Raw genomic sequence first — 576716 nt, 5'->3', positions numbered from 1 at the left:
TGAGGAGGAGTCAATGTGTACAGACTGGATTCCTGCAATCCTTGGAGTTGGCAGAACACGTACAGTGCCACTCTCAAGATCTGTACCCGGCTCCACAACATTTACCCAATGGGCAGTGAGGGAAAGGTATCGTCCCTGTCCATGCTTACTGGTCCACGCATCGGTGGTCAGGTGGACCTTGCTACTGACGGCGTTTTGTAGCGCATGTTTAATTTTTCCCTCCACATGCTGTTGCAGGGCAGGGATGGCTTGCCTGCTGAAATAAAAGCGGCTGGGCACGTTGTATTGTGGGACTGCCAATGCCATAAAGTTACGGAAGGTGTCAGTCTCCACCAGCCTGAATGATAGTGACGCGCCCCCTGGGCCAGTGTTGTTAGGGATACCCGGAGCCGGATCAGATGGGGGTTGTAGTCTCCGAGTGGCTGTGACCCGGTCCGTGCCCAGGGTGTCAAACTCAGTGTGTGGCAGTCCTTATGATGTTACTAGATGTTCTTTTATGTCGACTACGCCACCCGTTGATTTGCGGTCAATACGGCCGCCGCTGCAGCAGAGTCCACTGAGGCTGGTGATGTGTGTGCAGCTTAGGTAGTATAACCCCCAACGGGAGGGGTATAGCCTCAGGGGGTCAGCCGTGGAGGATGGTGGTTGTGAAGGTGCAGCAAGGAGACTCAGAGACATAAAATGCAGTTCCAGGGTTTTACTTACTGGTGTTGCTCGGGTCACTGTGTACAGCAGTGACCACCCAAGCCGTGCTGCGTCCACCAGGTCCTGGACTCGGTCAACTCCCAGGCAACTCCGGAGTGTGGTCCTGAGCTCCTTTCTGTCTCTCCCTTCTTCTGGCCGTTCCCACCAGGGATCCACCTAAGTCCGGCTCCCTCGGGCCTCTTGTTGGTCAAGCCTCCTCTGGGCTCCCTGACCCTATTCTTGGTCTGCCTTCCGGGTGGATTTAGTGGGTGATCGTGGCAGATCCTGCCCACGACCTCCGGTTCCTGGCTAAGGTGTGCTGTAGCCTCTGCCAGCTTGGGATCCGGTACCCTGTTGCCGACCCTTCACCCTATTAGCTCTCTTATGGGCTCTTGGGGTCCCCTCTGCGCCTCTGGGTCTCTCTCTCTTCTCCTCTGCTCTGCTTCTCAGGTTCTCAGACAGACTGTCTGACTGGCTCACAGGCTCTGACTGACTGACTGACGTCTCACAGACTGACCCTGATCTAAGATGGTTCCCACCTTATATACTCCCTCTATGTGTGAGCTCAGGTGACCAGCACCCAATGAGCTCTTAGCTTTACCCAGGCTGCTCCCCCTATCTGCCCCTACACTACTGGGATGTTCCACCCCCCTCCCACTCCAGCCAGGAACAGACTCTGTCGTACCTGCACATTTCTCTAGTGGGAGTACCATCGGTCTGTTCCCCGGAAATGGGATGTGTGTAGTGCATGCAGCCTACTAGCTCAGTTCCACACTCCATCCTTACCCGGGAGTGGAATATCACACCTCTGGGTTGAGGTGCAATACCCCTGTAGCAGCCGAATCCTCAGGGTGCTACAATAGCATTTCAAGGGCCAGTAGTTTAGCAATGCCAGCATTCAGAGCCTGTGCTCGGGGGTGGTTTGCCGAGTATGGGCGCCTTTTCTCCCATGCCTGTGCTAACAATGGCTGTAGACTGGCCTGGGAGTGTGAGGATGACAGGGAAAGTGGTGCTGTGCGTGGAATTACACTGTGTCTCTGTACAACAGTGCCAGAGATTCTTCCATGGTGATCCTGTGAGGAAGCCGAACCAGCTGTGTGTGAGCTGCAGGAAGAGGCTACAACACGAGCTGAAGAGGTGGTAGGTGGCGCTGTAGGTTGGCCTAGATCTTCAGTGTGTTTTTGTAACTCCACCACGTGCTTGGTCCGCACATGTTTCCACATATTTGTGGTATTGAGGTTGCTGACACTTTTCCCTCTTTTCACCTTTTGATTACACAGCTTGCATTTGACAAAGCAAATGTCATCTGCAACTGTGTCAAAAAAGGACCAGGCACTGCAAGTCTTTGGAGCGCCCGCTTTGGATTTTGGAAGAGCCATGCTCCTAATGGGTGCCGAAGTGGAGACTACAGGCAACCAAGTCTGCTCCCTCCCTCTCCCTCCTTTTTGGGCCATTCGGGGAATCTCTTCCTCAGAGCTGCTCTCACCACCTTCCTGTCCCTCACGCCATGATGGGTCAAGGACCTCATCATCTACACCACCCTCTTCAAACAACTGCTTCTCCTGGGTAGTCTCGACAGCACAGTAAGCACCAGAAAGTGGCACCTGAGTCTCATCATCAGATGCGTACTGAGGTGTGCTGCTGACCATAGGCACTGGCCCACCCGCCTCTTCAGATTCAGAGAGGCAAAACGGTTGCGCATCACTGCATACTACCTCTTCTTCAAATTCTCGAATTCTGCTTGGCTGGCCCCCTCTTTCCAAGCCAAGAGATTCAGAGAACAGAAGTAGAGATGGCTCCTGTCCAGGGCTCTCTGACTGCCTGGGCAATTAGGCAGGTGGTGAAGAGACAGATGGGTGCTCTTCAGTGCTCAGGACCTGAGAGGATCTGGAACTAATTGAAGTCGATGCGCTAGCTGCCATCCATCCAACAACGGCTTCAATTTGGTCCTCCCGCAGCAGTGGGGTACGGCTTGCTCCTACAAAGCTGTGCATAAAGGACTGTTCCCTGGTAAAACTGGGGGATGCTGAGTCACTGGTGCCCGCAGCAGGCACAGAATCCCCACGTCCTCTCCCTGCAGGCACAGAATCCTCACGTCCTCTCCCTGCAGAAACTCCACGCCCACGACCACATGCCTTACTCCCTGCCTTCTTCATCTTGGTAGACTGATAAAGATAGGCAGAAAAGTACTAAGGGCTTAGTGTGCTTATTCCTGAACAGCTGCTAACAGGTATAAGAAACACTAATTTTATAAAGTGTGGACTAGACTTTAATATGAGCTAATGTGGCCTACACAACTGTAAAGTGGAGTGTTTGGTGAACTTTATTTAGGTTTTTTTTGTCACAAAAAGACACTGGATGTGCCCAAAGATGTAATACCGATAGTATCACAAACTTTTTGTAGCTATTACAATGTAGGAAGGTAATAAAAAACACTTGGGCCAACATATCAAAGAGCTCACGAGTCAGTGGTGACAACACGAGCCAGTTCACCACTCATAGTCGTGAATAAAGCATTGCCTACTCAGAAAATGGAATGAAAAACCACGAAATTGAGTATAAATGGCATAAAAACGTTGAAGTTTATTAGTCGATTAGAAAAGTACACAAATAATAATACACAATATGTAAACAAATGTAGCTATACAGACAATAGGTGAGTATTGGATCACAAAAGGAAATGAAAAAGTAACCCCTGTGACATCTTCAGAGTCTCCCATAGAAATGTATTACAAATTGCATTAGTGCAAATAAGATCCACACAAGGAGGAGTCAAGCGGGAGAGAAGGGACCAGGGGAAAGGATAAAGAAAGAAAACATAAGGACGGTGGAATCACAAAGAGCGCATACAGTCACAATCAAGTATCAGGGATAAGATACCCCTTACATAAAGTTCCGAAATGTCGGAATACAAAATAAGTCGGGGCACTCACCGAACTGATTAGTACTTTGTAAATGTTTTTTCCCAGCAATATGCGCTCCTGAAGGATGATGATGGAACTTGATATTCGGATTCAAAGAATTTTTATTTCAAACTAAAATACATGCATGATGTTATACCTGAGGAAGACTCAAAGAAGTCGAAACCGGTTGTATTTTAGTCTGCACTCACACACACAGACTTTGCAGACAGCGGTGAACAGCACAGAGAACTGTGCACTAGCGCTGCAAGGCACAGCGATTTATAAAGTAGCTTGGGTAAAGCAGAATAGACCAAATAGGTAGCTAAAACTGTCCCTCAGAACAACAGCGTCCTATCCCTAACTGAATTCACAGCAGAGTGAGCTGAAAATGGCGGCGGTGGCTTTTATAGTGCATCATGACATCATTTCAGCAGCCAATCACAGCCATGCCATTAGTTAAGATGCCTACATGCCTAACAGGATGTGCCCACACTTCTTAGGATCCTCATTGGCTGAATAAAATGAAACTGGCTCATTGCATTATGGGAACTTCCGATTCCGGTATACGATATTGCAAAAGTATCGGAATTAAGTATCGGAATTCCGATACCGTGAATATCGGCCGATACCCGATATTTCAGTATCGGAATGCTCAACACTAGTTGTTACCAATATTGGGTGAGAATTACATGTAAATAGCACCTTTAGAAAGATATTTACTTAGAAAATGTTTGCATTCTTCTTTTCATTATATTTTACACAGCGTTACAACTTTTGGGGGTAAAGTAAATTTGAAGTAGCAATAGCTCATTTTAATTGACAACCATAAATATGGACAAACATGCAGAGGAACTGAAATGAAGTATTTGGCAATGTTGTTATTGAACCATTTTACTTAATTATCCACATTATTATTTAAGCTAGTGTAAACCAGAAAACAAATGTTCTAGTGATTCTAAAAGTGGATGATGATATAAACCATATGCAGAGAAGTGTGCTCCAAAGGAAGCACATGTTACAGATTAAAACTGATAAAAATCTATCAGCACTTTTACCTAATCTGGAGTTTTGTATCTGGGTGATCAGAAACATAATTATATAGTTTGGGCTTCTGTGCATTAACTTTATCTTAATATTAAATGGACACTTTAGATAATGTAATTATAAGCTTGTTTTAAAGTCTTAAAAAAATATAAAGCTTGTAAAAATATATATATTCAGCATTCAAGTACAGGACAGACATACCGTATTTTTCGGACCATAAGACGCACTTTTTTCCTCCAAAATTTTGGAGGAAAATGGGGGGTGCGTCTTATAGTCCGAATGTTGGGGGGGGTATATTTATGTGGGGTATGGGGGGAGCGGTAGCAGTGGAGGAGCGGGGAACAGGAGGCAGCAGCCGCCCGCTGAAGCCCACACTGTCCCCGCTGCTAAAGAAAATGAATATTCACTGCTCCCCACGCCCATGAGGCATGGGGAGCACTGAATATTCATGCTCCTTAATAGCGGTATACAGTGTAGCCGCGCTGTGGCTGCTGCTGCTGCCGGCTATCTCCTGTGCCCGCTGTTAAAGGACATGAATATTCAACCTCTCTCCACGCCCATGGGCGTGGGGAGGGGGTGAATATTCATGCCCTTTAATGAGCGGGCACAGGAGATAGCCGGCAGCAGCAGCAGCCACAGCGCGGCTCCGCTGTGTGCCGGCTATTAAGCAGCATGAAGTCACTGCTCCCCGCGCACACAGACCCGGTGTGGGGAGCAGTGACTTATGGCAGCTGATCTGTCATGCGCGGCTCACATGGAGAGATCAGTGCAGGCAGACCGGACGCAGCGCTGGAGGAGAGAGAAGAGAGGTGAGCAGGAGTGTTTATTTTTTTTATTGTGCAGCCTGATGGGGATTAGGGGGACCATGCATACTAGGACAGGGATTAGGGGTGCCATGCATACCAGGACAGGGATTAGGGGTGCCATGCATACCAGGACAGGGATGAGGGGTGCCATGCATACCAGGACAGGGATGAGGGGTGCCATGCATACCAGGACAGGGGTTAGGGGTGCCATGCATACCAGGACAGGGATGAGGGGTGCCATGCGTACCAGGACAGGGATTAGGGGTGCCATGCGTACCAGGACTGGGGTTAGGGGTGCCATGCATACCAGGACAGGGATAAGGGGTGCCAAGCATACTAGGACAGGGATGAGGGGTGCCATGCATACCAGGACAGGGATGAGGGGTGCCATGCATACCAGGACAGGGATGAGGGGTGCCATGCATGCCAGGACAGGGATGAGGGGTGCCATGCATACCAGGACAGGGATGAGGGGTGCCATGCATACCAGGACAGGGATGAGGGGTGCCATGCATACCAGGACAGGGATGATGCCATGCATACCAGGACAGGGATGAGGGGTGCCATGCATACCAGGACAGGGATGAGGGGTGCCATACATACCAGGACAGGGATGAGGGGTGCCATGCATAGCAGGACAGGGATGAGGGGTGCCATGCATACCAGGACAGGGATGAGGGGTGCCATGCATAGCAGGACAGGGATGAGGGGTGCCATGCATGCCAGGACAGGGATGAGGGGTGCCATGCATACCAGGACAGGAATGAGGGGTGCCATGCATACCAGGACAGGAATGAGGGGTGCCATGCATACCAGGACAGGAATGAGGGGTGCCATGCATACCAGGACTGGGGTTAGGGGTGCCATGCATACCAGGACTGGGGTTAGGGGTGCCATGCATACCAGGACAGGGATGAGGGGTGCCATGCGTACCAGGACAGGGATGAGGGGTGCCATGCGTACCAGGATAGGGATTAGGGGTGCCATGCATACCAGGACAGGGATGAGGGGTGCCATGCATACCAGGACAGGGATGAGGGGTGCCATGCATACCAGGACAGGGATGAGAGGTGCCATGCATACCAGGATTGGGGATGAGGCGTGCCATGCATACCAGGACAGGGATGATGGGTGCCATGCATACCAGGATAAGGATGAGGGAGCCATACATATCGGGATAAGGATGAGGGGTGCCATGCATACCAGGATGGAGGGATGCCGGGCATACCAGGATGGGGATGAGGACCACATATAAAAGGAAGGGGGGCGACATATATACCAGGATGGGGGATATTGTCAGAATTTTTGCTTAAATTTTTCTTTTTTTATTTTCCTCCTCTAAAACCTAGGTGCGTCTTATGGTCCGGTGCGTCTTATACTTCATGGATAAGCATAATAGTGCAATACACTATGATTTTTTTTAACAGGCAATTAGAAAACGCATGAATGAAAATACTACAGTCACTAGTAGAAATGACCAGTAAGCTAACAATGTGTGTATGATCAGCATGCTCCAACTCACTGTTACCTGTCCCAGCAACCGAACTGGCACCTGCTCCCTTCTGATGTGGCCACCTCCCTTTGCTGTAGTCTACACAGGGTTTTTCGAGTAACCCAGCAAACTCTATGACATCATCTCCCAAGGCCTTTTCAGACCGAATCAGACAGTTGTGTGCTGCCTGAATATTCAATAATCTTTGTGTTTAGTTACCACGTGTACTTTAGGACTTTTGATTCACCATTTCTCTCAGCTGGCTTATCAGTTTTTCTTCTGAGAACTCCTGCTTTTTATCATCTATCTGCATTCACCCCCTGGCCTAGACCTGCATTAACTAGTTATCTGCCAGTCCTTGCTTAAAACATATTGTTCACCTATGCACCCCACCCTATTATTCACCCTTCCCCCCACACACACACACACACCTGTATTGGTTAAACGCGGCCTTGAATATGAAGTTGAAAAAATCCTCGATTCCCAGCTATTAAGTGGTTACTTGCAATACCTTGTTCTTTGAAAGGCTTTGGACAAGAAGAAAGATTGTGGGTGTTGGCTACTAACAACAATGCTGAAAATCTTAACAGAAAGTTTCATCTAACGTTCCCTGGTAAGCCTGGTCCCAAGAGTCTGTAGGCCTCTTGTAAGGCGGGGGGGTAAAATAACATTCAAGTCAGTATCTCCTATCACTTCTGTTTCCACTTCAGTCGCTGGGGGCGCCACACCTTTGCTACAACGTGGGACAGCAACGCTGCAGTCCTATTTAATTCCTGGTACTTTTGGTGCTGTTTAGTCAAGAAGTTAAGGGGTTATTTTTTGGCTCCTTTCTGTAAGCCCTTGGTAGTTCTGTTTTCTATTTAACCTCTGACTCTCACTGCCAGTTAAAAGCTTATCTTCTCTGGTTCAGTCTCATGCTTAGCTTGTTTGAAATCTTGTTGTCTGTGGTTAGTTTTCTTACCATTCTTTTGTCTTCTGATATTGTGCCTTGACAAACCTCCAGGTTCAGAAACATCTGAACCAGCTGCCTTGACTTCTCATGGTTCTGGTTCACTCCTCCGGCCAACAGCCCTTCTGTGGAAGCAATCCTGTGGACTCTGTTGTGAGACCAGATCCCTAGCAGTTAAATGGTGAAGGCTGAGATTCCTCTGGATTCTGCCAAATGGAGTGGCTAGCGCCAAGTCTGTCCAATGTAGCCTCTTTTGAGACTACAGCCACTGACAGACAGGTATTTCCCCTTGATAAAGCTACTATATCCAACGCGAAACACGCGTCGGGGCTTATTGGGGACCTATTCCTCCCCTCTATACCTTCTCACCCCCTGCATTACTCTGGTAAGATATGGACTGAAATGCCTGTTTTCTATTTTTACCTTAAGTCATTAGACTATATATACTTATATGCACATAGTAGTGAATAACATGTTTCCGCTCTGTTCCCCTTGCCATTATCTATATATAAATGCTGATGTGTTTGGTCTTTGTGTTTGCAAAGCAGTCATCAAAGCAAAAGGTGGCTACTTTGAAGAACCTAGAATATAAGACATATTTTCAGTTGTTTCACACTTTTTTGTTAAGTATATAATTCCACATGTGTTAATTCATAGTTTTGATGCCTTCAGTGTGAATGTACAATTTTCATAGTCATGAAAATACAGAAAAATATTTAAATGAGAAGGTGTGTCCAAACTTTTGGTCTGTACTGTATATATACAATACATGCAGGAGGGTTGTGTTGTGTATCCTCTGCTATTGTGTCCTGTTTTTATAGATGTTTTCTATTTTTCAACTCTAAATAAAATTATTACTTTTTTTCAAATATCATAGACTCCAGTTTCTCCGTTTTCTATTTATTGTTTTGGAGTGATTTATAATGAACCCGAGTGCCTGACCGTGGCGCTACGGGTTCATTCTTTGCTTTATTCCATGGGACTTTTTGTTTTCATTATAGACTCAATCCCATCAACAACAAAGGGTTAAGCAACTGAAGCTTGATCAATATAGCTACTGTGTGGAATTTGGTCATCAGATGCATGTCTGCCCAAGACAACCACAGAGAAATGTAATAGTCTGGGTGAATCCAGGGATACCCACCAAGGCACACATCTATTTCCTTATGATTCTACAAAAGTAATTGCTTCCTGTTTGCTTATCCTACCTACAAAAATCTGTATCACTTAATGCCTATATTGATTGGGGTTCCACAGATAATTTTATTGATTAAAAAGTGGCTGAAGAGCTTTGTTGGCACTTCCTAAACTTATGCTTTCCTATGAAGGTCACGGCTATTGAATACACCTCCCACCCAGGGTGTGGTAAAATATATATCTAAGGAGGTGTCTCTGCTTAATGGTTCCCTATATTTTGATTCTATTTAGTTTTTTGCTCTTAAAAATCTGTCTGCAGTTGTGCTTTTTTGCATGCCTTGGTTACGTAGACATAACCTTATTACCAACTGGCACCAAGAGGATATTGAATACTGGAACCCTAAATGTCAAAATAAATATATGCCTTTATCTGTGAAATTGACCAAAGTCTTACACCTTGTTTTACTTATAATATTTAGACATTTTACTGATGTATTTTCTATGTCTGAATCTGAAAAATTACCCGTACACAGAAATTATAATTGCCCTATTTATCTGATACCAACTCCGGCTTCCCAAGGGGTGAAATATATACCGTATTTTTCGGACCATAAGACGCGCTTTTTTTCTCCAATATTTGGGAGGAAAATGTGGGGTGCGTCTTATGGTCTGAATGTTACCTGCGGTGGTGGTGAAGTGGGATTGCAGGGCCCTCCAGGATCGCGGCAGTGGTAGTGGCAGCGGCCTCAGCCAGGCACAGGCCCCGGCACAGGCTCCACAAAATCTGACCTCTTCTGCTGTAGCCGCCGACTTCCTGAGGGACCCTGCCTCCTGTAACCCTCGCTCCAATGCCCACCAGGTAAGATTCCGTACCTATTCAGACTATAAGATGGACCCCCATCTTATAAAAAATATTTTTTTCTATTTTCCACCCCAAAATATGGGGTGCGTCTTATGGTCCGGTGCGTCTTATAGTCCGAAAAATACGGTACTCTTTTGTGTCTGGAACATCATGTAATTAAAGGTTAAATAGAAGATAGTTTGCAAAAAGGATTCATCAGACCTTCCACGTCATCAGTAGAGATGAGCGTTGTTCTACTCGAACTGTTCGCCAATCTCAAATTCGAGCTGTTTTGGGCGGTGTTCGAGCCGTTCGGCGAACACGAACAATTTGAGAAAAATTCGGCTGTTCGAGGTTATGTTCGATAACTGTTCGTGCACCAAAATCATAACTGGATTTTTTCTCAGTAATGATGAAAATTAATGTTAATACGCAGTTTGAGTGTACAGCGGGGTGGGGGGAGGGGCAGGGGATGGATCTCTGCAGGAACAATGAAGATCTCCATTTTTTTTTCTCTTTCCCGCATTTACAGTGGGGAGGTGCAATCTGTCAGCCTATCAGCAGCGCACACACGGAGCGAAGTGCTTTTTTTTCACACAAGCAAGGGCATGTGTCATTGGCAGTGTATGTCACATGTCCTTGCCCTATAAGACCAAGCCATTTTCCCCGTCGCCACCATTTTCTCACTGCTGCAGCTGCGTGTTAGACGGCACCGCTGTTGCTGTGTGCGCTATACCTTGTTAATTTCAAGCCAATTTTCGCACAAATATACAGATAGCTTGGGAGTAGGGAATAGTTGTGATTGCAGTCCTTTTAAGGACTAGGTTACAGCATTTCCTACGACTTTTATCAGGCAGGTCTGTGCTCTTAAATAGATAGGTTGTGGGAGTAAAGACTAATTGTAATTGGAGTCCTTTTCAGGACTAGGTTACATCAGTTCCTATCAGTTTTTGCCAGGCAGGTCTGTGCCAGTGCTGTGCAAGTTTTTTTCACAGCATTTGGCTGAATCTAGCAAAGCTAATCCTTTTTGGCCTATTGCAGAGTGTGTTAGTCAGTGGAGTAGCCTATCTGTGTTGCAAGATATACCACCTGTGTATAGAATACCAATTTTTTTACTGCACCTAGTGAAGTAAAATCTTTTGGGCATAGCATCATTCTATTAGTCCATCTATACTGACCTCCATCAGGTTGCAAACTGAATCTAATTTTTTTCTGCATCTAGCTCTGAAAAAATATTGGGCTTCTAGCTGTGTGTGGGTCTTGTTCTATTAATCCATCTATACTGACCTCCATCAGGTTGCAAACTGAATATAATTTTTTTCTGCATCTAGCTCTGAAAAAATATTGGGCTTCTAGCTGTGTGTGGGTCTTGTTCTATTAATCCATCTATACTGACCTCCATCAGGTTGCAAACTGAATATAATTTTTTTCTGCATCTAGCTCTGAAAAAATATTGGGCTTCTAGCTGTGTGTGGGTCTTGTTCTATTAATCCATCTATACTGACCTCCATCAGGTTGCAAACTGAATATAATTTTTTTCTGCATCTAGCTCTGAAAAAATATTGGGCTTCTAGCTGTGTGTGGGTCTTGTTCTATTAATCCATCTATACTGACCTCCATCAGGTTGCAAACTGAATATAATTTTTTTCTGCATCTAGCTCTGAAAAAATATTTGGCCTTCTAGCAGTGTGTGGGACTTGTTCTATTAGTCCACCTATACTGACCTCCATCAGGTTGCAAACTGAATATATTTTTTTCTGCATCTACCTCTGAAAAAATATTGGGCTTCTAGCTGTGTGTGGGACTTGTTGTATTAGTCCATCTATACTGACCTCCATCAGGTTGCAAACTGAATATATTTTTTTCTGCATCTACCTCTGAAAAAATATTGGGCTTCTAGCTGTGTGTGGGACTTGTTGTATTAGTCCATCTATACTGACCTCCATCAGGTTGCAAATTGAATATAATTTTTTTCTGCATCTAACCCAGCCAATAGTTTTGGCCTAATACCACAGTTTGGCCACTCAGCTCTGCTCGGTTACCATCCATTGTTTTTTTGTGCAAACAACTCCAGAGTTGTGAATTAGTTAACCACCAAAATGAGTGGAAAAAGGCCTGCTGCTGGTGTAAAGGGGAATAGGCGTGTTGGGAAGGGGAAAAAAGGTTGTGTCCGTGGGGTAGGTGTTAAAGCAACAGTAACATCTGCAGAAGAAAGACCATCTTCCAGCCAAACTAAAATGTCTACTTCTTTTAGCGGACAATGTGATAAGATCCCTTTCTTACGGCCACGCCAATCGCTACAAATTCCAGATGAGGCACAAAAACAGCAGGTGCTTCAGCGGATATCAAGTGCTCCTTTAAGTGGGCTCTCCTCCACATCAACTTCAACATCACAAATACTCCAGTCCTCAAAGGTGTCACCCAAATCGCACTTGCTTCCTCACAGCTCCCAAATCTCCAGCTGCCCGTCTGAGTATGAGGTAGAACAGATGGTTGAGTCTGCAGAGCTGTTTACTCATACTATAGCCTGGGAATCAGAGGTCGACTCCAGCGCTTCTGTGAATCCAGACGAGGAAATGATCTGCACTGATGCCCAGAATCTTTATGAGTCGGATCTGTAGCACCCTGAGGATTCGGCTGCTACAGGAGTATTGCACCTCAACCCAGAGGTGTGATATTCCACTCCCGGGTAAGGAAGGAGTGTGGAACTGAGCTCAGATAGACTGCATGCACTACATACATCCCATTCCAGAGGAGCAGGCCGACGGCACTCCCACTTAGAAATGTGCAGGTGCGACCGAGCCTGTTCCTGGCTGGAGTGGGAGGGGGGAGGAACATCCCATGTAGTGTAGGGGCAGATAGGGGGAGCAGTCTGGGTAGTGGTAGGAGCTCATTGGGTGCTGGTCACCTGAGCTCACACATAGAGGGATATATAAGGAGGGCACCAACTAGGATCAGGGTCAGACGCAGAGAGTAAGTCAGATGCAGAGGACAAGCCTGCAGAAAGAAACAACAGCCCTGGAGAGAGAGTGGAGTAAAGAAGGAGACCCAGAGGGGGACAAAGAAGGGACCCAAGAACCCAAATAAGAACACCGGGTGAGGAGTCAGCAGAAGGGTACCGGAACCCAAGCTGGTGGGGGTAAAGACATTCCCCAGCCAGAGACCGGAGACCGTGGGCAGAGTCTGTCACGGTCACCCACTACATTCACCCTGAAGGCACACCACATGGAGGGTCAGGGAACCTGAGGCCAAAGGTTGCCCAACAGAAGGCCCGAGGGAGCTGGATTTGGGTGAATCCCTGGTGGGGACGGCTGAAGGAAGGACAGAGGGAGAGCTCAGGGCCACGCTCCGGACTTGTTTGGGGGTTGGCCGGATCCAGGACCTGGTGGACGCAGCACGGCTCGGGAGGTCACTTGGAGCTAGAGTGACCAGGAACATCTGCAGTAAGTAAAGACCCTTAACTGCACTACCCGAGTCTGTCATCATTACCGGCTGCACCGCACCACCACAACCCCCATCCTCTGCGCCTGTCCCCTCTGAGGCTATACCCCTCCCGTTGGGGGTTATCCCACCAAGCTGCGCATCCACCATCAGCCTCAGCGGACCCTGCTGCAGCGGCGGCCACAGTGACCGCATCACAACGGGTGGCGTAGTCGACACAACGAACTTTAATAACATCAGTAAAGACTGCCACATAACACTGAGCTTGACGCCCTGGGCACGGGACCGGGCCACAGCCGCTCGGAGACTACAACCCCCCATCTGATCCGGTGCCGGGTATTCCCCTCAAAAAGGAATATGTCCCAGGGGGCGCGTCAACTTTGGCGTAGTCGGCAGGATTACGTGCCCGCAACACCCGGGTACTGCGTGCCTGAAGAAAAGTGCAAGTTTACCTCAGAAAGAAGACTCCTGCCGGTTCCGGAGGGTCCACGCCATCGGACTCCATCACCAGTCGTTTCCCGCCGATTGTCCGCCATTTCCAGCTTGTTCCCGCCATCTGCAGAGTTTCCCGCCACTGGGCGACGCTTCCCGCCAAAACCGCAGATTTCCCGCCTTGGAAGAGCAGCGGACGCCATTATGGGCGTGCCAAAGGAGGGCAAGAGGCCACATCCCATCGTGGGCCGGGACAGAAAATGGCGCCAAAAGTGGAAACCGCCCCCACCAACAGAGACTGTGATGCTGGAGGTGTCAGTCAGCGTGAAAGAACTACCCCTGGAGCTGACAGTCACCGAGTTGCCCCGGGACCGCCCTCTAAGTGGGAGGAGACGAAAGGGAAGAGAAAAGATGGGTGTCGCTTGGAGCAGTCTAGAACGAGCGCACCCGGAGGCAAGGTGTCCAGAGCGAGAGCACCGGAGTCGAGAAGAGGAAAAGTAGACCCGGGAATGGAGCGGCAGCAGAGCAGCACCGGCCCGCTGGCCAGGAGCCTGCAAAAGGAAGAAGGAGGAGAGCAGAGCAGCACCGGCCCGCTGGCCAGGAGCCTGCCGGAAGCAGAGCAGAGCAGCACCGACCCGATGGTCAGGAGCCTGCTAGAGTCAACAACCCCGCTAGGCTTAGCGGAGATCCTGGCGCAGCTTCCCCGAGATCGGGAGTGCGCGCGGAGTGCCCTGGAGGGCCTCGCGGGAAGGATGGCCCGAGTGCAGAGGGAGATCCTGGCGGAGTGGGGCCGGGAGATGGCCCAGCAAGCTGGAATCCGTCCACGGAACCCGCTCCCTTGGAAGAAGAAGACACCGACTACCTCTGCGGATGACGCGGGAGGACCCAAGGCCGGAGACGGCGCAGAAGAGGGAGCGAGACGCATGGAGGCAGGTAAAGGGGACGCCTATACCCCAAGCCGTGACACCGCTTACCTGCCCCAGCTCCCCGTCGCAGAGCCCGAAAGTCCCCCTGCCGTACCCGAGACCGCCATGACACCGCCACCGACTAGGCCCCGACCGGAAGCCGCCGTCGCGACCCCAGTGACGTCACGCGTCGTGACCCGGAGCGTGGCGCAGGAAGAAGAGCCTCCGGCCTGGTCACAGGGCCTAGCGTTTCCGGGCGCCGCATCCAAAGCAGAGCCATCTACCTCCGCGGAGCCTCCGGCCTGGTCGCAAGGCCAGATAACCCAGGGCGCCGCCGTCCTTACGGTGCCCTTCACCTTCCAGGTGCCCCAGGCCTGGCCGCAAGGCCTGGGCAACCCGGGCGCCGTCACCACCGCGCCCGCGCCCGCAATACCAAGGGTGCCACACCTGGGGGAGGACCTCTTCGGCCAGCTCACATGGCCGGACGGGCGGCCCTTCATCTGGCCCGAAGGGTACCCTGAGCTAGAGCGGCAGCAAAGACTAGGGCCCTTGTGTGAGCCCCTGATCCCGGCTCCAAAGCCCGTGACTCGGGTCTCGCCTCCACTCGAGGAAGCCCAGTTCGTGTGGGACCCCACGGGAGAAGATTTGATGGGGTTCACCGGAGAGACTCGGGCAGCTGCAGCAGAGCGTACCGAGTGCTGCCGTCAACAGCTGGCAGAGTTCAAGAGAGAGAGGGAGGAGAGGCGGGCCAGAGAGCAATGGGCCCGGACCCGCAGCGCGGAGCAAAAGAGCCGGACCAGAAGGGACCCCCGTGCAGCAGATCGTCCCCGTACCATCGGGACGGTAATAAAGTTTAATGCGCAGCATGGGTGGGGCTTCATAAAGGACCAGAACACCATGGGTGACGTCTTCGTTACCCGACGGGATGTCGAGTCTCACCTGCCAGAGGGTCACAAAGGCCGTGACCTCTACGTCGGTGACGAGGTAACGTTCACCCGGCACAAGTGTGCCAAGGGACCTTACGCCCTCCACGTGCATCGCCTGACAGAGGAGGAGTTGCGGTGTAGGGAGGAAGAGCCAGAAGACCCGGACGGGTTCAAGGCTAGGAGGTACTACGATTAAGAACAGTAGTAAAGAAAAACTGTATATAGTTACCCGTCGGGGTACACAAGTAACCGTGGCTGCTTTGAAGTTTAGTCCCCGTTGGGACCAGTGAACAGTTTAACCCGTGTGTCCCTTACCCAAACCAGGCTGAGGACTGTGAGCAGCCATCCCTTTCCCTTACCTGGCCGGGGACTGAGAACGGCCAAACTCTCCTGTAAATAGTTGCGCTTCCTAAGGCGCCCCCTACTGGTTTTATAAGGAACTGCTTTTCAAAAGACTGTCGCACTGTACCTGGTCACGAGTTGCACGGTGACCAGAGGAGGAAGAAAGAAAGAGACGACGAGAATGTTATATGAAAAAGTTATATATATATAATATTTTATATGTTTTATATGTTTATAAAAATTTGTATGTTTGGTGTTTTTGTCTTTGCAGCCCGAGGACGTGCTGTGGTTTACCAGGGGGGAATGTAGCACCCTGAGGATTCGGCTGCTACAGGAGTATTGCACCTCAACCCAGAGGTGTGATATTCCACTCCCGGGTAAGGAAGGAGTGTGGAACTGAGCTCAGATAGACTGCATGCACTACATACATCCCATTCCAGAGGAGCAGGCCGACGGCACTCCCACTTAGAAATGTGCAGGTGCGACCGAGCCTGTTCCTGGCTGGAGTGGGAGGGGGGAGGAACATCCCATGTAGTGTAGGGGCAGATAGGGGGAGCAGTCTGGGTAGTGGTAGGAGCTCATTGGGTGCTGGTCACCTGAGCTCACACATAGAGGGATATATAAGGAGGGCACCAACTAGGATCAGGGTCAGACGCAGAGAGTAAGTCAGATGCAGAGGACAAGCCTGCAGAAAGAAACAACAGCCCTGGAGAGAGAGTGGAGTAAAGAAGGAGACCCAGAGGGGGACAAAGAAGGGACCCAAGAACCCAAATAAGAACACCGGGTGAGGAGTCAGCAGAAGGGTACCGGAACCCAAGCTGGTGGGGGTAAAGACATTCCCCAGCCAGAGACCGGAGACCGTGGGCAGAGTCTGTCACGGTCACCCACTACATTCACCCTGAAGGCACACCACATGGAGGGTCAGGGAACCTGAGGCCAAAGGTTGCCCAACAGAAGGCCCGAGGGAGCTGGATTTGGGTGAATCCCTGGTGGGGACGGCTGAAGGAAGGACAGAGGGAGAGCTCAGGGCCACGCTCCGGACTTGTTTGGGGGTTGGCCGGATCCAGGACCTGGTGGACGCAGCACGGCTCGGGAGGTCACTTGGAGCTAGAGTGACCAGGAACATCTGCAGTAAGTAAAGACCCTTAACTGCACTACCCGAGTCTGTCATCATTACCGGCTGCACCGCACCACCACAACCCCCATCCTCTGCGCCTGTCCCCTCTGAGGCTATACCCCTCCCGTTGGGGGTTATCCCACCAAGCTGCGCATCCACCATCAGCCTCAGCGGACCCTGCTGCAGCGGCGGCCACAGTGACCGCATCACAACGGGTGGCGTAGTCGACACAACGAACTTTAATAACATCAGTAAAGACTGCCACATAACACTGAGCTTGACGCCCTGGGCACGGGACCGGGCCACAGCCGCTCGGAGACTACAACCCCCCATCTGATCCGGTGCCGGGTATTCCCCTCAAAAAGGAATATGTCCCAGGGGGCGCGTCAGATCCAGGACCAGACGCAGAAGGTTCTGACCATAATGTAGACCCTCATTCCCAAACTGTAACTCCTGTTGGTGGAGACAATGAGGAAGACTCAAATACCTGATTGGAGCGACAACTTTAGTTTTTTGTCAGGGCAGGAACAGGTTGGCTCTGAGGACGACGGGTGTGATAACACACAGGGTGATGATGATGAGGTTGGAGATCCCACTTACTGTCAACCCACAGTCAGCCAAGAGATGAGGTCAGCAGAGGAGGTGGAGGAAGATGCTAGTGACGACGAGGTCAGGTTGCGCCTTCCTGGACAGAGACGTAGTACTGGAAGCACGTCAACAACTGCATCCTCAAACACAACTCTGCCTCTCACCACAAGTCGTGGTGGCTCTTCAGGTCGCATGGGTGCTAAGCCTTGCATAGCCTGGGCATTTTTTCAGATCGATAAAGATGACCCAACTCGTGTTATCTGTAACATTTGTCAGCAAAAGCTAAGTAGAGGCCAAAAAATACATAGTTTGAGTACTTCATGCATGAATCGGCACATGGACATGAAGCATAAGTTGCAGTGGGAAGCTCAGTGTGCTACAATGCGGCCTAGCCGGCCGGGCCAACCACCGTCTGCCATATCTTGTGCATCCGCGGCCTCTTCATCCTCTGTGACTGGGGGGACAGCAGTCACACCTGTTTTGGGGCGCAGACCTGCCACCTCTTTACCCGCAACAGCCAGCGTAATTGGCAGGTCATCATTTTCTTTGGAGGTGGGAACACCAGCTGGTGTTGAGCGCTGTCCGACATCGATAGCACCACCTTTGGATCAAGGCAACCTAACATGTCCGCCTGCATCTTCCTCACAGACTGGCAGTTTGCCGGGGACACCCTTATCAACCCCGTCTAAGCACAACAGCCAGCCCTCGGTCCCTCAGATGTGGATAAGTAAAAGACCATTTCCTCCTAGCCATGAGAAAGCTAAGAGGTTGAATTTCACCATCTGGAAGCTCTTGGCTACAGAAATGCTGCCTTTCCGCCTGGTGGACACAGAGGATTTTCGAGACCTTATGTCCGTCGCAGTGCCCCAGTACCAGATGCCCAGTCGGCACTACTTCTCAAAGAAAGGTGTGCCTGCGCTCCACCAGCATGTCGCACACAACATCACCGCTTCTTTGAGAAACTCTGTGTGACAGGGTGCATTTCACCACAGACACTTGGACGAGTAGGCATGGACAGGGGCGTTACATGTCGCTGACTGGGCACTGGGTAACTATGGTGACAGCAGGACAAGGGGCTGCTGTCCAAGTCTTGCCGTCCCCACGAGTTGTGCGTCAATCCTCTTTATGTCAAAGTTCCTCAACTGCTTCTGCCTCCTCAACCTCCTCTCGGTCTTCCACCTGCACCCAAAGCCTGTCTGGTCATGCCACAAGCTTTCTAACTGCGCAGAAGGGATCCTGCACACCTCCTTACTATGCTGGCAGTAGGGCTCAACGTCATCAGGCGGTTTTTACATTGAAATGTCTGGGAAATGTGAGTCACACAGCTGAGGAGTTGTGGTCAGCTCTGGAGAACCAATTTCATGAATGGTTGTCTCCACTGGACCTGAAACCAGGGAAGGCCGTGTGCGACAATGCTGCAAACCTGGGTGCGGCCCTTCGCCGGGGCAATGTCACACACGTGCCTTGTATGGCTCACGTGTTGAACCTGGTTGTCCAGCAATTTTTAGCCCACTATCCCAGACTAGATGGCCTTCTGCAGAGGGCACGGTCGCTGTGTGCTCACTTCCGCCGTTCGCATCCCGCAGCTCAGCGACTTACATCTCTACAGAAGTCGTTGGGCCTGCCACTTCACCGGCTAAAATGCGATGTGCCTACCCGGTGGAATTCAACTCTGCACATGTTGCAGTGACTGTGGCAGCACCGACAAGCCCTGGTGCAATACGTTCTGACGTATAGCCTGGGCCAACGAGATTCAGAGGTGGGGCAAATCACGCTGGAGGAGTGGTCTCAGATCAGGGACCTATGCACCCTTCTGCACAGTTTTGAAATGGCGACGAAGATGTTTAGTGCTGACGATGCCATTATCAGCATGACTATTCCGGTGATTTACATGCTGGAGCACATGTTAAACAGAATTCGGAGTCAGGTGGTGGCACAAGAGGAGGTGGAGGAAGTAGAGGAGGAGGAGTTGTATGCGGAAGGGCTAACATCTGCAAGGTCCAGACGGTCGGCAGCACCAAGGCGGCAGGCATGTGAGGGTGGGGGAGATGGTTTTACCAGGGCGCATGGTAGCAGCCAAACTAGTGAGGAAGGTGCAGGAGCCCAGGAAGAAGTGGAGGATGAACTGATGGAAGACTCATCAGATGAGGGAGACCTTGATCACATTTCTGTTGTGCGAGGTTGGGGGGAGAGGACAGAGGAAGGAAGCATGATTGTTACCTCGCCACCAACACAACAGGGACTTGGTGCTCCTGGATGCGCAACACACATGAGTGCCTTCTTGCTGCACTACCTGCAACATGACCCTCGAATTGTGAGAATTAGAAATAATCCTGACTACTGGGTTGCCACACTGTTAGATCCCCGGTACAAAAGTAAATTTGCAGAAATTATTCCTGCCATAGAAAGGGATGCACGCATGCAGGAGTATCAGCAGAGACTGTTGCAGAATCTTACATGTGCTTTTCCACAAAATACCAGTGGTGCACGTAGTGAATCTCACAGTTCCAACTTGCCAACCGTGGGACCGTCAAGTGTTCAGCACTCAAACCGTAACAGAACCACAGTATCTGCTGGTAACATCAATTTTGCGGAATCATTTCACCACTTTTTTAGTCCATCCTTTGCAAGGCCACAGGAGACAAGAAGTCTGACACATAGTCAACGCCTAGAGACGATGGTACAGGAGTATCTCCAAGTAAACATTGAAGCCACGACTGTGTCACTGGACCCTTGCTCTTTTTGGGCTTCCAATCTGGATAAATGGCCGGAGCTAGCCACTTACGCCTTGGAGATCTTGTCATGCCCCGCAGCCAGCGTTCTGTCTGAACGTGTGTTCAGCGCTGCTGGTGGTGTGCTGACAGATAAGCGCACGCGGCTCTCCACTGATAATGTAGACAGACTCACGTTCATAAAGATGAACAAATCATGGATCCGAAACGACTTTTCTACCCCTGTGTCATCCTGGGGAGAGTAAAAGCTTGATGATTGGTTAAAATCACCCTACCAACCGTTTTAAGCTTTCAAATTACTAATCATGTTTATCTGTATCTTGACTGGAAAATAATTTGGGCTTTGTAGCAGTGTGCAGCACTGATCCTATTAGGCCATCTATACTAAAGCTTCACCAGATTTAAAATTTAAAATAATTTTTAGCTGCATCTAGCCCGGAAAATAATTTTGGGGCTCCGAGATGCGCAAGACACATAAGTGCCTTCTTGCTGCACTACCTGCAGCATGACCCTCATATTGTCAGAATTCGAAGTAATCATGACTACTGGGTTGCCACACTCTTAGATCCCCCAAACTTTTCGATCAACCTTTTCATTTTAATAAAGACCAAAAAATGGTCATTTTTTAAATTATAAGCATTAGCAGGTTGTTAGAAACTGAAATCAAACAGTTTTCAACTCAAAACTTTATTCTAGGTGATGTTACATTTTCACATAGGACCCCTTGTTCGAAAGGAGCTTCTGAACTCTCTCGTCCATTGAATTTGTCAGGTTTTGGATGGTTTCTGCTTCAATTGTTTTGCATGAGGACAGAATACCCTCCCAGAGCTGTTGCTTAGATGTGAACTGCCTCCCGCCATCATAGACACTCCTTTTAATGATGCTCCAAAGGTTCTGAATGGGGTAGAGGTCAGGGGAGCATGGGGGTCACACCATAAGTTTGTCCCCTTTTATGCCCATATCAGCCAGAGATGCAGATGTTTTATGTGCAGCATGAGATGGTGCATTATCATGCAGAAAAATGATCTTGCTGTGAAATACACGGTTCTTCTTCTTGAACCATGGCAGGAAGTGCTGTTTGAGAAAATCCACATACATTATGGAGTTCATCTTTAGCGCCTTCAGGGATCCTAAAGGGGCCGACAATCTCTCTCCCCATGATTCCAGCCCAAAACATTACTCCACCTCCTCCTTGTTGGCGCTGTAGCCGTGTTTGCGTGGGGTGTCCATCAACCAGCCATCCTCCACTCCATCCATCTGGACCATCGAGCGCTGCACGGCACTCATCCGTGAACAAAACAGTTTTGAAATCAGTCTTCATGTAATGTTTGGCCCACTGGAGCCGTTTCTGCTTGTGTGAAGTGGATAGAGGAGGTCGACAGGATGGCGTATGCACAGCTGCAAACCTCTGAAGGACCCTGCATCTTGTTGTTCGGGGGACGTTGGAGGCACAAGCAGCTTCAAAAACTTGTCTGCTGCTATGACAAGGCTTTTTGGCCGCTGCTCTTTCAACCTGACGTAATTGCCTGTAGGAAAGAGTCCTCAATTTGCCCTTATCAGCACGCACACGTGTGTACTGTGAATCAGCTACATACTTCTTGATTGCCAAGACACTTCATCCTGATCATCGCACAATGTTGATTGTAGTCATGCCTTGACCTAAACACTCCACAATTTGTTGCTTCTCAGCAGCCGACACATCCTTTTTCTTTCCCATTTTGGCAGAAAATGTAGGCTGCTTAATAATGTGAGAGAGCCTTCTTAAGTAGTCTTGCCTTTCATTGGACACACCTGCCAAACTAATTAGCACAGGTGTCTGCAATTGCTTACAGTGATATAAAGAGCCCTGACACACATCACCATCAATGAGTTTAACTGACAAACAAACAAATTCTTCCCTTATCACTCCTAAACACTTTTTGTATAATAATTTGGAACGCAGTGTACATGTGCTTTTCCACAAAACACCAGCGGTTCACGTAGTGAATCTTACAGTTCTAACTTGCCAAACGTGGTCTGTATGGAGTTGTTCAATAAAGGGCCCAAAATTAAGATAACATAGATGGGAGAGGTCTCTATGAATAGGAATTCCTAAGTATTTGATACCCTGTGAGGGACAGGCAAAGGGAAAGTTGGACTGGATGGAATCCTATATGGATTTGGGGAGGGAGACATCGAGGGCCTCAGACTTCGCTGCATTGATTTTAAAATTTGACCATGTAACAAAGTGATCTATTTCAGCCATAACAGCAGGGATGGATATATGTGATTGAGTGATATATACTAGGACATCATCAGCAAATAGAGAGCACTTGTACTCGGTGCCTCCCACCTCAATCCACCTAATATTGGGGTTATGGCGAATTGATGAGAGCAGGTGCTCCGTCACTAGGATGTATAAGAGAGGGGACAGAGAACATCCCTGCCTTGTCCCATTGGTGATTGTGAAAGGTGATGAAAATGTTCTGACGCGCCCCCTGGGCCTTGGGACACCCGGAGCCGGACCCTTTTTGGTGGATGCTGGTGGTTGTAGTCTCCGTGGCGGCAACCCGGTTCCGTGGCTCAGGGCGGTCAAACCAGTGGCGGAACTATTTATGTGGTTTTGATGTTTAAATGTCCGACTACGCCACCCGTGGATTGCAGTCAGAGTGAACCGCCGCTCCAGGGCAGACCGCTGAGGCTGGTGTTGTGGGTGCAGCAGAGCATAGCATAACTCCCCACGGGAGGAGTATAGCCTCAGGGCAGTGTATGCGGAGGATGGGGGTGATGGTGCAGGCCAGCAGCAGTAACGACACGGAGTCAGTGATGCAGTCCAGGGCCTTTACTCACAGTTCTTATTATCCAGACCACGTCTGCAGGTAACGGCTGCCCACGTCGTACTGTGCTCACCAGGTGAGGGGCTCAGACAACTCCCAGATAACTTTGGAGCACTTCACAGGACCCCCTTTGTGTGTCCTTTGTCTGGCCTTTCTTACCAACACTTCTGTCCGGCTGCCTCGGGCCTCCTCTTGGTAAACTTGGCGCCAGTTTCCCTGACCCTATGTGGTGCCTTCCTAGCGGGTGTAGCGAGGGGCTGCGCCACATAAAATGTCAGAGCCTCCGGTTTCTAGCTGAGGGTCGTTTCCTGCCTCCACTAGTTCGGGGACCGGTCTCCCCCTTTGGCCTGACCCCTCCACGCAGGTGGATTCGGGCGTGCGGTGGCGACTCGCCCGTCCGCACCCCTGGGATCCCTTCATTCCTCGTTCCTGGAGCCTTCTCCGCTCCTCTTCCTTCCTTCTCCCTCTTCCAGGCCTGGGCCTCTGTTACTAGGCCCGCCTCCGGAGCAGAGCTCATGCAGAGCCCCTGCTCCCTGCCACTTCTGCTCAGACTTCTCTGCACTGAACTAAGATGGTGCCCACCTTTTATACTCCCTTCTCAATGCACCCAGGAACTGCTTCCTCCCTGCTCCTGCACTACAGGGTTCCCCTTCCTCAGTGTTCCCTCCCCCCACTCCAGCCAGGGACAGGGACTGTCGTGCCCATCTCAGGGGCATATTGGTCGCCCTGCCCCACGGCAATGTGGTGTAATGCATGCAGGTGTCGGGTCCTGATCCACACTCCATCCTTACCTGAGAGTGAGATATCACACCTCTGGGTGAGGTGCAATACGTCTGTAGCAACCGAGCCCTCAGGGTGCTACAGTTCCATTTATCTTCAGCCTAGGTGACGTATTGCGATACAGGGCCGTGATTTTGGCTATAAAAGGGTCCCCTAGACCCCTACCCCAAGCTTTTTAAGAGAATCATATATGGCGTGCCAGGAGACTCTATGGAATGCTTTCTCAGCATCCAACGAGAGTATCTAATTACAAATTTTTAACTGCATCTAGCCCAGGAAATACTTTGTGCCTAGTAGCAGTGTCTGCTAGTCAGCGGATTATCCCGGCTGTTAAGCAAGCTACACCACCTGTAGTTTAGACACTTAATTTTTTCAAAGGAAATGATTCGGGACCATGGGATACTTAGTGAAGAGCATCAGGAGGCACCCCAAGGCATAGGGGCTGGGACTGGCATTAGGATGCCTTGCGGTGGACAGCCGAGCTCGATCCTTATAAAAGCTTTTTAAATGCAGCAGCTTTAGTGGACGCTACTGGAGCTGGAATTACGCGGCTGCTGGCATGAGACTTGCCCTCCAATAGATCCTTGTAAATGGATTTAAAAGTGTATTCATTCAAATTAGAGAGACAATTTAAATTAAAAAGCTTAGAGCTGCCTCCACCACAGGGGGGCTCGCTCGACCCACCAGCGGACAGGCACCAGTATTGGGAGAGGGGGGCTGGCCGTCAGGGTTCACCGCGGCTCTGGCACAAACCCGGCGACACGGAGGTGGCACGGGCAGGAGCGGACTGGCCGTGTCGGCTTCTCACTTTTTGGATTTTGAAAGGGCATGACATGCCTATATCTGTGTCTCCCCCTCCTTTTACTCCTCCACCTCTTTTATTTTCGCATGACTATATGTACTTTTCACTTTTCCATGTGTTAGTTATGTCTTCTGAGCAGTTTGTCAGCTTTTGGACACCTTTGAAGGTGTTTTCTATGTGTTTCTATGTGTTTTTGTTTGCCTGCCATTGTTTTTAACGGTGTTCGAAGGTGTTCGACGAACAGTTCGGCGAACACACGGGTGTTCGACGAACCGAACCGAACTCGAACACTACGGGGGTGGCTCAACACTAGTCATCAGTAGATTCAGATTTATTTTTTGTTGTTAAAAAGATGGAGGTTCAAGACCATGTCTTGAATAACGTGAACGTAAAATCTTTGTTTAAAATCAATATCCACTGCCTCTTACCCCATCTTTACAACCAGCTGTTGGGTGCCCATTGATTCACCAAGTGGAAGTGTTAGGAGGGCGGTTGCAGACAACTTTATTATAATGGAACGCAACCGACCCCGGGGTCCGCGATGCAGCCTGGAGTTCTGCTGCCGAACACTTTCCGGGTGAAAAGGTACGCAACCAACTTAAATGCTAAACCCTTCCGTGTTACTGCACACAGGAACGGGTATAGCGGTTCGCTCTATCTCCGTTAGTTTTTCTCCGCCTATCTCTCGTGCTGCTATCTGTAGTCCTGTTACATCACAGGGACTACAGTGGCGGCGCTAGGATGCGTGTGTGACTATGCCGACGGGTACACGTGCCTACAGCTGGCGTGCTACCGGACTGAAGGGTACAACTCCACGTGGCTGACAGGCGATAGCCGTGGACAGGACGTCTGCAGGCTGCTCGGGGTGATAGGTGACCCCTTTGGCTGAGCCAGGCTGCAAGACGAAGCTACCTGCCTAAGCACATTTAAGCCTGCCTAAGTGACCTGTGCTAATCAGCCGAGCAAACTCTGGCATTGGCAGGTCACGGAATGAACAGCTAGGGAGCACGTGGAACACAGTTGTCCACACAACAGCATCGCTTGCTCAAATGATCAGAGCGCGCCGCCATGTTTGTGGGCGGGCCTTTTAAAGACGTGCCATTGGTGACGCCCCCCGTGGACCAATCAGGCGGTGTCAGGTCACCGGGTCAGGTGGGTGCCAAATCACCAATCACGATCCGCCAGGTCATGGACATGCTCAGTGCAGCGAATCCTGGACTTAGATTCCAAGCACCCTGTCTCCCTCTGCAACCTATGCTTAACATTACTAGGTACCAATACACAGGAGACAATCTGTACGTCTCGTGGACTAGCTAAGCGGGGCTGATGATGATGCTGAACAGCTATCAGCCCTGGCTGGATTGAAATGGGAGACCAGAGAAGGTCCTGGACCCATTTTGAATCCAGCCACGGAACGACGCCTAACAGGAAGAATGCATTTGATACTGCTGAAGGTCACTGATTATCTGGTGATGCCTTTTGCTCTAAGAAACACCCCAGGGGTTTTTCAAAATTTTGTTAATGAGTGACATAGAGTATTTGTAGATATCAGTGATAAATGTGGTATATCTATTTAGATGACATCTAGGGTTTATTCACCTGATGTATGCATAGGAAATGCAAATTTTGAAAGACAAACCCTTACTTGCTAAACTTTACAAATTTGTTTTCCTGGTTCAATAAGTTAACTTCCTGGGACATGTAATGTTCACTAAAGGTTTCCAAATGTAACCCCCTAATATACAGGCTATTAGAGATTTTGTAGAACCCAAATCCCTGATGGCTTTGTAGTGTTCTGTTGAGGTTTGCTCATTATTAACATACATTTATTAAAATATTTTTCAAGATTGCTAAACCGTTGACTGATTTAATTAAGAAAGGGGCAGATGTAACTAACTGGAAACCTAAGGCAGTCCATGCATTCACTAAGTTAAAAGAACATATCTTGTCTGACCCTGTATTGGTTCAGCCTGATCTAGAGCGTCCTTTTATAATGGAGGTATTTGCCTCTGAGGTTGGATTTGGAGGGGTGTTATCACAAAGTACTCCGTCTCTCGCTCAACCTGTATTCTTTTCACCAAAATTTTCATCTGCTGAAAGAAATTATGATATTGGTAATTTTGAATTGTTGGCAATCAAGTCGACCTTTCAGGAATCGCACTATTTCCCCATTGGTGTCAAACATAAAATCACTGTTATCACTGACCTCAAAAAATGTACTTATCTAAAAGTAAGTTACTCATTAAACACATTGTGCTTTTACATGAAATTCTGGAAAATATAGTTTCTGATAGGTGAGCTTAGTGTGTTTGCAAATACAGGAGGGCATTCTGTAATAAGATCAATATAGAATTGACCTTTTCATTTGCTTACTACCCAGAGATGAATGTTCAGACTGAACGTACCAGCCTGACACTCAAGCAATTTCTCCTGTGTTATGTCTCTGATTTGGTTAAATTCAGAGACATAACACTTGGTTAAATTCAGGTATCCGCCTCTAGTCAAATTCACCAAAATGAATCAGTATCAAGAATCCATTAAACCTCTCCATTCTTTTGTAATCTTGGGTACAACTCTCGCTTTGGTTCTTTTTTTGGCCTCCAAATTGGTTACTCCAGAGGCCGATAACCAGGTAGACAAATTAAAGCTTATTTGATCTGAGATCAGAGAAAACATACGAATGACACAAGGCAGACAGACCTCTTCTGCAAATAAAAGATGCATGGATGTGCCAAGTTTTGGGGTTGGGCAGAAGATGTAGTTATCTATTAAAATATTACACTTAAGATCCTGTCCATAGAGCTAGGACCCAAGTTCATTGGTCCATATGAAAATTAGAGATCATTAATCCAGTAGTCTTCCTTTTAAAACTGCTGTCTTCTTTCCAAATGCTCAAAGCATTTCACAAATTCCTACCCAAAACATACAGTTCACCTGCAAATTCAGTAAGTAATTCTTCTCCTTCTGTGCTACTTAGAGACAGTCTATAGTATGAGGTATAATATGATGCTTGATTCCCGGATGGTAAGGGGTCCTTGCAATATGTGGTACACTGAAAAAGCTTACAAACTTGAAGAAAGATCATGTGTGGAGGATAATAACATGAATGGTACAATTTTATCGGGAAATTCAATAGTTTTTCCTTGATAATGGCCTTATGGGTCTGAAGGCCTCTAGTAACAGCAGGTGTTAGGCTATGTGCCCACGATGCAGATTTGAAGCAGAAATTTTCTGAGCATTTCCACATCTCCTTGGCAGAAAAAACATATGCAGATTTTACATGCGTTTTTTCAGCGTTTTTCAAGCGTTTTTACATGCGTTTATGCGTGCATTTTTTTTTGAGCGGTTTTCCAAGCGATTTTGAGAATCACTTGGAAATGGGCTTGACAAGCTGGTCACACAATATAAATCCATGCAACTGACATGGATTTATATTGTGCGGCCAACTTATGAGGAGAGTTCTGCTTCAAATACTGCATCTAAAGTACAAAAAAAAGAATTAAAAAGTAAAAAGAAAAAAAAACTTATACTCACCTCTCAGGCGGCCCCCGGTCTCCTCCCGGTGGCGATCCTCTGTCCTCGGCGTCCTGGCAGGACCTGCACTGACGTCAGCGGTCAGGTGATGGTCGCGTGACCATCATCTGATTAAATGACGTTACCGCAGGTCCTGCCAGTACACCGCGGGACGCCGAGGAGAGAGGATCGCCGCCGGGAGGAGACCGGGGGCCACCAGAGAGGTGGGTATGATTAATTTTTTTTACTTTTTACTTTATAATTCTTTTTTAATGATGGTACCCGGGTCGGATGAGAGGAGTAGCAGTCTCCTCTTCTCCCGACCTGGGTACCATCCGCGCATTGAACCGCATAACCGGCATGTATACATGCCGATGTAGTGCGGTTCAATGCAAGTCAATGGGCGCAATTTCCCCACAAAATCGCTCCGAAATTGATTGATTGTGCTGCAGATTTTTCCGCAATGATAATAAGCAGCGGATATTTCCGCAGCATGTGCACAGCACATGCGGATTATCATTGGGAAACATGGCAGACCTCTTAGCAAGCGATTTTAATGCGTCTCCGCGGTGGAAATACTGCCGCGGAAATGCATTAAATCTGCATCGTGGGCACTCAGCCTTATTGTTACATTTGTGTTGGTACCTACCTACTCTGCGTCTGTCGTCTGGTAGTGCTGAGCATTCATTGCGAGCGACAACACAGTAATCCTGTGTAAATTTCTGAGACTTGTGTTGCTGTCCAGACTGGGAATCTTCATTCCAGATACACTAACAGCTCGGCGTTACATTGATTTGCTGATGGAATGAGTGGTACAGCCATTTGTCCAGAGAGTTCTAGGAGCCGTTTTTCAACAAAACAATGCCAGATATTGCTTGTGCTACTGTGAGCTAAACGTGGTAGCATGACTTAACCATGCTACCATGGTCTGCAGTATCTTTGGATTTGTCTCCAGGTGGATCTTGATGATTTCTGTGGCCAAGTGCATTCAGTGTTGCAGAACATTTCTCATATAACCATTAATAATCTCATTGATAGTATACCAAGGCATTTAAGCATGGGGATTTCTGCATGTGCTGCTCATATACAATACTGAATCAATTTAGATATTTTGAAAGAAAATGTTCATTTGTTCATCGTCTGCACATCATTATTAATCCTGTAATTTCCATAATTCCACAACTTTCTTTTCTTGGTGTTTGCAATTTCAATGTTGAAGCGTTTATATTAAAATGAAACAGTATATCAGTATATATTTTGGTTCTGAGCAAGAGTAACCTTAATATAACATAACACAAGTCTCTCAAACAATTGAGCAGAACAATATGGCAAAGAGTTTTAACCATAATTGGCAATCATTGGATGTGGGTACTCCCAATGCAAATAAAGTCTACAAAAGAACGGAGTAATATACCCTCAAAGAAGTCATAAGAGATGACAAATTGAATATGTCTAAAACATCAATTTTATTATACATACATGATAAAAGACAAAACAGGTTGTTAAAAATAGCAGGTCATTGGTGAGGAATACACAGAATCAGAGCAGTAACCCATTAGGTCCACATGGGGTTATATATGAAGATATTACATGATCCAAGAAATACAAATAACAGGCACATGTGCAAATAAATCTCAGTGGATCTCAATTGAAAGAGTGCTGTCCAAGTGGAGCACAATAGGAATGCCTATTATTAGGTGGTATATATAAATAACAAACTTGAAAAATGAATCTAATTAGGGTAAAGGGAGAGGGCAGTAGAAAGAAGTCAAATGACACTCCATCTGAACAAACTCCAAGACTTACTCATGTTAAAGGTAGGGATCCGGTACCGCATTGGAGCCCCGATGCGCGTTTTGCGTATGCTTCCTCGGGGGGCTGTGGTTGTGTGTGTAGAGGCTCTCCTTAAATATCCGCATCACCAGGTGTTATCGGGGCGCACACCGGTATCATGGCGCATGCGCGATGATGTCATCCACTTCCGCCTTGTCATTTCCGGCCAGTTCCTGACAAGAGTGTGGGTGGGAACAATTGTTCCAGTGACGTCAGTGACCCACACTCCCGCCATACGGAAGCCTTGAATGACGCAGCCGGACCAGAGGTACACCGCGCATGCGCAACTAGCGGCGGCTATTTGTAGTGAGGGATAAGTGAAGGGCAAAGCCCATCAGATGGTAAAAATCCATATCAAATGACAAAAAACAGATCAATAGTCAAACATTACCAGTAGTATAACCCACGGAACAGAGAGACAAAGGAAAACTGGGATGACAGCCAATGAGTCCCACACATTATTAATCAAATTATTAAGCAAATAATGGCAACTCACACCGTTTCAAATACACATTCATAATTAGAATGCATAACATGAATACTTCATGGACTACACTATTCCATGGTATTAATTAACTTGATCAGCAGAGTAACAGGATTACTTATTGACAAGAAGTTGTACAGTATGACGAATATTGTCAGATGTATGGAAAGAAGACTTGTCCCTTGATCGTCTAAGGGTCCTGGAGGTGGTCCAGATATATAGAATGGATGGCCCAGATGTATAACACTACTATAAAAAAATATGAAAATTAAAAACACACACAATTAAAAACACAAGGGAAAAAGAATGACCGTTACAAATTATAGGAACGGGGCAAAGCTGAGTTTTTCGTTCAGACCCCGAGGGGTCATTGTGTCCAAAGTGGTTATCCAACGGTACTCCAGCTGTGCCAGAAGGCGATTATAGTTTCCTCCCCTGGTACCGATCTGTACCTTATCGATACCTCTAAATTTAAAGCAAGTGGGGTCACAATTATGGCACTGCCTGAAATGTCGTGGGATGGTTTTTAGTGTTGTTACATCAACTACCTCTCGTGCTGCTATGATGTCCCTAATGTGCTCCCTTACCCGAACTCAAAATTCTCTAGATGTCAATCCTACTTAACTAAGGTTACAGGAGCACCTGGCCAGATAGATTACATATGTGGAGCTGCAAGAAATGTAGTGTGTAATTTCAAAATCCCTGGTCCCGTCTGCAGATGTAAAGGAGGTGGTCCGGACCATATTTCTGCAGGCCAGACAGGACCCGCAGGGATAGCATCCCCATCTCTGTTTTGCGGCACCGAATAAAGTGGGAGTAGGGGCGACATAGTGGCTTCTGACCAAGGAATCCCTCAAACTCCTACCTCTCCTTGCCGTCATCATGGGCCTATCTGGTAGAATTTTATTTAGTGTTGGCTCCGTTTTAAGGATTGGCCAATGCTTAGTTAGAATTTGTCGTATCTCAGACCAGCGGCTGTTGAAAGAAGAAATTAACCTAATAGGTGGATCTCTTTCAGGTTGCTTATGGGGATTGGTTAATAACAAATGCCGCAGAGTTCTCCTTGAGCACAAGTAACCCATTCTAATACTACGATTGTGGTAGCCACTCTCTCAGAATCTATGGCCCAGATCACGAGCCTGAGCATCAAAAATCTCATTGGTGGAACACAGTAATCCTGTATAAATTTCTGAGACTTGTGTTGCCGTCCATACTGGGAGTCTTCATTCCAGATACACTAACAGCTCGGCATTACATTGATTTGCTGATGGAATGAGTGGTACAGCCATTTGTCCAGAGTTTCTAGGAGCCGTTTTTCAACAACACAATGCCAGATATTGCTTGTGCTACTGTGAGCTAAACGTGGTAGCATGACTTAACCATGCTACCATGGTCTGCAGTATCTCTGGGTTTGTCTCCAGGTGGATCTTGATGATTTCTGTGCCAAAGTGCATTCAGTGTTGCAGAACATTTCTCAGATAACCATTAATAATCTCATTGATAGTATATAGTGCTGAGAGAGCACTAAAATGCTCGGGTACTCGTTGCTCGGGTCGAGCAAATTGGAATATTCGGGTGCTCGACCCGAGCAACGAGCCCAATGTAAGTCTATGGGAAACTCGAGCATTTTTCAGGCAGCTTCCCCCGGCAGTCTGCAGAGGGCCTAAAAATTGCCCAAATCGACGGGAACAGTGCTCAAATGACATGAGAACAGCATGGGGAAGACCCCTGGAAGCATTTCTGACTCCTAAGTCACTGCTGTCAACAACGTTGTCAGAGTATTATGCCACTTTTACGGACTCACAATAAAACATACAAACACAAAACCAAAATGGATTTTCCTGGGAAATATGTTAAGGAACATCCTTTTCAGGGTAATGACTTGTATACAAGGCAAAATAAATAACCAAAAACAAAAATACTCCTCCACATCTTGGGCTATGTTCACACGTAGCGTTTTTTATGCGTTTTTGTACTTTTGCATTGCTTTCAACCAAGACAAATGCATTCACTGGGAAATGTCATTTAAACATTTTACAACCTTATCTGGCCATGTGGTGTGTGACTCATCATCAGACACATGCATACAGTGCTGAAAAGACATGGGAACAGCATGGGGAAGACCTCTGGAAGCATCTCTGACTCCCAGGTCACTGCCTAAAAGTGTGCCCATCATAAGTGATCCTTGGCACATGCGAAGATGCCTCCCGCCATGCAACTGTCGTTGCAGACTTGCAACAATCACCGTCCACATCCTTGTCCCAGTGCAGCGTTCAGTTGTCCCTACCCCATTCCTTGGAATGCAAGCGCAAGTATGCAGCCAGCCACCCACCCACAGGCAGCAATACTATACTGCCAAATTTTTGACAGCTGCTTGCACTTGAAATGTGGCCTTTTAGGTTTGTGGAGGCGGAAGCTGTCCACAATCTTATGGTGGCGGCGACCGGGTATCCATACTCGGTCCCCAGCCGCCACTATTTGTCCCGGTGTCATCTCCGCCTTCCACAAGCACAGGTCCCACAACATTACCCATGCCCTCCCCTTTGCACTTACTGTGAAGGACCGCCTAACCACAAACACGTGGACAGGTGAATGTGGCCAGGGACGGTACGGAGCCAGTCCACAGCTTTTTTTGCTGAGTTGTATTTCACCACAGCCATATTCTTTAGCTTGGTGAAAGGACTTGGGAAACTATATCTACCCAGCTGTCATTTCTCCCAGGAAGTCCTCTAAAGCTGCTTTCACTTGAAATGTGGCCTTTTAGGCTTGTGGAGGCAGAAGCTTTCCATAACCTCATGCCGGCGGCGGCCGGGTGTCCATACTCACGTGGACAGGTGAATGTGGCCAGGGACAGTATGGAGCCAGTCCACAACTTTTTTTGCTGAGAATTGTATTTCACCACAGCCATATTCTTTAGCTCGGTGAAAAGACTGGCATAGAGGGAAACCGTAACTACTCTGGGTGTCAATTTTCCCAGGAAGTCCTCTAATGCAGCTTGTTGAAGAAGCAATGGCAACCCGTCCAACATCAACTCGCACTTGTGGGTGGTGCTTTGACACACAAACATCTTTCTTTGCGCATTTAATTTCATGACTACAAAGTTGGGCAATGGCCTGATCTGCAATGCGGTTTGAGAAATAACATGCATAAGTACGTCCGATCCACATTAAAAAAGCAGCCATAGAGTGTCCGGGAACCTTCCCCTACACTTTTCTTAGCCAGGGCTGCTTCTCGGCAGGGATGGACGGACCCACCAAAAAACCGGAGACTCCTCCGGTGGCCCCTGGCTTCTCCTTCAGGAGAGTTCATAGTGCCAAGGTGAGGCCATGATGATGATAGAGACCACCATCTGCTTACTTTTCTGTTACTTGGAATGCAAGCACAAGTATGCAGCCAGCCATACAGGCCACAATACTAAACTGCCAGATTTCTGGGCAGCTGCTTGCACTTGAAATGTGGCCTTTTAGACTAGTGGAGGAGGAAGTTTTTCACAACCTCATGCCTCATGCTTCGTGTCCATATTTGTTCCCCAGCCGTCACTATTTCTCCCGGTGTTGTCTCCGCCTTCTACAAGCGCGGGTCCCTGAACATTACTGCTGCTACTTTTCTGTGGGAATTTGCTTGCCTCCTACCAGCCTGGAATATTTCCAGTAAACAATGGTACAACGCCATGGTATTAGCACTGCCCCCAGTAACAGTAGCGAAGCCATCCCCAATTTCCTTCTCAGGAATTTTATTTGGTAGACTGAGTGGCTGCCCAAATACATTAGTTTCTCACAAAGGAGCTGAAGATAGAGTGGCAGTAGGTGCAAGTTTCTCCAGCCTGTTAGATATTAGGGGGTGAACGGGAGCACATTGGATCAGTGCCCTGCAGCGCTGAGATCCTGGGTTCAAATCCCAGCAAGGACAACATCTGCAAGGACTTTGTGTGTTCTCCCTGTGTTTACGTGTGTTTTCATCTCACTAAAAAAGCAGCCATAGAGTGTCCAGGAACCTTCCCACACACTTTCCTTAGCCAGGACTGCTTCTCGGCAGGGTTGGACGGTCCCACCAGAGAATCCTCTGGTGTGTCCTGGCTTCTACCTCAGGAGAGTTCATAACAGCGCTAACTTTGCAGCTGCTATGGGGATCTTGAGCGGGGGAGAAAGGTGAGCCCTCAGAATCAAACCCTCTGGTGGGCACAATGTTTTTGAATCTGAAACAGCTTCTCAGTGGGAGTTGACTTTCACCACAGACATATTCTTTAGCTCGGTGAAAGTACTGGCATAGAGGGAAACCGTATCTACTCCGGCTGTCATTTCTTCGTCACCAGGTTCCGCCCATTGTCACACACGACCATGCTTGGCTGTATGTTCAGCGGTGAGAGTCACAGATCAGGCTGCTGTGTTACAGCTTTCAACAACTCTGCAGCCCTGGGTGGTTTGTCACCTAAGCATTAAGCATGTTATCTTCAGCACAGCCTGTTGCCGCTTGGCCAAGGCAGTGCTGCAGTGCTGTCAGATTGTGACTGATGTGGTCATTTCGGAGATGGTGGAGGAGGTGCAGGAGCTAAACAATGTTATTACATTGAGGTTACATTGGCGGCTTTGTTTTTTATACTAAAGAAAGATCCTATTGCTTTGTTTTTTTACATTACTTTTTAAGACAAATGCATTCACCGGGAAATGTCATTTTAACATTTTACAACTTTATCTGGCAATGTGGTGTGTGACACATCATCAGACACATTGTGTTTCATTTATGATGGAGAGACTCTGAAAGTCACAAAGCCTATTTTTATAGGGCCATAAGGCGGCCCTTACTATTCTTAAAAGGCCAGCAGTCTACCCTCTCTATTGTTAGAGAGCTATCAGCCGGCTATGCTTTGTTGTTCCCATTATTAACAAGTGGGTCTCCTATACTGTTAATGCGTATGTAGTGACTGCAAGGACTGACAAAAATTCGGACGCCACCCAATACCCCTTTGAAGAGACATAGAGGAGGCTCTCAGTAAAAAAAATGTTCCCATTATAAAGGAGTGGGTCTCCTATAGTGGTAATGCCCATGCTGTGACTGCAAGGGCTGCCAAAATTTGGGAAAAACCTCACAAACAATTTAAAGACACATAGAGCAGGGCCACAGTAACGAGTAAGACATGTTCCTATTTGAAAGGAGAGGGTCTGCTATACAGTTATAGGGTATGCATGAGTCCAATGGCTGACCAATTTTAGGAAAAACCCCACTAAAAATGTAAAGACACATAGAGCAGGGCCACAGTAACAAGTACACCATGTTCCCATTAGAAAGGAGAGGGTCTGCTATACACTTATAGGGTATGCAGTGAGTCCAACGGCTGGCCAATTTTAGGAAAAAACCCCACTAAAAATGTAAAGACACATACAGCAGGGCCACAGTAATGACAAATTCCGATTAGAAAAGAGAGAGTCTCCCATAGTGTTGGCCTATGCAGGGAATGCTAGGGCTGCCAAAAATTGGGAGGCACTCCAGTGCCCCTTGGAAGAGACTAAGAGGGCCTCATAAAAAATGTTTCCATTAGAAAGGAGCGGGACTCCTATACTTGTAATATCCATGCACTAAGTGTATGGGCTGACAAACATTTACCCCTGTTGGGTATACATGAACAGACTGTATAAATTTTTTTTTTACGGGCATCATAAACACCCTTTAAAAAAATTATGTGGGTGTTGCATCACGGACCACGGTCACCCTGGTGATATGGTGGTGGAGGATGAGAAGAAGGAGGACAAAAGCAAATAGCCAAAATCGGGAAGCGTATACCCATGTGTGGGTGTGAAGAAGTGCATGGGAATACACCTCCCAAATAAAGACACTGGATTTGAGTGTATGTTACACTGCTATCATTCGGTGGTGTTGAAAAATCTAGCCCAATCTAGCCCTTGTTCATTTTTATAACAGTCAGCCTGTCAGCATTTTCAGTTGACAGGCGGATGCGCTTATCAGTTATAATTCCACCAGCAGCACTAAAAACCTGCTCTGATAAAACGCTAGCGGCAGGGCAGCCCAGGACCTCCAAGACGTAGTGAGCCAGTTCATTCCAAAAAAAATCCAGCTTGGTTATCCAATAATTATAAGGCACAGAGGAATCACGGAGGACATTGGTACGGTCGGCAAGGTACTCTCTCAGCTTCTTCCCAAACTTTGCACTCCTTGTGAGAGTACCCCGCACCTCAGGGCCCGTGCGATGGGAGGGTCTGAGAAAACTGTCCCAGAACTTTGACAGTGTTCCCCTGCCTCTGCTGGATTGCATTTGTGTCTCTCTCACCTGTACTCCTTGGTTGTCCAACGAACTGTGACCTCTGCCGCCAACGTTTTCAGATGGGAATTTTCTTAATAGTTCCACAACAAGGGCCTTCTGGTACTGCCCCATTTTTGTAGACCTGTCCGCCTCAGGAATAAGAGATATAAAGTTCTCCTTGAAGCGTAGGTCTACAAGTGTCACCAACCAGTAATGACTGTCACCCAAAATTTTGAGAACGCGAGAGTCATGGGAAAGGCAGCGTAACATAAACTCAGCCATGTGTGCCAGACTGCTAACAGGCAAGACTTACGTGTCCTCACCAAGAGGATGACTGACTATGCTCTCCTCCTCCTCCTCTCTGTCCTCTGGCCATCCACGCTAAACAGGCGGTATGACAGCTGTGCAGGTAGTACCGTCTATAGCGCATGAAACTAGCTCCTGTTCTTTCTCCTCCTCCTCTTCCTCATTGTCACCCAATCCACGTTGGTATGAGATGAGGCTGGGCTGTGTGTAATCACCCTGTACGGTTCCTTGCTCCATCTCATAGTGCTCTGCCTGCAATGCATCCTCTTTGATTGTGAGCAGAGAGCATTTCAGAAGACAGAGAAGCAGGATGGTGACGCTAATTATGGAGTCATCGCCGCTCACCATCTTGGTGCAATCCTCAAAGTTTTAGAGGATGGTACATATTTCTGACATCCATATCCAATGCTGAGGTCTTATGTGTGGAGTCTGAACTGAATACCGACGGCCTTGTTGATGCTGGTACTCAACAACTGCCCTCTTCTGCTCACAAACCCTTCCCAACATCTGCAGTGTAGAGTTCCAACGCATGGGGACATCACATACCAGTCTGTGAGCCGGAAGCTGTAGCTGACTTTCTAAAATGGGCACACAGGTGGCGTACTTTAACAAGCAGATCCGGCAGCTCCAGATAGGATTTGAGAAACCGATGAACCATGAGGTTAAGCACATGGGCCAGGCATCGTACGTGTGTGAGCTCGCCTCGCCTCAGAGCCGCCACCAGGTTCCGGCCATTGTCACACACGACCATGCCTGGCTGTAGGTTCAGCGGTGAGAGCCACAGATCTGCCTGCTCTTTCAGAGCTGTCCACAACTCTTCAGCATTGTGCGGTTTGTCACCTAAGCATATTAGCTTCAGCACACCTGTTGTCGCTTGGCCGATGCAGTGCTGCAGTGCTTCCAGCTTGTGACTGATGTGGTCATTTCGGAGATGGAGGCTGAAGAGGAGGAGGAGACAGAGGAGGATGAGGAACAGGAGCTGTAGACTGTGGGGGCAACCCTGATTGACCTAGGGCCCGCAATCCTTGGCGTCGGGAGGACGTGTTCCATCCCAAGGTCCGACTGGGTCCCGGCTTCCATTATGTTAACCCAGTGTGCCGTCAGTGAGATGTACTGTCCCTGCCCACAAGCACTTGTCCACGTGTCCGTGGTTAAGTGGACTTTCCCGGTAACTGCATTGTTGAGGGCACGGCTAATGTTTTGGGACACGTGCTTGTGTAATGTGGGGACGGCACACCGGGAGAAATATTGGCGGCTGGGGACCGAGTAACGAGGGACAGCCGCCACCATCAGGTTGCGGAATGCTTCCATATCTCTACGAGCCGAAAAGGCAACATTTCAAGCGCAAGCAGTTGTGAAATGTGGGAATTTAGTACTGTGGCCTGTGGGGCGTTGGCTGCGTATTTGCGCTTGCGTTCCAAGGACTGGGGTATGGACAACTGTACGCTGCGCTGGGACAAGGATGTGGACGTACTTCCTGATGCTGCTACTTGAGAGTGTGCAACGACAGGTGCAGAGCATGAGGCATCTTCGCATACACCATGGACAGGGGATTGGCTTACATGCACAACAGCGGAATAAGCAATGGTGCCATCTGCAGACATTGTTCCTGGACCCTGGGGTTCAGCCCACAAAGTCGGGTTCTTTGCTGTCATGTGCCTGATCATGCTGGTCGTTTTGCCACCCCTGCTGATGCTGGCCTGGCAGGTGGTGCAAATGGCCTTTTTGGGGTTATCGGCAGAGTCTTTAAAAAACAACCAGATTCGGGAAGACCTAACAGTTGTACTGGCAACTTTCTTCGTGTTGGTGTTATGGGGAACGGTTGCCTGCCTTCTTTCTGCAGCCACCACACTGCTTCTTCCTGCCTGTTGGGGTGCTCTTCCTCCCTCCCCCTGTGTGCTGCTGTCCTCGCTCTGCATGTCCACCTGCCAGGTTGGGTCAGTTACTATATCATCCACCACCTCGTCTTCCACTTCCGCACTCTGGTTCTCCTCCTGACTTTCTGGCAATTGTGTCTCATCATCGTCCACCTCTTGTGACACTTTCCCACCTTTGTGTGACCGTGCCTGCTCAAATATTTGGGCATTGCTACATGCGATCTCCTCTTGCCCCACTTCAAGTGGACCGGGCGAGAGGCCCAAATCTATAAATGGAAAAGTGAACAGCTCTTCGGAGTGTCCAAGTGTGTGATCAGTTGTCTCTGGGCACTCTGCATGGTGGGAGGAAGGAGGTTCAGGGTGAGGAATATGCGGTCCAGACTCACAGCTACTGAGACTTGACCGTGTGGAAGACAAGGTGGTGGTGGTGGCTAAGTGACTGGAAGCATTATCTGCTATCCATCTAATAACCTTTTCACATTGCTCTGTGTTCAATAGTGGTGTTCTGCGGTCCCCTATTAATTGGGACAGGAAGGTCGAGCGAGAAGATGTGGGTGTTTGTTCTGGCACAATTTCAGCTTGCCCACGGCCTCGGCCTCTGCATGCACCATCATCACCATCACGTCCAGTTCCCCGTCCCTTGCCACGTGCCTTGCCCATTTTAAATGGAGGACAATATCTTCCACGCTCACAACAAATGACTGAATTTGGAGCGAACTTATATGTGATCCGTGTGACTAACAAACCACAGTTTTAAATACCTGGCCTGTAGGTAACTATTTTGAACAGCAAACTGGTGTCAATTGCTTCACTGACACACTGAAACAAATTTTTAATGGAGGCCAGAAATGGCAGTATTTTCTGAAAACGTATGTGTGATCCGTGTGACGGTGAAGACACAGTTTTAACTACCTGGCCTGAAGGTAACTATTTTGAACAGCAAACCCGTGTCAAAAACTTTGCTGACACACTGAAAAAAAAATTAATGGAGGCCAGAAATGGCAGTATTTTCTGAAAACGTATATGTGATCTGTGTGACGGAGAAAACACAGTTTTAAATACCTGGCCTGTAGGTAACTATTTTGAACAGCAATCTGGTGTCAATTGCTTCTCTGACACACTGAAAAAAAAATTAATGGAGGCCAGAAATGGCAGTATTTTCTGAAAACGTATATGTGATCCGTGTGACAGAGAAAACAGAGTTTTAAATACCTGGCCTGTAGGTAACTATTTTAAACAGCAATCTGGTGTCAATTGCTTCACTGACACACTGAAGAAAAAATTAATGGAGGCCAGAAATGGTAGTGCTTTCTGAAAACGTATATGTGATCCGTGTGACGGAGAAAACACAGTTTTAAATACCTGGCCTGTAGGTAACTATTTTAAACAGCAAACTGGTGCCAATTGATTCACTGACACACTGAAACAAATTTTTAATGGAGGCTAGAAATGGCAGTATTTTCTGAAAACGTATATGTGATCCGTGTGACAGAGAAAACACAGTTTTAAATACCTGGCCTGTAGGTAACTATTTTAAACAGCAAACTGGTGCCAATGGCTTCACTGACACACTGAAACAAATTTTTAATGGAGACCAGAAATGGCAGTATTTTCAGCGCAATTATATGTGATCCGTGTGACGGACAAACCACAGTTTTAAATAGCTGGATTTTTAGCGCTGTAATATGGAAAGGACCTGGCTGTATTCTGCAGTGCCAACAAGCAAATGGCACAGAAAAACTGTGTTCTCTGGATTGTTTTTTAAGCAAATAATGAGGATTAAGATAAAAAAATATACATTCCTGGCCCCTGAGACCAGGGCCTATTTCTAGAAATATCTAACAGCAGCAGCAGACAGAACTGGAATGGAGCCTCTTGTCCTATGTGCACTGCAGTCTGCTATATACCCTGCCAGTCTATATACACTGCCTGCCTGATATCTCTACAGATGGATTAGTCCTCAGAAGAACTGTTTGTTGAGATGGATATGTGTCTCTAATATAGTTTGGTACACCTACATTAACTAGAAACAAGCAAATCTCTCCCTAGCTCAGCAGTACCTCTCCCTACATTGTCTGATTCTGGAGTGACTGTGACGAGCATGGCGGCGCCAGGTCTGATATAGACCCGAGGACACTGTGCGGCCAACCAATCACTGTAATGCCACAACCAACATGGCTACAGCATTACAGTGAGTGGCATGTTCATTGGCGCTCTAAAGAGCGCAAAACATGCAGGGAGGAGACCCGAGCTCCCGCCGAACAACCCCGGAAATACTCGGCGAATGCTGAGCATCTCGAGCAGTGAGATGCTCGGGCGAGCACCGAGGAGTAGCAAACATGCTCGCTCATCACTAATAGTATACCAAGGCATGTATACTCAAATACAATACTGAATAAATTTAGATATTTTGAAAAAAAATGTTAATTTGTTCATCATCTGCACATCATTATTGATCCTGTGATTACCATAATTCCACAACTTTCTTTTCTTTGTGTTGCAATTTCAATGTTGAAGCAATTATATTAAAATGAAACAGTATATCAGTATATTTTTTGTTTCTGAGCAAGAGTAACCTTAATATAACATAACACAAGTCACTGTCTATTAAACAGATATAAAAGAATCTCAGTGACAGCTGGCAAAATATGATTTAATGTTATTAAGCACTACACAGAAATCTGATTGCTTTAACATGACATATATTTTCTAAGCTTTAGCATAACTTTCTTTTCCTTCCCTTTTTTTACAATCATTGTAGCAAGTAAAGCCTCCAGTATATTAATTTACAATAAAATGATGACATGGCTACATCACTCAATAAAAAGTTCAGACCTTTAGTGTATTCCTAATCAATAATGACAATGAAAAGTTCTGAACAGCTTTACACCATTATTAACACATTAATTATATCCACCGCTGAATGTGAGAGATCCTTTATCACCATAACATTATTACTTTTTTGCTCATTTGAAAACTTTGAGCAGCTAGACGCCGCTGTGACTAGAGTGGACTTTTCTTTATCTGCTTTGTTGTTATATTGTTAGGACGCTGGAAAAAAGCAACTGGTGTCAAGTCCAAGTGCTGCAAAGAAATCAATACAACGAGATGGAAATATTAATGAATGTAGTTTCTGAGTAAGGGATTTACCTCCTGAGGTTCCTGTACAAAAGGAAATACAATGTCTTATAGTATACGGCCAACAGCAAAGTTAAAAATGGGCTCTTCTGAAATAATTAACTCCTGTTTGTGGACTGTGCTGTTTAAAGTCATTGTATCTTTTAAAGCTGTAGCCAGTATGTTAAAGTAAGAAAATAACTTCATTTCTATTTTCAATATAGCTAATCTTATATGTCTTGTTTTATTATTGCGCTTAAACATTGATGGATTTTAACAATTGCACAGGTTGGACAACCTCGTTATGAAGTTAGCATTGTTGGGTATAACAGTTATCTAAATCCCAGACTGTGATTGTTTAAAATCTACATGGGGTTGACCATGGGTCGTCAGCTTTCAGCTTGCAAAAAAATACAGTTTATATGTAATCCTATTTACCTGACAATCACCAAGCACCGTAAATTTGTTTTGTCAAACATGAGAAAAAAAATCTAACAAAAATATAGCAAATAAACCCTTCTAAAAATACATAAAAAAATACAATTGTTTCATATAAAATACTTTGTATTACACATTACAAAAACCCTCAAAACATTAACAAATGTAATAATATGAAGAATTAGCTCAACAGATTACAACCCCTGGCAAAAATTATGGAATCACCGGGCTCGGAGGATGTTCATTCAGTTGTTTAATGTTGTTGAAAAAAAGCAGATCACAGACATGGCACAAAACTAAAGTCATTTCAAATGGCAACTTTAGGGCTTTAAGAAACACTAAAAGAAATCAAGATTAAAAATGTGGTACTCAGTAAGGGTAATTTTTTTCAGACCAAGCAGAGGGAAAAAATTATGGAATCACTCAATTCTGAGGAAAAAATTATAGAATCATGAAAAACACACACAAAAGAACACTTCAATACATCACTAGTATTTTGTTGCACCACCTCTGGCTTTAATAACAGCTTGAAGTCTCTGAGGCATGGACTTAATGAGAGACAAACAGTACTCTTCATCAATCTGCTTCCAACTTTCTCTGATTGCTGTTGCCAGATCAGCTTTGCAGGTTGGAGCCTTGTCATGGACCATTTTCTTCTACTTCCAGCAAAGATTTTCAATTGGATTGAGATCCGGACTATTTACAGGCCATGATATTTACCTTATGTGTCTTTCAAGGAATGTTTTCACAGTTTTTTCTCTATGGCAGAATGCATTATCATCTTGAAAAATGACGTCATCATCCCCAAACATCCTTTCAATTGATGTGATAAGAAAACTGTCCAAAATATCTATGTAAACTTGGGCATTTATTGAAGATGTAATGACAGCTATCTCCACAGTGCCTTTACCTGACATGCAGCCCCATATTATCAATGACTGTGGAAATTTGCATGTTCTCTTCATGCAGTCATCTTTATAAATCTCATTGGAACGGCACCAAACAAAAGTTCCAGCGTCATCAGCTTGCCCAATGCAGACTCGCGATTCATCACTGAATATGACTTTCATCCAGTCATCCACAGTCCACGATTGCTTTTCCTTAGCCCATTGTAACCTTGTTTTTTTTCTGTTTAGGTGTTAAAGATGGCTTATGTTTAGCTTTTCTGTATGTAAATCCCATTTCCTTTAGGCGGTTTCTTACAGTTCGGTCACAGACATTGACTCCAGTTTCCTCCCATTCGGTCCTCATTTGTTTTGTTGTGCATTTCCTGTTTTGGAGACATATTGCTTTAAGTTTCCGGTCTTGACGCTTTGATGTCTTCCTTGGTCTACCAGTATGTTTGCCTTTAACAACCTTCCCATTTTGTTTGTATTTGGTCCAGATTTTAGACACAGCTGACTGTGAACAACCAACATCTTTTGCAATATTGTGTGATGATTTACCTTCTTTTAAGAGTTTGATAATCCTCTCCTTTGTTTCAATTGACATCTCTCGTGTTGGAGCCATGATTCATGTCAGTCCACTTGGTGCAGCAGCTCTCCAAGGTGTGATCACTCCTTTTTAAATGCAGACTAACGAGCAGATCTAATTTGATGCAGGTGTTAGTTTTGGAAATGAAAATGTACAGGGTGATTCCATAATTTTTTACTCAGAATTGAGTGATTCCATAATTTTTTCACTCTGCTTGGTCTAAAAAAAAATACCCTTACTGAGTACCACATTTTTAATCTTGATTTCTTTTAGTGTTTCTTAAAGCCCTAAAGTTGCCATTTGAAATGACTTTAGTTTTGTGCCATATCTGTGATCTGCTTTTTTTCAACAACAATAAACAACTGAATGAACATCCTCTGAGCCCGGTGATTCCATAATTTTTGCCAGGGGTTGTATTTAGTGTGAAACATGAACAGTAAAAATAGGAGTATTACGTGGTCTATAAATCTTATGCTGGCTTGGTTCACTCCAGGAGGAGACATTTTACCTCTTAAACCCATAGTCAGATGCCTAGCCAAATCAAATCTCCTACTTTGCTCTGATGAGGGGCAAACAACCAAAAACATGCATCAGCAAATGGAGTTTCTGGTTTAGCTTCCTATCCTAAGTCATGTGGAAAGTCCACTTAAAGGGTCCATATTGACTTTTAGGATGGCTACCTCCAATAGGCTGCATTAGAGTTCAAGACCTCTTTCTCTAATTAAATTCCCAGAGGAGCATTGCATGGCCTTTAAATCTCCTTACTCGGGCTTGGCGCTTTCCACAAGGAAAAATGTTCACCCTTAAGGCTCATTGAGAAGTCCGTGCAAATCGGTCCGAGATCAGACCACAATGCACGGAATGGCTGCAGGTCAGTGTGTGACAGCTTCATAGAAATATGTGAAGTGGTCACGCTCAGGTCAGGAGAGCCTCGGCCAGTCTGTGCATTAGCAGTCCGTGCTCGGACTGATTGTCATGATTGCATGAATGAGCCTTTATACTACCAGTCAGAGGCCTTTCACTTAGCCAAATAGGATTTCCTCATTGCACTGATGAAGAAAAAACACTCTGAAACATGTGCCTGCAAATAGAGTGTCTGATTTGGTTTAAAGAGTCAATATTGAGTTTTACAATTGCTACACCCAATAGGTGGCGCTAGAGTTCAAGTCCTTTTTCTCTGTGAAGAGGCTATTTGCATATAAAAATAGGCAAAGCAATATCAAAAGTGCTTTTTTTTCAATATTTCGATAGCAACAAATATAATTACATAGCAAAGTATATATCCCTATCAGAATAAAAAAATATAATACAATTTCTCATGCATGAAACAAGTTCTTATGCAGCCACAGAAGTGAAGAAAGATTTAGGCCCCGATTCATCAACACCTTTATTGTCCAGGCTAGTCTTAATGAGGTGGCGTGCTGGAGTTAGACGATCCTGATTCATTAAATAAGTTCTCTGGGAAAAGAAAAAAAAATTGAGAAAAAGGAATTTTCTAATTAAATTAATAATTTAAGAATTGATTTACAATGACTTTTTCCTTTAATTATTTTTTTTTCTACTCCAGAGAACCTCATGTGTGCCTCAACAAAAATCTTACTCCACATGGGGACTGGACTACGGTTTGTGGCATAAGGAACACGGCTATTCGTCGTGATTTGACGACTCCTCCAAACTATGCCCACTTTGAGCTGGGGAAAAATGGAGACTGCCAAAAGTCCAAAGACTCGTGTTGCGCTAAAATTTTGCAAAGTTTCAAAGCTTTTTGAGACAGAATTCTGGCGGAAAAGCATTGATTTATCAGGCCTTTAGACTTAAATTATATAGTTATTTAATATTTGAAATTTTTAACAGTAAATTACGTACTATTGATGTTTGAAAGGTGGAACCCAATGAGAATATGTAAAACTATATCATTTTAAGATTATTTGTATAAGTGCTTGTTGTACTTTAATTAAAAGGAGCAATCCTGTCTTAGACAATTGTGGTATGTCATGCCAACAAAGTCGAGAGAATAATTGATTTCATGCAGAAATTAACATATATATTAACACTTTCCAATGGCTTACATGCTTATACTTAAAGAAACCAATCAGACAACTTTGATATGAGCGACACACTAGTGACATGGTCTGACCCTATACACACAGGAGACAAGGCAAAATGGCAAAGACGCGAGGACATGTGATTGAGAGCTGCCCAGCATGATCAGTGTCCCAGTGACAGCACTGTGACAAGCTTTGGGCACACGGACATATTACTTAGCAATGGGCAAGCAATTGTTATGGTAGCAGTTTACAGAACATACTATAAGAGGGTGGAGAGAACATATAGGACATACACAAGCAAATGATGGGACAATTGTGGTACCAGAGATGGCAAAAGGAGGGCCACCATGACTGGTGAAACACAAATTTAAGGGATGACAGAACCATATACAATCATGGATGTAAACAGAACGAATATACAGGGCTGTACCTGAAAAACAACACACTTGGTAAAGTAAGCACATAGGTGAAATATATACATATATATATACACATGGCATTTATATATGTAGATTTAAAAGTGCACAAACACAGATAAACAATGTGGCAGTGACACAACTGAAAGGAGTGAACAAGTGAGCATGGAGACACAAATGAGCCCTGAAAAGAAAGGTAGGTGGGGGATGTAATTGAAAAAATGAATGTTCACCAATCTGGAAAGAAAAAAAAAATATCACCATACCATAATTTGAAATAGGCTCAGAATGCGCAAATAAACACAAATAATAAAGTGGAGTGATGATGTAAATATGATGATGAGTGCAGTAATTTGGTATAGTGAATGCAATCCAATGAATAAAAAGATGATGATGACATGTAACTGGTAATAGAGTGAGAGTTGGTTTAATGTGATAATGTGTATGGTGCTAGAAGTGTGAATGCATTGTAATGCAGCGGCTTGTTGCATTTGCTAAAATGTCCAGGGGGTGTGTTCTGGCTGACCACGTACCTCCCCTTCAGGTGACTGATCACATGACTGTGACTTCATCACAGGTTCTGTGCGCACAGAAGGATATATATCCGGGTGGTTTTGAAACACAGAGAGGCAAGAGGCCTGATCCCTGTGTCTGGGACACCAGTAGCCCTGGAAGGCACGTGGCCTGGAGACTACGTCTCGGGAGCCTTAAACCACAGCTGTGGCAGAACAGAGCTGATGGAAGCAGCTAGACCCGGCAAACGTAAAAACGGTGCTTGATATGGACATTGATGTTGTTACCTTGCTGAAGACTGTATCTGAAGCCAAGTGGGCATAGCTGCCACTGAAAAGGCTCTAGGATATTACATGTGTAACATTCCTGCGAGCCACTGAGATGGACTATGTTATAAGCAGTTTATTATGTGTAATAAACTGCTGGACTTCAGATTACCGGAAAACGTTGCATGTGTGCTTTAATTGACCCGGTGAAGTGAGTGCCCCTCAACATGATCATTAGCGCTACATCGCAATTGGTTAGAGAATGCGGGCAACTGCAGCCTGGTTGCAAGGGGTAACGACACAGGACGACGAACGTGGATGCAAGCATCTCGCTGTGGCTCGGCGGGGCCACGAAGATTAAAGCATCTGGCTGTAACTCGGCAGGGTTACAAAAATTGTCGTCGCACTCAAACCTGGTTTGCTGTGATTTGGTGGGGCCACGAAAATTTTTCCAGGGAGAGCGGTCTGAAGTGTCTGGTGTGAACAGCATACCGCGATGGCTATGAATGGAGCAGTATCCCCAGACGGAATGAAGAAAGGGTTAGATGACTGGCTGCAAACGCTCTTCAGCAAAATAGAGTGTCCTGAAGAAATGCAGGAGCTGATAAAGATGGCTGTGAAGGGAGCAGAAAATGAGACTGAAGCTATTGAGCGATTAAAGTGCCTGTCGAAGCAGCAGCAGGACATAGTACAGGAACGGCAGGGGCTGTTGGCACGTTACAGAATGGCGGCAGCGGACCATTCCTTGAGTTCTCCTGTAGCGCTGGCACTATCCCAGAGGGCCCAGGGAGGTAGTAAGATATGTTGTGAACTGGGTCCTAAGACTATCGCGTTTTGTTTTTTTTTAAATACCCCCTACAGGTGTGATTGTCCAAAAGGGGGCAGAGTCTCATTAAGGGGTGGAGCATACAAAACCAGAATTGGTTACTGGTCGTGTGTTGGTACCACCTAAAAATGACAATTCGACCGTTGATAACTGGGTAGCTCCAATAGAAGGGGTTGACATCAAAGTGGGAGGTGACTTGTTGGTCCACAACACCATGGGGAGTAACACAGACCCCACAGCTGACGGTGACACTACGAAAGTAGAAAGAGAGTTCAGTCAGGAGGAGTTAAACGAGGTGAGAAAGTCCCCCTCTCGTCGTCGAAGGCGCAAGGGCCACAAAAAAGTTGCTCCTGTAGCCTTTGTTGAAAGGGTAAATAAAGAAAATGCAATGCTGTGTTCCCTTATTCCGAGTGTGGATCCTCCTTTAGAAGCAGAGGAGATCAGGATGGAAGAGGAGGTGACGTTGCCAGTAGCAACCTCCGGTACAGTATCAGACAACAAAGAAGACCAGGAGGAATAGTTGGATGCAGTTCTGCAGATTTGGTACAAGGATCAGGAACTGACAGCCCTTAAGTGGGCGCTGAAAGAGGAGGTGGCCAATCATGATCAAGAGCTGGAGCCTGTCAGGCAGCAGTATCAGAGTGATGTGCAGCAACTAAGGAAAAACATGGAGAACGTGTCCCAGGACCAGCTGAGTCTGGAGTCTGAACGGCAGAAAATAAATCAGGTTGTGAAGAACTTGCAGCGAGAACTGGAGGAAAGCAGTGAGGAAATCAACCAATGGAAGGAAATGTTCCAGAAAAGTAAAGAGGACCTCCGCAAAACCAAGGAGGAGGCTTTGCAGTTGAAGCTTGAGAAAGAGAAGTCTGAAGATGAGCTGAATGAGATGAAAAATTGTTTCTCCCTGGTGCAGTCAGAGCTGAACCAAGTGAAGAAAGGCTCTGTGGATGCGGAGGAAGCAGAGGTCACAAGAAAGGAAGTGCAGCGATTTCAGGAGCAGGTGAAGCAGCTGAAGCAGGAGAAGCAAAGGCTGGACGAGGGTCTACACCAGCGGGATAGGGAGCTATCTGCCTTAAAAGGGGCGCTGAAGGACGTAGTTTCTGGATGCGATCAAGACCTAGAACAACTGTGCGAACAATTCAACTGGGAGCTGCGTGAATCCAAGAAGGAGTATGATGAATACAATAGGGACCTGCAACAAACCAAGAGGGACTATGAGAATCTCCTCAATGTTAAGAAAAAATTAGAGGATGATAAGGCGGATGCAGAGCACATGCGCCAAGTGATTGAGACCACTCTGCAGGACACCCGTGATGAGAATGATGATCTCCGCAGAAAGATCCTAGGACTGGAAGCTCAGGTGAAGGAGCTGAAGACGTTCTGTGATGATCTCCGGAGGGCAGAGACGTGCCTTAAGGATAGAATTGGCAGGATGGAAGCTGAGCAGAAAAAGATGGAGGAGTCTATCGGAGAAGCCACAGACCAGGGTCAGGAGTTTGCCAATGGAGAAGGGAGGTATGAAGCAAATACCTCCTCGAATAATGCGAGCTTGGAAGATTCAGTGGATGTAAGAGCCGAGATCAAGGAGACTCTACAAGCCCATTTGAAGCAAGAGTAGCTTGAGAGACTGGCTGTCGAGAGCTGAGTGGGTGCATTGGAGTCAGAGAGGCGAGTAGCTGAGCTAGAGGAAGAAGTTTTCGAGCTCAAAGGTCGCCTGGTAAAGTAACAATCGGTGAACGAGTTCGCCTTGGAGAAGGAAAAGGGCAAACAAGTTGCGCTTAATCCTCTATACCATGAGAAGGTGGACCTGAAGAGAGCTGAAGAAGTGTTAAAAGAAGATCAGTATGGGATGGAAAATGTCAAGAGGAGAATTCTTGAGTTCATAGCTGTGAGTCAGCTCAGGGGAAGCATACAGGGTGAAGAAGCTGAAAGTCAGTTGTCCCTGAAACCTGAGCCAGATGATCGTTTGGAGACCACTGGTGAGACAGAAACTTCTCGATACAAGTGTCTCCTAGATGTACCCGAAGATTTTAGAGAAGAATGCACCAGAGAGTCAGTGCATGAAGAGTTTAAGAAGGCCGTGGGAGACTGTAAGGTGTACTTGACCTCAAAAGCTAAACAGCTTGTGGTCCTGTTCACAACCGAAGTCACAGTGGAGAGGGTGGCTGTCCTAAGTGACATGCACTGGCGATGTGTTCGCACGAAGCGGATTGTCCGGTTGAAGACGGAACAAGCCATTAGACAACTGGAGCTTATGAGAAAAGCTCAAAGTCTGCGGGAAGAAGTCATCTGATTGCCTCATGCTCTTGTAAGAAAGCTCATTGGGAGAAATGGCCAAGCCATGCAAATGATGGTAAAGAAGACTGGTGTGATGAAAGTAAGCAGTCCACGTGATCATCAGGACTGAATACCTGATGAAGACGGCATGGTGTCATTCTCTGCTGTAGGAACGGAAGAAAATCTTGCATATATACGAATGCTGATGGAGTACCGAGTGACCTACCTGCGAGAGGTAGAACAGTTGATGGCAGCGGTCTATAAATTGTGAGACCCGAAGGGCCCTCCAAATAATAGAACGGCTACAGCAGAAGTTAGAGATTTTTCAAGGTGTCCTGAGGATAGTGGGCGTGGGTTTAGAGGTAGTGAGTCCTCCAGTAGCTCAGGTCTGAGAGGCCCATGCAAACGACCCAATAGAGTACGGGACAGTACGGAGTCAGACCTGACCTTAGATACAAGGGTAAGTGAGTCGCATTGCTGTATCGACCGCTGGGAGCGGGGGAGATCTGACAAGGTTACGACTCGGAAATATGACTTGACGAAGTTAGTGACAATGACAGATGGTAGGTCTCTAAGGAATGGGCTAATGTTGATGACTAATGTTCCAGGGGCTGAGCAGTGAAAACATCAAGTACATGGACTCTGTGTGAACCGTGGGTTATAATGTTATTGTGTATATCATGTGTTCAATACCATGGGCTTGAGCAAGAGGGGGAGGATATGAAATGCAGTGGCTTGCTGCATTTGCCAAAATGTCCGAGGGGGTGTGTTCTGGCTGACCACGTACCTCCCCTTCAGGTGACTGATCACATGACTGTGACATCATCACAGGTCCTGTGCGCACAGAGGGATATATATCCAGGTGGTTTTGAAACACAGAGAGGCAAGAGACCTGATCCCTGTGTCTAGGACACCATTAGCCATGGAGAGCACGAGGCCTGGAGGCCTCACCTGGTGAGCCTTAAACCACAGCTTTGGCAGAACAGAGCTGATGGAAGCAGCTAGACCCGGTAAACGTAAAAACGGTGCTTGATATGGACATTGATGTTGTTACCTTGCTGAAGACTGTATCTGAAGCCAAGCAGGCATAGCTGCCACTGAAAAGGCTCTAGGATATTACATGTGTAACATTCCTGCGAGCCACTGAGATGGACTATGCTATAAGCAGTTTATGATGTGTAATAAACTGTTGGACTTCAGATTACCGGAAAACGTTGCATGTGTGCTTTAATTGACTCGGTGAAGTGAATGCCCCTCAACATGATCAATAGCGCTACCTCACAGCATGTTTAGACAAAATGCAAGAAGCAACACTTTACCAAAATTTATAGGGAACCTGTCACCAGGTTTGACCCATATGAGATAAGGCCACCACCTTTCAGCCCTGACATATCGCATTCTAATATGCTGTATATATGCCCCCAATCCGGCATGCAAGACAAGACAAACACCTTTTATAATACACACCTACGGGTTGGGCGGTCCGATGGGCGTTGCTGTCTTAGACTCGTGCCTCCCTTCTTCTTGCGATGCCGTCCTCCTTCTTGCTTCATGTGGATGACGTGTCCCTCCATGATCCATACAGTGTCTCCAGCATTGAAGTCCTGCACAGGTATACTTTTCTGCCCTGTCGAGGGCAGAGCAAAGAACTGCAGTGTGCATGCGCCGGTAAAGGTCAAAGAGCCCCGGCACATGCGCACTGCAGTACTTTACTCTGCCCTGGTCAGGGCAGAAAAGTATGCCTGCACAGGAGCGTGATGCTTGGGGCACTGTATGGATGACGTAGGATGCAAGTGATAATGCTCCATATTTTCACGTGTACTTTGTAACACAATTATTAACTAAAATAGAAACAGCTGTGTAGAATGCTTAAAATTGGGTTAGGAAAAGCCAAAAGGTGAGGTTGTGGAAGACAATTTCATGTCACAAGTCACACACCATGACAAGACTGAGCACAGAAACAAGACACAAAGTAGTTATACTGCATCAGCAAGGTCTCTCCCAGGCAATGATTTCAACGGAGACTGAGGTTTCAAGGTGTGATGTTCAAGCTCTTTTGAAAAAGCACCAAGAAATGGGCAACATTGAGAACCGTAGACACAATGGTCAGCTAAGGAGACAGATGAAAACACATCATACTTACTTCCCTTTGAAATTGGAAGATGTCCAGCAGTGCCATCAAATCAAAACTGGTGGTATCCAGCTATACCCATCTACTGTTTGGAGAAGTCTAACCATAAGTGGTCTTTGTGGAAGAAATGCAGCCAGAAAACCAAATATTTGACATGGAATCAAGGCCAATTAATTCACTATGTACAAAAGCATTGGAACTGGGGTGCATAAAAACTTTAGCAGGTGCTCTGGACTAATGATACAAAACTGGAAATATTTGGTTGTAAGAGAAGTCAGTTTGTTTGCCGAAGGGTTGGAGAACGGTACAATGATTAGTGTCTGCAAGCAACAGTGAAGCATGGTGGAGGTTCTTTGCAAGATCGGGTCTGCATTTCAGCGATTGAATTTGGTTAAGACTAATGGTGTCCTCAGTGCTGAGAAATACAGGAAGATACATAACTGTAGGGCAGAACAGTGGCTCAGCACTATTTCTTTGCAGTGATGGGGTCCTGGGTTCAAATTCCAACAAGGGAAACATCTGTAAGGAGTTTTTATGTTCTTCCTGTGTTGGCGTTGGTTTCCTCCAGGTACTCCGGCTTCCTCCCACATTCCAAATACATACTGATAGGGAATTTAGATTGTGAGCTCCAATTGAGACAGCAATGAGAATATCTATAAAGCGCTATTGAATATGATGTTGCTATATAAGCAAGCATAATAAATAATATAAATACACAGCTCAAAAAAATAAAGGGAACACTCAAATAACACATCCTAGATCTGAATGAATGAAATATTCTCATTGAATATTTTGTTCTGTACAAAGTTTAATGTGCTGACAACAAAATCACACAAAAATCATCAATGGAAATCAAATTTATTAACCAATGGAGGCCTGCATTTGGAGTCACCCCCAAAATTAAAGTGGAAAAACACACTACAGGCTGACCCAACTTTGATGTAATGTCCTTAAAACAAGTCAAATGAGGCTCAGTATTGTGTGTGGCCTCCACGTGCCTGTATGACCTCCCTACAATGCCAGGACATGCTCCTGATGAGGTTGCGGATGGTCTCCTGTGGGATCTCCTCCCAGACCTGGATTAAAGCATCCGCCAACTCCTGGACAGTCTGTGGTGCAATGTGACGTTGGTTGATGGAGTGAGACATGATGTCCCAGATGCACTCAATCGGATTCAGTTCTGGGGAACGGGCGGGCCAGTCCATAGCTTCAATGCCTTCATCTTGCAGGAACTGCTGACACACTCCAGTCACATGAGGTCTGGCATTGTCCTGCATTAGGAGGAACCCAGGGCCAACCGCACTAGCATATGGTCTCACAAGGGGTCTGAGGATCTCATCTCAGTACCTAATGGCAGTCAGGCTACCTCTGGCGAGCACATGGAGGGCTGTGCAGCCCTCCAAAGATATGCCACCCCACACCATTACTGACCCACTGCCAAACTGGTCATGCTGAAGGATGTTGCAGGCAGCAGATCGCTCTCCACGGTGTCTCCAGACTCTGTCACGTCTGTCACATGTGTTCAGTGTGAACTGTGAACCAGCTTTCATCTGTGAAGAGCATAGGGAGCCAGTGGCGACTTTGCCAATCCTGGTGTTCTGTGGCATTTCTTTGGAGGGCCGCACAACCCTCCATGTGCTCGCCAGAGGTAGCCTGACTGCCATTAGGTACCGAGATGAGATCCTCAGACCCCTTGTGAGCCCATATGTTGGTGCGGTTGGCCCTGGGTTCCTCCTAATGCAGGACAATGCCAGACCTCATGTGGCTGGAGTGTGTCAGCAGTTCCTGCAAGATGAAGGCATTGAAGCTACGGACAGGCCCGCCCGTTCCCCAGACCTGAATCCGATTGAGCACACCTGGGACATCATGTCTCGCTCCATCCACCAACGTCACGTTGCACCACAGACTGTCCAGGAGTTGGCGGATGCTTTAATCCAGGTCTGGGAAGAGATCCCACAGGAGACCATTCGCAACCTCATCAGGAGCATGCCCAGGTGTTGTAGGGAGGTCATACAGGCATGTGGAGGCCACACAAAATACTGAGCCTCATTTTGACTTGTTTAAAGGACATTACATCAAAGTTGGATCAGCCTGTAGTGTGTTTTTCCACTTTAATTTTGGAGGTGACTCCAAATCCAGGCCTCCATTGGTTAATAAATTTGATTTCCATTGATGATTTTTGTGTGATTTTGTTGTCAGCACATTCAACTTTGTACAGAACAAAGTATTCAATGAGAATATTTCATTCATTCAGATCTAGGATGTGTTATTTGAGTGTTCCCTTTATTTTTTGAGCAGTGTAAATAACCATCATGCAGTAACATCAGGAAAGCGACTTATTTGCTCCAAATATATTCTGCAGCAGAACAATGACCCCAAACATTCAGCCAATGTCATGAAGAACTATCTTAAGTGTAAAGAAGAACAAGAAGTCATGGAAGTGATGATATGGTCCCCACAGAGCCGTGATCTGGGCATCATCCAGTCTGTCTTGGATTAAATGAAGAGACAGAAGGATTTGTATACCCCTACATCCATAGAAGATCTATGTTTAGTTCTCCAAGATGTTTGGAATAACGTGCCTGCCAAGTTCCATCAAAAACGATGTGCAAATATATCTGGAAATCATGCTGGGCAAAGGATGGTTATACCAAATATTGATTTAGAGTTCACTTTTGTTCATTCACTTGCATTTTGTTAATCGATAAAGATAAATTATTAACCCTTCTATTTTTTAAAGCTTTCTTTCTATGCAGCCTTTTTTTCCACACCTGCATAAAATGTTGCATAGTTCTGCATATCAATGATCGGTGCTAGTTATACCCATGTAAATTCTTTTTAAAGCGCTGTCTACATTGCACATTATTGAACACAAATCTTTTTTCAATACATGTAACAAAATATTTTTTTCTATTTCTTGTTTCATTTTTATATTCTGAAGTAATACGTTGCAATTACTTTATATAAAAGTAACTTCCGACTAAAAACAAGAACATAAAAAGTAAATCCAAGCAAGACAAGAGCAGAGAAAGACTGCATGTTTTAATCTGCCAATCTATTAATCCCTTACCAAGTGAGCTAAAGTCTAAATAGATTATTCTGGAAACAATTATTGCTTTTTTTAATTTTATTTTATTTTTTAGAATTTGTGCTACTGCAAGGAAATGAATTACTTTTAACGTTTCATTCTGGATTTTTTTTTTAACTCCCATAACAATTATTTCTTTCTTTAGATAGGGCTGTAATGGTTATTGTTCTGCCACACTTATAAACAGCATGTACTCTGTAATTCAGTTCCATTTTTATTGTGATTGTTCAATTTAAGGCAATCTTGATGAAATTCTGTAGACCTTGTCGGAGATGTCATTCTACATAATGATCAGTTGTTATAGAATGGTCACTGGTAAAGTCTTCAAGGGTTTGATATTATATAAAGCCTGCACATTATGTGATATTTAGTACTGGCTAAATGAGACATCTCTGTCAATGATGGTAAATGAATGACAATTACAATGTCTCAATTCTGGAAGCTTCAGACATTATTCTGTGGATGGTAGAAAATAAATGACAACACAATTATAACAATGTTGCACTTTAGGCAAAAATAAAAGGTCCCTGTACAGAATAGTCAATCCTAGTCGCACAACTTAAAATACCACCTCGGACTTGACTCCCTAAAAGGCTGTCAAGGGGTTTCTCGTGCCTCCTGAGGCCACAACTCACTGACAACAAAGGGAGAGGAAGGTGTGCAGGTGAACATGAATAGCCAGGGTGAGAAAATTAAAGCACGTTCATAAAAGGGAAGAGAGGGAATTGTAAGGAGAACCAAGACATAAATTAAACTAAAATAACCTCCCAGAAACATAACAGTAGTAAAAGTAAAAGGTAAAGGGAAGGTAGACAAACAGATACACAGCAAGAATATAAGCAGTATAGGTCTAGAAGGGAAAATCCCTTAGCTAAAGGGCTGGAACTCCTTAGCACAAATCTACCTTGATGTATAGCCAGCAAGGAAGTGCAGTGAAGGGAAAATATATAAAGCCCCCACCTAGAACCAGAACTTGGTAGGGCAAACCAAAATAGGAAAATGGAAAAATGTGGAAGGAGCAAACCAAGAAGGGAGCATAAAGACAACAGGAACTATCAGCATTTGAACAGGGAAGGAAAAGAGCAATAGCTCAACAAACATAAGAATCAACTATGAAGCAAAAGGTCACTGGACCGAATCCCCAAACCAAGCCACCCTTTAACATTTTTATTTAAAAAAAATTCTGCTTATAGTTTCAAATGAAATAACATGAAATATGCATTTTTAGATTTAAGACAATTTTATCAGGTAAGTACTGTATGTAATGTTATCTTAAAGTAGAATTTTTGTGCTTACCATCATGTATTGGGTATTTTGATTTATTACATGTCTATTTTAGGGTAATTTGATCAGGACTAGCATTAAAACAATTATTAACAAGCAGCTTAAACTCATACATTGGAGAAGTTCTTAAAGTACTAAATTGGCCATTAAATAGGCCAAAATATTTTTACAATATATACATATACAAATATACAAAATTAGGCCTCATTCAAGTATTTTGTTGAATATTTTGCACAATTTTTTTTATTTAGGAGGGAAACATAAACATAGAAAAAGTAGAATGGAAAGATTTGCACATCTTCTGTTTTCTGGACTAGTTCTTGGTTCTAACTTTCAAATACTGATACAAGAAACCTAACTTAAAAAGCATATACCTATGAGGCATTACTATTATTTGTTTATTTATTTATTTATTTTACTCACTTATATAGCACCATTAATTCCACAGTGCTTTACAGACATTATCATCACTATTGTGACTCACTAAATTTACTATCAGTATGTCTTTATAATGTATGCACACTATTAGTACAAAATCACAATATCATTTATGTCTTATAAGAGGCAAACACTAAGCTCCACATTGGGGAAAAAAATTCCTTCCCGACTCCATACGACAATCAGACTAGTTCCCTGGATCAACGCCCTATCAAGGAATCTAGTATATATAAACTGTAATATTATACTTTTCAAGAAAGGCATCCATGCCCTTCTTAAATTTTAGTAGTGAATCACTCATTACAACATCATACAGCAGAGAGTTCCATAGTCTCACTGCTCTTACAGTAAAGAATCCGCATCTGTGATTATGATTAAACCTTCGTTCCTCCAGACGTAGAAGATGCCCCCTTGTCCCCGTCTCAGGCCTCAGAGTAAAAAGATCAGTAGAAAGGTCTTTTTACTGTCCCCTCATATATTTGTACATAGTGATAAGATCACCCCTAAGCCTTCGTTTTTCCAAACTAAATAACCCCAATTGTAATAACCTGTCTTGGTATTACAGACCCCCCAGTCCTCTAATAACCTTGGTCGCTCTTCTCTGCACCCGCTCTAGTTCAGGTATGTCTTTCTTATACACCGGAGACCAGAATTGTACACAATATTCTAAGTGACAGTTTTGCCCAGTGTTTTACAATTAAGCATATAATTATACATTTTATTTCCTCTGCCCAAGTGCATTACCTTACATTTATCCCCATTAAAGCTCATTTGCCATTTATCAGCCCAAGCTTCTAGTTTACATAGATCCTCCTGTAATATCAAATTGTCCTCCTCTGTATTGATTACCCTGCAGAGTTTAGTGTCATCTGCAAATATTGAAATACTACTCTGCATGCCCCCTACAAGGTCATTAATAAATATGTTAAAAAGAAGCGGGCCCAATACTGACCCCTGTGGTACTCCACTGTAAACTGTGACCCAGTCTGAGTGTGTTCCATTAATAACCACCCTTTGTTTCCTATCGCTGAGCCAATTCTTAACCCACATACATATATTTTCCCCTATCCCCATTGTTCTCATTTTATGTATCAACCTTTTGTGTGGAACCATATCAAAAGCTTTTGAAAAGTCCATATACACAACATCCACTGCATTTCCTTGGTCCAGTCCGGAACTTACCTCCTCATAAAAACTGATCAGATTAGTCTGACAGGAACGGTCCCTCGTAAACCCATGTTGATATTGGGTCATGAGGTTTTTCTTCTTCAGATACTCTAGTATAGCATCTCTTAGAAAACCCTCCAGGATTTTACCCACAGTAGAGGTTAAGCTTACTGGCCTATAATTTCCAAGTTAGGTTTTTGTCCCCTTTTTGAATATTGGCACCACATTTGCTATACGCCAGTCCTGTGGTACAGACCCTATTATTATGGAATCTTTATAGATTAAAAATAATGGTCTATCTATGACGTTACTTAATTCCTGCAGTACTCGCGGGTGTATCCCATCCGGGCCCGGGGATTTGTCAAATTTAGTGATTTTTAGACGCCGCCGTACTTCCTGCTGGGTTAATCAAGTGACATTTAATGGAGAATTTTTGTTATCACTGATCATGTTTTCTGTCATGCAATTTTCTTGTGTAAATACTGTTGAAAAAATAATCATTTAGCATATTGGCTTTTTCCTCATCCTCATACACCATTTCACCGAGACTATTTTTAAGGGGGCCAACACTATCATTTTTTAGTTTTTTACTATTTATATAGTTAAAGAATATTTTGGGATTATTTTTACTTTCTCTGACAATGAGTCTCTCTGTCTCAATCTTTGCTGCCTTGATTTGGTTTTTACAGAATTTATTTAATTTTCTGTATTTATTTAATGCCTCATCACTACCTACTTGCTTTAGTTCTCTAAATGCTTTCGTTTTGTCACTTATTGCGCCCCTTACAGCTCTATTTAGCCATAGTGGTTTCCTCCTATTTCTAGCATGTTTATTCCCATAGGGTATATATTGTGCACAGGTCCTATTCAGGATGCTAATAAATGTCTCCCATTTGCTTTGTGTAGTTTTATGTCTCAGGATATCGTCCCAGTTTATTGCACTAAGATCATCTCTCAACTGTTGGAAATTTGCCTTCCTGAAGTTTAGTGTCCTTGTAACCCCTCTACTACACATCTTACTAAAGGATACATGAAAACTTATTATTTTGTGATCACTATTACCCAAGTGACCCCCAACTTGTATATTTGATATGCGGTCTGGCCTGTTGGTTAATATTAGGTCTAGCAGTGCCCCCCTTCTTGTTGGGTCCTGAACCAGTTGTGAAAGGTAATTGTTTCTCATAGTTATCAAAAATCTATTACCTTTGCTTGAGCTACAGGTTTCTGTTCCCCAAAGTATTTCAGGGTAGTTAAAGTCCCCCATAATAATGACTTCTCCTTGAGTCGCTGCTTCATCTCTTTGCTTTATGAGGATATTGTCCGCTGCTTCCATTATTTTTGGAGACTTATAACAAACCTCTATCAGTAATTTATTATTTTTTCCCCCTCCCCTGATCTCCTCCCACAGGGACTCTATATTTTCATTAGATTCACATATATTCTCACACAAGATGGGTTTTAAGGATGATTTTACATATAAACACACACCCCTCTTGCTTGTTTGTACGGTCATTTCTGAACATACTATAGCCCTGTAAATTAACTGCCCAGTCATGGCTCTCGTCCAGCCATGTCTCAGATATCCCCACCATGTCATAATTATTTTCCAGCAAAATTAATTCTAATTCCTCCATTTTGTTGGTGAGGCTTCTGGCATTAGTGTACATGCATTTTATGTATCTCTCTATACCTCTATTCCTTCTTACTATATTGACTATTTAACCCCACCCCTAATTTCTTTATTTGTGCTCAGATCACTATCTGCACTATCTTCCCCACCTATAAAATGAATACCCGCGCCCCCAATCCCTAGTTTAAACACTCCTCCAACCTTCTAGCCATTTTCTCCCCCAGCACAGCTGCACCCTCCCCATTGAGGTGCAGCCCATTCCTAGCGTAGAACCTGTAGCCAACTGAGAAGTCGGCCCAGTTCTCCAAAAACCCAAACCCCTCCTTCCTACACCAATTCCTGAGCCACTTATTTATCTCCCTAATCTCCCGTTGCCTCTCTGGAGTGGCACGTGGTACAGGCAGTATTTCAGAGAATGCCACCTTGGAGGTCCTTGCTTTAAGCTTGCAGCCTAATTCCCTGAAATCATCTTTAAGGACCTTCCACCTACCTCTATCTTTGTCATTTGTGCCAATGTGCACCATGACCGCTGGGTCCTCACCAGCCCCTCCCAGTAATCTGTCAACCTTATCAGCGATGTGCCGGACTCGAGCGCCAGGTAGGCAGCACACTGATCGATGATCCCTTTCTTTGTGACAGATTGCCCTATCTGTTCCCCTAATAATTGAGTCCCCCACTACCAGCATCTGCCTGGCCTGCCCTGCTCTCCTATTTCCCCCTTACTGGAGCTGACACTCCTCCGGCTTTCAGAGGACATTCCTTGCTGCAGCAGTGCTACCCCTGTACTGACACTGCCCTCATCTGCCAACTTTGCAAACTTATTGGGGTGTGCCAGATCAGGACTAGCCTCCCTGGCACTCTTCCCTCTATCCCCCCTTCTAACTGTCACCCAGCTAGCTGCCTCAATGTCCTGCAGCCCCCTACTACCACCCTCCCCCACATCTACCCCAGTGAGCAGCTGCTCAGTGAGCAGCAGACTCCTTTCCATATTGTCAATGGATATCAGTGTTGCGAGCTGCTCATTTAGATCCAGTACCTGGGCTTCCAAATGCACAACTTGCTCACATCTCACACAGCAGTATGCACCCACGACTGAATCCAAGTCACTGAAAAACAAGTCACACACTTATTTACGTTTGCACTTACGCTCCAGTCACACTCAGCTCGTTAACCCTCGCTAAGGAAGAGGATTTAAAGAGTTTTTGTTTTTGTTTTTTTCCCCCCTCAAGCAGCCATCCAACCTACAGCTCAATGCACTTCTAAAGGACTGGATGCCCGAACCAGCTGCCCCTTATAAACCCTTAATTATGACCCCTCACCCTTAATTAACCCCTTGCGAGTATAGCTACACCTCAGGATTTAAGTGCAATGTAGTTAACCCTTAAACACACAGGTAGTAAAATAAGAGACTGTAAAACTGTAGAGAGAAAATAGGTTTTAAAAAGCTCAATAAAACTAAACAGGTAGAAAAGCACTGAGCAGTTCACAATTCAGCAACTCACAGCAATTCACACAGGTATGTTCTGCAGGATTCCCAAGTACCTATTCATTGAAAAACAAGTCACACACTTACTTCCGTTTGCACTTACGCACCGGTCACACTCAGCTCGTTCACACTTGCTAAGGAAGAAGATTTAAAGAGTTTTTATTTTTTTCCCCTTCAGCAGCAATCCAACCTACAGCTCAATGCACTTCCAAAGGAAGACATATTCAAGTACGGATGGTGGTTCTTTTGACGTACTTATGTAGTGATGGTTGTTCTGGTGATGTTTTCATCACAGAACCATCATCAGTACATAAATACAAAGCCAAAATCATCATCAGTACATAAACAGAACACCAGAGCCATCAATAGTACATAAATACGGCACCAGAATCATCATCAGTAAATAAATAGGTCACTAAAACCACCATCAGCACATGAGTATGTATCAGTTGATAAATGCATCATCGGAACCACCATCAGTATATGCATACATCAACAGAACCACTATCAGTACATTCATGCGTCACCAGAACCATAATTAGTACATGAATACATCATGAGAACCACGGTCAGTAAATAAATACAACACCAGTACCATCATCAGTACATGTATATGTCACAAGCATCACCATCAGTACATGAATACATCACCAGAACCACCATAAGTACATGACTACATCACCAAGCTCAGCAATCAGCTGTAATGTCAATTCAGGCCTATATACATTTGTATCTCATGAACCTACAGTGGTGGCCAAAAGTATTGGCACCCCTGCAATTCTGTCAGATAATACTCAGTTTCTTCCTGAAAATGATTGCAATCACAAATTCTTTGGTATTATTATCTTCATTTAATTTGCTTGCAAGGAAAAAACACAAAAGAGAATGAAGCAAAAATCAAATAATTGATCATTTCACACAAAACTCCAAAAATGGGCCAGACAAAAGTATTGGCACCCTCAGCCTAATACTTGGTTGCACAACCTTTAGCCAAAATAACTGCGAACAACCGCTTCCGGTAACCATCAATGAGTTTCTTACAATGCTCTGCTGGAATTGTAGACCATTCTTCTTTGGCAAACTGTTCCAGGTCCCTGATATTTGAAGGGTGCCTTCTCCAAACTGCCATTTTGAGATCTCTCCACAGGTGTTCTATGGGATTCAGGTCTGGACTCATTGCTGGCCACCTTAGAAGTCTCCAGTGCTTTCTCTCAAACCATTTTATAGTGCTTTTGGAAGTGTGTTTTGGGTTATTGTCCTGCTAGAAGACCCATGACCTCTGAGGGAGACCCAGCTTTGTCACACTGGGCCCTACATTATGCTGCAAAATTTGTTGGTAGTCTTCAGACTTCATAATGCTATGCACACGGTCAAGCAGTCCAGTGCCAGAGGCAGCAAAGCAACCCCAAAACATCAGGGAACCTCCGCCATGTTTGACTGTAGGGACCGTGTTCTTTTCTTTGAATGCCTCTTTTTTCCCTGTACACTCTATGTTGATGCTTTTTCCCAAAAAGCTCTACTTTTGTCTCATCTGACCAGAGAACATTCTTCCAAAATGTTTTAGGCTTTCTCAGGTAAGTTTTGGCAAACTCCAGCCTGGCTTTTTTATGTCTCGGGGTAAGAAGTGGGGTCTTCCTGGGTATCCTACCATACAGTCCCTTTTCATTCAGACGCCGACGGATAGTACGGGTTGACACTGTTGTACCCTCGGACTGCAGGGCAGCTTGAACTTGTTTGGATGTTAGTCGAGGTTCTTTATCCACCATCCGCACAATCTTTCGTTGAAATCTCTCGTCAATTTTTCTTTTCCGTCCACATCTAGGGAGGTTAGCCACAGTGCCATGAGCTTTAAACTTTTTGATGACACTGCGCACGGAAGACACAGGAACATTCAGGTCTTTGGAGATGGACTTGTAGCCTTGAGATTGCTCATGCTTCCTCACAATTTGGTTTCTCAAGTCCTTAGACAGTTCTTTGGTCTTCTTTCTTTTCTCCATGCTCAATGTGGTACACACAAGGACACAGGACAGAGGTTGAGTCAACTTTAATCCATGTTAACTGGCTGCAAGTGTGATTTAGTTATTGTCAACACCTGTTAGGTGCCACAGGTAAGTTACAGGTGCTGTTAATTACACAAATTAGAGAAGCATCACATGATTTTTCAAACAGTGCCAATACTTTTGTCCACCCCCTTTTTTAGGTTTGGTGTGGAATTGTATCCAATTTGGCTTTAGGACAATTCTTTTTGTGTTTTTTCACTGAAGACAAATTAAATGAAGATAACAATACCAAAGAATTTGTGATTGCAATCATTTTCATGAAGAAACTGAGTATTATCTGACAGAATTGCAGGGGTGCCAATACTTTTGGCCACCACTGTATAACAAAGTATTGAGATGAACTTTTAGAATTGACCAAATACTTATTTTCCACAAAAATTTGAAAAAAAATTCTTTCCAAATCAGACAATGTGATTTTCAGGATTTGTTTTGTCATTTTGTCTCTCATAGTTGAGGTCTACCTATGATGTCAATTACAGGCCTCTCTCATCTTTTTAAGTGGGAGAACTTGCACAATTGGTGGCTGACTAAATACTTTTTTTCCCCACTGTATATCAAAAATTGTCCAAACTAATCTAGCATATAACACTTCAAAATAAACAATTAATTAACATAACTTACCAGGTACTGGGTAAGGCCTGCTAAGTAAGAGAAGTGACAAAAGAATAAATTAAAACATACATTTTATTAACAAATTATTAAAAAAGCACATAAAGCAAGAAAGGATACTAAAAAAAGCACTATGGCTCACCAATATATATACTAGCCATGATGGATAAATAGGGACAGGTATATTAATAATTTGCAACCTGGAAACAATCGTCAATTCCAATATTCCAATATACAATAGTGCATATATTTTACCAAATTACACTGAAATATGTTTGTACATTAACACTACAATCAAGTTATAATTAGTGATGAGCGAATGTGCTCGCCACAGCTCGGTACTAGCCCGAGCATCACGATGCTCGACAAGCTCGGTGCTTGGCGATTATTTCCGGGTTGCTCGGGAGTCCCCGCCCTGCATGTTTGGCGCTATTTAGAGAGCCAATGAACATGCATGGAATGCTTGCCACTCACTGTAATGCCATAGCCATGTTGGTTGTGGGCATTACAGTGATTGGCTGCCTCACACTGTCATCAGGTCTATATAATACCTGGCGCCGCTTTGCTCATCACAGTCTACCCCGGAAACAGGCAGAGTATGGAGAGCTGCTGCTGAGTCAGGGAGAGATTTGCTTGTTTATAGTTAGTATAGGTATTCCACAACATATACGGTACAGACCAAAAGTTTGGACACACCTTCTCATTTAAAGAGTTTTCTGTATTTTCATGACTATGAAAATTGTACATTCACACTGAAGGCATCAAAACTATGAATTAACACATGTGGAATTATATACTTAACAAAAAAGTGTGAAACAACTGAAAATATGTCTTATATTCTAGGTTCTTCAAAGTAGCCACCTTTTGCTTTGATGACTGCTTTGCACACTCTTGGCATTCTCTTGATGAGCTTCACCGGAAATGGTTTTCACTTCACAGGTGTGCCCTGTCAGGTTTAATAAGTGGGATTTCTTGCCTTATAAATGGGGTTGGGACCATCAGTTGTGTTGTGCAGAAGTCAGATGGATACACAGCTGATAGTCCTACTGAATAGACTGTTAGAATTTGTATTATGGCAAGAAAAAAGCAGCTAAGTAAAGAAAAACGAGTGGCCATCATTACTTTAAGAAATGAAGGTCAGTCAGTCCAAAAAATTGGGCAAACTTTGAAAGTGTCCCCAAGTGCAGTTGCAAAAACCATCAAGCGCCATAAAGAAACTGGCTCACATGAGGACCGCCCCAGGAAAGGAAGACCAAGAGGATAAGTTTATCCGAGTCACCAGCCTCAGAAATCGCAGGTTAACAGCAGCTCAGATTAGAGACCAGGTCAATGCCACACAGAGTTCTAGCAGCAGACACATCTCTACAACAACTGTTAAGAGGAGACTTTGTGCAGCAGGCCTTCATGGTAAAATAGCTGCTAGGAAACCACTGCTAAGGACAGGCAACAAGCAGAAGAGACTTGTTTGGGCTAAAGAACACAAGGAATGGACATTAGACCAGTGGAAATCTGTGCTTTGGTCTGATGAGTCCAAATTTGAGATCTTTGGTGCCAACCACCGTGTCTTTGTGCGACGCAGAAAAGGTGAACGGATGGACTCTACATGCCTGTTCCCACCGTGAAGCATGGAGGAGGAGGTGTGATGGTGTGGGGGTGCTTTGCTGGTGACACTGTTGGGGATTTATTCAAAATTGAAGGCATACTGAACCAGCATGGCTACCACAGCATCTTGCAGCGGCATGCTATTCCATCCGGTTTGCGTTTAGTTGGACCATCATTTATTTTTCAACAGGACAATGACCCCAAACACACCTCCAGGCTGTGTAAGGGCTATTTGACCAAGAAGGAGAGTGATGGGGTGCTACGCCAGATGACCTGGCCTCCACAGTCACCAGACCTGAACCCAATCGAGATGGTTTGGGGTGAGCTGGACCGCAGAGTGAAGGCAAAAGGGCCAACAAGTGCTAAGCATCTCTGGGAACTCCTTCAAGATTGTTGGAAGACCATTTCCGGTGACTACCTCTTGAAGCTCATCAAGAGAATGCCAAGAGTGTGCAAAGCAGTCATCAAAGCAAAAGGTGGCTACTTTGAAGAACCTCGAATATAAGACATATTTTCAGTTGCTTCACACTTTTTTGTTAAGTATATAATTCCACATGTGTTAATTCATAGTTTTGATGCTTTCAGTGTGAATGTACAATTTTCATAGTCATGAAAATACAGAAAAATCTTTAAATGAGAAGGTGTGTCCAAACTTTTGGTCTGTACTGTATATGTATCCATCTGAACTAACAGTCCTTCTGAGGACTAATCCAGCTGCATATATTCAATGGTGATAGCGGGAGTTAGACAGGCAGGCAGTGTATGTGGCAGACTGCAGTGCATGATACAGCACAAGAGGGTCCATTGAACGTCTTGTTAGTATAGGTATTCCACAACATATATATATCCATCTGAACTAACAGTCCTTCTGAGGACTAATCCAGCTGCATATATTCAATGGTGATAGCAGGAGTTAGGCAGGCAGGCATTGTATGTGGAAGACTGCAGTGCATGATACAGCACAAGAGGGTCTATTGAACGTTCTGTCTGCTGCTGCTGTTCTTACAGATATTTGTAGACATTGCCCCAGGTATCAGGGGCCAAGGCAATTTTTTTTTTATCTTAATCCTGGTTACTTGCTTAAAAAGCAATCCAGAGTACACCATTTTTCTGCTCCATTTGATTGTTAGCACTGCAGAATACAGCCAGATTTTTTCCATATTACAGCGATAAAAATCCAGAAATTTGAACTGAACGTGGAAAATATTGGTGTCCTTTTCCATTTTGTGGCAGTGTGTCGGTCAAGCTATTCACACTAGGTATCTGTGAAGAATAGTATTAGTGAACTACAGGTCTGCTATTTAAAACCGTGGTTCTCTGTCAGACGTATCACATATAACAGCGTTCCAAAATCAGCCATTTTTCGTGAACGTGGAAAATATTGTCCTCCATTTAAAATGGGCATAGTGCATGGCAAGGGACGTGGAAGTGGACGTGATGGTGATGGTGCATGCAGAGCCCAAGGCCGTGGGCAAGCTGAAATTGTACCACAACAAACACCCACATCTTGTCACTCGACCTTCCTGTCTCAATTACTAGGGGACCGCAGCACACCTCTATTGAACCCAGAGCAGTGTCAAAAGGTTGTTGGTTGGATAGCAGATAATGTTTCCAGTCACTTTGCCACCACCATCACCACCCTGTCTTCCATACGGTCAAGTCTCAGTAGCTGTGAGTCAGGACCGCATATTCCTCACCCTGATCCTCCTTCCTCCCTCCATGCTGAGTGCCCGGAGACAACTGATCCCACACTTGGACACTCAAAAGAGCTGTTCACTTCTTCATTTGTAGATTCGGGCCTCTCGCCCGGCCAGCTTCAAGCGAGTCAGGAGGAGGACACGTGTAGCGATGCCCAAATATTTGAGCAGCCACGGTCACATGAAGGCAATGGTGAGAAAGTGCAATTACTGTCGCAAGAGGTGGATGATGATGATGATGAGACACAATTACCAGAAATGCAGGAGGAGGACCAGGGTGCTTAAGTGGAAGACAAGGTGGTGGATGATATAGTAACTGACCCAACCTGGCAGGAGGACATGCAGAGCGAGGAGAGCAGCACACAGGGGGAGGGAAGAAGAGCACCCCAACAGGCAGGAAGAAGCAGTGTGGTGGCCGCAGAAAGAAGGCAGGCAACCATTCCCCGTAACACCAACACAAAGTAAGTTGCCAGTACAACTGTTAGGTCTTTGTTTTTTTAAGACTCAGCAGATAACCTCAAAAAGGCAATTTGCACCACCTGCCAGGCCAGCATCAGCATGGGTAGCAAAACACGCAGCCTGACCACCAACAGGATGATCAGGCACATAGTAGCAAAGCACCCGACTAAGTGGGCCAAACCCCAGGGTCCAGAAACAGTGTCTGCGGGTGGCACCACTGCATGTTCCGCTGTTGTGCGTGCATGCCAATCCCCTGTCCATGGCACATGCGAAGATGCCTCCCGCCCTACACGTGTCGTTGCACACTCTCAACTAGCACCATCAGCAAGCACGTCCACGTCCTTGTCCCAGCACAGCATTCAGTTGTCCCTACCCCAGTCCTTGGAACGCAAGCGCAAATACGCAGCCAACGCCCCACAAGCCACACTACTAAATTCACACATTTAGTGACTGCTTGCGCTCCAAATGTTGCCTTTTAGGCTCGTAGAGACGGAAGCTTTTCGCAACCTGATGGCGGCAGCTGTCCCTTGGTACTCGGTTCCCAGTCACCACTATTTCTCCTGGTGTGCCGTCCCCGCATTACACAAGCACGTGTCCCACAACATTAGCTGTGCCCTCAACAATGCAGTTATTGGGAAAGTCCACCTAACCACAGACACGTGGACAAGTGTTGTGGGCAGGGGTGGTACATCTCACTGACGGCACACTGGGTTAATATAGTGAAAGCCGGGACCCAGTCGGACCTTGGGACGGAAAATGTCCTCCCGACTCCGAGGATTGCGGGCCCTGGGTCAATCAGGGTTACCTCCATATTCTACAGCTCCTGCACCTCCTCCTCTTCAGCCTCCATCTCCGAAATGGCCACATCAGTCACAAGCTGGAAGCACTGCAGCACTGCCTCGGCCAAGCGGCAACAGGCTGTGCTGAAGCTAATATGCTTAGGTGACAAACCGCACAATGCTGAAGAGTTGTGGACAGCCCTGAAAGAGCAGGCAGATCTGTGGCTGACACCACTGACCCTACAGCCAGGCATAGTCATGTGTGACAATGGCCGGAACCTGGTGGCGGCTCTGAAGCGGGGTGAGCTCACACACGTACCATGCCTGGCTCATGTGCTTAACCTCGTTGTTCAACGGTTTCTCAAAACCTACCTGGATCTGCTGTATCTGCTTGTCAAAGAACGCTGTGAGTGTGCTCATTTTAGAAAGTCAGCTACAGCTTCCGCCGCCCTTGTCATGCTTCAGCAACGTTTCCATCTTCCAGCTCACCGACTGGTGTGCGATGTCCCCATGAGTTGGAACTCTACAGTGCAGATGTTGGGAAGGATTTGTGAGCAGAAGAGGGCAGTTGTTGACTACCAGCATCAACAAGGCCATCCGTATTCAGGTCAGACTCCACACATAAGACCTCAGGAGTGGACATGGATGTCAGACATCTGTACCATCCTCCAAAACTTTGAGGACTCCACCAAGATGGTGAGCGGCGATGACGCCATAATTATTGTCACCATCCCACTTCTCTGTCTTCTGAAATGCTCTCTGCTCACAATTAAAGAGAATGCATTGCAGGCGCAGCACGATGAGATGTAACAAGGAACCATAGAGGGTGATTCCACACAGCCCAGCCTCATCTCATAACAACGTGGATTGGGTGACAATGAGGAATAGGAGGAGGAGGAGGAAGAACAGGAGCTACTTTCCTGCGCTATACACGGTACTACCTGCACAACTGTCATACCGTCTGTTCAGCGTGGATGGCCTGAGGACAGGGAGGAGGAGGAGGATGAAGAGGAGAGCAAGGTCAGTTGTCCTCTTGGTGAGGACACAGAAATCTTGCCTGTTAGCAGTCTGGCACACATGGCTGAGTTTGTTACGCTGCCTTTCCCGTGACCCTCGCGTTGTCCAAATTTTGGATGATAGTCATTACTGGTCTGTGACACTTCTAGAGCTACGCTACAAGGAGAGCTTTCTGTTTCTTATTCCCATGCAGGACAAGCCTAATAAAATGGGGCAGTACGAGAAGGCCCCTGTTGGGGAATTATTTAAATAATTCCCATCTGAAAATGCAGAGGTCACAGTTCGTTGGACAACCAAGGCGTAGAAGCGAGAGAGACACAAATGCAATCCAGCAGAGGCAGGGGAACACTGTCAAAGTTCTGGGACAGTTTTCTCAGACCCTCCCATCGCACAGGACCTGAGGCGCGGGTACTCTCACAAGGAGGGAAAAGTTTCGGGAGATAGTGAGGGAGTACCTTGCCGACTGTACCAATGTCTTCTGTGATTCCTCTGGGCTTTAAAATTATTGGGTATCCAAGCTGGACACATGGCATGAACTGGCTCTCTACGCCTAGGAGGTCCTGGCCTGCCCTGCCGCTGGTGTTTTGTCAGAGCGGGCTTTTAGTGCCGCTGGTGGAATTATAAACGGTAGGCACATCTGCCTCTCAACTGAAAATGCTGACAGGCTGACTCTTACAAAAATTAACAAGGGCTGGATTGGGCCAGACTTCTCAACACCACCAAATGATAGCAGCGTAACATAAACTCAAATACAGTGTCTTATTTTTGGGAGGTCTAACTCTATTCCCATGCACTTCGGTCTTCACACCCAGACATGGGTATACACTTCCTGATTTTGTCTATTTGCTCTTGTCCTCCTCCTTTTCCTCATCCTCATCATCCAGCACCATATCACCACATATCTACCATATCACCATATCTATGTCTCTTGCAAGGGACATTGGAGTTCCTCCAAATTTTTGGCAGCCGTTGCATTCACTGCATAGGCAAACAGTATGGGAGACCCACTTCCTAATAATGGGAACATTGTTTTCAGGAGGCCCTCCAACCTCTACGTCTTTTGCAAGGGACATTGGAGTGCCTCCAAATTTTTGGCAGCCATTGCATTCACTGCATAGGCAAACAGTATGGGAGACCCACTTCCTATTAATGGGAACATCATTTTCAGGAGGCCCTCTGACCTCTACTTCACTTGCAAGGGAAACTGGAGTGACTCCAAAATTTTGGCAGCCATTGGACTCACTGCATACCTGTCACAGGTGTGTCAGAATTGACAGACATTCACCCTGCAGTTGGTTGCAGGAGATCTCTACGTTTATCATTACAGACATCTTCTTAGAGGCTGTCTCTAGGACCCAGCGGCTACCTCCCTCTGGCTAACTAACACCCTGACTGGGTGTATAAATACCTGCTGTGTTTCAGAGGGAGGTGCCGGCGATATTCATTACTATTTGTGAAGGCTTAGCAAGTACTTTGTCCTCTCTGGAGCTTGAGGATGTATGCGCATTTGTCTGGAGCCGTCTAAAGCTAAGTAATTTCCCCCTGTTTGTGTACCCTTGTTGTCTATAGTGTTTAGTGGAGATCGACTAGTGCTCATCTCCTCCCTTCCCTAGCCATATGCCAGGAAAAGACAGGGCGAGGCACGTGTGCGGCGATTGGTGAAAAGCCAATACAGGCACGTTAGGGGAGACAAGATGACCCTGGATCAACCTAGGAGGTCTCCATTTCCCGTCTTTCCCTCTTCCCTTTGTGCTGCACTATGTCTTTCCCACACCTTGCGTGACAATACCCTATAACTGTATAGCAGACCCTCTCCTGTCTAATGGGAACATGTCGTACTTGTTACTGTGGCCCAGCTCTATGTGTCTTTAAATTGTTAGTGGGGTTTTTTCTAAATTTTGTCAGTCGTTGGACTCACTGCATACCCTATCACTGGATAGAAGACCCTCTCCTTTCTAATGGGAAGATGTCGTTACTGTGGCCCAGCTCTATGCGTCTTTAAATTGTTAGTAGGGTTTTTCCTAAATTTTGGCAGCCGTTGGACTCACTGCATACCCTATAACTGTATAGCAGACCCTCTCCTTTCTAATGGGAACATGTCGTACTCGTTACTGTGGCCCAGCTCTAGGTGTCTTTAAATTGTTCGTGGGGTTTTTCCTAAATTTTGGCAGCCATTGGACTCACTGCATACCCTATAACTGGATAGCACAACCGCTCAGGAACATGTCGTTACTGAGGCCCAGCTCTATGTGTCTTTAAATTGTTAGTAGGGTTTTTCCTAAATTTTGGCAGCCGTTGGACTCACTGCATACCATATAACTGTATAGCAGACCCTATCCTTTCTAATGGGAACATGTAGTTACTGTGACCCAGCTCTATGTGTCTTTAAATTGTTATTGGGGGTTTCCCAAATATTTGCAGTCACTGCATGGACATTACCATTATAGGAGACCCACTCCATTATAATGGGAACTTTTTTTTTACTGAGACCCTCCTCTATGTCTCTTCAAAGGGGTATTGGGGTGCGTTAAAATTTTTGGCAGCCCTTGCAGTTACTGCATACACAGTAACAGTATAGGAGACCCACTCTTTAATAATGGGAACAAAAAAGCCTTTCCGACTGCTGGCCTGGTAAGAATAGTAAGGGCCTCCTGATGGCCCTATAAAAATACTGTTTGTGACTTTCAGAGTCCCTCCTTCATAAATGAAACAGGATGCGTCTGACCATGTCTCACACACCACATGGCCAGATAAGGTAGTAAAATGTTACAATGACATTTCCCGGTGAATGTATTTTTCACCGTTCAAACCAATGCAAAAGTACAAAAATGCATCAAAAACGCTACGTGTGAAGGTGTGGATGAGCATTTTTGTTTTTGGTTATTTATTTTCTCTTATATACAAGTCATTACCCTGGAAACTATGTTCCTTAACATTTTTCCCAGGAAAATCCATTTTGGTTTCGCTTTTGTATGATTTATTGTGAGTCGGTAAAAGTGGCGTAATACCTCTGACAACATTGTTGACAGCAGTGACCTGGGAGTCAGAGATGCTTCCAGGGGTCTTCCCCAAGCTGTTCACATGTCATTTGAGCACTGTTCCCACCGATTTGGGCAAATTTTAGGCCCTCTGCAGACCACCGGGTGGGGGCTGTGTGGCGCCCCTGAGGGTTCAGTCGCCACAGAGGTACTGCACCTCACCCAGAGGTGTGGTGTCTCCTTCTCTCAGGTAAGGAGGGAGTGCTGCCCGGAATCCCAACACTCACATTTAACACTACACTGCTCCAGGCCAGCTGGAAGGGCAAGATGCATGTGCACAGTGCTGAGCCCTGTCCCTGGCTGGAGTGGGGGGAACCCAAAGGTAGGGGGAACCAGTAGTGGGTGTGGGTGGAGGAAGCAGTTGAGGGGAGCACCATAGAGTGAGGTATAAAAAGGGAAGCCATCTTAGGGTGGCAGGTCAGAAGTTAGTTGTTGGAGAGCATGCTGGCGCTGAGACCAGTGAAGACGCAGCACGCTGGCTGCTGTGCTTAGGCGAGCCAAGGCCTACAGCACGTGCTGAGTTCTGAGGGCCCCGAGTGTGGCCGACGGCAAGAGGAGAAAGGAGAGAGGAGTTAAGGGGGCAGAGGAGCATCATAGGCTCAACCCGATATACAAACCAGACACCGGGTCCGCGCCTACAGGGTCCCTTTATACCCAGTAGGGATAACCGGCATCCCAGGAGAACTTCAAGTCCCTGGCAGACCTGAAGCTAGACCCACACAGGACCAGGAACCATGAAGGCCCCAGCGTTACCAGGGAGAGTGGTTACCAGCAGATGGTCCTACTACCGAGCGACAGGTGAAGGAACAGCACGACACATAAGCTAGGCCCAGTTGCAGGCTGGCTAGGAGCATACAGAGAGGCAGACACGGACCAGGAGGCCTTATACCCGCTCACTGGGAAGAAGTCCTGAAGTGCACCCATCCTACTGAATACCATGGACCGTACCTGACATCCGCACCAGTAAAGGTATTGAAGCGAATCCCCTGTCTCTGTCAGTTACTCCTGCTGCGCCATCCGCCTGTACTACAAGTCCCAGCATCACCACCATCAAACTCCACACTGCCCCGGGGGCCCGATCCACCTGTGGGGAGCAGAAACACCTCAGCTGCCATCCCATCACCCCCCGGAGGTCTGCAGCAGCGCTGGTAAACCTTACCAGGTACCACAGGTGGCGTCACAAACTATTTACTTTATTTTTATTTTTTATCCAAGTTACAATCCCCCTATTTGGTTGACCGCCCTGGGCCACGGGCCGGGCCAGCCACTGTGAGATACCCCCCCCCCCCAGCATCCATAGGCCTGGCTGCCGAGTACCCCACACAGCCCTGGGGGCGCGTCAGCTGCCAGAAAAATTCTTGAGTTTCCCGTAGACTTACATTGAGCTCGTTGCTCGGACCGAGAACTCGAGCATTTCAATTTGCTCGACCCGAGCAACGAGTACCCAAGCATTTTAGTGCTCGCTCATCAGTAGTTATGATATATGAATTTTAAAAAAAAGTCCGAAAGGATGTTCAAAAACATTTCCAATTGAGGAAGGAAATATTTTTAAATAAAGTGCTATAGTGTAAATTAGGATATCGACTAAGCCAAATGCTTCATATAAAAAAAATACCATCCATTAGTGCAATATAATTACCAAACATACAATTCCATTTGGAAATAAAAATTCTAAAGTGCTCAAATGCATAAGGGACAATTTTAGCACCATAGATTTGTAGTTAAGTTGCTAAACATGAGGTATTAATATGTGAATGTGGAGCTCCTCATGGAGTAACAGAGCTCAACTAGGTAACATTAACATGTATAAAACACGTATGCTAGCATACACTTAATCCATAACACATCCTTGGTATTGGAGCCTTTGTGCAGCAATATTGAAAACTGATATAGGCTGACTATAGCAGCAAGATGTAAGCCACAATCTAGGGTGCTATTTACCTGTAAAGTACTATGCTGTGTAGAGGTATGGTGACTCCACAGTGCAGCCCCTAGGGGGAGGTGAATTGTTCAGGAATAGTTTTTCTAAGACACTGGCAGTGCATTGAGTTTGTAGGACACTATTTACTTTTAGACTATGGTCTGCCATTGTGTTGCTCAGAGATTGTTTAATTTCACACCTTCATGGGCCACAGGCATTGTTCAATCTCACACCTAGCTCAGCCAATGTTTATACTATACACATAACTAATGTAATTAAACTGTTCTAATCCAAACTGCCATCTAAGGTGACCAAGACAAGATGGTAAAATCACAAAAATAAATGAGTTTCACATACTGCTGTACTTGCTTTTTTTCACTAAAAACGCAGCAAAATCTGATAGCTATGTTCACACTAGGCATTTTTTCAGCGTTTTTTCACAACCCATTACTTTTAATTGAACACAGAAAAAACGCAGAAAAAAAACGCTGAAAGAAGTGACATGCCCTATTGTGCAAAAAAACATGCAAAGCACAAAATACTGATGACACAAAAACCAATGCATGTGCGTGCATGAGATTTCTGAAATCTCATAGACTTTGCTGGTATTGTAAGACACAGCTGAAAATTTGCATAAAAAAAACGCTGAAAAAACACTTAGTGTGAACATAGCCTAAAAGTATGATGTGTGCCATGAATGAAGAATGTGTTAAACTGCCTAACAATGTTCCTGCCATTGGTGCTATATATGTTGCCAAATTGTAGCTGGGGAGACTGTGTGGTTTCTTTCACTGAGTCTCATTAGCTGTAAGACAGAATGGCAGCACTTCAGCTTACACATATGAAAGGAGTAAAGGGGAGTGGAAGCAACATTCTGCCCTCTAGCTGTTGGGAATGAGACAATGTGGAGGAGGTGTGTAAGTGCCACCTGATGTTTGAACCAGACTTAGTGCCCAGCCATCCAGTTGTTTCTAGCACCTGGCCTCGTGGTGGTGCAGGGGAACCACTGCCGCACAAAACACTGACCCAGTGAGCTGACAAAGACACATAGCAGTGATGGCGAACCTTTTAGCTCCTTCGCGACCTTGGGATTTTCCGTTTTAGCATTTTCGTTTTTTGCTCCCCTTGTTCCCAGAGCCATAGCGTTTTTATTTTTTGGGCAATATGGCCATGTTAGGGCTTATATTTTGCGGGACGAGTTGTACTTTTAAACGCCATTACTAGTTTTACCATATTGTACGCTGGAAAAAGGGAAAAAAAATCCAAGTGCGGTGAAATTGCAAAAAAAATGCAATTCCACAGTTGTTTTTTTTTTTTTTCCACGTTCACTGGATGCTAAAACTCACCTGCCATTATTGTTCTCCAGGTCATTACGAGTTCGTAGATACCAAACATGTACGCCAGGCTGACGTTTTTATTGATACCATTTTGGGGTAGATCTGATGTTTTGATCGCCTGTTATTGCATTTGATTGCAATGTTGCGGCGACCAAAAATACTTAATTCTGGCATTTGGAATTTTTTTCTCGTTACGCCGTTTACCGATCGGATTAATTATTTTTTTATATTGATAGATCGGGCGATTCTGAATGCGGCAGTACCAAATATGTGTATGTGTGTTTTTTTTATTATTATTTTATTTTGAATGGGGCAAAAGGGGGGTGATTTAAACTTTTATATTTTTTTAATTTTTTTAATATTTTTAAAAACTTTTTTTAGACTTTTTGCATGCTTCTATAGTCTTTATAGGAGACTAGAAGCAGCAACTGTCTGATCGCCTCTGCTGCATAGAGGCGTTGAGCAGATCACCTCTATGTAGCAGAAATACTCCTGTACTATGAGCGCCGACCACTAGGTGGCACTCATAGCGATCTTTACATGACAACCACTGGGGTATGCTGTAGACCCAGGGTTGTCATGTCCACCCATCGGTGACCCGCCATCACGTGACGGGGTCACCGATGGGCGGGGTAAGTGACGCGCTTCCGGCGCGGCGATTTTAAATGCCACTGTCAGAGATTGACAACGGCATTTAAGATGTTAACAGCCGCGGGTGGATTGCGATTCCACCGCGGCTGTTGCGGGCACATGTCAGCTGTACAGATCAGCTGACATGTGCTCGGTTTAGTGAGGGCTCAGCGCCGGAGCCCGCGCTGAACAGGGGGTGATGGCCTACGCCCTGGGCCATTAAGGGGTTAGAGACCGAGTGCCCAAACTGCAATCCAAAACCCACTTATTTATCGCCAAGTGCTAACACGGCAATTTAAGCTAAATATTGAGGTTTTAGTTTAGAAAAAACAACTGATACAAAGAGCAGGCAAGCGCAGTATAGAGCAGCCACAGAAAGGAGCAGGGGTATGAGACTGCCAAAATAAAGAATATGCTCACCCCCCATATTGGTATATGCCCCCATCCTTGTATATATGCCGGCCTCCCCCCATCTTTGTATATATGCTGCCCTCCCCCATCCTTGTATATATGCTGCCCTCCCCCATCCTTGTATATATGCTGCCCTCCCCCATCCTTGTATATATGCTGCCCTCCCCCATCCTTGTATATATGCTGCCCTCCCCCAACCTTGTATATATGCTGCCCTCCCCATCCTTGTATATATGCTGCCCTCCCCCATCCTTGTATATATGCTGCCCTCCCCCATCCTTGTATATATGCTGCCCTCCCCCATCCTTGTATATATGCTGCCCTCCCCCAACCTTGTATATATGCTGCCCTCCCCCATCCTTGTATATATGCTGCCCCCATCCTTGTATATATGCTGCCCTCCCCTCATCCTTGTATATATGCGGCCCTCCCCCATCCTTGTAGATATGCGGCCCCCCCATCCTTTTATATATGCTGCCCCCCCATCCTTTTATATATGCTGCCCCCCATCCTTGTATATATGCTGCCCCCATTCTTGTATATATGCTGCCCCCATCCTTGTATATATGCTGCCCTCCCCCAATCCATGTATATATTCTCCCTCCCCAAGTTCATGTATATATTCTCCTTCCCCCAGTCAATGTATATATGCTCCCCCAGTCCATGTATACATGCTCCCTCCCCCAGTCCATGTATATATTCTCCCTCCCCCAGTCCATGTATATATTCTCCCTTCCCCAGTCCATGTATATATTCTCCCTCCCCCAGTCCATGTATATATGCTCCCTCCCCCAGTCCATGTATATATTCTCCCTCCCCCAGTCCATGTATATATGCTCCCTCCCCTAGTCCATGTATATATGCTCCCTCCCCCAGTCCATGTATATATGCTCCCCCCCAGTCCATGTATATATGCCCCCCAGTTCATGTATATATGTTCCCTCCCCCCAGTCCATGTATATATGCTCCCCCACCCAGTCCATGCATATATGCTCCCACCAGCCTGCTAGCGCCGCTGTTCATTGCATATTAAAAAATATATTATATATATATATATATATATATATATATATATATATATATATACAGTGCCTACAAGTAGTATTCAACCCCCTGCAGATTTAGCTGGTTTGATAAGATGCAAATAAGTTAGAGCCTTCAAACTGCAAACGAGAGTAGGTTTTATGAACAGAAGCATAAATCTTACAAACCAAAAATTTATGTTGCTCAGTTGAATTTTATTAAATTTTAAACATAAAAGTGTGGGTCAATTATTATTCAACCCCTATGTTTAATATTTTGTGGAATAACCCTTGTTTGCAATTACAGCTAATAATCGTCTTTTATAAGACCTGATCAGGCCGGCACAGGTCTGTGGAGTTATCTTGGCCCACTCCTCCATGCAGATCTTCTCCAAGTTATCTAGGTTCTTTGGGTGTCTCATGTGGACTTTATTCTTGAGCTCCTTCCACAAGTTTTCAATTGGGTTAAGGTCAGGAGACTGACTAGGCCACTCCAACACCTTGACTTTTTCCCTATTGAACCAGGCCTTGGTTTTCTTGGCTGTGTGCTTTGGGTCGTTGTCTTGTTGGAAGATGAAATTACGACCCATCTTAAGATCCTTGATGGAGGAGCGGAGGTTCTTGGCCAAAATCTCCAGGTAGGCTGTGCTATCCATCTTCCCATGGATGCGGACCAGATGGCCAGGCCCCTTGGCAGAGAAACAGCCCCACAGCATGATGCTGCCACCACCATGCTTGACTGTAGGGATGGTATTCTTGGGGTCGTATGCAGTGCCATCCAGTCTCCAAACGTCACGTGTGTGGTTGGCACCAAAGATCTCGATCTTGGTCTCATCAGACCATAGAACCTTGAACCAGTCTGTCTCAGAGTCCTCCAAGTGATCATGAGCAAACTGTAGACGAGCCTTGACATGACGCTTTGAAAGTAAAGGTACCTTACGGGCTCGTCTGGAACGGAGACCATTGCGGTGGAGTACGTTACTTATGGTATTGACTGAAACCAATATCCCCACTGCCATGAGATCTTCCCGGAGCTCCTTCCTTGTTGTCCTTGGGTTAGCCTTGACTCTTCGGACAAGCCTGGCCTCGGCACGGGAGGACACTTTCAAAGGCTGTCCTGGCCGTGGAAGGCTAACAGTAGTTCCATAAGCCTTCCACTTATGGATGATGCTCCCAACAGTGGAGACAGGTAGGCCCAACTCCTTGTAAAGGGTTTTGTACCCCTTGCCAGCCTTGTGACCCTCCACGATCTGGTCTCTGATGGCCTTGGAATGCTCCTTCGTCTGTCCCATGTTGACCATGTCTGAGTGCTGTTCACAAGTTTGGGGAGGGTCTTAAATAGTCAGAAAAGGCTGGCAAAAGAGATCTTTAATCCACACATGTGAAGCTCATTATTCTTGGTGCCTGAACTACTTCTTAATGCTTTAGGGGGACCAAACAGAATTCTTGTGGTTTGAGGGGTTGAATAATAAATGACACTCTGAATTAACTTTTAACGTTTTAAAAACAAACAAACAAAAAAAGCACTGCAGCAAATTTTGTTTTTGTATTTCCCACTTCCAGGCTGATCTACAGTACAAATGTCACAATGCCAAGTTAATTCCACATGTGTCAACCAGCTAAATCTGCAGGGGGTTGAATACTACTTGTAGGCACTGTATAATAAACACTCCTACTCACCTTCCTTCTTCTCCCGTGCAGCGTCCTCTCCTGTAGCCGGCAGCTTACTCCAGCGTCCTAGCGACGGGGGCACATGACGTCACTGCCATGCGCCCAGTCACTTGTATGCTGACGTCAGCTGCTAGCTGCTGGCCTCTGATTTGCCAGCAGCGTGTATTGCGGCGCACGGGCCTGGCAAGTTCGTGCGCTGTAATACACTTCAGCTAGATGTGCATCTGAGAACGCACATCTAGCTGAAGTAGCGGGGCTGGCGTCGGCACTCGGCGGGCTCAGAGTACTCATCCGCCGGGCCCGATCCAGTAGCGCTAGTGCTGCGGCGATGGCGCGCGTGCCCACCAGGAGGGCTCTGCGTGCCATAGGTTCGCCAGCGCTGACCTATACTATCCCTAGTCTTAGTTGTTTTTCAATGTGTTGATAGTGGAGTGCATCTTGCTGCAAAACAACAAATCTGAGGAGTAGCCCATATTCTCTGCCATGTGAGAGTACAAGGCAGGATCAGTTTTCCTGGGAGAATAATGGTTGCTAGTAGTGATGAGCGAACACTACTACTCGGTACACGTCATCAGGTCTATATACAGTAAGACCTGGCGCCGCTATGCTCGTCAGAGTCTACCCCGGAAACAGGCAAAGTATGGAAAGCTGCTGCTGAGTCAGGGAGAGATTTGCTTGTTTATTGTTAGTAAAAGTATTCCACAGCATATCTATATGTCCATCTGAACTAACAGTCCTTCTGAGGACTAATCCAGCTGCATATATTCAGTGGTGATAGAGGAAGTTAGGCAGGGAGGAAGGGTATGTGGCGCTGTATACAGCACAAAAGGGTCCATTGCACGTTCTGTCTGCTGCTGCTGTGACAGATATTTGTAGACATAGCCCCAGATATCAGGGGCCAGGCCTAATTATTTTTTTTATCTTAATCTTGGTTATTTGCTTAAAAAGCAATCCAGAGTACACCATTTTTCTTCTCCATTGCTTGCTAGCACTGCAGAATACAGCCAGATCTTTTCCATATTACAGCAATAAAAATCCAGAAATTTGAACTGAACGTGGAAAATTTTGTTGCAGTGTGTCAGCGAAGTTATTCACACGAGTTCGCTGTGAAGAATAGTATTAGTAAACTACATGCCCGCTATTTAAAACCGTGGTTCTCCGTCAGACGTATTACATATAACTGCGTTCGAAATTCAGCCATTTGTAGTGAACGTGGAAAATATTGTCCTCCATGTGCAGTTTGTAGCAGTGTGTCAGTATACACCATTTTACAGCTCCATTTGCTTGTTCGCAGAATACAGCCAGATTTTTTTAGCTGTATTCACATTACTGTATTGTGGAAGTGTGGCACCCCAGGGGTCTGGTTTCCACAGTAACAGCAATGTTATGTCTGAGAGCAGGTGGGAGGTCTCTTGGTCAGGGATCCTATGCATGCCACACCTCCTGCCCAGTCCTGGGAGGGGAAGAACTTCCCCTATATAAACCTAGGGCTGAGGCAGGGTTAGTGAGTAGAGAAGAAGTAGAGACAGAGAAAAGAAGCAAATACAGGAACAGAACATCAGGAGCTCTGTGGGAGCAGTGTTACAAGGAGTCAGGGGCTGGCAGCTGCAGAGCTCGCCCTGACTGAGAAGATTTCTTACCGGACCCGGAGTCCGAGGCTGTGGGGACTAACTCCTACCCAGCAGCAGAATCCGTCAGGCAGGGGATTCCAGGTCCTCTGGCCAAGAAACCCGAAGGCACGGTCACACGCATGGGACCAGCACCGCCGTTGTGGAGCGGAAGCTACTAGAAGGCCCCGAGTCACCGGCCATACGGGTGAGCACCACACGGTACACTCAGGGACGTGGGCTACTTATACCCGCCTCTAGCAAGGTAGCCAGAAGAGTACAGTTAGTTTGGGAGGCCTACAACTCCGCCTGGCCAGGGGAGATCCCATCTGCTCAAGGACTGACCAGGCCCCAATCGCTAGCCAGTACTCTGGGAGGGTCTATCTTTGTCACCAGTAAAGACCCTGAACTACACCGTACCGTCTCCGAGTGGTTCCTGCTACCCCCATCATCCACGTCGGCTGCCCTGAGGCCATACCCCTCCCGTTGGGGGTTATACTATCACGCTGCACAATCCTACCACCGGCCTCAGCGGTCTGCCCTGCAGCAGCAGCTCCTTAGCTGTACTCAACGGGTGGCGTAGTCGTCCAACATCTACCGCTGATACATCGCCGCTAAGTTTGACTCCCTGGGCACGGACCGGGTCACCGCCACGAGACTACAACCCTCAACAGATCCGGCTCCGGGTAAGCTCCCGCGTGCGCAACGCAGCGCGACACAGGCCCAGGGGCGCGTCAGAAGCAGAGGAATTTTTTTCAATGATCAGACGCACATGATCTATATGACTGCCGTAACAATACCGAAATTTTGTGGAGCGTGCCAAATATTCTACTCCATTTAAAATCAGCCAGCTGTGTTTTGTTGAACCAATTGACACTTGGTTGCTGAAAAATACCATACTATTAGGCGACTGACTGAAACTGTGACCATCAGACGTTATCCCATTTGACTGCCCTAATAATCCAGCAATTTTTGTGAGCTTGTCAAATATTACACTCCATTTAAAGTATTGCAGCTGTGCGTTCAAACCTATTCACAGCTGACCGCTTACAAATAGCATATCTGTGAACAATGTTGTCAGAGTATTATGCCACTTTTACTGACTGACAAAAAAACCCATACAAAAAACAAGATAAAATGGAAAAAAAAGTTAAGAAACATTCTTTCCAGGGTGACTTGTAAATAAGGCACAAGGAATCTGTAGCTGGTGATGATACCACCTAGCAGCGCCAGTCCCTAGTGTAAATGCATCTAACAGCATTATCGATAGAGAATAGAATAGATTTTAATTTTTTTTGGGCAGCACCAGCACCACGCAGTATAAGGCAATAATACCTGGCTGGATCGGTGTAATACGCTATCCATACTGGGATACCTCACCCGTAAAAGAATTTCCGATAAGACAGTTAATATTCTAGAATATAGAATCTATTTAAATTGTCCTTCCCATTATTAAGGAGTGGGTTTCCTATACTGTTATGGCATATGCAGCAATTTCAAGGGCTGCCAAAATTTAGGACGACTCCAATACACATTTGAAGAGACGAAAAAAAAACAAAAAAACACAGTAGGATCTTTCTTTAGTATAAAAACCAGACTCGCCAATGTAACCTCAATGTAATCACATTGTTCAGCTCCTGGACCTGCTCCTCTTGTTCGGCCTCCATCTCCTAAATGACTACATCAGTCATAAGGTGGAAGCACTGCAGTACTGCCTTGGCCAAGCGGCAACAGGCTGTGCTGAAGATAATATGCTTAATGCTTAGGTGACAAACCGCCCACCGCTGCAGAGTTATTGAAAGCTGTAACACAGGAGCCTGATCTGTGGCTCTCACCGCTGAACATACAGCCAGGCATGGTCGTGTGTGACCATGGCCGGAATCTGGTGGCGGAGAAATGACAGCCGGAGTAGATACGGTTTCCCTCTATGCCAGTCCTTTCACCGAGCTAAAGAATATGGCTGTGGTAAAATACAACTCTCACCAAGAAGCAGTCAGACTGAAAAACATTGGGCCCACCAGAGGATTTCATTCTGAGGGCTCACCTTTCTCCCCTGCTCAAGAGCCCCATAGCAGCTGCAAAGTTTGCGCTATCATGAACTCTCCTCATGGAGAAGCAAGGGCCCACTGGAGGAGTCTCCGGTTCTCTAGTGGGCCTGTCCAACCCTGCCAAAAAGCAGCCCTGGCTAAAAAAAAGTCTGTGGGAAGGTTCCTGGACACTCTGGCTGCTTTTTAACTGTGGGCTAGCTACATCAATCTATAAGATTGTAATCTATAAGATCCCTTCACTGGCTCCCCATTGGCCAGAGACTTCAGTTCAAAACCGTAACCATGACATGAAAAGCCATCCACAACCTGTATCCTCCATATATCTGTGACCTAGTCTCCCAGTACATACTCCCATCTTCTCTCCTCTTCCCACTATCGCATACAAGATTTTTCTTATGCATTCCTTTTACTCTTGAACTCTGTACCCCAACATATCAGACTCTCGCCTTCTGTTGAAACCTTTAAATGGAAGCTGAAGATCCACCTCTTCCGACAAGCCTACAACCTGCAGTAACCCTCGCTCCACCATACCGCTGCACAACCAGCTCTACCCTCACTTACTGTATCCTCACCCATCCCTTATAAACTGTTTGTGCGCCCTCATGGGCAGGGTCCTGTCTGCTCTTGTACTAGTGAGTGACCTCTTTTCACATGTACTGTAAAGCGCAATGGAATAAATGGCGCTATATTAATAAATAATCTTGGTGGAGTCCTCAAAGTTTTGGAGGATGGCACAGATGTCAGACATCCATGCCCACTCATCAGCTCTTATGTGCTGATGCTGACCTGAATGCCGACGGACGTGTTGAAGCTGGTACTCAACAACTGCTCTCTGCTGCTCAAAATCATTCCAAACATCTGCTACGTTGATTTCCTATGCATATTCACATCGCACACCAGTCGGGGAGCTGAAAGCTGCAAACGCTGCTGAAACCCTTCCAGGGCGGCAGAAGCTGTAGCTGACTTTCTGAAATGGGCACACACGCAGCGTATTTTCACAAGCCACTCTGGCAGATTCGGGTAGATTTTGAGAAACCGCAGAACCACTAAGTTGAGCACATGGGTCAGGCATGCTACGTGTGCGAGCTTGCCTAGCTTCAGAGCCGCCACAAGGTTCTCTGATACAGCTTTCAACAACTCTGCAACAGTGTGCGGTTTGTCGCCTAAGCATATAGTCCTGCTTATTGTTATTGGCATACATGAAGTTTAAGTAAATAATCTGGTATATGTCCTGAAAAAATGAATCAAGTGATGGAGATGGAGGCAGAAGAGGAGGAGGTGGTGTAGGAGCTGTAGAATGTAGGGGCAACCCTGATTGACCCGGGCCCGCAATCCTCTGCGTCGGGAGGACATGTTCTGTCCCAGCTTCCACAATATTAACCCAGTAGAATGCGTTAGTGAGATGAACCGTCCCTGGCCACATTCACTTGTCCACGTGTTTGTGGTTAGGCGGTCCTTCCCACTTAAGTGCACTGGGGAGGGCATGGGTAATGTTCTGGGACCCATGCTTGTGGAAAGTGGAGATGATACTGGGAGAAATAGTGGCTGCTGGGGACCGAGTATGGACACCCTGCCGCCGCCATGAGGTTGTGGAAAGCTTACGCCTCCACGAGCCTGAAAGGCAACATTTCAAGTGCAAGCAAGCAGTTCAGAAATGTGGCAGTTTAGTATTGCGGTATGTAGGTCCGTGGCTGGCTGCATATTTGTGCTTGCATTGGACTGTGGTAGGGACAACTGAACGCTGCGAAGGGACAAGGGCTTGGACGGTGATGGTTGCAAGTCTGCAACGACATGTACAGGGCGATTGGCGAGCACGGGCAACAGCGGAAGAGGCAGTGGTGTCACCCGCAGACACTTTTTCAGGACCTTGGTGTTTGGCCCAGCTAGTCGGGTGCTTTGCTGTCATATGCCTGAGCATGCTGGTGGTGGTCAGGCTGGTAGTTTTGGTGCTCTTGCTGATGCTGGCCTGGCAGATGTTGCAAATGGCTTTTTTGGGATTATCTGAACAGTCTTTAAAAAAGAACCAGATTCGGGAAGACCTAACAGTTGTACTGGCTGTTTTGGGGAGCAATTGCCCGCCACAACACTGCTTGTTCATGCTTGTTGTGGTGCTATGCCTCCCTTCTCCTGTGCGCTGCTGTCCTCGCTCTGCATGCCCCCTTGCCAGGTTGGGTCAGTGACTTCATCGTCCACCGCTTCGATTTCCACTTCCGCACCCTGGTCCTCCTCCTGACTTTCTGTCCATTGTGTCTCATCATTATCCATCTCTTGCAACAGTAATTGCATTTTCCCACTGTCGTCTTCAGGTGACCATGGCTGCTCAAATCGCTTTGATTCTGCACTTAAAAATAGTAACTGTAGTTTTTTACATGTGTTTTTTTAGGCTTCATATAGAAGCCTATAGAGAAAAAAAAAGCACCAAAACCGCACAGTTCAGCAGTGTCTCTAGACGCACACAAGTTGGAGATTTCATGAAACCACATCCACTTTGCTTGAACAGTTAAGCAAAGCAAAGTTTCTGTACATAAAAAGCAGCAGAAAATAAGCCGCATTTACAGTACATGTGAACACGGCCTAAATGTCCAAGCAAAAAACGCAAGGGAAAAAAAAACCTGTTGCATTTTTAAGCACAGAATTAAAGCTTTTATGTACTTTTAAAAAAAGCATTAAAAACACGATTCACATCTGTGCCAAAAATGCATCAAATATGAGGAAAAACATATAAAATAAACGCAGCAAACACGCAATAATCAGAGAAGATTGTTACAGCATCGTGTGGTGCGGACACCTGCAGAAAACATGCAGAAAAAACACAGCATTTACACTACGTGAGAACATGGCCTCAGACTTATATTTTCAATACCTTTATGGATTTAATAGAGAAAACTATCAATGGCGCCATTTTTTTTACACCATTTACCGATCCCCGTAAAAAATCTGATCTTTGTGCTGTGTGGATCATTGCGATTAGGGACACAAAATATGCCAGTGTTATTTGCTGATTTGTGATGTTTATTTTAAAATAAAAAGTGATTCTTCTTCTTCTATGTCTTATGCTATATATGATGACAGCCATTTCAGGCGATTCGACCAAAATTAATCCTGATTTCTTCATATTTGCAAAGCATAAACATTCATACAAAATTGATTTGTGCAGAATCGATTCCCTGATCTCTACTGGAAACCCATTTATAAGGGGGGGGGCAGCCCCCCTATGCTGAAACCCTAGTTACAACATTGTATGCAGTACTTATCCAGAAAATCTCTGCAATAAGACCCTTTTTGGATATCATCTCATTGATACTTGGATATCAACTCTGTTGCAATAAACGAATCTATCGGGTAACTGACAATTTATTGAAGTGCGGTGGTTACTATAACATTTCTATATAAAACATGTCCCTAGGTAATTTCCTGTACTCCTACATCTAACATACTGTATGTAAACATTTTTCTGTCTTTCTAATTACTAAAATGAACATGGCTCCGCTTCTCTGCTGTACCAGTTATTTGCAATGGATATATGTGATGTCTCCATGTTTAGATATCAAAGCTGACAATATATGATATATTTTAATGACACAAGGACATGCATTTTATCTATTAGATTTACTGTAAATATAACATGTCATATTAAGAATCATATTACTAGTACTAAAAATAGGATTAATAATATTAACCTTTATTTAATTCCATCTTCTGCAGATGAAACCTACACAAGAAATGAATGCAAAGAAAAGTTCACTGCTGTTATTTTATTAAAGGGAACCTGTCAAGCTGCACAAACCATGTGCACAACTTTAGCCAGGTATAACTTTCTCTGAAACACCTCAGCACTTCAGAGAAAATAGTTTAAAGAGCCGGCCGAAGATAGGAAACTAGTACGAATCGAGTGACTTGTTTCCATTAAATATGTTCCCCATTAGGCTAGGGTCACATGGCTGTTTTTCTCTTGTCAGAGAAATCGGTCTGATTATGCTAATCACACTCTGAACAGACTTTGATCACAATTTGATCAGAGAGTGATCTGATTTTCTCGGAGGTGAAGAAGAAAAAAAAGTTTCTCCACCTCCTCTACATTGTCAGTTCGTGAAAATCGGACCACACTCGGATGTAATCCGAGTGCAGTCTGATTTTTTCCACGGATCCATAGAGTTGAATGGACGAATGTCATCCGGTTCTCGGACGCAAATCGTCCTTGCTGCAATTTTTCCTTCAGACTGACTCAGTCCAAAGAAAAAATTAGACATGTGCACAGCCCCCATAGAATAACATGGGGAAGAATGCTATCTGTCAAATCGACAGATAGCACTCGGCGGTTTAGGAGTCAGGTGGAAGTTGCAGGAAGTTTTGATGGACTAATCTGATCTAATAAAGTATGTACAGTCCTGCTCATCGTTATTGGCACCCATGAAGTTTAAGTACATAATGCGGAATATCTCCTGAAAAAAATTAATCAAGTGAAATAGTTTTTTTGTATAAAGCACTCGTGTTAAATGCAAAAGAGCAAATGATAAACAATAATTTAAAACAAAAAAGAATGGGAGGGAAAATAGAAAAACCTAAAGCTTCCTGTGACACTGGTATTGGCACTCCGAACATTAATTTGGGATTGAAACAAAATTTTGACTCGCCTGTGGTAAATCACAAAAGAGATTCACCTGTGATTAATTGTCGGTGCCCATGTGACATGAATTAGTCAACGAATGATGACTTCAGTGTTTTAAAAAGCCACATGGTAGGCCCTGTTCCTTTGTCAAAATGGTGAAGACAAAGGAGCTGTCTGAGAACATCAGAACTGCTATTATTAGCAAACACAAGACTTCCAAAGGGTATAAGGCCATCTCCAAAGACCCTGGTATCCAAGTTTCAACAGTGCGCAATGTTATTAAGAAGTTTGCCAAGCATGGAACCGTCAAGAACCTCCCTGAACGTGGGGGAAAGAGGAAAATTGACAAGTGATGTCTTCGAAGGTTGAAGCGAATGGTGGAAAAAACACCATGTCAAACCTCCAAAGACCTGAAAGCCAACCTGGAACAGTGTGGGTCATGGTTTCAACAAATACCATACACCACACACTAAACCGAGCAGAGCTTTATGGGTGAAGGCCAAGGAAGAAACCATTGCTGAAGAAAAGACATAAAAAGGAACGACTGATCTTTGCCAAAGAGTACCTTGACAAACCACAATCCTTTTTTGAAACAAAAATAGAGCCTTTTGGCAATGCAAAACAACAGTTTGTTTACAGATGGCGCAATGAAGCTTATAAGGAAAAGAACACCTTATCAACAGTTAAGCATGGTGGAGAATCCAAAATGCTGTGGGGTTGCTTTGCTGCGTCTGGTTCTGGAGGCCTTGACTGTATCACAGGAATCATGAATTCAGAGAATTATCAAGAGATTTTAGAGAAAAATGTCCTACCCAGTATAAGATAACTTGGTTTGAGTTGAAGATTATGTATCCTCCAGCAAGATAATGACCCAAAGCACACATCCAAAAGTACACATTAATGGTTGAAAAAGAAAAAATTGACTGTTTTAAAATGGCCAGCAATGAGTCCTGACCTCAATCACAGTGAAAATCTTTGGGGAGAGCTGAAATCGGCAATTGGGAAAAAGAACCCTGCAAACATTCAAGAGCTTGAACAAACTGCAAAGGAAGAGTGGGAGAAAAATCCAGCTGAGAAGTGCCAGAAGCTTATAGATGGCTACAAGAAATGTTTGGAGGCTGTCAGCAATGCCAAAGGGTGTGCAACCAAGTATTAATTAGGGGTGCCTTTATTGCTGCACATGCTGTTTATTCTGTTTCTTCTGTGAAATTGCAACATGGAAGTTGAAAAACAATGTTTTATTGTTGTATTACTTTGGAACACTAATTAAAAAATCCTGAGGATATAACTTTGGTACATTTCCATTTATTGTACCAAATATATTGTACAGTCTATGAAAAAAATGAAGGGGTGCCAATAATGGTGAGCAGCACTGTAAAATCTCATGGTGGTGAAAAGGCTCGGCTATGGGGGGCCAGCTTTAAGTATATGGTATGGTAAAGCTTTCGGCTATCTGGCCTGGTAAAGTAGGTCAGACAGCTGGGATATCACAGTATCCGGGAAATCCCAGTGACCGAGGACTCCACCTGACTCAACTATGGTTGCAAAATCCTGTGATTTAAATAAACATGTGGCCATTTTGACATCCAAACTCATGTGTTTTGTGTACTTATTAAGGTACTTGCCCACAACCAGGAATAGCAGCGTTTTGGATGCAGCTCACCTGCGCTGTGTTCAAACATTAGAAGCACAGTGGATGGGATTTATAGAAATCCCTGCCCACTGTGCTTCTAATTGACGCTGCGTAAACTCACCCGCAGTGCGGGTTTACGAGCCACAGCATGTTAATTTCTCTGGGTGAGGGGCAGACCCATAAGCGTGTCCAATTTTTACAGTCGTCTGCACGTACCCTTATAAAGACATTTGTAAGAATTAGAGTGCCTTCACATACATTATTTTTTCAGCTTTTTAAAATGAAAAAAATACAGTGATATTTTCAATGATGGAATTGGTGGCATTTTTTATTGAAAAAAAAAACAAAACTGACAGTTTAAAGCAGGGGTCTCAAACACGCGGCCCGCGGGCCGCATGCGGCCCCTGAGGCTGCTTTATGCGGCCCGCAGGCACAGACCCCTTGACGATCCCGACCTGGTCCAGGAGGAGCCGCCGCCAGCAGCGCTGAATTGCCGCACAGAGACTGTTTCCCAGCACTGCATTTCCAATGCCAGCCGCCGGCCAATCAGAGGCCAGCAGCTGATATCTGCGTGTCGGCGCAGCGAGTATGACGTCATTGCCATATGCAGATGTCAGCTGCTGGCCTCTGATTGGCCGGCGGCTGACATTGAAAATGCTGTGCTGGGAGACAGTCTCTGTGCGGCAATGCAGCGCTGCTGTCGGCGGCTCCTCCTTGACCAGGTCGGGATCGTCAAGGGGTCGGACTCTGTGGTGCCTGCGGGCCACATCTGCAGGAAGGCCGCCGAGGGAACGGAGGACAGGTGAGAATCATCTTTTTTTTTTTCTATTTTATGTGTGTGAAGAACAGCACAGGGGGCACATAGCCACAAGAGGGGACCTGGATGGGGCACAGAGCCACAAGAGGGGACCTGGATGGGGCACATAACCTCAAGATGGGGACCTGGATGGGGCACATAGCCACAAGAGGGGACCTGGATGGGGCACATAGCCTCAAGATGGGGACCTGGATGGGGCACATAGCCACAAGATGGGGACCTGGATGGGGAACATTGCCACAGGATGGGGACCTGGATGGGGCACATAGCCCCAAGATGGGGACCTGGATGGGGCACATTAGTACAAGATGGGCGCCAGGATGGGGCACGTTGCCACAGGATGGGGACCTGGATGGGGCACATAGCCACAAGATGGGGACCTGGATCGGGCACAGAGCCACAAGATGGGGACCTGGATGGGGCACATTAGTACAAGATGGGCGCCAGGATGGGGCACGTTGCCACAGGATGCGGACCTGGATGGGGCACATAGCCACAAGATGGGGACCTGGATGGGGCACAGAGCCACAAGATGGGGACCTGGATGGGGCACAGAGCCACAAGATGGGGACCTGGATGGGGCACAGAGCCACAAGATGGGGACCTGGATGGGGCACAGAGCCACAAGATGGGGACCTGGATGGGGCACAGAGCCACAAGATGGGGACCTGGATGGGGCACAGAGCCACAAGATGGGGACCTGGATGGGGCACAGAGCCACAAGATGGGGACCTGGATGGGGCACAGAGCCACAAGATGGGGACCTGGATGGGGCACAGAGCCACAAGATGGGGACCTGGATGGGGCACAGAGCCACAAGATGGGGACCTGGATGGGGCACAGAGCCACAAGATGGGGACCTGGATGGGGCACAGAGCCACAAGATGGGGACCTGGATGGGGCACAGAGCCACAAGATGGGGACCAGAGCCACAAGATGGGGACCTGGATGGGGAACATAGCCCCAGGATGGGGACCTGGATGGGGCACATAGCCCCAAGATGGGGACCTGAATGAGGCACATTAGTACAAGATGGGCGCCAGGATGGGGAACGTTGCCACGTTGCCACAGGATGGGGACCTGGATGGGGCACATAGCCACAGGATGGGGACCTGGATGGGGCACATTAGTACAAGATGGGGACTTGGATGGGGAACATTACTACAAGATGTTTTCCATTATTACTATATGATGCTAATTGTAAGACAATATTACTGTATGTGGCCAATTGGGGGAAATAAAATTGTAAAAAAAATAAAAAATAAAATAAAGCATGAAAAAATATTGGGCACTAAAAATGCTGTTTTATATGTAAACTAAAGTAAACACAAAAAAGTGCACGTTTATTATCACCACATCCATAACGACCCAAGCCATAAAAAAATAAACACGGCAAAAATGTTCAAAAGGTGTATACAAAAAAAATGGTATCACTAAAAATGTCACATTGAACAAAGAATGCGGCCCCCCAAATTCAAATTTTTTCCATGTGCGGCCCATATACCCAGCCGAGTTTGAGACCCCTGGTTTAAAGCCTTACCTAGAAGTCTAAGTGAAAAGTGCTAAAAAATCCTGCATGTTGAGAAAAAAAATTATACTTCTGCCAAAAATGCTACTGTAGAAAATCTGCAAGTTTGAAATACTCAGAAAAATGCCATGATATATGCCAAAAAATGCTGCATGTGATTTCAGCCTAACAATCATAATAAAGGTTCCACTGCTTTTATGGAAAATGTACGAAACAAAAACTGCATTACTTCAAGTCATCTTATATTGTTATCCTTGTAGTATTGAATAGTAATCGGAGTCACACTGGCACACTGATTATTGCCCCAGGGAAGTACTGTTACAGGAGCTATGAACACCCCTAATTTTGATAGGCAAAGCTCATCCATCATTGACAGCAGTAAATCAATACTAAGTCTCACAGACAACATTTCTTTAATTTATCAGTTTCCACAACCACAGTTCAGCCATTTCAATCTGAAATTCATTTGTCAGTCAGATTTCTAATAAACCATGAAACGTATTTGATCAACGGGTAATTTTTTTTTCATTTGTAATGTTGTTATATTTGTGCACAAACCATTAGTAATAGTAAACACATAAGTAGTTTTTGGCCACATTATGTTGGACAGAAGGTTTTTATGCTTTCTTCATAATTTAAAGAATCAAAAATGTCTTACACTACATAAAAAAACCTATTCCTGACATGGAATCAGGATTTTTTACGTATACTAGTTAATATGGCACATTTTTGCAACATTTTGTGAAACGTTCCTCAAGAAAAAAAAAGACAATTTTGAGCGTTGTGCAAAATTCATGAACGAATGCGCCATATTGATGATTTTGGAGCAAGAAATGTCAGCGAAAACCACAAGTCAAAAACGAAAAGTGACTTACAAAATTGCAAATGATGAACCCGGCCTTGAGTCTTTTTGTTGGGTTTCTGGATTGGAAACTGAGCAGAAACTCATTTTGAGAAGTTTTGCGTTTTTTAGGAAGGTTTAAAGTGTTTCCATACAGTTTCTGCTCCAAAAACTCAGCAAAAAGACTGTGTGCACTTACCTTTACAGTAGCAGGAGCGATCAGATATATTAACCTCTTTACGAACTTAGACGTATCCATACGTCCAGGTCGCCTGATACTTACCGACCTTGGACATATGGATACGTCATCGTGATTGCCCGCACACAGGAGCTGTGTACGCACGATGGCCGCCAGGTGTCAGCTGACACCCAGCACTCAGTGGCACTCAGCACTCAGTGCCAGGAGCGGTGCCGCACCGCTCCCGGCACTTTAACCCCTTAAATGCTGTGATCTAAATCAATGGCAGCATTTAGAGAGCAGGCAAATGGAGGAAGCTTCCTCTACCCTTGGATCGGCGTCCCCGCGACGTCATTGCAGGGGCCCGATCGTTGCTATGGTGACCCGATGTCGTCATGACAACATCCGGGTTACCAGAGCTAGAAAACCTGCTACACTATGCTCTGAACATGATGTAGCTTAACAAACTTGTCTGTCAATGCAGCGCTGACAGCTTGTAAAGCATAATAATGCTTTTGCATTCCTATGCAATACAAGCAATCAGCCTACAAAAAGGGAAGTCCCAGAGTAGGACAAAGTAAAAAAGTTAAAAAAAAAGTTTTAAAAAAATTATAAAAATATTTTAAAAAAATTATAATAATAAAAATAATAAAAAATTATTATACCCATAAATAAATATTTTTATGAAAATAAATCTAAACAAAAAAAAGTACACATATTGCCGTGTCCAGAACGACCCAATCTATAAAACTGTCCCACTAGGTAACCCCTTTAGTGAACATTGTAGAAAAAATAAATAAAAACAATGCAAAAAACGATGCTTTATCATCATACTGCCTAACAAAAAGTGGAATAAAACACAATCAAAAAGACGAATGTAAATAAAAATGATATAGCTGAAAACATCATCTTGTCTCTCCAAAAAACAAGCTGCCATACAGCTCCATCAGAGGAAAAATAAAAAATTTATAGCTCTCAGAATAAAGCGATGCAAAAATAATTATTTTTTCTATAAAAGTTTTGATTGTGTAAAAGCGCCAAAACATAAAAATACTTTATAAATGCGGTACCGCTGTAATCGTACTGACCCGAGGAACAACACGCAGAACATAAAAAAAAATCCTGAATTGCTGGCTTTTGTTCATTCTGCCTCCGAAAAATCGGAATAGAAAGCGATCAAAAAATGTCATGTGCACGAAAATGGTACCAATAAAAACGTCAACTTGTTCAGCAAAAAACAAGCCCCCATGTGACTCTGTTGGCCGAAATATGGAAAAATTATAGCTCTCAAAATATGATGATGGACAAACTAGCTTTTGCAAAAAAAAAGCGTCTTTTAGTGTGTGACAGCTGCCAAACATAAAAACCTGATTTAAATCTGGTATCGCTGTAATCACACTGACCCAAAGATAAAGTTGTATAATCACTTATACCACACATGGAACGGCGTAAAAAATAAATAAAACCAATTCTTCACCTGCTGTTGATTTGTTCATTCTGCCTCCCAAAGATCGCAGTAAGGCTCAACTCACATTTATCCTCTGCTCTGTACTGAGCGCTTACACTGGGGTTTCCGTATAAATCATTGAAATATGAGAATCAGATGGAACCCCCAGAAGAAGATTCCCTATAATGAGGCAGATTTAGACACTGTGGATGCCGTCTGACCTGTGATCTGGCAATGTCCGTCTTTTTAGGTGTGCATAAAAGCGCCATTGACCAAAGTTTTGTGCACCTCTGAAAAATAGGACAACGCTGAACAGAGGACAGACGGAGACCAGAGTAACTCTGCTGCCTCATTATAGTAAATTAATCCTTCCGGGGTTTCATCTGAATCACGTCCCTTGGGATTTAGCTGGAAACTCCGATATAAGTGCTCAGCGTAGAGCGCCGGATAAATGTGATCTCAAACATTATGTAAAATTTTCCTAACAAAAGCTTCAAATTAATCCACAAAAAAGCCCCCACTCAAGTTCGTCATCTGTTATCCGAAATTTAGGGGGCTTCCACGTTACTGATAGCACAAAGGCTCTGGAAAAGCTATATGGCTCCTCGCTCTCCAAAAGAAATTCAGCAAATTCTGTGCTCCCAAATCCAAATGCCCCCTCTCTTCTGAGCTCTACAGTGTGCCTAAACCGTAGTTAGAGTCCACATGATTGGCATTTCTGTTGCGATGAGAGCCTGCCTAATTTACGGGTGCATTTCTACAGAAACATGAGCTGGTCACTACAATGTACTGGTCACTACAACAGCAGTTTGCAATTTTCGCTCAGCAACATACGCTGCTGCTTATTTCTGGAAAACATCCATGGAGTCAAAATCATCACTACACCTGTAGATAATTTCCCAAAGGGGTACATTTTCCAAAATGGGGTCACTTGAGGGGGGATTCTGCTCTTCTAGCACTGTATATGGATTCTGCAAACTATTCTAGAAAAATCTGTGCTCCAGGAGGCAAGTAGCGCTCCGTCTCTCCTGAGTCTTGCCGTGTGGCTAAGCAGTCCAGTAGAGCCACATATGGGGTTTTCTACATTCAGAAGAATTATGGGACACATTTTGGTGCCATTTTTACCCATTTCCCAGTGTGAAAATGGAAAATCTGGGGCTAAAACAAAATTTTGTTGGTAAAAATTTAATTTTTTTTTCTTCACTGCCCAATATCATAAAACTCTGTGACCCACCTGTGGTGTCAATCTGATCACTGCACCCCTAGTTGAATTCATTGAGAGGTGTAGTTTGTAACATTGGGTCTCTTATGGGGGGTTCTGCTGTTCTGGCACCTAAGGGGGCTCTGCCAATGTGACATGGCACTCTCAAACCAGTCCAGCAAAATCTGAACTCCAATATGGCACTTCTTCCCTTTTGAGCTTTGCACTGTGCCTCAAAAGTAGTTTTTGACCACATATGGGGTATCTGCGTACTCAGGAGAAATTGCACAACAAATTTTGGGGTCCATTTTCTCCTGCTATCCTCATGAAAATGAATGAAAATAATGAATGAATGAAAAAAAATTGGGCTAAAACAACATTTTTGTGGGAAAAATATATTTTTTTTCATTTTCACAGATCAACGTTGTAAAATTCTGTGAAGCATCTGTGCGTTCAAGGTGCTCACTACATGTCTACATAAGTTCCTTGAGGGGTCTAGTTTTCAAAATGGGGTCACTTGTGGGGGGGTTTCCACTGATTAGGCACACCAGGGGCCCTCCAAACGCGACATGACACCGCAGGCCATTCCATCAAAGTCTGCATTCCAAAACGTCACTCCTTCCTATTTGAGCCCTGTCGTACACCCAAACAGTGGTGTGTACTCAGGAGAAATTTCACAACAAATTTTGGGGTCCATTTTCTCCTGTTACCCTTGTGAAAATAAAAAAATTGGTGCTAAAAGAACATTTTTGTAGGAAAAATGTGATTTTTTTTTTATTATCATGGCTCTACGTTATAAACTTCCGTGAAACACCTGGGAATTCAAGGTGCTCACCTCACATCTAGATAAGTTAAATGCTTCTTTTTTCCTTCTATATTCCATTAATTCCTGTGAAGAACCTGAAAGTTAATAAACTTCTTGAATGTGTTTTTGAACATCTTGAGAAGTGCAGTTTTTAGAATGGTGTCACTTTTGGATATTTTCTGTCATATAGGCCCATCAAAGTAACTTCAAATGTGATGTAGTCCCTAAAAAAAGGGTTTTGTTAATTTTGTTGGAAAAATTAGAAATCGCTGGTCAACTTTTAACCCTTATAAATTCCTAACAAAAAAAATATGTTTCCAAAATTGTACTGATGTAAAGTAGACATGTGGGAAATGTTATTTATGAACTAGCTTGCATGACAAAACTCTCTGATTTACTGCATAAAAATTAAAAGTTTGAAAATTGCAAAATTTTCAAAATTGTTGCCAAATTTCCATTTTTTTCATAAATAAACACAAGTCATATCAAAGACATTTTACCACTATCATGAAGTACAATATGTCACGAAAATACAATCACAGAATCAGAGCGATATGTTGAAACATTCCAGCGTAATTACCACATAAAGTGACAATGGTCAGAATTGTAAATTTTGGCCTGGTCATGAAGGTGAAAACAGGCTTGGTGGGTAAAGGGGTTAAGCATAGGTGTATGTATGCACATAAATGTCGCATTCATTGTATATGTAATGTAGAAAACATGTTTGTAAGAAGGTTGAAATAGAGTCCATCACTTTCTTAAAAGAAAATCTCTAACACTACAAGGACCCCACGCAGAGGTGTAACTAGAGTCTGATGGGCCCTGGTGAAAAATTAGTACCGGGGCCTCCAACTACAAGTTGGGCAGATGTATGGGCCCTTGTAGAGTTCGAGATTCTAAAGACAGGGCGTGTTTGCCCCTTGTTCTGGTTCTGTCCTGTAATAATGTTCTCCATCCTGGTCCCTTCCAGGAATAATATTCCCCACCATGGGCCCCTTTCAGCATTAATATCTCCATCCTGACCCCTTCCAGTAATAATGCCCCCCATCCTGGACCCTCCAGTAATAACACCCCCGATCCTGGGCCCCATGCTATAACAATGTCCTCCATCCTGGGCTCTTTCCTATAATAATCTCCTCTATCCTGGACAACTTCTAGTAATAATACCCCCCATCCTTAGTCCCATCATATAACATTGTCCCCCATCCTGGGCACCTGTCTTGTATAATGTTCCCCATCCTGCACCGCTTCATGGTAAAATGTCCCCCATCCTGGTACAATGCCCCCATCTTGGGCCCCTTCCCAGTATAATGCCCCCAATCCTGGGCCCTTCTCCTGGTATAATGCCACCCATCTTCTGCCTCTTTCTGATATAATGCACCCCCTGCATCCTGGGCCCCTTCATTTCTACTCCAGCACATTTTAAAAAGAAACAAACTATTATTCATACCTTCTGTAACGGGTCTGGGAGGTGGAACCTCTGAGCAACTATACAAGGGGGCAGTCCTTGTAAGGAAGCGGGTGGCTCCCAGGGAAGGCGGGCAGGTAGTCACGGCTAGTGACGGGGACAGTCTCAGGGTGGAAGGGCAGGAGGTCACGGCAGGTGATGGGGACTGTCTCTGGGTAGAAGGGAAGGAGGTCACGGCAAGTGACGGGGACAGTCTCTGGGTAGAAGGGCAGGAGGTCACGGCAAGTGACGGGGACAATCTCTTGACAGGCGGGTGGTCACGGCAAGTGACGGCAGAGCCTCCAGGTAGGCTAGCAGGCAGGTAGCAGGTGGACGCTCCCAGGTGAGCGGGCAAGAGTCTCTGGACAGGCCGGTGATCACAGCAAGTGACGGCGGAGCCTCCAGGTAGGCTAACAGGCAGGTAGCAGGTGAGCGCTCCCAGGTGAGCGGGCAAAAAGTCTCTGGACAGGCAGGTGGTCACGGCACGTGACGGCAGAGCCTCCAGGTAGGCTAGCAGGCAGGTAGCAGGTGAGCGCTCCCAGGTGAGCGGGCAAGAGACTCTGGACAGGCAGGTGGTCACAGCACGTGACGGCGGAGCCTCCAGGTAGGCTAGCAGACAGGTAGTAGGTGAGCGCTCCCAGGTGAGCGGGCAGACTGATCCATAGATAGACTGGCAGGGCTGATAGGCAGACTGTCGGACCGCAGATAGATAAGTATCAGGCAGGAATCTGGCAGGTGACTGGCAGGTAACTGGTAACGGGACCTGTGGGCTGAAGCAGAGTTGAAAGGCTTTCCAACAACATTGCTCGGGCACCTCCATTTTGGAGGAGGTGCCTTATATATGGGGAGGTCCTCTGGCCATTGGCCGGGGACTCCTTAGGACGGCGCGTGCGGCCCCTTTAAGAGAGGGGGAGCGCGCGCGCCCTAAGCACAGAGGCCAGGAAGCAGCGCGCGCTGCCAGCAGAGCGGGAGGAAGCCGCCGGGCACGGAGCGGAGAGGGGAACGGCGTCCCTGCCTAGCAGGGGGCAGGGACGCCGACGCTACACCTTCCCTTGCTCTCACGATGCGTGGCATCCTCTTCTATAGATGGCAGCTAACTTTGGTACACAGGCATGGGAAACGTATGGCATTACTGCCATGTGCCGCCAGTCAGGGGCAAGCTGACGTCTGTTGCTTGACTGCCAGCGTGCAGGGAGCCGGCAGGTCTCTGTGCCACAATACATTTCCTGAGACGCACATCCAGGTGAAATTGGCGTCAGCGGGCCCCACTCCTGCTCGCACCCTCTTCAACCACGATTGTTATGCCCCTGACACCACGATTATGTTCAGGACTGCTATATCCTTTTAGAGGTGTTATGGGTTACCGTTGATCATGCTGCGGGTGAAATACCTCTAGGTATCTAAGTTACTTTGTAGTCATGCAGGTGTCATCATAATGTTGTGAATATTATTCTAATGCTATGTCACATATTAATATACCATACTATATGTGTGGCACCCCAGGGGTCTGGTTTCCACAGTAATGTAATGTTATGTCTGAGAGCAGGTGGGAGGTCCTTTGGTCAGGGATCCTGTGCATGCCACACCTCCTGCCCAGTCTTGGGAGGGGAAGAACTTCCCCTATATAAACCCGGGGCTGAGGCAGGGTAAGGAGTCAAGGAGAGTAGAGACGAGAAACAGTCATAGGAAGAAACAGCAGAAGCTCAGTGGGAGCAATACTACTACGAGTCAGGGGCTGGCAGCTGCAGAGCTCGCCCTGACTGAGAAGCTTTCTTACCGGACCCGGCGTCCGAGGCTGTGGGGACTAACTCTTACCCAGCAGCAGAAGCCGACCGGCAGGGGATTTCAGGTCCTCAGGCCCAGAAACCCGAAGGCAAGGTCACACGCGTGGGACCAGCACCGCCATCGTGGAGCGGAAGCCATTAGAAGGCCCCGAGTCACCGGCCATACGGGTGAGCACCACACGGCACACTCAGGGACGTGGGCTACTTATATCCGCTTCTAGCAAGGTAGCCAGAAGAGTACAGTCAGTTTGGGAGGCCTACAACTCCGCCTGGCCAGGGGAGATCCCATCTGCTCAAGGACTGACCAGGCCCCGTTCGCTAGCAAGTACTCCGGGAGGGTCTATCGTTGTTACCAGTAAAGACCCTGAATTACACCGCACCGTCTCTGAGTGGTTCCTGCTACCCCCATCTTCCACGTCGGCTGCCCTGAGGCCATACCCCTCCCGTTGGGGGTTATACTATCACGCTGCACAATTCTACACCGGCCTCAGCGGTCTGCCCTGCAGCGGCAGCTCCATAGCTGCAAATCAACGGGTGGCGTAGTCGACACTCAAATAACACCTATCAAGACTGCCACACACTGAGTTTGACTCCCTGGGCACGGACCGGGTCCCCGCCACTCGGAGACTACAACCCTCATCTGATCCGGTTCCGGGTAAGCCCCCGTGCGCGAGACGCTGCGCGACACAGCAGGCCCAGGGGCGCGTCAACTTTGGCGTAGTCGGCAGGATTTCGTGCCCGCAACCACCGGGTACTGCGTGCCTGAAAAGCAAAGACTGTTCAAACTTACCAGTGGTGAGGTTTCCCGCCATCCGGCGCCATCTTCTGCCTTCTTCCCGCCATCCGCGAAGTTTTCCCGCCATCCGGTGCCATCTTCGGCCTTCTTCCCGCCATCCGTGGAGTTTTCCCGCCATTGGACGCCATCTTGAGGACGCCGCGCGGGAAGAAGAGGGGCGTGGACTCCGAAAGCGCGCGAGAACTGAAGCCCCGCCTCACGTCCGGACGTTGCGTAAGGTCCTGGAAGGAGCCCAGCAGACGCCGACGTCACCGGAGCGCGACGGAAGGTCCTCAACCCTGACGATCTACTGCGGAGCCGCGGCCTACGGAACAGGATCATCGCAAGGTAGGCCACGGTCCACTAGGGGGGAGGAAGATGTCGGATGCGGAGGAGAGCTTCACTGCCTCAACCCCCGCCAGCGCCACCGCTGCTGCAGTTATGCCCTTCACCATGCCCTATATCCCGGGAGCAGCTTGGCTACCCCAGTACTCAGGGGAGTCACATACCCTGCATGACTTTAGAGAAAAGCTGGATAGCCTCTTCCAGGTGTACCCCCTCACAGAAGAGCAAAAAGTGAGCATCCTGGTGGCCCAACTAACCGGGGCAGCCAAAAGGGAAGTAAAATCCTGGCCACCTGGGAGGAAGACTGTCGCAGGGATACTAACCCGGCTGAAGGATACCTTTGATACCCGCACCTCAGCCGAGATTAAGCTTAGATTCTACGGGTGCAAGCAGCGAGCGCATGAGAGTATAAGGGACTATGCACTAAACCTACAAGAGGCCCTGAGGGCCATTAAGCAGACCGACCCTGATGGAGTGGGAAACGAGGACAGGCTGTTGACCGAACAATTTATAGAGGGACTATATTGTAATGCCCACCGAACCCAGTTGCGGGCGATGGCCTTACAGGATCCCCATCTGGGCTTTGCACAGTTCAAGGACAGAGCCATCCGGGTGCTCCGAGAACCGGCACCGGGTGGCGTTGTGACCCACAGGCGCCCAGCTATCACTTACCACCAGGAGGCGGCGCCCTTGTCGGCAGGGCCTGTGGGAGCTGATGCGCAGGCTTTGGACAATGACCCGGCTCCAGACCTACACCATCAGGTCCAAGAGCTAGCTAAGAGCGTTGCTGCGCTAACCCGAACTGTGCAGTCTTTACAGGTTTCCACCCCAGGGAAGATCCAGCTGGCATCCGGACCGGAGGACATCCCGTGGCGTCGACCAAGGAGGACCCCACCGGCCAGAGGAAGACCCAGCGACCGATACAACGAGGACGGACAACCCATCTGCCGCCGCTGCAATCAACCCGGACATATGGCAAGGTACTGTTCTTTAAACGGGCACAACCTGGGGTAGAGGGCCAACCCCCAGGAAAAAGATCCCCAGGCCCATCGAACTGGCGCGACAGATATGTGGGAGGACGTCCAGTCTTGCCTGTGGTACTGGATGGCATTCCCATGAGTGCCCTACTGGACACCGGGTCACAGGTCACCACCATCACGTACGTGCTCTTTAAGCAGTACTGGAATGACTCGGATATTACCCGCTACCCTGACGACGACTTGAGTATCATCGCCAGCAATGGCCAGCCCGTGCCACAGATCGGATTTAAAGAGGTGACCATCAAAATCGGTAGAGTCGAACTGGCAGCACAGGGACTGATCATTGTAGATATTGACAAACATGAGAGTCACCCAAAAATAACTCTAGGAACTAATGTAATTGAAAATTGTCTTGCAGAGGTGATTTTCCTTTTACAGCAGGTTGCCAAGAACGCCAGCTCCGGCGAGCAGCGGGTGCTCCAGAAAGAGATCCGGGCACTGATGCGACGGCAACAGGTGGAACTCTCCGGCGGTGAGATTGGTAGCGTAAGAATGTGTGACCCTTTTCCTATTGCCATGCCCCCAAAAAGTGAAATGATGATTTGGTGCCGGGCAGCTATTGGTCTGAGAGGTAGGGATTACCAGGCAATGGTAGAACCAGTTTACTCGGACAGTAGGCCCACCATTTTGACAGCACGGGGGGTGGTTGATGTACGCCATGGGAGGGTGCCCGTTCGCATAATAAATATCGGGGAGAGGGAAGTGTACCTGCCCCGGTATGCCACGCTAGCCAAATTATATACCATTAACCAAAATTCTATACAATCTGTGGAACCCTTGCCTCCATCTCACCCGGAGGAAGGTAACGGCTCTAAGAAAAACATGGAGGACTGGTGTCAGCAACTACATCTGGGTACTGACTCCACTCCCGCACACCAGAAACAAGGAGTCTATCGGGTGGTTCAAGAGTACGAGAGAGTGTTCAGTAAACACCCGTTAGACTTCGGGCGAGTCAAGGGGGTAGAACACCACATCCCCACGGGAGACCATCCTCCTATAAAAGAGAGGTATCGACCCGTACCCCCTGCCCACTACCAACACGCCAAGGGGATGCTTAGAGACATGAAGGAGGCTGGGGTGATCAGGGATAGCTGTAGCCCCTGGGCAGCTCCACTAGTCTTAGTCAGAAAAAAAGACAACACCATGAGGATGTGTGTAGATTACCGGAAAATCAACCGTATCACACACAAGGATGCGTACCCCTTACCAAGGATAGAGGAGTCATTGGCTGCTTTAAGATCTGCTAACTTCTTCTCTACCTTGGATCTCACTAGCGGGTACTGGCAGGTTCCTGTAGCAGAGGCGGACCGGGAGAAGACCGCATTCACCACCCCGATGGGACTTAGCGAGTTCACCTGCATGCCGTTCGGACTCTGCAACGCACCAGGAACCTTCCAACGACTAATGGAGTGTTGTCTGGGCCACAGAAACTTCGAGACGGTCCTGTTGTACATGGACGATGTCATCGTATATTCCAAGACGTATGAGGACAACCTGAAACACCTGGCGGAAGTGTTCGAAGCTCTGGCGAGTTACGGCCTAAAGGTGAAACCCTCCAAGTGTCACCTCCTGAAACCAAAGGTGCAGTACCTGGGACACGTGGTGAGCGCTGACGGAGTGGCTCCCGACCCTGATAAGATCACCGCAATTAAGGAATGGCCAAGCCCCTCCAGCGTAAAAGAAGTGCGGCAGTTCCTCGGGTTGGTAGGCTACTACCGAAGGTTTATTCCCGGTTTCACCAAAAAGGCAGCACCTATGCAGGACCTCCTGATAGGCCAGTCCCGGAAGGCCAAGAACCAGAAGCCGCCCTTCAAATGGGAGGAGCTGGAAGAAGAGTCCTTCCGCCAGCTGAAGATGGCCCTTACGGGGGACGAAATCCTGGCGTACCCGGATTATAGCCAGCCCTTTATCCTCTACACCGACGCCAGTAACATCGGGCTAGGAGCCGTACTGTCCCAGATCCAGCAGGGGAAGGAACGAGTAATCGCCTACGCCAGACGAAAGCTGCGACCCACTGAAAGGAACCCTGAGAATTACAGCTCATTTAAGCTAGAGTTCCTGGCCGTAGTATGGGCAGTCACCGAGCGCTTTAAGCATTACCTCGCTTCTTCCCGGTTCACCGTGTACACGGATAACAACCCGTTGACACACCTGGACACGGCAAGACTCGGTGCCCTGGAACAGAGGTGGATGGCCCGTCTGTCCAACTACGAGTTCACAATCAAATACCGGGCCGGACGCTCCAATACCAACGCGGACGCCCTGTCCAGGATGCCCAACCTGCCGGACGAAGGAGAAGATCCGGAGGGACTGGAAGAAGTTGAACTCCCTGCGTTCCACCGTCATGGGACTATCCAGTATTCCCACCGGGTAAGGAGTAAGCAGGCTGCTACGTTGAACCCCTTACCTCACTACAACTGGGCGGAAACGCAAGACAGCGACCCTGCCGTCCGACTGGTGAAGGAGATGCTGACTCGCCCGGAGGCTTGCCTTGAACCAGACGCTCCGGAGGAAGCCAAACAACTATGGGCAGAGAGGAGTCGACTGTTCCTTTACAAGGGGAAGTTGTGCCGCAGAATGGTTAACTCCCGGACGCATGAACTACTCTGGCAAGTAGTGGTGCCACGAAGAGACGCAGCCATGGTGATGGAGGCATACCACGACGGAGCTGGACACTTCGGGTGGAAGAAGCTGGAGTTCCTGCTGCGCGAGCGATTCCACTGGGTAGGCATGAGGGGAACCATTGAGAAGTGGTGCAGAGACTGTGGCCCCTGCAACCTGAGAAGGAAGGACCGTGCCAGCCAGAAGACTCCCCTGCAGTCCATCGTCACCCGGCAACCGTTGGAACTGGTAGCCTTGGATCATGTAAAACTGACCCCAAGCAGAAGTGGCTACGTCTATGCGTTAACCATCGTGGATCATTACTCCCGGTTCTTGGTTGTCGTCCCCGTCAAGGACTTAACGGCTCAAACAGCAGCTAGAGCCTTCCAGCAGCACTTCTGCCGTCCACACGGGTACCCGGACCAAGTGCTGACGGACAAGGGACCTGCCTTTGAAGCGGAGGTCTTCCAGGAATTCTGCAATTTGTATGGCTGCCGGAAGATAAGGACGACACCCTACCATCCGCAAACTAATGGACTTTGTGAGAAAATGAACCAGGTGGTAATGGATCTTCTAAAAACGTTGCCCCTGGAAGAACGCAGTCTATGGCCTGAGAAGTTGCCCGATCTGGTGGACCTATACAACCACATCCCGGTAGGTTCCACCAACTGTACCCCGGCTTACCTAATGAGGGCAAGACCTGGTAAGTTACCTGTTGACCTGGAAATGGGAGTCCTGACACCCGAGGACACTTCACCAGAAGCAGACTGGGACACAGAGAGGCAGCAGCAGTACCGGAGAGTACAGGAGAGCGTGGAGCGAAGTCTCTGTCAGGCTAGGGAAAGACAAGAGAAAACTTACAACCAGTATGCTCCCGCTGTTCCCCTGGTACCCGGAGAGCAGGTCTTGAAGAGGAAGAGACGGCTCCACAAGTTGGACGACCAGTGGGAGAAGGACCCGTACACCGTACTGCCCTCAAGCCACGAGAACCCGAAGGTTTGAACCATCAGTAAAGACGGAGGGGAAACCACAGCCATTGTATCCCGGGACCACCTGAAGAAGTGTCCCGAACAACTGAGGAACCCTGAAGAGGAACAAGAAGACCATCGACCCGTAGAGGAAAGGGAAGATATGGTTAGTACTGTGCTCGGGGACTTCCCTCGGTCTTGGACTCAAGTCAATGGTGCAGTTGTGGTACCCGTACTCACCTTCCTCCAACCAGCATCCCGAGCACCTACGGAGCAACAGGTAGAGCTGGAAGAACAGCCGGTCCAGGAGGCAGAAGACCCCACACCCGCAGACCAGGAGGATCAACCCTCTGCTTGCAGTGAGCCTGCCATATCCCTAGTGAGCCAAAGAGCCGGTAGACAGCTGCCCAGTTTACCCTTGACAGCTCCTACACCCTGTAGTTCAGGGCTAGACAGTCAGCTCCGTAGGTCCACTAGGGCCACTAGAGGCCAGTTACCCGCACGTTGGAGGATTTGAAGTGTATAAATTGTTTTATTTATGTTTACCTGTGTATTGTTGCTTGTGTATAATTTTGTGTTTCTAGTTATTTGTAGGAGTCCTTGGTGGATTTACCGGGAATCCTTTGTACATAGTTGGAGCGTAACCCAGGACGGACTAAAGACTGTTAAGGACTCGGGGCAGGACAAACCCCTACCTGGTTACGTCTCCCTGTTTTGGTGAAATGGACACCTTGCTTTTCTTCAAAGACTGCACCCGGTTACGGACATGCCGTGACCACCTTTATGTGTTTCTTCTTATTGTACTATTATTGTTGTTATATCTTGTTATGTTTTTCTAAAATATGTTTAGTCCCGGAGTACTAAATTTCACTAGGGGGGAATGTGGCACCCCAGGGGTCTGGTTTCCACAGTAATGTAATGTTATGTCTGAGAGCAGGTGGGAGGTCCTTTGGTCAGGGATCCTGTGCATGCCACACCTCCTGCCCAGTCTTGGGAGGGGAAGAACTTCCCCTATATAAACCCGGGGCTGAGGCAGGGTAAGGAGTCAAGGAGAGTAGAGACGAGAAACAGTCATAGGAAGAAACAGCAGAAGCTCAGTGGGAGCAATACTACTACGAGTCAGGGGCTGGCAGCTGCAGAGCTCGCCCTGACTGAGAAGCTTTCTTACCGGACCCGGCGTCCGAGGCTGTGGGGACTAACTCTTACCCAGCAGCAGAAGCCGACCGGCAGGGGATTTCAGGTCCTCAGGCCCAGAAACCCGAAGGCAAGGTCACACGTGTGGGACCAGCACCGCCATCGTGGAGCGGAAGCCATTAGAAGGCCCCGAGTCACCGGCCATACGGGTGAGCACCACACGGCACACTCAGGGACGTGGGCTACTTATATCCGCTTCTAGCAAGGTAGCCAGAAGAGTACAGTCAGTTTGGGAGGCCTACAACTCCGCCTGGCCAGGGGAGATCCCATCTGCTCAAGGACTGACCAGGCCCCGTTCGCTAGCAAGTACTCCGGGAGGGTCTATCGTTGTTACCAGTAAAGACCCTGAATTACACCGCACCGTCTCTGAGTGGTTCCTGCTACCATCTTCCACGTCGGCTGCCCTGAGGCCATACCCCTCCCGTTGGGGGTTATACTATCACGCTGCACAATTCTACACCGGCCTCAGCGGTCTGCCCTGCAGCGGCAGCTCCATAGCTGCAAATCAACGGGTGGCGTAGTCGACACTCAAATAACACCTATCAAGACTGCCACACACTGAGTTTGACTCCCTGGGCACGGACCGGGTCCCCGCCACTCGGAGACTACAACCCTCATCTGATCCGGTTCCGGGTAAGCCCCCGTGCGCGAGACGCTGCGCGACACAGCAGGCCCAGGGGCGCGTGCACCCCCTGCATCCTGGGCCCCTTCATTTCTACTCCAGCACATTTTAAAAAGAAACAAACTATTATTCTTACCTTCTGTAACGGGTCTGGGAGGTGGAACCTCTGAGCAACTATACAAGGGGGCAGTCCTTGTAAGGAAGCGGGTGGCTCCCAGGGAAGGCGGGCAGGTAGTCACGGCTAGTGACGGGGACAGTCTCAGGGTGGAAGGGCAGGAGGTCACGGCAGGTGACGGGGACTGTCTCTGGGTAGAAGGGAAGGAGGTCACGGCAAGTGACGGGGACAGTCTCTGGGTAGAAGGGCAGGAGGTCACGGCAAGTGACGGGGACAATCTCTTGACAGGCGGGTGGTCACGGCAAGTGACGGCAGAGCCTCCAGGTAGGCTAGCAGGCAGGTAGCAGGTGAGCGCTCCCAGGTGAGCGGGCAAAAAGTCTCTGGACAGGCAGGTGGTCACGACAAGTGACGGCAGAGCCTCAAGGTAGGCTAGCAGGCAGGTAGCAGGTGAGCGCTCCCAGGTGAGCGGGCAAGAGACTCTGGACAGGCAGGTGGTCACAGCACGTGACGGCGGAGCCTCCAGGTAGGCTAGCAGACAGGTAGTAGGTGAGCGCTCCCAGGTGAGCGGGCTGACTGATCCATAGATAGACTGGCAGGGCTGATAGGCAGACTGTCGGACCGCAGATAGATAAGTATCAGGCAGGAATCTGGCAGGTGACTGGCAGGTAACTGGTAACGGGACCTGTGGGCTGAAGCAGAGTTGAAAGGCTTTCCAACAACATTGCTCGGGCACCTCCATTTTGGAGGAGGTGCCTTATATATGGGGAGGTCCTCTGGCCATTGGCCGGGGACTCCTTAGGACGGCGCGCGCGGCCCCTTTAAGAGAGGGGGAGCGCGCGCGCCCTAAGCACAGAGGCCAGGAAGCAGCGCGCGCTGCCAGCAGAGCGGGAGGAAGCCGCCGGGCACGGAGCGGAGAGGGGAACGGCGTCCCTGCCTAGCAGGGGGCAGGGACGCCGACGCTACACCTTCCCTTGCTCTCACGATGCGTGGCATCCTCTTCTATAGATGGCAGCTAACTTTGGTACACAGGCATGGGAAACGTATGGCATTACTGCCATGTGCCGCCAGTCAGGGGCAAGCTGACGTCTGTTGCTTGACTGCCAGCGTGCAGGGAGCCGGCAGGTCTCTGTGCCACAATACATTTCCTGAGACGCACATCCAGGTGAAATTGGCGTCAGCGGGCCCCCCTCCTGCTCGCACCCTCTTCAACCACGATTGTTATGCCCCTGACACCACGATTATGTTCAGGACTGCTATATCCTTTTAGAGGTGTTATGGGTTACCGTTGATCATGCTGCGGGTGAAATACCTCTAGGTATCTAAGTTACTTTGTAGTCATGCAGGTGTCATCATAATGTTGTGAATATTATTCTAATGCTATGTCACATATTAATATACCATACTATATGCACTGTTGGTAGGTAGTATAATTGCCTTATGGATAGATATTTTCTAATAATGAAAGTGGTTAATGCAACTTTATTTCAATCAATGTGATTTAAATGTGACGTTCATAAAAAATAAGCAACTGGTGTATGTTAAGCTGCATGAGAGAAGCGAGAGTGTGTTATAGCTAAAGATAGTATGGGAGAAAAACATCTAATGTAGGTTGTTGTCAGGTAGTGGATTGAATGTCTGAAATATCGCTAGTCAAGGGTTTTGCACAGTGTCCTTAAAGGGTAGAGGTTCGGTTTCCAGGAATCATTACCACTCATTCCCTGCCTTGCCAGTGTGAAAATAAGAAAATGAACTTTACTCACGCACCGCAAATTCAACATCATGACTGCAGGGCATGAGACCTCATAAACATTAGGCTTAAATAAACAAATCTATAATACAGAATTAATTTAAAATAATGGTAATTGTTGATTGCTAATCCTAAGGGCTCATTCACAAGTCAGTTTTCACATACAGGTGCTCTCTGTTTTTTTCATGGACATCACTCGTACCTATGACAGTCTATGGGGCTGTTCACAGGTCAGATTTTTTTCTCGGGCCGAGTGATCTGTGCAAGATCGCGGAGACATGCCCGATATTGATCCAAGTGTTGCATTAAAATCGGCAATGCAAGTCTATGGGCCAGTGAAAAATGCTGACAGCATTCGGATGCCATCCGTGTGCTGTCAGTTTTTCACTGATTGATAGGAGAAGGTGGAGAAACTTTTTTTTTCTCATCAATGAAAAAAAACTGTTGAAAACTCTGACCAAACTCTGATGAAAATGTGATGACATTCTAATTAAACTCGGTCATACATCAAAAAAACTGAAGTCAGAATGAGGCCTAAGGAGGACATTGCTTATATATTAACAACTGTGTGCAAACTGATGCTAGGTTCCTCATAACCATTCATTCAGACGTTGGTGAATCTTCTCAAGCCTAAAAATACGGACTGAGTTTCATCAGTGTTTTTGATCTAATTTTCATCAGTCTTTGGTCAGTGTGTCAGTTTTTAACATCAGGGATTTTCTGATATGAAAAAACAATTGCAATGTTAAAAATGGCAATGTGTGCCGTTACTGATTTTTTATGGACCCATAGACTTGTATAGGTCATTTTGGTCCAAGACTCCAATTAAAAATGGACGTCTCCATGATTTTTTGCACACACAGTACGCAAAAAAAAACACTGGCATGTGAACAACTCCATAGATAATGGGTACTTGTTCTATTCATGAAAAATACGGAAAGAATATAAATAATTCACAAATTTGTGAATGAGGCCTAAGGATAACTTTCAATACAGTCTAAGTTGCAAAATGCAATCACTTTTATTTCAGCCTTACTTACAAGTATATATAGAAATGTAACTGTTTAGAACAGCCCCATAAATATCTCGGTACCCAACGCTGGGCAAATGTGAAACATGTTTTGCAGCACCAAATATAGCATCACTGCTTTTATAATGAGTAAGGACTGACAGAAGACACAATATAAACTGTCAAGGGATTTCTTATCATTAGTTGTCATTTTCTGACCTAAGACATTAGTTTTACTGTATATGATTAGAATAAATTACAAGTAATTAGACATAACCTGTAATATACTAAATGCAAAAAGAACCATTTATTCTCGAGACCTTGAAAAAAAATTACATAGATACAACAATATGCATGTATGTTGCACAAAAAAACGAATAACAATACAATATCGCATGAAGATCGATCAGTATGTCCATAAAGCAATGTATATTGTAGAATCATGTTCTGCACAAGAAATTTCTCCCTTGTATTATCTGGCCCAGCATCTCTCAGAAATACAAAGAGACAGCAGAATTGCAATGCAAATGTGTTCAGCATTAATATTGTCTTTAAAATGGCAGTGAAATGCCAAAATTCAAGCAGATGAGATCCCAGGACTCTGGAGAGAAGCTAAACTCAAGGATCCTGCCATCTCCTTTTATTTCCCTGTTCTTAGAAGCAGCAGTATTTCTTCTAAATTATTTATCAGCCAGGCCAACACCTCCTCTCTGTATGCACCCTCCCCCACCATCCCACCCCACTACTATATCCAGCGGATCCACTCCCACCTAAAGCCATCAAGCATGATGATGGATGAAGCCCAAACACATAGAGAAGCTAGACAAGTGTAATCGATACACAGCAAGGTCGATTAAATCAGCTTTCAACCTCAACCCCTCTCTAGTTAAATCGAAACTGCTTGAAATTCTAGTGGCCAAGTCACAAGAGAAAAAAAAGAAAAATAGCAGTGTTTACCTGTATGTGATTTTATGTGTAATCTTCAGATCGGTTTTGATATAATTAAAAATGTAATAATAGTAATAATAATACTAGCAACTAATAATAATACTGTATATACTTTGTTAACAAACCCTCATTTCAGCAGTAAAGTTCTCTTAACACTGCGTTTGTAATGTACAACCCGTGACTTCATTGGGGAAGCCAACTTGACATATACAGTACAGACCAAAAGTTTGGACACACCTTCTCATTTAAAGATTACTCTGTATTTTCATGCCTACGAAAATTGTACATTCACACTGAAGGCATCAAAACTATGAATTAACACATGTGGAATTATATACTTAACAAAAAAGTGTGAAACAACTGAAAATATGTCTTATATTCTAGGTTCTTCAAAGTAGCCACCTTTTGCTTTGATGACTGCTTTGCACACTCTTGGCATTCTCTTGATGAGCTTCAAGAGGTAGTCACCGGAAATGGTATTCCAACAATCTTGAAGGAGTTCCCAGAGATGCTTAGCACTTGTTGGTCATTTAGCCTTCACTCTGCGGTCCAGCTCACCCCAAACCATCTCGATTGGGTTCAGGTCTGGTGACTGTGGAGGCCAGGTCATCTGGCGTAGCACCCCATCACTCTCCCTCTTGGTCAAATAGCACTTACACAGCCTGGAGGTGTGTTTGGGGTCATTGTCCTGTTGAAAAATAAATGATGGTCCAACTAAACGCAAACCAGATGAAATAGCATGCTGCTGCAAGATGCTGTGGTAGCCATGCTGGTTCAGTATGCCTTCAATTTGGAATAAATCCCCAACAGTGTCACCAGCAAAGCACCCCCACACCATCACACCTCCTCCTCCATGCTTCACGGTGGGAACCAGGCATGTAGAGTCCATCCGTTCACCTTTTCTGCGTCGCACAAAGCCACGGTGGTTGGAACCAAAGATCTCAAATTTGGACTCATCAGACCAAAGCACAGATTTCCACTGGTCTAATGTCCATTCCTTGTGTTCTTGAGCCCAAACAAGTCTCTTCTGCTTGTTGCCGACCTTAGCAGTGGTTTCCTAGCAGCTATTTTACCATGAAGGCCTGCTGCACAAAGTCTCATCTTAACAGTTGTTGTAGAGATGTGTCTGCTGCTAGAACTCTGTGTGGCATTGACCTGGTCTCTAATCTGAGCTGCTGTTAACCTGCGATTTCTGAGGCTGGTGACTCGGATAAACTTATCCTCAGAAGCAGAGGTGACTCTTGGTCTTCCTTTCCTGGGGCGGTCCTCATGTGAGCCAGTTTCTTTGTAGCGCTTGATGGTTTTTGGAACTGCACTTGGGGACACTTTCAAAGTTTTCCCAATTTTTCAGACTGACTGACCTTCATTTCTTAAAGTAATGACGGCCACTCGTTTTTCTTTACTTAGAATTTGTATTATGGCAAGAAAAAAGCAGCTAACAGTCTATTCAGTAGGACTATCAGCTGTGTATCCACCTGATTTCTGCACAACACAACTGATGGTCCCAACCCCATTTATAAGGCAAGAAATCCCACTTATTAAAGCTGACAGGGCACACCTGTGAAGTGAAAACTATTTCCGGTGACTACCTCTTGAAGCTCATCAAGAGAATGCCAAGAGTGTGCAAAGCAGTCATCAAAGCAAAAGGTGGCTACTTTGAAGAACCTAGAATATAAGACATATTTTCAGTTGTTTCACACTTTTTTGTTAAGTATATAATTCCACATGTGTTAATTCATAGTTTTGATGCCTTCAGTGTGAATGTACAATTTTCAAAGTCATGAAAATACAGAAAAATCTTTAAATGAGAAGGTGTGTCCAAACTTTTGGTCTGTACTGTATGTTGTGCACATAATCTAGATTTACGAAGCTATTTGCCATATACAGTTGAAACCAGAAGTTTACATACACTATACAAAAAGACACATATGCAAAATGTGAAAATTTTATTTTTACGGCTCAATGTTCTAAACTTCTGTGAAGCACCTGGGGGTTCAAGGTGCTCACCACACATCTAGGTAAGTTCCCTGAGGGGTCTAGTTTCCAAAATAGTGTCACTTGTGGGGGGTTTCCACTGTTTAGGCACATCAAGGGCTCTCCAAACACAACATGGTGTCCGCTAATTATTCAAGCAAATTTTACAATCAAAAAGTCAAATGGCGCTCCTTCCCTTCCGAACCCTGTCGTGCGCCCAAACAGTGGTTTTCCCTCACATATGGGGTATCTGCTTACTCAGGAGAAATTACACAACAAACTGCATGGTGCAATTTCTCCTGTTACCCTTATGAAAATGCAAAATTGGGGGCTGAAAAACATTTTTGTGGGAAAAATAGGAAAATTTTATTTTTACGGCTCAATATTATAAACTTCTGTGAAGCACCTGGGGGTTCAGGGTGCTCACCACACATCTAGGTAAGTTCCCTGGGGGGTCTAGTTTCCAAAATGGTGTCACTTGTGGGGCGATTCCACTGTTTAGGCACATCAGGGGCTCTCCAAACGCAACATGGCGTCCGCTAATTATTCAAGCAAATTTTACATTCAAAAAGTCAAATGGCGCTCCTTCCCTTCCGCACCCTGCCGTGCGCCCAAACAGTGGTTTTTCCCCACATATGGGGTATCTGCGTGCTCAGGGGAAATTGCCCAACAAATCTTGGGGTCCATTTTTTCCTGTTACCCTTGCAAAAATAAAAAAAATTGGGTCTAAAGTAACATTTTTGGGGAAAAAGTTAAATGTTAATTTTTTTTCTTCCACATTCCAAAAATTCTTGTGAAGCACCTGAAGGGTTACTAAAGTTCTTGAATGTGGTTTTGAACACCTTGAGGGGTGCAGTTTTTAGAATGGTGTCACTTTTGGGTATTTTCTATCATAAAGACCCCTCAAAGTGACTTCAAATGTGATGTGGTCTCTAAAAAAATAGTTTTGTTAATTTTGTTGGAAAAATGAGAAATCGCTGGTCAACTTTTAACCCTTATAGCTCCCTAATAAAAAAAATGTTGGTACCAAAATTGTTCTGATGTAAAGCAGACATGTGGGAAATGTTATTTATTAACTATTTTGTGTGACGTATCTCTCTGATTTAAGGGCATAAAAATTCAAATTTTGAAAATTGCTAAATTTTTGCCAAATTTCCATTTTTTTCACAAATAAACGCAAATCATATCAAAGAAATTTTACCACAACCATGAAGTACAATATGTCACGAAAAAACAGTCTCAGAATCAGGGGGATCTGTTGAAGCGTTCCAGAGTAATTACCTCATAAAGTGACAGTGGTCAGAATTGTAAAAATTGGCCTGGTCATTGACGTGCAAACCACCTTGGGGGGTAAAGGGGTTAAATTCAACTTGGAGAAGACCTTGGCTCCCACAACCTGGCTGAACAAATCTGGAATCAGAGGAAGAGGGTTTGGATCTCGGATGGCAATTTGATTCAATTCCTGTAAATCTAAAACGGGACGAAGACCGCCATCTTTCTTGTTCACGAAGAAGAACCCTGTTGCCACGGGCGTAGATGAAGGTCTAATATGTCCCTTCTCCAAACTCTCCGCAATGAAATCCTTCATGGCTTATTTCTCAGGCCCAGAAAGATTGTACAGTCTGGACTTTGGTAGCTTAGCTCCGGGGGTCAGGTTAATACGACAGTCATATGCACAATGAGGAGGCAAATCCTGACACCCCTTCTCAGAAAATACGTCCTCAAAACCAGACAAAAATGCAGGTAAGGTCAACTTAGAGAGTACAGAAAGGGAAATGTTTAAGCAGTTCTCATGGCAGTAATCTCCCCATTCAACAATCTCTCTAGATTGCCAATCCACTATCGGATTATGTTTCACCAACCAGGGTAGACCCAGTACAATCGGAGTGGGAAGACCCTCCAGGATATAACAAGGAATTATCTCATAATGAAAAGACCCCACCCTCAGTTTCACATTATGTACAATCTGAGTTGCACCACTGTGCAAGTGGTGCTGAGTCAATGGCATAAATATGAATGGGCTTAGCTAAAGTACAGCAAGCAAGCCCATGAGTTCTCATAAACTCAGCATCAACGATGCTGACTCCAGCTCCACTCTCTACAAACACAAAAATTTTCTCAGTCCTGCTCTATAGCACCACTTCTGCTGTCAGGTCAAACCAAGAACTGCAGGTTAACGATAAACATATCCCTTGATTATCCAGCTCCAGACTACCAAGGGTTAATAGAGTTTCTTTTTGTTTAGGAATCGAGGGACAGGCCCCAATAAAATGTCCCTTTTTTCTACAAAAAACACGCCCTTTTTCTTGCAGATCTCAGAGAAAACATACAACACAGAGGCACCCCATAACTGCAATGGTTCATCCAACTCCACAAGTACTGGTTCACCCCCAGACCGCCACCCCCCACCACCCCCCGGCAAAGGGGCATTACCTCAAAAAGAGGGCTCCGGAGAAGGTGGTCTCACCTACCTATCCCGAAGGTGTCTATCAACACATATAGCCAATGACATGACAGCCTCCAAGGACTCCGGGGTTTCATACACTGCCAAAGCATCTTTCAACCTTTCAGTAAGACCCTGACAAAATTGGCTTCTAAGAGCCGGGTCATTCCATTTGGTATCGGTTGCCCATCTATGGAATTCAGAGTTACACGTCTCCACTGATTGATTCCCCTGCTGAAGGTGACGCAGCCTGGACTCAGCCAAGGAGATTTGGTCCGGATCATCATAGATGAGGGCTAGAGCCCCAAAAAAACCCTCTACTAACTAGAGAAAAACAGAACCCTGTGGCAAAGAGAAAGCTCAGGATTGAGGATCTCCTTGTAACAGTGAGATCACAATCACCACTTGCTGTTCCTCATCTCCAGAGGAACAAGGACAAAGTTTAAAATATAATTTGCAAGCTTCTTTGAATACAAAAAACTTGTCCCTACCTCCTGAAAACCATCCCGGGAGAACAATTTTGGGTTCAGGCTGGACCGGCCTACCCGCAGAGTCCCAACATTAGGAGTCTGCAGTCATTGCTGTCGCTGCTGAACCTCAGAGCGAAGGTCAGTCACCTCCAGTGACAGCCTGTGCAGCTGCTCTGCCAGCATTGCAACGGGATCCAAGAACCAAGGGAAAGGGAAAAAAAACACATTAAAAAAACAAAAACACACACACAAAAAAAAAAAAGTCAGTTGTTTTTTTTTATGTACTGTCGGAGGTAATGTCACGCAAGGTGAGGGAAGGAACAAGTGTACAATGACAGTAAAAGGGGGAAGTGAGTCCAACAACTAGAGAAAGGGGGAGTGGAGACCCTTAGGCAGATCTAATATCATCCTGACTACCCTATCATCCCTATATAGGTTCCGCACCTATCGCCGAGCAGGAAACCTAATCCTTGAATGTTCCTAGAGCTTGGCCTTAGGTAGGGAAGGGACGGAGTGAACACTAGTCAGGTCTCACGGGTGAGTCAGAAGTGACAGACAGTCGCCCTGCAGTTGGTTGCAGGAGATCTCTACTTTTGGCATTCTTAGAGGCTGTCTCTCTAGGACCCAGCGGCTACCTTCCTCTGGCTAATTAACACCCTGGCCTGGGTGTATAAATACCTGCTATCTGCTAGAGGGAGGTGCCGGCAATAGTCAAATTACCCCTTGTGAAGGCTCGGAGCAAGTGCATTACTTCTTCCTCTCTGGAGCTATGAGGATGGGTGTTCATCTCTCTGAAGACGACTAAAGCTAAGCTATCTTCCCTTGTTTGTTCCCCCTTGTTGTCTTTAGTTGTCAGTGAGGATCGACTAGCCCTCATCCCCCTCCCTTGAAAAAATTGTCTTCGGCTGAGAGAAATTATGACGTGGGTAATAGAGAACTTTTGTCAATCAAATTGGTGTTCAAAGAATGGCGACATTGGTTGGAGGGGGCTATCCATCCTATTACTGTTATTACTGACCATAAGAACCTGTCATACCTCCAGTTAGCTAAACGTCTCAACCCTAGGCAAGCCAGATCCCTGTTTTTTTACTAGGTTCAATTTTGTTGTCACTGTTTGTTCAGGGGTCAAAAATGTCAAGGCTGATGCTTTGTTCCGGAGCATCCCTGGTGGTGGTGACCACGAGAACCCTGTTCCGATATTACAGAAAGGGGTAGTCATTTCGGCACTCTATCCTGAACTGGAGGGTGAGGCGTTGCAGGCTCAGGGGGGAAGCTTCTGCCTCCTGCCCTTCAGGAAGGTTATTTGTACCATCTCATCTGCGCTGCAAAGTAATTAAGGAACATCATAACTGTGCTTGCTGGGCATCCAGGTGGTAAGGCAATCTCGGACTTCCTCTCTCATCGTTTTTGGTGGCCAGGGTTGCATCAGGATGTGAATGAACACGTATCTACTTGTAGTATTTGCGCGTGTTGAAGGGTTTCGCATATCCGTCCGTTTGGTACTCTTCTTCCACTACCTATCCCTAGTAGGCCATGGACACACTTGTCCACGGATTTTATTACTGATCTACCGGTTTCTGCAGGCAAAACGGTGGTTTTGGTAGTTGTAGATAGATTCAGTAAAATGGTTCACTTCGTCGCATTACCTGCACTTCCAAATGCCAAGACATTTGCTCAGGTGTTCATAAATGAGATCATAAAGCTTCACGGGGTTCCCTCCAATGTGGTGTCGGATCGAGGGACCCAGTTTGTTTCCAAGTTCTGGAAGACATTCTGTTCTTGACTGGGGGTGCAGCTGTCCTTTTCCTCTGCCTTCCACCCTCCGTCGAATGGACAGACCGAGCGTGTCAGTCAGAATTTGGAGACCTACCTCGGGTGTTTAGTCTCCGAAAATCAGGAGGATTGGGCATCCTACTTACCGCTGGCAGAAGCCATTAATAATCATTGTCAAGAATCCACTTGCAGGTCACCGAGGTTTGCGTGCGGCAATTAGTGAAGAACCAATATAGGAATATTATTGTGACAGGGTGATATTAGATCAGCCTAGGAGGTCTCCGCTTCCCCCTTTCCCTAGTGTCTGGGCTCCCTTTCCCTCTTCCCTTTGTGTTGAACTAAGTCTTTCCCACACCTTGCATGACATCAGGCCCCACTGTAACTAAAGACAACAAGGTAAACAAACAAAGGGGATATACGTAGCTTGAGAAGACACTAGAGATAATGCAAACTGTCCTCCAAGGTAAGTCCAAGAAGAATCTAGTCGACTACAAGTACTCCAGGCATGGACAGAGGAACATAGAACTATCACCGGCGACTCTCTGGAGACACTGAGAATTTTAACTACCAAGCAAGGGTGTGTCAATTAGCAGCAGAAGGTGGAGGTCGCTGCTGGGTCCTAAAGGAAGAAGGATATCGCTACAATACAGAGATGAGAGGATCAAGAAAGCGTCTGCAATGCCAAGCACAGTGACCTTCTACAGCCGGATCCAGAGTGACTGTTTGTCACACTTGATACACCCGTGACAATACCCCTTTCTGATATATAATCACAAACTGATCAGCTGACATTGCAATAATTGGCTACAAAATTGAAGAGCCCGTCAGGGGACCTAGTCAACGATATACAGTCATGGCCAAAAGTTTTGAGAATGACACCAAAATTATATTTTCACATGATCTGCTGGCCTCTGGTTTTTATTAGTGTTTGTCTGATGTTTATATCACATACAGAAATATAATTGCAATCATATTATGAGTACCAATAGGTTATATTGACAGTTAGAATAAGTTAATGCAGCAAGTCAATATTTGCAGTGTTGCCCCTTCTTCTTCAAGACCTCTGTAATTCTCCCTGGCATGCTCTCAATCAACTTTTGGACCAAATCCTGACTGATAGCAGTTCATTCTTGCATAATCAATGCTTGCATTTTGCCAGAATTTGTTGGTTTTTGTTTGTCCACCCGTCTCTTGATGATTGACCACAAGTTCTCAATGGGATTATGATCTGGGGAGTTTCCAGGCCATGGACCCAAAATCTCTATGTTTTGTTCCATGAGCCATTTAGTTATCACCTTTGCTTTATGGCAAGGTGCTCCATCATGCTGGAAAAGGCATTGTTGGGCGCCAAACTGCTCTTGGACGGTTGGGAGAAGTTGCTCTTGGAGGACATTCTGGTACCATTCTTTATTCATGGCTGTGTTTTTAGGCAAGACTGTGAGTGAGCCGATTCCCTTGGCTGAGAAGCAACCCCACACATGAATGGTTTCAGGATGCTTTACAGTTGGCATGAGACAAGACTGGTGGTAGCACTCACCTCTTCTTCTCCGAATAAGCTGTTTTCCAGATGTCCCAAACAATCGAAAAGGGGATTCATCAGAGAAAATGACTTTGCCCCAGTCCTCAGCAGTCCACTCCCTGTACCTTTTGCAGAATATCAGTCGGTCCCTGATGTTTTTTCTGGAGAGAAGTGGCTTCTTTGCTGCCCTCCTGGAAACCAGCCCTTGCTCAAAGAGTCTCCGCCTCACAGTGCATGCAGAAGCACTCACACCAGCCTGCTGCCATTCCTGAGCAAGCTCGGCACTGCTGGTAGTCCGATCCCGCAGCTGAAACAGTTTTAAGATACGGTCCTGGCGCTTGCTGGTCTTTCTTGGGCGCCATGGAGCCTTTTTGACAACAATGGAAGCTCTCTCCTTGAAGTTCTTGATGATGCGATAGATTGTTGACTGAGGTGCAATCTTTGTAGCTGCGATACTCTTCCCTGTTAGGCCATTTTTGTGCAGTGCAATGATGGCTGCCAGTGTTTCTTTAGAGGTAACCATGGTTAACTGAAGAGAAACAATGATACCAAGAACCAGCCTCCTTTTAAAGTGTCCAGTGATGTCATTCTTACTTAATCATGACTGATTGATCGCCAGCCCTGTCCTCATCAACACCCACACCTGTGTTAATGGATCAATCACTAAAACGATGTTAGCTGCTCCTTTTAAGGCAGGACTGCAATGATGTTGAAATGTGTTTTGGGGGTTAAAGTTCATTTTCTGGGCAAATATTGACTTTGCAAGTACAGTAATTGCTGTTAAGCTGATCACTCTTTGACATTCAGGAGTATATGCAAATTGCCATTACAAAAAATGAAGCAGTAAACTTTGGAAAAATTACTATTTGTCTCATTCTCAATACTTTTGGCCATGACTGTAGAGGAACAACTCAGGATTGGTAAATGAGTTTATTTTTTCCTTAATTTTTAAACCATACTTTATCTAGGTGGGAAACCAAGAATTCTGAAGCATGTAGCGTAGACCTACTGACCTTGAGAATGTTTTTTTCTATGGGAGAGTGCCATACAGATCATGATGCTATACAGGGGTGGAGAACCTCAGGTCCGCAGGCCTTTTACAGCCCTCGATGGCCAGATTCCCGGGGAGCTCAGTGCTTGGGCCGGCAACTGTATTTTCACAGCCGCCAACCCATTAATTTCTTCTTGCTCTGTGAGCATGCACACGCTGTGTTCACTACTGAACGCTGAGGCGCGTGCAGTGAAAGATTATGTTCTGACACCAGTGCCAGGACGTACTTTGTGGGTGGAGTTAGAGCACAATTTGTATGACCCCCGAAGGATGGTATAAATATCCAAATGGCCATTGGCAGAAAAAAGATTCCCCACCCCTGCAGTAGATCATTGAAGTGGACAATAACAAATTGTAATGGATCCAATATTTCCGTCATGGTTCTTGAATAACAGAACCCAAGATGCCAATGCGAACAGAACCTCATGTGTCTCTTATAATTGCTGCCATGCCTGATTATAACATTATTTCTGTACACTATGGAAATGTTTAGGGACAAGAAAATTCTCAGTTTTGATCCATATACAATGTACTGCAGCATGTCTCTGCTATATGTAATTATCAGCCTTTGTCTGACAGGTGAAGTGAATAACATTTAATATCTCACTACAATGGCACCTTTCAAAGTGTGGGATTTATTAGGCAGCAAGTGAACAATCAGTTCATAATGTTTTTTGTGCTGAAAGAAAGAAAAATGGACAAATGTAAGGATCTGAGCAACTTTTACAAGAGTCATATGATGACTTGTCGCTCCTGGGCCCCAATGGAAAAAAACAATTACCAGGCCACCACCTACTATCTGCCATTTCAAATACCAGGGCCCATGTGTAAGATTTACATTTACTTTTGCATTTCCTAAAGTTATGACCCTGTAAACGCCTGGATAGGAGGATAACCAAAATAGCAGATATTTGGGGTGTCATAAGTATACAATGTTTGATACCTATCAACAATGATTCAAGTAAGGACAAATAGTGAACCAGTCAGCTGTGTTCATGCATGGTGATTTTCTGGTGTTCTTTGGTTGAAAATATATTTATGCTATTTTATATATTTGTGCAATTTTATATATTTGTGTGTCTAATTAGAGTTGAGCAAAAATATTCACAGGATCTTGGGTCAGAAGCCACGTCGGTTGTCGGCTGGGACCCACACCAAAGCCCTCCAAACCTCCTCCATCCTGTTGGCATCTTCTAATTAGTAGGTCATGTGTGGCATCATTGTTGCAACATGATGGATACATGACATCGCGCCGGGCCTACTACTCAGAAGAGGCACCAGGATTGCCAGTAGGTCCAAGGAGGCTCGCAGGGTTCTGATGTCGTGGCCACAGACTACCGATGTTGCCGGTAGACTTACTGATCTTTCTGCTCAACTATAGTGTATATGCTTGCCTCAATGCTTGATGTCATGAGGAGGACAGTATTTGGCAAATTTTTCAATGTTATAGATTATTGCAGTACAGAATGAATTCATTTCTTGCACTTCAAGCTTCGATTTAGAAAAGGCTTTTTTATTAAATTTTGGTTATATAGTAAAAAAAATAATAAAAAAAAACCTTCAACATTGTTAAAGTTTCTAATGTAAATACTTTTATGCCCAAAAATGATAAAAGTATTCTCGGAGTGATACCTTTATTGGCTAACCAGAAAAAAATATATATGCAAGCTTTCAGAGCACAGAGACTCCTTCATCAGGCAATATTACAAATTAATGTTGTCATTCATTTGTAATATTGCCTGACGAAGGAGCCCCTGTGCTCTGAAGCTTGAATATATATTTTTTCTGGTTAGCCAATAAAGGTATCACTCCGAGAATACTTTTGTCATTTTTGGGCATAAAAGTATTTACATAGATTTTTCTGGCTAACACGGTACCACAATATAACTTTGCATTGTACATCTTAAAGTTTCTAACAAATTTGCTTTCCCTGCTGCTCTATTGGCTTCTTTGTAACATGTCTTTCAGGATGTTGATACTTCTATGGCAGCCAGAGTATAACAAAGCATTATAGAAGTGAACTAACAATTGCATTGTGAATTTGTGAATTCTCCTAGTGGGAGTAAAAAATACTACCACCCAGTTGGCTAGTGGTACTGGAGCATCTAAAAGGGCACCAAAACTTAAACTTAAAGATTTTTTTCAGTATGTCAGAGTAACACACTGATTTTTGTTTTCTATTTTTTCTTATAATGATAGATATTGAAGTGTTGTGTGTATGGTCTTGTGCAAATGGAAGCACAGATTCTAAAACGCCCAGAGACGTAAAATAGAACATATATAAGTCTATGGGCCTTTACTGTACCTCCGTGTGCCTCGAATTTCATTCATGGATCCTTATAGAACTTAAAGAGGACCCAAAATCTGCCATGTTTTACTTTTTATTTTACTCCATGTACACCCTTAAATATTCAGCTTTTGTTTGCTTTTTTTTAAATCCACCATACAGTTTCAGCGATATGGACCTTTTTATTTAGTAATAATAATAGTTAATAATGCACAGCAGCCTAAGGATACAACCTAAGAGAATCCAGTGAGCAACGCAACCTTGGTAAAGACTATAGAAATTAGCACTACATAAAAAGGCTTACATTTCTGGAACCATATGGTGGATGAAAAAAAAAATTGGAATGCTCAGTGGAGCAATGGGAATAGAATAAGAGGAAAAAGTGGCCATTTTTAACTTGGTGACAGGTCCCCTTGAATGGAATAAAATGCATCATGCTACAATAGACGTCCTTGTCTAAGACATTCTCCCTAAAAGCATTGCTTCTAGAAGACTAATCTAAAACTAATCACATAATAGTGCGTTGTATTAAGGCATAATATAGTGGCACATGGGGTGCTTATGACTTAATGTGCCGCCATACCGGCTCCGTATACATGGCATATGCTCTATTTATTATACCTAACATGTAGTGTGAGACAATCTAAGGCCAGGTTGCATTTTTGGATACTATCTTATTCTCTCCCAAGAGTAATTAAATCCAGGAGCTGTAAGGGAGGATCACTTTTTAGTCACAGATTGTGGATGATCCTCATTTTGGTTTTTATAGATGTGATATTGAGATGTCATTTTTTCCCAGAAACAGCTGTAGGACCATTGATTTTTATGGCTTTTATAAAATTAAACCGTGGCAGCCTAGACTGCAGAACCAAGATAAACGTTCATGGATTAAGTCTTAGCATTACAGTATTTTGTGTGGTGGCGCTACCACAGTATGTAGTAACACCGCTACCCCCCAAGCATTGCTAGCACAAAGTGCAGTGATCTCTTCTATACAGGCAAATGCACAGATTTCAGGGCTGGCAAAGGGCACAAGGGAGGTGGCAGAATAAGCCAGGGGTTATACATGGGAGCATTGTGCTGCAGTCAGTAGTAATGGTAATGGCCTTATACCCTGCTGCCAGGCTTAGCTCAGGAAAGCTTTCTACACAGCCAGTATATGACAGCGTGCGGTGACCTCAGCCCTCTGACTGCTTTCCCCTCCTCACCAAATTATCCAGACTAGGGCACAGCACCCATAACTATCACCCAGGGGCCTGACATATGACTGCCCATGTCCTGCAGCTCTTCCTTGAAGATTCCGCCAAGGATAGAATATCTTTGCCTTTTCTACCCCAGCTCTCTTGCTGGCCACCCTCCCCGCCCTCCTTTCATTTCCCTCCCTGCCCTCCTTTCATTTCCCTCCCTACTGATCAGGCCTACAAAAGCTTAACCCTTCCACGTCTGCTGTGAATACGCACCACAACAATGCACACTGCTGACATTTTTACCATTTTGTGGCTCTTTCATGTCCATCGCTTGTTACAATAGTTCAATGGCAGATATTTTTTACATCTGATCAATTAATCACCATGTTTTTAATCCTATTTAATCAAATACCATTTTTTCAGCAGGGCGGATTAACGTGCCGAAAGAAGATGATTATGGAACATGTCTGCTATGTAGCAGAGTACTTGGTCAGTGATAATATTTATTTTTATGCTACGTATCAGGGCAACACTGATATGCATGTCACGACCCAAAGTTTCCCAGAGCATCACACTGTCCGGGACACCTTCTTCTCGGAGGGCAACTTGGTGCCGTCTGTTCACCAGGTACATAAAGCGCACGTACCCAGCCATATATATACACAATGTAAAGAAAAACATACTTCATCAAACCAGACCACCGTCTTACAGTGCCCCATAATCCAGTTTGATGTTCATATTCCCATTGCAGGGTCCTTCAGCAGTCAACAATGGTCAGCAATGGCACTTAGGTTAGTCTACGGCCACTCAGCCCCTTATACAGCAATGCGAGGCTTTGTGTGTCCTGATACCCTTCTATGATATGGAACAATAAATGTTTTTCAGTGATTTTTGCTACAATGACTCTTTTGTTAGATTAGAACAAATATGCTAGCCTTCACTTGGTTATCCATGACCTTGTTGCCGGTAGTCCTCCTTTGGACCACTTTTGGTAAGTACTGTCTACCAGATACTTTCCATAAGGCCACGGCCCCACTATCAGTATTCAGTCAGTATTTTTTCTCAGGAGTGGGAGCCAAAACCAGGAGTGGGTGATAAATGCAGAATTGGTGACTTGTTTCTATTATACCTTTTCTCTGATTGTTCCTCACCTGGTTTCACTCCTGAGAAAAAATACTGACCGAATACTGATAGTGGAGCTGTGTCTTTAGACCGGTCGTTCTGGACATGGTCTGACCCATCTAACCATCACAGTTTAGACAGTCACTCAGATCCGACATTTACCTATTACTACGTCCAACACATCAACTTTAAGAAGTGAAGGTTACCTGCAGTCAGATATGTCCCACCCAATTTCAGGGGCCATTGTCACAATTTTAATCACTTCACGTGTCAGTGATTTTAAAATTGTGGCTGATCAACATAATGTTTTTTGGAATACAGCATTCAAGTCATCCCAATTTATTGTCTAAAACAAAATTGGGCTCTGTTGCCCACAGCAGCCAATCACAGCACATCTTTCATTTTACTAGAGCAGTTTAAACAATGAAAGCTGAAGTCTGATTGGTTGTTACGGGTAGCGAAAGACAGTATTGCTTAATCTTTATGTTTCATTATGGTATCTGGTCAGTCACATGCAGATGCTTAGGCCTTGTGCACACGTTCAGTATTTGGTCAGTATTTTATGTCAGTATTTGTAAGCCAAAACCAGGAGTGGGTGATAAATCCAGAAGTGGTGACGTGTTTCTATTATACTTTCCCCCTGATTGTTCCACTCCTGACTTTGGCTTATAAAACTGAGGTAAAATACTGACCGTGTGAACGGGGTCTTATATAGAAGTCCTAGAACATTTTGTGGCTCAGTGGTTAGCTCTGCAGCCTTGCAGCGCTGGGGTCCTGGGTTTAAATCCCACCAAGGACAACATCTGCAAGGAGTTTGTATGTTCTCCCCGTGTTTGTACGGGTTTCCTCCGGGTTCTCCGGTTTCCTCCCACACTCCAAAGACATAGTGATAGGGAATCTAGATTGTGAGCCCCAATGGGGACAGCGATGATAATGTATGTAAAGTGCTGTGGAATTAATGGCGCTATATAAGTGAGTAAAATAAGTATATTTTTGGGCATAGAAATATTTACATTGCTACTGTAAAAGATTGTAAAATACGTTTCACATTTTGGCTCATTACTGAAAAAAATCTATACATTTTGACAGCTTTGCACACAGGAATGGTCACTTAATAGGTGGCAAGTGTGAAAAAAATCCTATTAGCCCAATTTATGTCCCTTGTGTCCAGTGTATAGGACAGAACATATCGTTTGCAAGCAGAAAATGAGGCAGAATGAGGTGTGGGAGGACATGGCTCAGCTCACGGGCAGCTGGCACCTAGGCATCAGAGGCTGAGGAGATACTTTCATGTTCCCAATGCTGGTGACCTCATGAAGACAAGTCCTACAGAGAGGGAATCCTCAGCAGGGAAGAAAGCAAAGTGCTGGCTGTGGAGCTCTGCCTTCTACCCTGAGAGGCGGTTCAGCTCCTTCCTCCTTCCCCTCTCCAGGCACAGAGTGGGGAGGAGGGGGATCGTGTGGATGGAGTGTCAGTCCTCTCCCTGCTCCCATTCCGCTGGATGTTGTACACAGCTCCTCCACTGCCGGCTCTATGAGAACCTAGTGCGGGGCACAGTGTGGAATGGAGTGACACTTCCTTCCTTGTGTTCTGCCCAGCACGGAGCACCCAGGAGGGGGACGCCAGGAACTTCTCTGCTGCTGTGGGAGCTGCCTCTAGCTGGCATTGTGGGTGATGCCCATCGCCTCCGGCTCAGGACAAGCCTCCGCTCAGGACTCGGGCTGCTTTACCTCCCGCCACCCGGCGGACAGGCTGCGGGACCCCAAGCAGCAGCAGCCAGCAGGAGGCGGTGACAGCGGGGGTGGTGGTGGTGGAGGAGGAGGAGGTGGGCTGTTGCCTTTCCCGATCTGCCTCAATCCCAGCCAGGCTGAAGCAGGGGCCGAGGCTGCAGCAGCCACCAGCAGATTGCTTGCCGCCTCCCCCCAGCACCCACTTCTTGTGCAGGTCACCCCGTCTTTCTCGTCCCCTTCCTCCTTCTTCCAGGCTGTGTACTCTGCCTCCTCACCCCCCTTATCTCCTCTACCCCCTGGTGCTCCTTCCTTCCTATTCCCAGCTTTCCTGGAGCCCCCAAGGACTAGATCCAGATCTAGGTCTGGATTCATCATGAACCAACAGCAACAGCAGCAGCAGCAGCTGCATGGCATGGCTGGGGTACCCCTCTACCACCAGCTCCAGACACCCCCACCACCTCCTCCTCACCTTATCTCAGCTGCCCTGCGAGTGCCAGGCATGGACAGAAATGATAACAACCCCCCAGAGGGAGCAAGGCAACCCTACAGCCCGCCAGTAGTGGCCAGGAGGAGGGGAAACAGCCCGACCACCACTGATCACTACCACCACCACCACATACGACCTCTGCCAGGTAGGAGCAAAGCTAACAGTCACTTCTCAGATCTGTCACTTCCATGTTTACAAAAGTTTTCCCACTCACAGACAGTTCTGAGCAAGTCCTCACCACTGTGACTGCTGTACCATGATGTGTCTTGTAAACAGGGGGCCCCAGAGCAAAACCTATTAACCCTTGGGCTGCTGCCTCTCATTATGAAACCCACTTGGCATGGGTACCACCACATGGCACATGAAAAGGACATATGTTGTATTGGGGTGGTTTTGTTTTGTTTTTTTTGGAACATGATATTGTCTACAAGGAGATACATGGACTTCTGCGGTTTGACTTGTTTGTGTGTATGTCAGTGGTGGAAGCGAAGGAGTTAACTTAAAAGGACCCTGTCGGTGAATACTGGTAATCAAGGAGCAATGCAGCTGAATGGGTTAAGGCAGTAGCAAAGGCACAGTTCTCCTCTCCCTCCTGCCTGTCATACATTCCTGTAATGCTGGACACATGCTCCTGTAGGCGGCGGGTGGGGGGGTGAGAAGGGTCTTGTAAGGTTTTACTGCTGCTACATTTCTATCACATTTATCATATCACTGTAATTCTCAGTTCTGGGGGAGTGGGGGGCTCAATGGCTGCTGGATGTGACCGCACTTGTATCAGATGACTAATGAGATACACACATACATATATATATATAACATGTATGTGTGCAAGACGTTCCAGCCCCAGGTCATGCTTGATCACACTTAAAGCAGCCTACATGTAAAGAGAATACATGTATGGAAATGAGTGAGGTTATGTCAGTTCACATTATGACCACCAACGTTGTCCTAGGCATTCATAAAGATGGGAACGTTGACGTTACTTCTATAGCCCCAACATATACCCCAGAGCTGTACAGGGATTGCTGCTTCTCCCATCGGTCCTAATCTAATTTCCCTATCACAGACACTGGAGCTAATTTCATACAAATATGGTTTCAATGATTAAGTCTTTGGAGTGTGGGAGGAAAACTGGAAAACCTAGAGGAAATCCCGCACAAACACTGGGAAAACACAAGAACTTCTTGCAGATGTTGTGCTTGCTTGGTTAGGACTCCAGCGCTACCATGCTTTCAGTAATAAGGTCATTTTGGGGTAGGAAGAATTGTTTTGCAGATGATGTCCTAGTCCGGAGCATGTGTTTTACAATGAGGGGTTATACATTTTATATTTATGTATTCATATCTTTCTATTACAATAATAATCATTTCTGTCTGATCCTTGTTATTTAGCCAAACGTTTAATAAAAACATCTGTGACTTGACAAGTATCATTCCTTCTTAAATTCTTACATGTGCGGCCAGCTTCTGTTCCTTTTGGCTGCTAGAAGATGTCTTCATGTCTTGTGCTATACATAGCGAGAATCACAGCTTTGGATCAGGTTTACCTGGCAGGGAACTTTAGGAAACTAGCAGAATGGACTTATTAATTTTTGTGACAACATTCTTTCATCAGAAATAGATAAGGGATTTGATACATTTGATCAATTGATAAGTTATCCATTCTACTTGGCTAGCCTTGTGATACTGTGGGGAAAATGTATAGGACTTGAGCCAGAATTCTGGTGGAAAAAAGACATATTTTGGCACAAAGAAATTTGTGCCTTTTTTCGCTTTATGTCCTTCTCATCAATTGAGGCATAGTGGAGGGGGCATGACTTCCGGAAGATACAGGTGTAAATTATAATACAAATCTACTCCAGGTCATACTGTATCTGGCATAGTTTTGCTTTTTTTTTCTGGTTCTTGGATTATTTATTTATTTATTTATTTAATTTGCACCAGAATTTTGCCACATTTTGTTTGCTATGTCTAGTTTTTAGATACATTTATAAAAGTTGATTGCCTTTTTTTTTTAAAGCATTTTGCACCAAGTCTGTAATTTTTATCTTGAATTTGTTAAGAGGTAAGTCCCTGGCAGATTTATAGTTTCAGCTATATATATGCTATGCAATTTAAAAAAAAAAAAAGCACAAAAATACGTACTAAATATCGGAAAATCACTCCAGGTTTGGTTGGAGCAGCTTAAAAAAGTGAAAAATCATTTCTAGGCAGAATCTTCTAAATGTATCAGATATCATGTGACACTTCGATAAGGTTGGTGAATGCAAAAGCAAAAACTGACGTAAAAAATTCTTCTCATGATGCATCCCCCCATAACCTTTTCTGCTGGGTACTTATATACATATACATATCATTGGTGCTTAGATATGAATATATCATCATGAATATATATGTCACAGGTGTACAATGTATTCCAGATCTGCACCATTTCTCCACTCTGGTGTACCTTCTCGACATGTGGACAAGCAATGTTGTTATCTGAAATCCAAGATTGACGCCTGGCGTTCTTGTAGTTCACTTGTATCCTATGCTGCTGTGTATTATACTCAGAATCATAGAATGGTAGAGTTGGAAGGGACCTCCTGGGTCATCTGGTCCAACCCCCTGCTCAAAGCAGGATTCACTAACATGGCAAAGCATACTCCTGGACATACCCCCCTAAAGAATTGCGATATCAGTTACACCTGTTTTTACAATGTCATGAAATAACAAATACAACTATGTATAGACATTTCCAGTAGAAACATTCATACTGAATGCTCATTGACTTTGACCATAGCACAATTGTAGAATGCCTTTCCACCTTTTCTGACTGCTAACAGGTAACCTGGTCATTTTTGAGCAGCTATTTACCTTGATCTATATAGATTGGGTTTTTATGGCCAAGCAGCTGCACATAAATTCTACACAATGCCAAACGTCTACTGGAATGGTGTAAAGCACATCATTACTAGACTCCGAAGCAGTGGAAATATATTCTCTGGCACGATCATTTACAAAGTGTCAGCTTGACAGAAGATTCTGGGTTTTGTGGATGCCAAGAAAACGCTTTCTGGCTACATGTGTGGCTCAAACTATAAAGTGTGGTAGAAATGGAATAAGGCTGGGTTATTCCATGCAACAAAATCACTTGCGGTTTACTGTGAATTACCACACCAAGTATAGATGAAGTACAAAAAATCATGCATGTTGCATTAGGCCACACAGCGCACTTTAGCCCCATGACTTCAACGTGTAAGCCTAGCTTCATCGTTTAAGACTTAATGCTATAACATACTAAGGCATTGTACTGAATCCTATCGATACATCATTATTGGAAGGCAACCCTTCAACAAAATTAAATAATGTGGCACGGGGAAATTTGACTTTTTGTACAGATATCTAGTCTCCAACCCCAACAAACAACATTGGTATTGAGTGAAATATCAACCTGGAGCAAGATCCTATTATAGAGATTCAATTGTCATAAGGGCAAAAATAAAACCAAGACCTTAGTGGTGACCATGGTCTTAAAGCCTACATGCACATTAGGTAGAAGTCAGCCAAACTTGTAGACCATCATATGTTTAATTTGTCCTACCAAGAGATAAACCGCCACTACAGATGTCCAGCAGTGGCTAACTCTGCTCCATCTATACCATACATGTCAAATCTGGCCCGCAGGGTGGTTATATTTGGCCCGCGACACTAGAACCTCCACCCCCATGTGGGGCCATTATTCTGAATGGAGGACTAAATGAGGCCCATTATACTGTATGGAGGACTATGTGAGGCCATTATTCTGTATGGAGGACTATGTGAGGCCCACTATACTGTATGGAGGACTATGTGGGGTCTATTATTCTGTATGGAGGACTATGGGGGGCCCATTATTCTGTATGGAGGACAATTTGAGGCCCCTTATTCTGTATGGAGCACTATGTGAGGCCCATTGTACTGTATACTGGTTGGCCTGCAACTTTGTCCAAGTTTTTCATTTTGACCCTCTGTGAGTTTGAGTTTGACATCCCTGATCTATGCAGAACACATGCTCACCCAGCTGAGTGTGTTGATGTTGGGAGAGATCACTCTTAGCATAGGTGTTACCTTAGGTGTATGGGTAGCTTTAACATGAGATGTGAACTATACACGTATGGATGTGATGATTGTGTGTATACATTCTTGTTGTAGTCATCATAGTGAACCTTACATTTGACAAGTGCAGCACATCTCATCTCAAAGGGTTGTTGTGTGATATTTGTAGATCTTTGTGAACTCTTAGTTTATGGACCTGGGACTGGAGGGTATGTATGAGTTATACATACCCCCGGCCATTTTGCGCCACCTCGCTCCATACACTTGTATGGAGCGAGGCCACGCCCCGACTAGAAGGCAAGGCCTCGCTTCATACAAGTGTATGGAGAGCGAGGCCGCACCCACTGCCCGGGGTATGTATAACACATACATACCGTCCGTTGTCTCATCCCGGCGAATCCCCGCAGAGCACAGTGCCTGCGCTGGGGGGATTCATAAGTCTGCAGTCACACAGAGTGCAGACTTATCACTTTTGACCAGACAACCCCTTTAACATGTTTATCGATCCTGGGATATTCAAAATTCCATCACTTTCCATCTTGCAATTTCATTGATGAGGAGTGTATGATACAGTATATGAATATTTATCCCAAGTCAGCAATTATTGAAGCGTTTGTCAGTCACATAAATCTTATATCACTATATGATATAGCATTACAGTCAATTTTTGGATAAAAACAAAATGTGTTCTGAATGATATAATTATACTGCCTGTATATGACATTTATGAAACAAACTAATCTTTGCTTCTTTGTTGTTCTTCTTCCTTGCATTGTATTGATCCATATTTTGGAAATGAGTAAAATGTTATTATTGCATTGTTAAGTTATCAAACGTTGTTGTATAGCAAACAGCGAGAGCTCGAAACAGAATACAATCCAGTTTAAATTTTCACTTGTGTTTTCTTTTATTTTTTTCTATATCTTATATTTTGAAGAAAACCAATGACAGTTTTACCTCTTTCTTAGTTTTTAATCCATTTTGTAAGAATAATAATCTTAGATTATGTTATGTCTCATATTCCTTTCACTCAAATATGATTTAATGGGATAGACTGTTAGGCCCATGATAAACCAAAAATGCTTTACTTTTTGGTCCTTTAAAATAAGGTAAAACAAAAATCTGTACAAACCATAATACCTGCACTTATTTTTTCTATTTATTTTTTACTTTATCAGAACTGCAACCTTCTTAACCCTTTTGGACAGCCGATATTAATGTATGTCACAGTCTGGGTTTGCTTGTATGGAACTGGCTTAGGAGCTGAGCCTGCTGAGCCCGTTCTGTACTGGACAGATGCTGGCTGTGTTACACATCTGCCATTTGCCTGTAACAGCAGTTACAGGAGATGGTTTCAATTGCTGCTGTATAACCATAAAACTGCTCAAAAATACACAAATTTTATATTGGCGAGTTTTTAAAAGCCCCATCTGTCAAAATATAAAATTATTTAACTGATGTTCAACACTGGAAAAAAAAGGCTTCACCCCAAAAATGCAATATAAAGCAATCAAACTGTTCTATATACCCTAAATTCTAGCAATAAACTCATCAGCTCAGGTCCAAAGACAGATAAAGAAAAATGTACAAGTCTCAGAAAATTGCTACACAGACTAATTTTTTTTGATTATATATATATATAATTTTAGGAGTCAAAAAAATCAACATAACTTTCTTGGTATCTTTATTTAAATAAAAAAATAGCAGCTCAGTTTACTGGAGAACACACACCAGCCTTATTTTTTTTTTTTAGAAAAATACCAGGAGAATTATGGTGAGTGCTGCTTTTTCGTATACTGAATTGCATTACTGGACTATTCTCTGTTGTTGCTGACCTCCATCTACATGTTACATTTTTTTTTTTTTTACAAAGGCTATAGCAAAAATAGTTACGCTTCATATATATTCAAGCCGCCACATGTGTGTGTGCATATGTGTGTGTATACAGTACAGACCAAAAGTTTGGACACACCTTCTCATTTAAAGATTTTTCTGTATTTTCATGACTATGAAAATTGTACATTCACACTGAAGGCATCAAAACTATGAATTAACACATGTGGAATTATATACTTAACAAAAAAGTGTGAAACAACTGAAAATATGTCTTATATTCTAGGTTCTCCAAAGTAGCCACCTTTTGCTTTGATGACTGCTTTGCACACTCTTGGCATTCTCTTGATGAGCTTCAAGAGGTAGTCACCGGAAATGGTTTCACTTCACAGGTGTGTCCTGTCAGTTTTAATAAGTGGGATTTCTTGCCTTATAAATGGGGTTGGGACCATCAGTTGTGTTGTGCTGAAGTCAGGTGGATGCACAGCTGATAGTCCTACTGAATAGACTCTTAGAATTTGCATTATGGCAAGAAAAAAGCAGCTAAGTAAAGAAAAACAAGTGGCCATCATTACTTTAAGAAATGAAGGTCAGTCAGTCCAAAAAATTAGGCAAACTTTGAAAGTGTCCCCAAGTGCAGTTGCAAAAACCATCAAGCGCTACAAAGAAACTGGCTCACATGAGGACCGCCCCAGGAAAGGAAGACCAAGAGTCACCTCTGCTTCTGAGGATAAGTTTATCCGAGTCACCAGCTTCAGAAATCGCAGGTTAACAGCAGCTCAGATTAGAGACCAGGTCAATACCACACAGATGTCTAGCAGCAGACACATCTCTACAACAACTGTTAAGAGGAGACTTTGTGCAGCAGGCCTTCATGGCAAAATAGCTGCTAGGAAACCACTGCTAAGGACAGGAAAAAAGTAGAAGAGACTTGTTTGGGCTTAAGAACACAAGGGATGGACATTAGACCAGTGGAAATCTGTGCTTTGGTCTGATGAGTCCAAATTTGAGATCTTTGGTTCCAACCACCGTGTCTTTGTGCGACTCAGAAAAGGTGAACGGATGGACTCTACATGCCTGGTTCCCACCGTGAAGCATGGAGGAGGAGGTGTGATGGTGTGGGGGTGCTTTGCTGGTGACACTGTTGGGGATTTATTCAAAATTGAAGGCATACTGAACCAGCATGGCTACCACAGCATTTTGCAGCGGCATGCTATTCCATCCGGTTTGCGTTTAGTTGGACCATCATTTATTTTTCAACAGGACAATGACCCCAAACACACCTCCAGGCTGTGTAAGGGCTATTTGACCAAGAAGGACAGTGATGGGGTGCTACGCCTGATGACCTGGCCTCCACTGTCACCAGACCTGAACCCAATCGAGATGGTTTGGAGTGAGCTGGACTGCAGAGTGAAGGCAAAAGGGCCAACAAGTGCTAAGCATCTCTGGGAACTCCTTCAAGATTGTTGGAAGACCATTTCCGGTGAATACCTCTTGAAGCTCATCAAGAGAATGCCAAGAGTGTGCAAAGCAGTCATCAAAGCAAAAGGTGGCTACTTTGAAGAACCTAGAATATAAGACATATTTTCAGTTGTTTCACACTTTTTTGTTAAGTATATAATTCCACATGTGTTAATTCATAGTTTTGATGCCTTCATTGTGAATATACAATTTTCATAGTCATGAAAATACAGAAAAATCTTTAAATGAGAAGGTGTGTCCAAACTTTTGGTCTGTACTGTATATATATATATATATAATATTGTGGTAGGTCTACTCGCTCGGCTGCTTCCAGAAGTAGACTCAGGAACCAGGTTTTCTCTGCAGGCTTTATTATATGGCATAAAGCCCTGCAGCTCATTCAAAGATGAACACGGCCTTACTGACAAAACAACAAAACAAAAGATAAACTGTAGCACAGTCCATATATGTGTGTGTGGTTCGCTTACACTGGTTATGTCCAACCTTCAGCTCCCTCCTGAGCTATGGCTGTCCAGTCTGGAGATCTTGCCTCTCCAAACACAACACAGAGAAAATAAAACAGGACTGAAAATTTAAAGCCTGCTCAGCCACATCCTGAGGTAGAGGTATGGGGAATGACTTCCCTCCTATCTCTATGTTATTCCAATAAAACCACACCCTTTAAAAGAGGTAACCCCCAGCATATAACATGCTGGCAGAAATTCAGAAGGTCCCAGTTCACATAGGAGAGCATCCTGAGTGACACATACCTCCCCTTGCATATAACACCAGTGATTCTGTTATATATATATATATATATATATATATATATATATAGTTATTGCAAAATCCAAATAACAATGGCAGAATTGTGCTTTACAATTTCACCCCACTTTGCAGCAGGTAGTCAATATGATGCAATTAATGGTTTAATTGAAAAGTACAACTTATCCCTCAATCCCTCAAAAAATCAAGTCCTAATATGGCTGTCACAACAGAGAAAAGGGGAGAAAGAAAAAAAGACAAAAACTAAAAGTCAGCTGGTCATGCAGGGGTTAAATCTTGGTGCAGTAACTCACTGCACAATGTCTTTTCCTTACACAATATAATTTTTCATCTGACTTGCTATAGAGTTGAATACAGTCCACTGTTTAGTGCACAGAGCTATTACAGGCTGTGGACGCGCTGACCGTAGTGTTCTTTAATGGAATTGCAAACAGGAAGTGCAGAGAAGGAAACATGTCTGCTCCCATAGTCACTAATACCAAGGCCATTTACATACTGATTTGTAATTGGTATTGATCACTCTTTTATTATGTGCTTCTAATGCACCTTTTAAAGGTTCTGCTGAGAAAATCTGCCCCAATATGGACATTCCTAGCACTGCCAACAGAAGTTACTTCATGCCGGCAATCACACAGCAAGAAATGCAGATCAGGGCTGGTGAGGAAAGGAGAGAGAATCACCCTATACATGGGAGCATTGTGCTGCAGTCAGTAGTAATGGTAATGGCCTTATACCCTGCTGCCAGGCTTAGCTCAGGAAAGCTTTCTACACAGCCAGTATATGACAGCGTGCGGTGACCTCAGCCCTCTGACTGCTTTCCCCTCCTCACCAAATTATCCAGACCAGGGCACAGCACCCATAACTATCACCCAGGGCCCTGATATATGGCTGCCCATGTCCTGCAGTCTCTGTCCTGCTCCAATATCATCTGCCAGGAAGAGCTTGTTTGTGCCTTTCTTAACCCCTTCACTCAATTTCCTCCAAGGGAATCTGTCACCATATTTTTGCCACCAAATCTGAGAGCAGCTTAATATAGAGGCAGAGACCCTAATTCCAGTGAGGTATCACTTACTGGGCTGCTTGCTGTATTTTTAGTAAAATCACAGTATCATCATCAGGAGATTATCACTAGAGGACTAGTAAACCTGCTTCCATGTAGTCCTCCATATTCATTAGCTCTGTATAACCTCCCTTCCTACTGATTAGCAGCCTCCTGCTTGTTCACAGTGTACATAGAAAGCTGCCAATCAGTGGTGTGGGCCGGTTATACACAGCTCAGCATTCAGAGAACTGCTAGATCTGCAGCAGAGAAAACAGGGATTTTATGTAAACTACAGCAAGCAGCCCAGTAAGTTTTACATAGCTGTAATCGGGGTTTCTGTCCCTAAATTTCAGTGCTCTCAGATGTTGTAGCAAAAATCTGGTGCCAGATTCTCTTTACCTCTTTCAGGGTCTCCCTGTGATATTCATCTATAAATCACTATGCATTTTGAATATATTTGAAAGAACCACTCCAGCATATTTTTTTTTATTTCAGAACTGGAGTTATGCTATTAATCTAAGTTCCCTGACCCTAGTATTATATTTACCAGCCACTGTCTTCAGCTCCTCCCGGAGCTGATCTGGTCGTGAGATGCCATCTTGCGACCACAACTTCTGAATGACCGGAAGTCAGAGGTGCCGGTCACAAGCTCTCAATGAGTCTATGAGAAGCTTGTCCTAGCCTCATTTTTGCTCTCATAGACTTACATTGAGTAGTGACTTCCGGATTACCCAGAATTCACTGGAGCGATCTGACAGGTTAAAGACTGCCAGAGACTGACCGGGAACAGCTGAAGACATCAGGTTGTGAGTATAATACTAGGGGCAGGGAATTTAGATTAGTGACACCACTCCAGTGCTCCAATATACAAGAGCTGGAGTGGTGCTTTAAATTATTGTCTCATGTTTTAGTAAAGCCTATACGTTTTATATCATTCATATGTCCAAATTGTGTTAGAAAGTTTTTGTTTTAATGAATTCTAATGGTTTATCAATTATCATTCAATTTCCATTATTTATTATTTAGGCACTTTTGTATATTTACATAGCAATGACATATTCCACAGCGATGTCGTGAGAACATGTCAGTCACATTAATCTCTGTACCCAGTGAGGCTCGTGGATATCTCTAGCGTACACACAGAGTCTATCATTTTAATAGGGAGCCAAACAACCTTTTCTACCTGCAGAAAAGCGGTACAAGTCCAAGAAGAACATCCACATTCAAGCTAAATATTGTCCTTAGGCTTGATTCATTCTTGCAGGTTTTGGTGCAGATTTTTAATTCAAAGCTAGGAGTAGATACAAAGGTAAAGAGAAGAATCAATCCTTCCACTATACTTTAAAATGTGGCTACATCATGACCAACTGAAATGAGCCATCCATATTTTGAGTTTATGTATCCAAAGCCAGCAATTTTAGTAATAATTAATAAGCCTATAGAACTAAATGAAAAATATATATATAAAAAATTCTGTATCAATCACTAATGACGTTACATTTACATTATTGTAGCTTGGAAGGAATTCATTTTCTTAGTTTCTTTTGCTGAGAAAATTGTTCAGAATGTTAGAACATATTTCTGAAGTCAGTGGACATCCAGCCAATTGTGGGAATGAGTAGGGGGAGAATCGTAATGCCTATAGAAGGATCGGACAAGTTCAAATCTGACCTCAATTGCCAACAGTAGTCAAATCTTGGTGAAATAACCCCTCAATGGGGCTGTGCACATGTCTGATTTTTCTTCGGACTGAGTCTGAGGAAAAAATTGCGACATGCATGATTTGCATCCGTAAATCAGATCCCACTCGGCCATGCAGGTCAATGAGTCTGTGGAAAAATCGGACTGCATATGGATGACATCTGAGCGCAGTCCTATTTTCATGGACTGACAGAATGAAGAAGATGGAGATATAGTTTTTTCCATCTTCTCATCTGAGAAAATCGGATCATACTCTGATCAGAATGATTAGCATGATTGGACCAAATTTCTCAGATTAGAGAAAATCGTTTGTGTGACCTTTGCCTAACAAAGTTTGATATTTCAGATACCTCTTTGGTCTGGAGATAATCTGTCAAAAATAGGGAAAAGTGTGTTTTATTCAAAAAAAATGTCAAAAGCCGAAAGCAAGTAGATATTCCATTTGAACACGCTAGCTCCAAGATGATTAAATCAGAAACTAAAGCTATTTACATTTTCACTATAATTACCATTTTAATAAATAAGCAAGTAAGAGGGTGAGACTTAAAATGCTTCCAGTATATAGATAAATGTATATTTGTCATTATTTATGCACATTAGCAATACATACATGTGCATTGTTAGCTATTTCTAGTACCCCTCACACCCATATTTTATTCTTTTTATCAGTGTGCAATAATTTCCTTCACTGTATGTATAAAACTATTTGATCCCCTTTAACCTACCCTTAAAATTATAGACTGTTCATGTCTTTGTCAGTGGGCAAACTTACAAAAACAGCAAGGGATCAAATACTTATTTCCTTCACTGTATAACAAAGGTTCGTTTTAGCGATTATTATATCAAGGCAATTAGCATAATTACGTCTAATTGTAGATGTTTTTGAAGGTGATGTTGGTGGGAAAGATGGTCCAAAGAGAGTTAAATCAAACGTGAGGTTAATCTCACCAAGTCCAAATGACAGGAATAAACCCCATAGTGGGCATATAAGGAAGAGTGAAGCGGTTAGGAGGCAATCCTGACGAAGGAAGCCAAGCTGTAATGCGTGTTCTGTGGACCTAGGTGTTAGTCCTGGAGGCAGTTGTAAGCCTGTGACATCCCAATCCCAAACTTGGGGATATTTTGACAAGTCGGTTAGCAAGCTGGAATGTGTCCTGTTTTATTTGGACGTATCACTAGCAAGCCAAAAACCAATGGAGCGATCCGATCTACTGATCCAAGTAAGCCACAGCTGTTGATGCCACTTAGAAGGGCTGACGGGAGAGTCATGTGTCACTCAATGTCGGAGCTTATATTCATTTGGGGTCACTTATTTCCTATATGTGATTATTTTACTGTTGTGGCTAAACAATATGGACAGGACCCTAAGTGGGCCCCCTAGAGATTTTGCTGGTTTCTGTGTGTGTAGTAGTGCTGTTTGAACAGTCTTATGTATGTGCTTATCGGAGAATATTTGAGGTCATTGAACCAAAATTAGGCGCAGTGCACTGACTATGGCTTGATAGACTTCTGTTTTCTCTTGCTTACGCTGGTGATCACTCAGTAACCCACTTTTTTTTACTAACATTGGGTAACCTTAGTAGCTCTGTTTTATGTAAGAGAACAACCCCACTGCCCCATAATGTCTTCCATCTTGGCCTGTAAATCCCTTCTACATAAACAGGGTTTCCCAACAAATATTTAATTTATATGTGGAGTCTAAATGTGTAACCCAACCTTGATTATCTATATATTGTCACCATAAAGACTCTACTTGCAGCCTCTACATTTAAATCCAGTCAGGATTTTAGAAACGATATGTGATTTGGAGCCTATATGTGTTACTTGTTATGTATTTTACTCAGACCTTGCTCCCTGACTGCTTTTTATTTCGCTCTATTAATTAGATCAGAGCTGTGATATGTGACTACCTGTCATTAGAGTGCCTACAGGAAGGGTGGGGTAGTCTGAGACACGCCCCCTGCCTCATCATTGGATTAGAGTGCTGTTCTCTTCCGCTCCTCGCCCTGCAGCTCTGCCCCTTCTGATTCTGTTGTGTGTAACAGAAGTTTCTCACCATGATATGATGTCAGAGCACGGATGAATAATTTTTGTACAGCAAGATCAGAATAATTCAGAAGTAGAGACAGCTAAACCATCAGCAAGAAAATAAATGATGATTATTAGGTACTTGCCATACATATCTGAAGGAATGATCTTTAGGGTCCGTTTACATGGCCCCACCGGCAGCACTATATGATCTCCAGTCTGTAAACCTTTCTCGATCAGTGGTTGTTTGATAGCCTGTTTACACATTCAGACCAAAGTAAACGATGCACACTGAGTGATTAGTAATAGATCACTCTATGCTCATGCCCTATTTACATAGGTCGATGCGCCGCTGAGAACGATAATCTTTTGCGCTGCGCGAAAGGTCATTTCACCCAATGAACGAGCATTTTTCTTGCTCATCAGGTAATTGGCAGCCTGTTTACACTGCAAGATAATCATGAAACAAGTGTTTTTAAGAACGCTCATTAGCCATTATCTTTCAGTACAAATACAGCTTTAGGATTGGGGAATAGTAACAATAATAAGACCTCCCGCTGTCTAAGGACCATAATCGATTCAGCAGGAAAAAGATTCAATGATAAAACATGACAGCCAGTAAGAGCTCAGAGCAGGACAGATAGAGAAGGATATGGCTCATCCTGAATATTTCCCTCTCTGTAGCCATGGGTGGTGGGTATGGGGCATCCTTGCTTGGACTTGTGCTGTAGTACAGAATACAGTCTGTGTATGGGAGGTTTATAGTGGATACAGTATAAAATAGAGGAAGATACTTTTATTTCTCCGATGCTGCTGACATCATAGAAATAAGAACTGTCTGGGAGCAAGTCATAGAGAGCAGGAGATCATCAGGGAAGGAGGGAGATGGGATTTCACAGACTTGGGTGCTGGATATGTAGCTGAAGTCCGCCTTTATAACACTGAGAGTTAGATTAAGCCCTTTATTTCTTTCCTTCTGCAAGCACAACAGAGGGAGGAGGGAGTAGTGTGTGGAAGAAATATAGCGCTTCTTTTCCCAGTTTACCTCAATCCTTGCCAGAGGGGCTGAGGCTGCATCAGCCACCAGCAGAGAAGATTGCTTTCCAATTCCCCCATCACTCTTCTCTTGTGCGGATCACCCTGTTTTCCCTTCCTGATCCTCCTTCCAGGCTCTCTTTGCTTCCTTTCTGCTCATATCGTCTCCAAGTGTGCCCTGCTTCCTATTCCCATCTTTCCTGGAGCCCCCAAGAACTAGATCCAGATTCAGGTCTGGATTCATCATGCACCCACAGCAGCAGGTGCATGGCATGGCACCTTATTTCCGCCACCAGCTTCAGACACCCCCACCTCCTCACCTAATGCCAAATGGCATGCATGGGCACGGTATCGACAGAAGCTATAACAACCCTCAAGAGGGAAGAAGGCAACCCCACAGCCCCCCAATAGTTGCAAGAAGCAGGCTAAACAGTTTGACCCCCAGTGAACAACATCTCCACCACATACGGTCTCCAGCAGGTAGGAGCAGATATTACTTGCTTGCATTGACATTGGAACTTGACTTTTCACGAGCTAGCGAGTAAAATGCCATGAGTCTATGCTCGTGTGTCACCATTCTTGTGTTCTAAAACTAATATACATTATTACATTTGGAACCATCCAACATTAAAAAAGTGTATCTTTGGTATCTTGTAAAAACTGGCCAGGATGTGTGTGCTGCCCTAGTTTGACATCGGCTGGGTACCGCCACATGTCAGGAGTTTAGCTGCAATGTTATGAAGATTAATTGAGTTGTAGCTTTTGCAACCTGATATGTCTGTAAGGAAATCCGACCATGGAAGTAGAGTGATGGCTGTAAATTGGAGTGTATGGTAATGATGATAAAGTAGGAGTTAAGGAATGGTAAAGGTAAATATAGATAGTGTGAGGCCCTTGTTTTTCTAGATAGCAGCAAAAAGAGTTATATAAAAATATGCGCAAAAGTAATGATAAAACTGTGATAGTAGCTGTGCAGCTGAATGGGTTAAAGCAGTAGGAATTGCACAGTTCCCCCCCCCCCCCCCCTCCTCCTTACATTCCTGTAATGCTGGGCTGCTGGGAACACTGCTCAGATCCTGTTGCTGACTTGTTTTCTTCACATTTAGTATTCTTCCTTTACTACTTCATTTGTGAGTTTTATGTAAAACATTACATTGGCCATTGCATGTAACTGTAGTTGAATCACCAGGAAGCTAGAATAAAGGAACCTGTACAGTCATGGCCAAAAGTTTTGAGAATGACACCAAAATTATATTTTCACATGATCTGCTGGCCTCTGGTTTTTATTAGTGTTTGTCTGATGTTTATATCACATACAGAAATATAATTGCAATCATATTATGAGTACCAATAGGTTATACTGACAGTTAGAATGAGTTAATGCAGCAAGTCAATATTTGCAGTGTTGCCCCTTCTTCTTCAAGACCTCTGTAATTCTCCCTGGCATGCTCTCAATCAACTTTTGGACCAAATCCTGACTGATAGCAGTCCATTCTTGCATAATCAATGCTTGCATTTTGCCAGAATTTGTTGGTTTTTGTTTGTCCACCTGTCTCTTGATGATTGACCACAAGTTCTCAATGGGATTAAGATCTGGGGAGTTTCCAGGCCATGGACCCAAAATCTCTATGTTTTGTTCCATGAGCCATTTAGTTATCACCTTTGCTTTATGGCAAGGTGCTCCATCATGCTGGAAAAGGCATTGTTGGGCGCCAAACTGCTCTTGGACGGTTGGGAGAAGTTGCTCTTGGAGGACATTCTAGTACCATTCTTTATTCATGGCTGTGTTTTTAGGCAAGACTGTGAGTGAGCCGATTCCCTTGGCTGAGAAGCAACCCCACACATGAATGGTTTCAGGATGCTTTACAGTTGGCATGAGACAAGACTGGTGGTAGCGCTCACCTCTTCTTCTCCGAATAAGCTGTTTTCCAGATGTCCCAAACAATCGAAAAGGGGATTCATCAGAGAAAATGACTTTGCCCCAGTCCTCAGCAGTCCACTCCCTGTACCTTTTGCAGAATATCAGTCGGTCCCTGATGTTTTTTCTGGAGAGAAGTGGCTTCTTTGCTGCCCTCCTTGAAACCAGCCCTTGCTCAAAGAGTCTCCGCCTCACAGTGCGTGCAGAAGCACTCACACCAGCCTGCTGCCATTCCTGAGCAAGCTCGGCACTGCTGGTAGTCCGATCCCGCAGCTGAAACAGTTTTAAGATACGGTCCTGGCGCTTGCTGGTCTTTTTTGGGTGCCCTGGAGCCTTTTTGACAACAATAGAAGCTCTCTCCTTGAAGTTCTTGATGATGCGATAGATTGTTGACTGAGGTGCAATCTTTGTAGCTGCGATACTCTTCCCTGTTAGGCCATTTTTGTGCAGTGCAATGATGGCTGCACGTGTTTCTTTAGAGATAACCATGGTTAACTGAAGAGAAACAATGATACCAAGAACCAGCCTCCTTTTAAAGTGTCCAGTGATGTCATTCTTACTTAATCATGACTGATTGATCGCCAGCCCTGTCCTCATCAACACCCACACCTGTGTTAATGGATCAATCACTAAAACGATGTTAGCTGCTCCTTTTAAGGCAGGACTGCAATGATGTTGAAATGTGTTTTGGGGGTTAAAGTTCATTTTCTGGGCAAATATTGACTTTGCAAGTACAGTAATTGCTGTTAAGCTGATCACTCTTTGACATTCAGGAGTATATGCAAATTGCCATTACAAAAATGAAGCAGTAAACTTTGGAAAAATTACTATTTGTCTCATTCTCAATACTTTTGGCCATGACTGTATATGTCTTCTCCATAAGAAATCATAATCGAGCCTCAAATCACAGTTGATAAGCCAAATGTGCATAGGAATAAGATAAGATATATGGTTAAAAAAGAAAGTGGAGTCTAGAAACTCCTGAAGATGTGAATGCTTAAGGATATTGGAAGTGTGGCTGAATTGGGTCACAGTGGCTTGAACTTCACATAGGAGAATTCCAGCTGGCATCTTATGAGTGTATTTATGGCTGGTAGAGTTGAGCAAAAAGATTTGCCCAACCCTGGATCAGCAGCTACATCTGTGGCAGCCAGACCAGAGCAGTGGGAACCTCTTTCTATCTGCCAGTGCCTCTTTTTGGTAGTAGGCGTGCAAAGCCATTATGTGGTGGTTTGACCCAGGTAGAAGCCTTGGGAATTTTGTAGGTAGACAGAGGTTCACAGTGCTCTGGGCCACCAACCAGGGTCCTGCGCATCTTTTTGCTCAATTTTAGTGGCTGGCACTGGTATGAGGACATTGAGTCTGACCATTTATAGGGGAGCCAATGTCTTACAATTCAACCAGAAAGAGGCTCTGCAATAGCTGAGGCCTATATTATAAGGTTTAATGTGCACCCTGATGTAAATTATTCTGTGTAACTAACAAATTAAAGCTGCACTCTGTAATGCTATAGTATGCAAACATTGAATATATGAAATTGTAATTGCATTACTGCTATAGAAAATAAGTTGAAAATGAAGATACTTAGCACATAAATTGGCCAGTTCATGTATGCCCAATAGCCAATGACAAGACGATCCTCTTTGCTGGGAACCTAACCTAATATGATACCTCTCCCGGGCTGAAAGCCTACAATTATATGGGTAGGTCGGTCAGCCTTTAGATATTTGTAAATTATTCTATGTTCAGTATAAATGCCCTCTGACTACATCTTCATGCTTATTATATATGAGGTCAAAACTTTTTGTTTACTCGTAATATTATTATAATTTACAGTATGCATATATTCAAATACATCTTAGTATATATGTAAGGAAAATATCCTCTCTCTATGTCTGTATATATATATATTTCTAATTTAAAGAAGTTGTACAGTACTCTATATTACCCCCCCAATGTATCCCCCCGGGGCCCCTAAGACTTTTTATAATTACCTTACGTTGCTGATAATGCCTGTGAGCGACGCTATCCTTGGCAGCTCACAGGCATCACGTGACCCCGCGCTGACATCACGACAAGTGAGGCGTGACTCAGCGCTGGGGTCCCCACAGTGGCTGCTGGGTCGTGGGCGGGGTTACCCCCCCCGCATCACACCCAGCAACCGCCGCGTGCTTTCTCAATGAATGGGGAGAGGCAGAGCGCGCGGTGTGACGCGTGGGGGTAACCCCACCCACTGCCTGGCATCCACGTGGAACACAGAAGACAAAGACCCCCGGCTGCTGCCAGCACTTGTTGTGACGTCAGCGGATGTCAGAGCCGGCTGCAGCCGGGGGTTATGTGATGCCTGTGAGCGGCCAGTGATAGCGCCGCTCACAGGCAGTATCTGCAATGTAAGCTAATTAGAAAAAGTCTTAGGGGCCCCGGGGGGATACATTGGGGGGTAATATAAAGTATTGGACAACCCCTTGAAAGACCTGAGGGGAAGCTGAGCAACAAATCTCTGAATGTAGCATAGTTTTAATAGGGGTTTAAAATGAATCTTTTGCCATGTTTTGGCTATGTAATCTGAGAGCAGCATGAGATCCTGATTCCAGCAATGTATCACGTAGTTTACTGGGTGCAGCAGTTGTGACAGGATAACTGTTTTCTCTGCTGCAGATTTAGCAGAGTTTTGAGTGTTGATCCTCGTCCACACCACTGAGTGTCAGCTTTCTCTCTACATTGTATATTGACAGAGAGATGCTAATCAATGCTGAGGGCGTGGCTGGACCAGCAAGCTGGGCAGCTAATCAGATGGTGATAATCTCCTGCTGAATAAACACTGAATTTATTTATATAGAAACACACAGCCCAGTAAGTGACACATTACTGTAATCAGGGTCTCAACTCCTTCATCATGCTGCTCTCAGATCATATAGCAAAAACCTGCTGACATATTCCCTTTAAAGCATCCTCGACCATCATTCTATCACCGGTGGATAATTGGCAAATTTTAATTCTGGGGATACTCCTTTATTAGAAGGCACATATTGTGGATTTGACAGAGGAGGTGCCTTTTTGCAGTGCCACCTTTTCCTATTAGTGTATTTCCCTATTTTATCCTCTTCTCAGAGGAAGATCCATGTATTGACTGAAACATCATTTAAAGGGGTTTCTGGATTTAGAGTACAAGTCTGTAGTCACTGTATGTGATTGCAGACTTGTGATACAAACCAAGAACCTTCTAAACTTAAAGGGTTATTCCCATCTTCCTAGATGAGCAGGTTTTAATAATGTTTGTAAAAACAGGCAATTTTTCAATACACTTTTTATTCAAATTAGCCCCTGTTCTCGAAATATCTTTCTGTTTATCTTATTGTTAACTGCTTGTTGCCACTGGGACAAGCCACCACTGCTGTCTCGAAGCAGAGGCTGAGCATGAGCAGTGCTTACAAGCTCTTTCCTACTGAGCTTGTAATGACTACACTGGGGCAGGCCAGAGTCTCTGGATTGTGCAGCTACTAATCCCAGCCACCTCTCTCCAGCCCCACTTTGCTTCTGATGCTGCAGAGGCAAGGCTACCCAATATATCAGCATCAGGAGTGCACACATTTTAGGCCAGCAGTGTGTCCATGCTGCAGAAGGAGAGCCAACCACCTCTGCAACCAGGAAGTCGTGAGGCTGGCGAGCAAGTGCGCTACTGCTTCAGTAGAAGGGACCAACTCTTTATAGAGTAACTTTTTTATTATGATTTATTTAATAATCCTGAAATTGATTCATTTTTGTAATATACTTCAATATCTTATTTATTTCCATCTCTCCCATACACTGTGCTGCAGTACTGTTTCAATGTAAAGGTCATGCACCTTTAGGCTATGTTCACACACGTTGTGTTTTGCTGCATATTTTGCAGCAGATTTTTCTGCAAATTTTCAGCTGCGTCTAGCAGTACCAGCAAAGTCTATGAGAAACCAGAATTCTCTGTTCACACGTTGCTTTTCGTTTGCTGCGTATTTTGTGCCTTGCTTGTGTATTTGGAAAATAGAGCATGTCACTTCTGTCAGTGTGTCTGCAGCAGAAAACGCACCTGCGCACCTGCTGCGTATTTTTCACCCATAGGAAGTAATGGGTGGTCAAAAATACGCAGCAAAAAACATGCGATTTTTACGCAGCTGTTTTCCTGCCAGAGAAAAGTTAGCAGCAGAAAAAAACACAACGTGTGTGAACATAGCCTTATACTGTAAGTTCCTTTCAACTGCTTCTTAGAAATATATTTACACTATAATCAGTCTGTGGGCAGGAATTCTCCTCCTATTTGAGTGGAAGCAGAGAGTTTAGGGGAGTTTTGGTGTACAGACTAGTGGAATGGATATTACCGAGCTGCAGATGAAAATAGCGTCTAATGGAGGATGAACTGGGCAGTGAAACAGCACTGCAACATAGTGTTTAGGAGAGAAGGAAATAAAACAATGTAACAAAGTATACTACAAAAACCATCATAACTTTGCTATTCCAGGAGGATAATTAAATGAAAAAAGTTACTCTTTAAAGAATACCAGTATGAACTAAATAGGAACAAGCGTAACCATGCAAAACAACTGAAAAATTGAAAGATCCATTGCCATTTCTAGTTGAACAAAATAAAACCAAAAGCAGAAACCACTGTCCCATTGGGGCTACATATAACACACATCTGGAGCATATGAATAAAGGATGACAGATGGTAAAATATACTTCCCATAACTTTTCTCACAGACCCCATCAGCATTTACATACTTAATTGTGAGGAGCTTCTTAAAGGAGTTACTATCATGACAGCCTGTGGCCATATGTCTATGCAGACTCAAGTCACCCATGGGCAATATGAAAAGCCACGTTTCACCTTGAGTTATATAAAAACTTGGGCAACTTTGTTAGTATTTTGCTTTACTTCTGTAAGCCAGCGGCAAAAAATGGCACATTGCTCCAAGTATAATAAAGATGTGAAATCTATGTGAGATCTACACGGGTTGTGTATATATTGTATGTACCTTTTATTGTTATATGAATAAACATTGCGACAATGGAATAACCTATATTAGTCATTAATATATGCAGTTATTCCTGTGACTGAAAAGTTCTGCATGAATTACCACAACTTTAAAGGGCTGTTCACAAGTTTGTAAGTTACCCCTTATCAATAGGAATAGGGGATAACTTCCCGATTGCTGCAAGTCCGACCGCTGGGACCGCCATTGGTCCTGAAAACCGGGGCTATGATGAGCCTCATGTGAATGGAGTGGTGGTCGATCAGGCGCAGTGCAGCTCCATTAATTATTTATAGGACCTCAAAAGATAGCCAAACACTGTGCTCAGCTGGTCTTCGGCGCTCCTATAAGAATGAATGTGGCAGCAGTTAGTTCTTCAGAGCCTTCATTCTCGGGATTGGTGGGGGTCACAGCAGTCACAGTCCCAGTAATCAGGAAGTTATCCCATGGATATGGGATAAAGTGCAATTTCACAATTGTTTTTTGGGATTTTTATTTACCATGGTCACTTTATGTTAAGACTGACCAGGCAGTATGATTCTCCAGGTCAGTACGAGTATGCAGACACCAAAGATGTATAGTTTTTTTAATTTAAGTGGTAAAAAAATTTCGGAACTTTGTATGAAAATACATTTTTGCTTTTGTTGCCATTTTCCAAGACTCGTTTCCTTTTTTCGGGATCTGGGGCTGGATGAGGACTTATTTTTTGCACACTGAGCTGACATTTTTACTGATACCATTTTGGGGTAGATCTGATGTTTTGATCGCCTCTTATTGCATCTTATTGCAATGTTGCAGCGGCCAAAAGAACATAATTCTGGTGTTTAGATTTTTTCTTGTTACGCTGTTTACCAATCAGATTAATTTATTTTATACTTTGATAGATCGGACATTTCTGAACACAGCGATACCAAATATGTGGATTTTTTTTATTATTATTATTGTTGTTTTATTTTCAGTGGGGCACAAGAGGGGCGATTTAAACATTTGTGGAGTTTTTTTTCATATTTTTTACATTTGATTTTTACATTACATTAACTTTTTACTGTATTTGTTAGTCCCCTCAGGGGACTTGAAACTGTGATCCGTCCAATCATTTGTGCTATTAACAGCATTGCTTTAGCACTGCTATGTATAGCAGAAATCACGATCCCCTATAAACACCGGCCATGGCCCGGCGTTCACTGAAGAATCCTAATGACAGGCACAGGGGTAATCAGCAGTCTCCCGGCTGTCCTGACAACCCATTGGCGACCCGCGATCATGTCACGGGCGTGCCGATTGAAGCGTGGAATGACACGCGCAACTGTCAGCACATGTTAAATCCCACTGTCAGAGATTAACAGTGGGATTTAACAGGTTAACAGCTGCGGGCAGAGCTCTGATTAAATCAGCAATCGTGTGTGGGGAAAGATGCGGGCTCAGCGTGTGAGCCTGTATCAAAGGCAGGGACATGACATATGACCTAAATGTACATCATATGTCGTGAAGGAGTTAATGGGAATCTATCCGCATAATTTCACACCCCAAGCTAATTACAGTATATGTGCATGTAGCTCTTTCAAAGACAAGTCCAGCAATATCTTTACATGGCTAGATCATTCCTCTGTTACTAATAAGTCAACATTTGAATTGATATGCAAATGAGGCTGAAGAACTATTTGTAGATCTGAAGCCTCGGTCACTCCAGCTCTATTCCCCATCCATCGCAGCCTCCTACTGCTTCACTGATGGCTCCTTTGCCCGAAGTCATACAGCATAGAAGCTGTCAGTTAAGCTGGAGGAGGCGGTGCAGGGTGGGGAATGGAGCTGGAGTGACCGAGGGTTTCAGATTTACAAACAACTTTTCAGCCTCATTTGAATATTTATTCAAACACTGATTTCCCATTAACGGAGGAATGAACTGGCCATGTAAAGGCATTGCTGGACTGGTCTTTTAATGAGCCAAAAGTACAAATAAATAGTTTGGGGAGTAAAATCCTGCTGACAGATTCCTTTTGAGAACTTTATAAAACATTATAGTACGTAATTAAAACGGAATAGGAGAAGAGGGAATGGAAAGTCAATCCTCTGTACCATACAATGCCTGAAGAAGAGATTTGAGCTGTCTTGATAGCTTGCATCTTTAATTTACTGGGTTAATAAAAAGTATTACTTAACTCTGCATGGTCCTACAAGTTTACACATGGAAAACTTCTATATACTGGTGATTGCAATTTGCTATTTTAGTCATCTGTGTTTTATTTATATGGATTTTAGAGATATATATGTTGTTTATAAACACTGTACATTTTCTATTCCTTCTATGATGAGAAACCTCTGACCTGATTTAGGGACAGAGCTTACAGAGAGGGTTCTCATGTTATTTGCACAGCAAGCAGAAAATATAATACTGTCCATCAGTGCCTGATATATAAAGCTATTATTTAATTTTCCTTTTGCCTCTAGAAAATGTAATATTAAAATGGAAGGAAGCTTTTGCTTCAGACAAAATAGACATTTATGGACCTGGAGCTAACTGAGTTGTTTTTTAATTAGACTTGGTATCTATCGACTGCATCTTCACATAACAATGTCTCACCAGTACAGATCCACTTTCACTTCCATGCTTCTAAAATGGAATGTTTTTCCCTGTTCTTTCTTTTGGAATCCATTCCTATTGTTGGAGAACCTGCCAATGACATGTGGAGACGTGAGGGAACTATATCATTGATGAAGAATTGCAAACTGGATGTTATATGCACACATGACAGATTTTTTACAGAAATGTATGCAGAAGAAATTCAGTCTAATAAATGTGAATGGTACTGTTTTTGTAGCATGTAGAAGGATTTTCTCTTGCCCCATTCAGACTAATGCGACACACAAAAATTTTTCAACAAATCTGCCTCGGGTGAATATCTCATTAAAGACCATCTATCACCAATATGGGTCTGCAATTTTTATTTATTAAAACAATAGTCAACCCCAGATTGGTGTTTTGTTTTTATTAAATCTATGAACAAAACTGCCCAGAAGTAGCCCTAATGTCACATAAGGCTTAGGCTTTGATAGAAAATCAGGCCTAAACTCCCAGGTTGTAGTAAAAAAAAAATATTTCTGACAAATGGAATTTTTTTTCTGTTGGCCAGAGAAAAAAAGTTAAAATATATATATATATAATGCAAATAAAGAGGCGCTGGCAGGCTAGTCAATCTACAGCAGCGAATTTGGGAGACACAAACCACTATGTGTCAGTGAGTAGGGATATCAATATATCAAGTAGTAATTCGCGCTTAAGGAACGGGATACAGACGCAAAGGGAGGTATTGGAAGTAAAAAGTGGGTCTTTATTAGAATATCAAGACATAAAATGTAAAAGGTATAAAAAGGTATAAAATATATAAGGAAGGGGGGGTTTTGGAGTAAGAGCTAAAAGAAGGGGGGTCTAGAATCTAAAAAACACACACTGAGGTGTGTATAGTGAAACAATGGTCCTGAGGAACAATAATTGCTGGGTACAGATAGATCCTCTGTGGAGCTCAGAGTGGGAGGACCTGTAAGGAAGAGGAGTGGGTGGTTAGGATATTTAAGATTTTTTAAAGATATTTTAAAATCATTTAATTTAAAATGGGTCCTGGAAGAGTAGTAGGGGTGGTATGAATGGATAAATACCTGATCAGATGAGTAGGGATGATCAGGTGGGTCGTCTCGGGCGATCCTCAGGTTAATATCTATGGTATCATAGATAATGAGTAACTGGTATGATGCGGTATTATGGTACAATATGGGGGTCTTAGTATCCTGCACGACCGACCGCGACTACCCCCACGTAAGGCCATCCAACTGTGAGTATACTGCACTCTGCACCGTCTCCCTCTGTTCATTAATCTTATCCCTTGACCTCCCTCCAGTACTATCTACCCCATCCAGGGACGACCTCTTAAAGACGTTACCATCCACTTTCGTGCCCCACTGGACATATTGGATCAGAGGCTATTAGCCACCAACAGTTCATCACTATCCCACCAGGAATATTATAGGATAGCACTTATAAACCCAGCGACTCAGGTAATCAATCAATAACCACTTACTTCTCCTGGTCCTTATCTCTGCCCAATACCATAATCCTGTATTTCCGTCTACAGGTAATATTATTTACCACTGGACATATTGGATCAGAGGCTATAGGCCACCAACAGCTCATTATCATCCCACCAGGAATATTATAGGATAGCACTCAAATATCTAGTGACTCAGGTAACCTACAACCACTTACTCCTCCTGGTCTCTATCTCTGCCCAATACTATAATATTGTATTCTCATTTACAGGTGATATCAAATACCACTTGTGGATCCCCACGGCTACTTATATACCAGATTTCTCTGGACCATTTAGATACCTACCACAACATATCTGAGTATGATGAAAGCCAGGTAACCTCCATTTCCCCCCTCCCATCTTAGATCAACACACCCAACCCACCACCCTCTTACTAGCCTTACTTATTTTATTGCTACCATTCAGAGGTACCACCTGCAATGGAACCCAGCCACTGAGCAGGTTACCATACCCCCCAATAAGCCGCATCCCTACTACGTGATCAACAGATTGGACTCAGGAGCACGACCCCATATACAGGTACTAAGACCCCCATATTGTACCATAATACCGCATCATACCAGTTACTCATTATCTATGATACCATAGATATTAACCTGAGGATCGCCCGAGACGACCCACCTGATCATCCCTACTCATCTGATCAGGTATTTATCCATTCATACCACCCCTACTACTCTTCCAGGACCCATTTTAAATTAAATGATTTTAAAATATCTTTAAAAAATCTTAAATATCCTAACCACCCACTCCTCTTCCTTACAGGTCCTCCCACTCTGAGCTCCACAGAGGATCTATCTGTACCCAGCAATTATTGTTCCTCAGGACCATTGTTTCACTATACACACCTCAGTGTGTGTTTTTTAGATTCTAGACCCCCCTTCTTTTAGCTCTTACTCCAAAAACCCCCCCTTCCTTATATATTTTATACCTTTTTATACCTTTTACATTTTATGTCTTGATATTCTAATAAAGACCCACTTTTTACTTCCAATACCTCCCTTTGCGTCTGTATCCCGTTCCTTAAGCGCGAATTACTACTTGATATATTGATATATATATATATATATATATATATATATATATATATAATAAAATTTTCAGCTTTATTCTTTATCACTATAACTGTAGCATGTTAGCATGTGCTTTGTATCGCTAGACCAGTAGATGGTCAGCGGATTTTATGCTGGGTATGTCGTTAGTGTGTCAGGTACTTGTGCTTGGCGTGACTTACTTGGGTCAGGTAAATGTTCCAGTTGAAGAGCCAATAAGGTGCCAAGGAATCATGAAATTAGCAACAGCTTATCTTCTCATTTCTTTTCTAGAAAAATAATTTTGGAGAGCAAGTATGCATTCTGATTGGTAATATCAAAGTTTTCTACCCCTTCAGAAGTTTGTTACCGTCCCCCTGGGGTCTTCTCCTGCCATAAAAAAGGGACATGAAAACATCCTTCCTCTCCCAGTTCCCAGCCAGGATGCCCCTTCCTCGTCTACATATCTATGTAGCTTCTATTTCCTCCTGTTTGAGCATAGACTATATTATGGCTAGATGTTTGACAAAAGCGCTACTAGAGCCTTGAGGAAGCCACCTCAAGCCTATATGGGGTCCTCATATCCACATGACAATTTATTTATGAGCCAATTCACCCGGGTGACTAGACACGTGGGCCTGTATCATTACTACTAACTTCCGTTGTATCCTTTTGATATTGCATTATGTATTATTGTCATTACATATGTGTTGAACATTTTTCATTATTGAATACTTCCAGACATCACTTTAGGGGAATTGTCTATTTATATCTATTTCAGATATTCATTACATCTACATGGCTCTAAATCACCATATCTACACTAAATTATCAGTGCAGAGAAACAAAGAGATCCATTAGTGTGTAAAAGTCAATTTTATTTCATCAGTCAATTAAAATTATAGCAACCAAGTTATCCACACAACATATAATTAAAAAACAGAGTGTCCAGTATGGGGGACTAGCTGCTGCCCAGAGATATAATGTCCATAAAGGCTCATAAGTGACTACCCTAGTATAATATTGCTATAATCCTAAGGACTTCCTTAAGGTAAAAATGTCTGCATGAGGTCTATAATATAATATATGGCTATATCTTAATATAGTGGGTATGGATCAATGAAGGGACACCAAACCCTTTCCTTAGATCCAAATAATTCCCAATTGATAGAGGAAGCCAAAAAATGAATTCATGCAAAGTATGCTGGGTGTGGATCAATGAAGGGACACCGCTTAACCCTTTCCTTAGATCCTCATAAAGCCTAATATACAGAAGTCAAAATGACACAATGATCATTCTTATAAAAGGAGCCATATACCTGATCAATGTTATGCCAGGAGATGAGCCATGATGAAAAGTAGCCAAAATCAGAGCAGGATGCTGTCCCCCTTCACCCTGACGTGCGTTTCGCCCGCTTGCTTCTTCTGGTGGCTACTTGGTTACTTTTCATCATGGCTCATCTCCTGGCATAACATTTGACTTCTGTATATTAGGCTTTATGTGGATCTAAGATAAGGGTTTGGTGTCCCTTCATTGATCCATACCCACTATATTAAGATATAGCCATATATTATATTATAGACCTCATGCAGACATTTTTACCTTAAGGAAGTCCTTAGGATTATAGCAATATTATACTAGGGTAGTCACTTATGAGCCTTTATGGACATTATATCTCTGGGCAGCAGCTAGTCCCCCATACTGGACACTCTGTTTTTTAATTATATGTTGTGTGGATAACTTGGTTGTTATAATTTTACTTGATTGATGAAATAAAATTGACTTTTACATGCTAATGGATCTCTTTGTTTCTCTGCACTGATAATTTAGTGTAGATATGGTGATTTATGGATTTGTTTGAAGTGCCATTCTTTGTATATTTATATCCAATTATTTGATGTTAAATCTACATGGCTCTATTGGGAATCATACCAGTCATGTGGATCGTATCCCAGAGCCAGATTTTGGTCTTGGAAACAGGCACAGGTGTAATGTGCGGATTTTTTATGTTTTTATTTGCTTTGTCTAGGCTTGTATGTTCGCTTTTTAATAAAATTTCATGTTTTTAATATTTATAAAAGGCAACCGATCTTTTGTATGTGTTTTTCCTCGTGTTTGAATTGTTTTATTTTTACACGTATTTTGGTTAGCACTCCATCAATATACAGGCGATGCCCTCCCCATTGGGATTTTTTGGTAAAAACTTATCTTAAAAAAAATAAAATAAACAAAACACCAGAGAATCCTGTGACCCATGCCCACTTGTTAAGGCCATAAACATTGGCACTAAAAATAAGGCCCATATCTCTAGAATCGTATGTAGATGAAAAAAAATGCATTAATCAGGGGAGCAGCAAAAAACTGGTCACTTTTGACCTGGTGAAAGGTCCTCTTTAAATCCATATTTTTGGTTTTCTTCATTCTGATGATTTTATGAAACTATGAGTGTAGACAAAAGCATATGTGGAATGCGTGAACATTTGCATTGGGTCAAAAATATAAACATTTTTATGAAAAATTACATTTTCGGTGAAAGATTATGTGAAGGTGTTTCAGAAAACACGTGTTGGTGTGTTATCTTGTGTTACGCTCACGCCTGGACTGACTGGCGTGAGCGTGATTAGTGATCCCACTGGACCATGAACCGAGGAGTGCCTGGAGGGGCGTAACTAAGTATCAACCCGGTCCGACCAAGGTCGCATGGCGGCTCAGTCGACTCCGTGAACCAGGGAGGAACCGAGCAGAGGGACCAGGTGCTACTCCAGGTCAGACCCCAATCACAGCTGTTGACCCACACCGGGGAATGCAGGAACAGGCAGGTTAGCTGGTATGCAGACAGGTGGGTACTGGCAGGCACGGCTGGTATGACGGCAGGTGGGTACTTAGCAGGCACGGCTGGTATGAAGGCAGGTGGGTACTGGCAGGCACGGCCGGTATGCAGACAGGTGGGTGCTGACAGGCACGGCTGGAATGCAGACAGGCAGATACTGGCAGGTATGAACGCAGGCTGGATAGGGACCAGTACAGACTGGGATACAGGGACAAAGCCGCAGGAGCGGTGAACAAGCAGAGCGGAGCAAAACCGCAGGTGCGAGGAGCAAGCAGAGCAGAGCAAAACCGCAGGTGCGGTGAACAAGCAGAGCGGAGCAAAACCACAGGTGCGGTGAACAAGCAGAGCGGAGCAAAACCGCAGTTGAGGTAAACAAGCGGAACAGAGCGGAACCGCCGGAGCGGTAAACAAGCAGAGCAGAACAGAACCGCAGGTGCGGTAAACAAGCAGAGCAGAGCGGAACCGCCGGAGCGGTGAACAAGCAGAGCAGAACAGAGCAGAAGGTGAAGGCGAACAGGACGGGGCTCTGTTCACATGGAACAGACTGGAAAATACAGGAAGATGGTTAGAACACAGGAGGTAGATACTGAGGCAGGGAAAGGGGACAAGCAAAACCAGATACACACAAGGTACTTACAATGAAGTAGCGAGTGGACACAAAACTCACAAACAGAAGTACAGAGACTACAAGTTACAGTTAGGTGCAGGTTCAGACACTGCAGGAAAAGGGAAGGCACGGACATAGAGAGAAACAAGTAACGGGCTAGGACACTGTTCAGACAGGATCTGAACCGGGAACAAGATACAGGAACGAGCCTGGGAACTCAGCCCCCAGGGTGGCGGAAACAGACTAGAAGTCAGAGATACAGGTAGCGTCCCTGGGTACTCAGCCCCCAGGGTGGCAGAACAGACTAGATACAGGACAGTACCTGGCAACTCAGTTGCAAAAGACAAACTGAGTGAAAGTGTTGCTCAGGCACCTCCTACTGGGTAGAGGGGGTTTAAGTATCCAGTGACTCACAGCAATAGGCTGGGGATTCATTAGGATTGTGCACACAGTAGCTATAAGAAACTAGCAGAAAGCCACGCCGACGGCCTAAGCAATCAGACAAGAGACATGGACACAGCAGGTACTGGAGCAAAGAGTGCAGCATGGACTGACAGGTAAGATTGCGGTCTTGCATGGTGGGAGGTGGTGCACCATGCAAGCACGCCGCCAGGGATGTTACATCTTGTAAGAAAAAAAAACATGAAAAAAAAACTTTGAGTCTGATTCATTAAAGCTTTTATGCCACAAAAGTTGACTGGAGTAACATTTCTTACACAGCGGCTCCTGCCACTTACTGGAGGTGCCCACTCATTAACTGGCGTGCGCTGCTTAATGAGTTTGACTCCATGTATTCTGTCAAGACTGGCGTAGTGCGAGCTTGTGCTAAGCCAGTCTTGATGAATCGTTCCCTTAGGCCACGGCCCCACTATCGGTATTTGGTCAGTATTCGGTCAGTATTTTTTCTCAGTAGTGGGACCCAAAACCAGGTGAGGAACAATCAGAGGAATTGTATAATAGAAACAAGTCACCAATTCTGCATTTATCACCCACTCCTGGTTTTGGCTCCCACTCCTGAGAAAATATACTGATCAAATACTGATAGTGGGGCTGTGGCCTTGGTGTGTTGACTTGACAGCTTTTTCTTGTTTCAGCTGAAGAGCTGTGCTGCGTAGTCAGTGTCAGTCTGAGGCGACAAAGAACCACCAATAACATTGACTCCAGGAGCCCACTGTTTAGCTATATGCAAATATTTCATTACCCTCATTCACACATTTAGCTATGCTTCTATATAATAATTCACTGGGTAGTTTGTTAAATGAATGATGTTGCCTTTGTCTGTACATAGTGGATCAAGTATATTTTGCCAACTACTGCTCATATAGAGTGGTGCCCACTTCTGCAGAGGGGCCCACCGGAGGATCCACCTGTTCTCCTATGGGCCAGTCCGAATCTGTATGTACTGCATCCTCACAGCCAGAGTGCCACACAAATAGTGAAGGCCCCCATACACATTAGACTAAAGTCAGCCAAACCTGCCAATATCAGAGGAGTGAGTCTGCCAGTGGTTCACTCGTAGAGAACACAGGAACATTTGGCCGAACAATCATTCGTCCGACAGCTATCTAATGTGTATGGAGGAGCTTAAGGCTATGATCACATCTATGCCGGGGTGAATTTGTTGCAGTTTCCATCAGATTTTTCCGATCAAAGGGAAAGAACGTGAGAGACCCCAATATAAGGCAAAGGGTTAGTCATTCACTGGTGGCATCCACCTTGTGACCGATCCAGCAATGTATGGACAGATGTAACATTTCCCTAATTGAGTGGTCTAAAGAACTGTCTCGCACCCATGTGAAAAGCTTTTGAGTACATTATCATTGGGTCAAATATGATATGTGCACAATCACCGATGTTTTTGCTTCTATGATAATGTCGTCTCAAGGTTTTAAGAATGATTTTCATAATTGTATATTTTTTACAGCTGTTTTCTTTAAGCCTAAGTACATTTTCCGTGAATGAGTGTTACCATAAAGTCCAAGGCGGGTTGCAGCATTTTCAGAAATCATGCTTGGAAACAGGGAATTTTCTCTTTTAAAACAAGCTTTTTTACCAAGTCTAGATGTTTTTCCTTGCCAAGCCTGTATCCTGTTGGCATTTTTTTCTCTGATTAGTAATGCTTGACTACATGAAGTAGTGACACGCGACTTGAAATGGTGACACCCGGGTCCTTTTCATCTCCACTAGTTGACATGTGTCAGCCGACCATTTTACCAGTGGACCAATAAGAGACTTTTAAGACAGTTGACACTGCAGCTTGAGCGCTTTCTAGTACCTGTGAGAATCGCTGGCATTTTGATTTCCTTCACTGTTTTGTTCTGCTGGACTCAAACCAACTGCTGTATGTGCATTTTCCCCTTTATACATCATGACTGTCATATGGCTTCTCTGAATATACATAAATGTGTTCATTGGAAAATGACTATAAAAATCCACGACAGTACGTGACAGACTATAACGCTGCTTAGTAGGTCATGTGCCATTTTTAGTCACATAGCAACAGAAAATGATGCATAATGTCTTCATTTAAGTTGTTTCTGGTGTGCACAATAATTTAGCTTTTTCTTCTTCATAACTAAGTTAACTGTGTTAATGACAGAGATGCTGTAGCTCGGGTTGTGGAATATCACAGGCATGTTTGCTGCCAGTATTATTCCATTTCAATATGAAGCTTTGGCCCCGGCAGGAAAAATTGTTGCCTTATGTCTGTTCTTTTTGTTGAAAAGCAATCTGGCTCGGCTGATTTATGGTAAAACTTAGTATATACCATTTGTAACTTTGGTAATTATTAATATTGCAGGTGAGTTTATCACAGAGACAGCCTTCAATATTAGAAATAAAAGTACAGGAAATAATTGAATAGTAAGGCAAATGTGATAGGATTTATGGGGCCGATTCATTAATACACCAGTGTTAACGAAGGGCTCGCTGGAGTACCATGCACCTAATTTAGGAAAGACTGGAGTAGCATTTCTGGCATAAAAAATGCTGGCAATTTTGCTGAATTTGATGGCTAGGTGTAGCCTCTCCCCATCCCCCCTGCTCTTCCCCACTTATGCCATTTTTGGTGCTTCTGCTTCAAACTGGTGTAAAAAAGACAAAAGTTGTAACATTTTTGTTCAACTCCGCACAAAAATTTTCCGACTTTTCATAGCATTTTACGCCAGTTTTCTGGTGTAAAAGATTTGATGAATCACCCACTATTTATCCAAGCTGCTGGTTTGTCTTCTTAGACTATGTTCAGACTGATGTGTTTTCCACCATGATGCCGTTGGTGTGCACAATGGACTGCACAATGACCAATGAAAATCAAATTACTAGTGCAGATGAGCACTGCGGAACACATAGTCCTGGATTTCAACGACACTGTGTTCCTGCAGCCATCTGAAATTTGGATGAGCACATAAAGCGAAAAATAGACTCAGTAGCATGCGCAATATGCGAAGAGGGTGGAATTGTAACATTTGCCTGAATGTAGTCTTATGCTGCTTTTAGATGAGCTGATTATTGGTTCACGACTATCAAGCTGTGAAAACCGGCCTGCAGTCACCCGCGAACAAGCAAAACACTTGTTTGTCACGTGAAATTTATTGTAAGCTTGCTTAAAAAAATCATAGTTCTCGGCAGCACGTTGTTCATTGTGTTCAAACACTCAATGAAGAATGGATAGAGAGTAACTGGGATGTTATCCGCTGTCCATTCATAGACTTGAATGGGGGAGTTTGATCTGTCACTAGAATTAAAATTGAGCACGTCTCTGTTTTTTTATTTTTGGGGACCACTTGGTCCACATCACTTATACATGTGAAAACCCTGTAGACTATAATGGGTACATTTTTCCGTCAAAATCAAGGATAGAACTCATATGTGAAAAACATTGAAAAACTTATATCTGAATGAGGCCTTGGTAATATTTTTAAAACAATTTTGTATTTTCCTTTTATTTTTTTGTCATATTAATGCGTGATCACTGAATATATGTTTTTATAAGTTTGGTGAAGGCTTCCTTCACCAAATTATTTTGCAGCATTTCTCCTGATCTGTAAAAAATGTTACACTTTTCATTAAAAAAAAAATTACAAAATGGGAAAGATGTGTGGTCTTTGAGCAAACTCACGACATGGTGGCTTATTTTGTATGTCCCTGTGCTTGCATGGGTTTCCTCCCACACTTCAAAGACCTACTGATAGGGAATTTAAATTGTGATCCCCAATGGGAACAGTGGTGTCAATATCTGTAGAGTGCTGCAGGATATGATGGTGCTATACTAGCTGGCATAATAATAAATAAAAACTGACTATAAATTCTGCAGTACATGCTTACTGATTTAGGCTATGTTCACACGTTGCTTTTTTTCCTGACTGTTTTGTCAAACTGCTATATTTTTGCAAAATGCAGCATGGCACTTCTTTCAGCGTTTTTGCAGCGTTTTTCACACATAAAAAGCAATGGGTAGTGCAAAAACACAGCAAAAAATGCAGGTATCAGGATTTGCTGTGTTTTTGGTGCAAAAACCTGAGAAAGTTGAATCCTGTTTTTTTATGCGCTGAACTTTATCAGCATGCACAAGAGACAAATGTACCCTGACAAAAATGCAGGAAAAAAAACGCAGCAAAAATGCAGCAAAACCTGTTTTTTTACGCTGCTTCTTTACTGCCAAGAAAGCGGAAAAAAAACGCAGCAAAAAGAGCTCAACCATGTTTGCAGCCACTTTCCTGTCCATAAGGGGAACTTTGCCAACTAGAGTATCATTTTCATCTTTGGCGGGGTTTTTTTTTTACTTTTTTGTGGTGTTTTGTGCACACATGCATTTCTTTCTTGTGTTATTTACTATAGAGAACCCTAGGGGAAAACTCATGAAAAAATGCTACTCTGAAATCATGCTGCATTAGGGAAAACACCAGACACCCAGAAATGTGAAAAAGTGGCACAAAATCTGAACACACTGGGGCAGATTAATTAACCCTCTGTAATTGTCCATAAACTTAATCAAGGCAGTCTTAAAATGTATCACATTGGCTTGTGCTGGATGATAAATGTGGTGCAAGTTTACTCTTACTTTACAACACTTTAAGTGGAGCGCATCTTTAGTAAATTTGGCATATACCACAAACACACTTAGGCACTCCACTTTGAAAAGTGTCTAATGATGCCCAATCTGTACCTAAAACCCTTATAATAATAATAAATGTGGGGCATGGCATGGCCGCCATAATTTATCTTCATATCGATCCACAGCCAACATCTTTGCAGGAAAAAAACACCTGAATTAAATGCACCAAAAATGTCATAAATATCTCTGACTGGAAAAATCCTTCAAGTGAACCTATTAGACATATTTCTATATAAAATGCTATTGTTAATAAAAACAAGGAAATCCCCAACATTTTTACTGTGTATGAAATATGAATCTTGCATCCCTGGAGTAAAAGTGACTGTTTTTGCTTTTGGGGTCTTTTTTGGGAAACCCTAACCAGGTTCTTTGAAGCCCTGGTAGAAAAAATATTAATATAGGTTAAATAGAATACATTCAGTAGTTACGTATTCATTTGTAGGATTCACTTTTTGGACATTGCAAATCCTATTTTTTTTAGCTATTGTTTCATTGGACTACATGAAACATACTGTTGATGTGGTCCAATGCACATCTGTGATGTAATTGTTTGGCATTTGTTAATGGAGCTGCCAGCAGGGGATCTTGATGAATTCCATGCCCAATTGGCATTTAGCATGGCAGAATATTCCTCAGACAACCATTAATATCCTCACTGATACTATGTTAAGCCATGGAAATGTGTCTATTTCTGAATGTGGCGACCATATTCAATACTGAATAAATCAAGATGTTTTGAAAATTTTGGCACCGATTCATCAAAGTGGTTACACCAAATTGGTGTAAAACACTTTAAAAAGGTGCTTCTGACTCCACCCTATCCCCTTATGAAGGTTGGCATGAGCAACGCTAGTTATATATATATATATATATTGTATATACCTACTAGGAATACATAATGTATGTTGGTCCTCTGTGACATAAAGAGCTCTTAAACAGTATGCAATGTATCTATTTTGTCACTTTAATGATAAGTGGTGAAAGTGCAGTGGTTTAATGATTTTCTTAGGGGATCCATGTGGCTGATTAAAGAAAGAAATAGCTTTCACTCTTTATGAGATCTGAGATGTGTACTAATGTCTGACTTTACATTAAAATAATTCTAGAAGATCAATAAAATCTATAAGACCTTTCTTCCAGTTGTTTTTCAAGGGTATGCATTGGGGCATATTTTGCTGTACCTATGGAGAAGAAAATGATCCAGCGTGTACTCGCTATATTAAATATCTGCATTCCTTTTTTATATTTTCATGATGTCTGACTATTCTCAATTTGGGGATGAGGTCTAATTGGTTGCAAATGTGCAACATTTTCTATGTCATAAAACTCTGGCTGAATTTGCCAGGGCAGAGGATCCATATACTATAGAGAGGTTATGTGTTAATGTTACATACGTCTTTGTGCATTTTTTCAGACTTCATAAACATGTTGTCCTGTTTTGCCCTATAAATACCTTATTGCAAATTGACACTTTTTTTTTTTTTTTTTTTTAGAAATGTGTTCCATTGTGTTGTACAGTAAACTATATAAGAAACTTCAAAGGTTTAGATTTAAAAGTAGCCCAAACAAGCTGCAAGTCTCATTCTCCAAATATGTCTGCCAGATCCGAATTTGTAATTTGTTTTAATGAGAAAAAGCAGCATATTGAGTCATGGACAGAAACAAAAGGAAACTGCAGGAGTAGAGTCTCTGCGGAAGAATATATTGTTAGTATTACATTAGAATTAGACTTTAGAAATACAAATCATCACATTGATTTCAGGGGAAAATCCATCTATTGTTAATAATAACAGACAGATTACCAAATTCTAATCATAATTTTAAGTCACAGTTTAAAAATCACAGCGGATCGCCCAGAGGAAGTCAACCCAGACTTGGAACCCAGAATTGCAAAATCTCGCAATGTTCACACTGGTTACTGGAACTAATTTAAGACTCCTTATTCCTGTTGGACACAAGGACATTAGCAGTAATAGACTGACTCAAACCCTATTTTTGTATAGACGTATTCGGAGGATGACTAATCTTGGCAAAGGTCATTGTGAAAAGGGGAGAGGAGGTGAGCTGTGACATCATTGATTGTAAATGTTGGATCATGTGTTATCAACGGTGTATACAGGTGTTAACATTATCTGTGATAATGATGAGACTGCTATACAGAATGGAAGTGTGAGTCTAATAGTAGGCCAAATGGTTAGTGTAAAAATGTCAGAATTTTGCAGAATGTACCGTATATAGTGATAGGGAAATTTGAAAAAAATATTAGCAAATTAAAAAAATAGATTTAAAATAAAAACCCGATTTAAGCAAAAGGTTTAGATTTGCTCTTTAAGGAACATGGTACAATAAAAAAATTGAAACATTTGCTCTTCAGTGCTGTTGGATAAAACACAATTTTGTATACAATTAGGAAGAATCAAAGGATACATTTTCTTGTTACAGTTTGTCAGTTAGACCATTAACATTGCAATGTAAAAATCTACTTTCCATAAATGTGGAAGTGGGGATTAAACATTCAGCGAATAGAAATCAAATCACCTCCCTTCCAGAATGCCTGTTCTTTGTGTAGGGCATGTGTGCACAACATTTTTTGTTCCAAGGGCCACACTGTCATACTGAACTAATTAAATGAAAGGGTTACTTACATGAGTCCATCACCAAAACCACCATCAGTACATTAATCCATCACCAGAACCCCTGTCAGTACATGAATACAGCACCAAAACCACTGTCAATTTAGAAATACATCACCAGAGCCACCAACAGTACTGGTATACAGCACCAGAACCATCATCAGTACAGAAATACATCACCAGAACCATCATTAGTACATGAATGCAGCACCATGCTTAGTACAGTGACCAATTGCAATGTCAGATTAGTCCCCACCATATACATTTGTATCGCATGAACCTACAACTCCCAGTATGTTGTTAACAACGGTAAGGCGATGCTGAGAGTTGTTGTTACCAGCTAGCATCAGACTGCCGACGAGATAAGAACCACAGTACTGATTAGATGTAGTCAGTATTACTATTAAACATTTCCATCTAGGTAGCTTACAGGTGACCTTTTCCCTGAATGAAGCTCTACACATCTATGTAGTACAGATGCCATAATGAGATGTCATGCCCATAGCTAGACTCTGCAGAATTCCCTTCTTCTCTGGCCTTCTGCATCACATCTCGACATGGTTCCCTCAGGCGACGCAACTCCGCTGCCTCCAATTGTCAGGAAAATTACATAATTGACTGATGATTGATGAACTGGGCCGCTGCTGTTTTCCCTACTAGGCCAGATATTGGGGCACTCAAAGTGAGTGTATGGTATGAACACCTCCAATTCCAACACATGGAATATATATATACCTAACCTGGTACGGTCATTGCCAACTCCACAATAACAAAAGGAACTAGCTGCCATCACCAATCGCTTATACAGGCCGATTGGTCCCCTGATACGGGTAGCGTATGGCTTCAGGGCTGCGGTTTACAGAGCAAGAGGAACAGAGCTATTACATTTTTTATATACTTAATTCGGAAAGATAGGCAGTGTTTATAAAAAAAATATATTAAGTTGTTACAAAATTGGAACAAAACAATGTGGTATATACAATCACATAAAATAAAAGGGACAACAAAAGAAAAGTACTAAATCTGTGTCACGGAAATGGCTCAGAGCGTAGCGGAGGGAAGGCCTATGATTAAGAACGTTGTTCGAAACGCGTCAGGCGTTTAGGGCCTATGTCCCCAAATGATGCTTTGTTCTTGTAAATAAAATATTGAAGACTTTAAAGAAGAGACCCCTGGTGCTGGAACCTTCCTATAGAGATGAAACACGACATGAATAACATCATTCTTCTGGAGGTGTTCAGCCGGGCTTACGGTGATGTGAGTAAATGCATTATGTTCGTCGCTTCGCTACGACGCCGAAAATATATTTGCTATAAATATCGGATCAGTGCAAACCCCCATATTAATCACTGACCACTGGCTCCAGCGTGTCTGAGATAATACCTTTGGACAGAAGAAGCTATTGCCTATGGAATTGTACTTTTCCTTGTGAGTATATGAATCCTAGACTTGGTGGCTGCCTATCAACAGATCTCCTTTTGCAATTATCTGTTCGTGTCAGGAGATCCTACTTCCATGGAGGTTGAAGTGTAATCTCTTTCTCTCTTTCCAAGTTATAAGTAATCACAATGTCCCTCTTGTGATACATTGCCTCCACACCATCATCCTTTATAAATTATAATTACCACACTGTGCTCACTTATGAACTATAACTACCATGCTGTCCCTCATGCTGCCATCTCTCCATTCTGTCCACCCATGCTCTCACCTCTCCATACTGTCCTCCCATGCTCCCACCTCTACATACTTCCACCCTATGCTTCCACCTCTCTATACTGCCACTTTATGCCTCCACCTTTCAATACAGTCCAACCACACAGCCCCTCCCCATACTGTCCACCAACAATGCCCCTCTCCATACTGTACCCTCCACTCTCCCACTTCTCCATACTGTCACTTCCATGCTCCCCCCTCTCCATACTGTACCCTTATGCTCCCACCACTCCATATTGTCCCCCACACTGCCTCTCTCTACCCTGTCCCACCACACTTTCCCACCTCTCCATACTGTTGCACCACACTGCACCCCTCATGATCCCACCTCTCCATAATGTCCCAAGACACCACCTCTCCTTACTGCCCCCTCTCGTTGCCCCATCTGCATAATATCCCTCTATGCTGCTCCTTCTCTATACTCCACTTTCACGTTTTTGCCCTCACTTCCCACACTGTGTCCTCACACTAACAGCCGTCCATGTACAATAAAAGTCCATACATACAATATTCTTCTCCATAGAGCACTTGCGTTGCTTGTCATCTTGATTGCCTTTGCGGCACTGCAGTGATAGCAGCAGTGTGGTAAGATCAGCAGCATGATGACCTCATCACATCGCTGCGTGTCAGGGCGGAGAGCTGATTAATGCTCCTCTGCCCCTGTCTCTGTGCTCATGTGCTCAAATATATTTGTGTTTGAAGGACTCGAATATAATTGAATGCAGATTGAAGGGAACCATGGTCTATTATTTCTCTGAGGACCGCCATAAATCCTTTGAGCCATATATTGTGCAGGTCTGGTATAGGGGGACACTGTCAAATTAAAGGTTGAGATGAAAGTATCCCTTTAAGTTGCAACTGCAGTATATTCTATGAAGTTGTACCTTTAATGTGGAAAGTTGAGGCCTGGCAGGGAACTGTGGCTTGGCATTTAAACTCAAGGCCTGGCAAATAAGCTGCATCTTTGTCCGAGGTGACAGAATGTCTAGCTACAACTCTGTGACAATAATAATAAGACATTTAAGGAATAACTGTAAACATAGTAATTTAGTTATGAGTGCTAACCGTCTCATTGGTAATATGTGCAGATGTTTGTACCATATTACGTGTCATTTGTTGGTATCATGCACATAGTTACATAATCATCCCGACTCCTTTCATCCCCTGGGAACAGCTTTGATTTGAAAGCATATTTATTTTTGGAATAAAGGACGAATTTTCTTTCAGAGATCTACGCCACATCCATTCAGAAACCTTCCCAGAACACATGAAAGTACTTTTTCTTTTTTTTTTGCTGCGTTAAATCATGACAGGATTGTTTCTACTTTGTTTTTCATTTTTTTTATTACAGTCTAATAGACCCAAACACTCTGCAAGTTTTACAGCAGTCAGCAGATCAGTATTCATGGGAAAATAATTTTCATTTTTTTTACATTTGTAGCTATTTCTTTCTTTTTTTTATTATTTCAGTAGGACAATGCAGTAAAAAATAAAATAAAAATATTGTTGTTCTCTAGCAGTGATCATAAAGAGGTAAAAGTCCTGAATGGTAGAACAGAGTAATGTTAGTTTACAACCTGCTGCAAATAATCTCAATATAATAGTAGGTGGAGGATTACAAAGACAGATCTATTGTTCTCTAGAAAGGCCTAGATAAAAATTACCTAGACAGACGGGACTGATAGTGCAAAATCCACAAAGCATATATCTTCACATTTAATGGAAAAACATCATACTGCATGTCAGCTGAAAGTCAAAGGTATGATTTATAGGGCCACATATATGTAGATTGGAGTATATTGGCAAAATTGCACAAAACAAAAAAAGAGGTAAGTACATAGGTGACCTACATAGTAACATAGTTTTTAAGGTTGAAGGAAGACTAAGTCCATCTAGTTCAACCCATAGCCTAACATGTTGATCCAGAGGAAGGCAAAAAAAAACATGCGGCAAACACTAAGCTCCACATTGGGGAAAAAAAATTCCTTCCTGACTCCATACGACAATCAGACTAGTTCCCTGGATCAACGCCCTATCAAGGAATCTAGTATATATAACCTGTAATATTATACTTTTCAAGAAAGGCATCCATGCCCTTCTTAAATTTTAGTAGTGAATCACTCATTACAACATAGTCTCACTGCTCTTACAGTAAAGAATCCTCGTCTGTGATTATGATTAAACCTTCTTTCCTCCAGACGTAGAAGATGCCCCCTTGTCCCTGTCTCAGGCCTCAGAGTAAAAAGATCAGTAGAAAGGTCTTTGTACTGTCCCCTCATATACTTGTACATAGTAATAAGATCACCTCTAAGCCTTTGTTTTTCCACAGTAAATAACCCCAAGTGTAATAACCTGTCTTGGTATTGCAGACCCCCCAGTCCTCTAATAACCTTGGTCGCTCTTCTCTGCACCCGCTCTAGTTCAGCTATGTCTTTCTTATACACCGGAGACCAGAACTGTACACAGTATTCTAAGTGTGGTCGCACTAGTGACTTGTATAGAGGTAAAATTATGTTCTCCTCATGAGCATCTATGCCTCTTTTAATGCATCCCATTATTTTATTTGCCTTTGCAGCAGCTGCCTGACACTGTCCACCAATACACCCAGGTCTTTTTCAATGACAGTTTTTCCCAGTGTTTTACAATTAAGATTAGAATTATACATTTTATTTCCTCTGGCCAAGTGCATTACCTTACATTTATCCCCATTAAAGCTCATTTGCCATTTATCAGCCCAAGCTTCTAGTTTACATAGATCCTCCTGTAATATAAAAGTGTCCTCCTCTGTATTGATTACCCAGCAGAGTTTAGTGTCATCTGCAAATATTGAAATATTACTCTGTATGCCCCCTACAAGGTCATTAATAAATAGGTTAAAAAGAAGGGGGCCCAATACTGACCCCTGTGGTACCCCACTGTTAACTGAGACCCAGTCTGAGTGTGTTCCATTAATAACCACCCTTTGTTTCCTATCACTGAGCCAATTCTTAACCCACATTCATATATTTTCCCCTATCCCCATTGTTCTCATTTTATGTATCAACCTTTTGTGTGGAACCGTATCAAAAGCTTTTGAAAAGTCCATATACACAACATCCACTGCATTTCCTTGGTCCAGTCCAGAACTTGCCTCCTCATAAAAACTGATCAGATTAGTTTGACAGGAACGGTCCCTCGTAAACACATGTTGATATTGGGTCATGAGGTTATTCTTCTTCAGATACTCTATTATAGCATCTCTTAGGAAACCCTCCAGGATTTTACCCACAGTAGAGGTTAAGCTTACTGGCCTATAATTTCCAAGTTCAGTTTTTGTCCCCTTTTTGTATATTGGCACCACATTTGCTATACGCCAGTCGTGTGGTACAGACCCTGTTATTATGGAATCTTTAAAGATTAAAAATAATGGTCTATCAATGACGTTACTTAATTCCTGCAGTACTCGCGGGTGTATCCCATCCGGGCCCGGGGATTTGTCAACTTTAGTGATTTTTAGACGCCGCCGTGCTTCCTGCTGGGTTAAGCAAGTGACATTTAATGGAGAATTTTTGTTATCAATAATCATGTTTTCTGTCATACGATTTTCTTGTGTAAATACGGTTGAAAAAAAATCATTTAGCATATTGGCTTTTTCCTCATCCACCATTTCACCCAGACTTTTTTTTAAGGGGGCCAACACTATCATTTTTTAGTTTTTTACTATTTATGTAGTTAAAGAATATTTTGGGATTATTTTTACTTTCTCTGACAATGAGTCTCTCTGCCTCAATCTTTGCTGCCTTGATTTGGTTTTTACAGAATTTATTTAATTTTCTATATTTATTTAATGCCTCATCACTACCTACTTGCTTTAGTTCTCTAAATGCTTTCTTTTTGTCACTTATTGCGCCTCTTAGGCTATGTGCCCACGATGCAGAAATGCTCCGGATTTTTCCTGAGCATTTCTGCATCTCCCTGGCAGAAAAAACGCATGTGGATTGTACATGCGGATTGTACATGCGTTTTCCTGCCAGGGACATGCGGATGTGAAGCATTCACTTTCATTTCCGCATGCGGTTGACAAGCACTTTCCAAGCGATTTTCACTTGGAAAGTGCTTGACAACTTGGTCACACTATATAAATCCATGCAAACAGCATGGATTTATATAGTGTGACCCGAGAGAATGTCAAAAAATAAAAAATAAATATATACTTACCCTCCGATGGCCCGCGCTGTCTTGCTTCGCTCGGTCCCGGCTGCCGGCAGCGGTACAATGAAGGACGTCAGCGTGGCGTGACCCGTCACATGACTCTGATGTCAGCGCAGGTCCTTCATTCCATCGCGAAGTGCCGGGAAGCAAGGAGGAAATTTCCGCAGCATGTGCACAGCACATGCGGATTATCATTGGGGAACATGGCAGGCCTTCTACCATGCGTTTTTTAAGCTCTTCTGCAGCGCTTTTGCCGCTGCGGAAACGCTTAAAAAACGCATCGTGGGCACACAGCCTTACAGTTCTATTTAGCCATAGTGGTTTCCTCCTATTTCTAGCATGTTTATTCCCATAGGGTATATATTGTGCACAGGTCCTATTCAAGATGCTAGTAAATGTCTCCCATTTGCTTTGTGTAGTTTTAGGTCTCAGGATATCGTCCCAGTTTATTGCACTAAGATCATCTCTCAACCGTTGGAAATTTGCCTTCCTGAAGTTTAGTGTCCTTGTAACCCCTCTACTACACACCTTATTAAAGGTTACATGAAAACGTATTATTTTGTGATCACTATTACCCAAGTGACCCCCAACTCGTATATTTTATATGCGGTCTGGCCTGTTGGTTAATATTAGGTCTAGCAGTGCCCCCCTTCTTGTTGGGTCCTGAACCAGTTGTGAAAGGTAATTGTCTCTCATAGTTGTCAAAAACCTATTACCTTTGCTGGAACTACAGGTTTCTGTTCCCCAATGTATTTCAGGGTAGTTGAAGTCCCCCATAATAATGACTTCTCCTTGAGTCGCTGCTTCATCTATTTGCTTTATGAGGATATTCTCTGCTGCTTCCATTATTTTTGGAGACTTATAACAAACCCCATATCAGTAATTTATTATTTTTTCCCCCTCCCCTTATCTCCACCCACAGGAACTCTACATTTTCATTTGATTCACATATATTCTCACGCAAGATAGATTTTAAGGATGATTTTACATATAAACACCCCCCCCCTCTCTTGTTTGTACGTTCATTTCTGAACAGACTATAGCCCTGTAAATTAACTGCCCTGTCATGGCTCTCGTCCAGCCATGTCTCAGATGTCCCCACCATGTCAGGATTATTTTCCAACAAAATTAATTCTAATTCCTCCATTTTGTTGGTGAGGCTTCTGGCATTAGTGTACATGCATTTTATGTATCTCTCTGTACCTCTATTCCTTCTTACTATATTGACTGTTCTAACCCCACCCCCAATTTCTTTATTTGTGCCCAGGTCACTATCTGCACTATCTTCCCCACCTATAAAATGAATACCCTCCCCCCAATCCCTAGTTTAAACACTCCTCCATCCGTCTGACCATTTTCTCCCCCAGCACAGCTGCACACTCCCCATTGAGGTGCAGCCCGTCCCTAGCGTAGAACCTGTAGCCAACTGAGAAGTCGGCCCAGTTCTCCAGGAACCCAAACCCCTCCTAAAGTCTGATTTACAGTACCTGCAGATGTAGGGTTATTCTGCAGGTTAATTGCATTACATTGCTGTCCTGCCACCTTAGTGAAAGTGCAGCTACCAGGAGAAAATGATCATATTTCCTCTTGGGAGCCGCCGGCTTTCAGTCCTAAGGGCGTGCATAGCATCACTCATTATAATGTCAGCGGTGGCTGTAGGCACTTTGATTGGCAGCCGACTCACTTTTGCATAGTATAGTGAGCAGTGCTGTGAGTGATGAATGTAGCCTCTGTGGGTAAATATAGTTTTCCAAGGTGACGGATTCCCTTTAAACTAGCCAAGAGATCATTTCACCCAACGAACAAGCGTTTTGCTTGTTTATCTGGTGAATGCCAGTCTGTTAATGCTGCACAATTATTGGGAAACAATAGAAATAATATCTAAGAACACTCGTTCCTGATAATCATGCAATATGGGCAGCACAGTGACGCAGTGGGGTGAGAGCAGCATTGGGGTCCTGAGTTCAAATTCCACCAACGGACACACTTGCAAGGAGCTTGTATGCTTGCATGGGTGTATTCTGGTTTTCTCCCACACTCCAGAGACATACTGAAAGGGCATTTAGATTGTGAGCCCCATTGGAGACAGTGATGATAATGTATGTAAAGTGCTGTGGAATTCATGGCGCTATATAAGCGAGTAAAATAAATGTAAATGCATCTCTATGCAGACACATCGGAGTCCTGACATCACTGTAGAGCACAATAGTGACCAGACCTGTATCAAATTTGCAGGTATTACATTAGTGAGACCAACAGTGAGAAGAGGACACTTGGACAGAGGGTACTGCAAAAAAAAATTCAATCTATTTCCCATTGAAAGATCGTATGGCCTTCGGGCCTGAATGAGCAGCTCTACTTCAGTGTCCTCCTGTGGTGGCATAGGATCATTCAGTAGCCAGTGGTTCTTCATTTTTTTGGTTCATTTTGGGAAGGGGACTGCTAATCAGTTTGGGCAAAACTCATTTTGAAATTTTAGATAGAAATGATTTGGATGAAAATTAAAAAGTTATATTCTCATTATCAAAGCACTGTTGCTTGTAAAGTGCTAACATTATATCCAAATATATTTATTTTAGTGGTTAGAGAGTGAGTAGGCCTGTATGACTTGGTATCATTCTGATGCCCAGAATAATGTGGTTCCAACAACCAACTAGAATTTTGTGATCTATCTCTTCAAGCTATGTAGAACCTATACACGAAATGGTCCAAAGCTGAATGACGCCATCTGTTTACTGAACATGGGTCTCCTTCGTGACGGGTTTCTATTGCGCAGGGTATCCATGGCAGTGCCATGTCTAGGCCTCACTCCAACATCTAGCCCCTTCTCTGAATTTTGATATCTGCAGAGAATACTATCCTACTCTCTGTAGCAGTGGTCAGATTACAAACCACTGACAATTCTTATCATGGAGCTAATTCTTCAGTTTGATTCTTTGATATTACCTTGATGAGATTTCGGTGGGACTGCATTGCATTCAGAGTGATAATGAGATTTATAAAATTTGCACTTTTACTGCCCTGGAAGGAATATTACATTCTTTCATAGGACACCTAAAATCTGACAAATGTAAGTGGCCTAATTAAATGTAGCCAATTTCAAATAGAAAAAGGGGTGATTGTGGTAAAGTCAACACAATGGATCAGTTTTATGTCACATCTCTGTATGTGAATGTAGCTTTGTCCTTCACCCACGTAAGAGGAAGACTATAATGGAGACGTATGCACTCTATAATGTGTCTCCCTCTAATAAGTTGCACGTCACTTTGTTCATCTATTCCACACCACCACGAATAGCTCCGACAGGTGTTAATTTCACTGACTAAAAATGTGTGAAAATAATTCAAACTTTCAGCGCAGCTTCATCCAGGATTACGCGATATATCACAACAAAGTGAGCATACTGCAAGCGTTCAGTGGATTGTCCCCTCCCCCATGCACTTATTAACCTTTGTTTCTGATAATGCATATGGATAATAGCTTCTGCAAATGTGATTCCTATTATTTCCTCAGATCTCCCAATGATGTATAACAAAATGAGCAGTGCAGTAATTACTGTGAGCGTCATTTCGACTTTTTAACGCTTCCTTCCACTATGTTTAGCCGTAAGATATTTTATGTGCTTAAAGCTCATATGCTATAATTTACTGCTAGCGTAATAATAGCTGGCTCTGTATGATCATCCTAGTACTCATTCCTATCATCTGTACCGAGAATAAATTGGTTACGTGGATGGTTTAGAACTCAAGGACGACCAAATTTGAGTATCAATATTACGGAGCTGGTTTTTCCTGTAGGAGAGTAGGAAAGCAATGGATCCATTAGATCTTGCTCATTTCCATGCTTCTTTGTGGCAGCAGTTTGCATCTCTTCTATTGGAATCTCTTCTGCTTCGTCCTTTACATGGGTTGTTTGGTGACTGATCTTATTTTCTCCCAAGTGATTTACGTAGAACAATAAGAAAATACAGTATATAAAATCCACATCCATATAACAATTAAGAGTGCATTTTTAACAAAGATTATGGTAGATTATTTTATTCTATCAAGGAGTCATTCTCGTGCCAGGTGTCCGAGATAGAAATACCCCTTTATACAGCTCTTTCTGCCAATGTTGAATGCTTAGCTACACTAACTATGTACAACCTTTCCCTAGAAAGTTTAGTAGCTTGTTCTTCATTTCTGTATATGGACTGGTCTTGGTACCATTTCCAAACTTTAGTGGATCTCATGGTGTTGTTTTTTACTGTAATCCTCCTGCCATTCATTCTCAGGTTTACCTGTCAGGCAATTGGAAGAGAATCGCCATGTCCCTATCATCGCACAGAACATTGGTTCTCCAATTCCAAGTGAGGAGTTCCCTGGTAGAAGGTCTTACTTTAAACTTGAAGTGGGAACCTCAGCACCACAAAAGAAAATGAGTCTGTAGGTCTTGCTACAGTGTTACTTTATTTGATCCGGCAGTCTCATTTTCTTTTGTGGTGCTGAGGTTCCCACTTTAATTAATCTGGACCACGAGTCCCTTCCTGAAGCACACTATATTTAAAAAAAAATAAGGGCAGTGTTGATGGTTTTTCTCCTTAAACTCATGCTTATGGTGAAGTCAGGAGGACTAGCTGTTGGACAAATGCAGGGCTTGTTACAGTGTCATGGTTAGACATTGACTTATAGGATAGCTACCTCCATTAGATGACACTGGCAAGATTTTTCCCCAATGCCAAAAAGTCTCCATAGAGCCGTGCTGCCAACCCAACCTGCATCAGAGGCATCTCATTTTGCCAGCCAAATGTTGTACACTGGCCACGAGTAAGGCTCCATTTCAAAATGCATAAACCACTGGAGATTATGTTAAATGTTTTTGGACATTTGTAATATGCACCAATAAAGAAGAGTCATATGAAGGATTGGATCCATGACGCTGTTTGGGTGAATACTGAACAAACCTGTTTTGGTTCTGTTCTTGAGCTGGAGAATGTACAAGTTTTGCAAAGCAGTGACCTAACCCCACAAGTTTGGTGAGGGGCTGAGTATCTCAAAACAGCTACCTGTAGAATTTTGTCTAGCTTGGCTAATATTCATAGTCATGTGGCATGGCTCAATAAAGGGTTGGAGACTGACTTGTAGGGTAGTCATCTCCACAAGGTGGCAGTGGGAAGAGAGTTTACTTTCTCTCTGGTAAAAAGCTAGTTTGCATACAATTGTAAGACTGGTATCCAGAGTATATGACCAGTTTTAGAATCATTTGCCTTTGATGAGAGCAATGTAGCCCAGTCCTGCTTTTTTGACATGCTTTATTAGTATCCATTTAAGGCTGTATGCTTATCTGTGTAAGCCAGAGTTAAGCCCACACTCGCTTTTACACCTCTGATCTCACTGCTTGTCATTAATCTCAGAATGAAACAAAATATTTCTGCATTATTATGGCATATCCAATGCCGCTTGTATCAGGTAGCTTTAGGGCAAAGTGGCATTTAAAAGTGAAATAGTTCTGCAAATTTTATTGCTGCACGGAGGTAGTCTCTAAATTAACTTGTGGGTGAATGCTACAACATTGGGTCTAAGTGATTTTGTCATTACATTACAGAATAGCAGAATATAAACCAAATCAATTTTGTCAGGCCAAGAAATCCCTAAGTCTTTGTGTACAAAATAGCCGGAGGCGATCTGTTAACACTTAAAAGATAATATGAGAAGGAACTAGAGAGAGCCAGTGCTCTACTGCCATACCCGAAAAGAACATGTGAAGAATACCTAGCGCTGCTTCTCTTCCTATTTCTGCTTTGTTCATAAATCTGCTCGATTACATTAAAATCACCCCGTGCCCGGCTATCCTTCAGATTTCATTGCCACAAGTCAAATTCTCATGTTCAGAAATTAAGCCGTGGAGATCGTAACTGTAAAATATACATTAAATATTTGGATCATAACATTCTTCCTTACTTTGGGCCCTGGTGTATGATATTATTCATCACATAGTTATCTGAAATGGACAGGAATATTTTTGCAGGCTATGTGTGCCCTTGACAGGGGCCTTATTGGAGAACGATACAATATGTTTAGCTAAAAATAAGCTGTACAGCAAAAAAAAGAAGACGCTGTACTCAAACAGTTTAGAAAGGGAACAAGGTGTGCAATTGTAAAATTGTTCAGACTTTGACCTTGAAAAAGAGGCTCCTTCTTTCAAAAGCTACACTGTTGGCAACAAGGCCAGACGCTGGCATCTCGGTGGCATGCAATGCTTTGTTAAGTAGTTGGCAGTGTATCAGCTCTGAGATCTTGTACCAGGTATACATAAAACTTTGGTTTATTTCTGAAAGTCGTTTCAGCAACAACTACATATTTGTATTGAAGGCGAGAGCTGTAGCAAATGGAACATTAGACCTTTTTAATACTTAAAAATGGAACATACATTCAACACCATTACTAACCTAAAGCAGTGGCTTATACAGTTGAAAGCAATGATGGAGGAGATCCTTCCTCCATCATTCTTCCTCTGCGTCTGACGTCTCAGCGCAGCAGGCGCGGTGACGTCACTACATGGCGCCCGATGTGCTGAGATGTACTGCACTTAAGAACACTCGCTGCAGAGACCATAGCAGCAGGGAACAAGGAGGAGAAGTGAGTATTGTATTTTTTTTTTAAATCAATGAATACATTGTTGTGGCCATAATACTGTATGGAAGACTATGGGGGTGCATTATACTATATGGAGGACTATGGGGGGTGCATTATACTTTATGGAGGACTATGGGATGCATTATACTATATGGAGGACTATGGGGAGTGCCGTATACTGTAGGAAGACTATGGGTGCATTATACTATATGGAGGACTATGGGGAGTGCAGTATACTATATGGAGGACTATGGGGAGTGCAGTATACTATATGGAGGACTATGGGGAGTGCAGTAAACTGTATGGAGGGCTACGGGGGCTTATACCATATTTAATTTTTGTGATCTAGGGCTGGGTGAGGGCTTGTTTTTTGCACCCCAAGCTGATGTTTATATTTATACCATTTGGGGTAGATATGATGTTTTGAACACCTGTTGTTGCATTTTATTGCAATGTAGCAGTGACCAAAAAAATGTAATTTTGGAGTTTTGACTTTTTTTCTTGTTACGCCTTTTACCGATCTGATTAATTTACTCTATATTTTGATAGATCGGTCATTCTGAACACAGCAATATCAAATGTGTATTTTTTTTTTTTAATTTGAATGGGGCAAAAGGGGGGTGATTTGAACTTTTATTTTATTTTTTATTTTTTTTTATATTTATTAAAACTTTTTTTTTTACTTTTTACTTGCTTCAATAGTCTTGAAGCTGTGATCGTCTGATAGCCCGTGCTTAAACCCTGCTATGTGTAGCATAAATCATGATCTCCTATGAACGCCGGTCTCGGGCCAGCATTCATAGGAGATTTACAATGACAAACACGGGGGTCTTTTGTAGATCCCCGGCTGTCATGACAACCCATCAGCGCTCTGCGATCACGTGATGGGCGTGTCTTATGACGCGCTTCCGGATCGAGGTATTTAGCTTGTTAACAGCCACGGGTGGATCATTTTGTTAAAGCCCACATTACATGTGCTACTACTATTGTTAAAGTCTCATGGGTGTCCTACTATCTAAGTTTTCAGCGTTTTACAAATATGTTGCTTATTTGTCATATGATTGACCAATGTGCTGTATATAGTGTACAGAACTTTTGCGGCTTGACTTATAGTAGGATAACATGCATTGGAAGCTGCTTCAGCAGAGTGAGTTAAGTTCTAATACTCTTCAAAGGACCTGTATATTCCCCTTTATGGTACAATAGGGAGATGTATGTTGGGTTATTTTCAGTGTAATTAGCTAGAGAATTAATGGGGTGCTGCTTCAAGGATTTTTTTAAATGCTTTAAACCAATAAAATAAATTATACCCTCTTTGATCCCCCACAACTCCAGGTCTGAAGCTCATTTCGTCCCACCAGTCTGTGACTTCCTTAACTCGCCAGAAATAGCAGCAAAATGCCTGCTGTGCCAGTCTATAGCTGAGGTGCGTTACTCACTGATTATCTAATCAGACATTTCCGATCATCTCTGGTGTGTCAAAGACGAGACTAGGGAGCACAGAACAGCGGGACCAAGTAAGCACCAAAACGGGGGCTTTGGGGAATCAATAAGGGTGAGTATTACTTCTTTATTCATTGTAAACTGTTAAAAAATTCCCCTGGAACCCTCCTCTAAGTTGTTAATATATGAAAAATACGATGTGAACAGCCCCCTAGACTATAATGTGTACGTATCCTATCATTGAAAAATCCTGGAGAGAACACTACGTGAAAAACAGATGTCTGAATGAGGCCCTAGAGAGTGTTCTTTATCCATTTTAAGCCGACTGAAGATGAGCGTCTGAAAAATCGTACGAGTTTCGTTCAGAAACCTCCGATGATTTGCAACAAATTTTCACCCATGTGTCCATTTTGTATGTCAGTGTGACGTCCGTATGCAATGTTTTCATATATCTACACTAAAAAAAATGTACATGACCAAATACAGTTTCCGAGGATTATAATAGAAATGTATCCGTAAAAATCGGATGCCACTCAGATGTTCTGTGTGAGATCTGATTTTTTTTTTTTACTCACCTATAGACTTAAATGGGTGAGACGCGGTAGAAAGTAGTCCATGTTGCAATTTTTATTTTCACGGACAGTTGGACTGAGAAAAAAGCCCTATTGAATAACAGGGGTCAGTGTGCTGTCCGTGTGCAATCCGATTAAAAATCATACAGCACACGGAGGGTTTATACTGTCATCTGCATGAGGTCTTATACTGAGAATATTGCTTTATTAGCTTTGGCATTTCATGTAGTGCCAACAGAAGAAAATATGGGAAAATGGTACTTATCTGCATTATGTAAAGTCGCCTTTTCAAAGCTAACTTTGAGCTAAACTTGATGTACACAAGTTTTGGTTCCCCAGGCCACCAGAGGCAATGATGTCTCCTTTCATCATTCTAGATGATGGACCCCGTGCAACCCCAAAACATGTCAAATATGTTCAATTACAGTCCATTATAATAGATATTGACAACAAACACTTTTTACAAAAGTTTTTCACCCCTATTTCACTGTGATTGCTAAACCATATACAATCCATTTTATGTAGCATGCTTTATTATATTATTATTGTATATGCTAAATTATTTAAAAGGAAGATTGAAAAAATAAGAATGCTTCTCTCATACTATCCCTTTAAAAATATAGGAGGCTTGCCTGTTAGAGACAAATTTGTGCAATATTATGTGAAAATTAGTGTAAGGCTGACATAATTAATAAAAATGTGCTGCTGAGTTTATGGAAAGGTACAGAAAAAAACATGCAAGTCGCATTGTAAAATTTTGATGGGAGAGAGTCGACCATACAATACTATAGTGATTTTAGTATAGGGAAGAAAGGAAATTGTCCAACGAGACACTTCCCACCCCTCACCATGGTCTAGATGTAAATCATAGTTCCTGCTGTGGTATTTTATAGGAACCGCATGCTGTTTTTATTACAGCACTACGGTGTACTGTTATTAGGGCACTTTTGGTTTGTGTTCATTATATGACACTATTATGTTTCCATTGCGTGACAGTATTATGCAGAAATTCTATGACTCTTCTTTGGCACGGTTGGTAGTGGTTTAGGGCACTACATCTACCCGTTTTATGACAATATCACTCTCCTGTCTTTAAAGAAAGAAAAAGAAACAAAATGGGCCATAATGTATATGCATGTACAGGTGCATCTCACTAAATTAGAATATCATCAGAAAGTTAATTTATTTCAGTTCTTCAATACAAAAAGTGAAACTCATTATATAGAGTCATTACAAACAGAGTGATCTATTTCAAGTGTTTATTTCTGTTAATGTTGATGATTCTGGCTTACAGCCAATGAAAACACACAAGTCATTATCCCAGTAAATTAGAATACTTTATAACAACAGCTTGAAAATGATTTTAAAACCCAAAATGTTGCCATACTGAAATGTATGTTCAGTAAATGCACTCAATACTTGGTCGGGGCTCCTTTTGCATCAATGTGGCGTGGCATGGAGGTGATCAGCCTGTGGCGCTGCTGAGGTGTTATGGAAGCCCAGATTGCTTTGATAGCAGCCTTCAGCTCGTCTGCATTGTTGGGTCTGGTGTCTCATCTTCCTCTTGACAATACCCCATAGATTCTCTATGGGGTTAAGGTCAGGTGAGTTTGCTGGCCAATCAAGCACAGTGATAATGTTGTTTTTAAACCAGGTATTGGTACTTTTGTCAGTGTGGACAAGTGCCAAGTCCTGCTGGAGAATGAAATTTCCATCTCCAAAAAGCTTGTCGGCAGAGGGAAGTGACGCGCCCCCTGGGACATATTCCTTTTTGAGGGGAATACCCGGCACCGGATCAGATGGGGGGTTGTAGTCTCCGAGCGGCTGTGACCCGGCCCCGTGCCCAGGGCGTCAAGCTCAGTGTTATGTGGCAGTCCTACAGATGTTATTAAGAGTTCTTTTGTGTCGACTACGCCACCCGTTGTGATGCGGTCACTGTGGCCGCCGCTGCAGCAGGGTCCGCTGAGGCTGATGATGCAGGTGCAGCTTGTGATGATAACCCCCAACGGGAGGGGTATAGCCTCAGGGGGGACAGGTGCAGAGGATGGGGGTTGTGGTGGTGCAGTGCAGACGGCAGTGAAGACAGAGTCGGGTTATGCAGTTAAGGGTGTTTACTTACTGCAGATGTTGTACTGGTCACTCCAGCTCCGAGTGACCACCCGAGCCGTGCTGCGTCCACCAGGTCCTGGATCCAGCCAACCCCCAAACAAGTCCGGAGCGTGGCCCTGAGCTCTCCTTCTGTCCCGTTCTCTGGCCGTCCCCACCAGTGATCCACCTAGGTCCAGCTCCCTCGGGCCTTCTGTTGGGACACCCTTGGCCTTGGGTTCCCTGACCCTTCATGTGGTGTGCCTTCGGGGTGGATGTAGTGGGTGACCGTGGCAAACGCTGCCCACGGTCTCCGGTCTCTGGCTGGGGAATGTTTTTACCCCCACCAGCTTGGGTTCCGGTACCCTGATGCCGACTCTTCACCCGGGGTTTTAATTTGGGATCTTAGAGTCCTGTTCTTCTGTGCCTCTGGGTCTCTCTCGCTCCTCTCTCACTCTGGGTCTTTCCTTCTCCTCTGCTCCTGACTTGTTCTCTGCATCTGACCCTGTTCTTAGTTGGTGCCCACCTTATATACACCCTCTATGTGTGAGCTCAGGTGACCAGCACCCAATGAGCTCCTATCTTTACCCAGGCTGCTCCCCCTATCTGCCCCTACACTACTTGGGATGTACCACCCCCCTCCCACTCCAGCCAGGAACAGACTCGGTCGTACCTGCACATTTCTAAGTGGGAGTACCGTCGGCCTGTTCCTCGGAAATGGGATGTGTGTAGTGCATGCAGCCTACCGAGCTCAGTTCCACACTCCATCCTTACCCGGGAGTGGAATATCACACCTCTGGGTTGAGGTGCAATACCCCTGTAGCAGCCGAATCCTCAGGGTGCTACATTCCCCCCTGGTAAATCACAGCACGTCCTCGGGCTGTAAGACATAAAACATCACCAAAACATACAAAATTTTTTTCATAAACATATAAAACATATAAAACATTATATATATATAAAACTTTTCATATAACATTCTCGTCGTCTCTTGTTTCTGGTTCCTCCTCCTCCGGACACTGTGCAACGTGTGTCCGGGAAAAGTGCGACAGTCTCTTAGAAAAACAGGTTTTCTATAAAACCGGTAGGGGGCGCTTTAGGACGCGCACCTATATACAGGGGAAGTTGGCCGCTCTCAGTCCTCGGCCAGGTAAGGAGGGAAAGGGAATGGCTGCTCACAGTCCTCAGCCTGTGGGATTAAGGGGTAAACGGGTAAACAGTTAGCAACAGTTTCAGTTTCTTTATACCCCGATTGGGTAACTTATTTACAGCACCTGCTCTGCCGCACTCAACGGCGTCTTCCTCCTGCTCTTTGCTTATAGCTGGTGGTAACTTCAGACCCGTCCGGGTCCTCTTGCTCCTCCTCCTCGCACCGCAACTCCTCCTCCGTCAGGCGGTGTACGTGGAGGGCGTAAGGTCCTTTGGCACACTTGTGCCGGGTAAAGGTGACCTCGTCCCCGATATAAAGGTCACGACCTCTGTGCCCCTCCGGCAGATGGGACTCAACGTCTCTGCGCGTTACAAAAACGTCGCCGGGGGTGTTGTGGTCTCTGATGAAGCCCCACCCATGCTGCTGGTTGAACTTGATCACTGTCCCGATGGTGCGGGGACAATGCGCTGCACGGGGGTCTCTCCTGGCCCGGCTCTTCTGCTCCGCGCTCCTTATCTGGGCTTGTTGTTCCCGGACCCGCCTCTCTCTCCGCTCCCTCTCAAAGACCTCGAGCTGCTGGCGGCAGCACTCTGCACGCTCCGCTGCGGCTGCCCGAGTCTCTTGAGTGAACCCCATGAGATCTTCTCCGGTGGGGTCCCACTCAAACTGCGCTTCTGCTAGCGGGGGCGAGATCCTCTTAACGGGCTTTGGAGCCGGGATCAGGGGTTCACACATGGGCCTTGCCCTCTTTTGGAGCTCTTGTTCGTAGTACTCCCTGGGCCAGACAAAGGGCTGCCCGTCCGGCCATGTGTGTTGGGCGAACAGATCTTCTCCCAGATGCGGCACTTTAGGTTTTATGGGCGCGGTGGTGGTGGCGCCCGGGTTGCCCAGGCCTTGCGGCCAGGTCTGGGGCACCTGGAAGGTGAAGGGCACCGTTAATACGGCGGCGCCCTGGGCTACCTGGCCTTGCGGCCAGGCCGGAGGCTCCGCGGAGGTAGGGGGCGCTGTTGGTATTGCGGCGCCCGCGGGTACTAGGCCTTGCGACCAGGCTTGTGGTACTTCCTGCTTGGTCACGCTCGGGGTCGAGGCGTGTGACGTCACAGGGGTCGCGGCGGCGGCTTCCGGTTGGGGCCTAGTCTGCGTCGGTGACATGGCGTTTTCGGGCACAGCAGGGGGACTTTCGGGCTCTGCGACGGGGAGCTGGGGCAGGTAAGCGGTGTCCCGGCTTGGGGTGTAGACGTCCCCTTTACCTGCCTCCATGCGTTCGGCTCCCTTCTCGGCGCCGTCTCCGACCTTGGGTCCTCCCGCGCCATCCTCAGAGGCGGTCTGCTTCCTCATCTTGGCTGGCGTGCTCCGGGTCTTGGTTTGCTGGGCCATCTCACGGCTCCACTCCGCCAATGTCTCTCGCTGTACCCGGGCCATCCTCCGTGCGAGGCCCTCCAGGGCAGTTTGTGCACACTCCCGGTCTCGGGGGAGCTGTGCAAGGACCTCCACTAGGCCTAGCGGGGTCGTGGTGTCTAGCAGGCTCCTGACCAACGGGTCGGTGCTGCTCTGCTCTTCTTCCAGCAGGCTCCTGGCCAGCGGGCCGGTGCTGCTCTGCTCTCTGGACATCTCCGGGTGAGCTTCTTTGCTGCTCCTCTCCAGGCTTCCTGCCTCCGGGTGCGCTCGCTCCAGACTGCTCCAGGCGGCACCCATCTTTGTTCTCTCCTTTCGTCTCCTCCCACTTCGAGGGCGGTCCCGGGGCAACTCGGTGACTGTCAGCTCCAGGGGTAGTTCTTTCACGCTGACAGACACCTCCAGCATCACAGTCTCTGTTGGTGGGGGCGGTTTCCACTTTTGGCGCCATTTTCTGTCCCGGCCCACGATGGGAGGCGGCCTCTTGCCCTCCTTTGGCACGCCCATAATGGCGTCCGCTGCTCTTCCAAGGCGGGAAATCTTCGGATTTGGCGGGAAGCGTCGCCCAGTGGCGGGAAACTCTGCAGATGGCGGGAACAAGCTGGAAATGGCGGACAATCGGCGGGACACGACCTGTGATGGGGTCCGATGGTGTGGACCCTCCGGAACCGGCGGGAGACTTCTTTCTGAGGTAAACTTGCACTTTTCTTCAGGCACGCAGTACCCGGGTGTTGCGGGCACGTAATCCTGCCGACTACGCCAAAGTTGACGCGCCCCCTGGGACATATTCCTTTTTGAGGGGAATACCCGGCACCGGATCAGATGGGGGGTTGTAGTCTCCGAGCGGCTGTGACCCGGCCCCGTGCCCAGGGCGTCAAGCTCAGTGTTATGTGGCAGTCCTACAGATGTTATTAAGAGTTCTTTTGTGTCGACTACGCCACCCGTTGTGATGCGGTCACTGTGGCCGCCGCTGCAGCAGGGTCCGCTGAGGCTGATGATGCAGGTGCAGCTTGTGATGATAACCCCCAACGGGAGGGGTATAGCCTCAGGGGGGACAGGTGCAGAGGATGGGGGTTGTGGTGGTGCAGTGCAGACGGCAGTGAAGACAGAGTCGGGTTATGCAGTTAAGGGTGTTTACTTACTGCAGATGTTGTACTGGTCACTCCAGCTCCGAGTGACCACCCGAGCCGTGCTGCGTCCACCAGGTCCTGCATCCAGCCAACCCCCAAACAAGTCCGGAGCGTGGCCCTGAGCTCTCCTTCTGTCCCGTTCTCTGGCCGTCCCCACCAGTGATCCACCTAGGTCCAGCTCCCTCGGGCCTTCTGTTGGGACACCCTTGGCCTTGGGTTCCCTGACCCTTCATGTGGTGTGCCTTCGGGGTGGATGTAGTGGGTGACCGTGGCAAACGCTGCCCACGGTCTCCGGTCTCTGGCTGGGGAATGTTTTTACCCCCACCAGCTTGGGTTCCGGTACCCTGATGCCGACTCTTCACCCGGGGTTTTAATTTGGGATCTTAGAGTCCTGTTCTTCTGTGCCTCTGGGTCTCTCTCGCTCCTCTCTCACTCTGGGTCTTTCCTTCTCCTCTGCTCCTGACTTGTTCTCTGCATCTGACCCTGTTCTTAGTTGGTGCCCACCTTATATACACCCTCTATGTGTGAGCTCAGGTGACCAGCACCCAATGAGCTCCTATCTTTACCCAGGCTGCTCCCCCTATCTGCCCCTACACTACTTGGGATGTACCACCCCCCTCCCACTCCAGCCAGGAACAGACTCGGTCGTACCTGCACATTTCTAAGTGAGAGTACCGTCGGCCTGTTCCTCGGAAATGGGATGTGTGTAGTGCATGCAGCCTACCGAGCTCAGTTCCACACTCCATCCTTACCCGGGAGTGGAATATCACACCTCTGGGTTGAGGTGCAATACCCCTGTAGCAGCCGAATCCTCAGGGTGCTACAGAAGCATGAAGTGCTCTAAAATTTCCTGGTAGATGGCTGCGCTGACTTTGATCTTGATAAAACACAGTGGACCTACACCAGCAGATGACATGGCTCCCCAAGCCATCACTGATTGTGGAAACTTCACACTAGACCTCAAGCAGCTTGGATTGTGGCCTCTCCACTCTTCCTCCACACTCTGGGACCTTGTGGAGTGTGTCAATGACTGCCTTCTGGACATCTGTCAAGTCAGCAGTCTTCCCCATGATTGTGGAGCCTACTGAAACAGACTAAGGGACCTTTTTAAATGCTTAGGAAGCCTTTGCAGGTGTTTTTTGTTAATCATTTTAATTTTCTGAGATAATGACTTTTGTGTTTTCACTGGCTGTAAGCCATAATCATCAACATTAACAGAAATAAACACTTGAAATAGATCACTCTGTTTGTAATGACTCTATATAATGTTTCACTTTTTGTATTGAAGAACTGAAATAAATGATATTTTTGATGATATTCTAATTTAGTGAGATGCACCTGTATATATTTGTGTGCATGCATATGTATGTATGTGCTGTATGAATGCGTGTACGTGTGTGTATGTATGGATGTGTGTGTATGTATATGAATGTATGTACAGTATGTGTGTGTGTATTTATTTGTGGATGTGTGTGTGTTGTGAGGCAGTGACCGGGATCGTATACGAGGGACGTTATATATCCCCCAGAATGTGTACAGAGACTTATTAAATCCATTGGAGTGCATTGCAGTCACACACACGGCTGCAATGCAGGAATGAAGGTGAGCAATGACCTGGTCAGACCACCTGGCTAAGGCAGATTAAGTAAAACCTGGCAGGGCCTTCATTTCTTGGAGGAGGTCACAGGAGGCAGTGGGGCGGCCTCCTCCCTCCAACCCGGGTTTTCCAGTGGCTCTTGCCACAGGTCCTTTAAAACTCCTGCACTAACTATTAGTGTTGTTCTATGTTGCAACCTGCTAGGAGCACAGCAGGGAAGCTCAGCAGGACTGAGTGTGGCTGAACCACTGCCTGGGAAGGCTCTGCACCTGTCAGGCTCTGAGCAGCCCGGTGTGGCCGTTGTCCCTGGCAACCATTGTGTATGGACTTTCTGGTAACCCGGCTGCGACCCGGAGGACTTTCTGTTAACCCGTGAGTTGCTGAAATAAAAGCTGTTTATGTTGGACTTGCTTGGGTCACTGCCTCAGTTACTGCATGGTGTGAACACCGCCGCCTTACAGCTTGGTGGAGAATGCGGGCATAGTGACTGAGGCACACCCCACCGGCCGCTGCATGACCACAATTCGGCCTGCCACCTTTCAGTTCCACCCCATGGACAAAATGGAGGAGCTGTTTAAGCAGCTGGTACTCAAACAGCAGCAGCAGATGCAGTCTCAGCGGCAACCGCAGGAACAGTACCTGAGTCTCCAACGGCAACAGCAGGAGCTGCACCAGGATCTCCAACGGCAGCAGCAAAAAACAAATTAACTGATGATGCAACAGATTGCTGCCCTGCGGGAGACGCCGACAGCATTAGCCCCGGAACGTCGAGACGCCCGGGACAAGGTTCGCTCAGCGTTGAGGAAGATGGGACCGGAGGACGACGTGGAAGCCTTCCTTACCATCTACGAACGCACAGCAGAGCGGGAAAACCTGCCAGCCTACCAGTGGGCGGAAGTGGTGGCTCCGTTTTTGGTTGGCGATGCCCAGAAGGCCTGTTTCGACCTCAGTCAGGAGGACGCCCGGGACTACCAGAGGCTCAAAGGTGAGATCCTTGCCCGGCTGGGGGTCAATACATACGTGAGGGCTCAGCGTGTGTTTTCGTGGGCCTATGTGGAGACCCGACCTGCCCGGTCTCAGGCTTATGACCTCCTGCAGCTGGTAAAGAGGTGGCTCCAACCTGAGACTTTGTACCCAGCCCAGATAGTGGAGAGGGTGGTGGTTGACCGGCTGGTGAGGACTCTGTCAGTCGCTATCCAACGTTGAGTGGGGCAAGAGGACCCCGGCACCCTCGACCAGGTGGTCAGTTTGGTCGAGCGCTACTCGGCTACTCAGGACTTCATTCGAGACTCCGCCCCCTTTCGGCTGTCACGCCTATCCCTGCCAACCCAGGAGTCGGGAAAGGGGTCGCGTCCCTCTGCTGGGGACAGTCAGCACCGTACCCGTGCTGAAGGGGAACCCCGGAGTAAGAGTGGCAGGAGACCGGTTCCCTCCCAAACTGTCATAAGACCTAACAGAACCACCACCCTTAGGCGCTGGCGGTGTCAGGGGCTGGGACATGTGATTGCTAATTGTCCCCTGACTACGGAACCCATGGACTGCGGATATAATCGCCAGGTCTCAATGTACGCCCAGACCGTCTGCACAGCGAGCTCCGAATCCCGGGACAGTGAACTCCAACTATGCCAGGTACTGGTTAATGGGTACCCCACGGAGGCCCTCCTGGACTCAGGGAGCCTTGTGACTTTGGTACATGGGTCGTTGGTGGCAGGAGACAACCCCGGTGAACGGCCCGTTGGGGTTGTGTGTATCCATGGGGACCTCCGAGAGTACCCAACTGAGGAGGTAGTCCTGTCCACGCCGTGTGGAGAAATAAAACGTGGTAGGAGGGGTGGTAAAAACTCTTCCCTATGGGACTGTGTTGGGAAGAGACTTGCCCCTGTTCTGGACTCTGTGGAAAAACAAAATCCACTCTCCCCCGGTAAAATGTATTACAGGCATTGTACCCGACGAAACAGAGTCAGGGGAACCTGCCGTAGGGGTGTCCAACCTAGGGACAGAGTGTGACCCCGATAGGTTTCCCTTAGAGGTGCTGGCAGGAGAGGTCGAGGAGAACCCATCGATCCCCGAGCTGGAAGTGTCCCGGGCCACGTTTGGGACGGCTCAGCTACAGGATCCCACCCTGGCTCAGGCGCGGGAAAGGGTGTTAGAGGTAAATGGCGTAGCTCAACAGCCCGGTGCCGATACTGTATTTCCACGCCTGGTAATCATCAGTGAGTTGCTCTATAGGATAGATAAGATCAGGGACGAGGTTGTGGATCAGTTAGTGGCACCTCAGTCGTACCGTCGGGCGATTCTCGAGATGGCACACTCACACCTGCTGGGTGGACACTTAGGGGTAAAAAAAAAGTTAGAACGTATCTTGCAGCGGTTCTTTTGGCCTGGGGTTTACGCGGAGGTCAAAAGGTACTGTGAATCCTGCCCCGAATGTCAGCTGACCACACCCACTGCAAGTTTCCGTAGCCCATTGGTACCTCTGCCAGTGATAGAGGTGCCTTTTGAACGGATTGCAATGGATTTGGTTGGACCCACTGTAAAATCCGCCCGTGGACACCAACATATACTGGTAGTCGTCGACTATGCCACTCGGTACCCGGAAGCTATACCACTACGCCACACCTCGGCAAAACTGATTGCACGGGAGCTGTTTGCCATGTTCTGTCGCCTTGGACTCCCCAAGGAGATCCTGACGGATCAGGGGACCCCCTTTATGTCCAAAGTGACAAGGGAACTATGCAAATTGCTAAAAATTAAACAATTGCGCACCTCGGTGTACCACCCTCAAACTGACGGGCTAGTAGAACGGTTCAATAAAACCCTCAAGTCCATGTTAAAAAAGGTGGTTTCTAAGGATGGAAGGGATTGGGACATGTTGTTACCCTATTTGATGTTCGCCGTCCGTGAGGTACCCCAGGCTTCCACAGGGTTCTCTCCCTTTGAGTTATTGTACGGCAGACACCCTAGGGGTCTGTTGGACGTAGCCAAAGAGACATGGGAACAAGAGCCAACTCCGCATAGGAGTATAATTGAACACGTGGCTAGTATGCAGGACCGGATCGCGGCGGTCATGCCCATCGTGAAAGAGCATCTGTTAGATGCCCAGGCAGCTCAGAGGCGCACATATAATAAAAGAGCCAGAGTCAGAACTTTTAACATGGGTGATCGGGTGTTAGTACTGGTACCCACAGCCGAGAGTAAGTTCATGGCCAAGTGGCAAGGACCATATGAGATTCGAGAAAAAGTGGGGGAGGTAAATTACCGGGTGTATCAGCCCGGAAGGAGGAAACCTGAGCAGCTTTACCATGTAAACCTGCTAAAGCCTTGGAAAGATCGAGAGTGTTTAGTTACAGACGTCACCCCGGGCATAACACCAGAGAATTCTCCACCTTCAGCCAGGTAAGCATCCGAGGGGGAGGTCAGGATAAGTGATGCCCTCACTAAACAGCAGCGACGGGAGGCTCGCTTGCTGGTGCAGCACAATACCGACGTGTTCTCAGAGCTACCAGGTAGGACTACGGTTATCCAACATGACATTGTCACCGAACCTGGGGTACGGGTACGAATAAAACCGTACCGGGTACCCGAGGCCCGGAGGCAAGCCATCACGGCTGAGGTAAAACAAATGCTTCAGTTAGGCGTCATAGAGGAGTCACGGAGTGAGTGGGCTAGCCCCATCGTACTGATTCCAAAACCAGACGGATCATTACGCTTCTGTAACGATTTCCGGAAATTGAATGAAGTGTCAAAGTTCGACCTTTATCCAATGCCCCGGGTGGACGAGCTGATTGAGAGACTGGGGCAGGCCCAGTACTTTACCACGCTCGATCTCACCAAGCGTTACTGGCAGGTACCTCTCACAGATTCGGCGAAGGAAAAGACCTCCTTCGTAACTCCAGAGGGTCTATACCACTATGTGGTCTTACCTTTTGGGTTACATGGGGCCCCGGCTACATTTCAGAGGTTGATGGACATAGTGCTCAAGCCTCATCAGGAGTACGCGTCCGCGTATCTAGATGATATTATCATCTTTAGCACCAACTGGCATACGCACCTATCACAGGTACAGGCAGTGCTGGATTCTCTCAGAGCCGCAGGGTTAACGGCAAACCCCCAAAAATGTGTGATAGGGCTAGAGGAAGCCCGATATTTGGGGTATGTGATAGGCCGAGGAGCTATCAAGCCCCAAATCAATAAAGTTGAGGCTATAAAAAACTGGCCTAAACCGTCAAGTACAAAACAGGTGAGGGCGTTCCTTGGCATCCTTGGGTATTACCGCCGGTTTATACCTAATTTTGCTGGGCGAACGGCGGCCCTGACCGATCTCTTGAAGGGAAAAAAATCGGTAATGGTTCGGTGGAACCCTCAGGCAGAAGAAGCTTTTCAGTCCATGAAGTTGGCCTTGTGTGGACAGCCGGTCCTCATTAGCCCCAACTTCAAGGAAACCTTCATTGTACAGACAGATGCCTCGGAGGTAGGCCTAGGGGTGGTATTGTCACAAAAAGTGAACGGTGAAGAGCACCCGGTCACCTACTTGAGTAGAAAACTTGTCTCGGCAGAGAAAAACTATAGCGTGGTAGAGAAGGAGTGTTTGGCTATTAAGTGGGCCTTGGAATCACTACGTTATTTACTCGGGCGTCAGTTCCGCTTGGTGACGGACCACTCACCCTTGGTATGGATGAGGAATGCCAAGGAGAGGAATGCGCGAGTCACCAGGTGGTTCCTGTCTCTGCAAAATTTCAGTTTCTCTGTAGAACATCGCCCTGGGAAGTTGCAAGCAAACGCGGATGCCCTGTCCCGGGCACCCTGTATGGTGGCAAATGTTCAACCCCACAAGTTTGAACAGTGGGGGGGGATATGTGAGGCAGTGACCGGGATCGTATACGAGGGACGTTATATATCCCCCAGAATGTGTACAGAGACCTATTAAATCCATTGGAGTGCATTGCAGTCACACACACAGCTGCGGCTGCAATGCAGGAATGAAGGTGAGCAATGACCTGGTCAGACCACCTGGCTAAGGCAGATTAAGTAAAACCCGGCAGGGCCTTCATTTCTTGGAGGAGGTCACAGGAGGCAGTGGGGCGGCCTCCTCCCTCCAACCCGGGTTTTCCAGTGGCTCTTGCCACAGGTCCTTTAAAAACCCTGCCCTAACTATTAGTGTTGTTCTATGTTGCAACCTGCTAGGAGCACAGCAGGGAAGCTCAGCAGGACTGAGTGTGGCTGAACCACCGCCTAGGAAGGCTCTGCACCTGTCAGGCTCTGAGAGGCCCGGCGTGGCCGTTGTCCCCGGCAACCATTGTGTATGGACTTTCTGGTAACCCGGCTGCGACCCGGAGGACTTTCTGTTAACCCGTGAGTTGCTGAAATAAAAGCTGTTTATGTTGGACTTGCTTGGGTCACTACCTCAGTTACTGCACGGTGTGAACACCGCCGCCTTACAGTGTGTATGTATATGTGTGTGTATGTATATTAATGTATGTATGTGTGTATTTGTATGTGTGTGTTTGTCTGTGTTTGTGTGTTATGTTTCTGACAACTATAAAACAAAAAATTAAATAAACTGGAATCTGTAAAAAATAGAACTTGCTGCATTAGGGTGTTTTTTTACTTCTCTCCATGAACAGTGCACTAGAATAATGTGCACCAAATCCATTAAGAAGCATGCCATGCCAGTGTGAGTCTCTGAATTAGTTTGTCCCATCTTTCACCTGCTGAATATCACAAGAAATGTAAGCCAGTGAGAGACTAGAGCACATCTCTGTAGTGATTTGTACCACTTTTATGGCATAAATAATAATGAATTTGCCAAAAGCTCCCTGCCATGTCCTCCACACAAAGCTCTTTCTACTGTTGTAATAATTGGCGGAGTTGGCCATCACTGGTGTACAGTTTCCAATAGCAGCTATAAGATGTGCAAAAATGTAGCAACATTTCAAGCAGTTTTACTCCAACTGCGTGATGAGTCGGGCCATTAAAGTAGGATTCATGGTTTTTTATTTTATTTCAATGCTGGAGTGGTGGCACTAATGTAAATTCCCTGCTCCTAATATTATACTGACCGGCCGTGATCTTCATCAGTTCGCGGTGCCATACTGCCATCTTATGACCACAACTTCTGACTTACCGTAAGTCAGACATAACAGTCACAAGCTCTCAATGCAAGTCTATGAGAACCTCGTTCTGGCCTTGTTCTGGCTCCCATAGACTTACATTGAGCTCGCCCAGCAAACACTGGAGCGATCCAGCAAGTCACAACCTGCTGCAGAACGACCGAAGCAGCGCTGAGAACAGATGAAGATGGCAGCTGGTGAGTAGAAGACTAGGGGCAGGGAACTTATATTAGTGACACCACTCCAGTGCTCCAATATAAAAACGCTGGAGTGGTGCTTTAAGTGGACTATATGACCAGCTCATGTTGTTGGAATAACAAGGTTGAGTTAGAAGAAGCTGTTTAAGGAAGGGAATGTCTTTCCTTTGTATTTGTTTGAGAAAATACTGTTTGGAAATCTAGAACTATATTATATGGAATCAGATCAAGGCATTCTCAGAAATGACAACTTAGAAATTGGCAGTGGTGCAAGCTATATAACATGACAATCACAAGAGGAAGAAAATGAAAAGAGAAGAGAACTGCTAGCATTAAAAACCCCTCAATACCTACTGCACCATGCCAGCTGTGTTTACCAGAACCGCTTGTTGGTGGCACAACTTCCAGGCTGATCTTCAGCTTTTATATTTGTAATATAGTGCCGCTTCACCAGTCTATGAAATTATCTGCACATGGGCTTGATAGCTAAGGTGTTGTATGCTGAACACTTTAATTGTTGCACCTACATTTATAATTTGCAGCCTCTAAAATCGTTATGTATTTAAAAACAAGATTGGCGTTATATTGGATGTTGCCCTATACAGTAAATTCTCGTGATGACTATTGCTGAATACAATGTAGGTCAAAAAGAATAAACTGCATCATGTAAAACTGCCTTTCTATAGATTTGGGCTCAAAATTTTGTAACAAACTCAGATTGCCCTCCCCAGGTCCAGTTTTGGCCTCTTTAATAAAGATAGCTACTGTGCAACCTTAAAGGCTTCATGGCCATAAGATTAGTACTATAGTTAAAGTGAATCTGTCAACAGATTTTTGCTAACTAATTTGAGGACAGTATGAGACTTAGATTTCAGTGATGTGTCACTTATTATGCTGTGTGCTGTTGTTTCTATACAATAAAGGCTTTATCACCAGAAGATTATTACTGCCCAGATTACATGGCATGTGAGCCCTTGTTCAACCACTCTCCCTCCTCTGATTAGCAGTTTACTGTCAATAGACAATGTACATAGAAAGCTGTAGTGGGGGCGCGGTTAGCTCTGCTACATGCTACATCTAAAAACTCTTGGTTGGCACCCAGTAAACTAAGTGATACATGGCTGGAGTCAGGGTCTCTTTTCCTACATTATGCTGCTCTCAGATGAGGTAGTAAAAACCTGGTGACAGATTCCCTTTAATAACATTGGGCTCAAATCCAAGCAAGGGTAACATCTGCATGTTGTATAGGTTTCCTCTCACAATTAAAAAAAATACTCATAGTTTGACATAAGCCCTAATGTATGTGTTTGTGAGATAGAGAAATTAGAGTGTAAGCTCCATTGGAATTTATTGGGGGTCGCTTATGGTAACCTCTGCATAATGTGGTGGTATGAATATTGGATAAAATAATAAGCTTTGATTGGTTAAAATGATGAGCTATCTCTAGGAGGTACATTAAAGTGTTAAACTAGTAGTATCTAAACTCACTATATTGGCCTGGGCGAATCCTTGCATATAAAAGCTCACTGCCATGATAATTCTGTAAGTGTCCTTTTCCACAGGCAATAATCATCAAACGCATGCTCATAGGAGCTCATTGGCCCATGTAAATGTGCAGTTGATGGAAAACAATCCATTGTCAGCTGATTTGATTGTCCATTAAATAATTATAGTCGACAGCACATCTCTTCATGTAAACCGGAGATGAGCTGCCGACAACATGCATGTATGGGGGGAAAACAAATAGACTAACAATCATTCTGTCCTCAATTTGGTTGTGTTTGTGTGAACGGACCTTTAACCCCTTTATGACATGGTACGTAATAGTACGTACGACGTCATAACCCCCTGTTCAGCACAGGCTCCGGCGCTGAGCCTGCACTTTTCTGGGCACATGACTACTGATCTATACTGCTGACGTGCCCGCAACAGTCGCAGGTGGAATCGCGATCCATCCGCGGCTGTTAGCTAGTTAAATGCCGCTGTCAATCTCTGATATTAACTCGTGCAAACCGGATACGCGTCACTTACCTTGCCCATCGGTGACCTGTCACATGATCGCGGGTCACCGATGGGTTGGCATGACAACCCGGGGTCTGCAGGAGAACCCTGTGGGTGGCACTGGTCGGCGCTGATCAAATCTGCTACACAGAGGCGATCAGACAACTGCTGCTTCTAGTCTCCCATGGAGACTATTGAAGCATGCAAAGAATGTAAAAAATTTTTTTAAAAAATATTAAAAAAATAAAACAAATATAAAAGTTTAAATCACCCCCTTTCTCCCCATTCAAAATAAAATATAAAAAAAAAACCTACATAGACATATTTGGTATCGCCGCATTCAGAATCGCCCAATCTATCAATATAAAAAAAATAATTAATCTGATCGGTAAACGGCGTAACGAGAAAAAAATTCTAAACGCCAGAATAGTTTTTTTGCATTACTAAAAAATAAAAAGCAATAATGGGCGATCAAAGCATTGCATCTATCCGAAAATGGTATCAATAAAAACATCAGCTCAGCGCGCAAAAAATAAGCCCTCATACGGCCCAAGATCCCGAAAAATGGAGACGCTACGGGTCTCGGAAAATGGTGCCTTTTTTTTTTTTTAGCAAACTTTGGATTTTTTTTTTCACCGCTTAAATAAAAAAGAACCTATACATGTATGGTGTCTCCGAACTTGTAATGACCTGGAGAATAATAATGGCAGGTCAGTTTTAGCATTCAGTGAATGTGGTAAAAAAAACAGCAAAAAACAACTGTGGAATTGCACTTTTTTTGCAATTTCATCGCACTTGGAATTTTTTTCCCTTTTTCCAGTACAAGATATGGTAAATAAAAATAAAAAAGGTAATGGCTCTGGGAACAAGGGGAGCAAAAATCAAAAAACGCAAAAAAACGGAAAATGCTCCGGTCATGAAGGGGTTAAAAGAGCTCTGATCTACTTCTATATATATAAATTATCGCTTGTTATGGGCAGAGATCTGATCATAAGACTTTGTTCACACGTTGCGGCCGTGTTGCATTTTTGTTTTGCTTCAATTATGGCAAAAAAAAGCTTTGTTTTGCTACGATTTTTCAAAATCACAGCAAACACGTTACACTTGTACTGTTATTGTGGCCACAATCTGTGAACTAAGCCGAAGAGTCTGCCAACATTTAGGCTTTTTTTCCCACTCTTAGCATTTTGTAGACCAGTTCAGCAAGTAGATAGAAGTACAGTGAAGAGGCACAGACTCTGGGGTTATTCAGTGATCAGTGGTTTAACCATTTAGGTAGGTGACCATATTTCACATGCATAACACTTAGTGAATAAATCAGTAGTTGCCATTGGCTATTTAGCATATGTAAGGTGCCCCTGCGAGGTAGTCGTGGGCGAGCTGTGGCCCCTGCTCGCTCTGGCACCCTACAGACAATATGTGTCCTCTCTGACGTGCTGCGGTGTATGTGGTGCTCTCCACTTACGTCAAACCATTCGGTCGCGTCTGTTTCCAGGCATTTCTCTTTTGGAACCAGGGCAGCATTAAATTCATAGAACATTAGGTTCTTAACCATAACTGGGACTTTACTTGGGGAAGAGGAATATATACAATATTTATAGACAGATATAATGGATTAGGCCCAACGGGTTGACATCTTTCCCACGGGTGAAGCATCTCTGTTGCTCTATTCACTAGCTCTAGAGAATCTTCCTCGCCAGTGACAGTATATCCGGATCCTAGTTCTCCCCACGTCCTAGCCTTGAGCCCTTGTTTCTTCTGCAGCCTGCAGACAGAATGTGCCCCCGGGTCCTCAATACCTCTGTTGAGTTTCTCCGGCCGGCTAAGGGAACTCCTGTGTAGGAAACCTTTGCTCTGGTGATCCTACTGTCTGGGGCATGGGGCTCACGTCTGCCCTAACAGCCACTATACTCAGGCTGCCTGTACTGTTCCCAGTCCAAACTCTCACTGATTGTTTCTGGAAACTCACCACAGGTTTCCTAAATTGCCCACCCACTATGGGCTGTCCTCTTACACAATTAACCCCCTTCACTGTCATACATATCTGCAATCCTACTAGCAGACTTAACCTATCAACTGCACCTGGGACAGTGGCATCTTGTGGCTGGTTACCAATACTACAGCCCACAAGGAAACATATTATCATTAAGGCATTTACTCACATGCCTAACCAAAGCACTGGATTCCCCTTTACTCTGCTGGCCTGGATTATTACAGCTAACCCCTTAATTGGACCTAACTGCAGCCCAGAGAGATCTAACTACCGGCAATATACTCTTTTAGTGCCATAGGGAAGCTACATCCTTCCCCACTACTACACATATACAAAGATAATGAGCTATCGCCAGTGTCAGGTTGCCCAACGTAACAGCCCATGTTTATTACTAGCCATGCTGAATTTTCTTCACAGCGTTGCTTTTCATGTCTTCAGGTAGCAATGGAGAATGCTGCAGAACGCAACAAATTTCTTCTGTTTAGTTGACCATAAATTTTTGGAATGTGAAGAGCTACAAGATTTGTAGTAAATCTTAAGTATCAGCTATGGTACTTTTTATCTGAAACTATCTATTTTTTTTCCTCTTGAAATAACCAGGCGGCCGTAAAGTCATACTTTTGTTTTATTGGCGCTCATGAACAATCAATGCTTTGCTCTTTTTCTCGTGCACACATCATGAGATACTATAATTAAATGTATTTGTGCATGATGGCACCGTTATTTTTTATAAACATTCAGAGCAGAGGCATGCTGTGTCTTAAAGATGTCAGTATATTAGTCTTAAAAGAGTCTTTTTCTTTGTCAGGTGGAAAAAGGAAGTATGATAAATCTTCCATAGTATCTGATATGACATGCATTTTGGAATATTCTCTTGTTTCATAATGTAATTAGATACATAAATATGGTTATTTAAGATAATAAAAAAAGAGTTCCCCAGAAAAATATATACGCACTCTGTTCTACTCTGTTTCCGTAACTCCCATTAATTTCTATAGGAGTTACAGAAACAGTCTCTGGGCTGTTTCCATAGCCCCATCTGCTGTGGTCGGCCATGAAAGCCTGACAGGAGAATAACCCTTTAAACCTACATGTCTTTCAGATGCTGAGGACCTTAGAAAAAAAATTGTGATTTTTTTTTTTTTTTTTTTAAACTGAAGACCCAATTCATCATTGCATTGCCCCCAGCTTTCTGGCGTAAAAATCTCTAAATTGTGACTTTTTATTTGCCACAAATATATCTGATAATTTGCACCCTTTCTTAAATTTGTCCTTTGTTTAGATACTTTTTTGCTTTTTCCATCAATCATGTTTGAGAGTGATAAATAAATTCTGATATTGTTTTTTGTAAATATTGCAAAATTTGGTGCAAATGTACTCCAGTCCCCTTTTGGAGTAATTTCATATATGCCAGTTATTTTAGCGCAATTTTTGATTTTGCACAACTTTAATGGAGCACGCGAACCGTTTTGAGGAAGGGACAAGAGAAGGCAAATAAGAAATGTGACTTAAAAATGTCAAATAGTGAACCAAGGCCACAGTCTTTCTTGTTTCTTATAGTATTTGGTGTTGTAACCTAACTTTATAAAGATGATCATGGCTCAATATCCTGCAATACCAGAGCAATGGATAAGAGTGGTGCTGCTCTTCAAAAATAATTGGATCCATTTTCTAATCCAGGACAAACATCTTTCTTACTTCTAAAGGAGTTAAGCCACGGTCCCACTATCAGTATTTGGTCAGTATTTTTTCTCAGGAGTGGGAGCCAAAACCAGGAGTGGGTGATAAATGCAGAATTGGTAACTTGTTTCTATTATACCTTTTCTCTGATTGTTCCCCTTCTGGTTTTGGCTCCCACTCCTGAGAAAAAATACTGACCGAATACTGACCAAATACTGATAGTGGGGCCGTGGCCTAAATCCAGTATACACATATGCAGCATCTTAAGCAACGTAACTAAAGTTACACAGAGCAGCACATTGACTTGTCGCTGGAATTATGCACAATAGGCTAGGGTCACACAGCTGTATTTTTTCTCATCTCAGAATCGGCCCAAATATGCATATGACACCCTGATCAGAGTGTGATCTTAGTGTGATCTGATTTTTTTCAGATGGGAAAAAAAATTCTCCATTCTGTCAGTCCGTGAAAATTGGACTGCACTCAGATGTCATCCGAGTGCAGTCTGATGATTTCCACGGACTCATGGACTTGCATGGCCGAGTGCGATCTGAATATCGGATCAAACTTGGGCACTCTGCGAATTGGACATGTGCACGGCCCCATAGAATAACATTGGTCCGAGTGCGATCCTATGTTTTGTCAGGTCGCAATTGGACCAAAATGACAGTCGCCTGCGCGAATCAGTGCAATACATACATATACAGTGCAATATTGCCTCTATGCAGGTGAGCATGATGGTACACTTGTACATACGATGTCATTCCCGCACAAGGAAGTACAAAGGTGTCGATTGTTTTGCAGTTGATGGGAATCTTAATGGTTTTCTCTCTCCATAGTTTCCCCAGTCGCAGTGCCCATATTGCATGGGAGTTGGTGCTGTAATATCACTAGACATCGCATCTCAGACATCACAAGCATTAGGACGCTGAGGAGCTCCACTATTGATAGGACAATTTAGTAACGCACAGCACTTGTTTTTTCTTGTATTTCATATAGATCTGAGAAAAAGCAGAGGCATATAGAGGTGCAATACGGCCCCCATTATAGCCCTACGATTGCTCCACTATGGCCTATACATTTTGTATGGAGCCATCATACAGTCATGTGTACGAGACCTAAGTCTGTCATTAGCCAATTAATCAAGAAGATATTTGTCATCTTCGATTGATTTCTTGAGGCCGGGTTGTAGACAATTTTTAATCCGTATTGTAATCTATATTCAGTCTGCACCACCCTTTATTACATCTGTATGTCGTCTGTATGTCCATATTTTCCATTCGTATACCATCCGTGCGTCTGTTTGTTTCATCCATCTGCCATACACATGTCCGTTTTTTTCCATCATTATGGCATCCGGTCTTAATAAACAACAAAAGGCCAGGTACAGTTTCCTATCTAAAAGGGAATCTGACAGTGGGATGAATCCTCCTAAGCCGACTATATGGGCATGCAGGTCACGGGAAGCTGAAGACAATGATAGCATTTTGTACAGAAGGAGCACAACAGAGGATGCATTGCCGATGAAAGAAACCGACAACCAAGTGTTAGATACCCATCGTCAATGCAGACGCCAAGGAGAGGATTATGAGAAGCCTGTGGAAATCCATGCAAAACTGATCCCAGCAGGCGTGCGTTAATAGAACATGTCGAGTATACTGAAATAGCACCTGTAAGTTGTGCAAGAGTTAAAGGAGTATGGCGTATTGCAGTTAGCTACTGGATATCATTGTAGATGGCCATTAGGACCCGGTGCAATACTTCATTTCTGATGAAGAGTTAAAGTGATATTCCCATCTCCAAGATCCTATCCCAATATGTAGTAGGTGTAATAATAAGAATATTAGCAAATACTTAAATACTTCCAATTAGAAATGTAGTATAGTTTTTCTGATTCACTATGTCTCTTTCCTCATGTGCAGGCATTGCAGGACCTAAGGTATCCATGGTTACGACCACTAGCAGCTAGCTAACAAACTGTCACTATACCAGTGGCCGTAACCATGGATACCTAAGGTCCTGCGATGCCTGCACATGAAGAAAGAGACATAGTGAATCAGAAAAACTATACTATATTTCTAATTGGAGGTATTTGCTAATATTTTTATTATTACACCTACTACATATTGGGATAGGATCTTGGAGATGGGAATACCCCTTTAAATAAAAAAAAAAAAACCTCTTCCCCAGACAGTGCCCAAGCTGAAAGGGCAAACTAAAATTCATGTTGTAATATTGAAGTGTGTTGGTTCAGATGGTGTTCAATTCTGATCCTGAAATCAATTCTGCCATCTCCTGTAACGATTAAGTGCATTATTCTAATCAACCAGTGACACCAGGCCATTTCAGTAACAAAAAGATTTCCAGCATTTTTTCCATAGAGAAATTTCTATGACATCTGCAGCTTTTCTACACAATCCGGTGCAAACTCTGCGGCTGCAGGCTTTCTATTACCGAGTTCTGCAGCAGTAAGGTCCCATGCAGATGTTCTGTCAGCAACATGTCATTTTATACTGATTATTGACCTACAGATCACTTGTACTGGATGTACCACGGTCACAGAATAAAGCTTTTGTGCGAGTCCTTAATACAGATGAAATCCTTAAATTATAGCATTACATTGACTACAGGCGGCTTGGATTCAGCTGTTCTCTTCACGATAACTGGAGCTTACTCTGGTTTCTGTAGGTTGTCATATTTGATACTAGTTATAGGTCATAAACCTCTTTATAGCCTCTATAATATAACTTGGCGCTGTCTTTCAAGCTTACTTCATTTTTACAGTTCTCCGTAAACTTCCCTTTATTGGATTCCACTGGTTGAATGTCAATCTATTCTCATTCTTCTCTGCCCTTCAGCATTCTCATGATTCAAGGGACAAGGGTAAATATATGTCTTATAAGCATACTGTAAATGAACATGCTACGTCTGCAGCCAGACCTATATAGATTGCTCTACCTTTCCAATATGAGCACTATAGAATTACAGAAGCAATATATGAATCAAGAAATAGTCCTAAAAATATTGCACATTTTATAAATAAAATCCTATATGGAGGACCAAAATAACATGTGGCATAATCACATGAAATGATATATCGACATGTGCTTTCCTGTAAGGCCACGTTCACACTCTCAGTATTTTACATCAGTATTTGGAAGCCAGAACCAGGAGTGGGTGATAAATCCAGAAGTGGTGACGTGTTTCTATTATACTTTTCCACTGATTGTTCCACTCCTGATTTTGGCTTCTAAATACTGATGTAAAATACTGAACGTGTGAACATGGCCTAATACTGTGGGAAATTATGCCATACAACATGACACTGTGAAAATCATGAAATATTTATCACCTTTGATCCTAGGCCTAATGGACAATATCTATATTGGTATTTCTAAGGAAAACAAGCCACCGGTGACTAAAGCAAAACATTTACCACTTCTTTATAAAAGTGACATCTATTGACATGTTACCTTTCTATGTATATAGCCAGGTGATATATTTGAGATGTTTGAAAAGTAAATGATGGTTATCACCTGTATATTGTCTAAGTTCTTTCCGTTTTAACTTCGATTAAAGGGCTGTATCATCAGGAAATTATATGTTATTTATTTTACTCTCTTATATAGCGCCATTAATTCCGCAGCGCTTTACAGACATCATCGGCTATGACATATTATTTAAATCAGTGTTGTATTATTAATACTGTATATTTTAAAGATTGTTGGAATTTTTATAATTTATGTGACTCTCCGTGTAAAAAAAAAAAATCTTGAAATATTCTAGTTTCTTTACTGGCCATTAGAGCAGTGGCAATAAGCTGATATTTCTTGCTCTCTCTAGTTCACTTGGCACTTTTGTTATGTATAAGTAAAGGATATATAGTCACATTCCCTTTTCAATCCACAGCATCTACACATCTCTACTACACCCACTGAATGTTCGTTTACTAGTAAGGATGATTAATGATGGCATATTGGTGCAGTATAAATCAACTTTTTTTTACATAAATATATATGTATATATATAAATTCCTTTTAATCTATGACCTCCAATTTGTAGCTCTCCAGCTCCTATTGTTACAAAACTAGAAGTATACTCAGATAAGATATGGTGGCTCAGTGGTTAGCACTGCAGCCTTACAGCACTGGGGTCCTGGCTACAAATCCCACCAAGGGCAACATCTGCAAGGAGTTTGTATGTTCTCCCCATGTTTGCGTGGGTTTCCTCCGGGTTCTCTGATTTCCTCCCACACTCCAAAGATATACTGATAGGGAATCTAGATTGTGAGCCCCAATGGGGATAGTAATGATAAAGTGCTGTGGAATTAATGCCGCTATATAAGTGAGAAAAATAATAATAATAATGGTGTCACGCGAGATCCTTCTGAAAGTGCTGTTTTCCAAAAGGTTTCAGCAGTGCCCACGGGGTGTGCCAATTATGGACTTTGGAGAGTTTGGATGCATACATTATCATAAGGGAGCAGGGGTTGTCCATGACGTGTCAACCCCATATTAATGGCCCCAAGGTGCTACATAAAATAAGAACTATACTTAGCTTTCAACCATGTGTCCCTTGCCAGTCTCCTGACATATTTAATGTCACCAGAGCAGCCTTCACAAGATTCTGGCAGCACCCTGGAGACACCATGTGGAAACCGCTTGTGAACCATCTTCGTACCTGTTGCAATTCACAGCACCTCTTCTGATTTGTAGGCCCAGCGCGACATCATTGTTGCAGCATGACATAATGCTGGGCTTCCTAATCAGGAGAGGTGGTTTGAAGAGCTCTCATCCGATGGCCATGGACCATTGACATGCCCACTGGAACAGAGTCCTGCGAATCGATTCTCTCATCTCCTTAGTATATAAGGTCCATTGGCTCCTTCTAAGGCCACCGCCCCACTACCAGTATTTGGTCAGTGTTTTTTCTCAGGAGTATGCAAATTGTCTGTTCAGAGAGGAAGAGGATCAGAACTCTAGTGCCACCTACAGGAAGTAGCAATCGTAAAAGTCAATAGTGACCCTTTAACGAGCCTTATCACATGACTTAGGATATAAGCCAGAAACTCAATTTGCAGACACTGTGTTTCGGGGTACTGCCCCTCTTCAGTGCAAAGTGTGAGTCCTGGTATGGCTGACTGAGAGGCGTCAGACCAGTATCTAAGGTGGCACTAGAGTTCTAGTCCTCTTCCTCTCTGAAGAGACAATTTGCAGATTTCTCAGAGGAGCATTGCAGCTTTAAAAGTCTCCTCACCCACCGTGACCTGCTTAACATGTCTCTCTTTGCAAGGAGAAATGTTACCCCTTAGATACTGGACTGATGCCCCTCACCCAGCCAAACCAGAACTCACACTTTGCACTGACGTGGGACAGTAACCCGAAACACAGCGTCTGCAAATTGAGTTTCTGGTTCTGGCTTATATCCTAAGTGATGTGATAAGGTTTGTTAAAGGGTCACTATTGACTTTTAGGATTGCTACTTCCTATAGGTGGCACTAGAGTTCTGGTCCTCTTCCTCTCTGAAGAGACAATTTGTGTATTTCCCAGAGGAGCATTGCGGTTTTAAAAGTCTCCTCACTGTGACATGCTTAACATGTCGCTCTCCGCAAGAAGAAATGTTACCCCTTAGATATTTTCTCAGGAGTGGGGGATAAAACCAGGAGTGGGTGATAAATACAGAATTGGTGACTTGTTTCTATTATACCTTTTCTCTGATTGTTCCTCACTTGGTTTTGGCTCTCACTCCTAAAAAAAATACTGACCAAATACTGATAGTGGGGCCTTGGCCTAAGAGCTGTATACTGTATATGGACACAGCTACATCTGGGGTGAACAAGATCTCACATGGACTATATTATAAAAGGTAAATGCTTGTATATTACAATTTTCGAGCAGACATGCTGCTTGGTCAGAGCTGCTATACAGCAATAAAGATCACTCCCCATTTTATATAACTGAAAAAATGAAACCAGCAGGATTTCACAGTCAACGAAAATATTTTATTGATGACCTTTTTGATTAAAAATAGAAACCAAAATTATTTTGCATTAATGCATTTATATCTTCCAAAAATATTTAATAGTTGATATATGTCAATTACAGGTTGTAGAAAAGCACTGGCTCTGGGTAAATGATGGCGTACACAATTATGTTAAAATCTTATCTTGGAAAGAAACACTTTTCAAATAAAATCATTTATGGCACCTACTACATTTTAACAATCTACCAATCCTGTATAAAATATTAATGAAAATGACTCCCCATAAATTAAAGTGGTGTATTAACACATGATTGCACTCAACGAAAAGTTTCCGTACCTTTCAGGTTTTTGTTCCCATACCTGCGCGCTTCCATTATCTGGGAGGATTGTCCAGCGGCAGAGAAGTGCTTGTGAATATTCAGAAGCTTTCATAAAAAATCTACAAATACTGGAAGTGGACGGTGCACCCTGACCTATGTATCTAATGGGGCATCGCACTGAACCTGAGGTTATAGGATATCAATTATTAATACTGCCTTCTCCACCAATATTATCATTATTTTATTGCCCTGCAGCTGCTGGATACCGAAAACCACATTTGGACTGGAGAAATAAATAATGCAGGCCATGCACATTTTAATAAATATCCATATTTCTTAAGTCATCGCTCTTAGACACAACACTGACTGTCTTGGTGGTTTTAGAAACCAACACAACATAAATTACCACAACTATAATGTTATGATTATGACCGGAACGCTGAAGTGTTGGTTGGAGAGGCACTAAATTGGAGATTTTCGCTAAATACAGCTCCGGATATGTCTACGTGTGTTTTGCATGGATGCATGGTCCGTGGAAGACATGTGAATAGCACCATAGATTATAACGGGTACGTGTTCTATATGTGAAGAAAATGAATACAACACGTACATTAAAACGCATGTCTGAATGAGGCCTAGCTGTACCGATCTATATAATAGCACACATAGAAATCTTCACAGGAAAACTGGAAGAAAACCGCGGCATCATATGCAGTACTATGGTGGTGGTGACCCTTTTGAAGCACAGTTATTCAAGGAGAATCCAAAGGCGCCATACAGCCAAGCTTCAAGAGCCTATGGCTCCCATGGCTCTCTAATACAAAACCCCTGTGAACAATGGATGCCACCTTACAAGCCTCTGTAATCATGACTTTGCCATGTTCGTGCCTAAAGATTTGGTACACTCATCAGTGTCCTCAACAATCCGTGAACATTCATTTCTGTTATTGGCTATGTTAATCTTTTTACTTTATTGTTTCTACACCATATTATTAATTGCTATTCTAGTCTAAGCCAAAACCACATCAAGACTGTATGACAGAAAAAAAGGTCCTATACCAGAGATCTGCTCTGTACGGTGCTCTGCATAGCGCCATAAAACAATATTGCTTCTAGAAGTCACACCATTGTAACATGGCTTCCATGAGAGCTTGGCACCAGTTTCTGTTCTGCTGAATTTATGCAAAAAAATTCCCTTTACTGTATTAATATGAAGGTGCTGTTTGGCCACACAGGCCACACGTGGGCATCCTAATACTGATTCATAGATTTGGGTGGCTTTACAGTGCCATAATATGACAATATATATTAGGCCTTAGGGACATGTATAGATTGCTTACTTCCACAAGAAATGAAACTAGGGATGCATGGTATTACAGTGTAAGGCCACGGCCCCACTATCAGTATTCGATCAGTATTTTTTCTCAGGAGTTGGAGCCAAAACCAGGAGTGGGTGATAAATGCAAAATTGGTGACTTGTTTCTATTATACCTTTTCTCTGATTGTTCCTCACCTGGTTTTGGCTCCCACTCCTGAGAAAAAATACTGATCGAATACTGACCAAATACCGATAGTGGGGCCGTGGCCTAAAGCACAGCATATAATTCTTTGGGCCCTATGTTACAGAACACTAAGGGATAGCACATGGTAAAGAATAGGGATGAGCGGACCAGTAGAAGTTTGGGTTTTGGTACCCGAACCGAACTTGAGTGCAGAGCACTGTTTGGGTACCAGAACAGAAGCCGAACTTCAACAAGAACCTGAACCCCATTGAAAATAAGAGACCTGAACTGGAAAGGAAAAACTCTCTATTCCTCTTTCTCTTGCTCTCTGCAACGAACTTTCCCCGGAACTCTGAACATTGCATCAGGCACTAACTGTCCGGTATGAGCGCTGAACGCTTCTGTTCGGGTTGGCTCATCTCTAGTACTGAAAGAGAAGACTTTCCATTCTTGGTTATTATGAAATGATCTTGCACTGCAACCAACAATGTTGGACTGTGTGTGCCTTATGCGCAAACCTAATATCTCTGTGGTTATTTTAATTATGTGTGATCCTAAAAATGACACGTAAGTGCATGTACAATGCTGTAATTAGTATATTCCAGCACATCTGTAGACCAAGCTGCCCATGTGCTGCGGCAGTAGGTTGCACTTTACACTAGCACAGGTCAGACTACTGCTTCCCTTATCTGCAGTGCACTTTTATTTTGTAAAGGAAAAGAACGCATGAATATCTAGAATTAGAAATACTAACCCTAAGACCAGGGTCACACGAGTGATCATTCTCTTCTGAAAGAGTCAACTCGATTATGCTAGAGACACTACGATCAAACTCCGAACCGAGATTGATCAGTGTCAGTTTACTGTGATCCGATTCTCACGGATGAGAGAATCTTACTACAGGTGTGGAGAAGATGGAGAACTTCATTTCTCCATCTTCTCTATTGTCTGAGTCCGCGGATGTTGGACTGCACTCGGATCGGTCTGAGTGCTATCTTGTAAAACATTGCATAGCACGTGGCCATGTTATATGTCATTGTGAGCGACCCCTAAAGTAAACTCTTGTTGCCCAGCTGAATGTAATCTATCGTTCACCATTGTGAGACAGCCCAAGGAATTAATCTCTGTGATCATTACTTTATATCTCATATCTCCACTTCTGAGAAGTTTCAGTGTGTTGTCCCCTCTTACGTATTGTGGAAACTCTGAAAATAGCCAGGTTGCTGGAGTGGAGAATGTATCCATATTCATTTTTATTTTCTTTTGCTTCAATTCAGACTTTTGTTACGGGGCCCAATAATTTCTATATATGCCTCTGGATAGATTAGATAGACAGATAAATTAGAAAAAGGACATACATATCCTTCAGATGTAAATAATACAATTCAAATATATATTTACATTACTGGAATAAAAAAATAGTGGAAAAAATGCTGAATATTTCTTCCAGATTGTAGATAAATATACTTTAGGTTAAATTTGGATGTGTTCCCATATACAGTAACACACTGTATTTATTGCACATGTTCTCATTTTCATGTCTCCACCCAGAAGCCTGGTTGCTATGGTAGCACAGTATGCCAACTGCTCCGGAGATGTAATCAGCAAGGTTTTATCATTAACTTAGATTGATTGTGTATGTATATTTATATATTATGTAAGTGTGTGTGTGTATATATATATTATATATATATATATATATATATATACACACACACAAATATATACATACATACACAAACATAATATATGTATATACTGTATATATACACACACAACAAATACATATTATAGATAATCACACACTCATATTTATGCTGCAGCTAATCAATATTCCATCTGAGAAGACACCTGTACTGACGAAAAAGTAAAGGCTGCAGCGGTCACATGAAACAACAATGTCACATCAGCCACCGGGAGCAACATCACCAACATCTCTAGAACTGCGGCGCTGCAGCAGGGTTTTGGCCAGTAGTGGACAATCCCTTTAATAATCAGTGTGATAACTGCAAGATTTCGGGATTTATTTTATAGAGTGACATGGAATGTATGTTTAACTTTCACTGACTAGTTAGAATTACACTGTGTGCAGAATTATTAGGCAAATGCGTATTTTGACCACTTGATACTTTTTATACACGTTGTCCTACTCCAAGCTGCATAGGCTTGAGAGCCAACTACCAATTAAGTAAATCTGGTGATGTGCATCTCTGTAATGAGGAGGGGTGTTGGCTAATGACATCAACACTCTATATAAGGTGTGCTTAATTATTAGGCAACTTCCTTTCCTTTGGCAAAATGGGTCAGAAGAGAGATTTGACGGGCTCTGAAAAGTCCAAAATTGTGAGATGTCTTGCAGAGGGATGCAGCAGTCTTGAAATTTCCAAACTTTTGAAGCGTGATCACCCAACAATCAAGCGTTTCATGGCAAATAGCTAACAGGGTCACAAGAAGCTTGCTGGCCAAAAAAGGCGCAAAATAACTGCCCATGAATTGAGGAAAATCAAGCGTGAAGCTGCCAAGATGACATTCGCCACCAGTTTTGCCATATTTCAGAGCTGCAACGTTACTGGAGTATCAAAAAGCACAAGGTGTGCGATACTCGGTGTAACATACCTGGCGGCGTCCTTGCATAGTGGTCCATCTCCCACTGTGCAAGAGCGCGCACTTGATCTCCAGTCCAGAATGTCTCTCTGGCTTCCCTCCATGCTGTCTGTTTGTGTCTGTTTCTGCTGCTTAAGGGCGGCGCCCGATCACTTCCTGCTTTTTGTACCTGCTGTGGGTCACACCCCTTGTGCGTCCTCAGCCTATTGCTGTCTGTCACCTGGTATATAACCCAGCTGCTCCAATCAATCCCTGCCTGAGCTTTGTGTTTCATTCAGTGTGTGCTTGCACTCTGAAGGTGCCAGGTCCCGTTCTGTGTTCTCTTGTCTGCCTATCCTGGAGGCTGTATTTCCAGGCCTGTCTGAACACGCTCCTAGCCTGTTCCTCCTGCCTTCTAGGGGCCGATTACCTAGACCCGCTCCTGTATCTTGTCTGTCCTGTCTGAACACGCTCCTAGCCTGTTCCTCCCGCCTTCTAGGGGCCGATTACCTAGACCCGCTCCTGTATCTTGTCTGTCCTGTCTGAACACGCTCCTTGCCTGTTCGTCCCGCCTCTCTGGGGGCCATATTCCCAGACCCGCTCCTGTATTCCGCTGCAGTGTCGGTCTCCTCCGTACACTCAGTTCCAGTCTGAACTCTCTCCTATCCTTTACCTGTTTTGCCTCTATGTCCGTTCCCTTCCTTTTTCTGCAGAGTCTGAACTCGTACCTAACTCCTGCTTGTTGTCTCCGTACTCCCGTTTGTGAGTTTGTGGTCCACTCGCTACTTCACTGCAAGTACCCTGTGGGTATCTGGCTCTGCCTTTCCCTTCCTGTCTGTTCCGTGTGAACAGAGCCCTGTCCCCCCTGCTCAGCCTTGCTCACCGCTCCGGTGGTTCTAGCCTGCTCTGACTCCTTTGCTCACCGCTCCGGCGGTTCTAGCCTGCTCTGTCTCCTTTGCTCACCGCTCCGGCGGTTCTAGCCTGCTCTGACTCCTTTGCTCACCGCTCCGGCGGTTCTAGCCTGCTCTGACTCCTTTGCTCACCGCTCCGGCGGTTCTAGCCTGCTCTGACTCCTTTGCTCACCGCTCCGGCGGTTCTAGCCTGCTCTGACTCCTTTGCTCACCGCTCCGGCTTTTCTAGCCTGCTCTGACTCCTTTGCTCACCGCTCCGGCGGTTCTAGCCTGCTCTGACTCCTTTGCTCACCGCTCCGGCGGTTCTAGCCTGCTCTGACTCCTTTGCTCACCGCTCCGGCGGTTCTAGCCTGCTCTGACTCCTTTGCTCACCGCTCTGGCGGTTCTAGCCCGCTCTGACTCCTTTGCTCACCGCTCCAGGCGGCCTCGTCCCGCTCTACTCTTGCTCACCGCTCCAGGCGGCCTCGTCCTACTCTACTCTTGCTCACCGCTCCAGGCGGCCTCGTCCTGCTCTACTCTTGCTCACTGCTTCAGGCGGCCTCGTCCTGCTCATACTCCTTGCTCACTGCTCCGGCAGTCTCGCTCAGCTCTGACCCTTTGCTCACCGCTCCAGACGGCCTTGTCCTGCCCTGCTCTCGCTCACCTCCCTGGGCGGCCTCACTCTGCTGTGTTTGTCCGCCACATCTGTGGTTCTGTTCCTGAGTCCCAGTGTGTACTGGGTCCTATTCCCCCTGTGTTCCTACCTGCTAGTGCCTCCCTGCCTGCATACCAGTCGCACCTGCCTATTCCCACCAGTCTGTGTGCCAGCCTACCAGTCTGTTCCTGTATTCCCCTGTGTGGGTCAACAGCCGTGTCCGGGGTCTGTCCTGGAGTAGCACCTGGTCCCTCTGCTCGGTTCCTCCTTGGTGCACTGGCGTCGTATGCCGTCGTGCGACCCTGGTCGGATCGGGTGAATACCTAGTTACGCCCCTCCAGGCATTCACTCTCCGGCACGGTCCAGTGGAATCACACGCACACGCCGCTCAGCCCGGGCGTGTGCATTACAGCATGCTCAGGCCATGGTTCCCGTTGAGCCCCACTGCCTTCGCTCTCTGAGACGTTTTCTAGTGAATACATGCATTAAAAATAAATAATTACATTTTTTTTTTCCTTAGCTGAGTTCCAGGCGAATTATGCACCCGTCCAGATGGATCTATCAGCTCTCGTTCCTGCGGCTCCGCCACGTTACTATGGGGATCCAAGACAGTGTCGTGCATTTGTGGAGCAATGCATGCTACACTTTAAGGCCTACCCTCTCTATTTTCCTTCCGATTGGGCTAAAGTGGCCTTTATGATTGACTACCTAGCGGGTGATTCCTTGAAATGGGTCACCCCCCTATGGGAAGCATGGGATCCTGTCGTCCTTGACCTGCAGGCCTTCCTGGTGGCCTTTCGTATGGTCTTCGAGGACCCTAACCCTGAAGCTCCTGCTGAAGCTTCACTTCCCAATATCCCGGAGCAGCCCCGACGGGTAATGTGTGTGGGTAGCGCACTAGTCCTCCTGCCCGAATGAACTACTGCCCACCCAGAATCCACACAGGATGACTACGCTCTCCGGAATACTTCTCACAACCTCAAGAGGCAGTCCAGATGTGCTAGACGTAGAGACAAGCCGTCACGCCAGAGTCTGTCCTCCCTGAGACCTCCTGACCCAAACCTTGAAGTCCCTACTGAAGCTTCATCTCCCTGTATCCCGGAGAAGCCCCAACGGGTAATGTGCGTGGGTAGTGCACCAGTTCTCCTGCCCGAAGAGACTACTGCCCATCCAGACTCCACACAGGAGAACTTCCTGCACCCGGCATCAGATGCTTCACCCACTTTAACCAGTGTGCATGTCCAAGGATGCTCCGAAGCTGTGATTACCTCCGAGTCTGTGCACCTCTACTACTTGGCGGAGGATCCCCTGTTGCCTCCTGAATCCTCCGGGATACCACTCGATGACAAATGGAGAGAGACTTCTCTATACCCGGTACTTGATACTTTGTCCGCTCCGTCTTGTGAGCCTGACAATGGGTACCCCAAAGTGGTAGTTACCCCCGAGTCTCTACACCCCTCCGACCAGGCGGAAGACCTCCAGTTGTCTCCAGAACCCTTCGGGGTGCTACCTGGTAGCGAAAGGACAGAGACTCTCCTATACTCTGTACCTGATACCTCGCTCGCTTCGTCCTGTGAGTCCAACCTAGTGTACTCTGAAGCAGAGGTTATCCATGAGTCTCTACACCCCTCTGACCAGGCGGAGGACCTCCAGTTGTCTCCAGAACCCTTCGGGGTGCCACCTGATGGTGAATGGACAGAGACTTTCCAATACTCGGTACCCGATACCTCGCCGGCTTCGTCCAGTGAGTCCGACCTAGTGTACTCTGAAGCAGATGTTTTCTCCGAGCCTCTGCACTCTTCTGACCTGGCGGAGGACCTCCAGTTGTTTCCTGAATCCTCCGGGGTACCACCAGATAACAAAGAGACAGTGACTTTTCCTCATCCTGTACCTGATAACCCGTCTATTTCTTCCTGTGAGTTTGACAAGATGTACCTCGAAGCAGAGATTACCCCCAAGTCTCTGCTCTCCTCCAACCCGGTGGAGGACTTCCAGTTGTCTCCTGTACCCTCTGGGGTGCCACCTGAAAATATGTGGAGAGAGACTTCCTTGTGTGCTGTTCCTGGTACTCCACCCGTTTCGTCTGTTGCTGAGGATGGCTGGATAGGAGGTAGCATCCTAGCTAACCAGGTGAGATCAGTTTTTCCTGTGGACAGTGGAAGTGATCTCCTTGAAGTGAAGGATTGGCCCTCGAATTCCCTGCGGAAGATTCTGGCAGGCCTGAAGAAGAGGGGGCGTAAGGGGGGGGGTACTGTAACATACCTGGCGGCGTCCTTGCATAGTGGTCCATCTCCCACTGTGCAAGAGCGCGCACTTGATCTCCAGTCCAGAATGTCTCTCTGGCTTCCCTCCATGCTGTCTGTTTGTGTCTGTTTCTGCTGCTTAAGGGCGGCGCCCGATCACTTCCTGCTTTTTGTACCTGCTGTGGATCACACCCCTTGTGCGTCCTCAGCCTATTGCTGTCTGTCACCTGGTATATAACCCAGCTGCTCCAATCAATCCCTGCCTGAGCATTGTGTTTCATTCAGTTTGTGCTTGCACTCTGAAGGTGCCAGGTCCCGTTCTGTGTTCTCTTGTCTGCCTATCCTGGAGGCTGTATTTCCAGGCCTGTCTGAACACGCTCCTAGCCTGTTCCTCCTGCCTTCTAGGGGCCGATTACCTAGACCCGCTCCTGTATCTTGTCTGTCCTGTCTGAACACGCTCCTAGCCTGTTCCTCCCGCCTTCTAGGGGCCGATTACCTAGACCCGCTCCTGTATCTTGTCTGTCCTGTCTGAACACGCTCCTTGCCTGTTCGTCCCACCTCTCTGGGGGTCGTATTCCCAGACCCGCTCCTGTATTCCGCTGCAGTGTCGGTCTCCTCCGTACACTCAGTTCCAGTCTGAACTCTCTCCTATCCTTTACCTGTTTTGCCTCTATGTCCGTTCCCTTCCTTTTTCTGCAGAGTCTGAACTCGTACCTAACTCCTGCTTGTTGTCTCCGTACTCCCGTTTGTGAGTTTGTGGTCCACTCGCTACTTCACTGCAAGTACCCTGTGGGTATCTGGCTCTGCCTTTCCCTTCCTGTCTGTTCCGTGTGAACAGAGCCCTGTCCCCCCTGCTCTGCCTTGCTCACCGCTCCGGCGGTTCTAGCCTGCTCTGACTCCTTTGCTCACCGCTCCGGCGGTTCTAGCCTGCTCTGACTCCTTTGCTCACCGCTCCGGCGGTTCTAGCCTGCTCTGTCTCCTTTGCTCACCGCTCCGGCGGTTCTAGCCTGCTCTGACTCCTTTGCTCACCGCTCCGGCGGTTCTAGCCTGCTCTGACTCCTTTGCTCACCGCTCCGGCGGTTCTAGCCTGCTCTGACTCCTTTGCTCACCGCTCCGGCGGTTCTAGCCTGCTCTGACTCCTTTGCTCACCGCTCCGGCGGTTCTAGCCTGCTCTGACTCCTTTGCTCACCGCTCCGGCGGTTCTAACCTGCTCTGACTCCTTTGCTCACCGCTCCGGCGGTTCTAGCCTGCTCTGACTCCTTTGCTCACCGCTTCGGCGGTTCTAGCCTGCTCTGACTCCTTTGCTCACCGCTCCGGCGGTTCTAGCCTGCTCTGACTCCTTTGCTCACCGCTCCGGCGGTTCTAGCCTGCTCTGACTCCTTTGCTCACCGCTCCGGCGGTTCTAGCCTGCTCTGACTCCTTTGCTCACCGCTCTGGCGGTTCTAGCCTGCTCTGACTCCTTTGCTCACCGCTCTGGCGGTTCTAGCCCGCTCTGACTCCTTTGCTCACCGCTCCAGGCGGCCTCGTCCTGCTCTACTCTTGCTCACCGCTCCAGGCGGGCTCGTCCTGCTCTACTCTTGCTCACTGCTTCAGGCGGTCTTGTCCTGCTCATACTCCTTGCTCACTGCTCCGGCAGTCTCGCTCAGCTCTGACCCTTTGCTCACCGCTCCAGGCGGCCTTGTCCTGCCCTGCTGTCGCTCACCTCTCTGGGCGGCCTCACTCTGCTGTGTTTGTCCGCCACATCTGTGGTTCTGTTCCTGAGTCCCAGTGTGTACTGGGTCCTATTCCCCCTGTGTTCCTACCTGCTAGTGCCTCCCTGCCTGCATACCAGTCGTGCCTGCCTATTCCCACCAGTCTGTGTGCCAGCCTACCAGTCTGTTCCTGTATTCCCCTGTGTGGGTCAACAGCCGTGTCCGGGGTCTGTCCTGGAGTAGCACCTGGTCCCTCTGCTCGGTTCCTCCTTGGTGCACTGGCGTCGTATGCCGTCGTGCGACCCTGGTCGGATCGGGTGAATACCTAATTACGCCCCTCCAGGCATTCACTCTCCGGCACGGTCCAGTGGAATCACACGCACACGCCGCTCAGCCCGGGCGTGTGCATTACACTCGGGGACATGGCCAAGGTAAGGAAGGCTGAAAAACGACCACCTTTGAACAAGAAACATTAAGATAAAACGTCAAGAATGGGACAAGAAATATCTTAAGACTGATTTTTCAAAGGTTTTATGGACTGATGAAATGAGAGTGACTCTTGATGGGCCAGAGGCAGGATCAGTAAAGGGCAGAGAGCTCCACTCCGACTCAGACGCCAGCAAGGTGGAGGTGGGTTACTGGTATGGGCTGGTATCATCAAAGATGAACTTGTGGGACCTTTTCGGGTTGAGGATGGAGTGAAGCTCAACTCCCAGACCTACTGCCAGTTTCTGGAAGACAACTTCTTCAAGCAGTGGTACAGGAAGAAGTTGGTATCGTTCAAGAAAAACGTGATTTTCATGCAGTACAATGCTCCATCCCATGCATCCAACTACTCCACGGCGTGGCTGGCCAGTAAAGGTCTAAAAGAAGAAAAAATAATGACATGGCCCCCTTGTTCACCTGATCTGAACCCCATAGAGAACCTGTGGTCCATCATAAAATGTGAGATTTACAGGGAGGGAAAACAGTACACCTCTCGCGACTGTGTCTGGGAGGCTGTGGTGGCTGCTGCACGCAATGTTGATCGAAAACAGATCAAGCAACTGACAGAATCTATGGATGGAAGGCTGTTGAGTGTCATCATAAAGAAAGGTGGCTATATTGATCACTAATTTTTTTGTTTTTTGTTTTTGCATGTCAGAAATGTTTATTTCTAAATTTTGGGCACTGTTATTGGTTTACCTGGTGAAAATAAACAAGTGAGATGGGATTATATTTGGTTTTTATTAAGTTGCCTAATAATTCTGCACAGTAATAGTTACCTGCACAAACAGATATCCTCCTAAGATAGCCAAATCGAAAAAAAACCCCACTCCAACTTCCAAAAATATTAAGCTTGGATATTTTATGAGTCTTTTGGGTTGATTGATAACATAGTTGTTGATCAATAATAAAAATAATCCTCTAAAATACAACTTGCCTAAAAATTCTGCACACAGTGTATATGTCATTTTCTGATAAATCACTTTTGAAGGGATTTTCCTATCTCAGAAAGAAGTGGAATATTGCTAGGATTAATGGGGGTCCAAGAAAGATGAGAGAAACTATTTAACTAATTCTATAAGTATATTGTTATGTTACTTTATAAAACTAATTTGGAATTGGTGCAGAGCTGAATTCAGAATTCTGCTGGTCACAACTAGAAGCGGTTCACAACCTGTCAATAGACATACACCAATAGCTGCAGTGCGAGGCAGAGTTCCTCTGTTCTTATGTAGATTGTGCCTATAATTACAAAAGTGAATGTACACATTGCTATAAATGTATCTAGGACCATATTTTTTTAGCCCATTTCTAATATTCATATTAGGCTATGCTCTTTAGGAAACGGCATTTGTCTCAGAAATAATTGATTGTGTAGTGGGTGCATAATGTAGGGCATATTCATTTACAATGATTAGGGAGGCAGCCTTTGTAGAGCAGCCCTGGCATTGGTAGTGACATATGGCAGATGTACAGTAATACAAATAGCTCCATAATTTATGTGCTCTGCACATGCAAAGCTTTGATGAATGGCCCAAACATACTTTTCTTTCTTTAAAGTCCTTATGTGCTTACTGCACTATATATACTTTGTAACATGTTTCTACAAGTGTCCAGCAATGTTTCTAAAGACTAGGAGAAGCCAATAAACAATTTATAGCAAGTTAAAGCTCATTAAAATTAGTTGGCAGTAGTATGTCAAAGGTTGTAGGGGCTTCCCAAACATACATGTGTAATACATAGAAGTACTACATGTCTATTGCTCTAGTCTTTTAAATTGTGGACACTTCTGTTAAAGGGAGTTTATCACCTAGATTATTTTTACTAATTAAACTCTCCAAAATCAGGTCAAGTTGATTTTTGGTGCTTTTACCTTTTTTCTCATTTTCTTCCCCTTCTTCTACAAGCCATAACTTTTTTTTCCATCTACAATGTTGTACAAAGGTTTTTTTCATATCACTTTTCCATAAAATGCACTAAAAACAGGAAAAAAATTCTAAGTAGGTCAAAATGATGAAAAAAAAAATCTACAATTATTTTAAGGGTTTTGTTCTTACAACATTTATTGCGCGGTAAAACTGACTAGGTAACATTATCCTCAAGGTCGGTAGTGTAACGGCAATACAAAATTTATAGTCTTACACATATATACTGGCCGTGACCATATAAAAGTATTGCGGGAAAAAGTTACATGCACATTTAATGATGACATGTTCACTTTAATTCTATTTTGGGGTACATACATTTATTTTATGGTGAAAAATCAGTGCACTTAATAAGAGCCATCCCCCTGCTTCCATAGTATCCAATTGTCTCCCTATAAAATTGGTCAGGGTGCGGTAGGCCACACTCTCCCATTAAGCTCCATCTCTTTTTTGGAAAATTACCGAATATTCTTTAAATATGGTTACTATTAAAAAATTTGTTCAAACAATAGACAGGTTTTGGTGAGACATTCCCTTTAAGGGATGTTATTATCATGTAATTAGATGCCTTCTTGTTAACTATTTGGTGGGCTTGTGAGCCACATTGGTAAACACTATGGAACAATGTAGGACTTACCCACAATAACCTGTGTTTCAGTTTCTACTATGATACTAAGTGTCAGGTTTCTGTTGTCTGACAACCCGGGACCAGGGGCTCCTACCCTGTCCCTAACACTAAGAGCACCCTATCTATCCCTGTTCCCCAGGTTACTTCAGATGGTGAAGATGCTGGGGCCACGTACCTTGCTGTTCTCCTGAATCAGCCCTTATCTGTCCCCTCCCCCAACCAGGGAAGTGGGAAGGAATAGTGTATGTATTTGTGGGGCCAAAATACAGTATGGAGGACTATGTTGGGCCATTATACTGTATGGAAAGCAATGGGGGCCCATTATACTGTATGGAGGACTATGTGGGGCTATTATTTTGTATGGAGTACTATGTGGGGCCCATCATACTATATGGAAGGCTATGAGGGGCCCATTATACTGTATGAAAGGCAATGTGGGGCCATTATACTGTATGGAGAATTATGTGGGGCTATTATACTATGTATAGTATAATGGACCATGCATTTCCTTCTATAGAGGACTATATGTGGTCATTATATTATATGGAAGGCTATGTAGGGCCCATCATACTATATGAATGGCTATATGGGGCCCATTATACAGTTGGGGAATCATACTGTGATGGGGTCACCATACTTTGCAGGGGGTTGAGGGGTTGGTACAGTAGGGTCATCATATAGTGCGTGTGGGGGGTACTGTGGGGAATTCACAGTGGGGGTATCTTACTGTGTTTGGTGGGCACTTTTGTTGGCATCATACTTTATTATCTATATTCAAGGTTTGTTATCCTTTGTTATTACATATTTAAATTAGGCTATTGGGCCATATGCTTTCTCCTCTTACATAACATATTATTATTCCAGTATGCCCCATTTGTGATTATATGTTTATTTTATTCTAAGATCTATTAATTAAAATGTACTTTGTTCGTGGGACAACCCCTTTAAAATTGTTTCTATATGAAAAGTTTACAGTTACATTTGATAAGGAAAAACTTTCTCAATTGTAGATATTTTTTTTAATAAATATCAAGGTTGGCCGGCCACTTTGTCCAAGCTATTCATTTTGGCCCTCTGTGTATTGGAGTTTGACATCCCTGATAATGAGCCACTTCCCCTTTGGCTAACTGATTGAAGTACTGGACTTGTATCCTATCTTGGAATGTCCTAGGCAGACAATCATCCCAATTAATTACATAATAATAATAAATATTATTATTATTAATAATACTACTATAATAGTGGAAATGTATTTGGCATGGCAATGGGCTATATTTTTTCAGCTACGTTAAAAGATAGAATTGTACATGAAAAAGGCCTGTGCTGCGTAATTATTTGTAAATGTCCAGTGGTTGTCGAAATCCAGAAATATGTTATTATTACTTCTCTCTTGTCACCCTCCTTATAAAGTTATTCTGGCTACTTTGACACACCGGGACACAGCATCTAATGTGCCAGTCATTTAAATGTTCTCTGAGGCCGCTTCTGAACAATAAACCATAAAATGCTGCACATCAGAGGAAAGATTATTTATAATACTTTATAATGCATATCTAATTCGAGGCAAATATGAACTTTGAGTGCTTGGGGGCATTGTATATGTTAGTGTATTCGAAATGCATTTGGGTCTTTACAGTAATATGTTCAGCCAAGTCATTGGTCCTAGTTTATTGGGCCATTTCTTACTTTTCATACACATCATGAACTCCAGTATTGAATCTGTATGATGGGGGGGGGGGCTATCTCGGTTATAACGTCCAACCTAGTGTTAATTATATGGCTATTACAAGTTTTCAAGGAGTTCTGTGTCTATATAAAACAAGGCTGCGCATGGATACAGGTTACTGAAGTCTGTGGTGACTTCTAATATATCATTTTTAATTATTACTTATGTTACACGGTTATTGCTATCTTTCTCCATAATTCATGACTGATATGAAACTCTGTCATCCCATAAAAAAACCTTGCAGCATCCCAGTTGCATATTCCACAAAATTGGATAATACACACTGCAGCTGCTGAATAACCTCTTTTTCAAAAAGAGGCCTTGATCTAGTGATTTACCCATGCAACTTCTTGGAGCCGCATAGGGGGTCGAAGAGGTAAGGGGGCCAATTTTCATCTCCAAAGTAGGTGGAATTCTGCATTATGATGAGTTATTGGACTTCAAAGGGCCCATACTTGTTCTTGCACAGTGCCTTCTTCTGTCTGCGAGGAGGTGCTTCCTGCAAACATGATATGTAAAGGGTTAGGAAGTGATAAGCAATGTTTATGATGCATATTGTTTAGTTTTATTTTTTGTTGTCTTTTTTACAATAATATTTTTTATTATTATTACGCAACTCGCAAAGTATCTATAGTAAACACAAAATAAGGCTTTCCTCTGTAAAGCAGTTGGGCGGTATGTAACAGAAAGCAGATGTGTGGTCTTAAAAAAAATATATTACAGATGGAGTCTTTTCTAATCTGTCAATCCAGGGATTTGGCTAATACCAGGTTAGAGAATGTTTCTTATTAGAGAGGTCTTCTGCTTGAAGGTTACGGCAGTGTGGAGAATTGTGTATTTTGAGAGGTGCAGTGATAAAGACTTAATCTGGATTATAGAATGTTGGACATGGAACTCTGGTGATGCATGTGCCAAAGCATAGACATTTTATCTCAGAGTGGAGAATAAACTTCTGGCTCAAAAATTCAAACCTATTTTTTTTTCTGTATATAACAAGCTAACCAGACAATTTAGTCAATTATACCATAAAACCATGACATGATGGAATATTGATCGTCCTTTATTTAAAGGAGCCTCCATCTAGTGTCTGTTCCTTTAAACCAAAAGTCAACATCAATTCATTTTTGGTTTAAATGAACAGTAATTATAGAAAAAAAATTCAGAGCAATTCCTACCGTAATCATATTATATACTTTGGCCCATTTTTGTACTTTTTGCCAATAAAACTGATAAATTATAGAAGAATTATATAGAGGAAATCTCTCTGGTCTCAGGAGGTTAGCCTTTTACTCCTCCTTCTCACTGTCCTGAGTATGGTTTTAAGACAACTGGCTGCAGCAGAAGTCTCTTGCCTATGCCCTTTCAGTAGTAGGACATAATATTTTTAAGTTCTATCTGTCACCAGGTGTTTCCTATCTGAACTAAATCCACTATTTTTAAGTTATTTTTGCTAGCTCTCCACCAACCTGTTCATAAGTGTCCTACTCCCTGAATATCTAAGAAAATACATTTCATAATCCTTCCACATCATATGCTAATCAACACACTCTGGTCCTATAAGTGTCGCTGGTCTGTGCTCGGCACCTCTTCAGTCCCCATCTTCCTGCCTTGATTGACGTGTCCCACTTCATCCACAGAGTCTGTCACGCTTGCGCAGCTCCTGTCCTCTACAGCACAGACGCAAAAGGTGAAGAGACTATAGATGACCTCATCAATTAGGGGTAGCGTGTCACTGGGTCACGCCCGGCTGCAGCAGGAACTTGACGTGACATCAACGGAGTGACGTGATGCCTAGTGAGCGGTCAGCGATAGCGCCGCTCACAGGCAAGAATGTGTCACAGGTGTTTCAGGTGTGACAGACAGTCGCTCTGGATCCGGCTGTAGAAGGTCACTGCGCTTGACATTGCAGATGCCATCTTGATTCTCTCATCTCTGTAGAATAGTTATATACTTCTTCCTTTAGGACCCAGCAGCAACCTCCACATTCTGCTGCTGATTGACACACCCTTGCTTGGTAGTTAAAAACTCTCAGTTTCTACAGAGAATCACGGGTGATAGTTATATGTACCTGTGTGTAGTACTGGCAGCTGGCTAGTCTCGTCTTTGGTGCCCTTGGAAGACAGTTGGTGTTATCTCTCTGGTGTCTGCTCAAGCTAAGTGTATCCCCTTTGTTTGTTTCCCTTTTGTCTTTAGTTTGTAGTGGGTCCTGACTAGTGCTCACCCTGTCTCTTCCCTATCTAGGGCCTAGCTCTAGGGACATTCAGGGCTTAGGTTCCTGCCCGGTGATAGGTGCAGAGCCTATATAGGGACGATAGGGTAGGTAGGGTGATATTAGATCTGCCTAGGGGTCTCCACTCCCCCTTTCCCTAGTTGTTGGGCTCCCTTCCCCCTCTTCACGTCATTGTATGCTTATTCCTTCCCTCATATTGCGTGACTCAATGACTACAGTAGGTATTTACAAAAACACTTGTTTCCACAGTTTAAATTGATGGGGGAATTGTTAATAGTAGTGGACAACCTTTTTAATTTTTTTTCACTGCTCCCAACGCTATTTTTTTCAGAAGTTGAAAGTCTTTCATATTTCCTAGACCTAGGGTACACCGCAATATTTCTGAGGCATTACCCTGATGTAAGTTTTGTAAACACTCTGACCCAGTCATCTAGGTATCACTATTTGACCCTTGTCAAAATCATTCTTATCCTTACGCTTCCCTGTTTTTCAGCTTCTAATACATCAACTTCAATAACTGAATGTTCACTTGCTGGTTAAGGAAAAGAAACATTCATCTTTCAGTGCATGATGCTTTTCCTATTGTGTTTTTGGAAAATCAAAAAATACAATTAAGAGAATAATGTAAAATCGTTTGTTATATCGTTTCTCACCCATGCACAATACAATTTATTTTAAAATGTTATTGCTAGAATATTCTAATATAATTTTATACATTTAATTAAAACTCAATTGTAAGTTTTCATATATAGCATTCATTATATTTTATAGGGATCCTCTAGAACTGTATAATGTGTATTGTAGAGAGCTCAAGGCATACTGGGCATTGTGCTGTTCTTGTTGGCTGTAGCAACAAAAATCTAATTTTCTTATACACAGTGGAAAAAAAAATAAAACATATTCCCTAGCTTACATGGACAGCACAACCACTTTTTGGAGTTCAATATGTGTTACAGTTTAGGCACAATGAAGGAAATTTATTATTGGCTAAAAAACGCCAAAATCACACATTTTAGTGTAAGCCTCATTTGCTGACAATACAAAGTAACACATAGTTCAACAGTTACAGGAGGAGTGCGGACCCTGTGAGAAAGATGAGTTTGTATTGTATTCTGTAGCGAATAGGTAACCAGTGCAATGACTGGCACAGGGTGGAGGCGTCGGTGAAGCGGCTGGACAGAAATATAATCCTGGCTGCCGCATTCAGGACGAACTAGAGAGGAGGAAGTTTGTAAAGAGCGAGACTGATCGGTAGAGAGTTGCTGTAATCCAAAATGAGTCTGAATAAGAGCGACAGCAAGAGTTTTTGTAGTTTCAAAGGTTAGAAAGGGTCGGACTCTGGAGATGTTTTTAAGATGAAGGTAACCTGAGCGAGTGAGCGATTGGATATAAGGAATAAAGGAAACTTCTGTATCAAATATAAACCCAAGACAGCGGGTGTGCTGCTATGGTTGAACCACCCAAAGAAATTGCAATATCGGGTATAGGTAGGCTAGTAGAAGAAGGAAACATGAAAAGTTCAGTTTTGGAGAGATTCACTTTCAGATAGAGGGAGGAGATGATGTTAGAGACAGTGGAAAGACAATCACTGGTATTTTTATTTAGATTGGGGTGATGTCCGGAGAAGAAGTGTATAATTGGGTGTCATCAGCATAGAGATGGTACTGGAACCAAATTAAACAAAATCTGAATTTTGATAAATGAGGATTTTTGTAGAATTCAATTCCACTCAAACATATTTGGTCAGATCTACTCGCAGATAAATGCCATAGTGGACAGGCAAGCACATATATCCACATTTCTGGTGGACAGGCAGGCAACTATGCAACAGTATAAAAAGAATCCATCAATATGTTTTTTGCTATGTTATCTGAGAGCAGCATAATGACAGAGACCCTGAATACTGCAATGTGTCACTTACTGGGCTGCTTGGTGCTGTTTTGCTTGAATCTTGTTTTCTCTGTTGTAGATGTAGCAATGCTCAGAAAGCTGATTTGTGTATATCATCGCCCACACTTCTGACTGGCAGCTTCCTGTGCATTGTGAGTAAGCTGGGGGCGGGGTTACATAGATTAGCCTGACTGCTATGCATGTGAGATGTAGTCCTCTAGTGAGAATCTCCTGCTGATAAAACCCTGATTGTACTGAAACTACAATACAAAGCCTAATAAGTGACACAGCTCTGTAATCAGGGTCCATATATTATGCAGCTCTCTGATTAACAAAAACCTGCTGACAGATTCCCTTTAAATATGACCCCCATGCATCTAAATATGTTTGTCACATTTTACTGCAGAATAGTTTGGACTAAGCCCAATTTAGGACACGCCAGTTGTAGTAAATTTCGCTCAAAGAGCAGATACATAGTGATCTCTTCTCACCCTTGCGAGGGCTGCATATAACAAACATTATAGGTAATGTTTGCCATCGCTCAATAGTCAGTACATCATTTCATCCAGATCCTTTGTTGCATTTTAGAATGGTTTTCTTAGATTTTATCTGCTTGTTTCTGGTTGTGCAGGTTACTAAGTTGTCTCCTCATTCCCTTTTTTAATGGTGTCAAAATACTAAGGCAAGTTTACATTTGCAGTACAAAAGTCATATTGAGCTCTCAGTCGTGTGCACCTTATTTTTGTACACTTTTGACTCTTTAGCTGAGGTTTCACACCAATTTGGCTAAGAGTTTCACAGCAGAGACTGATGCTGTTCTGTGTTTTCACAGTCTGAGATTTTCATTAGAGCACTTGTGTAGGATATGTGTTGGTAGAGTTTATCTTAAAGAATGCTAATTTTCCCATATTAACTAGGGAGTATTCTTGTTAGCCGTTTCCTAACTTTTTCGATAGTGCAGCCAAAAATAATATGGTCTACATGGTTTAAATTCTGGACCCGCATGCTTTTTTCCGCAGTTCAGCAAGGTCAGCTAGATTCCACTCAAGTCATACAGGCCAAGCTTAAAGGAGCAGATGGAATAATACAAGTCTCCTAAAAAGAACATGTTGTACTATATGAAATTAAGGGTGAACTAGACGCAGGAGATTACCTTTAAGTTACCATATAACTAACATCATCTTCTGTCCATATTATTATAAAATAGAAAATTTAGAAAACCCAACAAAGTACCTGTCATAAAAAGCTAGCGTGTACTCTGGCAGTGGCCAGCTATGGTTTGTGTGCCAAGCTCTGAGATTTTTTATAGTAAGTCCCTAACAGATCTGAAAAGAAAGCTGAAATGATAATCCTTGGTCATGCATGGTCTCACTAATCATGCTGTACTATCTGCAGGAGCAGATTGATGGATAGTTTTGTGGGAGAAGAGTTGGTACAAGGCCTTATGCATATAGCCATGTGCCAAATCAGTTTTGTAGAGCAGCATTGGGAGCCCGTAGAACAGCATCGGGCCTTTATTATATCTCTACATAGCTCCAATTTCAGAAGAAGGTCAAAAATTTGTTGGCATGCCCTAGCTACTAGACAAAAGCATTGATTCTTAGCAATGTGGACATCTATGTCCCGTCTACTGCCTCTGTGCCTTGTCTATGAGGTCTAAGAGATTGTTAATGTAAATTCCTTCTCACTCCGGGTTTAGTACTCCAGTGGGCGGTCTCAATCAATGGCGGAAAGCCTTTATTGTTTGTTTGTGTATAGAGGGGATGTCAGTCACTGAGTGAAACCACCCTCTGGACTCGAAAAGCCAGAGTGGGCAGTAAAGGATAAGTCACATTACATTTTCCCAGAAAGATATCCTAAAGTGTGTATATATATATATATATATATATATATATATATCAATCTGCTCCTGCTATGTGACATTATACCCGAAAATATTATATAGCAAGTTCAATGTGGCAGATTCCCTATAGCTATAAAGGTTGTAATAATATAGTTTTATAAATACCGCAATACTTCACATATGACATTGATTCATATTACTTTGGATGACAACTGATACATCATAGACACATGCTTCTTTCTCCTCCTAGACCAGGGGTCTCAAACTCTGCTGGGTATGTGGACCGCACACGTAAAAAACTTTAATTTGGGGGGCCGCATCTTATTGTAATGTCCCCATCTTGTAGGAATGTCCCCATACTGGTCCCCATCTTGTAGGAATGTCCCCATACTGGTCCCCATCTTGTAGGAATGTCCCCATCATGGCCCCCCTCTTGTAGTAATGTGCCCATCCTGGTTCCCATCTTGTATTAATGTCCCCCATCCTGGTCCCCATCTTGTAGTAATGTCCCCCATCCTGGTCCCCATATTGTAGGAATGTCCCCCATCCTGGTCCCCATCTTGTTGTAATGTCCCCATCTTGTAGGAATGTCCCCATACTGGTCCCCATCTTGTAGGAATGTCCCCATCATGGTCCCCCTCTTGTAGTAATGTGCCCATCCTGGTTCCCATCTTGTAGTAATGTCCCCCATCCTGGTCCCCATCTTGTAGAAATGTTCCCCATCCTGGTCCCCATATTGTAGGAAGGTCCCCTTCCTGGTCCCCATATTGTAGGAAGGCCCCCATCCTGGTCTCCATCTTGTAGGAAGGTACCCATATTGGAGGAATGTCCCCTGTGCCGTTACTTCACATCTAATATATATAATTGTCTTATCCCGTATGTCTGTCCTTCTGTCCAGGAAATCCCGCGTCGCTGATTGGTCCGGCCGCGGCCAATCAGCGACGCGGGATTTCAGAACAAGATGGGGCGGCCATTAGCGGCTCATCTGCCGCATAGAGGTCAGCGGCGATGCAGCCGGGAGATCACCCTCACACGCTCACCCTCAGACGCTCACCCTCAGACGCTCACACGCTCACCCTCACACGCACACCCTCAACCGCACACCCTCACCATTAGACGCTCACCCTCAGACGCTCACCCTCAGACGCTCACACGCTCACCCTCACATGCTCCCACGCTCACCCTCACACGCTCCTACGCTCACCCTTGCACGCTCACCCTTTCACGCTCACCCTCACTCGCACACGCTCACCCTCTCACACGCTCACCCTCACCCTCTCACACGCTCACCCTCACACGCTCACACGCACACCCTTAGACGCTCACACCGTCACCCTCACATGCTCATCCTCACATGTTCACCCTCACGCGCTCACCCTCACACGCTCATGACCTCACGCTCACACGCACATCCTTAGACGCTCACACCGTCACCCTCACATGCTCATCCTCACATGTTCACCCTCACGCGCTCACCCTCACACGCTCATGACCTCACCCTCACACGCTCACACGCACACCCTTAGACGCTCACACCGTCACCCTCACATCCTCATCCTCACATGCTCACCCTCACGCGCTCACCCTCATACGCTCACCCCCACATACTCACCCTCTCACGCTCACCCTCATCTTCACATGCTTACCCTCACACACTCACCCTCACACGCTCACCTGCTCTCCCTCACCCTCTCACCCTCACACGCACACCATCACACGCACACCATCACACGCTCACCCTCACATGCTCACACTGACACGCTCACACGCACACCCTCACACGCACACCTCCACACGCTCACCCTCACACGCACACCCTCACACGCTCACCCTGTGCTAGCCGGTCATCTCCCTCACACGCTCACCCGCTCATCCTGTGCTAGCCGGTCATCTCCCTCACACGCTCACACGCTCACCCGCTCACCCTGTGCTAGCCGGTCATCTCCCGGCTGCTCGCAGCAGAAGTACCCCGACTGGCGGCCTCGTTCCCCGGTCCTCCAAAATTCATTAGGGGCCCCGGGGGAATACATTGGGGGGTTAATTTAAGGTAGTGCACAACCCATTTAAATACTGCTTCGCTGATTAGTCGTGCCCGGTCGGCCGCATACATATTCTAGAATACCCGATGCGTTAGAATCAGGCCACCATCTAGTACACATATAAGAGGGAAAAAAAAAAGATTCTTCTCACCTGTCCTCCGTTCCCTCGGGTTCCTTTCTGCACATGTGGCTCGCAGGCACCATAGACTCCTTGACGATTGCGGCCCGGTCCAGGTGACGCAGACATCAGCGCTTTAGTTCAGTGTATTGCCGCGCAGAGACCGGCTCTCTGCACAGCAATACCAATGCCAGCCGCCAGCCTATCAGAGGTCAGCAGCTGAAATCTGCGCATGGCAGTGACGTCATACGCCGCTGCGCTGGTCTCTGATGAGCCGGTCTGTGCGCGGCAATACACTGAACTAAAATCCAGCTGTCGGCGGCTCCTGTACCAGGCCGCGATCGGGGTCTATGGTGCCTGCTGGCCACATGAAGCAGCCTGCGTGTTTGAGACCTCTGTCCTAGGCTGATCGATCTTTCACTCTCAGCTCATGGCTAAAATGTATTTACCATCTTTTCAGTTAGCCAATAATAGGTAACTACTGAGGACTCTCAATTTTGATTATTTTTTTGTATCCACTGACTAACATGGTACAAAGATATATTTTTCCTGTGGCTAAAATCTGTATTCAGTAAAGACAGATTTTCATTTTACTAAGATAGATGACAGTTGGTGCTCATAAGATTCTATGGAGAGGGGTGAGAGAAGGAGGGGCTAGAGGCCGACACATTCTACTACGCATATTATTCTCCTGAAAAGACAGTTACAGTTAGTTATAGAACTTTATGAGCACCAACTGTCCTCTCCTATCTCCGTAATGGGAAAATCTGTATTCACTGAAGACAGTTTTTACCCATGAATTGAGAATTTTGAGAATTAAAGATCAGTACAGTAGGAGAAAGAATCAGATTTCTCTGATAAGATATATCACAAAGTTTATTATTTTCATATGTGTATGATTTATGGAATGCTTTAACCCATATTTACATAAAACTGGAAAATCTCTTTGAGTCCCCTATAATACAAGGATGTTGTTTTCCTAACCACATTTTGCTTTTCTATCTGATAATATTAAAGTTACAAACATGCATTTTTATACAATTTATGGAAATGACAAGTTAACGTAATGTTTAAATGTATTGTAAATGGCATTATATATGAATATGATTTTTTTTACTGGGATTTTTTTAAACAATTCTTTCCAACTCCCAAATGAGAAGTGATAATTTCAGACATATTGCACATTGTGAATTTTCAGTCGCTCAGGTTTTCTGCATTAAACCACTTCACACACCATAATCGCAAAGTGGAATACTATGGAAGTATGGATCTCATGGGACCAATGTGCCTTGTAATTACAATTTTACATGAAATAGTAAATGCAAAAAAAAAAACAAGTTAGGCATTTATATTTCTGCCATGTATTGCAAACATTTAGATATATTGAAGGAAGACTACTGCAATTCTTCTTTATAACCTAGTATATGAAAATCAGCATGAATATAACAAGTGACCTACATATTGGTAGTGTTACATGTTTCCTTTCCAGGGAGATTTCTTATTCTTTTGCATGTTTGTCACATTTAAATGTTTCAGATCACAAACAAATTTAAATATTAGACAAATATAACACAAGTAATCACAAAATGCAGTTTTTAAATGAAGGTCTTTATTATTAAGGGTAAAAGAAATCCAAACCTTATTGCCCCTCCCCACCCTTTAAAACATAAACTGTGGTTTATCACATCTTTGGGAAGCTGAGTTCCATTTCCCTAGCCACTCATGGGCCTGATTACTGCCACACCAGTTCTCAATCAAGAAATAACTTAAATAGGACCTGCCTGACAAATTGAAGTAGACCAAAAGATCCTCAAAAGCTAGACATCATGCTGTTGATCCAAAGAAATTCAGGAACAGATAAGAAACAAAGTAATTGAGATCTTTCAGTCTGGAAAAGGTTATAAAGCCATATCTAAAGCTTTGGGACTCCAGAGAACCACTGTGAGAGCCATTATCTACAAATGGCGAAAACATTGTACAGTGGTGAGCCTTCCCAGGAGTGTCCAGCCAACCAAAATTACCCAAAGTACGCAGCGATGACTCATCCAAGAGGTCACAAAAGACCCCACAATAACATCCAAAGAACTGCAGGCCTCACTTGCCTCAGTTAAGGTCAGTGTTCATGAGAAATAGCCTGGGCAAAAATTAGTTCAAAGACTAAAACCACTGGTGAGCAAAAAGAACATAAAGGCTTGTATCAGTTTTGCCTGAAAACATGTTGATGATCGACAAGACTTTTGGACTTCTTGTTTCTGTGGACTGACGAGACAAAAGTTTAACTTTTTGGAAGGTGTATGTCCCATTACATCTGGCGTAGAAGTAGCACATCATTTCAGAAAAGGAACATCATACCAACAGTAAAATATGGTGGTGGTAGTGTGATGGTCTGAGGCTGTTTTGATGCTTCAGGACCTGGAAGACTTGCTGTGTTAAATAGAACCATGAATTTTGTTGTCTATCAAAAAATCTTGAAGGAGAATGTCCGGCCATCTGTTCTTGACCTCATTCTGAAGCGCACTTGGGATATGCAGCAGGAAAATGATCCAAAACACACCAGCAAGTCCACCTCTGAATGGCCTAATAAAAACACAATTAAGACTTTGGAGTGGCCTAGTCAGAGTCCTGACCTTAATCCGATTGAGACGCTGTGGCATGACCCTAGAAAGGTGGTTCATGCTCGGAAACCCTCCAATATGGCAGAATTACAACAATTTAGTAAAGATGAGTGGGCCAAAATTCCTCCAGAGCGTTGTAAAAGACTCATTGCCAGTTATCGCAAATGCTTGATTGCAGTTGTTGCTGCTAAGGGTGGCCCAACCAGTTATTAGGTGTAGGTGGCAATCACTGTTTTCACACAGGGCCTTGTAGGTTTGGATTTTTTTCCCCCTTAAAAATAAAACCTTAGTTTAAAAACTGCATTTTGTGTTTACTTGTGTTAACTTTGTATAATATTTAAATTTGTTTGTGATCTGAAACATTTAAGTGTGACGAACATGCAAAAGAATAAGAAATCAGGAAGGGGGCAAACACTTTTTTACACCACTGTATGCATACTATGTAATGCATGATGGATACAATATTGTAGAACCCTTAAAGTTAATAAATTAACAAAAAGTGGTAGAAATAGAATTGAAAAAAAGACATTGGGGCCAATATATCAAAGTGTTTATGCCAGAAAACTGCATAACACACTTTGAAAAGTTGCGAAATCTTTGTGGAATGCAAAGTTGCGCAAAAGATTTTGAAACTTTTAGCTTCTTTTTGTCAGTCTGAGCCAAAATGGATGTAGCAAGGGTGGGGCGGGCACATGACAATGTTCACCCGTCTAATTCATAAACAGATGTGGCGTACCTTACACCAAGAATCATACTCCAGTCCCTGATTGGAATAACATTTCTGACAAGATACATGGAGGCCCCTCCACTTGTAAGGTGCTTTCCATTCATTAAATGCTGTGCGTCTGTAAAATAATGACCAAATACTGAACGTGTGAGTGTGGCCTAAATCTACCTGAACAGCTCCTCTTGCTTTAGAACATGCTGTCTGCAGACCAGGTACCATATTCATTTTGACCGCATCCATTTTAAATAAACCCAGGTATCAAAACCCTGAAAGAATCGCTTTAGTGCCTATAGCATTCAATCATCGAATACTTTTCTACTTTTTACTTTTTTTTACTACGTTCACATGAGTGTATAAAAAAATCATGTTTTTATGTTCATCTGTATGTCATCTGTTTTTATACATCAGCAGTTATTAAAATTTACAAGAACAAATAGTTTCCTAGGTTAAAAAAATTACAATGCATCTGTAAAAAACGAATGCTATATGGTCCATCCGCATTGGATCCGATTTTCTTTTGCACACCCATAGATTTAAGTGGGCGAGACTCATCCGACATGGGAGAGATTAGATTAGACCACGTTCAGTATTTGGTGAGTTTTTTACATCAGTATTTGTAAGAGAAAATCAGGAGTGGAAAAGTATAATAGAAACACGTCACCACTTCTGGATTTATCATCCACTCCTGGTTCATACACATACTGATGGAAAATACTGACCAAATACTGATAGTTTGAATGGATCTGGGTATGATCACAGTAATAACTGCTCATCAGGGGAGGGGAATAGATTGGGGGTCTTTAAGCACATGCAAAAAGTAGTGATACCTGAGATTGTGAATTTAAAATGCAATGCAAGGAGGCATTCATCTCCAGTATTAGGACCTTACCTAACAGCTGCTGTGCTCTGCAGGTTATTTACATGGTAAGTATGCTGACAGTTTGCCATTCTGCCTGGAAATTAACTCTCCGGCTGTTTCCATTTACGAGGACGAAAACCAATACCTTCTCATAATGCCATATGTACCTGACATTGCAATATGTGCATTGACATTGCTGTACGTGCATGCTTCTTCACATCTCCAATAGTATATAAAAAGAAAACGTATCCACAAGGAAAGGCTGGAGATAGCAGCCACCCACCGCACAAAACGCTAGTGGAGATCATTGACCACCATTAACTATAGACGTAGCTGCCAATCTTCCATGTTCATTGGAAGAACTACTGTCTAAAAGTGAACTTGGGCTATTGTTGTCATTGTAATTTTTTTCTTTTATAAAAGTTGTCCAGGAGTAAACTGTATTTCTAGAGGGAACCTATTATCAGGATTTACCCCTCATTGGTGTTAAGAGCGCATTTTAATATCCTTTTAAATTATACCTATATTATCCCTAGGCGCTAAATGTAAGCTTTAATTGTTCTGCTCTCCCTGTTTGGGAGCATGCATAAAGTAGTGTGACTGACATCCCGGCTTGTAGAGAGCAGGGAGGAGAAAAGGGCTGGCTTGTTTACCTCCTCCCTGCTCTCCATGCACATGCCGGGATGTCACTCACTCTACTTTAGGCATGCTCCCTGACAGGGAGAGCAGAACAATTAAATTTTTTTTAACACATTTAGCGTTTAGAGCTAATACAGGCATAATTAAACAGGGTATTAAGAGGCTGATAAAGCACTTGTAATACCTTTGAGAGGTAAACACAAGAACACAACAGCACTCTGTAAGATGTACCTTTTAGGGTTAAATGATGATGACAGGTTACCAAAGAGCTAAAGCTTATTTAAAAAAAAAATTAAAGCAGCAATGTCCTCAGAATTTCGACCAAAACCATTTCATTACTTACACAGTCATCACTGGATTCTACTTCCTGGTCCCACCTTGACACATGGGAAATAGCTGGAAATGCCAATCATTGGCTGAGGCGGGCCACCAACTGTAATATGTATGGAGTATACAATAATTGTTATGGCCTGATTCATCAAGGTGCCTATACCAGAATTCTGGTGTAAAACATCTTGAAATGTCGCAAAAGTTTAGCGTAACCCAAAGTTGTGGAAAAAATTTGAGACTTGTTGGTTTTATGCCAGTAATGGTGAACTAGTCTAAAAGTGGGCGAAGCTGTGGCGGGTGGGGTGCGGTGAAGCCTGCCTGGCAAATTCATCAACAGTTCTGCCGCTTTAGTGGTGTAACTTATGGCATAAATGTACTCCAAATATCTAAGACTGGCCATCACTTCCAAACAGAAAACTGGTGTGTACAGGTGCATATTTAGAGTAGCCATTTCTATACATAACAAAGAAATAAAGTTGCACTCTGTAACGCTACAGCATGTAACCATGAAATATATGAAATTGAAATTGCATTACTGCTCTAGAAAATAGGAAAAAACTAAGATACTTAGCGCATAAATTGGCCAATTCATGTGTGCCCAGCAGCCGCGTCATTTATGTCCTGTAAATTGCAAGGTGGGGCCCCATTGATCTGGGGAATTGAGAGGCCAAGTGAACACCTTAAACTCTTCGTCATTTTCCAAGAACCAATGTTGAAGAACTTTTGCAATGTGACAGGGGACATTATCCTGCTGAAAGAGCCACTGTCCTTAGGTAATACTATTGACATGAAGAGGTATACATGATCTACAATGTTTAGGTAGGTGGTAAATAACATCCATATAAACCAAACCAAAGGTTTGCCAACATAATATTACTCAAAAAGTCATAATGCCTCTGCCAAGCTTGCCTTCTTTTTATGTTTTTTTCCTGGTGTCGTCTCTTTGCCACGATAAAAGAGAAAACATGATTCGTTAGACCAGGCAACCTTCCTCCATTACTTCATGGTTGAGTTCTAATGTTCATTCATTGTAGGCACTTTTGGCAAAGGTCAGCGATCAGCATAGACATTCTGACTATTCTGTTCCGAAGCCCATACACAGCAGTCTGCAGCGTGCTCTGTGTTCCAACACCTTTCTATCATAGACAGCGCTACAGTAGCTAATCTTAGATATCACACTAGGTGGTCTATCTTTTCCTTCCCAGAAGCATTAAAGGGGTTGTCCACTAGCGCTGACTTCACTCTAACCAATTTCGGGTGTTTAAGTAGCTGGCCGCTGACTTCCTTTTCATTACTTATACGTCTGAAGGCAGAGAGAGTGACTCTGGCGCTGATTGGGTGGAGGGCTCACGTGAGATAATAACCTCACATGAGCCCCGGGAACGGGAGTGCCGACACCGCTTGGACGGCACCAGCACAGGAGGTGAGTATACAGTGGTGTGAAAAAGTGTTTGTCCCCATCCTGATTTCTTATTCTTTTCCATGTTTGTCACACTTAAATGTTTCAGATCATAAAATAAATTTAAATATTAGACAAAGATAACACAAGTAATCACAAAATGCAGTTTTTAAGTGAAGGTCTTTATTATTAAAGGAAAAAGAAATCCAAACCTACAGGGCCCTGTGTGAAAAAGTGATTGCCCTCTAAACCTAATAACTGGTTGGGACACCCTTAGCAGCAACATCAACTTAAAGACTTCACTGTTCACTGCCTAATAAGTGCCATTTTCACAAAATAATAGATTTTACTTGTCATTGGTTTTAATGTTATGGCTAAAATGGTTTTTAAAAAATGTATTCTTATGACTTTACCCAAGGTGTAAGTTCCATGTCAGAGAAAAGTGTTGCTGCTCTCATTAACACTATCATTCACACTTGCAAAATCAGCATCATTCCACAGGTTTGAATAGGAATTCAGCACTTCTTGAATAAAATTGGATAAAGGATATAACATTTACATTTTAACTACTTCTTGTAGAACATATATATATTTGTGTGTGATATAATATCTATATATATATATATATAAAGGTATAAACATATACAGTACAGACCAAAAGTTTGGACACACCTCATTTTAAGATTTTTCTGTATTTTCATAACTATGAAAATTGTACATTCACACGGAAGGCATCAAAACTATGAATTAACTCATGTGGAATTATATACTTAACAAAAAAGTGTGAAACAACTGAAAATATGTCTTATATTCTAGGTTCTTCAAAGTAGCCACCTTTTGCTTTGATGACTGCTTTGCACACTCTTGGCATTCTCTTGATGAGCTTCAAGAGGTAGTCACCGGAAATGGTCTTCCAACAATCTTGAAGGAGTTCCCAGAGATGCTTAGCACTTGTTGGCCCTTTTGCCTTCACTCTGCAGTCCAGCTCACCCCAAACCATCTCGATTGGGTTCAGGTCTGGTGACTGTGGAGGCCAGGTCATCTGGTGTAGCACCCCATCACTCTCCTTCTTGGTCAAATAGCCCTTACACAGCCTCAATGTGTGTTTGGGGTCATTGCCCTGTTGAAAAATAAATGATGGTCCAACTAAACGCAAACCGGATGGAATAGCATGCCGCTGCAAGATGCTGTGGTAGCCATGCTGGTTCAGTATGCCTTCAATTTTGATTAAATCCCCAACAGTGTCACCAGCAAAGCACCCCCACATCATCACACCTCCTCCTCTGTTGCGCTCGCGCCCGGACTGACTGGCGTGAGCGTGATTAGTGATCCCACTGTACCATGAACTGAGGAGTGCTTGGAGGGGCGTAACTAAGTATCTACCCGATCCGACCAAGGTCGCACGGTGACTAACGACTCCATGAACCAAGGAGGAACCGAACAGAGGGACCAGGTGCCACTCCAGGTCAGACCCCGGTCACAGCTGTTGACCCACACCGGGGAATGCAGGAACAGGCAGGCTAGACTGGCATACAGACAGGTGGGCACTGGCAGGCACGGCTGATATGCAAACAGGTGGGTACTGATAAGCACGGCTGGTATGCAGACAGGTGGGTACTGGCGAGCACAGCTGGAGTGCAGACAGGTGGGTACTGGCAAACACGGCTGGTATGCAGACAGGGAGATACTAGCAGGTTGGAGCGCAGGCTGGATAGAGTCCAGTACAGACTGGGATATAGGAACAGAGCCGCAGATGCAGTAGACAAGCAAAGCAGAGCAAAACTGCCGGAGCGGTGAGCAAACAGAGCAGAGCGAAACCGCAGGTGCGGTAAACGGACAGAGCAGAGCAAAACACGCAGGTGCGGTAAATGAGCAGAGCAAGGCAAAACCCGAGGAAGCGGCGAACAAGCCAAGCAGAGGAAAGCCGCAGACGCGGTGAACAAGGCAGAGCAGAGAGGAACCGCCGGAGCAGTGAGCAAGGCAGAGCAAAGAGGAACCGCCGGAGCGGTGAGCAAGGCAGAGCAGAGAGGAACCGCCGAAGCGGTGAGCAAGGCAGAGCAGAGAGGAACCGCCGGAGCGGTGAGCAGGGCAGAGCACAGAAGAACCGCGGGAGCGGTGAGCAAGGCAGAGCAAAGAGGACAGGGCCCTGTTCACACGGAACAGACTGGAAGGGACAAGCAGAACCAGATACACACAAGGTACTTGCAATGAAGTAGCGAGTGGACTCCAAACTCACAAACAGAAGTACAGAGACAACGAGTTGGAGTTAGGTGCAGGTTCAGACACTGCAGGAAAATGGAAAATACGGACATAGAGACAAACAGGCTAGGAGAGTGTTCAGACAGGAACAGACACTGCAACAAGATACAGGAGCCGGTCTGGGTATACGGCCCCCAGAGAGGCGGACAAACAGGCTAAGAGATAGTTCAGACAGGCCTGGGAATACAGCCCCCAGGTTGGCGGACAGGCAAGAAACAGAACTCGACGGGACCTGGCACATCAGAGGCAAGGAGCCCTCTGAAGGTAAGAGTTGCTCAGGCACCTGCTCCAAGGTGGAGTGGGTTTAAATATCCAGTGACTCACAGCAATAGGCTGGGGAAGCATTAGAAGTATGCCCACCGCAGCTATAAGAATCAGGAAGTAACCAGGCCGCCGCCCTAAGCAATCAGACCAGAGCATGCACACAGTATGAACAGGAGCACGGCTTACAAACTGGACTGAAGGTTAAGATTGCGATCTTGCATAGTGGGAGATGGTGCACTATGCAAGTACGCCGCCAGGTATGTTACATCCTCCATGCTTCACGGTGGGAACCAGGCATGTAGAGTCCATCCATTGCCTGTCCTTAGCAGTCCTAGCAGCTATTTTACCATGAAGGCCTGCTGCATAAAGTCTCCTCTTAACAGTTGTTGAAGAGATATGTCTGCTGCTAGAGCTCTGTGTGGCATTGAGCTGGTCTCTAATCTGAGCTGCTGTTAACCTGCGATTTCTGAGGCTGGTGACTCAGATAATCTTATCCTCAGAAGCAGAGGTGACTTTTCCTTTCCTGGGGCGGTCCTCATGTGAGCCAGTTTCTTTGTAGCGCTTGATGGTTTTTGCAACTGCACTTGGGGACACTTTCAAAGTTTTCCCAATTTTTTGGACTGACTGACCTTCATTTCTTAAAGTAATGATGGCCACTCGTTTTTCTTTACTTAGCTGCTTTTTTCTAGCCATAATACAAATTCTAACAGTCTATTCAGTAGGACTATCAGCTGTGTATCCACCAGACTTCTGCACAACACAACTGATGGTCCCAACCCCATTTATAAGGCAAGAAATCCCACTTATTAAACCTGACAGGTCACACCTGTGAAGTGAAAACCATTTCCGGTGACTACCTCTTGAAGCTCATCAAGAGAATGCCAAGAGTGTGCAAAGCAGTCATCAAAGCAAAAGGTGGCTACTTTGAAGAACCTAGAATATAAGACATATTTTCAGTTGTTTGACACTTTTTTGTTAAGTATATAATTCCACATGTGTTAATTCATAGTTTTGATGCCTTCAGTGTGAATGTACAATTTTCATAGTCATGAAAATACAGAAAAATCTTTAAATGAGAAGGTGTGTCCAAACTTTTGGTCTGTACTGTATACAGTGGTAGCCAAAAGTATTGGCACCCCTGCAATTCTGTCAGATAATACTCAGTTTCTTCCTGAAAATGATTGCAATCACAAATTCTTTGGTATTATTATTTTCATTTAAGTGGTCTTCAATGAAAAAAACACAAAAAGAATTGTCCTAAAGCCAAATTGGATATAATTCCACACCAAACCTAAAAAAGGGGGTGGACAAAAGTATTGGCACTGTTTGAAAAATCATGTGATGCTTCTCTAATTCGTGTAATTAACAGCACCTATAACTTACCTGTGGCACCTAACAGGTGTTGGCAATAACTAAATCACACTTGCAGCCAGTTAACATGGATTAAAGTTGACTCAACCTCTGTCCTGTGTCCTTGTGTGTACCACATTGAGCATGGGGAAAAGATAGAAGACCAAAGAACTGTCTGAGGACTTGAGCAACCAAATTGTGAGGAAGCATGAGCAGTCTCAAGGCTACAAGTCCATCTCCAAAGACCTGAATGTTCCTGTGTCTTCCGTGCGCAGTGTCATCAAGAAGTTTAAAGCCTATGGCACTGTGGCTAACCTCCCTAGATGTGGACGGAAAAGAAAAATTGACGAGAGATTTCAACGCAAGATTGTGCGGATGGTGGATAAAGAACCTCGACTAACATGCAAACAAGTTCAAGCTGCCCTGCAGTCCGAGGGTTCAGAAGTGTCAACCCGTACTATCCGTCGGCGTCTGAATGAAAAGGGACTGTATGGTAGGATACCCAGGAATACCCCACTTCTTACCCCGAGACATAAAATGTCAGGCTGGAGTTTGCCAAAACTTACCTGAGAAAGCCTAAAACGTTTTGGAAGAATGTTCTCTGGTCAGATGAGACAAAAGTAGAGCTTTTTGGGAAAAAGCATCAACATAGAGTGTACAGGAAAAAAAAAGAGGCATTCAAAGAAAAGAACACGGTCCCTACAGTCAAACATGGTGGAGGTTCCCTGATGTTTTGGGGTTGCTTTGCTGTCTCTGGCACTGGACTGCTTGACCGTGTGCATGGCATTATGAAGTCTGAAGACTACCAACAAATTTTGCAGCATAATGTAGGGCCCAGTGTGAGAAAGCTGGGTCTCCCTCAGAGGTCATGGGTCTTCCAGCAGGACAATGACCCAAAACACACTTCCAAAAGCACTATAAAATGGTTTGAGAGAAAGCACTGGAGACTTCTAAGGTGGCCAGCAATGAGTCCAGACCTGAATCTCATAGAACACCCGTGGAGAGATCTCAAAATGGCAGTTTGAAGAAGTCACCCTTCAAATATCAGGGACCTGGAGCAGTTTGCCAAAGAAGAATGGTCTACAATTCCAGCAGAGCATTGTAAGAAACTCATTGATGGTTACCGGAAGCGGTTGTTCGCAGTTATTTTGGCTAAAGTTTGTGCAACCAAGTATTAGGCTGAGGGTGCCAATACTTTTGTCTGGCCCATTTTTGGAGTTTTGTGTGAAATGATCAATGATTTGTTTTTTGCTTCATTCTCTTTTGTGTTTTTTCCTTGCAAGCAAATTAAATGAAGATAATAATACCAAAGAATTTGTGATTGCAATCATTTTCAGGAAGAAACTGAGTATTATCTGACAGAATTGCAGGGGTGCTAATACTTTTGGCCACCACTGTATATAATAATTACAGGTTTTATTATACACATGTTTAGTTCCTTTGTGTGTATTGGAACATCACTAAAAAAACAGAGGGGAAAAAAAGGCGAATTGGACATAATTTCCAAGTAAAACACAAAAATGGGCCGGAGAAAACTGTTGGCACCCTAAACTTAATATTCGGTTGCACACCCTTTGGAATAACTATCTGCTCCAGGTCTCTCATTTGAAGGCTGCCTTCTCCCAACAGCAATTTTAAGATCTGTCCACAGGTGTTCAATGGGATTTAGATCCGGACCCATTGCTGGCCACTTCAGAACTCTCCAGTGCTTTGCTTTCATCAATTTCTGGGTAATTCTTGAAGTATGTTTGGGGTCATTGTCCTGCTGGAAGACCCATAACCTAGGACTCAAACTCAGCTTTCTGACACTGGGCATTACATTGCGACCAAAAATCCTTTGGTAATTGTTAGATTTTATGATGCCTTGCACACAGTCAAGGCACCCAGTGCCAGAGGCAGCAAAACATTATATTTGCCTGTGTTCTTTTCTTTGTTGGCCTCATTCCGTTTTTGGTAAACAGTAGAATGATGTGCTTTACCAAAAAGCTCTATCTTGGCCTCATTTGTCCACAAGACATCTTTCCCAGAAGGATTTTAGCTTACGTACAATTTGACAAACTGCAGTCTAGCTTTTTTATGTCTGTGTCAGCAGTGAGGTCCTCCCGTGTCTCCTGCCATAGCATTTAATTTCATTCAAATGTCGACTGATAGTTTGTGCTGACACTGATGCACCCTGAGACTGCAGAACAGGTTAATTTTCTTTGGAACTTGATTATCCACCATCCTGACTATCCTATGATGCAACTTTTCATCAATTTTTCTGTGCCGTCCACATCTAGGAAGATTAGCTACAGAGCCATGGGTTGTAAACTTCTTAATTATGCTGCGCACTGTGGACAAAGGAACATCAAGATCTCTGTAGATGGGCTTGTAATGTTGAGATTGTTGATATTTTTCAACAGTTTTGGTTGTCTTAAGTCTTCAGACAGTTCTCTTCTCCTCTTTCTGTTCTTCATGCTTAGTGTGGCACACACAGACACACAATGCAAAGATTGAGGCAACTCTCCCCTTTCTATCTGGTTTCAGGTGTGATTTTCATATTGCCCACACCTGTTTCTTGCCATAGGTGAATTTGAATGAGTATGCTTGAAACAAATTTGTTTACCCACAATTTTGGAAAGATACCAACAATTTTGTCCAGCCCATTTTTTGGGTTTTGTGTGAAATTATGTCCAATTTGCTTTCTTTATTTTGTTTGCTTGTCTTCCAATATACACAAAATAAATAAACATGTATAACAAAACATGTGAAATTGGATTTATTTTCTGGGAGAAATACTTCATTTTCTGGAACAATTTCAAGGGTGCCAACACTTTCAGCCATGACTGTATATATGCGGCAAACTCTTTTAGAATAACTATGCTATTACTTAGTACATAGACATGGCCTGTTTGGCAGGTTGCCCCACTGCTTGTTTATTTCCATATCTTGAATCTAAGTTCACACCAGTTGAGACAGATCATTATCTTATTTACCCAGAAGCTACCTAGGCTATAAAACATATTTTAAGTTTCTCCAATGTAAAGCAAAGTGTAATACTAGATGTTTTAACTATTGTTCTCTCAATCCTGAAATACAGATGATTTTCTTTTGATCTCTTCATTGTTAAAGGGAATCTGTCATCAGGTTTTTCCAATATAAACTGAAGCCACCATCTTTACCTGGTCTACCACCGCAGTCCATCAGCCTGTATATAAATCTCCAACTCTTCATTCATATCCCAAAAAATACCCTTTATAAGTTTCCTGCACCATTTTCTAATCAGCATAGTTCAGTCCAATGCCTATCTAAATGTATCTTCTGCACCTCCTGTATCGGCAGAATTGCTGTCTTTCTGCCTTGATTGGTGTGGATGACACATCCTACGTCATCCATAGAGACCTACAAATCTTGCGCCTGTGCAGTTGAAACGTTGGCGTATTTTGCGATGTCCTACTAAGGGCAGAGCAAAGTCCTGTAACGTGCTGGTGTCAGTGCCTATTAACTGGAAGTGAAGTTAGCATCAACATATGCGCATTACAGAACTTTATCCTGCCCTTAGTAGACCACAGCAAAGTGCACTGGTGCAGGCTTGCGCTTCAACTACACAGGCTCAAGATTCATAAGGGCCTGTGGATGACATAGGACATATCATCCACACCAATCAAGGTAGGAGGGTGCAATTCTGCAAATAGAGGAGGTACAGACCATAGACACCCATCGGATTGAACCGTGCTGATTAGGATATGGCTATGGAGACTTTGCAATATACAAGTTGGAGTTGGGGGCTTATATACAAGTTGTTGGACTGCAGTAGCAGACCAGTTAAAAGTGAAGGCTATAGTTTATATTTGGCAAAACCTGGTGACAGGTTCCCTTTAAAGGGGTTGTCCAGTACTTGGACAACCCCTTCTTAAATGTTGTAGGTACAACACTAGACAACACCAGGCCACACTTTTCTCTTGTTACTGTGATCAGCCTGCGTGGCCTAAACGTGCTACCATGGCCTGCAGAGTCTCCGGATTTGTCTCCCATTGAGCACATTTGGGACATCATTGGTTGGTAATTGAAAAGGAAGCTGCCAGCAGTGGATCTTGATGATTTGCATGTACAAGTGCATTCATCGTGGCACAGCATTCCTCAGACAATCATTAATAATCTCACTGATAGCATATCAAGTCGTGTAAGTGCAGGTATTTATGTGGGTGGTGCTCATATTCGATAATGAATAAATCCAGATGTTTTGAACATTTTGTTTCCAAGTTGCATATCATTAACATGTCCATCCATCCTGTGATTTTCAGAATTCCATGAACTACTGACAGTGAAGCTTGTAGTCTTCTAGAATCTTCTAGAATAATTGAGCTAAGTAGCTCAATGAAAAGAAAGTTTTGTTTTGAGTGAAGAGAGCTCTGAAAATACTGTGTCTAAGTTGCAACTTTCTGAAGCTGAGCAGTCTTTAATGTAAGTTAGAAAACAGACACCCTTTTCCTCTAACTATTTAATAGGTGTAAGACAACAACTCTAAAGTTTGCAGAAAAGTGATATCAAAACACAGATCTCACAATCCCTGCGTGCATTTCTTTTAACGGAGAGTCTTATGACATTGAAAGAGCTTCTGTTAAAAGGCTCCACTCATGAACTAGTTAGTATGGCATTCATTTCCACAAATAAGTGTCTTCTTGTCATCCCAGTATAATGCTGATCACCTTTAGAGATTTCGTCTAGCTCTGTGTTCTTCTCTAGTTGAATAATTTATTGTACCTTGATGTTATCAGATCAGTTGTTTTCAAGAAAGGTTTTGCATAGATGAAGCATTTATCAAAGTTTACCTTCCCATTCTTCACCAGCGACAAAATTGCACCACGTTTATCAAAGTAAAAAATGGTAATTTTGTTTATCGACAAGTAACGTCCTAGAAAATAAGGGATTCTTGAAGCATTTAAGTGGTATTCCTGCATCCTTCGAGTGGCATATGGTGAATATTTTTTTGAGATTTGTTCTTTTTTCACAAATGCATTAATTCAGCGATGTTCTAGTGTAAAACAATGTCCAAACTAAAAAAACAATGAAGTATTTCCTATTTAAAGTGGATAACAAGTTTCAAGTTTACAAAGGAATAGTAGGTAGGCCTTACTTGTCAGCTGGATACTAAAGACCCCTCATTAGACTAATGTCGGCCAAACGTGCCGATATCGACAGGGGGTGCCGGCTGACTGATGGTCGGGAGAGATGTCGATAGCTCATGACTGCAGATCGCACGTTCTTTCGGAGATAAGCTGCCACCCGACATGTCTTTTTCATAATGAACACCGGAGCACTCGGCTGAACGAGCGTTCTTGTGTATGGAAATGTCGGCTGAGATGGCTGTTGGCCAAACGATTGTCCAAAGCATCATTCTCTAACCTCCATCTATTGTGTATAGCAGGCTTATGTCCGTGCCTTACATACCATAAAGGTAGACCACACTACTAAGGGGCCTGGAAAGTAAGGTAGGTGGGGGGCAACACTGGAATCCTTCTTCAGCTGTTTCCTTTCACATGGTCATTAAGGAAAATAATTAAAAAAAAAATTACCTCCACCACTAGGTTGGAGCCCATAGCATGAAGTTACCCAGTAGCATATGGGAGCTGTACAATTCTGTATGCACTGAGTCCTGCATAGTAGTTGCAGACTTAATTGTATTATTTAAAAGTATCTAAGAAAAATAGACGCACATTTATATAGAAACGTACACCTACACATACATAATGTCTTTCCCTACTGGGAATGAAACTCAATGTGAGTTTTAATATGAAGATGTTATTGTTATAACCCCTCAAGACAGATAGGGCCCATTTAGACAGGCAGATATTTGGGAAACAACCCTTGTTTGGAACACTCATTCGTTATTACTGACTGCCTCAACAGGACAGCAAATACCCGATGAATGAGCAAATCGCTTGTTCGTTGGGTGCGATGATTTGGATTATCGTCGTGTATAAACAGGTAATGTGGTGCTGATAATATGATATCATTAATACAATCATTCTGTATATAGAAGTGTGGTTGGTTGGACTAAGCACACCATTAAATGACTAGTAGTCATTGACTACCTATCAGCCCGCATTGTTTTCAGTCTGCCAAAGTAAGAGTAGCCACAGAGAGAGGAAAGAGAGAGGAGAGATCAGGGACCACGTAGTCTTATAAAATTCTGCCAAAATGCCATCTTACATATTCTGATGGGTCTTGGTTTCCCTTTAATTGTGTCAGTCCAACTTTTAATGATTTTTACTAGTTGAGAGTAGATGCTGTAGAATAGCTGCTGGAGTAATATGGAGGTGGCCATACTCACATTTTTAATGACCATCTTGAAATAGTAATGGGTTCTTCTTTCTCCATCCTATTGGTTCCTATGAGACAACCTCTCTAGTGGGTCTCGTATCTCTTTCTTCCCCCATATGTTTTTCTAAACAAGACACAATGCAGCCAAATTATTCAAACACTTCAGTGTTTCTAGTGTCAAATTTCAGCTTTGAGCTCATTAATTAGGCAGCAAAATCATTATGTCTTCTTGAGAGACTAGGGATTTTTGTTTGCCTTTGAGAAATCATTGAATATCTCACAAAATACAAAAAAAAAAAATAGGCAGAAACGAATTCTGTCATAAAACAAAATAAATATGTATCTGATCTCCCCCATATGTATTTTTTTCTCATTTTTATTTACTCATTTCTAAACCCAGTAGATTAGTGGCTATATGAGTATGTTGTGTAGGAGGTAAAGGATGCTTTGATTTTAATGACATATGTTTCAGTAGCTTTATATATTATGGTACAAATATCGTGAAAATGCATTAACCACTTATTGGACCACCTGCATTTAGACCAAAGACCTCTTATGACCTAATAGGAGACTCGTTATGTAGAGTAAATGAACAAACACTAAGTGCAAAGCAGCATGTGTTCTCTCATCTGAGAGAATCGGGACGATTAGGCTAATGATACTCTGATCAGAGTTTGATCAGACTGTGATCATAGTGTGATCTGATTCTCTTGGATGAGGAGAAGTTGGAGAAAAATGTCTCCATCTTCTTCATTCTGTCAGTGCGTGAAAATCGGACTGCACTCAGATGTCATCAGAGTTCAGTCAGATGTTTTTCATGGACTCATTGACTTGCATGGCCGAGTGCGATCCAAATATCCGATCAAACTTGGGAATGATGCAATATTTTCCTCGGACCGGCACAGTCCGAGGAAAAAATCTGACATGAGCACGGCACCATAGGATAACATTGGTCTAAGTGCTATGTTTTGTTGGATCGCATTGGGATCAAAAATACAGTCATGTGCACAAGCCCTTAAATGTAATAATAATGAACTGATAGCTTAAACCCAAGTTGTAGTCCGACCTTCAAAATGATACAAAAAAAAATGAATGCAGCAGAAAGCGGAAATTACAAAATGCATTTTAGTGGCACGTTGTCCTGTTAAAAACAAAAATAGTGGGAAAAAAAACAAACATATTTTTTTTTTCAATTTTGGATGGATAACAAAATAAATGTAAAAAAAAAAATTCCCGTGTAATACGGAAAAAAGAAATGGAAAATTTCTGGAACATGCAGATGAGATTTGTTCCAATCTTATTCACTTTTCTGCTATTGCATTCGGCGTCAGATTAAAAATGCAGACCCCAATCCACTCTCATCTATGAGGCCGGATCCAACCGAGGTACATGCAGTAAGTGGGACTAACGTCAGCGAAGGGCCTTGCCTGTGAGTTGTGCTGTGTGTACTCTGGGCCCTGTTAGTCTTGGCCGCCTTGGACCTCTTCATGGTTTCCTGTGTGGGCTGGAATGCTCTGCAGCTTGTCGCACCTGTCTGTGATCATGGAAGCAGCTAGCCTTGCAGGAGCTGGCATCCTCCCAGCTGTGCGAAACCTGGCACTGCTCCTAAGGGATCATGCTTGACCCCAATACTCGGTATTTATGTGCCAAAGTCCCAACTTCACTACTGCGGAGCTATAGTAGTATGACTGAGGTTTTTATTATTGTGATTTTCAGACATGGCGATCAGTCAAGCTTTAATAATGTAATGTTTCCAGTATGTAAGATGTTAATACTTGTTCTCTATGTACTTAGTAAAAAGATGGACTGATTTTAGAGCCTCATAGCAGACTTCTGTGACGTAGGTAAGGAAGCAGCAGCGGTTGTTGTGTCTAGTAATCCTGCTTCCCAGGACAGATCCTATTGGTAATACCCATGTCTTGTGTAGCCGGGCTATGCCCATTGTATAAGAGAGGAGGCACTATGTATGAAGACTGGAATGTAGGGCGAGGGCAGCACTCCTATGGCATTGAATGTGTAGTTGAATGGCCAGTATACAGATATGTATACAAGCACTCCTCAATGTATGAGTACATGAATTATACTAATGTGACTATCATCAAAAAATGTTTACTACTTAGTTAATATTTTTTGGTCAGAAAACAAACGAATAGGTGACCAGGTAACAGGTCAATGGATGGACCCTAGTCCTCCTGACTCACCTCTCTTTATTTCACCAAACCTGCGCTATATTATTAGTGCAGAGAAAGACGAAGAGATCCAAGATTATAAAACAATTAATTTTATTTAGTCAATCAATAAAAATCAGAAACACAATATAAAAATATATGTATGGCTAAAAAACAGAGTGCCCAGTATGAGAGACTGGTTCCTGAACTGGAATTTGATTATATTAAAGGCTCATCGATTGTCACAGTATAATATATCAGAGTATTATAAAAGACTCCCTACAGACCCAATACAATGGTATAGTACATATAATATAATAATTATTAATGGCCCACTATAAATATAAACATAACTAATATGCTATAGTATCTTATGATGGGACACAAAGTAACCCTATATTCAGATCCACATCAATGCTATATCAACATAGATGAAACCATAGTGTAGAGGTAAATAGTAAGCTCAAGGTAAAGCAAAACAACACATATACCTGATGAGATAGCAAAAAGTGCAAGTGACCAGGACCCAGTGCAGGACGCCGTCTCTCCTTACCCCGACGCGCGTTTCACCCCCTTGCTTCTTCCGGGGGCCTCTCCTTATGCCTAACCAGGCCTGGAGAGCATAAAGGACAAATAGTTATTAAAACCTGTCTGGGAATGATGGATGAATACGAGTGCACGGTCCGTGAGGGGGCCACGTGCCCCCAATGCACAAAGCAGAACATATAGAACTAAGCCAGCACTCCTATAGTATTAAATTGATGTTCAGGAGGATGTACACTGTGGCCAGTATACAAACATATGCGTCACCACACTGCAATTAACGAATATATGAATTCCACTTTGGCTATACACACAAAATGTGAAGTACTTAGTTAACATTTTATGGGCAGAAAATGTAGTGACCTCCTTGGATGGACGTTAACATTTATGTATTCATTAATTGCAGTTTCGTGGTTAGAAAACAGATGAAAGGTTCAGTGCTTGGGGGTTACTTGCAAGGGTTGAGGCACAGAACTTGGGGGTTACATGCTAGGATTGAGGCACAGAGTTTGGGGGTTACGTGCTAGGGTTGAGGCACTGAGCTTGGGGGTTACATGCTAGGGTTGAGGCACAAAGCTTGGGGGTTACGTACTAGGGGTGAGGCACAGTGCTTGGGGGTTACATGCTAGGGTTGAGGCACAGAGCTTGGGGGTTACGTGCTAGAGTTGAGGCACAGAGCTTGGGGGTTACATGCTAGTGTTGAGGCATAGAGCTTGGGTGTTACGTGTTAGGGCTGAGGCACACAGCTTGGGGGTTACGTGCTACGGTTGAGGCACAGAGCTTGGGGGTTACGTGCTAGGGTTGAGACATAGAGCTTGGGGGTTACGTGCTAGGGTTGAGGCACAGAGCTTGGGGTTACGTGCTAGGGTTGAGGCACAGAGCTTGGGGGTTACGTGCTAGGGTTGAGGGTTGAAGGAACTTGGCAGTTACACATCAGCAATAGGGACGATCTGTTACCACGGTTTTTTATGTAACTCACCACAGGCAGTGGCTCAATCACTGTTTCAGGTCATACTCCAAGCAGTTCAGGACATACTCATGGTGTTGGAAGCGTGAAACCATCCTGTTGGATTAGAGGAACACTACTACTAGATGAAACCTGGGTAGTGGGACTCTCCAGTGTCTACACATGTGACCTCTGACCTGGCCAACCCAAATGCCCAGCCTGCACAGAAATTACAGTTGTTAAAGCATCATACATAAAATAAACCATGGGTAGGTATTAAAAGTGGAGGTCCTGTAATAAAATTATGTTAAACAACACATATCCACATGCATAACAGAGCATGGCCTACCGAGGCAAAAATCACCAGTAGCTTCACTGGTGATCCACATTTGAAGAATACATTATGTAAGAATAGGGGTGGTCCAGTGCTCAGAAAGTCCCCACTGGAACAGCTGCTACAAATTGAGCACTTGCAATCCATTTACTTTGTAGATTACCATTGAAGAATGGGGATCTACGTAGTGGGACTACCTGTGATCAGATAAGGGATACTCTTTTAATAGATGGGGATTGGCCAAAGCGGACATCCCCTTTTACCCTCTTTCCACTGTTTTGACAGATGGCATTTCGTGTATACTGCCACTTTTTTTTATTGTTTCGTGAATATTAGATTTTAACTTGTGATCCTTTGTTCCTCAAGTAGGGAGTCGAATCAAAGTTGGACAGTTTGTGAACACAAAGCATTTTAGATAAATTTTTACTTTTTTTCTTTAACTAAAAAACAAAGTTGTTCTAAAATGTTATTTAACTACAAATGTGGTGTAGTAAAAGAAATCTTTTAATGTTTTCTCGCTGGGAATCATCGCTGTTCAAAGAAAAATAGGTTAAGTATGAATTCGGCCTCTTCTTCTATTTTCTTCTTAGCAACATTTGACAACCTTTGAGCAGCTCTCTGCTGGTTTCAATAAAAAGCTGAAGTATTTTCTGTGTACAAAATTGGATTACCATCATACCATCAAGTGGCCAGCCGAGACATATATGTACTCACTGTGAAAGTATGTTTTGGCCACTTGGTTATTTAACGGTATTCTAATAGTAGGCCGAATTCACACCTAAGGGGAACCTGTCAGCTGTTACAGCATATATATGACACTGGTTGCATGATTTCAGCCATATATGTTTAACTGTAAAAGATTGTGGAGTTTCAAAGAAAAGCATAGTTTAAAGACTGCCAGGGACCTTCTCCCCGCCTGCTGCCCTGGAGTGACAGGTCTCTCCCTGTGAGCTTGTGTAGGCGAAGATCTATTACTCATTGGGAGCTGGCGGGGAAAAGTCTTCGGGGACCCGCCTATCCAACTAGTCTTCCGTGCCGCTCGGGTCCCATCGGCAATTGAACTATGTTTTTCTCTGAAACGCAGCAGAGTTACAGAGTTAAAGGGGTGATCCAAAACTAAATTTTATTTTACTGCTAAATCTATCTGTTCAATGTTCTAATCTATTTTTTCCAATGCACTTTAATTAAAAAGTCCCTATCCTTCCCTCACTACTCTATCTAACGGCTTTATTTATTTTTTTACTACTCCTTCTTTGATGATGCTTCATTTGAAAATCCTAGTGCATGCTGGGATAGTCAAACAAGTCGTCATCAGGGGGCAGAGGCTGCGATCACTGCTGCAGTCTCTACTCCCTCCTTGAAATGAAGCATCTTGAGAAACCCCCATTACAGGGGCTGGGCTAGTCTCTACTCTACTGAGCATGCGTCAGTTGTCAATTCCGATGCATGCTCAGTAGGATCTTGTCACTGTGCATTGTTCTTCTCAGAACAATGCGCACTCTCGCCGGTTCTGATCAGAAGTGACCAGCCGGTAAGAGAGCACACAGTTAGTGTGAATTGTAAGGAGAGAACAAGCGAGCAGAGACCAGCGCTGCCACTGTAAGTGTTGTCACTTGTGGGGGTGGCCCTAGTTTCTGCTCGCTCGATCTTTGCAAAAATACGGTCATGTGAATGAGCTCTTAGTATAATATCTATGTGTGCTTAATTATGGGGCAACTATTAGTGTGCAGAACTATTATGAAAAACTTAAATTTTACCATCTGAATTGTTTATTTTCATCTGTTAAAGTGAGAATAATAATAACTCAAAATTTACAAAAATTCATTTCTGAGATTTAAAAAACAAAAAAAGATGTATTTCAGCTTCTTAACATGCAAAAACTTTCATAATTTCATAAAAATATCAGTGACCATTATAGCAGCCCTTTTCAATAACTGTCATAAGCCTTCCATCCATGGAGTCTGTCAGTTTCTTAATCTGTTGACGATCAACTTTTTGGGCAGCAACAACCACAGCCTCCCATACACTGTTCACAGAGGTGTACTGTTTTCCTTCATTGAAAATCTCCCATTTAAGAAGGGCCAACAAGTTCTCAATAATGTTTAGGTCAGGTGAGGAAGGGGCCATGTCAGTAACCCCTTCACGACATCCACCGTACATGTACGGTGCCACGTTCCCGCCAACTGCCATACATGTACGGCGTGACGATCGCACAGGCTCACTCTGAGCATTGGCTTGATTAAAAGCGTGTATCAGCGATATATGAGAGCTGACACCCTGCGGCAATGTGAACGATTGGTGCTAGCACCGATAGCATTGTGTTTAACCTCTCTGATGTGTTGCAGAGGGATTGAGCTCCCTCTCTGCTCTGATCGGCACAACATGATTGCGATCGCATTGTGCCGAATCCCGATGGCCTCCCTTGTGGCCCCCAGCCGATAGATGGCTGCGGGGTCATACATGTACAGAAACCTGTAAGCTCCTAATCAGAGCAGGAGCTGACATGCTTCCTGATTCACTGACCTGATGCCCTGCAATGCAAAGATTACCTTTAATGAGGCAGAAGGAAACACTGTCGACGCCGTCTGACCAGTGAACCGGCAGTTTCCGTCATTTTAAGCGTGCATAAAAGCGCGGTTGGCCACAGTTTTGTGAACAAAGACCAGATGGCGTCCAGAGTAACACTGCTGCCTCATTATATAAATGGATCCTTCTGGATTTAAATTGTCATTTGGATATTTAAATGGAAATCCCATTGCAAGTGCTCAGCGTAGAGCGCAGGATAAATGTGGTTCAAAATGTTATGTAAAATGTTCCCAATAAAAGCTTTATCTACATCCACAAAAAAAGCAAAACCACACTCAGGACCATCATCTGTCAATGGAAATTTAGTGGGCTTCCACGTTACTGGTAGCACAAAGGTTCTAGAAAAGCGCTATGGCTCCTCGCCCTCCCAAAAAAAACCTGTGAATTCTGCTCTCCCAAAACCAAATGCCTGTACATAAATTAACAGAGGTGTGTAATTTCCAAAGTGGGATCACTTGAGGGGGCATTCTGCTCTTCTGGCACTTAGTTACTCTGTATATGGAGTCTGCAAACGATTCTATGATAATTTGTTCTCCAAGAGTAACAGCACTCCTTCTATTCTGTGTCTCGCCGTGTGACTGAGCAGTACTATACAGCCACATGTGGGGTATTGCCACATTCAGCAGAAATTGAGTGAAACATTTTGGTTCCATTTTTACCGATTTCCTCTTGTGAAAATGTAACATCTGGGGCTAAAAAACATTTTTGGCCAAAAATGTATCGGTAATTATTTTTTCCTCACCACACAATGATATAAAATTCTATAACACACTTGTGGTGTTAATATGATCACTGCACCCCATAGATTTATTCATTGAGAGGTGTAGTTTGTAAAATAAGGTCACTTATGGGGAGGTTCTGCTGTTCTGGCACTTCAGGGACTTTGCCAATGTGACATTGCACTCTGAAACCATTCCACCAAAATTTTCACTATAATATGATGCTCCTTCACTGCGGAGTTTTGTACTGTGACTTAAAAGTAGTTTTCGACCACATATGGCATATTGGCGCACTCATTTTCTCCTATTATCCCTTTTGAAAATTGAAAACTTGGACCAAAACAACATTTTTGTGGAAAAATTATAATTTTCCATTGACTCAGCCCAATCTTATACAGTTCTTTGAATCGCCTGAAGGTTAAAAATGCACACTACACCCTTAAAAAATGGTTTTGTAAATTTTGTTGGAAATATAAAAAATTGCTTATAAACTTTTTTAACCCTTCTAACGTCTTTACAAAAAAAATTATGGTTCAAAAATGATGCTGATGTAAAGTAGACATTTGAGAAATGTTATTTATAAATTATTTTGTACAGCATGACTAAGTGGTTTAAGGATATTAAAATTGAAATTTAGAAAATTGCTAAATTTTCGCCAATTTGACGATATTTTCACAAATAAGCGCAAAAAAATTTGACCTAAATTTACAACTAACATAAAGTACAATGTAAAATGATAACTCCGGCGCTGAAGAATGAAATGCTCACGAGATTGCTGGTCAAGTGATTTTTAATTAAGTTAAACTCCGACCAATGAAACCCACACAGTTGAGCAGACCTTCTACTTTTCCATAAAGTACAATGTGTCACGAAAAAAACAATCTCAGAATCTCTTAGGTACATTGAAGCGTTCCAGAGTTATTACCACATAAAGTGACACTAGTCAGAATTGTAAAATTTGGCCTGGTCAGGAAGGTGAAAACAAGCTTTGGAGTGAAGGGGTTAATCTTTCATTTTTAATTTACTGGCTAACCAAGCAGTGGAGTAATTCAATGCATGAAATGGAGCATTGTCCTGCATTAAAATCATGGTTTTCTTGAAAGATGCAGACTTTTTTCTGTACCACTGCTTGAAGAAAGTGTCTTCTGAAAACTGGCAGTTGGTACGGGAGCTGATTTTCAATCCATCTTCAAACTATTTTCCAACTAGCTCATCTTTAATAATACCATCCCATATATGTAACCCACCTCCAGTTTGCTGGTAGCTAAGCTGAAGTGGAGGTCTCTGCATGTTACTGTTCCAGCAACGTGCCCTTCCATCTGGACAGTCAAGAGTCACTCTCATCTCATCAGTCCATAAAACCTGTTAAAAATCTGTCTTCAGATATTTCTTGGTCCAGTCTTGATATTTGAGCTCCTGTGTCTTGTTCAGTGGTGGTCGGGGTTTCAGCCTTCCTTCCCTTGGCCATGTCTGTTTACACCTTGTACTTCTGAACACTCCAAGGAGGTTGCAGTTCTGGAATATGGCAGCACTGGAGGATAATGGGTTCCTGGTCACTTCATGTTTGATTCTTCTCAAATCTTTGGCAGTTAATGTGTGTTTTTTTTCTCACCACTTTTTTTGCTACTTTTACCTATTTGTAACAAAAACTTTCATAGTTCTGTGATCACGCCCCAATATCTTAGCAATGTTAAGAGTGCTGTATCCCTCTGTAAGATTTGTAACAATTTTTGACTTTTCAGAGTCACTTAAATTTCTTTTTTGGCCCATTTTGCCTGAGGAAAACAAGCTGCCTAATAATTCTGCACACCTTGATAAAGGGTGTTGTATCCTTAGAGCACATCCTCCTCCTTACACAAATACACATCACCTGATCTGCTTCATCCAATATGCATTCACGTTTATACAGCGCCGGAGTTGGAAAATATGCATAAAAGTGAGGATATTGTCAAAGTACTGGCTTGCCTAATACTGCACACAGTATATATATAGATGTGATCAAGGAACGCAGTCTATATAGGCTACAGTGCTCAAACATTGTAAATCTACTCCTATAATATTACGCTTGGCATTCAGCTGAAGCTGAGCACAGCTTGTGCAATGAAAATTTATATTCCAACTATTTCTCACTATGAGGAATGTGCTAGAGGTCCATCCTGTGTTTACATGCGCACATGGCCATATTACTGATCTGTAATACACTGCCCATGGCCTGCTGTGGGCCAATGCTGCACAGGTTTTCATTCAAATATTATATGATAATCTAAAAGAAAATAATTTGTGACATGCTCTATTATGTCTCATGTTATGCAGACATCTTGCTATAGAAACCTACATTTACAGATTCTAATGCAAATTCACCACCCAAATTTACTGCTACAAATGCTCTGCAAACCTGCAGTGAAATCTGCATGACTTACCTGTGGATTTTTCTGTAGATTTCATGCCTGCTACATTAAAAGAGGCAAATTGTGCTATGAAAGCCACAAGTACACATATATATGAATTTTGGTAGTGTCAGGCAGGGAGCTAGGTGGTTAACATTTGTCTCTGGTTAGCATTGGCTCCCTGCTATTAGCCCTGACTGGGGTGCTAGCTATTTAGTCTTCTAACTCTTGGTCTCCTGTGCCAGTTATAAGCTTTGCCTGATCTGGTTCACATAATTATCGCCTCTGCTCTGCTTAGTTGATTCCTGTTCTGTGACCTTGACCCCTATTTTGACAACTGTTGTAGAATGTAAGCCCGCAAGGGCAGGGTCCTCTTCTCTCTGTACCAGTCTATCATTGTTAGTTCGTTTACTGTAAGTGATATCTGTATCTTGTATGAAAACCTTTTCTCATGTACAGCACCATGGAATCAATGGCGCTATATAAATAATATCTCTTCTTCTTGACATTTGGGCTGTTGTTCCAGACCTCCTGGTATTGCCGCTGCTTGCTAACCGTCCTCTGCCAGCCTGCTCCACCGGCCAATACTCTGTGGACTCAACCCATGGACCCCTGTGTAATTCCAAATTCAGAGGTTAAAGCGTGAAGGCCAGCGCCACCTCTGAAATCTGGTAGACAAAGTCCATGGAAATTCTATTAAGATCTCCAAGCCTGTCACGCGTAGTTCCTCCCTGACAAAGACGAATCTTCCCTGAATCATACATTGTAAATCCAGTTTCCCTGGAATATTACTGTTTATTGCCTTTAGACCTAATTTACTCAATTCACGTTGCTATTTTAACTTTAGAAAATATTTCTAATACGTTCCTTGGGTAATTGAAGCAAAAAACATTACTTATTTATGCATTAAACATCAGTAAAGTGCATTACACTTTATATATTCATTATTTACAGTGGTCTAACATGTTCATCAGATGATACACATACCCATACTTTTAGTGCCTTTAGCAAATATGCATTCGGTTCTGTGACTGTTATTTATACTACTTGTGAGATTTCTGGTCTGATTGGGTGATCTACTGGCCATGTCTATTAATTCTGAAATATAGGATTTAGCAGTGTCTGAAAGCTCTTCGTATTTTGAAATAAAATATACAACTTATTTTTAGAAAAAAATTAATCTTGTGGTGCATACTGAGTATAGAGTGTTGCAATGATAATGAGATTGCTGAAAAGTCATCTGTACAGAACAGGAAGTGGGAGTCTAGTGCAGAACAGGAAGTGGGAGTCTAGTGCTGGGGTTAGTGTGGAGTTGCCAGTGTGAAAATTATTTTTAAATAATTTTGCTTTTTTTTTTATTATTGATAATGATATGCAAATTGAAAAAACATTTGAAAAATATATATTTAATATAAAACATGATTTAAACAAGATGTCATTTTCTGATGTCTCATTCACTTTAACTGGTACTACCAAGTGGTTTTCATAGTGTTCCTCACTCTACAAACATGAGGCGACCATGTACCAATGATTGCACTAATTTCAATGGCCAACATGTACTAATGCTGTAAAATATATATTTGTCCTTAGTTTTCCTTGGCGATCACATCAGGGTTACCGCAGTTTATCCCAGCTAATCACTTGGGAAGCTTGCTTTCCACTGAAACAGCGTAAGGCCTGTAATCATGCCCTAGATGGGGATAAACAAAATCATTGGTATACAGCTTACACCTAAAATATTAAACAGGGAATAAGCATTTTCTTTGGGATATAATTTTTTTAGCAAGGAAATATATGAAAAAAAAAACCACAATATGACACGAGTTAGAAATCTCAGATCATGCATAACCAAAAATACGGTGGGATGAATCCCACATAGAAGGGTTATTGAGGTCAGAAAGCTCAATCGAGTGCATTAGTGATCAACTAATAGGCTGCATATGTTCACTAAAGACATGGAAGTAACATCTTGTCACAGCTGTGAAAATATCATTAAAGTGCAAGAAAATGTGTTCAAACTTTGTGTGAATTCAGCCTAAGGGCGCAATCTTCGGACTGGCTGTCGGCTCTCCTGACCTGAGCGTGACAGCATGTATTTCTATGCAGCTGTCACTCTCAGGTGAGGAGAGCCGCCGGCCAGTCCGAGGATTGGGATCTGATCCTCACGTGAGTAATACGGCAGTCTGACTGCACCGTAAAGGTTATACTTTATTTCCCTGATGGAAGCTAATTCCATTTTTGGTGATACATATATACAGTGTCATACTGGGGTGCCAGTACCCAACTCCAGGGCCCCACTTTTCAACTACGTGCAAATGTGACATTATCCTCAATCACAAATTTATATAACAATGAACTGGGTAGATTGTTAAATGAATTAGATGATACCTTTGTCTGTACATAGTGATTCAAGTACATTGTTCCAAGTACTGCTCATATAAGAGGGCGGTGGACCACTCCTGCACAGGGATCCATCGGAGGATTCTCCTGTTCTCCTGTGGGCCAGTCCAATCCTGTGTATATATTCAGTTGTGTCAATTAAGTCTTTTTTGCACAATGCAAAGTTGCACAAAAATTTTGTTACTTCTGATATTTTCACGCCAGTCCCAGTCAGCTTGGCAAAAGTGGGCAGAGCATGTGCAGGATGGGGTGTGGTGGTTCTTACCCACAAAAATCATCATAAGGTACACCACTTTAATGGCGAAGCTCACTCCAGAAATGCACATTTCTGGTAAAGCACACAGGGGCGCACACCACTGAGAAAATCTGCCAAATTCATTATATGGTGTTTTCCTCTTAATCGATTAGGCGCCTCTTACTCAGAAACGCAATACAACACCAGTCTTAATGGGCCCTATTCATTATTGCATTTGCACTTGTTTTTTGGCAAGTTTTTGGTATTTTGTGCCTTTTTGTTCGCCCCAAATTCATCATTCCATTTGCGCCTTTGTGGATGTCTGTTTTATATGTGTTGGCATGTTTTTTTGGTTTTTTTTTTAGTTCACCTCTTGGTGATGTTTGGATTTTCCAGATATGTTTTCACCTGATTCATCATTTTTAACTAATGTACTCCAGTCCTCCCCTTTAGTGATTCTATGTAACCTATGTAAACCAGAATTTTTTTTAGCAATTTTTCTGACGTTTTTCAAAACATTCGACTTTTTGCTCTAAATAGTTGTAAAAATGGTTAAAAGCAGAAAAAAAAGATTATTGCAAAATTCATGAAATGTATGCGCCAATTTGATGACTTTGGCACAAAAAATATCAGCGAATATCACAAGAATACAGTGCATCAATATTGATTAAGAAAAATGAAGTCTCTAAATGTTCAAGTATATTTCATCCTGGAAAGATGGGACAAATGACAACAACAATATGAAGAAGACAAGTAAAGTGGATCAAGATGCGGTAAATTAAACTTGAGAAGTCGTGGACAATAAAACAGCTGATTTATATTATGCTAATAAGATATGCCTCTATATATCTTGGAGCGCTCACTTAAAGCTACTTTCTGGAGCAGTTTGTCCATTATTCACACTAGAGTACAATGTATACATGAGCGGGTGTAAGGATTCCAAGTGACTGCTTCATATGTGCGCCAATAATCCTTTCAACTGAATCTGGCCAATTGTTACAGCTATCGGTAAATGAACAATGTACTGATGGATTACTAGATCATTTTCAAGCAAAAATCCATTCTGTCTCCAAAAACCGACTCTGTGAGGATCTAACCACTAGATCTTTTTAAAAAAAATGTCCTTAATGATGTAAGAAATTCTAAATAATGAGACATCTCCGTTTTTTTTATTTGTTTTTGCCATCAAAATGCTGTCAAGGAACAGCACTTGGATGCTATTAGTATGTCATCCGAGTGCTGAACGATTATTTACTGTGAGATTGGAGAAGCTTGGAATTTTTTTTTTTTTGCATATAAGAAAATATGATGCCACACGGATGGTAAAAATGAACACATAGGCCAAAAATGGTTGATGATCCAGCATACATATGCAAAAAAAAAGAGGCATTACACTTTTTTAATCTTTGGACTGTTAAGCATTTATTAAAATTTACCGCAGATACCGGGGGCAATACTTACCAGGATGGGGAAATTTACCAGTAGCTGCTGCATTTCCCACCTTCGGCTTATACTCGGATCAATAAGTTTTCCCAATTTTTTTTGTGGTAAAATTAAGTACCTTGGCTTATACTCAGGTCGGCTTATACTCGAGTGTATACAGTAAATGGGAAAGTTTAATAAAAACATAAAATAAATATTTACTCACACGAGTGACTTTTAGGTTGTATTGGAATTTGCATCATCCCATTTTGCTTGCTAGTTATCGCTTCCTTTCTCAGCATCTTCATGCTGTGAACTTTAAAAGTAAATGTTCTTTCATTGAAATATTGTGAGAACAGAATTTTGTCAGATGCGACAGATTGCAAACCACCAATTTGTAGCGTGTGCTGATATGGTTCATGCACATGGCAGGGCCTTTTTGATACACCGAGTATGGTGGTTCACCGGTACCCTATGGGATTCATGCTTTGGGGTCTGGCAGAGAGCACCTTCATCAGCACTATATTTTCTTTAGAACCCTATAATTGTATAATATACTGTGTGTGTATGGCATGGCCTCATAACAGGCGGAAGATACTTAATATGGCTATAACTATGTGGCCTTAGAACTAACATTTTGAGAGGGGGCAGGCATGATCCCTAGGCATATCAATATAGAACTTGTTCATTTGTGTTTTTTTTATACCATTTTGACTATATATGGTATAAATGTCATTTCTATAATATGTATTATACATTGTACTGTGTTGTGTCCCACATGGTTTGTCTACCAAAGTTTAGTGACAAGGTGTGCCATTGATTATATACCTAGCAAACTGTGCAAAATTTTCAATGAAATCTAGGTGTAAACATTACTTTTATTCCAGTACTTTAATATTGATGGTCTATCCTTAGGAAAGGTCATCAATATCAGATTCATATTAGTGCGATACACAGTATCGCCACTGATCAGCTCTTTCTGTGTCGGTGGTGGCCGGATGTGAACACTGTCAACCATCTGTCAACTTTATACTGGCCACGGCTGGGTACTGCACATCTACCCATATTCAAATGAATGGGATGGATCTGCAGTTCCCCGCTGTGACTATCATATAGTTGATGGAGCTGTGCTGCTCAGCTCCGCAACTGATCACATCTGGCTGCCACTTGCCCTGGGAATAGCTGATTGGTGGAGGTGCTGATATTGATGGCCTATCCTATGGATAGGCCATTAATATAAAAATACCGAAAAGCCCTTTTTGTGTAAAAAATGCACCTAAAGATGTGTACACCCTTTAACTCCACTGTAGCCTTGGGATCATGTTTCCTACCTACACATTGTATGCTCACTGCTGAGGGATGCTGGGCAAGGGAGGAGAACAGCATACTTAAGGTACCGTCACACTTAGCGACGCTACAGCTATCCCGACAACGATACGACCTGGCAGGGATCGTTGCTGCGTCGCTGTGTGGTCGCTGGTGAGATGTCAAACAGTCAGATCTTCCCAATGACGCAGCAACGATACGGCGACCCGTAGCGACCTGTATAACGATGCAACGCAAATGCACGCCTATGTGTCTCCGTTCTGAGTCGCCAACGAGGTCGTTGGTAAGGTGTCAAACACACTGATGCATGCTACCCAGCGGGACCTCAACGATCAAAAAATGGTCCAGGCCATTTCGACACGACCAGCGATCTCACAGCAGGGGCCTGGTCGCTGCTACGTGTCAAACGTAGCGAGATTGCTACTGAGGTCGCTGTTGCGTCTCAAAACTTATGACTCAGCAGCGATCTCGCTAGCGATCTCGCTTAGTGTGATGGGGGCTTTATTTGTAGTGATTGGTGCAACCCCACAAGGATTTTCTCACGGCACTGGCAGTCGTAGTGAGAGAGAAGCCCCCTTTTATCTGCCACAGCACAGAGAGACTGCAGTCACATTGGCTGTAACTGTCATAGGCCAATGAAGCACCTTATAGTTCCCTGCGCCAAACAGCGCTCCAAACTTGCTCCTCTTTAAAAAAAAAAAAAAGTGTGCAGTAACTTTCATGTATTAGGCTATGTGCACCTGGATTTTTTGCGTACTTTAAAGCAGGTCCACTCGAAAAAATGCTTGAAAAATTGCTCAAAAAATGCTTGCAAGACTGTTTCTATTGATTGATGTTGTAAAAACACTTTGCTGGAAATATATTTAGTCTTTTGAGCATTTTTTTTAGCTTCAGGTTTTAAAAATGCCTTACACAGAAATTCAGGAACCAGGGCACCAGATGTCCACCTTTCGTAACTTTATTGGTACAAAAAAATCACAACGTTTGAGCCACAAAGGGCCTTTATCAAGCCATAAAAAAAGAAAGAGATGCATGATATGGCTTGATAAAGGCCCTGCGTGGCCGAACTGTGATTTTTCTGTACTAATAAAGTTACCAAAGGAGGACATCTGGTGCCCTGGTTCCTGGATTTCTCTGTATTGCTTCAAGTTTGTGGAGGGTTGCACCAAGTGTGCATGGACAACAGAGTATTGACAGGACTCATCTTTTGAAAAATGCGTTGAGAGAAAAGAAAGTGCATGTCGCTTCTTTGAAGCAGCTAGTGATTGAAAAATCTCCAAACTAGGCACTGTCCAATCAGAAGGCTGGAAAAAATGCTTCAGAGAAAAAACAAATTCTTCCAAAATGCTTCAAAACTGCTTCAGGAAAAGCTACAAGAAACAAAAAACTTCTCCAAACACTCCTCAAAGGCTTTGTGCACATAGTTTTTCGAGGAATTTTTGTAGCTGAAGCTAAGTGGAAACTCTCCACTATAGAATTCTAGCTACTCGAGGTAACAGCAGTTATTGGGTGTCATTTTTTCTCTTTGGGGAGCAGCAGTTTGATAATAGCACTGACAGATTTTTCCCTAATACTGTCTATAATATGGTTCATCACAATATGCAGGACTTTGCTAAAAATGGAAAGTCTGTAATATTTTTACAGAAACAGGGTGATTCCTGACAACCGTGTGGCAATGATCTTGCTGTCGGCAAAAAGAATAGTCATACGGAGAGCAAAGAATAACTCAAGAATCAAAGCACCTTAGGTAAGCAGACTTTTCAGAGTGAGAATCCGCAAGCTGACTTCCCCTTTAATGTAATAAGCCAGCAATTTGAATATGGCTGGAGGTAAAAGGACAGGGTACCTGTAATATAAATGGCAGATATATTCCGACTATTACCTGCTATTAAACTACTTACAGTGAAAGGGATGAAGGAGAACGATTATTGGAGAAAGAAGGTATAGCTTTAAGAAGACAGATGGTGAGAAGTTTGGGTGAGACCAAAAACTCAAAGTGGAAAAGTAATTTCTGTTCGGCAGGCCATGAAATCACTTTTTGAATATTTTTTAATGGAAGAGAAAATTCTCAGTGTACATATAAGATATGGCTGGGAGGAGCGCTTTCTCTGCCCCATTAATGACGAGAGACTTGCATAAACCTTCATGTCAGGTAGACATTGCCATTTTTGTTCTTTGTCTTATCATTCACTGACTGTCTTATTCCACAACTTTTCACAAAGTCGTATACTCCATACATGGAAAGTAGATGATGAGTTGTCTCCTCATCTGCATTGAATGTAAGCTCTGATTTTCTATAATGAATGAAAAATTAGAGATTTTGTATGCCAGTCTGAAGAGCGTGCTAAAGTAGAGTTGCACCAAATTCATTCAAAGCCCAGCGCTTCTTATCTTTTAGCTGCATTTCTGTCATAGTTTACCCCACTTCTGTTGTATTAATTATGATGAAAAAAACCACCAAACTGGCATAACAACACCAAAAGTCCCAAAATGTTTGCAAAACTATACATTATTATACATTATTTTTGTGTGCTTGTGTGCATTTTTGAAAACTGGCAGTATTGCTCCCTATACTGAGGAAAGACTGATGTAACAGTGTCACGGGTTTACCGCGACAGAGAGGAGCCAGAAGACCGCAGCGTCTGTGTTCACGTACTCCTGGATTGAATACAAGCACTTCTCCCTCTTTTTAAATGGTGCAGGTTTCGTTTTTGCAGTGCAGGAGTTAAACTGCTCAGCATTGAGTCTCTGTAGCTTCCTTCTTGGAAGTTCTTAGCTGTGCAGTATCAATCACTCTCCTCTCCTATATACTCTCTGCTCTGGCAATCTGGATTTCCAGTGTTAAGTCTTATACTGCCTGGTGAGGAGTGGAGGATTCAGTGTTTGGTAGAGGCGTTTGAGAGTTGTTCTTTGACTGTTGATTGGTGTTTTACTGTGTGCATAGTCCCTTCTATTTTTGTGTACCTTCCTAATGCATTGAACACAACTTCAGACCAAAATCCAGGGAGTGAGGAGACTCCAGCAATGTGGTGTAATTAAAATTTCCATTTATTTGAAGGATGATATTTCCATAAAAAATGCACTTACAAAGAGAGCCAATTCACACCATATGGGCAAACAGAGTAAAAAAAAAATCGCTATGCGTTTCGGCTTAGAAAAGCCTTAATCATGGTACCACTTTGTAAGTACATTTTTTATGGAAATATCATCCTTCAAATAAATGAAAATTTTAATTACACCACATCGCTGGAGTCTCCTCACTCGCTGGATTTTTGTCTGAAGTTGTGTTCCTAATCCCTTCAGTGTTTTCCCTCTGTTGTCTGTGAGCGCATATTTTATATGTTTGGAATTTTCATTTATCCCTGTACGTCCTTTCCTTGTTTGCCTGGTTTGTGTATTTACATACATTATTCCTCCCCTCTTCCCTGGTTTGAGGAGGAGACAGATAAGGGCTGATTCAGGAGAACAGGAAGGTACGTGACCCTATCATCTTCACCATCAGAAGTAACCTGGGGAGCAGGGATAGCTAGGGCGCCCCTAGCGTTAGGGACAGGGTAAGAGCCCTGGTCATGGGTTATCAGACAACAGTATTGTGACAAACAGACCCACACTACACATGGAGGGCAGGTAGAGAGTAAAATAAACCGCTCTACACATAGAGGGCAGGTAGAGAGTAACAGAAACCACACTACACATGGAGTAGAGGTAGAGAGTAACATAACACACACTATACATGGAGGGCAGGTAGAGAGTAACAGAACCTACACTACACATAGAGGGCAGGTAGAGAGTTACAGAACCCACACTACACATGGAGGGCAGGTAGAGAGTTACAGAACCCACACTACACATGGAGGGCAGGTAGAGAGTAACAGAACCCACACTACACATGGAGAGCGGGTACAGAGTTAAAAACCTCACATTACACATGGAGGGCAGGTGCAGAGTTACAGAACCCACACTACACATGGAGGGCAGGTAGAGAGTGACAAACCCAATACTACCCATGAATAGCAGGTAGAAAGTGATAGACTCACACTACACATAAAGTGCAGTTAGAAAGTAACAGATCCCACATTACACATGGAAAGTAGATAGAGTGTAACAGAATCCACATTACACATGGAGGGCAGGTAGAGAGTGACAAACCTCACACTACACAAAGGGGCAAGTAAAAAGTGATAGACCCAAAACTACACATGGAGGGCAGGTAGAGAGTGACAAACCCCACACTGCACATGAATAGCAGGTAGAAAGTAACAGATCCCACATTACACATGGAAAGTAGATAGAGCGTAACAGAACCCACACTATATATGGAGGGCAGGTAGAGAGTTACAAACCCCACACTACACAAGGAGGCAGGTAAAGAGTGATAAACCCCACACTACACATGAATGGCAGGTAGAGCGTGAAAGATCCAGTGCTGCTTAAGGAGGGTAGGTTTAGAGTGACATACTCCGCACTATACATGGGGAGCAGGTAGATAGTGACAGACTTTGCATTACATATGAAGGGCAGGAGGAGAGTGACACATATGGCTTCTTTGGATGATAGAGCTTTAACTTCCATTTGTGGATTGCAATGCAAACTGTGTGCATAGACAATGATTTCTAGATGTATTCCTGAGCCCATGCAGTAATTTGTATTACCGATTCATGCCTATTTTTAATGCAGCACTACCAGAGGGCCCATGGATTACAAGTACTAAATATTGACCATCAGCCTTGACCCTTATGCACATGGATTTCTCCATAATCTCTGAATCTTTTGATATTATGTACTATAGATGGTGGGATATTCAAAGTCTTTGCAATGTTATGTTAAGGAACATTTTTCACAAAATGTTCCACAATTTTTAGACGCAATTTTTCATCGATTAGTAAACCTCTGACCATCTTTGGTTCTGAGAGACTCTACATGTTCTTTTTATACAGTCATGTCACTTACTAGATATGTGACCCTCCAGGTGTCACTTTTCCAGCCTTCTGTTAACCCGCTGCCATCAATTTCTAGATGAGTTAATTTTTTCAAAATGAAATGGAAAAATGTCTTTCAACTTCTGCTATGTGTTCTATTTTCTAAACAAAATATAACTATAAGAGATTTCAAAATCATTTTTATTTTTGTTGTTTTTACATTTTAAACAGCAGCCAAACTTTTTTGGAATTGGGGTTTTAAACAGGACATGCTGTCACTTGCAGGTCCACAACAAAAATAGAAAAGCGTTAGCTGTGTCGCTTCACCTTGTGTTGCACTCTAATGAAAGAGAGCGGTAAAGACATATAACTGTCAGAGTGTGATCTCTATTTTGGCTGTGAAGTGATGGGTGCATGGTTTGGGGTCTTAATTAGGTTAGGGGCCTTTTATATAAGCAACACCCTTCAAAGAAACTCCCATTTTTCCCCTTGATCTGCTGCTCACGTTTCACTCCGGAAAGAACTCACAATAGGTTGACATATCCTCAGAGGTATCAAGCGGATCATGACAGATCATGATGATTTCATCGTATTCAGCTTGTATTCTGTAAAAGTAGAAGCTGAGATGCCAATGTGAACAGCCTTATACGGACAGTAAGCCTCATAGCCGTTTTCTTTTATTTTCTAGCGTTACAAGAATAATGGCTATTTACTAGTTGCTTGTTATGAAGCCCAGTGCTCGATAGTACAGGGAAGGAGGTGTCACAGGGATACATGCAGGGGCGATCTTCTTACAGGAGGTATCAAATTAAAAATACAGGTCTAAGAATTACTTTAGCACATTTTTACATACAAAGTAATTGTGACAATTCGGCAGGTTTCCTGTAATTTATGTCCTCATATATAACCTTAAATTGGTCATAGTAAAAATACAGGTTAGGAAAAAAAAGAAAAAATAAACAGATGGTGCGACCTTTGGGGGTGCTGTGCACATTAATAAGAGATAGATTAATTTGTGTTGTGTTCCCTGCTGCTAGTTCCATCTGGTTTATAGGTGTTTTAGGTTATTTTAATATGATTTAATTAATAATTGTTGTGATTACATTGTTCGGAGTCTTTTTGCAGACATAAGTTAAAGCATTTACTAAAACTGTTTCTAGGCAACTATCTTATAGAATTCCTTTTTACTGCCACTTTGCATGGTCCATTACATGTAAAGCTATGTTCACACAACATCGTGTTTTGTTTTTTTCTGTTACAGATTTTGTTTAGAAAACTATTATTCAGATTGTTTGTGTTGACAGAATTTTTTTTCAAAAAACCATCTCATAAATATGTCGTAAAATGATTTATTTTTTTAAATATTTAGAATTTATGTTAAAAAAAAAGAAATATTTTGAAGTGTATTATTTATTAAGTGTAGTATTTATTAAGTGTAGTATTTCTTTCATTACATTTTTACTTGCTAAGCAAGACACTTCCACATGGCGAATACAGCAGCCATAGGGGCCTGCGGTCAGTGTCCAAACCTTTCTCTTATACTGTGGCTTCATCATCTGTGAACTGGGCAGCCCCCCTGTAGGTGGAGTAAAGCGCTGGGTTACATTTTCCCTCTGTCACCTGTACTCACTGTGATCAGAGTGGAGCCGTCAAGTCATTGGCAACTGCAGCGCTCAAATCACTGTAATTACCATTGAGTACCTTCCAAGTGCGGGCACCAGGGTTGTCAGTGTGGCTTCATCCAGTGATGAGTACACATCACTGAATGAAGATACCTCCGCAGCACTGGTACCCGGGCCTTATGAATGCTCACAGCTATGCTATAAACAGAAAAATAATCGAAATGCCAGAATTGCAGTTGCTTGGTCACCTCACCTCCCTACAAAAATACAATAAACCATCAAGATGTTTACATCGAGTCTTGCTGGTGGGATGCTCAGCATACAACTGCAGTATGTAGAGAAATCTAACAGCAAGTCTTAAAGCGGTTGTCCAGTCAAATAATATCAGTGACCTATCCTTAACGGGGTTGTCCGGTCCAAATTGATAAGTCTTCAGTCACTCTGTGTGACTGCAGACTTATGATAAAACAGGCATAAAGAAATAATCATTCAAACTTGCTTACCTCTGCGGTAATATGGAATTGATTGCAACTTGCCAGTATTGGGATCCACAGGTGCTACACCAGGAAGAGCAGTCTTCACAAAATTCCAAGAAGGTTGGAAGGTGGCACTCTCTGTCCCATTAAAACTTCTTTATTTAGACAGATTAAAACATGGATGCAGGAAAGCGGGTCACATACAGGATGATGGCCGTTTTACGTCTAACTGACGCTTACACGGGTCCAGGTACCATGTTTTAATCTGTCTAAATATTTTTATTTTTTTTAATGGGACAAAGAGTGCCACCTTTCATCCTTCTTGCAATTTCCTGAAGACTTCTGAATTCCCCCAGCACACGCGCTTGTGAGCTGCGAGGATTCGCCAGTTTCTGAGCCAAGACCGGAGGGTATATACGTGTGGCACCCCAGGGGTCTGGTTTCCACAGTAACGGCAATGTTATGTCTGAGAGCAGGTGGGAGGTCTCTTGGTCAGGGATCCTGTGCATGCCACACCTCCTGCCCAGTCCTGGGAGGGGAAGAACTTCCCCTATATAAACCTAGGGCTGAGGCAGGGTTAGGGAGTAGAGAAGAAGTAGAGACAGAGAAGAGAAGCAGATCTAGGAAAAGAACATCAGGAGCTCTGTGGGAGCAGTGCTATAAGGAGTCAGGGGCTGGCAGCTGCAGAGCTCGCCCTGACTGAGAAGCTATCACCGGACCCGGAGTCCGAGGCTGTGGGGACTAATCTTTACCCAGCAGCAGAAACCGCCCGGCAGGGGATTTCAGGTCCTCTGGCCAAGAAACCCGAAGGCACGGTCACACGCGTGGGACCAGCACCGCCGTCGTGGAGCGGACGCCACTAGAAGGCCCCGAGTCACCGGCCATACGGGTGAGCACCACACGGTACACTCAGGGACGTGGGCTACTTATACCCGCCTCTAGCAAGGTAGCCAGAAGAGTACAGTCAGTTTGGGAGGCCTACAACTCCGCCTGGCCAGGGGAGATCCCATCTGCTCAAGGACTGACCAGGCCCCGATCGCTAGCCAGTACTCCGGGAGGGTCTATCTTTATCACCAGTAAAGACCCTGAATTACACCGCATCGTCTCTGAGTGATTCCTGCAACCCCCATCATCCACGTCGGCTGCCCTGAGGCCATACCCCTCCCGTTGGGGGTGATACTATCACGCTGCACAATCCTACCACCGGCCTCAGCGGTCTGCCCTGCAGCGGCAGCTCCTTCGCTGCATTCAACGGGTAGCGTAGTCGTCCAACATCTACCGCTAATACATCGCCGCTCAGTTTGACTCCCTGGGCACGGACCGGGTCACCGCCACGAGACTACAACCCTCAACAGATCCGGCTCCGGGTAAGCTCCCGTGCGCGCGATGCCGCGCGACGAAGGCCCAGGGGTGCGTCAACTTTTGGCGTAGTCGGCAGGATCTCGTGCCCGCAACCACCGGGTACTGCGTGCCTGAAAAAGACTGTTCAAACTTACCAGTGGTGAAGATTCCCGCCATTCGGCGCCATCTTCTGTCTTCTTCCCGCCATCCGCGAAGTTTTCCCGCCATCCGGCGCCATCTTCTGCCTTCTTCCCGCCATCCGTGGAGTTTTCCCGCCATTGGACGCCATCTTGAAGACGCCGTGCGGGAAGAAGAGGGGCGTGGACTCCGAAAGCGCGCGAGAACTGAAGCCCCGCCTCACGTCCGGACGTTGCGTAAGGTCCTGGAAGGAGCCCAGCAGACGCCGACGTCACAGGAGCGCGACGGAAGGTCCTCAACCCTGACGATCCACTGCGGAGCCGCGGCCTACGGAAGAGGATCATCGCAAGGTAGGCCACGGTCCACTAGGGGGAGGAAGATGTCGGATACGGAGGAGAACTTCACTGCCTCAACCCCCGCCAGCGCCACCGCTGCTGCAGTCATGCCTTTCACCATGCCCTATATCCCGGGAGCGGCCTGGCTACCCCAGTACTCAGGGGAGTCACATACCCTGCATGACTTTAGAGAAAAGCTGGATAGCCTCTTCCAGGTGTATCCCCTCACAGAAGAGCAAAAAGTGAGCATCCTGGTGGCCCAATTAACCGGGGCAGCCCAAAGGGAGGTAAAGTCCTGGCCACCTGGGGGAAGGACTGTTGCAGGGATACTAACCCGGCTGAGGGACACCTTTGAAACCCGCACCTCAGCCGAGATCAAGCTTGGATTCTACGGGTGCAAGCAGCGAGCACACGAGAGTATAAGGGACTATGCCCTGAACCTACAAGAGGCCCTGAGAGCCATTAAGCAGACCGACCCTGACGACGTGGGAGACGAGGACAGGCTGTTGACTGAACAATTTATAGAGGGTTTATATTGCAATGCCCACCGAACCCAGTTGCGGGCAATGGCCTTACAGGACCCTCATCTGGGATTTGCACAGTTCAAGGACAGAGCCATCCGGGTGCTCCGAGAACCGGCACCAGGTGGCGTTGTGACCCACAGACGCCCCACTACCACTTACCACCAGGAGGCGGCACCCTTGTCGGCAGGGCCTGTGGGAGCTGATGCGCAGGCTTTGAACAATGACCCGGCTCCAGACCTGCACCATCAGGTCCAAGAGCTAGCTAAAAGCGTTGCCGCGCTAACCCGAACTGTGCAGTCTTTACAGGTTTCCACTCCAGGGAAGATCCAGCTGGCATCCGGACCGGAGGACATCCCGTTGCGTCGACCAAGGAGGACCCCACCGGCCAGAGGAAGACCCAGCGACCGATACAACGAGGACGGACAACCCATCTGCCGCCGCTGCAATCAACCCGGACATATGGCAAGGTACTGTCCTTTAAACTGGCACAACCTGGGGTAGAGGGCCAAACCCCAGGAAAAAGATCATCAGGCCCATCGAACTGGCGCGACAAATATGTGGGAGGACGTCCAGTCTTGCCCGTGGTACTGGATGGCATCCCCATGAGTGCCCTACTGGACACCGGGTCACAGGTTACCACTATCCCGTACGTACTCTTCAAGCAGTACTGGAATGACTCGGATATCACCCGCTACCCTGACGACGACTTGAGTATCATCGCCAGCAATGGTCAGCCCGTGCCACAGATTGGATTTAAAGAGGTGACCATTAAAATCGGTAGAGTCGAATTGGCGGCACAGGGACTGATCATTGTAGACATTGACAAGCGCGAGAGTCACCCAAAGATAACTCTAGGAACTAATGTAATTGAAAATTGTCTTGCAGAGGTGATTTTCCTTTTGCAGCAGGTTGCCAAGAACGCCAGCTCCGGCCAGCAGCGAGTGCTCCAGAAAGAGATCCGGGCACTGATGCGACGGCAACAGATAGAACTCTCCGGTGGTGAGATTGGTAGCGTAAGAATGTGTGACCCTTTTCCTATTGCCATGCCCCCAAAAAGTGAAATGATGATTTGGTGCCGGGCAGCTATTGGTCTGAGAGGTAGAGATTACCAGGCAATGGTAGAACCAGTTTACTCAGACAGTAGGCCCACCATTTTGACAGCACGGGGGGTGGTCAATGTACGCCATGGGAGGGTGCCCGTTCGCATAATAAATATCGGGAAGAGGGAAGTGTACCTGCCCCGGTATGCCACGCTAGCCAAATTGTATACCATCAATCAAAATTCCATACAGTCCGTAGAACCCTTGCCTCCATCTTCCCCGGAGGAAAGTAACGGCTCTAAGGAAACAATCGAGGACTGGTGTCAGCAACTACATTTGGGTACTGACTCCACTCCCTCACACCAGAGACAGGGAGTCTATCGGGTGGTTCAAGAGTACGAGAGAGTGTTTAGTAAACACCCGTTAGACTTCGGGCGAGTCAAGGGGGTAGAACACCACATCCCCACGGGAGACCATCTTCCCATAAAAGAGAGGTATCGACCCGTACCCCCTGCACACTACCAACACGCCAAGGGGATGCTTAGGGACATGAAGGAGGCTGGGGTGATCAGGGATAGCTGTAGCCCCTGGGCAGCTCCACTAGTCTTAGTCAAAAAGAAAGACAACACCATGAGGATGTGTGTAGATTACCGGAAAATCAACCGTATCACACACAAGGATGCGTACCCCTTACCAAGGATAGAGGAGTCTTTGGCTGCTTTAAGATCTGCTAACTTCTTCTCTACCTTGGATCTCACTAGCGGGTACTGGCAGGTTCCTGTAGCAGAGGCGGACCGGGAGAAGACCGCATTCACCACCCCGATGGGACTTAGCGAGTTTACCTGCATGCCGTTCGGACTCTGTAACGCACCAGGAACCTTTCAACGATTAATGGAGTGCTGTCTGGGCCACAGAAACTTCGAGACGGTCCTGTTGTACCTGGACGATGTCATCGTATATTCCAAGACTTATGAGGACCACCTGAAACACCTGGCGGAAGTGTTCGAAGCTCTGGCAAGCTACGGCTTAAAGGTAAAACCCTCCAAGTGTCACCTCTTGAAACCAAAGGTGCAGTACCTGGGACACGTGGTGAGCGCTGACGGAGTGGCTCCCGACCCTGATAAGATCACCGCAATTAAGGAATGGCCAAGTCCCTCCAGTGTAAAGGAAGTGCGGCAGTTCCTCGGGTTGGTAGGCTATTACCGCAGATTCATCCCCGGTTTCACCAAAAAGGCAGCTCCTATGCAGGACCTCCTGATAGGCCAGTCCCGGAAGGCCAAGAACCAGAAGCCGCCCTTCAAATGGGAGAAGTTAGAAGAAGAGTCCTTCCGCCAGCTGAAGATGGCCCTCACGGGGGATGAAATCCTGGCGTACCCTGATTACAGCCAGCCCTTTATCCTCTACACCGACGCAAGTAACATCGGGCTAGGAGCCGTACTGTCCCAGGTCCAGCAGGGGAAAGAACGAGTAATCGCTTACGCTAGCCGAAAACTGCGACCCACCGAAAGAAACCCTGAGAATTACAGCTCATTTAAGCTAGAGTTCCTGGCAGTGGTGTGGGCAGTCACCGAACGCTTTAAGCACTACCTCGCTTCTTCCCGGTTCACCGTGTACACGGATAACAACCCGTTGACACACCTGGACACGGCAAGACTCGGTGCCCTAGAGCAGAGATGGATGGCCCGTCTGTCCAACTACGAGTTCACAATCAAATACCGGGCAGGACGCTCCAATACCAACGCGGACGCCCTGTCCAGGATGCCAAACCTACCGGACGTAGGAGAAGATCCAGAGGGACTGGAAGAAGTCGAACTCCCCGCGTTCCACCGTCATGGGACTATCCAGTATTCCCATCGGGTAAGGAGTAAGCAAGCCGCTACATTTAACCCCTTGCCTCACTACAACTGGGAGGAAACGCAAGACAGTGACCCTGCCGTCCGGCTGGTAAAGGAGATGCTGACTCGGCCAGAGGCTCGCCTTGACCCAGACGCTCCGGAGGAAGCCAAGCAACTGTGGGCTGAGAAGAGTCGACTGTTCCTTTACAAGGGGAAGTTGTGCCGCAGAATGGTTAACTCCCGGACGCATGAACTAATCTGGCAAGTAGTGGTGCCACGGAGAGACGCAGCCATGGTGATGGAGGCATACCACGACGGGGCTGGACACTTCGGATGGAAGAAGCTGGAGTTCCTGCTGCGTGGGCGGTTCCACTGGGTAGGCATGAGGGGAACCATCGAGAGGTGGTGCAGAGACTGTGGCCCGTGCAACCTAAGAAGGAAGGAAGCCAGAAGACTCCCCTGCAGTCCATCGTCACCCGGCAGCCGTTGGAACTGGTAGCCTTGGATCATGTAAAACTGACCCCAAGCAGAAGTGGCTACGTCTACGCGTTAACCATTGTGGATCATTACTCCCGGTTCTTGGTTGTCGTCCCCGTTAAGGACTTAACGGCTCAAACAGCAGCTAGAGCCTTCCAGCAGCACTTCTGCCGTCCACACGGGTACCCGGACCAAGTGCTGACGGACCAGGGACCTGCCTTTGAAGCGGAGGTCTTCCAGGAATTCTGCAATCTGTATGGCTGCCGGAAGATAAGGACGACACCCTATCATCCGCAAACTAATGGACTTTGTGAGAAAATGAACCAGGTGGTAATGGATCTCCTGAAAACGTTGCCCCTGGAAGAACGCAGTCTGTGGCCTGAGAAGCTGCCCGATCTGGTGGACCTATACAACCACATCCCGGTAGGTTCCACCAACTGTACCCCGGCTTACCTAATGAGGGCGAGACCTGGTAAGTTACCTGTTGACCTGGAAATGGGAGTCCTGACACCCGAGGACACTTCACCAGAAGCAGACTGGGACACAGAGAGGCAGCAGCAGTACCGGAAAGTACAGGAGAGCGTGGAGCGAAGTCTCTGTCAGGCTAGGGAAAGACAAGAGAAAACTTACAACCAGTATGCTCCCGCTGTTCCCCTGGTACCCGGAGAGCAGGTCTTGAAGAGGAAAAGACGGCTCCACAAGTTGGACGACCAGTGGGAGAAGGACCCGTACACCGTACTGCCCTCAAGCCACGAGAACCCGAAAGTCTGTACCATCAGTAAAGACGGAGGGGAGACCATAGCCATTGTATCCCGGGATCACCTGAAGAAGTGTCCTGAACAGCTACGGAACCCTGAAGAGGAACAAGAAGACCATCGACCCGTAGAGGAAAGGGAGGATATGGTTAGTACTGTGCTCGGAGACTTCCCTCGGTCCTGGACTCAAGTCAATGGTGCAGTTGTGGTACCCGTCCTCACGTTCCTCCAACCAGCATCCCAAGTGCCTACGGAGCAACAGGTAGAGCTGGAAGAGCAGCCGGTCCAGGAAGCAGAAGACTCCACACAAGCAGAACAGGAGGATCAACCCTCTGCTTATAGTGAGCCTGCCGTACCCCTAGTGAGCCAAAGAGCCGGTAGACAGCTGCCCAGTTTGCCCTTGACAGCTCCTACACCCTGTAGTTCAGGGCTAGACAGTCAGCTCCGTAGGTCCACTAGGGCCACTAGAGGCCAGTTACCCGCACGTTGGAGGATTTGAAGTGTATAAATTGTTTTATTTGTGGTTACCTGTTTTTCTTGTTGCTTGTGTATAATTATGTGTTTCTAGTTATTTATAGGAGTCCTTGGTGGATTTACCGGGAATCCTTGTACATGGTTGGAGCGTAACCTAGGAATGGACTAAAGACTGTTAAGGACTCGGGGCAGGACAGACCCCTACCTGGTTACGTCTCCCTGTTTTGGTGAAATGGACACCTTGCTTTTCTTCAAAGACTGCACCCGGTTGCGGACACGCCGTAACCATCTTTATGTGTTTTTCTTATTGTATTATTATTGTTTATACCTTGTTATGTTTTTCTAAAAATATGTTTAGTCCCGGAGTACTAAATTTCACTAGGGGGGAATGTGGCACCCCAGGGGTCTGGTTTCCACAGTAACGGCAATGTTATGTCTGAGAGCAGGTGGGAGGTCTCTTGGTCAGGGATCCTGTGCATGCCACACCTCCTGCCCAGTCCTGGGAGGGGAAGAACTTCCCCTATATAAACCTAGGGCTGAGGCAGGGTTAGGGAGTAGAGAAGAAGTAGAGACAGAGAAGAGAAGCAGATCTAGGAAAAGAACATCAGGAGCTCTGTGGGAGCAGTGCTATAAGGAGTCAGGGGCTGGCAGCTGCAGAGCTCGCCCTGACTGAGAAGCTATCACCGGACCCGGAGTCCGAGGCTGTGGGGACTAATCTTTACCCAGCAGCAGAAACCGCCCGGCAGGGGATTTCAGGTCCTCTGGCCAAGAAACCCGAAGGCACGGTCACACGCGTGGGACCAGCACCGCCGTCGTGGAGCGGACGCCACTAGAAGGCCCCGAGTCACCGGCCATACGGGTGAGCACCACACGGTACACTCAGGGATGTGGGCTACTTATACCCGCCTCTAGCAAGGTAGCCAGAAGAGTACAGTCAGTTTGGGAGGCCTACAACTCCGCCTGGCCAGGGGAGATCCCATCTGCTCAAGGACTGACCAGGCCCCGATCGCTAGCCAGTACTCCGGGAGGGTCTATCTTTATCACCAGTAAAGACCCTGAATTACACCGCATCGTCTCTGAGTGATTCCTGCTACCCCCATCATCCACGTCGGCTGCCCTGAGGCCATACCCCTCCCGTTGGGGGTGATACTATCACGCTGCACAATCCTACCACCGGCCTCAGCGGTCTGCCCTGCAGCGGCAGCTCCTTCGCTGCATTCAACGGGTGGCGTAGTCGTCCAACATCTACCGCTAATACATCGCCGCTCAGTTTGACTCCCTGGGCACGGACCGGGTCACCGCCACGAGACTACAACCCTCAACAGATCCGGCTCCGGGTAAGCTCCCGTGCGCGCGATGCCGCGCGACGAAGGCCCAGGGGTGCGTCATACGTGTTATACATACTCTCAGGCAAAGCCAGCCCAGTGGAACAAGTGTATGGAGCGAGGCCGCGCCCACTGGATGGGCCCATACTCCCGGACAAAGCCAGCCCAGTGGGACAAGTTTATGGAGTGAGGCCGCCCCACTGGATGGGCCCTGGCCAGGAGTATGTATAACACGTACTTACCCTCCGGTCCCAGCTCAGAAACTGGCAAATCCTCGCAGCGCACAGCGCGTGTGCTGGGGGAATTCCTAAGACTGCAGTCACACAAAGTGACTGCAGACTTATCAGTTTGGACCAGACAGCCCTTTTAAGGTTAATTCATTTTGGATCGTGGGGGGCCAAAACTCGGTTCCCCAACTGATCAGTTGCTATTAGCTCTAGCTGCCGCCGGGTGTAAACACTTTGGATGGAGCTACAAATCACAGCTCCCTTTATATTGTAGCGGCCACTGCAGCCAGTTCTTAGCAAAAGAATACGAACTGTTCTGTAGTACCCAGTAGTGGCTGTTACACATTCAAAGTGTTTACATTCGATGGAAGAGATAACTGATGGGTGGAGGTACCACGTGTCGGACCTCCACAATTCAATATTGTTTTTTATTACATTAATATTATTTGAGCAGACATGCCCTTTAATTTTTTCCTTCTTGTCTAGAGCAAATAACCCCATTAGTGATACAGTATAGATGATTTTATGAATATCAACACCAGCAGGACAACATTCAGTTGGAGGATTGATAATATTTAGGAAATATTTATATACAGTATATAGGATATCCAATTCCTATATATTATATATAAGTTGTGGACATATTCCCATTGAAGTTTGTGTATTGGCTGTGGCCCAGGCTCGGAATAAGTAAAGAGTCTGTGATCGGTGTGAAATCTGAAACACTGTGGACTGGTCTCACACACATTTATATGGATGATATATTTTAGAACAATGATGATAACAACTGTTGTCATCCATTGTTTTGTTGAGTATCATGTTTAAAAAAAATTCTTCTTTACCAGATTTAAACGTGCAAAGTGCTGACATTTTTTAACCTTAATAAAAAATATTATCAAATGGGAACCTGACAGGAGATTCATCCAGACCAGGTCCTGTAGCGTCGGCTTCTCTGCCTCCTGCCTGACAGAGATGCCGATCTACTCACCACCGTGGCTCTGGTCCGGCGTTCACCGCTCCTCCCCCTGGCCTCATCGCAGCGTCTGTCCGGGGTGCGCGAACCGTGCGTAGATCCCCGGTCTCTGTACTTAGGGCACGCCTGCTCCATTACTCTTAAAGGGGACGCGCGCGCCGTCCTAAAAAGTCCCCGGCCAATGGCCGTAGGACTGCCCCTACTTAAGGCACCTCCTCCATAATAGAGGACCCTGTGTAAAGTTGTTGTTTGTGTGCTAACATTCTCTAGCCCTCAGGTTCCAGTGCCCGCCAGCCTGTCTATCAGCTGTACCCGCCTGCCTGTCAATCAGCCGTGCCCGCCTGCCTTTCTATCAGCCGTGCCCTCCTGCCTGTCTATCAGCTGTGCCCGTCTGCCTGTCTATCTGCCGTGTCCGCCTGCTTGTCTACCCCCATCACCTGCCTGTGTAACAGCCGTGCTCATCTGCTGTGCCTGTTGGCTTCGGCCATCAGTCCCGTGGGAGTTGCCTGCTCTCACACAAGGTCAGTCCCAGAGTGGCACCTGGTTCACCTTCCCGGTCCCTCCTTGGTTCACGGAGTCGACTAAGCCGCCGTGTGGCCAGGGTCGGCCCGGGTAGACACTTAGTTACGCCCCTCTAGTTCCTCCTTGTATCACAGTACAGAGGTTCCACCACCCGGATCCGTAAAAGGTCCGTTATTGTAGCGAAAGAAAACATACTTTGAAAAGCCGAGTACCATGAGTCTTGGACTAGTCCAAAGGGCTGGTTCTCAGCTTCTCCCCCCCCCTATCCTGCCCCGCTCCCCTTGACTGACAGGCCTCTCCCTATACACACACACACATAGGAAGAGACCTGTCAGTCAGGGTGAGCAGGGCGGGGAGAAGCCGCCGAGGCTCTGCCTCTTGGACTAGTGATCTGAGACATAAATGACATCTGTGTGCTGTACGTCTTTTTCTATGACCCATTAATTTAAATTGCACAAATTAGGTGTCCAATTGTTTTCTTGTGGACCTTCAGCCTGCAAAAAGAAAAGGGGGATGTGAAAATGCCAACGGCCTAAAATGTGCACACAAAGAAAAAAAAAAGAACATTTAGGTGAAACTCAGCCCACTGAACTGGTCCTTATTCTGGGTTCACGCAGCGTTGCCCCACCGTGACCGGACCATGTAAACATACTAGTCAATGCAGTTTTCAAATCCTTACAGCAAAATCATGTGGGTTCAGTCATGTTTTGGCAAAGTGCAGCGGCACCATGTGAATCCAGCTCTAGAACATGTGTCCTGCAAGGCGGGTACAGGCAGAATGGTTATTAGTTTTATATGGCCACTGGGTGCTTGTTCCTTAATTTTTACAATAATTAGATGCCATTAATTCTCTCGTAAAACATTGTGATTTGGGAGAACATGCATAAACAAGACTGGATGTTCCCATGCATGTACAAAGGAAACAGGAGAGTGAAGGATGGTAAGTATTCTGTATGTTATATTAAATGTCAGAAGATGGCCCCATCCATTACTGTGTTGTGAACCGTATGGCTGCGGTGTCCAGTAATATGTATATAGATAAATAACATGCATGGTAATCGCTGCTAACAGGCCTGACAACATTTTCTGCTGAGAGGTTTTTCTTCTTTTTCTTAAACAGCTGAATTTTGGCAAATATTCCCATGTGAAATATTTTCAATTATTTTCCTACCTGTATGTGTGCTGGCAGATCGTCTCCTGCAATGATTGTATTGACCTTTCTTTTACTAAAGACAGATAAATTCTGTGGCGCCTGTCACATGCTGTTACACTATTCTTTGAGTTGATCTGCTTAAAATATCATTTTCATTTTCTGCCCTTTAAAGATGTAGTGTACATTTAAAGGGCAACAACCCCCCAACATTACTTTTTCCTTATAATATACAAAGGTAAAATGTGTGATTTTTTTTTTTTTTACTTTAGTTTCACTCCACTGGAGCTTTGTGAAAAAGGAATGCAATGTATTTTACCTACTCACATATGCCACAGGGGGCAAAATGTAACCATCTGCATGTCAGAACAAGAACAAAAATGTATAGTTAGTAGTGATGAGCGAGTATGTTCTGTTAACCCTTTCGCTGAGTATGCTCGGGCCGAGCACCGAGTAGTTACAGCTGCTCGGTGATATGGTTGAATCGCTCCCATGTCCATGATTTGCAACTGTTTGGCAGCTTTATTACATGTGAGGAATGTGTAAGAAATAGACATTCCTCACATGTAATAAAACTGTCAGGCTATGTGCCCACGTTGCATTTATGAAGCAGAAAATTTCTGCTGCATAAATGCAAGTCCTCTCCCGGAAAAACGCATGCGGAATTCCGCACGCGTTTATCGCGCATTTTTCGCGCGTTTATCACGCGTTTTCCACATGCGGAATTGCCTTGCGTTTTTTATGCATTGGACAAAGGCAATTCCGCTTGCGGAAACGCAAAATTAAATGACATGCTGCGGATTTTTGAACGCGGCATAAACGCTGCGGAAAAATCCGCAGCATGTGCATAGAACTTGCGGAATCCCATTGGGGACCATGGGGTGCGGATATACATGCGTTTTTCAAGCGTTTACGCTGCGGAAATTCCGCAGCATATACGCTTGAAAAATGCTACGTGGGCACACAGCCTCAAACAGTCGCAAATCATGCACACGGGAGCAATTCAACCATATCACCGAGCAGCTGTAACTACTCTGTGCTCGGCCCGAGCATACTTGCCGAAAGGGTTAACAGAACATACTCTCTCATCACTAATAGTTAGTAAAAATATTAGATTATATAATATTCTTTCTATTTCAGTTAAAGGGTAACTGTGCTTTCAAGTAACTTTTCAGAATAAGGTGTCCTGTATGTACATGAGAAATAACACAATTTCGGTCCACTATGTGTCTTAAATAGGGGTGAGCGAGTATGCTCGTTACTCGAGATTTACGAGCATGCTCGGGTATTTTCTGAGTATCTTCAGTGTGCTCATGTGTTATGTTTTAGTCACTGAGTGCTCATGATTTGCAACTGTTTGACAGCTTTAATACATGTGAGGAATGCTTGTTTCTTAGGCGTTCCTCACATGTATTAAAGTTGTCAAACAGTCGCAAATCATGGGCACTGAGTGACTACAACATAACACCGAGCACCGCTGAAGATACTCGGCGAGCACCGAGCATGCTTGCCGAAAGGGTTAACAGAACATACTCGCTCATCAGTAGTCTTAAATCCTGCATTCTCACCAGTTTTCCCCGCTGCATGCGCTATCTGTAATTTGCAATACATTGGGAGCAGGTTAGACTAGCTGCAGTGATTTCTCCCATAGACAGCATAGCGCAGAGAGGGAAATGACTGCTCTTCATTCACTTTTTAACTCACAGAAAAAAGCTGCAGCAAGAGCAGAGCTCAGCTGTGTTGATCTGAGTCAAGCTCAGAGATAAACACTTGTGCTCTGCACAATGTGTATCTGTCTGCCTCTGTCTGTGTGTGACATGACACCTGCAGTCTGCTTTCTCTGAGCAAGATGGACTTGAGCTCTTTTTTTTCAGTGGATGGTGAGTTTAGGAGGCACGGGGGGATAAGTGGAGAAGGAAGCTGATTTCTCTGATAAGATACATTACAACATTTCTTATAATCGCCTGTACTACTGATTTATGCAATGTTTGTTGAAAGTACAGTTCTGTTTTAAGAATCTTTTCATTCTGACACCACAAATACTGCTTGACTGAACATGAAATTGTCAGTCAAGCTGGACATAGACTAGTGATCTTAATTTTATTCTTCAGAACACCGAGGCCCTGATTTATCAGGACTGCCGAACATTTATGTTGTAATTTATGATACTTTTTTGGTATAAATTATTATGAATTTGTTGGCAGTTCTTGGCCATGGCCCACTCAGCTAAGTTACTACCACTTTTTAACTGTACGAAAACTTTCTCCATTTTTATGAGCAAAAATTAGCAAAAACTTTTTGATAAATTTGGGCCTAATTCTTATTGGTTAGACAATGACCAAAGATAGCTTATAAACTCAATTCAAGTTTCCTGTTGCAAAACTGGTTTTGCACAGTTTTGGCATTTTTTACGCTAGTCCCAGCTTTCTCCGTCAGCTGTTTGAAAAGTGGATATAAATTACTTAGCCAGGAGGGAGCATTGCTTGGTGCCAAATTCATGATAAATTACCAAAGAAATGTACTCCCGTCTATTACTAGCATACATTTCTTGCCATGGCACACAGTAGTTGAAAGATGCACCAGATTCATTAAGGGGAATAATAATGTTAAGGGGAATGTGTCGCAAATTGAAAAAAATGCACTCCAAACAGCATTAATATGCTATAAAAAAAACTTTTTACTGTATGAAATTTCTTTTAGTACAATTTCAATAACAATTTAATATTTTGTATATTATCATATACAGATGAAATGTCCTTAATCATTGTTTGGCAATTATAAAAAAAATTTTTTTGACACAAATGCCTCCAATATAAGATCCCGACTCCAAGACATATAGCAAACACAGAAACAGTCAGTTCTAAACGCACTGACTTAGGCTACGTTTCAGGGGGAACGCCGCCTTTCTCAAGCATACGTTTTATGAATAGGAAGACTCCATGTGTGCACTCATATCCTTGACTCAAATATATTACCTTTCAAAAAATGTGGTTTTGAACAAAGGGAATCTATCACCAGGTTTTTGCCACCTAATCTGACAGCAGCATGATGTAGAGACAGAAACCCTGATTCCAGTGATGTGTCACTTACTGGGCTTCTCAGTGTAAATCCCTGTATCATCAGCAGGGGATTATCACTAGAGGGCTAGGAAACCTACTCCCAGGTAGTCAAGCATATTCTTGAGCTCTGTACAACCTCCCTCCCCACCACTGATTGGCAGATTTCTCTATACACTGTACATGGGCAGAAAACTGGCAATCAGTGGTGGGAGAAGGGTTATACAGACCTCAGCAGTCAGTGAAGTGATAGCTCCACAGTGGATGAAACAGGGATTTTATCAAAACGGCAACAAGCAGCCCAGTAAGTGACACATTGCTAGAATCAGTGTCTCTGCCCATATATTATGCTGCTCTCAGATGGGGTAGCAAAAACCTGGTGACAGATTCCCTTTAACGAATTTGGCGGATCTTACTCCTTTGCATTCTTCATCGAGACTTGTGTACAAAACACAAGTCTTGATGAATCAATGCCTCAATGCGACCGATGTGCAAATTTTTTTTTAGATGTTGTCTCATGTAGTTATTTGAAATACTTGGAAACATTTTTCGACAAACCTCAAATGTGCACAGATGAAGACAGAAGTTCAGTTCAGGTGACATCAGTCAGGGATTCATGGATTTAACTTACCGCATTGTCATACAGAGCGTCAACCTTCACAGATCATCTGTAAGTGGCGAGTCATTCAGGAAACAGTTGTTTGAAATCTCTTGTGGCTGGCAAAGACTTTAATTGCCAAGTACATGCCAAAATTATAGTTATTGATCAGTCCAAGTCATAAATCACATGAGATACTATTACAAAGAGCTTTAGATTTGATCGCTTTTTTATCGTGCTTCTAAAGCTTATGAGAGTGTATTACTGGCTGTATTGTAAAAAATATTCTGTCTGTAGCTAACCCAAGTAGGAATCTCAGTTATGAGTTGTACATTGTTAATCGATCATTAATGATAGTAGTCTCGTTCTAAACATTCCACCAGCTCTCCTGGAGGTCTTCCTTCCTTATGGAAGAGTTGACTCCTGGCCTGTGCCAAAGTCTCCTGGAAATCTGTGCTTTCAGAAGGTTTTTATCTATAATGCCAGGATGCACCATCATTAATTAGAGCTCTATCAGGTAATTACATATTCAAAGAGTGGAAAACAAGGCATGGATGGTGCGTGGAGAGGCCTGTTCTGGTAACGTAGCCATGATTACGGCCTCACGTACCTCCTGTAATACTGCAGATGAAAGATGGTAAGTAGGGCATCCTTGTAGGTTCAGCAGAGCAGGGGCGGACATACCATTGGGGTAACATGTGCAGCCACACAGGGGCCCAAGTGGTAACGGGCACACTTCTACCTCCAAAGCAGATGGAATTTTGCATTACGATGAACTAATAGGCTATGTTCACACGTTGCGTTTTTGCTGTGTTTTTTGAAGCAAATTTTAAGCTGTGTTTTACAGTGTCAGCAAAGGCTATGAGATTTCAGAAATCTCATGCACACGCATTATTTTTTTTCTTTGGAGGAGAGGTGTGCCCGCACTAGCAACCTATGTGTCTTAGTGTCAGCTGATGCAACAGCCAGAGCGAAAATTTGCCAAAAGATACCGGGTGCTGCACATAAATACAAGTCAATAGTTTTGAAGGGAAGAAAAATAGTGGCACTCACCGGTTCTTTTAAAATCCTTAGTCTTTATTTACAATATTTAAAAATTGGCTGCAAGAAGGGAGGAAGCACCACTGGGGACGACGGCCATTTCACGTTGGTGTGCTCTTCAACTTGTCCAGTGACCTCGAAGACCTGTTGAAGCGCACGCCAGCGCAAAACCTCTCCATTCTTTGTAGATGGGATAACTTGTAAAATCGGCAGTGGATCAAATACTTATTTTCCCCTTAGAATATATATACATGTATATATATACATACAATGAGATGACCTGCATCATTAATGTTCTCATCAAAATAGATGGCAAACAGAGCATGTTGCATATTTCCATACATTGAGCGCTAGATGTTACGGGTAGATTCACTGTAGTGCGGAGTAGTTACTCTTATGAGTAACTACTATACATTCTAATGGGTATGACTCCTCACTGGTTGAGGGGGTTCACTGACAATTGGGGTACACTTTTTAGTTATAGTGTGAGCCTTATTTACACTTTATGTGGGATTTAGGCGTTCAGGTAAATCCTCTAGTTTAGCTAATGAAGCTGGTGCGCACGTGGTCTGAATTTGGGAAGAAGTTTGGGTACCATTCCCAATGATAATGTCATAGTAGCAGTTTGGTTATATCCTGTACTGTGCAAACACTTATAAAATATTCCATTCAGTGATGTAAATGACAGCTTATAACTCTGACTATAGACATAAAAATCACATGATGAAGCAAACGTATTTTCTCCATCTACCCCCCGTATATTTCTGTTCTCCCTTTCGACGTGCCAGCTATCGGTATTGTGCTGCTACTCTTCCTCTGCGCGGTAATTTGCAGATCATCGAGCGCTTACTTTTCATTGTGCAGAGAAAATACCGTATAGTGTCTCATGAATCAATATATAGCTTGATGACACAACATACATTTCTTCTATGAATATCCTTATATATGTATCACTGCTAGAATCATTTCACTTTGTGAGTGATAAAACCTGTTTTATGAAAGTTAATGATAATATCGCTTCATTTCCTTTTAAAATAAAGTCTACCACATGGCAATAAGGGAGAATATCTGTCAATATATCCTTGGCTCCTGACGCGTCTAACACTCAAAAGATTAAGCTATAGAAAATTCAATCTGTTCATAGTAAAATATCATTTTTATTAGATACTTTATATGTTACGTGGTGGGAATGAATAACTGAATATTAATGAATACTGTAGTTGCTGATCCCATTAGGGGCATCGTACCAGGGATCAGCTTTTAGGTTCGCCTGCATTAGAGCTGCCAATCCAGTTTAATGACAACTGTTGATTGGATTCAATTAATATATTGATACAAAATGATGGACAGATGTAGATGACAGTGATAAACAGTACAGAATAAACTGTGGTGACAGTAAGGCCGGGGTCATATTGTGTTATTGCCACATGTCAGTGGCAAAACGGGATTTGGGCTGAACCAATGTGCCTGAACGACAACTCCGAAACGCGTTGCATGAATAAACCTGTTTTTTCTCGCGACTTGCGATACCTACCGCCCGTTTCCTCTTCTCTTCTTGTCCAAAATGTTGAGAGAGGAGAGGACAACTCACCCCATGCTCACCAGGAAAATGCTGAATAGTCTACTCAATGTATCCAAATTGTAACAAAGCAATATATCATGAGATAAAAAAATTGATTAAACTGGAAATAAAGCAGTGGAGATAAATTTAAAGTAAAGGAACACATATTAAAAAAATGAAAGACGATAATATGGTATCTATAGCCCAAAATAGGGTGACCTGAAAAGATCCATGGGGAGAGAATTTACTTTTCTTTTCTTTTTGTTTGGTAGTTCTCATTGTTTTGTATGGTTGACTCCATTATAGGCTACGTTCACACGTTCAGTATTTGGTCAATATTTTACATCAGTATTTGTAACTTAGTGGAATAGTCAGAGGAAAAGGAATAGAAACACGTCACCACTTCTGGATTTATCACCCACTCCTGGTTCTGGCTTATAAATACTGATGGAAAATACTGACCAAATACTGAGAGTGTGAACGTGGCCTTATACTTAGGTTGTGACTGACCACTGGCTATAGAAGAACATGCAACCGCCTGCTGCTTTCTCTGGTCACAAGAGCTGACTACCAGCAGGGGTTGTCCATAGGGGAAAAGCCTTTTAGCCATACACTGTAGTACTCAGGACTCTAGCTGTAGGCAGCGCTGTGTGTGAGGACCTGGAATGAATGAGGAATGTGGACATTGACCCCTAGGAATACATACATTCCCCATCCATGTCACCAATACTGTAGAACTCCTGGTTAGAGTAGATATGGGATTGTAATAATATAAGGCATACACATCTGTATAGAAGACCTCCAGATGAAGAGTCACAATGCTGATGTAAAGCATAACAGATGGTTATGGAGGTGAGAAGCTGACATTTCATCATACACAGTCAAAGTTATCTCAAACACATGTTCAGTCATTTTAAGTAACATGTAAAGTAAAAAGGAGAAACACTCATATAACAGTTGTCACTTTTAAGGTATGTTCACACAGGGATTTTTTTTACAGTTTTTTTCTGGATGAAAAACGCAGGTGTTGTTAGGAAAATCCTTTTTTAATGTATTTCGTTGCGTTTTTTGTTTCGTTTGTTAGACATTCCTTTGAATATGTGAAGAACGCAGCAAACCGCTGAAAGAAGCGACATGCTGCAGATTTAACATCTCATTGATGGCTTAAAAACCGAAAGGAAAAAAACTGCATGTGGATGACATTTTGGAAAGTACATTCATTTTTGAGCCCAAAAAACATATAGAAGAAAGCCTGCAAATACTCAATGTGTGAACAAGCTCTTAAGATGAGTATTGTTATCTACAGATATACACTCTAGAGAGCTGTGTAAAAAGAAAAGCATATACACCTATGATGACCATAGCTTCACGCCAAGATCTGGTATTGTATCAGGGTATGCTCCATGCGGCAGGCTTTTATTTAAGCCGTTTTATTATTATTATCAATGTGCATAAAATATGACAGGTTTCAGCTCAGATGTTGCCACATCCAATCTTTTATTTGTGTCAAGCAGATTTTAAGAGTTGAAGATTTTTGTCAGTCCCTCATGCTTTACACTGCTGTTCTGCCTGTTCAGATTAGCTGCTGTCTATGATATCATCAGAAAGTTATTGTCTGTATGGCTAATTTCTATTAAAGCAAAGAGAAAACTACAAGGAACTCAAGCAACAGTGTGAACAAGTAGATTATCAAGTAATTGCTCCCCATATACGGAGCATAATGAGTCTCAGCAAAGGGAAGGACTGGAAATCTGCTGAAATAATGAGGTTGCAGATTACACCGCTATCTGCCATAATGGCCACTGATGAAGAACAATTTTCGGCAGGATTGGTTGAAATATTTACATAGTAAATTGCTGTACTTGTAAAGTCCTGTTCAGGAGAGAGGTAAAGAGATCTGTCACGGGGGTGCAGTCATACAGCTCTGGAGCCACTGCTAGGAGTAGAAGTATTAACTCTCCATACACAGACATGGTTCGGACCTTGATGCATAGAGGAAAACTTTGTCTTTTTAAAATGCAGCTTTTATATCTTGGTATATTGCATTGTTTTTTTCTCTTTGGAGGGACGTATGGGGTTGTCTTACATTTATATCGCTTTGTTTGACCATCCTCCTCTAAAGAAGACGCTGAAAGGAAAAAAATTAATTTTTAATTAATTTGATTGCTCTGTTTTAAACGTAGGGCAACCAACCACGCCGTAATCCATGTGTGCGACGTTTCTGCATCAGGCGACCGCACTCATTGAGGAGCAGGGGACTCACTCACTGAGCTCAGCGCAGTTCAGGGGCCCGCTCACTGCAGTGAGTCATTGTCCTCTGCTCCTCAGCGTGTGCGGTCACCTCAAGCCACCGCTCAAACTGATGAGGAAATGACGTACAGATGGATTACAGCGTGGGACACGGGATTATTTCAACTTCGGACAGGTGAGAGATATTGTGTTTTTTTATTTTTGGTTTGTTTGCATAGGACAATGGCTTCAGGGAATTAGGTGTAATGGTGAGTATAATGTGTTTTTTATTTTATTCTTAATTTTACACTTGTTGGATACAGCAGAGGCAGAGTACAACTCTCAACATTGTCCCCTGCTGGCGCTGATCGCAGCACAAGCAGGGGACAATGATGAGGGCAGCGTTCAGCACCCGGCGCTTAGGAACTGTAGCACTGATTCCCAGGCGTCGGTACGTGTGATACTGATGACAGCTCGAGCAGCATGAAAAAAATTGACATGTCAGCGTGTTTTGCCCACGGACTCACGGTCTATGAAAACACACTGACATGTGCACAGACCCATTCATTTAAATGGGTCTAAGTGTGTAGTGTCTCCAAAACATGTGAAAACTGTCATCGCACGTACCGGAGACACTGACGTGTGAATGAGGCCTAACACATTGATTGATGACTTATCCTTTGGGAAATTAACAGTATGAGATCAATGGGGGCTGGACATCCGGCATTCCCTACAATCAGCTGATAACAGCTTCAGCAGTAGTCGGATGTAATCAATGTACGGAGTGGAACAGTGCAGCCCCTCACATTGCATACTGCAGTTTATTTCCCTTTCACCTGAATTAATCTGAGTGGGATATAAACTGTAGTACTTGTCAGTGGCTACTAAGCAATGTACAGAGCCGCAGTATTCCTTTCCTTACATTGTTTATATATATATAGACACTGCGGGGCAGATATCAGCTGATCGATGGTGAAACTGAATCGGACCCCCCACCGCTCTCATATTGATGGCATATCCTATACACCACTTATTACGCAGTTTAATTGACCCTATAACATTTCTCCTGTGACTAGTTTTATCCATGACGATACCTATTTGATATGTTTTTCAATGTTTTTTTACTTTCCAACAATAAAAACATATTTCTAAAATATATTTGCTTCCATGACACTGCACTTTTACTTTCTATAGATGCAGCTATTTAATGCCTTGTTTTAGTGAGACAGGTTTATTGGTACCATTTTGGAATACATCTGACTTTTTTTTTTTTTTGGGTGGTGGGATGTGGGATAAACAAGGCAATTGTGACATGGTTATTTTTTTTTGGTATCCTCTGTAAATTTTCTTTTTCTGTTGTTCAAAAACCTTTTTTATATCAGGGCAGGGTTATCTTGTGATCACCGGTGTTGGAGCACGGTGTCATTTGTATATAAAAGTGATGGCCAGGCACTGGTCCTGTACCCAAAACATCACTGTGCTCTATGGCCACGTTGAGTATTTGGTCAGTATTTTCCATCAGTATCTGTAAGCCAAAACCAGGAGTGGAACAGTCAGAGGAAAAGTATAATGGAAACACTTCACCACTTCTGGATTTATCACCCACTCCTGGTTCTGGCTTACAAATACTGATGGAAAATACTGACCCAATACTGAATGTGTGAATGTGGGCTAATTGTTATGCAGCTCATGGGGACTGGGCACTAGATGAGGGCTTGCCAGCCTCTGATCTGGTCTTATCAGGCCCAGAACCAATCAAGTACTGATATTACACCCAAACCAGTGGCTGTTTGTTACATTAGATCTGGATAGCAGATATGCAGCGATTTTCAGCTAAGGAAGGTTGATCACCATCATATACCAGCAGGTGGTATATGGAAGAGATGGAAAACAAGCAGGTGGGAAGGTGTGATTGGCTCCACCATGATGCACCAAGTGCCTGCACTTATTTTGAACAGTCAATCTGTGCTGACAGAGTCCCTTTAACCCCTTTACGACCTCGTCAGTAATAGTACGTAGCTGCACCCTGGGCCTATAGGGCTAGCTACGTACTATTACGCCGCCACACGCAAGCGGTGCAGGGCGATCGCCGCTGGGTGTTACAGCTGACACCCGGTGCTATGTGCCAGGAGTGGTCCCGCACGGCTCCCGGCACATTAACCCCCGCAATACTGTGATCGAAGTCGATCGCAGCATTGCGGAGGTAAGCGCGATACTCATCTCTTCCTCCGGCGTCCTGCGACGTCTGAGTCAGATCCCGGGTGTTGTCATGACGACCCGATGTCGTCTTGACAACATCCGGGTCACCAGGAGGCAGGAAGTTACTTTGGTCATGCGCAGTGCATAACCAAAGTAACTTCTCTCTGTGCTGCTGTGACAGCCTGTATAGCACAGGGATGGTGCTGCATTCCTGTGCTATACAGGCGATCTGAAAGTTAAAAGTGAAAGTCCCATAATGGGACATAGTGTAAAAGTTAAAAAAGAATCAGAAAGTAAAAAAAAATAATTTGTAAAAATATAAAAAAAAATGAAAAAAAGAATCCCCCAAAAATAAATATATAATGTACCCATTAATAAATATTATTATGAAAAAATAAATAAAAAAAAATAAAAGTACACATATTTGGTATCGCCGTGTCCGGCTCATATTTGGTATCGCCGCGTCCGGAACGACCTGACCTATAAAATTGTCCCACTAGTTAACCCCTTTAGTGAACACGGTAAAAAAAAAAAAAAAAAACGAAGCAAAAAACTATGCTTTATCATCATATCGCCAAACAAAAAATGGAATAAAACGCAATCAAAAAAACGAATGTAAATAAAAATGGTACCGCTCAAAACGTCATCTTGTCCCGCAAAAAATAAGCCTCAATACAGCTCCATTAGCCAAAAAAAAAAAAAGTTATAGCTCTCAGAATCAAAGCGATTAAAAAATGTCACGTGCCTGAAAATGGTACCTATAAAAACGTCAACTTGTCCCACAAAAAACAAGCTGTCACATGACTGTCGGCCAAAATATGGAAAAATTATAGCTCTCAAAATATGGTGATGCAAAAACTAGTCTTTGCAAAAAACTGCGTCTTTTAGTGTGTGACCGCTGTCAGTCATAAAAACCCAATATGAATCTGGTATCGCTGTAATCGCACAGACCCGAAGAATAAAGTCGTCTAATCACTTATGACGAACGAGGAACGGCGTAAAAACTAAACTCTAGGTTTAGGGTTGTGCTAGGGCTAGGGTTGTGCTAGGGTTAGGGTTGTCCTAGGGTTAGGGTTGTGCTAGGGTTAAGGTTGTGTTAGGGTTAGGGTTGTGCTAGGGTTAGGGTTGTGCTAGGGTTAGGGTTGTGTTAGGGTTAGGGTTGTGTTAGGGTTAGGGTTGTGGTAGGATTAGGGTTGTGCTAGGGTTAGGATTTAAAAAAAAAAAAAAAATGATGATGATAGTGTTGAGCACAAGTGCTCGCTACTTGAGTTTGCATCGGGTGCTCGGGTATGCACCAAATATCGCGGGTGCTCGAGTGACATGCTTGAGCCTCCGCCCCATATGCTTTGCGGCCCCTAAAAACTCAAGGGGATTGCCTGCCATGCACGAGCGATCCCCGCATGTTTTTTTTTGGGTGTCTAATAACCGTGAACCATGCGGGCGGGGTCTCAAGCATGTCACTCGAGCACACGCGATACATGGTGTATACCTGAGTACCCAATGCAAACTCAAATAGCAAGCACTTGAGCTCAAGACTAATGATAAGTTATTCAATATGATGACCTAATGTTATCAATTTCTGTGTCGTACCTCTGGGTTCAAAATGTTCACTATACCCCTTGACAAAATCCTTGAGGTGTGTAGTTTCCAAAATGGGGTCACTTGTGGGGGGTTTCCACTATTTAGGCACATCAGGGACTCTCAAAACGCGACATGGCATCCGCTTTCAATTCCAGCCAATTTTGCGTTCAAACAGTCACACAGTGCTCGTTCCCTTCTGAACCCTGCCGTGCGCCAAAACACTGTATTTTCCCCACATATGGGGTATCTGCGTACTCAGGAGAAATTGCACAAAAGTTTTTGGGGTCCATTTCTCTTCTTACCCTTGTGAAAATAAAAAAAATTGGGGCTAAAACATAATTTTTGTGGAAAAAGTTTGATATTTTTTATTTTCACGGCTCCATGTTATAAACTTCTGTGAAGCACTTGGGGGTTCAGGGTGCTCACCACACATCTACATAAGTTCCATAAGGGGTCTAGTTTCCAAAATGGTGTCACTTGTGGGGGATTTCCACTGTTTAGGCACATCAGGGGCTCCCCAAACGCAACATGGTATCCGCTAATTATTCAAGCAAATTTTACAATCAAAAAGTCAAATGACGCTCCTTCCCTTCCAAACCCTGCCGTGCGCCCAAACAGTGGTTTCCCCCCACATATGGGGTATCGGCTTACTCAGGAAAAATGGCACAACAAATGGTATGGCGCAATTTCTCCCATTAGGGTATGTGCCCACGATGCAGAATTGAAGCAGAAAATTTCTGCAGCGTTTCTGCATGTTCTTGGCAGTAAAAACGCTTGCGGATTTTACACGCGTTTTTGCAGCGTTTTTACATGCGGATCTGACTTGCGTTTTTCAAGTACATTGGGACCTCAAATCCGCATGCAGAAACGCACAAATAATGGACATGCTGTGGATTTTTCCGCAAGGAAAATCTGCTGCGGAAAATTCCGCAGCATGGGCACAGAACATGCAGATTTTCATTGGGGATCATGGGGCACGGATTATCAAGCGTTTTGCAAGCATTTACGCTGCGGAAATTTCGCAGCAAAAACTTTTGAAAAACGCATAGTGGGCACGTAGGCTAACCCTTATGAAAATGCAAAATTGGGGGCTGAAAAACATTTTTGTTGCAAAAAATGTGAACATTTTATTTTTACGGCTCAATGTTATAAACTTCTGTGAAGCACCTGGGGGGGCAAGCTGCTCACCACACATCTAGATAAGTTCCCTGAGGGGTCTAATTTCCAAAATGTTGTCACTTGTGGGGGGTTTCCACTGGTTAGGCACATCAGAGGCTCCCCAAATGCAACATGGCGTCCGCTAATTATTCAAGCAAATTTTTAATCAAAAAGTCAAATGGCGCTCCTTCCCTTCCGAACCCTGCCGTGCGCCCAAACAGTGTTTTTTCCTCACATATGGGGTATCTGCATGCTGAGGGGAAATTGCACAACAAATTTTGGGGTCCATTTTTTCCTGTTACCCTTGCGAAAATAAAAATTTGGGTCTAAAGTAACATTTTTGTGAAAAAAGTTAAATGTTCATTTTTTTCTTCCACATTCCAAAAATTCCTGTGAAGCACATGAAGGGTTAATAAACTTCTTGAATGTGGTTTTGAGCACCTTGAGGGTGCAGTTTTTAGAATGGTGTCACGTTTGGGTATTTTCTGTCATAAAGGCCCCTCAAAGTCACTTCAAATGTGATGTGGTCCCTAAAAAATGGTTCTGTAAATTTTGTTGGAAAAATGAGAAATCGCTGGTCAACTTTTAAAAAAAATTTTTGCTTCCAAAATTGTGCTGATGTAAAGTAGACATGTGGGAAATGTAATTTATTAACTATTTTGTGCAACATATCTCTCTGATTTAAGGTCATAAAAATGAAAATTTTGATAATTGTGAAATTTTCAAAATTTGCACCAAATTTCCGATTTTTTCACAAATAAACGCAAGTGATATCGAAGTAATTTTACCACTATCATGAAGTACAATATGTCACGAAAAAACAATCTCAGAATCAGGGGGATCCGTTGAAGCGTTCATTACCTCATAAAGTGACAGTGGTCAGAATTGTAAAAATTGGCCTGATCATTAACGTGCAAACCACCTTGGGAGGTAAAGGGATTAAATATGAGATGATCTGCAGTACCCTGCAGCAGCTGCTACACAGTGTGACAATGATCCACTCCTTGCACAGTTTACATCCAGCCATTCTTGGCTGATCAGTGAGTGTGGGGGGTGTTGGTCCCCCTATGATCTGATATTGATTTCCTATTCTATGCATAATAGGTAATCAATATCAAAGTGGTGGAAAACATCACATTGCAATGGCATCTGATGAGTTTTCATGATTATTGCACCTTGTACCTCCAAGGTACATTCTATAGAAGTATAATTAACAGCATAAACATCAATTATTATTAACCAAATAATGTTGTTGTATTGGAGACATTTTTTTATATATTTTATGGTCTCAATATTTGCAAAATGAAACCATCAGTATGATTAATCAAATATTATATTTTACAGTTACTGATTTTTGTAGTGGTTCCGAAAAGTTAAAAAACAATATAAAAGATATGTGAATGTGAAAATACTGTATATTAGAGTTTTATCTTTTTGGCACCTCATATGTGTAATATAGTCCGTCTAGCTAGGGCCTTATTACACTTTCACAGACCTCTGTTTTCCTTAACTGACTGAGAAATGATGTCAGGCTTTACCGGAGGACAATTCTAAAGAAATGTTAGGGTAGACCGAATGGAGGACTCAGGTTACCATGTCAACCATTTACAATAAAATGCCAAAAGTGTCTTTAAAAACTGTCCTGACATTAAAAACAAGTAAAACCTGACATCATCCATGCACTAATGTACTGCCTCTCTGTATTGTAAGATTTCCTAAATAAGTCTTCAGAGTGTTTTTTTCCACTTAGGCTACATTCCCATGCGCTAAGTTTTTGACGCTGCGGAATTTCTGCACTTATTATTTAAATAAGGTTACTTGCTGTTTTTCATTGCGTTTTTATATGCGTTTTTTTTAAAATGCGTTTTCATCACGTTTTTAATGCTGCTTTTTTCGTCTCTTTTTTGTGTGTCATGCTTTAAATCAGGACTCGCTCACACTGCTGTATAATACGGAGGAGTGCAATGTGAGAAAATCTAGCATTGCACTCTGACCAGTGTTATTCAATGAGTTGAGCAGAACTGCAATTCTTTTCCCATGCTGATTCAGCATGAAAAAAAAATCACAGCATGCTGCGATTGGCAGCGTATCTAGCACGGCACGCACCCATTCAAGTCAATGGGCGCATGCAAAACATCGGACTGTACTCGGATGTCATCTGAGTGCAGTCCGATATATGCTGAGACAGGCAATGGAGTAATCTCTCCTTCTCACCTGTGATCCAATTCTCTAATGCGAGAGGATCGGAGCACGGAGCACTGACACTCGGCTCACGCTCGCAGCAGAGTTTGAGCCGAGTTTCCTTAGCATATCGCATTCGATGCTCTCACTTCTCGCTACTTTGTTTTTTATACTTCCTGGTTTTTGGCTTTGACAAAACTTTATTGACATATTTAAGTACAAATTCCGTGCATTTTTGATCCATTTACGCCACTGCCATGAACTAAGAATGCATGTGCATTTTTTACCTGCAGATTTTCTGCATCTAAGGCAAGTGTGTGGAGAAAATCTGCACAGAAAACTCGGCGTACCTGCACGACAAATTGACATGTTGCGGATCTGAAACACGCACCGCAGGTCAGTCAGGTCAGTTTATGCTGAGTAAAAAACAAGCATAGTGGACATGAGATTTCTATAACCCATCCACTTTGCTGAAACTGAAAAATACTACATTTTTGAATCAGCAAAAAATATCCAGCTTCAAAAACTCACCAAAAGCTATCATTGAAACGTAGTTTTAAACAGCATCCTAGTTAGGAATATCATAGAAAAGACAAAAGGAGTCCCCTGTATTAACAAAAAAACACCATCTTTATGTTACCAGTATGTGAGTGTGGCTACTCTTTTATCAGACTTAAAATTAAGTGTATGTGCACATGCCGGCTTGAAGGCTATGTGCGCTCGTTCAGGATTTGATTGCAGAAATTTCTGCAAGGTTTCTGCATCTCTTGGCAGGAAAAACGCTGCGGCAAAAACACGCGTTTTTGTTGCATTTCTTATGTGCTTTTTTATGTGTTTTTGTACAGTAATGAATGCTTTTTGGAGCTAAATAAAGATATTTGAAAAAAGAAACGTGGGACATCGCTTTAACTCTTGGATTACTGTCGGACCTGGGGTGAGTATATTGGTTAATTTAAATGATTAAAGAATGTGTATGTTGTATTTCAAATAAAGTGTTTTACTCTCAGTGTGTGTGTGTTAATTAACTCTTTACTTACAGGTTTGTTTAGTAATGAGGGTGTCTGGTTGATACCTCTTCATCACTAAACAAAGGGCTTGGTGTCAGCCACACCTACTCCCATAAACACAAATCCCATTAGCCATAATTCCCATTCTTGCAATTTCTGGGGCAGCTGAAAGCTGCTATTTTTACCCTAGGAAGGTGCCATTAGGTCAACATGTTCCCTGGCTATTATTAACAGCTCACAGCTGTTTGGTTTGCCGCTACATCCCCACGATCAGAAACTAGCAGCGCTTTGGATGCAGAGTATATTTTTTTCGCGCACCCAAAACTCTGTGTTCTAATGCCGAACTTGTTTTGTCAGTACTTGTGGATCCACCACATGTAATACCATTTCAATCTGTCAAAATCTGCAGTGTAGACTAGTGTCTCTGCTACCGAAATTGACATGCTGCGGGTGAGTTTGGGTACGTGCCCATGATCAGGAAATGCTGCGGGTTGGACACTGTGTATTTATGCAGCGTCAAACCAGCAGCGGCCAGATGTTACAGGATAGTGGATGGGATTTCTAGAAATCTCATGTCCACTATGCGTGCATCTGAGGCTGCAGATCACCCATGGACACTGACATGCGGCGCGTCTTTCAGGACCACAGCATGTCAAATTCACTGTCAAATTCACTTGCGGAATTGCTAGTCTCCATAACAGAAATTTGACCACTAGAATGTATCGAATGCGGTAAATGGTTCAGTGAACATATGCGGATTTACCTGTGTTCAATAGAACGCAGCGTTTTGGATGCAGAAAAAATATGCTGCATGCAAAGCGCTGCTATGTCCGGATCATGGGCACATAGCCTAAAATAAAAAAAAAATGGCGTGGGCTCCCACGTCATTTTCATAACCAGCAGAGGGAAAGCCATGGATCCTGGACCCCTCCAGTGCTAATAATATCAGCTCTCAGTCGCTTCAGAACTGGCTCATCCAAGAGATGCACCAAACCTGGCGCTTAGCCTCACTCTTCCCTCTTGCCATGGTGTGGTGGCAAGTGGGGTAATAGGGTTGGGGTTCATGTCAGCTTTGTATTGGCAGCTGACATGAAGCCCAGGTTAGTAATGGAGAAGCGTCTATAAGACGCTCTATTACTAACCCCGTAGATAAAGGTTTTGAAATAAAGACACAGCCAGAATGAAGCATTTTATTTTAAATAAAAATTCCACTGTTTAATAATTTATTTAACAATAAAAAACACTGTATACTGACCTAGCGCCTAATCCCAGATGCCCTCATCTCCTGTAAGAAACCAAAAATAAAAAAACAACCATATCCCTCACCTGTCTGCCGTGATGACATAATCTACTGTCCCACGAAGAACTGGGTCACTTCTACAGCAGCCACATCAGCAGTCACTGATGTGGCTTCTCTAGAGGACAGCACTGTATACACTGATAGGAGTGTAATCACTTCTGTCAGTATATAGTGCTGAGCTGCTGGGACTGAGGTCACTTGAGTTGATCAGCTAAGAGCTACGGTGACCTTATTTACTGCAACAGGGTTGATGCATCATTTACTGCATCAGGGGAGGTCACAGCTGATCTTCAGCTGATGAACTACTGTGACCTCAGTCCCAGCAGTGCATCGCTATACACTGCCCGGAGCGATCGCGCTCCTGTCAGTGTATTGCCGGCTGCCGGGTGATCGGATTGCCATGGGACACTCATGATGACGGTGGATAGGTGAGTATGAAGTGTTTTTTGTTTTTTTTTTGCACTATGCACAGGCGCTGGCTGAGGAGATTACTTCTCCCCTCAGCCGCGCCTGCTCCCACTATTGTCAGCGGGAGCATCCTTAGAATGATGGGAGGAGTAGTCTCTCACGGGCAATTCTTTGTGCGTTTTTGCCACGTTTCTAACTCATTGACTTGAATTGAGTCAGTCAAATCCACAGCAAATCCGCAAATATTTTTATACCTGCGTTTTTGCTCAATTCAAGTCAATGGGTGAAAAACGCTGCAGAAACGCACAAACAATTGACATGCTGCAGATTTAAACGCAATAATAATCCTGACAGGAGAATTCCTGATCATGTGCACAGATCTTCAGGATTGTCATTGTATTAGCTGGCACAAGGATTCCCTAGCATTTTTGGTGCATTTCCGCGCGGAAAAAACATCTCAAAAACACCGTTGTACACATAGCCTTAGGCATACCCGCATCGTTTTTGCAGCAGAAGATTCTTTAGAGAAACACTGGCAGTGTTTTTCCCCTGAATCATCTTTTCTGATGCCTTAGGTTAAGTTTTTGGTGAGTTTTTGACCTTGCATATTTTCGCTGCACAAGAAAACACAGCGTTTTACAGTTCCAGCAAAGAGAATGTAATTTAGGCTGCGTGCCCACTATGCGTTTTTCAAGCGTTTTTGCTGCGGAATTTACGCTTGGTAATACGTACCCCATGGTCCCCAATTATAATCCGCATGTGCTGTGCACATGCTGCAGAAATTTCTGCTGCGGATTATCATTGCGTAAAAATAAACAGCATGTCCATTAATTTTGCAGACACGCAGTGTAATTGCCGCCATTGACTTGCATTGAATCGCTTAATATTCGCATTACTACATGTGCACATGCGGATATTAGCCGATTCAATGTGCGGATGGTACCCGGGTCTGAAGAAGGGGAGACTCTCCTCCAGACCCGGGTACAATAGAACCTGTAAAAAAAAGAATTTAAAATAAAAAATAAACATATACTTACCTTCTGATGGTCTCCATAGTAATGCGTCTTGGCTCGCTGGCAGCTTGCAATGGTCTAAAAGGACCTGCGGTGACGTCATTTAGTCATGTGACGTCGGCGGTTGTGTGACCTGTCACATGACTAAATGACGTCACCGCAGGTCCTTTTAGACCACCGCGAGCTATACAAGAGACCGGGCGTACTGGAGAAAACACCGGGGGCCATCGGAAGGTAAGTCTTCCAGGAGCAAAAATTAAAGATGTGTCTGACAGGATATCAAGACTCTTCAGACCTACAGATCACTACCCATTCCTGCTAATACATGTGGGGACAAATGACACCGCAAGAAAGGACCTGGAAACCATCTGCAGTGACTTTGAAGACTTAGGCAAGAAAGTGAAAGAATTGGGAGCGCAGGTGGTCTTCTCATCCATCCTCCCAGTGGATGGCCATGGAACAATGAGGTGGAATAAGATTCTACAGGTGAACAACTGGCTACGTCGATGGTGCCGTCAACAAGGATTTGGATTTCTGGATCACGGAATGAATTACCTATACGATGGACTACTTGCTAGAGATGGGGTGCACCTTACGAAGACTGGAAAACATGTATTTGGAAGTCGCCTTGCTACACTCATCAGAAGAGCTTTAAACTAGAACAATGTGGGAAGGGAAGCAAAAGGCCAGAAAAAGCCATACAGCTGACAGATACTATTGAGATCTCTGCTACTGGAAGTGGAAAAGAAGAACAAAGACAAAAAAATCTAAATAATAAAAATATGGGAGGAAGAGAAACCAATCACAAACTAAAATGTTTTTATACAAATGCACAAAGCATGGGCAACAAACAAGGAGAATTGGAACTACTAATGCAGGAAAAGGAATATGATGTCATTGGAATCACTGAAACTTGGTGGGACGATACACATGATTGGAATAAAAGGCTAAAAGGATACAACTTATTTGCAAGAAACAGACTTGATAAACGAGGAGGAGGTGTTGCATTGTATGTTAGAAAAGCGTATATCTGCACAGAGATTGAAGCTTCAGAGACTGGGATTTCTGTGGAAACTGTTTGGGTAAGAATACAAGGAGAGAACAACGGAAAGGACACCATTGTAGGCATTTACTACAGGCCACCTGGGCAAGCTGAAGATATGGATGAACTCTTTATGTATCAAATGACCAAGTTCTCCAAAAAATATGACGTAGTGGTCATGGGAGATTTCAACTATCCAGACATTTGTTGGGAATCTCTCTCAAGTAAAACTAACAGGTCAAGCAAATTCTTATCCTCTCTTGCTGACAACTTTATCTTCCAAAAGGTAGGGGAGAAAACAAGGGGATCTGCTACTTTGGATCTAATCCTTATAAACAGGGAGGAAATGGTTGAGGAGGTAAAGGTGGCTGGGACCCTAGGAGGCAGCGATCATGCTATTATAGAATTTTGGATAACTAGAGGAGGAAGACATGTGAAGACTCAAACTTCAAGGTTAGATTTTAGAAAGGCAGATTTTAAGAGACTCAGAAAGAGAATAGGAGGGATCCAATGGCTGGATGTCCTTAAGGACAAAAATGTCCAGGAAGGATGGGAAATTTTTAAAAATGAGATTCTCAAAGCACAATCGTTAACAATCCCGAAAAGTAGGAAGAATGGGAAGCATTTAAGGAAACCAGGATGGATGAACACAGAACTTAAACACATGCTAAAAAGAAAGAAAGAAATGTTTATTAAATGGAAAGAGGGAGGCATATCTAAAGAAGATTATAATGCAGTCTGCAGATCCTGCAGGGCACGTATCAGGTTAGCTAAAGCTGACAATGAATTAAGGCTTGCAAGAGATGTCAAAAGCAATAAAAAAGGATTTTGGGGGTATGTCAAAAGTAAAAGAAAAGTCAAAGATGCTATAGGATTTTTACAGGATGAAAATGGAGAAATGGTAAGAGAGGATGTTGAGAAGGCCGAACTTTTTAATTCCTATTTTGCATCTGTTTTCTCTCAGAAAGAAAATGTAACATCAACTGATCTTCACTGTCCTTTTAAAGGAATAGAGGAATCCAAGTTATCTGTAAACAGAAAGATTGTGAGGGAATATTTAGCTAACATAAATGAGTTCAAGTCTCCAGGTCCAGATGAATTACACCCCAGAGTACTGAAGGAGATCGTAGAAGAAATTTTAGAACCACTCTCCATAATCTTTGAAAATTCTTGGAGAACAGGAGAAGTCCCAGAAGACTGGAGAAGAGCAAATGTTGTTCCTATCTTCAAAAAGGGGAAGAAGGTGGACCCAGGGAACTATAGGCCGGTGAGTCTGACTTCTATACCAGGAAAGATCTTTGAACAAATTATTAAACAACATGTATGTAAGTACATGGATAAGAATGAAGTGATTAACCAGAGTCAGCATGGGTTTGTAACTAACAAGTCATGTCAGACTAACTTAATTTCCTTCTATGACAGAATCACTGACTGGGTGGATCAGGGAAATGCTGTAGATATAGTATATCTTGACTTCAGCAAAGCATTTGACAAAGTATCTCACACCATCCTTATTGAAAAAATGACCAAGTATGCAATGGACCAGGCAACTGTTAGGTGGATTCATAACTGGCTTAGTGATCGGACTCAAAGGGTGGTTGTAAATGGCTTCACATCCAGCTGGATGAATGTCTCAAGTGGGGTACCACAGGGCTCCGTCCTGGGACCTGTATTGTTCAACATCTTTATCAATGATTTAGATGAAGGAATTGAGGGTAAACTGATTAAATTTGCTGATGACACAAAGCTAGGAGGGATAGCTAATACTAGAGAAGAGAGAGAGAGGATTCAAAAAGACCTAAATAAACTGGAGCAGTGGGCAGCAACCAACAGAATGGTTTTTAACAGGGAAAAATGCAAAGTGTAACGGGTCTGGGAGGCGGAACCTCTGAGCTACTATAAAAGGGGGCGGTCCTTGTAAGGGAGCGGGTGGCGACCAGGGAAGACGGGCAGGCAGTCACAGCAGGTGACCGGGACAGTCTCTGAGTGAACGGGCTGGAGGTCACGGCAAGTGACCGGGGCAGTCTCTGGATGAACGGGCAGGAGGTCACGGCAAGTGACCGGGGCAGTCTCTGGATGAACGGGCAGGAGGTCACGGCAAGTGACCGGGGCAGTCTCTGGGTAAAGGGTAGGTACGACCTGTGATGGCAGAGCCTCCAGGTAGGCTAGCAGGCAGATGGTAGATGTGTGCTTCCAGGTGAGCAAGCGAGAGTCTCTGGAATGGCAGGTGGTCACAGCATGTGACGGCGGAGCCTCCAGGTAGGCTAGCAGGCAGGTAACAGGTGTGCGCTCCCAGGTGAGCGGGCAGGAGTCTCTGGAATGGCAGGTGGTCAGAGCACGTGACGGCGGAGCCTCCAGGTAGGCTAGCAGGCAGGTAGCAGGTGTGCGCTCCCAGGTGAGCGGGCAGGAGTCTCTGGAATGGCAGGTGGTCACAGCACGTGACGGCGGAGCCTCCAGGTAGGCTAGCAGGCAGGTAGCAGATGTGCGCTCCCAGGTGAGCGGGCAAGCTGGTCCATAGACAGACTGACAGGAGTTGGAGGGCAGACCGTCGGACCTCAGGCTAGCAGGCAGGTAGCAGAGGAGCGCTCCCAGGTGAGCGGGCAAGCTGGTCCTTAGACAGACTGACAGGAGTCGGTAGGCAGACCGTCGGACCTCAGGCTAGCAGGCAGGTAATCAGAATATCAGGCAGGAATCTGGCAGGTAACTGGCAACGGGACCTGAGGGCTGAAGCAGAGTAGTGAACAGTGCAACAACATTGCTCGGGCACCTCCATTTTGGAGGAGGTGCCTTATATATGGTGAAGTCCTCCGGCCATTGGCCGGGGACTCCTTACGACGGCGCGCGCGGCCTCTTTAAGAGGGAGGGAGCGCGCGCGCCCTAAGCACAGTGGCCGGGAAGGAGCGCGCGCTGCCAGCAGAGCGGGAGGAGGACGCCGGGCTCGGAGCAGAGGGGTGAGGGGAACAGCGTCCCTGCCTAGCAGAGGGCAGGGACGCCGGCGCTACAGTACCCCCCCCTTTAGGCCCCCCCTTTTTTAGGCCAGAGAGAAATTTAGCTAGGATGATAGGGGCATGGATGTTCTCCCGGGGCTCCCACGTTCTCTCCTCAGGACCAAACCCCTTCCAATCTACTAGAAAAAAGGTCTTCCCTCTTACCCTTTTGGTGGCCAGAATGTTCTCTACCTCAAACTCTTTTTCAGCGGAAATCGGAGCAGGAGGCGTACCTGTAGACTTGGAAAAAGAGTTAAGTACAACAGGTTTGAGGAGAGATACATGGAAGGAGTTAGGGATCCGCAAGTTGGCCGGGAGTTTCAATTTATAAGCCACCGGGTTGATCTGACTGATGACCTCCAGAGGACCGATGAACCGAGGCCCTAACTTATAGGAAGGAATCTTGAGCCGGACATACTTGGACGAGAGCCAGACCTTATCCCCTGGACGGAATTGAGGAGGATCCAGACGTTTTTTATCAGCATGTCTTTTCATACGCTCGGATGACAGAAGGAGTGCGGATCGGGTACTCTCCCATATGGAGGAAAATTTGTTAACAAGAGATTCCGCAGCCGGATTGTCCACCGAGGTGGAGACGGGAAATGGGATCCGAGGATGCTGACCGAAGACAACAAAAAACGGGGATTTGGAGGAAGATTCGCTCTCGTGATTGTTGTAAGAAAATTCGGCCCATGGCAGGAGATCCACCCAGTCTGAATGGTGGGCATTAACGAAGTGCCGGAGGTAACTGGTCAGGTTCTGATTGATCCGCTCCACTTGACCATTAGACTGTGGGTGGTAAGCGGAGGAGAAGTCCAGGGTGACGTCTAGCAGTTTACAAGTGGCTCTCCAGAAGCGTGAGGTGAACTGTACCCCACGATCCGACACGATGTGGAGGGGCAGGCCATGAAGACGGAAGATGTGGCGGATAAAGTCTTTAGCCAGCTTGGGTGCAGACGGGAGGCCTGGCAGGGGAACGAAATGAGCCATCTTGGAAAAGCGGTCAGCGACCACCCAAATGACCGTACAACCGGCAGAGATGGGGAGATCAGTTATAAAGTCCATTGCTATATGCTGCCAGTGGGCAGCAGGTACTGGGAGCGGAAGGAGGCGACCGGCTGGCAGATGTCTCGGAACCTTGTTGCGGGCGCAGGACACACAGGCAGAAACAAAGTATATTACGTCCTTGTGCAGGGTAGGCCACCAGTAGTGCCGGGTAATAAGCTGGAGGGTCTTTTTCTGACCGGCGTGGCCAGCTAGTTTAGACGAGTGACCCCAGTGTAGCATCTTCTCCCGATCAGGTACTGATACAAACGTCTTACTGGGAGGGAGACGATTTAGACTCACGGGAGCCACCTGCATTACTCTGGCGGGATCGATGATGTGTTTCGGTTCCTCCTCGAGATCAGACACCAGAAAGGATCGGGACAAGGCGTCCGCCTTGATGTTTTTGTCAGCCGGGCGAAAATGAAGAATAAAATCAAAGCGAGCAAAAAACAAGGACCACCGAGCTTGGCGCGGGTTAAGACTCTGGGCATGCTGGAGGTAAGCCAAGTTCTTGTGGTCAGTGTAAATTATTACCGGGTGAAGAGCCCCTTCGAGCAGGTAACGCCACTCCTCCAATGCCAGCTTGATGGCCAATAACTCTCGATCTCCTATGGAATAGTTGCGCTCAGAAGAGGAGAAGAGTTTGGAGAAGAAGCCACAAGTTACCATTCTCCCGGAAGATGATTTTTGGGTAAGTACCGCTCCAGCTCCAGAGGAGGAGGCGTCAACCTCCAGGAAGAACTGCTTGTTGCCATCTGGGCGATGCAGCACCGGGGCGGAAGAGAAGGCCTGTTTTAAGGAAAGAAAGGCCTCCTCTGCTTCGGGCGGCCACTCTCTGGGATTAGTGCCCTTACGGGTGAGCGCGGAAATTGGGGCAGTCCGGGAAGAGAAGTGCGGTATGAAGAGGCGGTAGTAGTTGGCGAAGCCCAGGAACCGCTGAATGGCCTTCAACCCCTCCGGTCGGGGCCATTTCTCGATGGCAGACAGTTTCTCTGGATCCATTCGAAGGCCGGTCTGAGAAATAATGTAGCCCAAAAACGGAAGCGAGGTCTGCTCAAAGAGGCACTTCTCATATTTAGCGAAGAGGTGATTCTGCCTGAGCCTGAGCAGGACCTGACGAACGTCTCTCCGGTGAGTCTGGAGATCCGGAGAGAAGACCAAGATGTCGTCCAGGTACACCACTACGCAGGAGTAGAGAAGGTCCCGGAAGATGTCATTGACCAACTCTTGAAAGACGGCAGGAGCGTTACAGAGACCAAAGGGCATTACCAGATATTCATAGTGGCCGTCCCGGGTGTTGAATGCAGTCTTCCATTCATCCCCTTGACGGATATGGACCAGGTTGTACGCCCCACGGAGGTCCAGTTTGGTGAAGATTCTAGCCCCCCTCAGACGATCAAATAATTCTGGAATGAGCGGAAGGGGGTACTTATTCTTCACCGTGATCTGGTTAAGGCCTCTATAGTCTATACAGGGACGGAGAGAGCCGTCCTTCTTTTTTACGAAAAAGAAGCCTGCTCCCGCTGGGGAGGTAGATTTCCGGATGAATCCCCTGGCCAAATTCTCCTCAATATATTCGGACATCGACCGGGTCTCAGCAGCGGACAATGGGTAAATACGCCCACGGGGAGGCGTAGTACCGGGTAACAGGTCGATAGGACAGTCGTATGGTCTATGAGGGGGTAATGTCTCTGCCTCCTTTTTATTAAAGACATCAGCAAATGACCAATAGGGAATCGGAAGTCCAGGTAGATTAGTTGGGGTAGGAGAAGGACGGGCGGGATGAACAGGAACCAAACAAGTCTTATGACAGTCCTGTCCCCAGCGAAGGACTTCTCCGGTCTGCCAGTCAAGCACGGGTGCATGTCTCTGGAGCCAAGGTAGACCTAGTAAGAGGGCGTGAGAGAGTCCAGGCAGAACATGAAAAGAGATGCTCTCAGAATGCAGCATTCCCACCTGCAGAGTTACGGATTCGGTGATGAGTTGGATGGGACGTGGTAAGAGGCCCCCATCCACAGCAGCGACAGATAATGGTATAGCCAGAGGTTTGGTGGGAATGCGGTATTTTTCTACCAGGGCCTGTGAAATAAGATTCCCGGCCGCTCCAGAGTCAAGTTGGGCTAGTTCGAAATAACGATTCTCCCCGCAGATAATTGAGACTGACAGCAGCAGAGATGGAAAGATTTTATTCTTGTCTAGGTCGACCTCTCTGAGCGAACCTAGACACAGGCGTTTCCCGACCTCTCCGGGCAAGTACGGATCCGGTGCTCCTTACTGCCACAGTAGAAAAAAAAAACAGGCAATGTGAACTGAGGTCTAAGATGGTAGACATGCAAGAAATAGGAGCATGTTCACACTAGCAAAAAAGAAACAAAACCTACAAAAGACAAAAATATATCTCATACCCTACCATCATTATATATAAATGTAAAGCAAAGTTGCATAATAAATATAGGGTACTTAGTGAACTATTTTTGATCAAAAAAAGTATACAAGCCGTCCCACCAGCGAGAAGGTGACCCTAAATTGGGACGGTACCTATACTGCCTATATTAAAAACCTTACTGTATATCAAAGTTGAAGCAATGCATATAAAAGGGTAGACAAATAGGACCGGGTCCCAACTCCAGACCACCCAGGCCCGTGGTAAGCTACATATATACCAGTCAGCTCAACAAAGGGGATGCCACACCCTTAAATTGCACAGAATGCAAACAAGACAAAAAAACAGGCAATGTGAACTGAGGTCTAAGATGGTAGACATGCAAGAAATAGGAGCATGTTCACACTAGCAAAAAAGAAACAAAACCTACAAAAGACAAAAATATATCTCATACCCTACCATCATTATATATAAATGTAAAGCAAAGTTGCATAATAAATATAGGGTACTTAGTGAACTATTTTTGATCAAAAAAAGTATACAAGCCGTCCCACCAGCGGCAAGGTGACCCTAAATTGGGACGGTACCTATACTGCCTATATTAAAAACCTTACTGTATATCAAAGTTGAAGCAATGCATATAAAAGGGTAGACAAATAGGACCGAGTCCCAACTCCAGACCACCCAGGCCCGTGGTAAGCTACATATATACCAGTCAGCTCAACAAAGGGGATGCCACACCCTTAAATTGCACAGAATGCAAACAAGACAAAAAACCAGGCAATGTGAACTGAGGTCTAAGATGGTAGACATGCAAGAAATAGGAGCATGTTCACACTAGCAAAAAAGAAACAAAACCTACAAAAGACAAAAATATATCTCATACCCTACCATCATTATATATAAATGTAAAGCAAAGTTGCATAATAAATATAGGGTACTTAGTGAACTATTTTTGATCAAAAAAAGTATACAAGCCGTCCCACCAGCGGCAAGGTGACCCTAAATTGGGACGGTACCTATACTGCCTATATTAAAAACCTTACTGTATATCAAAGTTGAAGCAATGCATATAAAAGGGTAGACAAATAGGACCGGGTCCCAACTCCAGACCACCCAGGCCCGTGGTAAGCTACATATATACCAGTCAGCTCAACAAAGGGGATGCCACACCCTTAAATTGCACAGAATGCAAACAAGACAAAAAGCCAGGCAATGTGAACTGAGGTCTAAGATGGTAGACATGCAAGAAATAGGAGCATGTTCACACTAGCAAAAAAGAAACAAAACCTACAAAAGACAAAAATATATCTCATACCCTACCATCATTATATATAAATGTAAAGCAAAGTTGCATAATAAATATAGGGTACTTAGTGAACTATTTTTGATCAAAAAAAGTATACAAGCCGTCCCACCAGCGGCAAGGTGACCCTAAATTGGGACGGTACCTATACTGCCTATATTAAAAACCTTACTGTATATCAAAGTTGAAGCAATGCATATAAAAGGGTAGACAAATAGGACCGGGTCCCAACTCCAGACCACCCAGGCCCGTGGTAAGCTACATATATACCAGTCAGCTCAACAAAGGGGATGCCACACCCTTAAATTGCACAGAATGCAAACAAGACAAAAAACCAGGCAATGTGAACTGAGGTCTAAGATGGTAGACATGCAAGAAATAGGAGCATGTTCACACTAGCAAAAAAGAAACAAAACCTACAAAAGACAAAAATATATCTCATACCCTACCATCATTATATATAAATGTAAAGCAAAGTTGCATAATAAATATAGGGTACTTAGTGAACTATTTTTGATCAAAAAAAGTATACAAGCCGTCCCACCAGCGGCAAGGTGACCCTAAATTGGGACGGTACCTATACTGCCTATATTAAAAACCTTACTGTATATCAAAGTTGAAGCAATGCATATAAAAGGGTAGACAAATAGGACCGGGTCCCAACTCCAGACCACCCAGGCCCGTGGTAAGCTACATATATACCAGTCAGCTCAACAAAGGGGATGCCACACCCTTAAATTGCACAGAATGCAAACAAGACAAAAAACCAGGCAATGTGAACTGAGGTCTAAGATGGTAGACATGCAAGAAATAGGAGCATGTTCACACTAGCAAAAAAGAAACAAAACCTACAAAAGACAAAAATATATCTCATACCCTACCATCATTATATATAAATGTAAAGCAAAGTTGCATAATAAATATAGGGTACTTAGTGAACTATTTTTGATCAAAAAAAGTATACAAGCCGTCCCACCAGCGGCAAGGTGACCCTAAATTGGGACGGTACCTATACTGCCTATATTAAAAACCTTACTGTATATCAAAGTTGAAGCAATGCATATAAAAGGGTAGACAAATAGGACCGGGTCCCAACTCCAGACCACCCAGGCCCGTGGTAAGCTACATATATACCAGTCAGCTCAACAAAGGGGATGCCACACCCTTAAATTGCACAGAATGCAAACAAGACAAAAAACCAGGCAATGTGAACTGAGGTCTAAGATGGTAGACATGCAAGAAATAGGAGCATGTTCACACTAGCAAAAAAGAAACAAAACCTACAAAAGACAAAAATATATCTCATACCCTACCATCATTATATATAAATGTAAAGCAAAGTTGCATAATAAATATAGGGTACTTAGTGAACTATTTTTGATCAAAAAAAGTATACAAGCCGTCCCACCAGCGGCAAGGTGACCCTAAATTGGGACGGTACCTATACTGCCTATATTAAAAACCTTACTGTATATCAAAGTTGAAGCAATGCATATAAAAGGGTAGACAAATAGGACCGGGTCCCAACTCCAGACCACCCAGGCCCGTGGTAAGCTACATATATACCAGTCAGCTCAACAAAGGGGATGCCACACCCTTAAATTGCACAGAATGCAAACAAGACAAAAAACCAGGCAATGTGAACTGAGGTCTAAGATGGTAGACATGCAAGAAATAGGAGCATGTTCACACTAGCAAAAAAGAAACAAAACCTACAAAAGACAAAAATATATCTCATACCCTTCCATCATTATATATAAATGTAAAGCAAAGTTGCATAATAAATATAGGGTACTTAGTGAACTATTTTTGATCAAAAAAAGTATACAAGCCGTCCCACCAGCGGCAAGGTGACCCTAAATTGGGACGGTACCTATACTGCCTATATTAAAAACCTTACTGTATATCAAAGTTGAAGCAATGCATATAAAAGGGTAGACAAATAGGACCGGGTCCCAACTCCAGACCACCCAGGCCCGTGGTAAGCTACATATATACCAGTCAGCTCAACAAAGGGGATGCCACACCCTTAAATTGCACAGAATGCAAACAAGACAAAAAACCAGGCAATGTGAACTGAGGTCTAAGATGGTAGACATGCAAGAAATAGGAGCATGTTCACACTAGCAAAAAAGAAACAAAACCTACAAAAGACAAAAATATATCTCATACCCTACCATCATTATATATAAATGTAAAGCAAAGTTGCATAATAAATATAGGGTACTTAGTGAACTATTTTTGATCAAAAAAAGTATACAAGCCGTCCCACCAGCGGCAAGGTAACCACCTTGCCGCTGGTGGGACGGCTTGTATACTTTTTTTGATCAAAAATAGTTCACTAAGTACCCTATATTTATTATGCAACTTTGCTTTACATTTATATATAATAATGGTAGGGTATGAGATATATTTTTGTCATTTGTAGGTTTTGTTTCTTTTTTGCTAGTGTGAACATGCTCCTATTTCTTGGTGACCACCTTGCCGCTGGTGGGACGGCTTGTATACTTTTTTTGATCAAAAATAGTTCACTAAGTACCCTATATTTATTATGCAACTTTGCTTTACATTTATATATAATGATGGTAGGGTATGAGATATATTTTTGTCTTTTGTAGGTTTTGCCACAGTAGAAGCAGCTCCCCTCGGCACGGCGTAAGTCCTGACGGGTTTTGACCATCTTGGTCTGGTCGACCTGCATAGGCTCAGGAGAGTGTACCTGGGGAGAAACGGAGGGAGTGACGGATTTCTGAAAAGTAGGAGCTAGACGTGGAAACCTCCTCTCACGGGTGACTTCTTTGGCACGCTCCTGGAACCGTAGGTCAATCCGGGTGGCAAGAGTTATTAGGTCATCGAGAGTGGTAGGAATGTCTCGACCGGCAAGTTCATCTTTAATACGGCCGGACAGACCCTCCCAGAAGACAGATACCAGAGCGTCGTTATCCCAGGCCAGCTCCGAGGCAAGGGTACGGAACCGTATGGCATATTGGCCCACGGTGAGACTTCCCTGACGGAGGCGTAGCAGAGATGATGCGGATGAGGTCTTCCACCCAGTTTCGTCGAAGACTTTCCGGAAAGCCGTGAGAAAGGCAGGCAAGTCGGACACCAGGGGGTCTCCTCTCTCCCATAGAGGATTTAGCCAGGCCAGGGCCTCCCCGGTGAGATGGGACATGATGAAGGCAATTTTGGCCCGGTCGGAGTTAAACTGGAGGAACAGGAGTTCAAAGTGCAGGGTGCACTGATTTATAAAACCCCGAGCCTGAGCGGAGTCGCCTCCGAAGCGAGGAGGTGCAGAAAGCCGGGGTCCGGGGTAGGATACCATAGTATTGGTGGGCAGCGGAGCTGCCGGATTGCGAGTCATGGCTCTGGCGGTGGTTGCTGGTGGAGCAGTCAGAGTGTCCAGGCGAGTATTGACTTTCCGCAGGTGACCCAGGATGGACTCCTGTTGGGACCTCTGACGGGACAGTTCATGACACAGGTCCGAGAGTGAGGGAGCTTGGGTGCCACCGGGTTCCATGGCCCGAGCAAACTGTAACGGGTCTGGGAGGCGGAACCTCTGAGCTACTATACAAGGGGGCGGTCCTTGTAAGGGAGCGGGTGGCGACCAGGGAAGACGGGCAGGCAGTCACAGCAGGTGACCGGGACAGTCTCTGAGTGAACGGGCTGGAGGTCATGGCAAGTGACCGGGGCAGTCTCTGGATGAACGGGCTGGAGGTCACGGCAAGTGACCGGGGCAGTCTCTGGATGAACGGGCTGGAGGTCACGGCAAGTGACCGGGGCAGTCTCTGGATGAACGGGCAGGAGGTCACGGCAAGTGACCGGGGCAGTCTCTGGATGAACGGGCAGGAGGTCACGGCAAGTGACCGGGGCAGTCTCTGGATGAACGGGCAGGAGGTCACGGCAAGTGACCGGGGCAGTCTCTGGGTAAAGGGTAGGTACGACCTGTGATGGCAGAGCCTCCAGGTAGGCTAGCAGGCAGATGGTAGATGTGTGCTCCCAGGTGAGCAAGCGAGAGTCTCTGGAATGGCAGGTGGTCACAGCACGTGACGGCGGAGCCTCCAGGTAGGCTAGCAGGCAGGTAGCAGGTGTGCGCTCCCAGGTGAGTGGGCAGGAGACTCTGGAATGGCAGGTGGTCACAGCACGTGACGGCGGAGCCTCCAGGTAGGCTAGCAGGCAGGTAGCAGGTGTGCGCTCCCAGGTGAGCGGGCAGGAGTCTCTGGAATGGCAGGTGGTCACAGCACGTGACGGCGGAGCCTCCAGGTAGGCTAGCAGGCAGGTAGCAGATGTGCGCTCCCAGGTGAGCGGGCAAGCTGGTCCATAGACAGACTGACAGGAGTTGGAGGGAAGACCGTCGGACCTCAGGCTAGCAGGCAGGTAGCAGAGGAGCGCTCCCAGGTGAGCGGGCAAGCTGGTCCTTAGACAGACTGACAGGAGTCGGTAAGCAGACCGTCGGACCTCAGGCTAGCAGGCAGGTAATCAGAATATCAGGCAGGAATCTGGCAGGTAACTGGCAACGGGACCTGAGGGCTGAAGCAGAGTAGTGAACAGTGCAACAACATTGCTCGGGCACCTCCATTTTGGAGGAGGTGCCTTATATATGGTGAAGTCCTCCGGCCATTGGCCGGGGACTCCTTAGGACGGCGCGCGCGGCCTCTTTAAGAGGGAGGGAGCGCGCGCGCGCTGCCAGCAGAGCGGGAGGAGGACGCCGGGCTCGGAGCAGAGGGGTGAGGGGAACAGCGTCCCTGCCTAGCAGAGGGCAGGGACGCCGGCGCTACACAAAGTACTACATCTGGGCAATAAAAATGAAAAAAGCATATACAGAATGGGAGGAATAGAGCTAAGCAACAATACATGTGAAAAAGACTTAGGTATACTAATAGATCATAGACTGAACATGAGTCAACAGTGTGATGCAGCAGCAAAAAAGGCAAATACAATTCTGGGATGTATTAACAGAAGCATACAGTCTAGATCACGTGAAGTCATTATCGGTCTTTACTCCTCTTTGGTCAGACCTCATCTGGAATACTGTGTACAGTTTTGGGCACCACATTTTAAAAAAGACAGACAAACTGGAGCAAGTTCAGAGAAGAGCGACCAGAATGGTGACTGGTCTGCAAACCATGTCCTATGAGGAACGGTTGCAGGATTTGGGAATGTTTAGCTTGCAAAAAAGAAGACTGAGAGGAGACTTAATAGCTGTCTACAAATATGTCAAGGGCTGTCACATTGTAGAAGGATCATCTTTATTCTCATTTGCACAAGGAAAGACTAGAAGCAATGGGATGAAACTAAATGGGAGGAGACACAGATTAGATATTAGAAAAAACTTTTTGACAGTTAGGGTGATTAATGAGTGGAACAGGCTGCCACGAGAGGTGGTGAGTTCCCCTTCAATGGACGTCTTCAAACAGAGGCTGGACAGACATCTGTCTGAGATGATCTAGTGAATCCTGCTTTGAGCAGGGGGTTGGACCTTCCAACTCTACCATTCTATGATTCTATAATGTTTATTTTTTATTTTTTAGCATTTTTATTCTTTTTTTTAACTATTACTTGGTCACACTATATAAATCCATGCCGGTTGCATGAATTTATATAGTGTAACCAAGTTGTTAAGCACTTTTCCAAGTGATGCTAAAATCGCTTGGAAAAGCTCTTGATAACCCGCATGGGGAAATGCATGCAAAAACGCTTGACAAACGCTTCTACCTGGCGGGAGAAGCGCATGTAAAAAACGCATGCGTTTTTCCTGCCAGGGAGAAGCGGAAAAAATCTGCAGCATTTCTGCATCGTGGGCACTTAGCCTTATAGAAATCTCATGCCTGCTGTGCTTATGTTTACTGACCTGCAGTTACAAATCCGCAGCATGTCAATTTTTCTTGTAGGTATGTGTGGATTTTCCCCATAGAATTTCATTAGATTCGGAAAATCCGCAGGTGAGCCACACTTATGCGTTGCATGTGCAGAAACGCACTAAACACGCATGTAATCCGCACATGAAAGTGTCAATAAAATTATATCAAAACAAAGCAGCTTTATTTAAAACGTGACATACCAAAAAAAGACGAAAACCGCAGCGTCAAAAACGCGATAAAAGCATATGTAATAAAACACAACCTAATTTACACAATTGGTGCAGAAAATCTGCAACTTCAATAACTCACCAAATACTCATCGTGGGAATATAGCCTTATTGAATGTCTTTTGCTGCAAGCTTATTTTTTTTATTCCATATATAATATAGAAGAATGATCCTTTCCACCGTTTTCAAAGCCTGTTGAAAGAAAATGACAAAAGACAGTATATATGCACAGCAACAGGTTGTCAAGTTGCTGTGCAGACGTTCATTTTTTTTGCCATTTGCAGACAGGTTGAGGTAGAATCCACCTGAAAAAGACGCTGTGTGCACATGCCCTAAAGCTTCTCTCTTTGCCTATCTCCCAGTAGAAAGCTACAGCATGATCGCCAGCAGCAGTAGATGGCTTTTACATCAGACTGCTGCATTTATAGTCATCTTTGTAGCAGAGATTCATCGAATTAGTTTGGGATAAAGCCATTGGGACAATAATGGTTGAAAGAGAATGCACATAAATAAAAATGCATGTAAAGTGAGAGCGTGCCAAGGTGGTTTATCTGAAATGGGTCACTGGTTCAAACTTGATTTGTTAGAAATGTATGGCCTCGATTCAACAAGACTGCATTGTTGTCAAGATATTCCAAATTTGATAAGAAGCGTGTGCCTCTTAGTAAATTTGGGGCATCTATAAGCCAATGTGTGCCACTACAAGAACTCTACTCCAGTCAGTGACTTAAGTATATTTGTATCATAATTTACGCCACTTTTGAGATCTAAATTCTGATAAATTTGTTGACTGCGCTCAGCCATTAATTTTTCAGTTAAGCTTCACCCGCTTTTCAGAAAGTTGACAGAGCTGGCCAGGAATGGCGTAAAATAGCCAAAAATCATTTCAAACAGTTTTTCGACACAATTCTGGCCAAACTATTTGATGAATCAGAGCCTATGTTTTATTTTTCTCTTGTTGCTTTTCCTTCATGTCAGGTTGAAAAAAAAAATCATATCCATAGATTAAAAGACACTGTGAACTGTAGCCAGTACTCTGCGAACTGTAGCCAGTACTCTGCGAACTGTAGCCAGTACTCTGCGAACTGTAGCCAGTACTCTGCTTATCATACCTCAAGGCCTATGTCTCCGAGTATAATTCTGCCTAAATTGCCTCATTTTACTTTTCTTATCATTTACTGATTTTGAACTATATGGTGTGGTTACAGTCGCCTCTCACTGTGTACTGAGCGTTAAGGAATACAGTTCATTTCCTCCCGGTAACCAGGCTTTCCGTGCAGCAGCTGGGCCGCTTAGGGACGCTATTAATTTACAGATTAGCTCTATATCTGCAGATTAATAGCATTTTGGGATGTGACCGGTACCCTTTAAGGCTTATACAGGACTGGTGATAAAAATGACCTACGGCAGTTTCACTTCGTACAAGACGCTCCCTCAGGGGTATATACACACAACGTCTTTTAGATGTCGGTGTACCTGCATCATTTGTTGCTGTAGTTAGATGCTTTTAGAAAATGCCAGAAGTGTCTTTTTGGATGTCTTTTGTGATGACTATGAAATCTGTGTCTTTTTTTTCACATTATATATATAAAATACTGGCGACTTCCAAGCGGCATTGCTTGCCCATACCCTAACAGTGCAATTTCTAGGGGAGATATCCCCTACAAGGCTACATGCTTACTTTACCCTGTCAGTCTGGGCTGACGGACTCTCTTTAATTTAGAATGGTGCATGGAGTACAGGCATTTAGATCTCAGGATGAAACGTGCTAGGTGGAAGTTATTATCACAAGCGGCTTTGTGTAAAACGCAATGTATTGAGAACTTTAGACTGGAATGCTGAAGTGTCTGTGTTCCTTGTTCTGTCGGATCACTTACGTCTACCAATTCTTCTCCTCCCTCACCTGCTCACAGAGCAGAACAAGGGCCATGGAACAGCTGCCATTTACTTTCTACTTCTTTCCTTTCGGACCTCCAGCTGTTGGCCTCATTCTTTTTCTTTCAATGATGCTTCCTGAAGTGCAAAGCTTATAGCACATTGATTAAATAAATCTGTAACATAAGCAACAAAAGCACCTTTGCAGTAGCAGAATAGTCATCAATTTGCAATTGAAGTGTTAAAAGCACATTACCTGTACCAACAAGTCACTTATTATTCCAAATCAAAGAAGCCCTAGTGGTCAGGATACAAATGCATGATTAATTATCATAGGGTACTGCAAACATTAAAATATGACATGGCGCTGATCATTGCTGAATTAGGACATCTGTTACATGTATTACCATATATAACCAGTGTTTTAGGGGGATGATCCAAAAATTTGAGCATACTAGTATATAGCATAAGTAAAGGTTGTCTAGGAGCTGCTTTTAGTACTGTCAAATATCACAGTGTTCATTGGTGTAAAACTGCCAACAAAATGACAGATGTTAGAGGGAATCTGTCACCAGGTTTTTACTACTTATTCCAAGAGCAGCATAATGTAGAGACAGACACCCTGATTCTAGCGATGTGGCACTTTCTGGGCTGTTTAGTGTAGTTTTTATAAAATCACTGCAGGAAATTATCATTAAAGGACTAGCTACTGCCAGGTATTCCTCCATATTAATGAGCTCTCAATAACCTCACCCCCACCACTGATTGGCAGCTTTCTGTATACACTGTGCATAGGCAGTCAATCAGTGGTGGAGGCGGAGTTATAAAGAGCTCAATAATAAGAAAATTCTTAGATCTGTAGCAGGTAAAATAGTTTTGAATCAAAACTGCAGCACCCAGTAAAGTAAGTGATACATCACTGGAATCAGGGTCTCCGCCTCTACATCATGCTGCTCTCTGATGGGGTAGAAAAAAATTAGTGACAGATTCCCTTTAACTCTCATTGTTGTTTTTAGGGTATATGTACACAAGAGTTTTTTTTTTAAGTGGTTAAAATAAATAGTTTTCTAGTGGAAACTGCTTCTTCTTTGGGGAGTTTTTCATCTCCTGAAGCTATTTTGAAGAGTTTTTGAAGTGTTTTAAAAAGTTTGTAAATTCCATTAGAAAATTCAAAAAAGTGACACGCACTTTCCTTTGTTCCCACCGGTCATTTTTCAAAGCCTGAAGCATTAAAAAATGCTCGAAAGACTGAACATATGAAAGTTGCTTTACAATAGAAATGAATAAGAAGAGTATTTCAAGTATTTTTTAAGCGATTTTCAAAGGTATGTTTTGAAGCGGACCTACTCCAAAAACTCCTCCAAAAACTCTGTGTGCACATAACCTCAAGGCTACATGCAAGCAGAGTATTTTTTGCTGAGTGTTTGGAGCAGGAAGTAAGCAGAAAGTTTCAAGCTTTTGAGGAGTTGAGATTTGATGGAGGGATTGGGAGAGTTTACACTCAGTTTCACTTCCAAAAACTTGAAAAACTCAGTGTGCCCATAGCCTTAAAAGGTTTTACATTTACAATTTTTAAATAATTATTAGATTGCTTATGAATTACCTACCATTAGAGATGTTCGAACCTTTGAAAATTCAAATTCGCCAGCTCCAGCTAATTTTTCTCCCCCAAAATTCTGAAAAGGTATGAAATTGTTCTAAAAAAACATGTCTAACACTCTAAGGTCTCCTAGGACTGTATGCAACTCCTTTTAAAGGGAATCTGTCACCTGTATGGGCATACAGGTTATAGAAATGTAAATCTATATACATACCTGTATGGCCCATATTAGAGATCTGATTGCAGAGAAATGTACTTTTATAAAATCTGTTTTCACATGCGCCAAGAAATCCCTGCCTATCTGATTAGTAAGGCCAGAAATCCCCACCTATCTGATTAGTAAGGCCAGAAATTGTTGATATATGCAACAGTTGTGGACTTCTTTGTTTGTGTGAAGGAGGACTTTATGCTGATCTGACAGTAGATGACGATGTTGTGTAAAGTTTCCTTGTTTACTGCATAGTAAAAGAAAAAAGTCTCTCTTGTACTTTTCTGTTTTGTTCTTACTTCCTGGTGCAGTACTGAGTGACTGGGCATTTTTTTCTTTACCTCATGTTCTGAGAAGTAAAAGCTTGTTATCCCATGTAATCTTCTCTGTGAAGTTTCTAGTGCAACTGTGGCTATCCAGAAGCTGTGCAACAGAAATCCCTGCCTATCTGTTTATTTAGCATATCCCCCCCCCTGCACGTCACAGGACCCTGTGACGTGCCCTCGTCTCACTCACTTCCCGCGCATGCGCAGAGCATCAGGAGCACTTCTTTTTCTCCCGGCCCCATTGTTCTCTGCAGTGCAGTGCAATGTCTAATGCGCAGCTCGCCGAGGAGTCACAGAACACTGCAGGGGAGGGGAGGGAATATGCTAAATAAACAGATAGACGGGGATTTCTTGCCTTACTAATCAGATAGGCGGGGATTTCTTGGCGCATGTGAAAACAAATTTTATAAAAGTACATTTCTCTGCAATCAGACCTCTACTATGGGCCATATAGGTAAGTATAGATTTACATTTCTATAACCTGTATGCACATATTAGAGGTCTCAAATCTCCCAGGGGCTGACAGATTCCCATTAAGGCTGTGTGCCCACTATGCGTTTTTTAAGCGTTTCCGCAGCGGCAATTCCGCTGCAGAAACGCTTAAAAAACGCTTGGTAGAAGGTCTGCATGTTCCCCAATGATAATCCGCATGTGCTGTGCGTATTTGCCGTCATTGACTTGTATTGAATCTCTTAATATCCGCATGACTACATCTGTACATGTGGATATTAAGCGATTCAATGTGCGGATGGTACCCGGGTCTGGAGAAGAGGAGACTCTCTTCCAGACCCGAGTACCATGGTACCTGTAAAAAAAAAAGAATTCAAATAAAAAATATACATTATACTTACCTTCTGATGGCCCCCGGTCTCCTCAGCGATGCGTCCTGGCTTCCCGGCAGCTTGCGATGGTTTAAAAGGACCTGCCATGACGTCATGTAGTCATGTGACGGGTCACGCGACTGCTGACGTCGGCGGTCGCTGACCTGTCACATGACTAAATGACGTCATAGAAGATCCTTTTACACAACCGCGAGACACCGGGAAGACCGGACGCATCGGATAAGGAGATCGGGGGCCATCGGAAGGTGAGTATATGTTTTGTTTGTTTTTTTTATTCTTTTTTATAACTAACTTGGTCACACTATATAAAATCCATGCCGGTTGCATGAATTTATATAGTGTGACCAAGTTGTCAAGCACTTTCCAAGTGATGCTAAACCCGCATGCGAAATCGCATGATCAAAATGCTTCACAAACGCTTCTACCTGGCAGGAAAAACGCATGTACAATCCGCATGTACAATCCGCATGCGTTTTTTCTGCCAGGGAGATGCAGAAACGCTCAGGAAAAATCCGGAGCATTTCTGCATCGTGGACACATAGCCTAATGCCTCCTTGTAATATTTTTAATGCAGGCAGGCAGTTAGCAAGGAGAGAGACAGAAAGAAGGATTGAATGAAATAAAGTTGCAGTATGGTGCACAGAAAGTGATGCATCCAATTTTCAGGTGCATGCACAGCAAACAATGCAAAGTGCCAGGTTAATTCATCTTGGTTGGTGGCACTACACAATGTAATGTGATAGCTAGAAGCCATTATGAGGAATCCCGTGCAGTTTGTCACTCATGCCGTCTTCTGCATTGTCTAACTAATTTTGTGGTGCTCAAAATGAATATGATGATTAAATTTGCTGATTGGCTCTAATTTTCAAAATCCAGAGGAGGCTGTAATTACTTATGACACCTTCATGTAGGCTTATAAAAAATTGTATCTTTATTATTCCATCATCATTATTGCATTGTTAGTAGCTAGTCTATTACATCATCTATTTAGTCTTTTGAGCCTTCAGCATTCTATAGTCTTAGGGTGACCAATCAAAAAACGCCAACTCCTCTCCGATGATGTAATGCTAATTACAGATGTATCATCTATTTTTATGAATGATTTCTGTAAGGTATACAGTTTTAGGATTTTTTAGCTTAGTTTCTAAGCATATTGACATGTTTCTATATGATTTTTCAGATATGACTTATTCTTGAATTAACAAAGCGGATAGTTTTTGCTACATATGCGGAGAAGTCACTTTTGCGTCACAAAGGCGAAACTTGACTACCATGATAAGGAAAGCCTACAACCTGTATTTACGCAGAATAGGAAATCAGAACAAGAGTTGTGGTCCACACATATGCTGCAATAGATGTGCATCGCATCTTACCCAGTGGTTGCATGGGAAGAGGCAATCTATGCCTTTTGCAGTCCCAATGATCTGGAGAGAGCTGACTGATTACACTACCAATTGCTATTTCTGCATGGTGCCCCCCATTAGGGAAGGAGTTTCAAGGAAGAAGAAGTGGACTGAACAGTATCCAAACATTCCATCTGCAATACGTCCAGTACCACCTACAGAAGAACTGCCAGTTCCAAAAGCACCAGAAACATTTTAAGTCGAGTCAATTGAGGAAGAAGAGGGCACTTGGTGTGATGAAGCATCTTCCTCTCACGACCCAGATTTTCTGTCAGCAACCTCAGCTGAACCACACCTTATAACACAAAGTAAACTGAATGATCTCGTTAGAGATTTGGATCTGCCCAAGAGTAAGGTTGAGCTCTTAGGCTCCATGTTACAGCAGTGGAGTCTACTAGTGGGTGATATTGGGATTTCTTTGATATTGAGATCTTTTCCAATACTTCTTCATGGAGGGTGATCTTGTGGCATGCAACAACATCAACAGTTTAATGAAAGCTCTGAAGATAAGTCATAATCATAGTCATAATAAGAGGAATGGATGCTCTTCATCGAATCTTCCAAAACAAGCCTAAAAGCCATCTTGCTGCATAATGGCAATGCGCTACCTTCAATTCCAATTGGTTATGCAGTCCACATCAAAGAAACCTATGGCAACATGAAACAGCTGTTGGGGTGCCTGAACTACGACCAACATTTGTGGCCACTTTGTGGTGACTTACAGGTCCGGGGTGTATACACAAAGTACTTCTGCTTTCTGTGGAGTAAGATATTCGTGCAAGTGAGTACCACTACAATAAGAGAGATTGGCCTCTCCGACAGTCATTTCAGCCAGGGAGTAAAATTGTGCTGCATCCAGCACTTGTTGACCCACATAAGATTTTGTTACCACCATTCAATGCCAAGTTGGGCCTAATGAAGAACTTTGTAAAGACAATAGATAAAAATGTAAAAGCATTCAAGTATCTCATTGATAAATGTCCAAGGTTGAGTGAAGCAATGATAAAAAAAGGAATCTTTATTGGACCTCAGATTCGTAAGCTTCTTCAAGATGAGGAGTTTCTCCATTTGTTGCAGGGCAAGGAAAACGCTACATGGTTAGCATTCACATTAGTGGTAACTATTTTTTTGGGAAACTCAAGAGCAGATAACTATGAAGAGTTGGTGAAAAATATACTCAAAACATATAAGGATCTTGGCTGTAACATGTCCTTAAGATTCATTTCTTACATTCGCATCTAGACTATTGTCCACCAAACTGCTGAGCAGTAAGCGACGAGCACGGTGAGAGATATTGCGGCTATGGAGAAAAGATATCAAGGAAAATGTAATCCATCTGTGGCACCCCAGGTCTGGTCGCCACAGTGGCAGCAATGTCATGTCTGAGAGCAGGTGGGAGGTTCCCTGGTTGGGGACAATTAGCATGCAGCACCTCCTGCCTCAGTCCAGGGAGGGGAGAAACCTGCCCTTTATAAACTGGATCTGGGGCGGGGTTAGACACACAAGTTTCAGACAAGTTCCAGACAAGTTGCAGATAGGGACTGGTCAGCAGCAGGCTGAGGAGTCCCTGTAGGCAGAGGAGGAACACGAGGCCAGGAGGGAAGCTAGCAGAGCTCGTCCTGTCTAAAGACTTCCAAAGCCGGACACTGGAGTCCGAGGCTGTGAGGGTTATAAGCCCAGCAGCAGAAAACCACCACGCAGGGGACTTCAAGTCCTCTGGCCCAAGTAAGCCCGGAGGCTCAGCCACACGAGAGGGACCACTACTACCCCGGAGGGGTGAGAGGTACGGAAGGCCCGAGTCGCCAGTCATACGGGTGAGAACAACACGGTACACTCAGAGACGTGGGCTACCACTACACTACAGCGGGATAGCCAAGAAAGAGTGAAGTCAGCACGCTAGGCCTACAAACTCCCCCTAACCAGGGGATTTCCCAGTTGCTCTCAGACTGACCAGGCCTCAATTGTTAACCTGTATTCCGGACGGGTCCCTTAATACCACCAACAGTAAAGACCCTGAATTGCATGACAGACTCCGTGTGTTACTGCTGCTCCCGCGCACCATCACCACCAACATCCACACTTGCTGCCCTGAGGCCATACTCCTCCCGTGGGGAGTTATACTATCCTCTGCTGCATCCACAACACCAGCCTCAGCGGTCTGCCCTGCAGCGGCGTTTCACTCTGACCGAAATCCACTGGTGGCGTAGTCGGACATTTAAAATACAACAAACAGACTGCCATTCGGTTTGACCACCCTGAGCCACGGACCGGGTCACCGCCTCGCGGAGACTAGAACCCCCAGCATCCCACAAAAGGCCCGGTTCCGGGTTGCCCACACGGCCCAGGGGGGTGCGTCAACTTTGGCATAGTCGGCAGGATTTCGTGCCCGCCACCAACGGGTACTGCGTGCCTGAAGAAAGACTGTAAAACTTACTTTGGTGGAGTTTCCCGCCATCCGCGGCCATTTTCCCGCCATCGGGCGCCATCTCTGGGACGCCGCGCGGGAAGAAGAGGGTGTGGACGACGAAAGCGCCAAGAACTGGAGTCCCACCTTATGCACGGACGCTGCGCAAGGTCCTGAAAGGAGCCGAGCGGTCGCTGACGTCACCAGGACGCGACGCAAGGTCCTCAACCCCGACGGTCGCCTGCGGAGCCGCAGCCTACAGAAGAAAAGCAACGGAAGGTAGGCCACGGTTAACTAGGGGGGAAGAGGATGACGGAAGCGGAGGGAACTGTCACCGCCAGCGCGGCCGCTGCCGCAGTGATGCCTTTCACGATGCCTTATATCCCCGGAGCGGCCTGGTTTCTCCAGTACTCAGGGGCGTCGCATACCCTGAGCGACTTTAAAGAGAGACTGTATAGCCTATTCAAGGTGTACCCCCTGACGGAAGAACAAAAAGTGACCATACTGATAGGTCAGTTAACTGAGAAGTAAAGTGCTGGTCAGTCAGGGACAAGGGGACCGTGAAGGAGATCTTAGCCCATCTAAAGGACACTTTTGATACCCGCACCTCAGCAGAGATCAAAATGAGATTTTATGGGTGCAAGCAGCGGGCCCAAGACAGTATAAGAGACTATGCTTTGAATTTGCAAAAGGCCCTGAGAGCCATTAAGCAGGCAGACCCTGACAGTGTGCGGAATGCAGATAAACTGCTGACTGAACAATTCGTTGAGGGTCTGCTGTCCAGTGCCCACCGAACCCAGTTACGCCTAATGGCCCTGCAGAACCCTGAGTTAGACTTTGCACAGTTCAAAGACAGGGCCATCCGGGTGCTCCGAGAACCGGCACCAGCTGTAACCCATAGGCGCCCTGCTATCACCTATCACCAGGAGGCGGCGCCCTTGTCTGCAGAGCCTGTGGGAGCTGATGCACAGGCTTTGGACAAAGACCCGGCTGCAGACCTGCACCATCAGGTCCAAGAACTGACCAAAAGCGTTGCCGGACTAACCAGGACTGTGCAGTCGCTACAGGTATCCTCTTCAGGAAAGATCCAGCTGGCTACTAGTCCGGAGGAAGTCCCGTGGCACCGACAGAAGAGGATCCCACCGTCCAGAGGGAAGTCAACGGACCGCTACGACCAGGATGGACAACCCATCTGCCGCCGCTGCAGCCAGCCAGGACATATTGCGAGGTACTATAATTTAAACGGGCCCAACCTGGGGCAGAGGGCCAACCCCCTGGCGTAAGATCATCAGGCCCGTCAAACTGGCGTGACAAGTACGTGGGGAGGCGACCGGTCTTGCCTGTGGTACTGGATGGCATTCCCATGAGTGCACTGTTGGACACCAGGTCACAGGTGACCACCATCCCCTATGTACTTTTCAAGCGGTACTGGGATGACACAGATATTACCCGCTACCCAGATAATGACTTGAGCATCATCGCCAGCAATGATCAGCCCGTGCCGCAGGTGGGGTTCAAGGAGGTGACCATCAAAATTGGTAAAGTTGAACTGCCGGCGCAAGGACTGATTATTGTGGACATTGGCCGTCGTGAAAGTCACCCTAAAATAACCTTGGGTACTAACGTAATTGAAAATTGTCTTTCAGAGATAATTGTTATATTACAGCAGGTCGCAATGAATGCCAGCTCCAGCCAGCAGCGTGTCTTACAAAAGGAGATCAGAGCCCTGATGAAGCGGCAACATGTAGAACTGTCTGGTGGTGAGATTGGTAGCGTTAGGATGAGTGACCCATTCCCTATCGCCATGCCCCCAAAAAGCAAAATGATGATCTGGTGCCGGACTGCAATCGGGTTAAGAGGTAGAGACTACCAAGCTATGGTAGAACCCGTTTTCTCAGACAGTAGGCCCACCATTTTGACAGCACGGGGGGTGGTTGATGTCCGCCATGGGAGGGTACCCGTCCGCATCCTAAATATTGGGGAAAGAGAAATACACTTGCCTCGGTATGCCACTCTGGCCAAATTGTTCACTATTAACCAAAACTCTGTAAAAGCCGTGGAACCCTTGCCTCCATCTCCCCCAGAGGAAAGTAACGGCTCCAAAAAACAAATGGAGGACTGGTGCCAGAAGCTGCACGTGGGCACTGACTCCACTTCCCCACACCAGAAACAGGGAGTCTACCGGGTGGTTCAGGAGTACGAAAGAGTCTTTAGCAAACACCCGCTCTTTGGGCAAGTAAAGGGGGTAGAACACCAAATCCCCACAGGAGACCATCCACCCATAAAAGAGAGATACCGGCCCGTACCCCCTGCACACTATCAGAATGCCAAGGGTATGTTACGAGAAATGAAGGAGGCTGGGGTGATCAGGCATAGCTGTAGCCCCTGGGCAGCTCCTCTAGTTCTTGTAAAAAAGAAAGATGGCACGATGAGGATGTGTGTAGATTATAGAAAGGTCAACAGAATAACACACAAAGATGCGTACCGGTTACCTAGGATAGAGGAGTCTTTGGCTGCATTAAAATCTGCTAACTTCTTCTCTACTTTGGATCTCACTAGCGGGTACTGGCAGGTTCCTGTAGCAGAGTCAGACAAGGAGAAGACCGCCTTCACCACCCCGATGGGTCTCAGTGAATTCAACTGTATGCCGTTCAGACTCTGCAACGCTCCAGGGACCTTCCAGAGGCTGATTGAGTGCTGTCTGGGGCACAGAAATTTCGAGACGGTCCTACTCTACCTGGACGATGTCATCGTATATTCCAAGACCTATGAGGACCATCTAAAGCACCTGGCAGAGGTGTTCGATGCCCTGGCAGGCTTCGGCCTAAAGGTGAAACCCTCCAAGTGTCATCTACTGAAGCCAAAAGTACAGTACCTAGGACACGTGGTGAGTGCTGACGGAGTAGCCCCAGACCCTGACAAGATCACGGTGATTAAGGACTGGCCAAGACCCTCCAGCATAAAGGAAGTGCGGCAGTTCCTCGAGTTGGTAGGCTACTACCGAAGATTCATCTCCGGATTCACCAAAATGGCTGCCCCTATGCAGGACCTCCTGTTAGGTCAGTCAAAGACTAAAAGTCAGAAGCCGCCCTTTAAGTGGGACAAGCTGGAGGAGGAGTGTTTCCGCCAGCTGAAGATGGCCCTCACGGGGGATGAGATCCTGGCCTACCCTAATTACGGCCAGCCTTTTATCCTCCACACCGACGCCAGTAACGTGGGGCTAGGAGCCGTACTGTCCCAGATCCAGCAGGGCAGAGAACGGGTAATTGCTTATGCTAGCAGAAAACTGAGACCCACAGAGAGAAACCCTGAGAATTATAGCTCCTTCAAGCTAGAGTTCCTGGCAGTGGTGTGGGCAGTCACCGAACGCTTCAAGCATTACCTGGCTTCTTATAAGTTCACTGTGTACACGGACAACAACCCATTGACACACCTGGACACTGCAAGACTTGGTGCCCTAGAGCAGAGATGGATGGCCTGGCTGTCCAATTATGAATTTACTATCAAATACCGGACAGGGCGCGCAAATGCCAACGCAGATGCATTGTCCAGAATGCCTCACTTGCAGGACGGGGGAGAGGATCCAGAAGAACTGGAAGAAATTGAACTCCCTGCATTCCATCGTCATGGGATCACCCAGTGTTCCCACTGCGTAAAGGAGAGGTGCTCTGCTACCGCTACGTTCAATCCCTTACCCCACCACGGCTGGGCAGAGACACAAGATAGTGACCCCGCAGTCCACCTGGTAAAAGAGATGCTGACCCAGGCTGATGCCCACCTTGATCCGGATGCTCCAGAAGAGGCCAAACAGCTGTGGAAGGAGAGGAGCAAGCTGTTTCTCTACGAGGGGAGGCTGTGCCGCAGAACCGTCAACTCTCGAACACATGAGCTGATCTGGCAGGTAGTGGTCCCAAGGCGGGATGCGGCTATGGTCCTAGAAGCATACCATGACGGCGCAGGGCACTTTGGATGGAAGAAGCTGGAGTTCCTGTTGCGTGAGCGATTCTTCTGGGTAGGCATGAGAGGGGCTATAGAGAGATGGTGCAGAGACTGTGGCCCGTGCAACCTAAGGAAGAAGGACCGCGCCAGCCAGAAGACTCCCCTGCGGCCCATCATCACAAAGCAGCCCCTTGAGCTGGTGGCCCTGGACCACGTAAAGCTGGCTCCGAGCAGATCGGGATACATCTACGCCCTCAAAATCGTAGATCACTACTCCCGGTTCCTAGTGGTGGTCCCTGTCAAAGACTTAACAGCTCAGACGGCCGCCAGAGCCTTTCAGCAGCATTTCTGCCGCCCACACGGGTACCCAGAGCAAGTGTTGACTGATCAAGATCCAGCGTTCGAGGCTGAAGTCTTCCAGGAATTCTGCAACCTGTATGGCTGCAAGAAGATGAGGACAACGCCTTACCACCCCCAAACCAACGGGATGTGTGAGAAAATGAACCAGGTGGTAATAGACCTGCTCAAGACGTTGCCCCTGGAGGAACGCAGCCTGTGGCCTGAGAATCTGCCGGATCTGGTGGACTTGTATAACCATATCCCAGTGGGTTCTACCAACTGCACCCCGGCTTACCTAATGAGAGCGAGACCTGGTAAGCTGCCAATTGACCTGGAGATGAGAGTCCTGACACCCGAGGACACCTCACCAGAAGCAGACTGGGACACAGAAAGACAGCCGCAGTACCGGAAAGTACAGGAGAGTGTGGAGCGAAGTCTGCCTCAAGCAAGAGAGAGGCAAGAAAGGAATTACAACCAGCATGCTCCTGCTGCTCCCCTGGCACTTGGAGAGCAGGTCTTGAAGAGGAAGAGACGGCTCCACAAGTTAGATGACCAGTGGGAGAAAGACCCGTACACCGTACTGCCCTCAAGCCTTGAAGACCCAAAGGTGTGTGTTATCAGTAAGGATGGAGGAGAGACCACAGCCACTGTCTCCAGAGACCACCTGAAAAAGTGTCCTGAGCAGCTGCATAGTGCTGATGAAGACCAAGATAGCCCTCAACCCGCAGAGGAAAGGGAAGAAATGGTCAGTACAGTGCTCGGAGAATTTCCCCGGTCCTGGACACAAATCAACAACGCTATAGTGGTACCCGTCCTTACCTTTCTCCAGCCAGCCCCTCAAGGGCCTGCAGAAGAGCAAGTAATGTTGGAAGAGCAAGTGGCCCCGGAGGCAGAAGATTCCGTACCAGCAGCTCAGGAGAATCAACCCTCTGCTAGTAGTGAACCTGCCATGCCCGTGGTGAGCCAAAGAGTACGCAGAAAGCTGCCCAACCTACCCGTAACATCTGCAAACACCTCTAGTGCAGACACGAGCACACCCAGTACACAGAGGGTGGAAACAGGGGACCCAAATAGAGTACCACCAGACAGTGGGTTACGTAGGTCCACCAGGAGCACTAGGGGTCAAATACCAGCTCGCTGGAGAATTTAAAATGTAATATATCTACCTGCATATTTCAAAAGTTAAAATGTTTAATGTCTGTGTTACCTGGTTACTAATTATGTTTTTCTAGTTACCCGACAGGGTTCATGGACTAACCGGTTATGGACAATGAATAACCGGAACTGTACCTTGTACATAGTTGCACCTTGTAAGGTGCCCTCTTTTGAAGACGACCACAGAACACAAAACCCGTGGAGGTGGCTGAAGACGTGTTCCAACTCCGGATCATCAACGCCCTGTAGCCACCCCAGGGCCTACGTGGAGGGTTTAGGACGGGTCCCTCAAAGTGCATCATGGGTGACAAGGACACCTGGTTACGGGAGCGCCGTGACCTAAAAGACTAAACTTCTTGAATATATGTTACTGTATTGTTTTTACCTGTTGTGTTTTGCAAAATGTGTTTAGTCCCGGAGTACTAAATTTCACTAGGGGGGAATGTGGCACCCCAGGTCTGGTCGCCACAGTGGCAGCAATGTCATGTCTGAGAACAGGTGGGAGATTCCCTGTTTGGGGACAATTAGCATGCAGCACCTCCTGCCTCTGTCCAGGGAGGGGAGAAACCTGCCCTTTATAAACTGGATCTGGGGCGGGGTTAGACACACAAGTTCCAGACAAGTTCCAGAAAAGTTGCAGATAGGGACAAGACAGCAGCAGGCTGAGGAGTCCCTGTAGGCAGAGGAGGAACACGAGGCCAGGAGGGAAGCTAGCAGAGCTCGTCCTGCCTAAAGACTTGCAAAGCCGGACACTGGAGTCCGAGGCTGTGAGGGTTATAAGCCCAGCAGCAGAAAACCACCATGCAGGGGACTTCAAGTCCTCTGGCCCAAGGAAGCCCGGAGGCTCAGCCACATGAGAGGGACCACTACTACCCCGGAGGGGTGAGAGGTACGGAAGGCCCGAGTCGCCAGTCATACGGGTGAGAACAACACGGTACACTCAGAGACGTGGGCTACCACTACACTACAACGGGATAGCCAAGAAAGAGTGAAGTCAGCACGCTAGGCCTACAAACTCCCCCTGAACAGCGGGATTTCCCAGTTGCTCTCAGACTGACCAGGCCTCCATTGTTAACCTGTATTCCGGACGGGTCCCTTAATACCACCAACAGTAAACACCCTGAATTGCATGACAGACTCCGTGTGTTACTGCTTCTCCCGTGCACCATCACCACCAACATCCACACTTGCTGCCCTGAGGCCATACTCCTCCCGTGGGGAGTTATACTATCCTCTGCTGCATCCACAACACCAGCCTCAGCGGTCTGCCCTGCAGCGGCGGTTCACTCTGACCGCAATCCACGGGTGGCGTAGTCGGACATTTAAAATACAACAAACAGACTGCCATTCAGTTTGACCACCCTGAGCCACGGACCGGGTCACCGCCACGCGGAGACTACAACCCCCAACATCCCACAAAAGGCCCTTTTCCGGGTTCCCCACACGGCCCAGGTACTGAAGTTTCAAAGTACTGAAACTTGTATGCATTAATTATATGTAGCAGTAAAAGGAAAATTCTTTGATATAGAAACAAGAGCCAACTAAAAAATTTAACTCTCAGATTTGAATTCAGGAGGTCAAAATCATTAAGAAATGGCTCAGTTCATAACTGAACCTGACAACTTTTGAAAATATGTAGAACAATGCAAATCAAAATGCTTATTTTTTTAATTCGTCAGGACCTGTGGATTCAGAAAATTCTAATTTGATTCACAACAAATGGATTCAATCATCTTTTTTCACTATCCCGTTCTCCAGTGATATCTATCCATGACTGTTCCCAGTCTTTGTTGCCATGCAGCATTGATCACCTCACGACTACAGCACGACACTGGTGATGTCAACTATTGGATTCGGCAAAAGGGAAGGTGCACACGACCGTTTATATCGGATAAGTGCTATCCGTGGTTTTCATGGCTAGCACTCGTATCCATCTTATTCTATAGGGATGTGCACATGTCCGATTTTTTTTTCCTTTCACCATAGTCATCTGAGGAAAAAATAGGTGACATGTCCGATTTTGATCCGAGTGTTGGTTCAGAATTGGCAATTTAAGTCTATGGGTGCTTGAAAAACATCGGACCGCATTCAGATGACATACGAGTGCAGTCCGATTTTCATGGACTGACTGAATGGATGAGGTGGAGAAACTTATTTTTTTTCTCTCCACCTCCGAGAAAAACTGATGCCACCCTGATCAAACTCTGATCAGAATAATCAGACAGTTTTTCTCAGATGGAGAGAGAACGGTCGTGTGCACCTGCTTAAAGGAAAAGAATAAAACAGCATTTCCCTCCATTAATCACATTTGGTCTCATCATGCAATAAAAACAGATAAATATATACAGAATTATTTGTGTGTCTCAGGAGCTCAGCCATGTTTCCTCACCTCCTCCGTACAATGTCGACTGTTTTGGCTGTAGTGTGACAACTCCACACTAATCGGTCTCCTGGAGCCAAATACCATTACTCTCTCTTGGCTAAACCACACCGCCTTTATGGTCTGAATGCAACACATGTTCTCTGCAAGATTTTTCCAGGACATTTAGTTTCAGGAACATGCAGAAAATCCTTCAGACTGACAAACAGCATGGTTCTGTGAACTTCTATCATGGCTACAAGTGTCACACGACACTGAAATGCAGCGACACATTGCAACAATGACGTGTAATGATTTCCTAAGAATTCGTGTTGTGACCTGCAACATGCACATAGTCGCATACGTTTCCAAATGTGTTGGATTTTCTAATCGCAAGTTGCAAGTGATACACTTTCCACAGACCCTAATGAAAGTCATCCAACTTTTCAGCTTTCTTAGTTGTGCAAAAGGTCACAAATCTTTTTACACATATCGCCCTTCATCCCCAGCCTTATATATATATATATATATATATATATATATATATATATATATATATATTGTAAGCTGGCCGCCGGACAGGTCCTTGAGGGGAGATATGTATCACCGCGGTTGGTAGCTTCGGTGATGTAAACCTGGGAAAAACATGCTCCAGCACACGTAGTGCTGAGTGGCTTAATAGGGCGTATCAGGGCCGTTTTTTACGAGCAGTCATAAGAGACGGGTGGGATTGGCTGCTCACATATCCCCACCCCAGGGCGTGTAAATAAAATGGAGACCGAGTGTCTCATTCAGTGTCTGTGGCTGGAGGTGTGGAGACCTCCAGCGTGTCTGTGCTACGGTACACTGACCATAAACCTGGCTTGGACGTTTTTAAAGAAACAGTATCCTGTGCCTACCTCTAACGTGGCTGAGTGAGTACCGAATCCTACAATATATATATATATATATGTGTGTGTGTGTGTGTATCAACACAGATAGCTTTAGATGCAGGTTTATGACTAAAATCGACTGTCCTGTCGAAGAATACTTTATATTATGAGCCAAGCAATGAACACCAGTATTTGCATTATTACCATTAGTGAGACTGATTTGCTGCTATTAAGATTAGGTTACTTTGTAGAAACCAATTAGTTTTTGACAGCTGTGAGATTGGATCTCCATCGCCAATCTGCTAACTGAATGTGTCTGCAATAAACCACATAAGATATCAGCAATTTCATCCCTACCTACAATAATTAGTCCAAAAATATCCTCATTAGGCTAGTCTTTGTTATTTTACAGACTAGGAGGAGATAGTAAAGAATATTTGCAGTACTTTCTTCTAACCTTAATTGAGTAGTGTTGAGTCACTTTTATTAGTTCATATACAGACATGATATAACTCCGGTATGTTGCCCCTCGCAGGTCTGTAGTGTAGTGAGCTGGTCATGGTTAAACCACATTAAGCATACATTCCCACAATTATTAGAAATGCCAGAAAAAGCGCTCTCAAAACCCTAAAAATAATCATTATTTCTATGGAAAAACAACTTGCTATTAATATGTTTGGTCTTTTGAGCGTCTTTTAAACATTTCAGGCTTTTTAACAGGCCAAGCGGTTAAAAGAAGTGTCATGTCCATCCTTCGGACGTTTTCCGCTAGTAAGACGCTCCATACTATACAATAGACGTCAATAGGGAGGCTAAAAAGACTGGAAGATGCCAGATCGTCTTTTTGGGCGTTTTGAAAGCTTTTTCACTTGAAATAGACAAGCCTGTTATTCATTGCTTAATGCATTACAAAAACAGTCCGAAAAATGTCAATAAAAAGACAACCAAAAATTACAGAAAAATCGTTAACCAAAAACGCCGGTGTATAAAAACGTCAACAAAGTGCTCCAAATAAACACTAGCAAAAAAGGCTCACGATTACGGAACGCTGGAAAACGCCAGACGTAAAGAGCAATTTCTTAATCACCTTCTGCTTCAAAACAGATGGTTTTGACTGCGAGAAAAAAATACTGTGTAAACATACCCTTAGGCTGCGTTCACATGGCTCTTTGCTGTTTCCTTGTATAGTTACTTAATGGGAATCTGCCACCTAATCTGAGAACAACATGATGCAGAGACAGAGAACCTGATTCCAGTGATGTATCACTTACTGGGCTTCTTGCTGCAGTGTTGATAAAATCACTGTTTTATCAGCAGGAGATTATCATTAGAGGATTAGTATACCTGTTGCCATATATACCTCCAAAATCATGAGCTCTGTATAACCCCACCCCCACCACTGATTGACAGCTTTCTGTCTATACACAGTGTACATAGAAAGCTGTCAATTACCTTAGTGGTGTAGACTGGGTTATACAGAGCTCAGCATTCAGAGAACTGCTAGATCTGCAGGGATTTTCTCAAAACTGTAGTACGCAGTAAGTTATACATCAATGGAATCAGAGTCTCTACCCCTTCATTATGCTGTACAAAAAACCTTGTGACAGATTCCCTTTAATTTTTAGGGAAATAGTTTTGTTACCTGAAAACCTGCATGGCCACTACTTGAAAAAGGAACAGCTGTTTCCCTGCAAGATTTAAGTGATTGTGTAGGGAAACATTGAAAAGTTGCAGCATGTCCCCTGTGTGTGAACATAGCCTTAACTTCCAGTCACACATCTGTGTTTCACATATGCATCCTATTTGTGAATAAAACACCTACCCATTATTGTCTATGGACATGTTACCATGTTGTTTTTTGTGTACTGAATGACGTTCCTCCACCTACAGAGAATGGAGAGGTCTGTACTTTTTATCGTAGGTACACTTCACCAGTGAGAGACAGAATCTTAAAAAAAAAATCCAGAAAATGACATTGAATGATTTTTACATAATTAATTAGCATTTTATTGCATGAAATAAGTATTTGATACAATAGAAAAACAGAGCTTAATATTTTGTACAGGAACCTTTGTTTGCAATTACAGAGATCAGATGTTTCCTGCAGTTCTTGACCAAGTTTGCACACACTGCAGCAGGGATTTTGCCCCACTCCTCCATACAGATCTTCTCCATGCTTCTCTTTCAGGTTTTGGGGCTATCACTGGGCAACATTGAGTTTCAGCTCCCTCCAAAGATTTTCTATTGGGTTCAGATCTGGAGACTGGCTAGGCCACTTCAGGACCTTGAAATGCTTCTTACGGAGCCATTCCTTAGTTGCCCTGGCTGTGTGTTTCGGGTCATTGTCATGCTGGAAGACCCAGTCACAACCCATCTTCAATGCTCATACTGAGGGAAGAAGGTTGTTGGCCAAAATGTCGGGATAAATGACCCCATCCATCCTCCCTTCAATACGGTGCAGCCCTATTGACCCAGGGCAATCAGGAAGAGCCAAGGCTAAACGCCATTTCTGGGGCAGCTGAGGGCTGGTGTTATTAGTCTGGGAATATCCATGGCCCCTTCCCAGTCTATTAATATCAGCCAGCAGCTGTCTGCTTTCCCTCAGCTGGTTATTAAAAATAGGGGGGACCACATGCCATTTTTTTTTAAATAGCCTTATTTAACCTATTAAATAAATAATTAAACACCCTTTAGTGCTTTTTATGTGGCACTAAAGGGTGTTTAGCCTTATTTAACCGATTAAATAAATATTTTTTTTTAAAAAATGGCATGGGGTTCCCCCCTATTTTATGCTAGTTTGTTATATGTAGGGGGCTTGTGACATTAAATACAGTACAGACCAAAAGTTTGGACACACCTTCTCATTTAAAGATTTTTCTGTATTTTCATGACTATGAAAATTGTACATTCACACTGAAGGCATCAAAACTATGAATTAACACATGTGGAATTATATACTTAACAAAAAAGTGTGAAACAACTGAAAATATGTCTTCTATTCTAGGTTCTTCAAAGTAGCCACCTTTTTCTTTGATGACTGCTTTGCACACTCTTGGCATTCTCTTGATGAGCTTCAAGAGGTAGTCACCGGAAATAGTCTTCCAACAATCTTGAAGTAGTTCCCAGAGATGCTTAGCACTTGTTGGCCCTTTTGCCTTCACTCTGCGGTCCAGCTCACCCCAAACCATCTCGATTGGGTTCAGGTCTGGTGACTTTGGAGGCCAGGTCATCTGGTGTAGCACCCCATCACTCTCCCTCTTGGTCAAATAGCCCTTACACAGCCTGGAGGTGTGTTTGGGGTCATTGTCCTGTTGAAAAATAAATGATGGTCCAACTAAACGCAAACCGGATGGAATAACATGCCGCTGCAAGATGCTGTGGTAGCCATGCTGGTTCAGTATGCCTTCAATTTTGAATAAATCCCCAACAGTGTCACCAGCAAAGCACCCCCACACCATCACACATCCTCCTCCATGCTTCACGGTGGGAACCAGGCATGTAGAGTCCATCCGTTCACCTTTTCTGCATCACACAAAGACACGGTGGTTGGAACCAAAGATCTCAAATTTGGACTCATCAGACTAAAGCACAGATTTCCACTGGTCTAATGTCCATTCCTTGTGTTCTTCAGCCCAAACAAGTCTCTTCTGCTTGTTCCCTGTCCTTAGCAGTTGTTTCCTAGCAGCTATTTTACCATGAAGGCCTGCTGCACAAAGTCTCCTCTTAACAGTTGTTGTAGAGATGTGTCTGCTGCTAGAACTCTGTGTGGCATTGACCCAGTCTCTAATCTGAGCTGCTGTTAACCTGCGATTTCTGAGGCTGGTGACTCGGATAAACTTATCTTCAGAAGCAGAGGTGACTCTTGGTCTTCCTTTCCTTGGGCGGTCCTCATGTGAGCCAGTTTCTTTGTAGCGCTTGATGGTTTTTGCAACTGCACTTGGGGACACTTTCAAAGTTTACCCAATTTTTCGGACTGACTGACCTTCATTTCTTAAAGTAATGTTAAACTTAAAGTTTTTCTTTACTGAGCTGCTTTTTTCTTGCCATAATACAAATTCTAACAGTCTATTCAGTTGGGCTATCAACTGTGTATCCACCAGACTTCTGCACAACACAACTGATGGTCCCAACCCCATTTGTAAGGCAAGAAATCCCACTTATTAAACCTGACAGGGCACACCTGTAAAGTGAAAACCATTTCCGGTGACTACCTCTTGAAGCTCATCAAGAGAATGCCAAGAGTGTGCAAAGCAGTCATCAAAGCAAAAGGTGGCTACTTTGAAGAACCTAGAATATAAGACATATTTTCAGTTGTTTCACACTTTTTTGTTAAGTATATAATTCCACATGTGTCAATTCATAGTTTTGATGCCTTCAGTGTGAATGTACAATTTTCAAAGTCATGAAAATACAGAAAAATCTTTAAATGAGAAGGTGTGTCCAAACATTTGGTCTGTACTGTATCTACAGGACATCTGTCCTATCTATCTATATCAGTATATAAGATTGCTTTATTAGTTTGTAAATTTATCTTGAAATGACAGAGAATTACTGTATGTAAAAGCTGATGTTAAAAACCGCATTGCATACTCATGTCATATGGATGTCATACAGATGCTAGGTGAGGAAAATTGCATTGTACTCACATGACACTCGTCCTACTTTTCTGAATCCACATTGGACCGATTTTTTATTTGTTTGTGTGACTCCAGCCTTATACTTTTCCTCTGATTGTTCCACTCCTGGTTTTGGCTTACAAATACTGATGTAAAATACTGAACGTGTGAACTTGGCCTTGGGTTAGAGTTGCACCCAGACATTTTGCAGCATTTATGACTTAAATACATTCAGAAGTCTCATGAAAAAGAAACTTCCATATAATATGCAATCAACTGTTGAAGTTCCCCCAAAGATAGGGTGAAAAAAGGTGTCATGTGAGCAAGTTTCATTACTTTTTCTTTAAGGCCACGCTCACACGTTCAGTATTTGATCAGTATTTTACCTCAGTATTTGTAAGCCAGAACCAGGAGTGGTGATAAATCCAGAAGTGGTGACGTGTTTCTATTATACTTTCCACTGATTGTTCCACTCTCGCTTACAAATACTGATGTAAAATACTGGCCAAATATTGAACATGTGAACTTGGCCGTAAGCTTTTGCTCAACATACGCCTGTGTAACATTAGCCCTGATTTTATTCTAGGTTATCTCAGAATGTGCAGTTTTCTTCCGTATGATCAGAATTATTATCTTCATAAATCAGATGGATCTGATAACTCTGCAGCACTCAGAGACTTACAGCTTCTTTGCTCAATATTATCCTTAAAATGAATATGCTCTATGTACATCCAGTTGCACTCACAGGGCTGCAGTGTAAGTGGCGGAGCCACGACCATGATGGAACGTAAAGGAGAATAAGTAACTTTTCATAGGAAGCCTTTCTTCAATACTTTTCCTACATTTACAGTGTACTCCACCAGGTCACCAGGCCTTAGTGGGATCTCCCAAATAATTTTTTTTAACCTACAGTCCTGTTCCAACTATCAAATAGAAAATGAGCATTATTTACCCCAACAATCCAGCGCTGCCACTCTACCACTGTCACCGGTCTTTGTTGACATGGTTATAGTACACTAGCTATTGAACCCATTCTACGCCCGGGTGGCGAGCATTTTTATTGGTATATGGTCTGCCATGCTGGTATGTGCTGCCCCCCTCCTGGTATTTGGGCTGTCCCTCACCCCCAATCCTGGTATGCGTGGCACCCCTCACCCCCAATCCTGGTATGCGTGGCACCCCTCATCCCCAATCCTGGTATGCATGGCACCCTTCATCGCCCCAATCCTGGTATGTATGGCACCCCTCATCCCCCAATAATGGTATGCATGGCACCCCTCATCCCCCAATCCTGGTATGCATGGGCCCCTCACCCTGGTATACGTGGTCCCCTCACCCTGGTATATGTGGTCCCCTCACCCTGGTATGCGTGGTCCCCTCACCCCCCAATCCTTGTATGCATGGTCCCCTCAACCCCCAATCCTTGTATGCGTGGTCCCCTCACCCCGCAATCCTTGTATGCGTGGTCCCCTCACCCCGCAATCCTTGTATGCGTGGTACCCCACAGTCCTGGTATGCATGGTACCCCACAATCCTGGTATGCGTGGTCCCCTCACCCCACAATCCTGGTATGCGTGGTCCCCTCACCCCCCAATCCTGGTATGCGTGGTCCTCTCACCCCCCCAATCCTGGTATGTATGGCCCCCTCACCCCTTTCACACTGTACACACATTAAAAAAAATAAACTCACCTTTCTTCTCTGTGCTCCAGCGCTGCGGTGTCCTGTTCTGCCGGGGGAGGAGTGCAGCACCGGAGCCCCGCGCTGTCCGGCGCCATTTTGCTGAAGACACACTGCAAATGTGTCTTCAGTAAAATGGCGCCGGATAGCGCTATGCGCATGCGCTGATCCGACGCCTCACTCCACCCTTGGTCTCCGGCCAGAAGAGAGGCGCGGCGGCAACGCTCCTCCTGGTCTGGTAAATATGTATATATGGCGTCGGAGATCGCGGTATACGTTCAGTGTCTACACATACCGTGATCTCCGGCGCCATACACTCCTCTTACCTGTAACGGCTCCATGCGTTCTTCTGTCTGGAGCCAGACTGCGCGTCGTGCATGCGCAGTCTATCGAGGCTTCAGACAGAGACACGCATCCCCCGTTATATTATAGATGACTGCTGCAGCCAATCACTGACCAGCCTTGTGCCACCTACATTAAGCCCAATGATTGGCTTCAGTCTGTCAACAAAGCCCAATAGCAGAGATGCAGAGATTCAGCACTGGAGTGGCAGGGGGTATTTAAGGCTTGTTTTCTTATTAGAGAAAGCCTATGGATGAAAAAAATAAATAATAAACATAGATAACCCCTTTAAAAAAACACTTGATCTTTTATTGTTGTATTCTTGCATTGTGCTCGGTTTTCTGAGAAATCGTTCATTCATATAGGCGGCTACACTAGTTGTGGTTGTGCTGCTGTGACCATAGCCAAAAATTAAGTACATACCTACTCCAGGGCCAATTTCCTTGGCAGTGGCAGCTACTTGGCAATAGAGCTTACAAGAAGATCTGGACTCCAGAGTAGCCTTGGTCCCAGTGCCACAAGACAGCCCTCTAACCACGTTCCTCTTGCAGATCTATCTTTTGAAACAGCAAAACAGAGACAAAATGAAGAGGCAAATTTTGTGCTAAGCTGGAGTAGAGAGAATCGTAAAGAAAGTGAAGGAGGGTTTAATAGCGCCCTATAATCATTGCCTCTCTAGAATTAGATTTCTCCTCGCAGTATAAGAAGTTAGATGACAGACGTTTGCCTGACTCGGAGCATATGGTTCCAGCCAAAGATAGAAACAGTTCTCCCACTCTTCTCTGCGAGAGAACTGTGCTTAGCGGGGTACATTAATATGGCAGCGCAGCCGTCAGTGCCTGTTGCACTGGCACCTGAAAACATCTGTAATCCAGTGGTATCCTCTGCTTATCAGCAGCTTTCAAGCTTCACGGGAGGTTTGTGAAAGCTTCTGCATATGGGTGTCTATGCCTATACTTACACATTATATTTAAATCAATCCTAGCTGGATTTCTATGATTGACAGCTTCTATTTCTTAATTAATAATCCTGCATTTTATTCCAATACATTTTGCATAGTTATTGCACTGAGAAGCTTATATTATGAAAATCAATGTTTGTTTTGTCACCATGTTAAGCAAGTATGGGCACTGGCATACGTCCTATCAAAGAATACCACTCCGCTGCAAAGGCAAAAATGGTAAGGAGCCAGCACTAAACTGCTCCTACGGGTTACATTAAAACTTCCATATTTAAAGGGAATCTGTCATCAGTTTCATGCTATCTGAAACACTGGCATGAAACCCTGACAGGTCCATAATTACAGTGAGCTATGTGTGGGCAATGCAGAGGACTGGCACATGATTATTTCCTCATAAGAACCTTATAAAGGACCAGTTAAGTGTGGCAAAAAGGAGATTCCAGCATCTAAATAGCAAAGGGTTCTTTACGGTTAGAGCAATGTGGAATGCCATACCGCAAGAGGTAGTAATGGCTGACACTATATCAGCATTTAAAAAAAGGCTGGTTCCTTTTCTCATAACAAATGACATTGTATTGAGTGAGGCCCGGCACGTCTGGCCCTGAATGTGAATCTCATACTTGAGGTTACATGACCGCCGACATCAGAGAATCCTAATAGCACGCAGTACTTGTGCTGTGAGGATTCCCAAGTCTGCAGACTTTCATCACAAACCTGGACAACCTCTTTAATTATAAAATTATGCAGTGTTGCATTCCCAGTCCTAATAGCGGGTAGTATTCTCACTGTCAGGATTCGGCTCTGCTTGCCAGTACCAGCGGTCTCCGCATGAACGCTCATATATGATTTTTATACGGTCACATGCCTACTAGCTTCTCTTCCTGCTTTTCTCAATGATGCAGGGGTTGTAGTTTTTCACTGAACATTGAGAAAATTAGGAAGAGCAGCCAGTCTGTACATGACTGTAAGGCCATGGCCCCACTATCAGTATTTATGGTCAGTATTTTTCTCAGGAGTGGGAGCCAAAACCAGGTGAGGAACAATCAGCGAAAAGGTATAATAGAAACAAGACAACAATTCTGCATTTATCACCCATTCCTGAGGAAAAATACTGACCGAATACTGACCAAATACTGATAGTGGGGCCGTGGCTTAAGTGTGAAAATTGCATGTGAGTGGTCACATGAAAACTACTCAAACCGCTTAATCTGTGTATAGAAGGGGCGCCAAGCTGAATTTTTGCCCGGGTGCTGTAAAACCTATATCCGCCTCTTTGTAATATAATATAATGATAGATAATGATAATTAACCGAGAAAGGTTGAACTTGATGGATCTTTGTTTTTTTTCAATCTATGTAACTAGGTTTTGAAAGAGCCAGGCACTGGCTAAAGTGTCCTGGCACACAGTCAAGTGTCCACTAGGTGGCTCCCCTTTGATTTTTCCCCATTCAAGTTGGCTGTATTGAAAGCTCTCTCCCTATTTCCATAAAATTATATATATACAGTGGGGAAAATAAGTATTTGATACACTGCCGATTTTGCAAGTTTTCTCACCTACAAAGAATGGAGACATCTGTAATGTTTATCGTAGGTACACTTCACCTGTGAGAGACAGAATCGGAAAAAAAATCCAGAAAATCACATTGTATGATTTTTACATAATTAATTAGCATTTTATAGCATGAAATAAGTATTTGATATGATAGAAAAACAGAAACCTTTGTTTGCAATTACAGAGGTCAGACGTTTCCTGTAGTTCTTAACCAAGTTTGCACACACTGCAGAAGGGATTTTGGCCCACTCCTCCATACAGATCTTCTCCAGATCTTTCATGTTTTGGGGCTGTCGCTGGGCGACATTGAGTTTCAGCTCCCCCCAAAGATTTTCAATTGGGCTCAGGTCTGGAGACTGGCTAGGCCACTCAAGGACCTTGAAATGCTTCTTACGGAGCTACTCCTTAGTGGCTTTGGCTGTGTGTTTCAGGTCATTGTCATGCTGGAAGACCCAGTCACAACCCATCTTCAATGCTCTTACTGAGGAAAAGAGGTTGTTGGCCAAAATCTCGCGATATATGACCCCATCCATCCTTCGTTCAATACGGTGCAGTCGTCCTGTCCCCTCTGCAGAAAAGCACCTCCAAAGTGTGATGTTTCCCCCACCATGCTTCACGGTTGGGACGGTGTTCTTGGGGTTGTACTCTTCCTTCTTCTTCCTCCAAACACAGCAAGTAGAGTTGATAACAAAAAGTTATATTTTTATGTCTTCTGAACACATGACTTTCTCCCATGCCTCCTCTGGATCATCCAAAAGGTCATTGGCGAACTTCAAACAGGCCTGGACATGTGCTGGAATGAGCAGGGGGACCTTGCACGCCCTGCAAGATTTTAATCCATGATGGCGTAGTGTGCTACTAACGGTAATGTTTGAGGCTGTGCTCCGAGCTTTTTTTGTCATTGACCAGGTCCTCCCATGTAGTTCTGGGCTGATTCATGACCTTTCTCAGAATCATCCTTACCCCATGAGGCGAGATCTTGCATGGAGCCCCAGACCAAGGATAATTGACAGTCATCTTGTGTTTCTTCCATTTTGTAATAATTGCGCCAACAGTTGTTACCTTCTCACAAGCTGCTTGCCTATTGTCCTGTAGCCCATTCCAGCCTTATGCAGGTCTACAATTTTGTCCCTGGAGTCCTTAGACAGCTCTTTGGTCTTGGCCATACTGGAGAAGTTGGAGTGTGATTGATTGAGTTTGTGGACAGGTGTCTTTTTTACAGGTAATGAGTTCAAACAAGTGCAATTAATACTGGTAATGAGTGCAGAGTAAAAGGGCTTCTTAAAGAAAAACTAAAAGGTCTGTCAGAGCCAGAATTCTTGCTGGTTGGTAGGTGATCAAATACTTATTTCATGCGGTAAAATGCAATTTAATTATGTAAAAATCATCTTCCAGTTGAAGTGTACCTATGATAAAATCACATATGTCTCCATTCTTTGTAGGTGGGAAAACTTGCAAAATCAGCAGTGTATCAAATACTTATTTTCCCCACTGTATATGTTTTAAATTCCACTTTTGGAAATGTTATCATTTATGTATCGCTGAATAAATAGGGATTCGTTCAGATAAACTTATTAAACACCCGTGTGCTGTCCGTATGCAAAACTGATAACATACGGACAGCACCAGAACTAATGCAAGTCAATGTGGTAGTCCAAATGTATGTTTTTACACATGGACTGATGGTCTGCATGTAAAAAATCACAGTGTGCATTACTTTAGGCCACGTTCACACTTTTAGTATTTGGTCAGTATTTTATATTAGTAATTTTAAACCAAAATCAGGAGTGGAACAGTCAGAGGAAAAGTATGTCACCACTTCTGCATTTTTCACCCACTCCTGGCTTTGGCTTACACATACTGATGTGAAATACGGACACACGAATGGCATACAGATTGCACATGGATGACAATACAGTTGCAATATCGTCAGTTTTTTCTGGATGTAAAACGAAAAAAGATGATTCTGCATATGTAAGGATGGTGAACTATGGCTGTTGCGTTCCTACCCCTGAAGACATCAATCACGTCAATGTTGTGTATTATGAATAGTGTCCTGCGTCTTTGTGAATATTGTGATGTAATGTGCCATATATTCCTATGTAATGTATAGTAATGTGAAGTATAATACGCACAGTGTATAGCCGTATTATAGGTAATGTTGGTAATGTATAACTTAGGATTTGATAATGTAATGCATGATAGAGATAAGTGTTATTATGTTTGCATAAAACTGTGTGAAAGGTTAAGTCTGCCAAGCAACAGACTGCAGAGTCAGAGGCAGTTAATGTTGAAACTAGCCCACAGTGGAAGGAGTCAGCTGCTAGAGGCAAATAAATTTCTTTCTAGAACTTCAGTTAAGCGTGCAGTAAGAATGGATGCATAGTCTGCAGGCTGTTGAAGCTGTGTGCATTGGGTGACTTGTGGCAGGAGAAGGAGGAGACTGGAATTGAGATATCGTGATCCTTTAGCTGTGGTTTAAGTATCAAACAAAAACAATGGTCGGAGACGACCCTCGAACAAGCGTCCCTAGACTAAAGGAGCCAGAGTACAGACTAATGGCCAGGCACCTTAACCGTCAAGGTACCGGGTTAACTTCACTGGTGAGTGAGCGTAGTCATCTTCCTGAGAGGAATGTCCCCAAGCGTCTGGGAGCACAAAGCTTTTGTAACATACCTGGCGGCATAGTGGTCCATCTCCCACTGTGCAAGAGCGCGCACTTGATTTCCAGTCCAAACTGCCACTCTGGCTTCTTTCCATACTGTCTGCTTTGCTCTGCTCTGGCTGCTTAGGGCGACGCCCGCCGGACTTCCTGTTTCTTGTAGCTGCTGCAGACACACCCCTAATGCGTCCTCAGCCTATTGCTGTTTGTCACCTGGTATTTAAACCAGCTCCTCCTTGGAATCCTGGCCTGAGCATCTTGTTCTGTCAGTTGGCTTCTTGTCACTGATGTGCCAGGTCCTGTCTATGTTTCCTGCCTTGCGGTATCAGTTCCCGTGTCTGAACTGTGTCCTGTCTGTGTACTCTAGCCAGCTGTCTTTCTGCCTTTCCTGGAGGCTGTATTTCCAGGCCCGTGTGAACACGCTCTTAGCCTGTTCCTTCCGCCCTCTAGGGGCCGCATACCTAGATCTGTTGTCTGTGTCTTTTCCCAGTGTCTGTTCCTGCCCTAACCATCTTCCAGCCTGTTTCCCGTTTCTCTCTACGCCCATATCTTCCCTTTTTCTGCAGAGTCTGAACTCGTACCTAACTCCTGCTCGTTGTCACTGTACTTCCGTTTGTGAGTTTGTGGTCCACTCGCTACTTCACTGCAAGTACCCTGTGGGTATCGGGTTCTGCCTTTCCCTTCCTGTCTGTTCCGTGTGAACAGAGCCCTGTCCCCTCTGCCCTGCCTTGCAGTCAGGCTGAAAAAAATTACCCTTACTGAGTGCCACATTTTTTCTCTTGATTTCTTTTAGTGTTTCTTAAAGCCCTAAAGTTGCCATTTGAAATGACTTTAGTTTTGTGCCATGTCTGTGATCTGCTTTTTTTCAACAACATTAAACAACTGCATGAACATCCTCCGAGCCCGGTGATTCCATAATTTTTGCCAGGGGTTGTATATACACACACATATACAGTACAGACCAAAAGTTTGGACACACCTTCTCATTTAAACATTTTTCTGAATTTTCATGACTATGAAAATTGTACATTCACACTGAAGGCATCAGAACTATGAATTAACACATGTGGAATTATATACTTAACAAAAAAGTGTGAAACAACTGAAAATATGTCTTATATACTAGGTTCTTCAAAGTAGCCACCTTTTGCTTTGATGACTGCTTTGCACACTCTTGGCATTCTCTTGATGAGCTTCAAGAGGTAGTCACCGGAAATGGTCTTCCAACAATCTTGAAGGAGTTCCCAGAGATGCTTAGTACTTGTTGGCCCTTTTGCCTTCACTCTGCGGTCCAGCTCACCTCGATTGGGTTTAGGTCTGGTGACTGTGGAGACCAGGTCATCTGGCGTAGCACCCCATCACTCTCGTTCTTGGTCAAATAGCCCTTACACAGCCTGGCGGTGTGTTCGGGGTCATTGTCCTGTTGAAAAATAAATGATGGTCCAACTAAACGCAAACCGGATGGAATAGCATGCCGCTGCAAGATGCTGTGGTAGCCATGCTGGTTCAGTATGCCTTCAATTTGGAATAAATCCCCAACAGTGTCACCAGCAAAGCACCCCCACACCATCACACCTCCTCCTCCATGCTTCACGGTGGGAACCAGGCATGTAGAGTCCATCAGTTCACCTTTTCTGCGTCGCACAAAGACACGTTGGTTGGAACCGAAGATCTCAAATTTGGACTCATCAGACCAAAGCACAGATTTCCACTGGTCTAATGTCCATTCCTTGTGTTCTTTAGCCCAAACAAGTCTCTTCTGCTTGTTGCCTGTCCTTTGCAGTGGTTTCCTAGCAGCTATTTTACCATGAAGGCCTGCTGCACAAAGTCTCCTCTTAACAGTTGTTGAAGAGATGTGTCTGCTGCTAGAACTCTGCGTGGCATTGACCTGGTCTTTAATCTGAGCTGCTGTTAACCTGCGATTACTGAGGCTGGTGACTCAGATAAACTTATCCTCAGAAGCAGAGATGACTCTTGGTCTTCCTTTCCTGGGGCGGTCCTCATGTGAACCAGTTTCTTTGTAGCGCTTGATGGTTTTTGCAACTGCACTTGGGGACACTTTCAAAGTTTTCCCAATTTTTCGGACTGACTGACCTTCATTTCTTAAAGTAATGATGGCCACTCCTTTTTCTTTACTTAGCTGCTTTTTTCTTGCCATAATACAAATTCTAACAGTCTATTCAGTAGGATTGTTAGCTGTGTATCCACCAGACTTCTGCACAACACAACTGATGGTCCCACCCCCATTTATAAGGCAAGAAATCCCACTTATTAAACCTGACAGGGCACACCTGTGAAGTGAAAACCATTTCCGGTGACTACCTCTTGAAGCTCATCAAGAGAATGCCAAGAGTGTGCAAAGCAGTCATCAAAGCAAAAGGTGGCTACTTTGAAGAACCTAGAATATAAGACATATTTTCAGATGTTTCACACTTTTTTGTTAAGTATATAATTCCACATGTGTTAATTCATAGTTTTCATGCCTTCAGTGTGAATGTACAATTTTCATAGTCATGAAAATACAGAAAAATCTTTAAATGAGTAGGTGTGTCCAAACTTTTGGTCTGTACTGTATAATTTTCATAGTCATGAAAATACAGAAAAATCTTTAAATGAGAAGGTGTGTCCAAACTTTTGAAAAAACAAGGGGAAAGGGAAAGGGAAAACGTATGTCAGCTCACCATGTAATAGCCAGACTCATCCAGTCCCAACGAAGTCTTGCAGCGGAGACGCCCAGGTCACGGGCTACCAAAGTTCAAGTAATGAGAAAGCAAGCAAAGATATCTCCAGCAGGACCAGGGTTGTATATATCTTGTTAAAACTTCACTTTTAATTTCAAATTATAAAAGCCAAGGATGAGTTACAGAATGAGCAATATAGCGGCTCTTAGGTACAGCACATTCCAACGCGTTTCGGCTAAACCTTATTCATGGAATAATGTTATTCCAACGCGTTTCGGCTAAACCTTATTCATGGAATAATGTTATTCCATGAATAAGGTTTAGCCGAAACGTGTTGGAATGTGCTGTACCTAAGAGCCGCTATATTGCTCATTCTGTAACTCATCCTTGGCTTTTATAATTTGAAATTAAAAGTGAAGTTTTAACAAGATATATACAACCCTGGTCCTGCTGGAGATATCTTTGCTTGCTTTCTCATTACTTGTCCAAACTTTTGGTCTGTACTGTACATGCATACATTTACAGCAGCATGTAAAGGTTTGGGCATGTTTGGCTGCAACACAACCCCAAAGCATGATTGATCCACCCCCATGCTTAATGGTTGGTGAGATGTTCTTTTCCTGGAATTCTGTGCTCTTTTTTCTCCACACGTACCTTTTGATCATTGTGGCAAGAGAGTTCTATTTTAACCTCATCGGTCCACAGGACTTGTTTCCTAAATGCATCAGACTTATTTAGATGTTCTTTTTGCTACTACTGATACTGAATTTTATGGTGAGGACGCAGGAGAGGTTTTCTTCTGACGACTCTTCTATGAAGGCCATATTTGTGCAGGTGTCTTTGATCATTAGAACAATGTACCACAACTCCAGAGTCTGCTAAATCTTTTGGAAGGTCTTTTGCAGTAAAGTGGGGGTTCTGATTTGCCTCTCTAGCAATCCCACAAGCAGATCTCACTGAAATTTAGCTTTGCCTTCCAGACCTTATCTGTTCCTGTTAACTTCCATTTCCTAATTATATTTAGAGCTGAAGAAAGAGCATCTTGAAAACACTTGGCTATCTTCTTATAGTCTTCTCCTGCTTTGTGGGCCTCCACCATTTTCATTTTCTGAGTGCCTGGCAGCTGCTTAGAAGAACCCATGGCTGCTGTTATTTGGCACAAGGTTAGAGGAGCCTGGATTTTTATAAAGCTGGAAAATTTGCATCACCTGGCCTTTCCTAACGATGATAGTGAACAAGCCTTAACCCTAACAGGCTAATTAAGGTCTGAAACCTTGGTGAAAGTTATCTGAGCACACAAATCTACAAGGGTACCCAAACTTTTGCATCGGTCCATTTTCCTTTTAGTAATTTTTAAAATGTAAAGTATGAAAATATATATTTTTTTGTCTAAAATACAAAGGAAATCTGTCATCTTTAACTTTAGGCCTTTTAAAGATTGTTTGATCTTCAACTTGCGTAACTGTTCACAATAACAGTAAATTTGACCATGGGTGCGGAAACTTTTACATGCCACTGTAAATGCTGCTGGCAGAAATTGACAGCAGCATTGAAATGTGGTAAGACTGCAGCAATTGGAGCAAGTTCTGGTTGCTGTAGTTACAGGCAGATGCCGGCTATGTAATTCAGCCGGCATCTCCCTTTTATGAAGAAGGCTCAGCTTCTGAACCAGCTTCATACTTTCCTTAGTTACCTATAATAAAAGCGGACGTCATAGGTTGTAAGGAGTTAATAGGTTCACTTTTAGCTAACATCCTCAGCCCCTTCTCATTGTGTAAAGCTGACTATAGACCTAGATATCTATTGCCTGACAGCTAACTCTCCCACGTGCTCCATACCTATGCATGCTCGAGTGTGCATAGGGTTTCAATGGAAAGAGGGAAAGCAAACAGCTCCGATGGTGGCTTATATCTTGAAAGAATAAGAGCATCAGGGGTTCAAACATGCCTGGTCCTTGCAAAATAATCTTGTTAAAAACAAAAAACTATTAGTAATAAGCAAATGCTCAACTCTATTTCTACGCATCTATTCATATTAGGTCATCAGTATTTACCATGCATCCTTTGACCCATATTAGACTGGCAGATGTTTGAATGTGATAGTTTAAACCGTAAAGTACCATTTAGCTGAAATTTTTCATTCCTTCATATTGTTGTACATATCCCTGTATAAATATATATTAAGGGAAAACGCTCTATGACAATTCTGAGCAGCAAATATTCTGCAATTGTATCCAAGTGAGATCTCGAATCAAGTATTTCTCTGCAGAATACATATTATTAAATTATTACTGCCCCTGCCAATATACAAATAACACCAAAATTACTGGTTTGGTTTTATGAGTGATTTCCTTTTATATTTTTACAATGCGGAGAGGTTCTTAAATTCAAGGGGCCTCAGATGATCTTGGGCTCTGAGTAGGTTTAAAATAAAAATCTCTAAAGTGACGTTTGCTGTATTTTGGCCCAGAATACACTACTTTTCTACATTTCTGAAGTATTCAGCTGTACTGCAGATTTAAAAAAATGGTTTTATGGTACCAAATAAATCTGTCAGCGTTATATGTTTAAACGTCATTGATTTCATGCTGATATGTGATTATATTAGCAGTCTACCTTCACATAACATTTCCTTAAAGAGGATCCCTCACAATTTAGTTTGGCTTGGTTCCCCTTTACTTTTGATCCTCCCATGCCCCTGAAAAAAAGAGAACCAAGTAGGCCTTAAAAATAATAGGTAGTCAAATGCAAACTAATCCAATAATAAGAAAAAAAGACCCCTGCAGAGAATGTATAAACATAATTAATCTTTATTGAATAACAAAAAGAAGAAAATTTCTAAACATTAAAAATCTGCAAAAGACCATCAGAAAGACTTAGCAAACTCTGAAGTTGTGGTACATTGTTCTACTCCTCAGAGACACCTGCCCAGATATGGCCATCATGGAAAAGTCATCAGAAGAAAACCTCTCCTGCACCCTCACCATAAAATTCAATGTCAGAAGTATGCAAAAGAACATCTAAACAAGCCTGATGCATTTTTTGAAACAAGTCCTGTGGACCGAGGAGGTTAAAATAGAATTCTTTGGCCACAATGATCAAAGGTATGTGTGGAGAAAAAAGAGCACAGAATATAAGAAAAAGAACATCTCACCAACCATTAAGCAAGGGGGTGGATCAATCATGCTTTGGGGTTGTGTTGCAGCCACGGGGAACATTTCACGGGTAGAGGGAAGAATGGATTCAATGAAATTTCAACAAATTCTTGATGCAAACATAACATCTGTAAAAAAGCTGAAGTTAAAAAGAGGATGGCGTCTACAAATGGATAATGATCCTAAACTCATGTCAAAATACACAATAAACTACCTCAAAAGGCGCAAGATGAAGATTTTACAATGGCCCTCAAATCCCCTGATCTGAATATCATTGAAAATCTGTGGCTAGACCTCAAAATAGCAATGCATGCAAGACGACCCAGGAATCTCACAGAACTGGGAGAATTTTCCAAGGAAGAATGGATGAAAGTCCCTCAAACAAGAATTGAAAGACTCTTGTCTGGCTACAAAAAGCATTTACATGCTGTGATACTTGCAAAAGGGAGTGCTACTAGGTACTAACCATGCACTGTGCCTGAACTTTTGCATCGGCTCATTTTACTTTTTGTAATTTTTAAAATGTAAAAGATGAAAATATATATTTTTTGGGCCTAAAATACAAAGGAAATGTCATCTTTAACTTTTGCCTTTTAGAGATCTTTTTTCACTTTTCGAAGTAGAAGACACTTTAGGAATCGCTCCTTGTCTCTGGCGTCTTCTCAACATTTTGTAAGCCTCAGTGTTTTTTGTTTTGGCGTTTTTGCTTGTTTCCTGAAGTGCTTTGACAACATCCTTTTCCACCAGCATTTTTGGTTATCATTCTGCAGCATTTTATCGGCTTCTTTTTATTGCCATCTTTCTGTTAGGCTGCGTGCCCACTATGCGTTTTTCAAGCGTGTTTGCTGCGAAAACGCTTAAAAACGCTTGGTAATACGTGCCCCATGGTCCCCAATGATAATCTGCATGTGCTGTGCACATGCTGCGGAAATTTACGCTGCGGATTATCATTGCGGAAAAATACACATAATGTCCATTAATTTTGCGGACACGCAGCGTAATTGCCACCATTGACTTGCATTGAACCGCATATTATCCGTGTGAGCACATGTGCCCATGCGGATAGTATACGGTTCAATGTGCGGATGGTACCTGGGTCTGGAGAAGAGGAGACTCTCCTCCAGACCCAGGTACCATAGAACCTGTTAAAAAAAGAATTTAAAACAAAAAATAAAGATTATACTTACCTTCCGATGTCCCCCGGTCTCCTCAGCGATGCGTCCGGTCTGTTGTATGGGTCGCGGTGGTGTGAAAGGACCTGCCATGACGTCATTTAGTCATGTGACAGGTCACGCGACCGCTGACGTCGGCGGTCGCGTGACCTGTCACATGACTAAATGACGTCATGGTAGGTTCTTTCACACCACCGCGACCGATACAACAGACCGGATGCAGCGGAGAAAACACCGGGGGCCATCGGAAGGTAAGTATAATCTTTATTTTTTACCATTCTTATTCTTTTTTTTTTTAACTATTACTTGGTCACACTATATAAATCCATGCCGGGTGCATGGATTTATATAGTGTGACCAAGTTGTCAAGCACTTTTCCAAGTGATGCTAAAATCGCTTGGAAAAGCGCTTGATAACCCTCATGCGGAAATGACAAACGCTTCTACCTGGCAGGAAAAACGCATGTACAATCCACATGCATTTTTCCTGCCAGGGAGAAGCGGGAAAAATATGCAGCATTTCTGCATCGTGGGCACTTAGCCTTATTTTTATTTTATTGCTTACAGAATTTTTATTAACCTTCCGTTGTCTTCTATTGTATAATATCAGGGGCGGACATGTCCTTGGTGCAACATGGGGCCAAAGAAGTAAGGGAGTCCATTTCCACATCCAAAGCAGATGGGATTGTGCATTATGATGAGCTATTGCATTGCAAAGGGTCCATACACTGTTCTTGCACAGGCGTCCTCTTCTGTCTGTGCCCCGCTAGTGTATAGTATGTAGCGTCTTCCTAGCAGAAAATGGACATGACACTTCTTTTAACCGCTTGGCTTCTTTGAAAGTCTGAACCATATAAAAGACGCTCAAAAGACCGAACATACAAACAGCAAATAATTTTCCATAGAAATGAATAGGATGAGTTTTTTGAGTGTTTGATGAGCACTTTTTTAGCATTTTTATGAGTATACTCTTTGGCGCTATGTCAGTCTTGGTGAAATAGAGCGCACCAAATTTATTAAGAGGCATATGCCACTTAATGAATTTGGCAACTCTAGTAATTAGCATACACTGCGCCAGAAATGCTACTCCAGTTGGGTGCTAGAGGAGCAATTCTGGCATATAAAGCATCTTTTATTGAGTTGACGGGCGGGTGTAGTCACACCGATTACCGGACAACTCTGCCTATTTTGGTGGTGTTGAATCAAAGGGCAAAAAAGCTTTGATGAATCCCCTTAGACCAGAGGTGGGGAATCTTTTTTCTGGAACGGGCCATTTGGATATTTATGCCATCTTTTTGGAGGCCGCCTACAAAGTATGTCCTGACGCTGACACTGGTGTCAGGACGTAAGCTTTCAATGCACGCTCCTCAGCGTTCAGTAGTGAATATTACATGCATGTGCTCACAGAGCAAGAAGAAATTAATGAGCCGGCAGCCATCAAAGGACAGCTGCCGGCCAAAGCACTGTGGTCCCCAGAAATCTGCCCAGGGGTCGGAGAAAAGGTAATCGAGGGCCGTAAACGGCCCACGGGCCTGATGTTCCCCACCCCTGCCTTAGACTTTCTGTTGTGCCAGACCCTGCATTTACTCAGCAAAGAATTCTAAAATCCGATTCAGTAAGTCGATTGGTGCTGGTTTAATTATATTTCCGTGGAATAACCATGGGAACTGTGACCCATTTAATTTCCACATAAAAGATGCAATCAAATGACAAACAAGATGTGTACATGGACCAACAGTGGGGTGCGACTAACATTCGTTAACTAACATTATCGGCCCATGTTAAAGACCCTTTAGCTGTTCAGATTGACTGACATTGCGCTGGTTGAGGTGTTCATTAAAGTCTAGACATTCGGAGGGGCAAAACCCTTTTAATAGTAAAGATAGTTTTTGTTGGACAGTTGTAAACTAGGTACTTTTGTTATAAAACAAACCAGTGACATTCACAAATGTCACACAACATATTGTTACAGGTCTCCGAAGAATGTCCAGCAAATCATAGTCTGCTAGAAAGGTCATGGACAATGCTTTGGCTACTGTATTGTGTTCTGTATACAGGTTAAACAGATGTTCTGTGAGAGTTAAAATTACAGTGATTTATTACTGAGATAATATAATGTTTACTCATTGCATGTTCATCTTTCGAAAATGTATATCAAGGACATTGAATGCTATACTTAAAATTTGATCACTTTATTTGTCTGTTCCTTGTCCAAAAATACAGCATACTGGATCTAAGTACCGTATATATCATATTTCTTTTACAATTAGATGTGGAAAACTTCTATTAATTGCTATTGGTTTCCATCAGGAGTTAAGAGTAGGTAACTGTGATGGAGTTTTGTTTTGTGGTAGCCTGACAGCTCTTAATAAGACTTCCATGGACAGACTTTGCACAAGTCCCTCCTGGCATTCACCCTTTATACATGGATCTGGATTTATGCACAGTCCCCTATGTTACGCATACCAAGTGGCTGCTGGCCGGTGGAGCAACCTGGCAAAAAGAAGGGTCGTAAAGGCAGGTCTTTACCAGAAGGTCAAAGTCACAGACAAAATCGACAAACAGGTTGCCAAAATACAAGCCGATGTCAGGGACTATATACTAGAAAATACAGAATACTAGGAATAGAAAAGTAACACACCAGGGTAGTTACAAACTGTAACCGGCAGCTAGAAGTAGCTGTTGGGGAGTTTAATTAGGGAGTGGCCCCGCTAACGGCTCACAGTAGAGAGTTGATTACAACAGATTATCAGCACCCTGCAACAAGACATAGACTTCCTATCTGGGCGGAACCACAAGTCCAAGACTAATGTATAACAGGACCCCAATGCCGTCGGCAGAGCAAGCACAGCACCTAGCTGCAGAGGTCGTAGCAGAGGGTTCAGAGACCGACGCATCAGTAACAATGTGTATGATCCATGTTCTTGTACTGTAGAGTTCATTAGGCTTTATGTGTAAATGATAAAGATTCCCACTTTCATTTTTTACCAGCTACAACAGAATTTGGCGTAAGGCCATGACGCAGACAGCTGCTTGCATTGTCACTATTGGAACAATGTTACCTGGTTGAGCAATGTTGCTTAACAAGAGAAAAAAATGGACAAAACTGCAGATACTATCAATTTAAAGCCACGTTCACACGTACAGTATTTGGTCAGTATTTTACCTCCGTATTTTGTAATCCAAAACCAGGAGAGGAACAATCGGAGGAAAAGTATAATAGAAACACATCACCACTTCTGGATTTATCACCCACTCCTGGTTCTGGCTTACACATACTGATGCCAAATACTGAACGTGTGAACGTGGCCTAACATGCATTGTATTTTGATGTGTACAGACAGGATAACTGAAAATAATTTGGAATTGTATGAAATAATTCATTGACACGCATCCCAATGACTATTACTCTTGTCTATTAGAGTTGGAACTTTGGTCTTAAAGGGAATCCGTCACTTTAAACAAGCAATCTGCCAGCAGAAACCTATAAAGCAGGGGGCGCTAAACAGTTTGATATTTAGTTCTGGAGGAAAGATTCAATATAAGGCCACATGTCGACATGTGTTGCGCGACCTCAATTCTCAGATAAGTCGCGAGACCAAAATCATGCGACTTGCTGTTGCGCAACTATTTTAGAGCTGTTCTTTTACTGTGAAAAAAAATTACCAGGTTTCAAATAAGTCGCACGAAAGTTACAGTTGCATGTGACTTTAATTGAAGTCTATGGCAAGTGATTTGCGTGTGACTTGCGACCAGTGACAGAAAGTCACATATCTGGAAACATTTGCAACTCTATTGAAGTCGCAGAAGGTCACAGGTCTCAGTGCGACACCATAGGAAATCATTAGATGCGATGTTGCAATGCAATACTGCGATTTGAGTGGCACGTGAGCCCTAGACTTAGGCCCCCCTACACATTAGACTAATGTTGTCCGAACCCACCGATATTGATGGGTTTGGCCTACACTCTGATGAGTATTGGTAGCTGCTCATCGGGGGAGATTTCGATCCAACTACCGATCGCTATGCTCTCCCAGAGATCAGCTGAAGAGATGTCAGTTAGAAGCTTTCTCGTAGAGAACACAGGAGCGCTCGGCCGAACGCGCTCTCCGGTTTATGGGAGGGTCGGCTGAGATGGCTGTCAGTTAAAGGATCAGCCGAATGATCAGCCCAAGCATTGTTGAGCCTACAGCCATCTAATGTGTATGGCTTCTCTACTTGTATTTTCTTCATAGAAATTCCTGCTCATTCTATGCATAGCTGTTAAGGGGGCCGTCCTAATCAGTGATTGACAGTTATCTTTGTAAGCACACAAGTATACAGAAGGCTGTCAGTCACAGATTAGCTCCTCTTTAATCCCAAATGAGCAGGTATTTCAGTGATTTTAAATAAAAGGTATACTGAATTTTTCCCACCAACCTATATATCAATCTGTTCAGCTCCTTCTGCTAATTAACACACTGCCCCTATATTGACTGGCATTTCTAAGCTGACATGTTCCCTTTAAATTTACCAGTTTTAATTTCTAATCGAGGCATACAAATGAAATAGTAAAACCAAGTATGTGACTTCATTTTACCGTGGGTTTAATAGTGTATGCATAGCCACCTTTTAGGAGCCATTTGTGACAATGAGTGATATACCTCTTTTATTATTTTTCTTGTGCAGGTCATTTGGGCCCCTCGTTTCAGTGTCAGCCAGTACATCAAGACCACATATGCAACGATGACAGCGAAAAGGTACATGTGCCCTTAAAAGCTCATAAATAACATGACAACCTTTCACACTTTAAAAAGAAATTCAATAATTGCTCATTACTTAAGCAATAACACATGGCGAGAAGTGCATTAAACATTTCAGCGCACAGCCCGGGAGTCTCAGATGCCTTAAGGAGGAAGCTTAACCTTTATTAAAGAATGTTTCTCATGAAATTCAAATATGTGTCTACATATAACCTAATATATTTATTCATGTGCATTGCTGTGTCTAAGGATAAAGGCATTAACAAAGTAATTGCAAAGGAGGCACAAAATAAGAAATGCAGCAAACAAAGGTGAAGGTGACATGAATGGATAATTTATAAAAACATAAAGTGTACTTTACAAAGCCTTGCTTTTTTGTGCATTCTGTATATATCTTGTTTATTATTCTTGCATATATATCACCAACATATTCTGCATGACTTTATAGACATTTTTATCACTGTCCCCATTGGGGCTCACAATCTACATTCCCTATCACTATGTCTTTGGAGTGTGGGAGGAAACCAGAGAACCCGGAGGAAACCCACACAAACACGGGGAGAACATACAAACTCCTGCAGATGTTGTCCTTGGTGGGATTTGTACCCAGGACCCCAGAGCTGCAAGGCTGCAGTGCTAACCACTGAGCCACCGCATAGAAGCTCCATAGTTAGATAGTGTGGTATCTGTGATCTTGGAGCTACTAAGCATAAGTACAAAACAGAAATATAGATAAATGGCTTCATATAGCCAGATCCAACAAGATCAATGTGTCAACCTGCCTCTACTTTGCGAACTTAGATTTTTGTTGTTCCCTTGTGCAAGAAGACGAGTTGGCCTTGCAAGTTTATGGATTTTGTTCTAATTGCGCCCTGGTGACATTTACCCACCAGGGACTAGAAAGTGGCATATAGAATGTCTACATTTATGGAGCATTATGTGCAACATCTTCAAGGCCTTATGATGGAGGTGTTCGCCTTTACAAGAACTGCTTCTAAATACTGCTTGTAATAAGTCAATGCAAATAAGAAAAAAACAGGTTCACATGCACAGTTTGCTATAAAAAAAATGACGCATTACTCACTGTCCCCAGGTCCAGCAATGAGTCTCCACCACTGCTCTTGGTATCCGATATTGGCTGCAGCTCTGATGTCACATTGACAATGCAGCAGCCAGTCGCTGAATGGGGTATTCCGTTTACAAGGGCAGAGCCGCTGACCTAAATTATTGGCTGCAGTGCTGTCGCTATGACATCACCACTGCAGCCAGCATCAGACACTGAGAGCAGCGGTGGAGAGTCAGCAGTGGACCTGGGGATGGTGAGTAATGCCCAGTTTGTTTTTATTATTACAAAATGCGCTTGGGGACAGGGACTTTCCATTTAGGTATTATCTGATAGACTTACAGTATATAGGTGTCCTTTCCCTTTCTAGAAATAAAGAAATTAAAAAGAAACATTTTAGGTATCACTGTGTCTGCAAAAGTCTGATCTATCAAAGTAGAAAATTAACCTAAACAGTTAACGCCACATAGGAAAAAAAAATGGAATAGACAATAGATGGAAATTATTGGCAATTATCAAGACACCCTCAATAAAGGAGTGGTTCTGCAGGTGGGGACCACAGACCACATCTCAGTACCAATGCTTTCTGGCTGATGTTTTGGTCACTTTGAATGTTGGTTGTACTTTCACACTCGTGGTAGCATGAGACAGACTCTACAACCCACAGAAGTTGCTCAGGTAGTGCAGCTCATCCAGGATGGCACATCAATGCGAGCTGTGGCAAGAAGGTTTGCTGTGTCTGTCAGCGTAGTGTCCAGAGGCTGGAGGCGCTACCAGGAGACAGGCCAGTACACCAGGAGACGTAGAGGGAGCCGTAGGAGGGCAACAACCCAGCAGCAGGACCTCTACCTCCGCCTTTGTGCAAGGAGGAACAGGAGGAGCACTGCCAGAGCAAACCGACTCCATGAGGGTGGTATGAGGGCCCGACGTCCACAGATGGGGGTTGTGCTCACAGCCCAACACCATGCAGGATGCTTGGCATTTGCCACAGAACAACAGGATTGGCAAAGTCGCCACTGGCGCCCTATGCTCTTCACAGATGAAAGCAGGTTCACACTGAGCACATGTGACAGACGTGGCAGAGTCTGGAGACGCCGTGGAGAGCGATCTGCTGCCTGCAACATCCCTCAGCATGACCGGTTTGGCAGTGGGTCAGTAATGGTGTGGGGTGGCATTTCTTTGGAGGGCCGCACAGCCTTCCATGTGCTTGCCAGAGGTAACCTGACTGCCATTCGGTACCGAGATGAGATCCTCAGACCCTTTGTGAGACCATATGCTGGTGGAGTTGGCCCTGGGTTCTTCCTAATGCAGGACAATGCCAGACCTCATGCGGCTGGAGTGTGTCAGCAGTTCCTGCAAGATGAAGGCATTGAAGCTATGGACTGGCCCGCGTATTCCCCAGACCTGAATCCGATTGAGCAGATCTGGGATATCATGTGTCGCTCCATACACCAATGTCACATTTCACCACAGACTGTCCAGGAGATGGCGGATGCTTTAGTCCAGGTCTGGGAGGAGATCCCACAGGAGACCATCCGCAACCTCATCAGGAGCATGCCCAGGCGTTGTAGGGAGGTCATACAGGCACGTGGAGGCCACACACAATACTGAGCCTCATTTTGACTTGTTTTAAGGACATTACATCAAAGTTGGATCAGCCTGTAGTGTGTTTTTACACTTTAATTTTGGGGGTGACTCCAAATCCAGGCCTCCATTGGTTAATAAATTTGATTTCCATTGGTGATTTTTGTGTGATTTTGTTGTCAGCACATTCAACTTTGTACAGAACAAAGTATTCAATGAGAATATTTCATTCATTCAGATCTAGTATGTGTTATTTGAGTGTTCCCTTTATTTTTTTGAGCAGTGTGTGTGTGTGTGTGTGTGTGTGTGTGTGTGTGTGTGTATACAGTACAGACCAAAAGTTTGGACACACCTTCTCATTTAAAGATTTTTCTGTATTTTCTTGACTATGAAAATTGTACATTCACACTGAAGGCATCAAAACTATGAATTAACACATGTGGAATTATATACTTCAGAAATCGCAGGTTAACAGCAGCTCAGATTAGAGACCAGGTCAATGCCACACAGAGTTCTAGCAGCAGACACATCTCTTCAACAACTGTTAAGAGGAGACTTTGTGCAGCAGGCCTTCATGGTAAAATAGCTGCTAGGAAACCACTGCTAAGGACAGGCAACAAGCAGAAGAGACTTGTTTGGGCTAAAGAACACAAGGAATGGACATTAGACCAGTGGAAATCTGTGCTTTGGTCTGATGAGTCCAAATTTGAGATCTTTGGTTCCAACCACCGTGTCTTTGTGCGACGCAGAAAAGGTGAACGGATGGACTCTACATACCTGGTTCCCACCGTGAAGCATGGAGGAGGAGGTGTGATGGTGTGGGGGTGCTTTGCTGGTGACACTGTTGGGGATTTATTCAAAATTGAAGGCATACTAAACCAGCATGGCTACCACAGCATCTTGCAGCGGCATGCTATTCCATCCGGTTTGCGTTTAGTTGGACCATCAATTATTTTTCAACCAGACAATGACCCCAAACACACCTCCAGACTGTGTAAGGGCTATTTGGCCAAGAAGGAGAGTGATGGGGTGCTTCGCCAGATGACCTGGCCTCCACAGTCACCAGACCTGAACCCAATCGAGATGGTTTGAGGTGAGCTGGACCGCAGAGTGAAGGCAAAAGGGCCAACAAGTGCTAAGCATCTCTGGGAACTCCTTCAAGATTGTTGGAAGACCATTTCCGGTGACTACCTCTTGAAGCACATCAAGAGAATGCTAAGAGTGTGCAAAGCAGTCATCAAAGCGAAAGGTGGCTACTTTGAAGAACCTAGAATATATGACATATTTTCAGTTGTTTCACACTTTTTTGTTAAGTATATAATTCCACATGTGTTAATTCATAGTTTTGATGCCTTCAGTGTGAATGTACAATTTTCATAGTCATGAAAATACAGAAAAAATCTTTAAATGAGAAGATGTGTCCAAACTTTTGGTCTGTACTGTATGTCCATTCTTGGACTCTTTAAAGTTGTTTTCCCATGAACAAAGTTCATTCTAATCAAAAGATATTGGAATAAAAATGTTTCACAATTGGATGTGTTTTAAAAAAATGTTCCTGTGCTAAGATAATCTTATAAGTGTGCGCCTGCTGTGTGCTGTGTAATGGCTGTTTCACACCATACAGGGACATGATCTGATCATACCACAGCTCCTGGGCAGGCAAGGAAGTAAAAGAGTATACAGACATTACAGTATGTGAGGGAAAACATTGTTTGTTTAAAATAGGCAGGGAAATGTTTTACTTCACAGAAAGCAGCAGCTATGATCTCATGCTGTCCTGTCTGTATACTCTCTTTTGCTTCCTCCCCTGGCCGGGAGATGTGGCACATTTATAAGATTATTATTATCAGCACAGGAAAAAATTTTTTTAACATCCAATTGTGGAATTTATAAGCAAGCTTACCAATACTGGTATTTTTTTGCCTTTCATCTAGTTTTAGTATAATTTGAATTCTCACACCTCTGAACTAAAACACTTGTTAATGAAACCTATTATAACAACTGGTCATCATAGAGTGGGAACCTTAGGGTCACAATGGAGAGCAACTTTGGCAAACCTCGGTGCATGTATGCATTATGTGGAGAGAGGAAATATATGCCTTGGCTTACCTTCACTGACCCAGCCTTCTAATGAAAGCCAACTAGCGTCTTTCTATAGACTACCACTCTAAATTCCTGCTCAGACAAGCATGCATCATTCCACTGACCGTAAAATGTAGTCTCTGGTATGCTGCATAGATCTACAGAGATACAATACAAATTTGAGAAATGGGCTGTGTAGGGAGAGAGCACATGGGATTTGCTCTTAGCTTCATTTACAAGTGTAATGAATTAATGGTGTTTGTGATCAGAAGGAAAAGAGAGACAAGGACCTTTCTTGTGTGGCCTGACTGCAATAAAATATGACTCACTGTCTAGAATGTTAATCTTACCATATCAGCATGCTGCCCTACTTTAGAAAAAAATAGTTTTTAATTTCTTTAAAGGGTATTTGTCATAAGAATATGACTTATGGTTTCATTTATGTTTAAAGGGAGTCCGTCACCCCCAAAATACATTTTAAATGGGTTAAGCAAAGTTGTTGGGGACTAAGCCCTATAACAACCATGCTAGCACTGTACCTGTTACTGTTACAGTCCCTGGGAAAATAACTTTTCATTTGTATGCAAATGAGGCGGCACCCTGAGCTTGGCTAGGAGTTGGGTGCATCATTCATTACGCCCCCTCATTTGCATATTGGGCCTCTTGCTACATTTCTGATTGACAGTGCTCTCTTCCCAAAGTGAACACTGTCTGAATGCTGCCAGGGTGTGTGCGGCCGCATGCGCTCGCAGTGGGCGTGTGTGTTCTCCTCCCTGTCTCCTTTCTTCTGACGCCTCCCACTACACTAATACACCCAGAAAAGCAGCGAGTGGCGTTAGAAGAAAGGAGACAAAGAGGAGAATGCGCACGGCCCCAAACACTCCGGCAGCATTCAGACAATGCTCTGGGAAGTGAGCACTGTCAATCAGAAGTGGGGGAAAGACCCCAATATGCAAATAAGGGAGCATAACTGAGCACCAAACTCTTGGCCACTTCAAGGGTGCACCAAAGTTTCTCATATGCATATGAATTACAAGTTATTTTCTCAGGTACTCTACCAGTAACAGGTACAGTGCTGGTATGGTTGTTATAGGGGCTAAGACCACTACAACACTTTATAGCCCATTTAAAATGCATTTTCTGGGTGAAAGACACCCTTTAAATGTATTTTTTTTTAAATATTTTATTTTTCATATCACAATTTTTACAACAAAAAAAAAATAGAAATCTTGCAATTTACTGGGGCTATTTTAGACTTGTACATCTTGTTCTTTCAGAAAATCCACATGTACAATAGACTGGCTCTGACCACATCATTTGTATTGAAGCATGTAATGTGAATGGAGGAGAGCAGGGGGAGCTGTGACATCACCTATTGGGATTGGTGCATCCTGTGTTATCAGCTGTGTATAGCGGTGTTACCTGTAATTGCAGTCCTGTCTTTGATGATAAGAAGACTGCTGAGAACCGAAGTATGAGTCTAAGATGGCCCCAATGGCTAATGTGAAAATTGCAAGATTTCTATATTTTTTAAAAACAGATAATGGTATAAAAAAAAATTGCCAGCATTTCTTTTTAAATATAATTAACACAAAATCCTGATTTAAACAGTAAGGGCTCATGCAGACATCTGTGAAATCCGGTTTTAGCACGGACTGCAATTCACAGACTCTTCAAGGGTCTCCCAACCCAAACCTAATGGCCTCATATATGCCTGTGAGGCTGTAGAGCTTGGCTCAGGAGACCAATGGGCAGTCCGTGCATTGTGGTCTGTGCTCAGACTGAGTTTCATGGACGTCTGCATGAGCCCTTAGTCATTGATTGATGATACACTCCCTTTAAGAGAATATTTTAAGTTTGATTTCCTTATTGTTATATGAAAGGCAATATTAAGTTTCTCATAGACATCTCTAAAAGCAAATGTTTTTAGAGATACCGTAATAACTTGTGTTGCTCAAACACTCATTTTTGAAAAAGACTGGACATGATGGATTTTCTTTTTCTAATCAGAAGTATCTAATAGCCAATCTTCTCTCCCAGCCTCCATAGAAATGAATGTTCAACCAAGCCAAACAAAGGATGTGATTGGGTTCTTCAGGCATTATACTTGTGAACTGAAACATATTTTAGCCAATCATTATTTTATATCTGTTGCCAGCTTTAGTCCTAAAAAAAGCAACTACTAGCTGTGTCTCAAATTTCTCAAAACAGGCACAGTCTACCAGGAATTTACTGAACAGACTTACAGTCAATGTGTTCAGTGTCAATTTATATACTATATATTATTTACATACACTTTAATGGGGTTTTTAAATGTTAAAGCAAAACTGGGTCATTAAAAGCACTTATAGTTAAAAGGCATAAATGTCCAAATATTTATTACCCAAATGTACAATATATACAGTACAGACCAAAAGTTTGGACACACCTTCTCATTTAAAGATTTTTCTGTATTTTCATGACTATGAAAATTGTACATTCACACTGAAGGCATCAAAACTATGAATTAACACATGTGGAATTATATACTTAACAAAAAAGTGTGAAACAACTGAAAATATGTCTTATATTCTAGGTTCTTCAAAGTAGCCACCTTTTGCTTTGATGACTGCTTTGCACACTCTAGGCATTCTCTTGATGAGCTTCAAGAGGTAGTCACCGGAAATGGTCTTCCAACAATCTTGAAGGAGTTCCCAGAGATGCTTAGGACTTGCTGGCCCTTTTGCCTTCACTCTGCAGTCCAGCTCACCCCAAACCATCTCGATTGGGTTCAGGTCTGGTGACTGTGGAGGTCAGGTCATCTGGCGTAGCACCCCATCACTCTCCTTCTTGGTCAAATAGCCCTTACACAGCCTGGAGGTGTGTTTGGGGTCATTGTCCTGTTGAAAAATAAATGATGGTCCAACTAAACGCAAACCGGATGGAATAGCATGCCGCTGCAAGATGCTGTGGTAGCCATACTGGTTCAGTATGCCTTCAATTTGGAATAAATCCCCAACAGTGTCACCAGCAAAGCACCCCCACACCATCACACCTCCTCCTCCATGCTTCACGGTGCGAACCAGGCATGTAGAGTCCATCCGTTCACCTTTTCTGCGTCGCACAAAGACACGGTGGTTGGAACCAAAGATCTCAAATTTGGACTCATCAGACCAAAGCACAGATTTCCACTGGTCTAATGTCCATTCCTTGTGTTCTTTAGCCCAAACAAGTCTCTTCTGCTTGTTGCCTGTCCTTAGCAGTGGTTTCCTAGCAGCTATTTTACCATGAAGGCCTGATGCACAAAGTCTCCTCTTAACAGTTGTTGTAGAGATGTGTCTGCTGCTAGAACTCTGTGTGGCATTGATCTGGTCTCTAATCTGAGCTGCTGTTAACCTGCGATTTCTGAGGCTGGTGACTCGGATAAACTTATCCTCAGAAGCAGAGGTGACTCTTGGTCTTCCTTTCCTGGGGCGGTCCTCATGTGAGCCAGTTTCTTTGTAGCACTTGATGGTTTTTGCAACTGCACTTGGGGACACTTTCAAAGTTTGCCCAATTTTTCGGACTGACTGACCTTCATTTCTTAAAGTAATGATGGGCACTCGTTTTTCTTTACTTAGCTGCTTTTTTCTTGCCATAATACAAATTCTAACAGTCTACTCAGTAGGACTATCAGCTGTGTATCCACCTGGCTTCTGCACAACACAACTGATGGTCCCAACCCCATTTATAAGGCAAGAAATCCCACTTATTAAACCTGACAGGGCACACCTGTGAAGTGAAAACCATTTCCGGTGACTACCTCTTGAAGCTCATCAAGAGAATGCCAAGAGTTTGCAAAGCAGTTATCAAAGCAAAAGGTGGCTACTTTGAAGAACAGTGGAATATAAGACATATTTTCAGTTGTTTCACACTTTTTTGTTAAGTATATAATTCCACATGTGTTAATTCATAGTTTTGATGCCTTCAGTGTGAATGTACAATTTTCAAAGTCATGAAAATACAGAAAAATCTTTAAATGAGAAGGTGTGTCCAAACTTTTGGTCTGTACTGTATATACCGTACATATACAGTGTATATGTATATATACACAAATATATATCTAAATTTCAAGGGGTAACGTTTATCCTTGTAGAGAGTAACATGTTAAGCATGTTGAGGTAAGGAGACTTTTAAGCCGCAATGCTGCTCTGGTAAATATGCAAATTGTCTCTTCAGAGAGGAAGAGAACTAGAACTCTAGTGCCACCTATAGAAAGTAGCAATCCTAAAAGTCACTACCGACCCTTTAACGAGCCTTGTCACATGACTTAATAATAGCCAAAACCAAAATCTCAATTTGCAGATACTGTGTTTCGGGGTACTGCCCCTCATCAGTGTAAAGTGTGAGATATGGTTTGGCTGGGTGAAAGGCATCTGACTGGTATTCAAAGGGTAATGTTTCTCCTTGTGGAGAGTGACATGTTAAGCATGTCAAGGTGAGGAGACTTTTAAGCCACAATGCTCCTCTGGGAAATAGCCAAAACCAAAATCTCAATTTGCAGACACTGTGTTTCAGGATACTGCCCCTCGTCAGTGCAAAATGTGAGATATGGACATGTGACAAGGCTCATTAAAGGGTCAGTATTGACTTTTAGGATTGTTACTTTCTATAGGTGGCACTAGAGTTCAAGTTCTCTTCCTCACCGAAGAGACAATTTGCATATGTCCCAGAGGAGCATTGTGGCTTAAAAGTCTCCTCACCTTCACATGCTTAACATGTCACTCTCCGCAAGGAGAAACGTTAATGTTTGGATACCGGTCAGATGCCTCTCACCCAGCCAAACCATATCTCACACTTCATCTGTCATTTTGGTTATGATTGAAAAAGGCCGCTTGCTGGCCGAAGCGTTGCTTTTATGATGCATTTTAGATGAACAAAGGAATAGAACTATCTCTCTGGTGCCTTGGAAATGATTTGTCTCTGAATTTGCTGGTGACTTGGTGGGACGTTGCCCCAAGGAAGAATGGAGCCTGTGGAGCGATGAAAAGGGAACTACCATTATGGACACTGGTCCATGATCCCTGGTATGCGGTAAATAGGTCCAGCACCATAGTAAGAGAAGCATGCCCATATCATGATGCTTCCACCACTATGCTTCACTGTCTTCAGAGTGTACTGTGGCTTGAATGCAGAGTTTGGGGGTCATCTGACAAACTGTCTGCAGCCTTTGGACCCAAAAAGAACAATTTTACTTTAATCAGTCCACAAAATGTTTCTCCATTTCTCTTTAGGCCACTTGATGTGTTCTTTGGCAAATTGTATCCACTTCAGTACATGGCTTTTTCTTAACAGTGGGACTTTGTGGGGACTTCTTGCTAAGAGATTAGCTTCACACGGGCGTCTTCTAACTGTCACAGTACTCACAGGTAACTTGAGACTGTCTTTGATCATCCAGGAGCTGATCATTGCCTGAGCCTTTGCCATACTGACTATTTTTCGATCCATTCAAATGGTAGTCTTCTGTTTTCTTCCACATCTCTCTGGTTTGCTTTCCATTTTAAAGCATTGGAGAACATTTTAACTTAACAGCCTATCATTGTCTGCACTTTTTAATCAAAGTACGCGGTTATTCTGAAAAATGTCTCGAACAACTCATATTTCTCAGGCTTTCAAGGAGAAATACATGTACAACATGTGCTGGCTTCCCCTTAAATAAGGGCCACATGATTCACACCTGTTTCTTCACAGAATGATTGACCTCCCTAATTGAACTCCACACCGCTATTATTTTGAACACACCCCCTTCCAATTAATTATTCAAATACACAGACTAAAAACCTGCAGATCATGAATGCTGAGTCTGTTGGTTTTCTTAGAATCTACAACTGGTAAATTGTTTGACATGTGGTAATTAGTGTTGAGCATTCCGATACTGAAATATCGGGTATCGGCCGATATTCGCGGTGTCGGAATTCCGATACTTAATTCCGATACTTTTACAATATTGAATACCGGAATCGGAAGTTCCCATAATGCCTGCGCTCTGCAGTGTCTCTGAAGGATGACAAGCTGGATGGCAGCGCTCAGCTGAGATCCAGCCTGTCATCAGAATGCCATCCCAGCGTGGGAGAATTCTCCTGATCGTTTAAAAGCCGGCGGGCGGTAAAAAGCCGCCGGCTTTTAAACAATCACACAGCCCCATACTGCTTCCCCGCAGCCTACCACCCCGATCCTCTGCTCCCCTCGCCACCTCCCATCCCGATCGTAAGTTAGGACCGGGCGGGGAGCGCAGCACCAAGGAGCGGGGAGCGAAGGACCCGGGCGGGGAAGCCGGCAGTGAAAAGACTTCACCGCTGGCTTTCCCGTTCTGTGCTGCGCTCTCCCACCGGTTATTTCAAATGAACAGCTGAGGTATCAGGTGATGCTGATCAGCTGTTCATTTGAAGTCGCCGCGGTGCCCTCAGAGGGTTCACGTGAGTTCATGCTTGACTGCATTGCATGAACTCACATGAACTTTCCCACGGCGGCACAGGTCAGCCTCACCTCCCAGACGATCAGCCCGTCATGATTGGTGTGTTTGGGTGTCTGTGCGCGGTGTCTGCGAGTGTGTGCGGGGTGTCTGTGCGTGTGTCTGCGAGTGTGTGCGGTGTCTGTGCGATGTCTGCGGGTGTGTGCGTGCAGGCAGACATAGGCCGATGTGACACTACTACTCCCATCGGCCTATGTCTGTCCCCCGTCCACTCGTGCCAGCAGGATCAGCTCGATGGGAGCAGTAGTTCCCATCAGTCTGATCCTGCTATTTAAATTGCCCTACTGTGTCCCCAATAAATTTTAAATACATGTCATTGGTGGCCAGTGGTTGCCTACAATAAATTAGTTTATACATTACCTGTCCCCGCCGATCGCCACCTAAAATAAAGTAAAAAATAAAAAACTACACCTATACTCACCTAGACACCTAATTCCCCGAAGCCATCGATCTCCTGTAATAAAATATAAAATAATAAACCACAACTTTATCCTTACCCCTCCGTAGTAGTCCACGAGTGTCCCACGATGATCTCCAGTTTAGAGCAGCCACATAGAATGTGACCGCTCTGAACCGCCGCCGCCGCTAGAATGACGGGGCCGTAAAGCAGCCCCGTCATTGCATAAGCGGGTTCGCCGGAGTTCAGGCAGCGCTGCTCCGGTTAGCTCCTTTACGGCCCTGCTGTATCGTGAGAAATTCCCACGGTACAGCAGTGCCGTAAAGGAGGTCTCCGGAGTTGCGCTGCCTGAATGCACTCCGGTGACCTCAGTCAGTGGCTCCTGCTGCCGGGAGTGGACGTGTTCCCGGCAGTGTGAGCTTACAGCAGCCATGCACAGCTGTCACCATCTCCAGATGTGACAGCTGTGCATGGGAGATCAGCGCAGGAACGTGGACAGGTAACTATTTTTTTTAGTAAACTAAGAATTAAATAAAATTGTGTGTTTTATTTCAAATAAATTATTTTTTTTTGGGTGTAGTGTGTGTTTTTTCTTTTTAACACTTTGTAGGTTAGTAATGGGGGTGTCTTATAGACGCCCATCATTACTAACCAGGGCTTCATGGCAGCTGGCGCTGACATGAACTCCACCACTATTACCCCCTGCCACCGCACCAGGGCAGCGTGGAAGAGCGAGGCTAAGTGCCCGAGTTGGCGCATCCTATGGATGCGCCATTTCTGGGGCGGCTGACGGCTGGTGTTTCTAGCCTGGGAGGGGGCCAATATTCATGGCACCCTTCCTGGGCTATCAATATCAGCCCCCAGCTGTCCGCCTAGCCTTTGCTAGCTATTAAATAGGGGGTACCCCACGTCATTTTTTGGGGGGGTCCCCCATTTTAATAGCTATTAAAGGCTAGGTATTCAGCTGGGGGCTGATATTAGTAGCCTGGGAAGCTCCGTGGGTATTACCCACTTCCCAGGCTTCAAACATCTGCCCCAGCCGTCTGCTTAACCTCCGCTAGAGCCTAAAATTATGGGGGATCCCACGCCAATTTTTTTTTAAATAAATCCTTTATTTTAACACTAAATGACATTTGAGGAGTTAATAAAGATGCAGTCCCTAAATTATTATTCATTTTTTAATAAATTTTTCCCAAAAATTTTGACGTGGGCTTTGCCATATTTTTGTATGCCAGGTACAGCATCCAGCTTCTATGAACGCGCCATTTTCCGGGGTGGCTGCGGACTGCAATTTGCACCGGGGGGGTGGGGGGGCAGAAAGCTTGGGCCTCCCTGAGCTGCAGATTCCAGCCCCCAGCTGCCTAGTTGTACCTGGCTGGACACACAAATAGGGAGAAGCCCCACGTATTTTTTTTTTAAATTATTTCATGAAATTCATGAAATAATAAAGAAAAAAAGGGCTTCCCTATATTGTTGTGTCCGGCCAGGTACAAATAGGCAGCTGGTGGTTGGGCGCAGCCCGTTCCTGCCTGCTGTACCTGGCTGGACACAAATATAGTGCGAAGCCCCACGTCAATTTTTTTTTAATTATTTCAGGAAATTCATGAAATAATTAAAAAAAAATTGATGTGGGGCTTCGCCCTATATTTGTGTCCAGCCAGGTACAGCAGGCAGGAACGGGCTGCGCCCAACCACCAGCTGCCTATTTGTACCTGGCCGGACACAACAATATAGGGAAGCTCTTTTTTTAAAAAATTATTTCATGAAATAATTAAAAAAAAATTGACGTGGGGCTTCGCACTATATTTGTGTCCAGCGGCTCAGTCGACTCCGTGAACCAGGGAGGAACCGAGCAGAGGGACCAGGTGCTACTCCAGGTCAGACCCCGGTCACAGCTGTTGACCCACACCGGGGAATGCAGGAACAGGCAGGTTAGACTGGCATATTGACAGGTGGGTACTGGCAGGCACGGCTGGTATGCAGACAGGTGAATAATGACAGGCACAGCTGGTATGAAGACAGGTGGGCACTGGCAGGCACGGCTGGCATGCAGACAGGTGGGCACAGGCAGGCACGGCTGATATGCAGACAGGCGGGTACTGGCAGGTAGGAATGTAGGCAGGATAGGGACCAGTACAGACTGGGATACAGGAACGGAGCCGCACGTGCGGTAGACAAGCAGAGCAGAGTAAAACCCGCAGGTTCGGTAGACAAGCAGAGCAAAGCAAAACTCGCAAGTGCGGTAGACAAGCGAAGCAGAGCAAAACCCGCAAGTGCGGTAGACAAGCAGAGCAGAGCAAAACCCGCAGGTGCGGTGAACAAGCAGAGCAGCGCAAAGCCGCAGGTGCAGTAAGCAAGTAGAGCAAAGCAAAACCCGCAGATGCGGTGAACAAGCAGAGCAGAGCAAAACCGCAGGTGTGGTAAACAAGCAGAGCAGAGCAAAACCCGCAGATGCGGTGAACAAGCAGAGCAGAGCAAAACCCGCAGATGCGGTGAACAAGCAGGGCAGAGCAAAACCCGCAGATGCGGTGAACAAGTAGAGCAGAGCAAAACCGCAGGTGTGGTAAGCAAGCAGAGCAAAGCAAAACCCGCAGATGCGGTGAACAAGCAGAGCAGAGCAAAACTCTGGACACAAAACTCACAAACAGAAGTACAGAGACAACGAGTTGGAGTTAGGCACAGGTTCAGACACTGCAAGAAAAGGGGAAGGTACAGACATAGAGACAAACAGGTAACGGACTAGGACACTGTTCAGACTGGATCTGAACCAGGAACAAGATACAGGAACGAGCCTGGGAACTCAGCCCCCAGGGTGGCGGAAACTGGCTAGAAGTCACAGGTACAGGCAACTGGCCTGGGTATACAGCCCCCAGGGTGGCAGAAACAGACTAGATACAGGACAGGACCTGGCAACTCAGTTGCAAGGAACACACAGATGGAAAGTGTTGCTCAGGCACCTCCTACTGGGTGGAGGGGGTTTAAGTATCCAGTGACTCACAGCAATAGGCTGGGGATGCATTAGGACTGCGCACACTGTAGCTTTAAGAATCAAGAAGTAACAGCGCCGCCGCCCTAAGCCAGCAGACAAGAGACATACAAACAGCAGGTACTGGAGCAAAGTGTGCAGCCTGGCCTGATGGGTAAGATTGCGGTCTTGCATGTTGAGAGGTGGTAAACCATGCAAACACGCCGCCAGGGATGTTACAGTGGTACCTGAGCCCTGAAGCTGCACTGGCAGTTCTTGAACTCTATAAACGCACTGGCGGTACCTGAACCCTGAAGCTGCTCTGGTGGTACCTGAACCCTGAAGCTGCACTGGTGGTACTTGAATTCTATAACCGCACCGTCGGTACCTGAACCCTGAAGCTGCTCTGGTGGTACCTGAACCCTGAAGCTGCTCTGGTGGTACCTGAATCTGCTCTGGCAGTATCTGAACCCTGAAGCTGCTCTGGTGGTACCTGAACCCTGAAGCTGCACTGGCGGTACTTGAACTCTATAGCCGCACCGTCGGTACCTGAACCCTGAAGCTGCTCTGGTGGTACCTGAATCTGCTCTGGTGGTACCTGAACCCTGAAGCTGTACTGGCGGTACCTGAACTCTATAACCTCACCAGTGGTAACTGAACCCTGAAGCTGCTCTGGTGGTACCTGAATCCTGAATCTGCTCTGGTGGTACCTGAACCGTGAAGCTGCACTGGCGGTATTTGAACTCTATAACCGCACCGTCGGTACCTGAACCCTGAAGCTGCTCTGGTGGTACCTGAACCGTGAAGCTGCACTGGCAGTATTTGAACTCTATAACCGCACCGTCGGTACCTGAACCCTGAAGCTGCTCTGGTGGTACCTGAATCCTGAATCTGCTCTGGTGGTACCTGAACCCTGAAGCTGCACTGGCGGTACTTGAAGTCTATAACCGCACCGTCGGTACCTGAACCCTTGCAGCTTTTTGTTTACTTATTTCCATTTTTTTTCCTTTAAGTCATTAGCTAAAGTCTCTGATCTAGGGTTAATTACAATAGGGTAATGACAGGAAGGCACATTTTACTTGTAGATTGTGTAATATGTAGCTCGAAAACATTTACAAGGCTGGCAAAATAACTACAATAATAAAGATAAAGAATTTAATCTCTGCTGTCCAAAGCTGTTTTGTGAACAGCGGCAGACAAATAATGTTGCTAGATTGTAATTGTTCTGAGTCTTCTCATAAACACAGTGAAGAATTTCTAAAGGAAAAAAAAGAAAACATGAACACATTTTTTCTTGAAAAAGAAAAAAAACAGCCTTAGGGTATGAGGAGGCTTATAAAGCAGCTACATCTCAGCTTTACAGTTCCTCAAATGTGGTAATGTTTCCTGTGTTTCATGTTTAAAGTAGCCAGACCGACAAATCATTTAGCCCCTGCCTGAAAAGTGTCATGACATGACTAAAAAAGTATCTCAACAAAAGGAAGAAGGAAAATGTTTTCCCAGAAGACAAGTTTTCCCAAAGAAAAAGGTTTTCCTTTTCATCCTCCTGGGATTTAAACGGAAGGGAATATGGAACTGAAACATGGTTGTGTAAATAAGACCTATGAGTTGTCATGTCACCTAGAGGATCAAAGCATTCCACTGCAAATACTGTACAGAACGGCAAATCTAGAAGATCAGACATCAGCAAATAATTAATAATCAGCTTTGGCACCAATGTGTCATATTGATATATGACATTTTTTCAGTTTGTCTGGTTTCAGCGCTTAGTCAGTGGCTCAATATCTAGTTATTAATGGAGTTGAATTTTTTAAATATCTTCTTATGAATATTGTCCATCTCTCTCTGTGGCTTGTACAATGTACAGTATAACGCAAGAATGGAGTTTTCAAAACCCGTTTAAAATGTAGCAAGATTTCCTCTGCAGATTGGAGGGCACGATGCACTATTTCAAATCCACAACATGCCTAATATGTCATTATAAATAGCCACAGGTAATGGGAGCAATGAAGCAATGGGAATCATGAGCCCTTTCACATTTTATTGGGATTTGTCCAGTAAATCAACCTGCAAAAAGTAGGAAAAAAAAAACCTCTGTAATATTTTTAATTTTAAGAGATAAAAAATGGTCCCCTGCCTCTGGTTTACATGACTATTTTCAACATAATTTAATATTTTATTTTTGAAGGTTGGCAGACTATGAAGACTTTTAATGTTATAAATTTTAATGTTTTAAATCCTTTAACCCCTTAACGGCCTTGGGTCTTTCTGTTTTTGTGTTTTCATTTTTTGCTCCCCTTCTTCCCAGAGCCAGAACTTTTTTAATTTTCGTTCAATATGGCCATGTTAGGGCTTATTTTTTGCGGGACGAGTTGTTCTTTTAAACTCCATCACTGGTTTTACCATATCGCGTGCTGGAAAATGGGAAAAAAATTCCAAGTGCGGTGAAACTGCATAAAAAAAAGGCAATTCCACAGTTGTTTTTTTGGGTCCTTTTTTTACCACGTTCACTGATTGCTAAAACTAACCTGCCATCACTATTCTCCAGGTCATTATGAGTTTGTAGACACCAAACATGTATAGGTTCTTTTTTATTTAAGTGGTGAAAAAAAAATCCAAAGTTTGCTTAAAAATAAAAAAAATAAAAAGACGCCATTTCCCGAGACCCGTAGCGTCTCTATTTTTCGGCATCTGGGGCCGGGTTAGGGCTTATTTTTTGCACGCCGGGCTGACGTTTTTATTGATACAATTTTGGGGTAGATCCGATGTTTTGATCGCCCGTTATTGCAATTTATTGCAATGTTGCAGCGACCAAAAAAACGTAGTTCTGGCGTTTAGAATTTATATCTCGTTACGCCATTTACTGATCGGATTAATTCTTCTTTTATATTGATTGGGCGATTCTGAACGCGGCGATACCAAATATGTGTATGTGTTTTTTTTATATATATATATATATATATATATATATATATATATATATATATATATATATATATATATTTATTTTTTTTTTTTTTTATTTTGAATGGGGCAAAAGGGGGGTGATTTAAACTTTTATATATTTTTTATTTTTTTGTATTTTTAAAAACTTTTTTTTTACACTTTCTGCTTGCTGCTATAGTCTCCAGAAGCAGCAGTTGTCTGATTGCTTCTACTGCATACAAACGATAAGCAGATCGCTTGTATGCAGGAGAAATGCTCAATTGCTATGAGCGCTGACCACTAGGTGGCGCTCAAAGCAATTGAGACATGACAACCACAGGCGTCTGCTGCAGACCCTGGGTTGTCATGCCCACCCATTGGTGACCCGCGATCACGTGACGGGCTCACGGATGGGCGGGGCTTAGGACACGCTTCCTGGAAGCGCGAGTTAAATGCCGCTGTCAGAGATTGACAGCGGCATTTAACATGTTAACAGCCGCAGGTGGATCGCGATTCCACCCGCGGCTGTTGTGGTCACATGTCAGCTGTAATAATCAGCTGACATGTGCTTGGTTCAGTGCGGGCTCACCGCCGGAGCCCCCACTGAACCGGCCTTTCCGACCTGGTGCGTACTATTACTGACCAGATCGGAAAGGGGTTAAGGGATTATTCAGGACTATTTTTTTTCCTTATGGGCCTAAGAGCTTTCAGGAAGGTAGTTGCTAACTACCTGCCTGTTGTGCCTGACTCCTATCTCTGCCGGCACAGAGTGGTCACGGATCGCTTCTGCCGGCAATTCTGTGGCTTCCAGTGATGTCACATCAACAGAACAGCTGCTTCTCTTCTCTTTTGTTGGCAGGATGTTACTACCTCTGTCATGTTGATTGACAGCCGGCTTTCCGCTGCCTAACTGTGGGGAGCTGGCTGTCAATCAGCATGACATCAGCAGTCACACCCTGTCGAAAAGGAAGCCCAGAAGAGGAAGAGCTGCTCTGTTGTTGTGAGGCTAAGTAAGCAGCAGAGTCGCCGACAGGAGTGGTCTGTGATAGCTCTCAGCCAGCACTGAGCAGAACAGGCAGGTATTTAGCAACTATTTGCCTGTCAGTTCTTAGCCCCAGGAGCTAAACAATCACAGTCGCAGAGGTCGCGACTGGGCCCGTATGGGTGGTGGCCCTGCCAACGCCAGCCCAAACTTCAATTGGATGTGCAACCTTGGACGAACATTTAGCTAAAGCGTATTATTGGGACCCGCAGGGTACGTGCGCTGCAATACACTCTGCCAGTCAATCAGAGGCCAGCAGCTGATGTCGGCGTGCACGTGACTGGGGGTGCATAGCAGTGACATCATGGCATCTCGGAGCTTCAAATCCCTTCATAAGTTTTCTACGGGATTAAGGTCTGGAGACAGGCTAGGCCACTCCATGACCTTACTGTGGTTATTTTTTAACCACTCCTTTGTTGCCTTGGCTGTATGTTTTGGGTCATTGTCTTGCTGGAAGATCCAGCCCCGACCCATCTTCAGTGCTCTTACTGAGGGAAGGAGGTTGTTGGTCAAAATCTTGCGATACATGACCCCATCCGTCTTCCCTTCAGCACAGCAGTCGCCATGTCCCCTTTGCAAAAAAGCACCCCCAGAGTATAATGTTTCCCCCACCATGCTTCACGGTTGGGACGATGTTCTTAGGGTTGTACTCACCCTTCTTCTTCCTCCAAACACGGCAAGTCGAGTTAATGCCAAAGAGCTCAATTTTTGTCTCATCTGACCACAGCACCTTCTCCCAATAGCTCACAGAATCATCCAGGTGTTAATTGGCAAACTTCAGATGGGCCTGCACATGTGCCTTCCTGAGCAGGGGGACCTTGCGGGTACTGTAGGATTTTAAACCTTTAAGGCGTAATGTGTTACTAATGGTTTTCTTGGTGACTGTGGTCCCAGCTGCCTTGAGATCATTAACAAGTTCCCCCCGTGTAGTTTTAGGCTGATCTCTCACCTTCCTCACAATCAAGGATACCCCACGAGCTGAGATTTTGCATGGTGCCCCAGATCGATGTCGATTGACAGTCATTTTGTATTTCTTCCATTTTCTTACTATTGCACCAACAGTTGTCTCCTTCTCACCCAGTGTCTTACTTATGGTTTTGTAGCCCATTTCAGCTTTGTGCAGGTCTATGATCTTGTCCCTGACATCCTTAGAAAGCACTTTGGTCTTGCCCATGTTGTAGAGATTAGAGTCTGACTGATTAATTGAGTCTGTGGACAGGAGTCTTTTATACAGGTGACTATGTAAGACAATTGTCTTTAATGCAGGTAACGAGTTGATTAGGAGGGTCTAACTGGTCTGTAGGAGCCAGAACTCATAATGGTTTGTAGGGGATCAAATACTTATTTCTCACTGCAAAATGCAAAGAAAAAATATCTAATTTATACAATGTGATTTTCTTGATTTTTTTTGGGATATTCTATCTCTCAATGTTAAAATTAACCTACCCTTAAAATTATAGACTGTTCATGTCTTTGTCAGTGGGCAAACTTACAAAAACAGCAAGGGATCAAATACTTATTTCCCCCACTGTATATATCAGGTTGTGCCCAGGATGGGAACATAATATATGTAACATACCTGGCGGCGTCCTTGCATAGTGGTCCATCTCCCACTGTGCAAGAGCGCGCACTTGATCTCCAGTCCAGTCTGCTAGCCTGGCTTCCCTCCATGCTGTCTGCTTGCCTCTGCTTCTGCTGCTTAAGGGCGGCGCCCGATCACTTCCTGTTTCTTGTACCTGCTGCGGGCACACCCCTTGTGCGTCCTCAGCCTATTGCTGCCTGTCACCTGGTATTTAACCCAGCTGCTCCAATGAATCCCTGCCTGAGCATAGTGTTTCATTCAGTGTGCTCTCTCACTCTGAATGTGCCAGGTCCCTTTCTGTGTTTGCTTGCTTGCCTTTCTTGTAGGCTGTATTTCCAGTCCTGTCTGAACACGCTCCTTGCCTGTTCGTTCCGCCTTCTAGGGGCCGCATACCTAGACCCGCTCCCCGTATCTTGTCTGTCCTGTCTGAACACGCTCCTAGCCTGTTCCTCCCGCCTTCTAGGGGCTGCATACCTAGACCCGCTCCTGTATCTTGCTACTGTGTCGTTCTTGTCTGAATACTCTTCTAGCCTGTTTCCTGTTTTTCTCTATGTCCGTACCTTTCCTTTTTCTGCAGAGTCTGAACTCGTACCTAACTCCTGCTCGTTGTCACTGTACTTCCGTTTGTGAGTTTGTGGTCCACTCGCTACTTCACTGCAAGTACCCTGGGGGTATCTGGTTCTGCCTTTCCCTTCCTGCCTGTTCCATGTGTACAGAGCCCTGTCCCGCCTGCTCTGCCTTGCTCACCGCTCCAGCGGTTCTAGCCTGCTCTGCCTTGCTCACCGCTCCGGCGTTTCTAGCCTGCTCTGCCTTGCTCACCGCTCCGGCGGTTCTAGCCTGCTCTGCCTTGCTCACCGCTCCGGCGGTTCTAGCCTGCTCTGCCTTGCTCACCGCTCCGGCGGTTCCTAGCCTGCTCTGCCTTGCTCAGCGCTCCGGCAGTTCTAGCCTGCTCTGCCTTGCTCACTGCTCCGGCGGTTCTAGCCTGCTCTGCCTTGCTCACCGCTCCAGCGGTTCTAGCCTGCTCTGCCTTGCTCACTGCTCCGGCGGTTCTAGCCTGCTCTGCCTTTGCTCACCGCTCTGGCGGTTCTATCCCGCTCTTACCCTTTGCTCACTGCTCCGGCAGTCTTGCTCCGCTCTGACCCTTTGCTCACTGCTCCGGCAGTCTCGCTCCGCTCTGACCCTTTGCTCACTGCTCCGGCAGTCTCGCTCTGCTCTGACTCCTTTGCTCACTGCCCCGGCAGTCTCGCTCTGCTCTGACTCCTTGCTCACTGCTCCGGCAGTCTCGCTCAGCTCTGACCCTTTGCTCACCGCTCCAGGCGGCCTTGTCCTGCTCTACTCTTGCTCACCGCTCCAGGCGGCCTTGTCCTGCTCTACTCTTGCTCACCGCTCCAGGCGGCCTTGTCCTGCTCTACTCTTGCTCACCGCTCCAGGCGGCCTTGTCCTGCTCTACTCTTTGCTCACCGCTCCAGGCGGCCTTGTCCTGCTCTACTCTTGCTCACCGCTCCAGGCGGCCTCGTCCTGCTCTACTCTTGCTCACCGCTCAAGGCGGCCTCGTCCTGCTCTACTCTTGCTCACCGCTCCAGGCGGCCTCGTCCTGCTCTACTCTTGCTCACCGCTCCAGGCGGCCTCGTCCTGCCCTACTCTTGCTCACCGCTCCAGGCGGCCTCGTCCTGCTCTACTCTTGCTCACCGCTCCAGGCGGCCTCGTCCTGCTCTACTCTCGCTTACCGCTCTAGGCGGTCTCGTCTTGCCCTGCTCTCGCTCACCTCTCTGGGTGGCCTCACTCTGCTGTGTTTGTCCGCCACATCTGTGGTTCTGTTCCTGAGTCCCAGTGTGTACTGGGTCCTATCCCGCCTGTGTTCCAACCTGCTAGTGCCTCCCTGTCTGCACTCTAGCCGTGCTTGCCTGTACCCCCCTGCCTGCATACCCGCCTGCCTGCATACCAGTCGTGCCTGCCTATACCCACCAGTCTGTGTGCCAGCCTAACTTGTCTGTTCCTGTATTCCCCTGTGTGGGTCAACAGCCGTGTCCGGGGTCTGTCCTGGAGTAGCACCTGGTCCCTCTGCTCGGTTCCTCCTTGGTGCACTGGCGTCGTATGCCGTCGTGCGACCCTGGTCGGATCGGGTGAATACCTAGTTACGCCCCTCCAGGCATTCATTCTCCGGCACGGTTCAGTGGAATCACACTCACACGCCGCTCAGCCCGGGCGTGTGCATTACAATATACCAGCATGGGCCCAGGATGGTGAACATATATAACAGGATGGGGAACATATATACCAGGGTGTAGGTCATATATACTAGGATGGGCCCAGGATGAGAACATATATATCAGGAAAAGGCCCAGGATAGAGCCCATACATCTGACCAACATGTGGGGCCAGGAGAGCCCAGGTCCAAATTTTGCACCGGGGCCCATCGGACTCTAGTTACACCACTGCTTAGCCCCATGAGAAAATAATAAAATAGTCCTTAATAACTCTTTTAAGATGCCCATATTCATTAGATTAAAGTCCATTTCTGTAAACCAGCCAATATCTAATGTTAACGGGAGCGCTCTGACTGAAGCAGGTAGAAGTGTATCCGATTGTCATACTGTGTAAGGTGTATGGGAACCTTAGGCTATAACTACATGAAGGGAAGTAGGAGTTTAAGAGGCGTGTCAGAATAAAGCATAGCTTTGATTTACCACCAGTCCTGTTGTGAAGGGGGAGTTACCTGAACGCATTCAGGATTTTTGGAGGGTTTTTTCGGAGGTGGAGTTAAAAGCTTTACCACCTCATAGAGATTACGATTGCGCTATTGACTTCGTCCCTGATTCTAAGCTCCCTAAGAGTCAGTTGTTTAATCTGACAATTTCCGAGAGGGAGTCTTTGAAAGAATACTTTCAGACTAGTTTAGCTGCAGGTCACATAAGACTGTCTAAGTCTCCTGTGGCGGTTGGGTTCTTTTTTGTCAAAAAGAAGGATGGGGGTCTTAGGACATGTCTGGATTTTCGGGAGATTAATAAGATCACTGTGCGCAATCCTTACCCGTTACCACTTATTCCGGATTTGTTTAACCAATTGACCAGAGCTAAATGATTTTCTAAGATTGACCTTCGTGGGGCATATAATTTGCTGCGGGTGAAGGACGGAGATGAATAGAAGACAGCTATTAACACCCCGGAAGGTCATTTTGAGTGTTTGGTGATGCCTTTTGGGCTTACTAACGCCCCTGCATTTTTTCAAAATTTCATCAATGACATTGAGACCCTTGATCGGTAGGAGTGTTATTGTTTATCTGGATGACATTTTAATTTATTCATCGGATCTTGAGTCTCATTGGCAGAGAGTCCGCGAAGTTCTTCAGATACTGAGAGATAACACACTTTTTGCTAAATTGGAGAAGTGTCCGTTTGCTGTCCAGAAAATTAGTTTTTTTGGGTTACTTTGCCTCTTGTGATGGTTTTGAGATGGACCCAGGTGAAAGTTCAGGCTGTGCTGGAGTGGCCGAGGCCTGAGGGTTTGATGTCCATACAGAGGTTTTTGGGGTTTGCCAATTATTACAGGAAATTCATAAAGAATTTCTCTGTCATCGCTAAAATACAGTCCAATGGTCCACTGAGGCTATTGAAGCTTTTGAGTACCTCAAGGAGAGGTTCTGCTCTGCTCCTGTTCTTATCCAGACGGATGAGACCAAGCCATTTTTGGTTGAGGTGGATGCCTCATCTATAGGGGCAGTAATGTCCCAGGAGGGTGAGGATGGGTTGCATCCCTGTGCTTTCTTTTAAAAAAAAATCTGAACGCAGCTAAACGTTTGGATGCCCGTCAGACTAGGTGGGCACTGTTTTTTGCCCGGTTCAATTTTTCCGTAACCTTTGTCCCGGGGACAAAGAATGTTAAGTCTGACGCTTTGTCTCGTAGTTTCTCTCCAGCGGTGAATGCTGAGAGGGAGGAGTGTATTTTGCAGAGAGGGGTGGTGGTGGCCACATTGGATTCTGAGTTGGAGAATAGCATCATAGGAGCTCAGAGTGCGGCACCAACTAATACTCTGCGTGGTAAATTGTTTGTGCCTAGAGCCTTGAGGAGAGCGTTGTTTGTTGAATGTCATGAGTCTCGGTTGGCGGGTCACCCAGGGATTTTGGAAACTAGGAAGTCTATCGGTCGGAGTTTCTGGTGGCCAGGGTGGCAAAGGGAAGTCATCAAGTGGGTCCTTCAGTGTTCCGTGTGCGCTAGGTCGAAGGCCTCTCACGCTCCGGCTGCGGGGTTGCTGTGCCCCTTGGAAGTTCCTAGTTCGCCATAGACGCACCTTGCTGGATTTTATCACCGATCTGCCTTTATCAGAGGGTTTTTCTGTCATCTGGGTTGTTGTGGACCGGTTTAGTAAAATGTGTCATTTGGTTCCGTTCAACAAGTTACCTTGCGCCAAGACTCTTGCTAAGGATTTTGTGAAGGAGATTGTCAGGCTCCATGTGTTATGATCTGCAACATGAACTAAGCAAAGATAGGAGAAAGCTGTCCCTACAGTAAGACTAAGCTGAATCCCTACGATGTAGCGGGCTGCCTGTTCCTAGTGAACAGACCCATCTTAGTCCTCGGCTAGTCTGAACGAAGACCTATAGAATTAAGGGAGGGGTCCCTAAAAGAACTAAGGACTGGGACAAAAATGGGACACCTCCTAAACAGAAGTTGTTGCAGAACACAAAAAGACAAACTGACAAAATGTACTAAAGGTCCCAGAGGACCAAGCGAACTTGACAGAGAAAGGCACCGAAGCACCAGGCTAGAGAAACAGTAAAACACTGAATTCCAGCACAGCCAGAAGGGCAGAGCTGGAATATAAAGGCAGATGGTCACTTGACCGCAAAACACAAGATAGAAAAAACCAACAGGAGGGTTCTAACACCATGGTGTTCCCACGGACATTGTTTCCGATAAAGGACCACAGTTTGTAGCTCGCTTTTGGCGTGCTTTTTGTGACAGATTGAAAATTAATTTGTCATTCTCGTCGGGGTATCATCCAGAGTCCAATGGACAGACTAAAAGGAAGAACCAGGATGTCGAGCAGTTTTTGAAATGTTTTGTGGCAGACAATCAGGAAATGTGGTCAGAATTTCTACTACTTGCGGAGTTTGCCCTTAATAATCATACTTCTTCCTCGGCTGGTTGTTCTCCTTTTTTTTGTTGTACTGGCAGGTATCCATCTTTTGGTCCATTTTCCAAAGTTGGGGCTGCTGTACCGGAGGACAATTTTTCTGGTGCTTTGGAGAGGGTTTGGACCAGTGTACGCCTGAACCTTAAAGAGGCTAACAGGTGATCAAAAATGTATTTTGACAAAAAAAGAAAGGAGTCCTTGTTTGCTGTTGGGGATATGGTTTGGTTGTCCTCTAGGAATCTTCGTTTGAAAATTCCTTTTAAAAAACTGGGGCCTAAATTTGTGGGTCCTTTCAAAGTGGTTCAGATTGTCAACTCGGCAGCGGTGAGGTTGGGCATTCCCTCGTCCTGGAGGATTAATTCTGTCTTTCATGTGTCGTTACTTAAGAAGGCGGACACGCCTGATAAGCAGGCGAAGCCTACTGTTCCTCCTGTTTATGAGGACGGTGAATTTGAGATTTCTCGCATTTTGGATTCCAGGTGGCATAGAGGGAGAGTACAGTATCTTGTGTCCTGGAGAGGTTTTGGCCCCTAGGATAATTCCTGGGTGAAGGCCAAGGATGTGTCGGCCTCAAGGCTAAATAAGGCTTTTCACAGGAGATTTTCTGGTAAGGCTCGGCCTAGGGGATCCGGAGGATCCTCGTAAAAGGGGAGGTACTGTTAGAATTTATGTTGTTTTACTATCGGCCATCTTGTTGTGGTTTGCTGGCTTCTAGTCTTTTCCTGTGGTGCTGGGTGTCTTGGTCATGTGATCTCTTCACTCTTTATTACTCAGCACCTGTCTCCCATTCCCCACTGGACATCAGTGTTGTTACGCTTGTGCTCTGGCTAAGTTGCCTTGTTAAGTTCTTTGTGCTTTGGACAATTAATATCCTGGGACTTTTTGTTCCACCAGTTTTGTTCCCTTTAATCTTCATTTCTGCAACTAACTTTTCTGTTAGGAGGTCTCCTGTTTTTGCTCCCAGTCCTTAGATCTTTTAGCGACCAATTTCCCCTTCCTTCAGGTCTTCATTTGAGTTTAGCAGAGGAGTTTCGGTGGGGCTATTCACAAGGAATAGGGCACCCACCCCAGCGTAGGGTTAAGCTGAGTCTCAGTGCAGGGATAGCTTTTCCCTCCTATTCCTTAGTTCTAAGTTGTAGAACATAACACCCACCTCTTGGCCCCAAAATATGCATGCTGTAGTTTCTAGGCGTAAGGGCGAATTCAAACTTGGCAACATTTGATGTTAAGTGACTGTTGAATGGCTATATCGCTTAAAAATAATTTCACACAATGAACGAGTATTTGAAGACTCTCATGTTCAATAACTGACCGGTGTAAATTCATCTTAACGTTGCAGGCCCCCATAATGATCGGTGTCCAGCTGCACCAATGGCTAAATTAGTAAATATTAGCAATGTTGCCTATAGCCACATCAGTGTTTTAAGTTAAAGGAGTTTTTCTCTACCAGACAACCTTTTATTTAGGCCCCAGTGTGCGGCAAAAATTTAAAAAAAAAACAGCGTTGCTCTTCCACTGGTCTCCTGACATTAATAATGTCATGTGACTGCTGAAACCTTCACAAAACTGCTTTATAACTTGGTTGAGAACATCAGAAACTATTTTAAAATAAACGTAGTGGCAAATATTGTATTACATTTTATTTTGGACTTTCTTACCTATCCTTTTACACAAGTACTATTCCTTGCTTTATATTTGTTGCCACATACCAATGGTAAATAGTAGAATGAATGACTATTTTTTGTTATAACTATGCCGTAGTCTATCCCCATAAGAGACTGTTATAAAGACACATAAATCATTGTAGCGGAAAATGCTGGGTGCTGTAAACACATAAACTCCCTGTGCTCCCCTCCTCCACACAGGCAGAATTATTCATATTATGTCAGCAGAAATTAACTCCGCTCCTTTGCGAAATGTAATTAAAGGTTCCTGCAAAATAACCTGACATTTAATGGGAACTAGACATTTTACTTTTAAATAACACACCAGTAAGGCATTTCATACACAAATGTGAAGGTGCTGTATAAGTACCAAGAAAGCGAGGGCAGTGGCAAAAAACGCCTCTTAATAATGGAAGATTTATTTCGCCATAATAACTGGTTTTGTACCTTGAACTGCTTTTTTTTGCCTCGTGGTACCATAGAGGAAACCAAACATTGTGCTTTAAGCTTTGTATCAAATGTTTACTGGATAAAAGGAAATGTTGACAACCTCCTGATAAAAACAGAATCTACAGAAGTAGGGGTCACTATGACCAAATTATTGCACTATTTTGGCAAGATATAAACTGTACAAGACTAGGAATAGGAACACAAAAACAAAATTCATGCAGGGGATAGATTCATCACATGAGGGACACAAAAACTGCCTGCTGACCCCTTTTGACTTTTGTGGATCTATCATAGTGTCAGAAAGTGATGGAATCTGGGAGGAATCTACGGCTGAATCGGCAGAGTTTGTCCCCCAGCAGAATAGGCAAGTAGTCAACAACTAGTTGCCTGTTAGTTGCCTGTTAGTTCTTTGCCTCATACACAAAATTAAAAAAAGACCTGGATAACCTCTTTAAAGTGTATCTACACTTTACCAAGTTATTTTATATGTTGTAGGCATTGAAACACGCCCCGATTGCTCAAAAGACTGTGCTCAGCTCCTCCACTTTCTGTTGAGCTTGTGCACGGCTCTGTGTGCGCGCATATGCAGGAGCTGACCGCCTCTACCACTAGGGCTCAGCGCTTCTACCCGCTTTTAAATCGTTTTGGCAGTGGAAAATTCAGACGTTTCAGTGCCTGCAACATATTAAAAAATAGTAAAAGTGTAGGTACACTTTAAAGAGAAAAAGCTTTAAAACATCTTCTGGCAAGTCAGAAGATGCTTTCAACAGTAATCCATATGTTTAGACCACGGTCGGCACTTAAAGGAATATATTAATATAAAATGACATTATTTCAATATGACGATCATTTTATTTATCTTTTATTGAATCTTGAGATATTTCAGTGTCACACGAGCAGTCAGAATAGGTTTTCCCTTCCCCATGGTAGCTCATTTGTCAGTGTTGCTGGATAGAGTGGGATAGAATAGGCTGATTCCTCTCGTTATTAGGGGGTGGGTGATTTACTGCTATTAAATTGAACTTTGTAAACCTCCCTTCCCTTAAAACCCTTCAGCGTAGTAAATTTATGTAACTGGAAATGACCAACAAAATCCAATAACATGGGAGATTTCCTGTAGCATACATTCTAAATAAGCTCCAAATGACTGATAAATACCATGGTCCCTTTAATTTAGGAAATGGAATGATTAGAAATTGGGGAGCCACAAACAATGTTTTCCATGGCAAATGATCTATAACTTGTTTCCATTCACTTGGCTACAGTTTGATGACAAGCCCTGGACTTTTGTACTTTTTATCCTGTATGATTCCTATAAACACTTTCTTTTTTGGTTTGTCTATGGGGGTTAAATAACCATCAGGGTGTGCATTTACACTGAAAGATTATTGTGAAGTGAGTCTAAACAGGCTGCTGATCAACAGATGAACGAGCAGTGAAATGATCTTTTGTGCAGCGCAAAAGATCATCGTTCTCGGTGGCACATAACCCTAAATACGACTCACTGCTGACAACAATGGCAGACTATGTGCACTGGGTGAGCTATTACAGATCGTTCAGTGCACACCATTAACCGCGGTCTGCCTTTTTAAACAGGTTAGTAACTGACTGATTGGTTATTGTGACAACACAGCTTCTAATCTTAATTACCCAGATGTCTAAATTTGTTAAGCCAGGAGAAATACACTATTATCTTTATGTTGACTTTTGAATTTATGTTTGTTTCTTTGGTGGGTCTAGAAGGACAGACTAGTATTTGTATAAACCTGAATGTTGCATTTGAGTTGATATTTACTGCAACTTATTGTATGGAGGGCAGCAACTCATTGTTGGGGAATAATGATGTTTGTTAATATGCTAATTACATATTGTACTAAGCCAGCTAGTTGTTGATTTACAGAGCAGGGGGATTCCAACTATGCCAATTGATTAAATGCTCAAACAATGAGACATGAGCCCTGCACCTTTCCCCCTGACCTGTGAATGATGACCTTAGCCACAGATGTAAATGTAAAAAGGGATTTCTATCCTGCTAAAAGGAGAATCAGAGAAACTTAGCCAAGAGGGTCTCTTCAGGACAGAAGCTTGGTAGCATGGCTCCATCACGAGGGACACAGATTTGGATTCTACAGGATGCCAGCCTAAGAGAACCCTGCCCTTGCTGGAAGGATACAGATCTGCTCCATTGACCATCACTGACCCTATGTAGACATTTGGGGAAACCAGGATTGTGACCCTCCGGTCACCTGGTCCCATGGATATGTTCTGAGATGCCAGGTTGGGACCATCCAGTCGCCTGGTCCCTTGAGATGTTTGGGCAAAGCCATGATTGTGACCCTCCTGTCACCTGGTCCCATGGATATGTTTGGGTTAGCCAGGTTAGGACATCCGGTCACCTGAAACCCATGGATACACCCGGAGAATTCAGGTTGGGACCATCCGGTCACCTGGATCCATGGATATGTTCAGAGAAAACCAGGGTGGGATCTTCGGGTCTCCTGGCCACGTACCTTAATGGACTGCCAGCTTCCTAAGCTTGCCGCTACCTCCTCTCTGTGGGGGCCCGCCAAAAGCGGGTGGCCACTGGTTGAGGTAGTTAGCCCTGGAAGTCCCAAAGTCGCAGTTGCTCTATTCCCAATGGGCCAGCGAAAGGGTGAGACTGTGTAATTTTGCACCATCTTGGGTATTTGCTGGAACTGTTCTATATGTTATTGTCTGTTTGGTGGTTCAATAAAGTTTTGCCACACTGTTTAACCCTCACCCTGTGTTGTCTGAGTAGTAGTATGCCCACGGGAGACCCCGTATCTCCACAGTTATTATTTAACAATCGACGGTCATTCAGTGCTGCTGGTCGATCTATGTAAACAGACACTCCCATGATGCAAAAATCGCAGCATTTTACAGTTACAGAAAAGTGGATAGGATTTATAGAAATCTCATGCCCACCATGCTTTTTTTTATACTCAATGTAAACTGACCTGCGGTGCATGTTTCAAATCTGCAACATGTCAAATTGTCTTACAGGTATGCTGAGTTTTATGTGCCGATTTTACCCATAGACTTGCATTAGATGCGGAAAATCCGCTGATAAAAAATGCATCTGCACATGACTATATCAATAAAGGTTTATAAAATGCAGGAAGGAAATACCAGGAAGTATCAAAGGCAAAGCAGCTTAAAACATGACATAACAAAAAAGAAACAAACCACAGTGATAATAATTCAATAAAAAGGCAATGAAAAAAAAACAAAAAACGCAAGTAACCTAATTTAGCTACTAGGTGCATAAATAAACCATTTTCCGGAGAAGTGAATGACTAACACAAAAGGCAGACTAAACGTAGTATATTGTAGTCAGCGTTAACTTATAGTAAGTATTCTGCTCACGTGACTAGTGCAACTAAATTCTAGCCCTGACATAGTAAAATATCAGTCATACGGATCTATGGATAGAACTATCATTTATGTTACAATGGAGCCCTCAATGTGGAGCTGTCAGATGATATCTACATTTCACATCAATGTTTGAGGGATAAAAAACCAGCGTAAAAGGATCAGAGAAAGCGTAGTAAACTATTACATGTGTGCTCTCACTAGCTGACGACAAATCCGAGGCCTCCCACTTACTGGCAGTCTGACATCAGCTTAGGAAACCCCTTTATGAATATAGATGACTAAGTCAGAATGGCTGTTCACATCATTCACTCTTAGCGTGTGAGAAACATCATTGCACTGAGAACGTATATTGGAATTTCTTGTGTTTATAGATCTTACACCGAGTTTAAGAGATTGACTCATAGTAGAGTCACAATTCACTTATTTTTTTATTTATTTAAGGGACCCAAAAGGACTGGACAGCCTGCAATTGTTTTTCAATCCATCATTAAGAGTGAATAATAGAAAACATGAATCATAAAATGCAGAAAATACAATGAAGGCAGACCCAAACATGCTTAAAGCCCCCTTACACATAAGACTGTCAGATGAACCTGCCGATATCGGCGATCTAGACCATCAATCTAATCTGTATGGGGGCTTTGTCACGGGTGTGTCGCCACGAAGATCGTCACGATTACACAGCCTGACTTCTCGCAGCTGACTTTTCGGTGCTTTGTGTTTTTCGGCAGTGAGGGAGTTAATTCTCTCTCTCTCTGTGCTAGACGAGGTCCTGCCTCGCCCAGCTGCAATCAATGCTGCTGTAGTGAGACTCCTTCAAATGCCTGCTGGTCTGTTAGGGAAGTGTCGGTGAAAGCATTTCATGCAGACTAACAGAGCGGATCGTGGTATTTGGAGTTTCAGAGATAAGTGTATTTGGAGTGTTTTTTCCCTTCCTCGCTTTATCATTTATCTCCTTTCCCGTTGGTGTTCCCTCTGTTGTAGTTGTGTAGTTTTTGTATGCAAGGTGGTTTTGGTTTTTCCCTTGTACTGTCTCGTTCGTCTAAGTACTGTGTGTGGGCATATTATTACTTGTCCCCTTTTGTTGTGATCGGGGTCCTTCTCAGGACTAGATTACTTAGGTGCAGGGATCCTCAGGAGGTAGGGGTTATGCTGGCGGCCTGGACCTCTGTACCTTTAACAGTACCTCCAGGTTGAGGGATTAGTCAGGGCCCCAGCTTAGGGTCAGCTTAGGCCCCCTACCTCCAGTATACAGAGACAGCGTGACATTTTCACCGACCACTTAGTTTTTCTCCAGCTACCATGGATCCAGTAGCCGGTCTAGCTCGGCAGTTGCAGAGTTTGTCCATGGAGCTGGCGGACGTTAGGTCCAAGGTTTTGTATCCTCAGGAGCAAGCCGGACCAGAACCTAAAGTAGCTCTCCCTGACAGGTTCACTGGGGGGCGGGACAAGTTTTTTGTTTTCCGGGAGGCATGCAAGTTGTACTTTCGGCTGCGGCCTCGGTCATCGGGGAGTGAAGAACAAAGGGTGGGAATTGTCATCTCGCTCCTACAAGGGGACCCACAATCTTGGGCGTTCTCTCTTCCCCCGGGCTCCCCGGCTCTCCAGTCAGTGGATAGGTTTTTCGCTGCTCTGGGACTCGTATATGATGACCCAGATCGGATCTCCCTTGCTGAGTCTAAGTTACGTAGGATCCAGCAGGGAGATCGTCCGGCGGAGGAATTCTGTTCGGAGTTCCGTAGGTGGGCCACGGACACCCAGTGGAATGACCCGGCTCTTAGGAGCCAGTTTTGTCAAGGTTTATCCGAAAAATTACAGGATTTGTTGGCACAGTATGACTCTCCCGCGTCACTGGAAGCCGCTATGGCCCTTGCTATTCGCGTTGACAGACGGCTTCAGGAGAGGTGCGGGATAACTCTACCCCCTGTGATGACTCCACCTCCTACAAGGTCCCCTCATATGGTTGTTCCCCTGGTCAGTCCAGAGGAGCCTATGCAATTAGGAGGGACATCATTTCGGGGGAGGGGACCGGTGGTGCGCCATAAGACAGGAAGGTGTTTCTTCTGCGGGAGAAAGGGACATTTTATTGGGGGGTGTCCATCCCGTCCCTTGCAGAGTGAAGAGTCGTCGGAAAACTGTTGATCCCAGGTTGTGTGGTGGACGGCAATCTGGGAGTAGGTATTTCGTCCCTAGGTTCGTCTCAGTTTCTCGTACCGGCGGAGGTGGTGGTGGGTACGAGAACTGAGAGGATATCTGTTCTTCTGGATAGTGGGGCCGGGGCTAATCTGGTTGATGCTCGGTTTGCCCGGGTTCAAGGTATGCGATTGAGTGAGTTGGCTAAACCCATCCCCATATTCTCGATCGATGCCAGGCCTCTCGGTCAGGGAAGTTTTTTGCAAGCTGTGCATGACGTAAAACTTCAGGTGGGGGCGATACATAAAGAACTGTTGTCTTGCTACGTGTTGGAGGGTCTTCCCACTCCTATAGTGTTGGGCCTTCCTTGGTTAACTAAGCATAACCCGGTTATTAATTGGCAAACCAGAGAGATAAGCCAATGGAGTAAATTCTGTAATAAAAACTGCATGAACACGGTCATCGGTGCGGTTACTCCTTGGGTCTTGCCTCCATTTCTGGCGGACTTTGAGGTTGTATTCTCGGAGAAAGGGTGTCAGGAACTACCTCCTCATCGCGAGTATGACTGTTCTGTAAAACTGCTCCCTGAGGCCAAGTTACCTAAAGCTAGGTTGTATAACCTTTCTGGTCCTGAGAGGCAGGCCATGAAGGATTATATTTCAGAAAGTCTGGCTAAGGGGCATATTAGACCTTCATCTTCACCGGTGGCTGCGGGGTTCTTCTTTGTTAAGAAGAAAGATGGAGGCCTACGCCCTTGCCTGGATTTCCGTGAACTTAATCGGATTACGGTCCGAGATCCGTATCCGCTCCCACTTATTCCCGATCTCTTTAATCAGATCGTGGGCGCCAAATGGTTCTCTAAGTTGGATCTCAGGGGGGCGTACAATCTGATTAGGATGAAGGAGGGGGATGAGTGGAAGACGGCGTTTAACACTCCAGAGGGGCATTATGAGAACCTTGTCATGCCATTCGGTCTGACTAATGCCCCGGCGGTGTTCCAACACTTTGTTAATGACATTTTTCGCCGCCTGGTGGGACAGTTTGTTGTCATATATCTGGATGATATCTTAATTTACTCGCCGGATCTGGTGTCTCATCAGGAGCACGTTAGGCAGGTGTTACAGATCTTGCGGGATAATAAACTGTATGCCAAATGGGAAAAGTGTGTGTTCGCCGTACAGGAACTCCAGTTTTTAGGCTTCCTGGTTTCAGCGTCCGGTTTTCGTATGGACCCTGGGAAAGTGCGGGCAGTTCTTGAATGGGATCGGCCAGAGAATCTTAAGGCACTACAACGTTTCCTGGGGTTTGCTAATTATTACCGGAAGTTCATTCGTAATTTCTCGTCCATGGTTAAGCCTCTCACAGACATGACTAAAAAGGGGACGGATTTTTCTAGGTGGTCTGACAAGGCTTGTCAAGCATTCTCCTCCTTGAAAAAATGTTTTGCCTCGGCACCCATACTCATTCAACCGGATGCGTCACAGCCATTCATTGTAGAGGTAGACGCTTCCGAGGTAGGGGTGGGAGCAGTATTGTCACAAGGTTCGTCCCCTGGTAAGTGGCATCCGTGCGCCTTTTTCTCTAAAAAATTGTCGTCCGCTGAGAGGAATTACGATGTCGGCAATAGGGAACTCTTGGCCATTAAGTTAGCTTTTGAGGAGTGGCGCCATTTTTTGGAGGGGGCAGTCCATCCGGTCACCGTCATCACCGATCACAAGAACCTGCTATATCTGGAGTCCGCGAAACGTCTGAATCCCAGACAAGCTAGGTGGTCATTGTTTTTTACCAGGTTTAATTTTGTCGTTACATATCGTCCTGGGTCAAAAAATGTAAAGGCGGATGCCTTATCTCGTAGTTTCCCTGGGGCCGGGAATACGGACGACCCGATTCCTATCCTTCAGGAGGGGGTGGTGGTTTCGGCAGTATGCTCTGAGCTGGAGGAGGAGGTATTGGAGGCTCAGGGGGACGCCCCTGTTGGACCTCCGGGGAGACTGTTTGTTCCAGATCAGTTGCGACAAAAGGTGATCGAGGCACACCATGACTCAGTTTTCGCAGGACACCCGGGGAGTAGAGCAACTGTGGATCTCCTCTCGCGTCGGTTTTGGTGGCCTAACTTACATAAGGAGGTGGTAACTTTTGTCGCGTCCTGTGGGGTTTGTGCGCGCTCTAAGACCTCACATACCCGTCCGTCTGGGGCCCTCTTACCTTTGAAGATCCCGGAGCGTCCTTGGACTCATCTGTCTATGGACTTTATTACGGACCTCCCTCCGTCTTCGGGTAAAACGGTCATACTCGTTGTAGTGGACAGGTTCAGCAAGATGGCACATTTTATCGCTCTTCCGGCTCTCCCTAATGCTAAAACTCTTGCGCAGGTGTTCATTGGGGAGATTGTGAGGCTTCACGGGGTACCCTCCGAGGTGGTGTCTGATCGGGGGTCTCAGTTTGTGTCCAAGTTCTGGAAGGCGTTTTGTGCACGGCGGGGGATGCATTTGTCGTTCTCATCGGCTTTTCATCCTCAGACCAATGGTCAGACGGAACGTATGAACCAGAGCTTGGAGACATATCTCCGGTGTTTTGTGTCAGAGAACCAGGAGGACTGGGCTTCTTTCTTACCTCTGGCAGAGTTTGCTATTAATAATAGGCTAAGCGAGTCCACTGGTAAGTCCCCGTTTTTTGGGGCATATGGTTTTCACCCCCAGTTTTGTACTTTCAGTAGGGGGGGCTCTTCGGGGGTTCCTGAGGAGGAACGATTTTCCTCATCACTCGCTTCAGTATGGAGAGGGGTGCTGAATAATCTGAATACTATGGGGAACCGATACAAATGTATGGCTGATAGGAGGAGAGTGTCTGGTCCGGACCTAAGTGTGAACGATCGGGTATGGTTGTCTACCAGGAATATAAAACTTAAGGTTCCCTCCTGGAAACTGGGTCCCAGGTTCATCGGGCCGTACAGAATCAGTTCTATTATTAATCCGGTGGCATTCCGTCTTGACCTCCCCCCTACGTTTAAAATTCACAACGTGTTCCACAGATCGTTGCTTAAGAGGTATGTGGCGCCGGTGGTACCGTCACCTTTACCTCCCCCTCCAGTGGTGGTCAAGGGTAACTTGGAGTTCCAGGTATCGAGGGTCATCGATTCACGCTTTAATCGCCGGTCCCTTCAGTACCTGGTTCATTGGAAAGGGTATGGTCCTGAGGAGAGGATGTGGGTTCCTGCGTCGGATATTAACGCAGACCGATTAGTTCGGGCCTTCCACACGACTCACCCGGATAAACCTGGCCCTGAGGGTCCGGAGGCCCCTCGTAGAAGGGGGGGTACTGTCACGGGTGTGTCGCCACGAAGATCGTCACGATTACACAGCCTGCCTTCTCGCAGCTGACTTTTCGGTGCTTTGTGTTTTTCGGCAGTGAGGGAGTTAATTCTCTCTCTCTCTGTGCTAGACGAGGTCCTGCCTCGCCCAGCTGCAATCAATGCTGCTGTAGTGAGACTCCTTCAAATGCCTGCTGGTCTGTTAGGGAAGTGTCGGTGAAAGCATTTCATGCAGACTAACAGAGCGGATCGTGGTATTTGGAGTTTCAGAGATAAGTGTATTTGGAGTGTTTTTTCCCTTCCTCGCTTTATCATTTATCTCCTTTCCCGTTGGTGTTCCCTCTGTTGTAGTTGTGTAGTTTTTGTATGCAAGGTGGTTTTGGTTTTTCCCTTGTACTGTCTCGTTCGTCTAAGTACTGTGTGTGGGCATATTATTACTTGTCCCCTTTTGTTGTGATCGGGGTCCTTCTCAGGACTAGATTACTTGGGTGCAGGGATCCTCAGGAGGTAGGGGTTACGCTGGCGGCCTGGACCTCTGTACCTTTAACAGTACCTCCAGGTTGAGGGATTAGTCAGGGCCCCAGCTTAGGGTCAGCTTAGGCCCCCTACCTCCAGTATACAGAGACAGCGTGACAGGCTTCCCAGCTCCCCCTGACAGATGATGTTGGAGGAGATAAGGATTTGGCATGTCGGATTATGGACTGTGGATCCTTTTGTTCCCAACAAGATAAAGCCACCCCTGGAGAAGTCTGGCAGGGGCCCTCTCATAGAGAACATTAGACCACTTGTTAGAGTAAGTTCTCTTGTGCATGGAGGAGTCGGGAGAGATAGCTATCAGCTGAAAGATCAGCCAAACCACCATTTGGCTGACAACTATATGTTGTATACAGGGCCCCATGGTTTCTCCCCTTTCCGGAAGGCGAACGGTGGAAAGAATTCCTCTATTCTCTCAATCGGTTGGAGTCCTAGAAATTGAAATGGCACCCGACATACATTTATGGAATGTACTTTTGATATGCCAAAATTAGATGGTAAAATCCCTTTTAAGTTTTATCTGCCCTTGGGATTGGTTTACTATGACAGATTTTTTTTTTATGTTTTTTCTTTCCCCCAGTGGACAACTCATTTACCAGTGAGAGAAAACACTGGCACAGTAGCTAACACTGGTGCTGGGGTTCTAAGTTCAAATCCCACCAAGTGGAGATGAGCGGCTTGATTTGTGGGACTCCTATACACTGTCCAGGTCAGTGGTACCTGGCCGCTAGATGGTAGGCCTGCAAATCTCTTACCTTTTGGCATCCCTAGCACTGCATTTGTCTAGGCTGGCGCGACATCATCTCTGCGATGTGATACACAGATGACGCCATGCCAGCCCTGGCTAATCAAAAAAAGTCTTGGGGAAGCACAGAAGGTTTGAGCTTCACAGGACTCCTGTCTAGCCGCCAAGTACCACTTACCGAGACGTTAGACCGGAGTCACGCAAATGGATTCATTCATCTCTACCACCATGTACAACATCTGCATGGAGTTTGCATGTTCTTCCCTGTGTTTGGCAGGTTTCCACAAAAAGACATATTGATAGGAAGTTTAGAATGTGAACCACAGTGATGACAGTGTCTATAAAGATCTGATGAAGAGACCTGAGTAGTCTCAGAAGCTTTCAATTTGTTACCATCTTTTCAGTTAGCCATTAAAAGGTATCAACCACTGAGGACACTCAAATCTAAATATTTTTCTATTTACTGGCTAACACGGTACAAATATATATACACTGCTTAAAAAAATAAAGGGAACACTTAAACAACAGAATATAACTCCAAGTAAATCAAACTTCTGTGAAATCAAACTGTCCACTTAGGAAGCAACACTGATTGACAATCAATTTCACATGCTGTTGTGCAAATGGAATAGACAATAGATGGAAATTATTGGCAATTATCAAGACACACTCAATAAAAGCGTGGTTCTGCAGGTGGGACCACAGACCACATCTCCGTACCAATGCTTTCTGGCTGATGTTTTGGTCACTTTTTAATGTTGGTTGTGCTTTCACACTCGTGGTAGCATGAGATGGACTCTACAACCCACAGAAGTTGCTCAGGTAGTGCAGCTCATCCAGGATGGCACATCAATGCGAGCTGTTACAAGAAGGTTTGCTGTGTCTGTCAGCGTAGTGTCCAGAGGCTGGAGGCGCTACCAGGAGACAGGCCAGTACACCAGGAGACGTGGAGGGGGCCGTAGGAGGGCAACAACCCAGCAGCAGGACCACTACCTCCACCTTTATTCAAGAAGGAACAGAAGGAGCACTGCCAGAGCCCTGCAAAATGACCTCCAGCAGGCCACAAATGTGCATGTGTCTGCACAAATGGTTAAAAATAGACTCCATGAGGGTGGTATGAGTGCCTGACGTCCACAGCCCAACACCATGCAGGACGCTTGGCATTTGCCACAGAACACCAGCATTGGCAAAGTCGCCACTAGCGCCCTGTGCTCTTCACAGATGAAAGCAGATTCACACTGAGCACATGTGACAGACGTGACAGAGTCTGGAGACGCCATGGAGATCGATCTGTTGCCTGCAACATCCTTCAGCATGACCGGTTTGGCAGTTGGTCACTAATGGTGTGGGGTGGCATTTCTTTGGAGGGCTGCACAGCCCTCCATGTGCTCGCCAGAGGTAGCCTGACTGCCATTAGGTACATAGATGAGATCCTCAGACCCCTTGTGAGATCATATGCTGGTGCGGTTGGCCCTGGGTTCCTCCTAATGCAGGACAATGCCAGACCTCATGTGGCTGGAGTGTGTCAGCAGTTCCTGAAGGCATTGAAGCTATGGACTGGCCCACCCGTTCCCCAGACCTGAATCCGATTGAGCACATCTGAGACATCATGTCTCGCTCCATCAACCAATGTCACGTTGCACCACAGACTGTCCAGGAGTCGGCGGATGCTTTAGTCCAGGTCTGGGAGGAGATCCCACAGGAGACCATCCGCAACCTCATCAGGAGCATGCCCTGGCGTTGTAGGGAGGTCATACAGGCACGTGGAGGCCACACACAATACTGAGCCTCATTTTGACCTGTTTTAAGGACATTACATCAAAGTTGGATCAGCCTGTAGTGTGTTTTTCTACTTTAATTTTGGGGGTGACTCCAAATCCAGACCTCCATTGGTTAATACATTTGATTTCCATTGATGATTTTTGTGTGATTTTGTTGTTAGCACATTCAACTTTGTACAGAACAAAGTATTCAATGAGAATATTTCATTCATTCAGATCTAGGATGTGTTATTTGAGTGTTCCCTTTATTTTTTTGAGCAGTGTATTTTCCCTGTATAAAGATCTGTGGACTATGCTGGTGCCTAAAAATAAATACATCTGTGGTATTACTTGAACCCGATATATCAACCCCATATAAATGAATAAGACCCATTGTTGGGTACCCTGTTCTCATTACCCAAATATGTATCTAAACCCTGAAGCAAACGCTTGTGTGAATCTTGATGTTGAAAAACACAGACTGCTGATACATTATAAGGCAGATGCCTGTGAGCTCCTTGACTATGAATATTTTTGATTACTATTATACCCTTAGCCATGTTCTGCATAGCTTCGGTTACTGGAAGATGGGCAATGTCCAGGGTTTCGTGTTTGTCCTAACCTTGCAGAAATATGAATATGCTTACCCATCTGGTTACACATATGCTGCTGTAATATGTGGCTTGATTTGCAATGAATTTATGATCGGGGTGGGTAGACATTGCTGTGTTGTGATGCCACATTGGTTTTTACTACGTACAAATAAAGTTAGATGGGAGAGACGTGGGTTTATTTTCCAGATAGCAGAATCATTTGTACGGCAAGTGGGATTGATAGCTGTTCTTAGTGTTTACGTACCAGAACATTTGCAAGTACAGTTGGCTTAAATTGATTTCTTATATGCCAGTGGCAGGGGAGGCTTACATTATATCACTAATGGGCCTCTGAGCCAAATGTTTTCTGAGCAGATGCGGTCCCATGGCATTGCATTATAAATATCCTCCTGTTATAAACTGAATTTTCATTCCTAGATCATGATGACTTTTCATGTGTTTGTGTGAACTGTGTTAGCCCTCGCATCACGCTCAATAAATGTATGTGGTTTTACCTAGGTTATGTCTTGTTTATTAGGGGATACTTGTATTTTTATATCATTTTGCCAGAAACCCCAACAGATCCCAGTATAAAGAAATAGGAAAATCTGTCCCAAAAGAAAAAAAAGGAAATATATGTACAATTCTATAAGAATATAAGATATGGAAAGGTTCCCTACTTAAGACCCCCCTCCATTAGCTAGGGTGGGAATCCGCAGCAAAAGCTGCTTCTACTCAGGATTCCCCATTTCCATGTGTTAGTTGATTGCCCTCTCACAGTTGCTATATGCCAATGGCAGCCTTCTGATAACATGAACTAATCATGAGCAGAACATCATTGACGTACTCACACACCTCATTGACAAAAGTACTAAGTGATACCCAGTTGTTTTTTTTTTCATATACCGATATATTTATTTCTTAAAGGAATAAAAGGAACCGCACATCAGAGAGGGGCAAATTTACTATTGGGCTTGTGTCAGTAGGAATAAGTAGTAGGGGTGGATTACAATCTTCTCGTTCTTCCTGACTCAAGAAGCAAAAATGCGGCACATTTACAGTATTAAGTTGTATGTGCACCTGTTTATAAATGTGTCTACGCGAATAAGTATAAGACCGGCATTTCAAACGCAATTGTTCACATTTTTCCAACCAAAGTTCTAAGAAAAGAAGCTCTAGAATTATTATTTTATAGGACACACATTGATGACATGTCTGAGAATCACAGAGGGACCAACTGTACTTTAAGGGTCAGCAGTCGGCTGAATGATGCTTCTGCAGATTGTCCAACAGCCATCTCTGCCAAGTCTCCCATACACCGGAGCGCTCGTTCAACTGAGCACTCCTGTGTTCTCTATAAGAAAGCCACTGGCCAACGTTATCTCCAGGAAAACAATGCGACCAATATCTCTTTATTATACGGCGGTGGCCCCCATATACATGATTAGACTGTTGGTCAAACCCATCAGTATTGACAGGTTTGACCGACATTAATCTAATGTGTATGAGTGCTCATTCAACTGATTACAGGCCCATGTTACGTGACCTTTACTTTTAATGTGTAGTTGGTTACGTGGTTGATCTGGTAGCTTGGCTGGTTGAAGGTGGTTGATAGTGTATTTACATATCTTGTGTTGCTGAATGCAATCCATTGTCTGTCAGTTCCTCTTTAGTCTCAATCAGCTGACTGCAGAGCCCTTTTGTGAGATTACTGGCAGGAGGCCCCTTCTCCTGATATGTAAAATCACTGAATAATAATTCTATTCCAGCAGCCTATGGATTATAAACTACAGGCAATACGTTTGCTGTCACTTCTGCTTCTCTCTCCAGTGTCTCCACTTGTATGCACAGTTCAGTGCTGTCATACAGTCAGGGCGGAAAGTGTTGTCACCATTGAAATTGTTACAGAAAATGAAGTATTTCTCCCACAAAATAATTTCAATTACACGTTTTGTAATGCACATGTTTATTTCCTTTGTGTATATTGGAACAACACAAAAAAAAATAACAGAGAAAAAAAGGCAAATTGGACATAATTTCACACGAAACAAAATTCACACGAGACAAAATTGTTGGCACCCTCAACTTAATATTTGGTTGCATACCCTTTGGAATAAATAACTGAAATCAATCGCTTCCTATAACCATCAACAAGCTTCTTACACATCTCAACTGGAATTTTGGACCCCTCTTTTTTTGCAAACTGCTCCAGGTCTCTCATATTTGAAGGGTGCCTTCTCCCAACAGCAATTTTAAGATCTTTCCACAGGTGTTCAATGGCATTTATATCTGGATTAATTTCTGGCCACTTCAGAACTCTCCAGCACTTTGTTTCCATCCATTTCTGGGTGTTCTTGAATTATGTTTGGGGTTATTGTGCTGCTGGAAGACCCTTGACCTAGGACGCAACCCCAGCTTTCTGACACTGGGCATTATTTTGTAACCCAAAATACATTGGTAATCTTCATATTTCATGATACCTTGCAAACAGTGAAGGCACTCAGTGCCAGAGGTAGAAAAACAACCCCAAGACATCTTTGAACCTCCACCATATTTGACTGTTGGTACTGTGTTCTTTTCTTTTGTAGGCCTCATTCCACTATTGATAAACAGTAGAATGATGTGCTTTACCAAAAAGCTCTATCTTGGTCTCATCTGTCCACAAGACGAATTCCCAGAAGGATTTTGGCTTACTCAAGTACATTTTGACCAACTGCAGTCTAAATTTTCTTATGTCTCTGTGCCAGCAGTGGGGTCCTCCTGAATCTCCTGCCATAGCGTTTCATTTCATTTAAATTTCAACGGACAGCTTGAATTTCTTTAGCACATTGATTGGGACTGCATATCCACATCCAGAGTATGCTGTGTTGCAAACTTTCATCCATTTATATCTGCCATCCATGTCCAGGGAGATTAGCTACAGTGCCATAGGTTGTAAAATTCTTGATTATGTTGCGCACCGTGGACAAAGGAACATCAAGATCTCTGGAGATGGACTTGGAACCTAGAGATTGTTGATATTGTTCAACAATTTAGGTTCTCACGTCCTCAGACTTCTTTTTCTGTTCTCCATGCATAGTATGGCACACACAGACACACAATGCAAAGATTGAGTCAACTTCTCCCCTTTTTATCTGGTTTCAGGAGTGATTTTCATATTGGAGGATCCGGCTTCCGATCCAGGTATATGTAAAACGTATTGCTTTATTAGCAAAAAGTTAAAATATGTGACAAAAGAAAAACCAATGCACACCAACAGTCTAAGATGCAAGGTGGGACTTGGGGGTCTCACCACCAGACCCGTTTTGAGCTCTACCTGCACTTTTAAACTTGGTAATTCAAACCAAGTTTAAGAGCGCAGGTAGCAATTGAAACGCGTCTGATGATTAGACCCCCAAGTTCCCCCCTCACACCTTAGATTGTTGGTGTGCATTTGTTTTACATATTCCTGAATCGGAAGCTGGATCCTTCTTTCTTACCCTGCATTCACTGGGCACTGAGCATTGGTGCGGGCTTCCATACCGATTGTTCCTTGAAAGGGTGAGCTGGTCTTTTTCCTTTTATGTGATTTTCATATTGCCCACAACTGTTACTTGCCACAGGTGAGTTTGAACAAGCATGACGTTTGAAACAAAGTTGTTTACCCACAACAGTTTTGTCTGGACCATTATTGAGGTTTTGTGTGAAATTATGCTAAACTTATCTTTTTTTCTCTGTTTTTTTTTGTGTTTTTCCAATACACACAAAGGAAATAAACATGTGTATAACAAAACGTGTGCAATAATTTTCTGGGAGAAATACTTCTTTTTCTGGAGCAATTTCAAGGGTGCCAACACTTTTGGCCATGACTGTATATGTAATATACGAACTGTAAGCAACACTATAAGGGTTCGCTCACACTAGTGTATAACACGGTGGAGTGCTATCTGATGTTTATCGGATAGCACTCAGCCCAATGTTACATTATTGGGGCAGTGCAGGTCACCGACTATTTTCCCATGCATGAGAAAACAATCACAGCATGCTGCGAGTGGCTCCAAGATTCGGATCACGCGCATTCTATGGGTGCGTGTGAAACTTCGGACTGCACTCGGATGTCATCAGCGTTTATCCTACTGGCAAGATTCATTAGTCTTTTATAAACTGAAATATATGAGTTGTCACGCTGAGGAAAATGTACATTCATGTGAATTTTACTACTTATTTTACTGGATTATGGCAGAAATCATGGGAAAGACAGATGAAAGTTGTCAGCTGCTCCCATATCTTCTAGAGATGATGCTGCATCTACAGTACAATAGATTAGAAGACTCAAAAGCAAGGTAAAATGTTTAGCAACATGCACATGTTAATCCTGTATGTACATAATGGCAATGAATGTGTCGTAGGTAAGTAAATCCTCGTGTGCATGTGTATACTGGACTAATATATAACTTGGCATATATATCTATCTGTGTGTATGTGTATATATATATATCTTTTTATATATATATCTTGGCATAGAAGCCAAGAGAGGGGAAAAAAAAACGAAATGTAGGCCAAATATAATGAGGTGAAGAAAAATCACAACTATATTGATCAAGCAATTGGTACTCAGAAGAAATGCAACCAGAAGAAAGAGGGCTCACATCCAAGAAAAAACACAGTAAATGATCCAGAACCATAAAAATAAATATCAAAGAGATATCAAAGGAAGCTGCCGAGTGCCTAAATCAACTGATGTACTAGGCAGAATTCAAGTATGGTGACTACTATGCATAACACATGTGAAAGTGTCATTACAGTATGTATATGGAAATGCAATAGTATGGGCAGCATGGTGGCTCAGTGGTTAGCACTTCATAGCGCTGGGGTCCTGGGTTCAAATCCCACCAAGGACAACTTCTGCAAGGAGTTTGTATGTTCTCCCCGTGTTTGCGTGGGTTTCCTACGGGTACTCACTGATAGGGAATTTACATTGAGCCCCAATGGGAACAGTGCTGATAATGTCTGTAAATTGTCTGAATTGTAAAGTGCTGTGGTATATGTTGGCACTATATAAATAAAAAGATTATTATTATTTCCTGTGGAATAGCAATGCTTCAATACTGACTCAAAGGGAATAGCCCCTTGCAGGTAGATCTTAAAAATAATAAATAGTTAAGATAAGTTATATACCTGTGCGGGGGGACAGCAGATATTTCCAGGAGGCTGCAACTACCCTGACGCACGTTTCGTCATTTGCCTTAGTCAGGGGGTGCATCATCTAAAGGGAGGGTAGTTTAAAAAGCAGTGTCGGCCAATGAGAGGTTTATGCTGGGTGTGGCTTGACGCATGCATGCACAGATCTCCGATGTCCACCACGCCTCGCACCACCTGACCCCTATCTACAATAGGCCCACATAAAAGATGCTTTTTCTGCATTTTTTTGAGAGATGGGAGAATATGTGTGCATTTCAAATCCTAAAACCCTGATAATCTTATGGACCTATAGGCACCATATGTATCTCCATATGACACTGTCTTGTGTGAATATCGCCATATTACAATATCTATGTTGCAGTATGATATGGGTGCTGTATTAACGATTCAAACTCAGTTTAGGGTTTTAGTAGCGCAAAGAACTATAATAAAGGTAGAAATCTCACCATTACCAGAGAGCGGCTGCAATACTATTCCCTAGAAGACAGTTTTGGTGAATCCAACCCATTATCTGTTTAAGGATTGGATGTGTGAGTGAATAGTAGGCCTCTTGATTGAATTGGCAATAGCTGCTGTTCAATCAGGAGCTGAACTCATTATATCCATGCCCAGCAGGAGTCTGACTCTCCTGCCCAGGTTTCGCTGCCAGCTCTCCTAGTCTGGCTGACATCACTGGCAATATGCAGCTGCAATTACCAAACAGCCGAGCTTGTCCAAAAGCAGACAACTGTTTCAGAAGAAGCAGGTAGTAAAATATTACCAGACGTATACAAACCTATCGATCGCGCTGTCTGACACTTTACGTTAATATAGGCTTTGGCAGTAAATGTAGACACAGGAAGCTGCATGTCATCGAGAGTAATTCCATGTATCTCATCCAGTGCTACAATCGTGCCCTTTACTACAAATAAACATGCTTTTTGCAATGAATAGTGGTTTTATTTAATAAGCAAAAACTGTTCCCATCCTATATTGAGCCCAGTGGGAGAAGTATTATTGAAAGCTTTACGTCTCTCCATAGAGGTGTATTGGGCCTTATTGTATCTCTGGGAGGTTTCTGTGTGCTCCATTACATTGCATATCCTCCCTTAGATACAATGCTTGTAGAATAACTCCATAGTGCCGCACCTGATGTAGCATGCTGTGACCACAGTGGATTATGTATCTCTCTGCAGTGTGCATGAGGCCTTATGCTGAAAAAACTGGATGAATGGGGCCAACATTTAGATGAGATTTGGCAGCTCTAATGAACTGGCCATTAAAATACAATGGTTATTGCATGGTTCGAATAGATTTCCATTTTTTCTTGTACATGGCGTGTCAATATCCATCGTACACAGAAAGCTGCCAATCTGGGGTGGGGGCAGGGTTATACAGGGCTCAGCATTCTGAGCTCTGCTAAACCTGCAGTAGAGAAAACTCTGATTTTGTCACTTGCCTGCTGCACCCAGTAAACTAAGTGACACATTTCTGGAATCAGGGTCTCTATCCCTACCACATGCTGCGCTCAAATTACATAGATAAAACTTGATCACAGATTCCCTTTAATAACAATAAAAAGCATGATATTTCCTATCATTATGCATTAGTGTCAAATGGGTAATTGTAACAATAGCAAAGAGTATGAACAATGTGCTTCACAGTGAATCACACTCATATAGAGCCCTCATACAAGCGCACAATCAAATACCTATAAAAATATCATAGATGCATAGTAAGAACAGCAGCGATCATTTACCTGCTCCATTAGTGGTGTATCAGGAAGAGAAATGTTACTTTGATGCCATATTTATTATATGTAAGGTTATTATTGATACATTGTATCACATTGGATGTGTAACCATTTGGTGACCTCAGTAGATTATTTCATTAAAAACATTACAGGATTTTGGTTTTCATCAGATAATGGTATAGCCAAATGTAGAATACTTTTTTTTTTGCTATGGTGCTGTGAATGGTTCAACGTTCATCCTTTTATGCAATTACTTTGTACAGAAAGGTAAAAATACTACAAGCGGTATTGAAAGAACGCAGAGAGAAATGGAGTTATAATTAGGAAATGGAAGAGAATATATATGAGTAACGTGCTACAGGCCCAATTCCTGACACAGCTGGCCTCATGGTGACACTTCCGCCTGGTCTTCTTCAGCGCTATCATAGGGATGCCATATGCATCTAGTCAACCTTTCAGCGGGTATATGCAGATATACACTGCTCAAAAAAATAAAGAGAACACTTAAACAACACAATGTAACTCCAAGTCAATAACACTTCTGTGAAATCTACCTGTCCAGTTATGAAGCAACACTGATTGTGAATCAATTGCTCCTGCTGTTCTGCAAATGGAACAGACAACTCGTAGAAATGATCGTCAATTAGCAGGATACCCCCTATAAAGGAGTGGTTCTGCAGGTGGTGACCACAGACCATATCTCTGTTCTCATCCTTTTTGGCTGTTGTTTTGGTCACTTTTTCATTTTGCCATTGCTCTCACCCCTAGAGGAACAGTAGCATGAGGCGGTGTCTACAGTACAACCCACAGAAGTTGCTCAGGTAGTGCAGTTCATCCAGGATGGCACATCAATGCGAGCTGTGGCAAGAAGGGTAGCTGTGTCTGTCAGCACAGTGTCCAGAGCATGGAGCAGATACCAGGAGATGTGGAGGTAGCCATAGGAGGGCAACAACCCATCAGCAGGACCGCTACCTCCGCCTTTGTACAAGGACAGGAGGAGCACTGCCAGAGCCCTGCAAAATGACCTCCAGCTGGCTACAAATGAGAATGTGTCTGCACAAACGGTTAGAAACCGACTCCATGAGGCTGGTATGAGGGCCCGACGTCCACAGATGGGGGTTGTGCTCACAGCCCAACACTGTGCAGGACGCTTGGCATTTGCCACAGAACAACAGGATTGGCAAAGTCGCCATTGGCGCCCTGTGCTCTTCACAGATGAAAGCAGGTTCATACTGAGCACATGTGACAGGCGTGACAGAGTCTGGAGACGCCGTGGAGAGCGATCTGCTGCCTGCAACATCCTTCAGCATGACCCTTTTGGCAGTGGGTCAGTAATGGTGTGGGGTGGCATTTCTTTGGAGGGCCGCACAGCCCTCCATGTGCTTGCCAAAGGTAGCCTGACTGCCATTAGGTACCGAGATGAGATCCTCAGACCCCTTGTGAGCCCATATGTTGGTGCGGTTGGCCCTGGGTTCCTCCTAATGCAGCACAATGCCAGACCTCATGTGGCTGGAGTGTGTCAGCAGTTCCTGCAAGATGAAGGCATTATGGACTGGCCCGCCCGTTCTCCAGACCTGAATCCGATTGAGCACATCTGGGACATCATGTCTCGCTCCATCCATCAACGTCACGTTGCACCACAGACTGTCCAGGAGTTGGCGGATGCTTTAGTCCAGGTCTGGGAGGAGATCCCACAGGAGACCATCCACAACCTCATCAGCAGCATGCCCAGGCGTTGTAGGGAGGTCATACAGGCATGTGGAGGCCACACACAATACTGAGCCTCATTTTGACTTGTTTTAAGGACATTACATCAAAGTTGGATCAGCCTGTAGTGTGTTTTTCCACTTTAATTTTGGGGGTGACTCCAAATCCAGGCCTCCATTGGTTAATAAATGTGATTTCCATTGATGATTTTTGTGTGATTTTGTTGTCAGCACATTCAACTTTGTACAGAACAATTCAATGAGAATATTTCATTCATTCAGATCTAGGATGTGTTATTTGAGTGTTTCCTTTATTTTTTTGAGCAGTGTAGAAGATCCCCATATTGGTACTCAGGATATACTCGCATCAATTGTAACCTAAGTGCTACTGCTAATGGGTGAAGCCTGAGTGGGAAATAATCTCAGCATGCATCTGTCTAGTCCAATTTATGAGCCAGACTAGTGCATGTGAGTAGTAGACAGGTCCCTTGTCCATCTGCTCTGCGGTCAAGCACACAGAACTAATCATGTTGACTATTTACAGACGAGACTGATCCACAAAGTTTATCACTCGCATGAGTCTAAGGATATGTGTACACGATCAGTATTCACTGGGGAGTGAAAGAAAAATCCAGTTTGCTAAAAAAAATGGCGCCATTTTCCGAGATCCGTAGCGTCTCCATTTTTCAGGATCTGGGGCCGGGTGAGGGCTTATTTTTTGCGCATCAAGATGCCATTTTTATTGATACCATTTTGGGGTAGATCCAATATTTTGATCGCCCATTATTGCATTTTATTGCAATGTTGCAGCGACCAAAAAAATGTAATTCTGGCGTTTAGAATTTTTTTCTCATTACGCAGTTTACCGATCGGATTAATTCTTTTTTTATAATGATTGAGCGATTCTGAACGCGGCGATACCAGATATGTGTATGTGGGGTTTATTTAAATTATTTTATTTAGAGTGGGGCGAAAGGGGGGTGATTTAAACTTTTACATATTTTTTTAACATTTTTAAAAACTTTTTTTACACTTTCTGCATGCTTCAATAGCAGCAGTAGTCAGATCGCCTCTGCTGCATACAAGCGATGAGCCGATCGCCTCTATGTAGTAGAAATGCTCACTTGCTATGATCGCCGACCACTGGGTGGCGCTCATAGCAATTGAGACATGACAACCACAGGGGTCTGCTGCAGACCTCGGTTTGTCATGCCCACCCATCGGTGACCCGCGATCATGTGACTGGGTCACCGATGGGAGGCGCTAATGCCACACTTCCAGCGCGGCGATCTTATATGCCACTGTCAGAGATTAACAGTGGCATTTAACTGGTTAACAGCCGCGGGTGGATCGCGATTCCACCCGCGACTGTTGCGGGCACATGTCAGCTGTAAGAATCAGCTGACATGTGGCCGGTTCAGTGCGGGCTCAACGCCGGAGCCCCCGCTGAACCGGCCTTTCTGACCTGGTGCGTATTATTACTGACCAGGTCGGAAAGGGGTAGAACCTGTACTAGTACCATACGGATGTCAGACAGACATACTGATAACAAGATGGAAAAATGTAAAGTTTTTTTCTAGAAGACCATCTGAACCCGGCCTGATAGTGAATGCTGAGACCGCCACCTTACAGTTGTCTGAATCCACAGTGGAGAGGCATCACAAATAGGGCCCCTCTCTGTCAGCTTGGTTTTGTCACGGCATTATATTGGATTGGTTGACAACCTTTAAAGGGTTTTTGCAAGATTTAAATGTTCGAAATGAAAATGTGTTAATATTTGCAAATCCATTGCAGATTTGAAGCACCTGCTCTGATATGCCTTCATGCTGTGCTGATGTCTCCTTACCCTGAGCAGTGACAGATCGCCTGTATGCCCTGGTCGCTCTCCCTTCTTGGGATCTCAGTACCTGTACATAAGGCTCAGCCACTGGCGCTGAATCCAAGCACTGAAAGCATGGTGAGGGCAGGCAGAACACCAAGCCACCTCTCACAGCTGGGGAATAGTGCGTCACCACTGCAAGCAGGCACTAATGTTCCCAGAGCAGTGAGAGGGTTAAAGAGGGCTAATCAATCTACTGCACACACAGCACAATGATAGGATGAATGGAGGAGCAGTAGTAACAGATCTGATGCACATTGATTTAATGCCCATACTCTGTGGCGGTAGGTGAGATATATATATATAGTGCAGCACTCTGAACTCAGTATAGTTAATTTTAATATAAATCAATTTATTACATGTGTAAAACCACCGCAGACCCCCCCTATGAACCACATATATCCTGCACTGTACTATACATATTTACGTGTGTGTATGTACCATATTTTTCGGACTATAAGACGCACTTAGATTTTAGAGGAGGAAAATAGAAAAATATAATTTAAGCAAAAAATGTGGTCATGATGCACTGTTAAGGGGGAGGGGGTCTGCTGCTGACAATGGTATAGGGGTAATGTCGCCCATTTCTGATAATATCCCCCATCCTGGTATATATACCCCCCTTCCTATTATACAAGGCCCCCATCCCCATCCTGATATGCATGGCACCCCTCTATCCCTATCCTGGTATGCATGGCACCCCTCATCCCTATCCTGGTATGCATGGCACCCCTCATCCCTATCCTGGTATGCATGGCACCCCTCATCCCTATCCTGGTATGCATGGCGCCCCTCATCCCTATCCTGGTATGCATGGCACCCCTCATCCCTATCCTGGTATGTATGGCCCCCTCATCCCTATTCCGGTATGCATGGCACCCCTCATCCCTATCCCGGTATGCATGGCACCCCTCATCCCTATCCTGGTATGCATGGCACCCCTCATCCCTATCCTGGTATGCATGGCACCCCTAATCCCTATCCTTGTATGCATGGCACCCCTCATCCCTATCCTGGGAGCAGTGACTTCATGCCCCTTAATAGACGGCACACAGCGTAGCCGCAGCGCTATTAAGGAGCATGGGTGTGGGGAGCAGTGAATATTCATTTTCTTTAGTAGCGGTGACAGTGTAGGTTGCAGCAGACGGCTGCTGCCTCCTCTGCCCCGCTCCTCCACCGCTGCCGCTCCCCCCACACAGTATATATATATATATATATATATATATATATATATATATATACATAGTTAGGTCCATATATATTTGGACAGAGACATTTTTCTAATTTTGGTTCTAGACATTACTACAATGAATTTTAAACAAAACAATTCAGATGCAGTTGAAGTTCAGACTTTCAGCTTTCATTTGAGGGTATCCACATTAAAATTGGATGAAGGGTTTAGGAGTTTCAGCTCCTTAACATGTGCCACCCTGTTTTTAAAGGGACCAAAAGTAATTGCACAGATTAAATAATTGTAAATAAAATGTTCATTTCTAGTACTTGGTTGAAAACCCTTTGTTGGCAATGACTGCCTGAAGCCTTGAACTCATGGACATCACCAGACGCTGTGTTTCCTCCTTTTTGATGCTCTGCCAGGCCTTCACTGCGGTGGTTTCCAGTTGCTGTTTGTTTGTGGGCCTTTCTGTCTGAAGTTTAGTCTTTAACAAGTGAAATGCATGCTCAATTGGGTTGAGATCAGGTGTCTGACTTGGCCATTCAAGAATATTCCACTTCTTTGCTTTAATAAACTCCTGGGTTGCTTTGGCTTTATGTTTTGGGTCATTGGTCGTCGTTTCATACTACAGATGGACAATCAGTTTGGCTGCATTTCGCTGGATCTGAGCACACAGTATGGCTCTGAATACATCAGAATTCATTCGGCTGCTTCTGTCCTGTGTCACATCATCAATAAACACTAGTGACCCAGTGCCACTGGCAGCCATGCATGCCCAAGCCATCACACTGCCTCCGCCGTGTTTTACAGATGATGTGGTATGCTTTGGATCATGAGCTGTACCACGCCTTCGCCATACTTTTCTCTTTCCATCATTCTGGTAGAGATTGATCTTGGTTTCACCTGTCCAAAGAATGTTCTTTCAGAACTGTGCTGGCTTTTTTAGATGTTTTTTTAGCAAAGTCCAGTCTAGCCTTTTTCTTCTTGATGCTTATGAGTGGCTTGCACCGTGCAGTGAACCCTCTGTATTTACTTTCATGCAATCTTCTCTTTATGGTAGATTTGGATATTGATACGCCTACCTCCTGGAGAGTGTTGTTCACTTGGTTGGCTGTTGTGAAGGGGTTTCTCTTCACCGTGGAGATTATTTTGCGATCATCCACCACTGTTGTCTTCCGTGGGCGCCCAGGTCTTCTTGCAGTGATGAGTTCACCAGTGCTTTCTTTCTTTCTCATGATGTACCAAACTGTAGATTTTGCCACTCCTAATATTGTAGCAATTTCTCGGATGGGTTTTTTCTGTTTTTGCAGCTTAAGGATGGCTTGTTTCACCTGCATGGAGAGCTCCTTTGACCGCATGTTTACTTCACACCAAAACCTTCCAAATGCAAGCACCACACCTCAAATCAACTCCAGGCCTTTTATCTGCTTGAGAATGACATAACGAAGGGATTGCCCACACCTGTCCATGAAATAGCCTTGGAGTCAATTGTCCAATTACTTTTGGTCCCTTTAAAAACAGGGTGGCACATGTTAAGGAGCTGAAACTCCTAAACCCTTCATCCAATTTTAATGTGGATACCCTGAAATGAAAGCTGAAAGTCTGAACTTCAACTTCATCTGAATTGTTTTGTTTAAAATTCATTGTGGTAATGTCTAGAACCAAAATTAGAAAAATGTTGTCTCTGTCCAAATATATATGGACCTAACTGTATATATACACTGCTCAAAAAAAATAAAGGGAACACTCAAATAACACATCCTAGATCTGAATGAATTAAATATTCTCATTAAATACTTTGTTCTGTACAAAGTTGAATGTGCTGACAACAAAATCACACAAAAATCATCAAGGGAAGTCAAATTTATTAACCAATGGAGGCCTGGATTTGGAGTCACCCCCAAAATTAAAGTGGAAAAACACACTACATGCTGATCCAACTTTGATGTAATGTCCTTAGAACAAGTCAAAATTAGGCTCAGTATTGTTCAGGTCTGGGGAACGGGCAGGCCAGTCCACAGCTTCAATGTCTTCATCTTGCAGGAACTGCTGACACACTCCAGCCACATGAGGTCTGGCATTGTCCTGCATTAGGAGGAACCCAGGGCCAACCGCACCAGCATATGGTCTCACAAGGGGTCTGAGGATCTCATCTCGGTATCTAATGGCAGTTAGGCTACCTCTGGCGAGCACATGGAGGGTTGTGCAGTCCTCCAAAGAAATGCCACCCCACACCATTACTGACCCACTGCCAAACCGGTCATGCTGAAGGATGTTGCAGGCAGCAGATCGCTCTTCACGGCGTCTCCAGACTATGTCACGTCTGTCACATGTGCTCAGTGTGAACCTGCTTTCATCTGTGAAGAGAACAGGGCACCAGTGGCGACTTTGCCAATCCTGGCATTCTGTGGCAAATGCCAAGCTCCTGCACGGTGTTGGGCTGTGAGCACAACCCCCATCTGTGGACGTCGGGCCCTCATACCACCCTCATGGAGTCGGTTTCTAACCGTTTGTGCAGACACATGCACATTTGTGGCCTGCTGGAGGTCATTTTGCAGGGGTCTGGCAGTGCTCCTCCTGTTCCTCCTTGCACAAAGGCCAAGGTAGCGGTCCTGCTGCTGGGTTGTTGCCCTCCTACGGCCCCCTCCACGTCTCCTGGTATACTGGCCTGTTTCCTGGTAGAGCCTCCAGCCTCTGGACACTGCACTGACAGACACAGCAAACCTTCTTGCCACAGCTCGCATTGATGTGCCATCTTGGATGAGCTGCACTACCTGAGCAACTTCTGTGGGTTGTAGAGTCTGTCTCATGCTACCACGAGTGTGAAAGCACAACCAACATTCAAAAGTGACCAAAACATCAGCCAGAAAGCATTGGTACTGAGATGTGGTCTGTGGTCCCCACCTGCAGAAGCACTCCTTTATTGAGGGTGTTTTGATAATTGCCAATAATTTCCATCTATTGTCTATTCCATTTGCACAACAGCATGTGAAATTGATTGTCAATCAGTGTTGCTTCCTAAGTGGACAGTTTGATTTCACAGAAGTTTGATTTACTTGGAGTTATATTCTGTTGTTTAAGTGTTCCCTTTATTTTTTTGAGCAGTGTATATACCCCCCCCCCCAACATTCGGACTACAAGACGCACCCTCCATTTTCCTCCAAAAATTTGGAGGAAAAAAAGTGCGTCATATAGTCCGAAAAATACGGTATATATACTGAAGGTTGGGGGGGGGGTGTATATATATATATATATATGCTGTGTGGGGAGTGGTAGCAGTGGAGGAGCGGGGCACAGGAGGCAGCAGCCGCCTGCAGCAGCCTACACTGTCCCCGCTGCTAAAGAACATGAATATTCACTGCTCCCCACGTCCATGGGACGTGGGGAGCACTGAATATTCATGCTCCTTAATAGCGGCACACAGTGTAGCTGCAGCGCCGCTCCTGCCGCTGCCGGAATCGCCTGTGCCCGCTGTTAAAGGGCATGAATACTCAACCTCTCTCCACGCCCATGGGCGTGGGGAGGGGTGAATATTCATGCCCTTCAATAAGTGGCCACACGAGATAGCCCGGCAGCATCAAGAGCCGCGCTGTGCCTACACTGTGTGCCGGCTATTAAGGAGCATGAAGTCACGGCTCCCCGTGCACACAGTCCCGGCGTGGGGAGCAGTGACTTCTGGCAGCTGATCTCTCCTTGTGAGCCGCGCATGGCAGTGACGTAATGCGCGGCTCACATGGAGAGATCAGTGTGGGCAGACAGGACGCAGCACTGGAGGAGAGAAGAAAGGTGAGTAGGAGTGTTTATTTTTTTTTTATGTGCAGCATGATGGGGATTAGGGGGACCATGCATACTAGGATAAGGATGAGGGGGCCATACATACCAGGATAAGGATGAGGGGGCCATACATACCAGGATAAGGATGAGGGGCCATACATACCAGGATAGGGATGAGGGGCCATACATACCAGGACAGGGATGAGGGGTGCCATGCATACCAGGACAGGGATGAGGGGTGCCATGCATACCAGGACAGGGATGAGGGGTGCCATGCATACCAGTACAGGGATGAGGGGTGCCATGCATATCAGGATGGGGATTGCTGTGCCATGCATACCAGGATAGGGATGAGGGGTGTCATGCATACCAGGATAGAGATTGCTGTGCCATGCATACCAGGATGGGGATGAGGGGTGCCATGCATACCAGGATAGGGATGCGGAGTGCCATGCATACCAGAATAGGGATTAGGGATGCCATGCATACCAGGATAGGGATGAGGGGTGCCATGCATACCAGGATAAGGATGAGGGGTGCCATGCATACCAGGATGGAGGGGTGCCATGCATACCAGGATGGAGGGGTTCCATGCATACCAGGATGGGGATGGGGACCACGTATAAAAGGAAGGGGGGGCATATATTCCAGGATGGGGGATATTGTCAGAATTGGGTAACATTACCCCTATACCAGTGTCAGCAGAAGACCCCCTCCCCCTTAAAAGTGCATCATGAACAAATTTTTTTGCTTACATTTTTTTTTTATTTTCCTCCTCTAAAACCTAGGTGCGTCTTATTGTCCGGTGCGTCTTATAGTCCGAAAAATACGGTATTCACACACACAGTGGGGAAAATAAGTATGTGATTTCGCAAGTTTTTCCACCTACAAAGAATGGAGAGGTCTGTAATTTTTATCGTGGGTACACTTCAACTGTGAGAGATTTTTGATTTATGTGAGATGATTTTTACATAATTAATTTTCATTTTATTGCATGAAATAAGTATTTGATACAATAGAAAAACAGAACTTAATATTTGGTACAGAAACCTTTGTTTGCAATTGCAGAGGTCAGACGTTTCCTGTAGTTCTTGACCAACTTTGCACACACTGCAGCAGGAATTTTGGCCCCTTTCTCCAAAAAGATTTTCTTCAAATCTTTCAGGTTTCGGGGCACTCGCTGGGCAACATTGAGTTTCAGCTCCCTCCAAATATTTTCTATTGGGTTCAGTTGTGGAGACTGGCTAGCCACTCCAGGACCTTGAAATGCTTCTTATGGAGCCATTCCTTAATTGCTCTGGCTGTGTTTTGGCTTATTGTCATGCTGGAAGACCCAGCCATGACCCATCTTCAATGCTCTTACTGAGAAAAGGAGGTTGTTGGTCAAAATCTTGCGATACATGGCCCATCCATCCTCCCTTCAATACTGTGCAGTTGTCCTGTCCCCTTTGCAGAAAAGCACCTCCAAAGTATGATGTTTCCCCCACCATGCTTCACGGTTGGGACGGTGTTCTTGGGGTTGTACTCATCCTTCTTCTTCCTCCAAACACGGCGAGTGGAGTTGATACCAAAAAGTTCTAGTTTGGTCTCATCTGACCACTTGACCTTCTCCCATGCCTCCTCTGGTTCATCCAGATGGTCATTGACGAACTTCAAACGGACCTGGATATGTGCTGACGTGAGCAAGGGGACCTTGCATGACCTGCAGGATTTTAATCCATGACAGCGTAGTGTGTTACTAATGGTAATGTTTGAGATTGTGGTCCCACCTCTCTTCAGGTCATTGACCAGGGCCTCCCATGTAGTTCTGGGCTGATTCCTGACCTTTCTCAGAATCATTCTTTCCCCACAAGGCGTGATCTTGCATGAAGCCCCAGACCGAGGAAGATTGACAGTCAAATCTACGATATAATCGGCTTATCCCGTCTGTCTGTCCGTCCAGGAAATCCCGCGTCGCTGATTGGTCCGGCCGCGGCTAATCAGCGACGCGGGATATCAGAACAAAGTCGGGAGATAGCAGGGCTGACTCCGCCCATGTGGTCATGTGACTCACCAACTGCCCATGATGTACTGAACATGTTTTGTCAGTCACAGTGTGTGATGTACTTCTGTCACGTTTAATGCATATGTTCTGTCAGTCACAGTGCGACATAGTTCAGTCACGTTTACTAAACTCGGTCAGTCAGAGTGTGATGTACTTCTGTCACGTTCAGTGAACACGTTCTGTCAGTCACAGTGTGACGTACTTCTGTCACGTTTCATTCTCCGTGGTACGCGAAACAGGAGACCCCTGGCTGCAGCCGCAAATAGTCGTGATGTTAGCGGAAGCAAGAGCCGGCTGCAGCCGGGGGAATTACGCGCTGGCTGTGCGTGGTCAGCGATGTTGTCACAAGCAGTATTGACAACATGACGTAATTACAAAATTCATTAGGGGCCCTGGGGGATATATTGGGGGGTTAATTTAAAGTAGTGCACAACCCACTTAAACACTGCTTCGCTGATTAGTCGCGCCCGGTCGGCCACATACATATTCTAGAATACCCGATGCGTTAGAATCGGGCCACCATCTAGTATTATATAACAGGTAATGAGTTCAAACAGGTACAATTAATACATGTAATGAGTGCAGAGTAGGAGGGCTTCTTAAAGAAAAACTAACAGGTCTGTGAGAGACAGAATTATTGCTGGTTGGTAGGTGATCAAATACTTATCTCCTGCAATAAAATGCAATTCCATTATTTAAAAATCATACAATGTGATGCCGAGGAGGGGGGGTAGGGTCAGCCCCAAAAACACAAAACTGTGGATAATTAATTGCCCTCCCTGGCTGCAGGGGTTAAATCCTAACTTGGCCTGGTTGTACGTCCGTCTGTGTCTAAAGTGTTAGTACTCCTCTATTTGTATTGACCACCCAATGACAATTACAGGCCCAGCAGTAAACTAGAGATATATTTCTCCAAGAAGCCCCATGTTTCCAGTGTCCACCCTCACTCCAATGTGCATGTCAGAGTGGTGGTGGACACTAGAGGTCCGCACGTCAGCATTGCGCATGCGCCCAGGCTCTCAGTTGAGCGGTAGCCGCACGTCTCCCGATCGCGTTACTTCATGACGTCAATTACTGGGGAGTGTCTCATACATCCAGGTCCTGGTCGCTAAGTGCGCCTACGCTACTGGCTAAATCATTCAGATGTCCGTGCCTCCCCCCGGTCGCGTCACCGCATGGAGTCAACTGTGGCATCAATATCCACCATCCTCAGTTAGCCGTGCCTCCTTCACAATGTCCTAGATTACGCTATCCGAGGAGGCATGTATGCCTGCTATAAGATGTTCCATGACACCTCTGACATCCATTCGTTTACATAACACCCCGTAGCACTGATTACTTGGCCAAGCATCCAGATGGGAGACATTGTGGACACCTTCAGGCTATGCTCACACACGTTGTGTTTTGCTGCATATTTTGCAGCAGATTTTTCTGCAAATTTTCAGCTGCGTCTAGCAGTACCAGCAAAGTCTATGAGAAACCAGAATTCTCTGTTCACACGTTGCTTTTCGTTTGCTGCGTATTTTGTGCCTTGCTTGTGTATTTGGAAAATAGAGCATGTCACTTCTGTCAGTGTGTCTGCAGCAGAAAACGCACCTGCGCACCTGCTGCGTATTTTTCACCCATAGGAAGTAATAGGTGGTCAAAAATACGCAGCAAAAAAGTGTGACTTTTACGCAGCTGTTTTCCTGCAAGAGAAAAGTTCGCAGCATATTTGTAGCAGAAAAAAACACAACTTGTGTGAACATAGCCTTAAAGGGGTAATGTCACCATTAAAGGGGAAATGAGAGGTTTAGGCAAACCTGTCATCTAGGGAGAGTGGAGCTGCCTAACTAATTCATGCTGTAGTGATAATCACCTCCTCCAAGACATAAATGATTACTGCAGAGTCCTTTGTAATACTAGAGGCAAGTATATTAATCTAAATGGACGATGTATTGAAAAAAATGAAGTAGAAATATAGAGTACCAAATAGTACCCCAAAACCATAAGTTCATTAACAAATTCAGATGGGTATTCAATAAAGAACCTCATCTATTATTTCTATGAGGAAATTTTGAGGAAATGGAAAGGGACAATGTGATCCTAAATCCCTTTTTTATTTGATTGGAACCCTATTGTACTAACATTAAAAATACACACAATAAGAATTACATACTATTTGAAGATAGATCAAAAGGATCAAAGGATCTTTTCTGTTTCCCCCGATGGTTTCTTAAAGAACAAGGGGTGACCAGTTAGTGCAGAATCCATCTCATAGGATCATGCCTTTAACACCAGTTTATTCTGTAGGGTTAAGTCTTAACTCAACATAATCAGATGAAGCAACCATAGGTCAGTTTTTCATTTAGACCTTTTGGGGAGACAGAATCCATCTTGAATATCCATTGTCTCTCCTTCTGCAGGATAGGTTTATCCTAGTCACCTTGTCTCCCATTCTCTCTAACCACCTCCAGTACACAGAACGATAAGCCCCTCACATCGCCTACTTAGCGCATGTTTAAAGGGCACATCCAGGGTTTCGTTGGGATACCCCCTTTTGCCAGAATCTGTTTGAGATCAAATGCTTGAGTCCTAAAGGTCCTCTGTAGCAATTCCTCCTTACCCTCAGGTATTGACCCTTAGGAGTGCCCTTCCTCAGTCAGGCAGGGTGGTGTCTCTCCTACCGAAGAAGAGCATTTGTGCCTGTGGATTTACGGAAGGTTCTGGTAGTAAGATGTCTGAGCTGGTCCTTAATTATTTCGACATCCAGGAAAGGGTTCCAATCAAATAAAAGAGAGGGATTTAGGATCACATTGACCCAGTGTCAGTTTTTGCCATCAGTGATGAATAAATACATCACAAAGCCTCTCCTATACATTAGTGTTGATCACAGACTGTACATTGATGTCATCCATGGACTGTCTGATCTTCATGGACACAGACTTGTATTGATACTTTTCATCCGTGATATCAGGAAAAAAAAACAGACGTGATCAGCCCCCTAGACTATGATGGGTATGTGCTGTTTCCAGGAAAAAGATGAATAGAATGTGGAGGGGCAACACAGATACCTGAATGAGGCCTAATAGAAGGTGCTTGGAAACTAGAAATGGACGCCACACTGATGGTAAAAATGGAGACGCACTAAAAAACGCATAAAGATTGGGTTTAAAACAGTGAGAAAAATTGATCCATTTTTCTTATATACACAAACAGATGTTTGAATGAGGCCTGACTGAAAGGGCACAGTCAGACGGCCGTATAAATCTGACCAAGATTGGACTGCAGTGCATGGACTGGTCGGTGGCTCTTCCGACCGGAGCGTGACAGCTTCATGTATTTCTGTGCAGTGGTCTCACTTGGGTTTGGATAGCCACCGGCCAGTCAGTGCACTGTGGTCTGATTTATATGGCCAGCTGACTGCCCCCTAAGGCTTATAGTACATCTGTGTTTGGAGAAACTCCTGGCTTTGGCTTACAAATACTGACACATGAATAAAGCCTTAAAGGGGTTGCATCCTTTCAGAAAGTCCTAGTATAAAAACAAAGAAACAGCACCTTACTCACACCTCCCGATTCAGCGCTGAGCCTCCGCTATTGCCTGCAGCGTTGATGTCACGTTGAGTAGGACGTTCCATCTACTAGATCAGGGAATGGCTGCAGCGCTGCGGACGTGGTGTCAGCACCACAGCCAATATCGGTCACCGGGCCATGTTAGATAGCTTTAAGTTGAACAATTGTTGTCGCTAGCTCTCCTGATTCCCCCCATATAGGACCGCTGAGCTCGCCCGAGAACCATCTGGTTATGCCCATCACATCTCTCCTTCCATACATACGTGTGAGCGATGGACAACCAACCTCCGATCCTTATGCCATTCGACATGTCAGGAGTAGTTGGGAGACCCCATACAGAGGACCGCTTAGCTCGCTCGAGAACCATCTGGTTATGCCCACAACATCTCTCCTTCCATACATACGCACACGTGTGAGCGATGGACAACCAAGCACCGATCCTTATGCCATTGACATGTCAGGAGTAGTTGGGAGACCCCATACACAGTAGACTGTCCACCAATCGCTCTGACATAATCGGGTCTGACTGACTATTCTCTGTGTATGGGGCCATGTTTTGAGACTCTGGAGCGTATGACAGGGACATCTACTGAAACCGTTTAAGATACACCTAAACACGAGTGGAGCGGTCATGTGTGGCTTTTTTCCAGTATAAATGTGCTCGTTTGCCATTTTATTCTTACTGATGGCTTATTACAGCTGCTACTATTCCGTACATGCTCGGCTACACGGCCACAGTGGCTCTGACTGGACCTCTGCCCACAACAAAGATGGCGGCCGCATCCTCATAACACAAAGCCTCTCTGCCCGCCCATTGTGACATGCCAGTGCTATCACTCAGACAGCGAAGTCAGGGGTTCGCCCTCTGGCCATTTTCCAGGAGACCACATTTAGCTGGCAGTAGAACGAAACGCACTAATGATGTCAGCCTGTGTGACCAGGCGGAGCTCCTTTCCGCCTGTGGCCTTACATCTGCCAGCTTTATTCCTTCGCCTGATTTATCCCCAGCAGAGACAGATCCAAGCAGTGGTCGGAACCATAGGCGACATGTCCTTTATGATCATCAACAGCCCATACACCCGCTGCTATTCCGCTCCTCGCGCCTATGTCTGGCCACGTCCCCGTCTCCTATGCTCTTATATGCTCCCGGCGCCCAGATCAAAGATGGCAGCGCTTCCTGGTGTGTTCATGGCGGGCAGGGGCGGGGCACATTGCCGTGACGTCACCGCACCCCTGGGCAAGGATTGGGGGGCGGATTCCGTTTCTTGTCCAGGCCCGGATTATACAGTGAGGGCTCGAGGAGAAGGAGGAAGAGGCAGCAGAGCGAGAGCTAAATCCAGAGAATGGAGAGGGGCGGGCGGTGGACCAGTGACAAGCAACGGCCCCGGCGCGTATAGAAGCCGTGCACTAACGACACTCGGCCGTTGTGGAGGTGGCGAAGGAGGCGAGTTGTGATAGCGTTATGTACTCTGTATGTATACCTCCATGCCTACATCTACATGGCGGGCGGGCGGGAGGGAGAGGGTGGTGTACATCCTGCGGTGTACGGATACGTCCTGTGTGCTCCATCTCTCCGTGGGGGCTGTATTGTGTCCTGCTTTCTGTGTACCCCAAGTATGGGCTATGGAGGGGCAGGCTGCTCCTATACTGGAAGCCTGACACTTGTAATAAGTACTGGCCACTGACCCCCCTCATAGCCCACCTACTGCCCCCGATGCTGACATCGATTTGTGATCCCCCTCATTCCTGTGCTGGCACCAATCAAATTATTATAGATATGTTATTCTTTGTTTATGTAGCCCCATCATATTCTGTAGCGCTTCACAGATAGTGTCATCACTGTCCCCATTAGGGCTCACAATCTACATTCCCTGTCAGCATGTCTTTATAGACTGTGGGAGGAAACCCACATAACACGGGGAGAACCCCCCCCCCCCCCCCCAAACCCCTAATGCTGGCACTGATCTCTCTCGGCCCCAATGCTGGCGCCCATTTCCCTCCCATGCTGGCACTGCTTCCCTGTGCCACCCTACCTGTCCCCCCATACTGGCACTAAGCTTCCTGCCACCCCCATGTTGGCACTGTGTCTCCCCCATCACCACTGTGCTGGCACACAACAGGCCTGCAGCTGCCTTTGTCTCCTCTGCTTGTCTTTATCTCATCAGGGGAGATGATGGCTCTCCTCTCATCCCTCACACACTAGATTGGACACTTTCTATTGTACTGGCCACATAATAGAAGGCTGATCCAGCGCGTACATGGAAACGGTGTGCGTTTAGTGACATGTATGGCGTCGGTGTGCGTTTAGCGACGTGTATGGCGTCGGGGTGCCTTTAGCGACGTGTATGGCGTCGGGGTGCCTTTAGCGACGTGTATGGCGTCGGGGTGCCTTTAGCGACGTGTATGGCGTCGGGGTGCCTTTAGCGACGGGTATGGCGTCGGGGTGCCTTTAGCGACGGGTATGGCGTCGGGGTGCCTTTAGCGACGGGTATGGCGGCGGGGTGCATTTCGGTTGTTTCCTGTCTGATGTGTTCACCTTACTTTACCTACTACTTTCTCCATCGCTTGTGATGGGGCTTTGGCTTCAGTTTTTTTGTATTGTGGAAGAATGTGACTGTATACATTGTATGTTGTATAATAATATTATCTTTATTTGTGTGTTTTATGTATTAGCTCTATTTTTCCTTTTCTGCTTTAGAACTGTGGACATAGGAGTGTAGGGGTTAACACTACCTGCTGTCATACTGTAGGGTAGATGGTTGATGAACATACAGTTTTCCATAGTGAAGTGCTCCCTTTTCCATGCAGTAGTAGCCAGGTTATGGGGATCTCATTTAACCCCAACCGCCCTGGGGTTCCCCAGAATTGAGGCTGCTGTATGATATGGGGCTTTTCAGTCTGCGGACATGGGGCATATGGATGTTCTCCACTATCTGCGGCCACAGGTGTTCGGATGCACTGTACTAGCCTTTCATTCCTGAGTGTTGCCGAGCAGGGCGTGGAATAGGAACTCACTGATGGGAAGTACCTTTTACCAGCCACATTGGCAGGTTATTTCTGACTGTTGCCAGCTGTAGTGAGCTTGCCACCTCCTGCCGTGTGATTCATGCTGTGTACATCCGCTGGCTGGTGTGCACGTGTTCTCATGTAGATGTAGTCGTGTTTGTCAATAACCACTCACAAGGAAAACCCAGTGAGTGGATGTGACTTCTCCCTTTGGCATGGTCGTATATGCATCATCGCCGCCATATCTCCTGTCACCTGTACGCTACAAACACATGTATTCTCATGGGCTAAGCTTCACAGCCAACCAGTTAATGTGACAGTCCAGTAGCCAAGCTTTACTATATAAGAGACCCTTGCTTGTCTTCTGCTCGGCAGGTATAGGCTAAGGATGTTCAGCGCAGGGAAATAGATTACTAATGGCTGTCTTGTCCAGTAATAAAATTGAGGGGTCAATTAGTAATGAAATGTTATGTGATCCATCAGCACTCCAGACTGTATGGAGTCCTACTTAAATTAAAGGTGACCCCTCTGCCCATAGAGACAAAGGTGGTGTCCTACCATTCTGTGGAGATGTTGGTATATTGTAGGCTACTACTATAGATGTCATTTTGTTGATATGCGTGCCATACACCTCTTAGACATAGAGTTGCCCCTTGAGGCCACGCGCTCAGTATTTGGTTGGTATTTTCCATCAGTATTTGTAAGCCAGGAGTGGGTGCTAAATCCAGAAGTGGTGACGTGTTTCTAGTATACTTTTCCTCTGATTAGCACAATAGGTGTTTGGTGTGGTTTTGACACTGTATTTTCGCTGTGCCCAGTGTCTTAGAGTTCCAGCAAAATGCATGGTATTTATAGAAACCCACTGTGCTTATTTTATTTTTTTCTACTCCGCTTAACCTGACCTACGGTGCGTGTTTGAAATCACAACATGTCAATTTCTTTGGTGAGAATGCTTTTATGTGCCGATTTTTTTTTTTTTTTTTTTTTTTTTTTTTTCCCCATAGAATTGCATTAGGGTATGTGCAGACTTTCAGGAGCTGTTGCGGTTTTGACGCTGTGTGTTATGCCGCGTCAAACCCGCAGCGGCCAGATGTTACAGCATAGTGGATGGATTTCTAGACATCCCATATCCGCTATGCGTCTCTATGCACCTGCGGATCACCAATGGAAACTGACATGTGATGCTTCTTTCAGGACCGCAGCATGTCAATTTCTCTTGCGGGTCCACATGTGGGCTTTCCCCATAGACTAACATATGAGGAAAGGGCCGCAGCGGCTCCTGATCGTGGGCAGATACCCTTAGGCATGGAAAATCTGCAGGTAAAAACGCAATAAAAATGTGAAAATATATGAATAAAAACACAAGAAACCTAATTTACCTGATAGGTGCAGAAATGCACATCGAAAACTCATCGTTAGCACACAGCCTTAGGCCTCATTCACACATCTTTGTTTAAATGGAACTGGTGTCATCAATGTTTCTGGGATCAGTGTGTCATCAGTGTATGGTCCATGTGTCCGTGTGTGTCATCAGTGTTTGATTTGTCTCCATTTTTTCTGTGTGTTGTCAGTATACTTCTTTACCATCCGTGTGTCATCAGGGTTTGGTCAGCGTGCCTGTCTTTGCCGTCAGCGTTTTTCATGGATGGATAAAGAAATAAATACGTTACAAAATGTATGTATGTACGGCACACAATGACGCTCTGATGCCATCCGTGTGCTGTACGAGTTTTTCATGGACACATAGACTTGTATTGGCCCTTTTTATTCATGCTGCCGGAAGAAAACAGACATGTCCCCATGAGTCTTGCACAGACGCTGTCCGTGAAAAGCATGGTCATGTGAATTGCCCCATAAATTATAATGGGTATGTGTTCTGTACATGATAAAAAAAACAAAACGGATATAACACATATGTGCAACAAGGATGTCTGAATGAGGCCTTTCCCACAATGAGCTTTTGGTGAGTTTTCGATGTTTGCAGATTTTCTGTACCACTGAAGTAAATTCGGTTACTTCGTGTTTTTTCATTGCATTTCTGTACGTGGGTTTTTGATGCTGCATTTTTGTGTTTCTATGTCCCGTTTTAAACTAAGCTTATTTTCTTTTTATACTTCCTGGTATGTGGCTTTGACAAAACGTTATTGGTGCAGTTTTATGTGCAGATTACATGTGATTTTGATGTGTTTCCACCTCAGAAACATTGTAAAAAAAAAAAAAGTGCAATTTTTACCTGTGGGTTTTCCATATCTAATGCAAGTGTATGGGGAAAATCCGCACATAACTCAGCAAGAGACATATTAGCATGGTGATGTGAACCACGCACTGCAGGTCAGGTTACGCTGGGTAATAAAAGCACAGCGGGCATGAGATCTCTAGAAATCCCATCCACATTGCTGGAACTGTAAGAAGCACACCGCAAAAATACACAGCGTCAAGAACTCCTCCTGGGCACACAGTCTTAGGCCATGTGCACACTTTGAGTATTTGCTGAATTTTTTACCTCAGTATTTATCAGCCAGAACCAGGAGTGGAAAAGTATAATAGAAACACGTCACCACTTCTGGATTTATCACCACTCCTGGTTCTGGCTTACAAATACTGAGGTAAAATACTGACCAAATACTAAACGTGTGAACGTGGCTTTATAGTCTCGCCAAAACTGATAATATAAACTAAGTACATAGCCTTGTAGGGGGGATATGGTTTTTATAAAAATTGGATGTTTAGTGTATGTTCACACTGTTTCTCCACTGCTTTTCGAGTGGGTCTGCTTAAAGAAAAAAAAAAAAAAAAAAAAAAAATTGAAAAAAGCCACTAACAACGCTTAAAGGTTTTTTTTCCCACAAAGTACCATATTTTCCAGACTATAAGACGCACCTAGGTTTTAGAGGAGGAAAATAGTAAAAAAAAATATTTAAGCAAAAAATGTGGTCATGATGCACTGTTATAGGAGTAATGTTCCCCAATTCTGTTAATATCCCCCATCCTGGTATATATTGCCCCCTCCTTCCTGTTAAACGTGGCCCTCATCCCCATCCTGATATGCATGCCCCCCCCCCCCCCCATCCCTCTTCCTGGTATGTATGACACCCTTCATCCTGTTATGTATGCCCCCCCCCTCACACCCATCCTGGTATGCATGACACTCTTCATCCCTCTTCCTGGTATGCATGCCCCCCCCATCCCTCTTCCTGGTATGTATGACGCCCTTCATCCTGTTATGTATGCCCCCCCCACACCCATCCTGGTATGCATGGCACTCTTCATCCCTCTTCCTGGTATGCATGCCCCCCCCCCCATCCCTCTTCCTGGTATGTATGACACCCTTCATCCTGTTATGTATGCGCCCCCCCTCACACCCATCCTGGTATGCATGGCACTCTTCATCCCTCTTCCTGGTATGGTATGTATGACACCCTTCATCCTGTTATGTATGCCCCCCCCTCACACCCATCCTGGTATGCATGGCACTCTTCGTCCCTCTTCCTGGTATGCATGCCCCCCCCATCCCTCTTCCTGGTATGTATGACACCCTTCATCCTGTTATGTATGCGCCCCCCCCCCCTCACACCCATCCTGGTATGCATGGCACTCTTCATCCCTCTTCCTGGTATGCATGCCCCCCCCCATCCCTCTTCCTGGTATGTATGACACCCTTCATCCTGTTATGTATGCGCCCCCCACACACACACACACACACCCATCCTGGTATGCATGGCACTCTTCATCCCTCTTCCTGGTATGCATGGCACCCCCTGATCCCCGTCATGCTGCACAGAAAAAAAAATAAACAATCCTACCTCCTCTCTCCTCCATCGCTGTGTCCTGCTCTGTACCGGGAAAGTCACTGCTTGCGTGGGGAGCAGTGACCATTCATTCTCCCTAATAGTGCGCACACTGTAGCCGCAGTGTGGCTCCTGCTGCTCTTGGCGGTCAGTGTGCCAGCTATTAAAGGTCATGAATATTCACCACTCCCATGGGGCGTGGGGAACAGTGAATATTCATTTTTTTTTTTAATAGCGGGCACAGTGCAGGCTGCAGCAGGCGCTGCTGCCTCCTGTGCACCACTACTCCGCCACTGTCGCTTCCCCCACCACACACAGCCACAGTATTTATGTAGATCGGACTATAAGACGCACCCCCCACTTTGCTCCAAAATTTTGGAGGGAAAAAAGTGAGTCTTATAGTCCGAAAAATACAATGTATTTTATTTAATAGATCTTGGAATAATGTTTCACAGTTAGATGTGTTTAAAAAATATATAACAAAAAAGTATTTCTGTGTGGAGATAATCTTATAAATGTGCCCCTGCTGTGTGCTGTGTAATGGCTGTGTCTCACCATGCTGGAACATGGTCTGATCATACCACATCTCCTGGGCAGGGGAGGAAACAGAAGAGAGTATACAGACATTACAGCAGGGGATCACAGTGGATTCGTTCAGTGAGGTAAAGCATTTCCCTGCCTGTTTATAAACAATGTTTTACCTCACAGAAAGAATCAGCTGTGATCCCCTGCTGTAATATCTGTATAGCCTTTTGCATCCTCCCCTGCCCAGGAGATGTGGTATGATCAGACCATGTTCTGTACAGGGTCAGACACAGCCATTACACAGTACACAGCAGGGGAACATTTATAAGATTATCTCAGCACAGGAACATTTTATTTAAACACATCCAATTGTGGAAATTATTATTATTCCAAGATCTATTGATTAAAGTGCACTTTGTTCATGGTAAAACCCCTTTAAAAGAATGGTGCTAATTGTGCAGTAAAACGTCTTGATGTTCATATGTTCAGGCTTTTGAACGTCTTATAAAAAGCCACTGCCATCAAAGTTTTTATCCTCTATATTGTAATCATATTCTATAGCATTGTGTACTTACAATTGCTCATTTTGCCTTTCTACCCTGCTAATTCTTGTCTTTTCTCTGCTCTCTGTAGAAACAGGAAGTCTCTTGTCCCTGCATTTATCATTCCCCTCATCACTTCCTGGCTCCTTCCTCCTCCCTGCCAGGGACTTTTGCAGTGACTTATACAGAGAAAATTGACCTCCTGTTTCTACATAGATCTTAGAAGGATTCAGCTATTCAGTGTTTAATCATGTGATGTTATAGACCTAATGGAAAAGAGAACAGTTATCTGGAAAGGCAGAATGAGCAATTGTAAGTACACAGTGATATATAATATGATGACTGCAATGTATTAAGAAGATAAAAACTTTGATGGGAGGAGGAGTGCTTCTTTAAACACTTCAGACTTTCAAAGCTTCCAAGCTTATAAAAGAAGTATGCTGACCGTTCTTTTGAAGACACTGAGAACTTTACAATAGAAGTCCATGGCAAGGCTAGGAAGATGCCTGAGCGTCTTTTTGAGTGGTTTGTCAGCATATTTGCTTCAATAAATACTCATGTTTTTTTTTTCTATTTGTTTAAAGGGGCTCTGTCAGCACAAAATGACTTCAAATCAAGTACTGACGCTCTGTGCATCATGGCGGGACCAAACGCTACCTTGCCACCTGCTTCTTTTCCATCCATGCCCTTCCCTGGCTCTCTCAAGCCAGAGCTGTCAATCAAACATAGGGGATATATTGAGCAGGTGGGAAGGCGTGCTGCATTGTTGGTCATGCCAAAGGTGCATCGAGCGCCTGGACTTGGTTTGAACAGTCATCCTGTGTTGACAGTCCCTTTAATCATGGATGTAAATAAAAAAAAAAAAAAAAGTCCGAAAAATGTGGGGAAAAACAAACACATGAAAGTGTACTCAAAAATGTGAATAAAAAAACAAGTATACAAAACTACAGGGAAAAAAACAATTCTTGTAGCGTATTCTGCTTAAGAAAACTGACCATTTTGACTGCTGGTAAAAGACGCCAGTTTAACATATTTAGGCCCCAATTCTTCAGGACTGGCAATCTTCTCGCAAGTCTTGATGAGGGAGCATATTGTAATCAGATGCTCCTGGTCCATTAAGGGGCACACACCTCCTAATGAATCAGTGGCATCTGACAAGTGGCGTGCACCTCTGACCACCAATCTTGGGGAACGCCACGGTCACAAATTGGACAAGATGTAGTGTTGCGCCTCTGCTCTGCCCATTTTGGCAAAACGGGTGTCAAAAAATTGCAAAGCTTTTGCAATTTTTTTGAAGCTATTATGCCAGAATTCTGAAGTAGTCTCTTTGATGAATCGGGGCCTGCGTATTTAACTGCTGCGTCCATTCCTTTCTGCAGAAGTTGAAGTTGCAATGGTGCATTGACCTCTTGGCCATGCAGAAGGTGCATCAAGCACCCTAATGATTGACTGGAGGCAGAAAATGAAGGCTATGCTCACACGACCCCATATTCAGTCCGTGTGCTGTCTTACACAGACCAATGTCATTTGGACTTTTCAGGTTTTAGTTTGTTTTTAACACTGGCTGAAAAATCACAGCATGCACTATTTTAGTATTTTTGGATGAGACTCTCCTACACGGGTCTATGAGTGCGCCAAAAAAGTCATACGGATTAATTATAGAACATCCAATTTTACAGACACTGCCATTATTAACATAGGAAGCAGTTTTTAATTTTGTAAAAAAAATAAATAAATAAATTCACTGCCGATGTATAAAAATGGATAATAATTAAGATGAAAAATTGGCCATTTTCTCTGGCTATAAATTATATGTATAATATGCACACTTGTAAACTTGTCCTAAAAAATGTTGTTGTACAAAAGAAAAAAAAACAAAATAGGTTTTTAAAAGTATATTATGTGCTTAGCTTTTACTGTCTTTTTGGGCAGGCATACTAATTTAGTAGAGAAAATAGAAGCGCATTTCATTTTTATGCATCACTGAATATTTCTCAATTGCTCCATTGTCGTTCAGTGTGAACTAGACCTTATAGTGGCCATGAAAGCAAGAGACTGTTTGCGAACGTTGTGCCTGTGACAAAAAAAAATTAAATGCAGTGTAACTAGATTACAATTAAAAGATTTAAAATGGCATACTGTGGTGAAGAAGCAAAGCTTGGAGACCCACCGACATGTGCCAGTTGTGTTTAGTTATCAGCACCAGAACACCCTTCTTAAAGCGTCACAGCGCTTATCAGCTCTAGATTTCATGCCGCCCTTTCATATGATTTAGCAGGAGTGTTTGATGGTAATCTGAAACTCAAAGAGCAGCATAATAAGACAGAACCTAGTTATTAATAAACAAAGTAGCACTCTGCAATTGTTAATTGTATATGGAAGTAGCTTCTAGTAAGCACCTGTTCACACCTATTTCTTGTATTGGAAGTGCTGTCAGATTTTTCAGGACCTAGTTATGTTCCTGCATATGGCTGAGTCCTATGTGGCCTCAGGGCAGCAGACCTCGGTCCTTTCTATGTATGTACAGTACAGACCAAAAGTTTGGACACACCTTCTCATTTAAATATTTCTCTCTATTTTCATGACTATGAAAATTGTACATTCACACTGAAGGCATCAAAACTATGAATTAACACATGTGGAATTATATACTTAACAAAAAAGTGTGAAACAACTGAAAATATGTCTTATATTCTAGGTTCTTCAAAGTAGCCACCTTTTGCTTTGATGACTGCTTTGCACACTCTAGGCATTCTCTTGATGAGCTTCAAGAGGTAGTCACCGGAAATGGTCTTCCAACAATCTTGAAGGAGTTCCCAGAGATGCTTGGCACTTGTTGGCCCTTTTGCCTTCACTCTGCGGTCCAGCTCACCCCAAACCATCTCGATTGGGTTCAGGTCTGGTGACTGTGGAGGTCAGGTCCTCTGGCATAGCACCCCATCACTCTCCTTCTTGGTCAAATAGCCATTACACAGCCTGGAGGTGTGTTTGGGGTCATTGTCCTGCTGAAAAATAAATGATGGTCCAACTAAACACAAACCAGATGGAATAGCATGCCGCTGCAAGATGCTGTGGTAGCCATGCTGGTTCAGTATGCCTTCAATTTTGAATAAATCCCCAACAGTGTCACCAGCAAAGCACCATCACACCTCCTCCTCCATGCTTCACGGTGGGAACCAGGCATGTAGAGTCCATCCGTTCACCTTTTCTGCGTCGCACAAAGACACGGTGCTTGGAACCAAAGATCTCAAATTTGGACTCATCAGACCAAAGCACAGATTTCCACTGGTCTAATGTCCATTCCTTGTGTTCTTTAGCCCAAACAAGTCTCTTCTGCTTGTTGCCTGTCCTTAGCAGTGGTTTCCTAGCAGCTATTTTACCATGAAGGCCTGCTGCACAAAGTCTCCTCTTAACAGTTGTTGAAGAGATGTGTCTGCTGCTAGAACTCTGTGTGGTATTGACCTGGTCTCTAATCTGAGCTGCTGTTAACCTGCGATTTCTGAGGCTGGTGACTCGGATAAACTTATCTTCAGCTTGATGGTTTTTGCAACTGCACTTGGGGACCCATCACATGACTCAATGATGTCACCGCAGGTCCTTCACACCACCGCGAGCAATGCAAGACACCGGACAGAGCGGACAAAACACCGGGAGGACATCGGAAGGTGAGTATAAACTTTATTTTTTACCATTCTTATTCTTTTTTTTTTTTTTTTTTAACTAACTTGGTCACACTACTATAAATGAACAAGTTGTCAAGCACTTTCCAAGTGATGCTAAAATCGCTTGGAAAAGCGCTTGATAACCCGCATGCAGAAATGCATGCAAAGACGCTTCACAAACGCTTCTACCTGGCAGGAAAACCGCATGCGTTTTTCCTGCCAGGGAGAAGCTTAAAAAATATGCAGCATTTCTGCATCGTGGGCACAGAGCCTAAGAAGAACAGCAGAAAGGGAGATAGTTATGACTCGAGGGAATTGAATCAATGGTGAGCAAGAAATGGAATCTGCCATACTTGATCTATTGTAGACACATTGCCACATGGGACTGATCAACCTTCTTCCATTAACCCCTCTTTTGTGTGAGTAACTGTCAGGAGTGCATTAGCCATAGTCATTTCTTGAGTTTTGCCCTTGTTGTCGACCCTAATTACCAATCCGGTAGCATGCACACTGGGTTAACATGTGTATCCCTCTCCTCCAAGACTGAGTTCCTCAACCTCAGTCTTGGTTCTAAATAAAGTATTTGAAAATTAAGGGCTAATTCATCATTAAATGATTTTTTAAGTCAATTTTGCATGAAGTTCTGTTGTCATTATTTGCCCCTAAAATCTGTTTGGTGCTCTCCTGGTAAAGTGAATTGTCTTAGCTGCATTGTAATGCCACAACCAACATGGCTACGGCATTACAGTGTGTGGCAGACAATCCCTGCATGTTTATTGGCTCTGTAAAGAGCGCCAAACATGCAGGGAGGAGACCCGAGCAACCCTGGAAATCTGGAGCAGTGAGATGCTCGGGCAAGTAGCGAGCATGCTCACTCATCACTAGTAATCATTGTTTTTTTTAAGTCACAAGCTCTACAACTTTCTAATGTACAGTCAACCTGTAAGGAAGGATTAGATCTCCTGATCTCATAGCCAAAATGATCACAAATATAAATCAGCAGAAAGAAAGAACCCAATGAACAAGACTCATTATTCAGCTGGCATTGGCAACATTTATTTGTGATTGGCCCATGCATGTAAAAGTCAGCGTCACAATTACCAAATGAGCAGTGACTTTCCATCCTTTTTGGCAAAATATGCCAGACAGTTGAGAATTATTAGGATGTCCTCCGCCTTCGCCTCACATGGCATGCACTCCATTACCATATTGCTCAGGTTTTCTGGATCATTAATGGAGGAAAGGTCATCAATTCCGGCATGTTTGTCCTTCACGATCCCGTAAGTGTTTACTAGGTGTTCTGTTAAGTGGACATGCACTGCGGGGTCATAGCCCAACTTCTTCAGCTGACTCATTGTATGATGGTAGCGCATATGCTGCTTGAATCTTAAATTCTCATCAACTTTGCCGGTTCGTGGACATGTGGTCACCTGTAATCATGAAATCAACAGTCAATATACATTTAGCATAGCCCTTTTGAAATTTTTATTTCCCCTTTTTCATTCATTTGCATTTTTCTCACTTCACTAGAGCTTAAAAATTTGCAAAATTACTATTAGCAATAAATGTTGTAAAAGAATAAAATAACTTCAACTCCTATGAATTCCCTAGCCATTCCAGCACCATCACTTTTGGTGGTCCCGCCGGGCTGCTGACTTGTCTTGCAGTGATCATGTGCTGTACATGCGCACAAGACCAACTGTCGCACATATAGGCATCGTCCCAGAGATCAGCGATTTCCTGCAGCAAGTTCATTTATGGCACGTTAGAGACCAGCAGAGATCTATGGAGAGCTAGTGCTGTGACTGTGGAGGAATTAACGGGTAGGTATATTAATTATCAATTATTCCCTGGACAAATCCCTTCAATTCTATAGGCGGAAGCCATTTTTTTGTAACAACTAGTCTTATATTAAAATCTAGCGCCTCTGTAACATTGTTGGTACAATCTATCTAGAACTCACACATTGATAAACTTCTCTATTTATTAAAATAAATAAGTATTTAATAGTAATTTAGGTTTGTCACCTGTAAAATCTTCTCCTCTATATCAGCCACGCGGTATCCGTACAGTCGTTCTTGTTCCCGGAAGATGGTACGTAGAATCCGACGGTCTAACTGAAAGGCTATCTCTCCGACAATGCACTGAAACTTCTTCACTTTTTCTGGGTTTTCAAAAATGAATTAGTAAAATCACATAAAAGCTTAAAAATTGCTGAATCATTGCAAATTGAAACTGGCACATGTGCCCAGGGGGTAATAATAATATCCAACTACTTGCCTAGTTGTGAGGAGGAGTTTGACTTTTTTGTTTACTGTCTATATCTGGAATAGTCAAATAATGTTTTCCATATATCAATGTCCAAATCCTATATGGATAAAAGGTTGCCTCCTGAGGGAAGGGTCTCACCTGGCCTCATGAAAGGTGCATACCTGGACCACTGGTTACGAGGCATATCTCTAAGACTAAACTGTGATTGCGTACCACTGAGAGCCAGAGCTAGGTCCCTTCCTAAAAGTTCCTCTGCCGCAAAATATTATAAATGGTGCATGGTCTGTTCCATAAATCCTAAATTACTAAGATTTATCTAAACACGAGAGGTTTCTTTATGAATGTCTGCATTATGAAGGCTATAACTTCTAGCTCCATGGCTTTGAGGGCATCGTGAGAAAGGATACTAGTAAAGAGACATAGATGTACGTCTAATGTAATAATCGGAATACCACATATTAAGAAAATACTGGTGTAGGAAAAATAACTTGCATTCATAGTTGAATTCATGCTGTTGTTTCCTGTCTAGAATATGCAAAAAAAGAGTAATCTATAATACTAATAGTAGGCCTAAAAAACCTGATTTCATGGAGAATTCTTGACAGTTTTATCAAGAAAGTTCTCCTACATTTTAATTTCCATCATTCTGATTTATTGCAGATCACAGGTTGATTTTATGAGCCAATCTATAGTGTAGTTTTACCAGGGATGTGTACTGTCAATGTGTGGCTACACCATTGAGATTACACCAATTCTTTTAGGAAATGACAAAAAGTACATTGTAATTTTTGATTTAGGGGAAATCCATATGTATAAACCCAGTCTTACCCTTACCCAGTCTTACCAGTCTTGTGGTCGTCTTTTTGTTGTTGTGCAGGAGTCATGGTTTGTTCTGTTTTCTCATAGTTTTTTAAAATCATGCGAAGTTCCACGTTCTCCTGCATTAACCCAATCCGTTTGCGCAATTCAGCATTCTCCTTTAATAGACGCATGCTGTCAGTGATGATAACTTTTTGATCATAACAAGTACTCAGACTATTTGCGGTAATGTCCATGGTGTTACTTGCAGCAGATGTTCCTGAGGATGTCTTCACAGATTCTCTTCACCAGATTAATGTCTGTTATGGAACACTCATGATCCTAACATGTTCTGTGATGTCATAAGCCATGTTATTGGAACCTGGTTATGAGCTCATCGTTCACTGCAGCCAATAGGAATTGGAAAAATTCTGCAAAATCTCATGTATATGTGGCACCACAGGAATACAGTATTGATAATATTCATTGTGGAAGTTTAAGAAGCCAATGAAATTAAAAGATTCTCTTTTTTTAGAATCTAATATTAAAAATGTAAAAAAATCATGCCATTTGCATATTCAATTTTGAAAATATAAAGCTGAAAATTAGACATGACATACATGTGTTTTCAGGCCCACCCGAGTTAATACTTTGTAGGACCACCTTTCGCTGCAGCTTTCCACATCTAGAAGTGACATTTTTGCCCCTTCGTCTTTGCACACACGCTGTCGCTCAGTGAGATTGGATGGAGACGTTGGTGAACGGCAACTTCTAAGTATTGCCACGGATTCTCAATGAGATTTAGGTCCGGACTTTGACTGGTACATTCAAACAAATGAATATGCTTTGATCTAAACCTGGGATGGCGATCGCGTGAGCTGTCACATGACTCAATGACGTCACCGCAGGTCCTTCAAACCACCGCGAGACACAAGGGAGACCGGACGGAGCAGGGGAGGAGATTGGGGGCCATCGGAAGGTAAGTATAATCTTTATTTTTTATTTTTCACCATTCTTATTCCTTTTTTTTTTTTTTTAGCTAACTTGGTCACACTACTATAAATCCATGCCGGTTGTATGGATTTATATAGTGTGACCAAGTTGTCAAGCACTTTTCCAAGTGATGCTAAAATTGCTTGGAAAAGCGCTTGATAACCCGCATGCAGAAATGCATGCACAAACGCTTAACAAACGCTTCTACCTGGCGGGAAAAACACATGTAAAATCTGCATGCGTTCTAACTTTCACGGTCATTTCTAGTACATTAAAAATGAATGGTGAAGAAATGTCCGTTTTCACTACAGTTCTGTGTTTGCCTATAAGCTTACAGTAAGCTAATGATCACTGAGCTGTGAATTGGGAAATAAGCACATCGGAGAGCATTTCTCATTTTGTAGCCCTCTGTAGAGCGTTCCATACGTTATTATATGGCTCATAGACAAGGGTTGGCCAACACTAAAGGACCTGACTGCACCCTGCAAAAATTTTAAAATGTGTAACAAAAAAAAAGAAAAATATATCCAAGGTATGTGTTGTATGGGGAAATTGTGGTGTCAGATCAGGCGGGCTGACCAGCACTATGCAAGTGCACCCCACAAGGTCAAATAGTATGGGTGTAACCTGTAGGTTGTAAGCCAAACACTGTGCACTACATGTGTGTGACCAGTGCTCTATAGAAGCCTTATGTGTATGCAACCATAATACTAGGCACTCACCTGCCCCATGAACAGTGGGTGTGTGAGTGGTTGTTTCATCAGTATTGTGCACCTGTGCTGCCCCCTCCTTTATTATGGGGGACTGCTGTATCCTGTAGTACATCAATATTGTGACCTGGTGTTGGTAGATATGGCTGAGTTTAGAAGTTGGTGATGTCAATCTATATTGTTTGTACTGATTCAGTTTATTGATATTACGGGTCTGACGTCTGGGACCCCCCCAGCATCCCAGAGATCAGAGCTTTGGAACTACATCCTGAATGAAGCAGAGGTCTGTACGCTTTGCCTTCTCCGTATTCTTCCAACGCTGTGATCTTGGGATTACTGAGGGTTTGCATCTTCAGCGATAAGCAAGTTATCCCCTATTGAGTGTGTTTTGTCCCCCTCCCTCATGGCAATTTGGCATGAGAAAATAATCGCCGCATGCTGCGAGTGCATCCGAGAATCCAGTCTATGGGTGTGTGTGAAACATCGGACTGCACTCTGTCATGGTGTGCAGTCCAATGTAAGCTCACAGGAGACAATGCATCTCCGCACCTATGCTGTGAATCACATGCAAGAGAATCAGATCACACTGACATGATCCTAGGGTCAATCCCTGACAGAGCTTGAGCCGAGTGTCATTAACATAATCGACCTGATTCTCTCACATGAGACAACATATGCTTGTGTGACCCCGGCCAAAGTATGGTGACGTGTTTGAGGCCTTCAAATACATGGAGGTTTACTGGACTCTGGGTGATGGATGTAAGACGTCCACTTGTTTGAGTGCACTGATGCATACAACATTACTTGATTTTGTCAAACTCAGCTGCCCACTACCATCCAAAATGGAGGAAGTCCACTCCTAGGCATTGCAAGGAGCTTTGGTTACTTCGGCTCATGATTGAATGTCTTGGGTGGATTACAGGCTTGCAGTATACAATGGGATCGTATTCCGCTTGGCCAGCTCAACGCAAGTCAGACTTTCTCAGAAACTAGTTTCTTACTATCCTATATCCTCTCCGCAGACAGCTTTGACTAAGATGTAATCTAAAGATATCTAAGGAAGTACTGTAATTACATGTTATATTAACCCCTCGAACACTGGCAACTTTTCATTTTTGCACTTTTGTCTTTTTTTTTTTTTTTTTTTAGCCCCTTTTCCAAGAACCATAACTTTTTTTTTTTTTTTTCTTAAGTGTCTTTATGTTCTTTCTCTGCGGAATGAATTATAGTTTTGACACCATTCCCTTTACCATGTAATATACAGGAAAACAATTCCAAGGGTTTTTTGGAGTTTTGTTTTTATGTAGTTCATTCTATAGTAAAATTTGACCTGTCAGTATGATTGATACCAATTTGTTTAGCCAGCCTGGTGCAACATCACATGTGTGTCACACCACACAATTATATCACGCCAGGCCAGCTAATCTAAAGAACTTTGGTGATCAAAACATGTATTTATTTTACTCTATTATATAGTCCCATTAATTCCACAGCGCTTTAGACATTGCCAAAAACATACTCAGACGCTTATATATATAAAAAAAAAAAAAAAAAAAAAAAAAGCTATTTTTTTATTTTTTTTTAATCATTTTCTGAGACCTGTAACATTTAACCACTTCGCGCCAGAGCCTGTTTTTGCCTTCGTGACCGGGCCAATTTTTTTAATTCTGACCACTGTCACTTTATGAAGTAATTACTCTGGAACGCTTCAACGGATCCCCCTGATTCTGAGATGGTTTTTTCGTGACATATTGTACTTCATGATAGTGGTAAAATTTCTTCGATATCACTTGCGTTTATTTGTGAAAAAATCGGAAATTTGGCGAAAAACGTAGAATTTTCATGCCCTTAAATCCGAGAGATATGTCACACAAAATAGTTAACAAATAACATTTCCCACATGTCTACTTTACATCAGCACAATTCTGGAACCAAAATTTTTTTTTTTTGTTAGGAAACTATAAGGGTTAAAAGTTGACCAGCGATTTCTCATTTTTCCAACAAAATACATTTTTTTTTAGGGACCACATCACATTTGAAGTGACTTTAAGGGGTCTTTATGACAGAAAATACCCAAAAGTGACACCATTCTAAAAACTGCACCCCCTCAAGGTGCTCAAAACCACATTCAAGAAGTTTATTAACCCTTCAGGTGTTTCACGGGAATTTTTGGAATGTGGAAGAAAACAATGAACATTTAACTTTTTTTCACAAAAATGTTACTTTAGACCCAATTTTTTTATTTTCACAAGGGTAACAGGAAAAAATGGAATACACAATTTGTAGTGCAATTTCTCATGAGCGCGCTGATACCCCATATGTGAGGGAAAACCACTGTTTGGGCGCACTGCAGGGTTTGGAAGGGAAGCAGCGCCATTAGACTTTTTGAATGTAAAACTTGTTCGAATAATTAGCAGACGCCATGTTGCGTTTGGAGAGCCCCTGATGTGCCTAAACAGTGGAAACCCCTCACAAGTGACACCATTTTGGAAACTAGACCCCTTAGGGAACTTATCTAGATGTGTGGTGAGCACCGTGCACCCCCAGCTGCTTCACAGAAGTTTATAATATTGAGCCGTAAAAATAAAATTTTCACATTTTTCCCACAAAATGTTTTTCATCCCCTAATTTTGCATTATCAGAAGGGTAACAGGATAAATTGCACCATGAAATTTGTTGTGCAATTTCTCCTGAGTACGCCGATACCCCATATGTGGGGGAAAACCACTGCTTTGGTGTACGGCAGGGTTCGGAAGAGAAAGGAGCGCTATGTTGGCTGGGATAGGTTGCAGACACCATGTCACATTTGAAGAGTCGCTGACATGCCGAAACAGCAGAAACCCCCACAAGTGACCCCATTTTGTAAACTACACCTCTCAAGGAATTCATCTAGGGAAGTAGTGAGTATTTTTAAATTTATGCCAAACATAATTACATTTTTACCACAAAAAAATGTTTTACCCTCAGATTTTACAGTTTCACACACGGCAATGGGTAAAAATGGTGCCGAAATGTGTCACACAATTTCTTCTAAAAGTGGCAATACCCCATATGTGGCTGTGTCGTACTGCTTAGCCATACGGCGAGATCTGGGAGGGACGGAACGCTATTTGACAATTGGAGAACAAATTATTGTAGAATGGGCATTTGGATTTGGGAGCACAAAATTTTCTGAATTTCTTTTGGGGGGCAAGGGCCATTTCGCTTTTCCAGAGCCTTTCTGCTACCAGTAACTTGGAAGTCCCTTATATTTTTAACAGATGACGGACCTGAGTGGGGACTAGCTTTTTTTGAGGGCTGAGTTGAAGCTTTTATTGGGAACATTTTACGTAACATTTATCCGGCGCTCGAGGCTGAGCACTTACATCGGGGTTTCCATCTAAATTTCCAAGTGATGTAATTCAGATGAAACCCCTGCTTGATCCATTCACTGTAATGAGGCAGCAGAGTTACTCTGGACTCCGTCTGGCCTCTGTTTAGCGGTGAGTGCACAAAACTGTGGCCAACCGCACTTTTATGCACGCCTAAAAACACTGACACTGTGGGATCACAGGCCAGATGGCATCCACAGTGGCCTATATCTGCCTCATTAGAGGGAATCTTCCGTCAAGGGTTCCGTCTGAATCACGTATTTCAGAGATTTACACGGAAACTCTGGTGTAAGCGCTCAGCGCAGAGCGCAGGATAAGTGTGAGCAGAGCCTTACTGCGATCTTTGGGAGACATAATAAACATATCAGTAGCAGGTGAAGAATTGGTTTTATTTATTTTTTACGCCGTTCCTCGTGCTGTATAAGTGATGAGATTACTTAATTCTTCGGGTCGGTGCGATTATAGAGATACCAGATTTATATCGGGTTTTTATGATTGACAGCTGTCACACACTAAGACGCTCTTTTTTGCAAAATCTAGTTTTTGCATCGCCATATTTTGAGAGCTATAATTTTTCCATATTTCGGCCGACAGTCATGTGACGGCTTGTTTTTTGCGGGACGAGTTGACATTTTTATTGGTACCATTTTTGGGTATGTGACATATTTTGATCGCTTTCTATTCCATTTTTTGGAAGGTAAAATTTAACAAAAACCAACAATTCAGCAATTGTTTTTTGAGGTTTTTTTTTTATGCCGTTCTGCGTGTGGTAAAAGTGATAAGGCAGCATTATTCTTCGGGTCAGTACGTTTACAGCGATACTACACTTACTGTATATTTTTTTTATGTTTTGGCGCTTTTACACAAAACAATTTTATAGAGAAAATATTTTTTGCATCGCTTTATTCTGAGAGCTATAACTTTTTTATTTTTCGGCTGATGGAGCTGTATGGCGGCTTATTTTTTGTGGAACAAGATGATGTTTTCAGCAGTACCATTTTTATTTCCATTTTGCTTTTTGATCACATTTTTTTCCACTTTTTGTTTGGCGATATGATGAAAAAGCATAGTTTATTTATTTTTTTATTACGGTGTGCACAGGAGGAGTTAATTAGTGTGACCGTTTTATAGATCGGGTTGTTTCGGACGTGGCAATACCAAATATGTGTACTTTTTTGTTTTTGCATAAATATACAGATTTATTGGTTTAATATTTTATTTATTTTTTTTTTTTTTTACAGTTTGAAAACCATATTTTTTTTTACGTATTTTTACTTAGTCCCTGTATGGGACATTCATTTTTACTTTTCTAATCACTGATGTCATGCAATGTAATAGACATGTATTACATTGCATGACATCTTTGCTGACTGTTTCACAGTCAGTGTCTCCTCCCAGGCTTCAGCTGCAGGCTGAGCCTAGCAGGACACCATATATGGCAGATCTGGAGGCGGTCATGTGATCTCCAGCTGCCATAACAACGGCAGGTCCTGGAAGATATCAGGGGGCCGTTGGAGAGCTAAGTTGACGACCCCCTCTCCTCTCACTATCTTCTATATGCCGTAATCACTATAGATCGCGGCATATAGAAGATAGCAAAGGGTTAACATCATTGGGACCTGATCCAATCAGGTCCCGATGATGTCCCCTGTCAGAGCTATCGCTCTGCACCGGAACCGCAGCGCTTGCAAGACCCTGCAATATAATATTATGCCTTCAATTTTGAATAAATCCACAACAGTGTCACCAGCAAAGCACCATCACACCACCTCCTCCATGCTTCACGGTGGGAACATGTAGAGTCCATCCGTTCACCTTTTCTGCGTCGCACAAAGACACGGTGGTTGGAACCGAAGATCTCAAATTTGGACTCATCAGACCAAAGCACAGATTTCTACTGGTCTAATGTCCATTCCTTGTGTTCTTTAGCCCAAACAAGTCTCTTCTGCTTGTTGCCTGTCCTTAGGATGGACTCTACATGCCTGGTTCCCACCGTGAAGCATGGAGGAGGAGGTGTGATGGTGTGGAGGTGCTTTGCTGGTGACACTGTTGGGGATTTATTCAAAATTGAAGGCATACTGAACCAGCATGGCTACCACAGCATCTTGCTGCGGCATGCTATTCCATCCAGTTTGCGTTTAGTTGGACCATCATTTATTTTTCAACAGGACAATGACCCCAAACACACCTCCAGGCTGTGTAAGGGCTATTTGACTAAGAAGGAGAGTGATGGGGTGCTACGCCAGATGAACTGGCCTCCAGTCACCAGACCTGAACCCAATGGAGATGGTTTGGGGTGAGCTGGACCGCAGAGTGAAGGCAAAAGGGCCAACAATTGCTAAGCATCTCTGGGAACTCCTTCAAGATTGTTGGAAGACCATTTCCGGTGACTACCTCTTGAAGCTCATCATTTTGTATACACCTGCTACTGGTAGTGGCCACAGGAGAGTACTACACATCCTATTGATTTAAGTAGGTGGTGGATGTGCAGTACCAAGCCTCGGCCACTACCAGTAGACGGAGCAGCTCTGCAAGCGAGTACTTCCAGCCGCCGACAACGATAACAGCTGATCGGTGGCGGAGTCAGACCTTGGCTTATCAGACATTGATGACCTATCCTAAAAATGGGTCAAGTAAAAAGTAGTGGACAACCTGTTTCAGTAGTAAGGTAACCATTCCATATGTTTAACTTCTATCACGGACAGCATGGTGGCGCAGTGGTTAGCACTGCAGCCTTGCAGCGCTGGGGTCCTGGGTTCAAATCCCACCAAGGACAACATCTGCAAGGAGTTTGTATGTTCTCCCCATGTTTGCGTGGGTTTCCTCCGGGTTCTCCGGTTTCCTCCCACACTCCAAAGACATACTGATAGGGAATCTAGATTGTGAGCCCCAATGGGGACAGCAATGATAATGTCTGCAACGCACTGCGGAATATGTTAGCACTATATAAAAGTGAAGATTATTATCACTCACACCCTCCAATTTATTAGTAGTAGGTGAACTTGATTTATTTTACTTTATAGTATGTACTGTTTATCAATAATATATTAGAAAATTTGTATACTTTTTTTCCAACACTGGTTTGTGAAGGAAATGCGAAGCTTGTGTGGCACATTTGTTTATTTCCAAGCCTGTGAGGCTCTTGTGACTATAAACTGTATACCACAGTAACACAAATATTAGTGGAAGAAATCCTAAGTGTTTGGGGGTAGAAGGCTTATCTTCTGGCAGTGTTAGAACAAACTGTATATCACATCCCACTGTTAGTGATGTGTGCATTATTACTGGAACCACAAGCTAATACTCAGGCAGAGACCTGCGACACCTGCCTCATCCTCTATACCTGCAGGTTGCTAAGGCTAAATTAACTTACTCTTTTAACAGGACTATTTCACAGTTGCCAACCTCCTCTTATTTCTGAAGGTTTCACCTCCTAAAAAAAAAAAAAAAAAAAAAACACGGATGGAACAAATGTTTGTCACCTCCTACCTAAATGTCTATGCCTCCAAAACTGCATTACCGTAATGGCTTTGACTGATTATTGTGACCTGCATTAAAGGATTTGTCCACTACTGGGCAATCCATTGTTTATAACCCCAGGATTATTATGCAGAAAAATAATTAAAGAAAAAAAGTCCCAGTACATCCTGGGCAAGGCGCCATTCTCCTGATATCGGCTCCGTACATCCCGGGCAGGCGCCATTCTCCTGATATCGGCTCCGTACATCCCGGGCAGGCGCCATTCTCCTGATATCGGCTCCGTACATCCCGGGCAAGGCGCCATTCTACTGATATCGGCTCCGTACATCCCGGGCAGGGCGCCATTCTCCTGATATCGGCTCCGTACATCCCGGGCAGGCGCCGTTCTCCTGATCTCAGCTCCGTACATCCCGGGCAGGCGCCGTTCTCCTGATCTCAGCTCCGTACATCCCGGGCAGGCGCCGTTCTCCTGATCTCAGCTCCGTACATCCCGGGCAGGCGCCGTTCTCCTGATCTCAGCTCCGTACATCCCGGGCAGGCGCCGTTCTCCTGATCTCAGCTCCGTACATCCCGGGCAGGCGCCGTTCTCCTGATCTCAGCTCCGTACATCCCGGGCAGGTGCCGTTCTCCTGATCTCAGCTCCGTACATCCCGGGCAGGCGCCGTTCTCCTGATCTCGGCATGGTGACTTCCATCCATATGATGCTCCCTATGTCCATCTTCTTTCACATCTATGTCATCCTTATGTTCCTTCATTTTATACATCAACAAACATAATAGAAGACTGATACAATCATTGCAGTGGATGCCTCAAAAACGGATGCTGTACAGATGGTGTCCATATGGCATCTTTTTTTTTTTTTTTTTTTTTCTTTTAATGCACACATTGTTTAATGAACAAATCTGATCCACGTAACTGATCATAATAATGCACTTTACTTGTTTTTACCACGGACTACATTCATGTGAACTACCCTGTTCAATTGCCTTGGTCTGTGTGTGGTCAATTGACACACAAACAGCATAAGAGCGCTGCACTTTGGCTTTTTTTCATCAGCCCTGTAAAAAAATATTGAGCATATTGTACTGCTCTATTCTAATCAAGCTAAAAGTACCATGTTCTGGCAATTGGTGTGAAGCCCCCAATGATCTGTAACATATCTTCACTGGACCATACTTTTAAGTGTGGATGGCTTAATCCAAGTTTATTTTCCCTTCCCACATCACTTGCTGCTGGAGCATACACATTACATGTGCAAATCCAATCCAGAATCACAAATGGTGTGTTATTTGGACTGTAAAATGTATGAACCAGTGGCAACCCTGTTACCATAATTCAGTGCGGAAGCCAAGTACATTATCTTTTTCTAATCTGACAGGATACGTTTATTTCCCATTCTTGGTGCTAAATGTGACTCCTGCATGGACCACAAATGCTCATGGAAGTAGGATGATGAATGGACTACCATGATCATTTCGCTAACGCAGACCTGCACCCTTTAGACCAGTGTTTCCCAAACTCCGGTCCTCACGGACCCCACAGGTCATGTTTTCAGGATTTCCATAGTATTGCACAGGGGATGCAAGTATCATCAAGGCATCAGGAATTCTCTTACCTGTGCAATACTAATGAATACTTTTGTGTGCGATGTGTGCTGACAAGCGGGAGGGCAAGGACCAAAAAATGGTCCAGGACATTCTGCAGCGATCAGCGACCTCACAGCAGGGGCCTGATCGCTGCAAAGTGTCACACATAGCGACATCGCTGGTGAGGTCGCTGTTGCGTCACCAAAACCGTGACACAGCAGCGATCTCGCTATGTGAGACGGGGGCTTAAATGCGTCGTGTGTGATATGCCGCTGGGTATATTTAATCAAATATAGAATTTTCAAAGTGATTTGTGGCAATATTCCTCTTCATTTTTATGATCTGTTTATAGTCTGTGAATGAAAACAGTTTTGTTTTTATCCAGTGGCGGAAAAACCTGTACAGACATAGATGTAGTTACTTTAAGAGGTGGATACTATTGTATCCAGTCTAGACAAACCTGGCAGCAATACTTGCAAATCTCTTGGCCTGATAGTTTGCTGCTATGTATCTGTCTGGAGTACAGGCTGTTTATCTCAGAGAATCTTCTAGACTGGATACATTTGTAACTACATCTCAGGGTTTTTCATTCTCCATTGGATGACAGCAAGTTGAGATCTTAAAAATCAAACAAGCAATTTGAATACTAATTATTAAAGGTGTTCTCCTGCCGCTTGATATTGACCTATCGTAAAGATAGATGATCAGTATCCGATCAGTGCAGGTCTGCCACCCTCACCGATCAGCTGTTCTAGCTCTGGAGGCGGCTGGATGTAAACTATTCTGCAGTACTCTGCTGTAGCCACTACACATTGGACAGAGCTGCATTCATGGTTTTAATCTGGCCATCAGAGCTAATAACTTGATTGGTGTGGAGCCGAGTATTGGGCCCCTATCAGTCTGATATTGAAGACCTAGAGTATGGCATTATCATGTGGCTGGAGAACCCCTTTAAGTTACAGAAGAAGCTTTCTTTACATAAAACTGTAAACCTGGAAGACTAATTACCTTTCAGGTACTAATAGCTGGTAGATTTATAACATGCCGCTCTCTACAGTTTGTAGAAGCAGCCTTAGGCCAAGATAAGAAGGCCAGATGAAAACTGGGCTTTAAGGATGTGACCCGTGTGCTCGTCCACACAGTAGTTATTTTCTTCCGCAGACCATTGGTGTGGGTAAAATCCCTTGTTCACTAGCACATTGCCTTCCATTATCTTCCGTGCTCGGGTGGCTTATCACAAATGTCTCCACATATTCTCCCTTAGCTGTAGCATTATGCCTCCTGTTTCTCCGTGCTGCTTTGCCTATCCCCAAACAATATGCATTGTTATTATTGGTGTATGAGGCAATGTCCCAGGCACAGATGGTGTGCCTGAAATCTCCATTAATATGCATGCTCTTGAACTGGCTACCATTTGGCTGAATTGTGGGAGGTTCGTTTTACATTGAAAATTTCCCTTGATGATGCAGCATTAAAATCCAAGCGTTTACCCTCCGTCCTTTCAGCAGTAGCCAGATTTAAATTGGTTTGATGCCTTTTTCTTTTCAGGGGAAAAGAAAGGGGAAATGCAAACATGCTTTTTTTGTATTTCAAAGGCCTTGGATTGGTGTTTGCATAACGCAATTTGTATTTAAAAGGAGTTCATGTAGTGTTCTGGCTTTGACATGCAAATGGTGTTGAAAATTCAATTTGACTAACTTTGATGAGATTGCTGTGCTGGGTGTAATTTCTTCTGAGTTGTCAGTGTATTTCCAGAATAGTTATGTCAGACGCGCTGCTTCCATTGCACTAAGTGTTTTATATCTCACACATAGCGTTCAGTGTGTTTATGGGGGGAGAAACTAAGCATGGCCATGCAAAATTAGATTTCATGCAGAATGAGGATTCTTGTGGGTGCAGTTATGTGGTTAGCTGCCAACTGCATCTATAGAGACCAGCTATGCAGGGGACGTATATTTTATACAGTGTTTTAATAGTTTATGTATAAAATGTGTCCATAAGTAAAGCTCTGACACACATGCTCTTCTCGCATCAATTATTAGCAGTATGCAACAGCCTGTAAAGATGATAGTATGACTCAAAAAAGCGAGGGTGCATGTAATGCTTGTATACAGTTGCCTTATTCACAACTCGGGAATCCAGTAGTAGGACTGGTAATGAAAGAACTTTAATATATTCGCCTAGTGCAGTCTTCTCCAATATCCAGCGCCATTCCGCTCCTCTTCTAAGTGGCGGCATCACCTGTCAACCTATCCGGCTCACTCTATGCATTACAATGTGAGTCTGAGGCTTCATTCTGGTGCTCCATAGACCTACATTGTAAAAGCCACTTACAAGACACTCACACGGCACAGTGTGACCTGAAGAGCAGAACCGTGCTGGATCCTGGAGAAGGTGGCTGTAGGCAAGTATATTAACACACTGACACTGCAGTATATACACAGATTTAGCGGAAAATATTCATGGTAGCGCTTCTTTAAAGGGAATCTGTCACCAGTTTTTTTTTTTTGTTTTCCCCCCCCACCTAATCTGAGAGCAACACAATGTAAAGTCAGACCCTGATTCCATTGATGTCACTTACTCGGCTGCTTGCGGTAGTTTTGATAATCTCCTGCTGATAAAGCGGTGATTTATCACTAGTACTAGGAGTACTAAACCTGCTGCCATGTAGTCCTCCATATTCATGAGCTCTGTATAACCCCATCCCCACCACTGACTGGCCGCTTTCTGCCTATGCACAGTGTAACAGCTGCCAATCAGTGGTGTGTATGGGGTTATACAGAGCTCGGCATTCACAGGACTGCTAGTTCTGCAGCAAATAAAATGGTGATTTTATCAAAATGACAGCAAGCAGCTCAGCAAGTGATACATTGTTGGGATCAGGGCCTCTGCCCCTAACTTATACTGATCTCGGATGTTGTAGCAAAAAAGCTGATAACCGATTCCCTTTAATTATAGCAATTATCTACATTTTGGGAGATATTGCATGATTTGTGATAGAATGTCTTCTTTATATGACATTTTGTCATTTTTTTTCTTCCATTTTTACTACGCATAGACTTCTAACTTTTATTTGCATAGAGGTGAAAAACAAACCCCAGTAAGGCAACATTCACATCAGGTTTGATATATTTTGGGCTTCTGTCCATGGTAAACATCTCTGTAGGGTTACATTAGCCCATGGATGTGATGTGAGCAGAGCCTAAGCTGTGTACAGTAGAGGAGCCGCTATTTACACCATTTATCTCCGATGTGACGGCATGGAAGGGTCACATTGTTTCCGCTGTAGACTTCCGTATACATCCAGTGTCAGCAGCACATTACATCTACTGTGCTGTGTGCTCGCATACCTTTTCCTATACTGATGCTTCATAATGGCTGCAGGGAGCATTGTGCCTTTCTCCTGATTTCTTCCTGCTCTGTAACACTTTAATAGACCTTATTATCAGTTCTTTAACCATTTACTCCCAATCTGATATTTCTTTATTCTATATGTGCTGGGATGAGATTCTGTGTGGTCCCTAGTAAAGTGATAGCTGTTGGATGCCCCTTTTTGTATTTGTTATATCTGTAATTTCAGTATTGTATAGCTAGAGATAATTGAGAAGAGGTAGTGTTGCATTCTTTTTCATGTGTGTAAATTTCCATGTCTTTCAGAACGAAGCCAGTCCCAGTCCAAAAAGACAAAGACTATCAAATTCAGTCTTTGATTACACAGCACCATCGCCTGCACCATCACCGCCAATGCGACCATGGGAGATGTCATCAAATAGGCGGCCTCCTTCGGCCCGACCCAATCAGCACCATTTCTCAGGGGAAAGATGCAACACTCCTGCGAGAAACAGAAGAAGGTAATTGCAATTGAGGCTTCTGATAATGTAGATTTAAAGGCTATAGTGACATGGATGCATGCCATATGTATTCCTTCAGTGCATTCTGTGAAGAAATTTGTAAAAATTGCTGATCTAAACTTCTCAAGTAATTCTTAGTAAGGCTGTGTGCCCAAGATGCGTTTCCGCAGCTGCAATTCCGCTGCAGAAACGCTTAAAAAAACGCTTGGTACGCTGTGCACATGCTGCGGACATTTCCGCTGCGGATTATCATTGCGGAAAAAAACGCAGCACTAGGAATTGTTTTGTGGAAGCGCTGTGTTTTCGCCGCCATTGACTTGCATTGGACTGCATGTCATCCGCATCACTGAATCTGTACATGCGTTTCAATGTGCGGATGGTACCCGGGTTTGGAGAAGAAGAGACTCTCTCCTCTGGACCCGGGTACCGTAGAACCTGTAAAAAGAAGAATAAAATGAAAAATATACATTATACTTACCTTCTGATCCCCGGTGTCCTTGTCCTGGCTTGCCGGCAGCTCGCGGTAGACTAAAGGACCTGCGGTGACTTCATTTAGTCATGTGACGTCAGCGGTCGCGTGACCCGTCACATGACTAATTTAAGTCATGGCAGGTCCTTTTAGTCTACTGCGAGCTGCCGGCAAGCCAGGACAAGGACACTGGGGGCCATCAGAAGGTAAGTATATATTCATTTTTTTATTTTTTACCATTCTTTACGGTCACACTATATAAATCCATGCTGTTTGCATGGATTTATATAGTGTTGTCAAGCACTTTCCAAGTGATGCTAAAATCGCTTGTCAACCTGCATGCGGAAATGCATGTGAAGAACACTTCACTTCCGCTTGTCCCTGACAGGAAAAACGCATGTACAGTCTGCATGTACAATCTGCATGCGTTTTTTCTGGAAAAATCCAGAGCATTTCTGCATCGTGGGCACATAGCCTAATGGTGATATTGTTGTATCCTTGCTTTTACTGGTAGATGTGGATGTTACTGTACTGTGTAGGTAAACTGTATACAATATGTATGCACATATTGACCTACCAGCAGCTCGGGTAAACCCTATTTGTTTCCTTTTTTTTTTTTTTTTTTGGGATGACCGGTTCAGGCAGCATAAATTATATGACTAGATGACAGGTTCCCTTTAAAGGGAGCTTGTCATGTGAAAAAACTCTATTAACCTGCAGATATGGTGATAACCTGCAGGTTGATAGTATTCTTAAGCCATGTGGCTGCAGCACTGGGAGCCTGGCTGCTGGGAGGAAATGAACTATATTCCTCCTGGCAGTCTCTGACTTTAAGTTAGAGTTGTGACCGGTGTGGCTTCAGTCACTGCTCAATGAGCGATGGCAGTAACCATGCCCCTGCACTGACCTACACCCATGCTCAGCAGTGCATCAGTACGGAGCTGGCTGTCAGTCAGTGCCGGGGCGCAGTTACAGTTGCAGCTCAATATGTACTGAGCAGTGACTGAAGCCGCGCCTCTATGACTGAAAGCATGAAGCTACCTGGAGGAATACAGTTCATTTCCTCCTGGTAGCCAGGATTTCAGTGCGGTGGCTGCATGGCTTTAGAGCATGATTAACCCCATATCTGCAGGTTAATAGTGTTTTTTAACATGTCAGGTTCCCTGTAAGCTGGTTATACACTGCATTTCGGATGGCTATTTCTAAACACCTTTGCCATACATTTAAGCTGCAACTTGCTGATCAGTCGTTTTACTAAAAGCTGTTTCCATGGCTAAAGTTCTATTCATGGGATACACATCTGTCATGTAGAATAAATTTCTCTTCAATATCTGAACTGACTGATCTCCAGCCATCATTTGTGCTCACCCATGTTCGAAATTTCGGAAGCAAAAAGGGGTCTAAATCTGCCTTTTTGACAATCAAAACTCCCTAGTTTATGACCATCTTTAATTCTTGTACTTCCAGCAGGGTTTATGCACCACAGGTCGAAACATGATCCCTTTCACTTTGACTAGGTAAACTTATGATCGAATACAACATTAATCTTGTCTACCTGCACAAAGCAACAAGATAAGCTATTGTGTCCTACTTGCTTCATTATGGGAAAGGTTGCACCTGTCCAGCATTTTAGGAAATAATCGTGCAGAAGGGTTACCCCTCCTGGAGATAGATGGTTATATAATCGGCATATTGAAATCCAACATGCCTAATTCTTCTTTCCATAACATCTGCTGTCTGGGTATAGCTAAGAGTTGCTGATACCATCTAAATAGGACAGTCCACATTACCGTTAAACAGCCATTATAGTTATATACTAAAGGGGGAGAGAGCATAACAGAAATACAGGGAAATATTGACAGCCGAAACATTACTTGTGTAAGATCACTTGTTACTTGTTTTATGTTGTGTTACTATAATCTGAAACGATTTCTGTATTTGAATAGCCCTCCGGTCAGGCGACAAAGAGGAAGAAGGGATAGAATTTCTCGTCACAATTCCATTAGCCAAGATGAAAATTATCACCTTTCCTATGGTCAGCAACCGGCAGTAGAAGAACCTAGGGCTTTCCACCCACCGAATGTATCTCCACGTTTGCTCCACCCAGCTGCGCATCCACAACAGCAAAATGCTGTGATGGTTGACATTCATGAACAGGTATGAGATTTCTTCTAATTTAGACCTCTAATAATGCTATGTGCTATTTTTCCACTAGGTGTTTACTTTTCGCTCTAGAAACTCCCTTGAAATCACCTTGAGAGAGAAAAAAAAATAAAGACGTGTATAATATTATTCTTATTATAAAAAGTATTGTCACTTGCTGGGTCGGCGCTGGTCACTGCTCACAGTGCGCTCTCTTGCCGGCTCATTACTTCTGCTCAGAGCTGGCAAATGAGCGCACTGTCACTGTTTGTATTGCACAGTGGCAGGATCTACTGCTGGGGTGACAGTATTGCAGCGTTGGTGACAGAATCTGTTGAGCATACATCAGAATTGACAATTGATGCATTCTCAGTAGAGCAGGGACTAGCCCAGCCTCTGAAACTGACGTCACTAATGACTCTTAGTTTCAGGGAGGGGGCAGAGGCAGCAGTGTCTGCTCCTCTGCCCCCTGATGACTGTTTCTTTGACTATCCCAGCATTCACTGGGATTCTCAAACTGTGTCATCAGAGTAAGTAGTTAAAAGCTTTTATCTAGAGTAGGATCGGTAGGGAATTTTTAATTCAAAGTAGAAAAGTGATTAGATTATTAAATTGGCATTTAGGATTAAAATGGGTCATACTTTTGGACCTCCCCTGTAATTGGTAAAATCACCCATTTAAAAAAAAATGCTGGGAAGTGTCGCTAATGTCTCCCTAAAGGACGTGGCTTAGTAACAGCTATTTGGTCTGCACTTCAAGGTTGTGGGATCCCACAACCCACTGTGGCCACTCTCACAGGGAAAGATTGAGATCTCACATGTTAACCCAGATTTTGCACTTTGAACTAAAACTGCTATGTTTTAGAACTGCTCTGCAGACTACAGATCTGTCTCTAATCTCACCTTTTTCTCTTAACTCCTGGAACGGACTACTCTCATCTCATCCGCTATCTTTCAGATAACTCTTTTTACAATCCTGCTTCAGCTCTTTACACTCTACTGAAACTGTCCTTTAGTAGATCATTAAAAAGACTTGGATAACAGCTAATTGTAAGGCTGTGTGCCCACGATGCGTTTTTTAAGCGTTTCCGCAGCGGCAGAAACGCTTAAACGCATGGTAGAAGGTCTGCCATGTTCCCCAATGATAATCCGCATGTGCTGTGCACATGCTGCGGAAATTTCCACTGTGGATTATCATTGCGGAAAAAAACGCAGCACTACCAACTATTTTGCGGAAGTGCGGCGTTTTCGCCGCCATTGACTTGCATTGAATCGCTTGGATTCCGCATCACTGCATCTGTAGATGCGGAATCCATGCGTTTCAATGTGCGGATGGTACGCAGGTCTGGAGGACAGGAGACTCTCCTCCGGACCCAGGTACCATCGAACATGTAAAAAAATAAATAAATATGATATTTACCTTCTGATGGCCAGATCGCAATGGACTGAAGGACCTGCGCTGACGTCATCGTCATGTGACAGCAGGTCCTTCAGTGTAGTGTACCGCGAGCTGCCGGCAAGCCAGGACGGAGCGAAGCAAGACTGCGGGGGCCATCGGAAGGTAAGTATAGATTTATTTTTTTACATTCTTTGTGGTCACACTATATATAAATCCATGCCAGTTGCATGGATTTATATAGTCTGACCAAGTTGTCAAGCACTTTCCAAGTGATGCTAAAATCGCTTGGAAAAGCGCTTGATAACCTGCATGCAGAAATGCATGTGAAGAACGCTTCACTTATGCTTGTCCCTGGCAGGAAAACGTATGTACAATCCACATGCGTTTTTTTCTGCCAGGGAGATGCAGAAACGCTCAGGAAAAAATCCTGAGCATTTCTGCATTGTGGGCACATGTGCTAATGGTCACTACTCCCTTCTGATTCCCCTGGATCTCTCTGCAGCAGTTGATACTGTGGACCAACAGCTCCTCCTCCTCACTATTCTCCATTCAATCGGCCTCAAGGATACTGTTCTCTCTTGGTTCTCCTCCTACCTCTCTGATTTCTCCTTCACTGTATCTTTTGCTGGCTCCTCTTCTTCTTGGCGTTCCTCAGGGTTCAGTTCTAGATCCTCCTTCTCTTTTCACTGTACTCCGCCTCCACAAACCATCAGCTGATTTAGTTTTCAGTGCCATTGCTGATGACACCTATTTACATACCTTCTCCAGACATCATACGTGCAGCACTTTAAAATACCAGGGATTGTCTGTCTGCTTTCTTTAACATCATGCATTCCCTCTATCTGAAACTGAATCTGTCCAAAACTGAACTTCTTGTGTTTCCTCCCTCAACTAATCTTCTTAAACTCAAAATTGCTATTTCTGTTGGTGGTTCTACCTTATCTCCCAAGCTGCATGCTCTGTCTTGGAATTATATTTGACTTGGAGCTTTTTTTCTTCTATCCAATCACTCGATTGCTCATGTCACCTACACCTCAAAGACATCTCAAGCATCTGTCCTTTTCTTGCCTTCGACTACATAAAATCTCTTATTGTTGCTCTGAATCATTATCACCTGGACTGCTTCAACTTTCTACTAATTCATCTTTCTTACTAAGCTTTCCCCTCTCAAGTCTATTTTGGATACAGCAGCCTAGTCCTATTTCTGTTCAACCACTTCACTGATGCCTCCATCCTGTGCCAGTCATTGCACTGGTTTCCCTTCTTCTTCAGAGTCCAATATAAGCTTATCAATTTCGCCCACAAATCTCTCCACAGTTCTGCACCGCCCTATATCTCCTAATATGTATACCACACACACACACCCATGCTCTTTGTTCTGTTGATGATCTAAGAGTAATATCTTCTATAATCCGGACCTCACGCTTTGTCTCCAAACCTTCTCTTGTGTAGCTCAAGTTCTCTGGAATGCACTACCCCAGACATTCTAGTTAATTCCAAGTATACATGGTTTTAATTGTGCTCTAAACACACATCTTTTTTGACTGACCTATGACCTCCTCTCATTAATATAACTGTTCCTTGTTCTCTTTTCCTAACTTTCCCCAGAAACTAGTCCTAACTATCATCTACTTCCCACACCCTCCATGCACTCAGTAGCACTTTGTATCTGTACTTGGATACTGGCTGATGACAGGTTCATGTAGCTTTATTTGAATACCCCTACTTATTATACTGATGGCTGGACCATACATGACGAGCACTTTTTACCATTTACCTTTTGTGGCTCCCCTATTTCCCCATAGATTGTAAACCTGCAAGCAGGGCCCTCACGCCTCTCGTCTGTATTGTTGAGTAATGTTTTTCTGGATAATGGCGTATACTTTTTACTCTGTCCGCTCTGACTTGTAAAGTTCTGCAGCTTGTGTTGGCGCAATAGAATTAAAATGATTATCCTTTACTGAGATTTCATTCTAACGGTTACCGTTCAGTAACCTCTCGGTAATAGATGTAACAGTTTAGTTCAAAGTGTGCAATCTTGGAGATCCTGCGCTTTTCCGATGAGAGGGGCTGCAGAGTGTTGTGGGAATTTAGCAAAAGTTGGTTTCCTTAGACCATGAATGACACTTTTCAGCATTTTCTTAATTGGTGACTTTACTAATTAACATTCACCCCTCCTTCCTGCCCGGCTGTCCATTGTGTTGTTAAATAAAAGGGGCGGCCACAGATTGGATCATGGGTACTCTTCAGCTTCAGAACTTGTAATTTGATACCTGGCTTTGGATGATCTCTAGGTATTTTTTCCTGCCAGATGAGCTCACTCTTGCCTACCAAAAACAGCACAAGGGATCAGTGTCTACCTGTAAAGAGTGAATAGAAGGTTCCGAATTTACCAGGACAACTGAGAAATGAGGATGCTAATTGTACAGGCGGCTTGTCTCTTTTTCTTTATCCATCTCTTCCTGTGTAATTTTATGTGCTTTCCTTATTTTCATAACTTATTTATTGCTGCTTGTGTACTCTTTTTCACCTCCAGATTCACCAGGGCACAGTTCCGGTTTCATACACTGTCACAACGGTTGCACCACATGGAATCCCTCTTTGTACAGGACAGCACATACCTGCTTGCAGTGCACAACAGGTTCCAGGCTGTTCTGTGGTCTTCAGTGGACAGCACTTACCAGTCTGCAGCGTGCCTCCTCCAGTAAGTGAAGCACTCCTACATTAATATGGATTTTGGTCCTACATAAGCAGCCAGGCCTTCTGCTGTAGATATAAACGATTGACCAGCTTGCATGTGACATATATGCAAGTCACATGTTGAGCGCCAGTGTATCTGGTGTACTTAGCAGCTGAGCCCACTCCATACACAGTGCGTTGCCAGGGTTAAAAAGCCAATACCCACCTGAAAATGTAATCCCTTGATGCTGTGGTTAATTGTAACCATGACTTTAAGTGGCTAGACAGTAGGGAGCCCCTACCTGTGACTCAGTTGCAGGGTGCCATCATGTTGTCAGGCCCCCAGGGCTCCCACCTTTTTTCTCCTGATGCAGGACTTTATTGGAGCTGTGTAATACACTAAAATCCAGCAGTATAGTACTTTTAATCAAACCAGTTTCATGTTACCTAAGATATGTGAAAAAGATTGTTTAAAAACGTCCATGTAACTAAGGTGTGTGTGATGTGTTTTTCCACTTTAATTTTGGGGGTGACTCCAAATCCAGGCCTCCATTGGTTAATAAATTTGATTTCCATTGATGATTTTTGTGTGATTTTGTTGTCAGCACATTCAACTTTGTACAGAACAAAGTATTCAATGAGAATATTTCATTCATTCAGATCTAGGATGTGTTATGAGTAGTGTTGAGCATTCCGATACTGAAATATCGGGTATCGGCCGATATTCACTGTATCGGAATTCCGATACTTAATTCCGATACTTTTATAATATCGAATACCGGAATCGGAAGTTCCCATAATGCCTGCGCTCTGCAGTGTCTCTGAAGGATGACAAGCTGGATGGCAGCGCTCAGCTGCGATCCAGCTTGTCATCAGAATGCCATCCCAGCGTGGGAGAATTCTCCTGATTGTTTAAAAGCCGGCGCGCGGTAAAAAGCCGCCGGCTTTTAAACAATCACGCAGCCCCATACTGCTTCCCCGCAGCCTCCCACCCCGATCCTCCGCTCCCCTCGCCACCTCCCATCCCGATCGTAAATTAGGACCGGGCGGGGAGCGCAGCACCAAGGAGCGAAGGACCCGGGCGGGGAAGCCGGCAGTGAAAAGACTTCACCGCCGGCTTTCCCGTTCTGTGCTGCGCTTTCCCGCCGGTTATTTCAAATGAACAGCTGAGGTATCAGGTGATGCCGATCAGCTGTTCATTTGAAGTAGCCGCGGTGCCCTCAGAGGGTTCATGTGAGTTCATGCTTCACTGCATGAACTCACATCAACTTTCCCACGGCCGCACAGGTCAGCCTCACCTCCCAGACCCGTCATGATTAGTGTGTGTGCGGGGTGTGTGTGCGATGTGTGCGGGGTGTGTGTGCGATGTGTGCGGGGTGTGTGTGCGGGGTGTGTGTGTGCGGGGTGTGTGTGTGCGGGGTGTGTGTGTGCGGGGTGTGTGTGTGCGGGGTGTGTGTGTGCGGGGTGTGTGTGTGCGGGGTGTGTGTGTGCGGGGTGTGTGTGTGCGGGGTGTGTGTGTGCGGGCAGACATAGGCCGATGTGACACTACTACTCCCATCGGCCTATGTCTGTCCCCCGTCCACTCCTGCCAGCAGGATCAGCTCGATGGGAGCAGTAGTTCCCATCAGCCTGATCCTGCTATTTAAATTGCCCTACTGTGTCCCCAATAAATGTTAAATACATGTCATTGGTGGCCAGTGGTTACCTAAAAGAAATTAGTTCATACATTACCTGTCCCCGCCGATCGCCACCTAAAATAAAGTAAAAAATAAAAAACTACACCTATACTCACCTAGACACCTAATTCCCCGAAGCCATCGATCTCCTGTAATAAAATATAAAATAATAAACCACAACCTTATCCTTACCCCTCCGTAGTAGTCCACGAGTGTCCCACGAAGATCTCCAGTTCAGAGCAGCCACATAGAATGTGACCGCTCTGAACCGCTGCCGCCGCTAGAATGACGGGGCCGTAAGGGTTCACCGGAGTTCAGGCAGCGCTGCTCCGGTTAGCTCCTTTACGGCACTGCTGTATCGTGAGAAATTCCCACGGTACAGCACTGCCGTAAAGGAGGTCTCCGGAGCTGCGCTGCCTGAATGCACTCCGGTGACCTCAGTCAGTGGCTCCCGCTGCCGGGAGCGGACGTGTTCCCGGCAGCGTGAGCTTACAGCAGCCATGCACAGCTGTCACCATCTCCAGATGTGACAGCTGTGCATGGGAGATCAGCGCAGGAACGTGGACAGGTAACTATTATTTTTTTAGTAAACTAAGAATTAAATAAAATGGTGTTTTATTTCAAATAAATTATTTTTTTCTGGGTGTAGTGTGTTTTTTCTTTTTAACACTTTGTAGGTTAGTAATGGGGGTGTCATATAGACGGCCATCATTACTAACCTGGGCTTCATGGCAGCTGGCGCTGACATGAACCCCACCACTATTACCCCCTGCCACCGCACCAGGGCAGCGTGGAAGAGCGAGGCTAAGTGCCAGAATTGGCGCATCCTATGGATGCGCCATTTCTGGGGCGGCTGACGGCTGGTGTTTCTAGCCTGGGAGGGGGCCAATATTCATGGCACCCTTCCTGAGCTATTAATATCAGCCCCCAGCTGTCTGCCTAGCCTTTGCTAGCTATTAAAATAGAGGGGACCCCACGTCATTTTTTTTTGGGGGGTCCCCCATTTTAATAGCTAGTAAAGGCTAGGTATTCAGCTGGGGGCTGATATTAGTAGCCTGGGAAGCTCCGTGGGTTTTACCCCCTTCCCAGGCTTCAAACATCTGCCCCAGCCGTCTGCTTAACCTCCGCTAGAGACTAAAATTATGGGGGATCCCACGCCATTTTTTTTTTAAATAAATCCTTTATTTTAACACTAAATGACATTTGAGGACTTAATAAAGATGCAGTCCCTAAATTATTATTTATTTTTTAATAAATTTTTCCCAAAACTTTTGACGTGGGCTTCGCCATATTTTTGTATGCCAGCCAGGTACAGCATCCAGCTTCTATGAACGCGCCATTTTCCGGGGCGGCCGCGGACTGCAATTTTCAGCGGGGGGGGGGGGGGAGGGCAAAAAGCTTGGGCCTCCCTGCGCTGCAGATTCCATCCCCCAGCTGCCTAGTTGTACCTGGCTGGACACAAAAATAGGGAGAAGCTCCACGTTTTTTTTTTTTTAATTATTTCATGAAATTCATGGAATAATTAAGAAAAAAAGGGCTTCCCTATATTGTTGTGTCCGGCTAGGTACAAATAGGCAGCTGGTGGTTGGGGGCAGCCCGTTCCTGCCTGCTGTACCTGGCTGGACACAAATATAGTGTGAAGCCCCACGTCAATTTTTTTTTAATTATTTCAGGAAATTCATGAAATAATTAAAAAAAAATTATGTGGGGCTTCGCCCTATAATTGTGTCCAGCCAGGTACAGCAGGCAGGAACGGGCTGCCCCCAACCACCAGCTGCCTATTTGTACCTAGCCGGACACAACAATATAGGGAAGCCCTTTTTTTCTTAATTATTCCATGAATTTCATGAAATAATTAAAAAAAAAAATGTGTGGCGCTTCGCCCTATTTTTGTGTCCAGCCAGGTACAACTAGGCAGCTGGGGGCTGGAATCTGCAGCGCAGGGAGACCCAAGCTTTCTGGGTCCCACCGGCTGCAAATTGCAGTCCGCAGCCGCCCCGGAAAATGGCGCGTTCATAGAAGCGCCATCTTCTGGCGCTGTACCCAACTCATCCAGGGCCCTGGTGCGGTGGCTCACTGGGTAATAAAGGGGTTAAGGCCAGCTTGGCATTATCAGCTGGCCCTAAGCCCGAAATTCATGGGGTCACGCCAATATTAGACATGACCGCCATGAATTTCTAGTAAAGTATTTAAAAAAAACACAAACACCCAGAAAAAAGTCCTTTAATTGAAATAAAGACACAATTCTTTATTGTTCTAAATTAAACCATACTTACCGCGACACCCATTCCAGCTGAAGCCAACGATCTCCTGCAATAAAAGTAAAATAATAAAGCAACCTCATCCTTACCTTTCCATGGTTCCCAGGACAGCTTCAGCTCTGCTACATCGAGATGACAGGCTGGACCGCAGCAGAACGCTGCCATCCAGCCTGTCATCCCGCGGACACTGAGAAGCGCAGGCATGCTTGCGCTCCTCAGTGTCTTTCTGTGACGTCATCCAGATGAGCCGAGGTCATGTCCAATGAACTCAGCTCACCTCATGCACGTCACTGACAGCGTGGGAAAATTCTCCTGCACTCAGCGCTTCAGCGTGAGAATTCTCCCACGCTGTCAGTGACGTGCATGAGGTGCGCCGAGTTCATGGGACATGACCTCACCTCATGCACGTCACTGACAGCGTGGGAAAATTCTCACGCTGAAGCGCTGAGTGCAGGAGAATTCTCCCACGCTGTCAGTGACGTACATGAGGTGAGCCGAGTTCATTGTCGGCTCATCTGGATGCCGTCACAGCCAGACACTGAGGAGTGGAAGTATGCCTGCGCTTCTCAGTGTCTGCGGGATGACAGGCTGGATGGCAGCGTTCTGCTGCGGTCCAGCCTGTCATCTCGATGTAGCAGAGCTGGAGCCGTCGTGGGAGCCATGGAAAGGTAAGGATGAGGTTGCTTTATTATTTTTCTTTTATTGCAGGAGATCGTTGGCTTCAGCTGGAATGGGCGTGATGGTAAGTATGGTTTAATTTAGAACAATAAAGAATTGTGTGTTTATTTCAATTAAAGGACTTTTTTCTGGGTGTTTGTGTTTTTTTTAAATACTTTACTAGAAATTCATGGTGGTCATGTCTAATATTGGCGTGACCCCATGAATTTCGGGCTTAGGGCCAGCTGATAATGCCAAGCTGGCCTTAACCCCTTTATTACCCAGTGAGCCACCGCATCAGGGCCCTGGATGAGTTGGGTACAGCGCCAGAAGATGGCGCTTCTATGAACGCGCCATTTTCCGGGGCGGCTGCGGACTGCAATTTGCAGCGGGTGGGGCCCAGAAAGCTTGGGCCTCCCTGCGCTGCAGATTCCAGCCCCCAGCTGCCTAGTTGTACCTGGCTGGACACAAAAATAGGGCGAAGCTCCACGTTTTTTTTTTTTTAAATTCATGAAATTCATGGAATAATTCAGAAAAAAAGGGCTTCCCTATATTGTTGTGTCCGGCTAGGTACAAATAGGCTGCTGGTGGTTGGGGGCAGCCCGTTCCTGCCTGCTGTACCTGACTGGACACAAATATAGGGCGAAGCCCCACATCAATTTTTTTAAATTATTTCATGAATTTCCTGAAATGATTTAAAAAAAATTGACGTGGGGCTTCGCACTATATTTGTGTCCAGCCAGGTACAGCAGGCAGGAACGGGCTGCCCCCAACCACCAGCTGCCTATTTGTACCTGGTTGGACACAACAATATAGGGAAGCCCTTTTTTTCTTAATTATTTCATGAATTTCATGAAATAATTAAAAAAAAAAAATACGTGAAGCTTCTCCCTATTTTTGTGTCCAGCCAGGTACAACTAGGCAGCTGGGGGATGGAATCTGCAGCGCAGGGAGGCCCAAGCTTTCTGCCCCCCCCCTCCCCCCGCTGAAAATTGCAGTGCGCAGCCACCCCGGAAAATGGCGCGTTCATAGAAGCTGGATGCTGTACCTGGCTGGCATACAAAAATATGGCGAAGCCCACGTCAAAAGTTTTGGGAAAAATTAATTAAAAAATAAATAATAATTTAGGGACTGCATCTTTATTAACTCCTCAAATGTCATTTAGTGTTAAAATAAAGGACTTATTTTAAAAAAAATTGACGTGGGGCTTCGCCCTATATTTGTGTCCAGCCAGGTACAGCAGGCAGGAACAGGCTGCCCCCAACCACCAGCTGCCTATTTGTACCTGGCCGGACACAACAATATAGGGAAGCCCTTTTTTAAAAAAATTATTTCATGAAATAATTAAAAAAAAATTGACGTGGGGCTTCGCACTATATTTGTGTCCAGCCAGGTACAGCAGGCAGGAATGGGCTGCCCCCAACCACCAGCTGCCTATTTGTACCTGGTTGGACACAACAATATAGGGAAGCCCTTTTTTTCTTAATTATTCCATGAATTTCATGAAATAATTTTAAAAAAAAATGCGTGGGGCTTCGCCCTATTTTTGTGCCCAGCCAGATACAACTAGGCAGCTGGGGGCTGGAATCCGCAGCGCAGGGAGACCCAAGCTTTCTGGGCCACCCCCGCTGCAAATTGCAGTCCGCAGCCGCCCCAGAAAATGGCGCGTTCATAGAAGCGCCATCTTCTGGCGCTGTACCCAACTCATCCAGGGCCCTGGTGCGGTGGCTCACTGGGTAATAAAGGGGTTAAGGCCAGCTTGGCATTATCAGCTGGCCCTAAGCCCAAAATTCATGGGGTCACGCCAATATTAGACATGACCACCATGAATTTCTAGTAAAGTATTTAAAAAAACACAACACCCAGAAAAAAGTCCTTTAATTGAAATAAACACACAATTCTTTATTGTTCTAAATTAAACCATACTTACCACCACGCCCATTCCAGCTGAAGCCAACGATCTCCTGCAATAAAAGTAAAATAATAAAGCAACCTCATCCTTACCTTTCCATGGTTCCCATGACAGCTTCAGCTCTGCTACATCGAGATGACAGGCTGGACCGCAGCAGAACGCTGCCATCCAGCCTGTCATCCCGCAGACACTGAGAAGCGCAGGCATACTTCCACTCCTCAGTGTCTGGCTGTGACGGCATCCAGATGAGCCGAGGTCATGTCCAATGAACTCCGCTCACTTCATGTACGTCACTGACAGCGTGGGAAAATTCTCCTGCACTCAGCACTTCAGCGTGAGAATTTTCCCACGCTGTCAGTGACGTGCATGAGGTGAGCTGAGTTCATTGGACATGACCTCACCTCATGTATGTCACTGACAGCGTGGGAGAATTCTCACGCTGAAGCGCTGAGTGCAGGAGAATTTTCCCACGCTGTCAGTGACGTGCATGAGGTGAGCTGAGTTCATTGGACATGAACTCGGCTCATCTGGATGACGTCACAGAGAGACACTGAGGAGCGCAAGCATGCCTGCGCTTCTCAGTGTCCGCGGGATGACAGGCTGGATGGCAGCTTTCTGCTGCGGTCCAGCCTGTCATCTCGATGTAGCAGAGCTGGAGCTGTCCTGGGAACCATCGAAAGGTAAGGATGAGGTTGCTTTATTATTTTTCTTTTATTGCAGGAGATCGTTGGCTTCAGCTGGAATGGGCGTGATGGTAAGTATGGTTTAATTTAGAACAATAAAGAATTGTGTCTTTATTTCAATTAAAGGACTTTACTCTGGGTGTTTGTGTTTTCTTTTAACTTTGACTATGGGGTTAGTAATGGGGGTGTCTTATAGACGCCTCTCCATTACTAACCTGGGCTTGATGTCAGCTGGCATTATAAGCTGACATCAACCCCAACCCTATTACCCCCTGCCACCGCACCAGGGCAGCGTGGAAGAGCGAGGCTAAGTGCCAGAATTGGCGCATCCTATGGATGCGCCATTTCTGGGGCGGCTGACGGCTGGTGTTTCTAGCCTGGGAGGGGGCCAATATTCATGGCACCCTTCCTGGGCTATTAATATCGGCCCCCAGCTGTCTGCCTAGCCTGTGCTAGCTATTAAATTAGGGGGGACCCCACGTCATTTTTTTTGGGGGGTCCCCCATTTTAATAGCTAGTAAAGGCTAGGTATTCAGCTGGGGGCTGATATTAGTAGCCTGGGAAGCTCCGTGGGTATTACCCCCTTCCCAGGCTTCAAACATTTGCCCCAGCTGTCTGCTTAACCTCCGCTAGAGCCTAAAATTAAGGGGAACCCCACGCCAATTTTTTTTTAAATAAATCCTTTATTTTAACACTAAATGACAAGTACAGTAATCAACACTGTCACTGTACTTCATATATATGTGACTGACATGTTTTTATCTATCTAATCTATGTGTGATTCTCTATTCCTTCTATTCTAAATTGTCGGGTACAGATGCTGAGTTGCCGGCCGGCTTTCTTAAAGAGACGGTGCATGAAAACACTATTATTTTTTTAAATAAATCCTTTACACTAAATGACAAGTTCTGTAAGCAACACTGTCACTGTACTTCTTATATATGTGACTGACATGTTTCTATCTATCTAATCTATGTGTGAAGCTCTATTCTGTCTGTTATAAATTGTCGGGTACAGATGCTGAATTGCCGGCCGGCTTTTTTAAAGAGACGGTGCACGAAAACACTAATATTTTTTTTAATAAATCCTTTACACTAAATGACAAGTACAGTAAGCAACACTGTCACTGTACTTCATATATATGTGACTGACATGTTTCTATCTATCTAATCTATGTGTGAAGCTCTATTCTTTCTGTTGTAAATTGTCGGGTACCGGTGTATGCCGCTGATGAATTGCCGGCTTTTCATGTCATTCTACATTATTCTTAGTTGTTTTACTTCATGTAGAATTAACCTACAAGGAAAGAAAGGGTTTATTTTCATTCCGATATTTGTGTCCCATTGACTTGCATTGGTTTCCGGTATCGGAATCGGCGATATCCGATACTTTTTGGGTATCGGCCCGATCCAATCCGATACGATATTTCCTGATATCGGAAGGTATCGCTCAACACTAGTTATGAGTGTTCCCTTTATTTTTTTGAGCAGTGTACTATACTTCTCCACATTACATCCACAAACTTAAGTGTATTTTTTGGGGTTTTTATGTGATATGCCAACACAAAGTAGTAGGTATTTGTGAAGTATACAGGAAATGATGCATGGTTTTAAAAAGTATCTGAAACTTGTGACATGCATTTGTGTTACCCCAACCCCCACTCCACGAGTCAATACTTTGAAAGCCCCAACTTTCATAGCAGATACTGCTGCAAGTCTTTTGGGGTATGTCTTGAATAGCTTTGTACATCTAGAGGCTGAACTTTTTGCCCATTCTTCTTTGCAAACTAACTCTAGCTCAGTGAGATTGGATGGAGGAGTCTGTGAACCCACATTTTCAAGTCTTGCCCCAGATTCTCAATGGAAGTTAGGTCTGGGCTGTGACTGGGCAATTCACACACATGAATATGTGACCCGCTTCAATGTCCCTGCTGAATAAAAACATCCCCAGAGAATGATTCACCCACCACCATGTTTGATGATGTTAATTTCTCGCCACACACAGCGTTTTGCATTTAGCTCAAAAAGTTCGGGTTTTATTATAGCTTGCTTTCAAAAATTTCTTTCTTCTTGCCACTCTTGCATAAAGGCCAGATTTGTGGAGTATACAACTAAAGCCACATTCACACTTTCATTATTTGGTTAGTATTTGACATCAGTATTTGTAAGCCAAAACCCTGGGTAAGTGATAAGTACTGAAGTGGTGCACATGTTCCTATTAGTTTTCCTCTGATTATTCCACTCCTGGTTTTGGCTTACAAATACTTATGTAAAATACTGACCCAATACTGAACGTGTGACTGTGGTTTAATAGTTGTGGACTGTGGACAGATTCTCCTAGCTGAGAGTGACCTTGGGCCTCTTGGCTGCTTCTCTAATTGGTGCTCTCCTTGCTTGGGATGTCAGTTTATCTGGATGACCATGTCTTGGTAATTTGCAGTTGTACCATACTCCAATTCATCATCCAAAAATGGGAGAACCGTGCTTCATGACATGTTCAGAGCTTGGGCTATTTTTTTATAACCTAACCCTGCTTTACTCTTCTCCACAACTTTATCTCTGACCTGTTTGGTGTGTTCCTTGGTTTTCATGATGCTGTTTGATCCTTAATGTTCAGACAAACCCCTGAGGCCTTCACAGAACAGCTGTAGTTATACTGAGAATAAATTACACACAGGTGGGGCTCCATTTACTATTTATGTGACTTCTGGAGGCAATTGGTCACTGAGGATTTTATTTAGGAGTACAAATGCACATCACAACTTTCAGATTTAATTTTTTTTTAAATTCGAAAACAATGTATAATTTCCTTTACAAATACTTGCTACTTTGTGTTGGTAGATAATGTAAAATCCCAATAAAATATATTTAGGTTTGTGGGTGTAATGTGGAAAAAGTTTGTGTGTCTGTATATATTATTTTATACATTCCTTGAAAAAATATTCATGTCCTGTGAACTTTTCTATATATATTTTTTTTCCTTCTTCCCTAATCTAGTCTAATGTATGTATCGTCATCCTACCTTCTGCTCTTTGCCTCCCGCTTCTTCTAAGGCCACGGCCCCACTATCAGTATGTGGTCAGTATTTCTCAGGAGTGAAACCAGGTGAGGAACAATCAGAGGAATTGTATAATAGAAACAAGTCACCAATTCTGCATTTATCACCCACTCCTGGTTTTGGCTCCCATTCCTGAGAAAAATACTGACAGAATACCGATAGTGGGGCCGTGGCCTAATGTTGAGACTGTGGTTCCAGTCCTTTTGCATCCAGGATGACTGCCGTAGTGATATAGGGAGCAGTGATTAGTCTCAGCGACGCCTCGCCTGCCTTTCCGGTGCCATAGTACAGGTATCACTCTGTCCTTTCCCACTGCGGCAGCTATCTTGGATGCAGTAGGACCAGAATGCTGTCTCAGTTGTGAATGAAATTGGAGGCCTCTAAGGTAGGTATAGTCACTTTTCAGTGCCAGGGTGGAGGGTCTCTTTAATATATTGAATTTTTGAAAATGTAGCTAGAATTCTGAATGCCTAGCAATGTAACATTCTTGACTCTTTGTTCAGCTCACATTGAATACTGTTAACTATATTTTTCTCTGTTTACAGATGCTTCAGGCTTGCTCCGTTCAACATTTACCAGTTCCCTATGCTGCTTTCCCTCCCCTTATTTCCAGTGACCCATTCCTGTTACATCCACCGCACCTTTCTCCACATCACCATGCACATCTGCCCCCTCCTGGCCAATTTGTGCCCTTCCAGACACAACAGTCTCGATCGGTAAGCAAAGTTCTAAAATTCACTGATGCCTCTGTCACAGCAGGAAAAAAAAATCTGCCCATAGCTCCATAATTGTAGTGCGCCTTGTGAAAAGCCATAAAATCAGAGTTATGTTAAGGGGTACAGTAAACTTCCAGCTTGTACGAATAGTGATTGAAACACTTTATTTTTTATTTTTCTTGTATAAACAATGTTATTGCCAAACAATATCATGCTACCTTTTTTATGAACAAAACTAAAATCTAAAGTAGTGTTGGTGTGATCCAAACCTGTAGAAATTTTTCTACCTTAATTTTAGTTTGAATGCAAATATTTCTTGGTAAAATAAAGAACTCTGTATTATTCCTGTCTATAACTAGCGTTTTGCAAGCATCCATTATGTATTGGATTATGTTCTGTTTGTGAATGTTTGCTTAAAATGTTATAATTTTGTTATTGCTAAATATGTTTATTTTTTTGTTCGGTTTTGCAGCCTCTGCAGAGGATAGAGAACGAAGTAGAGCTGTTGGGTGAACATCTACCTGTAGGAGGATTTACATATCCTCCGTCTGCTCATGCACCCACATTACAACCCTCTGCGCCATTACAGTTCATAACCCACGATCCTTTGCACCAGGAGGTTTCCTTTGGAGTTGTAAGTAAATGTTTCTGATTACCTTACTTTTACAAAGTCCTGTTGTAACCTTAGTTGATACAGGTAGTCCCCGGGTTACAAACAAGCTACAGAATGTAAGTTGCAACAGGGCCCGGGAAAAAAAAAATACTCACCGGTGGCCACCACGCTGATTGCCACCCACAATCAGGTTCTCCTCCTTCCACCATCGCACGCCACATCTCTGGCCTTTTCATTATAGACAAGGACTTGACGCCGCGTCCAGACCTCTGTATTTACTGCGTGGCACAAGGTGGCAAAGTGAACACTGCGACCTTATGACGAATAGTGGCATCTGGATGCTGTCGGAAGTCTTGGAGATGCAGCACATGGACAGAGGTGTGCCCTGCTGCTCCACTGCTTGCCACCCTGTCCTTTTTTTTTCCACTCTTCGATTTCGCCTCATGTTCGGCCCCCCTCACTGTAGGCCAAGATTCCCAACTGCGTCCAGGTCAGACCTTATTGCGCGTCATAAGGTTGCAACGACAATGTGACCTTATGAAGCAGCGTGAGCTTCAACCTAGATGTGATCGGAAGTCCTGGTCTATAGTGAAGAGAACAGAGATGTGGAACGCATCAACAGAAAAAAGGGAACTAAATGATATCCGGAGAGGTGAAGATTGGGGTTTAAAATTTTTTTTTTAAAAAAAAAAAAATACATCTGATGTTTGTTACTAGGGGTCATAGATAAGCTGGATGTTTGTAAGTCAGGACTTGCCCGTATAGGCTTCCTGGTGACAGCTGCAGTCCACAAGCATGTGTACATCTCTAGACTGCAGCAATTGACTACAAAAGTCCTTGTAGCCCAGGCTTAACACAGCTCACAATCCCCCGTCCTCTTTGTGTGGGACATGTCTACGCTGTATGTATAAGAAGAATTGCCTTCTCAGTACAAACAACCACCCTAATGGTTAATATGGACAGTAACCTCTCCACATAAGGCTGCTGGAGTCAGCGGCCACACTTGTGATCCTAGATGTGCAATGATGCTTGCCTAACATTCATGCCAGTAATAAACTTCTGAGTGATCTTGATAGATTTAGTTATATTTCATAGCAATTTATAAATCCTATATTTTATTTGCATGTTTTCAGCCATACCCTCCATTTATGCCTCGAAGACTAACTGGTCGTAGCAGATATCGATCACAACAGCCAATACCACCACCACCTTACCATCCAAGCCTTTTACCTTATGTTCTGTAAGTATTTCATGTACCACAAGATGAAAAGGCGCATTGCTTGGATAACATTTTCAAAATCTGTTTTAGCTTAGAGATTTTTTTCCTTCTTAAATGCATATGTTTTAGGCTAAAAATAATTTTATGCAAGAGGATTAAATAAATTGTGCAGTTTATCTTCTAATAGCATCGATTGCACTGTTATTGGTATCTCAAATGGGTTAACTGAGAATTCATCAGTGAGCTAATTTTGCTGTCCAGTGTAAGGCTATGTGCGTTTTTGATGCAGTAAATCCGCGTGGAATTGACCCCAAAAATGCCTTGCAAACCTTATCCCAGCACTTTCTATGAGATGTTGCAAGATCTATGCACATGATCAGTATTGTTCCTGAATTTCATGTGCATTAAAGAGCAGCATGTCCATTCTTTTTGCATTTTTTGCCTGCATTTTTCCTATACAATGCATTAGAAAAAACGCATGGCAAAAAACGCTATGGAATTTCCGCAGCGTTTTTGCTGCCAAGAGGTGCAGAAATTTCTGCAAGCCAATACTGATCGTGCGCACACACACTAAGAGTTTATTTCTTTTCTTACTTTCTTTTTTTCTTTTACTAAGCTTGAATTTTAAATATTTTTTTTTATTTTTGCATTAAAATCATGGCTTTTGCATCAATTTTTTCACTATATTTTTTTTTTGTTTTTCCAATAGTCATTTTTTGGGTTTGCTCAACAGTATGGGCAAGGTTTTTATTGTCCTCATGTTTTCAGCTAATACATCATTTGCACTTTTTCCAAATGTCGCAACATTTTTTGCCCAATGGAATTCCAGTACTAACTTGCACAATCCGTTCAATAAGCTTTAAAAATTCACATTTCCTTAAAAAACCAAAAGCACAAACCAAAGCATAATTTAATTTGTGCCGAATTCCTCAAATATTGCACTAAATTCATCAAAATGGGACAGTCTATCCGCAAATAAAGAAACAAGACCTTTAAAATGCAATTGATAAATTGAGGCCTTAAAGGGAATTTGTCACCACTTTGGAGTTTTCAGACCTCTACTATGGGCATGCAGAGTATAGAAAAGTAAATCTATACATACCTGTATGGCCCATGGTAGAGGTCTGAATGCAGAGAAATGTAGTTTTATCTCCTTGGTTTCTCACAGGATTGGCATCCCCTGGACGCCAAGCTATCCCCACCCATCTGATTATTCCATCAATTCCCCGCCTATGTACACGTTTGCTATATTTCCCCCCCCAGGTGCCGGGGAGTCCGCAGTGACTTCCCGGCTCCTGCGCAATAGAGAACTGCTGCACTGTGCTCAGCCAAACAAAGCACCCGTCAGTCTCTGGTGCCGATGACATTCCAGCGGTATCATCACTCTCGTTCCCGGGGCTCACATGCGATTGTTATGACACGTGATCCCTACACCCAATCAGCGCTGCAGTCACTGTCACCACCTTCAGATGTATAAGTAACAAAGAGGACATGGGAGCTGCGGCTGGCCGCTCACTTCCTCTTGATTACTAATACATCTGAAGGCGGGGACAGTGACTGCAGCGCTGATTGGGTGTAGGGATCACGTGTCATAACAATCGCATGTGAGCCCCGGGAACGAGAGTGATGATACTGCTGGAACCAGGACTGTGGAGTCGATATAAAATGGACAGACTCCTAAAATATATAATAAATTGGGTACAGTAGTTTAATGCAGTTTATGGGGAATATTTTGTCATAAGAATTTGGGAAAGTTTTGAAATGTCCTATAAATGTCTGTCCTATTCCTGATCTAAGGGTCTAGACTTTTAGCTGAGATGAATTTGTGCTACAGTAAATTTATCACTTAAACATGAGCCATGTATGAGGGAGTCGTGGAGTCGGAGGTTTGGCTTACCGACTCCACAGCCCTGGCTGGAACATCATCGGAGGAGAATATAAGAGTTTTTATTGGGGCCAAAAATGGCGAATGAGAAGGGGTTGTCCTAGTAGTGGACAACTCCTTTTAACCCCTTCCCGACCCGTGTCACACCGTTTGTGACATGGAAAACAGTTCGTTCCCGACCCATGTCACAGCGTCTGTGACATGGAGGGAAAGACCCCCTGCAGCGCCTGCGAGCGGGGTCGCTCAGGTGTCACAGTTGCTACTGCAACTGGACATCCTGAAGTCGACCCCCCGGGGGGTGGATTAACCCCCCCGTGCCTGGGACCCCTCCGATTGGCTGTTTCATTTTCACTTTTAATGAAACTGCCAATCGGTATGAATTAAATATTTCACCAATGAAAATTGGTGTAATATTTAAATCTGGGCATGGCCTGATGCTTACAGCATCAGCCATTGGCTGGGGGGAGTGTCACCTCTGTCCCCCCCTCCCCCCAGATCTGATTGAGGGGCTAGCGTCACATGGATACTAGCCCCAATCAGATGTGGAGGGAGTTTTTAATGATGGCCGCAACTGCCCGTCCATGGATCGGGTGCCGGCCGTTGTGGACCCTCTGCTGCTGCCTCCTGTGGACCCTCTGCTGCTGCCCCCCCGTGGACCCTCTGCTGCTGCCCCCCCGTGGACCCTCTGCTGCTGCCCCCCCGTGGACCCTCTGCAGCTGCCCCCCCGTGGATCGCCTGCTGCCGCCGCTGATCGCCTGCTGCCGCCGCTGATCTGCATCAGGTAGTATTGCCCCCGCTCCCCCCCGACCCCCCCTCCACTCCACCCTGCCCCCCCCTCCACCCCCGACTCCCCCTCCACTTTCATACCTGCACCCCGACCTCCGCTCCCTCTGCTCCCTCTCCCACGTCTTCATCCACCGGCTGCTGCTCTCCTTCTGACAGCCGGTGGACTGTGATCACAGCAGCAGCAGGCTCAGTGTAAATGCCCTGCTCCTGTGATCAAACCCACCATCCCCCAGTCCCAGTGATATCACCCCCCACCTCCCAATAATCACCCCTGTCCCCAGTGTTCACCCCCCCTGTCCCCAGTGTTCACCCCCCCTGACCCCAGTGTTCACCCCCCCTGTCTCCAGTGTTCACTCCCCATCCCCAGTGTGCACCCCCCCATCCCAGTGATCATCCCCCCCCCCGCAAACCCAGTGATCACCCCCCTTGCTGCTGCCGGCTCCTGCCCCAGTGATCACCCCCCTTGCTGCTGCCGGCTCCTGCCCCAGTGATCACCCCCCTTGCTACTGCCGGCTCCTGCCCCAGTGATCACCCCCCTTGCTGCAGCTGCTGGCTCCTCCATCTCTTCAGCCCCCCCCCTACGCCTGACAGCCCCCCTACGCCTGACAGCCCCCGTACGCCTGACAGCCCCCGTACGCCTGACAGCCCCCGTACGCCTGACAGCCCCCGTACGCCTGACAGCCCCCGTACGCCTGACAGCCCCCGTACGCCTGACAGCCCCCCTACGCCTGACAGCCCCCCTACGCCTGACAGCCCCCCTACGCCTGACAGCCCCCCTACGCCTGACAGCCCCCCTACGCCTGACAGCCCCCCTACGCCTGACAGCCCCCTACGCCTGACAGCCCCCACACGTGACTGCAGAAGGTTACACCAAGCACACACACACACACACGTACACTCACACTATAATAAAGTTTCGATTTTTTTTTTTTTTTTTTTTTTTTTTTTTTTTTTTAACACACGCACACAGCACACAAAATGTCCCGCCCGTCCCACTCATCCCAGTCTAGGGCGTACTCAGCTTAGTAGGCTATGTCAGGTTGGTGTGTGTGTTGTAGTGTGTGTGTGTGTGTGTGTGTGTGTGGTGTATACACTACAATATACCACACCGCACACCAACCTGACATACACTACACAATGGTGTCCACTAACAAATTGGAACCATGTTGCGTTTGGAGAGTCCCTGTGTGCCCAAACATTGGAGCTCCCCAACAAGTGACCCCATTTTGGAAACTAGACCCCCCAAGGCACCTATCTAGATGCATAGTGAGCACTTGGAACCCCCAGGTGCTTCACAAATTGATTCATAAAAATGAAAAAGTGGAAAAAAAAACACTTTTTTATTTTTACGGATTAATTTGTGAATGACCTGGGGGTTCCAAGTGCTCACTGTGCATCTAGATAGGTGCCTTGGGGGGTCTAGTTTCCAAAATGGGGTCACTTGTGGGGGAGCTCCAATGTTTGGCCACACAGCGGCTCTCCAAACGCGACATGGTGTCCGCTAACAAATTGAATGGAAAATCGGCTCAAATTGTTAGCGGACACCATGTTGCGTTTGGAGAGCCCCTAATGTGCCTAAACAGTGGAGCTCCCCCACAAGTGACCCCACTTTGGAAACTAGACCCCCCAAGGCACCTATCTAGATGCATAGTGAGCACTTGGAACCCCCAGGTGCTTCACAAAATGATCTGTGAAAACAAAAAAGTACTTTTTTTTTCACAAAAATTTTCTTTTAGCCTAAATTTTTTAATTTTCACATGGGTAACAGGATAAAATGCATCCTAAAATGTATTGGTCAATTTCTCCTGAGTACACTGATACCTCATATGTGGTCGTAAACCACTGTTTGGGCACATGACAGGGCTCAGAAGAGAAGGAGCGCAATTTGACTTTTGGAGCTAATTTTCCATTCAAAAAGTAAAATGGCGCTCCTTCCCTTCTGAGCCCTGCCGTGTGCCCAAACAGTGGTTTATGACCACATATGAGGTATCAGTGTACTAAGGAGAAATTGACCAACAAATTTTAGGATGCATTTTATCCTGTTACCCATGTGAAAATTAAAAAATTTAGGCTAAAAGAAAATTTTTGTTAGAAAAATAAAAATGTTCATTTTTTTCTTCCATGTGGCTTTAGTTCCTGTGATGCACCTGAAGGGTTAATAATCTTCTTGAATGTAGTTTTGAGTAGCTTGAGGGGTGCAGTTTTTGGAATGGTGTCACTTTTGGGTGTTTTCTGTCATGTACACCCCTCAAAGGGACTTCAAATGTGATGTGGTCACTAAAAAAAATGGCTTTGCAAATTTTGCTGGAAAAAAGAAAATTTGCTGATGAACTTTGAACCCTTCTAACTTCCTACCAAAAATTTTTTTTTTTTCAAAAATTGTGCTGATGTAAAGTAGACATGTGGGAAATGTTATTTATTAACTATTTTGTGTCACATCACTCTCTAGTTTAGCAGAATAAAAATTCAAAATTTGAAAATTGCAAAATTTTCAAAATTTTTCCCATATTTTTGATTTTTTCACAAATAAACGCAAATATTATCGACCTAAATTTAATACTAACATGAAGCCCAATATGTCACGAAAAAACAATCTCAGAATCGCTAGGATCCGTTGAAGTGTTCCAGAGTTTTTACTTCGTAAAGGGACACTGGTCAGAATTGACAAAAATGCCAAGGTCTTTAGGGTCAAAATAGGCTGGGTCCTGAAGGGGTTAAAAAGGGGCACATGTGAGTATAAGAAACAAACCTACTGCAACCAACACTGCTTGCATGTCCTGCCGGGCTCATTTCTGCTTTTTCCGATGGGGAATGTCGAGTGATCACTACAGCCAATCAGCTGCCACTGATTGGCTGCAGCCTTCAGGTTCCATATACACTGGAATAGATATTTTCTCCTGTCCTAAATCCCTCATCTGCGGAGCCTTACAAAAGACTGAGGAGTGCTTCAGCACCATCCTTTAGCTATAATTTGCATAGATGATTTTCCTAAAATCAGAAGGAAACTGATGATGTGGAACTACACTTTAATTCTCTAATGCTTTCTATAATCCTACTATTGGATATACACTGACACTTTTTGGATATAAGGTTACTGAACATTCTCCTTTTTCTCTTTTAGATCAATGCTTCCAGTGCCTCCTACTGTGGGACCAGCCTTTAGCTTCGAGTTGGATGTAGAAGATGGAGAGGTGGAAAACTATGAGGTTGGTGTATGTATTCAGACATATTTTATTTTTGCTATTTTAAAAAAAAAAAAAGTAAAAACCCTGCTTTCAGAAATTATTACATAATTAACTATCCTTGTCTGTATCATAAACCTTCGGCTTGCAAACTGTTAGCTTATATTCCATAATTTATCCTCTCTTACCCCTGTAATATTTATTTGATTTATTTTACTCCCTTTTATATAGCACCATTAATTCCACAGTTCTTTATATACATTATCATCGCTGTCCCCATTTGGGCTCACAATCTACATTCCCTATCAGTGTGTCTCTGGAATGTGGGAGGCAACACACACAAACACAGGGGGAACTTCTTGCAGATGTTTTCCTTGGTGGGATTTGAGCCCAGGACCCTGGTGCCGCAAAGTGACAGTGCTAACCACTGAGCCACGTACCATAAATGATGTATTCACATAACTCCTTTCCATTACAGGCATTGCTGAATCTTGCTGAAAGACTGGGAGAAGCTAAACCACGAGGATTAACAAAAGCAGATATAGAACAGCTTCCATCGTATAGATTTAACCCAAACAACCACCAGTCGGAGCAGACCTTGTAAGTTTCATTGCAAACTATAGCAATAGCTTATCTCTGATTGGTCCGTGACCTATTATGTTCCATTAATTTGGACTTGCCTAAAGCTGCCACAGCCATGAGATGTTTGCCTGCCTGCCAAAATGGCAATAAATGTCTTTCTGAGATGGAAACAGCCACTTTTATGGAAGCCAGTGCTATGGGCCCAACATCTATAGCAGATTGCTGATATTGCTTGTGAATCAGGTGAATGCCAATGTACAGTGGGTACGGAAAGTATTCAGACCCCTTTAAATTTTTCACTCTTTCATTGCAGCCATTTGGTAAATTCTAAAAAGTTCATTTTTTTGCTCATTAAAGTACACTCTGCACCCCATCTTGACTGAAAAAAAAAAATAAATGTAGAAATTTTTGCAAATTTATTAAAGAAAAACTGAAATATTACATGGTCATAAGTATTCAGACCCTTTGCTCAGACACTCATATTTAAGTCACATGCTGTCCATTTCCTTGTGATCCTCCTTGAGATGGTTCTACTCCTTCATGGGAGTCCAGCTGTGTTTAATTAAACTGATATGACTTGATTTGGAAAGGCACACACCTGTCTATATAAGACCTCACAGGTCACAGTGCATGTCAAACCAAATGAGTCATGAGCTCAAAGGAACTGCCCAAGGAGCTCAGAGACAGAATTGTGGCAAGGCACAGATCTGGCCAAGGTTCTAAAAGAATTTCTGCATTACTCAAGGTTCCTAAAAGCACAGTGGCCTCCATAATCCTTAAATGGAAGAAGTTTGGGACCACCAGAAGTCTTCCTAGACCTGGCCGTCCAGGCAAACTGAGCAATCGTGGGAGAAGAGCCATGGTGAGAGATTTAAAGAAGAACTCAAGATCACTGTGGCTGAGCTCCAGAGATGCAGTAGGGAGATGGGAGAAAGTTCCACAAAGTCAACTATCATTGCAGCCCTCCACCAGTTGGGCCTTTATAGCAGAGTGGCCTGATGGAAGCCTCTCCTCAGTGCAAGACCTATGAAAGCCCGCATGGAGTTTGCTCAAAAACACATGAGGAACTCCCAGACTATGAGAAATAAGATTCTCTAGTCTGAGACGAAGATGGAACTTTTTGGTGATAATTCTAAGCGGTACGTGTGGAGAAAACCAGGCACTGCTCATCACCTGCCCAATACAATCCCAACAGTGAAACGTGGTGGTAGCATCATGGTGTGTGTGTGTGTGTGGGGGGGGGGGTTCAGCTGCAGGGACAGGACAACTGGTTTCAATTGAAGGAAACATGAATGCGACAAAGTACAGAGATATCCAGGATGAAAATCTCTTCCAGAGTGCTCTTGACCTCAGACTTGGCAGAAGGTTTACCTTCCAACAAGACAATGACCCCATGCACACAGCTAAAATAACAAAGGAGTGGCTTCAGAACAACTCTGTGACCATTCTTGACTGGCCCAGCCAGAGCCCTGACCTAAACCCAATTGAGCATCTCTGGAGAGACCTGAAAATGGCTGTCCACCAACGTTCACCATCCAACCTGACGGAACTGGAGAGGATCTGCAAGGAAGAATGGCAGAGGATCCCCAAATCCAGGTGTGAAAAACTTGTTACATCATTCCCAAGAAGACTCATGGCTGTACGAGCTCAAAAGGGTGCTTCTACTCAATACTGAGCAAAGGGTCTGAATACTGTTTGTTTTTTTCAGTCAAGATGGGATGCAGAGTGTACTTTAATGAGGAAAAAAAATGAACTTTTTAGAATTTACCGAATGGCTGTAATGAAGCAAAGAGTGAAAAATTTAAAGGGGTCTAAATACTTTCCGCACCCACTGTAATTAATACACAAATGTCCACTAGAACAAAAGCAGTGGTCTTGTTTTATTCTCTCTCCGCTCTAGCTCTGAGACGTAAGACCAGAGCAGGGGTCTTCCCACTGACACCCATATTCACTAATACAATATAATACAGCATATGGTCATCCATATTTATTTATTATATTCACTTATAAAGTGCCATCATATTGCGCTGCACTTTACAGATATCACTGTCCCCATTGGGGCTTACAATCTACATTCCCTATTAGTATGACTCTGGGAGGAAACCCACACAATTACAGGGAGAACATACAAACTCCTTACAGATGTGGTCCTTGGTGGAATTTGAACCCAGGACCCCAGCGCTACAAGGCTACTGTGCTAACCACGGAGCCCCTGTATAAAAAAATATATTTACATGTAATTAAAACAAACCCTTTGATGATCTCTACCACGGATTCATATTTTTTATATTTGACTGGTATACCCCTGTACTTACATGAATGTTACCAGGGAGGGATTCTTTTGTCAATGTACATGTCTGGCTGAGTATGGAGTGATAGAACATCTCGTATTCTTCTTATTCCAGGTGTGTAGTATGCATGTGTGATTTTGAGTCGAGGCAACTTCTAAGAGTCTTACCGTGCAACCATGAATTCCATGCCAAGTGTGTCGACAAGTGGCTTAAGGTGAGATTTTGTCCTAAACTTTTCCTTGCGTGAGTGCGTTCTTTAATGTTATACCCATGCTTTTATTAGTGTGATATTTTCTTTCCAGTTTGTTCTTTTTACAGTATTTTTTAATCACTTCTTTTATTTCTAGGCAAATCGTACCTGCCCTATATGTCGAGCGGATGCTTCAGAAGTGCACCGTGATTCAGAATGACCAGTCTGAGAGCACAAGTCCAGCTCGGGTGTTCCTAGTCATGTGTATCTGTGTGTTCTTTAATACACATGCACAACAACCAACCATTGAACTTAACCCGTCTGGCTTCCAGCCTCTTCTTTACACAAAAGGGTCGATGGACCTCTTTTTGCACTGTGTGATTTAATCAATTATAAAGCTTCTAAATAGTCTTCACAATTATTGGATTGTTATACTAACCGCGTGATTGGGACTCCAAAGATTATTATTTTTTATAGCTTATTTTGTGTGTGCACTAACATTCCCTGGTTTTCGTGTGATCATTCCGAGTGTTTTTGCTGCAAGATTACGCGAATGTGATCTTTTAGCATGTGCTTTTATATTTAAACGGGAAAAAAAAGCAAAAAGAAAAATCCCAAGATACAGTGGTAGTTCCAAACAATTTAGCAATCTACCTTATTAGAGCCTTCAGATACTGTGAGAGCGGACGGATGGAATGTAAGACGGTGTGGTAGTGGCTATGTTGCTTCTGTATGTTTGCTTGTGTCAAGCACAAGAGCGTATGTATGGTTGAGAACATATATACCAGCATGTACTGCGAACGTATGTGTGTAGTGTTACTTATGCTGCAATGTATAATCTTGTGTGTTATTTAAACAGTACTAGTACTGTACACTGGTTTATTTTCTTGTGTTTGCAGTTGCACACTGAATGCTAGGGGTGTAGCAATCTATAGGCATTTCATACCCTTTCCTTACTCCCCCCCCCACATGCCTTTTGTCCATACAACCTTACCACTTATACTGCTTACCGCCTTTTGCATATTTGTGCCACTGCAGGGATAAAAAGCGATGTATTTTTTAAATAGAATGCGGGATTGTATACATGAATTCAGCAACTATACGTTAAGGCGTTTATTTTTCACAATGTATAAAAATACATTTCTGTTTTAGCGATTGCATCTCTTATGTATGTAAAGCAACAAAAACTTAAAATTCAGCCACCCCAATAGATTAACTTGACCTATTCTACATTAATGTAAGATTTCAGTGGTCTCCTATCATAGGTTACTTCTATAGCCTGTGAATGCTGTAAGGTCCAGAACTCCTGCTCTGCCTGTGAACCTCTACAGTGGAAAAACACTCTACAAAAAATACATGCAGAGTGTTTTTTTGTTTAGTTTTCTTAATGAACAGTTTTCTAAAGGTGAGCCATTAATATTTGATCGGGTGTGGTGCAACACCCGGCACAACTGCCAATCATCTGTTACAGGTGGCAAGAAGTTCTCAGATGGTTTCGGTACACAGCAGCGCTGTCATTTCTATTGTGGTCATGGACGGGTCCTGCAAATTTACCCTTTATTCAAATGATAGGGGGTGGATCAGCATTAGCATTAGCCAGTCACAACCACTATAGAAATAACAGCTGCTTTGTTCCGGCACCATCCAAAAATATCTAAATGCCACCAGTAACAGCTGATCGGCAGGGATGCCGGGTGTCACAACACCACCAATCATATTTTGATGGCCCATGATACAATAGGCCATCCATAAAACATTAGTGGCCAAACCCTTTAAGGCCAGTTTCAGATAAGTACAGTATAATGCGTGTGCATTTTAGCATCCATATTACAATCCTTAGTCTGGTGACCTAAAATGAACATGTATGTTGCTGTCAGTTTAAGTTATTAGACCCATGGGCTGGCAACTGGCCTACTCTTCTTTAGTTTGAAACTGGCTTTAGGGTAAGATAATTCTAGAGTCCAATCAAGATAACTAAAGTATTATGGCTTTCAGGAGAAGTATGCATCAAGTGGTCTTTAAAGAGCCATTTTTTCTATGTCTACTATGCTACGTACGTTCATACAGTATGTTATATCTAGGCCACCAGCGAACACTCTAATTGTTGATCCATTGTTCTGTTTCCCACGAGCTCTTTTTTTTTTTTTTCTTCCCATTTTTAGTTTTTTGCAGTTACCTCACCAATCAAATAGAGGTTCTCTTACCAGCCAAACCTTCACCAAAGGGATTTTTGTGATTACTACACATTGTAGAAGTCAGTTGTAAATCCATTTACTGGCTTCTGCACATAAAAAAACGCACCCTTTAGTTTTTTTTTCCCGGTTGGGTTCTGTAGAAATCATGGCAAGCTCCACTGGACACTGGATAACATGGTGATTCTCCACTAGAAACATTTTGTGGTAGTGGCCGTGGTGCTTGTTTAATGCCCATATTTACTTGCACAAGATGAGCGGGCAAAAAAATAATATATTTGGTAGCCCATCTGGAAATGTTTGTAGCATAAATACATTTTGTGGTGTATTTTTTTTTTCCTACTTAAATGGTTTCTTTTTTACCTTTTGGTTGCAATAGCACAAGCAGCACAAATATTAATATTGTCGCATTTTGCTGCCCGTCCCAGCTTTAAGTTTGTGTGTGTATGTGTGTGCCCCCCTAACTAGTGATGCATGTCTGACCCTCCTACATGTCACAGTTCTGTTTCTCAAGACAGTGTTATTCCTTTTATCCGAGCTTGGGGTTCAGTGGACTAAAACAAAAGCACAATTTGCCTGTGGTTTTTACACAATGTTGCCTCCATTACCTAAAAGTAAAAATCAACACCATTTAAAATAAAAAATCCTGTAAACTCCACAATATTCTTAAACCAAATGGACAAAAGTTGCTTTTACAATCCTTCTAAATCAACCTTTGCTTAAACTAACCAGCCACTGGATGCCATGTCATATTTTTATTAAACTTATGAAACCATATAATTACAGAAGTTGTATACCACACTCCTCTTATAGTGCTACGAATACTTTTTATATACTGCAAACGTTTTTTACCTGTATAGACTTAATAACACTACTACACTCAATATTCACTTTATTAAAGCATGCAAGCATCGCACTTTTTCTAGCTTAGACTGAGATAAATGCAAAAAAAAAAAAGTCTAGGGTATACATCTAATATGTAATAATCTGTTCACTTTCTGGCACAATGCAATTTACTGATGAGTTTATTTTTAACTGCTAATTGTTCAAAGAGCAGGGTCACTATTGGGTTCTTTTTGCACTCTGGAGGCTGGTACTTCTGGAAAGTTTATGGAACTTTTTATATAATTTTTTTTTTGCATGGGTTTTTTGGCAGACATATGCTGACTTGCTTCCTGTGGTTAATGTATTGGATAGACCTACATCTATAAAAAGCACACATGCATGTGTTCTGAACCAGCTCGGACCGATTACCAAGTTCCTTTTTTTTTTTTTTTCTTAAATTTTCACTAAAGACCAACATATCCAGGAGCCCGAGGATGTTTCTCAGCTGTTACTGCCATATGTTCTAGATCTGATGCCTCTAGCCCTAGCCTGCAGTAGTGCCTGCCCTGCACATCAGCTAATACACATGTTGGTTGTCATCTCTCACTCCTTTACCTTTTTAGCAACTGTTGGCTTCAGCATCTGCTGTTTCGTTTTGCATGAAGTCTTTGCTTTTTCATGTTTAATGTTTCTTGTCTAAGAGTGGTTATCAAGGCCTGTAGATGTTCAGGGTTTTATTTGTTATTTGTTTTGTTTCCTCGTGGTCTTTTTTTTTTTTTTTTTTTTTTTTTTATTTAACATGCTTTGCCACTGCTACAGTATTTTTAGTCTCCCTTTCCCCATGAAATGTTTTGAACTGAATAATCTTTAGGCCTTACAGGAAAGGAGCCTTTTGCCTGTTCTCCCCTCTTGGTACATTTCCAGTTACCTCATTTTGCTATTTATGTGTTTTTCAGATTTGCCAATGAAAGCTTATGAATTTTATTGGATCCATATTTTTCTTTAAATCGTTCTTTATCGTATCATTTAACATGACATGTAGTTTTAAATGTATTATAAATGTAACCAAATCATTTGAAGGCTTGATAAATTTTTAACAAAATTTGTACATTTTTTATGAGAGTTACTAGTAATGCTTTACTAAGTAGTGCAATGATTTATTTTTTATTTTTATTTTTTTTATTTTTACCCCTTGTGTCCAGTTTTGGAGTTGAGAGAGGGTTGTTCAGTAATAAATGTATGATGTACACTTATGACTGCTTTTATGTTTAATATATTTAAAACTGACTAGTTATTGGTTGTTCTTTTGCTTTTTGTTTTTTTTTGTGTCCTGCAGTATATTGTCCACTACAATACAGATTTTCATTTTCTTTCTGAATAAACATATACTAAGAAGCAGTATGGTGGTCCTCTAATCAGTGCCAACCAATTCAGGAGGTTGTACTGACAGCAGGAAACACTTTGGTGCTTTAAATCGGGGTTTCAGGTGTATTGGATGAATACACAAAGAACAATAATTGAAAAGCTGAAAAAAAATACTGAAGTCTTAAACGCCTGTTTACAGGCTCATGCATACAGCGGATGGCACATAATCTCAAAACCATTCACAGTAATTAGCCAAAAAGAAATTAAGCTCACCACTTTCATTGCTCTGCACCTGTGTGGGAATCTGGGTTGCAAAGTTGTAGTCGTGGAGTCAGTATAAAATGGACTAACTCTGACTCTTAAAATATATAATAAATTGGGTTCAGTAGTAGAATGCAGGATGTGCTGTAAATTTTTCTCATAAGAATTTGGGAAAGTTATGAAATGTCCTATAAATGTCTGTTCCTGATCTAAGGATCTCGGCTATTAGGTGAGATGAATCTGTGCAGCACTTTATGTACACGCTCAGTAGTGAGGCAGGGCTGTGGAGTCGTAATCAGGGAAATTGAGGAGTTGGAGGTTTGGCGTACCGACTCCACTAAGGCTTGAACGCCGAAACGCCCTAACCTCAGATGTCGGTCACAATTTTTTAAATCACTAATAAAAGAAGTTTTATGCTTAACCTTTTCATAGCTAAAGCATTTCTATTTTTTTTTTTTTGCATTCACAGTAATTGTAGCACTTTTCCTGCATCTGTCTGTACATAGTGTGGCTACTAAGCAATAATAAATACAGAATGATAAACTTAAGCTTATGAAATTAAACTTAAAAGGGTTAATCCCAACTCCAAGATCATATCCCAATATGTAGTAGGTGTAATAATTTTGTCAAAAACTTCCATTAGAAATGTAGTATAGTTCTTCAGATTTGCTATGTCGCTTACTTTATGTAGGGCATTGCAGTAGCCTACGTAACCATGGTTATGACCACTCATAGTGACAGACAGCTCTTAGTGGTCATAATCATGGCTACTGCAGTGCCCAAATAAGGGAAGCAACATGGTAAAGCTGAAGAACTATATCAAATTTCTAATTTTGAGGTATTTGCTAATATTATTAGTACACCTACTATATATTGGGATAGGATCTTGGAGGTAGGAATACCCCTTAAGTTGTTCTCACCAGTACACTGGTATTCCAACTGATACAGCTCAAGCCTCCCGCTGTCTGTCTTGACGTGTTTTCGTCTACCTCAGGGCTACAAAAGCCCAAAACTTCATTCTGCAAAGTACTAATCTTTCACTTGTAGCTTGTGTCATAAGGTCCCTGTTAGTGGGAAGTTACAGGAAGAATAATCCACCACTCTCTATTTTTTCTAAACAGAAATGCCCTGCACATTTATTATACTTAGGATCCAAGCCAAAAGCAGACACATAGCTTAGCAGTCTAAAGATGGTCCCAACCTGTGATGAAGATGGGAAAGAGCGAAACAAATACCAATACCATCTATATGTTGCTTTTCTACATGATATAGCATGAAATTGGAATTAAATTAAAAACTTTTATTCAAAAATCATTAAAAAAATGCTCATATTTAAAGTGCAAAATAGTGCTCTAAGAAAGCAAGTAGTGAAGTATATAGTACCTGAAGCTTCAAAAATTGGACCTACTGTGTCTAACAGATGATCCAAGTTTCTACTGATCACCCTTTTATTTCAGATAGATCAGCTGTCTTAGCAATATTGTATCTTCACATTCAAAATGAATCAATATGACCCCGTTCCACAGGCCCACTATCATTCCTCATTACATCACCCTGTTCCTGGTAGACAAATCACCGGGTGTATGTTCAGTTTGGACAGATCACATCTGTCTAACTAGATATGTCACCTGTCATTTGTGCGAGGGTGATTAGAGGGATATGTAGGTTAGATACCAAAAATGATGGTGTATTATTCTTATTAGTTTCATCTAGAAAATGGTGTATGATCAATTTTGTAGTTACTTACATTTAATGCCTTTAAAATATGCGCATATCAGGTACAGTAATGCAAAGGGCTACAGTTGCCACGTAAAGTTGCAGCATACAAATTCATAGGCTAATTTATGCCCCAAACAGTAGTGATTATTTCCAAATAATCTCCCTATTAAAATAAGTCTACCCATATGGACACCATAAACTTCAATAAATGGATATCTCAAGGTAAAGGATTGATCTCGCCCGATTAGCCAGAGATTCTTCTGTATAAGCCATACATAAGTGACTCTGCCATTCGTAGAAAAGGGGCTATCAACCTCAAGAAAGCTCCTGATGTGTTTCATAGAAAAAGCTCCCCTGATGAGGACAGTCCATCTTATTGGGACTACCAGTGTTCGTCATTCACAAGCCATACTGACTGCTGCAATGAGAAACTCCCCAGCTTGCTTTGCTTTGAATACAGCTCGCCATTGTGGCTCCGCCCCCGGCATGTGATGCGGTTTCGGTCTCTAGACCGCCTTTCCGGTGTTTGAAACACTCACCTGCCCGCTGGAACGCAAATCGCCCACAGTGATACCCATGACGTTGTGTTCAGCGGTGCCGGACCATTAGCATGGATATCCTTATCGGCAGTGATAGGAGAGCCATACCGTCTCCCATCAGGGTTATCAGAACAATCCTGTCCCAATGGGAGTGCAGCCATACATCAAGCCCAGCTAATATGAGTTCTTGCTGAGAATGGGAAATGGCTAGCCCTGAAGACAATGATCAATGTTAGTGTATCTATTTTGTCATGCCCTTCTAGCATGGTGCAAATATTACCATCACAACACTCTGAGAAGCCATTGGTTTTTGAAAAGGTAGATTTGGAAAACCAGTATGTATGATGTACAGTAGTGTTCAAAATAATAGCAGTGTATTCAAAAACATGAGTTAAGCACAATCTTTATACTAGTTTTTATTTTCATGCATTGCAAGCATTGCACACTGTTTTCTAAATACTGGATGCAAGCCATAATTATCAAAAAATGGACTTTGGGATTTAGAATTGTGTTTGGAGTTATAGGCAAATTCTGCTGTTGGTAAATAGTCCACCCAGTCATCCTGCAGGCAAGAAATAAAACAGCGCAGATATTGTTCTAGAGATTGGTTAGTTCTTTCAGTCTGGCCATTTGATTGTGGATGAAAGTCGGTAGACAAATTGACAGTAACTCCTAAAGCTGTACAGAAGCTTTTCCAAAATTTTGATGTAAACTGAACACCTGTATCAGAAATTACATTGTCAGGAAGTCCATGCATCCTGCATATCTCTCTGACCATTAGTTCTGCGGTTTGTTCAGCAGCAGGAATCCCTTTAGTTGGAATAAAATGGGCCATCGTTGTGAGCCGATCCACCACAACAAAGATCAGTCATTTTTTTAGATGGAGGTAGGTCCATAATGAAATCCATTGAGATTGATCCCCAAGGCCTGGATGGAACTGGAAGAGGTTGAAGAAGGCCTAAAGGAGAAGATCGTGGCGTCTTGTTCCCTGCACATGTTAAACAGGAAGAAACTTTTATTTTTCACATCTCTCCTACAATTAAGCCGCCAAAAAGAACGGAGTAGTAATTCTTTAGTTTTCATGACTCCAGTGTGTCGTACAAGTTTGAGGATGTAAAGTCGAGCAGATTTGGGGACATATACTTGGAGCTTCTGCATCCAAAACCCCTCCTTAAAAGACAGATCAACATTAGTGATGAGCGAGCACTAAAATGCTCAGGTGCTCGAAGCTCGGTTCGAGCACATTGGAATACTCGGGTGCTCGACCCGAGCAATGAGCCCAATGTAAGTCTATGGGAAACTCGAGCATTTTTCTGGTGGTCCCCCCCCCGGCGGTCTGCAGAAGGTCAAAAATTGCCCAAATCGATGGGAACGGTGCTCAATTAAACACCAGGCAGGGTATATAAGAGGGTGCATGAAAAACATAGCAGGGCACTTGGAACACACTAGTGCACTCTGATTTTCATGCACCCGTCTCTTTAAAAAAGCCGGCCGGCAATTCATCAGCGGCATACACCGGTACCCGACAATTTATGTGACTGACATGTTTCTATCTATCTAATCTATGTGTGATGCTCTATTCTTTCTGTTCTAAATTGTCGGGTACCAGTGTATGCCGCTGCTGAATTGCCAGCTTTTCATGTTTCACTGTGAGCACTGTTCCCATCGATTTGGGCAATCACTGTAATGCCACAACCACCATGGCTGTGACATTACAGTGAGTGGCAGACAATCCCTGCATGATTGGTGCTCTAAATAGCGGCAAACATGCAGGACTGGGACCCGAGCTCCCGCCCAAGCATCGCGCAAGTACTCGGCGAGCTCCGAGCATCTCGAGTCCTGAGATGCTCGGGCGAGTACCGAGCAGTGGCGAGAATGCTCGCTCATCACTAATAAAGATGTATGCCCTTTGCCCCGTATAGAGGAATCCCTGGCTGCACTAAAATCTGCCAATTACTTCTCTACATTGGATCTCACTAGCGGGTACTGGCAAGTCTGTTGCTGAGGAAGACCGGGAGAAGACAGCCTTCACCACCCCGATGGGACTGTGCGAATTCAACAGCATGCCGTTTGGACTCTGCAACGCACCTGGAATGTTCCAGAGGTTGATGGAGTGTTACCTGGGGCACCGGAACTTTGAGACAGTGCTGCTGTACCTGGATGACGTTATAGTGTACTCGAGGACATATGAAGACCATCTAAAGCACCTGGCGGAGGTATTTGAGGCATTGTCCCGGTATGGGATGAAACTAAAACCTTCTAAGTGCCACTTGCTTAAACAGAAGGTTCAGTACTTGGGACACGTAGTCAGCTCAGAGGGAGTAGCACCAGAACCGGAGAAGGTCACTGCCATCCAGAAGTGGCCTGAACCAAGAAACATCAAAGAAGTACGGAAATTCCAGGGACTGGTCGGGTACTACAGGAGGTTCATAAAGGACTATACCAAAAAGGCAGCACCTCTACAAGCTCTCCTGGTAGAACAGTCCAAAAGACCAAAAAGTCCCCCGTTCCAGTGGGGCAAAGAGCAGACTGCGTCCTTTGCATCAATGAAGGAAGTCCAAACCGGTGAAGAAATCCTGGCTTACCCTGACTACAGCCAGCCTTTCCTGTTGTACACCAACGCCAGCAACGAGGGACTGGGAGCTGTGTTGTCCCAGAAGAAAAATGGCAGAGAAAAGATAATTGCGTATGCCAGTAGGAAGCTTCGCCCTACTGAGAGGAACCCGGAGAATTACAGTTCCTTCAAGCTGGAGTTCCTGGCCTTGGTCTGGGCTATCACTGAAAGATTCAAGCATTACCTAGCCTCAACTAAATTAACAGCCTTTACCGACAATAATCCCTTGACACACCTGGAGACAGCCAGGTTGGGAGCCATGGAACAGCGTTGGGTGGCTAGGTTGTCGAATTATCAGTTCACAATCAAGTACCGGGCAGGTCACAAGAACACCAATGCAGATGCCCTGTCAAGGATGCCCCACCAGTCAGACACCGAGGATGAAGTGGATGATCTCGAAGAAATTGAACTGCCTGCTTTCCACAGATATGGAATGGTCCAGGAGCAGCACGCCTCCAGAAGATGTCATGGTAGGACACGAAACCCTCTACCTCATCACAGCTGGAAGGAGACCCAGGACAGTGACCCGGTTGTCAGCCTCATCAAAAGACTGATAACCCAAGAAGGTTCTCACCTGGAGAATGATGCTCCTCCACAAGCCAAACACCTGTGGAATGAGAGAAGCCGGCTGTTGATCTACAGAGAGAAGCTGTGCAGAAGGTATGTCAACGCCAAGACCCATGAAATGGTGTGGCAGATTGTTGAACCCAGGACGGATATCCAGATGGTGTTGGAGGCCTACCACGACCAAGCAGGTCACTTTGGCTGGAAGAAGCTGGAAACCCTGCTGAAGGACCGGTTCTATTGGGTTGGAATGCGAAGCTCCATAGAAAGGTGGTGCCGGAATTGTGGGCCCTGTAGCCTAAAAGAAAAGACTACAGCAGCCAGAAAGCACCCTTGCAGTCCATCAAAACAACCCAACTCCTGGAGATTGTCGCTCTGGATCATGTCAAACTGTCACCCAGCAGATCAGGCTACTCCTATGCCCTGACCATGGTGGATCACTATTCCCAGTTCCTGGTGGTAGCCCCGGTCAAGGACCTGACCGCGGAAACTGCAGCAAGAACGTTCCAAGCCTACTTCTGCAGACCCCATGGATATCTGGAAAAGGTGCTCACAGATCAAGGCCCTGCTTTCGAAGCTGAGCTATTCAAGGAATTCTGCCACCTGTATGGATGCAAGAAGATCCGGACTACGCCATATCATCCGCAGACCAACGGTATGTGCGAGAAAATGAACAACATCGTGATAGAGCTGTTGAAAACCCTACCCTTGGAAGAAAGGAACCAGTGGCCAGAAAAGCTACCTGACCTAGTGGACCTGTATAACCACATACCCGTGAGTTCTACAAATTGTACCCCAGCGTACCTCATGAGAGCAAGACCAGGAAAATTGCCCATGGACCTGGAACTCGGAGTGGTAGAACCTGCTGCAGATGCGTCCACTGAAGATTGGGACACAAGTCGGCAAGAGCAGTACAGGAAGGTACAGGCCTGTGTCGAAGACAGTCTAAACAAGGTGAGGGAAAGACAGGAAGAGCAGTACAATAAGCATGCACCAGCAGAACCCTTGGCACCTGGAGAGATAGTGCTGAAGCGGAAAAGAAGAGGTCACAAGCTCGATGACCAGTTGGAAAGAGAGCCCTACACAGTGTTGAACTCCAGATTTGACAACAGTAAAACCTACCTGATCAGTAAAGATGGAGGTAAGACAACCGCAACAGTCTCAAGAGACCACTTGAAAGTGTGCCCAGGTCTACTGAAGACAATGGAGGAAGAAGTACCTCCTATAGCACTGGAAGAACCCAAGGAAGATGTGCTTCACACAGTTCTAGGAGATTTCCCTGCAGACTGGCCTCAACTTGATGGAGCAGTTATTATACCAGTAATACACTACTATCAACCACGAGAAGAACCTGTGAGCGCCCTAGAAGAACCTGCTCAGGAACAGGAAGAGTCCCCAGTAAGAGGAGGATCACCCGTTGAGGCCAGAGCCTGAAGGCCCAGTAAGCAGTGCACTTGCCAGTTCCATAGAGAGATTGAGGCAGTTTTATAATCTACCAGCACGTACACCTGATAGGTTAGCAGAGAGTGCATGCACAGACACCAGTATCACCCCAGTGCAACGAAGGTCCACACGCAGCACACAAGGACAAATCCCTGCCAGGTTTAGGGAATAGGCATAAAGTGCCTACATTATAAATAGTTACCCAGTTGGGTATTGCCTATTGTTTATTATGTAAACTGAAATCAATGTGTGCCTTTAGTTACCCGTAAGGGTACAAAGACTTGTAGGCTGAGGACTGTGAGCAGCCAGAAACTGTCCTTGTAAATAGTTGCACTCATCAAAAGTGCCCCCTTAATTGACCACTGAACAAAAACCCGTTTGGCGTGGCCGAAGACGTGGTCCAGCACATGGATCACTTATGCCCTGTTGCCACGCCCAGGGCCTACGTTGAGGGTTTTCAGGCGGGTCCCTCATGTTACTCATTTTACGGTTTCTTCTGTGAAATGGACACTGGGTTACGGGACTTACTGTAACTTTATTATTATTATAATTATTGTTGTAACCTGTTACAAAATGCTTCAGTCCAGGAGTACTGAATTGTACGATGGGGGAATGTGGCACCCTGCTGTTCACAGGTACCACAGGATCCAAAAGGGTGCATGGATGGACTTCTCCACAAGAGGCCCTCACTACAAACAGACACCTCCACCTTTCCACCTCATACCACCAGAGGGAGCCTGGATAGGGATATATATACTGGAGGGTGGAGTTAGGCAGTCAGTTTAGTCAGAGAGTGTGCTGCCACTGAGAGCAGTGAAGACGCAGCACGTCTGCTGCTGAGTTGAGGGCCCCGAGTGTGGCTGGAGGCAAGGAGGAGAAGAGAGAGGAGTTGAGGGGGCAGAGGAGCATCATAGCCTCACCCCAAGACACAAACCAGACACCGGGTCCGCGCCTACAGGGTCCTTTATACCCAGTAGGGATCACCGGCATACCAGGAGGACTACAAGTCCCTGGTCGACCTGAAGCTAAACCCTTGACAGGACTAGGAACCACGAAGGCCCCAGCGTCCAGGGATAGTGGTTGCCAGAAAAAGGTCCTACTACCAAGCGACAGGTGAAGGAACAGCACAACACAGAAGCTAGGCCCAGTTGCAGGCTGGCCAGGAGCTTAAAGAGAGGGAGACACGGACCAGGAGGCCTTATACCCGCTCACTGGGGAGAAGTCCTGAAGTGCACCCTTCCTACCGAGTACTCTGGACCATACCTGACATCCGCACCAGTAAAGGTACTGAAGTGAATCCCCTGTCTCTGTCCGTTACTCCTGCTGCACCATCTCTCCTGCACTGCAAGCCCCAGCATCACCACCATTTGCACCTACACTGCCCCGGGGGCCCTCTCCGCCTGTGGGGAGCAGAAACATCCCAGCTGCCATCCCATCACCCCCCCTGGAGGTCTGCAGCAGCGCCGGTAACCATTACCGGAAACCACAGGTGGCGTCACGAGACAAACTGTACACTAAAACCCCTTTTTAAAGAGAGACCCAGAGTACGGGCCCGGGAGCCGACTGCCGTGACCTCCTAAACAAGGTAAAAGGCCCGGGTACCGAGTCCCCTATATTCCCCCTGGGTGACACAGCACCATTGCTTCTTCCACTGTTGTGCATGCAAGCAAATCCCCTGTCCTATCAGCCCCATTATTGCTCTCCCCAGCCCTATCAGCCCCACTATTGCTCTCCCCAGCCCCACTATTGCTCTCCCCAGCCCCATCATTGCTCTCCCCTACCTCCCCTTCCCAGCGTTTCAGTAAAAATAAAAAAATAAAAACTTAACTCTCTGCCTGTTCCCCCGCAGGCCGCAGCATCCTTGTTGTCTGCAACTTCCTCCCTCACACAGGCCCGCGCTGCATGATGACATCATCAAGCAGCGCGTGCTTGTGTGAGGGAGGAAGCGGCGGGCAGGAAACAGAGGACGGATCTCTGCAGCTCCGCTGCCATTCTCTCCTGTCAGTAGCCGAGCTGCAGGGTTCGCTCCCTGACCGCTGCGAGCAGGGAGAAGCTGCACCAACGGGCCCCCCGGCGCAGCTGCACCAGCAGCGGTATGTCCTCCCCTGGACTGCTATGGGTCCCCCCCGGCTCACAGGCCCCATAGCAGTCACATGGCCTGCCTCCATTGGCGGTACACCACTGTATCCTTGACCTTTCATAGTGTTCCTCTGCATCTATTGGCTTTGGTGTGTGTCTCCCTCATCTCTCCTCCTTGGTTGCCCAATGATCAATGACCTCAACCGCTAGCATTGTCAGATTCAAGTGTTTGTTCTAATTGTTCGACTAGGACCTTCTGGTATTGCACCATTGTACTAGCCCTCTCTGCAGCAGGAACAAGAGAGATGGAAAGTTCTCCATGTAGAGTGAGTCGAGAAGGGTGAACAACCAGTAATCACTGTTGGCCAAAATGCGTATAACGCGAGGATGACGGGAAATGCAGCAGGACATAAAGTCACCCAGACACCCAACAGACAAGATTTCCCTGTCCCCACAAGGAGGATGGCTCTCAATCTCCTCCTCCTCCCGCTCCTCTACTTCAGCCCATCCACGCTGAACACTAAACAGATGGGATAAAGCTGATGTGCGTAGTACCCTCTATAGTGCAGGCAACCATCTCCTGATGCTCCTCCTCCTCATTATTACCCAATTAGTGCTGAGAAGATGAGATGAAGCTGGGCTAGGTAGTATCACCCTGTGTACTTTCTTCCTCCATCTCCACGTGGTCCACATGCAAAGCTTCCTCTTTCATTGTGAGCAGCGAGCGTTTGAGTAGACACAAAAGCAGGATGGTTACACTGATTATGGTGTCATTGCCGCTCACCATCTTGGTTGATTCCTCAAAGTTTTTGGAGAATCTCACAGATGTCAGACACCCATGCCCACTTATCGGTTGTTATATGCGTAGGCTAACCGGAATACTGACGGGCATATTGTAGCTGGTATTCAACTACTACTCTCTGCTGCTCACAAAGCCTTGCCAACATATGTAATGTGGAGTTCCAGCGCGGGGTTACGTCTCACACCAGTCAGTGAGCTGACACTTGCGCTGCTGCAGCACTGCCAGACTGGTGGCAGCTATAGCTGACTTGCGGAAATGGGCGAACATGAGAAGTACCTTCACAAGTAGCTCAGGCAAATCTGGGTAGGTTTTCAGAAACTGCTGAACCACTCAGTTGAGCACGTGGGCCATGCATGGTACGTCTGAGAGCTTGCTGAGCTTCAGAGCCACCACCAGGTTACGACCATTATCACACACGACCATGCTTGGTTGTAGGTTCAGCAGCAAGAACCACAGATCTGTCTGGTCTGTTATACCCTTCAACAACTCTGCGGCAATGTGCTGTTTGTTACCTAAATAAATTAGTTTCAGCAGAGCCTGTTGCCACTTCACCAAGGCAGTGCTGCAGTGCTTCCAGCTTGCGACTGATATGGACTATGTGCTCCGAGATCACAATTCGGAGATGAAAGATAAGGAGGAGAGGATACAGGAACTAGTGTAGGAGGTGGAGGAAACCCTGATGGAATAGTGCCCGCAATCCTCGGCGTCGGTAGCACGTGTGCTGTCCCAGAGTGCGACTCAGTCCCAACCTCCACAAGGTTCACCTAGTGTACCATCAGGGAAATGTAGCGTCCCTGGTTAAAAGCACTTGTCCACGTATCGGTCATTAAGTGGACCTTCCCAGTGACTGTGTTGGCCAGGGCATGGGTGATGTTATGAGACACGTGCTGATGTAAGGCAGGGAAAAATAGTGGCGGCTGGGGACAGAGTACGAAGGGTCGGATGCCACCATGAGGTTGTGGAAAGCATCAGTGTCTACAAGCCTAAACTACAACATTTTCAGGGCAAGATGGCACTCGAGCACCCGCGATACTCGGTTGAGTAACGTTCGTACCCGAGCACCCCAATATCCAATCTAGTATCGAGCAGTGGCGAGCAAACTCGCTCATCACTATTGCATATACTTGATATCTTATACAATAGTTCTTAAAGTTTGTTTTCCTCGGCTGCATATCTAAAGCTAAATCTGCACAAAATTAAAGGGATTTATCACAGGCTTTAATCTGCATTGCTAAGGGTGGAAAGCCACATTTTGCAGTTTTAAAATCCACAGCACTGGTCAATTTCTCTTTCTTTTTTTCTCTCCACAACATGAAAAAACGTATGCACAATGCTGGTACTGTATTACACTGTGGATTTTCTATTCGGAAAATCTGCAGCATATTTGATCTCTATGATTGTACTCCTACAAATACTTTTAGATAATTGCAGTGAATTATTATTCCTATGCATGTACTACTCTTGCTGAATACTTTTTATGTTTGGAGACTTTCAGGATTGTGAATTGCGTGCTGCATAGTATTCCTTATCAAAGGTCATATTTACAGTGTGTGTTTTCCATGTCATCGGGTGTGTCTAACACTGAACCTTCTACAGCCCCAATAAAAATATGAAATGACTAGAAGCGAAATGCAATGGTTGTCACTGACTGATTTGAGATGTCAGATATTATATCCTTATAATAGTTATGAACTTAAAGGATGAATGATATCACAAGGGAGGATAACTTCACGGGGTTGAGTCAGTGCCTAACAGTGGTGGATACCAGCTTTGCTCTCTGTTTGAAATTTCGATTCAGTGTAGTTTCTCCTACACAGGAGACTACTACATTTTGAGGTACTATGTAGTTTCTCTTAGCTTAAAGGGGTTGCCCCATAAATAAAATATATAATTTTAAAACTAATTTTAATCAATTGATCTTGGAATAATAATAACTTCCACAATTGGATGTGTTTAAATAAAATGTTCCTGTGCTGAGATAATCTTATAAATGTGCCCCTGCTGTGTACTGTGTAATGGATGTGTCTGACCGTGCAGGAACATGGTCTGATCATACCACAGCTCCTGGGCAGGGGAGGAAGCAAAAGGCTATACAGATATTACAGAAGGGGATCACAGCTGATTCTCTTTGCAATGTAAAACATTTCCCTACCTGTTTTTACAAAATGTTTTACCTCAAAGAAAGAATCAGCTGTGATCCCCTGCTGTAATGTCTGTATATTTTTCTACTTCCTCCCCTGCCCAGGTATGATCAGACCATGTTCTGTACAGGGTCAGACACAGCCATTACACAGTACACAGCAGGGGCACATTTATAAGATTATCTTAGCACAGGAACATTTTATTTATACACATCCAATTGTGGAAATTATTATTATTCCAAGATCTATTGATTAAAATTAACATTTGTACATGGGAAAACCCCTTTAAGTTCCCACAATGAGTTTTCTGTGAATTTCTGACTCTGCGCGAAATAAACAGGAAGAAGTATGGGATTTAAAGAAATCTCATGCCCATTGTTCTCATTGTTTTTACTCAGTGTTACCTGACCTGCGGTGTGTGTTTCAAAATCCACAACATGTCAATTTCTGTTGTGGGTACACTGAGTTTCATGTGCGAATTTTCTCGATAGACTTGTATTAGGTGCGAAAAATCTGCAAGCAAAACCGCATATGTTTTCTTAGTGGATTTCCAAAGCAGAAGTGCAATAAAAATAGATGTATTCCACATATGACTGTATCAATAAAATGTTGTCACAGCCAAATACCAGAAAATGTCAAAAACAAAACAGCTTTATTTATAACATGTCATACCAAAAAGAGACAAAAACCACATCGTCAAAAAAGTGATAAAAAGTCTGTAAAAAGAAAAAACACTCAAAAACACAATGAAAAAACACAAATAGCCTAAGTTATGTAAAAGGTGCAGAAATGATGAGCCAGATATGCAACATCAAAAACTCATCATAGAAACTTGCCTTTGATACACCATCCTGGAATGTGCCACCCTAAGGCTGAGTGCACACGATGCGATTTTAATGCATTTCCGCTGCGGTTTTTCCCCTGCGGAAATGCATTAAAACCGCTTGGTAATAGGTCTGCCATGTATAGCAATGATAATCTCAATGTGCTGTGCACATGATGCGGAAATTTCCGCTCCGGATTATCATTGTGGCAAAAACCGCAGCATAACCAATTCAGGCGTGATTCCGCATCGAATTCGTGCCCATTGACTTGCATTGAATCGTAGCAAACCCACATGTATAATATCTATACATGCGGATTTGCTGCGTTTCAATGAAAATCAATAGGCGCAAAATCGCGCTGCGGCTGGTACCCAGGTCGGGAGACAAGACTGCTACTCCTCTCATCCGACCGCTGCTCTGGCTGATAACAGCGAGAGCAGTGTGGATGGGAGGTGCAGCAGTCTGCTGTTCCCAGCCCACGTGCCCGTGGTAGTTAAAAAAAAAAAAAAAAAGTAAAAAGAAAAGAAAAAAACCTTATACTCACCTGTCCGGCGGCCCCTGGTGTCCTCCTGGTCCCCGGTGGTGATGCTGTCTCCCCGGCGGCCAGCGGTACACTGCAGGGTACGGGCTCGCGCCCCGCAGTGTACTGCCAGGACTTGCGGTGATGTCACTGATCACTGCTGTAGAAGTGACCCGGATTGTCGTGGGACACTCATTGGCAGTACGTGGACTGCGTCGTTGATGGCAGACAGGCAGACAGGGATATTGTTGTTTGTTTTTTTAAATTTTTTTCAGGAGATCGAGGGATTCGCGGAGGAGTGTAATAAAAAAAATTGTAGAACCGTGTGTGTTTTATTTCATTAAAATACTTTATTCTGGCCATGTCTTTTATTGAAGAAGCGGCAACCATTTTACCATGCGGTTAGTAATGGGGGTGTCTTATAGAAGCCCTGCATTACTAACCTGGGCTTGATGTCATCCGCAAATACAAGGCTGACGTGAACCCCAACCCCATTACCCCACTGCCACCGCTACAGGGCAATGGGAAGAGCAAGGATAAGCGCCAGATTTGGCGCATCTTATGGATGAGCCATTTCTGGGACTGTTGAGGGGTGATATTAATAGGCACGGAGGGGGCTAGTATTCATGGACCTTTCCATGGCTATTAAAATCAGCCCGCAGCTGTCTAGTTTAGGCTTTGCTGGTTAGACTTTATAGGGGGACCACACGTCAATTTTTTTCTGGGGTCCCCCTGTAATCTAGCCAGTAAAGGCTAAACAAACAGCTGTGGGCTGATATTAATAGCCATGGAAGATGTTGGTGACTCGCCCCCAGGGCCGTGGGGCACTCGGCAGCCAGGCCTTATGGCTGCTTGCGGGGCTTATCACGGTGGTTGGCCGGTCCGTGACCCGGGGCGGTCAGTGCAATGAAAGGGGATTATTTACAAGGGATTTGTCGTGACGCCACCTGTGGTGTCTGGTGAGGATCACCAGCGCTGCAACAGTCCTCTGAGGCAGATGATACGGCAGCTAGAGATGGAACGCCTTCCATAGGTGGAGCAGGCCTCAGGGCAGTGTAAAATGAATATATGGAGGTGCGCTGGGCATTGTAGTGCAGGGAGGGAAATGGCGCCGGTGAAAGAAATGGACGGAGGCCGTCCGATGCAGTCATCCAAGGTTTACTCACAGTTCTTAGACAATCCACAGGTGCACTGTACTGGTGCAAGCCTCCCACGTCGCACTGTGTTCACCGGGCAGGGGTTCAATCCTTCCTCAGGCAGCTTAGGAATGCCTGGCAGAACCCCACTTTCATATGTACCTAATTTAACCATCTTCACACTTCGTCCTTCTTCCTGCTGCCCTGCGCTGCCTGCTGTCAATCCCACTTGGGTATGCTGAAGTCCTTCCTGTATGTCGGATCCGGGACCAACCTGACCCCCTGGGGATTAGAACGCGGCAACCGATCTCTCTGACACCTGGCAGATTCGGGGCATACGGGTGTTGTCCTGCACGTGCCGTACCCCCTGGGATCCCTTCTTAGAATGGAGCCTACTCCCTGCTCCCCTCCTTGGCCTCTCCGGCTAGGCCCGCCTCTGGAGCAGAGCCTCTGCTCCTCTCACTTTCCTCCTCAGACTGATCTGACTGAACCCAAGATGGCTTCTCTATTTATACCTCCTTCTACAAGTGCTCCCTCTAACTCCTTCCTCCACCCACACCCACTACTGGTTCCCCCTACCTTTGGGTTCCCCCCACTCCAGCCAGGGTCAGGGCTCAGCAGCTACGCTCTGCATGTTGCCCCTCCAGCCGGCCTGGAGCAGTGTAGTGTTGGATGCAGGTGTTTGGGGTTCTGTGCCAACATTTTAGGCTCTGTGCCAATAATTCAGACGTAGCAGCACTTTGGACGCAAATTTTTGCTGCGTCCAAAAGGTTGCATTCTATTGATCGCAGGTACATCCACATGTGTTCACTGAACCATGCAGATTTACCGCATTCAATACATTCTAGTGGTCAAATTTTTGCTGCAGAGACTAGTGACTCTGCAAGAGAATTTGACATGCTGCGGTCCTAGAAGACGTGCCGCATGTCAGTGTCCATGGGTGGTTCGCAGCCTCTGATGCACACATAGTGGACGTGGGATTGCTAGAGATCCCATCCACTATGCTGTAACATCTGGATGCTGCGGGTTTGACGCTGTATATACACGTAGCGTCAAACCTGCAGCGGCTCCTGATCATGGCCAAGTACCCATACTCACCCGCAGCGTATCAATTTCTGTAGAGAACACGCTAGTCTCCGCTGCAGATTTTGACCGATTAAAGTGTCATTATTTGGTGGATTCACATGTACCAACAACAACAGTGCGGCATAGAACACTGCGTTTTGGACGCAACATAAATACGTTGTGTCCAAAGTGCTGCTGAGTGCTGATTGGGGGGGGCGTAGCGGCTAACAAACCATCTGTGAGATGTTATTTAATGGCCAGGGAAATGTTTAGCTAATGGCACCTTCCCAGGCTAAAAAAACAGCTCACAACAGTCACATAAATTACATAAATAGAAATGCTAATGAAGATTGGGTGAATGGGACTAGCTGACACTCAGCTCTTTTGCTTGGTGATGTCAAGGTGTCAATCAGACCTTTTCATGACCAAACAAAGTAAAGAAACACACAGACACTGTATAAACACTTTATTTGAAATACAACATACCCATTCTTTAATAATTTAAATGAACTAATATACTCACCCCAGTTCTTATGGTAATCCAAGGACTTAAGCAATGTCCCATCAAATAACTTTATTTAGCTCCAAAAATCATTCATTGATGCTCAAAACCGCTTCAAAAACTGCATGTAAAAACTCATCAAAATGCATCAAAAACGCATGTAAATCCACATGCGTTTTTTTATGCCAGGGAGAGGCAAAAACGCTCAGGAGATTTCTGCTTCAATTCCTGAACATGTGCACTAACAATGCTCAGACAAAAAATCCCACTTTTCTGGATCAAACTCTTATGGATTTTTAATACGGTTATGTGAACCTACTCTAAGGCTGTGTGCCCACGTAGCATTTTTCAAGCGTATATGCTGCGGAATTTCCGCAGCGTAAACGCTTGAAAAACGCATGTATATCCGCACCCCATGGTCCCCAATGGGATTCCGCAAGTTCTATGCACATGCTGCGGATTTTTCCGCAGCGTTTATGCCGAGTTCAAAAATCCGCAGCATGTCATTTAATTTTGCGTTTCCGCAAGCGGAATTGCCTTAGTCCAATGCATAAAAAACGCAAGGCAATTCCGCATGTGGAAAACGCGTGATAAACGCGCAAAAAATGCGCGATAAACGCGTGCGGAATTCCGCATGCGTTTTTCCGGGAGAGGACTTGCATTTATGCAGCAGAAATTTTCTGCTTCATAAATGCAACGTGGGCACATAGCCTATGGCTTAGTGCCCACGATGCAAAAATGAAGCAGAAATTTTCCTGACCATTTTTGTATCTCCTTTTCTGCATCTCCTTGGCAGAAAAATGCATGCGTTTTTTTTCATGCGTTTTTGACGCGGATTTGCATGCGTATTTGCCATGCGTTTTTCTAATGCATTGTATAGGCAAATACGCATGCAGAAACGCACAAGAATTGGTCATGTCCGTATTTTTTCTGCGAATAAAATCTGCGCAGAAAAAATACGGACCATGTGCACAGAACTTGCAGAATGTCATAGGAAGTCATGGGATAAGGTATGCAATGCGTTTCTGGAGTGTTTACGCGCTACAAAAACGCATCAAAAACGCATCGTGGGCACACAGCCTAAGGGCTCATGCAGACGACTGTATTTTTGGTCCGAGTGCAATCTGACAGAACAACAAATCGCACTCAGACCAATGTTAGTCTATGGGGCCATGCACATGTCCTATTATTTTTTCAGACAGAGACTATCTGAGGAAAAAAGTTGTTGTATATTCAGATCGAACTCGGCCATACAAGTCAATGAGTCCATGGAAACCATCAGACTGCACTCGGATGACATCTGAGTGCAGTCCAATTTCCACGGACTGACAGAGTGGAAAAGATGGAGAATTTTCTCCAGCTTCTCCTCATCCGAGATAATCGGCGAACCCTATGCTCAATCTGTGATTAAGCTCTGATCAGAGTCTGATTTGCAAAATCAACTCGAATCTCTTGGATGAGAGAATACACGGTAGTCTGCACCTGCCCTAACAGTGAGCCACAGGTAGCAATGTTGGTTACAGAGAGCTATATCTCTTCCTAAATTCTGGGGAGCAAGTGGTCCTCATTGCAATAACGACATCCAACAGGTTTAAGAAATATTACAGGTAATGCCCGATAGGAAAAAAGTATGAAAAGTAGTTCAGATTTATGTTATTTCAAGGCATTTCTGTTGGTTGCATATTGACTACATATAGCACTACAGAAACCATTATCTATTTCTGATGGAGCAGAACCAATTAACCTACTTTTTCCCATAAACCATTACTTGTAAGATTCAATACACCAGATGGATCACCTTATTAAGAATGAGCACCCCCAGAACTGCATCAAAGGCTTCTCACCCAACCAACCAACCAACCAACCAACCAGTACGCTAGTCAGTTTTACAGAGTGAGATATCTTTCTTGTGGAGGAAAGACAATTTTCATAAAACTTTAATAGTGTACTCTTTCATATATATATATATATATATATATATATATATATATATATATATATATATATATATATATATACACACACATACACACACACACACACACACACACACACATATATTATATATATATATATATATATATATATATGTGGCACCCTGCTACTACAGGTACCACAGGACCCAAAAGGGTGCATGGACGGACTTCTCCACAAGAGGCCCTCATTACATAACAGACACCTCCACCCTTCCACCTCTTACCACCAAAGGGAGCCCTGTTAGGGATATATATACGGAGGGTGGAGTTAGGTAGAGAGACAGTGTGCTGGCACTTAGACCAGTGAAGAAGCAGCACGTGAGCTGCTGTGTGTGTACCGAGGGTCCCGAGTGTGACCGAGGCAAGGAGAGAGGAGAGAGGAGTTAAGGGGGCAGAGGAGCATCTCAGGCTCACCCCAAGACACAATCTGGACACAAGGTCCGCGAGTACAGGGTCCTCTACACCCAGTAGGGACAACCGGCATACCAGGAGGCTTCCAGACCCCTGGTCATCCTGAAGCTACCATCAAATACAGGACTAGGAACCACGAAGGCCCTGGCGTCCAGGGATAGTGGTTGCCAAGGAAAAGTCCTACTACCAAGCGGTCAGGTGAGAAAGCAACACAACATAGAAGCTAGGCCAAGTTCCAGGCTGGCTAGAAGCTTAGAGAGAGGAAGACACGGATCAGGAGGCCTTATACCTGCTCACTGGGGAGAGTCCTGAAGTGCTCCCTTCCTATTAAGTACCCTGGATCCTACCTGCCGTTACACCAGTAAAGATACTGAAGCGAATCCCCTGTCCGTCATTCCCCCTGACCCGACCGGGCCACCTCTCACCTGCATCCCTTCCATCAACCCTGTCCCGGGGTCCCGCTCCGCCTGTGGGGAGCAGAAACATCCCAGCTGCCATCCCATCACCCCCAGTAGGTCTGCAGCAGCGCTGGTAACCATTACTAGAAACCACGGGTGGCGTCACGAGACAAACTGTAAACAAAAACACTAAAACCCCTTTTTAAAGAGTGACCCAGAGGACGGGCCCGGGAGCCGACTGCCGTGATATCCTGCAAAGAAGGTAAAGGCCCGCGTACCGAGTCTCCCCTATATATCCCCCTGGGCGAGTCACACTCTTCCTGGCGTCACGAACAGGATTTTGTGCCCGTTGCCACCGGTACTGTGTGCCGTAATTGAACTGTGTTTAAACTGTGGTGAACATCGCCGCCATTACCGCGTCGCCGTGCGGGAAGAAGAGGGGCGTAACCGTGGGAACCAGAGAGGCATGACTATTGGTAGCGCGCGAAGCTCAAGCCCCTGACGCGCCCCTGGGCCTGTGTCGCGCAGCGTTGCTCACGCGGGAGCTTACCCGGAGCCGGATCTGTTGAGGGTTGTAGTCTCGTGGCGGTGATCCGGTCCGTGCCCAGGGAGTCAGACTAAGTGGCGCTGTATCAGCGGTAGATGTTGGACAACTACGCCACCCGTTGAGTACAGCTAAGGAGCTGCTGCTGCAGGGCAGACCGCTGAGGCCGGTGGTAGGATTGTGCAGCGTGATAGTATAACCCACAACGGGAGGGGTATGGCCTCAGGGCAGCCGACGTGGATGATGGGGGTAGCAGGAACCACTCGGAGACGGTACGGTGTAGTTCAGGGTCTTTACTGGTGACAAAGATAGACCCTCCCGGAGTACTGGCTAGCGATTGGGGCCTGGTCAGTCCTTGAGCAGATGGGATCTCCCCTGGCCAGGCGGAGTTGTAGGCCTCCCAAACTAACGATACTCTTCTGGCTACCTTGCTAGAGGCGGGTATAAGTAGCCCACGTCCCTGAGTGTACCGTGTGGTGCTCACCCGTATGGCCGGTGACTCGGGGCCTTCTAGTAGCTTTCGCTCCACGACGGCGGTGCTGGTCCCACGCGTGTGACCGTGCCTTCGGGTTTCTGGGCCAGAGGACCTGCAATCCCCTGCCGGTCGGTTTCTGCTGCTGGATAGGAGTTAGTCCCCACAGCCTCGGACTCCGGGTCCGGTGATAACTTCTCAGTAAGGGCGAGCTCTGCAGCTGCCAGCCCCTGACTCCTTGTAGCACTGCTCCCACAGAGCTCCTGTTGTTTCTTCCTATGCTGCTTCTCTTCTCTACTTCTTCTCTACTCACTAACCCTGCCTCAGCCCTAGGTTAATATAGGGGAAGTTCTTCCCCTCCCAGGACTGGGCAGGAGGTGTGGCATGCATAGGATCCCTGACCAAGAGACCTCCCACCTGCTCTCAGACGTAATATCTCTATCACTGTGGCAACCAGATTCCTGGGGTGTCACATTCCCCCCTAGTGAAATTTAGTACTCCGGGACTAAACATATTTTTAGAAAAACATAACAAGGTATAAACAATAATAATACAATAAGAAAAACACATAAAGATGGTTACGGCGTGTCCGCAACCGGGTGCAGTTTTTGAAGAAAAGCAAGGTGTCCATTTCACCAAAACAGGGAGACGTAACCAGGTAGGGGTCTGTCCTGCCCCGAGTCCTTAACAGTCTTTAGTCCATTCCTAGGTTACGCTCCAACCAATTGTACAAGGATTCCCGGTAAATCCACCAAGGACTCCTAAAAATAACTAGAAACACATAATTATACACAAGCAACAAGAAAAACAGGTAACCATAAATAAAACAACTTATACACTTCAAATCCTCCAACGTGCGGGTAACTGGCCTCTAGTGGCCCTAGTGGACCTACGGAGCTGACTGTCTAGCCCCGAACTACAGGGTGTAGGAACTGTCAAGGGTAAACTGGGCAGCTGTCCACGGGCCCTTTGGCTCACTAGAGGCATGGCAGGTTCACTATAAGCACAGGGTTGATCCTCCTGGTCTGCTGGTGTGGGGTCTTCTGCCTCCTGGACCGGCTGTTCTTCCAGCTCTACCTGTTGCTCCGTAGGTGCTTGGGATGCTGGTTGGAGGAAGGTGAGTACGGGTACCACAACTGCGCCATTGACTTGAGTCCAAGACCGAGGGAAGTCTCCGAGCACAGTACTAACCATATCTTCCCTTTCCTCTACGGGTCGAGGGTCTTCTTGTTCCTCTTCAGGGTTCCGTAGCTGTTCGGGACACTTCTTCAGGTGATCCCGGGATACAATGGTTGTAGTTTCCCCTCCGCCTTTACTGATGGTACAGACCTTTGAGTTGTCGTGGCTTGAGGGCAGTACGATGTACGGGTCCTTCTCCCACTGGTCGTCCAACTTGTGGAGCCGCCTTTTCCTCTTCAAGACCTGCTCTCCGGGTACCAGGGGAACAGCGGGAGCATACTGGTTGTAAGTTTTCTCTTGTCTTTCCCTAGCTTGACAGAGACTTCGCTCCACGCTCTCCTGTACTTTCCGGTACTGCTGCTGCCTCTCTGTGTCCCAGTCTGCTTCTGGTGAAGTGTCCTCGGGTGTCAGGACTCCCATCTCCAGGTCAACAGGTAGCTTACCAGGCCTTGCCCTCATCAGGTAAGCCGGGGTACAGTTGGTGGAACCTACCGGGATGTGGTTGTATAGGTCCACCAGATCGGGCAGCTTCTCAGGCCACAGACTACGTTCTTCCAGGGGCAACGTTTTCAGAAGATCCATTACCACCTGGTTCATTTTCTCACAAAGTCCATTAGTTTGCGGATGATAGGGTGTCGTCCTTATCTTCCGGCAGCCATACAGATTGCAGAATTCCTGGAAGACCTCCGCTTCAAAGGCAGGTCCCTGGTCCGTCAGCACTTGGTCCGGGTACCCGTGTGGACGGCAGAAGTGCTGCTGGAAGGCTCTAGCTGCTGTTCGAGCTGTTAAGTCCTTGACGGGGACGACAACCAAGAACCGGGAGTAGTGATCCACGATGGTTAGTGCGTAAACGTAGCCACTTCTGCTTGGGGTCAGTTTTACATGATTCAAGGCTACCAGTTCCAACGGCTGCCGGGTGACGATGGACTGCAGGGGAGTCTTCTGGCTGGCACGGTCCTTCCTTCTTAGGTTGCACGGGCCACAGTCTCTGCACCACCTCTCGATGGTTCCCCTCATGTCTACCCAGTGGAACCGCCCGCGCAGCAGGAACTCCAGCTTCTTCCATCCGAAGTGTCCAGCCCCGTCGTGGTATGCCTCCATCACCATGGCTGCGTCTCTCCGTGGCACCACTACTTGCCAGATTAGTTCATGCGTCCGGGAGTTAACCATTCTGCGGCACAACTTCCCCTTGTAAAGGAACAGTCGACTCTTCTCAGCCCACAGTTGCTTGGCTTCCTCCGGAGCGTCTGGGTCAAGGCAAGCCTCTGGCCGAGTCAGCATCTCCTTCACCAGTCGGACGGCAGGGTCACTGTCTTGCGTTTCCTCCCAGTTGTAGTGAGGCAAGGGGTTAAACGTAGCGGCTTGCTTACTCCTTACCCGATGGGAATACTGGATAGTCCCATGACGGTGGAACGCGGGGAGTTCAACTTCTTCAGGTCCCTCTGGATCTTCTCCTACGTCCGGTAGGTTTGGCATCCTGGACAGGGAATCCGCGTTGGTATTGGAGCGTCCTGCCCGGTATTTGATTGTGAACTCGTAGTTGGACAGACGGGCCATCCATCTCTGCTCTAGGGCACCGAGTCTTGCCGTGTCCAGGTGTGTCAACGGGTTGTTATCCGTGTACACGGTGAACCGGGAAGAAGCGAGGTAGTGCTTAAAGCGTTCGGTGACTGCCCACACCACTGCCAGGAACTCTAGCTTAAATGAGCTGTAATTCTCAGGGTTTCTCTCGGTGGGTCGCAGTTTTCGACTGGCGTAAGCGATTACTCGTTCTTTCCCCTGCTGGATCTGGGACAGCACGGCTCCTAGCCCGATGTTACTTGCGTCGGTGTAGAGGATAAAGGGCTGGCTGTAATCAGGGTACGCCAGGATTTCATCCCCCGTGAGGGCCATCTTCAGCTGGCGGAAGGACTCTTCTTCTAACTTCTCCCATCTGAAGGGTGGCTTCTGGTTCTTGGCCTTCCGGGACTGGCCTATCAGGAGGTCCTGCATAGGAGCTGCCTTTTTGGTGAAACCGGGGATGAATCTGCGGTAATAGCCTACCAACCCGAGGAACTGCCGCACTTCCTTTACACTGGAGGGACTTGGCCATTCCTTAATTGCGGTGATCTTATCAGGGTCGGGAGCCACTCCATCAGCGCTCACCACGTGTCCCAGGTACTGCACCTTTGGTTTCAGGAGGTGACACTTGGAGGGTTTCACCTTTAGTCCGTAGCTTGCCAGAGCTTCGAACACTTCCGCCTGGTGTTTCAGGTGGTCCTCATACGTCTTGGAATATACGATGACATCGTCCAGGTACAACAAGACCGTCTCGAAGTTTCTGTGGCCCAGACAGCACTCCATTAATCGTTGGAAGGTTCCTGGTGCGTTGCAGAGTCCGAACGGCATGCAGGTAAACTCGCTAAGTCCCATCGGGGTGGTGAATGCGGTCTTCTCCCGGTCCGCCTCTGCTACAGGAACCTGCCAGTACCCACTAGTGAGATCCAAGGTAGAGAAGAAGTTAGCAGATCTTAAAGCAGCCAAAGACTCCTCTATCCTTGGTAAGGGGTACGCATCCTTGTGTGTGATACGGTTGATTTTCCGGTAATCTACACACATCCTCATGGTGTTGTCTTTCTTTTTGACTAAGACTAGTGGAGCTGCCCAGGGGCTACAGCTATCCCTGATCACCCCAGCCTCCTTCATGTCTCTAAGCATCCCCTTGGCGTGTTGGTAGTGTGCAGGGGGTACGGGTCGATACCTCTCTTTTATGGGAGGATGGTCTCCCGTGAGGATGTGGTGTTCTACCCCCTTGACTCGCCTGAAGTCTAACGGGTGTTTACTAAACACTCTCTCGTACTCTTGAACCACCCGATAGACTCCCTGTTTCTGGTGTGAGGGAGTGGAGTCAGTACCCAAATGTAGTTGCTGACACCAGTCCTCCATTGTTTTCTTAGAGCCGTTACCTTCCTCCGGGGAAGATGGAGACAAGGGTTCTACGGACTGTATGTAATCTTGATTGATGGTATACAATTTGGCTAGCGTGGCATACCGGGGCAGGTACACTTCCCTCTTCCCGATATTTATTATGCGAACGGGCACCCTCCCATGGCGTACATTGACCACCCCCCGTGCTGTCAAAATGGTGGGCCTACTGTCTGAGTAAACTGGTTCTACCATTGCCTGGTAATCTCTACCTCTCAGACCAGTAGCTGCCCGGCACCAAATCATCATTTCACTTTTCGGGGGCATGGCAATAGGGAAAGGGTCACACATTCGCACGCTACCAATCTCACCACCGGAGAGTTCTAGCTGTTGCCGTCGCATCAGTGCCCGGATCTCTTTCTGGAGCACTCGCTGCTGGCCGGAGCTGGCGTTCTTGGCAACCTGCTGTAAAAGGAAAATCACCTCTGCAAGACAATTTTCAATTACATTAGTTCCTAGAGTTATCTTTGGGTGACTCTCGTGTTTGTCAATGTCTACAATGATCAGTCCCTGTGCTGCCAATTCGACTCTACCGATTTTAATGGTCACCTCTTTAAATCCAATCTGTGGCACGGGCTGACCATTGCTGGCGATGATACTCAAGTCGTCGTCAGGGTAGCGGGTGATATCCGAGTCATTCCAGTACTGCTTGAAGAGCACGTACGGGATGGTGGTGACCTGTGACCCGGTGTCCAGTAGGGCACTCATAGGAATGCCATCCAGTACCACGGGTAAGACTGGACGTCCTCCCACATATTTGTCGCGCCAGTTCGATGGGCCTGGTGATCTTTTTCCTGGGGGTTGGCCCTCTACCCCAGGTTGTGCCAGTTTAAAGGACAGTACCTTGCCATATGTCCGGGTTGATTGCAGCGGCGGCAGATGGGTCGTCCGTCCTCGTTGTATCGGTCGCTGGGTCTTCCTCTGGCCGGTGGGGTCCTCCTTTGTCGACGCCACGGGATGTCCTCCGGTCCGGATGCCAGCTGGATCTTCCCTGGAGTGGAAACCTGTAAAGACTGCACAGTTCGGGTTAGCGCAGCAACGCTTTTAGCTAGCTCTTGGACCTGATGGTGCAGGTCTGGAGCCGGGTCATTGTTCAAAGCCTGCGCATCAGCTCCCACAGGCCCTGCCGACAAGGGCGCCGCCTCCTGGTGGTAAGTGGTAGTGGGGCGTCTGTGGGTCACAACGCCACCTGGTGCCGGTTCTCGAAGCACCCGGATGGCTCTGTCCTTGAACTGTGCAAATCCCAGATGAGGGTCCTGTAAGGCCATTGCCCGCAACTGGGTTCGGTGGGCATTGCAATATAAACCCTCTATAAATTGTTCAGTCAACAGCCTGTCCTCGTCTCCCACGCCGTCAGGATCGGTCTGCTTAATGGCTCTCAGGGCCTCTTGTAGGTTCAGGGCATAGTCCCTTATACTCTCATGTGCCCGCTGTTTGCACCCGTAGAATCTAAGCTTGATCTCGGCTGAGGTGCGGGTATCAAAGGTGTCCCTCAGCCGGGTTAGTATCCCTGCGACAGTCCTCCCCCCAGGTGGCCAGGACTTTACCTCCCTTTGGGCTGCCCCGGTTAATTGGGCCACCAGGATGCTCACTTTTTGCTCCTCTGTGAGGGGGTACACCTGGAAGAGGCTATCCAGCTTTTCTCTAAAGTCATGCAGGGTATGTGACTCCCCTGAGTACTGGGGTAGCCAGGCTGCCCCCGGGATATAGGGCATGGTGAAAGGCATGACCGCAACAGCGGTGGCGCTGGCGGGGGTTGAAGCGGTGAAGCTCTCCTCCGTATCCGACATCCTTCTCCCCCCTAGTGGACCGTGGCCTACCTTGCGATGATCCTCTTCCGTAGGCCGCGGCTCCGCAGTGGATCGTCAGGGTTGAGGACCTTCCGTCGCGCTCCTGTGACGTCGGCGTCTGCTGGGCTCCTTCCAGGACCTTACGCAACGTCCGGACGTGAGGCGGGGCTTCAGTTCTCGCGCGCTTTCGGAGTCCACGCCCCTCTTCTTCCCGCGCGGCGTCCTCAAGATGGCGTCCAATGGCGGGAAAACTCCACGTGTGGCGGGAAGAAGGCTGAAGATGGCGCCGGATGGCGGGAAAACTCCACTGATGGCGGGAAGGAAGCGGAAGATGGCGCCGGATGGCGGGAATCTTCACCACAGGTAAGTTTGAACAGTCTTTTTCAGGCACGCAGTACCCGGTGGTTGCGGGCACGAGATCCTGCCGACTACGCCAAAAGTTGACGCGCCCCTGGGCCTGTGTCGCGCAGCGTTGCTCACACGGGAGCTTACCCGGAGCCGGATCTGTTGAGGGTTGTAGTCTCGTGGCGGTGATCCGGTCCGTGCCCAGGGAGTCAGACTAAGTGGCGCTGTATCAGCGGTAGATGTTGGACGACTACGCCACCCGTTGAGTACAGCTAAGGAGCTGCTGCTGCAGGGCAGACCGCTGAGGCCGGTGGTAGGATTGTGCAGCGTGATAGTATAACCCCCAACGGGAGGGGTATGGCCTCAGGGCAGCCGACGTGGATGATGGGGGTAGCAGGAACCACTCGGAGACGGTACGGTGTAGTTCAGGGTCTTTACTGGTGACAAAGATAGACCCTCCCGGAGTACTGGCTAGCGATTGGGGCCTGGTCAGTCCTTGAGCAGATGGGATCTCCCCTGGCCAGGCGGAGTTGTAGGCCTCCCACACTAACGATACTCTTCTGGCTACCTTGCTAGAGGCGGGTATAAGTAGCCCACGTCCCTGAGTGTACCGTGTGGTGCTCACCCGTATGGCCGGTGACTCGGGGCCTTCTAGTAGCTTTCGCTCCACGACGGCGGTGCTGGTCCCACGCGTGTGACCGTGCCTTCGGGTTTCTGGGCCAGAGGACCTGCAATCCCCTGCCGGTCGGTTTCTGCTGCTGGATAGGAGTTAGTCCCCACAGCCTCGGACTCCGGGTCCGGTGATAACTTCTCAGTCAGGGCGAGCTCTGCAGCTGCCAGCCCCTGACTCCTTGTAGCACTGCTCCCACAGAGCTCCTGTTGTTTCTTCCTATGCTGCTTCTCTTCTCTACTTCTTCTCTACTCACTAACCCTGCCTCAGCCCTAGGTTTATATAGGGGAAGTTCTTCCCCTCCCAGGACTGGGCAGGAGGTGTGGCATGCATAGGATCCCTGACCAAGAGACCTCCCACCTGCTCTCAGACGTAATATCTCTATCACTGTGGCAACCAGACCCCTGGGGTGTCACACCCCACCTCGCACTGTGACGCAGCACCAGGAAGCGTCAGGTCCTGGAAGGAGACCGTCTGTGGAGCTGCGGCCTACCCGAAAGAGAAAAAGAAGGTAGGCTACGGTTTACTAGGGGGGACGCAACCATGGCCGACGACCAACAAGACGCCGGAGCACCGGTTAACGCTCTCGATGCTCAACTCGTGCGCGGCGCTGCTCAGGCTAGAGCGGCCGCTCCACCAACAGGGGTTGTGACTCCAGTCATACCCATGGCCCTGCCGTATATCCCCGGAGCAAAATGGCTTCCGGGGATAACGGCGAACCAGACCCCCTGTCTGGATTCAAAAGGAAAATATGCGGTGTACTGGACATGTACTCAATGACTGGTAAACAGAGAGCCACTGTTGTGCTGGGACAATTGACTGGTGCCGCAGAGCGGGAAGTTGAAACCTGGCCAGCCGCAGACCAGGAATCAGTATCCATTATATTTAAGAGACTGCAAACTGTCTTTGAAAACCGCACTGAGACAGATCTTCGGATGAGGTTCTACCACTGTACTCAGAAACCTGAGGACAGTATCCGGGACTATGCCTGGCGTCTACAAGAGGCACTGAGAGCCCTGAAACAGGTTAGTCCAGCCAGCATACACGATGAGAACAAAATGCTGACAGAACAATTCATCCGGGGGTTGAGGTCCCAGGAGGAGAGCAGAACTGTACGGTGGTGGGCCTTAGATCATCCAAATGCCACCTTTGACACCCTGAAGGACATGGCTATTAAGGGCCTTCAGCCCCTGGAAACATCAGGTACTGCTCTCCAGCGTTACCAGGGTGGGGCCGCCCCAATGGCCACAGCACTCACTGCCCCTTCATTAGCGGCTGAGATGAAAGTGCAAACAACGCCCCCTAGCGAGCTGGACAGCCTGCGCTCTGAAGTGCGTCAGCTAAGTAAAACCCTGACCACTGTCCTGAGCGCCCTGCAGCTACAGACGGAGCCCGAGCTGGAAGGAAGGATCCTACTCGCCGACAGTCCTGAGGATGTCCCCTGGATGAGGAGAAGAAGGAGGACAACGCCACCCCGTGGGAGGACCAACGACCAATGTCGCCCTCCAGGAGAATTCATCTGCTACCGTTGCCACAAAGCAGGCCACACCGCGCGGATCTGTCCTTTAAACGGGCAAACCCTGGGGCCAAGGGCCGACACCCAGGAGTAGATCAACCAGGTCCATCAAGCTGGTACGACCGGTTTGTAAGAGGAAGGCCTTTCCTGTCCATCGTGCTGGACGGCATAGCAACACCTGCACTACTGGACACCGGCTCACAGGTAACCATCATACCTGATGTCCTCTACAAAAGGTACTGGTCCATAGATGAACTCCACTCGCCAGCCCCAAATCTCTCTCTGTATGCCTCCAATGGCCTTCCTCTTAACCTAGTAGGGGTTAAGGACGTGACAGTGAAGGTGGGAAGAGCGGAACTAAAGGACCAAGGGCTGATTGTTATAGAGTCTAACCCTGGTGATACAAATCCATATATGATACTTGGTACATATTTTGTTGGTAACTGTTTGGGAGAAGTGTTGTTTTTACTCCAACAGATTGCTGACACTGCCAAACCAGGGCAGAGGAAGGTGCTCCAGAGAGAGATTCGAGCCCTCCTGTACCAGCAACAGGTAAAACTAACAGGCGGTGAGATTGGTAATGTACAGGTAACAGACCCGATACCCATTGTGATTCCCCCAATGAGTGAAATTCTGATTTGGTGTAGGGCAGCAATAGGTCTCAAGGGACAGAACTACCAGGCGGTAGTAGAGCCCGTTAACTCTGAGCACAGACCTACACTCCTAACTGCTAGAGGGGTAGTTGAGGTGCGCAATGGGAGGGTACCCGTACATCTCCTAAACTGTGGGGAGGGGGAAGTTAAATTGCCATGATACGCCACTGTTGCCAGGCTGTATACTGTGAATAATGATGCCATACACACAGTGGAATCCTTGACCACACCGGATACAGTGGAGGGCAATGACTCCGAAGCTCAGCTGGAGGAATGGTGTCAACAGCTCCATGTTGGGACTGATGCCACTCATGTCCATCAGAAACACGGTGTTTACAGAGTGGTTCAGGAATATGAACAGATGTTTAGTAAACACCCACTTGATTTTGGAAGGGTTAAAGGGGTACAACACCACATACCCACCAGTAACCATCCACTCATTAAGGAGCGTTACAGACCCATACCACCAGCACATTACCAAAAAGCCAAAGAAATGTTGCATGACATGAAAAAGGCAGGGGTAGTAAGGGAAAGCTGTAGCCCTTGGGCAGCTCCCCTGGTCCTGGTCAGGAAAAAGGACGGTAGCATGAGGATGTGTGTAGATTACAAACAAATTAATCGAATAGCACATAAAGATGCATACCCTTTGCCCCGTATAGAGGAATCCCTGGCTGCACTAAAATCTGCCAATTATTTCTCTACATTGGATCTCACTAGCGGGTACTGGCAAGTCTCTGTTGCTGAGGAAGACCGGGAGAAGACAGCCTTCACCACCCCGATGGGATTGTGCAAATTCAACAGCATGCCATTTGGACTCTGCAACGCACCCGGAACGTTCCAGAGGTTGATGGAGTGTTGCTTGGGACACCGGAACTTTGAGACAGTGCTGCTATACCTGGATGACGTTATCGTGTACTCGAGGACGTATGAAGACCATCTAAAGCACCTGACGGAGGTATTTGAGGTATTGTCCCGGTATGGGATGAAACTAAAACCTTCCAAGTGCCACTTGCTCAAACAGAAGGTTCATTACCTGGGACACGTAGTCAGCTCAGAGGGAGTAGCACCAGACCCAGAAAAGGTCACTGCCATTCACAAGTGGCCTGAACCAAGGAACCTCAAAGAAGTACGTCAATTTCTGGGACTGGTCGGGTACTACAGGAGGTTCATTAAGGACTATACCAAAAAGGCAGCACCTCTACAAGATCTCCTGGTAGGACAGTCCAAAAGAGGTAAAAGTCCCCCATTCCAGTGGGGCAAAGAGCAGACTGAGCCCTTTGCATCAATGAAGGAAGTCCTAACCGGTGAGGAAATCCTGGCTTACCCCGACTACAGCCAACCTTTCCTGTTGTACACTGACGCCAGCAACGAGGGACTAGGAGCTGTGTTGTCCCTGAAGCAAAACGGCAGAGAAAAGGTAATTGCCTATGCCAGTGGGAAGCTTCGCCCTACTGAGAGGAACCCGGAGAATTACAGTTCCTTCAATCTGGAGTTCCTGGCCTTGGTCTGGGCTATCACTGAAAGATTCATGCATTACTTAGCCTCAACTAAATTCACAGCCTTTACGGAAAATAACCCCTTGACACACCTGGAGATAGCCAGGTTGGGAGCCATGGAACAGCATTGGGTAGCCAGGTTGTCGAATTATCAGTTCATAATCAAGTACCGGGCAGGTCACAAGAACACCAATGCTGATGCCCTGTCAAGAATGCCCCACCAGTCGGACACCGAGGATGAAGTGGATGACCTAGAAAAAATTGAATTACCTGCTTTCCACAGAAGCGGAATGGTCCACGAGCAACACGCCTCCAGAAGACGTCATGGTAGGACGCTAAATCCTTTACCTCATCACAGCTGGAAGGAGACCCAGGACAGTGACCCGGTTGTCAGCCTCATCAAAGGACTGATAACCCAAGAAGGTTCTCACCTGGAGAATGATGCTCCTCCACAAGCCAAACACCTGTGGAATGAGAGAAACCGGCTGTTCATCTACAGAGAAAAGCTGTGCAGAAGGTATGTCAACCCCAGAACCCATGAAATGGTGTGGCAGATAGTTGTACCCAGGACAGATATCCAGATGGTGTTAGAGGCCTACCATGACCAAGCAGGTCACTTTGGCTGTAAGAAGCTGGAAACCCTGCTGAAGGACCGATTCTATTGGGTTGGAATGCGGAGTTCCATAGAAAGGTGATGCCGGAATTGTGGGCCCTGTAGCCTCAGAAGGAAAGACTACAGCAGCCAGAAAGCACCCTTGCAGTCCATCAAAACAACCCAACCCCTGGAGATTGTCGCTCTGGATCACGTCAAACTGTCGCCCAGCAGATCAGGCTATTCCTATTCCCTGACCATGGTGGATCACTATTCCCGGTTCCTGGTGGTAGCCCTTGTCAAGGATCTGACAGCAGAAACTGCAGCAAGAACATTCCAAGCCTACTTCTGCAGACCCCATGGATATCCGGACAAGGTGCTAACAGATCAAGGCCCTGCTTTTGAAGCTGAGCTATTCAAGGAATTCTGTCACCTGTATGGATGCAAGAAGATCCGGACTACACCATATCATCCTCAGACCAACGGTATGTGCGAGAAAATGAATAACATTGTTATAGACCTGTTAAAAACCCTACCTTTGGAAGAGAGGAACCAGTGGCCAGACAAACTACCTGACCTAGTGGACCTGTATAACCACATACCCGTGAGTTCTACTAATTGTACCCCAGCGTACCTCATGAGAGCAAGACCTGGAAAATTGCCCATGGACCTGGAGCTCGGAGTGGTAGAACCTGCTGCAGATACGTCCACTGAAGATTGGGACACAAGTCGGCAAGAGCAGTACAGGAAAGTACAGGCCTGTGTCGAAGACAGTCTAAACAAGGTGAGAGAAACACAAGAAGAGCAGTATAACAAACATGCACCAGCAGAACCCTTGGCACCAGGAGAAATAGTGTTAAAGCAGAAAAGAAGAGGTCACAAGCTCAATGACCAGTGGGAAAGAGAGCCCTATACAGTGTTAAATTCCAAATTTGACAACACCAAAACCTGCCTGATCAGCAAGGATGGAGGTAAAACAACTGCAACAGTCTCAAGAGACCACTTGAAATTGTGCCCAGGTCTACTGAAGACATCGGAGGAAGAAGCACCTCTTGTAATACCGGAGAAACCCAAGGAAGATGTACTTCATACAGTTCTAGGAGACTTCCCTGCGGACTGGCCTTAACTTGATGGAGCAGTTATTATACCAGTAATACACTTCTGTCAACCACCAGAAGAGCCTCCACCACAAGAAGAATCTGTGAGCGCCCTAGAAGAACCTGCTCAGGAACAGGAAGAGTCCCCAGTAAGAGGAGGATCACCTGTTGAGGCAGAGCATGAAGGCCCAGTAAACAGTGTACTTGCCAGTCCCATAGAGAGATTGAGGCAGTTTTATAATCTACCAGCACGTAGATCTGATAGGTTAACAGAGAGTGCATGCACAGACACCAGTCACCCCAGTGTTATGAAGGTCCACACGCAGCACACAAGGCCAAATCCCTGCCAGGTATAGGGAATAAGGTACAAAATGCCTACAGTGTAAATAGTTACCCGTAAGAGTACAGAAGGAAAATTTAAAATTTGTTTTTGTGTATGAACTGGAAAATTTATATGTGTGCCATTAGTTCCCCGTAAAGGGTATAAAGACTTGTAGGCTGAGGACTGTGAGCAGCCAAAAACTGTCCCTGTAAATAGTTGCACTTATTAAAGTGCCCTCTATTGGTTTTATGTCAAAAGACCACTGAACAAAAACCCGTTTGGCATGGCCCAAGACGTGGTCCAACACCTGGATCACTTATGCCCTGTAGCCACACCCAGGGCCTACGTTGAGGGTTTTCAGACAGGTCCCTCTTGCTGCTCATGTTGCACCTTCACCAGTGAGATGGACATCTGGTTATGGGACTCACTGTAACTTTAATATGTGTTATTGTAATTGTTGTTGTGACCTGTTTACAAAAAAAAAAATGCTTCAGTCCAGGAGTACTGAATTGTACTACGGGGGAATGTGGTACCCTGCTGTTCACAGGTACCACAGGATCCAAAAGGGTGCATGGACAGACTTCTCCACAAGAGGCCCTCATTACATAACAGGCACCTCCACCCTTCCACTTCATACCACCTGAGGGAGCCCTGTTAGGGATATATATACGGAGGGTGGAGTCAGGTAGAGAGACAGTGTGCTGGCACTTAGACCAGTGAAGAAGCAACACGTGAGCTGCTGTGTGTGTACTGAGGGTCCCGAGTTTGGCCGGGGCAAGGAGAGAGGAGAAAAGGGGGCAGAGGAGCATCTCAGGCTCACCCCAAGACACAATCCGGACACCGGGTCCGCGCCTACAGGGTCCTCTACACCCAGTAGGGACAACCGGCATACCAGGAAGCTTCCAGACCCCTTGTCATCCTGAAGCTATCATCAAATACAGGACTAGGAACCACGAAGGCCCCAGCGTCCAGGGATAGTGGTTGCCAAGGAAAAGTCCTACTACCAAGCGGTCAGGTGAGAAAGCAACACCACATAGAAGCTAGGCCAAGTTCCAGGCTGGCTAGAAGCTTAGAGAGAGGAAGAAACGGATCAGGAGGCCGCTCACTGTGGAGAGTCCCGAAGTGCACCCTTCCTATTAAGTACCCTGGACCCTATCTGCCGTTACACCAGTAAAGGTACTGAAGCGAATCCCCTCTGTACGTGTCCGTCATTCCCCCTGACCCGACCAGGCCACCTCTCACCTGCATCCCTTCCATCAACCCTGCCCCGGGGTCCTGATCCGCCTGTGGGGAGCAGAAACATCCCAGCTGCCATCCCATCACCCTCGGTAGGTCTGCAGCAGCGCTGGTAACCATTACCAGAAACCACGGGTGGCGTCACGAGACAAACTGTTAACAAAAACACTAAAACCCATTTTTAAAGAGTGACCCAGAGGACGGGCTTGGGAGCCGACTGCCGTGATATCCTGCAAAGAAGGTAAAGGCCCGGGTACCGAGTCTCCCCCCCATATATCCCCCTGGGCGAGTCATATATATATATATATATATATATATATATATATATATATATACATACACTGTTCAAAAAATATAGGGAACACTTAATCAACAGAATATAACTCCAAGTACATCAAACTTCTGTGAAATCAAACTATCCACTTAGGAAGCGACACTGATTGACAATCAATTTCACATGCTGTTGTACAAATGGAATAGACAATAGATGGAAATTATTGGCAATTATCAAGACACACTCATTAAAGGAGTGGTTCTGCAGGTGGGGACCACAGACCACATCTCAGTACCAATGCTTTCTGGCTGATGTTTTGGTCACTTTTGAATGTTGGTTGTGCTTTCACACTCGTGGTAGCATGACGGACTCTACAACCCACAGAAGTTGCTCAGGTAGTGCAGCTCATCCAGAATGACACATCAATGCGAGCTGTGGCAAGAAGGTTTGCTGTGTCTGTCAGCGTAGTGTCCAGAGGCTGGAGGCGCTACCAGGAGACAGGCCGGTACACCAGGAGACGTGGAGGGGGCCTTAGGAGGGCAACAACCCAGCAGCAGGACCGCTACCTCCACCTTTGTGCAAGGAGGAACAGGAGGAGCACTGCCAGAGCCCTGCAAAATGACCTTCAGCAGGCCACAAATGTGCATGTGTCTGCACAAATGGTTAGAAACCGACTCCATGAGGGCCCGGCGTCCACAGATGGCGGTTGTGCTCACAGCCGAACACCGTGCAGGACGCTTAGCATTTGCCACAGAACACCAGGATTGGCAAAGTCGCCACTGGCGCCCTGTGCTCTTCACAGATGAAAGCAGGTTCACACTGAGCACATGTGACAGACGTTACAGAGTCTGGAGACGCCGTGGAGAGCGATCTGCTGCCTGCAACGGTTTGGCAGTGGGTCAGTAATGGTGTGGGGTGGCATTTCTTTGGAGGGCCGCACAGCCCTCCATCTGCTCGCCAGAGGTAGCCTGACTGCCATTAGGTACCGGGTGAGATCCTCAGACCCCTTGTAAGACCATATGCTGGTGGAGTTTGCCCTGGGTTCCTCCTAATGCAGGACAATGCCAGACCTCATGTGGCTGAAGTGTGTCAGCAGTTCCTGCAAGATGAAGGCATTGAAGCTATGGACTGGCCCACCCGTTTCCCAGACCTGAATTCGATTGAGAACATCTGGGACATCATGTCTCGCTCCATCCACCAATGTCACGTTGCATCACAGACTGTCCAGGAGTTGGCGGATGCTTTAGTCCAGGTCTGGGAGGAGATCCCACAGGAGACTATCTGCAACCTCATCAGGAGCATGCCCAGGCGTTGTAGGGAGGCCACACACAATACTGAGCCCCATTTTGACTGGTTTTAAGGACATTACATCAAAGTTGGATCAGCCTGCAGTGTGTTTTTCCACTTTAATTTTGTCCGTGACTCCAAATCCAGGTCTCCTTTGGTTAATAAATTTGATTTCCATTGATGATTTTTGTGTGATTTTGTTGTCAGCACATTCAACTTTGTACAGAACAAAGTATTCAAGTATTCAATGAGAATATTTCATTCATTCAGATTTAGGATGTGTATACAGTATATATATATATATATATATATATATATATATATATATATATATATATATATATATATATATATATATACAGTACAGATCAAAAGTTTGGACACACCTTCTCATTTAAAGATTTTTCTGTATTTTCATGACTTTGAAAATTGTACATTCACAATGAAGGCATCAAAACTGTGAATTAACACATGTGGAATTATATACTTAACAAAAAAGTGTGAAACAAATGAAAATATGTCTTATATTCTAGGTTCTTCAAAGTAGCCATCCTTTGCTTTGATGACTGCTTTGCACACTCTTGGCATTCTCTTGATGAGCTTCAAGAGGTAGTCACCGGAAATGGTCTTCCAACAATCTTGAAGGAGTTCCCAGAGATGCTTAGAACTTGTTGGCCCTTTTGCCTTCACTATGCGGTCCAGTTCACCTCAAACCATCTCGATTAGGTTCAGGTTTGGTGACTGTGGAGGCCAGGTCATCTGGCGTAGCACCCCATCACTCTCCTTCTTGATCAAATAGCCCTTACACAGCCTGGAGGTGTGTTTGGGGTCATTGTCCTGTTGAAAAATAAATGATGGTCCAACTAAACGCAAACCAGATGGAATAGCATGCCGCTGCAAGATGCTGTGGTAGCCATGCTGGTTCAGTATGCCTTCAATTTTGAATAAATCCCCAACAGTGTCACCAGCAAAGCACCCCCACACCATCACACCTCCTCCTCCATGCTTCACGGTGGGAACCAGGCATGTAGAGTCCATCAGTTCACCTTTTCTGCATCGCACAAAGACACGGTGGTTGGAACCAAAGATCTCAAATTTGGACTCATCAGACCAAAGCACAGATTTCCACTGGTCTAATGTCCATTTCTTGTGTTCTTTAGCCCAAACAAGTCTCTTCTGCTTGTTGCCTGTCCTTAGCAGTGGTTTCCTAGCAACTATTTTACCATAAAAGCCTGCTGAACAAAGTCTCCTCTTAACAGTTGTTGTAGAGATGTGTCTGCTGCTAGAACTCTGCTAGAACTCTGTGTGGTATTGACCTGGTCTCTAATCTGAGCTGCTGTTAACCTGCGATTTCTGAGGCTGGTGACTCAGCTAAACTTATCCTCAGAAGCAGAGGTGACTCTTGGTCTTCCTTTCCTGGGGCGGTCCTCATGTGAGCCAGTTTCTTTGTAGCGCTTGGTGGTTTTTGCAACTGCACTTGAGGACACATTCAAAGTTTGCCCAATTTTTCGGACTGGCTGACCTTCATTTCTTAAAGTAATGATGGGCACTCGTTTTTCTTTACTTAGCTGCTTTTTTCTTGCCATAATACAAATTCTAATAGTCTATTCAGTAGGACTATCAGCTGTGTATCCACCTGACTTCTGCCCAACACAACTGATGGTCCCAACCCCATTTATAAGGCAAGAAATCCCACTTATTAAACCTGACAGGGCACACCTGTGAAGTGAAAACCATTTCCAGTGACTACCTCTTGAAGCTCATTAAGAGAACCTAGAATATAAGACATATTTTCAGTTGTTTCACACTTTTTTGTTAAGTATATAATTCCACATGTGTTAATTCATAGTTTTGATGCCTTCAGTGTGAATGTACAATTTTCAAAGTCATGAAAATACAGAAAAATCTTTAAATGAGAAGGTGTGTCCAAACTTTTGGTCTGTACTGTATATATACAGTAGGGTAAATAAGTATTTGATACACTGATGATTTTGCAAGTTTTCTCACCTATAAAGAATGGAGAGGTCTGTAATTTTTATTGTAGTTACACTTCAACTGTGAGAGACAGAACTTAATATTTTGTACAGAAACCTTTCTTTGCAATTACAGAGGTCAGACGTTTCCTGTAGCTCTTGACCAATTTACAAACACTGCAGCAGGGATTTTGGCCCACTCCTCCATACAGATCTTCTCCAGATCTTTCAGGTTTTGGGGCTGTCGCTGGGCAACATTGAGTTTCAGATCCCTTCAAAGATTTTCTATTGAGTTCTGGTCTGGAGACTGGCTAGGCCACTCCAGGACCTTGAAATGCTTCTTACGGAGCCACTCTTTAGTTGCCCTGGCTGGGTGTTTCAGGTCATTGTCATGCTGGAAGACCCAGCCATGACCCATCTTCAATGCTCTTACTAATGGGAAGGAAGTTGTTGGCCAAAATCTCACGATACATGACCCCACCCATCCTACCTTCAGTACGATGCAGTCACCCTGTCCCCTTTGCAGAAAAGCACCCCTAAAGTATGATGTTTCCCCCACCATGCTTCACGGTTGTGACCGTGTTCTTTTGGTTTTACTCATCCTTCTTCCTCCAAACACAGCGAGTGGATGTCACGCAAGGTGTGAAAAAGACTAAGTGCAACACGAAGGGAAGAGGGGGGGGAGCTCAAACACTAGGGAAAGGGGGGAGTGGAGACCTCTAGGCAGATCTAATAACACCTTGCCTACCTTAGCGTCCCTATATAGATTCTACACCTATCGCCGATCAGGACCCTAAACCCTGTATGTCCCCAGAGCTTGGCCCTAGATAGGGAGGGGTGGGTTGAGCACTGGTCAGGCCCCACTACAAACTAAAGACAACAAGGTAGACAAACAAAGCGGATTAACTTAGCTTGAGCAGACACCAGAGGATTAACGCCAACTGTACTCCAAGGACACCAGAGAAGAAGCCAGCCAACATCTAGTGCTCCAAGCATGCACAAAGGTACAAAGAAGTATCACTGGCGATTGCCTGGAGCAAACTGAGGGTTTTAAACTGCCATGCAAGGGTGTGTCAATCAGTAGCAGGAGGGGGGGTCGCTGCTGGGTCTTAAAGGATGAAGGATTAAGAAGGCGTCTGCAATGCCAAGCGCAGTGACCTTCTACAGCCAGATCCAGAGTGACTGTCTATTACACCTGACACACCCATGACAGTACCCCCCCTTCTATGAGTGGCTTCCAGACCAGGTTTCTCAGGACAAGAAGTGTGTCCGTGGCCTACTAGGTAGTGGAAAAAGAGTACCAGATGGATGGGTATGCAATGCTTTAGAACGCGCGCAAATACTACAAGCAGACACGTGTTCAACCACATCCCGATGCAACCCGGCCTCCAAAAACAACCAGAAAGGAGGTCCGCAGTTGCCTTACCACTTGGATGACCAGCAAGCACAGATTTGTGATGTTCCCTATTTACTTTTCAGCACAGGTTAGATGGTACAAATAACCTTCCCGAAGGGCAGGAGGCAGGGCATCCCCCTGAGCCTCCAACACCTCACCCTCCAGTACAGGGTACAATGCCGAAATGACTACCCCCTTCTGTAAAATCGGGGCAGGGTTCTCATGGTCATTACCACCAAGGAAGCTCTGGGACAAAGCATCAGCCTTGACGTTTTTGACCCCTGGACGGAAAGTGACAGCAAAATTGAACCTAGTAAAAAACAGGGACCATCTAGCTTGCCTAGGGTTGAGACGTTTAGCTGATTGAAGATATGACAGGTTCTTATGGTCTGTGATAACAGTAATAGGATGGACAGCCCCCTCCAACCAATGTCGCCATTCTTTGAAGGCCAATTTAATCGTCAAAAGCTCCCTGTCACCGCTGTGTCAGATGTGACAGACAGTCACCCTGCAGTTGGTTGCAGGAGATCTCTGCATTTGGCATTAAAGACACCTTCTTAGATTTGTCTTACTCTAGGACCCAGTGGTTTCCTTCCCCTTGCTAATTAACACCCTGGCTTGGGTGTATAAATACCTTCACTTTGCAATAGGGAGGCACCGGAGATATTCACATGTCCCCTTGTGAAGGCTTGGAGCAAGTGCAGTTCTTCCTTCCTCTCTGGTGCTAAGAGGACGTGTGTGCAATCTCTCTGAAGTCGACTCAAGCTAAGCTACTTCACCCGTGTCTGTCTCCCTTGCTGTCTTTAGTGTTAGTGTGGGAACTGACTAGCGCTCATCCCCCCCGCTCCATAGCCAGGCCCTAGCTCTAGGGAGAGACAGAGTTTTAAGTTCCTGCTCGGCGATTGGTGAGCAACCAATATAGGGACGGTAGGGAAGAACAGGGTGATATCAGATCAGCCTAGGAGGTCTCCACCCCCTCTGTCCTTAGTGTCTGGGCTCCCTTCCCCTCATCCCTTCGTGTTGCACTTTGTCTTTCCTACACTGTGCGTGACACTCCCTATTACCCACATCATAATTTCTCTCAGCCGAAGATAATTTCACAGAAAACAAAGCGCATGGACGCCATTTACCTGGGGATGGACCCTGAGACAACACAGCCCCAACCTCCGACACATCAACTTCCACAATAAAGGATTGGGAAACATCGGGTTGACTGAGTATAGGTGCTGTGGCAAAACAACTCTTTAGTGAGGAAAAAGCCTGCAGGGCGGCATCTGACCATTTTGAAAGATCAGACCCCTTCCTTGTCATGTCAGTGATAGGTTTCACAATTACCGAATAATTTTGGATAAATGTCCGGTAAAAATTAGTAAAGCCCAGAAAATGCTGTAGAGCCTTCAGATTCTTGGGACGGTCCCAATCAAGGACAGCACGGATCTTCTCCGGATCCATCCAAAAACCCGGAGATGACAAGAGGTACCCCAAAATCAGCACCTCCTGGACTGCGAAAACACATTTCTCTAGTTTGGCATATAGTTTGTTATCCCTTAATATCTGAAGCACTAGTTTAACATGCCCCCGATGTGCAGGGGCGTACATAGGAATCATGGGGCCCCATAGCAGATGTTCTAATTGGGTCCCCCCCCCCCAAAAAAAAAATGTAAATAATTTGTCGGGGGTCACAGAAGAGCATATCTTACAACTTTCCAGCCTTTACATAGTAATTTTCCTCCTGCTGAAGTCCTAGATTCTTTTTCATTGCCCCCATAAAGTGTGATGCCAACAAAAGTGCCCCCCCAAACACAGTATGATATCCCCATGGTTAATTCCTCCACATGCACAGTATAATGACGGTACTTTACCCCACCTCAACTCCCAAGGCAAAGTATCGTGACCCCAACACAGTATGATCCCCCAACTGTGACCCCCACACAGCTCACCATACAGTATAATGGCCCTACATACAGTATAATGGCCCCACAACTCTCCACACTCCACAGAGTACAATGCACTCGCCATGGTCCTCCACACAGTATAATGCACTCGCCATGGTCCTCCACAGAGTATAATGCACTCGCCATGATCCTCCACACAGTATAATGCACTCGCCATGGTCCTCCACACAGTATAATGCACTCGCCATGGTCCTCCACACAGTATAATGCACTCGCCATGGTCCTCCACACAGTATAATGCACTCCCCATGGTCCTCCACACAGTATAATGCACTCCCCATGGTCCTCCACACAGTATAATGCACTCCCCATGGTCCTCCACACAGTATAATACACTCCCCATGGTCCTCCACGCAGTATAATGCACTCCCCATGGTCCTCCACGCAGTATAATGAACTCCCTATGTTCCTCCACGCAGTATAATGCACCCCCCATAGTCCTCCACACAATATAATGCACCCTCCATAGTCCTCCACACAGTATAATGCACTCCCCATAGTCCTCCACGCAGTTTAATTCACTCCCCATGGTCCTCCACACATCATAATGCACTCCCCATGGTCCTCAACACAGTATAATGCACCCCATGGTCCTGTACGCAGTATGATGCAGCCCTCCATAGGGTAAAATGCAGCTTCCCCCCACCATAGGGTAAAATGCAGTCCCAGTCCTCCAGTTTTATCAGTACTCACTGATTTATAAATAAATAAATACATACTTACCGCTCCTCATTCCCCGCTGCTTCAGTCTCTGCAGCGTGTCTCCCTCATTACCACAGCAGCTGCCAGCACCACTGTCTGACACAGCGTGGAGCGTCATCACCCCACTGCGTCAGAAGCAGAGGAGTTATGATGGAAAAGGGAGTGTCACATGATGCTCCCTCCTCCATCATTGATTTCAACCAGGGTCGGCTGCAGGTTTTCATGGGCCCCGTTAGCACATACCACCATTCATGATGCACAGATACAGCAGAGAAATATCGGTATAGTACACAGGGCCCAGGCTGTACCCTCGTCCTTCACATATGCAAACATGCACACACGGTATGCAGACATGCGATCACACACGGTACGCAGACATGCGATCACACACGGTACGCAGACATGCGATCACACACGGTATGCAGACATGCGATCACACACGGTACGCAGACATGCGATCACACACGGTACGCAGACATGCGATCACACACACGGTACGCAGACATGCGATCACACACACAGTACGCAGACATGCGATCACACACACGGTACGCAGACATGCGATCACACACACGGTACGTAGACATGCGATCACACACACGGTACGCAGACACGCGATCACACACACGGTACACAGACATGCAATCGCATACACAGTACACAGAAATGCGATCACACACACACATACACAGATATGTACACATACAGCCATACACACATTTGAACACATTCTTAAAAGCACATAAAACAGACATAAACATATATACACAGTCATGCACACACACACACACAAGACACATTAGAAATATATTTAAAATGGGGATTGGGGAATCTGGCGACAAGCCTCACTTACCTGCCCCCAGCCTGTCTCCCGTTCAGCTGTGCAGGGCCGCCGACATGTCTGATGGCCATCACAGACATGGCCCTGGACCATCAGGGGGTCCCCTCACCGTCTGGGTCCAGGCCGCTCCCCCAGCATCTGTACAGCCAGGACTTCACTCCAGCGCTGCAGCTTGTCTGCCGGCACTTCCCCAGACATAGCCGCGCTGCGTGTGGCTGTGTCTGCTAGTAATGACGCGGCAGGGGCGATATACAAACACAATTAAAGGTGCAGTGTCGCCCCTGTGTGTCATTACTACCAGACACAGCCGCATAGCGCGCAGCTATGTCTGAGGAAGTGCCGGCAATCTAGTTGCAGCCTGCAGCGCCGGCGGATAAGGGGGGCAGGAGGGGGGGGGCTGACGGGCCCCATAGCAGTCGCGTGGCCTGCCGCCATTGGCGTTACGCCACTGCCCTCAAGTCACAACCCTCTCCCTTTCTGCTGTTATTCTTAGTGCCATTTGTTCCTTCCACACACTAAACTACTTTCTGTCCCATCCCTCCACTTTCTTCTTTTGCACATCCCCTTGGCTGCAATACACCATGCTTTAATAGGGCTTCTAATCAGCCCTTGTTTCTTGTCTCCGTTGGTTGCTTTTTACAAGACCTGAAAGGGTCTTACCCTGCATTTTTCCTAATTTACAGTGATAAGACCATCAATCTGATACCAATAAGCATATAAAATGGTTGCTTCCACAAACTTTGCATAAATCAGTAATACCAAAGAAATGTCATATAACTTATGAAACAAATCAGCTATTTCTCCACTTATGAGCCACTTCTTTTCTTTCCTCCTGCCTCCTGAACCTCTAATAGCATATCCACAATGAAAAACAGCTCAAATTAATCATGATAAAGCGAGATGGACTGCCAACTCTCAGTGGCATCAGGTAACAGTTCTTAGGAAACTCTATGGAGAGAGGAGGGGATTGAAAGAGGGTGAAACCAGTTTTGACACCTTTTTTTGTGCTGTAGCTTCCAGCAACTATTTCACTGAAAGAGGACCTGTCACCAGGGGAAAGTTGCCGTTTAGAGATATGGGCCTTATTTGTTAGTGAAAATTGTTATGGTCTTTCCAAGGGGCTGTGGCTCACAGGGTAATTGTACAGTGCAACCTAATGATACACCCCAGAAAATTACTTGAGCTACAACCACTTGGAAAGACCATAAAATTTTTCTCCAAATAAAAATGCCAATATTTCCATATTTGTGGAAGCGTAGGGTGGAAGAAGAAGTGTGTTTCAGGTGTGCATTAAAATACATCCACAGGTGTGTCTCTAATTAACTCAGATGTTGCCAAAAAAACTATCAGAAGCTTCCAAACACATGACATCATCATATGGGCAGTCCAGAATTGTTTAAAGGCATAGTAATCTTAGTGTGTGTAAACTTTTGACTTTGCAGTAAGTAATAAAAATGCCTTAAAATATTCTCTCTCTCTCATTATTCTGGCATTTGGCAAATATTAAAAATTATGGTAATCCTAATTGACCTAAAATAGGACAGGTTTATTCTGATTTCATGTCAGATATTGATAAAAACATGCATATGTGACTTTTTATATTGTGTATGTAAACTTCTGGTTTCAACTGTATATGTACTGTATATATATATATATATATATATATATATATATTTATATATGTTTATTATATCTGTAGCTTAATTGCCATAAAAGTAGGGTGAACCAAACACATTTCTTGCACAGGAGCCAAAGCTGTTAGTGTCCGCTCATAATGTATACAGGAGACTATGTGGGGGCTCATACTGTAAACAGGGGTGTGTGTGAGTGCTCATATTGTATATAGAGAGGCTGTGTGGGGGCTCATACTATATATAGAGGGGCTATATGAGGGCTGATACTGTTTACAGGAGGCTATGTGAAGGCTCATATTGTATATAGGAGGCTATGTGGGGGCTCAAACTGTATATAGGGGCTATATGGGAGGTCATACTGTTTATAGGAGGCTATGTAAGGACTCATATTGTATATAGGAGGCTATGTAGTGGCTCATAATGTATATAGAGAGGTTATGTGGGGGCTCATACTGTATATAGGGGACTGTATGTGGGCTCAAATGGCATATAGGGGGCTATTTGCGGACTCATATGGTATGCAGGAGGATGTTAGCATACTTAATTATGCTGAATATTACTTGATACAATTATTTTATATTAATACTAAATGTAATTAATATGTTAATATCAATATTGTACAGAATTAATTTCAGCCAGTTTGTTCAGCCCTCCACAACAGTCCCGGTCACGCATGTGGCCCCTCGGTAAAATGTATTACCCATCCCAGGTTTAGATCAAAGCATATTCATTTGTTTGAATGTACCAGTCAAAGTCCGGACCTAAATCTCATTGAGAATCCGTGGCAAGATTTGGAAGTTGCCGTTCACCAACGTCTCCATCCAATCTCACTGAGAGAGAGCGAGTGTGCAAAGAAGAAGGGGCAAAAATGTCACTTCTAGATGTGGAAAGCTGCAGCGAAAGGTGGTCCTACAAAGTATTAACTCGGGTGGGCCTGAAAACACATGTATGTCATGTCTGTAATTTTCAGCTTTATATTTTCAAAATTGAATATGCAAATGGCATGATTTTTTTTACATTTTTAATATTAGATTCTAAAAAAGAGAATCTTTTCATTTCATTGGCTTCTTAAACTTCCACAATGAATATTATCAATACTGTATTCCTGTGGTGCCACATATACATGAGATTTTGCAGAATTTTTCCAATTCCTATTGGCTGCAGTGAACGATGAGCTCATAACCAGGTTCCAATAACATGGCTTATGACATCACAGAACATGTTAGGATCATGAGTGTTCCATAACAGACATTAATCTGGTGAAGAGAATCTGTGAAGACATCCTCAGGAACATCTGCTGCAAGTAACACCATGGACATTACCGCAAATAGTCTGAGTACTTGTTATGATCAAAAAGTTATCATCACTGACAGCATGCGTCTATTAAAGGAGAATGCTGAATTGCGCAAACGGATTGGGTTAATGCAGGAGAATGTGGAACTTCGCATGATTTTAAAAAACTATGAGAAAACAGAACAAACCATGACTCCTGCACAACAACAAAAAGACGACCACAAGACTGGTAAGACTGGGTAAGGGTAAGACTGGGTTTATACATATGGATTTCCCCTAAATCAAAAATTACAATGAATATTATTATTACCCCCTGGGCACATGTGCCAGTTTCAATTTGCAATGATTCAGCAATTTTTAAGCTTTTATGTGATTTTACCAATTCATTTTTGAAAACCCAGAAAAAGTGAAGAAGTTTCAGTGCATTGTCGGAGAGATAGCCTTTCAGTTAGACCGTCGGATTCTACGTACCATCTTCCGGGAACAAGAACGACTGTACGGATACCGCGTGGCTGATATAGAGGAGAAGATTTTACAGGTGACAAACCTAAATTACTATTAAATACTTATTTATTTTAATAAATAGAGAAGTTTATCAATGTGTGAGTTCTAGATAGATTGTACCAACAATGTTACAGAGGCGCTAGATTTTAATATAAGACTAGTTGTTACAAAAAAATGGCTTCCGCCTATAGAATTGAAGGGATTTGTCCAGGGAATAATTGATAATTAATATACCTACCCGTTAATTCCTCCACAGTCACAGCACTAGCTCTCCATAGATCTCTGCTGGTCTCTAACGTGCCATAAATGAACTTGCTGCAGGAAATCGCTGATCTCTGGGACGATGCCTATATGTGCGACAGTTGGTCTTGTGCGCATGTACAGCACATGATCACTGCAAGACAAGTCAGCAGCCCGGCGGGACCACCAAAAGTGATGGTGCTGGAATGGCTAGGGAATTCATAGGAGTTGAAGTTATTTTATTCTTTTGCAACATTTATTGCTAATAGTAATTTTGCAAATTTTTAAGCTCTAGTGAAGTGAGAAAAATGCAAATGAATGAAAAAGGGGAAATAAAAATTTCAAAAGGGCTATGCTAAATGTATATTGACTGTTGATTTCATGATTACAGGTGACCACATGTCCACGAACCGGCAAAGTTGATGAGAATTTAAGATTCAAGCAGCATATGCGCTACCATCATACAATGAGTCAGCTGAAGAAGTTGGGCTATGACCCCGCAGTGCATGTCCACTTAACAGAACACCTAGTAAACACTTACGGGATCGTGAAGGACAAACATGCCGGAATTGATGACCTTTCCTCCATTAATGATCCAGAAAACCTGAGCAATATGGTAAAGGAGTGCATGCCATGTGAGGCGAAGGCGGAGGACATCCTAATAATTCTCAACTGTCTGGCATATTTTGCCAAAAAGGATGGAAAGTCACTGCTCATTTGGTAATTGTGACGCTGACTTTTACATGCATGGCCCAATCACAAATAAATGTTGCCAATGCCAGCTGAATAATGAGTCTTGTTCATTGGGTTCTTTCTTTCTGCTGATTTATATTTGTTATCATTTTGGCTATGAGATCAGGAGATCTAATCCTTCCTTACAGGTTGACTGTAGATTAGAAAGTTGTAGAGCTTGTGACTTAAAAAAAACAATGATTACTAGTGATGAGTGAGCATGCTCGCTACTTGCCCGAGCATCTCACTGCTCCAGATTTCCAGGGTTGCTCGGCGGGAACTCGGGTCCCCTTCCTGCATGTTTGGTGCTCTTTAGAGAGCCAATAAACATGCAGGGATTGTCTGCCACACACTGTAATGCCGTAGTCATGTTGGTTGTGGCATTACAATGATTGGCTGGCCGCACAGCGTCATCAGGTCTATATCAGACCTGGCACCGCCATGCTCGTCACAGTCTACTCCGGAATCAGGCAATGTAGGGAGAGGTGCTGCTGAGCTATGGAGAGATTTGCTTGTTTCTTAGTTAGTGTAGGTATACCAAGCTATATTAGAGACACATATCCATCTCAACAATCAGTCCTTCTGAGGACTAATCCATCTGCAGAGATATCAGTGCTAGGCTGGCAGTGAAAGTGACAGTCTGCAGTGCATATAGTAAGAGGGTTCATTCCAGTTCTGTCTGCTGGTGCTTTTACAGATATTTCTAGAACTATCCCCAGGTCTCAGGAGCCAGGAATAATTTTTTTGGATCTTAATCCTCATTATTTTCTTAAAAAGCAATCCAGAGAACACAGTTTTTCTGCTCCATTTGCTTGTTGGCATTGGAGAATACATTGTCCATCACACGGATCACATATAAGTGTGCAGAAAATTCTGCCATTTCTGGCCTCCATTGAAATTTTGTTGCAACGTGTTAGCAAAGTTATTGACACCAGTTCGCTGTTAAAAATAGTTACCTACAGGCCAGTTATATAAAACTGTGATTTGATACAGATCACATATAAGTTCGCTCCAAATTCAGCCATTTGTAGTGAGCGTGGAAGATATTGTCCTCCATTTAAAATGGGCAAGGCATGTGGCAAAGGACAGGGAACTGGATGTGATAATGATGGTGATGGTGCATGCGGAGGCCGAGGCCGTGGGCAAGCTGAAATTGTGCCACAACAAACACCCACATCTTCTCGCCCGACCTTCCTGTCCGAATTAATAGGGGACTGCAGAACACCACTATTTAACACAGAGCAGTGTCAAAAGGTTATTGTTTGGATAGCAGATAATGCTTCCAGTCACTTAGCCACAACCACCACCACCACCTTGTCTTCAACACGGTCAAGTCTCAGTAGCCGTGAGTCTGGACCTCATATTCCTCACCCTGATCCTCCTTCCTCCCACCATGCCGAGTGCCCAGAGACAACTGATCCCACATTTGGACACTCCGAAGAGCTGTTCACTTTTCCATTTATAGATTCGGGCCTCTCGCCCGGTCCTCTTGAAGCGAGGCAAGAGGAGATCGCATGTAGTGATGCCCAAATATTTGAGCAGCCACGGTCACACGAAGGCGACGGTGGGAAAGTGTCACAAGAGGTGGAAGATAATGAGACACAATTGCCAGAAAGTCAGGAGGAGGACCAGGGTGGGGAAGTGGAAAACGAGGTGGTGGATGATATAGTAACTGACCCAACCTGGCAGGAGGACATGCAGAGCGAGGACAGCAGTACACAGGGGGAGGGAGGCAGAGCACCCCAACAGGCAGGAAGAAGCAATGAGGTTGTCGCAGACAGAAGGCGGGCAAACATTCCCCGTAACACCAACACGACGGACGTTGCCAGTAGAACTATTAGAGAAAAAAATATATACACACCAGGTATGATAGGGTCCAATATAGCATACTGTTATCTGTTTACTAACCCATTTGGGTATAATAAATTCTTTGATACACACATGCATGCTTGATAGTATTACCTGGGGATGCCTATATTGGCTGATAATAATGTTTCACAGGATTATATCCCTTATACATGACCTAGGATACCATTTGCATGCATGAATCTATTTGGAGTCTAATCTAGCCCTGGTATTGTTATTATTTATATACCCTCTTATCATTACTTAAGTTATATGTGTGTGCGTTCTTTTTTCTCTGCCACTATGTACCCTATTTTTGTAATAAAGGTGTTTGTTTTTAACTTTTGACCTCTTGTCGGAGTTATCATTATATTGGGCTTTGCTGTTATTGTTTTCCGATTGGTCTACCAATTTAAGTAGCAGATATACATTTATTTCACTGTGTTGATTGATTGGATTAGTAAGAATATACACAAATATAAATATATATTATCTGCTTGTCCTTTGCAATGGTTTTCTAATCAGTAGAACTATTAGGTCTTCTCGAGTCTGGTGGTTTTTTAAAGACTCTGCCAATAACCCCAAAAAGGCCATTTGCACCATCTGCCAAGCCAGCATCAGCAGGGGTGGCAAAACGACCAGCCTGACCACCACCAGCATGATCAGGCAAATGGCAGCTAAGCACCCGACTTTGTGGGCCGAACCCTAGTGTCCAGGAGTCCAGGAACAGTGTCTGCGGGTGACACCACTGCTTCTTCCGCTGTTGTGCGTGCAAGACAATCCCCTATCCATAGTGCATGCGGAGATGCCTCCTGCCCTGCACCTGTCATTGCACACTCTCAAATAGCACCATCAGCAAGCATTTATTTCCTTGTCACAGCGCAGTGTTCAGTTGTCCATACCCCAGCACTTGGAACTGCTTGAGCTCGAAATTTTGCCTTTTAGGCTCTTGGAGACGGAAGCTGTCCGCAACCTGATGGCGGCAGTCCCTCGGTACTCGGCCCCAGTCGCCACTATTTCTCCTGGTGTGCCGTCCCCTCATTACACAAGCATGTGTCCCACAAAATTAGCCGTGTCCTCAATAATGCAGTTACAGGGAAAGTCCACCTAACCACGAACACGTATGTTCATGTATACCCCCCAGGGGTAAATGTTTGTCAGCCCATACACTAAGTGCATGGGTATTACAAGTATAGGAGACCCGCTCCTTTCTAATGGGAACATTTTTCTATGAGTCCCTCCTCCACGTCTCTTCCAAGGGGCATCGGAGTGCCTCCAAATTTTTGGCAACACTTGCATTCACCCCCCGGCGGGGCAGGCCAGGACCTCCAAGGCATGGAGAGCCAGTTCATTCCATGTATCCAGCTTGGATATCCAATAATTATAAGGCACAGAGGAATCACAGAGGACGTTGGTACGGTCGGCAAGGTACTCCCTTAGCATCTTCCCAAATTTTGCACTCCTTGTGAGAGTACCCCGGCGCTTCAGGGCTTGTGCGATGGGAGGGGCTGAGAAAATTCTCCCAGAACATTGACAGTGTTCCCCTGCCTCTGCTGGATTGAATTTGTGTCTCTCTCGCTTGTACTCCTTGGTTGTCCAACGAAGTGTGACCTCTGCCGCCAGCGTTTTCAGATGGGAATTTTTTTAATAGTTCCGCAACAAGGGCCTTCTGGTACATTTTTGTAGTCCTGTCCGCCTCAGGAATAAGAGCTATAAAGTTCTCCTTGTAGCGTGGGTCTAGAAGTGTCACCAACCAGTAATGACTGTCAATCAAAATTTTGAGAAGGCAAGGGTCATGGGAAAGGCAGCGTAGCATAAACTCAGCCATGCGTGCCAGACTACTAACAGGCAAGACTTCCATGTTCTCACCAAGAGGATGACTGACCATGCTTTCCTCCTCCTCCTCCTCTTCGTCTCTGTCCTCTGGCCATCCACGCTGAACAGACGGTATGACAGTTGTGCAGGTAGTACACTCTATAGCGCGTGAAACTAGCTCCTGTTCTTCCTCCTCCTCTTCCTCAATGTCCCACAATCCAAGTTGGGATGAGATGAGGCTGGGCTGTGTGTAATCACCCTGTATGGTTCCTTGCTCCATCTTATCATGCTCCGCCTGCAATGCATCCTCTTTGATTGTGAGCAGAGTGTTTTAGAAGACAGAGAAGCGGGATGGTGATGCTAATTATGGCGCCATCGCCACTCACCATCTTGGTGGAGTCCTCAAAGTTTTGGAGGATGGTACATATGTCTGACATCCATGTCCACTCCTGAGGTCTTATGTGTGGAGTCTGAACTGAATACCGACTGCCTTGTTGATGCTGGTACTCAACAACTGCCCTCTTCTGCTCACAAATCCTTCCCAACATCTGCAGTGTAGAGTTCCAATGCGTGGGGACATCACACACCAGTCTGTGAGCCGAAAGCTGCAAACGCTGCTGAAACACGGCAAGGGCGACGGAAGCTGTAGGTGACTTTCTAAAATGGGCGCACAGGCGGCGTACTTTAACAAGCAGATCCGGCAGCTCTGGGTAGGATTTGAGAAACCGCTGAACCACAAGGTTAAGCACATGGGCCAGGCCAGGGACGTGTGTGCTCGCCTCGCTTCAGAGCCCGCACCAGGTTCCGGCCATTGTCACACACGACCATGCCTGGCTGTAGGTTCAGCGGTGTGAGCCACAGATCTGCCTGCTCTTTCAGAGCTGTCCACAATTCTTCAGCACTGTGTGGTTTGTCACCTAAGCGTATTAGCTTTAGTACAGCCTGTTGCCACTTGGCCGAGGCAGTGCTGCAGTGCTTCCAGCTTGTGACTGATGTGGTCATTTCGGAGATGGAGGCTGAAGAGGAGAAGGAGTTTGAGGAGGATGAGGTGCAGGAACTGTAGACCGTGGAGGCAACCCTGATTGACCTAGAGCCCGCAATCCTTGGCGTCGGGAGGACATGTTCCGTCTCAAGGTCCGACTGGGTCCCAGCTTCCACTATGTTAACCCAGTGTGCCGTCAGCGAGATGTACCGTCCCTGCCCACAAGCACTTGTCCACGTGTCCGTGGTTAGGTGGACTTTCCCGGTAACTGCATTGTTGAGAGCACGGCTAATGTTTTGGGACACGTGCTTGTGTAATGTGGGGACGGCACACCAGGAGAAATAGTGGCGTCTGGGGACCGAGTACCGAGGTATGGCCGCCACCATCAGGTTGCAGAATGCTTCCGTCTCCGCGAGCCTAAAAGGCAACATTTCGAGCGCAAGCAGTCGTGAAACGTGAGAATTTAGTAGTGTGGCCTGTGGGGAGTTGGCTGCGTATTTGCGCTTGCGTTCTAAGGACTGGGGTATGGACAACTGAACGCTGCGCTGGGACAAGGACATGGACGTGCTTCCTGATGCTGCTACTTGAGAGTGTGCAACGACAGGTGCAGGGTAGGAAGCATCTTCGCATGCACCATGGACAGGGGATTGGCTTGCATGCACAACAGCGGAAGAAGCAATGGTGCCACCCGCAGACACTGTTCCTGGACCCTGGGGTTCGGCCCACAAAGTCGGGTGCTTTGCTGCCATGTGCCTGATCATGCTGGTGGTGGTCAGGTTGGTCGTTTTGCCACCCCTGCTGATGCTGGCCTGGCAGGTGGTGCAAATGGCCTTTTTGGGGTTATCGGCAGAGTCTTTAAAAGACAACCAGACTCGGGAAGACCTAACAGTTGTACTGGCAACTTCCTTTGTGTTGGTGTTACGGGGAACGGTTTCCTGGCTTCTGTCTGCGACCACCACACTGCTTATTCTTGCCTGTTGGGGTGATCTGCCTCCCTCCCTCTGTGTGCTGCTCTCCTCGCTCTGCATGTCCTCCTGCCAGGTTGGGTCAGTTACTATATCATGCACCACCTCGTCTTCCACTTCCGCACGCTGGTCCTCCTCCTGACTTTCTGGCAATTGTGTCTCATCATCGTCCACCTCTTGTGACACTTTCCCACCGTCGCCTTCGTGTGACCGTGGCTGCTCAAATATTTGGGCATCGCTACATGCGATCTCCTCTTGCCTCGCCTCAAGTGGACCGGGCGAGAGGCCCGAATCTATAAATGGAACAGTGAACAGCTCTTCAGAGTGTCCAAGTGTGGGATCATTTGTCTCTGGGCACTCGGCATGGTGGGAGGAAGGAGGATCAGGGTAAGGAATATGCGGTCCAGACTCACGACTACTGAGACTTGACCGTGTGGAAGACAGGGTGGTGGTGGTGGTGGCTGACTGGAAGCATTATCCGCTATCCAACCAACAACCTTTTGACACTGCTCTGGGTTCAATAGTGGTGTGCTGCGGTCTCCTAGGAATTGGGACAGGAAGGTCGGGGGAGAAGATGTGGGTGTTTGTTGTGGCTAGTGTTGAGCGATACCTTCCGATATTGGGAAATATCGGATCGGATTGGATCGGACCGATACCCAAAAAGTATCGGATATCGCCGATTCCGATACCGGAAACCAATGCAAGTCAATGGGACACAAATATCGGAATGAAAATAAACCCTTTCTTTCCTTGTAGGTTAATTCTACATGAAGGAAAACAACTAAGAATAATGTAGAATGTATTACGCGAAAAGCCGTCAATTCAGCAGTGGCATACACCGGTACCCGACAATTTAGAACAGAAAGAATAGAACATCACACATAGATTAGATAGATAGAAACATATCAGTCACATGTATATGAAGTACAGTGACAGTGTTGCTTAATGTACTTGTCATTTAGTGTTAAAATAAAGGATTTATTAAAAAAAATAATAGTGTTTTCATGCACCGTCTCTTTAAAAAAGCCGGCCGGCAATTCAGCAGCGGTACCCAACAATTTAGAATAGAAAGAATAGAGAATCACACATAGATTAGATAGATAGAAACATGTCAGTCACATATATATGAAGTACAGTGATAGTGTTGATTACTGTACTTGTCATTTAGTGTTAAAATAAAGGATTTAATAAAAAAAAAATTGGCGTGGGGTTCCCCATAGTTTTAGGCTCTAGCGGAGGTTAAGCAGACAGCTGGGGCAGATGTTTGAAGCCTGGGAAGGGGGTAATACCCATGGAGCTTCCCAGGCTACTAATATCAGCCCCCAGCTGAATACCTAGCCTTTACTAGCTATTAAAATGGGGGACCCCCCAAAAAAATGACGTGGGGTCCCCCCTATTTTAATAGCTAGCAAAGGCTAGGCAGACAGCTGGGGGCTGATATTAATAGCCCAGGAAGGGTGCCATGAATATTGGCCCCCTCCCAGGCTAGAAACACCAGCCGTCAGCCGCCCCAGAAATGGCGTATCCATAGGATGTGCCAATTCTGGCACTTAGCCTCGCTCTTCCCACTGCCCTGTAGCGGTGGCAGTGGGGTAATAGGGCTGGGGTTGATGTCAGCTTATAATGCCAGCTGACATCAAGCCCAGGTTAGTAATGGAGAGGCGTCTATAAGACACCCACATTACTAACCCCATAGTCAAAGTTAGAAAAAAAACACAAACACCCAGAATAAAGTCCTTTAATTGAAATAAAGACACAATTCTTTATTGTTCTAAATTAAACCATACTTACCATCACGCCCATTCCAGCTGAAGCCAATGTCTTCTGCAATAAATGTAAAATAATAAAGCAACATCATCCTTACCTTTCCATGGTTCCCACGACAGCTTCAGCTCTGCTACATTCACATGACAGGCTGGATCGCAGCCGAAAGCTGCCATCCAGCCTGTCATGCCGCAGGCAGACACTGAGAAGCGCAGGCATGCTTGTGCTTCTCAGTGTCTGGCTGAGACGGCATAAAGATGAGCCGAGGTCATGTCTAATGAACTCAGCTCACCTCATGCACGTCACTGACAGTGTGGGAAAATTCTCCTGCACTCAGCGCTTCAGCGAGAGAATTCTCCCACGCTGTCAGTGACGTGCATGAGGTGAGCTGAGTTCATTGGACATGAACTCGGCTCATCTTTATGCCGTCACAGCCAGACACTGAGGAGCGCAAGCATGCCTGCGCTTCTCAGTGTGTGCGGCATGGCAAGCTGGATGGCAGCTTTCGGCTGCGATCCAGCCTGTCATGTGAATGTAGCAGAGCTGAAGCTGTCGTGGGAACCATGAAAAGGTAAGGATGATGCTGCTTTATTATTTTTCTTTTATTGCAGGAGATCGTTGGCTTCAGCTGGAATGGGCGTGACGGTAAGTATGGTTTAATTTAGAACATTAAAGAATTGTGTCTTTATTTCAATTAAAGGACTTTATTCTGGGTGTTTGTGTTTTTTTTTTAACTTTGCCTATGGGGTTAGTAATGGGGGTGTCTTATAGACGCCTCTCCATTACTAACCTGGGCTTGATGTCAGCTGGCAGCTGGATGCGCCATTTCTGGGGCGGCTGACGGCTGGTGTTTCTAGCCTGGGAGGGGGCCAATATTCATGGCACCCTTCCTGGGCTATTAATATCAGCCCCCAGCTGTCTGCCTAGCCTTTGCTAGCTATTAAAATAGGGGGGACCCCACGTCATTTTTTGGGGGGGGTCCCCCATTTTAATAGCTAGTAAAGGCTAGGTATTCAGCTGGGGGCTGATATTAGTAGCCTGGGAAGCTCCGTGGGTATTACCCCCTTCCCAGGCTTCAAACATCTGCCCCAGCTGTCTGTTTAACCTCCGCTAGCGACTAAAATTACGGGGAACCACACGCCAATTTTTTTTTAAATAAATCCTTTATTTTAACACTAAATGACAAGTACAGTAAGCAACACTGTCACTGTACTTCTTATATATGTGACTGACATGTTTCTATGTATCTAATCTATGTGTGATGCTCTATTCTTTCTGTTGTAAATTGTCGGGTACCGGTGTATACCGCTGCTGAATTGCCGGCCGGCTTTTTTAAAGAGACGGTGCATGAAAACACTATTATTTTTTTAAATGAATCCTTTAACACTAAATGACAAGTAGAGTAAGCTGAGCGCTGCCATCCAGCTTGTCATCCTTCAGAGACACTGCAGAGCGCAGGCATTATGGGAACTTCCGGTTCCGGTATTCGATATTCTAAAAGTATCGGAACTCAGTATCGGAACTCCGATACCGCGAATATCGGTCGATACCCGATATTTCAGTATCAGAATGCTCAACACTAGTTGTGGCACAATTTCAGCTAGCCCACGGCCTTGGCCTCTGCATGCACCAAAACCATCAAATCCATTTCCCCGTCCCTTGCCACGCGCCTTGCCCATTTTAAATGGAGGGCAATATCTTCCACGCTCACTACAAATGACTGAGTTTGGAGCGAACTTATATGTGATCCGTGTGACGGACAAACCACAGTTTTAAATATCTGGCCTGTAGGTAAATATTTTGAACAGCAATCTGGTGTCAATTGCTTCACTGACACACTGAAACAAATTTTTAATGGAGGTCAGAAATGGCAGTATTTTCTGAAAACGTACATGTGATCCGTGTGACGGAGAAAACAAACTTTTACATAGCTGGATTTTTAGCGCTGTAATATGGAAAGGACCAGGCTGTATTCTGCAGTGCCAACAAGCAAATGGCGCAGAAAAACGGTGTTCTCTGGATTGCTTTTTAAGCAAATAATGAGGATTAAGATCCAAAGAAAATTATTTCTGGCCCCTGAGACCTGGGCCTTTGTATAGAAATATCTAACAGCAGCAGAAGGCAGAACTGGAATGGAGCCTCTTGTGCTATATACAGTGCCTGCCTGCCTATAAACACTGCCTGTATATAGGCAGGCAAGCTGAGGGGCTGTACCGCACGGTGCCATTCACAAAGCTGGACCAATAATGCAGTATTAAATTATTTTTTGTTGCAGGTTATGATGTCATAGGCCTAATATAGGTATTAACATCCATACATATGGTGCATACCTGTCATTTACCTGTTCTTCAATTTTTGCTATAATTTTCCTTTGATGTTGAGTCCAGCACAATGTTTTGCAATTTGTGTTTGGTCCTACAATGCAGTCATGCTTGTGCATGTAGTGCCACTTAACCATTACTTCAGAATAACGTTTTTTTATGAAAAATTATTTTGTCTCTTTTGGACCTATCATTCGGTGGTTCTCTACTTGTCATCTATATACACTGTCTGCCTGATATCTCTGCAGATGGATTAGTCCTCAGAAGGACTGTTTGTTAAGATGGATATGTGTAATGTATGGGTTTTCTCCCTACACTACCTAATACACAACCAAATCTCTCCCTAGCTCAGCAGCACCTCTCCCTACTCTGCCTGATTCCGGAGTGACTGTGACGAGCACAGCGGCCCCAGGTCTGATATAGAAAAAAGAGAGGGGTCGCTCACTGGTCTATTCGGGTGCTCTGAAGAAAAAAGTAATCTCAATAGCAAAAAGAACTTCGGCACTCCATACTTGAATATATAAGAAATATTGTATCTAGACTAATGTCACTTTGAAAAATGAAGTCACAGGTGGTTTTAACTAGCTCTACCAGCCCATACATTGTAGGTTAAAAGCCCAAGCAGAGACATATTGTTCATACAGGCTTACAGCCCAAGAGTGTCATATCCAGTGGTAGCGTAGCGTAGTTTCCCATCATACGAAGGTGACCTTGTCGTGGTTGATGGGCACACATAAATTGGCCAAATTATGCACAAAAAACCTTCATTTTTCAAAGTGACATTAGTCTAGATACAATATTTCTTAAATATTCAAGTATGGAGTGCCGAAGTTCTTTTTGCTATCCAGGCCTGATGACGCTGTGCGGCCAGCCAATCACTGTAATGCCACAACCAACATGGCTGTGGCATTAAAATGAGTGGCAGGCAATCCCTGCATGTTCATTGGCGCTCTAAAGATCGCCAAACATGCAGGGAGGGACCCGAGCATCCGCCCGAGCATCTCGCAAGTACTCGGCGAGCTCCGAGCATCTCGAGTACTGAGATGCTCGGGCGAGTACCGAGTACTTGCGAGTTTGCTCGCTCATCACTAGTGTGGAGGAGTATTTTTGTTCTTGGTTATTTATTTTGCCTTATATACAAGTCATTACCCTGGAAAGGATGTTCCTTAACATATTTCCCAGGAAAATCCATTTTGGTTTTGTTTTTGTATGTTTTACTGTGAGTCCGTAAAAGTTGCGTAATACTCTGACAACGTTGTTGACAGCAGTGACCTGGGAGTCAGAAATGCTTCCAGGGGTCTTCCCCATGCTGTTCCCATGTAATTTGAGTACTGTTCCCATCGATTTGTGAAATTTTTGGGCCTCTGCAGACTGCCGGGTTTATGCTCGAGTTTCCCATAAACTTACATTGGGCTCGTTGTTCGAGTCGAGCACCCGAGCATCCCAATTTGCTCGACCCGAGCATCGAGCACCCGAGCATTTTAGTGCTCGCTCATCACTAATCGGCTCCTTTTCGGGTCCTGGCAGAGTGGAGAAGTGAGGAATGAATGGTCGATAATAGTTAGCAAAGCCAAGGAATCTCTGAATTGCTTTGACTCCAACGGGCAGCGGCCATTTAAGGATAAAAGAGACTTTCTCAGGATCCATCCTGACTCCGGTATCTGAGTCTGAGATAATGTAACCCAAGAAGGGAAGGACGGACTGTTCAAAAACGCATTTCTCATACTTGGCATAGAGTCGATTCTCCCTAAGACGCTGGAGAACTTGCCGAACTGCTCATCTGTGGGAGGCCAAATCCGGGGAAAATACCAAAATATCTTCCAGATACACAACAACGCAGGAATAAAGCAGGTCCCAGAAGATATCATTGACAAACTCTTTAAAAACTGCCAGTGCATTACTGAGACTGAAGGGCATCACTCGGTATTCATTAAGTCCGTCCCTTGTATTGAAGGCCGTCTCCCCGGCGAATGCGGATTAGATTGTAGGCGCCTCTTAAATCTAATTTGGTGAAGATCCTGGCACCTCTTAAATGGTCAAACAACTCAGGGATCAGTGAGTATTTATTTTTCACCGTGATCAGGTTGAGACCCCGATAGTCTATACTGCGCCGGAGTGACCAGTCTTTCTTTTTAATGAAGAAAAGTCCGGCCCCATCAGGAGAGGAGGACTTCTGAATGAACCCCTTGGCCAAATTCTCTTGAATGTAGTCTGACATAACTTGAGTCTCAGCTGGGGACAGAGGGTAAATTTGGCCTCTAGGGGTGTAGATCTGGGAATCAAGTCATTAGGGCAGTCATACAGTTTCTGCTTCCTTTTTGCCGAATACATTGGCAAAGGACCAATAGGCAGACGGTAAACCAGGCAGCGATGCTGGAGAAGACGGGGCCTGAGCCAGACGTACTGGCGCCAGAGTCTTCTCATGACTGGAATGTCCCCAGCGGAGCACCTCTCCAGTTCTCCAGTCCAATACAGGTTCGTGCTGTCGTAGCCATGGCAGACCTAAGAGCAAGGCGTGAGACATGTGGGAAGAACATAGAAGACTATCCTCTCAGTATGAAGCATCCCAATACCGACCTCAGGCCAGTGGCGTACCGCCAATGGCGGCAGGCCACGCAACTGCTATGGGGCCCATCAGCCGGGGGGCCCCATAGCAGTCGCTTGCACCGTGTACCTGCATCAGGGTTCCCGCCACCCTTGCATCGGGCCCCCCCTGCTCCTGCCCCCCTTATCCGCCGGTGCTGCAGGCTGCAACTAGATTGCCGGCACTTCCTCAGACATAGCTCCGCGCTATGCGGCTGTGTATGGTAGTAATGACACGCAGGGGCGAAACTGCACCTTTAATTGTGTATGTCGCCCCTGCCGCGTCATTACTAGCAGACACAGCCACACACAGCGCGGCTATGTCTGGGGAAGTTCCGGCAGACAAGCTGCAGCGCCGGAGTGAGGTCCTGGCTGTACAGATGCTGGGGGAGTGGCCTGAATCCAGACGGTGAGGGGACCCCCCTGATGGTCCAGGGCCTTGATGGTGAGGGGACCCCCCTGATGGTCCAGGTCACCCGACGGTGAGGGGACCCCCCTGATGGTCCAGGGCCTTGACGGTGAGGAGGCCCCCCCTGATGATCCAGGGCACCCGACGGTGAGGGGGCCCCCCTGATGGTCCAGGGCCATGTCTTTGATGGCCATCAGACATGCCGGCGGCCCTGCAAAGCTGAATGGGAGACAGGCCGGGGGCAGGTAAGTGAGGCTTGTCGCCAGATTCCCCAATCCCCATTTTAAATATATTTCTAATGTGTCTTGTGTGTGTGTGCGCATGACTGTGTATATATATTTATGTCTGTTTTATGTGCTTTTAAGAATGTGTTCAAATGTGTGTATGTCTGTATGTGTATGTAGCGCCCCGAGGGTTCGGCCGCTACAGGGGTATTGCACCTCTGCCAGAGGTGTGGTATTCCACTCCCAGGTAAGGATGGAGTATGGACCAGGGCTCAGTTAGCTGCATACAGCACACACACCCCATTTCCGAGGGACAGCTCAACGGTGCTCCCACTAGACAGAAGTGCAGGCACGACCGACTATGTCCCTGGCTGGAGTGGGGAGGGGGGTGGAATACACAGTGCTGTAGGGGCAGATAGGGGTTGGTTCCTGAGCGTAGGTAGGAGCCCATTGGTTGCTGGTCACCTGGGCTCATGGCTAGAGGGAGGTATAAAAGGTGGGCACCATCTTAGATCTGGGTTCAGTCAGTTCAGTCAGAGAGAGGAGAAGACAGGGAGTAGAGGCTCTGTAGGAGCTCTACTCCGGAGTGGGCCTAGAGAGAGGCCGAGGAGGAGAGTGGAAGAGAGAGAGAGAGGAGGTGAAAGGGAGCTGTGATTACGTCTCATCCCAGCTGCACGAGAAAGGAACAGAAAGGAACAGGAAGGAACAGAAAAGGAGAAGAAGAGACAGAGAAACAGAAGGGCTCAGGAACAAGAAAGTGGAAGGGACCCTAAGAACCCACGAGAATACAGGGTGAAGGGTCAGGCAGATTAAGGGTGCCGGATCCCAAGTTGGTGGAGGAGAAACTACCCTCAGCCAAAGACCGGACGTCGCGATCATTTATTGGTGCGACACCTCATCTAACCTGCTAGGAAGGCACCATATAGGACAGCGGAGAACGGGGCCCACGTTTACCCGCACAAGTCCGCGGCAGCTGGACAAAAGTGGGTCACTGGTGAGGCAGGCCAGAGAAAGGAAAGAAAGGGGTCCTGTGCCATTTTCCTGAGCTACCTGGGAGTTGACCGAGCCCCTCACCTGGTGGACGCAGCACGGCTCGGGCGGTCACTACGTGTACAGAAGTGACCCGGAGTACCTGAACTGTGAGTAAAAGACATTGGACTGCAGTACATTGTCTGTGTGCTCTTTCGCTCCACCAGCACTAACGGTACTGGGACTCTCACCACCATCACTCCCACCATCCACTACACTGCCCTGGGGCCGCACTCTTCCCGTGGGGAGTCACACCATCCCAGCTGCATACATCATCGGCCCCAGCGGTCTGCCCTGCTGCAGCCGTTCCTAATAACCGCAATCCACGGGTGGCATAGTCGGACATTATCTGAAACATCTAAAAGACTGCCACTGGTCTGACCACCCTGAGCCACGGGACCGGGTCGCCACTACTACCCCCATCGTCTCCCTATTGCCCGGTTCCGAGTGCCCCACGGCCCAGGGGGCAAGTCAGCTTTGGCGTAGTCGGCAGGATTTCGTGCCCGCTAACAACGGGTACTGCACGCCTGAAAAGAGACTGTTTCACTGTACTAAAGATGGCGCCCTCCCCAGAAGAACGAGCGCCATAATGTGCGCGCCAAAAGACCACAGGAGGCCGCCTCCCATCGTGGGCCAGGTCCCAGAATGGCGCCAAAGAAGGAGCCCGCCCCCAACAGCCATAAGCACGGCTGTGGAGATGTCCATCAAAGTGGGGGGGCTGCCCCTGAGAGTGATTGTCAGCAGAATGCCCCAGGACCACCCCCCATGGGGGCGGAAAGAGGAGAAAGCTGTGGGGCAGGGGGTGGTCTGGATCAATCTCACCAGGCCGCACCCGGAGATAGAGACAGGAACCAGCTCCAGCGCCCTGGCGCGTTGCCTGCTGCAGGCCGAATCCCCATACAGCTTCACGGAGCTGCTAGCACACCTCCCCAAGGAAGACCCCGAGTATGTGCGGGCTGCGCTGGAGGAGCTGGACCGGAGAATGGTCCGAGCGTGGCGGGACGTGATTGCCGGGTGGAAGGAAGAGATGGCCTGGCGGGCCGTGATCCAGCAGCAGGAGGCGCCACCGGCACCCAGCAGCACGCCTGCCTCCGAGGGCGGTGAAAACAGAATGGAAGCCGAGGACGACGCTGCAGAAGAGGCAAGTAAGGCGGACGCCCCAGCCCCGGGTCCTGACACCGTAGCCTTACCTCTGGATCCCGTCGCGGAGCCAGAAGTCCCGGGAGCCGCTGCAGCTTCCACGCGCCCGCCGCAAACACCTAGGACGCAAGCCACGAGCACAGTCGCTGAACCACGCCCCCCGTCGTGTCCTCTGACCCCGGACGCGGTAAGAAGTGGCCCGCTCCAGGCCCGGTCGCAAGGCCTGATCTTCCCAGGCGCCTCCCAACCGTGTGCGCCCCCGGTCTCGAAACCACCAACCCTGGGCACGGACCTGTATTCTCAATTGGCAGGTCCGGAGGAGGAGCGGGCACGGCATCGGAAGGGGGAACAGCTGCAGGCCCGAAGCGCGGAGGAGAAGACACGCACCCGCCGGAACCCCCATGCAGCACGCAGTCCTAAAACACCTGGGACCGTGGTGAAGTTCCACCTGGAGAAAGGGTGGGGGTTCATTCGGGACTCTGCCACCACCACAGACATCCATGTTGACAGGAGGGATGTGGAGGGTCACTTGCCAGAGGGCCATCCGGAACGGGATCTGTTTCCAGGAGACTTGGTGTCCTACACCCGACACCGAGGCCTAAAGGGATGGTTTGCCCTTCATGTCCAGAGGATAAGGGAGGAACAGCATTACTCAGATCCAGAGTACCAAGAGGACCCGGACGGGTCTGAAGACGACCAGGAGGAGCAAGGCGCATCAGGAGGACACCGTTACCAGTAAACGGTAAAGTGTGACTGTACATAGTTACCCGTCAGGGTACAGGGAGCTGTTTTGGAACTGTTTCCAGAGTAAAGTGTGGTCCCCGTTGGGACTGTTATGGAACTGTTGACTGCGTGAAAGTTATCCCCTATATCCCCTGCCAGGCTGAGGACTGTGAGCAGCCATTCCCCTCCCCAAAACTGGCCGAGGACTGAGAGCGGCCGCCCCTGTAAATAGTTGCGCTTCCTAAAGCGCCCCCTACTGGTTTTATAAAAAGACTGCAACGTCTACCTCAAGATAAATCTGCTGGACTGTTGCACCTTTAAGAGGGAAGAACATCTGGTCGCAAGTTGCACCGCGGCCATGATCCAAGAATACCAGAATGTGTTTTGCCTAAAATTGTTTTATATGAGGAGTTTAATATGCTGCTAGAAAATGTTTTACATAATCTTGAAACCGTTTTATATGACAAGTGACAAAAGAGTTCTAGTAGTGTTGAAAATATTTTATAGTGCCTAGTGAAAAGTGTGTCCCATAAAGGGAATTGAACTGTGTCGTCCGTTTCTAAATGTAAAAGGTTATTGAAAAAGTTTTTGCATGTCCTGTACTTAATTGTTTTTGCTCTTTTCCAGCCCGGGGACGTGCTGTGGTTTACCAGGGGGGAATGTAGCGCCCCGAGGGTTTGGCCGCTACAGGGGTATTGCACCTCTGCCAGAGGTGTGGTATTCCACTCCCAGGTAAGGATGGAGTATGGACCAGGGCTCAGTTAGCTGCATACAGCACACACACCCCTTTTCCGAGGGACAGCTCAACGGTGCTCCCACTAGACAGAAGTGCAGGCACGACAGACTATGTCCCTGGCTGGAGTGGGGAGGGGGGTGGAATACACAGTGCTGTAGGGGCAGATAGGGGTTGGTTCCTAAGCGTAGGTAGGAGCCCATTGGTTGCTGGTCACCTGGGCTCATGGCTAGAGGGAGGTATAAAAGGTGGGCACCATCTTAGATCTGGGTTCAGTCAGTTCAGTCAGAGAGAGGAGAAGACAGGGAGTAGAGGCTCTGTAGGAGCTCTACTCTGGAGTGGGCCTAGAGAGAGGCCGAGGAGGAGAGTGGAAGAGAGAGAAAGAGGAGGTGAAAGGGAGCTGTGATTACGTCTCATCCCAGCTCCACGAGAAAGGAACAGAAAGGAACAGGAAGGAACAGAAAAGGAGAAGAAGAGACAGAGAAACAGAAGGGCTCACGAACAAGAAAGTGGAAGGGACCCTAAGAACCCACGAGAATACAGGGTGAAGGGTCAGGCAGATTAAGGGTGCCGGATCCCAAGTTGGTGGAGGAGAAACTACCCTCAGCCAAAGACCGGACGTCGCGATCATTTATTGGTGCGACACGTCATCAAACCTGCTAGGAAGGCACCATATAGGACAGCGGAGAACGGGGCCCACGTTTACCCGCACAAGTCCGCGGCAGCTGGACAAAAGTGGGTCACTGGTGAGGCAGGCCAGAGAAAGGAAAGAAGGGGGTCCTGTGCCATATTCCTGAGCTGCCTGGGAGTTGACCGAGCCCCTCACCTGGTGGACGCAGCACGGCCTGGGCGGTCACTACGTGTACAGAAGTGACCCGGAGTACCTGAACTGTGAGTAAAAGACATTGGACTGCAGTACGTTGTCTGTGTGCTCCTCCAGCACTAACAGTACTGGGACTCTCACCACCATCACTCCCACCATCCACTACACTGCCCTGGGGCCGCACTCTTCCCGTGGGGAGTCACACCATCCCAGCTGCATACATCATCGGCCCCAGCGGTCTGCCCTGCAGCGGCGGTTCCTAATAACCGCAATCCACAGGTGGCGTAGTCGGACATTATCTAAAACATCTAAAAGACTGCCACTGGTCTGACCACCCTGAGCCACGGGACCGGGTCGCCACTACTACCTCCATCGTCTCCCTATTGCCCGGTTCCGAGTGCCCCACGGCCCAGGGGGCGAGTCATGTACATATCTGTGTATGTGCACATATCTGTGTATGTGTTTGTGTGTGTGTGCATGTCTGCGTACTGTGTGTGTGATCGCATTTCTGTGTACTGTGTATGCGATTGCATGTCTGTGTACCGTGTGTGTGTGTGATTGCATGTCTGCGTGCCGTGTGTGTGTGTGATCGCATGTCTGTGTACCGTGTGTGTGTGTGATAGCATGTCTGCGTACCGTGTGTGTAATCGCATGTCTGCGTACCGTGTGTGTGTGATCGCATGTCTGCGTACCGTGTGTGTGATCGCATGTCAGTGTACCATGTGTGTGATCGCATGTCTGCATACCGTGTGCGTGATCGCATGTCTGCATACCTTGTGTGTGATCGCATGTCTGCGTACTTTGTGTGTGATCGCATGTCTGCGTACCGTGTGTGTGATCGCATGTCTGCATACCGTGTGAGTGATCGCATGTCTGCTTACCTTGTGTGTGATCGCATGTCTGCGTACCGTGTGTGTGATCGCATGTCTGCGTACCGTGTGTGTAATCGCATGTCTGCGTACCGTGTGTGTAATCGCATGTCTGCGCACCGTGTGTGTGTGATCGCATGTCTGCGTACCGTGTGTGTGATCGCATGTCTGCGTACCGTGTGTGTGTGATCGCATGTCTGCGTACCGTGTGTGTGTGATCGCATGTCTGCGTACCGTGTGTGTGTGATCGCATGTCTGTGTACCGAGTGTGTGATCGCATGTCTGCATACCGTGTGTGTGATCGCATGTGTGCGTACCGTGTGTGTGTGTGATCGCATGTCTGCGTACCATGTGTGTGTGATCGCATGTCTGCGTACCATGTATGTGTGATCGCATGTCTGCGTACCATGTGTGTGTGATCGCATGTCTGCGTACCGTGTGTGTGTGTGATCGCATGTCTGCATACCATGTGTGTGATCGCATGTCTGTGTACCGTGTGTGTGTGATCGCATGTCTGCGTACCGTGTGTGATCGCATGTCTGCGTACCGTGTGTGATCGCATGTCTGCGTACCGTGTGTGTGTGATCGCATGTCTGTGTACCGAGTGTGTGATCGCATGTCTGCATACCGTGTGTGTGATCGCATGTGTGCGTACCGTGTGTGTGTGTGATCGCATGTCTGCGTACCATGTGTGTGTGATCGCATGTCTGCGTACCATGTATGTGTGATCGCATGTCTGCGTACCATGTGTGTGTGATCGCATGTCTGCGTACCGTGTGTGTGTGTGATCGCATGTCTGCATACCATGTGTGTGATCGCATGTCTGTGTACCGTGTGTGTGTGATCGCATGTCTGCGTACCGTGTGTGATCGCATGTCTGCGTACCGTGTGTGATCGCATGTCTGCGTACCGTGTGTGTGTGATCGCATGTCTGCGTACCGAGTGTGTGATCGCATGTCTGCGTACCGTGTGTGTGATCGCATGTATACGTACCGTGTGTGTGTGTGATCGTGACTCGCCCCCTGGGCCGTGGGGCACTCGGATCCGGGCAATAGGGAACGATGGGAGTAGTAGTGGCAACCCGGTTCCGTGGCTCAGGGTGGTCAGGCCAGTGGTAGTACGTTATGTGCTATTGATTATGTCCGACTACGCCACCCGTTGATTGCGGTTATTAAGAACCGCCGCTGCATGCAGACCGCTGGGGCTGATGAGGTGTGCAGCTAGGGTAGTGTGACTCCCCACGGGAAGAGTGCGGCCCCAGGGCAGTATAATGGATGGTGGGGGTGATGGTGGTGAGAGTCCCAGTACCGGTGGTGCTGAAGGCACGAAGGAGCACAAAGACAATAGGTTGCAGTCCAGGATCTTTACTGAAACAGGTAAACTGACCCATAAACAGTCCCGGCTAGGAGGGGACCTGGATGTCTGAGAGCAACGGGGAAATTGGCCCTGGTCAGGGTGAGGGTGTAGGCCTACCGTGCTTTCTGCGCTCCTTCTGGCTATCTCCTCGTTATAGGGTAACAGCCCACGTTCCCGAGCTCTCCGTGTATTCTCGCCTGTATGGCCTGCGACGTGGGTTCCTTTCTGCTCCCGGCCTGGTACGGCTTTACTGGTCCCTTCGGTTGTGGCAGGGCCTCCAGGCTTCTTAGGCCAAGGAATATACAGTCCCTTGCGGACTGGTTCTCTGCTGGAGGATGTAGAATCCTCCCAGCCTCAGACACCAAAGTCTGGTAAAGTCAGTCTCTTATCTGCCAAGACAGGCTCTCTTCGCCTCTTGTCTCTGGCTTGTGGCTCTCCTCCTGCCACACTTCCTCTTAGGTGCAGTGCAACTGTCTGTCCCTGCTCTGCTCTGGGACAAGTCTCAGTGCTGAGACAGGCCATCAAGTTCTCCCTAACCCTGCCCCCAGCACCAGCTTTTATAGGGGCAGCCTGCTCCCCCTACTGGCCTGAGACAGGAGGCATTGTATGCTAATGTTCCCCTGACTAGAGAACCTCCCCCTTGCTCTCAGACACAGCTTTAATTACACTTGTGGCATCCAGGCCAGGGTGACACATTCCCCCCTAGTGAAATTTAGTACTCCGGGACTAAACAGTAAACAAAGACAATATGCATAACCATAAAACATTAATAGACAGACGACGCACAGATTGAGTTCTTATGGTCACAGTGTGGCCTGTGACCGGGTGTCCATATCACCAATACAACGGGGAGCCTTAACCAGGTGGGGGTCTGTCCTACCCCAAGTCCTTCACAGTCTTAGTTCATTCCTGGGTTTTGCTCCGAACGCAGTCCATACAAGGCCCCGGTTATAAAAAGTCCATAACCTTTGAGTCCTTACGGTAGCTGCAAGAAACTGAAACACAGAATTACCAAACATGCATGTAACTTTGCAAACAATTCAACATTTGGCAACAGGGTCATTTACAATCTTAGTACACTCTATATTCTCCAGCGAGCGGGTATCTGCCCCTTTGTGCTCCTGGTTGATCTACGTAGCCCACTGTCTGGTGGTGGACTGACCTGGCTTTCCCCACTACCGTTAGGGGTACAGCTACCAGCTGGGTGTACAGGTAGGGCAGGCAGCTGTCTGCGGGTCCTTTGGCTTACCGCAGGCATGGCAGGCTCACTGTCAGCAGAGGGTTGACTCTCCTGGGCTGCTGGTACAGGCTCTTCTGCCTCTGGAACTGCTTGCTCCTCTTCACCTTCCGGCTTTGGTGTTGGTTGTTGCTGTGCCGGTTGCAGGAAATGCAGGACGGGTGCCACTATGGCATCATTTATACGAGTCCAGGACTGAGGGAACTCTCCGAGAACGGTGCTGATCATTTCTTCCTTGTCCTCTGCGGGTTCAAGGTCACTCTGATCCTCTTCTGCACTACGGAGTTGCTGGGGGCATCTTTTGAGGTGGTCCCTGGAGACGACACTAGTGGTTTCTCCTCCGTCCTTGGTGATCACGCACACCTTTGGGTTGTCGTGGTCAGACTGCAGTACGGTGTAGGGTTCCCTTTCCCACTGGTCGTCCAACTTATGTAGCCTTCTTTTTCGCTTTAGGACTTGCTCACCAGGTTCTAGGGGACCAGCAGGGGCGTGTTGATTGAAGAGTTTTTCTTGCCTCTCTCTCACCTGGGCCAGGCTCTTCTCCACACTCTCCTGTACCTTCTTGTACTGCAGTTGCCTTTCCGTATCCCAGTCCGCATCCGGGGAGGTGTCCTCAGGTATTAGGACTTCCATCTCCAGGTCTACGGGCAGCTTACCTGGTTTGGCTCGCATCAGGTAAGCCGGGGTGCAGTTTGTAGCATTCACCGGGATATTGTTGTATAGGTCTATCAGGTCCGGCAGTTTTTCTGGCCACAGGCTGCGTTCCTCCAGGGGCAACGTCTTCAGGAGATCAATGACTATATTGTTCATCTTCTCACACATCCCGTTGGTTTGGCGGTGGTAAGGCGTTGTACGAATCTTCTTACAGCCATAGAGGTTGCAGAACTCCTGGAAGATTTCAGCCTCGAATGCTGGACCCTGGTCTGTCAGGACCTGTTCCGGATACCCGTGTGGACGGCAGAAATATTGCTGGAAGGCTCTGGCCGCTGTTTGGGCTGTCAAGTCCTTTACCGGGACCACCACTAGAAAACGGGAATAGTGGTCCACGATTGTCAGGGCATAGATGTATCCAGACCGGCTTGGAGCCAATATGACGTGGTCCAGAGCTACCAGCTCAAGAGGCTGCGTGGTGACGATGGGCCTCAAGGGTGTCTTCTGGCTGGCACGGTCCTTCCTCCTTAGGTGACAAGGGCCACAGTCTCTGCACCATTTTTCTACAGCTCCTCTCATTCCGACCCAAAAGAATCTTCCTCTTAGCAGGAACTCCAGTTTCTTCCAACCGAAGTGCCCCGCTCTGTCATGGTAAGCCTCCAGGACCACAGCTGCATCCCGCCTTGGGACCACGACTTGCCAGGTCAGCTCGTGCGTCCGGTGGTTGACAATCCTTCTGCACAACTTGCCTTCATAGAGGAACAGCTTGCTCTTCTCTTTCCATAGCTGCTTGGTTTCCTCTGGGGCATCCGGATCCATGCGGGTGTCTTCCTGGGTCAGCAGATCTTTCACCAGGCGGATGGCAGGGTCACTATCTTGGGTCTCGGCCCAGCTGTGGTGAGGTAGGGGATTGATCATCACGGTTGTTAGATCCTCCTCCTTCACGCGGTGGGAGTATTGAGCGGCTCCATACCGGTGAAAAGCGGGGAGTTCTACCTCCTCCAGCTCTTCTGGGTCTTCGTCACCTTCAGGTAAGTGAGGCATCCTCGATAGGGCGTCAGCGTTGGCATTGGTTTTGCCGGCCCGGTACTTGATCACAAAGTCATAGTTGGAGAGACGGGCCATCCACCGCTGTTCTAGGGCACCCAGTCTTGCATTGTCCAGGTGTGTCAACGGGTTGTTGTCCGTGTACACGGTGAACTTTGCGGAGGCCAGGTAATGCTTGAAGCGTTCCGTCACAGCCCACACCACCGCCAAGAATTCTAGCTTGAAGGAGCTGTAATTCTCCGGGTTCCTCTCGGTGGGCCTCAGCTTCCGGCTGGCGTACGCGATCACCCGTTCTCTGCCCTGTTGGTTTTGGGACAGTACGGCTCCCAGTCCCACATTACTGGCGTCCGTGTGGAGAATAAAAGGCTGGCCATAATCAGGGTAGGCCAGGATCTCATCCCCCGTGAGGGCCATCTTCAACTGGCGGAAGGACCCCTCTTCCGGTTTATCCCACTTGAAGGGTGGCTTTTGACTCCTGGACTTAGACTGTCCGATCAGGAGGTCCTGCATAGGAGCTGCCATCTTAGTGAACCCGGGGATGAACCTTCGGTAGTAGCCTACCAATCCGAGAAACTGTCTCACCTCTTTGATGTTCGAGGGGCTTGGCCAGCTCTTGATTGCCGTAACCTTGTCAGGGTCGGGGGCCACTCCTTCCACGCTTACCCTAGGTACTGGACCTTTGGTTTCAGCAGGTGACACTTCGATGGTTTCACCTTCAGGCCATAGCCTGCCAGGGCTTCAAACACCTCGGCCAGGTGCTTTAGATGGTCCTCGTAGGTCTTTGAATAGACGATCACGTCGTCCAGGTAAAGGAGGACCGTCTCGAAGTTTTGGTGCCCTAGACAGCATTCCATCAGCCGCTGGAAGGTCCCTGGTGCGTTGCAGAGCCCGAAAGGCATACAGTTGAATTCGCTCAGTCCCATCGGGGTGGTGAAGGCGGTCTTCTCCTTGTCAGCCTCTGCCACAGGAACCTGCCAGTACCCGCTAGTAAGGTCCAAAGTAGAAAAGAAGTTAGCTGATTTTAGTGCGGCTAAAGACTCCTCTATTCTAGGCAGCGGGTATGCGTCTTTGTGGGTGATACGGTTGATTTGTCTATAGTCCACGTACATTTTCATGGTGCCGTCTTTCTTTTTGACCAGAACCAAGGGGGCTGCCCAGGGGCTACAGCTGTCTCTAATGACCCCAGCTTCTTTCATCTCTCTTAGCATGCCCTTGGCGTTCTGATAATGTGCAGGGGGTACAGGCCTGTGTCTCTCTTTTATTGGTGGGTGGCTCCCTGTGGGGATGTGGTGTTCTATCCCCTTTACTCTGCCGAAGTCTAGCGGGTGCTTACTAAAGACTCTCTCGTACTCCTGTACCACCCGGTAGACTCCTTGCTTTTGGTGCAGGGGAGTGGAGTCAGCACCCACGTGGAGTTTCTGGCACCAGTCCTCCTTTTGTTTCTGGGAGCCATTACCCTCCGCCTGTGGAGATGGAGGCAAGGGTTCCACGGCCCTGATAGCTTTGTGTTCGACAGCAAACAGTTTGGCGAGTGTAGCGTACCTGGCTAAGTGTACCTCCCTCTCCCCAATGTTGAGGATACGGACGGGCACCCTCCCATGACGGACATCAACCACCCCCCGGGCTGTCAAAATGGTGGGCCTGCTGTCTGAGTACACGGGTTCTACCATGGCTTGGTAGTCTCTACCTCTCAACCCGATTGCAGTCCGACACCAGATCATCATTTCACTTTTGGGAGGCATGGAAATGGGGAATGGGTCACTCAGTCTTACCCTACCGATCTCACCACCAGACAGTTCTACCTGCTGCCGTCTCATCAGGGCTTTTATCTCCTTGTTGAGGACTCTCTGTTGGCTGGAACTAGCATTCACCGCCACCTGTTTTAGAATTACAATTACCTCTGAAAGACAATTTTCAATTACGTTAGTACCCACAGTTATTTTAGGGTGACTTTCACGTCGGTCAATGTCCACAATAATTACTCCCTGTGCCGGTAGTTCAACTTTACCAATCTTAATGGTCATCTCCTTGAACCCCATCTGCGGCACGGGTAAGCCATTACTGGCGATGATGCTCAAGTTACTGTCTGGATACCGTGTGATATCAGCATCAGTCCAATACTGCTTAAAAAGTACATAAGGGATAGTGGTTACTTGTGACCCAGTATCCAGCAAGGCGCTCATGGGGATACCGTCCAGCACCACGGGTAAAACCGGGCGCCCCCCAACGTACTTATCACGCCAATTATAAGGGCCTGGTGATCTTATGCCTGGGGGTTGGCCCTCTGCCCCAGGTTGGACCTGTTTAAATTACAGTACCTGGAAAATGTGTCCGGGCTGGTTGCATCGACGGCAAATGGGCTGTCCATCCTCTGCGTAGCGGTCTGTGGGCCTCCCTCGGAATGACGGGATCCTCCTCTGTCGACGCCATGGGACATCCTCCGGACTTGAAGCCAGCTCGATGGGTCTTGACGGGTCCACTTGCAACGCCTGGACGGTCCTGGTCAACGCCGCAACGTTCCTGGTCAGCTCCTGGACTTGGTGGTGCAGGTCTTTCGACGGGGCTTGGTTCAGGGCCTGTGCATCAGCCCCCACGGGGTCCATAGAGGAGGGCGCCGCCTCCTGGTGGTAGGTGAGAGCAGGGCGCCGGGGGTTTATAGCGCCACTGGTTGCAGATTCACGGAGCACCCTTATGGCCCTGTCCTTAAATTGGGCAAAGGTCCGGTCGGGGTTCTGAAAGAACATGAGGCGCAGTTGGGCCCTGTGGGCGCTAGACAGCAGACCTTCTATGAATTGTTCTGTTAGCAGCTTATCCGTTTCCTGCACACTGCCAGGGTCAGTTTGTTGAATAGCCCTCAAGGCTTCCTGCAGATTTAGGGCATAGTCTCTGATGCTGTCCTGTGCCCGCTGCTTACATCCATAGAACCTCATTTTAATCTCAGCGGAGGTACGTGTGTCAAAGGTACCCCGCAGCCGGGCCAGAATACCCTTCACAGTCCTTTTCTCCTCAGTGGGCCATGATTTTACCTCCCTTTGGGCTGCGCCAGTTAACTGCCCTGTTAGTATACTGACCTTCTGTTCCTCTGTCAGGGGGTAGACTTGGAACAAACTGTACAGCCTTTCCTTAAAGTCAGTTAGGGCATGGGGCTCCCCTGAGTACTTGGGCAGCCAGGCCGCTCCAGGGATGTAGGGCAGGGAAAAGGGCATCACCCCTGCTGCAGCTGCGTTGGTGGTAGTGGGCGCCTCTGTGTCCTACATCTTTCTCCCCCCTAGTTAAGCGTGGCCTACCTTCCGACGATCCTCTTCTGTAGGCCGCGGCTCCGCTGCTGCTGCTATGGACGAGGACCTGGAGTCGCGTCCTGATGACGTCAGCGTCGCTCTCTCTCCCTTCCAGGACCTTGCGCAGCGTCGGTGCGTGGGGCGGAGCTTCGGATCTCGCGCGGTTTTGACGTCCACGCCCCTCTTCTTCCCGCGCGGCGTCCTGAAGATGGCGTCCGATGGCGGGAAGCAGCTGCGGATGGCGGGAAGACGGCGGGAAACGGTCCAAGATGGCGTCTGATGGGGGGAATCGGCTCCGGATGGCGGGAAACGACTCCGGACGGCGGGAAACTTCGCCACAGGTAAGTTACAAAAGTCTTTTTCAGGCACGCAGTACCCGATGGGGTGGGCACGAAATCCTGCCGACTACGCCAAAGCTGACTCGCCCTCTGGGCCGTGGGGCACTCGGATCCGGGCAATAGGGAACGATGGGAGTTGTAGTGGCAACCCGGTTCCGTGGCTCAGGGTGGTCAGGCCAGTGGTAGTCCGTTATGTGCTATTGAATATGTCCGACTATGCCACCCGTGGATTGCGGTTATTAGGAACCGCCGCTGCATGCAGACCGCTGGGGCTGATGAGGTGTGCAGCTAGGGTAGTGTGACTCCCCACGGGAAGAGTGCGGCCCCAGGGCAGTATAATGGATGGTGGGGGTGATGGTGGTGAGAGTCCCAGTACCGGTAGTGCTGGAGGCACGAAGGAGCACAAAGACAATAGGTTGCAGTCCAGGATCTTTACTGAAACAGGTAAACTGACCCATAAACAGTCCCGGCTAGGAGGGGACCTGGATGTCTGAGAGCAACGGGGAAATTGGCCCTGGTCAGGGTGAGGGTGTAGGCCTACCGTGCTTTCTGCGCTCCTTCTGGCTATCTCCTCGTTATAGGGTAACAGCCCACGTTCCCGAGCTCTCCGTGTATTCTCGCCTGTATGGCCTGCGACGTGGGTTCCTTTCTGCTCCCGGCCTGGTACGGCTTTACTGGTCCCTTCGGTTGTGGCAGGGCCTCCAGGCTTCTTAGGCCAAGGAATATACAGTCCCTTGCGGACTGGTTCTCTGCTGGAGGATGTAGAATCCTCCCAGCCTCAGACACCAAAGTCTGATAAAGTCAGTCTCTTATCTGCCAAGAGAGGCTCTCTTCGCCTCTTGTCTCTGGCTTGTGGCTCTCCTCTTGCCACACTTCCTCTTAGGTGCAGTGCAACTGTCTGTCCCTGCTCTGCTCTGGGACAAGTCTCAGTGCTGAGACAGGCCATCAAGTTCTCCCTAACCCTGCCCCCAGCACCAGCTTTTATAGGGGCAGCCTGCTCCCCCTACTGGCCTGAGACAGGAGGCATTGCATGCTAATATTCCCCTGACTAGAGAACCTCCCCCTTGCTCTCAGACACAGATTTAATTACACTTGTGGCATCCAGGCCAGGGTGACACAATCGCATGTCTGCGTACCATGTGTGTGTGATCGCATGTCTGTGTACCATGTGTGTGTGTGCATGTCTGCTTACTGTGTGTGCTTGTTTGCATATGTGAAGGACGAGGGAACAGCCTGGGCCCTGTGTACTATACCGATATTTCTCTGCTGTATCTGTGCATCATGAATGGTGGTATGTGCTAACGGGGCCCATGAAAACCTGCAGCCGACCCTAGTTGAAATCAATGATGGGGGAGGGAGCATCATGTGATACTCCCTTTTCCATCATAACTCCTCTGCTTCTGATGCAGTGGGGTGATGACGCTCCACGCTGTGTCAGACAGTGGAGCTGGCAGCTGCTGAGGTGAAGAGGGAGACACGCTGCACAGACTGAAGCAGTGGGGAATGAGGAGCGGTAAGTATGTATTTATTTATTTTTTAAATCAGTGAGTACTGATAAAACTGGAGGACTGGGACAGCATTTTACCCTATGGTGGGCTGCATTATACTGTGTTGAGGACCATGGGGAGTGCATTATACTGTGTGGAGGACCATGGGGAGTGCATTATACTGTGTGGAGGACCATGGGGAGTGCATTATACTGTGTGGAGGACCATGGGGAGTGCATTATACTGTGTGGAGGACCATGGGGAGTGCATTATACTGTGTGGAGGACCATAGCGAGTGCATTATACTGTGTGGAGGACCATGGCGAGTGCATTATGCTGTGTGGAGGACCATGGCGAGTGCATTATACTGTGTGGAGGACCATGGCGAGTGCATTATACTGTGTGGAGGACCATGGCGAGTGCATTATACTGTGTGGAGGACCACGGCGAGTGCATTATACTCTGTGGAGTGTGGATAGTTGTGGGGCCATTATACTGTATGTAGGGCCATTATACTGTATGGTGGGCTGTGTGGGGGTCACAGTTGGGGGATCATACTGTGTTGGGGTCACGATACTTTGCCTTGGGAGTTGAGGTGGGGTAAAGTACCGTCATTATACTGTGCATGTGGAGGAATTCACCATGGGGATATCATACTGTGTTTGGGGGGCACTTTTGTTGGCATCATACTTTATGGGGGCAATGAAAAAGGAATCTAGGACTTCAGCAGGAGGAAAATTACTATGTAAAGGCTGGTAAGTTGTAAGATATGCTCTTCTGTGACCCCCGACAATTATTTACATTTTTTGGGGGGGTGGGAGGACCCAATTAGAACGTCTGCTATGGGGCCTCATGATTCCTATGTACGCCCCTGCCAGCGGCGATCGCACCCGCACAGCCTGTGTGCGAGCGAAATCAACAGGGCGTACTAATACGTACCTGGCTCTTAAGTCCCAGGACGCAGATACGTATTAGTACATTCTGGGCTTTAAAGGGGTTAAACAGTTCTCATGGCGGTAATCTCCCCACTCAATGATTTCTCTGGATTGCCAATCCACCAACGGATTATGTTTCACCAGCCAGGGTAGATCCAGTACAGTTGGAGTGGGAAGACCGTCCAGGACATATCCATGTCATGGATATGGCATGACATGAGTCGATGGTGAAGATAGGAATGGGTTTAGCTAAAGTACAGCAAGCAAGAGTTCTCACAAACTCAGCATCAACCATGTTGACTCCAGCTCCACTGTCAAACACAGAAGTTTTCTCAGTCTTGCTCTCTAGCACCACCTCAGCTGTCAGGACAAACTGAGAACTGCAGGTTGACGATAAACACACCCCTTGATTATCCAACTCCAGACTACCAAGGGTTAATTGAGTCTCCTTTTGCTTAGGAATCGAGGGACAGGCCCGAATAAAATGTCCCTTTTTTCCACAAAAAAAACACACGCCCTTTTTTTACGAATCTCAGGGGAAACGTACGATGCAGAGACACCCCTAACTGCATGGGTTTTTCCCCCTCCGCTAGTATTGTTTCACCCCCAGACCGCTCCACAAAGGGACATTAACCCGAAAAGAGGGCTCCGGAGTAGGTGGTCTCGCCCACCTATCCCGAAGGCGTCTATCAACACGTATAGCCAAAGACATCGCAGCCGCCAAGGACTCTGGGGTTTCTTATACTGCCAAAGCATCTTTCAACCTTTCAGTAAGACCCTGACAAAATTGGCTTATAAGAGCCAGGTCATTCCATTTTGAATCAGTTGCCCATCTGCGGAATTCGGAGCTATATGTCTTTACTGACTGATTTCCCTGCTGAAGGTGACGCAGCCTGTACTCAGCCAAGGAGATTCGGTCAGGGTCAGCATAGATGAGGGCTAGAGCCCCGAAAAACCCCTGCACTGACTGGAGACAAACCGAACCCTGCGGCAAAGAGAAAGCCCAAGATTAAGGATCTCCTTGCAGCAGTGAGATCACAATCCGCATCCGCTGCTCCTCACCTCCAGAGGAGTAAGGACGAAGTTTAAAATACAGTTTACAAGCTTCCTTGAACACAACAAACTTGTCCCTACCTCCTGGAAACCTGTCCGGGAGGGCAACCTTGGGTTCAAGCTGGACCGGCCTACCCGCAGAGACCCCAACATTAGGAACCTACAGCTGCTGTTGCTACTGCTGAACCTCATAGCGGAGGTCAGTCACCTCCAGAGACAGCCTGCGCAGCTGCTCTGCAACGAGATCCATGAACCAAGGGAAAAGGAAAAAAAAACACACCCGAAAAAAAAAATACACAAATAAAACCACGTGTGAAGTTTTTTTTTTCTTTATTAATGAATGGCCAGTGATAATGTCATGCAAGATGTGGGGAAGACTAAGTGCAACACGAAGAGAAGAGGAGGAGGAAGCCCAAACACTAGGGAATGGGGGGAGTGAAGACTCCTAGGCAGATCTAATAACACCCTGCCTACCCTACCATCCCTATATAGGTTAAACACCTATCGCCGAGCAGGACCCTAAACCCTGTATATCCCTAGTGCATGGCCCTAGATAGGGAGGGGGAAGGGTGAGCACTGATCAGGCCCCACTACAAACTAAAGACAACAAGGTAGACAAACAAAGGGGATTAACTTAGACTGAACAGACACCAGAAGAGTAATGCCAACTGTCCTCCAAGGGCACCAGAGAAGAAGCCAGCCAACAGCTAGTGCTCCAAGCATGCAAAAAGGTACAAAGAAGTATCACCAGCGATTGCCTGGAGCAAACTGAGGGTTTTAACTCCCATGCAAGGGTGTGTCAATCAGCAGCAGGAGGGAGGTCACTGCTGGGTCTTAAAGGAAGAAGAATTAAGAAGTTGTTTGCAATGCCAAGCGCAGTGACCTTCTACAGCCATATCCAGAGTGACTGTTTATTACACCTGACACACCCCTAACAGTGGAGTTCTATTTTGTTCTCACCTGACCACATGACTTTCTCCCATGCCTCCTCTGGATCATCCAGATGGTTATTGTTGAACTTTAAACGGGCCTGGACATGTGGTGGCGTGAGCAGTGGGACCTTGCGTGCCCTGCAGGATTTTAATCCATGGCGATGTAGTGTGTTACTAACGGTAATGTGGTCCCAACTCTCTTCAGGTCATTGACCAAGGCTACCATGTAGTTCTGGGCTGATTCCTGACCTTTCTCAGAATCATCCTTACCCCACGAGGCAAGATCTTGCATGGAGCCCCAGACTGAGGAAGATTGACAGTCATCTTGTGCTTCTTCCATTTTCTAATAATTGTGCCAACAGTTGCTGCCTTATCACCAAGCTGCTTGCCTATTGTCTTGTAGCCCATCCTAGCCTTGCGCAGGTCCACAATTTTGTCCCTGGTGTCCTTAGACATCTCTTTGGTCTTGGCCATAGTGGAGAGGTTGGAGTGTGATTGATTGAGTTTGTGGACAGGTGTCTTTTATACAGGTAACAAGTTCAAACAGATGCAATTAATACAGGTAATGAGTAGTGTTGAGCATTCCGATACTGAAATATCGGGTATCGGCCGATATTCACTGTATCGGAATTCCGATACTTAATTCCGATACTTTTATAATATCGAATACCGGAATCGGAAGTTCCCATAATGCCTGCGCTCTGCAGTGTCTCTGAAGGATGACAAGCTGGATGGCAGCGCTCAGCTGCGATCCAGCTTGTCATCAGAATGCCATCCCAGCGTGGGAGAATTCTCCTGATTGTTTAAAAGCCGGCGCGCGGTAAAAAGCCGCCGGCTTTTAAACAATCACGCAGCCCCATACTGCTTCCCCGCAGCCTCCCACCCCGATCCTCCGCTCCCCTCGCCACCTCCCATCCCGATCGTAAATTAGGACCGGGCGGGGAGCGCAGCACCAAGGAGCGAAGGACCCGGGCGGGGAAGCCGGCAGTGAAAAGACTTCACCGCCGGCTTTCCCGTTCTGTGCTGCGCTTTCCCGCCGGTTATTTCAAATGAACAGCTGAGGTATCAGGTGATGCCGATCAGCTGTTCATTTGAAGTAGCCGCGGTGCCCTCAGAGGGTTCATGTGAGTTCATGCTTGACTGCATGAACTCACATCAACTTTCCCACGGCCGCACAGGTCAGCCTCACCTCCCGGACCCGTCATGATTAGTGTGTGCGGGGTGTGTGTGTGTGCTGGGTGTGTGTGCGGGTGTGTGTGTGCGGGTGTGTGTGCGGGGTGTGTGTGTGCGGGTGTGTGTGTGCGGGTGTGTGTGCGGGTGTGTGTGCGGGCAGACATAGGCCGATGTGACACTACTACTCCCATCGGCCTATGTCTGTCCCCCGTCCACTCCTGCCAGCAGGATCAGCTCGATGGGAGCAGTAGTTCCCATCAGCCTGATCCTGCTATATAAATTGCCCTACTGTGTCCCCAATAAATGTTAGATACATGTCATTGGTGGCCAGTGGTTACCTACAATAAATTAGTTTATACATTACCTGTCCCCACCGATCGCCACCTAAAATAAAGTAAAAAATAAAAAACTACACCTATACTCACCAAGACACCTAATTCCCCGAAGCCATCGATCTCCTGTAATAAAATATAAAATAATAAACCACAACCTTATCCTTACCCCTCCGTAGTAGTCCACGAGTGTCCCACGAAGATCTCCAGTTCAGAGCAGCCACATAGAATGTGACCGCTCTGAACCGCTGCCGCCGCTAGAATGACGGGGCCGTAAGGGTTCACCGGAGTTCAGGCAGCGCTGCTCCGGTTAGCTCCTTTACGGCACTGCTGTATCGTGAGAAATTCCCACGGTACAGCACTGCCGTAAAGGAGGTCTCCGGAGCTGCGCTGCCTGAATGCACTCCGGTGACCTCAGTCAGTGGCTCCCGCTGCCGGGAGCGGACGTGTTCCCGGCAGCGTGAGCTTACAGCAGCCATGCACAGCTGTCACCATCTCCAGATGTGACAGCTGTGCATGGGAGATCAGCGCAGGAACGTGGACAGGTAACTATTTTTTTTTTAGTAAACTAAGAATTAAATAAAATGGTGTTTTATTTCAAATAAATTATTTTTTTCTGGGTGTAGTGTGTTTTTTCTTTTTAACACTTTGTAGGTTAGTAATGGGGGTGTCATATAGACGGCCATCATTACTAACCTGGGCTTCATGGCAGCTGGCGCTGACATGAACCCCACCACTATTACCCCCTGCCACCGCACCAGGGCAGCGTGGAAGAGCGAGGCTAAGTGCCAGAATTGGCGCATCCTATGGATGCGCCATTTCTGGGGCGGCTGACGGCTGGTGTTTCTAGCCTGGGAGGGGGCCAATATTCATGGCACCCTTCCTGAGCTATTAATATCAGCCCCCAGCTGTCTGCCTAGCCTTTGCTAGCTATTAAAATAGAGGGGACCCCACGTCATTTTTTTTTGGGGGGTCCCCCATTTTAATAGCTAGTAAAGGCTAGGTATTCAGCTGGGGGCTGATATTAGTAGCCTGGGAAGCTCCGTGGGTTTTACCCCCTTCCCAGGCTTCAAACATCTGCCCCAGCCGTCTGCTTAACCTCCGCTAGAGACTAAAATTATGGGGGATCCCACGCCATTTTTTTTTTAAATAAATCCTTTATTTTAACACTAAATGACATTTGAGGACTTAATAAAGATGCAGTCCCTAAATTATTATTTATTTTTTAATAAATTTTTCCCAAAACTTTTGACGTGGGCTTCGCCATATTTTTGTATGCCAGCCAGGTACAGCATCCAGCTTCTATGAACGCGCCATTTTCCGGGGCGGCCGCGGACTGCAATTTTCAGCGGGGGGGGGGGGAGGGCAAAAAGCTTGGGCCTCCCTGCGCTGCAGATTCCATCCCCCAGCTGCCTAGTTGTACCTGGCTGGACACAAAAATAGGGAGAAGCTCCACGTTTTTTTTTTTTTAATTATTTCATGAAATTCATGGAATAATTAAGAAAAAAAGGGCTTCCCTATATTGTTGTGTCCGGCTAGGTACAAATAGGCAGCTGGTGGTTGGGGGCAGCCCGTTCCTGCCTGCTGTACCTGGCTGGACACAAATATAGTGTGAAGCCCCACGTCAATTTTTTTTTAATTATTTCAGGAAATTCATGAAATAATTAAAAAAAAATTATGTGGGGCTTCGCCCTATAATTGTGTCCAGCCAGGTACAGCAGGCAGGAATGGGCTGCCCCCAACCACCAGCTGCCTATTTGTACCTAGCCGGACACAACAATATAGGGAAGCCCTTTTTTTCTTAATTATTCCATGAATTTCATGAAATAATTAAAAAAAAAAATGTGTGGCGCTTCGCCCTATTTTTGTGTCCAGCCAGGTACAACTAGGCAGCTGGGGGCTGGAATCTGCAGCGCAGGGAGACCCAAGCTTTCTGGGTCCCACCCGCTGCAAATTGCAGTCCGCAGCCGCCCCGGAAAATGGCGCGTTCATAGAAGCGCCATCTTCTGGCGCTGTACCCAACTCATCCAGGGCCCTGGTGCGGTGGCTCACTGGGTAATAAAGGGGTTAAGGCCAGCTTGGCATTATCAGCTGGCCCTAAGCCCGAAATTCATGGGGTCACGCCAATATTAGACATGACCGCCATGAATTTCTAGTAAAGTATTTAAAAAAAACACAAACACCCAGAAAAAAGTCCTTTAATTGAAATAAAGACACAATTCTTTATTGTTCTAAATTAAACCATACTTACCGCCACACCCATTCCAGCTGAAGCCAACGATCTCCTGCAATAAAAGTAAAATAATAAAGCAACCTCATCCTTACCTTTCCATGGTTCCCAGGACAGCTTCAGCTCTGCTACATCGAGATGACAGGCTGGACCGCAGCAGAACGCTGCCATCCAGCCTGTCATCCCGCGGACACTGAGAAGCGCAGGCATGCTTGCGCTCCTCAGTGTCTTTCTGTGACGTCATCCAGATGAGCCGAGGTCATGTCCAATGAACTCAGCTCACCTCATGCACGTCACTGACAGCGTGGGAAAATTCTCCTGCACTCAGCGCTTCAGCGTGAGAATTCTCCCACGCTGTCAGTGACGTGCATGAGGTGCGCCGAGTTCATGGGACATGACCTCACCTCATGCACGTCACTGACAGCGTGGGAAAATTCTCACGCTGAAGCGCTGAGTGCAGGAGAATTCTCCCACGCTGTCAGTGACGTACATGAGGTGAGCCGAGTTCATTGTCGGCTCATCTGGATGCCGTCACAGCCAGACACTGAGGAGTGGAAGTATGCCTGCGCTTCTCAGTGTCTGCGGGATGACAGGCTGGATGGCAGCGTTCTGCTGCGGTCCAGCCTGTCATCTCGATGTAGCAGAGCTGGAGCCGTCGTGGGAGCCATGGAAAGGTAAGGATGAGGTTGCTTTATTATTTTTCTTTTATTGCAGGAGATCGTTGGCTTCAGCTGGAATGGGCGTGATGGTAAGTATGGTTTAATTTAGAACAATAAAGAATTGTGTGTTTATTTCAATTAAAGGACTTTTTTCTGGGTGTTTGTGTTTTTTTTAAATACTTTACTAGAAATTCATGGTGGTCATGTCTAATATTGGCGTGACCCCATGAATTTCGGGCTTAGGGCCAGCTGATAATGCCAAGCTGGCCTTAACCCCTTTATTACCCAGTGAGCCACCGCACCAGGGCCCTGGATGAGTTGGGTACAGCGCCAGAAGATGGCGCTTCTATGAACGCGCCATTTTCCGGGGCGGCTGCGGACTGCAATTTGCAGCGGGTGGGGCCCAGAAAGCTTGGGCCTCCCTGCGCTGCAGATTCCAGCCCCCAGCTGCCTAGTTGTACCTGGCTGGACACAAAAATAGGGCGAAGCTCCACGTTTTTTTTTTTTTAAATTCATGAAATTCATGGAATAATTCAGAAAAAAAGGGCTTCCCTATATTGTTGTGTCCGGCTAGGTACAAATAGGCTGCTGGTGGTTGGGGGCAGCCCGTTCCTGCCTGCTGTACCTGACTGGACACAAATATAGGGCGAAGCCCCACATCAATTTTTTTAAATTATTTCATGAATTTCCTGAAATGATTTAAAAAAAATTGACGTGGGGCTTCGCACTATATTTGTGTCCAGCCAGGTACAGCAGGCAGGAACGGGCTGCCCCCAACCACCAGCTGCCTATTTGTACCTGGTTGGACACAACAATATAGGGAAGCCCTTTTTTTCTTAATTATTTCATGAATTTCATGAAATAATTAAAAAAAAAAAATACGTGAAGCTTCTCCCTATTTTTGTGTCCAGCCAGGTACAACTAGGCAGCTGGGGGATGGAATCTGCAGCGCAGGGAGGCCCAAGCTTTCTGCCCCCCCCCTCCCCCCGCTGAAAATTGCAGTGCGCAGCCACCCCGGAAAATGGCGCGTTCATAGAAGCTGGATGCTGTACCTGGCTGGCATACAAAAATATGGCGAAGCCCACGTCAAAAGTTTTGGGAAAAATTAATTAAAAAATAAATAATAATTTAGGGACTGCATCTTTATTAACTCCTCAAATGTCATTTAGTGTTAAAATAAAGGACTTATTTTAAAAAAAATTGACGTGGGGCTTCGCCCTATATTTGTGTCCAGCCAGGTACAGCAGGCAGGAACAGGCTGCCCCCAACCACCAGCTGCCTATTTGTACCTGGCCGGACACAACAATATAGGGAAGCCCTTTTTTAAAAAAATTATTTCATGAAATAATTAAAAAAAAATTGACGTGGGGCTTCGCACTATATTTGTGTCCAGCCAGGTACAGCAGGCAGGAATGGGCTGCCCCCAACCACCAGCTGCCTATTTGTACCTGGTTGGACACAACAATATAGGGAAGCCCTTTTTTTCTTAATTATTCCATGAATTTCATGAAATAATTTTAAAAAAAAATGCGTGGGGCTTCGCCCTATTTTTGTGCCCAGCCAGATACAACTAGGCAGCTGGGGGCTGGAATCCGCAGCGCAGGGAGACCCAAGCTTTCTGGGCCACCCCCGCTGCAAATTGCAGTCCGCAGCCGCCCCAGAAAATGGCGCGTTCATAGAAGCGCCATCTTCTGGCGCTGTACCCAACTCATCCAGGGCCCTGGTGCGGTGGCTCACTGGGTAATAAAGGGGTTAAGGCCAGCTTGGCATTATCAGCTGGCCCTAAGCCCAAAATTCATGGGGTCACGCCAATATTAGACATGACCACCATGAATTTCTAGTAAAGTATTTAAAAAAACACAACACCCAGAAAAAAGTCCTTTAATTGAAATAAACACACAATTCTTTATTGTTCTAAATTAAACCATACTTACCACCACGCCCATTCCAGCTGAAGCCAACGATCTCCTGCAATAAAAGTAAAATAATAAAGCAACCTCATCCTTACCTTTCCATGGCTCCCACGACAGCTTCAGCTCTGCTACATCGAGATGACAGGCTGGACCGCAGCAGAACGCTGCCATCCATCCTGTCATCCCGCAGACACTGAGAAGCGCAGGCATACTTCCACTCCTCAGTGTCTGGCTGTGACGGCATCCAGATGAGCCGAGGTCATGTCCAATGAACTCCGCTCACTTCATGTACGTCACTGACAGCGTGGGAAAATTCTCCTGCACTCAGCACTTCAGCGTGAGAATTTTCCCACGCTGTCAGTGACGTGCATGAGGTGAGCTGAGTTCATTGGACATGACCTCACCTCATGTATGTCACTGACAGCGTGGGAGAATTCTCACGCTGAAGCGCTGAGTGCAGGAGAATTTTCCCACGCTGTCAGTGACGTGCATGAGGTGAGCTGAGTTCATTGGACATGAACTCGGCTCATCTGGATGACGTCACAGAGAGACACTGAGGAGCGCAAGCATGCCTGCGCTTCTCAGTGTCTGCGGGATGACAGGCTGGATGGCAGCGTTCTGCTGCGGTCCAGCCTGTCATCTCGATGTAGCAGAGCTGGAGCTGTCCTGGGAACCATCGAAAGGTAAGGATGAGGTTGCTTTATTATTTTTCTTTTATTGCAGGAGATCGTTGGCTTCAGCTGGAATGGGCGTGATGGTAAGTATGGTTTAATTTAGAACAATAAAGAATTGTGTCTTTATTTCAATTAAAGGACTTTACTCTGGGTGTTTGTGTTTTCTTTTAACTTTGACTATGGGGTTAGTAATGGGGGTGTCTTATAGACGCCTCTCCATTACTAACCTGGGCTTGATGTCAGCTGGCATTATAAGCTGACATCAACCCCAACCCTATTACCCCCTGCCACCGCACCAGGGCAGCGTGGAAGAGCGAGGCTAAGTGCCAGAATTGGCGCATCCTATGGATGCGCCATTTCTGGGGCGGCTGACGGCTGGTGTTTCTAGCCTGGGAGGGGGCCAATATTCATGGCACCCTTCCTGGGCTATTAATATCAGCCCCCAGCTGTCTGCCTAGCCTGTGCTAGCTATTAAATTAGGGGGGACCCCACGTCATTTTTTTGGGGGGGTCCCCCATTTTAATAGCTAGTAAAGGCTAGGTATTCAGCTGGGGGCTGATATTAGTAGCCTGGGAAGCTCCGTGGGTATTACCCCCTTCCCAGGCTTCAAACATTTGCCCCAGCTGTCTGCTTAACCTCCGCTAGAGCCTAAAATTAAGGGGAACCCCACGCCAATTTTTTTTTAAATAAATCCTTTATTTTAACACTAAATGACAAGTACAGTAATCAACACTGTCACTGTACTTCATATATATGTGACTGACATGTTTCTATCTATCTAATCTATGTGTGATTCTCTATTCCTTCTATTCTAAATTGTCGGGTACAGATGCTGAATTGCCGGCCGGCTTTCTTAAAGAGACGGTGCATGAAAACACTATTATTTTTTTAAATAAATCCTTTACACTAAATGACAAGTTCTGTAAGCAACACTGTCACTGTACTTCTTATATATGTGACTGACATGTTTCTATCTATCTAATCTATGTGTGAAGCTCTATTCTGTCTGTTATAAATTGTCGGGTACAGATGCTGAATTGCCGGCCGGCTTTTTTAAAGAGACGGTGCACGAAAACACTAATATTTTTTTTAATAAATCCTTTACACTAAATGACAAGTACAGTAAGCAACACTGTCACTGTACTTCATATATATGTGACTGACATGTTTCTATCTATCTAATCTATGTGTGAAGCTCTATTCTTTCTGTTGTAAATTGTCGGGTACCGGTGTATGCCGCTGATGAATTGCCGGCTTTTCATGTCATTCTACATTATTCTTAGTTGTTTTACTTCATGTAGAATTAACCTACAAGGAAAGAAAGGGTTTATTTTCATTCCGATATTTGTGTCCCATTGACTTGCATTGGTTTCCGGTATCGGAATCGGCGATATCCGATACTTTTTGGGTATCGGCCCGATCCAATCCGATACGATATTTCCTGATATCGGAAGGTATCGCTCAACACTAGTAATGAGTGCAAAGTAGGAGGGCTTCTTAAAGAAAAACTAACAGGTCTTTGAGAGACAGAATTCTTGCTAGTTGATAGGTGATCAAATACATATTTCATGCAATAAAATGCTATTTAAATATGTAAAAAATCATACAATGTGATTTCCTGGTTTTTAGCTGTAGATTCTGCTTCTCACAGTTGAAGTGTACCTATGTTAAAATTTACAGACCTCTCCATTCTTTGTAGGTGGGAAAACTAGAAAATTATTGCAATTACACGTGTTTTGTTATACACATGTATATTTCCTTTGTGTGTATTGGAACAACACAAAAGAACCAGAGAAAAAAGGCAATATATACAGGTGCAGCAAAGCAACCTGGGCTTCCATAATACCTCAGCCGTGCCACAGGCTGATTGCCTCCATGCCACGCCGCATTGATGCAAAAGGAGCCCCAACCAAGTATTGAGTGCATTTACTGAACATACATTTCAGTAGGCCAACATTTTGGATTTTAAAAACATTTTTCAAGCTGTTGCTATAAAGTATTCTAATTTACTGAGATAATGATTTTTGTGTATTCATTGGCTGTAAGCTATAATCATCAACATTAACAGAAATAAACACTTGAAATAGATCATTCTGTTTGTAATGACTCTATATAATACAGTGCTCAAAAAAATAAAGGGAACACTCAAATAACACATCCTAGATCAGAATGAATGAAATATTCTCATTGAATTGTTCTGTACAAAGTTGAATGTGCTGACAACAAAATCACACAAAAATCATCAATGGAAATCAAATTTATTAACCAATGGAGGCCTGGATTTGGAGTCACCACCAAAATTAAAGTGGAAAAACACACTACAGGCTGATCCAACTTTGATGTAACGTCCTTAAAACAAGTCAAAATGAGGCTCAGTATTGTGTGTGGCCTCCACTTGCCTGTATGACCTCCCTACAATGCCTGGGCATGCTCCTGATGAGGTTGCGGATGGTCTCCTGTGGGATCTCCTCCAAGACCTGGACTAAAGCATCCGCCAACTCCTGGACAGTCTGTGGTGTAATGAACAAATAAAGTAGCACACTGTAACACTGAGTATATAGATGTGAAATATGAAATATGAATAGCATAACTGCTGTAAAAAATAGAAATAAATGAAAAATTTTTGAAAATTTTTTTTAGCGCATGAAATATGAAGTATGGAAAATGAATAGCATTACTGCTGTAAATAAATGAGAAATCTTAGCGCGTAAATTGGCCAATTCATGTGTACCTGACAGCCGCGGTAAGGCGTTTCTCGATGCCAGGACCTACCAATGTGAATACCTCTCTAAGAGACCTCCGTCTGCTTATGTGTGGGAAAGACAGATCCTGATGCATTTAAAACCACCTGCGGCATGGGGGTGGGGGTGGAGTGCTCAGTCAACGCTAAATCTAGTAACAAAGAGAATGACGGCACTTCCACTACAAAAACTAGGTGTGAACAGGTGATTACTAAGAGCAGCTACCTCCATGTATAATGAACAAATAAAGTAGCACACTGTAACACTGAGTATATAGATGTGAAATATGAAATATGAATAGCATAACTGCTGTAAAAAATAGAAATAAATGAAAATTTTTTTTAGCGCATGAAATATGAAGTATGGAAAATGAATAGCATTACTGCTGTAAATAAATGAGAAATCTTAGCGCATAAATTGGCCAATTCATGTGTACCTGACAGCCGCGGTAAGGCGTTTCTCGATGTCAGGACCTACCAATGTGAATACCTCTCTAAGAGACCTCCGTCTGCTTATGTGTGGGAAAGACAGATCCTGATGCATTTAAAACCACCTGCGGCATGGGGGTGGGGGTGGAGTGCTCAGTCAACGCTAAATCTAGTAACAAAGAGAATGACGGCACTTCCACTACAAAAACTAGGTGTGAACAGGTGCTTACTAAGAGCAGCTACCTCCATGTATAATGAACAAATAAAGTAGCACACTGTAACACTGAGTATATAGATGTGAAATATGAAATATGAATAGCATAACTGCTGTAAAAAATAGAAATAAATGAAAATTTTTTTTAGCGCATGAAATATGAAGTATGGAAAATGAATAGCATTACTGCTGTAAATAAATGAGAAATCTTAGCGCATAAATTGGCCAATTCATGTGTACCTGACAGCCGCGGTAAGGCGTTTCTCGATGTCAGGACCTACCAATGTGAATACCTCTCTAAGAGACCTCCGTCTGCTTATGTGTGGGAAAGACAGATCCTGATGCATTTAAAACCACCTGCGGCATGGGGGTGGGGGTGGAGTGCTCAGTCAACGCTAAATCTAGTAACAAAGAGAATGACGGCACTTCCACTACAAAAACTAGGTGTGAACAGGTGCTTACTAAGAGCAGCTACCTCCATGTATAATGAACAAATAAAGTAGCACACTGTAACACTGAGTATATAGATGTGAAATATGAAATATGAATAGCATAACTGCTGTAAAAAATAGAAATAAATGAAAAATTTTTGAAAAATTTTTTTAGCGCATGAAATATGAAGTATGGAAAATGAATAGCATTACTGCTGTAAATAAATGAGAAATCTTAGCGCATAAATTGGCCAATTCATGTGTACCTGACAGCCGCGGTAAGGCGTTTCTCGATGTCAGGACCTACCAATGTGAATACCTCTCTAAGAGACCTCCGTCTGCTTATGTGTGGGAAAGACAGATCCTGATGCATTTAAAACCACCTGCGGCATGGGGGTGGGGGTGGAGTGCTCAGTCAACGCTAAATCTAGTAACAAAGAGAATGACGGCACTTCCACTACAAAAACTAGGTGTGAACAGGTGCTTACTAAGAGCAGCTACCTCCATGTATAATGAACAAATAAAGTAGCACACTGTAACACTGAGTATATAGATGTGAAATATGAAATATGAATAGCATAACTGCTGTAAAAAATAGAAATAAATGAAAAATTTTTGAAAAATTTTTTTAGCGCATGAAATATGAAGTATGGAAAATGAATAGCATTACTGCTGTAAATAAATGAGAAATCTTAGCGCATAAATTGGCCAATTCATGTGTACCTGACAGCCGCGGTAAGGCGTTTCTCGATGCCAGGACCTACCAATGTGAATACCTCTCTAAGAGACCTCCGTCTGCTTATGTGTGGGAAAGACAGATCCTGATGCATTTAAAACCACCTGCGGCATGGGGGTGGGGGTGGAGTGCTCAGTCAACGCTAAATCTAGTAACAAAGAGAATGACGGCACTTCCACTACAAAAACTAGGTGTGAACAGGTGCTTACTAAGAGCAGCTACCTCCATGTATAATGAACAAATAAAGTAGCACACTGTAACACTGAGTATATAGATGTGAAATATGAAATATGAATAGCATAACTGCTGTAAAAAATAGAAATAAATGAAAAATTTTTGAAAAATTTTTTTAGCGCATGAAATATGAAGTATGGAAAATGAATAGCATTACTGCTGTAAATAAATGAGAAATCTTAGCGCATAAATTGGCCAATTCATGTGTACCTGACAGCCGCTGTAAGGCGTTTCTCGATGCCAGGACCTACCAATGTGAATACCTCTCTAAGAGACCTCCGTCTGCTTATGTGTGGGAAAGACAGATCCTGATGCATTTAAAACCACCTGCGGCATGGGGGTGGGGGTGGAGTGCTCAGTCAACGCTAAATCTAGTAACAAAGAGAATGACGGCACTTCCACTACAAAAACTAGGTGTGAACAGGTGCTTACTAAGAGCAGCTACCTCCATGTATAATGAACAAATAAAGTAGCACACTGTAACACTGAGTATATAGATGTGAAATATGAAATATGAATAGCATAACTGCTGTAAAAAATAGAAATAAATGAAAAATTTTTGAAAAATTTTTTTAGCGCATGAAATATGAAGTATGGAAAATGAATAGCATTACTGCTGTAAATAAATGAGAAATCTTAGCGCATAAATTGGCCAATTCATGTGTACCTGACAGCCGCGGTAAGGCGTTTCTCGATGTCAGGACCTACCAATGTGAATACCTCTCTAAGAGACCTCCGTCTGCTTATGTGTGGGAAAGACAGATCCTGATGCATTTAAAACCACCTGCGGCATGGGGGTGGGGGTGGAGTGCTCAGTCAACGCTAAATCTAGTAACAAAGAGAATGACGGCACTTCCACTACAAAAACTAGGTGTGAACAGGTGCTTACTAAGAGCAGCTACCTCCATGTATAATGAACAAATAAAGTAGCACACTGTAACACTGAGTATATAGATGTGAAATATGAAATATGAATAGCATAACTGCTGTAAAAAATAGAAATAAATGAAAAATTTTTGAAAAATTTTTTTAGCGCATGAAATATGAAGTATGGAAAATGAATAGCATTACTGCTGTAAATAAATGAGAAATCTTAGCGCATAAATTGGCCAATTCATGTGTACCTGACAGCCGCGGTAAGGCGTTTCTCGATGTCAGGACCTACCAATGTGAATACCTCTCTAAGAGACCTCCGTCTGCTTATGTGTGGGAAAGACAGATCCTGATGCATTTAAAACCACCTGCGGCATGGGGGTGGGGGTGGAGTGCTCAGTCAACGCTAAATCTAGTAACAAAGAGAATGACGGCACTTCCACTACAAAAACTAGGTGTGAACAGGTGCTTACTAAGAGCAGCTACCTCCATGTATAATGAACAAATAAAGTAGCACACTGTAACACTGAGTATATAGATGTGAAATATGAAATATGAATAGCATAACTGCTGTAAAAAATAGAAATAAATGAAAAATTTTTGAAAAATTTTTTTAGCGCATGAAATATGAAGTATGGAAAATGAATAGCATTACTGCTGTAAATAAATGAGAAATCTTAGCGCATAAATTGGCCAATTCATGTGTACCTGACAGCCGCGGTAAGGCGTTTCTCGATGCCAGGACCTACCAATGTGAATACCTCTCTAAGAGACCTCCGTCTGCTTATGTGTGGGAAAGACAGATCCTGATGCATTTAAAACCACCTGCGGCATGGGGGTGGGGGTGGAGTGCTCAGTCAACGCTAAATCTAGTAACAAAGAGAATGACGGCACTTCCACTACAAAAACTAGGTGTGAACAGGTGCTTACTAAGAGCAGCTACCTCCATGTATAATGAACAAATAAAGTAGCACACTGTAACACTGAGTATATAGATGTGAAATATGAAATATGAATAGCATAACTGCTGTAAAAAATAGAAATAAATGAAAAATTTTTGAAAAATTTTTTTAGCGCATGAAATATGAAGTATGGAAAATGAATAGCATTACTGCTGTAAATAAATGAGAAATCTTAGCGCATAAATTGGCCAATTCATGTGTACCTGACAGCCGCTGTAAGGCGTTTCTCGATGCCAGGACCTACCAATGTGAATACCTCTCTAAGAGACCTCCGTCTGCTTATGTGTGGGAAAGACAGATCCTGATGCATTTAAAACCACCTGCGGCATGGGGGTGGGGGTGGAGTGCTCAGTCAACGCTAAATCTAGTAACAAAGAGAATGACGGCACTTCCACTACAAAAACTAGGTGTGAACAGGTGCTTACTAAGAGCAGCTACCTCCATGTATAATGAACAAATAAAGTAGCACACTGTAACACTGAGTATATAGATGTGAAATATGAAATATGAATAGCATAACTGCTGTAAAAAATAGAAATAAATGAAAAATTTTTGAAAAATTTTTTTAGCGCATGAAATATGAAGTATGGAAAATGAATAGCATTACTGCTGTAAATAAATGAGAAATCTTAGCGCATAAATTGGCCAATTCATGTGTACCTGACAGCCGCGGTAAGGCGTTTCTCGATGTCAGGACCTACCAATGTGAATACCTCTCTAAGAGACCTCCGTCTGCTTATGTGTGGGAAAGACAGATCCTGATGCATTTAAAACCACCTGCGGCATGGGGGTGGGGGTGGAGTGCTCAGTCAACGCTAAATCTAGTAACAAAGAGAATGACGGCACTTCCACTACAAAAACTAGGTGTGAACAGGTGCTTACTAAGAGCAGCTACCTCCATGTATAATGAACAAATAAAGTAGCACACTGTAACACTGAGTATATAGATGTGAAATATGAAATATGAATAGCATAACTGCTGTAAAAAATAGAAATAAATGAAAAAATTTTGAAAAATTTTTTAGCGCATGAAATATGAAGTATGGAAAATGAATAGCATTACTGCTGTAAATAAATGAGAAATCTTAGCGCATAAATTGGCCAATTCATGTGTACCTGACAGCCGCGGTAAGGCGTTTCTCGATGTCAGGACCTACCAATGTGAATACCTCTCTAAGAGACCTCCGTCTGCTTATGTGTGGGAAAGACAGATCCTGATGCATTTAAAACCACCTGCGGCATGGGGGTGGGGGTGGAGTGCTCAGTCAACGCTAAATCTAGTAACAAAGAGAATGACGGCACTTCCACTACAAAAACTAGGTGTGAACAGGTGCTTACTAAGAGCAGCTACCTCCATGTATAATGAACAAATAAAGTAGCACACTGTAACACTGAGTATATAGATGTGAAATATGAAATATGAATAGCATAACTGCTGTAAAAAATAGAAATAAATGAAAAATTTTTGAAAATTTTTTTTAGCGCATGAAATATGAAGTATGGAAAATGAATAGCATTACTGCTGTAAATAAATGAGAAATCTTAGCGCATAAATTGGCCAATTCATGTGTACCTGACAGCCGCGGTAAGGCGTTTCTCGATGTCAGGACCTACCAATGTGAATACCTCTCTAAGAGACCTCCGTCTGCTTATGTGTGGGAAAGTCAGATCCTGATGCATTTAAAACCACCTGCGGCATGGGGGTGGGGGTGGAGTGCTCAGTCAACGCTAAATCTAGTAACAAAGAGAATGACGGCACTTCCACTACAAAAACTAGGTGTGAACAGGTGCTTACTAAGAGCAGCTACCTCCATGTATAATGAACAAATAAAGTAGCACACTGTAACACTGAGTATATAGATGTGAAATATGAAATATGAATAGCATAACTGCTGTAAAAAATAGAAATAAATGAAAAATTTTTGAAAAATTTTTTTAGCGCATGAAATATGAAGTATGGAAAATGAATAGCATTACTGCTGTAAATAAATGAGAAATCTTAGCGCATAAATTGGCCAATTCATGTGTACCTGACAGCCGCGGTAAGGCGTTTCTCGATGTCAGGACCTACCAATGTGAATACCTCTCTAAGAGACCTCCGTCTGCTTATGTGTGGGAAAGACAGATCCTGATGCATTTAAAACCACCTGCGGCATGGGGGTGGGGGTGGAGTGCTCAGTCAACGCTAAATCTAGTAACAAAGAGAATGACGGCACTTCCACTACAAAAACTAGGTGTGAACAGGTGCTTACTAAGAGCAGCTACCTCCATGTATAATGAACAAATAAAGTAGCACACTGTAACACTGAGTATATAGATGTGAAATATGAAATATGAATAGCATAACTGCTGTAAAAAATAGAAATAAATGAAAAATTTTTGAAAATTTTTTTTAGCGCATGAAATATGAAGTATGGAAAATGAATAGCATTACTGCTGTAAATAAATGAGAAATCTTAGCGCATAAATTGGCCAATTCATGTGTACCTGACAGCCGCGGTAAGGCGTTTCTCGATGCCAGGACCTACCAATGTGAATACCTCTCTAAGAGACCTCCGTCTGCTTATGTGTGGGAAAGACAGATCCTGATGCATTTAAAACCACCTGCGGCATGGGGGTGGGGGTGGAGTGCTCAGTCAACGCTAAATCTAGTAACAAAGAGAATGACGGCACTTCCACTACAAAAACTAGGTGTGAACAGGTGCTTACTAAGAGCAGCTACCTCCATGTATAATGAACAAATAAAGTAGCACACTGTAACACTGAGTATATAGATGTGAAATATGAAATATGAATAGCATAACTGCTGTAAAAAATAGAAATAAATGAAAAATTTTTGAAAAATTTTTTTAGCGCATGAAATATGAAGTATGGAAAATGAATAGCATTACTGCTGTAAATAAATGAGAAATCTTAGCGCATAAATTGGCCAATTCATGTGTACCTGACAGCCGCGGTAAGGCGTTTCTCGATGTCAGGACCTACCAATGTGAATACCTCTCTAAGAGACCTCCGTCTGCTTATGTGTGGGAAAGACAGATCCTGATGCATTTAAAACCACCTGCGGCATGGGGGTGGGGGTGGAGTGCTCAGTCAACGCTAAATCTAGTAACAAAGAGAATGACGGCACTTCCACTACAAAAACTAGGTGTGAACAGGTGCTTACTAAGAGCAGCTACCTCCATGTATAATGAACAAATAAAGTAGCACACTGTAACACTGAGTATATAGATGTGAAATATGAAATATGAATAGCATAACTGCTGTAAAAAATAGAAATAAATGAAAAATTTTTGAAAATTTTTTTTAGCGCATGAAATATGAAGTATGGAAAATGAATAGCATTACTGCTGTAAATAAATGAGAAATCTTAGCGCATAAATTGGCCAATTCATGTGTACCTGACAGCCGCGGTAAGGCGTTTCTCGATGTCAGGACCTACCAATGTGAATACCTCTCTAAGAGACCTCCGTCTGCTTATGTGTGGGAAAGACAGATCCTGATGCATTTAAAACCACCTGAGGCATGGGGGTGGGGGTGGAGTGCTCAGTCAACGCTAAATCTAGTAACAAAGAGAATGACGGCACTTCCACTACAAAAACTAGGTGTGAACAGGTGCTTACTAAGAGCAGCTACCTCCATGTATAATGAACAAATAAAGTAGCACACTGTAACACTGAGTATATAGATGTGAAATATGAAATATGAATAGCATAACTGCTGTAAAAAATAGAAATAAATGAAAAATTTTTGAAAAATTTTTTTAGCGCATGAAATATGAAGTATGGAAAATGAATAGCATTACTGCTGTAAATAAATGAGAAATCTTAGCGCATAAATTGGCCAATTCATGTGTACCTGACAGCCGCGGTAAGGCGTTTCTCGATGTCAGGACCTACCAATGTGAATACCTCTCTAAGAGACCTCCGTCTGCTTATGTGTGGGAAAGACAGATCCTGATGCATTTAAAACCACCTGCGGCATGGGGGTGGGGGTGGAGTGCTCAGTCAACGCTAAATCTAGTAACAAAGAGAATGACGGCACTTCCACTACAAAAACTAGGTGTGAACAGGTGCTTACTAAGAGCAGCTACCTCCATGTATAATGAACAAATAAAGTAGCACACTGTAACACTGAGTATATAGATGTGAAATATGAAATATGAATAGCATAACTGCTGTAAAAAATAGAAATAAATGAAAAATTTTTGAAAATTTTTTTTAGCGCATGAAATATGAAGTATGGAAAATGAATAGCATTACTGCTGTAAATAAATGAGAAATCTTAGCGCATAAATTGGCCAATTCATGTGTACCTGACAGCCGCGGTAAGGCGTTTCTCGATGCCAGGACCTACCAATGTGAATACCTCTCTAAGAGACCTCCGTCTGCTTATGTGTGGGAAAGACAGATCCTGATGCATTTAAAACCACCTGCGGCATGGGGGTGGGGGTGGAGTGCTCAGTCAACGCTAAATCTAGTAACAAAGAGAATGACGGCACTTCCACTACAAAAACTAGGTGTGAACAGGTGCTTACTAAGAGCAGCTACCTCCATGTATAATGAACAAATAAAGTAGCACACTGTAACACTGAGTATATAGATGTGAAATATGAAATATGAATAGCATAACTGCTGTAAAAAATAGAAATAAATGAAAAATTTTTGAAAAATTTTTTTAGCGCATGAAATATGAAGTATGGAAAATGAATAGCATTACTGCTGTAAATAAATGAGAAATCTTAGCGCATAAATTGGCCAATTCATGTGTACCTGACAGCCGCGGTAAGGCATTTCTCGATGTCAGGACCTACCAATGCGAATACCTCTCTAAGAGACCTCCGTCTGCTTATGTGTGGGAAAGACAGATCCTGATGCATTTAAAACCACCTGCGGCATGGGGGTGGGGGTGGAGTGCTCAGTCAACGCTAAATCTAGTAACAAAGAGAATGACGGCACTTCCACTACAAAAACTAGGTGTGAACAGGTGCTTACTAAGAGCAGCTACCTCCATGTATAATGAACAAATAAAGTAGCACACTGTAACACTGAGTATATAGATGTGAAATATGAAATATGAATAGCATAACTGCTGTAAAAAATAGAAATAAATGAAAAATTTTTGAAAAATTTTTTTAGCGCATGAAATATGAAGTATGGAAAATGAATAGCATTACTGCTGTAAATAAATGAGAAATCTTAGCGCATAAATTGGCCAATTCATGTGTACCTGACAGCCGCGGTAAGGCGTTTCTCAATGTCAGGACCTACCAATGTGAATACCTCTTTAAGAGACCTCCGTCTGCTTATGTGTGGGAAAGACAGATCCTGATGCATTTAAAACCACCTGCGGCATGGGGGTGGGGGTGGAGTGCTCAGTCAACGCTAAATCTAGTAACAAAGAGAATGACGGCACTTCCACTACAAAAACTAGATGTGAACAGGTGCTTACTAAGAGCAGCTACCTCCATGTATAATGAACAAATAAAGTAGCACACTGTAACACTGAGTATATAGATGTGAAATATGAAATATGAATAGCATAACTGCTGTAAAAAATAGAAATAAATGAAAACTTTCTCATTTATTTACAGCAGTAATGCTATTCATTTTCCATACTTCATATTTCATGCGCTAAAAAAATTTTTCATTTATTTCTATTTTTTACAGCAGTTATGCTATTCATATTTCATATCTATATACTCAGTGTTAGTGTGCTACTTTATTTGTTCATTATACATGGAGGTAGCTGCTCTTAGTAAGCACCTGTTTACACCTAGTTTTTGTAGTGGAAGTGCCGTCATTCTCTTTGTTACTAGATTTAGCGTTGACTGAGCACTCCACCCCCACCCCCATGCCGCAGGTGGTTTTAAATGCATCAGGATCTGTCTTTCCCACACATAAGCAGACGGAGGTCTCTTAGAGAGGTATTCACATTGGTAGGTCCTGACATCGAGAAACGCCTTACCGCGGCTCTCAGGTACACATGAATTGGCCAATTTATGCGCTAAGATTTCTCATTTATTTACAGCAGTAATGCTATTCATTTTCCATACTTCATATTTCATGCGCTAAAAAATTTTTTCAAAAATTTTTCATTTATTTCTATTTTTTACAGCAGTTATGCTATTCATATTTCATATTTCACATCTATATACTCAGTGTTACAGTGTGCTACTTTATTTGTTCATTATACATGGAGGTAGCTGCTCTTAGTAAGCACCTGTTCACACCTAGTTTTTGTAGTGGAAGTGCCATCATTCTCTTTGTTACTAGTCTGTGGTGTAATGTGACGTTGGTGAATGGAGCGAGACATGATGTCCCAGATGTGCTCAATCGGATTCAGGTCTGGGGAACAGGCGGGCCAGTCCATAGCTTCAATGCCTTCATCTTGCAGGAACTGCTGACACACTCCAGCCACATGAGGTCTGGCATTGGCCTGCATTAGGTGGAACCCAGGGCTAACCGCACCAGCATATGGTCTCACAAGGGGTCCGAGGATCTCATCTCGGTACCTAATGGCAGTCAGGCTACCTCTGGCAAGCACATGGAGGGCTATGCGGCCCTCCAAAGAAATGCAACCCCACACCATTACTGACCCACTGCCAAACCGGTCATGCTGAAGGATGTTGCAGGCAGCAGATCGCTCTCCACCGCGTCTCCAGACTCAGTCACGTCTGTCACATGTGCTCAGTGTGAACCTGCTTTCATCTTTGAAGAGCACAGGGCGCCAGTGGCGACTTTGCCAATCCTGGTGTTCTGTGGCAAATGCCAAGCGTCCTGCACGGTGTTGGGCTGTGAGCACAACCCTCATCTGTGGACGTCGGATCCTCATACCACCCTCACGGAGTCGGTTTCTAACCGTTTAAGCAGACACATGCACATTTGTGGCCTGCTGGAGGTCATTTTGCAGGGCTCTGGCAGTGCTCCTCCTGTTCCTCCTTGCACAAAGGCGGAGGTAGTGGTCCTGCTGCTGGGTTTTTGCCCTCCTACGGCCCCCTCCACGTCTCCTGGTGTACTGGCCTGTCTCCTGGTAGCGCCTCCAGCCTCTGGACACTACGCTGGCAGACACAGCAAACCTTCTTACCACAGCTCGCATTGATGTGCCATCTTGGATGAGCTGCACTACCTGAGCAACTTCTGTGGGTTGTAGAGTCCGTCTCATGCTACCACAAGTGTGAAAGCACAACTAACATTCAAAAGTGACCAGAAAGCATTGGTACTGAGATATGGTCTGTGGTCCCCACCTGCAGAACCACTCCTTTATTGAGGGTGTCTTGATAATTGCCAATAATTTCCATCTATTGTCTATTCCATTTGCACAACAGCATGTGAAATTGATTGTCAATCAGTGTTGCTTCCTAAGTGGACAGTTTGATTTCACAGAAGTTAGATTTACTTGGAGTTATATTCTGTTGTTTGAGTGTTCCCTTTATTTTTTGAGCAGTGTATATGAGTTTCACTTTTTGTATTGAAGAACTGAAATAAATTAACTTTTTGATGAAGCACCTGTATATTGTATTGTATATATATTCAGCACATTAAAGATGAGAGAACATCAAAGGTAAACTAAAAAGTACATGTGAAAAATCTATTGCAATACATATATTTTTATAATACACATTATTAAAAAAATCAACAAACATTAAATGATATAGATACATTTCTAATCATCACAACAATCCCATACCACCATATACAGTACAGACCAAAAGTTTGGACACACCTTCTCATTTAAAGATTTTTCTGTATTTTCATGACTATGAAAATTGTACATTCACACTGAAGGCATCAAAACTATGAATTAACACATGTGGAATTATATACTTAACAAAAAAGTGTGAAACAACTGAAAATATGTCTTATATTCTAGGTTCTTCAAAGTAGCCACTTTTTGCTTTGATGACTGCTTTGCACACTTTTGGCATTCTCTTGATGAGCTTCAAGAGGTAGTCACCGGAAATGGTTTTCACATCACAGGTGTGCCCTGTCAGGTTTAATAAGTGGGATTTCTTGCCTTATAAATGGGGTTGGGACCATCAGTTGAGTTGTGCAGAAGTCAGGCGGATATGTGGCACCCCAGGTCTGGTCGCCACAGTGGCAGCAATGTCATGTCTGAGAGCAGGTGGGAGGTTCCCTGTTTGGGGACAATTAGCATGCAGCACCTCCTGCCTCAGTCCAGGGAGGGGAAAAACCTGTCCTTTATAAACTGGATCTGGAGCGGAGTTAGAGAGACCAGCCAGGAACAAGTTCCAGTGAAGTTGCAGATAGGGACAGGTCAGCAGCAGGCTGAGGAGTCTCTGTAGGCAGAGGAGGAACACGAGGCCAGGAGGGGAACTAGCAGAGTTCGTCCTGGCCAGAGACTTACAAAGCCGGACACTGGAGTCCGAGGCTGTGAGGGTTATAAGCCCAGCAGCAGAAAACCACCACGCAGGGGACTTCAAGTCCTCTGGCCCAAGGAAGCCCGGAGGCTCAGCCACACGAGAGGGACCACTACTGCCCCGGAGGGGTGAGAAGCACTCAAGACAAAGAACACATCTTTAGAGTTCGAAACGCGTTGCCCTGGCTACACTATGTGACTATGGAATCTGTTTTTAAAGAGCTTTTTTTCACAATAAAGAAACCTATTTTTTGAACTATTCATGAAGCTGGTAATCCTTTCTCCTTATGCTAGGGTGATGGGGTGCTACGCCAGATGACCTGGCCTCCACAGTCACCAGATCTGAACCCAATCGAGATGGTTTGGGGTGAGCTGGACCGCAGAGTGAAGGCAAAAGGGCTAACAAGTGCTAAGCATCTCTTGGAACTCCTTCAAGATTGTTGGAAGACCATTTCCAGTGACTACCTCTTGAAGCTCATCAAGAGAATGCCAAGAGTGTGCAAAGCAGACATCAAAGCTAAAGGTGGCTACTTTGAAGAACCTAGAATATAAGACATATTTTCAGTTGTTTCACACTTTTTTGTTAAGTATATAATTCCACATGTGTTAATTCATAGCTTTAATGCCTTCAGTGTGAATGTACAATTTTCATAGTCATGAAAATACAGAAAAATCTTTAAATGAGAAGGTGTGTCCAAACTTTTGGTCTGCACTGTACATTAATTCTTACTATGTAATTCTTGCTGAAAAAAAGCACAAAAAATGCAATAAGAAATATATGTCACTGTTGTGACAATTGTATAATGTACTAGGTGGTTAAAAGATGTTGAAACATAAGGTGGCCACTGCGAAGCTATCATCCAAGAGCCCATGTAAATCTGTATCCCGCCCTGATTGCACACAGTTATATCACAACACAGGAATAACAAACACAGTGATGTCACAACACAGGAATAACAAACACAGTGATGTCACAATGTAAAAATAAAAAAACTGTGATGCTTTTATTTAGCACTAGTAAAGGTAGTGAGGCTGACGCGCCCCCTGGGCCGTGGGGTACTCGGCAGCCAGGCCTCTGCAGATGCCAGTGGAGGATATCACGGTGGCTGGCCCGGTCCGTGACCCAGGGCGGTCAGTAAAAAGGGAAATTTATAGGAGATTTGGAAAGTTCGTGGCGCCACCTGTGGAATGCGGCAAAAGGGTGCTGCAGCTGCGGAGCAGTCCTCTGGAGCTGGTGTTACGGCAGCAGGGATAGTGTGTCTCTCCACAGGTAGAGCTAGCTCCAGGGCAGTGTAGGGGTAGATGGTGGATGCGGGGGAGAGACGGCAGGACGGTCCCGGAGGAAAGACGGACACTCACACGGGGGTAAGCTTCAGTACCATTACTGGTGATGTTGCAGGCACGGTACAGGGTACTCCGGACGAAGGGCGCACTTTTGGACTCTCCCCAGTGAGCGGGTATAGGGCCTCCTGATCCGTTGCTTTACTCGCTAAGCTTCTGGCCTGCCTGGAACTAGGCCTAGCTTGGTTACTGTCTGTCTCTCCCTTGCACCTGCTGACCTGGTGGTAGGGCCTTCTCTTGGAGATCACTCTCCCTGGTTGCTGGGGCCTCAGTGACTCCTAGCCCTGGTACTGTAATCAGCGTTTGATAAACCTGGGATCTGTAGTCCTCCAGGGGTTCCGGTGGTCCCTACTGGGTGTAAAGGGTCCCTGTAGGCGTGGACCCGGTGTCCGGTATATATCTCGGGGTGAGCCTGGTATGCTCCTCTGCCCCCTCACTACTTCTTCCTTCTCCTCTCGCCTTCGGCCACACTCAGGGCCCTCACTCATGCTGTAGGCCTTGGCTCGCCTAAGCACAGCAGCCAGCGTGCTGCCTCTTCGCTGCTCTCTGAGCGTCAGCACGCTCTCAGACTCTCTCTCAGTCTGACTAAACACACTTCTGACTAACTTCTGACTGAGCTGCCTGGCTCCACCCTCCCTATATATATCCCTAACGGGCTCCCTCTGGTGGTCTGAGGTGGTAGGGTGGAGGTGTGTGAATGTGTGAGGGCCTCTTGTGGAGAAGTCCATCCATGCACCCTTCTGGGTGCGTAGCAGGGTGCCACATCCCCCCCTAGTAAAACTTAGTACTCCTGGACTGAAGCATTTTTCTCAAAACAGGTTAAACAATAACATTTCTTCACTTTATGGGAGGCACTTTTCTTGAACGTTACAGGTAACATTATAATACAATAATATCAATTATAAATAACATTAATTAAGTCACAGTAAGTCCCGTAACCTGGTGTCCATTTCACCGATGAAGGAACATGAGGGACCCGCCTGAAAACCCTCAACGTAGGCCCTGGGCGTGGCTACAGGGCATAGGTGATCCAGGTGCTGGACCACGTCTTCGGCCACGCCAAACAGGTTTTTATTCCGTGGTCACTTAAGGGGCACTCCAGGGAGTGCAACTATGTAGATGACAGTTTTTGGGCTGCTCACAGTCCTCAGCCACCGAGTCCTTTATATATACCCTTACGGGTAACTAAATGCAATGAAAAGTGTCCGTGTCACATTAATTGTCCATTAACAAGGCAAAATAAATCAATAAATAAATACATGAAATTATTACAAGAACATACCCTACGGGGTAACTATTTATACTGTCAGTGTTTCTCTATTCACTCTCTATACCTGACAGGGGTCTGGCCTTTTGTGCTACGCGATGACCTACGTAGTACTGGAATGCGTGTAGTGTGGATGCCTGTGCTATTTTCCGCTCTATGTGTTGGTGGACTGCAAGACTGACTTAACCTCTCTACGGGACTGGCAAGTACACTGGTTACTGGGCCTACTGGCTCTGCTTCTACCGGTGATCCTTCTTCCGGGGATTCTTCCTGAGCAGGCTCTTCCAGGGCACTTACAGGTCTTACTTGCAGTGGAGAGTCTTCTGGCTGTTGGTAGAAGTGTAGCACAGGTATTATTACCGCTCCATCCAGTTGAGGCCAATCTGCCGGGAAATCTCCTAAGACAGTATGGAGTACTTTTTCTTTAGGCTCCTCCGGAACGGTGAGAGGCACTTCCTCCTGGGGCTTCAGCGGACTTGGGCACAACTTCAGATGGTCTCTCGATACCGTTGCAGTTGTTCTTCCCCCGTCTTTGCTAATTAGACAGGTTTTCCTATTGTCGAATCTGGAATTCAACACAGTGTAAGGTTC

The 576716-nt window shown here is 44.9% G+C and overlaps 1 protein-coding gene across 3 annotated transcripts; it reads left to right on the top strand.

Annotated features, from left to right (window-relative positions):
* Positions 1–126416: 126416 nt before the first annotated feature.
* RNF38 (ring finger protein 38) lies at positions 126417–471067 on the top strand. 3 transcript variants are annotated; one of them, XM_073662472.1, is made up of 12 exons: positions 126417–127354; positions 351969–352039; positions 441325–441518; positions 443934–444144; positions 448064–448231; positions 458998–459168; positions 459641–459802; positions 460915–461021; positions 466793–466877; positions 467332–467453; positions 469841–469940; positions 470074–471067. In XM_073662472.1, the coding sequence occupies exons 1-12, from the start codon at positions 126667–126669 to the stop codon at positions 470134–470136; spliced, it is 2142 nt and encodes a 713-aa protein (XP_073518573.1). In that variant the 5' UTR covers positions 126417–126666; the 3' UTR covers positions 470137–471067. The 3 variants fall into 3 exon arrangements, with proteins under 3 accessions (XP_073518573.1, XP_073518566.1, XP_073518581.1); XM_073662465.1 differs by having other exon boundaries at positions 466793–466883; XM_073662480.1 differs by lacking the exons at positions 126417–127354; positions 351969–352039 and adding an exon at positions 414130–414406 and having other exon boundaries at positions 466793–466883.
* Positions 471068–576716: the final 105649 nt, after the last annotated feature.

This window comes from Phyllobates terribilis, unplaced genomic scaffold, assembly GCF_046119375.1.
Source record: "Phyllobates terribilis strain yellow unplaced genomic scaffold, ASM4611937v1 Scaffold_1__5_contigs__length_1240528914, whole genome shotgun sequence".
In the NCBI taxonomy this organism is placed as follows: Eukaryota; Metazoa; Chordata; class Amphibia; order Anura; family Dendrobatidae; genus Phyllobates; species Phyllobates terribilis.
This window is presented reverse-complemented; position numbering and strand designations above follow the sequence as displayed.

Coding starts and splice junctions, on each gene's coding strand:
- RNF38 (XM_073662465.1), top strand. CDS start 126,667: ATGCCCATCGCCTCCGGCTCAGGACAAGCCTCCGCTCAGGACTCGGGC. Junction 352,040..441,324: donor GCAACGATGACAGCGAAAAG/GTACATGTGCCC, acceptor CATGTCTTTCAG/AACGAAGCCAGTCCCAGTCC. Junction 459,169..459,640: donor AGACACAACAGTCTCGATCG/GTAAGCAAAGTT, acceptor TCGGTTTTGCAG/CCTCTGCAGAGGATAGAGAA.